Source organism: Lithobates pipiens, unplaced genomic scaffold, assembly GCF_037356315.1.
Source record: "Lithobates pipiens isolate NorthernLeopardFrog02 unplaced genomic scaffold, aLitPip1_a1.2 Scaffold_19, whole genome shotgun sequence".
Taxonomy (NCBI): Eukaryota; Metazoa; Chordata; class Amphibia; order Anura; family Ranidae; genus Lithobates; species Lithobates pipiens.
This window is the reverse complement of record NW_027507764.1, coordinates 421,984,804-422,424,362: the sequence shown is the minus strand read 5'-3', so window position 1 is coordinate 422,424,362 and position 439,559 is coordinate 421,984,804. Positions and strand designations below refer to the sequence as shown.

The 439,559-nt window shown below is 42.2% G+C and overlaps 2 protein-coding genes and 1 long non-coding RNA gene across 4 annotated transcripts; 2 read left to right on the top strand and 1 right to left on the bottom strand.

Moving 5' to 3' along the window:
- Positions 1-46,577: 46,577 nt before the first annotated feature.
- Positions 46,578-294,274, bottom strand: LAMA3 (laminin subunit alpha 3). Of its 2 annotated transcripts, none has more exons than XM_077492578.1 (77): positions 293,780-294,274; positions 275,963-276,115; positions 261,970-262,087; positions 258,450-258,568; positions 245,321-245,491; positions 243,966-244,063; positions 241,182-241,297; positions 239,085-239,203; positions 237,175-237,265; positions 236,334-236,465; positions 229,964-230,029; positions 227,178-227,315; positions 223,110-223,244; positions 219,273-219,407; positions 218,956-219,093; positions 208,721-208,767; positions 207,559-207,658; positions 202,134-202,186; positions 196,861-196,966; positions 196,555-196,654; positions 193,635-193,791; positions 189,557-189,695; positions 187,336-187,478; positions 181,449-181,546; positions 179,193-179,346; positions 169,780-169,937; positions 167,079-167,187; positions 164,889-164,986; positions 164,058-164,229; positions 162,529-162,655; positions 162,307-162,446; positions 160,965-161,080; positions 156,486-156,697; positions 152,475-152,679; positions 148,374-148,518; positions 146,665-146,805; positions 144,961-145,122; positions 142,867-142,968; positions 139,914-139,997; positions 119,240-119,470; positions 107,305-107,418; positions 102,327-102,445; positions 101,567-101,647; positions 101,276-101,382; positions 100,569-100,610; positions 99,953-100,104; positions 99,122-99,232; positions 98,547-98,658; positions 97,083-97,244; positions 96,777-96,973; positions 95,527-95,643; positions 94,982-95,136; positions 93,490-93,631; positions 92,306-92,405; positions 90,928-91,044; positions 88,801-88,980; positions 84,507-84,646; positions 83,651-83,833; positions 82,413-82,564; positions 76,082-76,241; positions 74,208-74,341; positions 72,368-72,521; positions 71,866-71,988; positions 69,760-69,896; positions 69,506-69,623; positions 67,926-68,066; positions 67,641-67,771; positions 64,411-64,545; positions 60,882-61,035; positions 59,160-59,299; positions 58,008-58,197; positions 55,697-55,837; positions 52,921-53,080; positions 52,705-52,835; positions 51,556-51,649; positions 48,886-49,005; positions 46,578-47,325 (listed from the first exon to the last, which is right to left on the bottom strand). In XM_077492578.1, exons 1-77 carry the CDS (start codon positions 294,071-294,073, stop codon positions 47,189-47,191), a joined length of 10,305 nt encoding a protein of 3,434 aa, XP_077348704.1. In that variant the 5' UTR covers positions 294,074-294,274; the 3' UTR covers positions 46,578-47,188. The 2 variants fall into 2 exon arrangements, with proteins under 2 accessions (XP_077348704.1, XP_077348705.1); XM_077492579.1 differs by having other exon boundaries at positions 189,563-189,695.
- LOC143997132 (uncharacterized) lies at positions 186,338-190,278 on the top strand. Its single transcript, XR_013277650.1, has 3 exons — positions 186,338-186,433; positions 187,827-187,935; positions 190,016-190,278. It is a non-coding gene; the product is annotated as an uncharacterized LOC143997132 (long non-coding RNA).
- A 28,513-nt stretch (positions 294,275-322,787) lies between the features above and the next one.
- On the top strand, positions 322,788-399,367 carry ANKRD29 (ankyrin repeat domain 29). Its single transcript, XM_077493953.1, has 10 exons — positions 322,788-322,920; positions 331,733-331,843; positions 340,358-340,456; positions 343,023-343,121; positions 371,345-371,443; positions 381,096-381,194; positions 394,471-394,569; positions 395,184-395,279; positions 396,793-396,891; positions 398,692-399,367. Exons 1-10 carry the CDS (start codon positions 322,900-322,902, stop codon positions 398,770-398,772), a joined length of 903 nt encoding a protein of 300 aa, XP_077350079.1. The 5' UTR covers positions 322,788-322,899; the 3' UTR covers positions 398,773-399,367.
- Positions 399,368-439,559: the final 40,192 nt, after the last annotated feature.

Genomic DNA, 439,559 nt, shown 5'->3' with positions numbered 1-439,559 from the left:
AATGACACTTATGTACACATGATCGGAATTTCAGCCAGCAAAAGACCAATGAGAGCTTTTCATCGGAAAAGCACGACTGTGTGTAGGCTCTATCGGAATTTAGCTGGCCGAATTCCCGCCAGCAAAAATTTTAGAGCATGTTCTCAATTTTCCCGACGGAAAAACTTTCTATCGGAAATTACGATCCTGTGTAGGCATGCTCAGATTCAACTACGAGATAGAAGCTATTGGCTACTGGCTATTGAAATTCCTTTTTCTAGTCCTGTCGTATGTGTTGGACTTCACCGCGTTCTAGACGGTTGGAATGTGGTGTGACCCTGTGTAGGCAAGACAGCTTGAGCGGAATTCCGTCCGGAAAACCATCAGACCTTTTTCCGACCATAATTCCGATACACATAATTCGTGTACACGGCATTACAGATAGTCTGCAAGTGTCACTAAAAAATACAGTGGGGGAGATTTACTAAAACTAGAGCGTTTACTAAACCTAGAGCGTGCAAAATCTGGTGCAGCTGTGCATGGTCAGCTTCTAAGTTCAGCTTGTTCAATTAAGCTTTGACAATAAAACCTGGAAGCTGATTTAGCACTCTCCAGTTTTAGCAAATCAATCCCAGTTTAACAATGTATTGTTACATTGTATTTACTATTTTATGTATATGTTTATAAAAGCTATTGGCTATTATTTTTTCTGATGATTTTTTAACTTCTATTTTACCATTCATTTTCATTTTATTTATTTATTTTTCATTTATTTTGTTGTTTTTAATGTATAAAAATAAAATAATATTTGTGAGACAATATTGCAAAAAAGCCTAACTTGTCCCCAGAAAAAAAACCAATGTATGTATTACTTTGTTTTTGTCAGTAAAGATAAAGTTATTGCCAAATAAACAGGCCCACCGTAGAAATGTAAATATTGCCCTGGTCCATTAGGGGAAGAGGATTATGAATAGCTGGAGTGGTCAAGTAAGCAACAAACAGATGAAGGCCTAACGCCATCTATTTTTAAGCAGTTACTGCAATTTTCTGTTGGAAAAAAAAATTAGGCCATTCGAATAAATGCTGATTATTGCAAGGATTCATGCCTGTGTTAAATGGGTTATCCCAACCCCTTTAAGTGCCACTTTTGGTGGACAACTTGGCATGTCAAAGGAAGGGTAAAAATAATAGATTTACTGGCAGGATCAACAGGGAATAAAAGGGTGGAACATAATGCACTGTCTTAATGCTCTTAATAGATGGCAGCAAATACATAATTTTTCATTTTGCCCTTAGTTCCACTTTAAAGCAAACCTTTACTGAGTAAAACATGGGGACGGCCATTGCCAATTTTCATTTGACTATGCTAGTTTTATGACTAATACACTCAGTGGCGGCCTGTCCATATTGGACACAGGGGCCCCCCTAATCCATGAGCCTGGCCCCTAATCTACATGCAAGGCGCTGGATGCATGGATTTCAATGGGTTTTTTTTTTAAGCACACGATTGAGCCGGAGGCTCTAATTGGCGACAAAAAAGGGTGAGCTTGGGGTGCAGAGCACTGCACCCTGAGCCCACCCAGTTGTGTGACAATAGCAAATTATTATTCCCTATGGTCTTCCTGATTCTCCTCCTGGCCAATTAGAAAGCAGGTCCTGAGACCCAATTAGCCAGGGAGTCAGGACTCCCGGCCAATCGGGTCTCAGGACCCACTTTCTACCCCGGATCCTTGTCATCTGTCTCCTAAGGTATGGAGGCCTCTGATCGATACCTTCCCGTCAATTTCCTCCGGGGTGGGGGGGGGGGGGGGGGGGCATTGGTTTGCGCTCTCCAAAACATTGAGCACCAGCCACCACTGGATCTACTGATCCACTGGGTTCAATAACATTTATACCAATGATCTAAAACAAATACACATAATTGAAGCCAGAGAGAAAAACAAATATCAACATTTGCATACTTGTTAACAGCTGCAAATCAAATAAAGATGAACCGCAAATTCTCTTCTTCCTGCATTTGTAGTCTTATCCTTGAAGCCATGTTTTCAACCATCCACACCTAGCTACCTTCTCACCAAATTCCTAAATAGTACAGGCCTAAGATGACTGGGTTCTCCACTCCTAAACAGCCAGCCAAATAGCATTTTTCAGCTTAATCCAGAGACAAGGAACAGTCTTTGAGATCAGTTTTTATGTTTTATTAGGGGTAGTAACCTGGCTTGGGAATAGGAATTATGGGATGCCCAACATGATAGCAACAAAACCAAAGGCAACTTCCTCCCTATGTACAACTCCAAACGATTCTTCTCCTAATCTCTGCACAACTCTGATTTGTTTCTTTACATCCAGACACTGACAGTCTCTAAGTGAAAAGATGCAAAAAACCCCCTTAAGGACTAGGAACTCTCGGTCCTTTTTGAAAGTAGCACAAAAGCTACATCCTGGAGTACCTTCAACTCCCTTGTAGACACTGGTCCCAGCTCTACCCACTGCAGCAAAATGCCAACCAACCTGGCTGCTTCTTCACCAGTCTACCTAACTGCTTCGGAGATCTCCCGGGGCAAAGTTTGCGAAGATTTAAGCACACCGTTATTTTTCCAGAGAGATCTGCTATGTGTGGCAGTCTCTCCCCTTATAAGTCCCTGTCTGTGCTACAGTACTCACAGTGTCCTCCTTGCTTCTACTACCTCTTAGGGAAGGCCACCACCAAACTGCTCCTGTTGTCAGGATCCTCCCAAGTCAGCACCTGAGCTCCAGCCAGAGGCACAGCACCCCCCCCCCCCCCCCAGACTAGGGGGTTTGCCTCAAGGAGGGCCACCGACAGTCCCCTCATCACTCCATCTCTATCTTTCACCTGATTTTCCTTGCCAGCATGACTCATCCATAGTTTTGAGCTGGCCCAACCATGCTGCCAGGCCCACCGCCTGGGGATTGATCAACTCCCCCAAGTATGCAGATAAATCAACCTGGCCTCCGCCCACTAGCCTCTAGAAGTTGTTCCAAACTTCCAGACCCGGGGGAAGTTCCAGAGACTTGTCTGCACAAGTTATCCAGCCTTGACCTAAAGTAAACCTATGACCCAATTAGGACTCACAGGGCAGGGCCGCTGATAGGCCAGTACAACTGGGGGCCCGGGCAACCTAAACAGAGACCTAATTAATGTTATGTTAAAAAAAAAATCAAATTAATGTTAAAAAAAAAATCCCCCAGCCACCTTGACTGACTCTCCCCCCCCCCCCCCCCCCCACCCCTTGCCGTTCTTTTTACATTTTTTTTTAGGCCGATAGCTCGATAGGCAGTGGGAGGGACTATTTTCTCTATTTCGGAAACGGAAGAATGTCCTCTCTGCGCCCGCTCCTCATGCTGGCTCAAGTTCCGGCCAGCGCGTCCTCTATATTGCCTTCCCTGGCGCGGAGTGATTCCTCCCCTTCTGCTATGTTCTTTGCTCGGCTAGAGAAAAAGCAGAGACGAGCGCCGGTACCGGAAGAAAAAAAAGTAGCAGATCGATCTGGCATCTGACTGGAAACTTTTGTGGACACTCGTACTCCAGTCCAGACAGCCACCAGCAACAGGATCAAGGAAGAAGTGACTCCTGGGGCCCGGCTAACACAGAACACAGACAGGTGTGTGCTTGCTTGGGGGGGGGGGGGGTGGATTCAAGATCTACTACTACTGCAGCAGCATCTTTACATTATGCCATTGGCAGCATGGGTGGCACTGTCTGCAGGTAGCACATGCGTTATGGGCAATAACGCATGCGGCATGGGTGGCACTGTTACAGCAGAATATGGCATTGGCATCATGGGTGGCACGGTCTCTGCAGGCAGCACATGCATTATGGGCCATAATGCATGTGCTGCCTGCAGAGACCGTGCCCCCCATGCCGCCAATGCCGTAATGTGCTGCAGACAGTGTCACCCATGCCGCCAATGCCATATTGTGCTGCAGACAGTGACACCCATGACGCTAATGTCATAACGCATGTGATGCCTGCAGAGACAGTGCCATCCATGCTGCCAATGGCATTATGTCAGCAAGTAGCACATGCGTTATGCCATTAGTGTCACGGCTGGCACTGTTTACAGCACGTTACAGCATTGGCGGCACTGTCTGCTGGTAGCACATGCTTTATGGCCCATAACGCATGTGCTGCCTGCAGAGACAGTGCCACCTGTGCCGCCAATGCCGTAATGTGCTACAGACAGTGCCAGCCATGCCTATCGCTTGTAGACAAACCTGCACTTTGTTTCAAGGCGGGGTCTGGGGAGGGGCTGGGACGGGGCGGGGCTGAAGGAGGGACCATGGGCGGGGCCAGGGGTGGAGCTGAAGGGGGCCCCGTCAGGTAGGCTGTACGGGGCCCCATGATTTCTATCAGCGGCCCTGTCACAGGGTAAACATGGGTCAACATCAATTTTCCTACTATACCACTAGTAGCACACTAGAGGGTGCTACAATTAGAGCTGTCTTCAGCTCAAGCACATTATTTCAATCGCGGCCTGGAACTTTACTGCATTTTTGTCAGGGACACTAACTCTGGAAAAGCCGAGTCTGGGACATATTCTCTGGTATGAAGAGCCACAATAGAGTACACACAAGCTTTGCTCTTCATGAAGGCCCTAAGCCTATAGACTCTGCAAGACCTGTGGATAGTATGTGACTGGTTTAATATGATATGCTGACATGTGAAATCCCCAGAGGCTTACATTGAGCTGGAAATCTTTACTTTTGTATATCTTTTGTATTGCTTTGTATATTGTACAAACCAGCTTAGGGAAATAATTATTTGGACTAGGAAAAGTGTGCACATTTCAAAACAGGCTAAGCTGAGAATGTTATAAGCAATGCTAGTAAAATGTTTTATATACAGAAGCCTTGGTAAAAAGTAAAAACAAGGTTTTCTGTTATAACTTTTAGCACTCCTATACATATTGCTGTTGTCATTCTTTCTGTCACTACTCTTCTGACAGCACACAGTATGTGCAAGAGAGCTGGGCAGAGGGTATACCAAGTGGGAGTATGGGTCGGAGAGGATTGTGGTAGTTAATACATTGGGATGTATATGCAGGAAGAGGGGGAAAAGTATAAAAGAAGGGGTATGTGTAGGAAAAAAGTGCAGAGTATAAAAGTGGGCAATATGTGTAGGAGGGAATGAAAGAAGGTATTAAAGTAGACAGTATGTATGAGAGGGTATGACAGCAGGCAATATGTGCAGTAAAGGGTTACCAGAGGGTTTAACAGCAGGCACCATATGCAGAAGAAGATTGCTAGAAGGGGTAACAGTACACAATATATGCAAAAGAGGAATACCAAAGGGTATAGCAGCACACACTATATGCAAAAGAGGAATACCAAAGGGTATAGCAGCACACACTATATGCAGAAGAGGAATGGCAGAGGGTATAACAGTACACACTATATGCAGAAGAGGAATGGCAGAGGGTATAACAGTACACACTATATGCAGAAGAGGAATGCCAGAGGGTATAACAGTACACACTATATGCAGAAGAGGACTACCAAAGGGTATAGCAGCACACACTATATGCAGAAGAGGAATGCCATAGGGTATAGCAGCACACACTATATGCAGAAGAGGACTACCAAAGGGTATAGCAGTACATACTATATGCAGAAGAGGACTACCAAAGGGTATAAAAGTACACACTATATGCAGAAGAGGACTACCATAGGGTATAACAGTACACACTATATGAAGAAGAGTACTACCATAGGGTATAACAATACACACTATAAGTGGCAGAGGAATGCCAGAGGGTATAACAGCATTCACTGTATACAGAAGAGGACTACCATAGGGTATAGCAGCACACACTATATGCAGAAGAGGACTACCAAAGGGTATAGCAGTACACACTATATGCAGAAGAGGACTACCAAAGGGTATAAAAGTACACACTATATGCAGAAGAGGACTACCATAGGGTATAACAGTACACACTATATGAAGAAGAGTACTACCATAGGGTATAACAATACACACTATAAGTGGCAGAGGAATGCCAGAGGGTATAACAGCATTCACTGTATACAGAAAAGAAATGCCAGGCTATAACAGCATGCACTGTATGCAGAAGAGGACTGTCAGAGGGTAAAACTACAAGCACTATATGCATAAGAGGGCTGCCAGGGGGTATAACAGCCGACACTATATGCTTAAGAGAGCTGTCATAGGGTATAACAGCCGGCACTATATGCATAAGATGGCTGCCAGAGGGTATAACAGCAGGCACTATATGCAGAAGAGGGCTGCCAGAGGGTATAACAGCAGGCACTATTTGCAGAAGTGGGCTGCCAGAGGGTATAACAGCAGGCACTATATGCAGAAGGGGGCTGCCAGAGGGTATAACAGCAGGCACTATTTGCAGAAGTGGGCTGCCAGAGGGTACAACAGCAGGCAGATAGTCATGGAGGGTAAAACAGTGACTAGTATGTGCAGAAGGGGAGTGGTAAAGTGGGCAAAAAGTGCAAAGGGCAGACCTCTGAAGGTAGACTCAAGTTTTCACAGGTGCTTTCCAGAGCTGGGCAATGAGAGAGAGTGCATAAAAACTAACAACAAGCTCTATGTACAGGTTCTATTATATGGGATAGCAGGAGCCATTGTAAAGTAATTCTGCTCATGGAAGACAAAGCAATAAGTTCACTTTGGGGCAGCCCTTCAGGAGCTTATATTTACCGTTTCTTCACTCTCTTGTCGCTCTTTTCAGCCATCCCATTATATTTTTTTTTAAAGAAGAGGAGGTCCACAATTGCATTAGATGATGATTGTCTTTCACTGTTCTCCTTCAGCTGGTCCCCAAATCGCTGACCCTCTCTTCCTGTTTTGAGGCGTCTCCCTAACTAGTCAACCACTAAGGAGACACATACAAAAACGTGGAGCGCCACTCAAAGCATAGCAAAACTTCCCCCTGCAGTCCAAAGAAAAGATCAGGTGCTGACGTTCTAACATGCTCATCCAGGCTGAAACACATCAGAAAACAGAAGGTGGAAACACCACACAACAGAACCCAGCCACTATATTGAGAGGTAAAGATATGGCTTTGGTCCCGAAGGAAGCTGAGGAGGATATGCCCATTGGCGAAACGCGTTGAAATCCAGTTAGTGAGGTTGCACATGTCCACCCACTAGCCTCAGGAGGCCAGTCAGTTGAATTAGTGCCGGGAATACACATGGCAGAGAACCACCATACACTACCAGGTGGATCTAGTCTGGAGCAACAATTGAACACAACATGTGCAATATGCACACAGAGATCAGATCAACCAACTGTGCAAACCAGACATGTTTGGATGTGAGATCAGGACAGGTCTGCAGCAGTGGTTGATGAGAAGATGCCGAGAGGTGAGACTGCATAATAAACACACAACCACACAAGTGGCTCCATATACCCACACGCACTGAGCCCAGCTGGGATGGATGGATGCTTCACATGCAACTAACAGCACTGACATCCCCTCACAATGGCATGCAATAAATCTATGAGTGTTCTGCTATGGAACATTAGCTGCTTGTATGAATTTCACAGAAAAAATCTTAGTATAGGCAACATTGTTTCCACATACACCACACACAAGTATAGCCTGGATGGATAAATGTTTCAAACAAATGTTGTGAGTTGTGATTATATGTGTCTCTTTATTGTGAACTATTACTATTAGATACCCAATTGAATATTCCGCCAATTACATTTAGGGTGGGATATCCACAATTATACCTCCAAGTGCAGACACTCACCTTTAATATAGCAGCCAGATATACACTATATTACCAAAAGTATTGGGATGCCTGCCTTTACACACACATGAACTTTAATGGCATCCCAGTCCCACCTTTTGCAGATATAACAACTTCAACTCTTATAGGAAGGCTGTCCACAAGGTTTAGGAGTGTGTCTATAGGAATGTTTGACCATTCTTCCAGAAGCATATTTGTGAGGTCAGGCACTGATGTTGGACAAGAAGGTCTGTCTCACAGTCCCAAAAGTGTTCTATCGGGCTGAGGTCAAGACTCTGTGCAGGCCAGTCAAGTTCCTCCACCTCAAACTTGCTCATCCATGTCTTTATGGACCTTGTTCGTGCACAGAGTCTAGCAAGCCATGCCTCTGCTCTCTGCTCTTATCAATTTCACTGACAGACGCCTATCTCTCTGTTGTCCTCGGACCCCTTCATTAGAAACCGGGCACGGGGGTGGGGGGGGGGGCATCGTTTTTTTACCTTAAGGCCGGGTTCACACCGCTGCGATGCGGGAACGCCGCGAATCCGCGGCGTTTTCCCGCATCGCATTACTCCCGCCGGCAGTTCACACTGCCCTATGCGGACGGCTGGGAGTGTCAATGATATGTTAATGACACCCCCAGATCCGTCCGCATATCGAAGTGCGATCTGCCGACTCGCACAGGAATCGGATCGCATGGTGTGAACCCCCATGCGATCCGATTCTGACCAAAAAAAGGGTCCCGTGCGAGTTTGCTGCAGGAGCGATGCGAATTCAGCCATACTATCTGTATGACTGAACTCGCATCGCTACGGAGATCGGATGTGATTTGCGGTGCGAATCACATCCGGATCTCCCCCCGCAGCAGTGTGAACCCAGCCTAAAGCAGATACATTTATTATAGTACAGTTTGCCAATTCTTAGATGTAATGGCAGCATTCGTTTTTTTTTAGGCTTTCTTTTTTTTTTAGCTGGCGATCTGGCCAGTATGTCTTTTGTTTTTCAACAGAACAAGCTGTCCTGCGAACATAACAATTGAGACAAGAATGTCGAGACAAACCATCTGACAATGATAGGGGTGCTTACAATGATCAGCTATTATTTATTCATGTAAAACATTTATCCCAAAAGAAAAAAAACTGTTGCTGTAACTGCATGTGTAACCGCAGTGTTAGCTGGAGTTTGGCTTCAGTTTTTTAGTATAGCTAAACCTGCTAGTACATTTAACATACCCCTTCCCCCAGATTAACAATGTTACTGCCTGCTGTATCCCCTATTCTTCTTCATCCAGAGTGGGGGCACTACAATACAGAAATCCCTAATCTGTGCAAAGTACACATTCCCTTCAAATTCCTCCTTTGTAAAAGTGGTTTGTCTGTTGGAATCTGCACACTCACATACTGTACGTTACCCTCTATTCCCAGCCTGTGGTGTAGCAATAGTGGTAGCAGTACCACAAAATGTTTCCTATTGTAAAACAGCATTGTGTCAGTGTGATTGGATGGTTCTTAAGAGTTATAACAACTCCTCTCTACACAAAAAAATTGCTGAATCAGGATGTGAAATAGGAAGTCAGTCCATACTCGCTAAACATCATTTCATTCCTCCTGACCACTTCCTGAATTCTTATCACATGATATATAACTGTATACACTACAGTTCAAAAATCTGTGATCAAAGTATTAATATATTGTAGTGCACTCCCCCTAAGGGCCGCAGATGAACTAGGATCCCCGACTCTGCACAGCCAGGCACATTGAATTTTCACAGGCACTACGCAGACAGAGAACAGTCTGTGACTTTGTTTTTGTTATTTATTGAGGGTAATAACTTGGATAGGGATGGGATGTCATGGGATGCCCATCTAACTTTAGCAGAACCTCTTCTTCCTATATACAGTCTCTATATACAGCTCCACTTCTTTGTCCAGCACACACTTGCTTGTAGAACCCAGCTGGATCACTGTGTGAAGATCTTACAGTCATTCAGTCAGATTAAAGGCAATGGCCCATTACAGGGAGGAACCTGAGGACCCTTGTTGTGTAGCAAAGATAACAGTGTCCAGCTTGTACTCTTCCTCCTGTGGTTACTGATCCCAGTACCACCTCTCCAGGCTCTGCCAATCCACCTGGCTGAAGCCACTCCTTTACTAGCTCTCCAGGCTAACTTCTCCACCTCAGTCCTCCAGACTGACACTCACAAGCCCACCCGACTGACTCTCAATAGATCTCCCAGCAGTGCTGACCTGCTTCTGCTGTCCTCTCTCCTTGCTCTGGTGCCTCTTGGAAGGACTTCCTCCATGTGTGTTGGCATAATCCTTCCAGCACCCAAGCCCTGGCCCTGGCCCAAGCTCACTACCCCCCAGTCAGCCTCCTCAGCACCCCATCTCAAATTTCTGCCCAAATCTCCTGCTGGCATGGCATAAATGTGTATTTATAAAGTGGCCTGCCCCCTGCCAGCCCTTTACTTTGGATTGGCTTAGGCCCTCATAAATATTCCAAGCAGTTCCTTCTAGCTTCCACCCACTATGTGTAGAACATTCTCCAATGTCCCAGAAAACAGGGGGAGGCACCAGAGGCTGCTAAGATGAGTCACCCGCCCTGAGTCACTGAACCCTGACCCAGATTCAACAGCTCAGGCTTAGCCCTGAGCTGAATAATTTTATCTACACTAACGCCTACTGTACAAAAAAACCTACCTTTCACCTAGCACACACTAGAGGGTGCTACAATATATTTTTTGATTTAATCAGGTCATACCAGTTTACATGGGGTACATTATAACAAAAAAGCAGGGTCATAAGAGATTGTAATGTACAAAGATTGGAAATGCTTTTATCACTTGATTTACATAAGGTACGGTAAGGTGAGTCACAGGACTGCTTATGTAGCTCTACTCTCGTGAAGGCCGCTGGTAGAATCTGTACCCCACTGGTTGCCCCGACTCTGTAAGTCCTCTGACACCTCTGACACCCTGGGTTCAGCCAGTTTTACCAACTATCACCAAAATAATGAACTTACACACTGTCAGTGAAACAATTTATATTTGTTTACTGAGGCAATAGTGGCACATAGAAAAGCATAACATAAAACTGTACATCATAAAGGTAACTTGTTAGAAATAATACGGCACTAGTGTGCAATGTGATTGTGTAATCTAAAGACCTCTACTCAGTGACATAAAAGAAATGCAAAGAAACACAGTACATATGAAATTCCTTTAAATCCTTGAAGCCTAGATGAACAGGCAGCAGAGAAGCAGTGGACTGACACTTAAAAGGACTATGTCAGACCACTCCCCCCTATCTCCTCAACCCACAGGCACGTAACATCAACTAGTGATAAACATGCAGCAAATGGTTTTATTTAGGTTGGCTGGCGCCTTTAAATAAGGTTCCAGAGAAATGTGAGCAGACCCTTTATGCTAAATAATATAAGTCTCTTAGTAAAATGAGGAAAGAACAAAAAGAGGTTAATGATAACTCCATGGAATCTGGCAAATCTTCAGCTAGCACTCAAGGATGATGAAGAAAATTATTCTTTGGTGGTGAAACAGAGCAAATTTAGCTGTGCTGTAATCAACTCCCTGTGATTGCAAACTTTTCCTGTATAACTAACTTACAAGCACATGGTCACCATTGTCTGTGGGTAATAAAGAACTTGCTTCCTGTGGGGCTACAAGTGTCAGAAATGTGGGCAAAAACAATGATGTCTATAGGCAGTGTCTATGGGTTCTAATGGGCAGGTGCCCGCTCACCGATCACCACAGAAGTTGCTGGCAACAATGCAGGTGATGATGATGATTTCAGGCTCACCCTCTGGGTCCTGATGTCTGATCCACTGATCAGACACGGACTACCCGGATCTGAAGTGTAACATTGAAGGATCTGGATCAACCTCCAGACCACTTCAGCTAAGAAGCGATGCTGTCAACAGATGTCCCTCTGGATGCAGCTGTATAGCTCCCGTCTGTGTAGGTCGAGATTCATCTGCAGCCCACACTGGCACAGAACTTCTGCTGGCAGATCCAGGCCGACGTTCCAAGAGAGCGATCTAGGCCTAAACCAGCCTTTTTATATCCTTTCCCAGCAGCCTGTGCTTTCCTCCTCATCACTTTGGTAGTTGTAGTTCAGGCCAGTCCTGCTGGAATTGAAACAGCATTCTGCACTACACATCCCATGATGCTTTGCTCTGCTCTAGTTTCTGTCTGTCAGGAAATGACACATGGAGTCCAAGCTAACACTAGGGAGAGACAGCTCCACATTAACAGCGCTTCATAATGTCTCTGAATTGCAGGCATAATAGCCAGCTCTGGGCTACACTTATATGATTTCATGGGTGTCTATTGAGTCTGAACTCTTACTATGCATACTTCTCCCAGGTCAAAGACACACCTGAAGCTTGAAGCATTGTTGCAGTGAAAGCGTTTATATTTTTATCCAAACAGGTTCTCTTTAAATATGGGAAGACATTTATTGATGTGCTTGAACCCTGTTAGTACACAGTCCTGCCACTTCCCAGAAATCTCTATCTTTATACTTCTGTGTGCTGTGTCTGGTGTCCACTTCCTAAATCAGAAGGGACATAAGCTATCATGCCTCCCTACAGAAGGCATGCAGAGTAGCCTGCAATATCGAAGGTATGTGCCATACCTATTGATAAGGCTGGAATTACACTGTAGTAATTATACAGTAAATGTGTTTTACTGCATTTTACTGCTGTAGTAAACTTGAAAAAAAAAACTTTTCCCCTGCAAGGCAATGTTATAATATGCTAGTATGCATCACATATTAGCACATTATATGAAACTTACCTTAAAACAAAGCCCTCCAGCAGCGTGCTGTCACTGCTGACAGGGCTTCCATTTTTACCTGGTCTTCCTTCCAGATTCACATGCCTTTGAATAGCTGAGCCGCAATGATGTCACTGGTTTACGGCATAGGGCATGCACATCTGTGTTGTACATGCTATACTGCATCTCTTTCCACTGTACACATTGTGCTGTTCATTAGATACTCCACACCTCTCTATATTGCATACTGATTTACATTCTATACTGCATTCTTTTCCACTCTCCACATTGTGCTGTTTATTATATACTGCACACCTCTCTATTTTCTACACTGTGCTATACATTCTATATTGCATTCCTGTCCACTCTTCACACTATGTTGTTCATTACATACTCCACCCTCTTCACTCTCCACACTGTGCTGTACATTCTATACTGCACCCTTTCTGCTCTTCATTTTACACTGCACATCTCTCCACTCTCCACACTGTGCTGTACATTCCATACTGAACTCCCTTCCACTCTCCAAACTGTGCTGTTCATTATACATTGTACTCCTCTCTACACTCTTCACTGTGCTTTGCATTCTATACAACACTCCTTTCCACTTTTTGCACTGTGCTGTTCGTTTTACATTGCACACATCCCTATTGTCCACACTGTGCTGTGCATTCCATATGGCATTACTTTCCACTATCCACATTTTTATGTTCATGATGACATACTCCAGAGCTTTCTACTTTCCACACAGTGCGGGACATTCTATACTGCACTCCTTTCCACCCTTTGCACTGTGCTGCACATGTAAAAAAATAAGAGCAGGTGTCAAGTTATATGAAGGGGTTTTATATGCAAATGCTGTTTCTTCTTTTTTATCCTTTTAAATGATTCTTGAAATGAAGAAAACAGACTCCACTGCCTTCCTTATATTACCATTGATCATTTCCTGATGTATATAGATGGCTAGGATTGAGACAAAGGAATTGTGATTCTTCCCCTTGGAAAGGTTCTACAAATGCCAAATGACACTTCCACCAGTTCTCCTGCAAAGTCTACTGACCAGGAAACTATTTGGCTGGCATAGCACCTATTTCTTCTATCCATCTATTTTTCTTTAGTATTTTAGGGATCTGCGGCCCCCTACTGTCCGTATTTGTAAATAACAGGGCTGCCTAATATCACAGAATTAAAGGGGTTGTAAAGGTAAATTTTTTATTTTCTACATAGCTTCCTTTAAGCTAGTGCATTGTTGGTTCACTTATCTTTTCCTTCGATTTCCCTTCTAAATGTTTTTTTTTCTTTGTTTTCTTTGTCTGAATTTCTCACTTCCTGTTCCTCCTCAGTAAGCTGTTCAGTAAGCTGTTCTGGCTGACTAACCACCAGCTCGAATGATGGTGAGAAGTTTACTGAGGAGAAACAGGAAGTGAGATATTCAGACAAAGCAAAAAAAACATTTAGAAGGGAAATCAAAGGAAAAGGTAAGTGAACCAACAATGCACTAGCTCAAAGGAACCTATGTAGAAAATAAAAAAATTACCTTTACAACCCCTTTAATTATGTATCAGCAATTTCTGTCTCTGGATCATTGGGCTGGAAACCCCAGAGGAATTGGAGATGGAGAGTCTGAGACCATGTGTCCTGCTATGGAGTGGCTGTTTGCTAATCCAGACCAGAAGCAAGGATTATTTGGCAAATGTTCCTATATTTAATATAATAGTTTAATAGTTTACTATATTGTTGCCCATAGCTTCTGTGTATATATATATGTATATATATATATATATATATATATATATATGTATGTGTGTGTGTGTCTATATATATATATATATATATATATATATATATATATATATATATATATATATATATATGACTACTGAGAAGTATATATGTCTCTTTGTTATCTTACATGCTCATGCATTATACCTGATAGTTAGGTCTGTGAGGCAATGTACATGTGTTGTGGTCATCTTGCTGTATGTTAGTAGGTGAACCTTTTTATTGCAAAAGTGTTTAAGTGTTTATATGCAGCTCCTGTTATTCTTGTTAACCTTGTCCCTTCTGGTCTGGGATTTTATAGCTAGTGTTAGCTCAGGGCTCAGCAAAGTAGGCTGATTCTGAGCCCCCTTGTCTCACCAGAATTTCTGCTTCTAGGCTGGTTAGACAATATTTGGAGGACCTCCTCATCACCTCACCATTGCTGTTTCTGTCTTCAGGTCTTCAGCATCAAGATGGACAACGCATAACGATCATCCCCAGGGGCCCCTGCAACTGGACTTTGCCGCAACATTCCTCTGGAGGTATCTCTTATTATAACTATATGTACCCAGGTATATGTGCACAATTTCACCAGAACTCCTGTGAGTCCCTTTGCTGATATTACCTGTTTGTACATTGGATGTACTATTAAAAATGTTGTATTTTAGAAAGCATGTATTATTCCCTTACTGGTCTGTATCCATATACAGTACTTATTGGTTAATGTTTTATGCTGAGTGCAGGATTTACTCTACTCCCAAAGACTTTGATTAGATTAATGGATAATTTCCTAGAAAGGGAATCCCCTCTGTTTACAGAGGTCTGTCCTGGATGGAGGCACTACCAACTTTATGATTAATGCTACAAATGTTCATTTTCTGGTTTATTGAATCTTGTTTGGGTGGGGCCATTTCTCACCCCCCCCCCCCCTCCCCTCCAAAGAAGGCTACAGTATCTACAAAGGTGGACTGGTCTGTGTGTAGCACCCTTGTCCTAGAATAAGGCTACAGGTAAATTTAATTATGCTAGGTGGTAGTCAGCTTAGCTAATTTGTAGTGTTTAGTGGTCAAATGGCTTCTGTCCTAATCCTGTTTAGCTGTGGCTTCTCCCTTTTGTCAGTAGGTGGCACTGTTGCCTTTGACATTAGTATGATGAGCTACAGTACATTCAAGTTATGGATAAACATGCTTTTCTCAGCCCATCAGATTTGCTGCTAAAAATGCTGGGAGAAGCTATTTATTGAGGAATATGTCAGGTGATCTGAGTCTTCCCGCCCAGGGCTGCGGCTTGGATGGATGAGTGTGAAACAGCTCCTGGCTGCTAGGCATGAAGCCTGAGGCCTATCCAGGTGGTCTCCTGGCTGCTAAGCCTATCCGGGGCCTATCCGGGTGTTCAAGTTTCTGTTGAGAAAAACTTGCTAAAGATCCGGAGACAATTCTGAGAGGGATGGAGTTCTAGGCAAGGACCAGATGTGACTCTTAATGAGCTGGAGGCTATGAAGTGGCTGGGAGGACTTCAAGAGAGAATTCATCCAAGGGAATCTGTGTATGATGTTGTGAGTAAAGTTCAGTTACTAGAGGAGACAGCCTATCCTACAAAGTACAGATGTGCTGGTTCAGCTTAAAGCCTTCTTTCCTGTACTGTCTACATTATCTCACCTATTTTTGTAGTCTGCCAATCTGCCTGTTGCTGATCGTTATTAAGGGTGTCCTGTGCCCTTTCCCCTCTCTCCCACATTTTTCCTGTTTGAAAAAATAACTTCTCTCTTGATCAAGTATAAAAGTGACTGGCGCCCAACTTTCTTTTCTTCGTCATCTATGCCCAATAACCTGCACTCTGAGGAGTTATGTCAGCCATCCCTACCTCTGGCATTCTGGTACCATCAGGCTCCTGGAAAATTGGAATAGGCGCTACGTGTGTTAAAGTTTTTAGAATACAAGAAAAACTGGGATATCTCATTTTACTTTTGATGTAAAAAAAAGGCTACAGAACAGCGACATAATGTTCACTTTGCTTCTGCTGTAGCCAGGCTCTGATCAGATAAAAGTAATGTTTGCAGTTGTGCCTCTGGCTGTCAGCCGGCCCATTTTTTTTACTGGGTTGGCTTGGAAAGTTACTAAACTACAACAGAGAACTAGATAACGATACTATAGCATGCATTGACTTGCTTGTCTATATTGTTTAAAATTGCACAATAGAAACAGATAACAGGGTATTATTGTCACTTGTAAAAGGTAACACAAAAGATAGGGTTTAATCTACTTATATTTTGCCTTTCCTGGTTCCTCCCTACTGTCTCATAAAAATGCTAATAACTTTAAATAAAAACATTTCATAACATACCTAATTTTAGACCCAGTCACTGGTTATCTGTCCTCTATGCAATGAAAGCAGATCATGGCTGGTGGGAGGGGTCAGCAGGATGCTGTACATGGCTTCCTGAAAACAACATAGCACACTTCCTCAGTACTCCTTTCACAGCCATGATGCAAATGGTAAGCTGGCTCTTGGGAAGAGATATGCAAAACCAAGTGGTTGTAAAGGCAGAAGGTTTTTTTATCTTAATACATTCTATGCATTAAGATAAAAAGCCTTCTGTGTGCAGAAGCTCCCTCTAGCCCCCTAATATTTACCTGAGCCCCCTCTCGATCCAGAGATGTGCATGAGTGCCTCGGCCATCCCAAACTCTCCCTCCTGAATGGTTGAGACACAGCAGCGACGCCATTGGCTCCCACTGCTGTCAATCAAAGCCAGTTAGCCAATCAGGAGAGAGAGGGGGTGGGGTCGAACCGAAGCTCTGTGTCTGAATGGACACAGGGAGCTGCTTGTTGTGGGGGGGCTCGACAGGAGGGAGGGGCCAGGAGCACCGGTGACAGACCCGAGACAAGGAGGATCGGGGCTGCTCTGTGCAAAATCACTGCACAGAGCAGATAAGTATAACATGTTTGTTATTTATAAAAAAAAAAGAAAAAAAATAGACTTTAGTATTACTTTAAGGCTCCATGCACACTGAAGCTCAAAAAAGCTATTTCTGGACGCCAGATTGCTGGCAGAAAACGCTGGTTGAAAAACCTGCTTTTAACAGCGTTTTATACTAGCGTTAATGGGCGTTAATGAGCGTTTTACAGCGTTAGCGTTAATGGGCGTTTTTTATAAAAATACACAGAGGACACTCCAAAAATCCCACAATGCATTGAAAAATAGAATGCCGAACACTAATGAACGAGCGTTAATGAGCGTTAATGAGCGTTTGTCGTTTTTTGCCGCTGAAAAACGGCACTTTGAACGCGAATTTCTGGCGTTCAGAAAAAAGCCCATAAACTCCACTGCTCATTAAAGCTGAAAAACGTCCATGTGTGCATGGACACATAGGCTAACATAGAGTGGAGTTTATGGGCTTTTACAAAAAACGCCCAAACTCCAATAAACTGCAGTTTATCAGCTTCAGTGTGCATGGAGCCATATGCAGACTCAATGTTTCTACAGCTGCTGCTCTGGGCACCCTGCCTCTAAACTCTGATGCATGTTAGCCTATGTGTCCATGTACAGCATAGGCTTTTAGCAGCGTTTAGTGGCAGGAGCTTTTAGAGTCAGGAAAAAAACTCAAAAGCTACTAAAAGTGCCTAAAAGTGAGGTGCGTTTAGTGCTTGAGCATTAATTCATTTCAAAGGTCAGAAAAAAATAATTTATTATGGTCAATGAAATTAATTAACACCCTTTTTTCTTTGGTAGGCTACCAAAGCCTGAGTGGAAAAGCCTGTCCTCTGTATGCATGCAGTACTCTGTAAAAAATATTGTGCTGGGTCTACTCCAAAAAATTGAGGCAACTATTTGCATCAGCTTTTTAAGTATTGTCAACTAAACTTATTTTTGTCTGACTCATTAGACTTTTCATGTTCTCAAATTTGTTGTTTTAAGTAAAGCCAACTAAATTTGTTTCAGTTTATAGACCATCATGTTTTAAGTTAGGAATACATACCCTAACTTGTCTGAAACTATAGTTTTAAGTAAATCCAATGACATTTTTCCCGTTTATAGACCATAGGTTTAAGTAAAGCCAACTAAATGTTTCCAGTTTATAGACCATAGACCATAGGTTCAAGAAAAGCGAACTACATTTTTCCAGTTTATAGACCATAGGTTTAAGTAAAACCAACTCAATTTTTCCAGTTTACAGACCATAGGTTCAAATAAGGCCAACTCAATTTTTCCAGTTTCTAGAAAAGATTAAGTTAGGAACACATACATTCATTCAGGGCTCGAGTGCTGCGGGAACGCATGGGAACGGCGTTCCCGTACTATTTCCACAGAGGGAACGCCGTTCCCATTAGCTATCTGAGCCGGGCCGGCTGAGGCTATGCAGCGCGTAGTCCGCGCCGCTCCTCAGCCGCCGAGTGACTGTGCGTGCCCACGCCGAAGTCATGTGACCGGTTGCTAGATGCGGAGCGGCCCCTGCCTAGCAACCGGTCACATGACTTCGGCGTGGGCACGCACTGGCACGAGACCGTCAGTGTGACGCGCCGGACTGTCCTCCCGCTCCCCTCTACCCAGTGCCTCCTGTGGAAACAGCCGCTGCACTGTGAGTTTACTTAGTTCTTCTCCCCCCAGAACAGAAGGGAAGAGAATACCAGGAGGTCAGTCACTAGTAGTGTGTAAGTAAGTTGCATTCTGCAATACCCTGCCAAATTGCCAATACTCATCCATACTGCCAATACTCATCAATACTCTGCAATACCCTGCCAATACTCATCAATACTCTGCAATACCCCGCCAATACTCATCAATACTCTGCAATACCCCGCCAATACTCTGCAATACCCCGCCAATACTTTGCAATACCCCGCCAATACTCTGCAATACCCGCCAATACTCATCAATACTCTGCAATACCCCGCCAATACTCTGCAATACCCGCCAATACTCTGCAATACATACCCTGCCAATACTCTGCAGTACCCTATCAATACTCTGCAATACCCTATCAATACTCTGCAATACCCTGCCAATACTCTGCAATACCCTATCAATACTCTGCAATACCCTATCAGTATCAATAATCTGCAATACCCTGCCAATACTCTGCAATACCCTATCAATACTCTGCACTACCCTATCAATACTCTGCACTACCCCGCCAATACTCTGCAATACCCCACCAATACTCTGCAATACCCCGCCAATAATCTGCAATACATACCCTGCCAATACTCTGCAATACCCTGTCAATACTCTGCCAATACTCTGCAATACATACCCTGCCAATACTCTGCAATACCCTGCCAATACTCTGCCAATACACACCCTGCAATACCCTATCAATACTCTTCAATATTCTGCCAATACTCTTCAATATCCTGTCAATACTCTGCAATACTCTGCAATACATACCCTGACAATACTCTGCAATACCCTGCCAATACTCTGCCAATAAATACCCTGCCAATACTCTGCAATACCCTGTCAATACTCCACAATACTCTGCCAATACTCTGCAATACATACCCTGCCAATACTCTGCAATACCCTGCCAATACTCTGCAGTACCCTATCAATACTCTGCAATACTCTGTCAATACTCTGCAATACCCTGCCAATACTCTGCAATACCCTGCCAATACATACCCTGCCAATACTCTGCAATACCCTGCCAATACATACCCTGCCAATACTCTGCAATACCCTGCCAATACTCTTCAATACTCTGCCAATACTCTTCAATATCCTGCCAATACTCTGCAATACATACCCTGCCAATACTCTGCAATACCCTGTCAATACTCTGCCAATACTCTGCAATACATACCCTGCCAATACTCTGCAATACCCTGCCAATACTCTGCCAATACACACCCTGCAATACCCTATCAATACTCTTCAATATTCTGCCAATACTCTTCAATATCCTGTCAATACTCTGCAATACTCTGCAATACATACCCTGACAATACTCTGCAATACCCTGCCAATACTCTGCCAATAAATACCCTGCCAATACTCTGCAATACCCTGTCAATACTCCACAATACTCTGCCAATACTCTGCAATACATACCCTGCCAATACTCTGCAATACCCTGCCAATACTCTGCAGTACCCTATCAATACTCTGCAATACTCTGTCAATACTCTGCAATACCCTGCCAATACTCTGCAATACCCTGCCAATACATACCCTGCCAATACTCTGCAATACCCTGCCAATACATACCCTGCCAATACTCTGCAATACCCTGCCAATACTCTTCAATACTCTGCCAATACTCTTCAATATCCTGCCAATACTCTGCAATACATACCCTGCCAATACTCTGCAACACCCTGCCAATACTCTGCAATACCCTATCAATACTCTGCAATACTGTGCCAATACTCTGCAATACCCTGCCAATACTCTGCCAATAAATACCCTGCCAATACTCTGCAATACCCTGTCAATACTCTTCAATACTCTGCCAATACTCTGCCAATACTCTTCAATACCCTGCCAATACTCTGCAATACCCTGCCAATACTCTGCCAATAAATACCCTGCCAATACTCTGCAATACCCTGTCAATACTCTTCAATACTCTGCCAATACCCTGCCAATACTCTGCCATACCCTGCCAATACTCTGCAATACCCCATCAATACTCTGCAATACTGTGCCAATACTCTGCAATATCCTGCCAATACTCTGCCAATACACACCCTGCAATACCCTATCAATACTCTGCAATACCCTACCAATACTCTGCCAATAAATACCCTGCCAATACTCTGCAATACCCTGTCAATACTCTGCCAATACTCTGCCAATACTCTGCAATACATACCCTGCCAATACTCTGCAATACCCTGCCAATACTCTGCCAATACACACCCTGCAATACCCTATCAATACTCTTCAATATTCTGCCAATACTCTTCAATATCCTGTCAATACTCTGCAATACTCTGCAATACATACCCTGACAATACTCTGCAATACCCTGCCAATACTCTGCCAATAAATACCCTGCCAATACTCTGCAATACCCTGTCAATACTCCACAATACTCTGCCAATACATACCCTGCCAATACTCTGCAATACCCTGCCAATACTCTTCAATACTCTGCCAATACTCTGCCAATACTCTGCCAATACTCTTCAATACTCTGCCAATACTCTTCAATACTCTGCCAATACTCTGCCAATACTCTTCAATACTCTTCAATACTCTGCCAATACTCTTCAATACTCTGCCAATACTCTGCCAATACTCTTCAATACCCTGCCAATACTCTTCAATACCCTGCCAATACTCTGCAATACCCTGCCAATACTCTGCCAATACTCTTCAATACCCTGCCAATACTCTGCAATACCCTGCCAATACTCTGCAATACCCCATCAATACTCTGCAATACTGTGCCAATACTCTGCAATACTGTGCCAATACTCTGCAATACCCTGCCAATACTCTGCCAATACACACCCTGCAATACCCTATCAATACTCTTCAATATCCTGCCAATACTCTTCAATATCCTGCCAATACTCTGCAATACATACCCTGTCAATACTCTGCAACACCCTGCCAATACTCTGCAATACCCTATCAATACTCTGCAATACTCTGCCAATACTCTGCAATACTCTGCCAATACTCTGCAATACCCTGCCAATACTCTGCCAATAAATACCCTGCCAATACTCTGCAATACCCTATCAATACTCTGCAATACTGTGCCAATACTCTGCAATACTCTTCCAATACTCTGCAATACCCTGCCAATACTCTGCAACACCCTGCCAATACTCTGCAATACCCTATCAATACTCTGCAATACTCTGCCAATACTCTGCAATACTCTGCCAATACTCTGCAATACCCTGCCAATACTCTGCCAATAAATACCCTGCCAATACTCTGCAATACCCTATCAATACTCTGCAATACTGTGCCAATACTCTGCAATACTCTTCCAATACTCTGCAATACCCTGCCAATACTCTGCAATACTCTGCCAATACCCTGCAATACTCTGCCAATACTCTGCCAATACTCTGCAATACATACCCTGCCAATACTCTGCAATACATACCCTGCCAATACTCTGCAATACTCTGCCAATACCCTGCAATACTCTGCAATACATACCCTGCCAATACTCTGCAATACCCTGCCAATATTCTTCAATACTCTGCCAATACTCTGCAATACCCCACCGCTACTCTGCAATACATACCCTGCCAATACTCTGCAATACATACCCTGCCAATACTCTGCAATACCTACCCTGCCAATATTCTGCAATACCCTGCCAATGCTTACCCTGCCAATACTTACTCTGCCAATACCCAGACATACCCATCCATGCTCAGCCAATATTACAGTGGGGGAGATGTATATTGCAGTGGGTACTATATGGTGGTGGCATTTTCACAGGTTTTTGCAAATTCAATAATTATTTGCTGATTCGAAAAATGATCCAATCCATGACTCTGATCCGAGGAATGATCCGATCCGTGAGTTTTTTGATCCGTTGCACCCCTACCAGTTTTCCTCCGTGTCCCCCTCCGTTCTGCTGTCCCCTCCGTTCTGCTAATGTCCCCTCTGTTCTGCTACTGTCCCCCTCCAGTTTTCCTCTCTGCCCCCCTCCAGTTTTCCTCTGTGTCCCCCTCCATTCTGCTACTTCCCCCCTCCGTGAAAACACCTGCTTCTCTGATGAGGGCACTGTTATGGGGACACTCTGATGGGGGGGCTGTCTGAAGGGAACCCCTGCTCTCTGATGGGGGCACTGACAAAGCTCCATTTGATGGGCACTGATCAGGCTGCATTGATGGGAACAGATGAGTAAGTGGCCTGGGGCCTGAGCCCCACTTTGCAGAAACAATACAGGCAGCCTGAGAAGAGGAGCTCCGGGCCGGCACACTCAGCATGCCCGACCTCCCTCCCCTGCACAGACCAACACATGTGTGGACATCTTGCGGCAGAAGGGGCCCCACATATCGTAGCTTGCATAGAGACATAGTGCAGAAGGGGCCCCCAGTCATTGCAATCCCCTGCGAGGGAACCGTTTTCACACATTTGTGGTGGTTTTTTATTAGTATAGCATACAGCTTAAATTATTTTGTTACATCTGTTCTAGATTTATTTAAGGCATGTGAATTTTGGAGGTGTCCTTGTAAACTGGTACTATAAATGTTGCAGTTTATTTGTTAAAGGAGTATGATTATATATATGAATTTGGTGATGTCACCCATTAGGAGTGGGCTTGGCATTGAACGCCTATCTTCTCTATTGTTTATTAGTCTCATTGGCCCCCCTGTGCATTTATGGGATCCTTTGCCATATGTCACAAAATGGCTGACCACACATCGCAGCGCAGATGATAATAAATCTCGGAAAGTTGATAATCTTAAACGCCAAGTACAACGTTATTCCTGTTTGTGGGATATTTTCTAATGGGCTGTGTAACAGAATTTGGAACAGGGTGTATTTGTGGTAGAAATTCCCTGCGAGGGAAAGATCATCACCCATTGTGTTGATTGTTTTGTTTGACACGTTATTTTGTTTTTGTAAACTTGCACTTTACAATAAATGTTGTACTGTATTTTCTTTGAAGTATATATGCATATGAGCGTACTTTTTTTTTTTTTTTGGTGGGGGAATGGATCTTGGGTGGGAGTTCCCACACTTTTTTTCCCAGGACTTGACCCCTGCATTCATTTATTTATTTCAAGTACTTACATAGCATTGTCAATTTAGAGAGCCCTTTACATATACATTGTACATTCAGTCCCTGCCCTCAAGGAACTTTTAATTAAGATCCCTAAGTCACATTCAGAACACATGCAGTTAGTGTCGTGGTCGGCATTCAAACCAGCGACCCTTTTGCTGCTAGGTAAAAGTGCTAACCACTACACCACTGTGCTGCCCTATTAATTAGTTACTTAGTTACTTAGTTTTAAGTGATATTAATTAATGAATATTTTTTAAGTTGGTAAAACTTATTTTTCAAACATATTTTATATATGTTTGAAGGTTTATATATAAAAAATAATACAATAAAATGGTTTTAAAAAAAAAGGAATAGTCTAGTGAAACAGGCTTTTAAATAAAATCAACATTTATTATTTAAAAAGTGTCACAAATGTAATATTACTAAGCAGCATCATATATAAATGTAAACATTAAAAAAAAAGAAAATAAAATAAAAAAATGCCTCTTTCTCAGCTAACAAATCAAACTGAAACAAACACATGTATATACAGCATATCTGTAAAGTACTTTTTTTTTAAAGCCTTTTAGGAAAGTAATTTGCACTTTAACCACTTCAGACCCAGAAGGATTTGCCCCCCTAATGATCAGGCCATTTTTTGTGATATGGCACTGCATTGCTTTAACTGATAATGTGCAGTCATGCGGCGCTGTACCCCCAAAAAAATGTCCTTTTTTTTCCCACAAATAGAGCTTTCTTTTGGTGGTATTTCATCACCTCTGCCGTTTTTATTTTTTGTGCTATAAACAAAAAAAGACTGACAATTTTGTAAAGAAAAAAACTATTTTTTTTTACTTTCTGCTATAATACATATCCCAAAAATTTTTTAAAAACAAATTTATTCATCAGTTTAGGCCGATATATATTTTTCTACAAACTTTTGGTTAAAAAAAAACACAATAGGTGTATTTTGATTGGTTTGTGCAAAAGTTATCGCGTCTACAAACTATGGAATAGATTGAGGGACTTTTTTAAATTGTTTTTCCTAGTAATGTTGGCGATCTGTGATTTTTAGAGGGACTGCGACATTGCGGCGGACAAATCTGACCCCAAATGACACTTTTTGGCTACCAGTGACATTATTACATTGATCAGTGCTATACAAATGCACTGATCAATGTATAAACGACACTGGCAGGGAAGGATATAATATTAGGGGGCGATCAAGGGCTTAAGTGTGTTCCCTGGGTGTGTTCTAACTGTAGGAGGATGGGCTACTAGGGACATGACAGTACACAACTCCTCCAGCAGATCCTGCGCTTCTCTGCAGCACCCCTTTGTCTCAACTTTCAGTAGGCTCCAGAAGCTGACTCCAGCCCTCCTCTAGTGGTCCTCTAGACTTTGCACTTTCTTCTTCCCAGCTCTGCCCCCAGCTTCTTCTTCCCAACAGCAGCATAAGGTATGGGGGGTGCACTGTGATTTAAGGGATGGGGGAGAATCTTGACTTTTGATGGTTGGGGGCCCCTTGCATCCGATGCAAGGAGCAGTGAGGTTCTCTGGACATCTAGTCTTACAGATACAACCAGCTCTTTGAGGGCAACCATAATGCTGATGCAGCTCGTGATGAAATGGAGTTTTTCACCCCTGGCTTAAAGGGTCTACACAATATTGATTTTTGGTAGATGATAGCTAAACAATGTAAAGCTGGCCATACATGGTTCAGTTTTTCTTGTTCAGCCTGCTGACTGAACTGATTCCCCCATCCACACAATCGAGGTGGATGGGGGAATCTTCCCTGCTGCGCTACTATATTCTGAGAGACTTCAGAGATGTCTTCAGACTAAGAGGTCAGCCACTTCCACCTGGTGGTTTTTATAACCTCTCCTCTAAGCATAGCTCCACCCCAGGCCCTATCAGGGAGCCCTATATTAACCTGTGCGCTGCAGGCCATCAGTGCTGATCAACCATTGTGTATTCCTTTGTGTGTTAGCTTCCTGTTTCCTGCCGTGTGCTCTGCTTCTGTTTTCCGTTACCGACTTTGGCGTGTCTTGACTATCCCTGTTTGCCTGTGATCCTGACCTTTTGGCGTGTACCCGACTATTCTTGTCTGCTTGTGGCCCCGACCTTGGCTTGGCTTTGTCCCTCACCATCCCTATCCTCCTGTTGCCTACTGTGGGTGTGAGCTGGGGGACCCTGGGGGTTGCGACCTGGAGCCAGTTGCAGCCAAGTCCAACCTCACCACTAGAGGCGCTGGTGAACACCTGCTGGCTCTTAGACTCTGTGCCCCAGGGAATCTTACGCTCTAACCCCAGTGGGATCTGTCCCCCGTCTGCAGCAGTCAGCCGTAGGGTCCACAACCTTGCGGTGCACTCCTGATCCCTACGGTGTGCACCTGTCACCTCGCCTCAGAATACACACATCAGGACTGCAGCGGCTGGTCAAGCTGATTTTATCTGTCAGGGTGGTTAAAAGCGGGTCAGTAGATAAACTTCTGTTTAACTGTAGTGACCACAAGCCGATCAAACTTCAGCTGGCCCCTGCTGACCCGGCCAAATTTCGATCTATCCACAGACACCTTAAACGCTAAGTTTATACTATTGCAGATGTAAATCGCATGTGTGGGGATAGTTCTTAATGGCACCCCAATGCATCTGAAAATGCTGCGTGTTTTCAGGGGAGTAAAACTGCATCATGCTGTAGCACCATGCAGTTCTGTGCAGTTGACCTGTGGATCTGTTTTGAAAAAAAGGTCCAGGAAGTTTTCCTTGTGTTTCCTGCACGTAGAGAACCCATGAAAATGAATGGACCGCTGTGCCCACGCAAATATTCATCCATTTTTCTGAGATTTCTGTAGCAAGATCTCAAGTTTGAGACCTGTGTTAGATTTTGTAATTATTTCATGTAATAAAGACTATAGCAGTGGCAGTGCAAACATCCAAACCTTCAGGGTGGATGAGCACAAAGCCAAATACTATGGTGGGTACATCTCACAGGTACAGAGGAGCTACTCATGGATTGGGGGAGGTGAGAACTCAGATCATGATAAGTCTCTTCTATACCCTGTCCCAACATCCAGTGTGGATAGAACGTGGAGAGATAATCATTACAGAAATATTGTGGTGAGGTTGATGGGTCCTGCCAGAAAACATAAGGTGGACAGCAGGAGGTGGGCTGCCAAAGAACGTACTGTGGACTGGAAGGAGGAGCTGCTAATACAGAATCATCAAGATTTGGGAGACCGATAGATAGAAAGGACCGATCACTCAGATTTGGGTGTGTGTGCCAACACATGGAGAAGAGGCACATCAAAGACCTGAAGATGTGATATTTTGTATATCCAACAAAAAATATCACTCCTAGCAAACCAAAAATACAGTTAATCTAGCAAGTTCTAAATCCTTTCTCCTGGTAACTAAAGTAATTGCAGTACCAAAAAAGAGCAACTCTACACATCTGTAAGAAGGGTTTTAAAAGTCCAGGCCAGGACAAGTTGGTCTATGCTCTGGTCTGGCTACTTAAGTGTTCCAGTGAATGAAAATGCTGAGCTAGCATATGTCACAGCTAATAAAATCAACATAATACCTGCTCAGATAATTATAATGCGAGCTGCAGAGTCCCATTGGTGTCACATCAGGTAATGTTTATGTCTGCTAGTGAAAAGATTATATGAGATAATACAGGGACTCAAACTGACTGCTAGGTGAAGACAATTTTTTCTATTAAGAATAAACAGTAGTAGGTGCTAAAAACAGTGTCTGACAGTCATTTACCATCCTAGATTCCTCAGAAGTCCATCCCCAGTGATTGGGAATAGTATAAATACAGCTGTTCTGTGAAGCCCTCAAAGGTTTGTTAGAGAACCTTAATGAACAAACAGAATCATGAAGGCCAAGGAACACACCAGACAGGTCAGGGATAAAGTTGTGGGGAAGTTTAAAGCAGGGTTAGGCTATAACAAATATCCCAAACTTTGAATATCTCATGGAGCACAGTTCAATCCATTATCTGAAAATGGAAAGAGTATGGCACAACTCCAAACCTACCAAGATATGACCGTCCACCTAAACTTACAGGCCGGGCAAGGAGAGCATTAATCAGAGAAGCAGTCAAGAGGCCCATGGTAACTCTGGAGGAGCTGCAGAGATCCACAGCTCAGGTGGGAGAATCTGTCCACAGGAAAATTATTAGTCGTACACTCCACAAATCTGGCCTTTATGGAAGAGTGGCAAGAAGAAAGCCATTGTTGAAAGAAAGCTATAGGAGGTCCCGTTTGCAGTTTGAAAGAAGCCATGTGGGGGACACAGCAAACATGTAGAAGAAGGTGCACTTTCAGATGAGACCAAAATTTAACTTTTTGGCCTAAATAGCAAAACGTTATGTGTGGCAGAAAACTAACATTACACACCACCCTGAACACAACCTCCCCACCATAAAGCATTGTGGTGGCAGCATCATGTTGTGGGGATGCTTTTCTTCAGCAGGGACAGGAAAGCTGGTCAAAGTTGATGGGAAGATGGATGGAGCCAAATTACATGGCAATTTTAGAAGAAAACCTGTTAGAGTCTGCAAAAGACTTGAGACTGGGGCGGAGGTTCACCTTCCAGCAGGACAACGACCCTAAACATATAGCCAGAGCAATAGAATGGTTTAGATCAAAGCATATTCATGTGTTTTAGAATGGCCCAGTCATAGTCCAGACCTAAATCCAATTGAGAATCTGTGGCAAGACATGCCAATTGCTGTTCACAGATGCTCTCCATCCAATCTGACAGAGCTTGAGCTATTTTGTAAAGAAGAACGGGCAAAAATATCATTCTCTAGATATGCAAAGCTGGTAGAAACATGCTTAAAAAAGACTTGCAGCTGTAATTGCAGTGAAAGGTGATTCTACAAAGTATTGACTCAGGGGGGCTAAATACAAATGTACGACACACTTTTGACATATTTATTTGTAAAAAAAAATTTGAAAACCATTTTTAATTTTCCTTCCACTTCACAATTATGTGTCACTTTGTGTTGGTCTATCACATAAAATCCCAATAAAATACATTTACGTTAACATGACAAAATGTGGAAAATTTCAAGGAGTGTGAATACTTTTTCAAGGCACTGTATATTGGGAGTCGGAATATGGTGACAGTCAAATCTTTTAAATGCAATAAAGGGTTGAAATTTGGGCCAAAGGCTACCTTTTTAAGGTTGTCCCTCACACACACAATCTTTCAATAAAAGCAATCTGTGTGTACAGATACTCCTCGTTTATCGACTTATGCCGCGTACATATGGTCGGATTGTTGGATGTGAGCTTGTTGTTGGAAAGTCCGACTGTGTGTATGCTCCATCGAACATTTACTGTCGGAATTTCCACCAATAAATGTTTTCTAGCAGGTTCTCAAATTTTCTGCCAACAAAACTTTGATGTTGGAAAGTCCAAACGTGTGTGCACAAGTCCGACGTACAAAAGTTCACACGTGCCCGGAATCAAGCAGAAGGAGCCGCACTGGCTATTGAACTTCCTTTTTCTCGACTCGTCGTATGTCTTGTATGTCACCATGTTCCCACGTTCGTAATTGTTGGCGAAAATTTGTGTGACCGTGTGCAAGACGTTTAAGCCAACATCCTTCGAACAAAAATCCACGGTTTTGTTGGCGGAAAGTCCGATCTTTAGTATGGGGCATTACCTGTTTAACGACCACTCAGACTTATGACCAGCTCTTCCCACCCTAATATACATCATTATATTGTACAGTACAGTACATTTGTATTCTGTACTTATGCAAATTAAAACAATGTTATTGAACTGGAGTTTTGTGTTTAGATGTTTTTTTCACAATACAGTACAGTACAGTAATTAAGAATGCTTAAAATATTGATTACCTGTGGCTCCACGTTTAATGACCAATTTGTTTAACGACCTTGTCGTTGGAATGGAATTGGTCATTTAGTGAGGAGAGGTGAGGAGAGTTTATGTATTATTGAATTTTTCAATCAAATTTTAGCCAATGAATTTAAAAGGTTCCATTGGAAAAAAATCCCATGAGAAAAGTTCTTTGTGTTATTGTTTGTGCTTATGATCACACATGCCTTTTTCCATTGGGCTGATCTATAGCTATGATCATATATGGAAAAAAAAATGAATAAGCAATTGTACTGTGTATAACCCCCGTTACATTATCAGGTTATTGGTCTACCCTGCACACACAATTTTTTAAACATATTGTGGGAACCGTATTTTTCACTTTTTCTGAGCTTAAATGTGTGGACAGAAGTTGCACGGGGAAAGGTGCTTATCTTATATATCAAAAATAAATAATAATAATGAAAAAAAATTGGTTTTGTGAATAATGAGATTGGAAAGGAGCAACAGCTGAGTCTGAATCATTTTGATTTACATTTAAAAGAAAGAATAATCAGCAACCGTTATGCAGAACTACAGGACTTAATTGTCTAATAAAGGACATTTAATTAGACCGCAAGCCAGGCAGCTAAATATACAGTTGATAAATATTTTTTGCACAGAGGCCAATAGCGGGACACTTTTAACCCCTGCTAGCAGCCACAGAAAGGGTTTAAAGCACCCGTGTTGTGGCACTGCCGAATTGCTTTGCAGGGGCTTCAGCAGCGTTGCCCATTCATTTCAATGGGCAGGGCGTTTTGGGAGCTGTGTATACTATGCACCGCTCCCGCTTCGCCCCAAAGATGCTGCTTGAAGGACTTTTTTACCTGCAAGGGCACCCCCCCCAGTGTGAAAGCACCCGTTGGCTCCCGTTGCTGTCAAAGTCAGTTAGCCAATCAGGAGAGAGAGGGGGCAGGGGCGAACTGCAGCTCCATTTCTGAATGGACACAGGGCAGTGTGGCTTGCCTCAGGTGCCGTCATAGCAAGCTGCTTGCAGTGGGGGCACTCAAGGGGAGGAAGGGACCAGGAGCAGCAAAGAGGGACCAAGAAGAGGAAGATCCGAGCTACTCTGTGCAAAACTATTACACAGAGCAGGTAAGTATAACATGTTTGTTATTTTAAAGGAAAAAATATTGACTTTAGTATCACTTTAATGCATTCTCTGCAATAAGGTAAAAAGCCATTTGCATGCAGCTTTCCCCGCCAGCCCCCCTAAATATTTACCTGAGCCTGATCTCGATCCAGCATTGTGCACAAGAACAGCAGCTCAAACCATTGGCTCCTCCTGCTATCATTCCCAGCCAGTGAGGAAAGACTGGGGGAGGGGCTTAGCCACGCTTTGTGTGTCAATGGGCACATAGAGCCAGCTCAGGAGTGAGCACACACAAGTGCCCCCAGAGCAAGCAGCTTGCTATAAGGGCACTTGGCAGAAGGGATAAGCCAGGAGTGCCAGCGGGGGGACCCCAGAACAGGAGTCAAAATCATTGTACAGAGCAGGTAAATATTAAATGTTTGTTATTTAGAAGAAAAATGTCTTTAGAATCACTTTAAGGAGGATGTTATTACCACTTACCACCAATGTAAAGGGATATTATTTGCCTAGGTAAGATGGTATTTTCTCCCACTAAGTACCAAGGTAAGGGAGCATTCACTGTCTACCAACATAAGGGAGATTTTTTCCTTCCACTGAGCACCAATGTAAGAGGGCATTCTTTCCTCCATTGACCATCAATGTAAGGGAGCATTCTTCTTCCCACTGAACACTGATCTAAGTGGACATTCTTCCTTCCACTGAGCACCATTGTAAGGGGGAATTCTTCCTTCCACTGAGCACCAATGTAAGGGAACATTCTTCTTCCCACTGAACACTGATCTAAGTGGACATTCTTCCTTCCACTGAGCACCAATATAAGGGGGAATTCTTCCTTCCACTGAGCACCAATGTAAGGGAGCATTCTTCTTACTTCAACTAAGCACCAATCTAATGCCGTGTACACACGGTCGGACTTTCCAATGGCAAATGTGCAATCGGAGCTTGTTGTCTGAAATTCTAACCGTGTGTAGGCTCCATCAGACAGTTTCCATCGGAATTTCTGCCACACAGAATTTGAGATCTGGTTCTCAAATTTTCCAACAACAAAATCAGTTTGCGTAAATTTCGATCGCGTGTACACAATTCCAACGCACAAAGTTCCACGCATGCTCGGAATCAAGCAGAAGAGCTGTACTGGCTATTGAACTTAATTTTTCTTGGCTCATCATACGTGTTGTACGTCACCGCGTTCTTGACGTTCGGAAATTCCGGCAACTTTGTGTGACCGTGTGTATACAAGACAAGTTTGAGCCAACATCTGTCGGAAAAAATCCCATGGATTTTGTTGTCGGAATGTACGATCTTGTGTATGCGGCATAAGTGGGCATTCTTACGTCCACTGAGCACTAATGTAAAGGAGCATCTTCCTTCCACTGAGCACCAATGTAGGGTGGCATTCTTCTTTCCACTGAACACCAATGTAAAGAAGCATTCTTGCCCAATAAATGACCATCAATGTACGGGAGGTTTCATCCCCTTCACTGACCATCAATGTAAGGGAGCATTCTTCCTTCCACTGAAGAACAATATAAAGGGGCATTCTTCCTCCCACTGACCATCAATGTAAGGAGGCATTCTTCCTCCCACAGAGCACCAAGGTAAAGGGTGTCCTTCCTTCCAATGACCACCAATATAAGGAGCATTCTTCCTTCCACTAAGCTCCATGTAAGGGACATTCTTCCTCCCACTGAGCACCAATGTAAAGGAACATTCTTCCTTCCACTGACCACCAATGTAAGGGACATTCTTCCCCCCTTAAAGTCAATGTAAGGGGGCATTCTTTCTCCCACTGAGCACCAATCTAAAAGGATTACTTCCTCCCACTGAGTACCAATGTAATGGAGAATTCTTCCTCCCAAGTGAGGACAAATAAAAGGGTCATTCTTCTTTCTATTGACTACAATTATATGAGAGACCTATCAACAACCATAAATAAGGGAATGTTCAATGTTCCACTGACCACCAATTTAAGAGGACACTTTTCACTGGCCAACAATATGAGACATTTAAATGAAGATATGTTGATGGAGCACTTGTTTAGGATGATAGGAGATAAGTGTGCCTGGTGCTATTTCTTTTTTTATCCAATCAGCAGTGTTTAGTCTGTTCTGTGCTGCAGAGGAGGTTCCATATCTGGCTATGCTATCTAGTAGGGGTGGCTGAATCACAAGGCTGGTTGTACAGAACTTCGTTCTGAAAAGCCTTTACATGGCTTTGATTAAATCCAGTGAAAGACCAATGGTGATTGCACTATTACACTATTTTACAAGTGCTTTTTGCTTTATCAAAGAAGTCTTACTTTCTGTTCTTCTATTAGTAGGCTTTCATGTGCTAAACTTTCCTGTCATACAACGTTACAGTACAGTATATTAAACGAGATATCTCTTCCTCCAGGCAATAGACACATACGCTTTAACACCCTATGTATTAATTAGAATTTCATGAACTCCAATAAAACAGTCTGCAAGAAAATAAAAAGATATTATTTTATCTCTAATCTGGAATGGCAAACTGGGAACTGAACAAACGTAATAACAAACTAGTCATTTCAGGAGTTCTCACTGAGAATGCATACAGATGGAACAATGGCCTGGATACAAAATCCTAATGTTTGAAAATGCAATAACCATGCCAGAGCAAACTACAATGTTTCTGAATATATTGTATACATAAAGCCATTGTAGTTCAAGGAGAATAAGACAGTGTTTCATTACTATGATTTAACTCAATAGCGTTGATTTACTAAAACTGGAAACTGCAAAATCAGCTTCTAACCTCAGCTTGTTCAATTAAGCTTTGACAAAAAAAAAAACCTGGAAGCTGACTGGTTTCTATACAGAGCTGCACCAGATATTGTATGCTCCCGTTTTAGTAAATCAACCCCAGTTTGTTTTCTGTGCCAGAGAAATAAAGGAGAAGTATGGCCAAAGCTTTTTTTTATCACTGTTCCTTTGGATCACAGTAGTGCAGTTTTTTCTAAAGCCTGCTGTTGGCTGACGTCACTCAGTCCAGGCTCTGGAAAGATCCCGGCTTTAAAGTTGGGATCCACCCAGATGCCTGGATCAGCAGCTGGTTTAGCCTCTCAACAAGTTGCTAGGAGGCTGAGCCAGTCGCTCTTGCCCCCTCCACAGCCCGGAGCTCCAGTGAGCGCTGAAGGGGCAGAGCAGAGAGACGGTGACTGATAGTCACTGGATCTCTGCTCACTGAAGACTGAGAACTCAGCGATCAGTGGTCTTTGATTGCTCAATTTTCAGATTTAGAAACAGTGAGGGAGAGATACAGCATCAGATTAATGCTGTATCAACCCAGGTGTGTGTGTGTATATATATATATATATATATATATACATATATATACAGTTTTGCTCTTAAATTTACCTATCCTGGCAGAATTTATGATTTCTTGGCCATTTTTCAGAGACTATGAATAATAACACAACAACTTTTCTTTCACTCATGGTTAGTGTTTGGCTGAAGCCATTTATTATCAATCAGCTGTTTTTACTCTTTTTAAATCATAATGATGACAAAATAAATGCAGTATGTTATAAAAAAATACTGGAGGAACATTTGCATTCATCAGCCAGAAAGCTGCGCATGGGACGTACTTGAACATTCCAACATGACAATGATCCAAAACACAAGGCCAATTCGACCTGTCATTGGCTACAGCAGAATAAAGTGAAGGTTCTGGAGTGGCCATCTCAGTCTCTTATCACTGAGCCACTCAGGAACTGGAGGCTTTTTGCCAAGAGGAATGGGCAGCTTTACCATCTGAGAAGATAAAAATCCTCATCCACAAATACCACAAAAGACTTCAAGCTGTCATTGATGAAGGGGGCAATACACGGTATTTAGAACTGGGGTATGTAAACTTTTTATCAGGTCATTTGGGTAGTTTCTGTTATCATTATGATTTAAAAAGAGTAAACAGTTGATTGATAATAAATGGTTTCAGCCAAACAATAACCATGAGTGAAAGAAAAGAAAACACATCAGAATCGCATCCATGTTCATTTTTTATGCATTTTTGTTTGTAATATGTGCTGGTTGTTAGGCGCTGACACCCACCCTTGTCCTAACCAGTGATTCATCTCTGCTGCTAGCAGCAGGGATCAGTCTTCAGTTGTTAAGGAGCTGGCACCTGTTGGCTTCCTAACAATGATGAGTTAACCCTTTTGTCAGGGATGTAAAGAAATGGCATGCGGGTTCACCCCCTCAGGTCTGGTTTTGGTTTTGAAGGGGACTCCAGTTGAGCACCCCTCCATGTACCATACTAGGCCAAATGCACCTCATGTTGATTAGGACAAGGGCCTCTTTCCAACAACCCAGGGCCTCTGGTTGTGGGGGTGCTGGGGTGACATATCTGAATTTGGAACCCTCCTATAACAAGAGTGCCCCCAGATCCTGCCCCCCATGTGAATGAGTATGGGGTACAAAGTACTCCTACTCAATCACCAAAAAAATGTCAAGTAAATAAAAACACAAGACCGTTTTTGACAAGTCATTTATTTAAAATAAATTTCCCCTGATATATATCCATCATCAATCAGAATAAACACTGGCCACCGACCCGCACAATTAAAAAAAATGCCACCCAGTGAACACGACCACTCTCGTCCGTGACTCCACCTCCTAAGACATCTTAGTTTGGGGCCTCCAAGGGCCGTCATGTCACATCATAGGGGGCTGGGCACCCAAGAAAGTCGTGTTCACCAGGCTTTTTCAATGCTGTGGCATAGTCTGACTAAATCTGGTCAAATGACTTTGTAGTCAATAACAGAATTGCACTAAGCTCCAGCGTGTTGATTTGGAGGCAGACTTCTTTCAGTGAACAAGTCCCTGGCACCAAAAGAGTCTCCAGAACTCCTCCCCAGCCTGTCAGGTTGTCATCCATCTTGAAAATATTCCAGACCAATGGAAGGAAGAATTTCCCTGTCCCCAGGGGTAGATTCTTGAGTCACTAGGCCTGAGACAACCTTGTTCTGGGTGACAGGTGAATGGGTTAATCTAGAAACTGTGTTTTCTTTTCACACACTGACAGATTTTTAAATTACAATGCCCAGGAGCCGAAACAGGCCATACAGGATTGCTTTAAAGGAGGCCACCCTCAAGCCCAAAATCCTCATTCAAAAGCAGCAGAGATAGATAGCTTCTGGACTGCAGAGTTCAAAATTGGAAATGCAAGACAAGGAGATTGTCTTGACAAAGGAAAAGCCTTGAATTGAGCAGTATCTAGGAGAAGATGATGAGTCGGATCCATTATTGACTTCTAGACACTGCACCGCTGATGACATTAGGACCTTAGACTGCTGGAGTGTAGGGGAGAAGATGCTATGGTGAACCGTTCTAGCAGCACAGAGGATTAGGTAAGTAAATCTTCTTTAACCAGTCCAATAGACTTAAATATGTAATTTAATCTTTAGGGGCAGCCCCACTGCAAGAGATCATATTTAAGTTTCTCAGGGTCAGGCTTTAAGGAGTCCTCGGGACAGGATTCCAGAAGTTGGTGTATCACAGTCCTGGACCTGCTCTGTGACTAGCTGCCTCAGTATACCAGATGGAGAGTGTCAAAAGCAGAGCCCAGCGCTCAAAGGTCACATTACATGCCAGTTCTGAATCTTCATTATAGTGAGGTCTGGGTACGGCCTCCAAGACGAAGTACTGAGTACTAGAAAAACAGCATTTTGGCTCTGCAGTAAGAAAATGAGCTTGACTGAAGGATAAAAACTGAAGGATAAAAACTGAAAAAACACCTAGTTAAAAAATGTGTTTCTCTCTGCTAGGACACTAGCAAAAAAACTGAAGCGTGATGAGAGTGCAAGAGGTTATCTTGGCTAACAGCTTATGTCTGTCAGTCTCCCAACCCATACGCTTCAGAATTACTTCTACCCCTTGTCAATTAATAAATAATTAAGAAAACAATGTTTACACCTAACTTGGAGCTTTAACCACTTCCCGACCGGCGCACGCCGATGTACGTCAGCAGAATGGCATGGACAGGCATATTGGCGTACAGGAACGTGCAGTTTTAAATGCCGCCCTGCCATCACGTGCCGGTCGGGACCTCCATGAGTCTGTCGCGGGTCCCGCGGACTCGATCACCACGGGTAAACCCGCGATCATCTCACGGGGCGGCTGAACGAGGAGATGCCGTTGTAAACAGCATCTCCCCGTTCTGCCTAGCAACAAGTGACGCTGATCTCTGCTCCATGTGATTGGAGCAGAGATCAGTGTTCACTAAAACAAAGCCCAGCCCCCCACAGTTAGTAACACGCCCCTAGGAACACTTATACCCTACACTGCCACCCACTGGTTAACCCCTTCACTGCCAGTGTCATTTACACAGGAATCAGTTCATTTGTATAGTAGTGATTGCTGTATAAATGACAATGGTCCCAAAAATGTGTCAAAAATGTCCGATGTGTCCGCCATAATGTCGCAGTCACAATAAAAATCGCTGATCGCCGCCATTACTAGTAAAAAAAAAATATTAATAAAAATGCCATAAAACTATCCCCTATTTTGTAAACGCTATAACTTTTGCGCAAACCAATCAATAATCGCTTATTGTGATTTTTTTTAACCAAAAATATGTAGAAGAATATGTATCGGCCTAAACTGAGGGGAAAATTTTTTTTTATATATATTTTTGGGGGATATTTATTATAACAAAAAGTAAAAAATAATGTGTTTTTTTCAAAATTGTCGCTCTATTTTTGTTTATAGCGCAAAAAATAAAAAACGCAGGGGTGATCAAATACCACCAAAAGAAAGCTCTATTTGTAGGAAAAAAAGGACGTCAATTTTGTTTGGGAGCCAAGTCGCACGACCGCGCAATTGTCAGTTAAAGCGACGCAGTGCCGAATAGCAAAAAGTAGTCTGGTCTTAAGCCAGCAAAATGGTCCGGTCTGAAAGTGGTTAAATGGTAACTACACTTTTGTAGGGAAAAAAATTGCAAATGAAAAATATAGCATAAACAATTACTACACAACTTATGTTATAATTGAATGTAAATAAAATGACCTTTTCTTTTCAATCTGTAAAATGCAATATGGTAACCTAGAGGCGTTCTGTACATAGTTGGTATACAGAAAGCCTCCAAAAATCGAAATTTCCTGCTTCTGTGATTGGCTCACTGATTTTGATTGGCTCACTGATTTTCCTAGAAGTTTGCAATGAGACACTGCCCAATTGTTATTTACTTCTAAGGGGATGCAGACCCTGCAGATTTCCTCATTAGAACACAGAAAGTGCATTGGTTGATTTTTATGAAACAGTTACTCTCTCATTTGGAATGAGTATGCAATCAGTCTGGTGAAACAAATAGCTCTTTCTTCACAGCAACAAAAAGTAGAAATCTGTTTGTTGATCACCCAGAGAAAATGCTGCCTCATTGTTCTGGTGACTTCCCATGATGTCCTGCACTGACAAGAAAAGGAATGAATGGTGCTAGATGTCACTTTGAGGAGGACTTCTGCTGGACCTCAGAGCACGTGAGCCTGTGGGGAACAGCATTGTATAGGTCAGGAGGTGACTATTATAGTTAGAACTGCAAAAAATAAAAATAAAATGCTGGTGGGCCATATTGTAAAGAAAATGGTAACCCAGGGTTGGGCATTCAACTGTGGTATATGCGACTAATACCTTCCTCTGTGTTACATACACTTCCATTAACTACTGCACCAGCTGAAAGGTCAAGTCAGGCTTGTATTTGGAGTAATATCCTTTTCTGTTATGATCTGCTAAAATGGTTAAATGTATAGTCTTGCCTATATTTCCTGTAAAGGGACAGCAGTTATCAGAAATGAATAAATTGCCACTGCCTGACAGTCTAATTTTCGCACTATATGATGTTGACAACACAGTTCATACAACAGGAAAGGGAAAGGTCCCCCCTGCATTTCTTAATGGATTAGACCTACTTCTAGAAAAAATATATAATTACTGAAATTCAAATTGGGTTATGTTACGTGCCTCATTGCTTTATTTCATGATTGGTGGATTGTTTTTAATGTTGGCTTGACACCCATTCATTTTAGACATTTGTAGTTAAGAAGTGTTTTCTGACAATGGCTATGATTAAGTGCCGCGTTAGGGGTGAAACGCGTTAGCCATCTATCCTGTTTGCCATGATTTGATGATGTGACTGTATTTTGGATTATATTCTACTAAATAAAGATGCCTTTTTGAAGTGCGGCCATTCAGGAACTTCTTTTTCTCTCTTACTACGAGCAGAGCCAGCACCTGTGAAGTCTAATTAGGGTGGATACCTTTACTGTGGGATTGGAGACTAGAGCGGTAGCTTTGTACTTAGTGTTTTCTGACAATAATTGCAAAGATTAAAAACTAGGATGTCAGAATGAGAAAAACTGTAGCCAAGGCACAAAAGTGATTAGGTTACTGAAAAAATATACAGGGATTGATTTACTAGTACTGGAGAGTGCAAAATCAGGTGTAGCTCTGCGTGGAAACCAATCAGCTTCCAGTTTTTTTTGTCAAAGCTTAATTGAACAAGCTAAAGTTAGAAACTGATTGGCTACCATGCAGAGCTGCACCAGATTGTACACTCTCCAGTTTTAGTAAATCAATGCCTTTATACAAAGAATAACTTCCAAGATGTAAAATTAGTTTGCAATAAAAACTCAGCAATTAAAAATTGTCTGAAAACAATAAAAATCTGTTTTGTCTAAGGCTGAACTCCATCCCCAACAACATATACTTACTTTTCCTTCCGCTCCCCACTGCTCCATTCAGCACTGTTAGCCAAAGGGAATACCAGGTACTTCCAGGTATGGAGAAACGTGATTGACTCCATGAAACACACATGAATCCACAGCTAATAGTAAACTACAAGTCCTGCAACTCAGAGTTTAAAGAGGGATCTTTTTTTGGGTACCAATGGCTGATCAGATTGGTGTAAAAGCAAACGTAAGGTATATGCCAGTGATGGCGAACCTATGACACGCGTGTCAGTGCTGACACGCGTAGCCATTTGGGGTGACACGCAAAGCGCTTCATCCTCGGCTCCTGCACGGCCGCCGAGGATGAAAGAATCTCTGCTGGAGGAACGGGGGGCGTGACGTGCGATTTTCCCCGCCCACACTCACTCACTCACTCACTGTATCACCACCCCTTTCTGAGCGCAGGGGCTGCTGGTAAGGCGTGCGTGCCGTGCGCACACACGTCATCAGCACGGCGAGGGAGGACCCGCAGGAGAGGAGCGCGGGAACAGTGCGCGCCTCTCTCCAGTCAGGCCGGCACAGACTCCTGGGACTGCCGGTTACGACCGCACCACAGCAGGGAACAGCGGAGTGCCAAGGGGAACTGTGAGCGCCATCAGAAACTATTGGGGTGCCATGGACTGATTGCCCACAATAACTGAGATAAGTGAGGGGGAGTTTGTGTTAGCCAATTAGGGGTTAACTAGCCTAACAAGCTATCTATAAATCTGCTGTCACTGGCCCACTGATGGAGCACCCAAAAAATAAAAAACAAAGGTTAAGTAAAGGGAGTGGTAGTAGCAGTGGCCGACCCTTTCAAGAGACATGGAGCGAGATGTATGGCATTATAGAAAAAAATGGCAGATCATTTTGCGTTCTATGTACTGAAACGGTAGTAAGCAGAACGTGGAATATAAATAGACATTTTGAAACGAATCATTCCCAGCTCTTGGAAAAACGTGAGGATGAAAGGAGGGAATACATTTCCAGGAAGCTACACCTTTATAAGAGCCAATCTAACTCCATCCTTAAATTTATAAAAGGCTCTACAAATTTAAACTCAGCAAGTTTGAGCATTGCTCACTCCATAGCTCAGCATGCAAAAGCGCTTAATGAGGGAGAATTTATTAAAGAAACTCTCCTAAGATGTGCGCCAGTTCTATTTCATGATATGCAGAATAAAGATGCAATTATTAAGAGAATATCTGAGTTACCACTCAGTAGAAATATCATAAAAGACCGAATAATGAGACTGAACACAAACGTACAACAGCAATTAAAGAGAGACATAAGGAATTGTAAATATTTTTCCATCTCTCTTGATGAAAGTACTGATGTCACATCGCATGCTCAGTTGGCCATTATTGGTCGATATTCTGATGGTCACACAATGAGAGAAGAGTTGATAAAGTTAGTATCAGTGCCAACAAGTACATCAGGAAGCGAAATATGTAAGGTTGTTATGCAAACATTCTGCGACCTAAGCATTGATATATCTAAAGTTGTGTCAGTGACGACAGATGGTGCCCCAAACATGGTGGGGAAAAACGTTGGATTTGTGAAATTGTTTACAGAAGCTATTGGACATGCGATTGTGCCTTTTCATTGTATTATCCATCAGGAGGCTTTATGTGCCAAGGCAGGATTCACTGACTTAAATGACTTAATGTCAGTTCTAACAAAAATAGTTAATTTAATAGCTGCTCGCCCCCTTCACAAGCGAGAATTTTCAGCACTTTTACAGGAGGTTGATTCCACCTACAGTGGACTGCTGATGTACAATAATGTAAGATGGCTGAGCCGAGGCAAGGTTCTTGAGCGCTTTGTGGAGTGCTTTGAATAAATTAAGGTATTTCTTGAAGAGAAGGATCTGGGAAACTTTCCTCAGCTCAATGATGATAAGTGGGTCAACACCCTGATGTTTTTTACAGATCTCTCTGTTCATGTTAATGAACTGAACTTAAAGTTACAAGGTTTTGGCAAAAGTATTGATGTTATGTTTGGATACATAAAAGCTTTTGAAAGTAAAGTAAAAATTTTCAAGCGAGATGTAGAAACTAAAACGTATAAGTATTTTCCTCGAGTACAAAAGCATTTTGAGAAGGCCAGTGCAGCTGTACGAAATGAAGTGGAACTCTTGCATATGAAGTACCAGCATGTTTTAGACTCGTTACTTGACCAGTTTACTGATAGATTTAGTCAATTTAGAAGCCTAGAACAGACCATGAAAATAATTAAGTATCCTGATGTAGTAGTCTACAATAGTTTGGAATTAAATGGTTTCCAATGGATGCAAATAGATGATTTGGAGATGCAGCTTGCAGAATTTCAAGACAGCATCTGGGCTCAGGTGTTTGTCGACTTGAGGTCAAAGCTGGAGAATCTGGAAAGGGGCCGCTTGGAGAATAAAGATGAGTGCCACTACGAACAGGAAATTTGGAGTGCCTGGAACAGACTACCAGACACTTTTAGCACCCTGACAAATATAGCAACAGCTTTACTCACAATTTTTCCTTCTACGTACTTTTGTGAGACCTTATTCTCAGCATTAAATAATATCAAAACCAACAAAAGAAACAGATTGACAGATGAGGTTAGTAGCGCTTTCTTGGGCCTGAAGTGTACAAAATACCAACCTTCAATTGAAGATTTAGCCAATGAAATTCAGCAACAAAAAAGTCACTAATAGGCCGGTTAGTTAAAGAATTCGCCCTCCCCCTCACTTATCTCAGTTCACGGCAGGGCTGTGGAGTCTGCTGCTTCCAGCTCCACGTCCTCATCAACATGCCGCTCCGGCCCGCCCCCGCTATGAATATTCATAATCTTCGCCCTCGCGTCACTAGGAATATTCATAGCAGAGGTGGGCTGGAGCGGCATGTTGATGAGGACGTGGAGCTGGAAGCAGCCGACTCCACAGCCCTGGTTCACGGCACCCCAAACAAGTTCAATAATATCAAGGGCAACATACGAAATCGACTGATGAACAAAGAAGTTACTAAGCAGGTATGTTAAATAATTTGTTTTTGGTTTATTAAATACAATTATATATTGCAATTATGCATTTTTGTAGTTTAAACTATAAATTGCGCAAAATTATGTTTTTTTGTCGAAGTGACACACCACGCGAGTTATGCTCGATTTTTTGCCGATTTTTGACACACCACGCCAAAAAGGTTGCCCATCACTGGTATATGCTGTAGGGCAGTAGGGGATTATTTAAAGTTAATCTGTTGCTTTGCCCTGCATTATGACTCAAACATGATGAAGCAAAACTTAATTTAAATAGGAAATATTAAAACCATGTTTTTAGAAATATATCTGAAAGTGATAACCGCAATGTAAATAATATTATCATCTTTTAAAAAACAGGTTTCCATATATCCTTTGTAATTAGTCCATATTTGCTCATTACATATAAAGGACTTGCTTCCTGGTGGTAGAAGGCTGCTTCTCTTATCCCACTGAGAGTCTACCAGACAGGATCTGTCTAAATAAAAACCGTGGACTTTTCTACAGTCCCTATGTAAAACACAATGTTCATTGAAGCAGGACACAATGAGATCAGACTGCTTAGGCTTTAGGTCAGGGGTCTCCAAACATTCTGGGAGTAAACAATGCCAGATCTTTGGTATTACAGGGATAAATTGTTGGTATCATTGTGAGGAATAGTGCCCTATCGTTGATGTCAGTGGAAGGAATAATGCTCCATCGGTGGTGTCAGTGGCAGGAATTATGCCTCATTGTTGGTGTCAGTGAAAGGAATAATGCTCCATTGTTGGTGTCAGTGGCGGGAATTATGCCTCATTGTTGGTGTCAGTGGAAGGAATAATGCTCCATCAGTGGTGTCAGTGGCAGGAATTATGCCTCATTGTTGGTGTCAGTGAAAGGAATAATGCTCCATTGTTGGTGTCAGTGGCAGGAATTATGGCCCATTGTTGGTGTCAGTGGATGGAATAATGCTCCATTGTTTGTGTCAGTGGCAGGAATTATGCCCCATTGTTGGTTTCAGTGGAAGAAATTATGCTCCATTGTTGGTGTCAGTGGCAGGAATTATGCTCCATTGTTGGTGTCAGTGTTTGGAATTATGCCATATTGTTGGTGTCAGTGGCAGCAGTTTGGAGAGCACTGATTTAGATCATAAAAGAGTGCATTCAAAAAAAAATGTTATCATTATTATTCATGACAGTAAAATTTAACATTTATACTCCAAAAAATATTGTAGATTGGTATTGCTCGTTCATGTAAAGTGTAGATTTTAATGACAAGTCCACGTTAATCCTTGTCTTAGGTGATGATATCAATACATTACAAGCTCTCTGCTGACATTCTGACTTGCTTAGCTGTTGTTATTTTCTGAAACAGAGAGTTCAGTGCATTGATCATGCCTCGCTACAAGACAAATCTTTGATATATAAAGTACAAAGCTGCCTTGTTAACTTCACTCATTAATAAGAGGAGGATGCTTTACGGAAAGGATATTACTCAGTGTACATCTCTCATTAGAATCAAGCATTTTTACGAAAAACATTTTTTTTTGTCCTAAAGCATTGGACACATGGGGGTTATTTACAAAAGGCAAATCCACTGTGCACTGCAAGTGCACTTGGAACTGCAGTCGCTCTAAATCTGAGGGGTAGATCTGAAATGAGTGGAAGCTCTGCTGATTTTATCATCCAATCATGTGCAAGCTAAAATGCTGCTTTTTATTTACCTTGCATGTCCCCCTTGGATCTACAGCGACTGCACTTCCAAGTGCACTTGCAGTGCAAAGTGGATTTTCCTTTAGTAAATAAACCCCATAATGCTGTCTTCTCTGCTCCATTATTGCAGAGGTTTTTAAAGCCAAGCTTTGGTATTATTTACTGTCAGGTAAGATATAAATGTCCCAAGAATGTGGACATGATCTTCTGCACCCAGCAGCCGTGTGAACATAGACTAAAACCATATTGATGGAGGACATGTCAAGAACATAAAAGATACAAGTATTTGTGTTGCTGACAAATTGATGCTTTAAATCTATCTTTCATGTATATCAGTTTTCCAAAAGTTTAGTCGCATCAGTATTGCAGTTCTGGGAAAGCATTGCCCAAAATAGTGACATTTTACTGAAGGTCTACGGCGCAAAGAATGGGAAGAGTGTATGTAACATCTTTTAACCTGGTATAACAACTAGTCACTAGCACTTATATGCGGGACTAAAGTGGAACTTGGCACAAACTGCTTAAAGCCCAGCTCCAGAAAAAAACCTTATGTGGTCATTTTGGCATTCTTCCCAAACACTTTTTATCCCCAAAAATGTCTAATTTTTAGCACTTAAAATTTTTGCTCACACCTCTGTCCAGCCATGACAGGCAATGCTGTGAGCTGAACTCACTGGTTCCACTTACTTATTATATAAATGAAGATATTCCTATAAAGAATTCAACTTTGTCTTATGTATGTGAGTTTACTTTTTCTTTCATATTATGTACACAGTATATCAGTACAGTATATATATATATATATATATATATATATATATATATATATATATATATATATATATAAAATATATATATATATATATATATATATAGATCTATATATATATATATATATATATATATATATATATATATCTAGATCTATATATATATATATATATATATAGATATCTAGATCTATCTATCTATCTATCTATATATGTATATATATATATATATATATATATATATATATATCTGGATCTATATATAGATATGTTTTATATATATATATATTTTAACTTTGAAGGGTTTTTCCTAATTGTAACATTTTTTCTGACATTTGGTTAAAGCTGATCTCCAGGAAAAGCGAAAATCCTCCCTTGCAGTGGGGCTGCCCCTAAAATGCAAGGGCTAAATACTGTATGTGTTTTGGTCTAGAGCAGTATTTCTGAACCTATTTCCCAGTGAAGACACTCTTTAAAATTGTGGACACTCTAGAGCAGTGATGGCGAACCTTGGCACCCCAGATGTTTTGGAACTACATTTCCTATGATGCTCATCTACACTGCAGAGCGCCTGAGCATCATGAGAAATGTAGTTCCAAAACATCTGGGGTGCCAAGGTTCGCACTCACTGCTCTAGAGGCACCCCCTTCTAAAATGTAAAAACAAAACTAATATTGCAGCAGCATCCACACACGTAGGACACCAAATATTAGAAGTGATTTATTCTTTAAAAGCAAATACATTTTTGCACACTGGTACTGCCTCATATTATATCATTTCTTCTTCCTAATTTTCTCACCCCCACGTAACTAACGTGACACCAGTGCTGACAGAGAGGGGTTGGGGTGGCAAATAAGGATGCTGTGCAGATCCTCCTCATCAGCCAATGACAACAATGGTTGTTGGGACACTGGCGGGTGGCATGCACAGTGCCCAGGGTTGTAATGTTGCACAATGAAAACCTGTGGCTTTGTGTAACAAAAAGCAGACTTGATCCACACTGCCTTGTACACAAATGTTGGGCAATTTAGGCAAATTTTTAGGCGTTTTGCCAAGGCCCCCCTGGAGAACCCAGAAGGCACCCTGGTTACAAAATACTGTTCTAGAGTACTAGAAAAATAACTTTTGTTTACCTGATAGAGGAGAGTGCCAGCTGACAGGAGAATCAAGGAATAAGGTAAGTAAAACTGTTTTTTTTCCCAGTACCCTAGACCTAAACGAGCATTTGACCCTTGTAGTCCAGAGGTAACCCAACCGCAAAGAGCAATTTTTGTTTTTCTAGGGGATAGGATTTAAATCTCAGTTTATAAGTACTGCTTTGACCTAAAAGAAAGCGGTATCTTCAAGGTTTGTCCAAAATACATAATTATCATGTACAGTGCTTAACCTCACTGAAGCTGTCAGATACTACCCACAGAGCAGCAATATTCCGTGTACATACACCAAGAAAGTTGATAGACCTTTTAATTATAAACTCTGTTATAACAAAACATTTACAATTAGCACATATCATGTTAAAAACTTTATTAATTGGAAATCTTATTAAATCAGTGTTTTCGTTATGGTCTTTAACATGTAAAACCATATCCATAGTAGATGTAGAAAATGGTTTTATCTATATTGACGTTTAAGAGTAGTGGTATAGGATTGGACAGCCTCAGTAAAAAGCTGTAACCACAAAGTTTGTGTCTTGTCTTAATAAATCCCAGTTTTTGGTAATACAGTAGATAAAAGCAAAAGAGTCTGTGTTGTCTCTGTTTTCACTGATAACTGTTCCAAGACCATGTAATCTATCACAGCTAAACAGAATGTTTTCCCACAAGGCACCATTTTATCTGCAAATAACAGCTTTTCAAATTGAGGTAGTTGCAATTTAGATTGGCTTTACATTTTAACAAACTGCAAATAAGAATATCAGAAGTGTTTAGAGTTCCCAATGTCCATTTTCCATTCTTAGAATAAATCCTTAATATGTGAAAAAGTCTGTGCAGCAGATCTCAATAGACCCATATTGATGAACGTTCCATGGAGAGTGATACGTGAAATAGACTTATCAGTTACACTGCAGGACATCTGCTTAGACTGATGGCACCATGGAGTTTTAAGGTTTTAATATCTTTCTTATTGACTTTCAGGTTCTTCATACAGCCCTCAAAGGATCTCTTGACCGGAAGCCATGGCATTTCCAAGGCATCTGTAAACAGACAAAATGTCTTATAAGCATAATATGAAATAAGACCAGACAAGTACAAAGGTGTTCATGAAGTATGTAGACTCTTAGCAATACGTTACAGCATTAGGCAGCTGGACTTATTAGGCGTAAAGCACATTTTTAAAGCCCGCTTGCCCATTTGCAGAGTTGGAGCAGACAAAGAACCTGTTGTTTCTGGCTTACAGAATACACATTTGTTTGATTTGAGAGGCTTTAGGCCTATATTTAAAATGTCTTTATCCTAGGTATATGTACAAAATGATGCTCTTCCATATAGGCACTATTCTGATTTCACAGAAAACCGGAGGATGATAGCGGACGCATTTGTTGACATCCTATAGAGAACAATGGGTGGTCTGATCGGGTCTGCCTGAAAAACAGACAGGTGGACACGATCGGTCCACTGATGTGAAAGGGTCCTAAGTCATGATAACATGTTTACAGTTTTATAAGCACATTATATTTCACTTTACAGACCATTATTTACAGTCTTTGTATGAGATACTGCTATGTTCAGATCTGTATTAATTACAGGTCTGAATGCAGCACATTATATTCCCATGTAAAGAAAGAGATTAGGGTCAGTTCGAAAAATGCATTTTAATTCCAATTGCTAGCTCTTTGGCAGTCAACCCTTTTAATGCCTTTTTTATTCTTATTATCAAGGTTTTTTTTGTCCGTTTATTTTGAGGTCGTCACTTGTAGTGGGCTGACCCATTCATTGTAAACTTTTTTCTTTTGCTACAAGGCTTTCTTTTAAGAAAAAACATGGGCCTTTGCTTTAGGGTGGTGGTAATTTGGGGTTTTCTATGTATACTGTTTTTTTTAATGTTGATGTGGCCTTTTTTAAGTTTGTTCTGCTCAAAGTGGGGCATTCATTAGTTACATTCTGTTTTTGGACCTGGCACAGCATGGAAAAGAAAATGCCCAGAGTCCAGTTTAAGGAAGAAACTAAGTGCAAGATCAGTGGGCACCGAAACCACCTCACATTATAGCATTCATTTTCACTGAATCCCCCTTATCCTCATAGATTTAATAAAAGTCTGACATACAGCAGTTAGGCCTATCATCTCTAAATAAAACTGTCCTTCTGTTTGTTAATTTTACATTGCTGTATGCTCCGCAATATCTTAATTCTTGTAGTAAAGCTTCAGCCAGTGTTGTGTTGTTTCTAGTAAATTTAGGCCTAGACTTTCTATTTAAAATTGTCCTACTGCTGGCCAAATTTATACTGCACAGTTAACTGTGGCCCCTTACTTCTTGTATCAAAACACTCAGTGAATCAAACCAGGAAGATTTGCCATCACTACTTTTAACATACATAAGCTGTATCATTGCATTGATTAGGACAGTGATGGCGAACCTTGGCACCCCAGATGTTTTGGAACTACATTTCCCATGATGCTCAGCTACAATGCAGAGTGCATGAGCATCATGGGAAATGTAGTTCTAAAACATCTGGGGTGCCAAGGTTCGCCATCACTGGATTAGGAGGAACAGGGTACCCACACCTTCTATTTAAAGAAGATTGCATTGCATTACCTGGGACTCCTCCAATGTACAATGGAGCCTTAGTACTTGATCGCAGTGCAGAGTTGGAACCAGCTGTCTGCTTGGATTCATTGTCTAGATAGAGATGAACAGCATTTCTCTTCTGACTCACTAAAAAATAAAGACACCATTAATAGTTATGTTACTTCAACTCATAATGGCTCAACGTGCCACTCAGTATAAAACAAGTGTGTAAAATGAATGATAATTCCTTAGCATTTGAAAATACAACAGTGTATGCAATAAAATCTTAATGTCTGAGGATTTCTCAAGCTTTTGAATGCACTTCTGTCTTGGCTGAGGTTCATTCTGCAAAACGAATTAGGCAGATAAATCCAGCACAATAATAACTGCTACTTTCAGGCTTGTATGGCTGTGGGAGGCTGTTTTAAATATTTTATCATTTGAGCATACAGTTGTAATGCCGACGAACAAATAAAATATTATTAGTCAATATTTTATTAAAACCAGAATAACGGGCTTGTCTACTTAGTGATTAAAGTTAGTTTAACCTGCTTATATTTTACTGTTTCTGTTTCCTTTCTCCCATGCATCAACATTCTAATTCATTTTATTAAACTGTCCTACCTACATACCTAATTTTAGACCCAGTGACATCTTCACTGGTTCTCAGTGCTTCTCTATGCAATGCATGCAGATCATGCCTGGTGGGAGTAACCACCAGGATGCTGTAACATAGCTTCATGAAAACATCACAGCACCATGCCTTAGTACACTTCTCAAGAGTGCTCAGCACTGATGAAGGCAGTGAGATGGCCCCTGGCAGGAATTACGCAAATATCAAAATACCTAGGTGGTTGTCAATTTGGAGGTTTGGGAGTTACTAACCAGGCTGCTTTGCATGAGAAGCACTTTAGGTAATTCACCATGTAATTCTGAACCTCCATGATTAAAAGTACTGAAATGCAATGAATGAAGGAATGAGCCAGTAAGGTCAAGGAGGAATGAGCTAGTTGATGCTGAGAAGATGATGCTAAGAAGCTCATTGTGTCTAGTGAAATCAGAGTAAGCGATTTCAGTACAGGAGAGGAGCCTGTACAACTGTGCAAGACTAATGCCCTGTACACAAGATAGGATTTTCCGATGGAAAATGTGTGATAGGATCTTGTTGTCAGAAATTTCCATCCGTGTTTGGGCTCCATCACACATTTTCCATAGAAATTTCCATCACACAAAATTTGAGGTCTGGTTCTCAAATTTTCCAACAACAAAATCCGTTTTCTGAAATTCCAATCATGTGTACACAATTCCGACGCACAAAATGCCACGCATGCTCGGAATCAAGCAGAAGAGCCGCACTGGCTATTGAACTTCATTTTTCTCAGCTCGTCGTATGTGTTGTACATCACCACGTTCTTGGTGTTCGGAATTTCCGACCAACTGTGACCGTGTGTATGCAAGACAAGTTTGAGCCAACATCCGTCGGAAAAAATCCATGGATTTTGTTGTCGGAATGTCCGATCGTCTGTACAGGGCATAAGGCTCAGTTAACACTGCCGAGACCTGAAAGTCGCTCGACTTGCGTTGTGACTTTGCCAGGCGACTTGAGCACTACTAAATAGAAGTATAGAATGGAAGAGAATAGAAGCCGCCTTGAAGTAGTATAGGAATCTTTTCTAAAGTCAAAGCAACTTCAGTAGTGCTAATTAAGACAGCTCTCATTGACTTTTGAATTTTAGGATGAATGCAATTTCCCAAACGAAATACATAGACTGTTATACCGTGTACACATGGTCGGATTTTCTGACTGGAAATGTTGGATGTGAGCTTCTTGGCTGAAAGTCTGACCGTGTGTATGCTCCATCGAATGACTTTCCACCAACAAATGTTGGATAACAGGTTCTCAAATTTTCCACCAACAAAATGTTTTTGTCTGACTTTCTGATCGTGTGTACACAAGTCCGTTGCACAAAAGTTCACGTATGTTTGGAATCAAGTACGACCCGGAAGCGCTCAGTCTTTAAAACTAGCGTTCGTAATGGAGATATCACGTCTTGTATGTCACTGCGTTCATAATTGTTGGCCAACATTTGTGTGACCCTGTGTATGCAAGACAAGTTGGACCCAACAACCTTCAAACAAAAATCTGCGGTTTTGTTGTCGGAAAGTCCGATCGTGTGTACCGTGCATTTAAAAATTTCTATGAATAATTTTCCATCTGGTTCCTTAAAATTTTCTTGTTGGTACGGTTGAAAACAAACGTCAATTTGCCCCATTGTCAACTAGAAAGTCAAACTAATGTTAATAAGCATGCAAACTATTTTTTTGATTTGTTTAAAAAAATTGTGTTTAGCTAATCTTGTGATTTACACAATCTCGCCATGCTGCATAGCCAGGATGGGCATACCAGTATTCATTACTGCAGTATCATCTGCCTTCTAATTGGATACTAAACTGGTATTATCATACTTCTGATGTATATTCTAGTGTCAAAGCAAGCTAAAATTTTAAATTTAAAACAGTGTGAACATAATTATACCTGTGCATCATGATAGTTTACCCCTTTTTTTATGCTGTATATACAGTATGTAGTTCAACTTTGTATTTAGCAATAATCACATACAGCTGTCTTTTTGATTTGTAGTGTCTGTGTGTTTATTAATAAATACAAGGACACTGGTAGTTGGCCGTTGTTCTCACCTGTTATGGTATGCCATTTGCCATCACACAACACCCCTGGAGAAGTAACTGAGGCTTTAAAAGCACCAGCACCATTATTAACAGACATGGTTACCTGAAAAGAAAAAAAACATGAAGTAAAGAGTTGGACATATCAATCGTGTTTCTTTAGTAGTAATTGGTTTATATCAGATTTACTGTGTCAAAATTCACCAGCCCTTATTAGCTGCAAGATACTGCAGGCCTGCAATGTGTGAGTTTGACCTGGATATAGAATATTTGTTGTCCTGATGCAAAAGTCATGCAAAAGGGCTATCCTGGAAGGCAATAAAGAATAATTTTGGCATCAAAGGTGCTCTTTATTTTATAACATCCTCTTGATGCAAAGCGGGAAGGAATGATAGTGCACATGCAATTTCCTTTCATCTAGTAAAGCTTGCCATACATTATGCAATTTTCTTTCCTTTCCAGTCCCTGCTAAACCGGTTGAGATTCAATCCATCTATGGCCGACTTAAAGCAATATTAAAGCCTTGTTTTGTTTTTTTAATAACAAACATGTTATACTTACATTCTCTGTGCAATGGTTTTGCACAGAACAGCCCAAATCCTCCTCTTCTTGGATCCCATGCCAGCGCTCCTGACCCCTCTCATCTACCTAGTGCTCCCACAGCCACAGCAAGCAGCTTGCTTGGGGACACCCAAGCCTGCACGCTCCCAAGTTGCGGCTCTGTGGGTCCATTCACACATGGAGCCGTGGCTCGGCTTCTCCCCCTCCTTCTCCTGATTAGCTCACTTACTGTGCTTGATAGCAGTGGGAGTCAATGGATTCTGTTGCTGCCAAAAGCCAATCAGAAGTGCAAGTCCCCAGAGAGGCAAGGCTCTCTTGGACATCGCTGGATCGAGAGGGGGGGCTCAGGTAAGTATTAGGGGAGGGGATGGGGGGGCTTCTGCACACAGAAGGTTTTTTACATTCATGCAAAGAGTGCATGAAGGTAAAAAACCTTGTGCCTTTTCAACAACTTTAAGTCCTATGACATATTTCAAGATCTACTGTACTGTTCAAGGACCTGTAGTTGTCTTCACTCCATTGTTCTCAAGGAGACAACTGTTCATTTATGGCCTGTCCGAGGCAGCATTAGTAATTAGATAAGCACAATAAACGTCTTACCTTCCCACTCTCCATGTAAAGGCTCAGTCTGTTGTCTGTTTTGTCCCCTAGATGTAATAATACATTGGATAGGTCTTGTGGTCGGATTTCAAAACTAATTTCAAAATCAAGTCCTGTGTCAAAAGTACTATCTATAAAAAGAAAAAAAGATGAGGTTAACCTGGACATCTTATCTAGTGCAAATGGCTGATATTGTTTATTGGCAATTTTACCTACCTGCAACGATGTATCCCGCCTCTTGAGCAAAATACATTCCTGGTTCAAAAGAGCCTTCATAACATGGGATGACACCGACTGTGTGGGATGGTTTGTCTAAGGGCACTTCATTTATCTTTGCATTTTTCAGACAACCAGTAAAGCTTTTCTTTGGCATACCCTGAAATATATAAGCTTGATTAGTACAACAATTTTAATAGCGGTCCCTCCCTTCAGTGCCCAAGCCTCGAGCTGTGGGCAATGCATAATACTTCCAGGAACTATTAACTGTTCCCTCTTGTCAAGCACATACAGTAAGGCTCCTTTCACATGGGTTGTCTGATCAGGTCCACCTGTCAGTTTTTCAGGTAGACCTGATCGGACCCTCCATTGCTGCCTATGGAGTGTCAGATGTCAGCAGTGACATGTCCGCTGGCATCTGCCGCTATGTGATCTGATCCTGTCCACAAAATCTAGACAGATGTTGGTCCTATTTTCCCTTCATCTGACTGATCGATTCGGATGAAAATGGACAGGTTGTCCATTTTCACCTGTTTTTCCCATAGGGGAGAGCAAGACTGAGTCTGTCTCTGCTCTGCACAGTGATCGGAGACGGACCTGTCATCCACCTGTTCAGTAGGGATCGACGGAGCAAAGCGGATTCCGCAAAATGGAGGTGCCCGTGTAAAGGAGCCTTACAGGCACAGTCTTGGGAGCTTCTTACATAATTTGAATAATTCAATGATAAGACTACCTCTGGCTATTTCTGTCCATTTTGGAGTCTCACTACAAAATTGGTATTTAACATACAATTAATTCAAATTTCATACCCCTAGTAACTTCTGTATCAGCAATGCAAGCTCAGAAATCTATGGTCCGGAATGACATAACAAAACAGAGAGCAGATTAAAATTTTCAGCATCTACCAGAGAAAATTGAGTACTGTTCGAGATTTTATTTGCACTAACATACAATTTTTTCAGGACAAGCTTTTGGGGTATGTCCCCTTCTTCAAGGTCCAAGCAGGACTAATTCACAAAAGTTTTAGCGGAATGTTAAAATAAAAAAAAAACAAGCAAAAAAAAAACACAATCTGAGGGAAAGGAGAAAAAAAAAAAACACATACAAATCAATGTATGTGGCAATGGTAATAAAGCTAGCAGCAGAGCTAGAGAGATAAGACAGAGGGAAAGCTATAGACTGGAGGGGGGATGATAGTCAAAGAGGGGGTCTGTAGTATGATGGGTAAGGAAACCAATATCTAAATTTAGGCTATTATTTTTTGTGTCAAAAAGAAGTATCATTCTTAGTTCAAACGTTTTCCTTTCCTGGATAGTTCTGAAATTTCCTTTAACACTCTCAGACGGCTACAGCGCGGATTTACTTTGCCGGGAGGCTGTCAATAGACGTCCTCCCCTTTGCACGCTCGCCATGCCCCCCTGAAGGGCACGCGCAGCGTGCGCTGTGATCACTGAGACTCGGGTCAATGAGACTCGGGTGTTCACACATCGGAGTAAGCAGTTGATCCCAGCTGATCACATGATGTAAACAGAAGATCGGTAATCGTTGACAGCGCGAGGGGATAAAAGAGCTGATCACTGTCTTCTGTTGAAGGGACATCGGTCCCGAAGAAGAAGAGGCAAAGCCGCCTCATATGTGCCCACTAGTACCACCTCCCAGTGCCACCAATCAGTGACCACTAGTACATAAGTTCCAGCAATCAGTGCCACCTATCAATGCCCACGAGTGCCACCTACCAACGCCTACCAGTGGTGCCAATCAGAGCCTCATCAGTGCCACCTAGCAGTGCTGTCTATCAGTGTCACCTACCAGTGTTGATCAGTGCCCATCACTGCCACCCATCAGTGCCCACTATCAATGCCACCTATTAGTGCCCTTCAGTGCCACCTATCAATGCCCTTCAGTGCCACCCATCAGTGTCACCCATCAGTGCCACCCATCAATGCCACCTATCAGTGCCCACCAGTGCCACCTCATCACTGCCCATCAGTGCCACCTATTAGCGTCCATTAGTGCCGCCTTATCAGTGCCCATCAGTGTCGCCTTATCAGTGCCCACAAATGCAGCCTATCAGTGCCCATCAGTGTAGCCTCATCAGCAGACATCAATGAAGGTGAAAAATTACCTGTTTGCAAAATTTATTAACAAAATATAAAACGTTTTTTTTTATTCGGTCTTTTTAAATTTGAACAAAAAATAAAAAACCCAGAGGTGATCAAATACCACCAGAAAGAAAGCTCTATCTGTGATAAAAATTTTAATACAGTGTTGTATGACCGTGCAATTGTCATTCAAAGAGTGACAGCTCTAAAAGCTGAAAACTGGTCTGGGCAGGAGGGGGGTTTAGGTGCCCAGTAAGCAAGTGGTTAAGAACTAAAACATTGAGGTCTTCTATAGTGTGGTCCGGTTGTGAGAAGTGATGTCCCACAGGTGTACAGAAACTGTCTTCTTTCTGCACACCTGAATGAGTACTGCTTGGACCTTGAAGAACGGGACATACTCCGAAAGCTTGTCCTGAAAATTTTTATGTTAGTGCAAATAAAAAAAGCATCACGGACAGTACTCAGTTTTCTCTGTCACAATTGCACTAATATGGCTACAATCACCTCAGCATCTACCAGAAAGTTGAGATATCAGTTCTTATTGCACTGACGCTTTCATGCCATGAACATATAGAAATGTATGTAGTGAGGGTTCATGCTGACTGAGCTATAACTCTTACTTTAAAATAATATTATCTTCCTATGTAGGGCTAATGTATATGTTTAATTATTACCTGTACTTTAAGAGATGGAACGCCACCAAGATAAAGTAGTGTTATAGCTTCCAGGCTGAACTGTTTTTTCATACTTCCTTTACGAGCCTTTAACCCATCAATGACAAGTCGACCATTGAGCCCATCCCAGCTAAACACAACCTTTAAACAATAATGTGAAGTTAGATGAGATTTAATAATATATTGCAATATAATAATCAGCTTTAGGAAATACATATATTGAAAAAAAGATTCACATGCAATTAGATGAGAAAAAACATTTTTTGAGTTTTCTTGAGTTGAGTTAAAGTGTTACTAAACCCAGGACTCTGCATTCACTATATCTGGTCTCCCACAGTACACAGAGCATGGAAATTAAATTATTTTAGTAAATATAAACTGCTAAATACCTTTTCTCATCAGCAGTATATAGCAGTCTTGTGACTTCTATCAGTGTCTGGTTAAAGCTTGTAGGAGGAGTTTTCACTCTGTCCTATGAGGCTGCAGGACCCCTGACCCTCGGTCTGGACAGTGCCGATTGGCCCTGTGCTGATCACATGCCCCCTCTCAAGAGAAAAAAACTCTAGCAATACACACTAAAGTGAGCATGTGCAGAGTAACTCCAAAGGCTCTGTCTTATCAGGAGATTGATTGCGGGCAGTAAGAGAGGGGAGGATGAGAAAAGACAGGATCAAACAGCCTTTTTACACAATGCAGAGGATTAACCCCTTAGGTTTCACAGTGACTATAACAAGCATTCTTTACTGCATATACAGACTGATTTTACTGTTGTGGGTTTAGTAACACACTGATTATTATTTAATAATCAGTATGGAGGAAAATTAATATTAAAAAACAACATTAATGACCACAGAATTAACATGAAGAATGATGTCATATATACTTTATAAGGGGATACTTGTGAAATCATAAGTATTATTGCTCCAAGCGCTTAATGAGATATCACATGATTGTACAAAAGGATGGTGGTATTCTCATATAAAAGCATTTCTTCTATAGTGATTGTATTTCAACAGAGATATTGTGATTATTCTTTCATTGTCTTTAGATATTGTATACCAATATTCTCAACAAGAAAGAAAAAGTAAAAAAAAAAAAAAAAGGTTTTGAGTCAGCAAAAGCTGCAAAGTGGCAGATTTCCTAATCAGCTCTTAATACAGCATCTAAAAGGAGATAACAAACAGATAAGCCCTTCATGTTGTAGGAAGACAGAGGATTTCACAGCATCTTAAGTCCTCCTGTAAAGAACCTAAGTTCACACTGAAAGCAACTCTGAAACTGCTACTTTACTTGAAGTAGCATGATTTTAAAGACGCAGGTTAGTGCGGTTTGAGGTGCGACTTGCCTGACATCTGTGCGACTTCATGCACAGATGTCTATGCAAGTCGCACTTGAAATCACAGAAAATAGTGCAGGACCCTTTTTCTTTAAATCAGTGCGGCACTGCAAAGTTGGAGCTGCACTGATTTTACCAGTGGGTACAGACGGGTAACAGACATGTAAGAAAAATGGTGAAAGATTTGGAGATAAAACATATTGAGAGCGACTTCAGGAACTTAATATGTACAGTCTGGAGGAGAGAAGGGAGAGGGGAGATATGATTAAAAAACCTTTAAATACATCAAGGGGGTGACTAAGGTTCAAGAGGGCCATTTTTTCAATATGAAACCAAAATCAAAAACACGGGGACATGACCTCAAACTAACTGGAGGGGAGTTCAAAACTAATCTTAGAAAATATTATTTTACTGAAAGGGTAGTTGATACTTGGAATAAACTTCCAGCAGAGGTGAGGCAGTGGCTTCAAACATGCTTGGGACAAACATAGATCTATAGGCAGACAATAAAGTTAACAAAAAGAAAAGAAAAAAGGGCAGACTCCGTAGCCTACTCAGTTGTTTTGGGCCATCACTTTTGTTAGTTCCATTGCTGACAATAGGGTGCCACTTGTCATGCAATTTGGAACTGTCAAATCGCATGACAAGTTGCATGTGTGAACAGGGGGCTGAGACCTATTTCCCAGTATCCACAGGCATTACAGGACCAAAATCTGATTATTTTTTTTAAGTCATTTGTACCTGTCTGGCCAGATTTTACAAGCTAATGGTGCTTAAGGGGATGCCTGTAAAAGGTCTCATACTGGTGAACACCAAGAGCTGTAGAGGGATTGTAGAGGGATTACGCCGATCATACAGTCACAAGCAATCAGGGTGTTTCTATTGCAACCGGAACTTTTCTTCCAGCATTTTCTATCACAGTTGCCTGTCATAATGCATGCTTTATTAATAAAAAAGATATCGGTAAATACATACTGTATGCCACTTTCCATCGTTGTATTTGTCTTGGCTTCTTATTTTTATCTTGTTGTCTTTAGTTCCCAAGGAAAACACAAAGTGCCCCTTGGATATATGAAGAGCCAAGTGACTGGATGCCTGTTTGTCAGTCATTAAGAGTATCAAGCCGGACGATTTGACAGTGCGTACCTCCAATGAGAAATGTGCCCTGCAGAGCAAGAGAGAAAGAAGATTTGTCATTTTAATAAAACATCCTAGATCTAATCTCCAACCACTATTCTCATCTGCTGATGTGCATAGCGATCCGTGACATGTGATGGCGACAGAAAGGACAGATGTGGGTTTGATGTGCGGGTTGTGATTGACAGCCTGACTTCACCTTCTCTATGCTGTGCAAGAAGCAAGATGGGGGCACCCAATGGAGGAATAACTGGGTCACACAAGACAGAATGATACATAGTGCTTGTTCACAGATTTATAAAGATTGAATGGTTCACATTTTACAGTGTCTTCTGTAAACTGAGAAAAATAAGTAATTCTTATTTTAGAGTGCATATCATAACCCTAATCTTAACAAAAGTCTTGTAATACATGTTAATATTATGTTATGGGAAATCGGGGCATTTTTAGATGCTTTAAAAGAAGCCACCCATAAAGTAATACTCTATAACTTCTGTAATCCAGCATTCTATCACTTATGGGATAATAGTGTAGATTTGTGTTAGCCTCATTGAGTTTATTTTGTGTTGGTTTATTGAGCTTTTGGCTGCGGCCTTTCCCTTCATTAAACACTTTGGGGTTGATTTACTAAAACTGGAGAGTGCAAGATCTTGTGCAGCCCTGCATAGAAACCAATCAGCTTCTGGGTTTTATTGGAAAATCTTAATTGAACAAGTTAGAAGCCGATTGGCTACCATGCAGAGCTACACCAGATTTTTCACTCTCCAGCTTTAGTAAATCAACTCCACTGAGTTCCCTGAGCCTTCAGTCTGTCTGTGAACCTCTGTAATATATGGATTCTGCTTTAATTGACAAGGTATTTATTATCTTTTTCTAAGAGTAATAAAAAATATCTGCCAAAGACACTTTTGTGCTCTCAAGATAGTCATTTTGCAGGTTATATTCACAAGACAACAGCTAGATCGATTTCTCGTCCTGTAATAGTCTTACCTCTCTTTGAAAATCTGCTTGTTTAGATCATAGACCAAGTGGCCTTCTGGAGAATCACCAAACATAAAGGATTCCAGGGAAGATGTCAAGTTTGCGTGAATAGGACAGCTCTTCTGAATGCTCTTCAGGTTCGGGTCATACTGTTTCAAGAGACAAACAGGTCAATTAACTAACATTTTTTCTTAGAGACGTATTTATAAAGCAGTGCATCTGACATTCACCAAATGTTTGAATCAAGCCGATCTATTTAGTGCACATGTTTTAAACATTTAATCAATCAGTGATTGATTTACTACCAGTGAATATTTGGTGAATTGCACACTCACTGCTTTATATTTATAAATGTGCCCTTTGGCATACCTGTCATGAACAGTAGTGTAATACATGGAAGGTGAAAACCTTGCATTTGCTGATTGATTAGAATTTTTCCAAGGTGTTTTTTAATGCAAATTGTATAAACAAAAACCATGTTTTTTTAAAAAATCTTTGAACATAACTGGTTATTTAAAGTAAACATATTCATATATATATATATATATATATATATATATATATATCATATTCAATAAGCTGAACAATCTCTACTCATTTTCTACTTCAACGTGTTCTTTTTTATTATTTTGTTAGGTAACTCATTATTAAAACATCATCCTTTAAAGTACTACATAGGTTTCTCTCTACTCAATATCTAAATGGGTCCTAATGGATTTCAAGTGGTTCTAAGGGCAGGTTTTAATACCTTTATGCATTCTATGAGTTAAGGCAAACAATCAGCTCCCCCCCCATACTTACCTGGGCCCGATCTAGATCTAGTGATGTGCATTAGAGCTGAGAATCTCTCGTGTTTCTCTCTGTTCATTGGCAGAGACACAGCAGCAGGAGCCATTGGCTCCTGTTGCTGTCAATCACAGCCAGTGAGGAGGGAGCAGGGGTCAGGGTTGAGCCACACAATAGACACACAGAGCCAGCTCAGGAGCGAGCAAACATGAGTACCCCCATAGCAAGTGGCTTGCTGTGGGGGCACTCGGCATAGGGGAGGAGACCAGAACAGCGGCGGGGGACCTGGTAAGAGAAGGATCGGGGCTGCTCTGTGCAAAACCATTGCACAGAGCAGGTAAATATAACCTGTTATTTTAATAAAAAATATGGCGCCCTTACCAACACTTTAACCATTTTAGGCCTAAAGCGGTAGTTGAAAATGAGAAAAAAATAACGTTTCCCCTGCAGTGCAATGTTATAATGTGCTAGTATGCACCGTATACTAACACATTATGTGAAACTTACCTTAAAATGAAGCCATGCAGGGGGATGCTGTCACCGCTGACAGAGCTTCCATCTTCCCCTGGTCTTCATTCCGGGCTGGCAGGCTCCGGTCCTTTAAATAGTCAAACCGCGATGACTTCACTCCCACGCATGCGAGCGGGAATCACTGCGTTCTGAAGGAATGGCACGGGTATGCTGTTCTTTCAGAGCACATGCGTCGGTAATATCACAGACTGCTACATGAGTAAATATTCCCTAAACGGTGCACGTTTAAGGGATATTTGCAGTACCTACAGGTAAGCATACCTTACCTGTACAGGCTTACCTGTAGGTAAAACATAAGCAATAGACTTTACTACCACTTTAAATGGGTTTCACTAGGGGATGCAACATTTTCAATGCACAAAATACCTATATTATTAAAAATAAAAAAAGTATATGTAGAAGATTTTGCATTACCATGCCAAGGTCATTAAGGCTGAGCCTTAAAGGCTGCTTCATTGCTTTCAGTATGAGAGGCAGTGGGGCCTCGTCTTGCATGCATGTTCCTAGTGACACTTTACTTTTCTCTGTGTTCATAGCAAGGTCCTGAATAGCAGGCTTTTGTTGTGCTCTAGAAATGAATAAAAGAACAAATAACTATTAATATAGAACTTAAATACTGAAAATTTAAAAAATACTAGTACAGTTAGAGGGGTTGTAAAGGTTCATGTTTTTTCACCTTAATGCATGCTATGCATTAAGGTGAAAAAACATCTGTCAGTGACAGTCCTCGCAGCCCCCCCATTTTACTTGCCTGAACCTTCTAAATTAACCCACGGGGACGTGCTCTCTCTCTGCCTGGGGTTCTCGGCTCTTAATTGGATAGATTGATAGCAGCACGGCCATTGGCTCCCGCTGCTGTTAATCAAATCCAATGACGCAGGCGCCGGGGGGCAGGGCTGAGTCCTGCATTCAGCATCTATGGTCGCCGAAAGCTGGACTCGGGAATGCGCCCGCAAGGTAACCCCCGGGAGAGTGCTTCTCCCAGGGGGTTATCTGATGTGGGGAGGAGCTGCGAGAGAAGCAGAGGGACCCCAGAAGAGCAGGTTCGGGGCAACTCTGTGCAAAAGAAGCTGCGCAGTGAAGGTAAGTATGATATGTTTGTTATTTAAAAAAGAAAAACAAACCTTTAGTGTCACTTTAAAATGGAACTGTCAGTGGATCTTAAAGGAACTGAACTCTGGAAGATGCTCCCCAAAAAATGGCAGGTAGAGGACAAAGAGCTAGTTATCAATTTTGTCTGTGCTCTCCCTGAAGCTGATTTTTCTGTATTATCGATTTAACGCATTTTGTTCTGCACTATGACTATGTCTCTAGCAAAAAGAACAGTGATCAACAGCAGGGAAACCACAAATCCCAGGCTAATCTGCTAAAACCAGCAGTCAAAGTCAGAAATCCCTGAGACCTTACACCACAGACATACAGCAATGGAGCTTTAACCAAAGAAATGCCTAAGAACCCTACCATAGCAAGTGCACTGCTATTCTTTGAAGATGAATCCCAGAGTGAGGCACTGATTAGGGAGAACTGACATTTCTAGATGCTCCCTAAAACATAGCAAATATTCATTTTTTGAGATCAGTTCCATTTTAAGTTTTAAGCAATGGGAAACATTCAGGTTTCTGCTCCAGGCTGAAATTAACTTACCTCCAGAAGTGCACAGAAATGTAGGGATGTGATTCTTATGAAATATTTTAGGGGTATTAAAGGTCATATGGTATCAGTATGGGTGCTGAAGTATTAATGCCACATCATATCTGGACTAGATAACTAGATCTGCTTGTACAGTTGTCATCAACCCTGTCCTCAGGGCCCACTAACAGGCCAGGTTTTATGTATTACCTTGGGGAGATGCAATCACTGAGCAGCAAATGATATCACCTGTGATCTATTTCAGTTATCTTGCAAACCTGGCCTGTTAGTGGGCTCTGAGGACAAGGTTGATGACCACTGTGCTTGTGTATGGGAAACTTATCATGGATTTCCATTTCACACTTCTCCTATGATTGTTTACAGGCCATTGAAACTTATGTCTGACTGTAGTGGTACAGCACCAGAATTTATCGGCAGGTGCAACTGTTGTTGAAAAGAAAAACTCCTGCTATTAATTTCAGGAAACCATTAAACCACCTGCCCGAGAACTTTTGTTTCTCTAGAGGATGAAAAGGTGCAATACACAAGCAATATGCAACAATCCGGGTGTGTAAGCGTATTTTTAACTTCACACTGCAATTGATTTTCAGCCAAGCCAGGAAGATGAAGTGTTTCTGGTTGGCATACGAGTGACTGTGGACAGGTGAATATCTCAGTGCCTGTTTCTCTCAGTAAGCAAAATAGTCATCTCTAGACAACCATATGCAGGAAATTTACATAAGAGGACAATCTCTCAACCATACTGTTTTTCCAAGTTGACTGACATCCTCATATCTACTATAGCAGGCAGACACCTGCCGGCTGACAATGGCCGAGGTATTATTTAATCATCGGGTTAGGAAAATCTCTCAATTGCTATTGTTCTCCTTCCATATGCACTGACATCAATGGCAGAGCTGGCCTTTTTTTTTGTAGCGCAGCCCCAAGGGCATTTGGATCATACCTGCCATCTAGAGTGTATAAGCAGTCTTAGAACATTATTTAGAATTGTTTGTTTTGCAAAGGGTGAGGAAGGTTTAGACTATCTGTCAAGTTTCTTTTTATTACTTTGATTGTCACTATGGGAAGATTTCCCTCCACTTCCCGTCCTGGTAGCATGACAGCAAGCAAGTTAAAATCAACCCAAAGTGATAGAAAATTCCTCCTTTGGCAATAGTCACTGGCACGGGTGTCCACATTGGTAGATATGTCCCACCTGCTTCAGTGACAATTTTTGATTTCACCTCAATTTTTCTCGGTGACAATTTTCAACATGACACATAATAAGAGTGGATCTGCACAACAGGACTGCAAAATCTGACGAAGGTTCTACATCTTCCATGGTCTTTCCAAAACTACAAAATGCCTTTCTGGCTGATGGGTTCATGTCAGTTTTCACCTGACAGTTTAGTATACTACTAAAACTAAGGACAGTGATGGCAAACCTTGGCACCCCAGATGTTTTGAAACTGCATTTCCCATGATGCTCATCTACACTGCAGAGTGCCAGAGCATCATGGGAATTGTAGTTCCAAAACATCTGGGATGCCAAGGTTCGCCATCACTGACTTAGGACAATAGATGCCACTGAATTGCCAAGAGGTGCAGTGGTCCAGCTGTAGTTTAAACCATAAAAAACTTTTAAATAACATCTGTACTGCAATTGGGTTGCTCTACTAAATGCAAAGAGGCTGTTTACATAGCAAAGTGAATTTTAACTTTGCAAGGGAAATTTCCCCTAGTTTAGTGACTTCTACATCCAATTACGTGCAAGCAGAAAAAAACGTTTTTTTTTTATTGTGCTTGCACATGATTAGGTATCTGAATCAGAATACTTTATTAATCCCAAAGGGAAATGATTGTGACACAGCCACATTCAACAAAGACAACACAAGATCACAACAATAATTACCAGAACAAGACACAGTGACACAACAAAATAGCTATTCTATACAAAGTACATTTTTACCACATTTACTAAGCTCTGCTAAGTGAAAATCCCCTTTTACAGTAAAAATTCAGTTTGCAGAGTGAATATTCTCTACTCTTTAGTAAATCAACTCCAATGAATTAGCAAAATTCATGTTTAGTTATTCTTGTATTAGTATAATTTTGGTGAAAGAGTAGTCATTTTTACAGTTTGTTTTCAAAAGACATGTGCTGTCTGTTAAATAAGTGATCAGAATTACAGACTACAGGTATTTGGCTTAAAGTGCCCCTTGCAACCCCAAGTCTGACATGGTTATTGGGATGCAGTGCCCTGTCCAAAGTGTTATACAATTAATAGCATATTGTTTAACATGTTATGCATTACCTGGAAATGAAAACATTAGTCACACAGCCTTTAAATCCACTTCCTCCTAGGTAGACATCAGTGGGTGATAAATTTGGGGATGCGGTGGAATCCGATTTTTCTGTCACATCCTTGTCATCAACTAAAAGTCTCATCCTAATAAAAGAACAGAGATTATAATTTATTTTAGCTTGTTTAAAAAATAATTGGTATATTTATTTTCAGGATTCACCCAATAATCACATTTTGAAGCATTTTGTCTGCTTGTTAATTATACAGTTGTATTGTGGGGATTGTATCTGTTTGTGTTCATTTACTTGCAAGATCTTTTTCACCACAAATCTTGCTGTATTCATCACTCATGCAAAGACAACAGCCACTACACTATGCTTACGTAGGCCATAAATAACTCGATTTATATTCCTTCCACCAAAATCACTTGAATAACTCATCAGCACAGTCAGTGTTGATGGGGGAATGTCTCCTGCAGCGCAATTGTGTTCTCCTCCGCACGGAGCTTTCCTAGCCAGCAGAACACAACGAATACTGCTATAGCCACAGGCAGTAATGAAATGTGAAAAATCCAACAGGCTGGTTGTACTCAAGTCGATGGATGGATCAACTTGGGTACAATCAGCCTGCCCGTACATGGCTCATAATTAAGCCGTTCCTGCTGAACTGGCTGAATTTTAATCAATGTGTGGCTGGCTTTATATCCCTGGCAAAATCTGAATCAAATTTTCTGTTTAGACTATCATCCCATTGACCTCAAATTTCAAAGTCAGCTATTTAGATACAACAGCCCTCTTACAAAGTTAGTATGGTGGCAGATCAGCACCAATATTTAAAGTGGACCTTGAGGGTTTTTTCCCAACTTTCCATCTATTAAATCTTCTGTCCTTGTTGTTTTAATTTATATATATAGTAGTAGTATAGATAGTAAAACCTTTTTTTTCTGCCAGTAAATACCTTATACAGCCCACTTCCTGTTTCCTATCCGGTAAAAAGCCTAGCCTTATGCCATCATGCATAGCTCTCTCTCACTCTCATGAGAGTTTGCCAGGAAGGGAGGGGGGATGAGTCATTAGAAGGCCAATGAGAGCTGGAGGTGTGCCTCTGTGTAAATTCAGGAAGTCGAACAGGCAGCAGCTTAAGCTGCCCACAGTTAAAATGGCTGCAGTCAGACTTAGTAGTGGGCGATTTCTGCAGCATATTTGGCAGGTACAGAATCACAGTATATATAAAGTAAGATGCAGAATGGCAAATATGTTTTTATTACAAATTATGTGAGCAGACTGTAGTTCCTATTTAAGGTGGTGCTGAGGGTAAAATCTAGAAAAATATCTCTCTCTTCTTGTATCATATCATATGGGTACATGTGGAGGGAGGAACTCTATGTAACAGTGGGAAGCGCTTTGTAAGACCTTTGAATGAACAACAAACATACTGTATATTCTATACGTTTTAAACAAGAAATCCAATACTTCAGCTGTAAATTTGATGTTGAGGATTGCTTTCACAATTTTATGACAACTTTTCAGAAAGTCACAAAGTTAGTATTTTAATGCAGATGCTATAACAAAAGAAAATCTTCAAAAGTATTTTCTATGAAGACAAAGTTAAGGAAATTGTTTTCTTTATATGTGCTACTTAAATCTGGGGATTTAGTACTATTTCAAGACAAAAATACAAGATCGAATTAAATGAGTAAAAATATATTAATCCTTTACTAATTGTAATTTGAAAAAGATAGCTTTAAAATGTAAGACCATGTGCAGTGCCATACACATAGTATTTTCAGTGTTTTTTTTTTTAGAAACTACAAAGGTGTTAATTAATCTCCAGGGACAGAGAAGAAATATTTCGGATAGTATTTAACAACGTGTATTTAATCTCCTGCTGTTTCTGCTAAAATCCAACTGATTTATCATGGCACTTGCTATAAATAGTACAATCTGTTTTTGTGCTAGCAGCATTCAAAAGTTAACTTATATTGAGATTAATATATGGGCTACATCTGCGTCATGACCCCTTTCAAAAGTAGTACCGTATATACTCGAGTATAGGCCGACCCGAATATAAGCCGAGGCCCCCAATTTACCCCCAAAAAACTGGGAAACTTATTGACTCGTGTATAAGCCGAGGGTGAGACATGCCTGTCCATCCCTGTGTGTCCGTCCATCCCTGTGTGTGTGTCCATCCATCCCTGTGTGTGTGTCCATCCATCCCTGTGTGTGTGTCCATCCATGCCTGTGTGTGTGTGTCCATCCATGCCTGTGTGTGTGTCCATCCATGCCTGTGTGTGTGTCCATCCATGCCTGTGTGTGTGTCCATCCATGCCTGTGTGTGTGTCCATCCATCCCTGTGTGTGTGTCCGTGCAGCCGTGTGTGTCCGTGCAGCCTTGTGTGTCCGTGCAGCCTTGTGTGTCCAGCCTACCTGTGTCCCGAGCCCGCATCCCGTCCCGAGCCTCCGTCCCGTCCCGAGCCGAGCCGAGCCTCCGTTCCGTCCCGTCCCGAGCCTCCGTCCTTCTGCCATGCCAGGATCGCCGCTCTTCGTCGGCGCCTCGGCGGCCATTCCACTGTTCAAAAGCCGCGCCTCCGTCTGTGATAGGCGGAACACTCAATTTCCCAGCAGTCTGTGTTCCGCCTATCACGGACATCCTCTCATCCTCGTCCGTAGTATGAGGATGAGCGGATGTCCGTGATAGGCGGACCACTGACTGCTGGGAAATTGAGTGTTCCGCCTATCACAGACGGAGGCGCGGCTTTTGAATAGTAGAATGGCCGCCGTCTGTCTGCTCGACACGCTGATCGAGCAGGCAGACGGCAATGACTCGAGTATAAGCCGAGGGGGGCACTTTCAGCCTCAAAAAAGAGGCTGAAAATCTCGGCTTATACTCGAGTATATACGGTAGTTGCCTGACCCAAAACAAATATGAAGATCAGGCGTGCTGTCTTCACTTGAGGCATCATTGCAGTTGCTGGATCAGTATAATAGTCAGACACTTGGCATTTTGTTAAGGAGTGCTCATCAATATCTCCATGTTTCTTTAGTACAGGTTCCCTTTAGCCCACTTTGCATGAAGGTGAAATTAAATTATTACATTTAATTTGCTTCGACAAGTTTTGTATGACAGCCTTATGTTATGATCCCTATTGCAGTTTATATTTTACATTATTTTGTAGGTTACCACACTAGAGTATACCATTAATACAGCAAAAACTAACTTGATTACTGTAATTGTACTTACTCATCATCCTTCTTTATCACAGATACATAATGCATTGATCCATCTGCATATTTGCCCTTTGATTGTAGCTGATAATTTTTGGTATCTACAGTTATGATTCCATTCTTTAGAGAGACCTGTAGGTCATCAGACTATGGAAAGAAATGAACCACACACATTAATGCAGCCAGAGATGAGAATGACAACATTAGCAAACATTTCTGTAGTCCAGTGGAAAAGTTCCCTGTACAATGACTGTGAACCTCTACAATCAAAAAAAGGAAACATTATTGTAAAAGTACATACCTGTGTCTGGTGAGTAAGCAGAAAGGCATTGTTCTGAGGTGTTTGAAAACCAAATGATGCTTGAAAGACACCTGGGAAGGTGAAGCCATCTGGTTTCAGTCCCAGAGTTCCACCATTTGAGAACTCTGCTGATCGGACAATCTACACAAAATGACAACACTGTTAGTACAAACCTATGGAAACAATGCATACAAATGAAGCGACATCAATGTGTATTTTGCAAACACACAGAACATAGAACAAAAAGACACTAACACTTCTGAACCCAAAATTGATGATTCAACATCTAAACCAGTGGTCTTCAAACTGTGGGCCAGGGGGTCGGATGCGGCTCTTTGCTTGCCTTTATCCAGCCCTGGAAGTCCTATTCCTGACACTGATACCAGGCACTATTACCCCCACTTACACGAATGCCGCATACACACGACCGGACTTTTCAACGGACTTGATCCGGCGGACTGAATCCGACGGACAATTCGATCGTGTGTGGGCTCCAGCTGACTTTTTCTTCCCCAAAGTCAGGCGGACCCAGAAATAAGACTTGGTTCAAATCTGTCCGCCGGACTCGGCTTTCTAGCGGACAATCCGGTCGTCTGTGTGCTAGTCCAACGGACTAAAACCAACGCTAGGGCAACTATTGGCTACTGGCTATGACCTTCCTTATTCTACGTCATCACGTTCGAATCCGTCTGACTTTTGGAGTGATCGTGTGTGGCCAAGTCCATTCGTTTGAAAGTCCGGCGGACCTCAGCTGCAAAGTCAGTCGGATTGTCCGCCGGACCAAGTCCGTCAAAGTCCGGTAGCGTGTACGCAGCCTAACAGTAGAGTACATTCCTCCCACTGACACCAACAATAGGGGCACCACACCTCCCACTGACACCAGCAATCGGGCAGTAATGTTCCCACTGATGCTTATGATGGAGCACTTTTCCTTATCCTGATACAAACAATGGGGTACACTTTCTCCCACTGATACCAATGATGGGGCATTGTTTACTCCCCGGGCATTTTGTACTCACACTGGCCACCCCTCTCCCCTCCCACCCCCCAAACTCTGACATACAGAAAACTGGCCTTTTGTTTGGAAAGTTTGAAGACCCCTGATCTAAACAAAAATTAACAATAAGAAGAACAAGAATTTGTTCAAAAAGATTATGGTGGTTGGGGTTAACACAACTAAAGGGCTGTCAGGAGCTCTCATTGAGAGAGCTTGACTATGCCTATTTTTTCCTGCCAGATCCACCATTCATAGAAGTCATATTACAGCTTCTTTGAATTATGCAGGATCACATCCAACATTTGTTGTCGGAAAATCCGACTGTGTGTAAGGGGCATTAGGCTTTAAACAAAAAAGCAACAAAAAAATCTATAAAATAACTAAAAAACAGCAAATGTATCTATTGCTCATGTAACCAAGTAAGATGTTTAAGCCGCTAGAAGAATGAAGCACCTTTTCTCTGTGAGAGAAGTCCATCTATTAATATGCATAAAACCGTACTGGGATGGGGTGATTTATAGTGTATTAAATCAGGAAAACCCGAATCCCACAGCATGTGGCACCTGTAACAACATCCACTTACATTCCACCCATCAAAGCATCTTCGGTTGACTCCGTATGTTTCTGAAAATATGGTTCCACTCTGTGGGGACTTAACATTTTTAACACATCCACGGAAAGAAGGAGTAGTTATATCAAACCTATTTAAAGGGAAAATAAAAGATCAATATATGTAGAAATACTAATAATATATGTGTGTATTTTTTTTTGTTTTCAAATGCATGCACCACAACTCTTAGAACAAAAGAATAGAACGACTGTTCGTTATTTACTCACTTTTCTATAAATGACTTAGGGGCTCCACCCAAATAGTAAGTAGAAAAGGTAAACACATCAACACCTGTATCGTTTATGCTTTGCAGACCTTGACGTACACGTAACAATTTAGTCTTTGGTATAATATACACCTCAGTCTGTGGAAGGTAAGAAATAAAAGGGATAATTTAGAAAAGATGCTATTTTTTAGCCTAGCAAGTGCACCAGTGTTTATATCAAGCAACCAATCATATGGCGTAACAATTTAAAGCAAATTAATACTTTATTTATTACAGGTACTTATATAGCGTTGTAAATTTTTGTAGCACCTTACATATTTAGTATACATTCACATCAGTCCCTACCCTCAAGGAGCTTACAATCTAAGGTCCCTAACTCACAGTGATACATACACATACTAGGGTCCATTTAGACAGGAGCCAATTAACCTGCCAGCATATCTTTGGATCATGCTAGACAAAATAAGAGGCTTGCCTTATAGGAAGCAGTGTTAGAAGATTTTATTTACTTTGTGAACACGTTTCCCTCGCTATGACCCTCTGCAGAGAGCACCCCAAATTCCTATGTAAGTTCTGATTTTCTGAGAAAGGCCAATCTCATGCAGCCAATTGAGTTTCCTCCAAGCCACCATGTGACAGTACTGAACACTGCATTCTGGCTAGGTAGTATGGAAAAAAGCTCAATTCACAAAGCTTTATTACAAGGGTAAGGTCCTCAATTTTAGCAATGTACAGTAACTGTAAATGTAATTGGACTGAAAACAACTGTCACTTTTTTTTTAAAATAAGTATACAAATATACATTTTCACCAAGTCTGCTGACTCCGTTTTTATGATGGCAATTTGCATGTATGATATATATTTGTATATACTCCAGAATGTTATGAAGAGTGATCAGATGAATTGAAATAAATTGCAAAGTCCTTCTTTGCCATGAAAATGAACTTAATCCTATAAAAAAAAAAAAAACATTTCCACCTCATTTGTGAAGAAGGCTTTAGGGTGCCCAGGAAAGTCCAGCAAGTGCCAGGACCATCTCCTACAGTAGATTCAGCTGCGGGATCAGGGCACCACCAGTGCAGAGCTTGCTCAGGATTGGCAGCAGACAGGTGTGAGTACATCTGTACGCATAGTGAGAAGAAGACTTTTGGAGGATGGTCTGGTGTCAAGAAGGGTAGCAAAGAAGCTACTTCTCTCCATGAAAAACATCAGGGACAGACTAATATTCTGCAAAAGGTACAGGGATTGGACTTCTGAGGAATGTGGTAAAGTAATTTCTCTGATGAATCCCCTTTCTGATTGTTTGGGGCATCTGGAAAAAAGCTTATTGGAAGAAGAAAAGGTGAGCGCTACCATCAGTCCCGTGTCATACCAACAGTAAAGCATCCCAAGACCATTCATGTGTGGGGTTGCTTCTCAGCCAAGGGAGTGAGCTCACTCACAGTTTTGCCTAAGAACACAGCCATGAATAAAGAAGGATACAAAAACATCCTCCGAGAACAACTTCTCCTAACAATCCAAGAACAGTTTGGTGACGAACAATGCTATTTCCAGCGTGATGGAGCACCTTGCCATAAGGCAAAAGTGATAACTAAATAATTTGGAGAACAAAACATCGAAATTTTGGGTCCATAGCCAGGAAACTCGCCAGACCTTAATCCCATTGAGAAATTGTGGTTAATCCTCAAGAAGCAGGTGAACAAAAAAACTCCACAAATGTTGACAAGCTCTAAACATTGATTATGCATGAATGGGCTGCCATCAGTCAGGATGTGGCCCAGAAGTTGATTGACAGCATACCAGGGCGATTTGCAGAGGTCTTGAAAAAGAAGGGTCAGCACTGCAATTATTGACTCTTTGCATAAAATGTAATATAATTGTCAATAAAGGCCTTTGACACTTATGAAATACTTGTAAATATACTTCAGTATACCATAGTAACATCTGAAAAAAAGATCTACAAACACTGAAGCAGCAAACTTTGTGAAAATGTATATTTGTGCCATTTTCAAATCTTTTGGCCACAGCTGTACAATCTGCAATACAAATGCTTTAACATTATTTGCTATTATGTCATACAAATTAAAAAGCACTGTTCAATACATACCAAATGCTCCTTTCCATCATTTACACGTCCAAAGGTACTCTTGATTTGTTTCACTGGGCCTGAATTCAGTTTATATTTGAGGACAAGAACACCATCTTGAATTTCAACACTGATGTAATTGTCCTGCAAAAGAAAAAAATGACAGCATTATCTTTTGAGCAAGGGGCATACACGATTTTCTATTGTAACCAAAAGAAACTCTAACATTAAAAATATCCAAGCCATAATGCATAATAACCAATTAGACAGCAGCACTTACAACAGAAACATGGGCAATTCCAGACTGCTGCAGAATGACAAATCTGATGAGAAGTACAAATCAGCTGTACTTAACAGTTATTCTCTCCCCCTGGCCAGAATTGCTGAAGGTTACTAGTAGCAAGTGATATCTTACCAGTATCAATAAACTGTAAGCAGAATAACTGCTGTTTTTATTGTCTTTTGCAGTGCTATTCGCACTGAATGCATAACCATTTACTGTATATATATATGAAAATAATACCTCTTTTTCTGCAAAGAATAATAAGCCATTATCTGCTGTGGTCTGTATGGTTTGCTCATAGCGTAACCGCAGGTTATCCCCAGATGGCAAGGTGTATTTTATGGTTGCATATCCAATACCTTCAAAGAAACTTCTTTCTGATTCTTCCTTGTATCTAAGGCAATAAAAAGGCACTGTGTTAATGAGCAGCAGCAAACAAATAAGCAAGAGATGTTTCCTACTGATTTATAATGAACAATAACCAAAGATCTGGTACACTGGGCATCCACTGACATGGATAACTAAGGGCCACACAGGCACAAAGGACTTTGTAAAATAATTGATGTACAATTAGCATGTGCCTTAATAAAGACCATTTCTGTGCAATACAGGGATTTTAATGGTTTCACGGATTAAAACATATTCTATCATAAATATAATGCTGCTATTAATTTGACCAGAGGAAGGCATGCACTTGAAGGCCACATCATATCAGTTATAATAGCTTAAAAACAGTTTTATATGAATTTTGGGGAGGCATTTTAAAACACCTGTATTGACAGCCTTTGGGCTTGTGTCGACTGGCTTGTTTGCAGGTGAATTCCTTTTGCATGCTTCTGCGATCATTTAAAGTTCATTGCCAGAATTCACACTGTGCATCTGATCTGCAGCTGACCTGTGACATACCTTTAACCTCCTCTAAGCTTCCTCAATCTGCTTCTAGCCTCTGTTCCATTCTCGTTAACGCGTATGGGGGGGGGAGAAGCAGTTCTCACACATCGTTAAAGTTGAGGACATTATGGAAATAGAAGGTCTCCCTCACAGATACAACTCAAAAGTTTACTAAAACGTGGTTCTATTGGCTTGAATTTTCCTGTATGAATGAATTTAAAAATATTCTGGCAGGATGATCTTCTGAACTGTTGAACTGTTACATTTTCTTTACTTTGTCGATTCTCAACATCCTTGTACCCAACTCATCTTCTGGGTGTAAATTATTTCACACAGTTTGTGTACTCCCACTACCCCTCCCCATATTTGGTGCTGCACCACCTGTCCCCCCCCCTTTTTTTTCTCCCTTCTTTGTTTTCCCCTTTCTTCTCTATGCCTATTCTTCTTTTGTCATGTGGTCCATCCCATATGCCCCTCCACCCTGCGTTAGGTTTTCTGGTGGGAATTGCCTGACAAACTGTCTAGTTTTTTTAAGTCTGTTGGGCTGTAATTTTTGAAAAAAATGGGTTAAAACATTCTTATGTTGTGTTCTCTAGACCTAGACTTATGGTGGTATCTTAATGGTACCCTTTTTGAATGTGTACATGGATGGTTTTCTCTATGCACCTTTTGTTTCGCTATGTTCTTTCTGCTCATTGTAAATGTGAAATTTTTTTATAAATAAAGAATGCATAAAAAAATAAAATACAGATCCTAAATATATCCTAAATTCCTACTAAGAACATAATACATTTTTCCCATCAACATGCTTTATACAGGCACATGCGTGGTTATGAAGTGGGACTGCTGGCAGTCTGAATCACCCACTGCTTTACTATATCCCTTAGGATCCCTGGTGTTAAGCTCTGTGTTGCTGGTTCCACCCACCTACAGCATCCTTTCTGTAGGGTCATACTCTACCTCTTGGATTTTTCGTTCATGTTATATTATGGAGGATACATCTAAGAAATCTTTCTGAGAGATCTCTTATCAGACTCCCAGAGATATATTAGGATTGTTAAGTAATTTAAAACTCCAGCAACTACTAAAACTGATTACTGGAAGATATCACCTCTTATGACTGACTGTTACAAAATGTAATACAGGTATCTACTGGACATATACAGCGTCAGTTACATTATAGCAGTACCTTTTGCAAGGTTCCACTTTTTTAGTGTCGATGTTAAATGTCTTGCGGAAATTGTACAAGCTGATTCCATTTTGGTTTAGGTCATCTAGTTCAATGCATCCTCTGTATCTTTGATAATCCAATCCTCGTGGCGGCTTTAAAAAAAATGCACACTTATTGTTTCATATATAAAAACATAAAAAAATTATACTGTATGTTATAATATATTTCTTTGATGCATTTGATCTTGTACATTAATAAAGGAAGTGCTGGGCTAGTGGGCTCTAAAGGGCTGTTTGGAGTCAGAACATTAGCTCATGAATAACCATAATCTCCAATGTCAATGTCAGTGATTGCCAGCCAACATATATATATATATATATATATATATATATATATATACATATATATATACATATATATATATATATATATATACATATATATATATATATATATATATATACATATACATATATATATATATATATATATATATATATATATATATATATATATATATATATATATATATATATCACTTTACACCACAGTTTGACTTTTTGCAGGTAAATGAGGAATCACTTCAAATATAAAAATGATATAAGATTTAAACAGATTGTCCAAGCCTTTGTCAAGATTTTATATATCAGACTATATATAAGAAGTGATGCCAAGGACATAAACTTGATAAATCATTGAATCAATAATCAGATAAAATTCTCATCTGCTCGGTGATGCAATAAATAACCTTCAAGGTCATCAACTGTGCTCCTACATGCCATTTGTAGTTGACAGTCTAAGGTTGGAGACATGCTTTTATATTTTTCAGCACAGAGCAAAACATAACTTATCCCATTATCACCCTAGTGTTAACAATCACATGAGTGAATGTAGCATAAAGATATCATGGAGGATGATGCTTATCAGTGGAGCCAGGGCACATTTGGTTACATTTCCTGGAAATTATAGCAGAGGGCCTTTGGTCCGCTAGGATCATTGAACTTATTATTAAAGGTGTTTCAATAGATTGGCTTTTATGGGGAAAAAGGGGGTGCAGAGGTGGTCCACCAGGCTCACTGAATTATGGAATAAAAGTTCTTATGCCTGAAGCTGCAGAGCCTGGGTATTTTACTGCAAAAGACCACAATAATGGATTGTAGAACGAGATTTTAATGTGGTAACACCTACGGTAACTAATTGTGGATGGTACAGGTCATTTCTATGCAACATGTCTTTTCCTAACATGCATGGACATGGGAGGAGTGCAGAAATATTCCCTACCACAAATACATGGGACAATGATAGGAATACATTTTATATTATTAGAAGGTACATACACTAAATCTCATATTAGATAAACTAGAATAATATAGAAATTGGACTTTTAAGGTACCAGACACATTACACAACACACGTGATTGTACAGGGCACAGTGGGGGGGGGGGGAGGGGGCAGATGGTTGGGAAGATGGTTGGGAATGGTATGATAGGCTGTTGATATATGACCGGACATGCCTCTTCCTTTTGTTCCATCTAGCCCCGGGAGGTGGCCTTAATCCTTACTATCATGTACTGAGCCCCCTATAGGTGGTGCTGTTTTTGAGATGCCACTGGTGGTTGGGGATTTGAGAATCAAGATTGTGGGTTTTTCCAGCTGGATCCTGTTACTATTGGGTGCAGTTTGAACTTCCATCTACTGGGAGGCTACGTGGTGGCGGCTGCATCCCGTTTCTCTATTTTTTTAGATAATCTCATGAATCATGAGCTGTGGTACCACTGGTACTCTCACTATCCATCTCTATAAAAGAATCTTATATTATATTCAGTCTTATTCACCAGCCCCTGGACTATCTTCTGGAGAGGAAAACAACCATACTGCCCATGCACACTTACCGTGAAGTCATCTGGGTATCCTCCAACGTAAAAGACAACGTCATTTTCAGAGAGGTTGAGCAGAGTGCCTTGCTGCACATCGATAGTGGAACTTAAAACAGGGTCTGGCTTATTTGATGTGAATGCCTTTGTATAATTTAATGTAACATACTGGTAGATCCTGAAATAAGAAGTACAAAGCCTACATTATATTTCAGTAAGGATGTTAGAAAAAATATTGTATGGTATACTGTACATATACTGTACAGATACAAAAAATAGGCAAAAAACACACATTTTAAAATTGGAGTAACTTGAAGATTAGAGGTTTGAGGATTAGAAGTATTTTTATGAGTACATTATTCACATATTATTCATTTCTGTATCTGATCATTTAAAGTAGTCATCCATATTTCTCTGACAATCAGTGGTGGCCGCTGATAAGGGGCGCAGGGGCGCCGCCCCCTGATCCATGCACCCGGCCCCTAAACTCCATGCAGGGAGCTGGACACATGGATTTCAATGGGTTGTTTTTTTTGAAGCACATGATTAGAGTCTGAGGCTCTAATTGGCTTCAAAAAGGGTGGGTCCACTCACTTGTGCGACCTATGGGGAATAATATTCGCTAATGTCTTCCTGTTTCTCCTTCCAACCAATCAGGAAGCGGGTCCTGAGACCCGATTGGCCAGGAGTCCTAAGACTTGATTGGTAGGGAGTCCTAAGACCCGATTGGTCGTGAGGAGAAGCGACCGCTGGGACTCGGGAGGAGATGCAGGGGGGAAGCCGCCAAAGGCACATCCCGGATGGGGTAAGTGTGGGGCTGGTGGACAACCTGGTGGGTGATTGAAGCAGTGGTTGAGCGACTGGAGGGGGAGGGGGGAAAGTGAGGGGGCCAGGTTTGCTTGCGGCCCTCCCCAAAAAAATTGAACGTCAGCCGCCACTGCTGATAATGTCAGTCATTAGGACTCTGGAGTCATGTTTTAGTAAAATAACCCATTTTGTGTTTTCTGATAGAGCCCTCTCCCGCTTTGCTACAGTAAATATAGGAAGACCGACATCTAACAATGTTCTCTTTTAGTATATGCTATTTTAAATATTTTTTCTGGCTGTACATAATTGGCTCTTAACCACTTGCCGACCAGCTATTGCATTTTTACTGTGGCAGGCCGGCTCTCCTGCACAAAATGATGTACCCATACGTTGGTCCATGCATGTGAGATTGCGGGCATTCGATGTCCACCGGCCGCCCACGATCACTGTACATAGAGGCTCTGCCAATGTAAACAAAGCGGATTTCCATTCTGACAGGGGACATCTCAGAGATCAGCCCATCCCCCTATAGTTAGAACACGCTGAGGGAACACATTTAACCCCTTGATCGCCACTGGTCCCCAAAAAGTGTAATTTAGGGTCAGATTTTTCTGCCACAATGTCGCAGTCCCACTAAAAATTGCAGACCGCCACCATTACCAGTAAAAACAATTAAAAAAAAGTCCCTAAATCTATCCCATAATTTGTAGATGCGATAACTTTTGTGTAAACCAATCAATATACGCCTATTGTGATTTTTTTTTAACCAAAAGTAGAAGAATACATATTGGCCCAAACTGATGAATACATTTGTTTTTAGATTTTTTGTGGGATATGTAGTATAGCAAAAAGTAAAAAAAAATTTTTTTTTCAAAGTTGTCACTCTTTTTTTTAATTATAGCGCAAAAAAAATAAAACCGCAGAGGTGATCAAATACCACCAAAAGAAAGCTCTATTTGTGGGAAAAAAGGACATTCATTTTGTTTGGGTACAACGTCCGCACAATTGTCAATGCAGTGTCGTATTGCAAAAAATGTCCTGGCCATTAAGGGGGCAAATTCTTCCATGGCTGAAGTAGAGGATTTTGACTGTATAACAGCCTCCTCTTAGATTTAGGAATCCTAAGGCTCCATGCACATTGGAGCTCAAAAAAGCTTTTTCTGGATGCCAGATTGCTGGCAGAAAACGCTGGTTGAAAAATTTGCTTTTAACAGCGTTTTCTACTAGTGTTTATGAGGTAGTAGAATTAGCGTTTATGGGCATTTTTATTAAACATACACAGAGGACACTCCAAAAATCTCACAATGCATTCCCAAACTCCCACAATGCATTGAAAAAAATAGAACGGCGAAAGCTAATTAATGCACTTTTATCAGCTTTTTTGTGGTCAGAAAAACAGGACTTTGAACGCATTTTATGGCGTTCAGAGAACAGCCACTGCTGATAAAAGTTAAAAAAAATCCATGTGTACAAGAGTGGAGTTTATGGGCTGTTAAAAAAAAAACATCCAGACTCTAAAAAACGGTTGTTTATGAGCTCCAGTGTGCATGGAGCCTGAATGTGTACAGGATGTGGAAACATGGGCACAGAGGTAGGTGGAAATGCTACCGTTGAGCTTGATAGAGTTGCTAAACCCATCAAGTTGTCAACCCATCAACCATTAGCGAAAAAGTAAAATGCTAATGTAAGAAATTCTTTGTGCAGCCATACTAGTGATGGATGTTTAAAGAATGGCTTCTACATATTGCTGATGTTTTTTCTGTACTGCTCTCTTACTAATAAGCTGCAGTACCTAGTAGCACTAGGGTTGTCGGTTCAAATCCCAACCACGGCACTACCTGCACAGATTGCCTGTGTGGGTTTCCTTCCGCACTGTATATATGAATGTGAGTTGGGTAACTTAGATTGTAAGCTCTTTGAGGGCAGGGACTGATTTTAATGTACGATACATATACAGTTAGGTCCATATATATTTTGGGCTACTTCTTCGTTATTTCTTCATCAATTAAGCAGGTAAAGGGTCTGGAGTTGATGCTAAGTATGGTATTTGCATTTGTAATCTATTGCTGTGAACCTACATCATGTGTTCAAAGGAGCTGTCTATGCAAGTGAAACAGGCCATTGTAAGACTTCAAAAATAAAACATATCTATCAGAGAGATAGCAGCAACATTAAGAGTGGCCAACTCAACAGTTTGGTACATTCTGAGGAAAGAAGGTGAGCTCAGCAACATAAAAAGCCCTGGACATCCACGGAAGACAACAGTGGTGGATGATTGCAGAATCCTCTCTATGGTAAAGAAAAACTCATTCACAACATCCAGACAAGTGAAGGACACTCTCCAGGAGGTTGGCGTATCATTGTCAAAGTCTACAATCAAGAGAGGACTTCACAAGAGCAAATACAGAGGGTTCACCACAAGGTGCAAATCATTCATAAGCTTGAAGAGTAGAAAAGTCAGATTAAACTTTTCCAAAAAGAAACATTTAAAAAAGCCTGACCGGTTCTGGAAAAGCATTCTTTGGATGGATGAAACTAAGATTAATCTGTAACAGAATGACGGGAAGAAAAAAGTGTGGAGAAGGCTTGGAACACCTCATGATTCAAAGCATGCATCATCTGTAAAACATGATGGTGGCAGTGTAATGGCATGAGCATGCATGGCTTCCAGTTGCACTGGGTCATTGGTGTTTATTGATGATGTGACAGAAGACAGAAGCAGCCGGATGAATTTTGCAGATTTTAGTTTAGAGATATACTGTCAGCCCAGATTCAGCCAAATACAGCAAAGTTGATTGGATGGCGCTTCACAGTACAGATGGACAATGATCCAAAACACACTGCAAAAGCAACCCAGGAGCTTTTGAAGGAAAAGAAGTGGAATATTCTGCAATGGCTGAGTCAATCACCTGATCTCAACCCAAATGAGCATGCATTTCACTTGCTGAAGGCAAAACTAAAGGCAGAAACGCCCACAAACAAAGAACTGAAGACAACTGCAGTTAGAGTCCGACAAAGCATCATAAAGAAGGAAACCCAGTCTTTGGTAATGTCCATGGGTTCCAGAGTTCAGCCAATCATTGCCAGTAAAGGATTCCCAACAAAATATTAAAAATGAATATTTTATTTATGATTATATGTATTTATCCAATTACATTTGAGCCCCTGAAATGGGGGGGGGGGGGGGGGGCTGTGTATAAAAATAGTTGCAATTCCTAAAATTTGCACTTGATATTTATGGTCAACCCCTTGAATTTAAGCTGTAAGTCTGCCTTTCAAATTAATTTTGTTCTGATTTGTTTTAATTTTATTCTGGTGGCATACAGTGCCAAAAGTAGCCAAAAGTATGAGAAAGCACTGCATAAATTGACAACGCTATATAACTACCTGTAATAAATAAATAAATGTATGCAGAGAGAGAGTTTTGTACTACAGGCAGTATGCTGACAGCCATCATATATCACAAGGTGCTGAACATATACTACTTCTATGACTTTTTACTGAGACAAAACTTTCAACATGGCAATATAGCTGTATTTAAGCCAGTTGGCAACACTGTGTTTTGAACATTGTTAGCTCAAAATTAGGCTGCATTATGCTGGCCATACCAGGCTAATCTTTACTAGTGTTGCAACTATTCTGAGCATTGCTAGTTGTTACTGTCCTATACCGTGGCTGCATAGTGACGATTCTAAGTATGTGGTCAGTTGTGGGCCTTTACACTACAGTGGGACCAAAACGTTTTTGTTTTTTTGTGATAACGAATGTTACTTTTTAGAATTTACTGAAGACAAAAAAGAGCAATTTCTAGGAGGGGACATCAGTGAAGACTGTCTCCATCTTAAATCGGTAATAAAACCAAAACCAAAAATGATATATATTGCAATTAACCAATCATCAGATGTGGTGGCTGCATTCGTTTCCTTTTTTTAGGCTTTTTACCTCTGTTGTACCTGGTGATCTGGCCAGTAACACACCTCCTGTATTAGAGTGCCTACACTCTGGATGAAGGAGCACAAAGACACATTTGAAACGCAGTATTTTCAGTCCAGTAGGAGAGGGTAGTGTTTAATGTACTAGCAGATTTACATACACTAACACATTTAAGCTGAACTCTAGCTAATACTCTTTAAGCAGTTACAGCAAGAACATTTGTTTTTTCTTTTGGGATAACTTATTTAAGTTTTACATAAATAAATAAAAGCTGACCATTGTAAGCAACCCAGTCAGTGGTAAATGGTTTGTGTCAGCACTTTAACTGCTCTATCTGTATTACAATACGTTCTGTTAAAAAACAACAGACTTACTGCATAGATCATCAGGTGAAAATAAAGGAAACAAATTCTAAAAAAGAAAATGAATGCAGCCATCACACCTAAGAATTGGTGAGCTGCAATATAATAAATGTTTGCTTTTGGGTTTTAAAACCCATTTAACATTTCCTGAAAACAAACTGCACATTAAGGCTACCCTTAAAAGCAGTGGTTCTCAACCTGGAGTCTGGACCCCTTTGGGGTCGAATGATGATTTTCCAGGGGTCACCAAATCTTGGGCTATTCCTGAAACCTGCACAGCTCTCCAAGCCTTTTCGTGCCCACTTAACTGGGCTGTTCGTGGAGCCGGGGGGGCGCCCACTCAGCCTCTTCGAAGCCGCCCATTCAGTTCACAGCATAGCTGGGGGGCAGAGACTAGAGGTCAACTGACTAGTGAGGAATGTGAAGGGGGAGGGGCTGGAGGAGACCCCATCTCCTGATTATGGCATAGGTGTCACTGCTGCAAGACACAACAAAGTCGGAGACACAGTGAGTCACATTACCTGTGATTATAGATGCCATTAGAAGTCCCCACTACAGTTCTCAGATCAGCAGATGACCTTGATCAAGAGCACCTAAGTTGGCTGATCAGAACTCCCCCCAGCACTGCCACTCATCTCACCCCCCACCAGTACTGCCACTTATCCCATCTCCCCCCCACCAAGGATTAAGGAAAGGAATGAAAATAGAGAATACATGGAAGGAAGAGGAAAAGAGGGGGAGGAACAAAGAAAAAGAATAAGAAAAAGAGCAAGAAAGATGGCTAGAGAGAAGGATGGGAGGAGGAACAAGAAATTAGGATAGAGAGAGAAAAAAGGGAAAGAAAGGAGAACAAATAGAGTGGTACATCCTAAAATGTACCATAAGGGGTTTTAATACTGTACGAGTGGAAGGGACTCGGGGAGTGCTAAATGTCCGTGGGTTAGGCGTGCAAATTACTTGTCTTGCCTTGGGTGCTGACAATCCACGCTAGGAAAATAATTTTACTGTTAGGGGTCCCCACAACCTGGGAAATTTTATTAAGGGGTCATGCCACTAGTAAGGTTGAGAACCACTGCTTAAAAGGGAAGCAGAAGGGCTACATGAAAAGTTTGCTATAGGTGTCATGAATTTCACATTTTTTAATTGAACACATCACATCCCAAAAATGGAAACAGGTATGAAACAAAAGAAGAATAAAACACAAGGATGTAATAGTAATATTTACGCAAACCTGAGAGTTTTATTACCTTTCTAAAACAACTCTGTCCATTATGGCTTCCTCTGGTCTATTGACTGATACAAATGTGTCCACATTGACTTCTGCCTCATCGTTTCCCAGTCTGTACATACACTTCAGTTTATCATCTTCTACAGCAAGTCCTATGTAATCCTTTGTAGTCTGGACAGAAAATAAACAAACTTATTATCTATACTATGCACAATGATCCAAAAACAAAGTATGCTTTGGGGATCGGAAGAAAAAATTGTGGTTGATTTACTAAAGGAGTGGAGCATTTTCATTTTGGAATGTGAATTTACACCTTTGCTTAGTGAATTAGATAAAATTATATGAAAATTCACTTTGCAAAGAATACCCAAACATTTGCAAGGAAAGTTAAAAAAAAATATTTTTGCTCTGTAATTGGATGATTGAATGACTGAATTGGATTGGATGATTGAGGTCAGCACCATATTTAGGGTGTAACATGTATCATGCTTCTATGCACCCACCTCCTGCTGGCATCGCTCTCCCCTCTGTGTGACATCAGGTGGGAGATCGTCTTCCCACACCCACTGTCACTTTTTTTTCTTTAAAGATTTTCATTTTTAATGATTATTTCCAAATTTACAGATAAGTAGCCAGTTAATGTAGCTCAACCCATTAGATTAACACAGGTAGGGGTAAAGCATGAATGAATATAGACACACAGATTAGTAAAACAAAATGTATTCAGAGAAGCTCAAAGATGGCAACTCCTAGATATATCCTGTGAAGTCCTTAGAAGCAAATATCCATATTTGGGAACATATAAAAACCATGAAAGAAGAAGGGTAAAAGAATAGTCCTGAGAGGGTGGTCAACTCAAAACAGAAGCAGCCCAATGGTATATATCCAACCACTGTCACTTTTTAAAAACAGCGGGGCTGTGTGGGGCTCCGCCTACACAGTCGAATCATTCATTCACAGATTTCCATTGATGAAAAAAGTGCCGTCTGCCACCGCGGCTATGTACTTGTATTTTGAATGGGTTGCGAGAGTGCTGCTCAGCACACTCATATTTCATTCAGTCTTCCTCTAGCTTGCACTTGTTTTTTTTGAAAGGTGAACTTAGCCTTTAAGTGAAAATCCTCTTTGCTAAGCGAATAGCCTATATTTCTTTAGTAGATTAACCTCAAGTGTATTCATTTGCTTTATGATATATTTTATCAATAACATAAATTATATATAAGTTACACTTTCTACCTTTTTTAAATTGCTACTTACATCTTTGTTGCCCAGATACATGACAAACATGTTTGGAGGCAACTGCCGTTTACGACGGTCTCCTCGATTTTGTGGCCTTTGAAGAAATAATGACAGCGATGTGTAGGCTTTCAAATCCTCCAGGTTACTGGGAGGTCGCACCTCTACTCCAGAACTGCCATCAAACCTCATTGGAACTACCACCTAAAAAGAAACATATAATTAACTGGGCATGAACATCACCTATGAATACAGCAGGATCTACAAAAATCTGCAGTTTAGACACAGCATCAATACAATTTTCATTTGTATACACTCAGACTGGCTTCACACCATTCTGCTGAGGTAACATATGTGCTACTGCAGAGCATGGTACCCCAGCATGCTGGCAATAGTGTGTCATTCAAGTTAAATAGCACCCCATTGCACTAAGGCAACGAGCCTGAATTACAGCGCACCACAACATATAGCACTGCACTACCACGCATTGTGGTTTGCAGTGTCAGAAGAAAATGGTCAGGTCAGGCTTTTGATGAGGTGGGATGCGTTGGTAGCCCATTCCATATAAATGAGTTGCCTTATTGCAAAGCTTGCTAATGCATGGCATAACGTGTTAATGCGCATGCAGTAACGCACCACAGCACACCACAAAGTATTAAAGGTCCTATGGCAATTTTTCCAAAGCCTTTTTGTAAATGGTAATAATTACTAAGTTGTTACATATAATGATAACAGCAACAACAGTTATAGTAAATGATAGCTGTGACCATTACATGTAGAAATAATCACAGGTGTATTGTATGCTGATATTATACACTGATGCCTCCATGTGATTTAACAGTGTATGAAATGTTGCATATTAGAATATGGAACTCACCTTATTTGCAGCATCTCGGGCTTGCTGAATCAGCTCCCTGATACGACTGACGCTCTCAGATATATTTCCCAAAGGCATCAGATCATTGATGCGATTCATGGACTCAAAGACACCAGGCAGGCTGCCACTTAGTTTATTCACTATTATGTAAAAGGAAAAAACGAATATTTAGCAATTCAGCAGTAATCTGAAATACGCAGAAATAACTGTATTGGCAGATGATTTATCCTTTAAATGGAAATCCTACATTTCTTTTGAATCTCTCCTGCACTGGCTCAAAATGAACAGTACTCCAGGCAGCCCCCTTGAGCATTGTCATGAAACATCTAGCCCACTCTTGTTAACTAGTCAGTACACCCAAAACGTATATTACACAGTGTTAAGCCACTCATAGACCATTCGAATCTCAGACGGTTCCAGATTTGGACCCTGTATGGGCAGGCTGAATGTACTCAAGTAAAAAAAAGTCAGATTTTACATGTGATTATCCTTTGCGGCTGTTATAGCCGCTAGCAATAATCACTGTGTTCTCCCAGCGGGGACGGCTTTAGCTGCCACCCTGCTGGGAGAACACAGTGGCTCTTTGGGAGGGATTTGCCCATCAACTGATGGGGAATTGTGTGATTTTCTTTCCTGCAACCCAGCTAATAGTTAGATTAGCTGGGAATTATACAACAGAAATTTATTCAATGCATCTCTAAATTATTGAAGCCACCAGGTGACTTATGCCACTACACTTCAACTATGAGTGAAATATAATTTTTGTGTGGGCTGCACCTTTATAGGTAAACTGGATTATTGCAATAATATCATCCTTGTAATCTGTAACTGAAGCTTGCAATCCTCATAAAATGTGGAAGATGCTGTTACTAGGGTCTACAAGATTCGGATTACCCCTTTATTAAGATAGATCAATACAATGAAATGCTGTAATCCATAGCCATCAAGCTGTATAATAACAATATTCTGTACTATGGCCGCATTCACACTGGGTGAGTTCGGGGAACCACACCCACATGCACCTGCAGGTCATATTAGGACACAGTGGCTATGTCTGTGCAGCTACGTGCCCCAAAAGAGAACAATGGGACACTAGCCTTTGTGTGCATTACATTTGTTCTTGGGTTTAGATATATATGAAAAAAGACAGTCACTTCCTTCGCTAACAGGTCTTCTATAGTGAAGGGCAACAGCGACATCAGTATCCCAAGACTGGGTGGATGCTTCGTTCCTCAGATGGGGTAACCCCCCTAGCTCTGAGGAAGGGGGGGGGGCACCCCTGAAACACGTCAGTTTTTTACCCTGCAATGTGATTTAGCACGTTTCCCTATTGTGTGATTTCATAGCTCATTGAGAGTTGCTTTTTGTGAGTACCCACTTTTTATTGATTTTATCATTTATTAAGTGTCATTGGTAATGCACTAGGTGTGCGCACCTTCCATTTTGTCTTTTTTGGGTTTTAGATACACTATATATTACTAATATTCAGATTCTTAAGGTGGGGATAACAACTCTCATTGAATGGAGGTAGTCTTGTCAAACCAACAAGATAAAAAGTTCTATAATTTATTTACTTAACCATGTACCTGAATTGTATACAATTTCACAGACTCTTACCATTATCTACTTCAAAAGTAATGATAACATTGACTGTAGTCACCACATTTTTTGGTTTAATTTTCCTGTTATAAAGATCTGTTCGGAAAAAGTCCAGCCTTTGTTAATATAATGTGAAAGGTTTTCGCGATATCGATGTAGCCTGGAAGGACTGGAATGTGCACGTATGAACAATGATGACTTACAGGGCCGCTGTTAGAAATCATGGGGCCCCATACAGCCTACCTGACGGGGCCCCATTGACCCCGCCCACAACCCATCCTGGCTCCGCCCATAACCCCACCCCTGCCTCCACGCTGTCAGGGCAGGAGGCAGGAGCTGGAACATTTAACATTTACAGCGCCCCACCAATCATAACTGCATCTGAATGGGAGAGATGTCAGTGTTTTGACATCTGTGCCCATTCAGTTTGTGTCTTCATACGGAGCTTTCAATCAGGTCTGCATGAAAAAGGACCTAATTGCAAAGCTTGGGTGAAAGGTTATGAAAGGAGAGTGGTTTGGGGGTGGTAAAAATGCAGCTTGGCTATGTATTTTTACTGTCCCTTCCCCCATCACATGTGTAAAAGTAGCATCTCACTATGTGCTCATGGTCATTATCATTATGATGATCAGAGCACAGCAGGTGCTGTATGGCTCTGTCAGTGTAACATGACTGTGTGATGCTGACTTTGTTATGGCTGTGCTGAGTTATAGTCTGTAACACACAGTACAGTCATATATCAGGAAAGTCAGCACCACACAGTCATGTTACACTGACAGAGTCATACAGCACCTACTGTGCCCTGATCATCATAATGATAATAACCATGAGCACACAGAGTCTAGGGACTGCACATGCTACAATAGTGTGACCTGTCAGTGTGTGTGTGTGTGTGCAGGGGACTGCTTGCCTGTGCACCACTGCCATTGTCCAGATTACTCCTGCTGCTCTGTCTGTCTCAGCCGTCCCAGTGATAAGTCCCTCAAGCTGCAGCACTTACTGGATGAAGGGAGCCGTATAACAGTAATATCCATCCGCCGGAGAGGCATACAGTGAGCAGGAAGAACTTTAGTTTGTGCAGGTATACTGAGAACAGCATGCGGCACAGCATTGTATCCCTGCACCCGAAAATAGAAAAAAAGTCCCTCTTCTGCTTTCACCTCCTGGGCCCCTCTGGTAACCTGATGGGGCCCAGGAAATGAATATATATTCCTTATATATGTTAGTAATCAAGTGGGTGCAGGTTAATATAGTTATTTCGTTTTTTTTTTTTTTTTTTTAAGCTAGAAGTTAAAAGCTGCTCGGGCCCCCCCTGCTGGCCGGGCCCGGTACAACAGGGCTGGTTGTACTGCCCTATCAGCGGCCCTGATGACTTAATTGTAATAGTCAGCGTGGGCAGCTAGACACCGTTGAGTGGGCATGTGTACTGTGTGTTCACCACATTTAAAATGAGTGAGCGATTAGTAACAAATCTGCATCAAATTAGGCTTAAACATTCCACTACGTAATCTATTCAGGGATGAAGCAATGAGTTCAACGCAAATAAAAGTATGTCACAAACACTTCAAAGATGGTCGAGAATTTGTTTGAAAGTTATCCACGTTCTGGAAGGCCTGCAATAAGCAGAACATCTGAGAATATTGAACTTGTATAAACTGCAATCAAAAACGATTGACAGTGCGAGAACTAGAAGATGATCTGGGCATTCCAAAAACGACTGTGTCCAAGATTCTGATGCAGGATCTTGTGGAAGAGATGCTGGGAGAACTGTGTGACCTCCCAAGGTGCATACCTTGAAAGAGACTGAGGCCTCGGTGTCCTATGTAAAATGTTTCTTGTATCTTGTATCTTCTTCAATAAATGTCTCTATTTTTCATATTACATGGCTGGATACTTTCCGGACAGACCTCACATGTATATACATACTCTGTATATACATATACAGGAGACAAAGCTCTTTGTGCACTGGACCAAAAAGATCTCATTTGATATAGCAAAATATTTTGTGTTCAGGAGAGGTGAATGGAAGCAGACACGCAGTACAGAACACAGTTGTAAATAGCAGAAAAATGGTTAGGTGTTCAGTTCTTTATTTACAGAAGCAAAGGTTTAAAATACAGAGCCTTCACATAGGTGGACTGAACAAAAAAAAATATATCAGCCATTTTTGCTCAGATTGACTTGAAGGTTGTCTGAATTTACCCTCAAAGGAGGAATTTTGGTAAACCGATCTACTGCATACATGGTTTTGGATTTTTTGCCATACTTTAAGGGCAAGTTATGTAGAAACAAAAGTAATATCACTCTACTATTTGGGGCAATTTTCTTTCCCTTTTCAATTTCAATAAGCTTTTTTATTGAAGTTATTTGGATAAAAGCAACTAGTAACTACCAGAATAACAGTAATCAAAAATGTAAGTCTACGTTTGACTAAAACAGAAGTCTGTAAATATTCCAGATTATAAACTGCGAGAGTGGTCTGTAATTTTATGCAAAGCGCAGACCATTTTTCTTTAACTTTTTATCAAGTTTCCCAACCATGACCCAGTAAATGTTATGTCTGATAAATTAGCAATATGTACTTAAATTCATTATAATAAATACAGTAGTTTAAAGGAGCGAAAAACTATGTGGCTGAGGAAATGGCAAATACCAACTCTAACAAACTAACTTTTCTTCCTCAGTGTTTGCTTACCAGATTCGCTTGCCTCTTTCAGTGCTTCATTGAACATCTCATTTTGTCCGGCTGCAATTGTGCCCTTAAGATTATTTAAATCTTCTTCAATGGGTTTTAATTCCTTGTTAACACCATCAGTAATTGTATTTGCATTGGTAACTACGTTTTTGGCATTGTTGAGCATTGTTACAATATCATCTGAAATGTAGTAACAGGTTATTATTATTATTATTATTATACAGGATTTATATAGCACTGACAGTTTATGCAGCACTTTACAATGTGAGGGCAGACAGTAAAATTACAATACAATTTAATACAGTAGGAATCAGAGTGCCCTGCTTGTTAGAGCTTACAATCTAAGAAGGATGGTCAAGAGATACACAAGGTAATAACTATGAGGGATGGGCTGATGGAGAAAATAAATGTACAGTTGTTAGTTTAGGGGTCATCTCTGAAGAGATGATTATTTAGACTTCAGTAATACTTAGCAATTCTAAACCACATTTTAAGAAATTCACTAGATCTGGTTATTATTTTTTAATTAAAATTTCAATATGCTATAGTAATAGATTAAAGTAATAATAAGGATAGTAGAAGGTAATCCATATTTTGTGATTATTAATATTGAATGTGTAGTGATGTATAAAATATATGTAAAAAAAATGTTTTGATGAATAAAGATATAAAAAAAACCTAAAGTGTGAACAGTACATCATTCGAAGGCCTCACACAGGGCATTCGATTTTCTCCTCTAAATGTCTTTTGGCAGGAAAATTTTGCTTAAAAAACATTCCTAAAGCTGCGTATTGTATACATATTTAGAAGCCACAAGTGTTTGAGTGTTAATATAATCCACTTCCACAATATTAATTTATTTTGGCCATTGGAGTGAATGAATGCTCAAGAGCTAAATGCATTTAGCTTTAAACACGTTTTGTGTTTAGACACATTTACGAGCGTCAAGCTTTTTTTCAGCTCTAAAAGTTCTTCTCCTGAACACGTTAGTAATGGGGTTTTTTTTTTCAGCCTGTAAACGCTCATACTTCTGATACACCTGTGCATGGACACAAAGAGATGCTTTTACAACACCAAACGCCTGTAAAAGAAGCAGTTCTTAAGCCCTGTGTACATTAAGGCCTTTTACTTATCAGCCACTGCTGCCTCCCATCAGCTTTCAGTACCAAACAAAGCTACAGCACCAGTCTTGTAGGCAGTGACAAAAAGTAGCATTCAGGCACAGCCAACCTGTAGGCAGGTGCAGTTTATTTTCTCCACTGCAGGAGGTGGTCAACTCCAACAGCTCTGCAGCTGGAGAGGAAGCCAGGAGGAACCTGGTTCCTCTATGGTTTCCTGGGTCACTGGGGAAACATATGGTTGGATGGTGTTGCCCCATGTGCCTATAAAAGCCATCTTGGATCTGGCAGAGCATTTTTAGGGTTTTAATGCCTGGTTTTGGTGCACTTTATGCAGGGAAAGATACCCTGCACTAGCAGCAAGGAAAGGTCCCTGACAAGGTGGGAACGTGTAGGGTTGCATCTCTTCTGGACGTCTTCCCAACTGGGCACAAAACAGCCAGGCTGCATTCTGCCCCTCTCTACAAATGCTGTCATTCTGGCTAGAGCCTGCTCTGTAACTGGTTGGTTGGGTGTACCCAGTTGGGCGGTCTTCCCATCGGGATTGTTGTGAACTGTTGCTGCATTGCTTCAATACAAGTTTATTTTTTGCACCTGACTGTGTGAATTATTGTCTCTGCATCATGCTGCACCCCACCTACAAAACAATAAGGCAGTTGTGACTACTCACATATCCAAGGAAACACTCTAATGTCCTGTGCTTCTCTCCCACCAACCACAGAAACTGTGTTGCGACCACATGGTTTTGTCATTACACTGTTTGCAGTCCAAAGTTGTAAAACTGCACACCACTCACCCTTTCCATAGAAAACTTTATTCATCTATCACTAACACCGAGAAACTCCACCCAATTTGTCGCTCTGATGCATGTTTGCCCCCTATTGGCACTTAATCATAGAGCCACAAGCTCTACTATTACTATAGAAAAAACTAGCAGTTTATTGAATCTGCCTACAGTATATGTGGGGTACAAGTAGAATTCCTATATAGATACTTAAAAGTTGCTTACCTCTTTTGATGGCATTGATGCTATTTTGGACACCTGTGAGGTCACCTGACAATGTCTTCTTCTTATCTGTGGCCTCTGCCAGTTTGTCCTTTAGGTCTTCAAGCTTTGGGTTTACATCTAGGTATTAATTATAAAAAAGGTGAATTGACCAAGCTCCAAACGTGACATGAACTGACACGAAATAAATCTTAACATTTTGTATGTGCTTCTGTATTGTAAACTGTGTTAATAAAATATTAGAAATAAAACCATATATTTTATTTAGAAGCCAAGTGTGTAAGTGGTGCTCTAGAAAAACAAGGATTGAAGGGGCCACAGGTGAAAAACAGCTGAGAAACACTGGTCCAAAGTGCTTTTCTGTATGTGATGTCTGTTTTGCTAAACATGGTGCGCTGGTGATATCTTGGATTAGACGCATACTTTGGTGCCATCATCTGCCATTTCACCACATCACTCTACTTTGACTGGGTCTCACTGTTGTATGGAGTGTGTTGGACTCTTTAGGGTTGAATTACTAGAACTGGAGAATGCAAAATCTGGTCCAGTTTTATTTTGTCAAAGCTAAACTGAACAAGCTGAAATTAGAAGTTTATTGGCTACCATGCACAGATGCACCAGATTTTGGACTCTCCAGTTTTAGTAAATAAGTATTTATGGGTTCTACCAGTTCTCTTTTATAAAATGTAAATGTTACTTCTCTAACTTAAAAGCTGTCTAATGGCCATACTTGGAAGGATGAGGAGGTGTGAAGTCTGACACAGCCTAATGAGCAATTAAAACAAATTGGCAACTACCAAGGGGTTCATTCATCCAGGAGAACACCGTTGTCCCTTGTGCATTGCTGTCTATGTGGTAAGGTGAACTGCTTAGCTGGCCTGACTATGAGAAGCCTCTGAAGTGCCATAAGACATCTCGAATGGAAATCCTTGTAAATGCTGATACCCTCATCTCTACAATGACCCTGAATTTGATCTTTTGAAAATGTTCAGTAGTTCCAGTGACCACTATTTGTAACCCCCTGCAGCCACAACAATACACTGGATCATGAAAAAATAAATTGCATAGCACATAGTTCTAAGTTGCCACTCAGAAGCCATGTGAAAAGCCTTCTACATCCGGTGGCATTAAATAATATAAACTCAGATTATAGAAACGTGAGTGCACTTTCTGCATTTTTTACTGGACGATATCATCCATTGACCTTTTGATTTTACTGTTTTTATAAAGTTTCTGTTTAACATCTTGAGTTTTAAATAGTGTTTGATAGGTTTATAGCAGCTAGTCATAAGCAAATCACTGAAAACCTGTAAAACCAAATAACCCTCTGTTGCATGTAAAATCAAAACACACATTGGAAGCCGACCAATTCCAGCCATACCTCTGAGAGATTTTTGTGTTTCCTTTGCCTGTTTCAATAGTGACTCTGAGTTTGTAAGAGATGTCTTGGCTTTCCCAGGTAGATCCTCATTTTGTACTTTCTTAAATAAAAAAAAAAAAAAAAAATGTAAATTGTATTTATTACAACCAATATTAAATCATACATTAGCACCATGTAATTAATAAATATATGTTTAAAAAAATGTTAAATAAATGTGCTCTTTAGTCAAGTGTTTACTGTCACCGCCTGGTGGCCATATTCAGGAACTGCTGCTCCTAATATTCTTGAAGTCTCTTTTTGGTACTTAAAATTAAAATATATACACCTTGCTAAATTTGCTAAATGCTGTTTGTAGGGGAGTAGTGAAGTGAGGATGAAAACCCTGCTCACAATTTATGAAACTGCAGCACCATTGGTACTCCTGCTTGATTTTTTAGCCCGGTAATGGCATGTCAGACTGCTGCTCCCAAAAGGAACATAGTAGTCTTTAGCTTTTTTTGTTTGTAGTTTTGGATAGAGTGTGAAAGACTCAGATCTGCTGTCAAATGGTCTACAGTCAGTTGTCCCACTGGGAAGATAAGCACCCACAGGATGTCAGTATAGAACCAGATTACTAGAGTTGGAGTTTCCTGAATGCCACTAAAATGTTTTTTTTTGTGTGTCAGATTTTAACTCATTTGGTATCTTTGTGGCAACATTGTTACATGGAAATCTCTGTAGTGGGGCCACAGCCAGCAATTCCAACAGAGGTTCCAACCCTTTCCCGTTGCATATGATACTTATGGGACTTTTACTTTAACCTAAGCCTTAACCTAATATTTATCATGGTAAAAAAAAATTTCACAACAAAAATCACTGGAATAATGTCACAGTGTTTTAATTCAATAATGCAAAAAAATTCCGGGGCTAAATTACAGTGTCCAAAAGTCAACAAGGTACACAGTGCAAATGCTGCAGCTACTCCAGGGCCAGGGGCAGAGGGCCAATTGTGACTGTTGCTTAACTTTATTAACTAGATGTTTGCTCTTATTATATTTAGTACAGAATAAACAGCATTTACTTTTCCTTTATATTTCTTGTCCTTGCTATATACTATTATAACTATAGGTGGATTATAAAAATTTATAAAATTTACTTGTTTGGGAAAGAAAGATTATCCATAATTTAATATGCAAACCACTTACTGTCAAAGCAGAATCAGCTGCTGACTTTGCCTTCTTTGCAGCGTCTTCAGCAGCTTTCACTGCATTTATAATGTCGTCATAAGCTTTGGAAGCATCAACAGCACAGCGCACCAACTCTTCCTCACTTGTATTCCGTCTGATTCTGTATATTACAAAGCAACGGTTTCATGTTAAATTCAATGGTAAATATATATATATATATTTAGTACTATAACTTTCCAGGTTTATACCCTAGTAGCTGTTTGTATTAGGATGTGGAACAATGAATGACAAAGTACCTCTTAAGAGTGGATGCATCTGACTATTCCTAATCCTAAACTAAAAATCAGCTTCAATCAAAAAAAAAAAAATAACATTCAGGGAAACATTTCAACCATGTTACAGCCAAAAAGTGCACTCCAAGAGCCTTTAGACAGAAAATTTTACATACATTTGCATATAGTAGACAATGAAGGTCTTACCTATTAAATGCATTCCAAAAAAAGTAAATTTATGTTAACTTAGGGTACACCTTTAAAAGAGAAATATAGGATTTTTTTTAAATCAAACTTACCTAGCTGAATGCTGCATTGCCCCCCCTGCTGGCTCTAACATTTAGAACCGAACAATCAAACACTGCTGATTGCTTGGTTCTCAGAGCTCTGTGAGCAGAGAGCTGGTGACTGTCAGTCACCGGAATTCTGCTCTGCCCCCCACACTTATTGGAGGGATGAGCTGTGGAGGAGGCAGGAGCGGCCAGCTCAGGCTCTCAGTGGCTTGCTGAGAGGCTGAGGCAGGAGTCAGTGCAGGCATGTGGGTGGATCCCGACCATATGGTTTTGATGTTCCCCGAACCTGGACTGGCTCTGTGACATCAGCAGACAATGGGCTTCAGCCCACTGTCTGCTAAAAACAAGTCACAGAAATGCAGAACAACTGCACTCCTGTGAACAGCAGGAGAAGTACAGCCAAACAAGCTTTGGCTGTCCTTCTCCTTTAAATTATATTCACAACTCGGGCATCTAATGCTTTCTATTTTTACACAGATATGTAAATGTATATATCCATATGTATGCAAGATATTTTCTCTAAACGCCACTGTTGAAAGATAGGTCCACTAGAAAACTTGGCCCATTCTTAACTGTTCTATAGCATCAATGTAGACAGGGCTACTCATAACCTAGGAAATACTAGGATTGATTTCCTGAAGAGATCCAGCACAGTTACTTTGCAAAGGAATTTTCAGTTAGCTTAGTAAATGTGGGGAAGCTGTGCTGATTTCAATCATCCAGTCAGGCATGAGTAAAAGTAAATTAGTTTTAAATTGTCCTTGCACTTGACTGGGTAATTTTTCACTGCTTTTACTAAGCTAGTTGAACATTCTTATACATAGTGAAAATATACATGGCAAAAAGAATATTCTCATTTCTTTTAGTAAATCAGGGTCACTGTTTTCAATGAAGGATCATCATCTCATTTCTAAAGGTATGATATATATTTAGATGATTACTCACTCTAACAGCTGATTGGCCAAGTTCTGCAGAGACTTTGCATGGTCTTCCGCCATAATCACTAGAGGTTCCTTACTGGCTGCCTTGGAGAGGATGTTCACCTTTTCATTAAGCTCCTGCTTAGCTCCATCCAGCTGTGCTGCAAGTCTTTCATATTCCTATTCAATGTAAAAAAAGGAGTAAGAAAAGAATGAGAGGAGGAAAAAAAAAAAATACATAACTGAATGAAAAAAACTAATAAAAAAATATGATGCTGGTGGAAAACCTATAGTGAGCCACCTTTAAGGCATTATCATGATATTGCTGAGGAGGTGACTTTAGCATGCTTTAGGAGATGTTGCAGCTTGATGAATCAGGGATAATAGGCTCAAACCGCAAAGCTAACATGCCAGAGTAAGGATACTTATATTCAAATGAGGTGACAGATATTTTCAGATAAGTTCAAAAAGATTTAATAATTCCATTTTCATGGCTTAAAATTAAGCTCCTCATCACTATATAACTGAGCTTTATGTCTATAATTACACATACATAAACATATAACTTACCTCTTTACTCTTCTGCAGTAAACTTAACATACTACTGGTCTTCCCCAGGCTGGTCTCTGCTCCTTTAAGATGACTGGCTGCCTCTTTTTGTTGTTTGGTTAATTCAGCAACTCTTTTCTTAAATCAAGAAAGAATAATATAAGATGACATTGTATCAGCTGTTGGTTTTACTTGCTTTCTATTCATTTCATCTTTTTACATACCATAAAAGTTTTGGTCACAATTGAAAAAAGTATCTAAGCCCCTGTACACACGGTCAGAGATTTCGACAACCAAATCCGTCGGATTTTGTCCGTCGGATCTTGTCCGAAACTGTTGCATACACACGGTCGGACTAAGTTGTCGAAAAATCCGATCATTCAGAACATGATGACGTAATTTCATTACGATGGGACTACGTTCAGGCTAGTAGCCAATAGCTTTGATGTAGGAATTTGATCTGAGCATGCGTGGCACTTGGTCCGATCAAAATTCTCTACACATGATCGGAGTATGTCCGATCGAACCAGTTGGTCGGAAAATATTTCCAACAAGTTGGAAAATTGGGTCCGACGGATATTCCGACGGAATCAGTCCGATGCATACCACACACAGTCAGATTATCCGACAACACGGTCCGATAGGACACATTCCGACTGATTCTCAGACCGTGTGTACAAGGGCTTAGACACCAAGAAACAGTATCTGACCAGAAATCACAAAATTCAGTTTGGAAGTTAAATGAAAAATAAGTGTAGCATCATATAATAACAGACTCAGGACATGCTAAAATTAGTGAGCTTAAACTATAATTGACCATCATTAGTCATTTTTTTTTATAAATTGCAGCATTTGTGTATTTTTTCATCTAATGGACACCAAGGAAATACATTTAACACAAGGAACTGTTGAAATCATTAAACCTTCTGAATTGTGACATGCTAATGGGAAGGCATAGTATTGGGCTAATGTTTTTTATTCTTCCAAACGTGTCTTTATATGCAATATTTTTACTTTTTTTTTATTACAATGGATTTATGTGACCATTTTACATGCACATAATGTTTAGCTGAGATCTTTTTTAAAGAGTCCATACACTACAAAATGTGGTTACTCAATCTGTCTTACAGCTTGATCTATTGCTGCTTTCCTCAGATCTGAAATCATTTGCTTCTTCAACAATCACCCAAAAAATACACATAAAATTAAAGCAAAAAAAAGAACATTTGTAAGCCAACTGCAATAGCCAAGTCTTATTAACCACTAGTTACCTTAAGATCATCCAAGATAACTGTATTGTCTTTGTTGAGGTTATTTGCTTGTTTGGTTTGTGCTGAAGCCTCATCTAGAGCGTCCCGGAGATCATTTATTTTGGCTTCAAAATCTTTTATTGACTTATTGATTTCCTTTATGAGCTCCTTGTGCTGGTCAATATGCTTCTGGAACTGGTTTCTCACGCGGTTCAGTACTAATAATAAAAGGTATAGAGATAATTAAACTTCTGATTATAACCAATAAGTGTTGAACTCACTACCATCAAAAACACTCCAGTCATTCTTGCACCTTCCATTACTTACAAGATTTAGCTTCTTCTTTCTCACGTTCTGCTTCCACTTTCTGTGTGTTGAAGTTGCGCTTTCGCATCTCATTTAACATGCGTTGAACCTCAGCCATTTTAGAAGACACTTCTCCAGGACTTGATGGGTCAGATGGTCCACTTGCAATCTCTTTAATGAGGACTGGAAAATCACAGGAATACATGTCACCACATTTACTCAATATAAACATAACAGTGGAGTACTAAGTTCTTATAAATCGCATAGGAGGGCATGTACATAGCTGCATGTTGCCAAAGTAGCCATTACCTCTTATTCTGAGGAAGATTGAGATCATATATTTTGAAATGCATTATGATCTTCTGTTCACTAATGCTGTAATGGTTTTGGAGCTTTTTATTTTACATATCTATCTTTACATATGTATAACAAACATTTTATATTCCTAGAATTGTTTTATATTATTTTTATAGATTTATATTTTAAGTATACAATTAATTCAGCATGCATAACACTACCTTTGCAAACCATGTTGTGCTTTCTATCTAGAAAGTTTAGCACTGAATTTCTGCATGATTTTTGACAGTCTGCTCAACATGACTAATGAACAGTCTTATCTATGCCATGAGATTGGGAGGGCCTGTGTCCCTTCTCTTATTTATTCTTATAGTCTACATTCTGATATTCCCTGTTGTTAAGCTCTGTTTGTCAACACTGCAGGTTCTGAATGTTTTACATAGACCTTGCGTAAAGACGAATAAGTGTATACAGGAGTAAAATTATTCTTCATGGACAGTTTTGCAATATACATGTATATATATATGTGTAAACATTAATATAGGCATGTACACATGCGTATGAGCAGTAAATAAACTATTTTGTTTTATGGCTCTGTACCCATTGCTCTATTACTAATTTTTAGGCAGCTGTGTGTATGGTTTCATAGACTACAGTGCTTCTATATATGTATCATTGTGCAATGCGCAGCAACTGGTTGGGCAAAAATACAGTTGCTGTAAAAATTAGTTAAAAAAATGCAAACAAAAAATAGCTCTTTAATCACTTTAAGGCCTCTTACACATGGGGCGGGCTCCGTTGGAGTCCATCTGATCAGTGGGGAATCTGTCTGCTGATCCCCGTTGAGCAGGCGGATGGCTGGTCCATGTCTGCTCCTCTTATGTAGAGTGGGCACAGACACAACCCGCTCTCCTCTATGGACGGTCGGATGTAAACGGACTGCCTGCCGGTTTGCACCCAACTGCCATCTGATCTGCCAGTCTGTTTTTAGTGGAAAGGATCGGATCTCAGCGGGTCTGTTGCTATCCGAACCTCCAGAGAGGAGGCTGGTGGGTTTGATCAGGTGCGCCTGAAAAATGGTCTGCCCACTTGAAAGGACCCTAACAAAAAAAAAACAAGCTCTAAACATTGCATTTTATTCTGGGTTGCCAAAGCGGCTGTAATTCAGAAATGATGATCATAACATACTGTTAATGTTCTTCACGAGTACATCAATATTCAGCAGCATTTTGCTAGCGCTACGGAAAGTATCATCAGCATTTTTCATGATGTCTTCATACTTCTTAAAATTCATTTGAGCCTGAAATGAGAAAGAATGACCAATTATAATTCCCTAATTACACTGTTAAAGTGCAATTCTGGTAAAATTCTAAGGCTAAATCCACTCCCACCCCTATTCTAAGATTATTCTATCTACCCTGCAAAAGAAAAGATGTCTATGCTTACCTATTCTGAAGCTACTCCAGTCCTGTCACATGATCGGGTTCCAGTGCCGGCTTAGAAGCGAGGCAGCGACAACAGCTGCAGAGCCTGGGCGATTATATCACCCATAGGCTTACTATGGGGCATCTGTTTTCGCCAACCATTTGATGGGACCAGAGCGGCTCCAGAATAGGTGATTATAGATATCTTTTCATTTACAGGGTAGGTAGAATAGTCTTAGAATATTGGTGGGAGTAGGTTTAGGCTTAGTAAGAATTTGACTGGAATTCAACTTTAAATCTTTCCACAACTAACTTTGTTCCAGGCGTTTCATTGCTCACCTTTTCGAGCAGAGCTGCTATGTCCTGTTTGAGCTTGTTGGTGTCTTTCTCCACACTGTCCACTTTCTGTCGTTGACTTGTGAGTTTACTGTTATAAATGTCATACTGTAGCTGCAAAGGAAGTCCAACAAAATATGTAAATGTTTTTTTTCTGTATTTTTGGAAGTTTGTGTTTTCCACACCATTATATATATTTTTTTTAAGTTTTCCATATGTGTCCCAAGATAGTGATGCATAAACAGTTACTGTATAAAACAATGAAAATAAGAGAAAAGTAATTAATTCCTGTACTTCACTTCTTGTCCACAAACAGGAAATGAGAGGAAATTTCCTTTAGCTAAGGGGGAAATCCCCTCTTACACAGTTGTCAGCGGAACCGATGTTCCTTTACTGTAAAAGTTTGAATTTTCCATCACTTTCTATTCCACTGACAATAGTCATCAACACAAACAGATAGGATGAATTAACCCTATGTAGGCACAGATATAGCTTTTCTGAAGACTGTATTTAGTTTTTTAATTGTAAAATACAGATAAAAAAACAGCATATGCAAAATCCATTAGCAAACTTGTAAACTTTCAAAAAATTAAAACTATTAAAAAATGGTAAAAAATTAACCTACTGTATCATAGTTTTTATTTTAATTCAAACTTTTTTGAATTATCAAGTTAGGGCCGTTTGACAGACAAGCAGTTACAGTAGTAGCTCTTTTATCTTGTCTTTTTTTTTGCTAACAACAGATTCCCATAATTCAGCTGAAACACAAATCATTATAAAGTCTGTCTACCATGACACTCAGAGGTATAACCTGCACCACGCCATTGCACTTACTTTTACTTCTTGGATGCGAGCTTCCAGATCTCTGATCTGCTTCAGCGAACGGCTGGAGGTATTAAAGCTTTGCAGCCTGGCCTTTATCAGGTTGAGTTCATCTTGTACAGTCATGAGATCCATCATTAGAGCATCAACGCAGCTGTCACATGCTGTAAGAATATCAAATGTCAACATACAAATGGAATTTATAATGCTTATTGACACCATTAAACACCTACCTGCAGCAGCTATAATTCCCATCTGCTACAGCTGAATATACCCACCCTTTCTGTTTCACATACATTACCAATGGACAGTAAGGTAGTCAGTCTTAGTAAAAAGCCAATAGGAAGGTGGGAGAGGGAAGGAGTCAACATACAAATGGAATTTATAATGCTTATTGACACCATTAAACACATACCTGCAGCAGCTATAATTCCCATCTGCTACAGCTGAATATGCCCACCCTTTCTGTTTCACATACATTACCAATGGACAGTAAGGTAGTCAGTCTTAGTAAAAAGCCAATAGGAAGGTGGGAGAGGGAAGGAGTGGACAAGCTCCAAAACCATCCAGCATTTGGCCGTATTAGAGGGGAATAAGAATGGTTGTAGACAGAAGGCTTAACACTTACATTCATCATCTCCAGTGTCCTTGGGATCTTCATCAAAACATTCTGGAAAAAATAAAAACTTGGTTAAGCCTAATATGGTAAAATCACTGGAGTCCAGAAACAAAATGCTGGCAAAACACAGCAGGGACAACTCAATTTACTAACTGATTTATTTTCACTAGTTTAAGGGCCTTGTGTCAACAGGCTTTTGTTTGCTTCAGAACTGTTTCTCTTCCCATACAAATCAGTGGAAGTTCAATAACCACCTAAAGCAGCTTAACTACAGGTAACTGCACTTGCAATGAGTTCTGAATCAATTCAGAAGCATCTCAAACTGATGACAAAAGCACACTGCAATAGCAATTGCCCATCAAAGGTTATCAATATGATTGTCAGAGAGGAGTAACACTTCAAAGTTTTTCAGTTATGTGTGTAACTATCAGCTTTAGCTACTGAGTTCTGTAAACAACTTGCTTTTTTCATCAAAGCAGCCAAATCTAACTAAGAAAACATGTGAAAAGGAACCGAGAGTGCAATCTGCAGGCTTGGATGCATATATAACATATTTGACCTAAAGAAATCAACAATTTTTTTGCTAGTTCTAAATAAAAAATAAAAAAACATAAAAAAAAATGACTGTAACACAGGTCACATTATAAGTCCTCCATCTACTTTTACATGACATTCTCTATAACACACATTACAGAGTATATATGACTAGTTCTTACCTCCAGTTAAAGGATCACAGCTGCCCAACTGCCCATTATTACCACAATTACATGGCAGACACTTGCCACCCAACCGTAATGGATTGCCATAGTATCCTAGTGCACATCTGCACAAAAAATGAGAAGAAACCTTAGCATAAAATCTAAATGGTACACAGTATACAATTAGCTATGCATAAACATAGCAAAGCTGCCATGAAATATTTCACATATAAAGCCTAGATTACACTGCAAATTTCACACCTCTGTGTAAAGTACTGTGTCATGTAGCGGATTAGGGAGAATACTTACTCTCCACAGTTATATCCAGTATATCCTGGCTTGCAAAAGCACTTTAGATTTCTCCCACTACCTGTACATCCTGTGGCAAAGCTGAAAAAAAACAGATGCATGGTATAATTATTTTTATATTGCAAGCTATATAGTAGCATACATCTACAGCTATAAAGCAATTATGTCGCTGCCTGTCTTTCACTTAGATAAATACATTCGTGCAGCAATCTGTGTGTTGCACTAACATCAAATAATTTCAAGCTTATCTGTAAAAAAAAAAATCAAGTCAGTGAATTAAATACATTAATTTTCTTTCATTAAAGCAGAGTTTAGTGTCACTTTAATTAAAAAAAAAAGTCACTTTCATTTTTTAGCATTCAGCAGCAATGTCCCAGTACCAGGATGGGTGCTATGGAGCAAAATCTGGAAGTGATAGCATTTGCCAAAAGGGGTGGTCTTACCTAAAGTATGTGTGGGCTGATGTCTTGTGACTTACACTTTTTTATTAAACCAGCAAAATTTACTGAAAACAATACCAATTACAGTATGCATAGGAGTCCTATACCAATAGCCATACATAATAATTGCAGTTCTAGGCTTTGCAAGGTACGATCATGCATACAGATATGGACCAACATGTTTTTTTATTCAACAGTTCTCTACTCCAGATTTGGCCCTAAGCAACATGTGCAGTTTCCAGAAGTATTTATCATTTGTGTGTAAACTGTGAATATGTGTACTGTTTTCAAATTGCACTATTGTTAAAACAATATCTTACCTGTTTGAAAGCACGGGAAGAGGACAAGCACATAAGCTACATGACCCCTCTGCAGCATTCCCGGTGTAACCTTCTTTGCACAATTCACAGTGGTCACCTGCGGTATTATGCTGGCAGTTCTAAAAGTGTAATACAGAAGTGAGTTAAAAAAAATGTTAGGTCTGAACATACTATTGGATACTGTAGCCAAAGAGGCAGACATTTTTTTTCCTATCATCAGCAGGAATTTAGTCATCTCATAGAAGAATATTTAAAAATTGTCACCATGGTCTAAACAAGCTTAGTTATTATCTGGGGGAGGGGGGGTAGGTGATCCTAGCAGAGGGGTGTTCCTTTGGGTAGGTTTTACTAAAAGCTGCTGGAGCAGCTGTGCATAATAAACCAATCAACATCTATCTTGGGTTTGTTCAGTTAAAGTGATTGTAAGCGATCACCTTGTAAAACAACCCCTTTAGTTTAAAATAGAAAAGAAAGGCAAGAAATGAACTGAGAAAGCCATTTGAAATGGTGGTTAAAAATCTTCAACATTACTAAACAAGTCAATTGGATGTGATTAAGTACTACTAGTTATGGCAAGTCCAGGTGAATATGATTGACTAGTGCTAAATAAGCTATGAGAAGGATGAATTAAAACATTCACAGAAAAACTGTAAATTAGCTCCAAATTAGGCTCTACATTCGTATTATGCTGCAATGATTGACACACAGCGACACCATTACCTGGTTAAAGACTCAACTTATTGAAAAGCACTGTGCAGAAGGCACTGATGCCCCCTGTTTCTCATAGTGAATGGAAAAAAAGTATTTTTTACCCATGTTTAAAAGCTGAATATTGTGAATCCTTGCAGTTTCAATGGGAATACTGTATATCCCACTGCCTTTGCCCTCAGTGAAATATCTGCCTGTCTTTTAAATAGTGTATGCAATTAATAAATATGGCATACAAAAAGCTGGACAGAAAGATAGACCATCAGTGCTAATGCAGGAAATGTAGTATTCATTGACCAGCTACCTAGCTTTTATTACCATTATCTCATTATTAATATTTATTATCTGATTACACCAAAATATGTGCTTAACTTGATGAAAATGAAGAAGGATCAATGAAGATAAATGGGTCATATATATATATATATATATATATATATAAGGGTATTGTCTTGGGATGTATCTAAGAGGTAAGTTTCTATGAATACCAACCAAAAAGAGGCTTGTCTATATAGGCCGACTGTCTAATAGATAATGAATGTACATGTTTATGCAAATCACATGGAAGAAGGTAGGCAATGCAGTGAGACACCTCTAATTCAGGCATATCAGGGGAAACAAATGGTCTCACAAAATACCTTTTAGTCTGTCCAACCAATCTTTCTTACCATCAGCATAGGTGTGCACAGCCTATTGCATTAGGGTTTGCACCCCAAAGCTCGAATACATACGTGTGTGTCCATGTTTATATATACTGACAGTGTCAGTAGGGCAAAGATTGGTGTCGGTAGGGCAGTGGGTGGTGTCAGTAGTTTCTATTTTGAGTATTTTATTTTTTTATTATTTTTTACAATTTTTTATTTATTTTTTTACAAATGTTTTAGGAGCCCCGTTAGGGGGCTTTGGTGAAATATTAGGGGTTTAAACAGGGGGAATCTGAGCCACACAGGGTGATTAAGGTGTGCATGCCTATGACCATCAACGATTGTCTGTTGGTGCCCACATGTACGAGACTGTTTGGTGTTCCGGCAACAATTATTACACCTTTATTGCCAGTTTTAGACTCCTTGGTTAGCTAAGGTTTGTCTGGTCTTATAAAGCATTTTCACTGCCCATTACCTCTGCAGCTGCCTGAATAAGGGTATTCAACATTTAATACTCAATGGTGTGCTTGGTCTTTAGCAAAGGGTCTTTCTTTCATGCCAATAAGGTATTGGCCCAAATGAAGACTAATGTTAGGTTCAGTATGATGATAGAAGAATACATTTACTACAGGGTGGAGATCTATGATGTCATCACAAACCCCCATGATATTATCTATGTATATGTGATACCTATAGGTAATTGTGTCAGTATACATTAGAATTATCTTTGTCATTTAAGCCATTTAAGTAAAAGTTAGCATACTTTGGCAGTTTATGTAATAGCAGCCATGACAATTTAATGGAGACTTCAGCTGTTATTATAGTCTCATTTAATAGGTATATATTAATGTAATGGTTGTGTTCCAAACCACATTTAAATGATATGACCCATACTTTTCCTTTTATAGACATGATGAAATCCTCAGTTACAGACTGTTCTAGTCTGATATTAAACGTTCACATTTCCCTGTAGCACACAAGTCCTGTAATGGCTTGTCCTACCTGAGAAGTGAACTGTAATCTGGGCACTCCCTAAACTGATGAACTGCTTACATGACAGAACTGCTTCCACACTAAATGCACAACATAATCTGTTCTGGTAACCTAGATGAAGACATGCCAGGCTTATAAATTAGTAGCAAAGCAAGGTTTAAACATATCACTTTTTAAAGACCTTGTTCTTTCAACGTACCGTGATCCCTTGTTGCTAATTAATTAGTTCAATAATACAGTAAGTACTTACTGTATCAGTGAGTTTTTTTGTAGTGACATATAATCCTATGCTTTCCTCTGGCAACGTATATTTCCACAAGCAGTAAAATAATACAGAAAAATGTCTGTTTTTGTGCATTTCATCCATTTGTTAACATTTATACAGTGCACTTTAATTTAACAACTTTGCAGGTTTAATGCTTATAAACAGGTGTAGAGACCGATCAGATTTTGCACTGTAGTTTATCAAAGTGTGGTGCAATTGAATAGCGGGGTTGATTTACTAAAACTTAAGAGTGCAAAATCTGGTGCAGCTGTGGATGGTAGCCAATCAGCTTCTAACTTCAGCTTTTCAGCTAAAAACCTGCAAACTGATTGGTTGCTATACAGAGCTGCATCAGATTTTGCACTCTTCAGTTTTAGCAAATCAACTCCACAGTTTTGATTTCCCACATGAAAAGGCCCCATATGTATACTAATATGTTGGACAATCTGTGATTGCTTAGTGAACCTTTTCTTTATTCCGCAGAAAGTTCTACAGAAATACATAGTTACATAGTTAGTAAGGTTGAATAAAGACACCAGTCCATCCAGTTCAACTTGAGTGACTGTCTACAATTTTCCCTATCCCTGTACATTGCACACTCACATTGGTCCCTACCCTCAAGGAGCCCACAATCCAAGGTCCCCATATACTTGGGCCAATTTTGGACAGAAGCCAATTAACAAATGTCTTTGGAGTGCGGGAGGAAAACAGGGTACCTGGAGGAAATGCACGCAGGCACAGGGAGAACATGCAAACTCCAGGCAGGTAGTGTCGTGGTTGGGATTCGAACCAGTGACCCTTTTTACTGCTAGGTGAGAGTGCTAGCCGCTACACCACTGTGCCGCCCCAATAGAAATGTAAGTGTACTGCAATAGTCTCATGGGCCGTACAAATGATAGGATTTTCCGACAACAAATGTTGGATGTGAGCTTGTTGCCGGAAAGTCCGACCATGTGTATGTTCCATAGGACATTTGTTGTCGGAATTTCCACCAACAAAGGTTTGAGAGCAGGTTCTAAAATTTTCCGACAACAAGACTTTCCGAGCGTGTGTACACAATTCCGACGCACAAAAGTCCACGCATGCTCGGAATCAAGCAGAGGAGCCGCACTGGCTATTGGACTTCAATTTTCTCGGCTCGTCGTACGTGTTGTACATTACAGTGTTCTTGACATTTGGAATTTCCGACATTTGTGTGACCGTGTGTATGAAAGACAAGTTGAGCCAACGTCCTTCGGAAAAAAATCCACGGATTTGTTGTTGGAAAATCCTATCGTGTGTACAAATCACAGTGGCTCCCCATAGTGAAAAGATGCAATTATGTCCAGGTCGATCATTACCCATCAGGCTCCATATAACAGACTATCAATACTTATTTTATGGGAACATATTATATTTTAAACTGCTCTAATGCCAGAGACCTGCCATTTAACTTTCTGCAGCACAAATTATCTGGAATGACGCTGTATCGGCTGGTGTTAAATACATATGAAATAGTTACTGGGAAAGAATTGAGGAGCTAAAGATTCAATACATTTAAAGTTAAGTTGTATAACCACATTCCATGGCTGCAGCTAGATCTCTGTAGTCTCACACCTGTGCAAAGTCCACGTCTGTATTGCAGCCCTTCTTACAGCTCATTCATACAATATACCAATCTGTTTATTGTATTCTTACTTTACTTTCTCTGATTTTTGTGTACGTACAGTGCTTTGTAAGTTGTTTCTGTTTTATTTCTATATAATATCTTAGAGAGTTTATATGTGATACAGTCTTTTATAAAGCATATGGATTAAAGAAGGAAATTTGGACAGTAAAAAAGTATGTTTTAGGAAGAACGTGAACACTTTGGTAGGAATAACGATAAAACAAAATTCTTATTTCAAAGCTATTTTAAGCTGACCACATACAGGATTGATCTGTACTGAAAAAAAAAAAAAAAACGAAACTATGCTTTTTACATATGTATGAATCTGTGTATGTCTGAACTTGTTTATGTCTGTACAATAACTTACAATAAAATTTGATTGAATATATATATATATAAAAAAAAAAAAAGTTACATATAAAATATTTTTCCAGGCATTGTACTACAAGATCACCTTTCTCAGAAATGAAAAGGAATTTTTGATGAAAAAAAGCAATGTTTGTGCTCAAGTGTCCTAATAATAAGCAATGTGAACTGCTAGAAAACCCCATGGAGTTTGAGAACATTGAAGGAGAGATCATATCAACAGTGCCACCAAGAAATAAAATAGTCATGAGATTTATAACTGAAATATCACTTTTGAGTTGACTGACCTAATGGTAAGAAATAATTTTAAGTAGTTCCTACAAAACTTCAGTCACTTATGAAACCAGTACTTACAATACATATTCCTGACCCATCGTGGCATCGTGTTGAATGTCCATTACACCTACATGGGACACACCTTCCCAAGTACAATCCTTGATTCTCACGGTAGTGTCCAGGTGCACATTCCTGAAAAAAGAATATTTTGAAAAGTCTTTAGATATTCTTAAATGTCATATTCACAGACTTGATGAAAATGTATCCAACTAAATTTAATACATGATAAAATATAAAACAAAAAGTGGAACTCGAGACAAAATTGTAAATGTATGCATATTATAGGCATTGCTTGAATCATTTACATACATTCATGTTTTCCCTTTTCCCATGAAATGAAGATAAACCTGCCTATGGATTAAGTGATTTTTAATCTGCCTTAATCTCCGCAACATCCCCAGAATATGCCCCTTTTTAACCAATGACACCACAAAGCTTCAAATTCACTCCCTGGCCATCTCTTTCCTCGAGCACTGCAACTCCCTCCTCATTGAATTACCTTAACATAGGCTATCCCCCTTCAGTCCTTCATGAATGCTGCTGCCAGACTCATCCATCTTGCCAACCACTCTCTGCCAATGCCTCCACTGGGCTCCACTCATCCAACAAATAAAATTCAAACTACTAGCAACAACTTAAAAAGCCATCCACAACTGAGCCTCCAGCTACATCACTAACCTGGTGTCAAAATATTAACCAAACCGCTCTCTTCAGTCCTCCCCCGATCTCCTGCTCTTTAGCTCCCTTGTTACCTCCTCCCATGCTTGCCTCCAAGACTTCTCCCATGCTTCTCCCATCCTTTGGAACCTTCTTACCTCAATCTGTCCAACTATCTTCTAATCTATCTATCATTAGACAATCCCCGAAAACCCTTCTTTTTAAAGAAACCTAGCCTGCTTCTAACTAATACACTGTGTTTTTACTTTCTCCATCAGCTCATCTCCCACAGTTATTACCTTTTTTATCACTTGACCCACCCTCTTAGATTGTAAGCTCTAACGAGCAGGGCCCTCTGATTCTTCTTGTACCAAATTGTTTGCTAACTAATGTCTGCCTTCATTTTGTAAAGAGCTGTGCAAACTGTTTTGCCAACGCTCCTAAACTCAACTCCATATAAGCCTATTTGTCCATAGGCTTTTAGAAGAGTTCAAGAGCTGCTGCAGTTAGGTGAGGTTCAATCTCCCTCTCCTGAATGCAGAAGAATTGCTTTCAGGATACGAACGTTTTGACAACCGGCTGGTGTAAAACGCAAAGCATGGTAAAACTGTTTTGCTTTTTCCCACAGCTGCGGTAAAGGACGGGCAAGTGTACAGTGTTCAGCTTTGTGAAACCTGTCCCAATTTTAAATCATAGAAAACGAAGTCCTGATGCATCAGGGCACATGTTGCTGAGAAAAGTCGTTTGAGTTGGTACAGTACACTACTTCAATTTTAACAGTTCATATGGGCTTTTGGCCTTTGGATTTGATTTTGGATCTGTGATCTCCACTGTTCTATCCCATCCCACCACTTTTATCTTAACAAGCAGTTTAGTTTTGAAATGTACACTGCTTACAGTTTACCACTTTACAAGTTTTACCCTTATGTTATATAAGGCAAGTATTTACACGTTTTTATTTCACTGGGTTCCAGAATTTGACATTTTATTAATGCATTTCTTATGGTGACTAGGGGCACCCTGTCAAGGCTGTATATCTTAAACAAAAAAACAAAAACAAAGTAGCCATGTGCTTATGGTAAGCAGTCATTTATGAACCTAAAAAGTCAAAGAGGATACATATCCATAAACAAGCAGCATTTAGAAGCATCCTGCTAATGCAGCCACCACATATAAATAAAGCTTTCACAAATACGTATATATAATTTAAACTGAGCATATAATTTAACAATTCATAAGCAGAGATTACTAACAGTAAAAAGTCAAAATTACCAGGGAGTTAAAATTATAATACACACTTTACATGCTCCTTATTAGTCAGTAGGGCTGCCCATCACTAAGGAGACCAATAGGAGGCTTTGCGAGACAGGAAATGAGCTAATCTTGACTTTTTACGTTAAAGGTTGGGATTTACCTATACCATCAGTTGTCTTTATCTCTGGGTCTACTGAATATTTTCAAATGTGCTTTTTTCTGAATGTAACTTCTACATATGTATCCTGTCATATAATTCATTAGAGTCTCCATTGTTTGTGACAGGTTTTCCTTAAAGTCAGCCACCATCCAAAAAAAAAATGTTTTTGAATAGAGTGTAGAAAATAACAAATCAATTTGTTTTTATGTCTGTCTGTGGTCCCGATAGGGATATCTTCCCTCATTTCCTGTCCTTATGACCATTTATAAATATTATAGGGGTGCAGTTGTCACCTAGACAGGAAGGGAAGGACCACAATAAAAATCACTGGAGATGAGCTTTTATGTTTTTCAAATCCAAAAACAACATATTAATATAGTACAGCTTACTAGTCCTTAGATGTGGTGGCTGCATGCATTTGCCTTTTTTTCAGGCTTTTTCCCTTTATTTTCAAGTGGTGATCCTGCCAGTAACACACTTTCTTTCCTAGGATAACAACACTGACTCTCTGTACTGTATATATGAAAAAGCAGCTTTGTTACCCTAGGACAAGTCTACAGAATACCTCTCCTCATAGTGGGATGCATTTTTAGTTTAAAAAACATATCTAGGAAGGTTAATAACAGAGATTTCAGTTCTGTGCTCAGGAAATTATAAGAACAATGAATCTCTTGCAGGAGCAACAGGATTTTCTCTGTACTTGCAGAAAACATATTTAGCCTACAAAATAAAATAATATATCAAAGGACTGGTAGGGTGCAAAATATTACATTTCAGTTCTTGGGGTTTGACGTGTTGGGAATTTAAACTGGTGAAGCAGTTGGGAGTCATGCAGCTATAGAGCCCTACACAACGGTAAATTCTGCCTTTTCTCCTGTTTCAAAAATATTTCCAGTAAATGTACACAGATTTCTCTTCAATAAATTGATTTTATTACCATTTACTTTCCCATTCCTATAATACTTTTTCTTCTGTCACAAAACATCGAAAGCAACCTACACTTCTCTCCTGACTTAGAAAATTTTGACATATTACAATATGCTAGAAAAGTCACACGGTTATCTCTTTCTATTCTCAGTAATTTGCCATGACCATTAGAATTTTCTAGCAGTGAGTATTACATTTATTTATTAGTATTATGTTTATTTATTGCCCCTCTGACCTGCATCACTCTTGCTAAATATACATTAATGTGCTGCTTTAAATTTTTTGTTCTTTCCTTACAAACCAGGGTTTTTCAAACTAAGGCCCTCAGGCCAAATGCGCCCCTCTACAAGATTTTTTCAAGCCAGCAGCTAATGTCAGTGGCGTATCCTCTATGTGGGCCCATTGTGCTCATACACATATCGTATTGTAGGCCAGCAGAGTTCCACTAGCAAGTGCTTGTCCCAGCATTTGCAGGAGAATAGAACTTCCTCTGTCCAGACCTGCACCACCTCCTGCTGGTGCTGCTACAGCTGCACTGAACATATATAAGGTAAGGTAAGGCCGGATTCTGATGTGGACCCTAATGTAAGGGGGGCTCTTTTGTAAGGAAGTATGCTTATTTAAGGGTGGATTATGATGCAGACTCTGGTGTAAGGGGGGATCCCGATTACAAAAGTGCAGACTGACTCTAATTCATTGATCTTTAGCCCTGGTTCATATTGATGCAGTGCGATTTCTATGCATTTTCAAGGGGCAGTTGCGGTGCAATTCTGTTGCAATTTAGATGCGATTGGACACACCTGTGATTTCTGTTCTTTCTCCCTCTCTCTTTCTCTCTCTCTAGAGAGAGGAAGGACTTCACAAAGAACACTGTCCTAGAAAACACGCTGAAATTGCCGTCCATTTGATCACCTATGAGTTTTGACTTTGGTTTCCATTCAAATCTCTGGGGCTATAAAACGTATCACGTCTCATCGCAACAAACATGCACAGGACCCTTCTGGAAATTGCATCATGTTTCGAATGTATAAGTGTGAATGTTGTTAATGGAAAGCAATGTTATCTCACTTAACATGCAATTCAATGCGTTCTGAAAACCGCATCGGGGCTTATTATTGGCTCAAGCGTATTTGGAATTTCTTTGCTTTGCTTTACTGATGCTCTTTCTCTGTTGCTTCTCTGTTGTTTCAATCATATCATTCTGATTACAAAAAGGCTCCAAGTAAAACATATTCATTCATTTAAACTGCCGCCAATCAATAATAGCGCTCAAATCCATCCAATCAGAAATATATATGGAAGTGGATCAACAACTTTTAAATTATACTAGCTTAAGTTGTTGCAATACTATTTATCTTTAAAGCAAATAAATCACAATCAAAATAAAATTAGCAGACCGCATTTTTCGTTTGAGGTATAGCAACTCTACAATTCGATTGTAATTTATTTTGAAGTCAGCAAACAGTATAGAGGCAGGAACATGATCTCATCTGGAGCAGGTTAAGGCATCTTGAGGCTTTGTACAGTAAGACCCCAGGTGCATTGTTTTAATGAAAGAACATAGAAAAAAAATGACTGAAGCCATCCAGAGAACAAGCACTCACATGCAGAGCACATACAGATCTTTGGCTGCTGATGAGATCTACAGGCCCTGACAAACATATCGTTGCATTATTACTAATAAAATAGAGGATTATTAAGTAGCTGATTTATTATGTATCGTAATTACAAGTTCCTGTGGGAACACAACCTTATAAACGTTTCACTGTACTCATCAGGAAATATTTGTAATCCACTTAAATTCTCACAAATAAAGACATGCTGATTTGTTTACCAAGAACAAACAGTAATTATATGCCAACTGCAGTACTCCACCTCCACCAATCAGATTTCACCATTTTGCAGTTTACAACAATCAGAATGATGAAAGATAATTGCTGCATTGTTAGCAATGATATAGTCCTTGAGACAATGTTCTACTCTGTTAAATAACTTTGATGTTTATTAGTAAGGTATAGCATGCTATACATAGAGTAGAAACCACAGAAGCCAACTTTCACTGGCCACCCTAAATTAATAAAATCTGATTGGTTGTCATGGGTAGCACCAGTTTATTCCCCTTTTCCATATAGTATTAAACAGGCCCCACAACTACTGCTTTGCAGTGTGTGTGGTACACAAGTATTTTATGAGATATGGCATAAAAATCTAATCAGTGCAACATGAATGAATGTGTTTGCTTTTCAATTCAAACCTAATCATGTTAGTAGATGAGTCACAACTCATTGTAATCTTCACTGTAGAGGAAATTATACTTAAAAAAAACACTACTGTAAAACATTTACTAGTAAAACCAAACAGGCCATAGTCAGGTAAGCTCAAGGCAACCAAAAAGAGAAGGTCTATTAACTAAAGCAATACTAGCAAAATCGAGGATTAAGGAGAATGTTGCAAACTATTTTTATGTATACCTAACTGATAATATTGGAAATATTTATGCACAATAACAATGCTTCCACCATACCAATGCCCAGTTATGATAGATACATTAGATACATATTGGTGTATGAGTGATACTTTTACATCATTAACTTGTATTTATAAGCCCTGTGCTTCTTCTATGCGATCTGTTCTTGTATTGTCTATTTATTTATTTATTTCAGTTACTTATATATTCAAAATACTAAAAAAGATATTACACTAAAGAAACCTGAGGTCCTACATTAATCCACTGTGAAGCACAGTAAAGCCTTCTTTCAAAAGATAGTATTTACATGTCATCATTTGCATCACAAATTCCAAATATACTTTTTAATGGCTCCTCCAAGTGATTCTTTATAGAAGCCACGGTTTTCATGCACTGCACTGATGATGGCCAACTAGCCTCAAACAACTGTGGGGGGGACTGAATAAAGCTGGTGCGCCACTTTTCTGGTGTTAATCCCTCTTATAAATGTGTTCATGAAGTATTTGCAACACTTTTGGTTCTGACAGCAACTCGTGCACCACATTCAGGGCGTTCTAAAATGTGTAAGAATGTTACATTGTGTCGTAATCAACGTGCTAAATGTAAAAGTGGAGCTAATTAAGACCAACTCTCTTTTGGAAGAAAAACTGTCTCGGATAGATTTTTCGAAAGTGTCTCACGTGCATTCTAAATGTGGAGCAACATGAGCCAAATTCAAGTACAAGTTCTAGACGAGTATATGAATTTGGCACATTCTTCATCACTTTTGGAAAGCATGAGAGACACTTTCACAAAATCTGCCTGCACCAGTCTTTATGAATACTAGGAAGTAAATTTTTATGTATGGACTGTATGTATACTAAAAATATATTTTTGTATTCGAATTTTTATATATATATATATATATATATATATATATACACAGTATATAATCAATAACAACTGTATGCAATGCAATTTGGAATGAATGGCTAATATGACACTGTATTCAGATTGAAATTCAGAATACTTTAATATTCCCAAAGGGAAATTATTATTTAATCCCAAAGGGAAATTATTATTTATGCTATAATATGCTATATACTATTCATTAATGAAAAATACAACTTTTTTTTATGAAGCCTGTGCTAGGTTTCACAATAACAAATTTGAAAATAAAATAGAATAAAATGTTAATACAACGATACAGGTTGTCAGCTATATTTGGCTGCAGTAATAAAAAATCAGGATCAGTCTCAGTACTGTACATGTAATACATGCTGCTTTGTCATATATAACTATTCCAGCACAATATTTGTTGATACGCAAAACATCATAATTTCAAAGTACATAAAAGGCAATAATAAAAACAAGGGATTCAAACGTCATAAAACAAACATTCTTTTGAGCGGCTCTCGTCAAATGATTAATGTGTCAAACATAGGAATTATAGGAATTATTTGACCACATGCTAAATATACATACATGTCTCACCTTGTTCGCATGTCCATCCAAGATATTCTGCTGTTGATTAAAACTATGAGGGACTTGCAGGAACCCTGATCTCTGCTGTATGCCAGCTACACCACAAAGCACCAGGCTGGTCAAAAAGCATGCCAGGCAAAACATCTTCCTTTTAGGAAAAATGGAAAGCTCCTTCTACTTGATTCTGATTCTACAAACAGTTACTTATAGGATTTAAATAGTAATATATATTAATATATAAATATAGAAAGTTCTTCTGTACTGCTCCTGCAGCCTGTCAGTGGGCACCCATTCTCCAAAGTGCAGTCTGTGCTTATAAATCTGTCATCCACCTTGTGACATCCCTCTTATACTGCAGAATTCTGACTCAGGTATCCAGGTTAACTGCTAGGAATACATGGTGCTGTGTTATGCTCCACCTCTTAGATCACAGCGTGAGTCATATTGTGTAATAAATATATGTGGCCCCAAGGCCTAACAGGCAGTTTAGTATACAGTAGTGTATCTAAGGTGTGTCTGATAACACATCGCCTCCACCCTGGGAGAGTCAGACATTTCTAGACCACTCGTACGGTAAATCACTGCCTGCGTAATACCGCAGACAAGTAGGATGTATGTGTGATGGATCAGTCAGAGGTGGCACGGCTTCCTTTGGGCTACATATTTTCAGCATAGCACAGTTAGACCAGAGGCTGCTCAGAGTCTCTTTACAAACAAGCCATTACATGCTGCACGTTCTGCTATTCCTCACTGATAGCATTAGGGTTTTCAAGTGCATCATTAGCCTATTGGATCATACAGGTGATTGTATATCCTTGTGAGCAATTACGTCTGTAAAAGGCGTAAGAAAACAAATTAACAACGTTCTAGGGACTTCCTGTGTTTATCCAATGTTTTGATTTGGTAAAAAAGGAAACAAGAAGTAGTATGGGCAAGATACAGAGTTTAACAATGATCTACATCTTAATAAGTTGACAGGAGTAAATAAATAATAAAAATAGAAACTTTAACAAACCGTAGAGCATTATCTTAAAACATGGAGTTACTTGGATGCATGTCCCTTTTACCTTATGCATATGCAGTAATGTGCATTTTTCGTGAGTTTAACTGCATAACTTTACGAGCATATAAAGCGCGTTTAAAACATTTGTTATTTATGTATGCATTATATAATAATGAAATATGTTTAACCACCTTGGGACAGGAAGTCAGTTTGACAGCTGGGTCTTGCAGGAACACAAACAGTAGATGACACCAACAAGCAGTGTTTGACAGCTTTACTGATAAATATGAGGCAACAATATTTAATATACAACATATTTAGTTCTTTTATAACAGAGGCTCCAAACTTTGTAAACAAAGGGCCAGTTTACTGTTCTTCAGACTTTAGGAGGGCTGGACTGTGGCCAGTGGGAGTAGAAAATGCCCCAGCATCTGTAGGAATATACAGGGGAGTTAATTTACTAAAGGCAAATCCACTGTGGATTACAAGTGCACTGCAAATGCACTTGGAAGTGCAATTGCTGTAGATCTGAGGTGGACATGCAAGAAAAATAAAAAACAACATTTTTGCTTGTACATGTTTGGATGATAGAAATCAGCAGAGCTTCCCCTCATTTCAGATCTTCCCTGCAGATCTACAGTGACCACACTTCCAAGTGCACTTGGAGTGCACAGTGGATTCGCCTTTAGTAAATCAACCCCAATGTCTTATGCCGCGTACACAAGACCAGATTTTCCGGCAGACTAGGTCCAAAGGGATTAGTCCGTCGGAACAATCTGATTGTATGTGGGCTAGTCCGATCGTTTTTCAAAATAAAAATCCAACGGACCTAGAAATAGAACATGTTTCAAATCTATCCGACGGACTCAATTCCGACGGACTAAAATCGGGAAAACCGTTCGTCTGTGTGCTGGTCCGACGGGCCAAATACAACACAAGGGAAGCTATTGGCTACTGGCTATTGAACTTCCTTGTTTAGTCCCGTCTTAAGTCATCACGTTCAAAACGAATGGACTTTCAAGTGGACTTAGTCTGTTTGTGTGTGGCCAAGTCCGTTCATTCAGAAAGTCCGTTGGGAAGACAGTCAGACCTAGTCTGCCAGAAAGTCCAGTCGTGTGTACGTGGCATTAGGTTTGGTGATCAGTGGGATTAAGAAAATTACATAGGACCTGTGTCCATTAGGTGGAGGAATAGTACCCCACCACTGGTATTAGTAGAAGTAATAGGGCCCCATTGTTGGTGTCAGTCAGAGGAATAGTGCAGTGCCCTATAGTTGATATCAGTATAAGAAATAGTGCCTCATCATTGGTGTCAATGGGGGGAATGCCTGACAAAGGGGTCCTGCATGGCTCCAAAACATTGCACTACACTGTGTTGTGATCTTTCTTCAATAAAAAACCATTTGGACTTGACTGAAGATTAGTGGTGTGCAGGTAAATATATACATTGTGTTGTGTATGCTCCATTAGGCATTTGGTGGTCGCTGCAGCGTCTGGTACTTTAGCCCATTCCAGGAACATGTGTGATAGGAATATGGACTGTTAAGTGGGAGGACTGGTGCCCCACTGTTGATGTCAGTGAACAGAATGGTGCCTCATCAACGGTGTCAGTGGGAGAACTAATGCTCCATCAGTTTTGTTAGTGCAGGGAATTGTGCCCCACTATTGGTGTCAGAGTAAGGAATGGTGGCCCAAGGATTGGATAAAGGCAAGAAAAAGGGCTACATTTGGCCCGGTGTTTGGAGATAACTGTTTTATAACATCAGTTAAACCATCCTCACCATAGAAAGGTTTTATGTTTTTAATACAATTTTTAATTTTTAACCCTTTGTTAACTATTAGTTTAACCCAATGAGTCATAATTTATTTCACCCTACTCTTCTCCCTTTAGCTATTATTTTTTGCAGTTATATTTTTTTTATATATACTATTTATTTGTAGACTTTTTTTCTTACATTCTTCATGTAGTTTTTAATCTCCCAACAGGTTCAATAACATAGCAGTATACAGTCGTTACAGCCAGTAATATGATAAACATAGTATAACATACTATTTTATCGTCATTTATTTTTGTTGTGTCTCATTAAATAAAACGTATTTTACACATATATTTAATTTGTAATAACATGCTCTGTACTGTATTACATAACAATCAGGCAATAACATTTGCACTTTTTTCTACAGTAACACTAGTGGTTTAAAAACTTATACATGGTTCTTGAAATGGTTACATAAACCCTAGGCTGCAGCTATAGAAAACTACTCCAAAGACTTCACAATTGAGATAACTATCGACCATTTACTAGACCCTCCCAAGGCTCAATCTAGTTGTGGTAATGCGACCACTTACCCAACTCAAAAGACTGTCCGATCGACATAATTACTTGGACCTCTATACCCTCTATAGGTTACGAAGCTGAAACACATCCTCAAATGGGATATTCCTTTCACTTTATTTACAATATACACCTGCTATGGCACCTGGCAGTTACCCACTCCCCCTCCAATTTTTCCCCTTTCTTTATCCCCCCCACCCCTCCCCCCCCCCCTTTTAAAAATCTTGGTGGTGTGCTGGACACACATACCAGTTATAGCCTCAGACAACGACCTATGCAAATCATATTAGATACGGTCATCAAAGCTTATCATAAATTATTATCCCATACCGGTTTCCTTAGGTAACTGCTTCAACAATGGCAACAACTCATATATATTTCTTCATCAGTTACTCGTGGGTTGTCCAACTGACCCGCTACCCTATTAGATATCCAGTTACTTCACAACGTGACCCACTTACCCTCCCTTTGCTTTATAATAGTCATCAGGATGATTAGTATCAAGGGTTTGTTTGTTATCCTTCCCTAGGTTGTTCTAAATGTTGTACTTGCTATTATGACTAGTCATATGTACCATATACACCTGTTTTCATGGTATATATAACGTTGTGTTATGTACTGTTCCTTTTTCTCCAATAAAAAACATATAAAAAAAAAAAAAAAAGAAAAAAAAAAAAAAGAAAACTACTCACAGTAGTGCATTTCTAACTAGTGTATGCATTTTACTGTTGGAAAACTGACAAGTTTGAAAGGACCGTGAAGGAGCATCAGCATTGCTTGCTAGATTTTTCTGTCATCTTTTATTAGAGATTTATATGCTTACTGTGTTACAGTAAGTAAATTAAAAATACTAACCACAACTTACAAAGCCATTTACAACTCTGCCCCGAGCTACATCACCAATCTTGTCTCCAAATATCACCCAAATTGTCCCCTCCGCTCTACTCAAGACCTCCTACTCTCAAGTTCTCTTGTCTCCTCCTCCCATGCTCATCTCCAGGATTTCTCCAGAGCCTCTCCCATCCTCTGGAACTCGCTACCTCCACTGGTCCGGCTATCCCCTACTCTGGCTACCTTCAGGCGATCCCTGAAAACTCATCTCTTCAGGGAAGCCTATCATGTCTCCAACTAATCTCCTACCACTTCCATCAGCTCATTCCCCACAGTTATAACCTTTTGCACCATGTGCCCCACCCTATTAGATTGTAAGCTTTTCTGAGCAGGGCCCTCTTAATCCTCTTGTATTTTATTGTATTGTAACTGTATTGTCTCCGTTTATATTGTAAAGTGCTGCGTAAATTGTTGGCGCTATATAAATCCAATGCCTCCAATTCATTAAAAACTAATACTTATCAAAATGTACACCTTGGAACAGTTATTTTTTGTAACTATCAACCCAAGACTTATGGTGGCAAAGCAGGTGCTACTTTTCTTGGGGACATGGCTCACTTGGGATTATCGTCCTTCCCTATTAGGTTTTCACACTAATAATGAAGTGAAATTAGGGTATAGAGTAAAAAGCATGGCGCCTGTACAGAATAAACCTGTTGCATAAAGATTGTACCATACACCATCCATAAATCTATTGTTTGAAAAACAAAACTTGGCATTGACAAATCTTTGTTGTGTCTGATTAAAAGTTGGCTCATAATGTTAGATAAGGAAGGAGACTGAAAGCAAACCTACCTGGCATGAGTCACCTGTATATTCGGGAGGGCATGCACATATCTCTACACTGTGTGCTACACGCCCACTTCCTGAGATGGTGATGTCCTCAAGGCCAACCTCTCCAAGGGTGAGGCGCTGAGTCTCAGTGAAATACAAGGCTCGGATATGTAAACTTTCCAGTCTGGACAAGATCATCATAAGCTCCTCTCGAGACACTAAGCTGTTGCTGCTTGCATGCCGGAAGTTCCCCTGAATTATAACAGCATGGTACAATAATGTCAGCTCAATAATGATGTAATGACATCCCATGTTTTTAATATGACATAAATTAGACTGAAACAGAACTATTTTAATAAAGCATGACCCCTTTTATATACACAACAAATTAATTGTAGCGTTGTCCCCACTTTTCACATTCCAACAGTGTTCAATGTCAGATGTATAAAGATCAAATCAGGGTGTTGCAGCTCTCCCACAAGTCCACTGGGTGGCGGACATGAATCTAAAAGTACATGAAAAACACAAGAGAGAGCGCACGCCAACCCTAGTGTGTTATTGTTTAATTAAAAGTTCAAATATATACCATACAAAGGTTGCACTCACTACCATCCAATGGTATCACACGTGTATAGCTCCACAGTGACCTCTTCTACTGCTCTTTTCGATTTGACTGGCTCACTGGAACTCCTACATGGGATGGATATTGTTATGTGTACATAAGCCACCTGTTGGCTCAACCACTCTCCACTCAGAACGCTCGCACGGACCAGCCGGCGCTTGTATGACGTCACTCAAAACCGAGGGAGGGGGAGCGCAGTGGTGCAGCTGGCTCCTCTCGTATAGTTCAAACGAATGCCTTAGACAACATGTTACCTAAAGAAGGAGGCCACACCTCCGAAACATGTTGTCTAAGGCATTCATTTGAGCTATACGAGTAAACAGAGACTAAAGTCGCGTACACACGGGCCGACGTTTGTTGGACGTGCATGCTGAAAAACCAGCAGCAAACCGGCTCTTGATAAGTGCTCTTTGCCAATGGTTAGGATCGCTGTTCAGAGTGTTCTGGTGGTGGAGCTGTCCCCCTGTCAAAAAACAACAGCTCAATGGGAGAGATCTCTGTACTAACATCAACTCATTAGTACAGCAGCTCTGACAGGGTTGAGCTAAAAAAAAACTCATAGTGTGTACCAAGCTTAAAATCCCGTACACACGGGCTGAATGTCAGGAGACATCGGCAGGTTAAAAAAAAACAGACAACATTCGACCCATGTGTATGCCAGCCGGTCTCATTAGTACAGTGGCTCCAACTGGGTTGAATAAAAAAAACTCATAGTATGTACCAGGCTTAATTTTTTTTATTGAAAAAAGTCCTCAGTCTCCCTGAGAAGTGTTAAACATAAGAGCTCATGGATTATGGTCCAAGAAAAGATAACCAGTGCAATGATAAGGTGAAGCAATTTGAAAAGACTTGGGACCTTTGGGCCAAATATATGCAAATCCGACTAACTCGTTCTGCAATTGAAAGCTAATAACAACCTTCCAAATTTGCCACAGCATTGGCAGGTGTACAGCCAGCAACAGGATGGCTATAGACGGTGATGCATATGCTTGTCATGAAATCCACTGCTGAGCTACCAGGATGTGCTCTCCAAGTTTACCATGAAATATGGCATTGCCCTTTACTACACAGGAAAGAGAACAATTGTAGCCTTGGGGCTTACAGATTTCATCTAAGTATGAAAAACTCTGTGCGCTTCCTATGGTCAGATACTGATATGATCTCCCACTAGGGAACCCCAGTAAAATTGGGTCCTTACCTAGTGATTGCAGGTGGTACTAAAATTGGACTGGGATTGTGCTGTTTACCTAATTTCCATGAGGTTGTCTGTAATTTATGTGGTGTGCACAGATCTTGAAAGCTTTTCTGTGAACAGTCCTAGTGTGCAGATCCCCAGTCAGCAAAAGATGGCATTCCTGAAGTCTTTATGACCACATCATCATGATACCTTGTCTAACCCAAGACCCAACTAATGTGTACTCCTCAACAGTTCTAAGCTGTGTTCGCATATTCGTAAGGGCTTACCTGGAAGCACATTAAATATCTGAAAAAGCTTAGAATGCAAGCTCCGTGAGTGCTGGGCATATGATGAAACCAGGAATGAAATCTGTCAATGCAGTGCAGTGCCTCTTGTTATTGTTAGCTATCAGGCCAGATTCTCAGTAATGATCTGATGTTTGTAATTAGGGATGAGCCGAACACCCCCCGGTTCGGTTCGCACCAGAACTTGCGAACGACCCCCGCGTTCGGTACGAACGTTAGAACCCCATTGAAGTCTATGGGACTCGAACGTTCGAATTGGAAAGTGCTAATTTTAACGGCTAATATGCAAGATAGTATGCTAAAAAGGGTTTGGCGATCTGCCTCCTGCCTCAGGGGACATGGGTCACTGCAAAAAAAGTTTTAAAAACTACCGTTTTGGCGGGAGCACTGATTTTAATGACGATTAAAGTGAAAAAAAAAAGTGAAATATTCCTTTAAATATGGTGCCTGGGGGGTGTCTATAGTATGCCTGTGAAGTGCCACGTGTTTCCCGTGTTTAGAACAGTCCCTGCACAAAATGACATTAAACGGAAATAACACCATTTAAAACTGCTTGCGGTTTTAATGTTATATCTGGTTCCTGCAATATGGTTGAAAATCATTCAGAAAAATGGCATGGGTAGCCCTCCCTGCCCATTACCAGCCTATTTGGGTCTTGTACGCACATTAAGGGGAACCCTGTACCCATATTAAAAAAAAGGAAATGCGTGTGGCCCCCAGGCCCTATATACTCAGAACAGCAGTATACAGGCGGTGCAAACAAGACAGGGACTGTGTAGGTTTGTTGTGTTAAGTTGAATCTGTTTGTCATTTTCAACCGGTACATTTTTAAAGTGTAGCTCCAGTCAAAAAAAATATCTTTAAGCTTTTTGGAAAACATAGGGAAGGGTTATCACCCCTGTATAATTTGTTTTGTCGTCCATCTTTTTTCATCTCACTTGCTGTTGTCTCCTTCCGTTTGCAAGTAGGAGATGTTTGTAAATTGGATGTTTGAAAGTAGGGGCCTGTCCTATATGCTCTGCAGAAATGGCGGAACAAGGTGTTGGTTTTGCAACAACATTGTAAGCCCTCAAAGTGACTCTTGGTGGCCGCTGGAGCGCCCTGCTGTGAACGATTATATCAAGAATTGTAATTACATGCCATTGTTGAACAGTGGTAGAAAAATTGACCTTTGGTGGTTGTGGTGCTGGTGCCACAACACTATAAGTCCTCACAGTTACTCTGGGTGGGCACAGGAAGGGGCCCTCCTGTGAAATATTATATCAAGAATTGTAATTACATGTCCCTGTTAAACAGGGGCAGAAAAATTGGGCCTTAGGCACTGGTGCCATCACACTGCAACCTCTGCCATACACTAGTTTTTTTGCAGGAATTAGCCCTGCTGCAAAGCATTGCATCAAAAATTTTACTTAAACGCCCCTGTTAAACAGGGGCAGAAAAATGGGGCCTTAGGCACTGGTGCCATCACACTGCAACCTCTGCCATACACTCTAGTTTTTTTGCAGGAATTAGCCCTGCTGCAAAGCATTGCATCAAAAATTTTACTTAAACGCCCCTGTTAAACAGGGGCAGAAAAATTGGGCCTTAGGCACTGGTGCCATCACACTGCAACCTCTGCCATACACTCTAGTTTTTTTGCAGGAATTAGCCCTGCTGCAAAGCATTGCATCAAAAATTTTACTTAAACGCCCCTGTTAAACAGGGGCAGAAAAATTGGGCCTTAGGCACTGGTGCCATCACACTGCAACCTCTGCCATACACTCTAGTTTTATTGCAGGAATTAGCCCTGCTGCAAAGCATTGCATCAAAAATTGTACTTAAACGCCCCTGTTAAACAGGGGCAGAAAAATTGGGCCTTAGGCACTGGTGCCATCACACTGCAACCTCTGCCATATACTCTAGTTTTTTTGCAGGAATTAGCCCTGCTGCAAAGCATTGCATCAAAAATTTTACTTAAACGCCCCTGTTAAACAGGGGCAGAAAAATTGGGCCTTAGGCACTGGTGCCATCACACTGCAACCTCTGCCATATACTCTAGTTTTATTGCAGGAATTAGCCCTGCTGCAAAGCATTGCATCAAAAATTGTACTTAAACGCCCCTGTTAAACAGGGGCAGAAAAATTGGGCCTTAGGCACTGGTGCCATCACACTGCAACCTCTGCCATACACTCTAGTTTTTTTGCAGGAATTAGCCCTGCTGCAAAGCATTGCATCAAAAATTTTACTTAAACGCCCCTGTTAAACAGGGGCAGAAAAATTGGGCCTTAGGCACTGGTGCCATCACACTGCAACCTCTGCCATACACTCTAGTTTTATTGCAGGAATTAGCCCTGCTGCAAAGCATTGCATCAAAAATTGTACTTAAACGCCCCTGTTAAACAGGGGCAGAAAAATTGGGCCTTAGGCACTGGTGCCATCACACTGCAACCTCTGCCATATACTCTAGTTTTTTTGCAGGAATTAGCCCTGCTGCAAAGCATTGCATCAAAAATTTTACTTAAACACCCCTGTTAAACAGGGGCAGAAAAATTGGGCCTTAGGCACTGGTGCCATCACACTGCAACCTCTGCCATATACTCTAGTTTTATTGCAGGAATTAGCCCTGCTGCAAAGCATTGCATCAAAAATTGTACTTAAACGCCCCTGTTAAACAGGGGCAGAAAAATTGGGCCTTAGGCACTGGTGCCATCACACTGCAACCTCTGCCATACACTCTAGTTTTTTTGCAGGAATTAGCCCTGCTGCAAAGCATTGCATCAAAAATTTTACTTAAACGCCCCTGTTAAACAGGGGCAGAAAAATTGGGCCTTAGGCACTGGTGCCATCACACTGCAACCTCTGCCATATACTCTAGTTTTTTTGCAGGAATTAGCCCTGCTGCAAAGCATTGCATCAAAAATTTTACTTAAACGCCCCTGTTAAACAGGGGCAGAAAAATTGGGCTGCTGGCATCACCCAGAACCAAAAATGTTCTTCCAACATATCAGCGGAGGAGGAAGAGGATAGACAATCAACATAACAGGACAGTCACCCAGCATCAGCATAGGCAGTCTTGAAGGGATGTGGTATTTCAAAAAAAATTATTCGGTTACATCAGCTTCAGGTGCTTGGTAGCTGTGGGTGATCCAAGACTGATTCATCTTGATGAAGGTCAGTCGATCAACTGATTCGGTGGACAGGCGCACCCTGTGATCGGTAACGAAGCCACCAGCAGCACTGAAGGTGCGTTCCGAAAGAACGCTGGATGCAGGACAGGCCAGTAGCTCAATTGCATACTGTGCAAGCTCTGGCCAGTGATCCATCCTCAAGACCCAGTAAGCCAGAGGATTTTCAGTGGGAAAGGTGTCCAAGTCTGACCTTGCCCCTAGGTATTCCTGCACCATGTAAATTAGACGCTGGCGATGGGTGCTGGAACCAATCATACCTTGGGGCTGCGGACTAAAAAATTGTCTGAAAGCATCAGTCAGACGGCCACCTTCTCCACCGCTCCTTCTGACTGATGCCTCAGCAACACGTTGTCCAGGACCAGGAGTTTGTGACCTCCCAGTCTCTGGGAACGCGTTGCACAGAGCTTTCTGCAAGGCCTCCCGGAGATGTCTCATCCTCTGCTCCCTCTGCGATGGCAAGATAAGGTCGGCAACCTTACCCTTGTACCGTGGATCAAGGAGAGTGGCCAGCCAGTAATGGTCCCTCTCCTTGATCCGAAGAATACGAGGATCCTTCCGCAGGCTTTGCAGGATCAGGGAGGCCATGCAGCGTAGGTTAGCTGAGGCATTCGGTCCGGAGTCCTCTGGGTCACTAAGGACAACATGATCCGCAGCTACCTCCTCCCAGCCACGTACAAGTCCACGTGTTTCTTGGGACTGTAAATCATCCCTATAAGACTGCTGCTGCTGATGCTGAGTGCCAGCCTCCACCTCCATGCTGACACAATCATCCTCCTCCTCCTCTTCCTCCTCCTCACCCTCTTCCTGTGTGATGGGTGGCACAGCAGGAACACTGTCTGGATAAAGGGGGCCTTGAGAGGCAAGGAAGTCCTCCTCTTCCTGCCTCTGTTCTGCCTCAAGTGCCCTGTCCATTATTCCACGCAGCGTATGCTCCAAGAGGTGGACAAGAGGTATAGTGTCACTGATGCATGCACTGTCACTGCTCACCATCCTTGTGGCCTCCTCAAACGGTGACAGGACAGTGCATGCATCCCTGATCATGCCCCACTGGCGTGGTGAGAAAAAACCAAGCTCTCCTGACCCTGTCCTGGTGCCGTAGTCGCACAGGTACTCATTGATGGCCGTCTGCTGCGTGTGCAGCCGCTGCAGCATGGCCAATGTTGAGTTCCATCTGGTGGGCATGTCACATATAAGGCGGTTCTTGGGCAGGTTCAACTCCTTTTGGAGCTCAGCCAGCCGAGCACAGGCATTAAATGATCGGCGGAAATGCACACAGACTCTCCTGGCCTGTTTCAGGACATCCTGTAAGCCGGGGTACCTGCCCAAGAACCGCTGCACCACCAGGTTAAGGACGTGAGCTACACAGGGCACATGGGTCAGTTGTCCCTGTCGGAGGGCGGAGAGGAGGTTGGTGCCATTGTCGCAAACCACCATTCCTGGCTTAAGCTGGCGTGGCGTCAACCACCTCTCGGCCTGCCCCTGCAGAGCTGACAAAACATCCGCCCCAGTGTGGCTCCTGTCCCCCAAACAAACCAGCGCAAGCACGGCATGGCATCGTTTTGCCTGCGTACTTGCGTAGCCCCTGCAACGCCTACGGAGCACCGCTGGTTCTGAGGACAGAGCACTGGAAGAGGCCATGGAGGAAGAAGAAGAGGAGGGGGTGGAGGAGAGAGGTGTGTCACAACCAATAGTAGCATTTTGGAGGCGTGGTGGCGGAACAACCTCCAATACTACTGCACCTTGTCCTGCATCCTTCCCAGCAGCCAGAAGAGTGACCCAATGGGCCGTGAAAGACAGGTAACGTCCCTGTCCATGCCTGCTGGACCATGAGTCAGCGGTAATATGCACCTTACCGCTGACCGCCCTGTCCAGCGAGGCAAGGACATTGCCTTCCACATGCCGGTAGAGAGCCGGAATTGCCTTCCGTGAGAAAAAGTGGCGTTTGGGGACCTGCCACTGAGGAACCGCACATTGTACAAACTCACGGAAGGGGGCCGAGTCTACCAACTGAAAAGGCAGCAGTTGAAGTGCTAGCAATTTAGCCAAGCTAGCATTCAACCGCTGGGCATGTGGATGGCTGGGAGTAAATTTCTTCCGCCGGTCCAGCAGCTGGGGCAGGGACATTTGTCTGCTATAATCGGACGTGGATGTACCACTAGCAGAGTTCCCGGAAGCACTTGGCTGTGACACACCTAATTCTACACCTTCATTCCTCTCAGAGCAGGTTTCAGAGAGGACTGAAGGTCTAGTGGGGTTGGAGATGCCAGCTGATGAGGAGCAAGGAGAGGTCCGCTTTGTTCTTTGGTGTGGGTCTTTGAGGTATGCTTGCCAACGAGCTGCATGGCAGGTCAACATATGTCTGGTCAAGCATGTGGTGCCCAAGCGGCTGATGTTTTGGCCACGTGAGATACGCTTGAGACATATGTTGCAAATAGCAGCGGTGCGATCTGATGCACTCGTCTCAAAAAAGGCCCACACCAAAGAACTTTTAGAATAACACGCAGAGGAAGCGCTCTGCGCAGAGGAAGCGCTCTGCGCAGGCGGAGCTCTGCGGTGTGATTCAGTCGGTGTGCTGCCCCTAAGCTGGCCCCCGGAGGGCATCCTGCCTCGTTGGACATGTGCCTCCTCCTCCTCCTCCTCCTCCTCCCTCCTTCCAGGCACCCACGTGGAGTCAGTGCCCTCATCATCCCCTCCCTCTTCATCGCTGTAGCAAACCTGGCAGTATGCTGCAGCTTGTGGAACATGACTGCCAGATTGCTGTCCTTCTTGAGCATCCCCTCTCTCTGTGCTCACGCTACTGCCTTCCTCTAGCTGAGTGTCATCATCAGAGCCCACCAAACACTGGGCATCCTCCTGGAGCATGTACCCAACACTGTGCTCAAAGAGTTCAGGAGACTCCTCAGGAGGACGTGGTGGGTCTAGGGAAGGAGTCACTGATGATGACATTGAGAGGAGGGACGACGATGTGTTGGCAGCTGCTTTTCTACTACCCTGAGACTGGGTGAGAGAGGATGAGGAGGATGAAGAGGGCTTGGTCATCCACTCTACCAAGTCGTTGGCATGTTGCGGTTCAACATGTCCAGCTGCAGAAAAGAAGGACAAGCATGTCCCATGGCCACGTGCTGATGACAATGCACCGCGTCCCCGACCAGCACTGTTGTCTCTAGACACAGAGCCTGCTTGCCCTCTTTTATCGGCTCGCGCCTGTCTGCCTCTCCTTGCTGGCCTTCCAGACATGGTAATGGCCTGAAGGGAGTTGGGTAAAACAGTAGTTGGGTAGTTTATATTGTGCTGGAGGCACACAACACCCACTAACTCCTGCAGATGCCTTTTTTATAGAACAGCAGAGTTAAAGGGGTATATACAGATGTATACTGTGCTGTGCTGGAAGCACACACAACTTCCAATAACTCCAGCAGATGTCAATCGGGCCCAAATAGAGAACAGCTATGTAGGTGGATAATAGCGGTATGTACTGGGTACAGAGCAGGCACACAGCACGCACTATCTCCTGAGTGACACTGCTGACTGCAAGCTCTATTGTTAAAGATGGACCACTAGCTATATAGGTGAGGTGAATATCACGGTGTATACTGCGGTCAGGGCACGCAGACAATAACCAGAAAACAGCAGAGTTAAAGGGGTATATACAGATGTATACTGTGCTGTGCTGGAAGCACACACAACTTCCAATAACTCCAGCAGATGTCAATCGGGCCCAAATAGAGAACAGCTATGTAGGTGGATAATAGCGGTATGTACTGGGTACAGAGCAGGCACACAGCACGCACTATCTCCTGAGTGACACTGCTGACTGCAAGCTCTATTGTTAAAGATGGACCACTAGCTATATAGGTGAGGTGAATATCACGGTGTATACTGCGGTCAGGGCACGCAGACAATAACAAGAAAACAGCAGAGTTAAAGGGGTATATACAGATGTATACTGTGCTGTGCTGGAAGCACACACAACTTCCAATAACTCCAGCAGATGTCAATCGGGCCCAAATAGAGAACAGCTATGTAGGTGGATAATAGCGGTATGTACTGGGTACAGAGCAGGCACACAGCACGCACTATCTCCTGAGTGACACTGCTGACTGCAAGCTCTATTGTTAAAGATGGACCACTAGCTATATAGGTGAGGTGAATATCACGGTGTATACTGCGGTCAGGGCACGCAGACAATAACCAGAAAACAGCAGAGTTAAAGGGGTATATACAGATGTATACTGTGCTGTGCTGGAAGCACACACAACTTCCAATAACTCCAGCAGATGCCAATCGGGCCCAAATAGAGAACAGCTATGTAGGTGGATAATAGCGGTATGTACTGGGTACAGAGCAGGCACACAGCACGCACTATCTCCTGAGTGACACTGCTGACTGCAAGCTCTATTGTTAAAGATGGACCACTAGCTATATAGGTGAGGTGAATATCACGGTGTATACTGCGGTCAGGGCACGCAGACAATAACAAGAAAACAGCAGAGTTAAAGGGGTATATACAGATGTATACTGTGCTGTGCTGGAGGCACACACAACTTCCAATAACTCCAGCAAATGACAATCGGGCTCAAATAGAGAACAGCTATGTAGGTGTATATAGTGGTATGTACTGGGTACAGAGCACGCAGACAGCACGCACTAACACTACTGACTGCAAGCTCTATTATTAAAGCTAGATCACTAGCTATATAGGTGAGGTGAATATAGTGGTGTATACTGCGGTCAGGGCACAGACAGTAACCACTACACAAGAGCAAAATAGTAAATCAGCCAAAAACGATTGGTGTGTAACTGTGTTGAAGGTACACAGAACACCCACTGCTTCAGATGCTAACAAACACTACACGAGGCCACCTGAAAGGCAGCTTTATATAGTGTGGGGCGTGCACTACACAGTCTGAGCTATGATTGGCCACAGGCAGGATGCATGTGGCCAACCATTGCTCTTCCCGCTACTGGCGCTGCGATTGGCCAAGCATGCGGGGTCACAGTGCATGCTTGGCCAATCGTGAGACAGCAATGCATTGCGCCATCGCAGTGCATTGTGGGCCACGCGAATTTTGCCGCGAACGGCCCAAACGTTCGGAATTCGGCGAACGCACGAACGACCGATGTTCGAGTCGAACATGCGTTCGACTCGAACACGAAGCTCATCCCTATTTGTAATACATATAAAAGCTGTCAAGTTCTCTACTCTTTAAAACAGACATGTTGATTTTAACTAAAACAGAGGGCCTAAGGGAGCAGAATACTGTAACTGCAAAGGAATGGAAATCATAAAGCCTATCTAGTTCTAAAAAAGATTAATGTACGTTGACGATATACATTATAAAAGCAATAATAACTGCTACTACAATAATTTACTCATAGTTATAATTATGTCAAAAAATGTGATCCAGAGAATTAATTCCACTGTGCTACCAAGTATAGAAATACATTTTTACCCAGCCATGAGATAAAATTGGCAACATTTTCCCATGGAGATTTGTTCTGCTTTTGTTCTGCTCAGGCTCGAATCTGCAAAAGTTGCCAAAGGCTGAACTTTATTAATACAAATCTTTTTTCAACCTGGTTAACCACATAATTACTGAAATTGTGTGAGGGAGCATTTGCATAACCACTGAGCTACAAAATGGCAGAATACTAAGAAAGTGTATGAATTATAATCTACAAAATGCTAATGAGAAGGCTTGTACAGTACTGCACATGTACCCAACTTTGGAATAGCTGGCATCATACTGGTCCTGGGCCTGTGAAGGTGAAGTCATCTCAGCCAATGATGTCATCAAAGTGCAGCTATGACTTTAAAACCATACTCTAGGCAGATTAGATTTTGTCTAAGCAATACTGAAAAAATGGCTGGCTCTCTTTCAATTATTTTTTTTTTAATCTTTTCATAAGGAAACAGTCAAACATGACCAGATGTTTATATTGAAGGGATGAGGCAGATTCTCACTATATTTATTAATGTATAAAGTACCTCTGCGCCAACCACCTTGACAAGGGGAATAGAGGGATGCTGCAAACACTGAGGGGAGCTTCACCTACTCCCTGAGCAATATCGATTAAGTGGTTTTAGTGTTGCGCAAATGGGGGAATACAAAAAAGGAGGGGGGAGGGGGGAGAAAGAGAGGGAAGGAGAAAAGAAAAAGGGGAAGGGGAAGAAAGGGCAGGGAGGGGGAAGGGGAACAGATGAGTATGCAGGTAAAGGATAAAAGGGTAAAGGTCAAAAAGTGCTAGTGTAAAATTATGTGTCTGGGTGTGCACAAATCCTTGTTCGGTTCGTGCTAAACTAAAATAAATGTTAGAGAGTGGCAATCAAATATAGATTCTGATAGAGTGCCATACAAATAAAAACTCACAGTAATGAATGAATGCCTGAAACAATAGACATGCAAATCGTGGGTGCTGTGCCAAACTGCAATAAAATATGCTGACAATAAATAAATATATAACTTAAGGTGATAGTCCAAAATATATGACTAAAAGTGTACAGTGAGAATAATCACATAAGCACAATCCCATGTGACATGCCAAGTGGAAAAAAACACAGATATCAATCAATCCAATATAACAAAATGCATGTTCCATGCGGTGTTTATAAAGTGCCAAGTGAAAAAAAAAAAAAAAAAAAATATACAGATAACAATCAATCCAATATAACAAAATGCATGTTCCATGCGGTGTTTATAAAGTGCAAATAGTGCTAGCAGCAAAAAAAACTTTACAACACAGGTGAAATGATAAACACATAAAAATAAGGTGCTGGTAATCAGTCTGGGATATTCAGTCCTGTGGACGTGCTGTGTTCTAAGGGGAAGCAATAGCTTTGGACTTCAGTGATCCATGCAGGCATACATGTGCAGTGACTTAATCCTCCTATTTATCCAATACGTGGATAGATGTACTCTTACCTCACTGTGAGGTTACAGCCTTAATAGTATAGGTGGATAACTGGCTCCTGTTCCTGGGATAGGTATGCCTCACAAGATAAAGAGATAATGTCCCATAGTGTAGTAGTTTCAACCAATTGAATTTTATTTAAGTATAGTGACAGGGTACTCACATTCTGAGTGAATAAAAACTGCAGTAATAGAGCAACAAGCAGAGTAACGAACGGTGCGTTCCAATGTCCTTCCTATTGTCTCTCTCACTTCCTTCCTTGCGCATTCGTCACCGTCACGTGACTTCTTCAGGGAAAATGAAGAAGTCACGTGACGGTGACGAATGCGCAAGGAAGGAAGTGAGAGAGACAATAGGAAGGACATTGGAACGCACCGTTCGTTACTGCTTATGGGGAATTTGCTTGTTTTCCTTTATTTAGAGGGTTTGTGTTTTTTCAGTTTTTATTGTGCATTTTATTATTGTGTCCCATCACTTAGTTTTTATGAGATAGGAACAGGTTCATGATAGCTGAAATGTGTAGCTATTTAAAAGTCCACTGCGCTCAATTTCACTCTTTCCTGGGTGACAGACTATGCCTGCATGTCTGTTTTCCTCTTATGCAGTGTGGGTTAACTTCTTATATAAAAGGCTCTAAGTGCAGCCCCTGACATCATCAAAGAGCTGCACATAAGCTGGACAGAAAGCTGTCAGAGACTATGAACATGCTACAGGAGACAAGTGACGACTTTTGATATGCAATGATAAGTCTGTGAACATCCTACAGAATGGTCAGAGACTGCATACATGCTACAGGAGATGATCAGATACTCCAGGCATGCAAAAGGAGATAATCAGACTGTGAACATCCCATAGGAGATGATCAGAGCCTACAAACATACTACAGGAGATGATCAGAGACTGCATACATGCTATGGGAGATGATCAGATTCTCTAGGCATGCAACATGATAAATCTGTGAACATCCTACAGAATATGGTCAGAGACTGCAAAAATGCTACAGGAGATGATCAGAGGCTCCAGACATGCAACCAAAGATGTTCAGACTGCAAACATCCTACAGAAGATGGTCAAAGACTGCAGACATGTTACAAGAGACGATCAGATACTCCAGGCATGCAAAAGGAGATGATCAAACTGAACATCCCACAGGAGATGATCAAAGACTGCAGACACGCAATAGTAGACGATTAAACTGCAAACATCCTACAGGAGACAGAGACAGCAGACATTCTACAGGAGGTGATCAGAGACTGCAGACATCAAAAACTAGATGACCAGAGACTGCAGACATGCAACGGCAGATGATCAACATTCAACATGAGATGATCAGAGAGTGCAGGGATGCAACAGGAGATAAGTCTATGATCAATCTACAGGTAATCAGACACTGTGAACTTCCTATGGGAAATGGTCAAAGATGCATAGATACTATAGGAGGTGTTGGAAGTTGAGGTCATGGTTCAGAACAGTCAAAGACTAGGGAATAAGATTGCTGAAAATTACTTGTGGACATTTGATATTTCTTTTAACAAGATCAATTACAGAAGATGAAAAAAAGCATTGAAAGAGGAAAGGAATGTACAGCACAAATACCAAAACCCAGCCTAAAGAATATATTTCCTTTATTGACCTAAGAACCTAGCTAATGAAAATAAAGACTACCAGGGGTCCCACAGGCTACATAATAAGTACCAAAGGGCATGCAGCCCCTGGACTACAGGTTAAGCATCAAGACTCTAGTGTCTATGAGACTTTGCAACTTTACAAGACTGATCTTGCAATGAATATCTGCTAGCTATGTATCACTCACTATTTGGAGATATTTTAGCATGGCTGAACATGAGCAGTCTTGATCATGTCCGTTTTCTCTGATCTGATTCACTCATCCCTATACATGCCAGTACTTTATGACAAAAACTCAAAGCAGTAGCTTTATTTAGAGTGCCAACTATGTTGAAAAAACAAAATAACCTTTTTCCGTTTTATCTCTTTGGCTCAGGGTGGATGAAAGTTCAAGAGAAGTCTGTCCTACCGCCATCCCTGGAGGGGAATTTTTGTCTGATTTCCAAAAAGAAAAACATTTGCATTGTCACCATTTGTACAGTATATAGTTTTGCATTGCGCTTGGTATTCCCTGTTGGATTTTGTAATACCCCATTATTGCCACAAATAAATACAAAACTTTTACTCTTGCTAACACTATAAAACAAACTACAGCTACACAATAGTTGCATACAGCTCTACCAGATGGCCAGGTTATCTATCAATCTTTTTCATTTAAATTCTTAATAAAAAATGAAGGAGCGGCTGATTTGATTGGGCTTACCATTACCTTCCTGAGCTTGTGTATGTCTAGGGGTTTCCCAAGGTAGATGGCCCAAGAACTGCAGAGACTGACACCAGATCCACTTGAGGGATTTTTATTTGCAAAAAAGGAGTAGACAAAACACAGTCTCTCAAAGAGGGATAGAGGGTTTAGGTAGAAAGTCCAGGTACTCTTGGAACTTAGTCAAATAGAAAAGTCTCTCACATTAGAAAATCCAGAAAATAGCCATTCACAACTGGATCCTCACCCTTCTCTTACTAGGCCTAGCAGCAGATAGAGTGCTCAAACAAAGAAAAGTCTCTGCCACAGACTTGTTGTAAAACAGTGGTTGCTCTTTCAGTTGCTGGGCCTCTCCACAACTGAGACGGCACCGGATCACCTCTGAATCCTCCTTCCAGTTACTTTGCCTCGGGCTAGCCAGCCCCGAGACTCAGAATTAGATGGATCCTGCACCCCAGGCCATGAGAGCCCTGGGGGCTGGTCAGGAGGACCAGGACCAAACAGACAGAAAGCACTTCTGGACCGGAAGCACGCGACGTCAGCACCTTAAGTACCCTCTCCCAGAATGCACAGCAAGAGGACACTCCCACTGGGCTGGTACCGAGAAAGAAATGGCACTCAATGCACCTAACTGGACTGCGTTCTCGCACCTGCCAGAGATGACAGCGCCACCTATGGTCAAGCAGAACACAATGCAATACAGCTAGACTGGTACTGAGACCAAAATTTGGTGTAAATGAACCCAAAATCAAACTGCGGTTCCAGGAATATTAAATGACAAAAACACATAGCGCATGCTCTTCAGGAGCCGGCGCTACATTTAATAATAATACTTTTAGGGCCAATGGTAAAGTGTCAGTTTTCTTCAAATTAAAAAAAAAAACTATTAAGATGTTAATTAAGATGTCATTACTGTCGATATTAAGAAATCATTTTCATTTTTAAAGGGATCAATTTATCAAAGTCCAACTCCAGCTATTTTTTTTTTTTCGTTTTGGAAAGAATCAGGAAGGCGTTGCATTTTTGTACAGTTTTAAATGCAGTCTTTGTCCCTATAAAGGAGATTTGCCCTCACATTCTTTCCTGTCAGACACCCATACCTGTACTGGAAGTAGGCATGTAGATAGAACTATAATCCTGACAAAGGTTCTAATACTTCCCTGCGATACTAAAATATGTCACGTTTATTTACTTTGAGGAGCTTTTGCCTCATTTCCTATTCTGTCTGACACCCATAAAAAAGACAGTAAACAGAAACCCCCTAAATGGAACACACTGGCATCAATAAGAATTGGACAGAGGTTCCAATGCTTACTCACTCTCTCTTAAAATGAAAAATGTTTGGCTAGATATTAAACATTTGGGTTGAAGGGTGCTGGGTTCAGATGAGCGTACTTAAAGTAGAACTAAAGACAAAACTTTTTTTCCCCTCATTTTGAATAGAGAAGGGGGGTACAACAGAACTTTTTTTGCTATCTGTGTCCCACTATCTCATTTCTATAGGCCCATTTACATGCACAGGGAATGGGGTAGAATCAAGATCTTGGATGGAGCAGTTTTTTTTTTTCTCCAGGGTATCCAAGAAATTGGAAAGTTACTAAGCACAGCAGCATTATTCTACAGTTTTGGGTGTATTTTTTTCCTAAAGTTTATTTGACAATCCTACTCCCCAGCCCCCTTGCCATTATTATATTCCCCTGTCAACAATCCAGAAAGATATTGGCTGTAAGGCCAAATCTACACCATAAGTTTGTCAAAGTTTTCTCTTCCAGAATTGTACCACATTTTCTATTCAATCCTTTGGGGATATTCCACTGGAAAACAATATTTCTCTGGTTCAGGGTCAAGTTAGGATAAGTCTGGCAGGGGTTTGAAAACAAAGAGGGGGCTAGTGAAAAAAAAAAGTGAAACTGAACTAAAGGTTCAGATACCTTTAGGTGTAAAAAATGATGATAAAATATAAGGTCCCTTTCACAAGAAGGGTCCAAACAGGTCCGCCTGTCAATTTTTCAGGTGGACCTGATCAGATGGTCCATTTTCCCCTTTGGACTGGCAGGTGTAAATTAACTTGCGTCCATTAATGCCTGCCTACCTCCAATCCAATGTGCTAAAAAAACAAAAACAGATCCCCTTCTGTCTAGGCAGATTGGCTCAGATCAGAGAGCAGTCGAGTGCAAAACAAACAGTGGAGTCTGTTTACTCCCAGCCACCCATAGAGCAGAGCGGGCTCTGTCCAAGTCTGCTCTTCATAAATTGTGCCTCACCTGGCTCATCCACCAGCTCTGCTCTGATCAGCAGGGCATCAGCGAACAGATCGCCTGCAGATCTCATTGGAGTCCATCCTGTGTGAAAGGGGCCTAAAGCCAGTGTAGAAATCAAATCATAATTCTCCACTGTGCTGCATGCCAGCTGCAGGGCAAAGGATAAGGCCGCGTACACACGGGCGGACTGTTCGCCCAACTTTGTCCGCTGAACAGTGTTTGGGCGGACAGTCCGCTCGTGTGTGGGCTTTCAGCGGACAGTTTCAGCGGACAGTTTGACGAACAAGGTTTTTCGGAAATTCCGTAAAACTGTCCGCTGAAACCTTGTTTGAGCGAACAGTCCGCCCGTGTGTAGGCTTGTTCGACAAACTAAGTTCCGCGCATGCTCAGAAAGGATTTACACGCCGAAAGTTATAATGCAGTGTATAGGACGTCGTATTTTTCGTCCCGTCGTACGTGCCGTTCACGTCATCGCGCACGGTTTCAGCAAACTGTTCGTTCGTCGTGTGTGGGCATGTCCGTCCATGCTAATTTTGAGCGGACTGTTTGCTGAAACTGTTTGACGGACAAAGTTGGGCGAACAGTCCCCGCGTGTGTACGCGGCCTAAGAAGTGCTTGTCTCATGTGGTGAAAACAGCACAGTTTTCAGCACAGTTATCAGCACAGGTTGAACTTTTCAACCTTTTGCCACATTTCAGGCTTCAAACATAAAGATATAAAATTTAAATTTTTCGTGAAGAATCACCAACAAGTGGGACACAATTGTGAAGTGGAACGAAATCTATTGGATATTTTAAACTTTTTTAGCACGTATTAACGCAAGGGGGCCGAATAATTTTGCACGCCCCACTTTTCATTTTTTTATTAGTTAAAAAAGTTTCAAAAATCCAATAGATTTCGTTCCACTTCACAATTGTGTCCCACTTGTTGGTGATTCTTCACAAAAAATAAAAATGTTATATCTTTATGTTTGAAGCCTGAAATGTGGCAAAAGGTTGAAATGTTCAAGGGGGCCGAATACTTTCGCAAGGCACTGTATATATATATATATATATATATATATATATATATATATATATATATATATATATATATATATATATATATATATATATATATATATATATATATATATATATACACATACATAAATATTGAATTTCAACTAATACGAAAGAAATTATAGTGGATATAACAAATGAATTTGGCATGATTTGAGATTCAGAATAACGAATATCGGCACTCTACGAATAATAACAAATTATCTGAAAACAAATTAACGTAATTATATATTTTACGAATAATAATGAACCAAAACTAAACAAATTTTCCTGTTGTGCACAAGTCTAATATAGGACTTGTAAAATGCACACTAATCGCTAGAAGTATAGCTTTTTCCTTAGGGCTGTATTGTATATCCACTTGAGACCCGCAATACGTCTATTGACGTCATGGTTTTTCGCTGGTTATATCTAAATGATGCCTGAGTCCACAGACATCATTCAGATATTGCAGTTTTCAGCCGGCGATTCTCTACACCATAAGAACGATCATAGCGGCTGTTCCGCCGCTTGATCGTTCTTACGGGCGGCGGGAGGGGACGCCCCCCCCCTCCCGCCGCCCTCCGGTGCTTCTATTGACTCACCGTTTCCATCGGTGAGTCGGTCACAGGATCCGCCGGCCCCAGCATGTGATCATAGAGATTTCCGGCGGACTAGATTGTCCCCGGAGTCTCTATGATAGTTCGGAGGCCGGGCGCGATGTTATGACGTCACGTCCGGCCTCGGTATTCAAATTAACGGCGCCAATCTGGCTAGGAAGCCATGATCGCTTTTTTTTTTTTTTTTATTCTTCCCAGCCTAGAGGTGAGATATGGGGTCTTATTGACCCCATATTTCACTGTAAATAGGTCCGATCGTGCCATATTCCTATTACAAGGGATGTTTACGTTCCTTGTAATAGGAATAAAAGTCATACATTTTATTTTATTTTTTTAAGTGTAAAACTAAAAAAAATTAAAATAAAATTAACAATAAAAAAAAAAAAAAATTTTTAAGCGCCCCTGTCCCCGTGAGCTCGCACACAGAAGCGAACGCATACGTAAGTCCCGCCCACATATGAAAACGGTGTTCAAACCACACATGTGAGGTATCGCCGCGAACGTTAGAGCGAGAGCAATAATTCTAGCCCTAGACCTCCTCTGTAACCCAAAACATGTAACCAGTAAAAAAATTTAAAGCGTCGCCTATGGGGATTTTTAAATACCAAAGTTTGGCGCCATTCCACGAGCGCGTGCAATTTTGAAGCGTGACATGTTGGGTATCTATTTACTCGGCGTATCCTCCTCTTTTACATTATGCAAAAAAATTGGGCTAACTGTTTTTTTTTTTTTAAGCATGAAACTGTTTTTTTTCTGAAAAAAAACGCGTTCGAAAAATTGCTGCGCAAATATCGTGCGAGATAAAAAGTTGCAATGACCGCCATTGTATTCTCTAGGGTCTTTGCTAAAAAAACATATATAATGTTTGGGGGTTCTATGTAATTTTCTAGCAAAAAAATTAGGAATTTTACATGTAGGAGAGAAATGTCAGAATTGGCCTGGGTCTGAAGTGGCTATAATCTATATTATATATAAATAACATTATATATTCTTAAAAAATATTTTATATTTTTGCTACATTCAACCAGTTCCCGACCAGCGCACGCCGATGTACGTCAGCAGAATGGCACGGGCAGGCATAATGGCGTACAGGTACGTCCAATCTTTAATGCCGCCCTGGTGGCGCGCTCGCCTGTTGGTCGGGACCCCTGTGAGTCCGGTCCATCTCACGGGGCGGCTGAACGAAGAGATGCCGTTGTAAACAGCATCTCCCCGTTCTGCCTAGCAACAAGTGACGCTGATCTCTGCTCCATGTGATTGGAGCAGAGATCAGTGTTCACTAAATGAAAGCCCAACCCCCCACAGTTAGTAACACGCCCCTAGGAAAACTTAACCCCTACACTGCCACCCACTGGTTAACCCCTTCACTGCCAGTGTCATTTACACAGGAATCACTGCATTTGTATAGCAGTGATTGCTGTATAAATGACAATGGTCCCAAAAATGTGTCAAAAATGTCCGATGTGTCCGCCATAATGTCGCAGTCACAATACAAATCGCTGATCACTGCCATTACTAGTAAAAAAAAATTATTAATAAAAATGCCATAAAACTATCCCCTATTTTGTAAACGCTATAACTTTTGCGCAAACCAATCAATAATCGCTTATTGCGATTTTTTTTACCAAAAATATGTAGAAGAATACATATCGGCCTAAACTGAGGGAAAAAATGTTTTTTTATATATTTTTGGGGGATATTTATTATAACAAAAAGTAAAAAATAATGCGTTTTTTTCAAAATATAAACTTAATAAAAATCACAGAGGTGATCAAATACCACCAAAAGAAAGCTCTATTTGTGGGAAAAAAAGGACGTCAATTTTGTTTGGGAGCCACGTCGCACAACCGCGCAATTGTCAGTTAAAGTGACGCAGTGCCTAATCGCAAAAAGTGGTCTGGTCTTTGGCCAGAAAAATGGTCCGGGGCTTAAGTGGTTAAGGACAGATATGTGGGCATGCCTTAGAAAGTATGTATATTTGGCCGGGGTGGCAAATGTTTTTGAATATTGCGGTTGTAATGTTGTAAAGAGTACCTTTATAAATTTTGTTGTATGTATATAATGACAATAAAGTACTATCTTATCATAAATGACTAAGAAAAAGTAAGCCATATTTATATTTTAAGCTACAGTAAATGAAGAATGAGTATCTGGATCTTTAATGTTCTATATACACCTAGATGAAGGAATTTCTACAGGTATCCATAAACCACAAGTATTATTAGTTTTTAACAGAGCATAATGTAATTCTTGCAACCTCACCTCCACAAGCTGAACACGACCATAGTTTTGCACGTCTGGTAAAGGATTGTTGGGATCCACATAAACAATAGTCATTTGTCTACCCTACATGAAAAAAGAAAATAAAAAGTAGTTGATTGTGTGAAACACTAACATTATCTCCTATTGCACAACAGAAATCAATGGACTAGAAGATGTCCATACACCTACATACCTTACACAGCTAAAACATATATACACTATATTACCAAAGGAATTGGGACACCTGCATTTACACGCACATCAATTTTAATGGCATCCCAGTCTTAGTGCATAGGGTTCAATACCGAGTTGGCCCACCCTTTGCAGCTATAACAGCTTAAATTCTTCTGGGAAACAGGTCCACAAGGTTTAGGAGCATGCCTATGGGAATGTTTGACCATTCTTCCAGAAGCCCATTTGTGAGGTCAGGCCATGATGTTGGACGAGAAGGCCTGGCTCACAGTCTCTGCTCCAATTCATCCTAAAGGTGTTCTATCGGGTTGAGGTCAGGACCCTGTGCAGGCCAGTCAAGTTCCTCCACATCAAATTTGCCCATCCATGTCTTTATGGACCTTGCTTTGTGCACTAGTCCAAATCATTTGGTGGAGGGGGGATTATGGTGCGGGGTTGTTATTCAGGGGTTGGGCTTGGCCCCTTAGTTCCAGTGAAAGGAACTCTTAAGGTGTCAGCATACCAAGACATTTTGGACAATTTGATGCTCCCAACTTTGTAGTAACAGTTCGGGGATGGCCCCTTCCTGTCCCGACATGACTACGCACCAGTGCACAAACAAGGTCCATAAAGACATCGATGCGCAAGTTTGGGGTAGAAGAACTTGACTGGCCTGCACAGCATCCTGATCTCAACCTGATAGAACACCTTTGGGATTCATTAGACTGGATATTATGAGCCAGGCCTTCTCGTCCACATAATTGTTTGACCTCGCAAATGCGCTTCTAGAAAAATGGTCAAACATTCCCATAGACACACTCCTGAACCTTGTGGACAGCCTTCCCAGAAGAGTTGAAGCTGTTATAGCTGCAAAGGGTGGGTCAACGGGACTTCACTCTGCACACTATCCTTTCTGATGGTGGTTATTGGGACCCATACTCAACACTCACAATAAATCACCGATATTACAGGTGGTTTTTCTCTCCTATCATATATTTTTAAAATTTCTTTCACTTTTGCTTGTCCTTTTATTCACTATGCTATTTTGGCACTCGGTTATATAGTTTGAGTCTTTTTTTCTTTTTACTTTCCACTTTATCTTTATTTATTGGCTACACAGGTGTTCACTCCATATTTTCATCTTTTTATTTTGATGATTCTCTTAGATTCACGGAACACAATATATGAGACCTACTTTATCAATACTCTGTCACGTTTACACTTAATGCACATTTTTCTTTTAGAATTGTTTGGTCCATGTGTGTTCATACACTTTATGAATTGCACCTGATGTCCTGGTTCCTCCCCTGGCTGTCTTCCCCCTTCGGCTTCGGTGGAGAATCATACATTACAGCATTCCCCTTTTTTATAAACTTACATGAGATTATTATTTTTACTTATATTTATGGACCTCTTGTTGCATCAAACTCCTGATTAATGAACCGTAATAGGATTCACAAAACGCATAGAGCTCCATAGATGCAACAATATATCTGCTCATTCACAGATCAATTGTGTACTTTACTACCATACTTTACGAACATTACCATAAGTGTGGTGTTTTATCATATGGATTTTCTGATGACTACTTTACTGTATATGTTTGTACAATTTTTGCATATCTTTTTAATGTATTTTTGTATATCATGGAATTTGTATTAAACAATTAATTGTATTTAAGTTGTATTTACTTAGTGACCTACCTCATTCTAAGTCCCATGACCACTTTCTGATTTTATATGCAACTCAATATTAAACCCTACAGACTAAGCCCTTGTGCACACAGGCGGACATTCCGACAACAAAATCAGTTGGATTTTTTCCGACCAGTTTTGTCCGAAAATGGTGTTGCATACACACGGTCGGACAAAGTTGTCGGAAAATCCAATCGTTTGGAATGTGATGACGTGCGTTGGTTGCGACAGGACTACGTTCAGGCTAGTAGCCAATAGCTTTGGTCTCGTAATTTGATCTGAGCATGCGTGGCACTTTGTCCGATCGGAATTCTCTAGAAACGATCGGACAAAGTCCGATCAGAACATGTTGTTGGAAAATTTTATATCCAGCTCTCAAACTTTGTTGGTCGGACATTCCAACGGAAAAGCCCACACGCAGTCGGATTATCCGACAACATGATCCGATCGGACCTTTTCCGTCGGAATTTCCAACCGTGTGTACAGGGGTTAAGAATGGGATGCTATTACACTTCATGTACATGTAAAGGCTGGTGTCCCAATACTTTTGGCAATTGAGTGTATGTGAACTGTTTTGCTTGCCAAGGGATTTGAATTCTTTTCAACCAGTCTTGTGAGTTGCATACCTCTGTCATACTATCTCCCTACCTGGTCATTGGACTTTCAGTCAGTTTGCTATAAAACACTAATTTTGTTATTGCCAAGTATTACTGACCTATATGGGCACTGGGCAGTGGAACCTATTAAATGTTTGTTGCATCTGAAAGGAATTAATCAGCCATGAAACAATGATAGAATATTGCTTACTGGGAATGTAGGGAATGTTGGCAATCATAACAATTTCTGGCAGTACTTGTCAAGTAACAACAGAGCTCTGTGATCCAAAGACCTGGCATCTAGCAACACAAGAACCTGAACCGTACTCCACATCTCATTTTTTTGTCTCATAATCCACAAGCCATTTTCACAAGGCATTCATATAAAGATCATATTACATGTTATAATTACATGTACAGGATACAATGAATGTCATGCTTGCAATTTTTTGTCATACTTTCCATAGAAATTAGAATCAAATATCAACTTACTGTTAACAGAACATCCGGCCGCTTGTCTAGAAGTACCATGCCTTCACTTGGTAAGCCAAAGGACTTCAGCTGATATGTCAGAGAGCCGCCATAGGAAGAAATCTGTTTATAATGAAAGAGATATGCAAGTTTTCTTTAAGAACTACAACAGAGGCAATACTATACTATGCAACTATATGTTAATCTGTGAAAAACCGCTTAATCTCATATTGCATTAGCTATGATGATATATAAAAAGGCAATATGGAACAGGCTGTATGAACTTTGAAGCGGATCTGTCCCCTTCCTGACAAGGCCATTTTTTGCAATATGGCACTGCGTCACTTTAAGTGACAATTGCTCGGCCGTGCGATGCTGTACACAATCAAAATTGATGTCCTTTTTCACCACAAATAGAGCTTTCTTTTAGTGGTATTTGATCACCTCTGCGGTTTTTATTTTTTTGCGCTATAAATAAGAAAAAAGCCACAATTTTGAAAAAAAACACAATATTTGTCACTTTTTTCTATAATAAATATCACAATAAGCATATATTGATTGGTTTGCGCAAAAGTTATAGCGTCTACAATATGGGGATAGAGTTATGGCATTTTTATTATTTTTACTAGTAATGGCAGTGATCAGCGATTTTTATCATGACTGTGATATTAGATCAGACACTTTTGAATTTTTTTTTATACCACTGACATTTATACAGAGATCAGAGCTAAAAATAGTCACTGATTACTGTATAAATGTCACTGAAAGGGAAGGGGTTAACAATAGGGGATGTGACTGACTAGGGTAGGAGACCAATCGGTGTCCCTACTTACTAGGAGCACACGATTTTTCTCCTCTCCCTTGAGAGAACCGGGATTTGAGTGTTTACACACAGAGATCCCGGTTCTCGCACTGTCACGGCGATCACCGTGCCCGCCGGGCATGGGCATTGGCTCCGGGAACACGTTTCGGGCGCACATGCACGTGCCTGCTAAAGCGTCTTAAAGAGCCCACATACAGCTATGACGGCTCGTGCAGGGGAGCCAACCTGAAGCTCTATTGAGACTGTCATGAGGGAAAGGGGGACAAGGGAAAGGTTGGGACTTTACACACAACAGACCAGTTTGTGAGTATTATCATGGGACTAGCCTCTCCCCTTAAAGTTGTTTATCATCCTTTTCACTACATGTCAATATTTGTAATAATATGTATCTCATTCCAGATGTCATCACATGCTTGCTCCTGATGAGTGGTTCCACCAAACCACGAAACGCGTCGAGCTAATTGAAGCTGTGTTTGTACTTATATGAGTTTTTCAAAGCTATGCCTGGACTTATATATTGTATATATTATTTTTTTTTATATTTAATTTTGATATAAGATGGAGACACTATATCTAGAGCCCCTTTCTTGGAGCTATATGGCGGCTCAGCGGGTTAATAGAATTTCCATTTTTGTAAATACTGTTTGACATGTAAATGATTGATGTGTACGTGTATATGTATGAATTTAGGGGCTATGTTACTACTATTAAAAATTGTTTTGTACTGTACCAATCATGTTTACTGTATACCAATAATTAGAATTGCACCATTATGATTGATAGTAGGTCCTCCCTGGGATGATGTACCATATATATATGCTTCGGCATTCTCAGACTCTTCCCAGAGGTTACAGTACCACTACCACTTATCTATGTAATTTTATGGAACATGGTCTCAATGTATACTCTCTCTAAAAATTCTACTATTGATAGTTGGTTGCCCCTGGAGACTACGTGCTTCATACAAAGTCCCAACCTTTCCCTTGTCCCCCTTTCCCTCATGACAGTCTCAATAGACAGGGATGGAGCTATATGACCTAAATGGTCTCTACCTCATATAAAGTCCCAAATAGATACTATATTTTCCAACCTGAAGCTCTATAACAGCTGGTCCGGAAGCACTTAAAGTGACACTAACATTTGGTTTTAAAAAATTAAAAAATATTCCAGTGTGTATTGTTTGGGGGGAAAGCAAAAATACTAACCTAAAGCTGAGCTTTAAAATGTTTCCTTTTTAAAACTATGAAGAGAAAAAGTACAAAAAAGCTAAAATTGATCATAAAGACTCTTACCCTCTCACCCAAGTATGACTCTGGTGCCACCCAGTGCAGACTGTGAACAGACGGTGGTAATTCTTGCACATCTGCTACAACACTGTTGCTGCCTGGATTGTAAGTGATAGCCACTCTGGTCTGATCTGGTGCCTCGAGACTCCATGACCTCATATCTATAAACTTTTTTTATCAGAGATACATTGATTAAAATAATACCACCATAAAACAATATAATATATATTTATGTGTACAAATTACCAATCAAACCAAATATGTAAACATGTATAATATTCTATAAAAAAAATAAAATGTACAAATTCAATCATATGGGAAAGTGGTAAGAAAAATAGATAATCAAAGGCAACCAGTACAGATCCACTAATGTATCAGTTACTCAGCACTAAAAGTACCCATAGGCATTAGCTTTTCTCAACCTTTTCAACACAAATGAACCCATGAAATAACTTTATGGTCTCAGGAAACTACAACTCATGCTCCATTAGTGTGAAGGTCAGTGGGAAGAATGCTCCTTACACTCATGGTAATTGAGAAGCATTACCCTCTTACAGATAGTTAAAGAGATCAATGGTGTCAGTGGGAAGTTATCTGAGGGGCAGACATTGCAACTTTTGGAGGAACCCTAGATTTCCACAGAACCCTGGTTGAGAAACTCTGTTCTATACATAGATTATTTGAAAAGTTAGACAACAATTGAATTATCTAAGGGGCACAGCAGAAAAGATCTGTAGGCAATGTTTTGCAAATCTTCTGCTTCCCCATCAGTGTTATCAGGCTTTATGTCTTTTACATACACCTGCCATGACAAAAATCTTAAGGCTGCTATCGTTGATCTCCTTCTGAAAATGATAGATCCTGTCTGTCATGCTGATTCTTTGCTCAGAATTACTAATGGCCACAAACATTTTTGGAAAAGGGTATGCAATGGCAGGTTTAGTATGAGTTTTTTGCTTAATCAAGCTGGATTCTTAAAACAATTGTGAAGCTCCCTGATAAGGCTAATTCTTGTTCCAGGTCATAATGTTGCCAGTATAATGGAAAGGCACCTTTCTCAACATATTTCTATATCTATTTGAGGACAGGTGACCACATTCTGCATTGCCAACAGTTCACTGAAGTGGTCAGAGGCAGGCTTAGAATTCTATAACATAAAAACTTACTTGATCGATCTATGCAGAAGATATGATTTTTCCTATTACCATCAAAGTCAGGAATCATAGCAAAAATGAAATCTTCTTTCAGCTTTTTTTCTCTGTATTGACTGTTACATAGCAAACAATGTCTTTCCTAAACATCAGATTTCACCTTTCATTGATTCAAATAAAAACTATCCTACTAAAAAATTCTAACTCTAATGCTAAAAAGTATTGAAATGTTAAGTTATGGGAAGCCGTAAAGAACGCTCAATATAATGATCTTAAAGTTTAAAGTTGAGCTCAAGGCTAACAGCTTGTGGTCCATTTATCTTGCCCAGAGACCACAGTCAGATCAATGGCTTCTATTTTCTCCACTGCATTTAAATATTTCAGTTTGGTCAACAGCTCCCAGCCCTGACTGGACAGTGAAGAAGCAGCAGCACCATAATTGGTTCCCAGCCTGCTGATTAGACAACGATTAATCATTGATTGATTGGGTCACAATTTCCCTGGTTCTGTTGGTGGTATTCCATAACTTCTAGTTGGGTTTTCAATTGATAGGTTTTACCTTTTTTCTGTGCTTATTGGAAGAATGGCAAACATCTGTTGCCCCAAAACAAAAACACTTGGTACATCCTTTGGCATTTGAAGGATCAAAATAAAATGTTCCAGTCTGGCAAGCATCACATCTTGTACCTCCAATATTTTCCTGCATGTAGAAAAAGATGCAGAATATTATGATTATGCATTTGGTCAGCTGAGATTAAACCTCCGTGGCAGGCAAAAACATTCATTTTATCTCTAAATAGTAGGCAGATTTGATGTTAATGACTGGGTGTACATCACGTAAAGCAACAAAAGCAGAACATATAAAGTCTAGATCTATTTTTTTCACAATCTTATATCATAAAAAGTCAATACATTTCAGGGGTTTAAAGGGGCCCCCTTCATCAGGACTTGGTACTGTTGAACAAAGTGTGATAAAATTGAAGGAATCCTGAGGGGTTATTAGTATAATTGCTACAGACGCCTTTGTGGCACAGACATCCAGGTTATAAAGCAAATGTCCCCAAACAGCAAAGGAAGTCCTTCCCGGAAATGTGTTATTGATGCCAAACCCTGCTTTTACCCCTATTCGTGTTTACAGTTCTGATGGCTGAAGGCTGGGTTCACACTGCTGCGGGGGGAGATCCGGATGTGATTCGCACCGCAAATCACATCCGATCTCCGTAGCGATGCGAGTTCAGACATACAGATAGTATGGCTGAATTCGCAGCGCTCCCGCAGCAAACTCGCACGGGACCCTTTTTTTGGTCCGCAACAGAATCGGATCGCATGGGGGTTCACACCATGCGATCCGATTCCTGTGCGAGTTGGCAGATCGCACTGCGATATGCGGACGGATCTGGGGGTGTCATTAACATATCATTGACACTCCCAGCCGTCCGCATAGGGCAGTGTGAACTGCCGGCGGGAGGTGTGCGATGCGGGAAAACGCCGCGGATTCGCAGCAGTGTGAACCCGGCCTAAAACTGTTTCCTTGTATACTGGTGATCTTGGAAAGGTGCAACTTTTTCATTGTTTCAGCAAGGTGGTTTTTGTTTTTTTTTATTATGGAAAAAATAAAATATGGCTAAGAAAGAGCAACAGTCTTGCTAAATGTTACTAAATTCATCACATTTTTCTTTATCTTTCTCTATGTATGTCCGTTCTGCTTATCTTGTAATTGATTAGTATACAGATAGGAACACTTACACAGAGCAAGTGTTTAATAAAGCTAAATTGTAATCTGCCAGCTACTGTATGTCACACAGCACACAAGTTTATTTCTTTGGCTGGTCTGTATGGAAGTGTATGTGACTAAAATTCTAGATCTTGAGACTTGCGAGGCACAATCATTTGATTTTTGTATAGTGTGTGCATGACTTTCAACATCTGATTCAGACTTTCCACATGAAAATTTGCAAATTTACAAATTCCAAAAAGTGTTCTCGTATGTGAACAGAACTAACAATTTTTGTGTAATGTGTACTGTTTTTGTACAAGAAAAAACTGATACGAAAGACTGTGCATGATCAGAAACAATAAACAAAAACAAATGAAAAAAAGCCTTTGTCTCACGAGAATTTTCATACATTAGTTCCATCCTTGGTTTGGACTCGCTGTGAAACATCGAGGATAATCAGATGATCGTTTATCGGATTTTCTTATAATGTGTACCCATCTTAACTCTGAAGATGAATATAAAGAATCAGATTGTGTGGTCCGATACAGTACCTTGCACAAGCAGACACCAGTGTGGTGGTCACAGATCTGAGGAAGTGTCCCATCTGGATTGCAGATACATGGAATGCAGTCAGGAAAGCGGAAATAACCTGGAGCACAGCGGTCACACTGCCTGCCTGTTATTCTTGGTTTACATCTGTCCAGAAAATACAGAGAACTAATTAATGGCATTGTCAATTAATTACCTTTGCATTTTTTATTATGTGCTGCATTCATGTAGAAATGAGCTCTACCACATTTTTTGTTATTCCTATACACTGTTAGTGCCCAACCCCCAGCTATGGACAGCACACGCTCCTATAATACTAATGGTCAGGCACAAAGCCTGCAGAGAGAGAGATCTGCCAGTCAGGCCTTCTGAACGGCTTGATGCTGGTAGTACATCATCATGTATGCCTATTTTTGAACTTCCTCCAGAAGAGACAATGAGGACAGAAAGGAGTATGTTGGGGACAGGTGGCCAACAAAGTTACACTTGTCACCCCCTTCTTTCCTGTATTCTCTAAAATGTATGGTTAAATGCCTTAACCTTTATTGAGGTATTGTTGTCAACGTTTGTGGTATCTAGTGGTTGGTATGGTCACGTGGTGCTCAAGTCCTGAAAGACTACTGGTGGTTGGTACAGTTACTTGGTGCTCAAGTCCTGAATAAAGTTTTAACACTGGTATTGGTCTGTGTGTTTAAAGGTCTGGTATAATATATTCAAAGATTTTAATAATATGTATTTGACCCAAATAAAGGGGCTATGGCCATAACTTTTCATGGTTCGTCTCACGGTTTTCTATATTATCATGAATGATCAGATGACTACCATGAGTGGTTTTGGGGTGGTTGCTTGTGGAATTATAAATCTAGTCCAAGCAGGTCTTTTCATGGAGTATAATTACAGAGGGGCAGAGCATTACCCAAACAAGTGAGATCAGGTGTGGTGCTTCTACTTCATCTCTAAAAGATTATGCTTTGCTCTTCTTTTTTCTTTTTCATTGTTGTCCGTAATGTTACTGCTACGGAGGGAGTTTCAAAGTTTCAATAATGCAGTAGGGGTTAGAGCCCCCATTCACACTTGAGTGTGAGCATAGTCAAGCGATTTCTGGACTTTTTTGGCTCATTTGTACACACAGTTTTACGCCAGACTTGTACAAGAGCAGAATTGCCTGTTTTTGGCCCCATAGACTTTCATAAAGGAGCACATGAAAACCCATATAAACATGCCTTTTTCTGTTTCAATAGTTTTTAGTAGCGAACAATCCTCTGTACATGTAACAAAATTGGTACATAAATATGAGAATAAATCAGAATATGAAAACATAAAATATAATGATCCTAAGGTCGAGACCTCACTAAAGCATAGTCACTGAAAATAGGCCTATAAAACGAAAGAGCCTTTATCCAGTGATAAATATGCAGTTTTTGTTAAGTGTTTTTCAGAAGCTCCTGTTAACATCTATAGGGCCAAAAATGTTTGATTGTGCCAGAAAGAAGCTTATGTAATTTTTCAATCCTTGTGTGACAAGAGACAGGCAAAACACTCAACTGTGAATGGGCCCATTGAGAATAATGGGATTGCCCATCTTGACCATTGTCACGCTTTGGGATTAGCACTACAAATGCTCCGGTGTGAATGAGGTTCTATGACTGATAAGGGAAGGTTCTGTAATTGATGAGCGGAAAGTCTGTGACTGATGAAGGGAGGTTCTGTGACCCATATGTGAAGATTTTGTGACTGATAAGGGAATATTCTGTGACTGATGAGGGGAGATTCTGTGACTGATAAAGGGGAGATTCTGTGACTGATAAAGGGGAGATTCTGTGACTGATGAGGAGAGGTTCTGTGACTGATGAGGAGAGGTTCTGTGACTGATGAGGAGAGGTTCTGTTACTGATAAGGGGAGATTCTGTGACTGATGAAGGGAGTTCTGTGACTGATGAAGGGAGATTCTGTGACTAATGAGGGGAGGTTCTGTGACTGATGTCAGGAGGTTCTGTGACTGATGAGGGAAGATTCTGTGACTGATAAGGGAAGATTCTGTGACTGATGAGGGGAGGTTCTTTGATGTCAGGAGGTTCTGTGACCGATGAGGGAAGATTCTTTGACTGAGGAAGGGAGGTTTTGTGACTAATGAGGGGAGGTTCTGTGACTGAGGGGAGGGTCTAAGACTACTGAGGGGAGGTTATGTAACTGTAAAAATGTGTACAAACAGAGGTTGACCACACTCCAATTGCCAGAAGAACGTGAGCTTTATTGAATAAACATACATTGATAGACAATTGGTTAATCAACTTAACAACCATTGCAAAATCCAGGTATAAAAACATCACAGATCCAAGATACAAAAATATCACAGATCTGCGAAACAGGATGATAGCAATGATGGTTAACACGTTTCACACAGGATGTGCTTGGCCATAGGTTGTATCTCAGATCTGTGATGTTTTTGTACTTGGATTTTATTCAATAAAGCTCACATTCTTCTGGCAATTGGAGTGCAGTCAACCTCTGTTCACAGACTGGGTCACAGACTGGACCGGCACCTGGTTGCACAGAGAAGGGCTTAAATGGGAATATCTCACCTTGAGTGACATTTGCCTCTCTACTGTGGATCATTTAGGGTCTGTGACTGATGGGAGAAGGTTCTATGACTGATAAAGGGAGGTTCTGCAACTGTTGTTACATTGATTAACCACGCCTATCAAGGTACGTTTAAAAACGGTACAGTAGACAAGTGGTTACCGGCAAGTGATATCGGCTTGAAGAGCCAGTGAAGGGCATTCTGATAAAAGTGATCAGTTGGCTCTAGAGTTGCCTGATCACATTTATGGGACTATGAAATGAAATGGTACTCATGGTGGTTCCTGGGCTCTCTCATTCCATTAGGGAGCCTGGGACCATGGTAAACTGCTTCCCCACTGAAAGAAGAGGGAACTCAGAGGGAACATCCATCATCAATGGATGTTCCCAGATCCCTCTTGCGACTTATGACTCTAGAAATGATGTGTATTACATCACTTTCAGGGTCACAGCTGTCTTTCCTTTGCTAGTGTATCCAGGGTGCAGCTATTCCAGCACAATCTAACAGACCCCAATGTGTCTATAAAGTTAACCCCTTGATCGCCCCCTGGTGTTAAGCCCTTCCAGTAATATTAATACAGTAATCAGTGCATTTTTATAGCAGTGATCGCTGTATAAATGTCACTGGACCCAAAAATGTGTCAAAAGTTTCCCATTTGTCTGCCGCAATATCACAGTCCCGATAAAAATCGCTGATTGCTGCCATTACTAGTAAATAAATATAATAATAATAAAAATGCCATATATCTATCCCCTGATTTTTAGACTTAATAACTTTTGCGCAAACTAATCAATATACGCTTATTGATATTTTTTTTACCAAAAATATGTACAAGAATACAAATTGGCCTAAACTGAGGAAAAAATCATTTTTTTTTGTTTTGGTTTTTTAAATTGGGATATTTATTATAGCAAAAAGTAAAAGTTATTGTTTTTTTCAAAATTGTCGCTCTTCTTTTGTTTATAGCACAAAAAGTAAAAACCACAGAAGTGATCAAATACCACCAAAAGAAAGCTCTGTTTGTGGCAAAAAAGGGCTTTAATTTTGTTTGGGTACAGCATCGCACGACTGCGCAATTGTCAGTTAAACAAAGCAGTGCCGTATCGCATAAAATGGCCTGGTCAGGAAGGGAGTAAATTCTTTCGGGATTGAAGTGGTTAAACACAAAAATAAAATACCATTTCTCCATTAATTCCCAGACCTCAACAAATACATTACATTTACTGGACAACATTTGTATTTATTGAATAAACATCAAACACTTGTGAAAGTGAGCATGGTGCGATTGGTAAATTTAAAGATCACAGACCTGTGAATATGTTGCCAGTATGTGCTAATTTGTGTCTTAAATCTGACCCAATCTCAACTTAATGTTACATTAACATTTTACACAAACACATTTTCTTCCTAGCTGCATTATGATGTAATGTACTAACAGTAAATAAAACCCCTATATTTAGTTGACCATCATAGCCATACTTAGCAAAGCAGTACATTGAAGTCGATAAAATATGTGACTTACTTGCACTGTCCACTTATCCCATTGCACTCTGGGTCGGATGGCTGTATTATGCCTATGGGTAAACAGTTGCACCCTTCACAACCCAAAAGAGGGTGGTAATTGAATGATTGTTGTTCACATACTTCACACGAAGGTTTGATCGTATGGGGAGGACAGATGCATCTGCCAGTTACTTCATCACAAAGACGACGACCACAGTTACATGCTGAATAAACAAAGAAATCTGCTTTACTCTCCACACAAAGTACAATGTATTAAAGTCTAGTTAAATGTTGAAAAATGAATGTGGTACAGTAGTTACAATGAACCTATGAAACTGTTGCTGGGCATGTGTGCATGATAAAAAAAAATTTAAACATTACTAACAGCAAAACTTATTTTTTTCATTTGGATAGAGTGGTGAGGGGGTAGAACAACTGTCAGATTTTTATTGGTGTTTGTTTTTCTGTTAGGAGATTAATTCCCCCCAATAGTCCTAATCATCAATGTCACTGGAAATGAAAGTGTAGGTAAATCAACATGTTTAAATTGCCTTGAGAACAGATGGAGGGGAAACCTTCTGATGGGAACACTTGTTACTCAGACAACTCTTTAAGGCCTCACAGAGACGCAAAGGGGCAATAAAAACAGTTACAAAAATCTGATTTTCTGTGACTTCTGCTAATCCTTTCCTACAATGCTGTTCACATTATTTGCATCAGTACTTTACTTGGCAGTGCCAAAAATAACCAAAAATCTCTGCTAAATAAGAATTAATTCAACCCAGGTCATATCCTAAACTTATATTTATTCACTCATTTTTAGCCAGGACCAATGCAAGCCATCTCAAGTTATGCCAGCATGAAGTTCCAAACCAAAACCAAACTGAATGACATAAAAAAGAGGCTGCTAAAAACACACACTCATTTATACAATGTACTGTTACATAATAGCAGCCTTGGACTTGGAAACCAAAGATGGTCAAATAGGAATACATGATGATTTACACTAGTGTTTTTCGATTATCCAATCTTGTTTACACTGCAGATTTTAGTGGTTTTCTAGACCGTTCTGTCCAACCCCTGGCAACCACCCGGCAAAGAATGATTTTTAACAGCATGTACCTGGCCAAATGCAGAGGGGAATGGGGCAGGGGGCGGTTGACCCCCAAGCCACTCTGATGGCTGATTCCCTGTATAAAGGCCACACAGCTTCAGCCACAGACATGCTTAAGGCTTCCGCAGGCCTCCCCGCCCCCCTCCGGAATGGATGATGTATGCCATGTTTGAGCAGAGGACCCTCCAGGCTAATACTGGAGGCTAATGCTGGGTACACACGGGCCAAAAACATTTAGTCAGTGGGTACTGGGTACAGCTCTCTGTCCGATAGGAGCCGATTGAATGAACGATTTTTGTCAAAAGGACATGTTGGAAAACCAAAAAGGCCACACAGCTTCAGCCACAGACATGCTTAAGGCTTCTGCAGGCCTCCCCGCCCCCTCCGGAATGGATGGTGTATGCCATGTTTGAGCAGAGGACCCTCCTGGCTAATGCTGGAGGCTAATGCTGGAGGCTAATGCTGGGTACACACGGGCCAAAAACATTTAGTCAGTGGGTACTGGGTACCGCTCTCTTGTCAATAGGAGCCGATTTAATGAACGCCAAAAGGACATGTTGGAAAACCAACATCCTTATAGCCAATTGCTGTAAATGTTGTTCAGTGTATTCTAGAGGGGGGGGGGGAGATCAGGGTATAAAGGTACATTGCTTGTGTTGGTATGTCGATCTGTGAGTTTTTTTTTGTCCAGCCCTCTAGGTTGAATGAAAAAAAAAACCTAGCAGTGAGTATTTGGCTTAAGAATGTTTTCAGTAGTCTGGAAAAAAAAAAGAATGTTTTCAGTAGATACAGAAAATACCTGTTGACCTTGCCAGAAATGAAATGTCCTCATCATATCCTGTGAGCTGACCTTAAGCAAATTTCTTCTATAAACTAACAATTTCTCATTCTCCTTGCAATGTGATGGACAAAGGCAGATATGTTTGTATGGGTGACAGCCTTGACTTAGTCCATAGATAAACTGGAGGAGTAGGCATAGCCATCCAGGGACAGGAAGTGTTATTTGCAGGATTATCAAAAAAAAAGCCTAAAAAAAACACACCAGCCACCACATCCCAGGACCTATATATACCCTCCTCAGTATCAACTAATGCCAACACACGATCTGAGAATTCCACTCAAGCTTGGCTTGCATACACACGGTCACACAAAAGTTCTCTGAACTTTTGACCGTCAAGAACGCAGGGACATACAACACTATGGCGAGCCGAGAAAATTCAATGCTTCGGAGCATGCGTTGAATTGTTTCCGAGCATGCGTAGAAATTTTGCACATCAGAATTGGTACAGGCGATCGGAATTTCCGATCGTAACTTTTTCAGTCGGAAAAATAGAGAACCTGCTCTCAATCTTTTGCTGGCAGGAATTCCGCCAGCAAAAGTCTGATGGAGCATACACACGGTCGCAATTTCCGACCAAAACCTCACATCGGCCTGTTGCTGGCAGAATTTCTGATCGTGTGTACGGGGCATTATAGTGGATTATTTTTTTTATTATTATTATCTCATCTTCTACCTGGAGTGTGCACATTAATGCACAGACAGCAATACTCAAAAAAACTGTCACCCCTTAGGATGTAGCAGTGATCCCAACACTTTCCAAGCTTTTCACTTATAGCTTTATCCAATAGAATGTTTGGCAGGCTCTAGTAGTTTACAGAAGAACAGGCAATAAGTCAATGCATGAATAGGTAATTCATCACTTTAAAACTGAACACACGAAGTATACACTTTAAATCTAACTACCACCTTAATTAGCCACTGAACCTATGTAACCCATATGTGTTTGGTTTTAAAATAGTAAGGTAGAAAACCTACATACCTCTCATCCCATCTAAATGAAACAATTGGATACATTTGAGCTCTTCTCAACCCACCATAACGCAAGTACACATTTGTCCATATTGATAAAAATAATCAGTGTTTAAATAAGCAATACAATAAAAGGAGAATCAAACCAGTGGTAGCTGCATTGAAAATAACAAGTGTTCATCTTGTTCTCCTCACACTATGTTCACCACTGGGGGAAGTGAACTGAAGTTACACGTTTCTGTGGATCTCTTCCTTAGTTCAGAATATAGTGTTTCAGGAACAGTGCCCCTAATATGCCCATAATCCATGAATATACAGGTCTCAGAAAATGGTTGCTGGAATCTGCAATAATGTTTCTGTCCGCTTCTTTCATGTATAGATAAGACGAATATTTTCTTTCAAGCAAATACACATTGACATGATGGTGAAAATGATTTCTGCTAATACATTTGCAAACATTTGCACACATTACAAAGCCTATAAAGTTAAACATTGCGTATGCCTAAATAAATCTCTACAAGCTAAATATGTATTTAAAGAAGAATTCCAGGGATAGATATTTTATGAATATACATTATCTCAGCTTGGGATAATATAATTATGCATACACCAAACCTGTGGGATCCCTCTAGAAACTGAAAATCACTGCAGCAGACATTGCTACTCCAGCATTCTCTGATTGGATGTAGTTGACAACGTGACATCCCTCTCCCACCTTTCCACCTCGCCCAATCAGAGAACACTTTGTATTTATTGAGAAGATGCAAAGCAGTCTTTGAATGGGGCCTGTGCCGAGCAGCCGACCATCTCTGTTCAGAAAGCAGCAGGGCAGCCAATTGGCATTGGTCCTGTAAGCTAGGGGCGATCACTGTAGTAGCAGTGCTTACTACAGTGATTTCCACCTTTCGAGAGAGATCTACAGGTATGGTGAATACATTGTTACATTGGTTCAACCTAAGCCAATGTAATAATGTACCTGGAATTCTTCTTTATAGCCTTGGAACTTTGACCCAAAGCTGCACAACATGCATATTTATTAACTCTGAATGATTATATATAAAAAAGTAACTTGAAGTTCATAAGCATATTACTGCGCTTAAACTTACGTCTACAGTGGGGAAATCCATAGTAGCCAGTAGCACACTGACTACATGTTCTCCCAATAACATTAGGTCTGCAGCTGCACTGTCCTCCCATAGGATTGCAGTTGGGGCTTGTGGATCCCTCTTGGTTGCATTGGCATGGTAATGCTCCATCATTATAATTAGCAACAAGCGATCTTGCTGAATCTCTGCAGAACTCAGGTGAGGTAACTGGACTAAAAGAAAAAGAAAACGCTTAAAAGTTTGAATCTTTTATACAGCAATTAATATTAACAAATGAATGCATAAATTATAATAATACAGCAAATAAGAAAATCAGGATTATGAAATGTGATGAATTACCAAGAATGAGTGAGATGTGTGATAACAGCTTGGATGCCTATGCTTGGTTCATATTGTAATGATTAAAGAGATGTTATTTCGTTACGACGGTACTACGTTCAGGCTAGTAGCCAATAGCTTTGGTCTAGGAATTTGATCTGAGCATGCGTGGCACTTTGTCTGTCGGAGTAGGCTACACATGATCGGAGTATGTCCGATCGGAGCATTTTGTCGGAAAATTTTACCGGCAAGTTGGAAAAGTTGGTCCGTCTGATATTCCGACGGAAACAGTCCGATGGAGACCACACACAGTCGGAATATCTGACAAAACGGTCCGATAGGACACATTCCGTCGGAATCTCCGACCGTGTGTACAAGGGCTAAGAGTTTATCATATGCCACAAAAACTCCACACACAGGGTCATATTGATTACTGAATCACCTTACTATACGTGACGCTCTAGAGATACAGGCACTCTAATCCGTATGCTATGGACATGCCCCAAATTAATCTGATATTAGTTATCTATATTTTAAATGTTAAATGCTCCGTATTCCCTTCAATTGTCTCTTAGACCCTTAAAATTGTAATACTAGGCATTATTCCCAAAGACTTAGTCCCTGAAACTCTACACTTAATACTTATAAGATTATTGTTATTGGCCAGAAATGAAAAGCAAAAAATAGATTTCTCGTACAACCCAATTGTTCATGCAATGGCAGGATACAGTAAACAAATTGCTGGAAAGAGAACAACTTCCTTATCAGCAGCTGGGATATCGCCAAATAATTTTTAAATTATAGTCAGCTTGATTGACTTCTCCCATTTTAGCCCCATCCCCAATTGTTTTAAGCACACTAATGTGGTAATAGCTGCCTACACTTAATTAAACCCAATGAAAAAGATAAGGTGCATTATATGGCAGTAACCTGGTTTTATATCATCATAATTCACATTATTCATGTTTCTGGTTTATTTTTCCCTTACTTAGTGACTTAAAGTGTCATTAAACCCAGACTATCATTATATACTACCCAAACTCTCATTACATGCTATATAACAGTGTGTTCATATTCACAAAGCCACTAAAGCATTTGTTTTGTGTAAAGTGAAATACTGTATATCTGGTTGATCCTGCCTTCAGCTGTCCCTCCCATCTTCTTTGTGTATCCATTGTGGGCTGAGATTGTTCTATGGAGCATGCTCAATGGGGGTTAACCACTAGGTGGCGCTGTAGGGGTTAAGTGCATCCTAGGGAGTTATTCTAACTGTGGGGGAGAGGGGCTGTGTGTGACACATCACTGATCAGCGCTCCCGATTACAGGGAGCGGTGATCAGTGACAGTGTCACTAGGCAGAACGCGGAGATGCTTGTTTACATTATCATCTCCCCATTCTTCCTCACCGTGAGACGATCTCGGGTATCCCCATGGACATCGAGTCCGCGGGACCCGCGATCACGGTCATGGAGCTCCCGGCGGCGCGTGCCTGCAAGCCGCCTCTTAAAGGGCCATGTACAAGTAAGTTAATCTGCTTGTATGTGCCCTTCTGGCGCAATATATGTGCGTGAGGCAGTCGGGAAGCGGTTAAATATATCAAATGTAATTGTTAATACATGTCAAGTACAAAAAAAGAGACAGCTGCTGTCTGAACAAAGTGAAAGCTAGTGTCAGTCATCTCTGGCTCTGCTTACACCATATTAATGCAAAAAAAAATACACATTTAATGTTCAATAAAGATGTATAGAGAGCTGTAAAACAGTTATTTGATATTAATAATCTAATTTAAATTGCTCTTCTAAAACTTTTTTTTTAGTCATGTGACTGGCACAGCATCAATCAGGGCTGGCCAGACACAGACTCTGTAGGGATCATACATCAGCAGAGTAATAGATGCCCCTCCCAAGGATCTTTTCCTGCAGATGCAGAAGAACAGGTAAAGATCATGTCACCACATAACAATGCTGCAGGAATAAGGTACTTAAAGGGTTTAAAAAAATGACAGTGGCATGATATATATGAGTTATGAGTTTTGTGAATGACATACGGCAATTACCATAACACTTCTCTGTTTAATATTACTTTAAAATCTATTGTGATTGCATGCACTATCACTCTACTCTTTTACCAAACTTTGACATACCTTGTGATTGGAAAAGACTATATTTACTCTTGCTTGTCTGTAACTTTCTATGTAATTATGTAACAGAAAAAAATAAATAAAACGTAAACATTTTGTTCTAAATTAAAAATTATTGGATTTAAAAAAAAAAAAAAAGTAGCAAAGTTTACAGTCGTCCCATATTGAAGAACTTTTTCTATGTATTTGCTAAAGGTAGCCCCTTTAAGGAAAACCTAAAGATATCTTATAAACCACTGAGCCCTGTGCAAAATCTGTAACATACACCATGTTATGTCTTCTTAAGCCGCGTACACGCGTAGCCGTCTGTCCGACGTACTTAGTCCGTCGGACTTTCCGAACGGGCTACTTGCCCACACACAGCATTTTTTCAGTGGACTAATACGGCGACTAAGTCCGCCGTACTATCCGCCCTACTTTTCAAATGAACGGACTTGCCCACACACGCGGAGGAAAGTCCGCTCATTTCGAGCGCGTCTCCAGGTAGGCGGGGCCCGCAAAGGATACGTCGCTGGACCCGCTGCCTGGAATGGACTTAAAGGGGAACCCCAACGCCGAAAAAAATCGGCCTGGGGGTCCCCCCAGGTCCACATCAGACCCTTGTCCGAGCACGCTACCCGGCCGCCCAGGAAAGGGGGGCGAGCGAGCGCCCCCCCCCTCCTGAGCCGTACCAGGCCGCGTGCCCTCAACATGGGGGGTGCCTTGGGGAAGGGGGGCCGCGCGGTCCCCCCACCCCAAAGCACATTGTCCCCATGTTGATGAGGACAAGGGCCTCTTCCCGACAACCCTGGCCGTTGGTTGTCGGGGTCTGCGGGCCCCATGCGGGACCCATGTGATATCAACCGAAGACCCCGCCCCTTGTCCCTATATAAGTCGCCGCGTGCCCGTTCCCCGTCATTGTGAGCGGAGGACTCTGCGAGGCAACATCTGAAGAAGAAGAAGAAGAGAAGGACAGAAGAACGGAAGGCGGTAGCGGCAGAAGACCGGGCCACCGCCTGTAAAAGAGCTAGAAGAAGGCGCGGTGGCCCGGCAGAAGAACCGAAGAGGGGGACAAGACCCCCGAAGTCAGAAGAAAGGCGGCGGCGAGAAAGAAAGCCGGGCTCCTCCGCTAGTAAAAGAGCTACAAGAAGATAGTGGAGGAGTCCGGCGAGAAGACCCCCGAAGACGGAAGACCCCCCGGAGCTGTGCAATAAACTATTTTAACCCTTGTGTGTTGTGTTTTTTTTTGTACTTTATTTTACAGGTGAATGGGTAGGGGTACATTGTACCCCATACTCATTCACATAGGGTGGGGGGCCGGTATCCGGGGGCCCCCTTATTAAAGGGGGCTCCCAGATTCCGATAAGCCCCCCGCCCACAGACCCCGACAACCAACGGCCAGGGTTGTCGGGAAGAGGCCCTTGTCCTCATCAACATGGGGACAAGGTGCTTTGGGGTGGGGGGGGCCGCGCGGCCCCCCCTTCCCCAAGGCACCCCCCATGTTGAGGGCACTGGTACGGCTCAGGAGGGGGGGCGCTCGCTCGCCCCCTCTTTCCTGGCCGGCCGGGTAGCGTGCTCGGACAAGGGTCTGATGTGGACCTGGGGGGACCCCCACGCCGATTTTTTTCGGCGTTGGGGTTCCCCTTTAAGTCCATACCAGGCGGCGGGGCCAGCGACGTATCCTTCGCGGGCCCCGCCTACCTGGAGACCCGCTCGAAATGAGCGGACTTTTCTCCGGGCGGGAAAAGTCCACTCATTTCAAAAGTACGGCGGACTGGCATACACACGGCCGAATTGTCCGCCGAAATGCGAGTCCGGCGGGAAGATTGGAGTGTAAAACTACTTTCTAAGTCCGCCGTACTTTCGGGTCAAAAAAGTATGCCGGAGGCTACACACGGGGGGATTGTCCGGCGGACTTGAGTTTGCCGGACTTTTCCACCCGCTTGTTTGATCGTGTGTACGCGGCATTATAGGTCTATTCATAAGAAATCATCCACACATACATTATCAACAACAGTGAGAATTACAATTAAAGTTCCTTACTCAATGTAAAAGCTGTTTTCCCCACATATATTAATGAAGTCAAAAGATTTATCCAAGGGTTTCTCTTGCAGAAGGTCATAGGAGTAACTGTCTGCTGGGACCAGAAGGATAGACTCCTAAAACATAATGATACATTGTTTAGCATCCAACTATTATATTTGACAAGGCAAATGCAAGGACTGAAATCATAGTTGAGTGGTCTGAAGGCACTGAGTTAGAATTTGATTAGATGTGACATATTACAGCGCTTTGTTCTTTTCTATCTTTCAGGAAATGCATTAGAATCTCAATAGCTCCAATTCTGAAAAAATAAGTATAGCTCCAGTTCTGAAAAAAAGCTCAAAGATAGATCATTTTTTAACACAGCTTGATTGTCTCTAAAAATAAGTGCCATGTATTTTTACAGTGCAGTTTTAAAAAGTCCTCTACTTTGTCTATAGAGACTAGAACAAAAAAGCCTAGCTGCTGCACCTTGCCACCAATGGGGTCCCAATGGTTACTTTTAAAGGACAAATTAGGAAATATAACATATTAGTGGTTTATTGAGTAACAGCTCTATTTTTTCTTTGCTCCATAAATAAGTAGCTATTTTAAATGTCTGTCAGATATCCCCAAGACAGCAGAAATTGTCAATATCAAGCCACTAAAATATGCCCATTTAATACAAAATCAATCAATCAATAGAGCTGCATATATATCAGCAGAATTATTGGGAAAAGAAATAAGCGACTAATTCAGACAATAACTGTCCTAGATCTCTATCCAATAAATACACAGATAAAACCAAAACTGTGCACAAACTGGCAGAGGTCATGATTCATTATGCTGCAATAACATTTAAGGTGTGCCAAACAGTTCTTGAAGTAGAGATAAACTCAAAAACAAAAATATGAATATAGTGCAGCTTTCCAGTGCTTAGATGTAGTGGTTGCATTTGTTTCCTTTTTTTAGGCTTTTTTTCCCTTTATTTTTGTCTAATAAACATGCAAATCACACACTTTCTGTCCTTTTGTGGCTATGCTCATTTCTCCACTGTACCTTTGGAAGGAGCCATGGTTGTCAATCAGGCTGTACTGCAAAAATGAACAAGAAAGTTCATCCTATAAGAAATTACAAGGACACTGCATTTCCGGCAAGATTAACAAATATTTTCTGTGCTTGAAATAGGAAAACAAATTCAGCCACTACATCGAAACACTGGTAAACTACAATATACTTTTACGTTTACATTCTGGTGAGGCTAATGCTAATGGAATTTGATAATACTAAACGAGAGGGCACTTTAGGGTGGTTTAGGTGCAAGTGCAGCTTGATAATCCATAGCAAGCTCTAATAAACTCACCAAAATCAGTAACTTATCTGGAGGAGCTGTCACTGTCACTGACAGGTCTGGGTTACTGACATCGAGACCAATACGATTACCGGCAACTACCATTTCTCGGCAGCCAAACACATGAGGGCAATACGAAGCGTTGAAAGTACCTGTGGAAAATAAAAACTTGCTCTTGACTCTTATAGGAGAGATAAGTTACAGTACTTACAAATACTTGTATAACAGCTATACCTGAATATTGTGCTCCCCCATTCACTAGGACTGATACTGGAAATGTGGGGTTTTCAGCCTGGTAGTAATGGACAATGAAGACATATCTCCCTGTATGGGGTATTCTTTTTGCCAAAGTGATGTCATTCTGTGAGGTTGGCAGAAAATAACATATGAGAAAATAAAATTTAGCATAGCATTTCAGTTTACATTTCTCCACTGGACAGATTTTCCCATGACACCAGGAGGGAAGTGGTTGTTAGCAGGATAGGAAGACCCAGACAGCAGTAAAAACATTGTCAGTTTAAAATATTGTTCAGTATACTGTCATGCATGCACTCACCTTTTTTGACAATTGCTGTTTGAACAAGGCCCCCTGCGGGGGTCACTCTTGCATTGTATTTCTTTTTGATTTTCAATAATATTTATTGTACCAGAAATCATTGTCAGGTTATTGCGCACTACACTAAAAGGAATTTTTTAGTTTTTAGTCTGTATTACCATTCTCAATCCCCTTCTAGTACAGGAATGATAATGCTTACACCTATTTTGGTTGACGTTGAGTATTAAAAGTCTTGCTTCCCCTGTCTCTGGTACCTTATACCTTTTCCCCTTTTTCCTAGCCTTACCTTCTAGTCTCTTTTCCTTGTCTGGCAGTACATATTTCGAAAACTACTTATACATTGGATGTTATATTTTTGTATTTATTCCCCATTCACAAATATATTAACCTTGGGGTGGTGGATACCACCGCCACACTTTGTGTCCTTTCAAATTGCTGGGGTTATGCAATGCATTTCATAGATGTTACATTGTATCTGGGACTTACAATAGACTCTCCTAACTCAGCTTTGTTCTATGTCTGCTGTTGGTAGAACCTGTCACCAAGGGCGCATGCCGCAGGTCTTCCACTGAGTGCCCCAGGTCTCTTTTGAGATATGTAAAATATAAAACCTAGGTGTTATACGGGTTTGGAAGATTTTACATTTTATCTAGTTTTCAATCCACATACTTTTTATTTTGTCATCGTAATCTGGGATCACAGCTTTTGAATGAATTTTTATTCAGTTAAAAAATTATATTAGTCTTAATTTTGATACCAAGTGGTCATCATGGTTTCCCCTTAACATTTTAATCTGCATGCCCAGAGGTGACCCTGATCTATTAGGATCCTGGAAACACCCTTGTGTCTCTGTATACGTTGCATTATCTCAGATGTACTGTACGAGTCTTTGGTTTAAATAAAGGCTTAAAAAAAGGCTTGTGTGATCTAATAATATGTTGGTATCCTAAATTGTTGGGTTTACTGTTCAAAAACTGCATAAAATAAGGATGGCTAAACTCTTCAATAATTTTAATGGATGCCTTTCAACTCACTAGAAATTAATAATTTATTTTAGAAATTAATTATTACACAAAGATGTTTCCTGAGTATGACTTAATCAGTACCACATAAATAAGGAAACTGGTATTTTCTAAAATCCGTAACAAGGCATTAACTGTATTGCAGTATTCTAAAACATATCTAATTCTACATTATAGCTAATTACCCGTGGTGATTTTAGTTGTACTCTGTTGCCTAAGTGACCTGGAAGCCCTGGTCCTGGGACATGCTCTTGTACTATGGGTTTCTGTCCATCGGAATATACAGCATCTTTGACGGAGTCCAAGAACAATGCCAGAGGTGGAGTTTCATAGACTGAAGACTGAATGCACGATGGGCTACAAAACAAACAGAAAAAATTGCCACCATTGCATTGTGAATAATTGTCAACTCAATCTATCTTTTCAGGTAAATGCTAAAATGATATAAAGATTAGAAATATATAACAATACATGAGCTTATGGATTAAAAATAGACCAAAGAGTAGCAGACAGTTAGCATTTTTTTATCCCCATTGCAAGATTTGCTCTTTATTGTTGTCGGTAAATATTAGGAATTTTCCCTTAATTCCTATCCCAGTGGTCACCAAGACAAATTAAGTTAGTGAATTATCCTGGTGGGGACAGAGGTGACAATACATATTTGATAGGGGGTCGGGTCCTAACCTGTCACCACTCTATCCAAAGATAAAAAATGTTTATGGCTTTAGATACACTATACTGCTATTTGATAAAATAGTTTGAAAGCAAACCTTCAATGAACTAAACACTATATAGGTGCATTTTATTTCCTTTATTCTGCATTATTAAACTAGTAACCAGTGCAATATCAGCAAACATATATGTCACAACAAAGTTCCATGGTTATGGATAAACCAACAAGGGCGAATGGGTCATATGAACACAGATTTAGGAACAGTTGTTTTCACTTTCAGATTTTGACTACGGTATAAAATAAAATGATTCAATACTAAAAAAGAGCTGACTTATATGTTTACCTTTGACCCGGAATACGCCCATAAGCAGCAATACATTGCACCTTCGGCACTGCATATTCAATAGAGAACTCTTCTATGGGAACCACACATACAGAGTGCTGAAATACAAATGTAGAAAACACGGTGAAAAACAGAGGGAAAGTAAAAAAGAAATAAAAATGCTCAAAACAACTGTAAGTTGTTGGTTGGACGCTGTGACTACCTATTTCAGTCAGCAAAAAGTGCCCTGAACTAACCCTGACCAGTCAAAGGTCACCTATTTGGGCAGAGCTAAACACCATCTACTGTGCACTGAAGTCCAGATTAAAGCAGTACTAGAGATTTAAAGTGATTCTAAAGCCTTGTAAACACGGGCCAAAAATTGGCTGAAATCTATTGGTTCAGAAGGAATCGGGCCAACCTTGTGTAAAGCTGTCTGTTCTACAGAAGTTGGTCTCACAACCAGCTTCTGTCAAACTGGCATGCATGAAGACCAGCATCCGACCTGCATCCGATCAGCCAGTGCTAATCAATGTATTCTTGTGGATGGGAGTCTCCCTGTCAGAGTATAAAAGCACAGCGGGGACACAGAATATTTTTATCTTATACCTTTAGAACCACTTTAAATTGTTTACCTTAATGCATTCACAGTAAACACCCAAGGACATGGGCTACCCCCCTGTGTCCAAACACTTACTCGCTGTCCTTGTCATCGTTGAAACCTCAGATCAGCTCCATTCCCAAACTTCCTCCTTCTAGTGGAGACACTGGGGGCACTGAGGGCAGCAGAGTGATAGGCTCCTGCTGCCATCAGTCAAATTACTGGGAGAAAAGAGCAGAGGTGTGGTTTGCTGGGCATCATGTGTGTCTATGGATGCACATGGCTTGGCTCAGGAACCTGATGGAAGCACACACACATGCACGGGTATGTCTATAGCACCCAGCTAGCTAAAGGAGGCACCCATTAGCAGGGAAGAAGAGACAGCACTCAGGGGACCCCCAAAAGAGGAGTAAAAGCCATATTTTGGATAAATGTAATATACACAATAAATAAGTCTGGATCCCCTGTGCTAAAAAATAAAAAAAGAAAATAAAAAAAAAGAAAATAAGATTTAATATCACTTTAACCTCCCTGGCGGTACGATTATTTCAGATTTTAGGTGCTGAAAGCGGTACAATTATTTTGCATGAAAATTTGGCGTTTTATATTGTAGTCCTGTAATTCTTAGGAATAACTCACTTAAATCTGTCCAAACCAGAGTCTAGCAGACATCCCGGTTATGATAAAGTTTGAAAAATGAAATCATAAATTATAATATAATAAATAACTATAAATAATTATACCAAATAATAATATAACAATAATAAAAATTATTCAATAATGTAATCAAATCAAAAACACTGAAATTTGCTCAGTTGCAGAATTGTCACTGTCATTACTTTTCAATATTTGATGACAGATCTCCCCACAAATCACTATCGCTCAATTCTGCGAGTGATTCTAATTTATTGTCGCTGTTTTCTAGCTGGTCTAAAATAATTTTTGATGTAAAGGGACAGTTTTGGTTGCTATGGACAATCTCCAGTTTCCAGGCAGAAAGGACAGTTTTTATAATATAAAACTACATGCAGGGCACTGGGCAGACCACTAGGGACAAAGGGGATGTGAAATCATTACATACAACAATGTAATCTGTAAGATTACATTATACTGTATGTAATCTGTGTGTTTCACTTTTTGAATTTGGCGCCGTTCTCCATCCCCGTGCGGCGCAACGCTCGCAGGGAACGGAGATCGTCTCCGTGATAGATCGAGCGGAGCACGGATCGCTCGTACAGAGAGGGGACATCGCTGGATCCGAGGGAGAAGGTAAGTAAACTCTCCCTGCATTCAGCGATGCAGTCCCGAGTCTGGCTCGGGGTTACCGCTTTTGGTATAAAATCTCCACCCCGAGCCAGACTCGGGAATACCGCCAGGGGGGTTAAGCTTGTATGATCCCCGTTTAGCTTTATTTCGGAATGGCAACAGATAATTAATCTACCCAAAGAGCTGACAGTTGTCTGTTTCTCCCTGCAAGCCTGCTTACACACAAATACTTTTTTTCAAAGCACTACACATGGAAATGGCCAACCAATGGATATTATAAATCCCATTAAGAGTAGAGATGACTACCTTATTTGTACAAATAAAGATGAACAAAATCAACTTACCAACATGAAGCTGACTGAAGCTGCTTTCACTTGAATTTCTACCTCGGACAACAACTCAAATGTGGCAATGCGATTCATGCTGTCCACCACAATACTGCGGCAAAGGGAGCTAATGCAGAGAATATCATATACTGTTTGTTAATTGATTGCTCATTGTAATATATTCTCAACACTACAAATATTATTTTAGGTAATTATTAAAACATACAGTGCCTTGAAAAAGTATTCATACCACTTGACATTTTCCACATTTTGTCATGTTACAACAAAAAATGTAAATGTATTTTATTGGGATTTTATGTGATAGACCAACACAAAGTGGCACACAATTGTGAAGTGGAAGGAAAATGAGTCAATACTTTGTAGAACCACATTTCGCTGCAATTACAGCTGCAAGTCTTTTTTTGAGTATGTCTCTACAAGCTTTGCACATCTAGAGAGTGACATTTTTTCATATTCTTCTTTGCAAAATAGCTCAAGCTCTATCAGATTGGATGGAGAGTGTCTGTAAACAGCAATTTCTAAATCTTGCCACAGATTCTCACTTGGATTTAGGTCTGGACTTTGACTGGGCCATTCTAACACATGAATATGATTTGATCTAAACCATTCCATTGTAGCTCTGGCTGTATGTTTAGGTATTGTTGTCCTGCTGGAAGGTGAATCTCCACCCCTATCTTAAGTCTTGCGGGTTTTCTTCTAAGATTGCTCTGTATTTGGCTCCATCAATCTTCCCATCAACTCAAAACAGCTTCCCTGTCCCTGCTAAAGAAAAGCATCACCACAACATGATGCTGCCACCACCATGTTTCACGGTGGGGATGGTGTGTTCAGGGTGATGTGCAGTGTTAATTTTCCGCCACGCATATCGTTTTGCTTTTGGGTCAAAAAGTAAAAATTTGGTCTCATCTGACCAGAGCACCTTCTTCCACGTGTTTGCTGTGTCCCTTACATGGTTTCTCACAAACTGCAAACGGGACTGGTTATGGCTTTCTTTCAGTAATGGCTTTCTTCTTGCAACTCTTCCATAAAGGCCAGATTTGTGGAGTGCATGACTAATAGTTGTCCTGTGGACAGATTCTCCCACCAGAGCTGTGGATCTCTGCAGCTCCTCCAGACTTAACTTGGGCCCCTTGGCTGCTTCTTTGATTAATGCTCTACTTGCCCAGCCTGTCAGTTTAGGTGGACAGCCATGTCTTGGTAGGTTTTCAGTTGTGCCACACTCTTTCCATTTTTGGATGATGGATTAAACGGTGCTCTGTGAGATGATCAAAGCTTAGGATATTTTTTTATAACCTAACCCTGCTTTAAACTTCTCCACAACCTTATCCCTGACCTGTCTAGTGTGTTCCTTGGCCTTCATGATGCTGTTTGTTCACTAAGGTTCTCTAACAAACTTCTGAGGGCTTCACAGAACAGCTGTATTAATACTGAGATTAAATTACACACAGGTGGACTCTATTTACTAATTAGTTGACTTTTGAAGGCAAGTGGTTTCACTAGATTTTAGTTAGGGGTGTCAGTGTAAAGGAGGCTAAATACAAATGCACGCCACACTGTTCAAAAATTTATTTGTAAAACATTTATAAAAAAATGATCATTTTCCTTTCTGTTAAAAAAGTACAGCATGGAGAAAATCATAATCAAATTAGAGTAACACATGGCAGCCAATCAGAATTCACTTTACTTTGCTAAGTCACAGTCACAAGTTGGATATTGATTGTTACAGCTACAGTACCTTTCAACTGGAATATATGCTATAAAAATACTGAGTAAAAAGAAATGGGTCATGTTTACTTAAAATGTTTTTCTTTTACCATGTGTATCCCCTCAGCTGTTATCAGAACAAATATCCCCATTAGAAGATATTTTCCTACCTGGGACAACTCAAAATTTTTGGATATTTCATAATTTTTTATACAGGAAACAATAGTTCCCAGGGCAAAAAATAAGGGTGCATCTCCCACAACGGAGACAGTGACAGCAAGAAAAACCTATAATGCATTTTTATATTTTCTCACTGTACCCAAAACTACAAAAAAATCTCTATTCGCATACACTTTGGGGTCTATATATAAAAAAGTTTATCGTGTAGATGTGACTGACAAACATTGACACAATTAGCATGAAAATGTCAGTACTGCCTCTATTTTATGTGGTTTCTATATTGTCAGTGCCATCTAGTGGCCACAATAGGTTTTTGTTTCTTTATTATTAAAGTATTTCTGAAAAAAAATCGCATTATGGCCACTAAGTGGCACTTATATTATAGGAACTATGCATATTGCAGAAAACACGGTAATTTTCACCCTGATTGTGTGGATTTGTCATATCAGCACTGCAAACATTTTATATATAGACCCCTTTATGTTCAGATATGTAATTTGGTAAGAACAGTTCTTCTTTTGATCAGATTCATACAAATAGCCTCCAGCACTTTCCACCTAATGCAGGCTATGGTGGTAGCTGTGCCACGGTCAAGATTCCATTGACAACTTGTCACTAGAACCCTGAGAGCCACATTGTGTTATAGTAAGTACATTTTAGGAATGACAAAAGTAACAGTAAAAATATTAGTTTCACTAATGCCCAACCTGGCAAGCTCTCTCACACTAGTGGTAGTCAAAGGATTACCTTAAATAAACCAATTAATTGACTGGTACATAAACATATGAGTTTGTGAACAAAGACACTTCTGTACCTGTATTTGCAGTTATAGAGCCTGACTCTGGCTGCAGTAGAAGGGTTACTGGCTGTAAACACATTAAGAATATATTGCTGAGGGTCTTCGTTGGCATATTCAAACACAAGCACATAAAATCCAGCCTTGGGGACATTTACCCTGAATCGGAGCTCCACCTGTAAAGAGAATTCATAGGTTATCAGTCAAGAACATACAGAAATATGACAGTAAGGTGTCTTCTATAAAATCTAACAAAAGCAAGCACCTAAATACATCTACGCATCTGACATTTCAGAACTTAGTATGATTTAAATATTCTACCTACAGGACACATTATTCATGTATCTTAGCCCTTGTACACATGGTCGGAAAATCCGTCGGAATGTGTCCTATCGGACCGTGTTGTCGGATAATCCGACTGTGTGTGGTATGCATCGGACTGTTTCCGTCGGAATATCTGTCGGACCCAATTTTCCAACTTGTTGGAAATATTTTCTGACAAACTGGTCCGATCGGACATACTCGATCATGTGTAGAGAATTTTGATCGGACAAAGTGCGACGCATGCTCAGATCAAATTCCTACACCAAAGCTATTGGCTACTAGCGTGAACGTAGTCCCGTCGTAACGAAATAACGTCATCACGTTCTGAATGATCGGATTTTCCGACAACTTGGTCCGACCGTGTGTATGCAACAGTTTCAGACACAATCCGTCGGACAAAATCCAACGGATTTGGTTGGCAGAATGTCCGACCGTGTGTACAGGGGCTTAAAGTGAATGTAAACCCTTACAATAAGCTTCTCCTTTTTTCTGCCTTTTGTCTGCTAAATATACTGTTGAATGTGTTTTGTTACATCTGTTTGACAACTGCAAGACAATACCTGTTGATTAGGTCAAATTAATTTATTCAGAACTGAGTTTGAGTAGTTCTGCTAAAAAAAAAAAAAAATGGGCAGGGCTGACACTATTCAGTTCACAAAAAAAAGTGTGTTGTCAAACCATAAAAGGTATTAGTAGATAAGTGCAAAGATGTACTACATATGTTTTTTTTGCTATAACACTTTAAGCAGATGCCAAAGCTTGGCGCATGCTGGTACATCAGTGCAGTATTGGTTTCCTATCATGGTGATTTTCAATTTTGTTGTGCATTGGTATTTTTAATCTCTGCCCACCCCACTTACAGTAAAATGACAGCCAGGTGGGAGCTCTCCCATTCTGGGCGTACATCATATGACGTCCTCCCAGGATCGTGCCTTGGGTGTGACCCATGGACCACACTGCAGCATGTTTTGTCACCCGTTGCGTCCACCAGACACAGCGGATGACAGATCAGTGTACCAGCCTGCTGCCGGTACCATGTGATCATTGTGACCAATCACAATAGATCACATGATACTTGTACACAATGGATGTGTTCCATTCATTGTGTACTATTGTGTTGATCTCTGTGATTTGTCACAGTGATCACATGGTACAGACAGGGACAATTACAGTCTGTGATGGACCCCTGTACTCAAGATGAGTCCGTCCGCTACAAATGCTTTCTTTGTTCAGAACCAGCACGATTCAAGGTCCCTTATACCAACCAGTCACTTGTTGAGACAGCAGTGTAGGGTAGAAAAACAGACTCTTTATTCAAACACATGTAACAACAGATATACACTCAGGGGACAATCATCCCCCCCCCCCCCTTTGCATTCAGGACGGGGTAAACTGTCCAATCAGCAAGGAGAGCTGTTGGAGGAATTCCCCCCTACCAATGCATAATGAAACAGGGCGGGTAGACTTTACCTCCACCAGTAGCATGACACAGGTGGATTCAACTTCTTATCAGTAGATTGTCTTTGGGAGGGGCGGCTGGAGAAATCCCTCCTCCTCTCTCCCAGCTAATCCATATAGACATGCATCCGAAAATACTTCACTCCCAAGGCAGACACAAACAATACAACAAAGGGATACAGGCACTTAACACATAACAACCCCCACCCCACCTCAAACTATCTAGCAATGGTCTGTGAAATACTCCTACAAGATTCTAGCAGTCTTAAAGTTGAAGGATATTGTTTACAAACATTACTGTCCCAAGTGAAAAGAGCCCCTTCACTTCTCCAGCACAAACCACACACACAGAATCCAGGACAACAGTGTCAAAAGGAAATGCTGAGTACGGTGTGGTTGTACGGTGAGTTGGGTTAAGCAGACCCAACTGGGGTTCTCGTCACCCTGTGCCCCTAATAGACACAGGGTAACTTACACATAGGAGGGGCCAGGGGAGCTGGACAAGGGGCTTCCAGTTTTCTAAAAGGTACGCTGGGTTTCACAAGCCCCCGCCCAAAGTGATTCCCGTCGCACAGTCCAACTGTAGAAACAAAGAAGAAATTAATGGGACAGTCTGTACTGTACCATGTAATTAGCTGTGGCCAATCACAGCTAATCACAACAGTACACACTGAAATAATGTTTTTTATTTAGAAAAAATGGTTGTTCATAACAGTGATATTCACTGTTACAAGCAATCACAGTGTGTAAAAAAAAGAAAAACCTGCCCCCCCCCCGATAACACTGTATTGCTCTGGTCACACTATGTAAAAAAAGAAATATATAATTGAAAAAATATAAATAAAACTTTTTTGTTTTTTTTGTCACCAGTCAGTGTCCCTGATCACTATATGGTAAAACTGTATTGTTCTGGTCACAGTATGTAAAAAAAGAAAAACAGTCCGTGTCCCTGATCACCGTCACACCATTATATGATGATGCTGTAATGCACTGGGGACAGTATGTAAAAATAAAAGTTAAAAAAATATATATTTTTAATTTCTTTATTCTAATATTTAATAATATTACAAAATATGTTCAAATATGTTTTATTTACAGAGGAGACTGGACACACTGGTGTGACTTACAAGTGTATCTGCAAATGTATACAACTGAGAATTCTGTTTTAAAAAGTTGCATATTGGAAATACTTGTGACTAAGGCCGCGTACACACGCGCGGACTGTTTGCCCAACCTTGTTCGCCAAACAGTTTCGGCAAACAGTCCGCTCAAAATTTGCATGAGCGGACTTGCCCACACACGAGCGGACTGTTTCAGCAAACTGTTTGCCAAACAGTTCGCTCAACTTTTGAAATGAACGGACTCGTCCACGTAAGGAGGAGGCAAATCCGCCCATTTCGAGCGCGTGTACAGGTAGGCGGGGCCCGCGAAGGAGACGTCGCGGGCTCCGCCGCCTGGAATGGGCTTAAAGGGGAACCCCAACGCCGAAAAAAATCGGCGTGGGGGTTCCCCCAAAGTCCACACCAGACCCTTGTCCGAGCACGCTACCCGGCCGGCCAGGAAAGGGGGGCGAGCGAGCGCGCCCCCCCTCCTGAGCCGTACCAGGCCGCGTGCCCTCAACATGGGGGGGTGCCTTGGGGAAGGGGGGGCCGCGCGGCCCCCCCACCCCAAAGCACCTTGTCCCCATGTTGATGAGGACAAGGGCCTCTTCCCGACAACCCTGGCCGTTGGTTGTCGGGGTCTGCGGGCGGGGGGCTTATCGGAATCCGGGAGCCCCCTTTAAGAAGGGGGCCCCCGGATACCGGCCCCCCACCCTATGTGAATGAGTATGGGGTACAATGTACCCCTACCCATTCACCTGTGAAATAAAGTACAAAAAAAAACACAACACAGGGAAAAAATATTTTATTGCACAGCTCCGGGGGGTCTTCCGTCTTCGGGGGTCTTCTCGCCGGACTCCTCCGCTATCTGTGTGTAGCTCTTTTACTAGCGGAGGAGTCCGGCTTTCTTCCTCCCCGCCGCCGGCCTCTTCTCCCGACTTCGGGGGTCTTGTCCCCCTCTTCGGTTCTTCTGCCGGGCCACCGCGCCTTCTTGTAGCTCTTTTACAGGCGGTGGCCCGGTCTTCTGTCGCCGCTGTCGTCGCCGCCGCCGCCGCCGCCGCCTTCCGTTCTTGTTCTTCTTCTTGTTCTTCTTCTTCTTCTCCTGGAGATGTTGACTCGACGAGCTCTCCGGCCGGAATGCCAGAGCCGCGCTGTGCGGTCACTTATATAGTGACAATGGGGCGGTGTCACATGGTATATGTCACATGGGTTGGTCACATGGGTTGATGTCACATGGGGACTATGACATCGTAAGGGGGCGGGGTCACCATGTGACCAACCCATGTGACATATACCATGTGACACCGCCCCATTGTCACTATATAAGTGACCGCACAGCGCGGCTCTGGCATTCCGGCCGGAGAGCTCGTCGAGTCAACATCTCCAGGAGAAGAAGAAGAAGAACAAGAAGAAGAACAAGAACGGAAGGCGGCGGCGGCGGCGGCGGCGACGACAGCGGCGACAGAAGACCGCCTGTAAAAGAGCTACAAGAAGGCGCGGTGGCCCGGCAGAAGAACCGAAGGCGGCGACAGAAGAACGGAAGGCAGCGGCGACAGAAGACCGGGCCACCGCCTGTAAAAGAGCTACAAGAAGGCGCGGTGGCCCGGCAGAAGAACCGAAGAGGGGGACAAGACCCCCGAAGTCGGGAGAAGAGGCCGGCGGCGGGGAGGAAGAAAGCCGGACTCCTCCGCTAGTAAAAGAGCTACACACAGATAGCGGAGGAGTCCGGCGAGAAGACCCCCGAAGACGGAAGACCCCCGGAGCTGTGCAATAAAATATTTTTTCCCTGTGTTGTGTTTTTTTTTGTACTTTATTTCACAGGTGAATGGGTAGGGGTACATTGTACCCCATACTCATTCACATAGGGTGGGGGGCCGGTATCCGGGGGCCCCCTTCTTAAAGGGGGCTCCCGGATTCCGATAAGCCCCCCGCCCGCAGACCCCGACAACCAACGGCCAGGGTTGTCGGGAAGAGGCCCTTGTCCTCATCAACATGGGGACAAGGTGCTTTGGGGTGGGGGGGCCGCGCGGCCCCCCTTCCCCAAGGCACCCCCCCATGTTGAGGGCACGCGGCCTGGTACGGCTCAGGAGGGGGGGCGCGCTCGCTCGCCCCCCTTTCCTGGCCGGCCGGGTAGCGTGCTCGGACAAGGGTCTGGTGTGGACTTTGGGGGAACCCCCACGCCGATTTTTTTCGGCGTTGGGGTTCCCCTTTAAGCCCATTCCAGGCGGCGGAGCCCGCGACGTCTCCTTCGCGGGCCCCGCCTACCTGTACACGCGCTCGAAATGGGCGGACTTTCCGAGCGGGAACAGTTCGCTCATTTCGAAAGTACAGCGGACAGGCCCACACACGGGCGGACTGTTCGCTCAAACACAGTTTCAGCGGACAGTTTTTCGGAATTCCCGAAAGACTTTGTCCGTCCAACTGTCCGCTGAAACTGTCCGCTGAAAGCCCACACACGAGCGGACTGTCCGCCCAAACACTGTTCAGCGGACAAGGTTGGGCGAACAGTCCGCCCGTGTGTACGCGGCCTTAGAATTTGCTGGTTAGCTGACTTGGGTGCTGGGTAATTTTTGCAGCACTCATTTGTGGTACAAAATAAAATATACTAAAGTACTGAAATTAATACTCAAAAACAGATAATGACTAAAAGATAACGGAATAATTAAGCTGCAACCATGCTAATAGTGATCAGACACCGTGAAAAAATATAAAGTAATAAATAATGATGCGCTCTAATTAACCTCTCAATCAGGGCACAGGTGTTGATTAAATAAGTGCTAAATACAAAATACTCAATATGTGCTAAAAAATACCACTGGTGGGTAACTATTGATTTGTGGTGTATATTTTGCACTTGTGGTACATCACTAGTAACTCTATCGAATTGAACAAGGATTTGTTTTGGAGTATCACGTGTGTATTTTTTTAGCACATAGTAAGTATTTTGTGTTTAGCACTTATTCAATCAACACCTGTGCCCTGATTGAGAGGTTAATTAGAGCACATCAGTATTTATTAATTTATACTCATTTGTGGTACACTTGTAAACTGACCACGTGGATGTAGTTTTCCCTAGGTTCTGTTACTGTATATACAAAGTCCATACAGTGACACAAAATCTGAGGGGCCCAATTACATAGGTAAATAGGTCACATGTCAAACAGAAAACCATATTGAAATTTTGTATAAACTCAATTTACTTTTTACATGTGACCCTGTTCAATAGCTTAGAGTGCCGTTCCAATCGCCCACCAAACTACACCAGTAGTCCTCTACATTCGGGTGCCAGCGTCTGCAGTGTGCAGAGGTCCTCTATGACAAAGCCCTGTTGGTGGGGTAAAATGCATCAGGAGTGTGGTCTGGGAGGAACCTAGGCTGAGGCCCCTTTACATTAGTGCATGCGCTCTCAGGCATGCGGTGTCTTCGGACTACAAACTACTTTTTCCACACTACTGTTAGTTAATCAGAAGTTTTCATATCTTTGATTTAAGTATTTGACTTTATAGCAGACAGCTTTATAAAGTCAAGAGCTTGGCAACTATGTCCAAAAGCATTGATTAAAGTGACCATACAGTGTGTTAAATTGTACACTTTAACCTATAGCGGTAATGGCGAACATTGGTACCCAGATGTTTTGGAACTACATTTCCCATGATGCTCCTGCACTCTGCAGTGTAGTTGAGCATCATGAGAAATGTAGTTCCAAAACATCTGGGGTGCCAACAGGGCTGGTGCAAGGATCGTTGACACCCTAGGCGAAACCTAATTTTGCCGCCCCCCCGGCTGCGCCCATGACTCCACCTTACCCTGCCCTTGCTACACATGACCTATCTGACCCCTACACTGACCCCTTGACACATAAACTAATCCACCTGACTCCTACTTCCTGCACTACTCACATCAAACTGACCCCTACACTGACCTACCTGATAATTACACCGACCTAACTGGCACCTACACGACCCACCTGGCACCTACACTAACCCACCTGGCACCTACACTAACCCACCTGACACCTACACTGGCAATTACACTGACACTGACCATCACACTGACACCTACACTGACCATCACGCTGACACATACACTGGCCATCACACTGACACATACCCTGACACATACCCTGACACATACACTGAAAACACATACACTGAAAACACATACACTGACACATCACACTGACATCACCCAGACACATCACCCAGACACATCACCCAGACACATCACCCTGACACATCACCCTGACACATCACCCTGACACATACACTGAAAACACATACACTGAAAACACATACACTGAAAACACATACACTGACACATCACACTGACACATACCCTGACTCTGACACATGCCCTGACACATACCCTGAAAACACATACACTGACACATACCCTGAAAACACATACCCTGAAAACACATACACTGACACATACCCTGACTCATCACACTGACACTGACACATACCCTGACTCATCACACTGACACTGACACATACACGTACACTGGCATGACACATACACTAACACATACAATGGCACTGACACTGACACCTGCACTGACACATGCACTGACACTGACATATACACTGACACCTACACTGACCATCACACTGACGCATACACTGACCATCACACTGACCATCACACTGACCATCACACTGAACATCACACATACACTGACCATCACACTGAAGCATACACTGACACATACACATACCCTGACACTGACACATCACACTGACACATCACACTGACACCTACACTGGCATGACACCTACACTGGCATGACACTGACACCTACACTGGCACTGACACAGACACATACACTGACACATACACTGGCATGACACATACACTGGCATGACACATACACTGGCATGACACATACACTGGCATGACACTGACACCTACACTGACACAGACACATACACTGGCACAGACACATACACTGGCACAGACACATACACTGGCACTGACACATACACTGACACATACACTGACACATACACTGACACACATCACACTGACACACATCACACTGACCTACCTGACTCCTACTTCCTGCATTACTCACACACAAACCCCCTCCATACAGCTCAACGTAGATCGGGGAGGATCCATCCTCCTCCTTACCTCTGCTCTTTGATGCTGCCTTCATCCAGGCCTCTCCGACTCCTCCACACCGGGTGTGCAGAATTGTTCAGGAGTCCACGCCAGCGCCGTCCACCCGCTCCGCCGGGGCCATGCCAGCGCCGTGCACCCGCTCCACCTCCATCATATCGCTGCCGGAACCAGGCCAGCGCCGTCCACCCCGCTCCACGATGTCCCCGCCGGGCAGGAGGTCAGCTGACCGACCTCTCAATGCTCCCATCTCTGCCGAGCCCCGCCCCTCCGCTGCACTCACACAGACACACAGCGCCGCTCCAGAGGGACAGGCTGGAGCAAAGGAGTCCCAGAGTGGTGCTGTGAGATAAACACGTTTGAGCACGGTGGGACGCTCAGCGGAAAACATGGGGGATCGGTGGCGCCGGTGGCACACCACAGGGGGGGGCGAGAGATCAGAAGAGGAGCTCACACTGGACAGAGGGCGTGGTTGCTCCCTAAGTGGTAGTGCGCCCTAGGCGGCTGCCTACCTCGCCTAGTAGTAGCGCCGGCCCTGGGTGCCAAAGTTCACCCTTACTGATCTATAGTGTTCAGAAGCACCATTATTTATTTGACTGATACATGTCTAAGCAATATATTCTAAATGACAAAGAGCCATTAAAGTGGAAGTAAACCCTCCTATCGTTCTCAGCCAAGGAAGCTGCCATCTTGGCCTCTGTTTAATCTACAACTGTCATGATGCTGCACATGTGATCAGTTCTGACACCAGCCATTGGATGGTTTGACAGTCTGGTTGAGAGCGCAACCAATGGGAGGGTTACCTTCCCGTCACATGCCGGAAATGTAACTTATTTGAAACGGTTAAATGGAGGGGTTTACTTCTGCTTTAAATGAAAAAACAGAATCAATGATGTGTGACTAGTGCCGGCCATACACGGTTAGAATTTCGAAAGAATTTTCTTTCTAAAATCGTATCTAAGAATTTTCGTATGAATTTGGCACCATTAGTGGGCTGCAGCAACAGCCGATTTTCGTGCGGAAATAAAATTTGAGGAATCGGACATGTTGGAAATTTTTAGAAAAACAAACGATTTTCTAATCAATGATGGGAGAATCGTGCGAGAAATGTAATAAGAAAAGAAAATTTATGGAGATAAAAGAAAATTTACGGAGAGAAAAGAAGATTCCCGGCCAAGAAAATTATTTTCTGTAGCAACATGAGGTGAAATTGAAGGCTTGGTCGGCCAAATTTCGAACATCAATGGTGGCATCATTGGATCACAAAAAAACAAATTTTCTGATTTTGAAAAGAAAATTTGTTCGAAATTCGACCGTGTATGGCATGCATTATGTGACTGTACAATATGTAAAATGCTATATAAACTGTCAGTGCTACTGTATATTAAAATCTTTGATAAATAAATATTTATTAATAGATCCTCCTACCTGTCCTCCTGAAATATAAGCTACCGGTGGGCTCCCGCTGCTTAGTTTCCGAACAATTATTGGCCGGTTTATTCCATCTTGTTTGAAGTATTCCATGTCAGGGCCATGAACACACTTAAACCTCTCCAATGGCAAATGCTGATACACAAGACAGCTTACAAACACAAAAAAATGTTTTGAAGTCATATTACAAAATTACCTTTTAACATTTTAATACCAAAGTAAAAAGTAAAAAAAGTAATCTTTTTACAGGTTACGAAGACCCTAACAACAAACCCTTGAACCCCTTTGAAAGCATTTTGTTATATCTGTGGGAGAGAATCTGTGCTTCTTTGGTGCAATGCAGTGCAATTCTGTGGTCCATACACTTCAATAGAAACACTTTCCAAACGCTTATGTGTCCTATTGTCATAAGATTCCAGCAGGTTTTTTTCCCTAGCACAGGAATCGTAGCTGTATACAGATTGTGTAGAATTGCATCAATTCACACTGCAAATGCACTTGAAAATTGCACTGCATCAGTGTGAACCTAGCCTTAGATAAGTACAGAAGTATACCTGTTAATCTTGACAAGAATCCTGTCAGGTCAGGTGATACCAGCCTCTACTGCATTATTATGATTTACATTGTTCTAAGTTGTCTCTGAGGCCTATAGAGCCCCTCCAATCTTTGTTAAGGAGAATAGGTGAGGTGGAGGTATGGTGTATTCCTGTCCTAGGGTGACCACATTGTGCTTCCATAGATACAGTACAATGAGTCAATGTTGTTACCCTATGACAGGAAGAATGTTACTGGCAGAATCATCCAGTGAAAATAAAGGAAACAAAAGGAAGAAAAAGAGAAAATCTAGGCAGTCACCAGTCCAGGGACCAATGAACTGCAATATTCCATTTTTGTTCTTGGGTTTAGATACACTTAAATGTCTTCCATGTTGAAGTCACATTTGCTGGCCAAAAGCCATTCTTCAATCAACGTACGTATTGATAAGCAAAACAAGACATTGTATTTTTATACACGTGTAGGGATTTGCTGCCCTTTCCTGTTAGCTGTTAATATCACAGAGCTATGTATAATTACTGTATGTATTAGCACTTCCTGTCTCTGGGTGGCTGGCTTTGAAAAAAAAACAGAAGGAAGAAGTGGAGTAAGAGAAAAAGTCTCAGTCACATATTCTGTCAATTCAGACCAGAAGAGACTATTATGTAACTACATTCCAGTAGTTTAACTGCAGCTGCCCAATGCTTCTTGAGTGTGTTTCTGAATTCCTGTGACAGACCTATCTCTGTCCTATTGTTTTGTCAAATGCACAGTGCCAGATAGTCTGTACTACTATAAGTATGTAGTGGTCACCTTCCAGTATATTAGTAACAACTCCTGTTATTATCGTTAACACTGTCTTTTCTGGTCTGGGATTCCATAGCTGGTTGTAGCTTAGGGCTCAATAACCAGCATGGGCTAGAGTCAGGTTAGGCATCCAATGGCTGCTTCTGGTTAAAGGTCTGGTTACAGGTCAGATTAGAAACTACTTAGGGGGAATAAAGCATAAAGTAGATGTTTGTAGTGTGACGATTGTATATTTTGTAGTGATAGCTGCTTTCTGATTTTATTTATTTATATTTTTTAACAGTGCCTGGGGTTTTATTATATATCTGAGTTCCAGTGTCACACCACATTTTCTGCATTCCAGGCTGGTTGGACAATAGTTAAAGGATCTCCCCATCACCACTGATCAGGTCTTTGACACAGACAGATGCTGCATCATGATCACCCCCAGGTGCTCCCGCAATAAAATTTTGCTGCAACATTCATCTGGAGGTAACGTTATTAACAACTACATATACACATATGTTGACAATCCCTCCAAGACTTCTTTTGGACCCTTTATTAATAATACCTGTTTGCACATGTATGTATGTATTATTGATTATTGATCTTTTCTTGCATAAATATTGAATTGTTTCCATACTGTTGTGTATCTATATATTTATGGTTAGTGTTGTATGCTGGTTGCAGTAGTGCTTCTGCTCCCAATGACTTTGATTAGATTAATGGATAATTTCCCAGGAAGGGAACCCCCTCTGTTCACAGAGGCCCCGTCCTGGGTGGAGGCACTGCCAACTTTATTGTCAAAACTTCTGCATTCTATCTTCACCAAGTTTGGTAAACAGTTAAATTAAATCAATAAATATTTAATTATCATTCAGCTTGCTTAAGTTATGGTATAATATTGAAACTGATTCACAGAGCTATACTCACTTTTCACTAGCAAACCCATTATAGCTGCATGGCTCTGTAACTCTTAGCTGTAAAATGGACGCTTCATAGAAATCACTTGGCAGCAACACAAGGTAATCCTAAAACAAGAAAACACACACAGGATGAGATTTATATTTCATATGCTAAGAGATCTATTAATATTTTCACAAACGATTCAAACAGCTTTCACAATTATTTTCCAATTAGGTCCAGTTAGAATAATGTGTGAATCCTGGGAGAAAAGGTATGTGAATCTTGTGTGAAACAATTATAAATGTGTGTGAATTTAAATGTGGCTAAATAGGGTATTTATAGTGGTTCTGAACATATTTTCTTTCTTTATTAATTGTGATCAGGACCATAAAAACATAATTTTCAAAAATATCAAATACTTTTTTTTATTAGTTTTAGATAAAGCAGGGAACATGTAAAACCCCTTTCAGGCTTGATTGCTGTCTGTGTCCCCTCTGGAGAGTTTAATGTCTATTTGTAAGGATGACCATTGTCACTGAGACTGAAAGTAAAAGAAAAACACACATTTTGAGCTCCCAGCAGAAAAAGAACATAGGAAATCTTCCAATGGGGACACCTGATTTAGTGACAACTGTCTTAAGGGCTCCTTCACATGGATGGCTAGGAGGTGCTAAAAACAGGTGGTTGATTTGCGTTTTTACTGCCCACCCACAGGCAAACATGGCAGCCAGAGGAGACTGTACATATGCCATGGCTTTAATTTGCGGCCATGGCAAACTTAACTCAGAATGCAGAGTTTGACAGGCAGCACCCTCTGTCAAACTCACTCATTAAAGACAATTAGACTGCATCTTGACTTGTGGTTATTGTATGATGTTTCAATACAAAGACCCTGGTCAGATGGAAAAAAAAGACCCTGCCAACCCCACCAAAAAAAAAAAGGATTTAGGGGGTGGCCTTATCTCAGCGCTGCACTGCAGCACCCTAAAAACTGATCCAATGCGGTTTGCTTTTCAGAGGATGGTAGAAACTGCTGCCCGTGTGAGAGGCCTAAGGCCGCGTACACACGGGCGGACTGTTCGCCCAACTTTGTCCGCTGAACAGTGTTTGGGCGGACAGTCCGCTCGTGTGTGGGCTTTCAGCGGACAGTTTCAGCGGACAGTTTGACGGACAAGGTTTTTCGGAATTTCCGAAAAACTGTCCGCTGAAACCTTGTTTCAGCGAACAGTCCGCTCGTGTGTAGGCTTGTTCGTCAAACAAAGTTGCGCGCATGCTCAGAAAGGATTTTCACACCGAAAGCTATAATGCAGTGTATAGGACGTCGTATTTTTCGTCCCGTCGTACGTGCCGTTCACATCATCGCGCACGGTTTCAGCAAACTGTTCGTCCGTCGTGTGTGGCCATGTCCGTCCATGCTAAGTTTGAGCGGACTGTTTGCCGAAACTGTTTGACGGACAAAGTTGGGCGAACAGTCCCCGCGTGTGTACGCGGCCTAAGAATGGATTTACCTTCACTTTGGAAAGGTTTCTTTTAATGTCTGCATGACAAAAAAAAAAAAACTGATTATTTCTAACTATGCCCAACTTAAAGTAAAAAAATAAAGAAACAACACAGAACACTAGATATAAAACATAATTTTAAAAGAGTATAAAATTATAAAGCTAAATTAAAACTTGCCAAGGGCCATTATAGATTTCTTTAACACCAGCTGAATGAGGAAAGTGAGGTAGCAGAACAGTCACTAGGCAGTATACAACAGTAGAAGAAAAGTGGAAAGCTCTCACCACAGGGCACAACTTTGTCATTCGGTACCTGTTTACTTAACTTTTTTTGTTTTGTAAGCACAGCAGGGGCATAGATAAGGGGGGGTAGGGGGATATAACCCCAGCATCCTTGGTTTTGCAGCTACACAGCAGAAGGACTGCAGATGTTGTACCTATCAGAACGCAGAGGCAGCAGTTCAAAGTCCATCCTAAGCTCTGGTTACAAGACACAGCTGAGAGGACTTTATCTCACTTTGGAATGCCTGGTCTGGTGAGTGGATTTCCTGGAGGGGGAAGAACTGAACTGAAGGCAAGGGGGTTTCTGCACTAGAAGAGCTGTATGAGGGGGACTGGATGGAGATCTGTATTGTGGGGAGTTGTGCTGGTGAGAATTGGGTGGGGGGGATATGTACTGAGGGGAGCTTTACTGGGGGATGGGATCTGTACGGGGGTTGAGAAGATCTAAGCTATAGTGGAGAGTAGTATTGGGTGGGGGATCTCTATGGCAAGGGCGATTGTATTGGAGGGGGAGTACTGGGGTGTGATCTGTACTGGGGGAAGAAATCTGAACTGGAGAGGAGATCTATACTGGAGGAGGTCTGCACTGGGAAGGAGACTAACGGGTGGAATCTGTACTGGGTGGTGATCTGTACTGAGGGGGAAGATCTGTACTGGGGGGGAAATCTATATGGGGGGTCTGTACTGCTGGTAATGGGAGATATATACTGGGGGGAAATATGTACTGCCCCCCCCCCCTGCTGGAAAGAAAATTATCTACGTCTCTGAAGCATAGCAAAATTAAAAAACTGAATTTTCTGAAGTACTCCTGAATGTTAACGGTGAGCAACAAAATGTACGGTAATTCAGTGCTGAAAGAGGTAACATGGTGACATGGATACATGTATCTGAGTAGAGTGTACTTAAAAATCAATTACGAATCATTAACTAAATGATTCATAACCAGTTACAAAGAGCCCAGGGAGTAGTTATTTGTTACGCAATGCTGAATAAGGAGAAATAAAGAAGTCTCTTCTGCACTTCAAACATTCTTGGCTTATTACAATGCACAATGCTGACCAGTGTAATTCCCCAAAAAATCTGGCAGTAACTGCCAATGTTTTATACAGACTCCTATAATGGACAGCCTATGAAACACTGGATTTTTCTTAGCAGAAAACAGCCATACCCAAGTTACCACTGGAAAAAGCAGGTGGAGAAAAAAAAAAATCTTGAACCTTATTATATAGTAAAGGGTATTACAATGAGTTGTTAGGAACAACACCTTCCTAAATAGGGTTACATTCACACATCTGAGTTTTTGTGCATTGTTTACAAATGTAAGTAAGGGCCCTTTCAAATCAGGTGCACTGGGATTGCAATAGGCACCCTTGCCCAAGTGCAGAACCATTGCAAGCAAAGTAAATAAAAGTTGTGTTTCCTATGGGGCCCAGGCACTGTATCCTTCAGTACAACTGCTGGCGTGAAAGGGCCCTAAAATGAAAATGCAGACAAATTTAAACAAATCCAGAAGCTATGGAAGCCAAAGTAAAGAGTGATGGTTAACAGATATGCCCCCCAAACATCCATCTCAAACATACCTTCTCTCTGAAAAAGCCATTGACCTGTAACCGCATCCCCCTGGCGGCAGCCTAGGGCACCAAGAGTAGCTCACCAAAGTAGTGCCTAAACTGATGCACAGTTCCATTATGATTCGTGCTTACCTGCCTTACGTCTCTATCAGGACTGACATCCTAACACACCCAAACACATTATGGCTGATATGCTAAAAGGCCTAATTAATTGTGTGGATTTTCACCTCATCTATTCAATCATGTGAAAAGCAAATTTTTGTTTCCCTATTTCATGTGCGCATGGTTGGGTATTAGGGGCCCCATTCACACTGAGCAGCGTCCACTCCGATCAGCATGGGATCTGTGTGTAGGGGCCTTAAATTGAACAGGAATTTGCTTTTACATAGTAACATAGCTAGTCAAGTTGAAAAAAGATACAGGTTAATTAAAGCGGGGTTCCACCCTAAAGTGGAACTTCCGCTGATCGGAACCCTCCCCCCCTCCGGTGTCACAATTGGCACCTTTAAGGGGGAGGGGGGTGGAGATATCTGTCAAAGACAGGTATTTACACCCACTTCCGGGCATAGACTCCCGTAGGAGTCTATGCCTCTTCCTGTCCTGCCGCGCTGTCTGCTGGGAAACACACGGGTCCCAGAGACAGCGCAGACAATTCCTATTGCGCTGCGTGACTCGCGCATGCGCAGTAGGGAACCGGGAAGTGAAGCCGATTCGCTTCACTTCCTGATTCCCTCACCTAGAATGGTGGTGGCAGCAGCCGAGAGCCGAGCGATCGATCGGCCTCGGCTGCCGGCATCGCTGGACCCCGGGACAGGTGAGTGTCCATTTATTAAAAGTCAACAGCTGTAGTATTTATAGCTGCTGGCTTTTAATATTTTTTTCCCCAGTACAGTCTCGCTTTAAGTTCAATGAATAAAAGAAAAATTTAATAAATAAATAGTGAACCTCCATGAACAGAACCCTATAACTAAAGTACATCCAGAGAAAGACAAAGAAAAAGGTAAAAAGCTCCTTTCTGACCTCTAAGTCAACCTGTTATTACTTATAATTGTTAATATCCATTATAAGCTGGGCTTTTAAAAATGTATCTAGCTTTTTTAAACTTAAATAATTAAACTAAATATTCACGCAATTTATTTCATGAAGATTCTCAGCTTCTTAAGTAAAATAGCCTCAGTACCTCTATAAAGAAATCAAATGCTACACTATAAATCACCAACTGTGTACTGGTTGTTTCTGGAAAAAATGTATATGATACCAACAACTGTTTATTAAAATGGAATAAAAATATGTTAATAGTATTGCCAGTTATATGCTACCAATTTTGACAGCTCAAGCTTCAGCACAACTGACACACAATTATCTCCTACTAAACAAAATTTGAAAAGGCTCTATTACCATAAAAAGTAACACAAAAATGAATGTAGTTTTTCCATAGCGTCTAATGTAAATATTAAGCTGTTGTAAAACTATACATTACATTATCTCTTGTGCTTTTAATAAGACATTCTGGGTCTTTTGTAAAATAATACAAAAGATGTTTGACTAGTCCATTTTTTCTCAATCAGGGTTCTTTGGAACATTAGGCATTCTCCAAAGGCTGCTACGGTGTCATAAGCAACAAGCAACTTCTGCCATTAGATAACCTTTTTAGCTTTCTGTACGTGAGTAAAGGGGGGGGGGGGGGTATTCTCATTGATTACAAATGTATGGAGCATTCTTCCCAACAGTGACATCACATTAATGTACTGTACATTAAGCTGAAGAAATTGTAACTATTAGCATTGTGTCCCTGAGACCGGAAAGTTATTTCTAGGACTCCTCCATGTTAGGCTGAACTAGACTATCTGTTGAAATTAAATCAAAAGTAAGGCCCCTTTCACACTGGGACACTTTGCAGAAGCTACAGTGCTAAAAACAGCGCCTGCAAAGCGCCCTGAAACAGCCGCTGCTGTCTCTCCAGTGTGAAAGGGCTTTCACACTGGAGCGGTGCGCTTGCAGGACAGTCAAAAAAGTCCTGAAAGTCGCATCTTTGGAGCGCTGTAGGAGCGGTGTATTTACCGCTCCTAGAGCGCCCCTTCCCATAGAAATCAATGGGGCAGCGCTGCAAACCTGCCTGCAAAGCGCCGCTTTTTTTTTAACCCTTTTTTCGGCCACTAGCGCGGGTTAAAACTGTCCCACCAGGGCCGCATAGCGCCACTAAAATGACGGTAAAGCGCTGCTAAATATTGCACCGAGCACCCACAACGCCCCAGTGTGAAAGTAGCCTAAAGATAAAAATTTTCCATAATCCACAAAGAGGTAACTAAAGTTGATTTTTTTTATTACAAAAGTATGTATGTGTTCCCAGATCATTTTTATCAATTATCAAAATCTGTTTTTGACTAATTCATTGTCTAGGAAAATTGCAGAGATCCAAGCGGCCTGCCCCTTGCTTGTGTACTATTACAAACCTTTCTAAATAAAGATCACTAATGTTTTTATTTGTTTTTTCTTAAAGATACTCTTTATTAAAAAAGATCACTAATGTTTGAGTATGTGGCTGGGTGGCAATGAACTTACCAAGAGCACCCCTTCCACTACAATTTTAATGATCCAGTTTCCAGGGGCCAAAGAAAATGGTTCAGCAAAGCTTTTTCCTGGCACAGTAAGAAATGCTGGCTCTTTACTTGAATGGAACACGACCTCTTTGATGTCCAATGACCCTATAGATAAGAAATATTTTAAATCCTTTTTCCAAAATGTATCACAATGAGAATATATAAATAATTTTTAACAATATTGCAAACAGAAGTATAAACAAATCTATATTACATAAAAATGATATGCTCATACAATATGGACATACTTTGCTATGTATCTAAAACTTTTCTACTATGTGTTATGAAGTTAAACACTTTAGCAAACATTGTCAGGTTTGGGTTTATATTCACATGTATGGCTATTCTAGATGTATTCTGTAATGTATGTGGTTAACAAAAATGCACAAACAAGTTGGATTAAACTGTATTTGACCTGTTTTGCCCAATATAAAAACATGATATCTTTTATAGGTTTGTCCAATCTATATGGATTTAATCGAGAACAAACAATAACAACATGAAGGATCTCAGGAATCAGGCTAGTTTATGTACAGTCACTATGCATGCTTGTGACTCAGGTGTAAGTTTGTAGGGTGACCCCTATTTTTTAAACTTTTCTATGAAAAGGAATCACACCCTGTTCTCTTTGTATTGCTTCCTTTGTGCAAAATACCTGGTGATTCTGCCAGTCCCCTTGCTTTCCAATTTCACACTCACCAGACTAGGCATGGAAGCACATCCATCCCAATGTAATCATTTTTTTTCTTTGCATTCTACTTGGGAGCACAACCTGCCTGTAATCCAATGATCAGGCTTGTGCTGACACCCCCCTCCTGCACAACCCATCACTGGGAATTTCTGTGTACTACTATTGCTCTGTCTACTGCTGACACACCCCTTTTATACAAAAGATAAAAAAGGTATTTAGAATGTTGTATACTGTGTATTGTGACAGTATGAGGCCCTGCCACTGTGTAAGAAAATCGGCAAAAGCGACACGTGGTTCACACAAATGCAGGGCCTCCAGAAGAGCTATTATAAGCAGAGAAATATATTTTTTTTTCAGGTTTCTCTGGGTTTCTTAATCCCAAATTGGATCTTGGAGTTTGGAGACTTCAAAGAGCCTTGGGAGGGAAGAAGCCCCCAACCAAGTGTCCAGGTCTTTGTGGGGACCAGCAGGCTGTGTGTACACAGGCTTTATAATTATAGGCTTGGGCATAGCTCAAGCAGGGCCGCTGATAAGGGGGAACCACCAGTCCTGCAAGGGGCCCAGGCACACAGGGGGGCCCAAACAGCAGGAGGAATTGGTGCGGTTGGGCAGAGGGGCAATTGCAGAAGGATGCCCTGTGTGGTTCTTTTCCCCCTCCTGCTGGCTTTCAGCTGCTGCAGAGAGAGACACATGGCATTGTTCCTGGTATATTCTCCCCCAAGAAATGTAATGTAATAAGCAACTTTTTAAAAATAAAAAATAATTGTAAAAAGTTATTTCTTTTTTTTTTTTTTATGTAAAAAATAAATTAAACAAGGGCTAATTTACACAGGATTTCTGTTAGGTTTCTGCCCGCTAATAATTATTTTAGTGTATTCTTAGTGAAACTATGATCTTTATATATTCAGGGGGGGGGGGGGGGCTGCCAGGTAGGGCCCCCTGATTGCTAAGGAGGCAGATGTGCTCTTTTGCAGGGACAGTTGTGCTCTATCCAAAAGCCAGATGGTCTCAGGCTAGAAGACAGGAGGATTCTATATCTAGAGGCCAGGGTGAGGGACTATGCAGCAGGGAGTTGCAAGGGATATGCAGAGAATGCATAAGAGAGGTGTCTGGATTGTATATAAGCACACTAGGTACTGCGAACCGATCCGAGGGATCAACCTAAAGATCTGAGGTTGAGGCCTGAGTAGGGATGCTGCAAAAGAGAGCAAAGAGGGTTGCTATCATTTATTTCATGTTTGAACTGATAGTGAAAACCCCTGTGAGGGCAACTGTTCCTGCTGTTGGACTTTGCTTTGTCGGGCCGCTGTTGTGGACTCACTGGAATGCATTACACACTTGAACTATACCCCCTGCAATATCACAATACACAAATGTTTTGCTTTGTATTTCTATTTTAAACTGAATATGTTGTTTTACAAAGTAAGGGTTCACATATACTTTAAATGTACTTTTTTTATGCAAGCAGTGTAAATACCTACATTTGACTCACCCTCACCTTTGCTCAGCCGAGATCTAAAAGCAGTGATGTGCCCAGTTATAGGATTCAATTGAGGATTAATGTATCTCAAAATAATACGAAATAAGTTGAGATTTGATTTACCCACGCTAACTGGGATCCTAACTTCATTCTGTGAAAAATATAGAAAATTAATTATGCATACTTAGAAAAGCAGGGTACAGTATGTACATTCATTATGCATTCTGAATTGCTGGGTTTATCTTACTGTGTCCTTGCTTACCTCTAAGGACAAGTTGTATAATTAGAGTTTTCCCTATAAAATATACAGACTTTTTGCATGCTTCTATGTTTTTAATGTAAATTGTTGACTTTCTAACCCTAGGTCTGATGATTAGCAAAGATATAAAGATAGTTTTAAAGAAAGGACACTTACAAATAATGTCTCAGGTATGAAGAAATCCTTTACCAACTGAGATATTTATTTTGCAGACATGCAGGAAAAGGAGCTGAGCATAGAAAGGAGATGAAAGAAGGGAATGCAGGCTGCAGACAAGTATAACCAGGTCTGGCTGCAGAGACAAAGCAAAACAAGACATGGATATGAATATCTCCTAATCTACTAATACTGGAGTTGGCACTACACATATGAGTTGATTTTACTGCAGCAACAAATCTGAACTCTAAGCACGTATAAACATTTTTTTAATTAAGCTATGCGTTAGTTTTAAAGCATTAAATGTGTTTTAATTTTATTACATTCAATGTATTTGAAATACATCTAATATATGTGCAGCATAAGTATAGCATAAGTTTTACAAAGTGCAGTTAGTCCCATAACATACCCACAGGAAGGAAAAGCACATGAATAACCTCATTGGAGTGCGTCTGCTGTTTATACATCCAGTCAGATGTACATCTTGGACCTACCAAGCTGTATTACCTAACTGCAATGTTGTCCAAAGCCTGCCTGTGCTGTCTGATAGGTGTGTCCCAACCACAAGACTGACAAATAAGTCCACTGGCAACTGATACACTTATATAAGGTTTATTTATGTGTAATTTAAAGGATAAGTTCACCTTTGTAAAAAAAAGTAATATATGCACCTCTTTTTGCAGGTAATAAAAAATGCATTTTATATTTGTTTTCTAGGAGTCTGTAAACCATTGAACCCACGGTCAGCAGACTGTAGGTGCCATGCAGAATTGTCAGTGTAAACTGTCTGCCCATACCTCGTACAGGCAGGCAGTTACGCTCTGACAGGAAAAGACAGTGAACTATCTGGAGCGCTTAACAGTGCCCTGCTAGTTCATTGAAAACTATATATAAACTTATAAAAATAAGTGCAGCCCTAGAATGTACATAAAATTAACCCCATAGGGGTATCCAGTTTAAAAATATATATAAACAATTATAAAGTAAAGTGCACTGTGCAAAATTCAAAAAAATTTCCTTATAGATAATCCAATATGATTTGCAATAAAGTGCAAGTGTAAATTCCCCCACACAGTCTCCTTATATAAATCAAACACAAGTGGAGACGGCATGCCAGTCCATTTTTTGAATTATTAACCACTTATAGATAAAATCGATCTCTCCACAATCATTTACTTCTGTGTATGTTCTAAAAATCCTTGTGCTCCCTCCACCAATTGTGCCCTTGCCTTAAAAAGAGATAGAAGGAAGGAGGCTGTGCTGGGTGGGAACTTTTCTCTCTTTTTCTGTTTCTCGGTCTCTCCTTCTCATACACTGCAGGCTTAGAAGAACCTGTTTTGCATCCATTCACATCAGCCCTGCCTAATTACCTTCTTCCTTCCTGCTGGAGAGAAGACAGAGCGGGGCGAGAGAGAGAGAAGAGAGAGGAAGAGACACTGTCCCCACAAAGAGACTTGGAGCCCACCACTCCACCTGAAGGACAAAACAGTTGTGAAAACGTGACAGCAGTTGGTCTCAGAAGTCCAAACTCCATGTTAATCAATTTGATTGCTTTACATGTGATCAATGAGATTAAAGTCCACGGGCAGCATCAGGGAGGCATAATATTGGAAGTTGACTTATGTGACCTGAGTTCATGGGCAATTTATAAGGAGGAGGAATATTAGAAGGAGCAACCCAGATGGTTGTTTATTCTCAAAGGCACAGTTACAAAGCCTATAAGGTGAGGGCACAACCGGTGGAGGGAGCACAAGGATTTTTAGAACATACACAGAGGTGAATGATTGTGGAGATATCGATTTCACCTATAAGAAGTTTATTATCCACAAAATGGACTGGCATGCCGTCTCCACTCATGTTTGATTTATATAAGGACACTGTGTGGAGGAATTTACACTTGCAGTTTATTGCAAATCACATTGGATGATCTATACAAGGACACTTTTTGAGTTTTGCACAATGCACTTTCATTTATAATTGTTAATATATATTTTTGCACTGGATATCCCTAGGGGTTAATTTTATGCAAAGTCTAGCACTGCACTCATACTGATATATATTTAGTTCAGTCACATATTTAGGAAGTGTGGGTAGTGCTGGCAGCTTCCATGGATTAACATAGCAGCTTACAAGGTTTTACATATTTATGTCAATAGTTGTAGCTCTCTTATTTACAGGCCTCTGTAAATGAATGACGCGGCTGCGTGGGTGGAACATTTTTAAGAAAATTGTGACAGCGAGTTCAGGGTGAAGATCCCTAGCTCGCTGTCACTGGAGGCAGCAGATTGGGGAGCAGCTGCAAGAAGATGTGGGAAGATGTTACATGTTCAAGTCTTAAAAGGTGAACTCATAGTGTTACTAAACCCAGGACCCTGCATTCACTATATCTGGTCTCCCACAGTACACAGAACATAACATTTCAATTATTTTTGTATATATAAACTGCTAAATACCTTTTCTCTTCAGCAGTATATAGTAGTCTTGTGACTTCTATCAGTGTCCAGCCGAGCACTAGTTAAAGCTTGTAGGAGGAGTTTTTATTCTCCTCTGACTGTCCTATGAGGCTGCATGGCCCCTGACTTTCTGTCTGGAAAGTTTTCTATTTGGCCCCTTTTCTTCTCTCAAGAAAAAAAACCTCTCCAGCTGTACGCACCAAACTGAGGATGTGCAGAGTGCCACCTAGGGCTCTTTTCTATCAGCAGATACATTGGGAACAGTATAAGAAGGGGAGGATCAGCGAAGACAGGATCAAATGCCTTTTTATACAATGTGGAGGATTAACCCCTTAGGTTCCACAGGGAGTATAACAAGCATTCTTTACTGCATACACAGACTGATTTTACTGTTGTGGCTTTAGTAGCACTTTATCCTTTAATGTAGGGGTAGGTTCTGCCTCTAGGAGTCATGCCTTTGATTGCTAGGGTCTTACAATGTCTCATGGGACTTGTATTTTCAAAACAGCCGGAGAGCTGAGGTTCCCTACCCCTGCTTTAATGGTTTATTTAGCTTGTTTAAAAAAAGAACACCCACAGATCTGGAACACATATTACAAGAATGTTAGCAAATGTTATTGCAAATTCCTGACTGTTTTTTTTGGCGATAATATAAACATAATTTCATAATACCTGCTAAAATTTTACAAACGCACAGCCAAATAGGAGATTCAAAGGAAGGACCTGCAGTAATCTTCTATTGAAAAACACAGCTACAAACATTCTCATATCATGATAATAGAATAGGATGCGGCCTAAAAGATAATGCTCTATAATATTATATCTTATAACTGCATCCAAAATACATTTTTGTACTATACCTAAGAAGTAATCTCTCCCTAAGCTGCTCTTGCAGCTTGCAATGCAGAGTTTGTTATTCAGGCCCAAAGACCACCCACATGTTCATTTCAAGCTCAGTTACCCTAACCACTTGTCTACTAGCACCATTTACAAATGGTAGCTGGTAGACAATTCCAGGCTGCTATAGCAGCCAAAAGTGTGTTTAGCTTTGTAGATGTAGAGTGGGCAATGGGCTTTCTGGTGTGATTCGGCGTCACAGCTGTCTGATTACTTCTACAGCCAGCCTGGACAGAATATAAAAGCTTTATTATCTATGATAAAAATTGGAGTTGGACTTAAAGGGGATGCTGCAGCTCTGTCCAATTTTCAATAATTGTCATACTTGTATGGATGACATGGGAACATATCCCCGCCAACTAAACCCAGGAAACTCCTCTGCGTTGTATCCAAAACGAATGGCCCTTCCATCAGAACTTGTGCCATCCTCTATTTCATATTTCATTTGATAGAGGTCAGGGAAGTAGAAACTTTGCTTTGGTCTGTAAAAATAACATTCAGAAGTTACTTTTAGGTGTGTATCTATTGCCAGAGATTTACAATGTAAAGTATTGGTGCTATATAAATCCTATGTAACAATAATAATAAAAAATAATAATAATAGTGTTTACATTCCAAAACTCGAATATACAACTGCAAACAGCAAACATAAGCTGGGTTTAGAGGAAGCACATTATTTTGAATGCTGGATGTATGTTTTCTAGAGAGATTATTATTTTAAGATACAGTTGGGCAATGTTCAACCATATAATAAGCAGGTTCACCTTGGTAAATCTAAAGTGCATGCATGTAATAAAAAAAAAATTGAAACAATATGATTAGACTTTTACAACTACTACCATCTAAGATTCTTAAAACATCAGAAGATCCACATTCAGAAACAGATGTGAAGTGTTTTGGACCTTTGACTATGAATTTTAAATTATTTCGGTAAATTAAATTCATAGTGTAGTGTAAAGGATAATATATTGTACATGTTTTACTTTGTTAGTCAAGATGAAAGAAAAAATACATATTTTTATTTAGTTGAGTAGCTATGAAATATTACATATAAATATTATTTATAATATTATAAACATTATTCAATTTTTCATCAAGCCAGCAGATGGAGCTATAGGCTTCTTTTCACATGCTGTACAATGTCTGGTAACCATGGTTGTAATAAGCATATTTCTTATAATGGATTCAAATTAATCAACAGAGTCATCAGAGTTGTGATTTATCACTTAGCAGACAGCTGTGTCTTAAGTTCCAGTCAGATGCCCCAACTGGAAAGAAAATAACTATTGCCATGCTTTCTGATCAGCTAAGCCATAGAGCTCTGGTAATCCATGTATTAAATGTTTATTTGTAAAACAAAGATTTTTCTTTTATATCAGGAAGATGGAATAGGGCGTAATCAGAAGCATACACTGTTAACATTTAAAAGAGAAGTTTGGTTTACTTTTTTTTTCTTTAGAAATCATACTTACCTAGGTGGATGCAGCATTTGTCTTATACTGCATCTGTCTCCCTAAGCTTCTAAGACTGAGAACTGAACAATCAAAGACCGCTGATTTCTCAGTTCTCTCAATTCTCTGTGAGCAGACAGCTGGTGACTGTCAGTTACCAACTCTCTGCTCTGTCCAAACCCCCCCCCCCCCATGCTCACTGGAGTGCTGGATCGTGGAGGGGGCAGAAGAGTAGCTGGCTAAGGAATTGAAGAATAATTCTAGGCATGAGTGTTTTATACATTGGTACAATGGTCCAGCTTGGACATATGTAACTATGTATATACCATATCTGGCCAATGCTCCTGGAAGCTGGAAATCACTTACTTCCGGGTCCCCATGTTGAGTGCTGCACTTCTGCACAGGAAGAAAGGAGGTCTGTTGTCCAGCACATGTGCATTTCAGAGAACTCAATGCATTCTCAGATTAGATATGGTGGAGAGGCAGGGCGATGATATCACACTCTCCACCCTGTTTAATCAGAGAGTGCTATGTTTTTATTGAGAAAATTCAAAGCATCCAGGGTTCTGAGCAGTCAATCTCCTGTATTCAGTAAGTAGAAGTGCGGGGGCTCAGCATGGGACCCAGAAGCAAGTGGAGATCATGGGAGTAGTACTATCTACTTCTGTGATTTCCAGCTTCCAGGGACATCAATCAGGTATGGCATATGTATAAAATACTCATGCCTAGAATTATTCTTTAAGTGACAAATTATACATTGGACATGCGCAATTAGTTTCGGTCCGAATGTAAATTCCGATGACTTTTTTGTTATTATTTGTTACTTCAAAGCACTTGTCCCCATTTTGATGTCCGCTGACAGCTGATGAGTCGTTGGTTGTTAAGGACATGATGGCCTACGTCCCGGCCCGCTCCTTAACAGCCAGCTATTCTTCATACAGAAATTGAATTGGTCAATAATTTTTTGACCAATCTGAATTCAAAAAATGTGGAATTAGTTAGAAATCTAATAAACAAAACAAAATTAAACAAAACAAAACTAAACAAATTCTGAAACGAATCAACGAAAGGAAATTAGTTACATAACAAATCTATCAAACAAAACACATTTTTCCATTCTGCAAATGTCTATTATATATCATCTTCTCTGTCTCTAAAAGAAAATTGTTTAGTGGAGCCAAAGTGTTACTAACCCCAGGACCCTGCATTCACTATCCATAGTACACAGAACATGGAAATGCAATTGTTTTAGTAAATATAAACTGCTAAATACCTCTTCTCACCAGCAGTATATGACAGTCTCATGACTTCTATCAGTGTCTGGCCAAGCACTGTTTAAAGCTTGTAGGAGATGTTTTCATTCTCCTCTGACTGTCCTATGAGGCTTTATGGCCCCTAAAATTCTGTCTGGACAGTGCTGGTTGGCCCTGTGCTGATCACATGCACCCTCCCAAAAAAAAGCAATACACACCAAACTGAGCATGTGCAGAGTGCCTCCTAGGGCTCTGTGCTATCAGCAAATGGATTGGGGACAGTAAAGGAAGGGGAGGATCAGAGAAGACAGAATCAAACAGCCTTTTTTACACAATTCGAAGAGTTAACCCCTTAGGTTCCACAGTGAGTATAACAAGCATGCTTTACTGCATATACAGACTGATTTTACTGTTGTGGGCTAAGTAGCACTTTACCCAAGAAAAATTCTAAAAGTATGAGGGTTGACACAAACTTATAATTTGATTTCAGAACAACTACACTAGCTTAACAATTCTAATGCTTTAAAGTACATTAACCTACATTTTACAGTTGTTGCCTTCAATGTTTTTTCTGCAAGAGCATTTTCCTGACGATTCATCACACAGATGACTGACTGCTCCTCCCACATCACACTGACAGCCTATCAAAGTAACAAGATGCAAATTATACCAAAGCAAACCAAAATCCACATCTGACATACATTGCAAGTATACACCACTATACTAAATCGATAGCAATGTCCATTATTATTCTGTGTTGAAGTTAGTAGATATGTATTTCCCATACCCAGCATAGTTAGGAAAATATACTGCAACTTTTCTATATAACAAACATATGATGTTTTACCTTTGCATCCAAAATAATTCCTGCCTTCTAGGAAAAAATAGCCATCGTCACAGGTTCCACAGGATGTGCTGCAAGTGTTTGGCTTACAATGGCAGTCACCATCAGTCTGGGCAAGAAAATGTTGAAGATAAACAAAAATCTGGCTTAATTCATAAAAAGGGCATTGTTAACATGTTGTAACATTAAAGCATATCTAAACTCAAAAACAAAAATATAATATATTGCAGCTTACAAGTCCTTTGAGCTGGTGGCTTCATTCGTTTTCTTTTTTAAGGTTTTTCTTGTATTTTCACCTGGTAATCGTCCCAGTGACAAACTTGCTGTCTTTGGGTAACAACGCTAACTCACTGTACTATATCTACAGAGATACAGATCTACTACATGTACAAACTACAAAACAACCCCTGCTCTGCTCCATAACATAGGAGGGAAACAGGGGTGAGGTCAGTGGCTGGTGAGGCACTGGCTAGTATCAGAGCCAGATACACACAGGTTACATACACCGCAATAGTTAGAGTGAGAGCAATAATTCTAGCACTAGACCTCCTCTGTAACGCTAAACCTGTAAACATTTACAGCGTGGCCTATGGAAATTTTTAAGTACTGAAGTTTGGCGCCATTCCACAATGAAACCATAGGTCGTAGGAGCCCCATTTTGACCAGTGGTGCGGTAGGACTTCAGCTACCTACCCCCCAAATTTGGTGTCTCTGTGACCCCAGGTCACCACACTACGACCCTCAAAGCTCTATCTTTTTTTTTTGTTTTTTTTGTTTATGTTCATGGCAGGTGAGGGTTTGCCTCACCTGCCTCCACTTACTGTACGTCCGTGGTGGGAAATATTTTCTAGTTCGCACAGATTAGCTGTGATTAGCTGTGAACAATTTAGCTGATATGAATGCAGCACAGGCAGAGAGCACAGAACGTTATTAGCTTGCAAGATTTCTGGTAGGGTCAACAGGTATTTTATTTGCACTTTAATTTGCATTTTATTTTCACTTATTGAAGATATAAAAAATGTGCTTGAGTAAATGTGCTCAGAAATCTGTTGTTTTTGGTCTGGTGTCAGTAAGTTGGCACCATTACTTCAAGGTTTGCCATTGACTATATTGCAAGTTTCCTTTGGGAATTTTCCAAATATTTTATTAAAGTAGGTTTGAGAGTTAATATAGTTTATTTTGGAGCAAAATTCTGGTAGTAGACCACAAGCAGCAGAAGGAGTTTCCTAAAAACTTCATTCCTCTTTATTAAAGATGGTTTACTTTAAAGTAGAACTAAACCCTCCACAAACACTACTTTGTTAGTAGTAAGCTTTAATACATTCAGCTTCTCCATATGTACTTCATTTTTCATGGAATGTTTACCTGTTTTTGACAAACTTTCTGCTTGTGTTGTGCAAAGTTCAGAACTTTCTCTGCTAGCTTCCAAGGATTGCACTTTTGCCTCAAAAGCCGCAAGTAAGTGCCCATTTGTGCCGCTAACCCTAATTCCCTAAGCCACTGCTACTTAAAGTAAGAGAGGGCTTTCAGGAACACTTTATTTGCAGCAATTGGCTCATCCCAATGGATTCAGTCCAATAAAGTAGGTACTCTGGAAGCTGATTAGTTTCTATGTAGAGTTGCACCAGATTTTGCACATTCCAGTTTTAGTAAATAACCCCTACTGCATCAACACAGTTTCCACACACAGGCGGTATGGGAAGGCCACAAGGTTGTAATTGAAGGGAATTGATTGCACATGGCACCGGAATTAGGAAAGAGAAGCAAGGGGAAATTATGGAGCTGTTGGACAAAATTCATACTCTCGAACAAGTGTAGGTTCACACTGACTGCAGGAATGAAATTGTGCTGGTTCAGCTGAACTCATATGATTTGATTCCCGCATGTCAGTCCTGGATTCGGGGGCGATTTCAGAGACATCTGTGTGGGTTTCTCAACAGATGTCAATGGAAATCGCACCCTGAAATCACCAAAAGTAGTACAGAAACTACTTTTGGGAATCAGTGCGGCACCGCAAGTGCAATGTCGTACCGATTTGGATGCTGCCATTGCCGCCAATTTGGCATGCGATTTTACATGTCAAATCGCATGGCAAATCGCATCAATGTGAACCAGGGCTAAACATAAAACACATTTTGTCCTAATGGATGCTGAGAAACTACATGCCTTACATACTTCCCTGGCTCAGTGTTTAGATCGGAGAGCCAGGGACAAACCTAGATTTTATGCGCAAGGTTTCTACAAGCACCGGAACAAATGTGGTTGCCTTTTGGCGAGACAATTGCAGAAACTTCAGGCTCTGTGCCATGTGCATGTCTTGATGGTTCAAAATGAGCATATAATGGATACCCTCTCTATTGCCAAATCATTTTAACGGTTCTATTCTGCATATTCTTTATAATCAACCTCCCTCTGACCCCTCTAATACTGATGGGTCTTTTAGGGATAAGGTTGGGGCCTATCTGCAGGAGTTGGCCCTTCCGGTTCTCTCTGATCAGGTTATCGAGGAATTGGAATGCCCGATTACTGTGGAGGAACTCTGCACCGCAGAGGCTAATCTTTCTAATTTTCCACTGGGCAAGAGCCCGAGGCCCGATGGCCCGATGGTTTAGCAAACCAATATTATGAGAAATTATTTTCCAAGCTAGCTGATCCCCTTAATAAGTATTTCAATTATATCACCTCCAAAAAATTAATGAGGCTCTTTTAGCACACATAACATTTTTACCAAAACCGGGCAGGGACCCGCAGAGTTGCACTAATCTCCCTGTTAAATGCTGATACCAAGCGGTTAGCAAAAAATTTGGCAGTACACTTACAGGATCACATTGCAGCCTTAGTACACCCGGACCAAACTGGTTTCATAGTTGGACTCGAGGCCAGGGAAAATACTATTCGAGTCTTACATATTTTGCACTGGGCTCAGCAGAGTCCTGCTCGAGAACCCTGCTTGGTCTTGTCAATGGATGCCCAAAAAGGCCTTTGACTGGGTTAATTGGGTCTATATGGTAGAACTGCTCCATGGACTCAGTCTTGGTGAGTGGATGATGGGGTGGATTTTGGCACTTTACCGGAGCCCCAAGCTCATGTAAGAGTGAATAGAATCCTCTCTGATCGCCTCAACATTAATAATGGGACAAGGCAGGGCTGCCCATTGTCTCCCTTACCATTCGCCCTAGTGCTAGAACCCTTGCTGAGCATCAGCATTGGCTCCATGGAAAATAGAGTTTTGGCCTATGCTGATGACCTCCTTTTTTACCTCTCCAAACCACGTTTGCCTACCAGTACTTATGCAAGGGTTGGACAGATTTGGCTCCTTATCAAACTTTAAGATTAATTATAGTAAATCCAAGTTACTTCCGGACAAAGTTCCTTCCCCTATTGCAGAATCCCTACAACGATCGTTTCCCTTTGTGTGGAGGAGAGACTCTTAATCGTACCTTGGCAAACATATTTCTGCTGACCCCCAGATTCTTTATGACCATAACTATGGCTCTCTACTTAATAATATACTAAAGGACCTACAACAGTGTAGGATTCACAAACAGGATTCACCTCCTGATTTGTTTGGAAGGGTGAACGCTCCTAAGATGACGATTCTTCCAAGAATCATATATATTTTATATGTTGTACCATTTTCCTTCTGCAGCTTTTTTAAATGCTTACGTAGGACCTTTTTGGCCTTTAACTGGCATGACAAGCACCCTAGGCTATCATATGACATGCTTCATTGGACAAAACTAGATGGAAGACTTGGCCTTTCTGATGTCGCTCTTTATTATAAGGCTATGGCCTTAGTTTGTATATTGAACTGTCACCACGACACATTGGCCAAATTATGGGTTCCTCTAGAGAAATCGATGGTGGGTATAAACCTGGCAGGGGCCCTGTGGATTCCATCCACATCTAGAGGTCTCTCAGACTGAACTTCTGCCTTGACTAGATCAACCTTGAATGTTTGGGATAGGTTGAATAGGACTAATCATTATGCCCCTCCGACATCTCTGTTAGCCCCATTGGGGGAATTCCCATGGCATTTGCCAGGTGCGGAGCATGTATTCTTTTGTTCATGGGGAGCGGATGGCAATACAACATGCACGAAACTAGCTCCTCAAGGAACTCTATTGCCTTTTCAGGCTCTGCAATCTTCCTATGGTACCTTTCTTTTAACGACTTGGAGGCATCGCCAAATTACTGTCTTTATTTCTAAACTAGGCCACAAACTGCACCCTATGACGGGTCTTACCACATTTGAATCAAAGTGTAGACACCGTCCCAACTGTAAATATTTATTGTTCTAAATGTATAAACCGGTACTATTCAACTGCTCATCAACAGTTCCTTATTAAATTAGGAAATGTAGAAGGGGCTTGGACTGGAATTTACCCTACCCCAGATCCAACAGATCATTAAATTGACTCATACCTCTTCTATTAGTTCCCACAACCCATAAATTCTGGTTTAAATTCCTTAACAGATGGTACAAGACCCCTTCCCGTTTAGCCCAGATATTTCCTACTGCTAGCGACCGTTGTTGGAGGGGATGTGATCAACGAGGCACGTTCCTCCACATTTGGTGATCCTGCCCTGAGATTAGAGTATTCTGAGAAGCCAATACCTCATTTACTAAATGCCGCAAAGATTTGAATTCCCTTATTCTGGAAACAATCTACTTGCCCTACACTGTCTGATTGGAAAAGGGAAGTGGATGTCATTGTGGAGGCTGAACATTGGATCCATATTGTTAGGGACAAACTATAAAAATTTGGAGATGTATGGACAGGGTGTATGTACTATGTGCAAGAGATACCAAATGATTGAGTATATCTTCGCTCTTGTCTTATGGTAACCAATGTGTATGTCATGAAACAGATTACCTTCATGCATTATCCCTTTAAGTTTGAATTTATTGTGCCCGGGTAACCTCTCTCTCTCTCTTTTATTCTCACCCTCTTCTCTTTGCAATCTTCATCTTCCCACCTACTTTAGTCCTGCTTGTACACGAGGTGTTTTCTTAAATGTTGTGTTTTGTTTTCCTATGGGTTTCTGCATACTGCAGAAGAGATGACAGTCGCAGAGACTGTTGGTTTATTACATAGTTCATTAACGCGTAGAGCCTGTTTTTGTACATGTCATGCAGCATATTGTATGTTTTCAGAAAACATTTATTCAGTTTCCTTTTATTTTGCCGAAATCAATAAAACTTGATAATACAAAAAAAACACAGTTTTTATACAAAAATGTGTATAAAATATACATATATTTGCATTTCTTACCTGGTGGCATTCCCCTATTCCACTTATTGTTCCATCTATCTCACAGGAGCAATCTGAAAGTACAATTAAGCTTGATGTTATCTGTAGAGCTGACATGTTACATGAGATGCACTAAGCTACCACAGTGCTGTAGTGGCTGCCACTAAAGTGGCCATCCTGTCTGCATGATTGTGGTGGGAAAACGTCAGCAATATAAAATAAAAAATAAAAATAATTACTTTTGGATTAAAGCACAATGACTATCTAATAATTTGAAGAAAAGACCCAGCAATATTAATTGGTTAAACTGAAAGTCTACACTAGATCTAACTGAGCTTGAAACTACTCCCACCCCCAAATCCTATACTAATGTAACTACACTATAAAAGGACTGGTTACGTAATTTCCCCAGTGGCCAGCTTCAGGGGAAAGGAGAGAGAGCTGGCAATAGATGGAATGTCCGGGCAGTGAAGTCACCCAAAGGCTTACTATGAGGCATCCATTGTCGACTGCTCCTCTTCTCTCCTGAAGCCATCATTGGGAGCTGATCACATGACCAGACCAGAGCACCCTGAGGTTAGTATAGAAGGTTAGTATAGGAGTTAGAAGGGGAGTGGGAGCAGTTTTAAGCTTAGTTAGGTTTATCTTGGACTTCCACTTTAAGTACCCCAAGTGTATATATTATAGCCTAAAGTCCCTTTTTGTTTTCTTTTTGCCAGGGCATGTAGCTGCCAGGACAAGTCCTGATCTGTATATCAGAGTTACGCAGCAAGGTTGCCCATTGTCATAAATTTTATTTATCCATTTTTTTAGAACCTTTTCTTTCGACTATACAGACAAACCCGAACATACATGGTGTAAAGGTGAAGGGAAAGAAACAAATTATCTGCATATGCAGACGATGTGTTATTTATGTTCAACAACCTGGGATTACTTTGCCAAATTTGCTTAGATTAATATGAGAATTTCAATCCATATCTAACTTTAAGGTTAATAAGACTAAATCTAAAATATTACATAGATCGAAACCCATTCATGAAGCAGAAACTTTAAAACCGTTATTTCCTTTTACCTAGCAATCTTCTAAAATATCTAGGCAATTACCGTACATCTAATCTTACTAATTTATTTTGATATAATTATCTTCCTTTGTTTAATAAAATTAAACTAGATTTACGTAGATGATCTTCCCTCTGTCACTCATGATTAGGCAAGATCAACGTTATAAAGATGAATGTTCTTCCCCCAGTTTTATACACTTTCTCAAATGTTACCCTTGGGAGTACCTGCAGGAATTTTTTGGACACTTCAGATTATTATTGCACACTTTATCTGAAAGGGACACTGTACTAGAAAATCACATAATATTTTATATCATTCAAAAAGAGTAGGGGGGGGGGGGGGTGTCCTTACCAAACCATAAATTATACCATCAAGCAATGATTATGAGACACATGCAGACTGGAAATATGCCAGAAAGACTAAATTATGGGTAGAACTAGAAATGGCACTGGAAGATACCAACATTTCAGTTGTATCTTGGAAACCTTGATTAATGAGGGGGCTGGCATCCACAATATCTCCACAGACTAGATCTACATCGGCATTATGGGATTCTTTGCATGCACGATATTGCTGGGAATGTAACTCCCCAGCAATTCCCTTGTTGGGACATAAGTATTTTATGAATAGTATAAATTGTAGCGCTAAGGAATAAACACGTATGCATATGTTTGTGAAAAATAAAAAATTAAATCACACAAAAATGATGGAAACGTGAAAAAGTCCAATGCCTGTGGAGGTCCTAAAAAGGACCAATGTGAGTCCTCCACCGAATAGTGGATAATCAAAGATGTATTACACTGGCACTTTCCGGCATTGAGAGCATCAAAGGTGGTGGTGCATCTACAACCATATGTTTAGCACTTACCCTCGAAGGAGCGGCTGGTTTTCTTGGGCTTACCGTTTACCTCCCCTGCCTTGTAGCTTGTCGTTCTTATCTAGGGGTTCCCGAGGTTGATGGCCCAATAACTGTAGAGACCGACGCCTGAATTCCTTTTGGAATTTTTATTTGCTTAAAACGTTGAACAGAAACACAGTCTCTCAGTTGGGAATAGAGGGTATAGGTATGGAAGCTCAGGCACTTTGAAACTGCTGACACTTAATAAATGTCTCACTCTAAGTGATCCAGGCAGTAGCCACTCGCAACTGGATATTTCCATGTCGACTGATAAGTCATGGTGTATGAACTTAGCAGCCAACACTTAAACTGACTTAAACTTAGCAAAGTCTCTGCCACAGACGTTACAAAATTTAGGTGAACACAGAAAGTCTCTCACAGGAACTTAGTTGTGTCAGAAGGATAGAAATAAAAACCCTCATGTGGTACCAGTATCTTGCAGCCGGTCTGGCGATACCGTAAGAAATGTGGATTAAATTAGTGTCCATACAGCTCAACATCCAGGCTCTTAGCGAGCAGCCAGCCTTGTGCGTGGCCCTCTTCTGAAGAGTCTTCCCCTTGTTGCATGATAAGTTGCTGGGCCTCTCCAAAACCTGAGACGGCACCGGACCACTTCAGAATCCTCCTTCCAGTTACTGTGCCTCGGACTAGCCAGTTCTGAGACTCGGAAACGGATGGATCCGCACCCCAGGCCATGAGGGCCTCTGGGGGCTGGTCAGGAGGACCAGGACCATGGAGTCAGAACATACTTCTGGACGGGAACCCAGAACCACGTGTCTTCAGCACATTAAGTACCCTCTCCTGGAATACACAGTGAGACAACGCACCCACTGATTGACTCAGAGAGAGAGATTGGTACCCAATGCGTCCAACCAGACTGCATTCCAATGCCTGTCAAAGGTGCTAACTACACCTATGACCAGGCAGAACATTAGTACAGCCCAGCCAAACTGATGCCAAAACCACAATTTAGAACAATTAACCCCAACTATACTCAACTATAGTCTTGGGAAAAAACGAAATTTACAGACATAGCACGTACTCTTCAGGAGTACCGACGCTACATATGCATATGCATTTATTCCTTAGCACTAAAATTTATACCATTCACTTTCTAGCATTCTTGTCTCATTGTTTATATAGCAGCTTTTTTACTTTGTTTTAGTGTTAGCGCAGTAATATCCTTATTCACATAAGTATTTTAAGCCAGGGGCTTTAGATAAGGGTTTTGAATTATGGTTCCCAGAGTCTATACCGCTATTACATCATGCGATGGAGGATTCAAAGATTAAACCATTAAGGTCTCTGGGTTTGGAATCCCAACCAATATTTTTGGATCAATGGGATATATACAGTTGAAGCTATTATGCAAAATAAGGACTCGCCAAGGGGTAAATTTTATAAATCTTTGTCCATTTTGCAAAACCCAGGACACCTAGATTATATTAGTAGCCTGAAATCTGATTTGCAAATTCGATTTACAGATGAACAAAAAGCTAAGGCTATACAACTTATCAATATGTTGGCCACTTCATGCCGAATGGAGGAGGTCAATTTTACACTCTTTACTCAATGGCATTTTACACCAGTAAAATGACACGCTATATATACGTCAAATTAAACCTTGTGTTGGAAAGAATGTGGAGGTCCAGCAACACATGGGCATATATGGTGCTCTTGAAGATTTAACCATTTTGGGAGGAAGTGGTGAAAACAATCTTTTTGATACAAGGAGCAATAATTAGACCTGAACCAATGGCATTTCTATTTCACTGTACTAAGGAATCAATAGGTCAATATAGGGTGTCTATAACGCCACATTTACTAAACGCCGGCAAATCTTTAATTCACTCATATAGGGGAAAGCACCCTACCCACTATTTCCCAATGGTTGCGGAAGGTTATAGGAGTTATAGAAAGATGTGAATTAACACTGTTTTGATATTATCTGTGTGTTTTGGTGTATAATACATTGTATTGTTTTTCTACTCTGAAATAGCAATAAAAAATTATGAAATCATTAAAAAAAAATCTGAGTTACTATTTGAACCTATTTCAGCTTATTGGTGCTTTCTAAAATGTAAAAAAAAATAATAAAAAATGAGGCTACATTAACATCTTTCAAAAAAGGGATCCAATCGTGAGTTATTTAATCTATTGGTGGGCTGCTAACATTAGTAAATAGATAGGAATTTATTTTATATTTACTTGTTTTAAACTTTTTATTTTTTATTTAAATTTTTTTACACAATTTTTAGTTACTTCCTGGCTTCTAAGCCTAGGCAAATGATATGACAATGAGTCATACATCCCAGGAGTCTTTAGGAGGGGAGGAGGGTTTTTTTCAGCGAATTCATGCCTTCCTGCCTGCATGCCTTATCTAAAGGCAGATGGATTCCAGGAAGTAAATGCTATATGAATCACCTGCCCTTACTCAAGCTTCCCACGGCCATTATTGCTAGGGGTGTTTTTAAAGTGATTTCTCACAAAATAAAGCACAAAGACACGGATGGATTGCCAAATTTGCTATGAATATATAAAATGAATTCAGTAGCTTTTTGGGTTTATTGTGCTCAAATTTAGTGTAGTTGCACTTTAAGTGATTTCCACAGAACTCTAATTTTCAATAATCGTATCCACTTGCTTGTTGGATTATTAAAAATTTGCAGTGTGTTATATGTAGTAAAATATATCATCACAGTATACTTCCATTCTGGAACAGGATGCTCCCTGTATCATAAAGGGATATATTATTATTAATAGGCCTGGTGTATTTACTATATGGGTTGATGTATATGAATGCCCCTGTTTTTTTGCAGGAGCTCCTGGGGGCTTCTTAGCCAAAATAAATCATTTCTTGCCAAATTAGGAACACTGAGGCTGGGTTCACATCTGCGGCTCACATCAGGGGTCCGGTGCGTCCCTGTTCTCCATTTTAGGGACGATTCAGGCCAAAATGTTTGCCTGAATTTGGACCTGAAAAGGAGCCAAAGATGTACAGGACCCCTGGGCAATGTGCTCTGTGGCTGCCCAGAGTTGTGTGAACCAGTTCCATTGAGAGCCGATCACAGTCTCCTGTCATGCGAATTGGATGCGGAAAAGCCTGCATACAATTTGCATAAGTGTGAACCTAGCCTTGGGCTTGTATCACTCTTTTCCATCAGGTTGTTTTGGGTTATCACTTATTATTATATTGCGAGTTACCATGCATTGCATTAAAGCAGCCTGTTCATCATTGGGCTGTAAACACATTTCAGTGGACATAATAACTCACATAAGTCACATGATTCTTTTTTTTACAATTCAGCACACCCCAGTATGTGTTTTAAGGTGCAGTGTATCCCAAACTGTAGTGCATTTTTGTCTATACACATTAACTGTACATCCGGTTTACTTTTTTTTGTACATATCAAAGTTTAATCACCTAAACCAGAGTGATATTAATCTCCCACTTTAGTCCTTTTTAAATATATACCATAAGCTTACCAATGCAGCCTTGTGGATTTTCTTTATCCAAATTCCAATATAGTGGCTTGCAATGATCACAGGTTATACCCTGAACTCTAGGCAGGCATTGGCAGCGGCCCTGTGAAAAGCACAAAATTAGGTAGGTTATTTAGACCCATCAGCAACCTATTGGGTATACTTCACGTCACAGAAAGTAAAATAAATCTCTACAAAGTAAGTGGAATTTCCCTTTTAGACAGTTGTCACTGGACCAGGTATCTCAATTTGAAGATCTCACCTGTTGTTCTGGTTGTCAACAATATTTCCAGCTATTGCTCAATATTGCTCAAAAACTTCCATGCTAAAAGTGAAAAAGATCTCAACAGACATTCTGAATTTACATTTGATCATTTCCCTATACCTCTTGTTCTGATGACAATTATTAAAGTTTGATTTTCCCATCACTGTCTGTCTGGCAACAGTGGTCACAAGGACAAATCGAGAGGGTGAATCTATCTAACAGAAAGACGGAGGAATAAAACGTGACAAGGGTTCTAATCCTTTCTCACGCTGAACAATTTGGTTATACATACACTTTAAGTATTTTACTATATCCCAATGTTATTAAATATCCGCTCTCACTACATTCTAAGCTGCTTGTTTTCTGTGAAGTGAGCACCAGAGCTGATTTTACTGATAATATTGAATTATTTCAATACTTCAGTCAACAGTATTAGAATGTTGGAACCACAATTTCAAAGGAAGAGCTAACATTGTTTATGAAATAATACTGTATCAGTAAATCCTTGTTCTTAGCAAAAGGTGTTCCTTATATGTTCTACTTTATACACAACACATAACAACTATTACACAATTAACAAGAACTCTAGGAGAAAAGAAATGTGAACTGACACATGGGTTGATTTACTATAAGCAAATAGGCTGCTCACTTGGTAAGGGAAGTTGCACTTTGCAAGGGAATTCCCCCCACAGTGTAGTGAACATGGTAAAATTTCACTTAGCAAAACAATACCCAATCATGGATAATAAAGAAAATACAGCATGGTGAAAGTCACATCATTCACCAAGCTCTGGGGAAAATTCCCACGTAGAGTTTATAATGGATAATGGACAGCCTACTTGCCTTTAGTAAATGAACCCCACTAACTCTTAAGATATGGGGAAAAGTAAAACAACTTACGGCTTGAGAATTGACGGTCCCAATTGGGTTACATTCCCCATTAAAGCCTGTAATGAAAGGTAATAAAAATCACTTCTGAGAACACTATCCAAAAGTAAGAATAAAACTATAGCGTGTTATAGATACCATGCTGTTAACACTTTCAGATGTGAATAAGTACAGTATTGAGGTTTATATGAGAAAAACTCAGTATTACTGGTTACCAAAGATGCATTTGTCCTAGTCCATGCTTGTTGTCTGTGTCACCATCCATTTCAGAAGAAACACTGTTTCTTTTCCTATTCTCTTGTATATCTTTTGGGGTTACTTAAAGTCTTACTATGATTGAAAATACGAGGAAATATTGAGTATGTTAGCACACTTTTATATGTGAAGAATGGAAGACAAGATACTCTTAAGTATTTCCACCTCTTTATTGCTCTGTATGTGATATGTAATTGTCAATCTATTGTCAATCTATTTTGTTCACACTAACCTGCTATAATTTCATATTTTTTTCTTTGAATAAAATAAAAACAAAACAAAAAAATAAATAAACAAATAATACCTTTATCTATAAAGGGGATAGCAGGCCTTAGCCAACATGCTGGTTGTGCAGTTAAAAAGATGGGTTGTAGCATGCAATAATGACAAGCTTCTGTTTTAACAAGTTGACTATAAAAACTAAAATGTATTTAAAAAATATGAATTATTATTATTAATAATATTTTTTTACATATTCTAGAGTTTTTAACAAACAAGTTACTATTTCTTTGCCATATGGTGACATTAAAGAGCAATACTTTTCTACTGATTTTACTGATTTGTGGGACATGACAGTTTATATTCTAATATAGCTCAGATCTTATCTCCTTGGTGACCTAAAATGACAATTTGATTTTATGAGTATTTCCAAGACAACCTAAGTTACACACACAGAGTTGGCTCTATTGGATATTTAAAAAAATAGTGTAGCCTAGTCATTATAGTAGGACCAGGGTACATTTCTTTGGCTGTAGTCCTCACCTGACCATGGCAGATATTCCCTGTCCAAACATTCTTGGGGTGAAAATAGATCAGTCACCATAGACCTTTATTACCAGAGTCATTACCTTTCAGCAGCCTTCACTGACAAGGATTATGATATAGCACAGGGTGTTCCAGGTCTTAGCAAAAAATACAGTCCCTGCCACCCATATGCCCAGCGTTTGAATGCAAGCTTGTCAAAGCTGTTGGCTGTCCAACTTCTGCCTTTCAGCCTGGTGGATTCTGCCCCCTTCCATGAATTCGCGCAATGTGCTGTACCACAATGGCAGGTTCTCAGTTGCTACTATTTTTCACGTAAGGCCATTCCATCTCTCTACCATCACGTGGAAGGGAATGTTCTGGCATCATTGGGAAAGGCAGTTGGCTGTAAAATACAACTTACTGCTGACACGTGTCCAGCAAGCATGGGCAGGTATGATATATTTCGTTCACAGCACACTGGGTAATGATGCTTGCAACTCGAAAGGATGCAGGACAGGGCTCGGCGCTGCAGCTTGTTGTGCCCCCATGTCTCCATACAGCTAGTGGTGATGATACCAGACCTGTGAGCTCTACCCTCTCCTCCTCTGCCACCTCCATGCCCTCCTCTGTAGAATTGTCCTATGAATATTGGGTACCCCTAAGCATTCAAAGGGCTATTCCCAGAGTTAGGCTAAACGGTGACATGCAGTGCTTCAGCTGGTGTGTTTAGAGGACAGGAACCACACCAGGGCAGAGATTCTTGCAGCTCTGCAGGGACAGGCCCAGGGCAGAAGAGTCTGTAGCCATTTCAGGAGGTCATACACAGCCAGTGTATTACTAAATAGAACTCCTGCTAGATGAAATAGTCAATAACAAATAATACATGATAAACTGCTGCAGCTATTACAAAGGTGCTAGAACCTTAAAAATGAATACATAAATTAAGAGCGCTAGCCGAATATAAAACATCAATTTGATAATGTGCTTGTAAATTATAAGTTCAGAGTGCTAAGTGCTCCAAATAAAAATTCTAGTGCTTCATGGTTCAGGATAGGATTTTTCAAGTGCCACACAGCCAGTGCTCAGTTGGCTGAAATTCAGCGGGAATTCCACCTGCCCATAAACCGCCTGATTTGTAACATGCTCACCAGGTGAAACTCAACTTTGGGAATTCTGCTGCGGCTATACATGCAGCAGAGGGCCGTCAACGAGTACCTGTGCCACTACGGCAAGACAACAGGCTCAGGCCACCTCGGCTTTTTTTCCCCATGCCAATGGCTGATCATTAAAGATGCATGTACTGTATTGTCACCATTTGAGGAGGCCACAAGGATAGTGAGCAGTGACAGTGGATGCATCAGTGACACAATCTCTGTTGTGTTCCTGCTGGAGCCGACTTTGTGTGGCATTATGGACAGGGTACTGGAGTCATAGCAGCAGGAGGAAAAGGAGGACTTCTTTTCCTCTCAAGGCCCACTTTATCCAGACACCATCATTCCAATGTCACAGAACATACAGGAGGAGACAGGGGAGGAGGATGAGTATTCTGGCACTTTCATAGGCTTTGAAGAAGAGGAAGACATGTGTCAAGCTGTAAGCGATGGCTTTCCAACCCCAGGACCCTTGGGAGTAGTACTTGGCTGGGAGGAGGAAGTTCCAGATGCTGTCATCCTGAGTGACCCAGAGGAGTCTGCTTCTCAAGCCTCAGCAAATTTGAGGCGCATGGGCAACCTCATGCTTCAAAGCCTGCAAAAGGACCCAAGAATATGTGGCATAAAGGAGAAGGATAATTACTGGTTGGCAACCCTCCTTGACCACCGTTATAAGGGGAGGGTCTCAGAACTCATCCCATGCCCACAGAAAGTGCAAAGGAAAAAAATTTCTTGCGGACACGTTAAAGAGGATTTCATTGAACGTTTTTCCTGACTCCAGTAGGTTACAGTGTGGTGGAAAACGTTGTTTTGAGTCTTCTGTTGGTCAAGAGAGGAGTGTTGGAAAAGGCATCTGCCTAAGTGAGGTATTTCAGAATTTTTTTAGTCATTGCCGCCCAGGGTTGTCAGCTTCCACATCCCATCAGCAACATCTGTATCACATTTCTTGATGATTGCCTTCGGGGCCAAAACAGAGATGGAGAGCTTTCCAGCTGACGATCCGCTGACTTACTGGGTCATAAGAATAGACCACTGGCCAGAGCTTGCCCAGTATGCTATTGATTTGTTGGGCTGCCCTGCATCCAGCGTGCCTCCAGAACGGGCATTCAGTGCTGCAGGAGGTTTCATTACTAATCATAGAACGCACCTGTCCATAGACTCCGTGGACCGTTTGACTTTTATAAAAATTAATCAGTCCTGGATTACCAGCTATGAAGCACCTGATGTTGATGTCACTGATTAAGTCTTTTTGGATGTGCAATCTCTGCAGGACTTCGAGGCTGTGTTCAATCATTTCATCTGGAAGAATGTTTTTGGTATAGGTTTCATGGGCACAATTAAGACCCAAAGACCAATTTTTCTGCACCTGTTTGACATATTGTGGCATATCATTTCAATTTTTTACAGCAAGGCCAATTCTTGCTTTCATCAAGAGTACCTCTATAGGGTTATGGTGGGAAGGCACCCCCGACACCCAAAGAGTAATTTCTCTGCACCTGTTTGACAGGTGCATATCATTGCAATTTTTTTACAGCAAGGCCAATTCTTGCTTTCATCAAGAGTACCTCTATAGGGTTATGGTGTGAAGGCGCCACCGACACCCAAAGAAAAATTTTTACGCACCCGTTACTTCTATCCAAAGTCAAAGTGACACCAGAATTTATCCAAAAAATCTCTAATATTGTTCCCAGTGCAGTACATTGTAGCCTCATCACACACACACTGGCTTCCTAGGTCTCGTCAAGCAAAATAAAGGCAGCTTGCAGGGAAAATGCATTTTCTTTCACTTTAAAAATAAAAAAATCACTGCTCATTTAAAAATAATTTTTTCCCAAACTTTATTTTTATTGATACTTGTCCCCTGGGGCAGGACCCTGACCCCTATAACCGTTGTATGCCCAATTACTTGCATATAAGCCTTTCAAAATGGGCATATTTGATTTTTGACATTTGGGTCCCATTGACTTCAATGGGGTTCGTTATTCGGGTTCGAACTTTCGCGGTGTTCGAACATTCTGGTGCAAACCGAACAGGGGTCCATTCGGCCCATCCCTACAAGCCAATACCAGTGTGAAATCACCCTAATTATAATTTGTGCACAGTTTATAAATACTAGATTTGACCTACTCCTTTAAAAGAAAAAACAGCAGTGTTTGAAAAGCAAAAATCTTTCAGGGCATTTGGAGTAACATCTGAATGCCAAGGTTGTGCGTGCGTAGGACTATCTATCTACATTATGTGTCATTTAGGTATTAATTAAACACTCATGTGCACTAAAAGCAAGCCAATAAACTTGATGACCCATATAGGAAATAACAATGGATGTCTGCTCTAGCTGTGCTAATACAGAGAGTATATTTCATATCTAAGGCAACCTGTGGATCTTCCACTATTGTGGGAATTACAACCCCATAGCCACAAGTTAATACCCCTGGTAAATAAGGTAATTTGTGCTGAATAGCAACCAGATTGTAGGTCACAAACCACTCAAATGATCTTTCCATGGACCAATGCCACCATACATGTAATCCTTATAAGATAAGATTGTCTCTGAACAGTAGTGTATTTAGGTTTTGTGCTGCCCTAGGCCTGACTAAACTCATGCACCCCCTAATTTAAATATGGCCCACCCCTTACTGTCAAGGCCACACCTCTTCCTGTTTAATATCCACCCTGACATTTTCCAGTGGGGACACTAGTTCTAAGGACCTGGGGGGGGGGGGGGGGGGCAATAGATTCCCTTAATTTGCAGAGGTTTCCTCTCACTTCCTGTTTGACAATGGGGCAGAAAATTAAGGGAAAACTCTGCAATGGGACAGAGAAGGCAAAAAATAATCTGACAGAGGTTATATCCCTCCCTTACTCTATGCAAAATGAAAAAAAATAAAGTGTTGCTTATAGTTCTACTTTAAAGCGGGATTCCACCCTAAAGTGGAACCTCCGCTGATCGGATCCCCCCCCCCCCTCCGGTGTCACAATTGACACCTTTCAGGGGGGAGGGGGGTGGAGATACCTGTCAAAGACAGGTATTTTCACCCACTTCCGGGCATAGACTCCCACGGGAGTCTACACCACTTCCTGCCCTGCCGCGCTGTCTGCTGAGACACACACGGGTCCCAGTGACAGCGCAGAGATTTCCTATTGCGCGGCGCGGCTCGCGCATGCGCAGTAGGGAACCGGGAAGTGAAGCCGATTCGTTTCACTTCCTGATTCCCTCACTTGGAATGGTGGCGGCAGCAGCCGAGGGCCGAGCGATCGATCGGCCTCGGCTGCCGGCATCGCTGGAACCCGGGACAGGTGAGTGTCCATTTATTAAAAGTCAGCAGCTGTAGTATTTATAGCTGCTGGCTTTTAATATTTTTTTTTTGGTGGAATCCCTCTTTAACCACTTAAGGACCGGAAGTATTTACCCCCCTTAATGACCATGCCATTTTTTGCGATACGACATTGCATCGCTTTAACTGACAATTGTGCGGTTGTGCAACGTTGTACCCAAACAAAATTGGTATCGTTTATTCCCCACAAATAGAGCTTTCTTTTGGCGGTATTTGATCACCTCTGCAGTTTTTATTTATTGTGCTATAAACAAAAAAAGGCCGCCAATTTTGTAAAAAAACAATATTTTTAACTTTTTCCTATAATAAATATCCCCCCTCCCCAAAAAAAATGTAAAATCGAATTTCTTCATCAGTTTAGGCCAATATGTATTCTTCTACATATTTTTGGATAAAAAAAAATGCAATAAGCGTATATTGATTGGTTTGCACAAAAATGATAGCGTCTACAAAATAGGGGATAGATTTATGACATTTTTATTATTATTATTTTTTTTTACTAGTAATGGCAGTGATCAGCATTTTTTAGCAGGATTGCAACATTGTGGGGGACAGACCTGACACTTTTTTGGGACCAGTGACATTTATACAGCGATCAGTGCTATAAAAACGCACTAATTACTGTATAACTGACACTGGCAGGGAAAGGGTTCACATTAGGGGTGATCAAAGGGTTAAATGTGTTTCCTGGGAGATGTTTCTAACTGTGAGGGGAGTTGAATAACAGGGAGTAGAGAGAGAGATCGCTGTTCCTGATCACTAGGAACAGCTGATCTCTCTCTACTCCCCTGACAGAACGGGGATCCACCTTGTTTAGATGGGTAGATCCCTGTTCTGGCTCTCTATGGGGTGATCATGGGTGACCGGTGGACATCGAGACCACCTGCCACATGAATCGGCTTCGGCGCGGCGCCCACGGTATCTATTGCACAAAGCGCTGTAACAGTACGGTGATACGTGCAATAGAGCCTCCCTGCCGCAGTATAAGCAAGTGGTTAAGCATACATTTCCGCTAAATATATAGAGAGGACTAAGAGGATATAACCATGCCAGTGGTGCATCAGAAAACCTATAGCACAGTGATGAAGGTATGTGGTTCAGGCACTGAGCAAAGGAAGGATTGGGGGCAGGAACAAAAAAATCCATCTGTGAATTTTTCTCATCAGCAATCTATAGAAATAAAATTAAGATTCCTTTGTATGTACAACTGACACAAGCAAAGGATTGCAGAAGAGTCCTACTACCTTCCTGCCAGGTATAGGTGAGCATGTCAGTGTCCCTTGTGTCTCCTACGTGGGCATCATGGCAGCTTCGGTCTCCGGTGGCCAATCAGGATTCTTCTTCATCTGTGAATTGGAAAATGGGTCTCAGACCCGCTTCCTGATTGGCCGGGAGGAGAATCAGTGTGAAAATAGTGAATATTCATTCGCTATCGTCACACAACTGGGTGGGCTTGGTTTGCAGTGCTCTGCTTCCCAAACCCACCCTTTTTTGAAGTGTATTAGAACCTCTGGCTCTAATCACATGCTTGAAACCCCCCCATAGGAATTCATGCATCCGGTGGGGGGACGGATGCATGGATAGGAGGGGCAGCGCCCTTAGTGGATGGGCCGCCCCGGTCTGCACCATCCCTAGATTAAAGGCCCTTTGGCAGCTAGGTACTGTAAGTGCAATGCAAGTTTCACCAAAATAGTGTAGCCTTCCTTCCACCCTGGGTACTCCATGCTATACAATCTAGTCAGCTACCGTATAAACAATAAAACCTACCTCCTATATAGATTATCAGTAGCTGATATCTATGGTAAGTCACTATAATATATAGCAACTCCTCTGCCAAAGGCACATAAGAAGAAGATTTCCTAATATTTAACTGCCATGTGCATCGTTGCAAGCTCAAAAGCCCTCAGAGGTTTCTGGTATATAAAGTATATATATTAGATTGTGATCACCCAAAGGTTTGCAGGAAAGTCTTAGTACTTGCACTATCCCTACTACTTAGATTAGAAGCCCTGTGGCAGCTAGGTAGCTGTACTGCAATTTCCACTCAACTGGTGTGGTTTTCCTTTCAGCCTGGGTACTTATATCCTGCCAGGCTCCCTTCATGTGTTTCCACTGCGCCTCTCCCAACATGGGGTCTTCTCACACAGAGCTCCTCCTCCTTCACTCTACTGGCCTGTGCCCATGACCCGACTTTCTCCTCCAGACAGAATAAGCATCAAAACATGGCATCTGTCTCTTTGTAGCTGAACTCAGGTGAGAGGGCCGCTGTGATGATTGGACAGTCAAAACTAGAGGCAGCAGCCCCCCCCCCCCCACAGAGTTGCGGAACGCCAGCCACCCATACAAATCATTGGTTGGGGTTTGCCATGGGGCCCCTTGGGACGCTCGGGCCCCCTACATATGTATGGGCTGTGCCCCCCTGATGGTGGCACTGCTGGTATTATCATACCGGCAGCAGTGTGGCCACTTTATGGGGGTGCCAGACCGTTTTGCCTTCCGTCCCAGTCCGCCCCATAAGACTGGCACTACACTAAAACTATTCCGCAAGCCAGTGCAGACACTTTTCGCGCCACCCCCCTGCAAAGTGTCACCCTAGATACAGTGTTGTCTCTGCATTGAAATATTGGAAAAGATAGTCAGTAACTTTAACATTTCCAAGCTGGCTAATAGTCAGAGGGTATCCACCTTGGGCTATACATCTTCACAGGAAGCCAGACTTTACTTCACTTCTAACAACATTTCAGGTATCAGAGTACAAAGCTATAGCATGTTAAATTGTGTGACTGGATAGGAAAGAGTTTTCTTTCAATAGTAAATCTGGAATAGACGTAGGCAAATTATACATGCCTGAGTTATATAATTGTACGTATAAGATTGTATAACACAGCCAAATAGTTTAGTGTTTAGAAAACAGGTCTATTCTAATGATTTATTTTACACATGTAATAAAAAGAACTTGATTAACAATCTCATGAGATGTTTATGTGTTATAAAATGTCCTGCCAGTGCTTAGCCCCACAATGGTTCTTTTGTCTTTTGGCTGGTTCCCATAGGACACAACCTCAAAGCTTGGTAAAATGTTGCATGTTTTTCCTTCTTGATAATGCTTGGGAAACAAGAATATATCGTTGTTGTAGTACTGGATAGGAGCCTAGACTTTTAAAATGCTTGAGGAAATATGCCAAGGAACCAGGGAATTTAATGATCTAAAAGTATTTGTTTTCAAGTCTGTTCCAACATTAGGCAAATCTTTTAGAAATACACCTTTAAACTGTTAAAAAAGAAAAAACACCTTTAAATACTGGGAAAAAAATATTTTCAAGATTATCAAAAACTCTGCCGACCATAGAGAACACAAAGTATTGGTGTATCTAAAGCCAAAATGTATTTGTTAGGTTTGGATAGAGTTGAAAAGTGTGGTTTTATTACTATCTGCTTTCATTTTATCCTAGTGACCACTATCACCGGTACAGAAAGTGATGGCAAGTTCAACATTATTACAGCTGTCAGTGGAGTGGAAATCTATTGGGGACACTTTTCTTGGAGACAATGTAAAGGGAAATCCCCCCCGAGTAGGACAAAACACCAAAAAGTTGTGAACCATTCCTTACTGTATCCACTAAAAAAATGTTTGGCTTTACATATACCGCACATTAAAGTTTTAGAGACATGAATATTAAAGCTAGAGATGCACAATTCTTCTCAAGGCCAAAACTTGAAAAAAGTGCAGGTATTTTGCTTACCTAGTTTAACCCAAGTTTAATGCCATTTTCTAAGGAAATGTTACACATTGAGACTTTTAAAGAGGGCCTGCACTCAATAGTTTGATGTTCACAGTCTTAGCCTGCATTCCAGCAGTTTATCTATGGTCATTTTTAAGCATTTTTTCAGGCACATTACAGGTGCACTTAAGGCATTTTTTGCATATGTACAGTAAGCCTCAGGAGATTATTTCCTGAGATGGCGGGGGAGTGCAGTTCTATAGTAGAATAGGAGTTCTTTGGGTGTAAAAACTCACAAAAAATGCACAGAAAAATGTATGCGTTGCTCATTTACAGGCAATCCCATTAAAGCCTATAGGACCAAAAACGCTTAAATACCATGAACTATTTTGAGTGTAGGATGTAGCACATAGGGTGACTGAGTGTACAAATGTGAACACGGACTATTAGAAAGAATGAGATTCTGTCTAGTCAGGCGTGGACAGGTGTAGTTAGGTCTAGGTAAATGAGGAGAAAAAACATTCAAGTTTGAATGGGGGCTTACTGTAATAGAAAAACAAAGAGTAACATAAATTCTTACCTTTCCTGGAGAAAATGCTGCTCCGGGCTGCTTTCAGTGCTGGTCACATGTTTGAAGGCCTAGGATCAGCCATTGTGAACACTAATGATCAAATGACTAGCCCTTCAGACTTGTGTCAAACCTGAAAGAACACTTGTAGCAACATTTTTCTCAGGGAAGGTAAGCTTTCAGTCCCTCCATTAACCAACTAACTATTCTAATAAATAAATAAATAAATTCTAATAAATTCTATTAATTTATCCATCCCTGCAAAGCAACATTTCATGTTGACAGAGTATTGTTAACATTTAAATACCTCATATCTATAATCTCGGGAAATTAGCACATTGTTTTAACTAGTACAGCTAACACAAGATTGTGTACATGTTACATTGTTTACTGACTCAATATAGGATGTACAAAAAGCTTGCTGCCCTTTCTGTTCCTTGAGTCTTTACCGTTAACTGGACTTTTAACATACCGTGACAAGATGGATAATCATCCAGTTCAGATGAGCACCTATCACATTTCGGTCCAGTTACCCCTGGTCGACATTCACATTGCCCAGTCACAGGGTTGCATGTACTCTGAAACGAGCCTTGGGCTGAACATTGGCAAGCTAAACAAAACACCAGTCAGCATTAGTAAGTCTACTCTCAAAACATAATTCAAAACATAATTCTACAAAAATCCTCTACCATTTTGGTTACAAATGTATTTTTTACAAACACCGCCTTAGGACTCAACTAGGCAAAGTGTTTACAATATTGAAAAATAATAGTTGTGTTTTATACTTACGCAGGCATGAGGGATAACTGTAGAAATTAGGTGCACATTCATTGCACGTTACCCCGGCATAGTTAGGGCGACATAGACATTCACCACGAGGACCACAAGATGGGTTAGAAGCACCAAACATATCACAGTCGCACTCTAGAGTAAGAATAATGTATTAAAATTTCCAGTTAATTTATTAACAAAGCTTTCACTTTCCAGTGAGAGAGATAATTCAGATGCAGTATCTCACAAAAGTGAGTACACCCCTCACATTTTTGTAAATATTTTATTATAACTTTTCGTGATATATCTTTTTCAGTGTATAGTTAGAGAAATTACCACGGATTTCACACAAAGGAAACATTACAAACAGAACAGGATACTTTTTCATACAAGTACATGGTATAGCAGGCACATACTGTATGTTATATCTCTCAGAAGGTGAAAAAAGGAAAACTAACAATCACAATACAAAAAACACCTTGTGGCGCTACAAAGAAAAAACACTGCTGAATAACAGTGTACTACAATATCCAAAACTGAGCTGCGTGAAAATTACAAACGCATGTGTATAAATACAGTACAATAAACATTAAAGTAAATTGTGATTAAATAGCAATCAAAAAATCGCATAAAAGTGATAAAGTGAATATGTGACAAAACATAAATAAAACAAATAAACAAAATATTTTCTGCTACAAATAGTGCTCTAATAGCAATGTGCAGTTCCAAAAAATATTTGTTCTTAAAAGTTCGATATTCAATCAGACACAATTATTGTCTAATAGAGAACAATAACTGTGATGGTAGCATTAGTTCAAAAACTCCTTTTCCAGTGAAAGTTCTATACCAAAGTGTCCATAAAACGCAAAGCCTCCACCCTTGGTGTTCGTGCCCCCCTTGTTTAGAACACTCACCCGCAGTATTGCCCAGCACTCTCGTGTCGGGCAAAAATCGCTTATAGTGTATACAGATGATGACTTTCACTGGAAAAGGAGTTTTTGAACTAATGCTACCATCACAGTTATTGTTCTCTATTAGACAATAATTGTGTCTGATTGAATATCGAACTTTTAAGAACACATATTTTTTGGAACTGCACATTGCTATTAGAGCACTATTTGTAGCAGAAAATATTTTGTTTATTTGTTTTATTTATGTTTTGTCACATATTCACTTTATCACTTTTATGCGATTTTTTGATTGCTATTTAATCACAATTTACTTTAATGTTTATTGTACTGTATTTATACACATGCGTTTGTAATTTTCACGCAGCTCAGTTTTGGATATTGTAGTACACTGTTATTCAGCAGTGTTTTTTCTTTGTAGCGCCACAAGGTGTTTTTTGTATTGTGATTGTTAGTTTTCCTTTTTTCACCTTCTGAGAGATATATCCAATTATTTAAGTGGCAGCTGGGGAGAGGGGGGTGTTTGAGCGCTGTGATGATATACTAGACGGGAGGCCATTAATAGTGTATCTTGAGTTTTTTTTACATACTGTATGTTGACCTTAATTTGCTAAAGGAATAGAGAATGTTTGAGTAGTTGAATGAATAGGTGAAACTAGGTGAAGACGATCGGAATTTTGGTCAGAAGAAGCTCTGATGGTTTTCCTGAAGGAATTCCGACGGGATTTCACTCAAGCTGTCTTGCATACACACGGTCACACCAAATTCCGACCGTCAAGAACGCGGTGACGTACAACACGTACAACGGGATGAGAAAAAGGAAGTTCAATACCCACTAGCCAATAGCTTCCATCTCGTAGTTGAATCTGAGCATGCGTGAATTTTTGCGCATCAGAATTGCATACACACAATCAGAATTTCTGAAAGTTTTTCCGTCTGAAAAATTGAGAACATGCTCACTAATTTTTGCTGGCGGGAATGCGGCCAGTTAAATTACGATGGAGCATACACATGGTCGCATTTTCTGATGAAAAGCTCTCATCGGTCTTTTGCTGGCCGAAATTCCGATCGTGTGTACGCAACATTAGAGATGGGAATGAGGGACACCTATCAGCAAAAGTACGCAGGCATAGGACACACCCCTTGCCCTTAAAGGAGAATTGTACAAAAAATAAAAGATTGGTTCAACCCAAAAGTTCTTTTTTACCACTACTCTTCCCTTTTATTGGCTTTTGGAGTTTACAAATGCAGCAATTTAGAAATCAGATGAAAGGTTTAGCACTGTAAAAAACTTTTTCATAGCTAAAAAGTACATTTTTTATACCTCTATATAGATTAGACCAAAATGAGGGACAAATGAGGAGGAATGAGGGGCAGAGGGACATTGCTCCAAATCAGGGACAGTTGGGAGCTATGGAACCATCCATTTATTTGTCATCGTTGTAATATTGCAAAATGTGGAAATGAAAATTGTCTGGAAAGTAAAACATTTGTCCCTGAATGCACCAATGCTGTGTATTATATGAATAAATACAAAGCTTCCTCTGATTGGCTAAGGCAGAGATTCTGATGTTATCCACCCTCCTCTCTGACCTCAGTCAGTCGTTGGAAGCTTTGTATTCATTCATAGGATACAATACTTCTTATGAATGGCTGTATAGCACTAAGTCTGACTCAATTTTATTCCGAGATGGAGACGGGGAAGTGCCAAAACACAGAAATGTATGTATGTAGAGTTTCTAAAGTGCACCCAGAGGGCACATCTGTTAGGAAAGGGAATAGTTTGCTTAAGCAAGTTTGGCCCAAACAAACTATTTAAAGGCACAGGAAACATGGAGGTAGGCTTTAAAGTGTATATCCAGTGTAATGGAAATTTGTTGGTATATAATTTTATTCTATTTTATATGTATTGCATAATTCCCTCACTGTGCACACGGCAATATTAATGTTTTCAGTACATATTTTGCATTCTTTTGAGTCCTGATTAGAATTAGCCTGCCTATGAAACGCCCTTTGTTACCATAAACATACAATTGTAATATTAATGTGATACCTACGTAATCATGTGTGTAAAAACCTTCAAATGCTTCATAATAAAGGAGAACGGTTATTTGGAAAGCTGCTGAGCGTATCTTTTGTGTCTGTTCCCTACTGCAGTAGCTATTATTAATTTGGAACCACTAATTAATATGAGGATAGGAGTTGCCTATCTATAAAATATCTATGTCACCAGGTATAACCCAGATTATTCCCCAAACCTCCCTATCCTTCTCCAGAGCATGTCCCGGAATTATTTTGTTTCTGTAACAAGATTACACTTTTATTACTCCCTGTAATATCATAACCAGGCCTGTAAAATTCTTGCATGGGCAGATCCTGGCTGGTTAGATCCTACTGATGTAGGCAAGACCCCAGAAATACATTCCCAAGAGCTTTTTTTCTCATCCAGTGTGTGGGTAGGCTTTTGGGAGTGAAAGCTGCAGCATTGTTTTCCTGGGAAAGAAATACATGTTTGTATATGCAGAAGGATAGCGAAGGGTTGGAACAGTGTTCTGTAGTCCAGCAGGCAGGGCTGACAATGCTGCTTGGGATTTTAGTTAAGAAAAGGCACTGTGACGTCAGTTTAAACTGTAATTAAGGAACGCACTGGATATATGGCCAGACAACAGACTTTTTTTTGTACTTGCAGCATTTTTAGAGATAAAACATAGGGGAATGGGCAATTATTACAGAAATGTCATGACTGCTTTTTTTTACATTTTGCCATGACATACACTTTAAGTGGAATTAGCTAGTTCTGTGTCCACAGCACTGATCATATACACCACCGCTGTATTAATTTGTTAGATGATTTGGTCACTTAGTGAATAGCCAATAAGTTGACTTGTACAGTTCAACTAAAGTAAATTAATTGATGCATCTACTAGAAAACTACATAAAAACTTACCAAAACAGCTAGGAAAGGAATGGTAGCCTTGGTGACACTTGTCACAACGTTCCCCCGTCACCCTGAACTTGCACAGGCACTTCCCAGCATGGTTGCATACTTCAGGGAGCACTCCATTGGGATTGCAATCACATTCTACACAATTCAAGGAAATGACTTTTATACACAGTACAGAGCAGTGAGAAAAAATTAATTACCGCACATGACATGGGCAGGAAATTTAGCACAATATAAGTCTAATATCAACAATAAGTGCATTCCATATAATACTACAATCATTTGAATGAATGTAATATTTTGCCATACCTAACATTAATCGGAGAAAGTTTTTTTTTTTTATTTGAAAGGAACTGTAAAACTGCCTTGGAATGTGAATAATATTAATGCAATTGTAACCCCAAACTCAAATGTGTAAAACCATAAAAGAAGATTTTAGGGTGAATTTAATGAGGAGTGCCCATTTATTACAACAAGCAGAGGAGTTTGTCAAAGTTTGGTAGAAATATCCTTCACATTCCCTAAGATTTAAATATAGACTTTGAAATTTAAAAAGGTCAAAATATTTAAAACATTAAAAAAAAAGATGCTTCCAAATGCATTGTATGGAAATCTCTTTCTGTTCAAAGACACTTCTATTAAATAAAGGAGCTGCCTTTAGTGGCCCCTTTCTTAAAAAGTTAATGTCTGACTTTTGGGATCAATATGACAGCCAGAGAACCAGCATTAAAAAAATGGCCGCCAACCACAGTCTTACTGTACTGTACAAACTGATTGGTTGCCATGTACAGCTGCTCCAGATTTTGTCTGCTCCAGTCTTGATAAATTCCCCTCACTGAATTCAAGTTCCAGGACTGCAAAGTTGCTCATCCTGTAGGGTGAAAAAATGTGGGGTGCAAAAATCTGCATCTGGGAATGCGAGAACAACATTGCAAATGGAAATGATAGTGACCTTGGTCTCATTTAAGGTGATACTCCCTGTATGTAAAAAGTGCTCCTATTCAGTGTTTTAGTCTAAAGATATAACATTTGAATTGCCTTGCAGATGATGCCATTTCTTCAAAGAAAACATCAATAAAATATGAACACATGAAGCAAGCATTAATGTTAATGTTTACTCTGTGAGATCAATGCTTCCTTAAATGGCCCTGACTAAGTCAATTTGCCAACATTTCAAAGAATCCAAGTAGTTATATATTAACCAGCAATTAATATACACACTATGAATCATGGTTTTATGTTCTCTATAAACATAGCCTTACAGTGACCTTATTACTGGTCGTTCCACCTGTATTTCTGTATGTTCACACAAGGTGGGTTAAGACTGCTCTGGGCAACAAGGAACAAAGTATTTTTGCTTATGTCAGTTCTCACCACCATATTGGGGGTGGGGGTGCAGTAAAAAAAAATCATGGCGTGCAGTACTTTTTTTCAGTGCAGAGTGGTCCAGTGCAATCAACTATACCATGTTGCGGCCAGCAGAACTTCCTGAAAACCTGCCATATATTAATCTTTCATTATGGATTTAGATACATTTTAACAAGTAGAAAAGTCTAATGAGAAAATTACACATCTGACATACATGCGCACCAGCAAAGATAAATGTCAGAAACACAATCGTAATATCACAAATTTTAATAAATCCTCCAAAGAACTGTGCGTGCCTGTTCAGACTGGCAGCTGCATTAAAGCACAGCATGTACAGCTACATGACAGGGAGGACAGCATGCAGGCAGATAGGTATACTTTATTATAAAAGAGACATTGCATGTCTCTTTTGCAATAAAAGAGCTTGCCTAATTTAACTCTTTAGTCATCAGTCAAGTGAAATCTAATTGGCAACTCTGAGGCCGCGTACACACGGGCGGACTGTTCGCCCAATTTAGTCCGCTGAACAGTGTTTCAGCGGACAGTCCGCTCGTGTGTGGGCTTCAGCGGACTGTTTCAGCGGACAGTCTGACGAACAAAGTCTTACGGAATTTCCGTAAGACAGTCCGTTCAAACTTGGTTTTGTCCGTCCAAACTTGGTTTCAGCGGACAGTCCGCTCGTGTGTAGGCAAGTTGGACGGACTAAGTATCGCGCATGCTCAGAAAGGGTTTACACGGCCGAAGGTTGCATTGCAGTGTATAGGACGTCGTTTTTCTAGTCCCGTCGTACGTGCTGTAGACGTCATCGCGCACGCTTTCAGCGGACTGTTTGTTCATCGTGTGTGGTCAAGTCCGTTCATGCAAATTTTGAGCGGACTGTTTGTCGGATTGTTTGACGAACTTAGTTGGGCGAACAGTCCGCCCGTGTGTATGCGGCCTTAGTTATTGAATTATCATCGGAGTTCTATCGTCCCAGCATACACTTTAATTTTATAACATCAGTATTATAATAGCAATATGAAACTTCCTGGATTCCCTGAATGCTTTGCAGCTTCTAATCTGCTGTTTACTTTCAATTTCTAAGGACTACCTATCCCATGGTACCTTGCTGCCTGCAAGCAATGTTTCCTGTACTGACTCCGCCCCCCTGAAACTCCTCCACTCTCCACTAGTTCAGAAGGCAGGCTCTGACATTGAGTGACATAGCAGTGTAAAATACATGTCACAGAATTCAAAGGCGTAAAAGTGTTGGATCTTCACAAGGTAGGTTTATAAATGTCACTATCGTTCAGATTAATAGGAGTAGGCTAGAAATATATGAAATACAATGTGGAAATCAATATATGATTTTAAATGTTGACCATAGATATGCATTAACATAGCACACCTGTCTACCTGCAAACGTAAACTCTGGAGCTTGTGTGTTTTACTATGGCCAACACAGAATAAAAGCCCTCTGGGGACTAGGGTCTTTTTTGCACATTTACCGACATGAAAACAGATTGAAACACCCTACTTGTGTATACTTTGTGACTAGGCTGTGCTTCTCATATTATTGATTACTCTTCTGTAAAAGGTTGGACTTTGGTGAGTTAAGAGGATGTGCCCATCCTAACTGGCACATCAGACTAGCAAAGAATACATTCAAGACTGTAAATTAATTAATAAAATATTCACAATGATGGGTGGTATGTACAAAGGGCATCCTTACACTGTTAGCAAACCATTTAAGCCAGTTTCATGCTTTTATTATCATGAGCTCACAAATACTGACTAACTTGGCTTTAGATTCAACTTTGACTGTCTTGCACTCACTGCATTATAGGGACAGTGGTGGTCTAGAGTGGAGTAAGGTGGGTTGAGTCAGCCTCTGGCTTCTTGTCTTGAATACTCTCAGAGTGAGATTCTTCTTCTATTATTCATGACTCTTTTCCTGTGCACCTTGGAGCTTTGGACATTTTCCCTCATCATTGAATGTACTAGCATCTACGGTTACGTTATCCATACTATACAAGTGTAGGGACTCTGCCAAAAATGGGGAGTCCCTAGACTAAATGTATTGCTTGCAGCTAGGCTGTTTAAGTTATTTGGGCTTGGTATGTTTTTCCTAAGCCCAGGACATTGCTTCTGTCAGCTTCTGGGGGGTGTTCTCCAATAGACATAGTGAAAAGACATAATGTACAGTATTATGTTAATAATATTTATTCTGCCCTGGTCAATCACTAAAGGGTTTATGCCAGTGATAGAGGATAACCTATTTGGAGAGAGATTCTAGAAAGGTCCTTGCATCCAAGGTTTTCCTGGTGAGGATTTATGTGTAGCATCGTCTAGTCCTCACCTCCCATGCTGCTACCTGGAGAAGGTGTAGCTCCAGAGATAAACAGAGTACTGGTCAAAAGGTTGTCAAGCTGAGTTTAAAGGTCCACAGCTGGTCTGTGAAAAAGGTCTGAATAGTCCTAACTTGGTCTTTTTGCAGAGACCAGAGATTTCTGGACTGCAGCGTTTACATTAAAGCTCACAAAAAATTCTACAACCAACCTGTGTCAGAGGTCAAAAGACACTAGAAGTCACTATCAATTGGAGGGGGGAGTTTTTCTGCTGCTTTGGTTATCCTGTAACCGTAACCCTCCCTTGGCTTTCAGTGCCCCCCCCCCCTTTTAAATGTTGTTATTAGGCAGCCTTATGATTACAACAGAAGCTTACTTTGGCAGACTGGATAATTGAAGAAGCCAGCAGCACATCGATCACAAGCTGTACCCCGAAAACCACCCCGGCAAGGACACTGTCCAGTCAGTCTGTCACAGTTATGGCTTAATGCTCCAACACCTGTACATTTGCAACCTGAACAAGAAATAATGCATATTAGAATATTAAAATCCATTTGCCAATATGTGTTAAGAGTTTCTTTCCTGAAAGATTATTGGTAGAGTTTCATAATGCATTCCATGTGTTGCTAGTCCCTTGCTACAAACTGTAGAAGTGCACTGAGTGACCTGGGGCCTGGGCCAAAGCTGCTGGTGTACTTGTGAGTATATATGTACTGTAGTTAGTGCAGTAAAAAGGCAAAAAGCATGGATAGGCCAAAGCTGTCATACTACAGCAAGGAATATGGGAAATCAGCAGATGCAGTGTTCTCAGGAATATGAGGATGGGTGGGCAATGCCTGCCACCCTATAGAACCACTGAAAGGCTATAGACAGCATGCAACATTATTATAATATTGTACAGGATCTATATAGTTCCAACAGTTTGCACAAATATAAAGCTGGCTACACATTATACAATTTTCTTATACAACTTTTCTTTAGATTTACCAAAACCATGTAATATGAGGTCAAACCTAAACTCATTAAAATTGTATGCAATCGGGCTGGCCCTTGTACTACATAGTTGAAAGTAAATCTAAATTAAATTGAACAAAAAAAAATGTATAATGTGTAGCCACTTTAAGGCTTAGGGTTACACTGAAATAAAACTTATTTTCTATTGAGAGTTTAACTGCTTGTTGGAAATTTTCTTATTAGAATTGCAGCTATTTCAGAGTACTGCAAATAAGGTGATTACAAACAAGCAGTTAAATCTCCCTGTAGCCAAATGATTTCCTCGACCGTGTAGCCCTAGGCTGGTTGTATATGAATTGAAAATTTGGGCATTTCAGCAGGGACTGGACGAATAGTGATTCATCTATGGCCATTCCTGCTCATCAGAAATTGATTGCTTTCTCTTAAACAGGACCGTTGGAAAAATTTTCATTTGATCAGCAGCTGCAGCACTGATCTATGTATTCTGACAGTGGAGGAGGTCAAAATACAATAGCACAGTGAGGAGGATTGTGTGGATGGGGGAATCTGTTTGATTTTGACCAACTTTAGAGTTGAAGAATCACATATATTTGTATAGAGGCTCCAGATAAGCATACACTCAATCTGTACAGTGTAATCACTTTCCATGTATGTATGTATGTATTTTACTACATTAAAATCATTTCATGTAAATTATGCTAAACTTGATTGCATCATTACATTTTGTTCACAATATCATATGAGTAAACCCTATTTTATTCATTCGTTTTCAGATGTAAGATTGATGTCATGTGTTTACAATAAATCTAAACCAGAATTCAAGCGCATGGTTGTGAACATAGCCGTGAGCCAAAAAATTACAGCCATATTTGATTGACTAGGCCTGTTGGGTAGGTTTTATTGACATGTAATTTCAAAATGAAGTACATTTCTAACAAGCCTAAGCTTCTTTGTTTAATGTTTAATGCTTTCAAGCAAGTCAGGTAAGTTTTTTAAATGACTCTCTATTTTATTCTTTCCCTTGCTGCCCTTTGAGAACTGGGCTAGTATCATCAAGGGTCCTGACAGTTCCTGAGCGTTCTTCTGTGTTCTTCTTAAAGCTGATCTCCAGCTGAGAGCCGCTGCATCCCTAAAGCTGACCATACATCATGGATCGGAATTTGACTGGTTCAGTAGGACCTGGCCGAATTTCGGTCCATTTATGGGTATTGGTGTTGTATAGAAGTCAATCTACCCATCAAATTCTGTATAACCACCCTCCTCAAATGTGTGGATGGGGGAATTGGGTCAGTTTTTTTCACTTAACTTGCTGGGTGAACAAAATACTGACTAATGTATGGGCTGCCTTATTGAAGTGAATTGTTTATTTGGACAAGCTTTTGGAAATCAGCTTTAAATCAGAATGTGGCACTTTGCATAGCAAATTAAATCATATATGGTATTGCTGCTTTTCCTTTTTAATTGGCTAGAAAAGATCAGCAGGAAGCATGCAATTCTATAAGGATGGTGAAAGGTCTATATTTCCCTCTGCTCACATTTTCTCTCACCCATGTTTCTAAAGACTTTATTCGAGAAATGTGCTGGCACTAAATCAGCGAGGCATAGAGAAAAACAAAACAATCAATTTCTTTTTAATACAGTAAGTCCCCTACATATGAATGTTCAACTTGCAAACTTTCAAAGATGTGAACATGTGTTTGCATTCCCAATCCTGTATTGGTACACACACCCAGAATGCTTTCGTTCAACCCAGCCGGCTGAACAAAATAAAACTGACAGATTGGCGTACTAACACATGCAATGGTGGTGCAGCGATCTCCCCTACACACCCCCCCCCCCCCCCCAGAACACACTGATCAGCGCTCGCAGTCATTGTCTGCAAATGCTGATCTTTGTTGGACTTATGAACAAGCTCCCAGAATGGAACTCGTTCTTAAGTAAGGGACCTACTGTACATCTCCCATAGACTAAACAGGCTGCCTACACTTGCAGACTTACAGCACCATGCAACTCAAGCCACATAGTCATGTGGCCCATTCAAGGACTACAGGTGTCAGCGTCCGTGTAAATTAGGTCTTAATCAACCTTGATGTGTTCTTCATTTCTTTCTTCCACTTTAGCACATTTTCAGCATTAATTATAAGAAAAGTTTACCTGAAATTACAACTACATTTTATTATAGCTTGCCTTTTATGCTGCCAGCAGTCTGCGTTAGAGGAAACGATGTAGTAGGTACAGGGTAGAATGGAATTCCTACAAAATAAATAAGAGATTATTATTTGAGAGTGTAATGATTTAGTCAGTGACAATAGTATAAGAAAAGAAACAAAAGTGAATTTTGTGTAAATGACATGTATGAAAGTGTACCTGTCACACAGAGGACAGAATGGAGATGCATTTTGTGGACTGGCAGTACTGTGGTCAGCATACTGTGGTTCAAGTCCTACAAAGGGACTCTTTTCGTGACTTTGGAATATAAGTACCACTGATAAAGGAGCTTATTGAGCTCTTCAGTAATGCTACTAAGCTTTATTTTTGAAGGAAACAGACTGTTTTGATTCTTGAGTTTTAAGTGCATTGTGGTGCGCTTACGTGCATTTACATGCATAGTGCTACAATAAAAAGTGAAGTGAACAGCCTCAGATGATGCGCAGAGATAAAACAAAACTCCCTACATACGTTTTACATGTATATCTGCCGTCTACAGCTTGCTATATTCTTTAGAATTATTATATCATGTTTGAAATTTCACCTTCTCATTCAGCAGTAAAGTCTTGGCTTACACTGGGAGACATCTGATTGGAGGAAAGGCACACACCCCCACTCCACATAAGCAGAGGAACAAAAAAACTTTCAGAGCTGTGCTGTGACAAGACAAGCTCTCTGCTAATTTATAGCAATCTGACTCAATTTCAGCTGCTTTTATCTCCTGTCTAGGTGAACTTTTCAGAAGTTATAATGTGGAGCAGCATAAAGACACAGAACTTAGGCATTTGGGGAGAGATAAGAAAACACTACAGATATATGTGCCCAGGTCAGATTTCATGATTTAGGTTTACATCCACTTTAAGCACATAGCAGTATGCATTTTAATGTAACATGACTGAATGGCTTTGAGCCCTGTCCCTCCCCTTTCGCAATCTAGGTGCTGATAGGTAAGGGGGTTACACCAAGTCAAATTCAGGTATTCATCTTCCGTGCCCATTTGTTTACTTTATTGAATGTTGTGTCTCTTGTAGGAGAAGGAATGCATAGTATTGAACTGTGGTCCAAAGGACATGTTTGCACAAAATCCTAGTACTACTAGTAGGGGTGCATGACTAAAGGAAAGCTGTTCTGACAAAATCTAAAGGATGACCTCCTGTAAAAATGATATTTGCCTGACTGTGAAATAAAGTCCCCAATACTCACCTCTACTTCAATGGTCCTAGGCTTCTCACCAGTGTCAACATCTCTCTACTGTCTTCATCCAGGTGCCGGGCTGTGGCCATTTTTAATGGTTGCCATGGGATGACATCACTCCTGAGCATGTGTAGGAGTTCAGTCCTACCAGCACACAGGATCTGTGCGGCAATGTAAACTGATGCATGCACTGCTCAGTGTACATTCTAAAGAAGATTGAGAGAAGGTAGATAGATTCATTTTAATGCAGAGATGGCATTGCATGTTTGCATGTATCAATGCATGTGTTGGGCCTGGCAGCTACCATTATAAGAAATAGGTTAGGAAGCCAGTATTACTCAAAGAATGCCTTTTACATGTGTTTACTTTGTTTTCTATGATTTCTCAGCTTTCCTAAAGTGTTTTCATCTTTTGTGCAGTTCCCACAACAAAGCATTTTATTTCCTGTTTTAATCTCAATAAACAGCTTTTCAGTCAAATGCATGAACCATGATAGTCTGAAAAATTGACAATACAAAATCTAAATATGCCTGTGACAACCCACTCACTATGTTTCCTTATCTTCATGGTTATGCTTTGCTACTGAAAAAGGCTCTTCAACATAATAAACATACTTTTAAGCTTAAAAGGGTATTTTGTACCACCTTCTTACAAAATGATGACTCACTTAATCTAATTTCAACACTGAAGAAATGGCTGCACTCCAAGATCCATCAAAATTCTTATTTAATAACGAACATCCCAAGTGTTACAGACAGTTCAAATGGTAGACGCGTTTCACACACTAACAGTGCGCTTATTCATTAATGATAGTAGTGTGAAAGTGTTAGTGTGCGAAACGTGTCTACCATTTGAACTGTCTGTAACACTTGGGATGTTCGTTATTAAATAAGAATTTTGATGGATCTTGGAGTCCAGCCATTTCTTCAGTGTTGATCGTATGTGGAGGCGAGCCGAGGCGGGCATCTGTGATATCATTAGGCTTCCTGTCTCACCTGGAGCAGTGAGTTCTTTTGTTTGGATAATCTAATTTCAATGTAGAGTTTACTGAAACCCCGCATCCCAAGATTATCAACACCATATTAATACAATTATTGTAAATGTTTGCAAGAAATATGTAAGGGTGAAAGCAGTGTGCAAAGGGTTAATTCAGAGCTTTCAGTTCTGGCCTCACCCCTTTTAACACTTAATGCGTTATAGATATAACAAGGGGGGAGACAGTGGCTAAAGCTGTTTCCCACAATGAAGGAAAAAATGGACTATCGTGGTACCGATAAACACAAGTAATGCGTTTATCAGTACCGAGATAGTCCATCTTTTCCTTCATTGTGGGAAACAGCTTTAGCCATTGTCCACCCCCCCCCCCATATATAATTTTCGGATGATGGTACCTATTTTCTGTCTATTTTCCACTATGGAAGTTTAACCTTGAGGCTAACTCGACATGTTTTGTTATACATATAAGTTATGTGGATGTGAGCATAGACAATTCCTCTCTGTTTCTATTACATAGTGCAGATCATTGACCAGATCTGATCTGAGTGTGTAGATCTCTCCAACTGTGTATGTTTGCCCTATATTGGTACTATAGGCCCACTAAAGTAAGCAAGCATTTGTCATTTTTCAGAGTTAAGTAGGGACTGGCCAGAGAGAGATCACTTTGATGCAGTTGGCCAGCTTGAACACGTAATGCAATATATGTGAGCCAAAAATCCTTGTTTGCATAGCATTGTATAGCAGTGTAATAAGGGTTAATTTAGAATGTTCAACATTATATTATTAGGCACAAAAGCAAATACAGCACTGCTTTTATAAGAGTCATTCTCATAGCAGAAATAGGAAGGAGGGAGCACCCACAATGCCACATCTGTAATGTATCAAGTGAAAACAAAGAAAATACCAAATAGATATCAACAGGTCGGACGTCGCGATGCACAAGGGCTCAATGTACAAATTATATCATTTCATATGATTTTTATATTGTTTTGAACACTGTTATTGTATTTTTCAATAAAATAAATATTTTTTATACTTTCCTATTTGCTTCCATGCTTTAAAAGTCCGACCTGTTGATATCTATTTGGTATCTTCTTTGTTTTCCCTTCATTCTCATAGAAGAAGGGGCAAATGTGAAATAGGCAGTTGTGCTGCTGGCGATGCATCATAAGCAGCAATATTAGGGCTTGTTAACATATGCTGCAGCCCTTGCCACCGCTCTGAGAAACACATTGAATTGCTTTTCAGAGTGCATTTGAAGTCAACTTCTAACCGCCTGTTTAGCCCTCAAAAGTGCACTGCAATCAGGTGTCTTGCATGATGTTGCAGGGCAGTGTGGCGATGGTCATTGGGTAAAATTGTTGTTGCGTCTGAAAAGCAAAGCATCCTAGTATATGCAAAACACCATCTGGCTGCCTTTGAAGTTTAAGGGGGTGGTAAAACTGCCTCCCAGTCTTCTATTTTTAGTGCTCTCAGCCACAAGTATAAACTAGGCCTTACAGAGCAAAAACTTCAATTCACCATGTGCAGACCCTCTCTCTCTGCCCCTAAATTCTGCAAACTCTTACAATGACAATCAATTCTTCTGTAGCTTGCATATGTAAGTGATCTGAGTTACAACTGACCAAGCTGATATGGAGTTGATGCAATAAAAGTTGTGAAGTTTAGGCCAGAAAGAAAGGACTGCTGAGAATGACCTAGGTCCAATTTGCCTGTTCAGAGGCTAGACCCAGACGCTTGTTCCAGGCACACCACCATAAACACAGGCTTAGTCTGGGGCAGTGGTTCTCAACCCTGTCCTAAAGTACTCCCAACAGGTCATGTTTTGGGAATTTCTCTTAGATAAAATAGCTGTTTAAAATACCAAGCCAATGACTCTGATTTAAAGCACCTGTACAAGATAAAGGAAAACCTGCAAACATGGCCTATTGGGGGTACTTGAGGACAGGGTTGAGGATCACTGGTCTAGGGGATGTCTTTTTTGTAGATTTATTGCAGTGCTTAAACAGGAGAGAGGGATAAGGGTGCAGGAAGCTTCGAAATGCAAAACAAGTGCAGAAGGACAGCTCCCCAAGCTCAAATCCTTTAGCAGCAGCCTCTGCTGGAGCTACAGGGGATAGCCAGCTAATCTTTGATCCTATATGACCAGTCCAAGTTCTTACAGCAACCTATGGCATTAACCCCCAAAAAACACACACATTTGGAGTCTTAGGTACACCTGGAGTCTCTTCAGTGAGAGAAGCCTTCCCCAGCCCAGCTTCCTCCGATGATGCGCTCCAGCAAATATCTTTCAATCCAAGTTCCTTCGGGGGCCTCAACCAAGCACATGCTGAGACCTAACAACAGGTCTCCAGTACACTGACTACCTCCCAGGGGGCAGCAGCCCCAGGAGAATAACACTTCTGAAAAAGCTTTCCAAACATTTATCTTTTTCGCAGCCACCTTCTGGATGCCCCCTCCTATGTCAGATAAATATTCATAACTCAGTGACTGACCCTCCTACTCTTTTTTCTGGAAACTTCTTCCAGCAGCAGACAGGAGCAATCAATCACCTGGATAATCACCAGGAAACCTAGATAAATGTAGAAATTAGATTGCCACTCTAGTGAGTACAGTAAGGGACAAAACATACATTTAGCCTGACTAGGGCAGGGCACTACACATTCAAATAACAGGGCCAGACAAATTTTTAAAGGGTTTGTGAATGAAATTAGTCCACTCAATGATGGCAAGAAAGAATATTCTGACAAATGATTATTCTACAAATGTTTCGAACAAAGCCCTAACTGTGGGGTTGACATATTAAAACTGGAGAGTGCAAAATCTGGTGCAGCTGTGCATGGTAGCCAATCAGCTTTTAACTTCAGCATGTTACATTAAGTTTTGACACAAAAAAAAAAACTGGAAGCTGGTTTCTATGCAGAGCTGCACCAGATTTTGCACTTTCCAGTTTAAGTAAATCAACTCATGTTTATGGCCAGCTAGATCTACCTGTCTTTGGTTAGCCCACAATAACAGTCTCTAATGCTACCAACATTCAGTGCTTTCTGATGGTTTGAATGGAAATTTACGGGATTCTTGGTTGTTTACTATTCAGTGCATAGTAAGTTGCACTTTAGTGGTGAACAAAACAGGTAAACTACAGTATACCATTGTACTGTAGATGAATAAATGGTCCATTATTATGCTCACAATTGTCATTTCACTATTAGAAACCATTGATATATTCTGGCTAGTCATCCTATAGATATCCCAGCATTTTTAACTTACCTGTGCATACTTACAAAAGAGATATAATACATAAGGGACTATTAAGTGCATCGTAGAAAAAATAAATCAACACAATAATTTTAGCCCAATGGAAAAGTCATATCTCCTAAGGGTACAGATTTTCAGATGAGAAAGATTTGTATAATGTATTTGCAACTTTGAGTATGAAATCTATAATTGCCAATAACAATGACATTTTTTGGTGCTGGAAATTATACCTAGAGAATGAGGAAAGACAAGATAGAACAATCTTCTGTTTAAACAGGTGAGGTGCATATTGTATAAAGATTCCTGAAAGCTTAACCCCTGGAACCTAATTCATTGAATGCATCCATCTACCCAAATCCTTATCTAACAGGTAAAAATTGGTACAGTTTTTCAGATATTTCAGGACTGACATATAAAGCCCATCCAGGGAGCCATTTGTGATAACTATGTTTGAAATGTATATGCTTTTCACAAAATGATTTTGGTAGATAGCAGAGACTCTTGGGAACAAATAGAGTTCATGAGGCATGATCTGAGAAAGCTCTCTGGCAAGTGGATTCCAAACAATAGTGTTATAGCTTTGAAGGAGATTTTGAGCACTTGAGACACACATTTTTTGCTTTTGTGATAAAGATTTTAACTAAATGAATACAAGCTGACTACTGTAAGAACCCCTGTCAGTGTGCAGAAATGATGGACTCCTGTTCTCATTTGTGGGGTGACATTATTCTCCGACCAGCTAATCATTAGGCTTAAAACCCGGCACCCAGAAGTAGTCGGGGAGGGATTAATCACACATCCCTGAAACGAGGGAGTGAGTATTTTTGCGAGTTTAATTCCATTTTAATGCTAGTGGCCTACTGCATCATATATGTCATTTATGATTTCTTTAAATACTTACGTAGACAGACCGGATATGCATAGTACCCTTCCGAGCACCTCTCACAGTTAATTCCAGTAAAGTTGGGCTTACAATAACATCTTCCCGATCCTTCTTCACATCCATCTGACTGTTGAGGGTTGCAGCTGCAAGCTAACAATAGCAACATTACACCTTTTGGGGTCTACAATATGTAAATGATGCCAAAAAGAGTGACGGAACCTATACAATATAATCAAATAACCTGAACTACTCCTCTGAATTGTATAGAAAACTCAGCATGCATGGTATCACATGGGATCCAACTCAAAGAGAATAACTAGAATGCTTAGTATATAGTTTGAAGTAGACTGTAATGTATATGTACTCTGAATTCCAGTGACATTGTACAATCAACAATATGCGTAGAGTTTTCTTAAGCCCCATACACACCATCAGATTTTCTGCTGATTTTTGTCATCAGATTTACCAAAACCATATAATATGAGGTCCAACCTTAGGAGTTTCCATTTGTATGCAGTCAGGCAGGCCCTTGCACTACATGGTTTTGGTAAATCTGAAGACAAAAATCAGCAGAAAATCTGATAGTGTGTATGGGGCTTAACAATCTAGTACCTACAACTACTATGGGAAGCTTGTAAAGTTTTCATGTTTGACTAGCTTTCGGCATACCCTTCTTGTATGGTCAAAAAGAAAATGTTACTGTAATGTATGGTGCTTCTAATGGTAACATATGACATTACTGATGGCAAGTACCTTTTTAATGCATAAACATATCTGGTATATTTTAGTGTTGTAATCTATCATATTAAACAAGTTGCAGATTTCAGAAAGAATAGATCTTTAAATATTACAGACTTACGAAAACAGCCATTAGGTGCTTCTTTAGAAACGCCATATGGTCGATAGTATCCCACAGCACATCTCTCACAATTCACACCTGCTGTGTTATGCTGCAAAGTATAAGTAAAAAAATAATATATTCATTATAGGAAATACAGATAGATACTCTTATATACATTGTAGTTTATATATAAGATGCACTTCGTGCAGTACTCAACCAGTGGAAATAGTGGGGGAGACTTACTAAAACTGTAGAGTGCAAAATATGGTGCAGCTCTGCATAGAAACCAATCAGCTTCCAGGTTTTATTGTCAAAGCCTAATTGAACAAGTTGAAGTTAGAACCTGATTGGCTACCATGCACAGCTGCACCAGATTCTGAGTTCTCCAGTCTTATTAAATCTCCCGCAATGTGTGTTTGTTATGAGAACAGGTTTGAATATGTTAGAATGATAAAGTCACCAATTGCATAGAAAATTAACTGACATTTCAGGGCCGTGCAGGGTACTTTACTCATTCAAACATAGTGGCGACTATGTTGACTTGAGAAAAGGAACCTGCCAGCTCCCGATACATTGACTCATTTTGCATGCGACAACTTTTTTCACAATAAATCTACAAAAATAATATTATTGGCCCACTGGTGAGTTTCTACATTTTTCTCAAAAATACCAAATACTGTACATATTACAAGATAACCCTATGTCATCTCTAGATAATTTTTTCGCTTTTAAGCAAATCATAATCTTGATATTGATAATTGTAAGTGTACAGCAGGAGTAAGATATTTCCAGTGCCTAAAAAGCTTTACCTAACCACTCCTTTACAAATGATCCTATCCATCATCACAAGTGATACAGTAAATATAGTCCTGGTATAGCGTTGCTGCCAGTAGAACATCATATGCACAGATGGAACGTGATGTGGAAAGGTAAGCTTTCTTAACCTCTGACTCATTCCCTGGGCAAGAAATGACATGAAGCACTTCATTTTATTATTTGATTATCATATGATATATCAAATTGTGATTTACTTCTAAATACACAACATGATATTGAACATGTTCAACTAAGTTGGCCTTATAAAAGTGATGTTGAAATCTTAAGAATACATTTAGGGCTCATGTCGATGGGTGTTGTTTTGCAGCATTTGATGTGTGCTTGGAACAAGCGTCAATTGCAGGTGAGAAAAATCTAAATGACTTTCAAGGAGCTAGTTTGGCATCTATGTCTGACCTGCATTATGTTGAACTACATTTTTGTTGGGTGTAGCATGTACTATTGATGTGCCTTTCGGATTGGAGGAAAAGCAATTCAAACACAGGCTTTTCTTGTGAAATACTGTATTCTCCATTCTAATGCAGCTGCATGCGTTTCATTGGAAAATGCAGCATTTGACATGAATTCTCATTGACATGAGCCCTTATAGACAGACCATAAAGTGAGAAATACATTTTGTGAATAATATTTACATTAATGGACCCCTAATTTGCCAATATAAATATATATCTCCAGCCACAAATTTGAATACATTTTAAATAGAGGAGGGGAGGGTTAGAATTTTTCTCAAGTTTCAACATACCAGAGAAGGAAGTGTGGCGGAATCTTTTTTTTTTTTGTAGATTAGTGGAAGGCTAAAACCCATAAGCTTTTTAGAGCTTTCTATGCTCCTGTTGCAGAGTTTTGATAAGGCTAACACCAGAAATATCCCCAAAAAGGTTATAACCCTAGCCTCCAACCACTCTGCTCATCAAAAGAGGTCCCCAGAAGAACCAAACGTGAAGTCAAGAAGAGCAAAGGAAACATCATTGTTGCAAGTGTGGATTTCATGCACATGAGGTTCTCCAAAAGCACTAAACCAAATGTAAAGACATATGTATATTCCAAAAACCAAATACAAATAAGGACAATAACAATACAGAAATAAGTACCTGGCAGTTAATGCAAACTCCTCCCCCATTGTACTCGCCATGTATATCTAGACTCGCTTGCTGATAATCTACTTCAGCATCATAATAACAGTCAGAGGCATGTCCATGACAATTGCAGACTACGGAGAGAACACAGTATACAGTTTTAACACTGGAACTTGTTATATTATCCCTGACCATACTTCTTTTATTCTGTAAACCCAACACAACAGTGATAAATTATTAGATGTCTACATACAGCCACATCATGTTCATGCCATGATAAATATTATTTTATGAAATCAGTAATCAGAGAGAACATTACTTGTATGCATGGAAATATCTGCAAAGTGATGATTATACTGGGACTTAGGTGTAGCCTACATGGAATGGAATTTAGATGTAACGTTTGATAACTGTGCTCGAGCATGCCCATTGTTAGAAAAAAAGCAGAAATTCCCTACAAATCTTAAACTTGTGCAGTCACAGAACAGCAGATACTTTGTCTAAATTATATACACAGCCGTCATCATATTTTTATTCTAGTGTGAATTGCCACTCACAGAAATATTTAAAGTTAACCAAGCAAAAAGGATTGGGAGGGTTGGAGAAAGTTCAATATCATTTGACACATTATGGTCCTATAACGAGCATTCCTCTTTACAGCAAGGAATATAATGTAGCTTTACAATGTACTTTACAATGTGCAATAGTAGCCATATAATAACTTTTTCTACAACAGCTTTTTTAGTAATATAAAACATATTGTCTATGCTCTTTTAACATGAAAACCCAAAGCTAATTACATAGTATCCCTGTTCCTCTCACATTCTACAGGAGATGTAAAGCTATATTAAATGGTTAATTTACTAAAATTGCATAGTGAAAAATCTGGTGCAGCTCTGCCTAGAAACCAGTCAGCCTTTTTTGCCAAAGCTTAATCAAGCAAGCTGAATTAGAAGCCAATTTGATACCATGCTCAGCTGCACCAGATTATGCGCTCTTGAGTTTTAGCATATCAACTCCTATGTTTTCTTCTCAACTTTTGAGTAGCTACGCTTTATAAAAATAATGCAGATTTATGAAACAAATAAAACAATAATAATCAGACTCAATAGACACAGTTTAACTTTCCCAGAAATAAATAGAGAAATAAAAATGGTTGTTTGCAGTAGTTCCCTGTCAGTTTTCATAAATTATTTCCTAGTGTTTAATGTTGAACCCTTCATAATATAATATAGTTGATATGCAACTTTGTATTTCTATTGATCTGCACGTCGGCCTGTTACAAAAGTTAGCTTCCTGCCTTGATCACTGGCTTGTGCCTCATTTTAATTCAGCATGATCTAGTCTGAACACTAGAAGGCCTTGTCTACTTCTTTGGCAGTTCTAACACATGGCAGGAATTTGGCATAGATTCCTACATTTCATAATAATCTCTCTGGACAGTATTCTGTCCAGGAAGATTAACCAATTATAAAACATTATCTGCCACTATCAACCCACTATATGAAGTGGTGTGGAACATCTTTTTTTTCGCATATACAACCCTGTTCTTCAGTAGATGTTTCCTTAGAAAAGACACAAGCGTGGTACTAAGCGGGGATACCCCTGTTTCTGGTTATACAGATCTTGACAAATCTAATACCTCAAAGTTTAGGTATTGGGATCCCCAATTGCTGCCATGAAGGGGATATTATTATATTCTGACAATGCTCAGGTTTATTTTTGTGGAGTGCCTTTAAAATGGCCTTTCCTGAACCCATAATCTTTACCAGCTATCTGTACTAGTTCAGAGTCCATGAAAATAACTGTCAAATAAAGGTTTTATAGCCTTCTACAAAATACGAGGGTTCTTCAAAATGTGTCCGCACTTTGTTTTATACGTTTTGCAGCCATCTTCACCACAACTCTTATACTAAACTGCAATGTCAGCCGGCTTGCCAGGCAGACTGGTCACATGACACTCTCAGATATGAACAATTACTACTCCTCCCACCCTCATAGTTTCCAACTAAAATATAAAAGTACGGAAACTTTTTGAAGACCCCTCGTAAATTTTAACTTAACTCTCTGGTAAATGTATTCTACAAATATAGGACATTTTTTAACACTTACGTTCACATTGATTGGCTGTGTCAACACCAGCAGGCCTCCATGGCTTCTGATTATAACCAGGACAGCAGCGGTCACAGATCTCCCCACATGTGTTATGCTGGCACTGACACTGATACCTTCACAAAGGCACATAATGGAAAAAAATAATTATCTCGTACAACACAATTAATTTGGTGAAATATTTTTCTTATGTAAAAGCCAGCTTGTCATTAGAGAAATCAAGGGATTCAATGGCTAAGCTCCTTTTCGGAAATGACTGAAGCCAGAGAAAGCTGGTTAACTTTAAAGCCCCATACACACTATCAGTTTTTCTGCTGAGTTTTTCCTTCAGATTTACCAAAACCATATAATATGAGGTCAAACCTTAGGAGTTTCAATTTGTATGCAATCAGGCAGGCCCTTGTACTACATGGTTTTGGTAAATCTGAAGGAAAAACTCAGCAGAAAAACTGATAGTGTCTATGGGGCTTAAGAGTGAGTCAACAACTGTTGACTCACAAATGTTTGACATTCCCATGATTATCACAATTATTGATATTTATGCACATTACATTTTCAAGAGGAAATTTTTTAACAATATTGTTCAGTCACAACTTCTCTTATATTCCTTTCTGTTGGTTACAAAAATAAATGATTTAGACTCTGGTCATCAAGTGCTTTTCTGCATTTTAGAAACACCTGAAAAAAACTCTCTGACATTATTATCTTTGCACACACCTTAGGACAGGTATAGCACATTGCACTGAGTGTGATGCCAACATGTCTCTCATTACATCTAATGAGGGTTTCCTGGGAGGACAAACCACCAGTACAAATCCATAAGTCTTAGTGTAGATATACAGAATATATACAATATATGAACAGTAATATCTTTCTAAAACATGATGTTGTATCCCCCGTTCTCAACACTAGAGGTCGACCGATATATCGGCCGATATTTGCCGTTTTTTAATTAATCGGCATCGGCCGATTGTGCTGATAAAAAGCCGATTTAGAACTACAGCGGAACTTTGAAATGACTTCTGTATAGAAGTCAGGCCGCGTACACACGCGGGGACTGTTCGCCCAACTTTGTCCGTCAAACAGTTTCGGCAAACAGTCCGCTCAAAATTAGCATGGACGGACATGGCCACACACGACGTACGAACAGTTTGCTGAAACCGTGCGCGATGACGTGAACGGCACGTACGACGGGACGAAAAATACGACGTCCTATACACTGCATTATAACTTTCGGCGTGAAAATCCTTTCTGAGCATGCGCGCAACTTTGTTTGACGAACAAGCCTACACACGCGGGGACTGTCCGCTGAAACAAGGTTTCAGCGGACAGTTTTTCGGAATTTCCGAAGAACCTTGTTCAGCGGACTGTTCGCTGAAACTGTCCGCTGAAAGCCCACACACGAGCGGACTGTCCGCTGAAACTTGGTTTCAGCGGACAGTTTCAGCGAACAGTCCCCGCGTGTGTACGCGGCCTCAGTGTAAGTTGCCATAGAAACGTCTTCCTCCTCTCTGGGCAGGCTGCCAAGAAAAGAACAAAATTATACAATGTTTACACTTGAATGAATGAAGTCATCTCTGTGTGTAGAAGTTCTCAGTTTAACCATTTAAAGACTAAATCTTTTCTTCACTTGTTGCTTACAAGTAAAAATCCTGTATTTTCTGCCAGAAAATCACTTAGACCCCCCAAAAATTATATATATTTTTTTTAGCAGAGATCCTAGGGAATAAAATAGCGGTTGTTGCAATATTTTATGTCACACTGCATTTGCACAGAGGTCTTTCAAATAAATTTTTTGGGGAAAAAAATACACTATTTAAAAAATAAAAGTAACATAAAAACAGTAAAGTTACCCATTTTTTTTTTTTTGTCCAAAAGTTTTGACTACCTGTTTTTATTTAATACATAGGTTTTTTTTTTTATCTAAATCATACATGTAAACTGATTGGAGGTTTGTTTTGTTTAATAAATGTTTAAATGTAAGAAATTTTCTGTTTCACTTATGAAGGCTGCTTTCACACTGGAGCAGGCAGGCGTTGATGGTAAAACGCAAGTTTTAGCGGCTCTTTACCATCATTTTAGCGGTGCTATTTGGCTGCTAGTGGGGCACATATAACCCAGCTAGTGGCCAAGGAAGAGGTTAAATGCGCCCATGAAGCACTGCTGCCAAATCGCATTGCATGTGCTTCGGCAGTGGTGCCCATTCATATCAATGGGCAGGAGTGGTGGAGGAGCGGTGTACACCACTCCAAACGTGCTGCTTGTGGCACTTTTTTTTAAGATCCTGCCAGCGCATCGCCTCAGTGTGAAAGCGCTCTGTCTTTCACACAGACTGTAGGGGAGCCATTTTGCAGGCACTTTACAGGCGCTATTTTTAGCCCAAAAGCGCCTGAAAAACGCCCCAGTGGGAAAGGTGTGTTAGATCAAGGGGGATTAAAAAAAAAATAATATATAAAAAAAGGAAAAAAATAAAGAAATAAAATAAAATCGGCCTAACATATCAGCCCAAAAAAAATCGGCATCATATATCGGCTATCGGCCGCCATGATTTCTAAATATCGGCATCGGCCAGAGAAAAACCCATATCGGTCGACCTCTACTCAACACTGATAAGTTATATGCTCAGAATATAAGGAGTGTCCAATAATTTGTTCATTGTCTTGTCTTGAGTTGAGAACCGTATAGATTCTTAGCTACACTTAGGAATGTGCATAACAAACAAAATTAACAGATTTGATAAAATATATAGTGCGAGATATGTTTTGATTAATAACCATCACTTACAGGTTCTGGTTGCCATCATTTCTCACAGTGCAGACATCAGCATGGCCATGACATACACAGCGACCTCCAATACTGATGTCTTTAATACTGTAGTAGTACTAGAGAAACAAAAACAAAAAAAAACAACATAAGCACATATTTTGCAATGTACACATAATACAACAGACTGGAACACCAAGCATATATTTGGAAACTTTCGAGGATAGGATCACTTTATTTAAAGCTCAACTTCAGAAAAAAATCAATACTTTTCCCAAAGGGGCAGACTAGGCCAAGCTTGTAGTATCATACTCAAAAAGACTTGAGTACTTGAGACGTTTTTTATTTTTAATAAATTTGCAAAGATTTCAAACAAACTTCTTTCACGTTGTCATACTGGTGTATTGTTTGTAGAATTTCAAGGAAAATATTGAGATTAATCTATTTTGGAATAAGGCTGTAACATAACAAAATGTGGAAAAAGTGAAGCGCTGTGAATACTTTCCGGATTCACTGTATGTTGGAGTGCAATAGTGTCTGTTTAGTCTTGGGTAACATTGAGTCACAAACATCCATTATTGCAGGTAACAGTGTTCAAATAGGTTTAACTGGATAAACTTCGGATTCACCATGTTACTATGTACTGCATAAAGCTACATAAGTGCATGGAAAAAAGATCACACAAAAAGAGGCTTAGTTGCTATACACAGGATTCTAAAAATTATTTATGCCAACATAAAATATATGCAGCCATCATTTCCCTCAACCAGAAAGCTCTTGCATATATACTGTGGGTTTGATTTAATAAAACTGGAGAGTGCAAAATCTGGTGCAGCTCTGCATAGAAATCAGCTCAGATTTTTTTTGTCAAAGCATAACTGAACAAGCTGAAGTTAGAAGCTGATTGGCTACCATGCAAAGCTGCAACAGATTTTGCACTTTCCAGTTTTAGTAAATCAACCCCTGTATAGCAGACCCTTCTTCTTACATTTTTGGGGCTCCAGCCAAAAAGACACTCCCTGTCCAAGGGTAACTAACAATGCTTAATTTTTCTAATGTGTGGATAGAGGAGCAACATTGTAACCCTAGCATTACAAGTGTATTAGGACTACAAAACACATCCCCTCTTCTCCAAAACATAGGGAAAAGGTGCTAACAAATAATTGGTGATAAAGGAGAGAGTGCAGAAAGTTATCAGCTCCCAGGATTTCTGTCAGGATTCACAGGTATTTTTTGCACTTATTTAACAGACATAACAACATTTTTAATGGTAAATACGACAAAAGGGAGCAAACAGAAGTAGTTAGATTTAAAGGGTTAGATACCCTTTAATGTTCACAAGATATAGGAATGGATGTGGCAATTGGCAAACTTACCCTGCGTGTTACTGTTGGATCTTTTTCTGCTTTGGATATTAAATGTCCAAGCAGCGTGTTTGTCCTGAGGAAACGCAGCCTTATATTCGTAGCCTTTGTAAATTCTCTTAGTACAGGAGAATCCGTAAAATGTTTAGCACCTGGTCGTCCACTAACTAATCTGACTACCACCTGAAATAGAAACAATCGCATGCTCTCAGCTGTATTCTCTGCATTCCGCCATCTTTTATATTTTATATCATAGAATACATTGCAAAAAATGTACAATAATTTGTAAAAAAAATAAAAAAAATAATAATCTTGAAAATTCACAACAGAGGCAGTAAAATCTTAGCTATTTTCCTATTACATTCTGCTGCATTAAAATCTTGAAAGCCTGCAAGCCTTCTAATGAAAACACACAGAAGGTGTTCCTAAAGCTGTTATTAAACCCAAAAGCAAACATTAATTATATTGCAGCTTATCAATTCTTAGATGCAGGGCTTTTTTTCAGCTGGAACTTGGTGGAATTCTGGCTCAGGCCCTCTGCTCCCTGCCCACCACCATCAGTTGTAAACACAGGCATACAGCTTTTGTGTTTACAAGTGACAGCATGTCTCCCAATGGCTCTCACAGATCTGATTTCCTGAGTGGCCCCCACTGAGTGCAGGATGGGAAAAGGGAGATGCAGGTGTTCAGGGTGCAGTGCAAATTCCGACACCCCATCTGGATGATCTCCCTGCAAGTGAGAAAGACGGAGCAACCTATAGTGTGCGGGGAGGTACTAGAGTGGCTTGGTGCTTCAGCTTAACACAGCAACAAAAGTTGGACATGTGGAATTTGGTGTTTTTAAGGAGGTGGAACAAAAAGGGAGCAGTGAAAGGGGGATGTTGCATACAGAAGTCAGAGCTGAAGAGGGGTGAAATTGAGATGTGGATGGGGGATGCAGAGGTAAGTAGCTGTGGAAGAAGGCTAAACTCAGCACTTTGTATGCAGCACACCCCTGAACTCTGCACTGTGTATGTAGCGTTACAACCAAACTCTGCATGTAGTGCAACCCTGAACTCTGCACTTTATACGTAATGCACTCCTGGTATTTAATGCCCTTTTAAGACCCCCCCATTGTGAAAACTGACCACACCCACTATGTGATGGAGGGTGTGTGTGTGTGTGTGTGGGGGTGAGGGGGGTTTTGGGGGGCAGTGGTTGAGTTCCTGCACCTATTTTCTGAGAAAAAAAAGCCCTGCTTAGATGTGAAAGCTGCATTCATTTTATTTTTATCTGGTCTAGCCAGTAAGTCTGTTTTTTTTTTCAAAAGAATAAGGTCTCCAGCAGAAGGCATCAGTTACAGAGATGAGGCAGTCAATTTAACACTAGCAGTGCCTACAATGATCCGTTTTAATTTATTTTTGTAAAACCATTATCCCAAAAGGAAAAAATAACGGTTTGCTGTAATTGCTTATAAAGCGTGAGTTTTGCTTCAATTTGTTAGTGTCGGAAGAAGACCCCCGGGCGGCGACGAAGAAGAAAGCCGGGCTCCTCCGCTAGTAAAAGAGCTAGCAGAAGATAGCGGAGGAGTCTGGCGAGAAGACACCCCAAGATGGAAGCCCCCCGGAGCAGTGCCATAAACATCTTTAACACTTGTGTGTTGTGTTTTTTTTACATTTTTTTCACAGGTGAATGGGTAGGGGTACATTGTACCCCATACTCATTCACATAGGGTGGGGGGCCGGGATCCGGGGGCCCCCTTATTAAAGGGGGCTCGCGGATTCCGATAAGCCCCCCGCCCGCAGACCCCGACAACCAACGGCCAGGGTTGCCGGGAAGAGGCCCTTGTCCTCATCAACATGGGGACAAGGTGCTTTGGGGTGTGGGGGGCCATGCTGTCCCCCCTTCCCCAAAGCACCCCCCATGTTGAGGGCACGCGGCCTGGTACGGCTCAGGAGGGGGGGGGCGCTCGCTCGTCCCCACCCCCTTTCCTGACCGGCTGGGTAGCGTGCTCGGATAAGGGTCTGATATGGACCTAGAGGGGGACCCCCACGCTGTTTTTTCAGCGTAGGTCTTCCCCTTTAACTCCATACCAGGTGACGGCGGCCAGTGACGCCTCCTTTACTGGTCCCGGCTACCTGGAGATGTGTTCAAAATGAACAGACTTTCCTCCGTGTGTGTGGGCGAGTCCGTTCATTTCAAAAGTACGGCGGATAATCTGGTGGACTAGTCCGTCGCAAAAGTACCGTTTGTGGGCAGGTAGCCTGTTCGGAAAGTCCGGCGGACAGTCCGGCGGTATGTCCGCCAGACTAAGTCCGCCGGATAGTCTGATATGTGTGTACGTGGCATTAGCCTAAATTGATGAAGAAAAATTCATTTTTTATTGGATGTGTTTAGGAGCAGAAAATAAAAAATATTTTTTTTTTCCCAAAATTGTCGGTCGTTCTTTTTTTTATAGTGCAAAAAAAAAAAACGCAGAAGTGATCAAATACCACCAAAAAAAAGCTTGTGGGGAAAAAAGGACATAAATATTATTTGGGTTCAGTGTCGCACAACCACGCAATTGTCAGTTAAAATAACGCAGTGCTGTATTGCAAAAAATGGCCTGGTCAGGAAGGGTGGTAAACCTTCCGGAGTTAAAGTGTTTAAAAATGCAGCATGACGGATATTTTCAAAAAGCACTGTGACGCATCAAGTAACAGCAGGCCCAACTGACACTAATAGATTTTTAGGTACTATTCACATCGGTTGGATAAGTCTTTGACTTCTCAAAGAATGCACCATGCTCTTAATCAAAAGCAGGAAGAGCAATAAAGAAGATTGTGCCTTCCAGGATCTCTGTATATATGGAAAAAAGTTTTAATTCTTTTTACTAGACATTCAAGACACATATTAATCCCAGGAAAGTAAGTGCACTGATGTCAGGACTTGTATTTTCATTAAATGTTTGATCTTCTTGTACCTGATGCTTATCTTGTAACATGCCATCACATCAAAATGACTTTTTTAACCGAAGCAAAAGCAAGCATAAAAATGTTTAATTTATAATTACGAATAGGAAGGGCTGCCAAGTTTTGGCAAGCCTGCCTTACTACCATAAAAATCCATTTATACACTTGGATAGGAAAGAAGTGAGGAGCCTATTATTCCATATATAGCATACTTCACCTCTACCATCTGTTTCTTCACTCCTTATGTGTCTGAGTAACACAAAGCCATATTAAAAGAAAGTCTGCTATTATTCTTTGCATAATGGAGAGGTATTTTTACTCAAAAAAAATGTCCTTTTTTCTGTAATATGGGAATTTAAAAAATACAGGTGCATAGAACGATTCACTTACTGTACACTACTTAAAGAATATTTTCCCTTTTCTATTCAAGACATTCTGCTTGTACAGGTTTCTGAGCTGATTATTACCGTAATAAGGCTTCACATCTTTTCCATAAATGTCCAGGAAGCTCACTTGCCCTTTGGCAGATTGGTTATTATTGAAAAGTTGCAGTTGGTGACAGTTAGCAATTATAAGAGAATGATATTGTTGGGGTTGATTTACTAAAATAGAGGCTGTTAACCTAGCAAAGTGTATGTTCCCAAGGAAAATGTAGTAAATAGGGTAAAATTGGGTTCACTTTGAGTAACAACCATGTGCAAGGGAAATAAAAAAAAGGGAAATAAAAAAAAAAACAGGAATTTACTAGGACATGTGTTGGTAATTAAAGAGAACATAGCTACATCTTATTCACTAACATTCTGCAAATTAACAAATTTGCCTTTCTGGATGCATTACATCCAGAGTCTGAAGGGTTTAAAGTATTATTAAACCCTTGTTTTTTTGTTTTTTTATTAAAATAACAAACATGTCTATCCTTACCTGCTCTGTGCAATGGTTTTGCACAGAGCAGCCCCAATCCTCTTCTTCTGGGTTTCCCCACTGGCAGTCCAGGCCCCTCCTCTTGGGTGAGTGCCCCCCACAGAAAGCCGCTTACCATGGGGACATTTGTACGTGCTCACTCCTGAGTCCCGCTGCTGCGTCCATAGACGCAGACAGTGGGACTCAGCCCCGCCCCCTGCTCCTGTGTTACAGCTTTTGATTGACAGCAGTGGGGGCTTCATAATTGTTGGCCAACATTTGTGTGACCATGTGTATGTAAAACAGATGGAGCAAACAACCTTCTAACAAAAACCCACGGTTTTGTTGTTGGAAAGTCCTATCGTGTGTACGGGGCATTAGGCTGGGTTCACAATAGTGTTAATTGGATGGTTCCTTACATCCAATTGGCAATAGCAGGAGATTTTGACTGGCTCCCTATGGAGCCGGTTTACATATCTCCACTGCGGCTCCGGTGCAAATTTGCACAGGAAACCTGTGCAGCTTTTGGTCTGTTTCAGGACAAAATTCAGCCAAAAATTCAGTCTGAAATCGTACCTGAAAAGGTGAAGGAGGACACACCGGACCCCTGCTGTGAGCCACATGCAAAGATAGTGTGAACCCAGCCTAAGGTATAACTAAAGGAAAAACCTCTTTTTAGTTTGGGATAGAATGGAGAGAGATTAGAAGGTTTGTCAGTTTTTACTGCTGTTTGTGCCCCCGTTTGGGGATTCACCCTCGGGACCCTCTGATCAACTCCTGCTGTGTAAAATCACAGCGAGAGCAAAACAGCAAGACCCGGAAGTGCAGAATTACATATATATATATGTGTGATTCACATATATATATATATATATATATATATATATATATATATATATATATATATATGTGTGATTCTGCACAGCTTGTCTGCCCTGTAGCAGTAAATCTGCTATGGGGCGGTCGGCAAGTAGTTAAAGTACAACTAAAGGCAAAACTTTTTTTAGTTTTGGATGGAGGGGAGAGGGGTTAGAACATCTGTCAGTTTGTGTTGATAAGTGTTTATTAGGGGAACAAATGTTATTATTCTCTACCTGCGCAGTTGGATGAAAAGTGTAAATGTAAAAGAAATGTATATATACATTTTAAATAGAGCTGCCCGTTCCAAAGTTGTAAAAACCATTACAATGAAAAATATGTGTGTGGTAAACCACGCTCCCTATGGGCTGATACCTTAATATATAAGTGGAAACAGTGGAAAAATAAAACTGTAATAACCACCAGATTCACTCCAATGGAACGTTGATCAAACAATTAATAATAAGTTTACATGAAACTGTCATCAAACACATAATATCATCAACTTAGTAAAAGTCACAAAACAATAGTGTCCAAATAACCAAAATGATGTAGTGTAGTGATGGACGAACTTCCGACGGGACGTTTCGCGAACGCGAAACGCGAACGGCCACAAACGTTCGCGAAAACGACCGTTCGCCGCGGGCTCCATTGACTTCAATGGGAGGCGAATTTCGCAAACCTTTAGGTCGAATTTGCGGCCACGGGGTAATTATTAGGGGGTAGCACGTAGTCCCACCACCTGGACAATAGCATAATACATGTATGAGGTGAATTTGGGATCGATAACTACAAGCATTTTTTTTTTATTTGGGAAATTGTTCTGACAATTCAGGACTATGGAGCTAATGAAGGCAATGGAGGAGAGGGAAGGTCAGGGACCAGGGTAGGCAAACAAGAGGGTGCAGGAGATACAGAGCACTGACAGCAGCACCGTAATACAGAGCACTGACATCAGCACCGTGACATACAGCGCTGACAGCAGCTCCGTGACATACAGCGCTGACAGCAGCTCCGTGACATACAGCGCTGACAGCAGCTCCGTGACATACAGCGCTGACAGCAGCTCCGTGACATACAGCGCTGACAGCAGCTCCGTGACATACAGCGCTGACAGCAGCACCGTGACATACAGCGCTGACAGCAGCTCCGTGACATACAGCGCTGACAGCAGCTCCGTGACATACAGCGCTGACAGCAGCTCCGTGACATACAGCACTGACAGCAGCTCCGTGACATACAGCGCTGACAGCAGCTCCGTGACATACAGCGCTGACAGCAGCACCGTGACATACAGCGCTGACAGCAGCTCCGTGACATACAGCGCTGACAGCAGCTCCGTGACATACAGCGCTGACAGCAGCTCCGTGACATACAGCACTGACAGCAGCTCCGTGACATACAGCGCTGACAGCAGCTCCGTGACATACAGCGCTGACAGCAGCACCGTGACATACAGCGCTGACAGCAGCTCCGTGACATACAGCGCTGACAGCAGCTCCGTGACATACAGCGCTGACAGCAGCTCCGTGACATACAGCGCTGACAGCAGCTCCGTGACATACAGCGCTGACAGCAGCACCGTAAGCAGCCCCAGGAGGAAGTCAGCACAGCACAGGGATGGTGTGATCCCCTCATAATAAGAACCCCCAGGAGGAAGTCAGCACAGCACAGGGATGGTGGGAGCCCCTCATAATAAGAACACCCAGGAGGAAGTCAGCACAGCACAGGGATGGTGGGAACCCCTCATAATAAGCAGCCCCAGTAGAAATATGACACCGCTCAACCTCTTCAAAGAGGAGGGTAGGGGCATATAGTACGGTGTGCTTTTTTGGGTCAGGGAAGTGAGCCAAATGAATTAAGAAGGTCTGTGTGCTTGATTCCAAAAATTGTTTATAGACATATACATGGTCTACTGATCACATGTGTTGAATTCCTCCGAGATCCATGCCTCATTCATTTTTAGAAATGTGAGGTAGTTAACACTGTCGTGAGCTAGGCGAGTACGCTTATCGGTCACAATCCCCCCTGCTGCGCTGAACGTCCTTTCGGACAGGACACTGGATGAGGGGCAAGCCAACAGTTCGATTGCAAATTGGGCAAGCTCTGGCCAGAGGTCAAGCCTGCCCACCCAGTAGTCTAGGGGTTCATCACTCCTCAGAGCGTCCACATCGGCCGTTAACCCAATGTAGTCGGACACCTGACGGTCTAGGCGTTCCCTGATGCTGGATCCGGATGACACCTGTCGATGGGTCGGCTGAAAGAATGACCTCATATCCGAAGTCACCAACACATCTTCAAACCGGCCTCTTCTTGCAGGCGCTGTTGGATTGGTACCCGCAAATCCTTCTCTGGGAGTGGGAATTGCTCCTCTGCCAGCGCACGCAAAAGCAGAATGCAGCATTTCTCGAAGCAAGGCCTGGAAGTGCTGCATTCTGACAGCCCTCTGCGACGGCGGTAACATTTCCGCCATTTTGTGTTTGTACCGGGGATCTAAGTACGTTGCCACCCAGTACTGGTCCTTGACCCTCATGCTTTTTATACGGGGGTCCCTATTAAAACACTGGAGCATGAAGGCCCCCATTTGCACTCAAGCGGAAGGTATGTGGTGGTGGTGGTGTTGTTGGTGGTAGTGTCTTTGGGGGTGCACATAGCAGAGAGTGAAGAAGAGGGTGCAGATCGAGAGGATGAGGAGGGTGCAGAAGAATAAGGCTGAGTGAGCCACTCAACCAAGTCTGGTGCGTCCTTTAAAGTAATTGAACGCACCTTCTGCAACTTCCCACTTTGGCTCAAGGCTGTTGCTCCTGCCCTACCCCTACCACCCCTGCGGAAGGGCCTGCCTCTTCCTCTGCCTGTCATTTTTTAAATCACCCTGTGACAAAACTCTTAGTCCCTATACCGCTGAAGGACTGCTGCAGTATAGGGCAGCGGTCAGCAGTAGTGCACGTCAACCCTATGTATTGTGGACCGATAGCGGTCCTTACAGAACAGCAGACTGTACTGCACTCAGGCCTATGTACCGTAGCACCCTATACCAAGTTACCAGTCCTTATAAAAACTTTTGTGGACCAAGCAGGTTGTGTGTTAGTGTTTAGCAGACTGTGCGTCAGTCCCTATACCGCTGAAGGACTGCTGCAGTATAGGGCAGCGGTCAGCAGTAGTGCACGGCAACCCTATGTATTGTGGACCGATAGCGGTCCTTACAGAACAGCAGACTGTAACGCACTCAGGCCTATGTACCGTAGCACCCTATACCAAGTTACCAGTCCTTATAAGAACTTTTGTGGACCAAGCAGGTTGTGTGTTAGTGATTAGCAGACTGTACGTCAGTCCCTATACCAATGAAGGACTGCTGCAGTATAGGGCAGCGGTCAGCAGTAGTGCACGGCAACCCTATGTATTGTGGACCGATAGCGGTCCTTACAGAACAGCAGACTGTACTGCACTCAGGCCTATGTACCGTAGCACCCTATACCAAGTTACCAGTCCTTATAAGAACTTTTGTGGACCAAGCAGGTTGTGTATTAGTGTTTAGCAGACTGTGCGTCAGTCCCTATACCGCTGAAGGACTGCTGCAGTATAGGGCAGCGGTCAGCAGTAGTGCACGGCAACCCTATGTATTGTGGACCGATAGCAGTCCTTACAGAACAGCAGACTGTACTGCACTCAGGCCTATGTACCGTAGCACCCTATACCAAGTTACCAGTCCTTATAAGAACTTTTGTGGACCAAGCAGGTTGTGTGTTAGTGTTTAGCAGACTGTGCGTCAGTCCCTATACCGCTGAAGGACTGCTGCAGTATAGGGCAGCGGTCAGCAGTAGTGCACGTCAACCCTATGTATTGTGGACCGATAGCGGTCCTTACAGAACAGCAGACTGTAACGCACTCAGGCCTATGTACCGTAGCACCCTATACCAAGTTACCAGTCCTTATAAGAACTTTTGTGGACCAAGCAGGTTGTGTGTTAGTGTTTAGCAGACTGTGCGTCAGTCCCTATACCGCTGAAGGACTGCTGCAGTATAGGGCAGCGGTCAGCAGTAGTGCACGTCAACCCTATGTATTGTGGACCGATAGCGGTCCTTACAGAACAGCAGACTGTAACGCACTCAGGCCTATGTACCGTAGCACCCTATACCAAGTTACCAGTCCTTATAAGAACTTTTGTGGACCAAGCAGGTTGTGTGTTAGTGATTAGCAGACTGTGCGTCAGTCCCTATACCGCTGAAGGACTGCTGCAGTATAGGGCAGCGGTCAGCAGTAGTGCACGTCAACCCTATGTATTGTGGACCGATAGCGGTCCTTACAGAACAGCAGACTGTAACGCACTCAGGCCTATGTACCGTAGCACCCTATACCAAGTTACCAGTCCTTATAAGAACTTTTGTGGACCAAGCAGGTTGTGTGTTAGTGATTAGCAGACTGTACGTCAGTCCCTATACCAATGAAGGACTGCTGCAGTATAGGGCAGCGGTCAGCAGTAGTGCACGGCAACCCTATGTATTGTGGACCGATAGCGGTCCTTACAGAACAGCAGACTGTACTGCACTCAGGCCTATGTACCGTAGCACCCTATACCAAGTTACCAGTCCTTATAAGAACTTTTGTGGACCAAGCAGGTTGTGTATTAGTGTTTAGCAGACTGTGCGTCAGTCCCTATACCGCTGAAGGACTGCTGCAGTATAGGGCAGCGGTCAGCAGTAGTGCACGGCAACCCTATGTATTGTGGACCGATAGCAGTCCTTACAGAACAGCAGACTGTACTGCACTCAGGCCTATGTACCGTAGCACCCTATACCAAGTTACCAGTCCTTATAAGAACTTTTGTGGACCAAGCAGGTTGTGTGTTAGTGTTTAGCAGACTGTGCGTCAGTCCCTATACCGCTGAAGGACTGCTGCAGTATAGGGCAGCGGTCAGCAGTAGTGCACGTCAACCCTATGTATTGTGGACCGATAGCGGTCCTTACAGAACAGCAGACTGTAACGCACTCAGGCCTATGTACCGTAGCACCCTATACCAAGTTACCAGTCCTTATAAGAACTTTTGTGGACCAAGCAGGTTGTGTATTAGTGTTTAGCAGACTGTGCGTCAGTCCCTATACCGCTGAAGGACTGCTGCAGTATAGGGCAGCGGTCAGCAGTAGTGCACGGCAACCCTATGTATTGTGGACCGATAGCGGTCCTTACAGAACAGCAGACTGTACCGCACCCAAGCCTATGTACCGTAGCACCCTAGACAGACCAAGTTACCAGTCCTGATAAAGAGCTTTGTGGAACAAGTGAGTTGTGAATGATTAGCAGACTGCAGCAGAAGGGCAGCAGTCAAGTATAATATTCTTTCTATATTTGGAAGAAAGAATATTATACGTGTACAAGCCTATTACCGTACCACTGATACCAGTCCTGAAAAGAACCTTTGTGGAACTAATAGTAACAGCAAGTCTTTAAAATTATCCTCACTGCCTGACACACTGCTTCCTGCCTGTCCCTATACAAATTGGCAAAAAAGAGTAGGCTGGAACGATTAGCTGGAACAGCTCTTTTGTGGACCTGATAGTAACAGCTAATGATGATGATGATGATGATGATGAAGAAAGACTAATCTGGCTGAGCTGTCCCTAAAATAGCAGCATACAGCGCTCTGTCCCTTTATCTAAACTGACAAAAGAAACTCAGGCTGCTGACCTAACACCTATACCAGTCCTGAAAAGAACTTTTGTGTACCAAATAGCTAGCGTTTTCTCTGTCCCTACTCCACACAGGATCCTTTCCCTACAGTGACAGAAGAAAGAATGTAAAATGGCCACCGGATCGGGTGTATTTATAGGTTAGGGGGAATGTCCAAGTGTCCATGAGCTGTCATGTCTCAATTGGTTGTCCTGTAACACATGATAAACGTGTCACGAAAGGTTAAAGTTCTTGTATACATTAAACACGTAAGTCCGCCGGGGCGAACGACGGAAAAAGGCGTTCGAACCCGCGGACGGCGAAAGTCGGAAATTCGCCGCGAAACGACCGCCGGGCGAAACGTTCGTCCATCACTAATGTAGTGTAAGTCCAAAGATGCTAATCAAATATTCTCCAGTGAAAAGGTGATTTCATTAGTCCAATGAATGGGGGACTGTAGAAATCCTCCGCCAACACCAAGCATTCAGCCTACTCAGCAGATGTAGATGATCATTATTACGAAGATCCGTCTTGGCAAGCCCAGTGTTACCTCCGGTCAAAATATTCCAAAAGGAATAGCCACACGCATCCAGGTCAGACATAAAACAAGGAACAATCTCTCATGGTGAAGTATATCATAAAAAAGGGTTTATTTAATAAAAAAGTGTCTCTTAAAGGCCATCCAGCAAGAAACAAAAGTTAAAAACATACAGATGACGCGGGGATGCCGTTTTGCGCTCCACCTGCGTTCCACTGTGGGCGGAAGTGACGTATCATGCTTGACCACACCCAAAGCATTTCGTCAGTATGTCTGACGCCATCAGGGGTCATGTACACTTATGATTAATTGTTTGATCAACTTTCCATTGAAGTGAATTCGGTGGTTATTACAGTTTTATTTTTGCACTGTTTGCACTTTATATTTAGGTATCAACCCATCGGGAGCGCCATTCACTACACACATTTTTCAGTTTGTGTTGATGTCTGTGCCCCTATTAAGGAGATTCACTCTCTCTATTTGTCCTGTTTACCATTATCATTGAAAGTGAAAGTAAAAGAAAACCCCACATTTTGGGTTCTCCCCAGAAACGTGATAGAGGTGAAAATCTTCCAATGAGGACACTAGTTCTGGTGATCGGGGGTCCCCAAATAATTCCCTTAAGTTGCAGAGATTTCCTCTCACTTCCTCTTTGGCTGTGGGACAGGAAATGAAGGGAAATCTCTACAATGGCACACAGATCAGTGATCAGTGCTACAAATATGCACTGACATTGTACTAATGGCACTAACAGGGAAGGGGTTAACATCAGGGGCATTCAAGGGGTTAAATGTGTTCCCTCACTGTGCATTCTAATTGTATGGGGGATGGGCTGCCTGTAACAATACACAGATCCGTCTTCCTGCATAGCAGAAAGACAAGATCTGTGTGTCATCCCCTGTAAAAATGGAGATCTGTCTTGTTTACTATGGCAGATCCCCGTTCTGTCACTGCAGGGAATGATTGTGGGCGGTCAGCGGACATCGAACCCGCCGGACCCGTCGACTGGCTCCCCCGCTGGCCTCTGACGGCGTGTGCCCACAGATCGCCGTGTACGAGCCTGACGTACACCTACGGCGATTTGCGCAGCCAAGCCAACCTGCCTCAGTATAACTGGGGTGACTGGTCGGCAATTGGTTAAAGAGAAACTCCACTTTCGTGGGAAAAATAGCAAATAAAATAATAATATAGCATATACAAGTGCTATACAAGTCATATTGTAATTGAATTGAATTCAAATTATCTTTCCTTTTCAATCTTCAGCGCTGTCATTTTCTGTAAAATGCAATGCAACATGCAAAGCTGGAGACGTTCTGTACACAGATGGTGTAATGAACACCCCCCAGAAATGTAATTTCTTGCTTATGTGATTGGCTTATGGATTTTCCCAGGAGTCTGTGCTAAGATAAAAGTCAGATTTTGAGCATCCCCAGCAACAAAAATTGCATTTTTGGTGAGATACTCCCAAAGGGAAATCACATCTAAAGGTGTGCAGAGCCTGTCACTTTCCTCATTAGAAACTTGCAAATGCAGCAGCATTCTCATCAAAAGTGCAGTTACTCTTTAAGTCAAACCAGTGCAAAACAAAGTCTGGTTGGCTGTTATGGGTTATTTCACTTTTTTTTTATTTACTGAAAAACAGTAGATTTCTACTGATAACTAACTCAAACTTCAAAGAAACGTTTTAGTGGATTTATAATTTTCATCTAATGCTAAACATATATTTGTTTGTCTATTTGTGGGAGAAACTTTGTGGTAAGAGATAGCGCAGTACAGATTTCAAACAGGAAATTAAGAGCTTATTTGAGTGCAACTAAGTAAAGCAGAACCTCTTCCACTAAATGTATTGTCTAAGTCATTATTAACCTCTAATTACAATTCTGCCTGACAAATACAACAGTAAACATAGCTGATTACTTTTATAAATCCTTAAGGTATGGTAGTAATAAGAAATGATAATGTACAGTGCTCTACATTAAAGTACTGATTGGCCCCCTACCATTTAAAGGGCCCCTCATCAGTATATTTTAATAACTATAAATTAATGGGCCAGTTTTAAATGGTATTTCAGCTTTATGAAATAAACTCGATTATTCTTACATTCTCTTTGGCAGAGAGTCATTGTTTTGCATGCAATAGATAACCTGTATTAGCTATCACAATGGGTTGTGAAAAGGAAAATACACCATTAACAGGAGCCATTATGTTACAGATATGAATGGTATTTCATGTCATTGAACTCTTTACTTACCTCTCCATTTTCTAGAGGGACAATGCGGGAATATTCCGTTGTGCAAATGACATCATCGTCTTTAATAATAGGTTGTTTGGTCTCCTTTCCAAACTGATGCAAGCAGTCATGTTTAGAATCTAAAATAGGGGCAATTTTTTTAATGAAATTAACAGATTGAGCCAGCCATGGTTATTATTTAATTACATTCATCCCACCCCCCCCCCCCCCCAAAAAATAAAAATCAATGTACTTATTTATATGCTGAAAAAACATAACCATAAAAAACAAAATATGTTTATTGCTTTACAATGACATATAATAATTAAACTAAATACTAAACAGTATAAACTACTATTGGGAAAAACAAGAAGGGGTCTTCATATATGTAACTTTAAATTTACATTTCCACGAGTATGAGGGCATTTAAATATACAAATGTTGTGTTCAGGTTACAAAGTTTAGCTCCAGCGCACCCTTCTCTGATCACTAACCATCAAACATTTTAGCACATAATTTAGCACATCATTCCGGCTCCAAATCCTATCCCCTACCATAACCCTTAAAGTGCATGTCCATCTATTTTGGTTACTTTTTAAATAGAACTCTATTGCTATCTTTTATAGCATTTGGATTGTGGTTGCATGTCCTAATTTTTGGCAGTGGTACTGCCTGCCCTAAGGCCCCATTCACACCTGAGCGTTTTGTAGCTTGAAGCCTGAAGCTACAAAATGCTGGAGGGGAAAATATCTATTATTCTCAATGGAGATGGTTCACATCTCCGCTCCATGCCACCTGAAGCCGAACGCCTGAAGCTCAAACAAGTTCTGGACCCTTTTTTGAAGCTCGAATTGGGCAGATTTTGGCATTTTTCTTCTTTTTACATTGGTGATCTTTTGCCCTGCACAAAAACACGGCAAATCGCGGTAGAAAAACGCTAGAAAAACTCTGCAAAAACGCTGATAAAAGCTGCAAAATCGCGGTAAAATCGTGCTATGTTCAGGAGTGAATGGGGCCTAAGTGACAGGGGGTATCATTTAGGCTCAGGCATTTGTACAATCCTGAGTGGGTGCATGCTATCTTTTAGGTGGGTGGTAAAACCGCAACTCATCCACCTGGGTTTTAGGAGTAAGTAATAGGTATCCTAAGTAAAAGATATGCAACACAACATATAATTACATAGTTAGCTTGAAAAAAGACACAAGTCCATCTAGCTCAACCATAACAACACTTTGGGGGTTATTTACAAAAGGCAAATCCACTTTGCACTGCAAGTGCACTTGGAAATAAAGTCACTGTAGATCCAAGGGGGACATGCAAGGAAAATAAAAAACAGCACTTTAGCTTGCACATGATTGGATGATAAAATCAGCAGAGCTCCCAATCATTTCAGATCTACCCCTTAAATTTAGAGTGACTGTACTTCCAAGTGAACTTTCAGTGCAAAGTGGAGTTACCTTTCGTAAATAACCTCCTTTGTTTCTAGATAAGAATGATTCCCTGATCGCAGGGAACTTGGTTTACGGGATCAATAGGAATGAAAAGCTAAAACCCAAAAAAGCTCATTACATTTTATTCACATAAAAATAAAAGTTTAAAAATGACATAACTCAAGAATACTAGATTATATCATCACTTAGATTCATGGTGTAATATTTGATTGTGTGCAGTCTAATGTTGTTGGCTTGTTGAGTTCTTTCTCCATGGATCTCGGACTGCAGGTATACACTGGTGCTCACAGGTAAAATAAAAGCAGAGGGACTGTAATATGGCTAATGTATTAGCTTGCTCAAATTGAGGGTGCATATGTAAAAATAGGATTATGAAAGCTAATTCTTTTCAGATTATACATAATACACTATGTACACTAAATTCCCCTGTTTGTTTTCACTGTTTAAGGTACCTCTGTGTTCATTGTTCCCCCATCACAGTTAGTATATTAGAAATGGCCCTGAAAGGATAAATATATATATTTTTTTTTTTTGCTGGAATTTCACAAACTAGGCCACTTAAGAACATACTGAATGGGAGTAATAAACCATAGTCAGACATTGTGCCAGCAAATCCCTCTTATAGATGACTCAACACCTGTGCCTGGGTTCAGCCAATGACAAAATCAACACTCTTGATTCAGCTTATATAGTATATTTGTTTAGCTGGAGCACTTAAAGGAAATCTGTCACACGTAAAAGATGGAGGTTGCCACTGTGACCTCACTTTCTTAAAATGCTGAATGCAGTTGTGTCATATGAGCCTTCCAGCTCTACTACTTTGACACACTAACCCTGAATAGGTGTGCAAAAAAGGATCCCTTACGTTTCTTTCACTTGCCAAATTCTTATACTTGTTTTGGGTCAGTGGCCCAGAAATATTAAATCCAGTGAATCAGATGACAGCCAACTGGCATTTACAGAAGGAGGTCATCAAAAGCAACTCCTGTTTTTCTCACTCTTGGAATGCCTCTTAAAACTCTGACAACTCTGACTGGTCAAAACACCTTTACTTTTGATTGGTCAGCTAGCTTACCATAAATTGATATAAATTGAACCCCTTCTTATTGGTTCTTATAACAATTTTTTTTTTTTTTTGCTTCTTTGCAAAATAAGCAACCTCCTGTAGATGTGAAACTATGTTAAAATCTTAAGGAATTGCCATCAAGATGACAAATATTTATTATTTCAGAAAAATCCCTGTGGTAGTCCCAGATATAGCCAAAGGATAGTACAGAACAAAATACTTTCATATGGGGCTGCTTGGGACCTACAGTAAATAAAACCTCACTCTTATGAAAAGATGTATCTGGATAATTTGGAGTATGCATTCTACCTAACTACAATAGAATGACAAACACAGCCCCTTCTTGTCCACACTCAGTTGAGTTAGATAACCCTTTGTGCAGTAGCAGCTGCAAGCTTGCTATTGATTTTTACAGCCACTAATGGGCTTTCAAATAAAAGTGATCTGGGCAACTATAGAGCCCCCCTATCACTTTTATGGGGCTGTTAGGGCCCCTTTCTCCCAACCTTTCTCTTCTTTTATTCTTAAGTCCCATACACACTATCAGTTTTTCTGCTGAGTTTTTCCTTCAGATTTACCAAAACCATATAATAGGAGGTCAAACCTTAGGAGTTTCAATTTGTATGCAATCAGGCAGGCCCTTGCACTACATGGTTTTGGTAAACCTGAAGGAAAAACTCAGCAGAAAAACTGATGTGTATGGGGCTTAAAATTTTGTTCTTGTATAACTAAAAACCCAATGGCCATATACCTTACTCAGAGAGATCAATAGACATTTGAATGCTATAAAATAATATACTATAATATTGTATAAATAAAGACTCATCTCATTTAAAGTCTATTTGTAATTCTATGGCTATATTGTACAGTCAACTTTATACATATATTCACTGGCTGATGTTACCCTAAGCTAACTTTGTCCGATTTATTATGCATTATAAACTGCATTGACACTCATTAAAATAATACTGATATTTATAATATTAATGTATATACTATACAATGAAAAATAAATAGTACTTACTAGCAAAGTATTGCCAAGGCATGTAAGTGTTTCCAAAGTCAGTGGATCTCTCTAGAACCCAAAGATCAGGACGCGGGGAATTGGCAAACTTGATGAGAACATAAGCCACATGGAAGACCTGAAAGTATAAATACAAAGATAACGTTTTACTGTTCTTGGTCAAGACCAATGTTAATGTTAGTGTTTGTTAAAACCTAAATGTACACAGATTTAAAGTGGTGGATTAACTTTACTTTGTGCCCCAAACTGTTCACTTCATGAGCCCCTTCCATTATAATGACCTCAAGCATAAAGGTCCTAAGGGTCATAACTTTTAAACTTTAAAAATGATTACAGCTCTGTAATGAGTAAAACATCATCAAATGTATTTTTTAAATACAAGCAATGTATGTAGGTATCTAAATCTAACCTGGTATCAGTTTTTCAAGGTCCCTGTACAGCAAGGCTGGAGTGTGAGAGGAAGAAGGAGTAAAATGAGCCAATCAGTTCATGTTCTGACAAGAAGTATGCTGATAGGAACAAGAAGCAGAGTGATAAAGACATGAGCTGCTTATTTATTCACTGTCCAGTCACAGGCTGAGTTGGATCCAGGGTGACCAGGGTTAAATGGTGCTGACCTTAAAACTGAGGACATTTAGCAGCAGAAAGAAGTACCGTGGGGAAATCTGTGGATTGCAGCAGAGTAAAAGCTGGTTTTGAAATTTTATTTTGTATTTTATGTTTGGCTGGAGATGTGGAGGGGTGAAGAAAAAAATACTCCAACAGTGAAAAGCAGCTCAAGCCATGAACTGGATAAGCACCATGCTTGATATCTTTTGCTACAATTTGGGTTGGTTTAGCCTGTTACGTAGCAGAATACAGGAGTCCACAAAATATTTGACTGCAAGATGTTGCGTTGTGACTTTTAAAAGGTTTGGAACCACTGAGCTAAACAGTAAGCATGTAGCAGTACAATACACCTGGTAGTAGGCTCCTGATTCATTTACAAGGCTGTAACACCCAGCCAAGAGGAATGCGTTTGGAATAGCATGGCACTGAGCCAGCTGTACAATTTAGCTCTGCTGATTCATGTTCTTACTTGAGTTTGCTGTTATAAGTAGTCATGCAACAATCACACTACTGCCAAACATCAAACAGACTCCTATTGCCAAGGCATAAAACATTTATAAATGATTAGAAGTGCCCTCAAGTAGGACGAGCCACACTGTAGGCACACTGGCATAATAGTCATCTCTGTTTTGAAATTAAACATTTAGAGAAAGTCTACAAGCTAAAGCCAGAAAAATATCAAATAAGAAAAACCACCATGTATGTCTCCTATTTTGGTGAAACACATCTTGGCAAATCCATGCACATTTGCAATGCCACATTTGCAGCAAACTTAATATCTCTGGTTGGCAAATGCACTGATGGTATATGTCACATCAAGCAAAAGTTAGGGAATAGTCAATAGACTAATGTGAATTTACAGTATGAAAAGTGCTGCGTAAACGGTCAATGTAAAAATCTGTAATAAATAAATACAATAAGCTCATTTAATTGTTTCAATGTTCATATTATTCTGTCCAAGTACTCAATCCAAACTCAATTTCAGCACCCTGGACAGCGCGTCTGCGTTAGCGCTATAAGTACAATGAATGTTAATGGCGAATGTCCTGTGAAGGTGACATTCAATGGATTGAAAACTGGGTGAAAAGTATAGTTAACAACATTTTTTTTTTTTTAAATCAAATTTTATTGCATTTCAAATGAAGAGAAATAAGGGGTACGGAATGTAAAAAAGGTAGGGCCCAGGAGCATGGAAAGCAGAATGGTTTGGCAGGTAGTGAGTACAGTTGCTTCAATGGTCTTGCCATAGATCACAAGGATTGTGACCCCAAATTTCATAGTAAGAGAAGGAAAAAAGACCATCACATATGGGACATGGTCCCTGAGTGGGTGTGACATCTCTAAGCCCTTGTACACACGGTCGGACATTCCGACAACAAAATCCATTGGATTTAGTCCGACGGATTTTGTCCGAAACTTGTGATGCATACACACGGTCGGACAAAGTTGTCGGAAAATCCGATCGTACGTAACATGATGACGTGTTTTCGTTAAGACGGGACTATGGTCAGGCTAGTAGCCAATAGCTTTGGTCTAGGAATTTGATCTGAGCATGCGTGGCACTTTGTCCGATCGGAATTCTCTACACACAATCGGACAAAGTCCGATCGGATCATGTTGTCAGAAAGTTTTATAGCCCAGCTCTAAAACTTTGTCTGTCGGATATTCCGACGGAAACAGTCCGATGGAGCCCAAACACAGTCAAATTATCCGACAACACGGTCCAATCGGACATTATCCGTCGGAATGTTCGACCGTGTGTACAAGGGCTAAGACTGAACTGGAAGCAAGGGATATATTTGGCGGAGTGTACTAGGGCAACTGTACTAGCAGGTACTACAGATTTTGAAGATAGGATCCAGGGTTTTGCTCACCAAAGACAGTTGATGTGTTTGAATAAATGCTTTGTCCCAGTCCTCATGAGATAGAGCAATGTCAAGTTCTGTGTATTTTGGAAGAGAGGGATGGGTGTAATGCCCTGTACACACAGCCGGACATTCCGACCACAAAATCCATCTGATTTTTTCTGACTGATTTTGTCCGAAACTTGTGTTGCATACACACGGTCGCACAAAGTTGTCGGAAAATCCGATCGTTCTGGACGAGGTGACGTACAATGTGTACGACGGGACTACGTAGAGGCCAGTAGCCAATAGCTTTCGTCCCCAAGTTTTTTCTGAGCATGCGTGGCACTTTGTGTGTCGGAATTCTATACACACGATCGGAAAAAGTCTGATCGGATTTTGTTGTCGGAAAATTTTAGGTCCTGCTCTCAAATTTTTTCCATCTGAAATTCCAACGGAAAAAGCCCACTAGAGCTCACACACAATTGGATTTACCGATAACATAATCAGCTCAGACTTTTCCCGTCGGAATTTCCGACCGTGTGTACAAGGTAAAAGAAAAAAGGATAGCATAGATCAGTGAACATGCATCAGAAAGGACTTTTGGAGAAGTAGACTCTGGAACAGAGTCACTGGGGTGGTCAGTTCCTGTTTGTCTTCAAAAGTGGACAATATCTTGAAAGGCATATTTTGGAAGTAGTCAGTGAATGTTACTTGCTCCTTTGTTTATACTGGGGGATCTGAGTGGTAAATGTTCTTTATGAAGAGGTTGAACACCATCCTGGAGAACATACAGTGCTTTATAAACATGCCTAACACACTCTGTACTTCTTCAAGTGCGATTATAAGCAATGCTAACCCAACAGATATTGTTATGTGATGTCAGTTGTTGAGTAAATATCTTTTATAACCAATAAAAATCTATTGAAATGAAAGTGCAATTATAGATATATGCCAACACTGATTTCTACCAGACATTAATGGCTAAAACCAATGTGTCCCACAGGTGGCCAGCTTATTGATGCTAAATGAGGCTACACAGGCATCAGCCATCAATGACATTTGAGACATAAAAATAGCCATTCAGAGGTCAAACAGCAGCAATTGAAAGTCCACATGAGAGTGTGTATGCAGTTCTTATACAGCTTTCTATTGCCCCTTACACAATATTGGCATTATGCAGGGTCAGCTTTAAAGTGCCCATACATAGCTAGTACTGGGCAGCTAGATCAAGATAAGAGGGATTAAACTGTATTAAGGGTATGTACAGGTATGTACATGCATCCACACAGCAACCATACATCATTTTTACAGTTTTAAGTTTTACAGTTTTAAGAAATAATCAAATAATTGATTGCACACTCACCAGCCACTTTATTAGGTACCCCTGTTCAATTGCTTGGTAACACAAATTGCTAATCAACCAATAACATGGCAGCAAATCAATGCAATTAAGCATCTAGACGTAGTGAAGAAGACTTGCTGAAGTTCAAACTGAGCATCAGAATGGGGAAGAGAGGGGATTTAAGTGACTTTGAACGTGCCATGGTTGTTGGTGCCAAATGGGCTGGTCTGAGTATTTCAAAAACTGCTGATCGACTGGGATTTTCACACACAACCATCTCTAGGGTTTACCAAGAATGGTCCAAAAAAGAAAAAATATCCAGCGAGTGGAAGTTGTGTGGATGAAAATACCTTGTTGATGTCAGAGGTCAGAGGAGAATGGACAGACTGGTTTGAGATGATAGAAAGGCAACAGTAACTCAAAAAACACTTATTTACAACCAAGGTATGCAGAATACCATCTCTGAACACACAACGCATCGAACCTTGAAGCAGATGGGTTACAGCAGCAGAAAACCACACTGAGTGCCATTCCTGTCAACTAAGAAAAGGAAACTGGTCTGATAAGTCTTGATTTCAGCTGCGACATTCAGATGGTAGGGTCAAAATCTGCGTAAATAACATGAAAGCATGGACCTATCCTGCCTTGTATCAAAGGTTTATGCTGGTGGTGGTGGTGTAATGGTATGGGGGATATTTTCTTGGCACACTTTGGGCCCCTTAGTACCATTAGAGCATCATTTAAATGCCACGGTCTACCTGAGTATTGTTGCTGACCATGTCCATCCCTTTATGACTACAGTATACCCATCTTCTGATGGCTACTGCCAGCAGAGTAATGCACCAAGTCACAAAGCTCAAATCATCTCACCACTGGTTTCTTGAACATGACAATGAGTTTCCTGAACTCCAGTGGCCTCCACAGTCACCAGATATCAATGCAATAGAGCACCTTTGGGATGTGGTGGAATTCACATCATGGATGTGCAGCTGACAAATCTGCAGCAACTGCGTGATATTACCATGTCAACATGGACCAAAATCTCTGAGGATTGTTTCCAACACCTTGTTGAATCTTTGCCATGAAGAATTAAGGCAGTTCTGAATGCAAAAAGGGGGTCCAACCCGGTGAGTGTATGACCTTATCACAGGAAAGCCAACAAATTGTTTCTATGTTTGGATACTGCATGTATTTTAAGGCAAATCATTTGTGTTAAAGCAGAACTAAAGGTAAAAAGATTATCACACTGTAGGTATAAGTTTATTACCTGGGTTTACTTGTGAAAGGATATATAACTTAGTTTAGCCAGAGTTGTGATTTACAAACCTCTGCCACACTGCACAGAAATTCGGCCAGCTGAGACCCATGAGAGCTTTTTATTGGAAAATGCGATCGTGTGTATGCTCCATTGGAATTTTGCTGGCTGAATTCCCGCCAACAAAAATTTGAGAGCATGTTCTCAATTTTTCCGATGTAAAAACGTCCTATCGGAAATTCTGATCGTCTGTGGCAATTCCAAAGCGCAAAATTCCGACGCATACTCGGAAACAATTTGACGCATGCTTGGAAGCATTGAACTTAATTTTCGCAGCTCGTCGTAGTGTTGTACGTCACCACGTTCTTGGCGGTCGGAATTTGGTGTGACCGTGTGTAGGCAACACAAGCTTGAGTGGACTTCGGAATTCCATCAGGAAAACCTTCAGAGCTTTTTCTGACCATAATTCCGATCGTGTGTATGCGGCATTAGGTTTTTGGCTAATCATTTCTATCACAAGGGGGTATATAGCTCTGTTTAAGCTATGCTTTTAGCTGCAGTGGTGGTCTAAAATAAAAGATGGCTTACAAAAAAAAAGGGAAATTTCCCCCTTGCAGGGAATCCCTAAGGGAGGCGCCCACTGAGCTTTTCTATCTAAGGCCCACGTGGGAGCAGACCTAATTAGGGGCTTGATCTGGATTTGGCCGAAGAGCACCAATTCCCATACCCCCCAGCCGGCCATACAACATTCGTATACCTCCCTAGACCCCAGCTGTTATTCAGCCCTTTATATTCTACCTCCTCCCTTCCCCCCATCCCTGGGGGGGCGGGGCACCCCTGGGTCCGGCCCTCAAAGACCGTCTGACCCGGGGGGTGCCCCCCGGGGCAGGGGGGAGAGAGCTCCAGCTTTCCACACCCCCAACCACTTTATTTTGTATTTAATTTAATATTTATATGTAATTTCCAATTTAGAGACCCCAGCATTGTGTCATATAACAAACCAAAATCTATAATCATGCATATAGTCAACAAAATTCAACACCTAAAGCAGCAGTCGCTAAAACAGCAGTCGCTGTAAGTCACCTACTTTCTCCGGAGCTTTTTTAAACAATTGGCAATTAGATACACAAATAGAACGCATCCACAGAAACCTTTGTGTCTTCTTCTCTCCCCCCTCTTCCTTTTTTTTTTTCCTCTCCCCCCTTACTTCCCCTGCTCTTTGAGATGGAGGGGGTAAAGGTAACCTCCATAAATACAAAGGAACTTAATGTCCCAGAGAAAAGGAGGATGTTGCTAAATGATTTAAAGCGCCAACATACAGATATAGCATTTGTACAGGAGACACATTTCAGGATGGATGGATTCCCTTTCCTACAGAATAGATTTTGTCCCCTGCACATACCACGTACATAATCAAGAAGCAAAATCTAAGGGGGTGTCCATTCTCATTTCCAACTGGATACCTTGGTCCCCTAGTAGATAGACGAGTGGATGTGAATGGATGCTTCCTATTCCTTAAAGGCCAGATTGGAGGAGTAAAGGTGACAATTTATGCACCAAATGAATACATTTTATGAATAAAACGTTGAGAAAATTAGCAGATTTTGCAGAAGGGAAGATGATCTTGGGATGAGACTTTAATATATCTTTAAACCCCAGAATAGACACCTCCTCTGGGTCATCTTCCATCCCAGGTAGCGTCAGGAAGGGTGTCGTACAGAAGATACAGGAGATGCAGCTGGTAGATGTGTGGCGGATTTCCCATGAAGGAGAGAGAGATTATACCTTCTTCTCCAACCCTTACCAACAGTATTCGCGGATAGATCTATTTTTTGTGCCACATTACTTACTCGCGTCAGTAATAGACGTGACTATAGGTAACATAACATGGTCAGACCATGCCCCGATCACATTGCATATATCCCTGTCGTCCTTGGCTCGCCCCTCGGGCGCCACTGGCGTTTACTTACTACAGAGACCCAAAATACGAGAGGATATAATGAAGGAAATTATAGCATACTTTCGAGTGAATGACACCCTGGGGAGCGACCCGGGCATGATTGGGGGGCGCATAAGGCAGTAATGCGGGGAATTTTGATTAAGCATGGCTCCAAACTGAAGAAGGTACGAGAAGCACAGATAATAAAACTATCAGAGGAAATTCAGACTCTTGAACTGCAACACAAAAAAGTTCAGATCCCACTCAAAGGGAAGGACCGAACACATTTGAGGAAACAGATGACAGACCTGCTCCGCTATAAGGCCAAACCGGCAATACAGGCAGGGAGTAAAGTAATGTATGAAATGGGAGACAAATGTAGCAAATTACTGGCGGAAAAGCTTAAGGAAAAGGGGAGGACAGTCTACATACCCATATAAAAGGAAGGAATGGACAGATAATTTCAATGCCAAAAGACATAGCCCAGAGGTTTAAAGAATATTATTCCTCTTTATACAATCTGATAACATCACCGTCATCTGCGGCTAAAATAGAGGAATACCTTTCCTCAGCAGGCCTTTATAGACTGCCCTCCCCGATCCGTAATAGCCTGGAAGTGCCAGTCTCCATGGAGGAATTATGAATAATGATAAAATCAGTTAAACAGGGGAAAGCACCTGGTCCTGACGGATTTACAATGCAATATTATAAAAAAAATTCTGCTAGTTTTGGGTACATACATGATAAAGGCTTTCAACGCGCTCGGCCGGGCTGCCGCACCTCCGCCGGATACACGATTACGGTGCATATCTCGGTCATACCAAAGGAGGGGAAAGACCCGGCGGAGTGCGGCAGCTACCGGCCGATCTCATTATTGAATATCGACCTAAAACTCTTCACCAAGGTATTGGCTTCCCGTCTCCAAATGCACCTTCACCAACTGGTACATTTGGATCAAGTTGGGTTTATCCCCTCACGTGAAGCACGGGATAACTCAATCAAAGTATTGAATTTGGTATATCATGCCAACCAAACAAAAACTCCCAGCGTCTTTCTGAGTACGGACGCAGAAAAGGGTTCGACCGAGTTAACTGGCAATTCATGGTTGAAGTCTTGAGACATATGGGGATAGGAGAGGGTATGCTGCGGTGGATTACTGGGGTATACTCCCTCCCACAAGCCCTGGTTAAAGTAAATGGGATATTTTCAGAACCATTCAAAATCTTGAATGGAATGCACCAGGGATGCTCCCTCTCTCCCCTGCTATTTGTCCTCTCACTGGAACCACTATTGAATAAAATACGACAAAACCCAGATATTCAGGGACTTCAAATAGGAGACCATAATTATAAAATATTGGCTTACATCCCTGGTGTTTTGTTTTTTTTTTGTTTTGTTTTCATTGGTTTGGGGTCTAGAATATGGGGGGGGGGGGGGAATATAAAGAAAAAGTAGAAGGAAGAATTAGAATATACTCAGCTTTAGGGGAAGGGAAAATAGAGATGTAAACAGAGAGAGGTGAAAAGAGAAAGACCAATGGGGCGCATAAGAAGCAAATATAAGGGAGGCAAAAGCTAAATTAGGAGGGAAAATAAACCAATGTAATCTGCAACAATCTAAGAGAATAATGATGTGTATTACTTTAGACATAAGTTGTAATGTTTGCCTCTTTGTGTCATTGGGTATTTACTCTTTCTGTGAATATTGGTTCTCTCCCTTTGCTGTTTGATTGGTATGAATAAAGAAAATTTATTAAAGATGCCTTACAAATTAAACATTACAAAATCTAGTCGCTAACACCTACATTGATCATAATCATTATTTCAGCTAGAAGAATATACAAAATTAAAACAAACTGGCTTAAAACTATGATAAACCTAAAACCAAAAATATAATATATTGCAGTTTACCAATTCTTAGATGTGGTGGCTGCATTCGTTTTCTTTTTTAAGGCCTTTTTGCTTTATTTCACCTGGTTATCCTGCCACTAACAGACTTTCTATCTTAGGGTGTCTGCATTCTGGATGAAGTAGTAAGGCAGACACCTTTGGACAGCAACATTGTTTGTCTGGGTAGAGGGACATGCAATATTTCCCATTTTAAAAAAGCGGAATTTGTAAGTCTTCATTGCATAAACAACTTGAAATAATCAAATTTAAAATGAACTTGTACTTTGCACTTGGCAGGGGCCAGGAGCCCCGGCAGGGGACCCGAGAAGAGGAGGATCGGGGCTGCTCTGTGCAAATCCATTACACAGAGCAGATAAGTACAACATGTTTATTATTTTTTGTATAAGCATGATCCTTTATTATCACTTTAAACAGAGCTATAGACTCAAGTTACAGCACTGATCAGTCCAGTGCTGTCATATGGAGTGAGTCATTTCCTCTGTCGTATCCAGAAGTGGCAGGTATTTCCTTTGCCATCAATTCGACAAAGACCCAGTTTGCTTAACAACTTCAATGCTGGGCACTTTCACCCTCTTCCTGCCCAGACCAAGTTTTTCTTAGTTTCTGTTAGAAAATGTTGTAAATCAGTAATTCTTCTCTTTCACTGATATGCACTGATGAGGCTGCACTGATGGACACTGAAAGGCTGCACTGATGGGCACTGATGAGACGGCACTAAAGGGCACTAACGAGGTGGCACTGATGAGGAGGCACTAATATGCAGTACTGATGGGCACTGATATGCAGCACTGATGAGCACTGATTGGCGGCACTGATGGGCACTGATGGATGGTGCTGATGAGCAGGTACTGATGGGCACTGAAAGGCAGCACTGACTGGCATCACTGATGCGCACTGGTTGGCATCCCTGCTGGGCACTGTTGGGGCTTCACTGATAATCAGTTCCCTGATTATCTGTGCAGGTCTCTACAGTGAGAAAATTCTGCTGGTCTATTCTTTCCACTGAAATCCACAATGGGGCACTATTATTTCCACTGACAAGAACAATGAGAAACAATTCTTCTTACTGATATAAACAATCGGGCACTATTCCTCCCTGTAATACCAATGTAGGGGCACTATTCCTCCTCCTACTTACCATAAGTGCTGTGACTTTTTACTCCCACTGCTGGGCCAGTTTCTACTCACACTGGCCACAGTCTGGCCCTTCTAAAATCTAAAGGGCCATAATCTGTTTTTTTGTTTAGAAAGTTTGTAGATCCCTGTCATACAGTGACAATGTTGCTTCTCTATAGATACAGTATGGCAAGTGAGTGTTCTTACTCTAGGAAGGAAGTGTGCTACTGGCAGGATCACCAGGTGAAAATAAAGGAAAAAAAAGCCTGAAAAAAGAAAACCAATGCAGCCACAACATCTAATCTGCAATTACATTGTATCAGTATTTTGTTCCCAATGGTTAAAACATTGAGCCAAAAAAACAACTAATTAAATATGAGCATAACATTTCACAATGTAATATTAGTAGTACAGAGAGAGAACATCTGGATCACAGTAAGTGGAATTTAAAATTGGCTATAACAAAAACTAAAATGAAGTTATTTTAAAGAGCCTTGCTTATAGTGTTTATATGGAGGCCTCTTAGTCAGTATGGGTATTACACTAAATCTGTAAGCAATGTAAGTAGAGGAATTTGATGCCAGCCATTACACATAACAGATGTTTGGGATTTTGTGCAGTTATGCTGAAATTGTCAGTAAATTGTCAAGCTGCATTTACAGTAATAATAAGAGACTTTAATCATGTAGTATAACACAATGTTTCTCAACTCCAGTCTTCAAGGCACCCCAACAGGTCATGTTTTCAGGCTCTCCATTATTTTGCACAGGTGATTTGATCAGTTTCACTGCCTTAGTAATTACCACAGCTGTTTCATCTAAGGGAAATCCTGAAAACATGACCTGTTGGTGCGCCTTGAGGACTGGCATTGAGAAACACTGGTATAACAAATGGAATTATAAGTATCCTTAAATGATATCTTAGCTAACATTATTTTGACTTTATTAAGCATTTTTAGAAGAATCAACAAAATGAAAGTGGAATTCCAGCTACTTTTGGATAGGGTAAGGATAGTGAGGAAAGGGTGAGAATACCATCACATAGAACAGGGGTTCTCAAAAAATTTTGAGACCAGGGCCCAGTAAATCCTTCCAAGACATTCCATGCCTCAACAGTAAAGAATAAAATGAATATTCACACCATAAAAGTATGGGAACACAAAACTGCAGCCAACTTGGTCACCCTATAGGAGATGAGGCTTCTAGAGGGGGTTGATGAACCCCATGGCTGGTTGGGGGTGGCACTGTTAGAGGCTGGTGGTGCTACAAAGGGCTGGAGGCTCTGCAGCTGGCTGGGGGTCACTGTGGGAGGCTGAGCAGCACTGTGGGAGGTTGGGGGGTATTGTGGAGGGCTCTCAGGGGGCCTGAGGGTACAGTGGGCCACTATGGAAGCTGGGGGCACTGTGGGGGGTTTGAGTATCTGCAGCTAGCTGGAGGCCCGGGAAGGGGGCTACAACCTGACAGTGGTCTTGGCCTGGTGGTTGAGAACCACTAATATGGAAGATGTTTTTGTATTGTAGGGTTCATATTTTCCTGGATATGCTCTGTTCTTATATACATGTTTCCCTCAATATCTCTCTTTTATGACTATGTTTCTTTATTGCTGCAGTATTGAAAATCAGCTTGACATTTGTTGGGTTTTCTGCATTCCTTTCCATCTGGCCTTCCCATATTTTATGTAATAAAATGCTGCAAGTCTCTCCTTGCCAGAGTTCATACTAAAGGAATGATTCCCGTCACCTGAACTCATAAAGCTTATCTAGTATAAAGGTTTAAGGTCATTTAGACTTCAGATTGTTCTGTTCCTGTATGAGCCACAGAAAGAGGCAAAGCTTAGCAACCAATACACAAAAATATACAATGACAGAGGATAATATCAGGAGCCCTCTGAAAGACCGTACAGTGATAATGTATAAAAAACTTTGCAGAATGTTTTTAATTATTATAACAGTTTGAACTAGATAGATAGAGAGAGAGCGAGAGAGAGAGAGAGAGATAAAGAGAGAGAGATAGATAGATAGATATAGATATAGAGAGAGAGAGAGAGAGAGAGAAGGAGAGATAGATAGATAGATAGATAGATAGATAGATAGATAGATAGATAGATAGATAGATAGATAGATAGATAGATAGAGAGAGAGAGAGAGAGAGAGATAGATAGATAGATAGAGAGAGAGAGAGAGAGAGATAGATAGATAGATAGATAGATAGATAGATAGATAGATAGATAGATAGACAGATAGAGAGAGAGAGAGAGAGAGAGAGAGAGATAGATAGATAGATAGATAGATAGATAGATAGATAGATAGATAAATAGAGCTAGATAGATAGATAGATGAATAGAGATAGATAGATAGATAGATAGATAGATAGATAGATAGATAGATAGACAGACAGACAGACAGACAGACAGACAGATAGATAGATAGATAGATCTAAGCCCTTGCACACACGGTCGGAAATTCCGACCACAAAATCCGTTGGATTTTTTCCGACGGATTTGGAGCGAAACTGGTGTTGCATACACACGGTCGGACAAAGTTGTCGGAAAATCAGAACATTCGGAACACGATGGCGTTCGTTCTTTCCGACGGGACTACGTTCGGCCTAGTAGCCAATAGCTTTGCTCTCGTACTTTGATCTAAGCATGCGTGGCACTTTGTCCGATCGGAATCTTCTACAAACGATCGGAAAAAGTCCGATTGGTTTTTGTTGTCGGAAAATTTGAGACCCTGCTCTCAAATTTTTTCCGTCAGAGACTCCGTCTGATAGAGCTCGGATTTTACGACAATATAATCTGATCGGACCGTTTCTGTTGAAATTTCCAACCGAGTGTACAAGGGCTTAAAAGTTTTGAACAGGTTTGCTGATGGAAAAAACAAAATAGCATACTAAAGACCCCGACTATTTTAAAGTAAATTGCCAGACAAACTGTTCTTATAGACTTGGAGAAAGCAGGGGAGGGTCGGGTTTTATTGATCTCTATGGCCTCACTGGGTAGATGCATTTCCGTTTTCTATCATGGTGCCTGTTGTCACTGGGACAAAAAGTGCAGGTAAATAAAAACATTATAGCCAACACTGGAACAGGACTAGAGAGGACATTTCCCCAAGGGGGTACCTGTTCTGATGACAGCTGTCCTCATACATTGGCCAGATTTTCCTCTTACTTTTTGTTGTATCTCTTTGAAATAAACTGATGAGAATTCTCTCCAGTGGGGACAAACATTTAAAATGTGACATTTCTAACTTTCTTCCACTTAAAAAATTAACAAAGAAAAACATTTTCCCTAGTTAAATCCAAACTCAATTGGACATTCTCCAATGAAAGAAAAAATATTGTTAAAATTCAAGATCCAATGGGGTAGTTCACTTTGCCAGGGAAGTTTCACTTTTTCCCCAAAGCTTAGTGAATGATTCGAAGCTCTGCTGACTTCCATTATCCAATCAGGTACAAGCAAAAAAAAAATATTTTTTTTATTCTACTTGAATGTTATTGGGTAACCTTTCCAATAATGTGAAACTTCACCACATTCATTTAGCTCTGGGGCAAATTCCCCTGCAAAGTGCCTACCCAATTTGCTTTTATAAATCAACACCTGTCAAACTCTGCACCCATCTGGTTGTATTTTTACAGTTCGGATGGGCGACCGGGTAAAACCGCACCTCAGCTGCCCTTTTTTACACCCCCCAACCGCCCGTCTGAAAGGGATCGTACAGAGCGCAAAGTAAACAGTGCATTTGACTTTACTAAATTAACCCCATGAAGTCAACCATTGCAACTCCTTAATTTGATATCTGTAACTTTTGAAATTTTCCCTCAATAAAAATATTGATCAACAAAAAAAAAAAAATATTGCTGGAGTTCCACACCAATTCAACTATGACCAACCTAAAGAAAGTATATCATCATATTTCATGTAATCAGCACTGCAAATTATTTGTCTACTTTAAAATAAAACTTTAATTTCTCTTACCTGACCAAGATCTATAGTGACATTGACCTCATTGTAATGCAGCCCCAATGATAATGGGGGGCTTTGCCACCATCGCTCCGTTCCATCAATAGCATTGGACGCAGGATATGCTTTATTAGGATCTGAGCTGTCACAAAAATCACAAAACTGCCCCTGTGAAAAACAAAAACAAGCAAATAAATATACATTCCATATACTCCAATTTAAAAAAAAGTGATGAGTCTTGATTGACCTTGAATAAATTTAAAGAGTTAATATGACAGCTATAGCTTACAGGGGTTGATTTACTAAGGCCCCTTTCACACTGGGGCTGTTTTCAGGCGATTTAGCACTGGAAATAGCCTCTGCTAAATGCCTGAAAACCGCCTCTCATTCATATTTTCATATGCTATGTGTATTTAGCGCTCCCAAAATGCCCTGCCCGTTGTAATGAATGGCCAGTGCTCTCAAAGCGCCTGAAAAGTGATTTGAAATTGCAGCAAAACAGCAGTTTTTAACCCCTTCCTTGGGGTTAAAAGCACCCGCTAGCAGCTGAAAAGCTTAAACAGCGCTAAAGCGCCACTAAAATGAACAACGCTTTAGTGCTAACGGACGGCTGAGTGTGAAATGGGTCTAAAACTGGAGTGTGTAAAATTGTGTGCAGCTGTGCATGGTAGCCAGCTTCTAACCTCGGCTAGTTCAAATAAGCTTTGACAAAAAAAAAAACCTAGAAGCTGATACCGCCAAATATCGACGCTGTTATAGTGGCGATATTCGGCTGCTAGTGGGGCGATTTTAACTCCCTGCTAGCGGCCAAAGAAAGGGTTAATAGCGTCTGTGTTGCGGTGCTGCTGAAGCACTTTGCAGGCACCTCAGCAGTATACTGCACACGTTTGGCCACTGAGGCCTCATACACATGGGGGTAAAGGGCCACGGAGTACTAGAAGTTCCATGCAGTCACGGCTGGCTGCCTGTTAAAAATCAAGCGGCTGCATGGATCTTCTGGCACATACCAGCATTTACATCTGTAATAAGTATAAGATATTCTTAAAGCTTAAAACTCCAAACAAATAACTAAATACACAGATAAAATTAGCTCTTTTACTTGCCAAGGGATTTTTATTTCTGTCAATCTAGTTCATAGATTTACAAAGCTCTCCTACACAACACAGCCCTGTCTGGCCTGGCAGAAGACCTGGTTTTTCTATGCTGTAGTTAGGTAATACGTACAGGTCTTCTCTCTCCCCTACCCTGTGATTGGTCAGTGAAATAAGGAGAAGTAGACTAATAAGCTCATCTCTCTGTCACTCTACCCTCTCATCCTATCAGCATGCTGCTCGCACTACAGCACACCTGATTGGCTCCTTATGCTGCTTTTCTCTCTTCCATTCTTAGCTCTGCTGTACATTTGATTTCAAGAGGTCATTACAGGCCAAATTCAGGTACTTAAAATGGAGGTTGTCATTGCTGGCCTCCTGAAAATGTTAGTTGCCTAGCTGTATTGTTGATCCACTAGCTTCAAAACTTTCACTGACTTTCAATTAGTGCACTAATAATAATAAAGTGCAAACTGCTTATCTGGAAATGTATTGTTGGTTAAAACACTAATGCCCTGTACACATGGTCAGACATTTTTTTTCAGACGGATGTTGGCTCAAACTTGTCTTTCATACACACGGTCGCACAAAGTTGTCAGAAAATCTGATCGTTTTGAATGCGGTGATGATCAAGCTCTCAAACTTTGTGTGTGTCAGAAATTTCCAACGGAAAAAGTCCGATGGAGCCCACACACGATTGGATTTTCAAACAAAACGATCCGATCTCACATTTTCCTTCGGAAAGTCCGACCGTGTGTACAGGGCATAAGGCTGGTCTTACATGGATTGAAATTTCAATCCATGTAAGGGCTAGTTGCTTGTACACAAGTCGATCTATTGGCACACACCTGCTGTATAACTATGATGCTGTGCAGCCCAGCCACTTACATCCTAGCAACCAATGGCACACATCATCACTGGTTACTAGGATGCTGGGAGCCAGGTCACAAAATCATTGGTTGAACTGAGCTGCAGTGAGGACAGAGTGTCTGGTATTAACACACCAGCCTCAGTGCCACCCCCCACCAAGTCACCTCACTTTGCCTCCTGGTCTTCTGATTTGGACTACAGACACCCCACTCCTTAGATATATAAAATCGGTGGGGTTGTTCTGTAGTTCACAGAGAAAACTATGAACCCTGATAAGACTGTTTGAGATGTCTGATCAGTGTACTGAAAGCTACAACGACACTAGAGTCCCGTCAGGATTAATATATAGGCAGGCTGATTTTACTGAAGGCGATCCATCGATCAACTTCAGTGCAACCAGCCTGTCAGACTTTTGACATGCGATTACTGCCAGCAGCTAAAGCTGCGGGAGGCATTCCCTGATTAACACTAATGCCCTGTACACACAGTCGGACACTCCGACGACAAAATCCTTCAGATTTTTTCCGACGGATTTTGGCCCAAACTTGTCTTGCATACACACGGTCGCACAAAGTTGTTGGAAAATCCGATCGTTCAGAACGCGGTGACGTAGAACACGTACAATGGGACGATAAAGAGGTAAGTATCCAATAGCTTTTGTCTTGTAATTTATTCTGAGCATGCGTGCCACTTTGTCCGTCGGAATTTAAACGATCGGATTTCGTTATTGGAAAATTTTAGATCCTGCTCTCAAACTTTGTGTGTCGAAAACTCCAACGGAAAAAGTTAGATGGAGCCCACACACGATCGGATTTTCTGACAACACGATCCAATCGCACATTTTCAATCAGAAAGTCTGACCGTGTGTACAGGGCATTACTGTGTTAATGGTGGAATTGAGTGGGTTGCAGGACAGAAAATCGAATCATCTATTGCTTGCCTTACGCCACCTTTTAGAGCGGAGGCCAGCAGGGCTGAACGAAAAAAAACCTGACCACTCAGGATGAGCCGTTGTACTAACTATCCAACGTTGATACAGCAATCTCCCCCTGCTGTGGTATTGTGTTCTGACATGGCGACGGTCTCCCGCCAGAACACTCTGGTCAGCTCTCTCAGCCATCAGTATACGATTGGCAGACCTTTTTGGTCATGCCTCTTCAACAGAAGCCGGCCGTCTCCAGTACACACAGGCCTATGCCACCTGACATTTGGACTGCGTGTATTAGGCTTTACAAGGCCTGTCCTGTTCATTCATCTACCTGTCCAATCACAGAGCACTTTGCATCATGGGAACCTATAGTACAGATGCTATGAATGGAGCATGGGGGTGGAAAGGGTGGGCATATTTAGCATGATAGGCTGTCACAGGTACAACCGCTGACATTCATTTTCACAGCGCTAAAAGATCTCCACTATGGAGGGTATCAGGGGGCAGAGGACTGGAGATTTCTACTGCACAAAGGACACACTAAATTGTTGGTAAGTAGCGCCCCTGGTGCTGTTTAACCACTTAGCTCTGGAGGTTTTACCACCTTCATGACCAGGCCATTGTTTGTTAATTGGCAGTGTGCCACTTTAACTGCTAATTGAGTGGCCATGCAATGCTGTACCCAAACTAAATTTGTATTTTTTTTCCACACAAATAGAGCTTTCTTTTGATAGTATTTGATCACCACTGGGTTTTTTATTTTTTGCAATATAAACAACAACAAAAAATGAAATTTTGAAAACAAAAAACATATTTTTTTACTTTCTGCTATAAAACATACCCAATAAAAAAGGAAAAAAATCTAGTTTCTCAATAAATTTTGTCAAAAACATATTTTGTTACATGTCTTTGGTAAAAAAACAAAACAAAAAAACCCCAATAAGTGTATTGATTGCTTTTCGTGAAAGTTATAGCGTCTACAAACTATGGTATACTGTGTATATATATATATATATATGTATAAAATAATTTATACTACTAATGGTGGTGATCGGTGACCTATAATGGGACTGCGAGTGCAGTGGGCAATATGATACTGACATTCTAGGGGGGTACTGAATAACTGCCACTGACATCACCAGTGACACAAATACAGTGATCAGTGCAAATACTATACACTTTTACTGTACTGACACTGGCTGGGAAGAAGTTAACATCTAGGGTGATCAAGGGGGTAAATGTGTGCCTGACAATGTGTAATGTGTGCTGCTTTTACTAAAGATCTCTTTGTTTTTTATCCCTGCTTTGCAGGGAAACTGAGAGATTGTTCCCTCTGCACAGAGCCCTGTGTTGATTGTCAAAACAGGGCTCTGGACTGTGATTGCACACAGCCAGGATCATTGGCCGGGCCTTGCTGACAGACTGTACACAGAGGGTGTCGGTGGGGGAGTGCCCATGCATGTTCCCTAAATGCAAAAACAGGCAGCGACGTACCACTACATCGCTTTGGCTGCATGTGGCAGTCCGCAAGTGGTTAAAAAAATCACTAATCGGCAGCAAGGAGAAGAATTTATTTTCCTTAGGCTCCTTTCACACTGTCGCAGTGTATCTGCGGTTTTGATGCAAGTTTACTGCGCTTTCACATAAACTTCCATTATGTCCTGCGATTTTGGTGCGCACCAAAACCGCAGGACATAAAAGAACTTTATGGGAAAACGCAGATAACCCGCATCAAAACCGCAGATACACTGCAACAGTGTTAAAAGTGCAACTAAGGGCAAAAGTCTCTGTTTTTTTTTTACTTTTGGATAGAGTGGAGAGGAAATATAACCCCTGTCGGGTTTCTATTGCTTTCTGTGTCCCTGTTAGGAAGATTCACCCTATTTGTCCTGTTTACCATTATCGCTGATAACTAAAGTGAAAGAAAATCAAACATTTTGGGTTGTCACCAGAACAGGAGTAGAGTGGAAATTATTCTGGAAATTATTCTGGTGACAGTTAGACCCCTTTCACACCAGGGCGTTTTGCAGGCATTATAGCGTTAGAAATAGCGCCTGCAAAACGCCCTAAAGAAGCTGCACCATTGTTTGTAGTGTGAAAGCCAAGAGGGCTTTCACACTATAGTGGTGCGCTGGCAGGACGTCAGAAAAAAGTCCTGCCAGCAGCTTCTTTGGAGCGGTGAAGGAGCGGTGTGTTTACCACTCCTCCACCGCTGCTCCCCATTGAAATCAATGGGGCAGCGCTGTAATCCCGCCGGCAAAACGCCGCTATTGCAGCGTATTGCCGGCGGTTTTAACCCTTTCGCGGCCGCTAGCGGGGGGTAAAAGCGCCCCGCTAGCAGCCGAAATGCGCCGCAAATCCGCCGCAAATCCGGCAGTAAAACGCCGCTAAAAATAGCGGTGTTTTACCGCCCACGCTATCAGCGGTGTGATGTGAAAGGGGTCTTACGGATTCTCTAATTTTTTTTCCTCTCACTTCCTGGTTTGGCTATGGGATAGGAAGTGAAGGGAAATTTCCCCTATAGCACAGATGGCAAAAGGAAAAAGTAACTCAAAGAGGGTATAACCCTTCCTTACTCTACCTGAAACTAAAAAAAAAAAATGAAACACAGAAACATATTGGGTTCTCCTCTATCTATTCTTTCAGAATTCATTATTTTATTTTTTTACAGATGAGGTTCACACTCTATGGTATGCACCTCGCCATCACACACCTGGTGAGACGCTGCGTGACACAAGAGCTGCAGGTAGGTAACACCTGTTTGAATTGTGATGCCATTTGTTTGCACTTGGTGAACTTACTTCTAACCCCAAACATTCTTCCTATAACACACCTAGATGTCAAGTGCTCCATGGAAAAGTACACTGGATCAAGAGAAAGTATATGACCAGGCAAGGTACAGCTCTTCATATTACAGTCATGTTTTAAAAGATTAAAGCTGAACTCCAGGATAAGAAAATATAAATATATCTAAATACAAGAGGCAGTATATTGATTCTAAAGCCTCATACACACGATAGGACTTTGTACAAACTTTCCCTTGGATTTTTGTACAAAGGGCGTCGGCCCTGAACTTGTATTGCATACACACAGCAGGACTTTTTCAGCCAACTTTAACCAAATCATGTGGTTTTTCTGCTCTTTACCGCCACCTTTGGTCAACTTCTGTATTGTTGTCTGATCTTTTGCATTGGTTCTGAGCATGCCTGTTTGTACTTTGTACAAAAGTCCTATGGTTTTCTGTACACACGATCAGACTTTGCTCCATCGGACTTTTGTTGCCAGAAAGTTTGTCCGTTTGCACAGCCAACAAAAGTCCGATGAAAACCAAAAAAGTTTGTCCGATGGAGCGTACACACAGTTGGATGTTGCTCCAAAACAGCTAATTTGCATGTTTGTTGTCAAAAAGTCTGATCGTGTGTATGGGCCTTTAGTGTGCTTTGTGTATCTCTTCCAGATCTGTGTATTAGTCCAATGTGAGACTTTTCCTTTCTGCAGGCGTTCCTGTAATAAAGACCCGTCACTGCTGCTCTCTCTCGTTGTGAAGGATGGCTGGTCTTGTCTCCACCCTCCTGTCGTTTTTTACATGCAGCCTGTAGTGGGTGGGGCCTGCTGGGATTGGTGATTGGTTTCTGTGCAGCGCTGCATCAGATTTTTCATCAGGGTCCTTTCTCATGGGTGTGCTCCTCTCCACTCAGCATTGGACCTGAGAGCAGAACAAGGTGGATTTCATTTTGTGACATCCATGCTTGTTCAGTTTTTTGACAGCATACTCTGGCAGATCCATGTTGGATCTAGGAGCTACCGAGTATAAATGGACTTCCAATCTGTCATGCTTAGGTCCAGAAAAACGGAAAGGGACCTCAAAAAACTTAGAGGTAAGCGGATGTAAATGGACAGTCAGTTTAAAACTTCCTGCCCACCCACAGTACATTTACTGCAGGCGGGCAGCAGGGGCAGGCTGGATCATGTACATGTACACCATCCTGTCTGTTCCGGAGTTAGAGGTAGAGGCAGAGCGTGGGCATGCGCACACCCTCTGCTAATCCTCCCTGTCATTGGCTACAGTGGGATTTTGTCAACTGTTCCTAGCCAATGATTTATGGCTGCAACCTGCTGATCAGCTGTAGCCAATCACAGCATTTACATAAACACAGAGCTCTGTAAACAGATCACTGATCTGGCTGTTTCTTCTCCCTGCAAAGCAAGGAGAACAAAACAGCCAGATCTGTTAGTAAAAGCAGCACACATTACACTTGTTGGGCACACAGTTAACCCCTTGATTGGCTCCTGATGTTAACTCCTTTCCAGACAGTTTCATTAGTACAGTGTCAGCGCACAGTATTATTGGTGTCACTAGCAATGTCAGTGACCCTAGTGCCAGATTGCCCACTGCCCTATTATAGTCCCAATATAGGTCGCTGATCACCGCCATTAGTAGTATAGTGTAATAGCTTGCTAAATTCCATAAATATCATTGTTTGTAGACATATAACTTTTTACATAAACCAATTAATACACACCTTTATGTTTTATAACAGAAAGTAGAAAATATCAGGTTTTTTTTCAAAATGTTCTGTCTTTTTTCCATTCCATAAAAAACCCAGTGTTGATCAAATACCACCAAAAGCAAGCTCTATGTCATGGTTATGCAGTGATCTTCCTGTGTTTGCTTACCTCCCCTCATGTCTTCAGACTAAGAGGCCAGCCACTTCCACTTGGTGGTTTTTATATCCTCTCCTCTAAGCATGGCTCCACCCCAGGCCCTATCAGGGAGCCCTATATTAACCTGTGCACTGCAGGCCATCAGTGCTGATCAACCATTGTGTATTCCTTTGTGTGTTAGCTTCCTGTTTCCTGCCGTGTGCTCTTCTACTGTTTTCTGTTACCGACTTTGGCGTGTTTTGACTATCCCTGTTTGCCTGTGATCCTGACCTTTTGGCGTGTCCCTGACTATTCTTGTCTGGTTGTGGCCCCTACCTTGGCTTAGTCCCTCACCATCCCTATCCTCCTGTTGCCTACTGTGGGTGTGAGCTGGGGGACCCTGGGGGTCATGACCTGGAGCCAGTTGCAACCAAGTCCATCCTCACCACCAGAGGCGCTGGTGAACACCTGCTGGCTCTTAGACTCCATGCCCCAGGGAATCTTACGCTCTAACCCAAGTGGGATCTGTCCCCCATCTGCAGCAGTCAGCCGTAGGGTCCACAACCTTGCGGTGCACTCCTGATCCTACGGTATGCACCTGTCACCTCGCCTCAAGGTGACCTGACACTCTATTTGTGTGAAAAAAAATTATATAAATTTCATTTGGGCACAGTGTTTCATGACCGCACAATTGCCAGCTAGAGTAGCACAGTGCTGAATAGCAAAAACTGGTCTGGCATTTGTTAACTGACCACAGTTTATCATGGCTGTTGAGCCCTGACACCGTGGTCAGTTTATGTGCCTCCGTCAGCCACAGCCCTGCTCTCCTGTGTCTGTGTCCTCCTCCTCCCTCCCCCTCTCCTCCCTGCCTATCAGCTCGTACCAAGGCCACCCCCCCACTGTTGTTATATCTAAATAAAAATCACACAATCCCCTGCCTTTCATAATATTAAATGTCCTGCATATATGCTTTATTTTAAAAAATCTGTTCTATATCGGCTCTCTCCTCCTCTGCTTTCCTCCCAACTAACATCCATGGGGGAATCTCGGCCCGTCCCGCTCTAGCTGTCAGGTCAGGAGAGAAGAGATCTGGCCGGTCACGAGAGCGACAATCAGTGCTAAAAAATAAGGTATAAAACTATTTTTTTTTAATAAAACAAATATACAGGACATTTAGTAGTATGAAAGCCAGGGGATTGTGTGATTTTTACTAAGTGGGTTTACAACCACTTTAAAGTCATTTTACATCTACCTGCCCACAGACTTGCTTGGAGCAAGTGCTTCTGATCAGGTCGACCTGAAGAACCGACAGGCAGACCTGATGGGAAAATCTGTGTGAGGCTCCATTCACACCAATGCATTTTTTCATGCAATTGTGAAATCGGACAAGAATCGGATCGCATGGGTTTGAACACCCATGCGATCTGATTCCAGTGCAGACTAAAAAAAAGGGTTCTGCACCATTTTGATCTGAATTCAATGCAAATTCAGCCATACAAACTGTATGGCTGACTTTGATTCGCACAGACATCGCATGTGATGTGCACAGCAATGCGGTATGAATTACATGCGATGTCTGTCATCGCAATAATGTGAACCCAGCCTAAAAGTGATTTATGTCATACATTTCTGAAGATGTTATGACAGCCTGTTGTCAGTGGCAACTGTGTGTGGTGTGATGTGATGGTCAGCCATAATTGGACATTAAATAATTTCCTGTGCCTCTGGATTCTTGGGGTGACCATACACATTACGATATGATATTCCACCAAAATCTCAAAAAACACTCTGGTGTTTAGGAAAAGGTATTCTTAAAGTGGTTGTAAACCCTTACAAACCACTTTGACCTACAGGTAAGCCTAGATTAAGGCTTACCTGCAGGTCCAAGAAATATCTCCTAAACCTATACGGTTTAGGAGATATTTACAAAAAGACAAGCACCGTTTCTATGGCGCATGCGTGGGAGTGACGTCATCACTGCTGCGGCCCTGTGAGTGGCTGGAGCAGCGAAAAAGATGGACGCTCCGTGCTACAGGGGACAGCGGTGACATCGCTGGCTCCTGTGTCAGGTAAGTGACACATAATGGGCTACTATGCGATGCGATGCATAGTAGTCCATTATGCTTTACCTTTGCAGGGAGACAAAGTGGAAGTAAACCCATCAGGGTTTACTTCCTCTTTAATGGTGTCCAAAAATAATGCTCCATTCAGTGCAGCCCTCCTCAGATCAGGACATTTTCAAGTAACTGCAAAAACACACACAGGAGGGTGAAAACTCCTAGTGCATTACCATCAACTTTATTAAATACCAAAACACAATTGCATACTCATAAACAAAAATAATAACAGATGCATCAAATGTATTCTCCAGCCATAAGCAATGTCATCTAACCATGTGGCGCATGGTTGGAAGGCTGACATGTTTCAGGGGACATGCTCCCTTCCTCAGAGCTAAAAAAAACTATGATATGATTGGACAATTCTTTACAGAATTGGACAATATGATTGAATCTAACAGTTATCAAAAAGATTTGCAGGAAAAAATAATCAATTTGATAGAAATTTGGTCTAGTAATATGATTGTAAGAATTTATACAGATAGATTTGATCTTTCAAGTAGAACTAAAGTTAAAAAAAAAATCCAACAGGCAGCTTTTTATTGCAGAACAGATATACTATGTCTCTTCTACAAAAAACTTACCTGCCTGTTCACAATCTTCTATTGAACATACATGGAACTTGCACATGGACTCTGCCCTATCAGTTGTCTCTAGGTTAGAGGGATAAAATAGTATATTATCATGGCCATACTAGTATCATTAACCTCCCTGGCGGTATGATTATTATTGTTATTATTGTTTCGCATGGAAAATTTGGTGTTTTAAATTGTAAGCCTGTAATTCTTAGGCCTCATGCACACTGCTGCTGCTAAACGGGAGTTTAGGAGCAGCTGGGCATTTTTAACCTCTCCTCTATGTTATCTTATCTGTCCATTTACACAGGGTAATTTATAGTTGTTTCTAGGCAGTTGAGTTTAGAGGCATTTTTTGTGACGCAAAAAAAGTGTTAAGAAGCTGAGTTTACAGGCATTTCAAGCGCCAAGTGCGTCTAAACGTGGCTAATGTGTCCAAATGCAGTAACTCACATTGAGCCATGTTTTGTTTACAGGTGTTTTTCATTTTTGGCAATTAAAAAAAAATAATGCGGCATGTAAATGCAGCAAAATGGACGTTTTAAACGTGGGTTACTAGCTGTCGTGTTAAATTGTTCAGGAGAGGTTGTAAAAACGTCCCATGTACATGAAGCCTTAGCCCCTGTACACACGGTCGGAGATTTCGACAACCAAATCCATCGGATTTTGTCCGTCGGATTCTGTCCGTCGGATCTTGTCCGAAACTGTTGCATACATACGGTCGGACTAAGTTGTCGAAAAATCCGATCATTCAGAACGTGATGACATAATTTTCGTTACGATGGGACTACGTTCAGGCTAGTAGCCAATAGCTTTGATCTAGGAATTTTATCTGAGCATGCGTGGCACTTGCTCCGATCAAAATTCGCTACACATGATCGGAGTATGTCCGATCGAACCAGTTGGTCGGGAAATATTTCCAACATGTTGGAAAATTGGGTCCGACGGATTTTCCGACGGAATCAGTCCGATGCATACCACACACAGTCGGATTATCCGACAACACGGTCCGATAAGACACATTCCGACGGATTCTCTGACTGTGTGTACAAGGGCTTAGGAATAACTCACTTAAATCTGTCCATGTCTAGTAGATATCCCAGGTATGATAAAGGTTGAAATACAAAATCATAAATTATAACATAATAAATAACTATAAATAATTATAACAAATAATAATATAATAAACAATAATGTAATCAAATCAAAAACACTGAAATTTGCTCAGTTGCAGAATTGTCGCTGTCATTATTTTCAGTGTTTGATGACAAATTTCCCCACGAATCACTATCGCTCAATTCTGCAAGAGATTCTAATTTACTATCGCTGTTTTATAGCTGGTCTAAAACCACTTTTGACGTAGAGGGACACTTTTTGGTTGCTATGGACAGTCTCAAGTTTTCAGGCAGAAAGAACAGTATATATACTATAAAACTGCATGCAGAGCACTGGACAAAGCATTAGGGACAAAAGGTATGTGAAAGGATTTGATACATTAACGTAAGATTACAGTGTACTGTATGTGTTATGTTTTTTGCACTTTTGGAATTTGCCGTCAGGCTCCGTCCTCATGCGTTGCGACTCTCGCAGGGAACAGACTCCAGCACAGTGATGAATTAGGTGGAGTGCACAGCCCGCGGACACAGCAGGGGGACATCGCAGGATCCTGGGGACAAGGTAAGTAACTTTCCCAGGATACTGCGATGCAATCCCGAGTGTGGCTCGGAGTTACCGCTTTTGGTAATGAAAAGTCAACCAGAGCCACACTCGGGATTACCACCAGGGAGGTTAACTAGTAACCAGCATGGATTTATAAAAAATTGTTCTTATCAGACCAACCTATTAACATTCCACAAATTGAGGTATTTTGGCTCTGATAATAGTGTATGTATCTGGATAAAAAAAAATGGTTACAGGAGCGTGTCCATAGGGTGGCGATAAATAGTGTCTCTAGAGCAGTGGTCTCAGCTATGGCCCAGAGACCAGGTGTGGCCATATGCTTGCCTTTGTCTGGCCCTTGAGGCACTATTCCTGCCACTGACACCAACAATGGAACACTATTCCTGCCACTGATACCAACAATGGGGCACTATTCCTGCCGCTGGCACCAACAGTGGGGCACTATTCCTGCCACTGACACCAATGATGGGGTGCTATTCCTGCCACTGACACTAATGATTGGGCACTATTCCTGCCACTGACACCAAAAATGGGCCACTATTCCTTCCACTGATACCAGCAATGGTGCACTATTCCTTCCACTGACACCAACAATGGAGCACTATTTCTTTCCCTAATACCAAAGATGGGGAATTGTTTACACCTACTGGGCAAAATGTCGCTCCCTTAAAGTCTGAAGGACAGTAAACTGGCCCATTGTTTAGAAAGTTTGGAGACCCCTGACCTAGAGATATAAGCACCAGAGCTCGTTTATAAATAAAATAGTGGTTGGGATAAATAGTTCAATCTCAGTGTCTGCTGATAATACAAAGCTAAGAAGGGATATAACTTCAACAACTTTACACGAAGACCTCGATAAAATAGAGGGGCATGCAAACGCATTGCAAATGGGGGGGCGCGAAAAATATGAATGCAAGTTACACGCTGGGGGGGGGGCCTTGGGGGGAATCGGATATGAAAAAAGATACAGAAAGGATCTAGACGGGTCCTAGTTGATGGAAGACTTAGTAATAGCATGCAATGCCAAGCTGCAGCAAGCAAGGCCAATAGAATATTAGTGTGCATTAAAAAGGGAATTTACTCAAGAGATAAAACTATAATCCTGCCACTTTACAAAATTCTGGATTGGCCACATCTCGAGTATGCAGTCCAGTTCTGGTCATCGGTCCTCACGAAGGATTTGCTGAGGAGGTCAACAAAATGAATAGGGGACTGGAGGACCTCAGTTATGAGGAACAATTACAAACACAAACATTGAGGTTTCTGTAGTGTCATTTGTCCCTTTCTATGTTGTATTATACCTGGTTGATCCTGCCTGTTCCTGTCTTCCCCTATTTAAACTGACCACGTTTATCATGGCTGCTAATCCATGATACTGTGATCAGTTTACGCGCCTCCTTCATCTTGCTCTCTACTCAGTGTCTCTGCATCTTCCTCCCTTTCCCTGTCAGTTCCATAGTCTGTGTGAGAGCCAATCTCCTCACCGCCCCTCCCCTATCATGCCTGTGTAATTCTATTCCCTGCAGCTGCTTGTATAATGTATTAATTACTTTGACCCTCTTTGTTTCAGGTCCCTGCTCAGTACATTGTGTTTTCGTAAATTACTATGCCAAAAACGTTTTTTTGCAGAGCCCTGCTCTGCAGACACGTGACCTCCCTCTGCCAGCCTGCATTCATCATAGGGAAATCTCAGCCCCTCCCATTGTACTCAGCTACATCAAGAAGGAAAGCAGAGGGAGGTCACATGACAGCACAGCAGAGCTCTGCAAAGAAGGTATTTAGCATTATAATTTTAGGAAAACACACACTGTACTGAACATGGGCCTAACAGAGAGAAATAAAGTAATTAATGTGTTACTAAACCCAGGACCCTGTATATAGAGTCTATGGAGTCAGGCTGCACATGCTCAGTTTGGTTTGTATTGCTAGAGAGGTTTTTTTTCTTGGAGGATGCATGTGATCAGCACATGGACAATCAGCACTGTCCAAACAGAGAGCCAGGGGTCCTGCAGTCTCATAGGACAGTCAGAAAACTCCTCCTACAAGCTTTAACTTGTACGTGCCCAGACACTGATAGAAGTCACAAAACTGCTCTAATTGCTGATGAGAAAAGGTATTTAGCAGTTTATATTTACTAAAATAATTGCAGTTCCATGTTCTATGTTCTGTGTACTGCGGGCTGCGGGAGACCGAGCAGGGCCCTCTAGTCCCTCCTGTATTGATTTGTATTGTAAGTGTACTGTCTGCCCTCATGTTGTAAAGCGCTGTGCAAACTGTTGGCGCTATATAAATCCTGAATAATAACAATAATAATATATATATATATATATATATATATATGGTCCCCCGCAGTACACAGAACATGGAAATGCAATTATTTTAGTAAATATAAACTGCTAAATACCTTTTCTCATCAGCAATTAGAGCAGTTCTGTTTTTAATCAGTGTCTGGGCGCGCACCAGTTAAAGCTTGTAGAAGGAGTTTTCTGACTGTCCTATGAGACTGCAGGACCCCTGGCCCTCTGTCTGGACAGTGCTGATTGTCCATGTGCTGATCACATGCATCCTCCAAGAAAAAAAAACCTCTCTAGCAATACAAACCAAACTGAGCATGTGCAGCCTGACTCCATAGACTCTGTGTTATCAGTAAATTATCAGGGGACAGTGAAAGAAGGGGAAGGTCAGAGAAGCCAAGATCAAACAGCCTTTTTACACAATGCAGATGACTAACTCCTTATGTTCCACCGTGGGTATAACAAGCATTCTTTACTGCAAATACAGACTGATTTTACTGTTGTGGGGTTAGTAACACTTTAATACATGTGACTCTACAGACAAAGATTTTAATGGTGATTCCAACATTGGAGGAAACTATTCAGGCTCAGGTCACTCAAGAAGACATGTGGCCACTCAGTGAAGTTGGATAAGAAGCGGATTAACCTTAAACTGTGTAGAGGGTTCTTCACTGTGAAAGCAGTAAGGATGTGGAACTCCCTTTCACAATTGGTGGTTTCAGCAGGACATGTCAACAATTAAAAAAAAAAAAAATTATGGGGGGGGGGACTCATTGAACGCAATATACAGGGATATGGGAAGTGGTAGAGACATAAATACTCCCACACAGGTTGGACTGGTGTCTTTATCCGACATTACCAACTATTAAACAGGGCACAGGTGTCCTTTCCAGGAACACTGCTGGCAGCCTGTTAAACTCTAGTGGTACCAATATTTAGGGCAACAGGTTCCCAGGGGTGAAAGCCTGAAAAGCCAAAACGTCTGTGTTTCTGAGCATTTGTCCCCAAATGTCTGTACTGCTGGGTGCACCACCCAGCCCAGTCCAGCTGCAGCAGTTTTTAGCCTCTCAAACAGTCTGCCGGCAGTGGGGCTGGATGGTGCATGTGTGCCCTCTACTCACAGCAAAAGACCAGAGCCCCATGTAGCTGGGATAAATGCCCAAAGTGCATTGGGCCTTAAAGTGGTTGTAAAACTAGTTACACCACTTTTACCTACAGGTAAGCCTATAATAAGGCTTACCGGTAGGTACTGGAAGTATCTTCTAAACCTGCATGGTTTAGGAGATCTTTACCATATATGCTTACCCTGACATCATTGGTGCATGCGCACTGAAGGGCATGATCGTGTCATTTCTAAGGAGCTCGACCCATGACTGGTGGCTCCCGTGACTCCCGCTACTCCGGCCAGTCATAGAGTGCCGGAGGAAGAGGGGTAAAGATGGATGCAGCTACCAGCAGGGACATCGCTGAGATCGCCAGCTTCGTTTGCAGGTAAGTGCCACATAATGGGCTAGTATGCCATGCATACTAGCCCATTATGCGTTTACTTTGCAGGGGAAAAAAGAGGAAGTAAAACCCATCAGGGTTTACTTCCTCTTTAAAGCAGAACTAAACTGTGAGCAAGTAGACTCTTTATTGCAGTTGAGTTATGCAATAAAATACACCTACCTGCCTGCTCCAGCTGCGGCTGATGCTCAATATTTTAGGGGGGAGTCAAACCAATCAAGGGTAGACTCCCTGGCCAATCAGGGGGAGAATCAGGAGGACAATAGTGAATATTAATTCGCTATTGTCACACACCTGGTGGGCTCAGGGCGCAGTGCTCTGCTCCCCAAGCCCACCCTTTTTTTAAGCTAATTAGAGCCTCAGACTCTAATCACATGCTCAATTAAAAAAAAACTGTTGAAATCTATGTGTCCGGCACCCTGCATGTAGATTAGGGGCCGGGCACATGGATTAGGGGGGCAGCACCCCTGCGCCCCGTATGGATTGGCCTGCTCACTCTGTTCCCTGGATTGCAAACAGAGCACGCATGCACAGCCCAGCTTACATTGCTGGCACGGTCCCTGCGTGCCAGGATGACTGACTCCTGCGCATGCATAGGAATGATATCACCCTGTGCCAGCCAATGAAGACAGCTGAAGACAGTCAACATGCAGAAGATGCTAGTGCCAGATAGGGCTGGGAACTGTTAAAGGAAAGATAAGTTTATCTCCACTTTAAGTGTATGCCACATCAAACTCTATTTTTGATCTCCTGATCAGTTTTTTTTTTCACAGATGGCAAATCGATCGATAATACAATCTTATATAGAATGGTTCTGTGTATGGCCTCCAATAGTCTGGATCTGGAAGATACAAAGGGCAAAGCAGACTAGGCAGTTGTGGCCAGGTAGGTAGATTAGTAGTAGTGTAGTACCTGGATAGTACTAGGCAGGTAGAGTAGTAGTAGTGTAGTACCTGGATAGTATTAGGCAGGTAGAGTAGTAGTAACGTAGTACCTGGATAGTACTAGGCAGGTTGAGAGTAGAAGTGTAGTACCTGGATAGTACTAGGCAGGTAGAGTAGTAGTAGTGTAGTACCTGGATAGTACTAGGCAGGTAGAGAGTAGTAGTGTAGTACCTGGATAGTACTAGGCAGGTAGAGTAGAAGTAGTGTAGTACCTGGATAATACTAGACAGGTAGAGAGTAGTAGTGTAGTACCTGGATAGTACTAGGCAGGTTGAGAGTAGTAGTGTAGTACCTGGATAGTATTAGGCAGGTAGAGTAGTAGTAACATAGTATCTGGATATTACTAGGCAGGTAGAGTAGTAGTGGTGTAGTACCTGGATAGTACTAGGCAGGTAGAGAGTAGTAGTGTAGTACCTGGATAGTACTAGGCAGGTAGAGAGTAGTAGTGTAGTACCTGGATAGTACTAGGCAGGTAGAGTAGTAGTAGTGTAGTACCTGGATAGTATTAGGCAGGTAGAGTAGTAGTAACGTAGTACCTGGATAGTACTAGGCAGGTTGAGAGTAGTAGTGTAGTACCTGGATAGTACTAGGCAGGTAGAGTAGTAGTAGTGTAGTACCTGGATAGTACTAGGCAGGTAGAGAGTAGTAGTGTATTACCTGGATAGTACTAGGCAGGTAGAGTAGAAGTAGTGTAGTACCTGGATAATACTAGACAGGTAGAGAGTAGTAGTGTAGTACCTGGATAGTACTAGGCAGGTTGAGAGTAGTAGTGTAGTACCTGGATAGTATTAGGCAGGTAGAGTAGTAGTAACATAGTATCTGGATATTACTAGGCAGGTAGAGTAGTAGTAGTGTAGTACCTGGATAGTACTAGGCAGGTAGAGAGTAGTAGTGTAGTACCTGGATAGTACTAGGCAGGTAGAGAGTAGTAGTGTAGTACCTGGATAGTACTAGACAGGTAGAGAGTAGTAGTGTAGTACCTGGATAGTACTAGGCAGGTTGAGAGTAGTAGTGTAGTACCTGGATAGTATTAGGCAGGTAGAGTATTAGTAACATAGTATCTGGATATTACTAGGCAGGTAGAGTAGTAGTAATGTAGTACCTGGATAGTACTAGGCAGGTAGAGAGTAGTAGTGTAGTACCTGGATAGTACTAGGCAGGTAGAGTAGTAATAGTGTAGTACCTGGATAGTATGTGATGACAGCACTGGTCCTCCCACCAGCTTACAGTACAGATCCATCCTAGGCTGGGGCTCCTCTCCTTCTCTCCCGGAGCTCCTCTCCTCCCCACAGGTAGCACTTGCCCTGATCCTGGCCCCTTCTGCCAGGTTGAAGTATGGAGGGTGAAGACTGAATCCACCTGCAGACTTCTGGCATCCTCCCATGTGCAGCACGGACAAGCAAAGCACTAATGCCAGCAGATCTCCTCTGCCCAGGATACTCCATGGGCACGGTGAGACCCCGGTCCTCAGCACCATGTTCAGGGACACACAGTCCTCCTATATCCCCTAAGATTTCCTCCTAGATGTCCTCCTAGATCCCCGCAGACGTCCTCCTAGATGTCCTCCTAGATCCCCGCAGATGTCCTCCTAGATGCCCGCAGTAGATGGTGCGATCCATTCACACCGCCTCCCCCGGACCCCGCGCTGTTGCTGTCAGAGGCGGAAAACAAAGCAGAGCGGAGTGTGGCCGCCCGCCTGTGTGAGTGACACATGACACACCCCCCGATCACACAACTCACCCGGTCACCCTCTCCGGGGAGGATCCCATCACCATCCTTCTGGCTGATCCTTATTCCATTGTGACCGAGGGAAATCAACAACAATGATTTATGGAAAAAGCATTCTAGAAAATCTCATCTCAGACTGCGATCTTTGTTTTATTTATCCTCTGAGAACTACAAAGTGCACTGACAGCTGTCACCCAGACTGGAAACATTGTATCAGACAGGCATGTTGTGTACACTGACTGGGGGTTACATTGTCTCTGATTGTTTCCATGAATGGTAAAGGGAACCTGTCACTACAGAAAAGCTGGTACAGATGAAGATTTGACTCTGCAAACCATCAACATCATAACAAAGTGACAACAAGCAAAACAATGTACAAACATGGAATGCAAAGTGAAAAATAAAAATATTCCTTAAAATCGAAGAATTGTTTACTGAAGTAGAATTATAGGGAAAACTTTTTTCTTTTTCATTTTGCATGTAGAAAGGGAGAGTTATAACCCCTCAGGGCTGGTTCACACCACAAAAACACACTCTGGATCCTTTCCACGGTGCATTTCTGCATGCACGTTATTAACGTGTTTTTGGCACGTTCCGATGCATTTTTAGTTTTATTTTCACTGTACTCTGGTGTCCTGTGCATTTTTTGTATGCGTTTTTGATGTGTTCAGCCCTGTACACATGGTCAGACATTCCAACGACAAAATCCATTGGATTTTGGCCCAAACTTGTCTTGCATACACACGGTCGCACAAAGTTGTTGGAAAATCCGATCGTTCAGAACAAGGTGACATACAACACGTACGACAGGACTAAAAGAGGCCAGTAGCCAATAGCTTTCGTCTCGTAATTTATTCTGAGCATGCGTGGCACTTTGACTTGTCTACACACGATCGGAATTTAAACAATCGGATTTTGTTGTCGGAAAATAGGTAATATGGTTCCCAATAGGGATGAGCTTCGTGTTCGAGTTGAACATACGTTCGACTCAAACATCGGCTGTTCGCCCGTTCGGCGAATTCCAAACGTTATGGGCCGTTCGCGCCAAATTCGTGTGGTACTCACGGCTCACAATGCACTGCGCCATTGCAGTGCATTGCTGGCTCATGATTGACCAAGCATGCACTGTGATCCCGCATGCTTGGCCAATCACAGCGCCGGCAGAGAGGAGAGCCATGATTGGCCATAGGCAATCATAGCTCAGGCTGTGTAGTACAGGTCCCACACTATATAAGTCCGCCAGCGCGGCGGCCTTGTGTAGTGTGTTGGCGTCTGTAGGAGTTAGTGGGTATTCTGCGTACCTCCAACACAATATACACCGATCGTTATCGGCCGATTTTTCGTTCTTGCTCTTCTGTAGTGGTTGTTGTCTGCGTGCCCTGACCGCAGTATACATCGCTATATTCACCTATATAGCTAGCTATATTTCTCTTTTTTAATAGAGCTTGCAGTCAGTGGTAGGAGATTGTGCGTGCTGTCTGCGTGCTCTGAACCCAGTATACACCGCTATATCCACCTATATAGCTAACTATCTTGCTCGTTTTAAATAGAGCTTGCAGTCAGTGGTAGGAGATTGTGCGTGCTGTCTGCATGCTCTGAACCCAGTATACACCGCTATATCCACCTATGTAGCTAACTATCTTGCTCATTTTAAATAGAGCTTGCAGTCAGTGGTAGGAGATTGTGCGTGCTGTCTGCGTGCCCTGAACCCAGTATACACCGCTATATCCACCTATATAGCTAACTATCTTGCTCATTTTAAATAGAGTTTGCAGTCAGTGGTAGGAGATTGTGCGTGCAGTCTGCGTGCTCTGAACCCAGTATACACCACTATATCCACCTATATAGCTAACTATCTTGCTCATTTTAAATAGAGCTTGCAGTCAGTGGTAGGAGATTGTGCGTGCTGTCTGCGTGCTCTGAACCCAGTATACACCGCTATATCCACCTATATAGCTAACTATCTTGCTCGTTTTAAATAGAGCTTACAGTCAGTGGTAGGAGATTGTGCGTGCTGTCTGCGCGCCCTGACCGCAGTATACACCACTATATTCACCTATATAGCTAGCTATATTTCTCTTTTTTAATAGAGCTTGCAGTCAGTGGTAGGAGATTGTTCGTGCTGTCTGCGTGCTCTGAACCCAGTATACACCGCTATATCCACCTATATAGCTAACTATCTTGCTCATTTTAAATAGAGCTTGCAGTCAGTGGTAGGAGATTGTGCGTGCTGTCTGCGTGCTCTGAACCCAATATACACCGCTATATCCACCTATATAGATAGCTATCTTGCTCATTTTAAATAGCGCTTGCAGTCAGTGGTAGGAGATTGTGCGTGCTGTCTGCGTGCTCTGAACCCAGTATACACCGCTATATCCACCTATATAGATAACTATCTTGCTCATTTTAAATAGAGCTTGCAGTCAGTGGTAGGAGATTGTGCGTGCTGCCTGCGTGCTCTGAACCCAGTATACACCGCTATATCCACCTATATAGCTAACTATCTTGCTCATTTTAAATAGAGCTTGCAGTCAGTGGTAGGAGATTGTGCGTGCTGTCTGCGTGCTCTGAACCCAGTATACACCGCTATATCCACCTACATAGCTCTTCTCTATTTGAGCCATCTGCCATCTGCAGGAGTTAGCGGAAGTTGTGTGTGCCTCCAGCACAATATACACTACCCAATTGCTGGTTTTCCCAACTCCCTTCAGGCCATTACCATGTCTGGAAGGCCAGCAAGGAGAGGCAGACAGGCGTGAGCCGATAAAAGAGGGCAAGCAGGCTCTGTGTCTAGAGACAACAGTGCTGGTCATGGACGCGGTGCATCGTCATCATCAGCACGTGGCCATGGGACACACTTGTCCTTCTTTTCGGCAGCTGGACATGTTGAGCCGCAACATGCCAACGACTTGGTAGAGTGGATGACCAAGCCCTCTTCATCCTCCTCATCCTCTCTCACCCAGGCCCAGGGTACTAGCAAAGCAGCTGCCAACGCATCGTCTTCCCTCCTCTCAATGTCATCATCAGTGACTCCTTCCCTAAACCCACCACGTCCTCCTGAGGAGTCTCCTGAACTCTTTGAGCACAGTGTTGGGTACATGCTCCAGGAGGATGCCCAGTGTTTTGTGGGCTCTGATGATGATACTCAGCTAGAGGAAGGCAGTAGCGTGAATGCAGAGAGAGGGGATGCTCAAGAAGGACAGCAATCTGGCAGTCATGTTCCACAAGCTGCAGCATACTGCCAGGTTTGCTCCAGCGATGAAGAGGGAGGGGATGATGAGGGCACTGACTCCACGTGGGTGCCTGGTAGGAGAGAGGAGGAGGAGGAGGAGGAGGCACATGTCCAACGAGGGAGGATGCCTTCCGGGGGCCAGCTTAGGGGCAGCACACCGACTGAATCACACCTCAGAGCTCCGCCTTTGCAGGGCGCTGCCTCTGCGCGTTATTCTAAAAGTTCTTTGGTGTGGGCCTTTTTTGAGATGAGTGCATCAGATCGCACTGCTGCTATTTGCAACATATGTCTCAAGCGTATCTCGCGTGGCCAAAACATCAGCCGCTTGGGCACCACATGCTTGACCAGACATATGTTGACCTGCCATTCAGCTCATTGGCAAAGGGTACCTCAAAGACCCACACCAAAGAACAAAGCGGACCTCCCCTTGCTCCTCATCAGCTGGGATCTCCAACCCCACTAGACCTTCAGTCCTCTCTGAAACCTGCTCTGAGAGGAATGAAGGTGTACAATTAGGTGTGTCACAGCCAAGTGCTTCCGGGCACTCTGCTAGCAGTACACCCACGTCCGATTATAGCAGGCAAATGTCCCTGCCCCAGCTGCTGGACCGGCGAAAGAAGTTCACTCCCAGCCATCCACATGCCCAGCGGTTGAATGCTAGCTTGGCTAAATTGCTAGCACTTCAACTGCTGCCTTTTCAGTTGGTAGACTCGGCCCCCTTCTGTGAGTTTGTACAATGTGCGGTTCCTCAGTGGCAGGTCCCCAAACGGCACTTTTTCTCACGGAAGGTGATTCTGGCTCTCTACCGGCATGTGGAAGGCAATTTCCTTGCCTCGCTGGACAGGACGGTCAGCGGTAAGGTGCATATTACGGCTGACTCATGGTCCAGCAGGCATGGACAGGGACGTTACCTGTTTTTCACGGCCCATTGGGTCACTCTTCTGGCAGCTGGGAAGGATGCAGGACAAGGTACAGTAGTGCTACCTTGCTACTATTGGTTGTGACACACCTCTCTCCTCCACCCCCTCCTCTTCTTCTTCCTCCATGGCCTTTTCCAGTGCTCTGTCCTCAGAACCAGCGGTGCTCCGTAGGCGTTCCAGGGGCTACACAAGTACGCAGGCAAAATTATGCCATGCCGTGCTTGCGCTGGTTTGTTTGGGGGACAGGAGCCACACTGGGGCGGATGTTTTGTCAGCTCTGCAGGGGCAGGCCGAGAGGTGGTTGACGCCACGCCAGCTTAAGCCAGGAATGGTGGTTTGCGACAATGGCACCAACCTCCTCTCCGCCCTCCGACAGGGACAACTGACTCACGTCCTTAATCTGGTGGTGCAGCGGTTCTTGGGCAGGTACCCAGGCTTACAGGATGTCCTGAAGCAGGCCAGGAAAGTCTGTGTGCATTTCCGCCGATCATTTAATGTCTGTGCTCGGCTGGCTGAGCTCCAAAAGGAGTTGAACCTGCCCAAGAACCGCCTTATATGTGACATGCCCACCAGGTGGAACTCAACGTTGGCCATGCTGCAGCGGCTGCACATGCAGCAGAGGGCCATCAATGAGTACCTGTGCGACTACGGCACCAGGACAGGGTCAGGGGAGCTCTTTTTTTTTCCTCACCACGCCAGTGGGGCATGATCAGGGATGCATGCACTGTCCTGTCACCGTTTGAGGAGGCCACAAGGATGGTGAGCAGTGACAGTGCATGCATCAGTGACACTGTACCTCTTGTCCACCTCTTGGAGCATACCCTGCGTGGAATAATGGACAGGGCACTTGAGGCAGAACAGAGGCAGGAAGAGGAGGACTTCCTTGCCTCTCAAGGCCCCCTTTATCCAGACAGTGTTCCTGCTGTGCCACCCATCACACAGGAAGAGGATGAGGAGGAGGAGGAGGAGGAGGAGGAGGAGGAGGAGGATGATTGTGTCAGCATGGAGGTGGAGGCTGGTACTCAGCAGCAGCAGTCTTGTAGGGATGATTTACAGTCCCAAGAAACCCGTGGACTTGTACGTGGCTGGGAGGAGATAGCTGTGGATCATGTTGTCCTTAGTGACCCAGAGGACTCCGGACCGAATGCCTGCGGAAGGATCCTCGTATTCTTCAGATCACGGAGAGGGACCATTACTGGCTGGCCACTCTCCTTGATCCACGGTACAAGGGTAAGGTTGCTGACGTTATCTTGCCGTCGCAGAGGGAACAGAGGATGAGACATCTCCGGGAGGCCTTGCAGAAAGGTCTGTGCAACGCGTTTCCAGAGACTGGGAGGTTACAAACTCCTGGTCCTGGACAACGTGTTGCTGAGGCATCGGTCAGAAGGAGCGGTGGAGAAGGTAGCCGTCTGACCAATGCTTTCAGGCAATTTTTTTTTTTTAACAGAAAAATTTTTTATTAGACAAATCAGCATTACATTGCAAACTACAGTAAATCCAATATTACACAGTTATAGAAAGAGAGAAGAAAACAAAAAACAAAAAAAAAAAACACCTTCATCCAGTAATCATTCTTAAATTAATAATCCAGCAGTACAGATAAGAGGAGTAGCCATTACTCTATCATAAATGCAGGCCATCCCCAGCGGAACTTCACAGTCATCATGCAGGTACCTGACATTTGCGCGAGCACGCGGAAGGGGGGGAGGGGGGCCAGGGAGGAAATGGTCGGGAGAGAGAACAGGCCGGTCAACCAGGGGGGGGATCCACCACCGTCTCAGTTCAACTCAAAGTTAGAGGGAGGGGGAACCAAGATCAGCAGACGCGTCTATCCAGGAGGACCAAATTTTATCAAATTTCCCTGGGTATTGTCTACTTGCATAGGTCAACTTATACAGAGGGAGCACCAGGTTCACTGATCTCCTCCACGAGGCAGGGGTAGGGGGGTCTTCGAGTTTCCATCTCAATAGAATCTCACGTCTGGCATAATACAATGCTAAGGTAAGGCACAATTTGCAGTACCTGTCCCCCTCAACGTCTGCCAAATGGCTCAATAGTAGGGTTTGAGGGTCGACCTGTAGGTTCGACCCGGTCACAGCATTTAGCGTAGAAACCACTTCCTCCCAGTAGGGCTGGATTTTGGGACATGACCAGACCATGTGCCAGAAAGTGCCCACCTCCTGTTTACACCTTTGACAATTAGGGTCCCTTTGGGGATAAATACGCGCCAGCCTCTGCGAGGTGAAATAGGCCCTATGGAGGAATTTAAATTGTATAAACCTGTCTTTCGCAGCTATCATTGATGGAATGTAAGAAGTCAGGCACTCCTCCCATTTTCAGGCAATTTTTTAGTCCGCAGCCCCAAGGTATGATCGGTTCCAGCGTCTGATTTACATGGTGCAGGAATACCTAGGGGCAAGGTCAGACTTGGACACCTTTCCCACCGAAAATCCTCTGGCTTACTGGGTCTTGAGTAGCCAGAGCTTGCACAGTATGCAATTGAGCTACTGGCCTGTCCTGCATCCAGCGTTCTTTCGGGACGCACCTTCAGTGCTGCTGGTGGCTTTGTTACCGATCACAGGGTGCGCCTGTCCACCGAATCAGTTGATCGACTGACCTTCATCAAGATGAATCAGTCTTGGATCACCCACAGCTACCAAGCACCTGAAGCTGATGTAACCAAATAATTTTTTTTGAAATATCACATCCCTTCAAGACTGCCTATGCTGATGCTGAGTGACTGTCCTGTTATGTTGATTGTCTATCCTCTTCCTCCTCCGCTGATATGTTGGAAGAACATTTTTGGTTCTGGGTGATGCCATCAGCCCAATTTTTCTGCCCCTGTTTAACAGGGGCGTTTAATTACAATTTTTGATGCAATGCTTTGCAGCAGAGCTAATTCCTGCACTAAAACTAGAGTATATGGGAGAGGTTGCAGTGTCGTGGCACCAGCACCAGTGCCTAAGGCCCAATTTTTCTGCCCCTGTTTAACAGGGGCGTTTAATTACAATTTTTGATGCAATGCTTTGCAGCAGGGCTAATTCCTGCACTAAAACTAGAGTATATGGGAGAGGTTGCAGTGTCGTGGCACCAGCACCAGTGCCTAAGGCCCAATTTTTCTGCCCCTGTTTAACAGGGGCGTTTAAGTACAATTTTTGATGCAATGCTTTGCGGCAGGGCTAATTCCTGCAATAAAACTAGAGTATATGGGAGAGGTTGCAGTGTCGTGGCACCAGCACCAGTGCCTAAGGCCCAATTTTTCTGCCCCTGTTTAACAGGGAGTTTAATTACAATTTTTGATGCAATGCTTTGCGGCAGGGCTAATTCCTGCACTAAAACTAGAGTATATGGGAGAGGTTGCAGAGAATTTTTCAGCCCCTGTTTAACACGGACATGTAATTACAATTCTTGATATAATATTTCACAGGAGGGCCCGGACTTATAGTGTTGTGGCACCAGCACCACAACCACCATAGGTCAATTTTTCTACCACTGTTCAACAATGGCATGTAATTACAGTTCTTGATATAATCATTCACAGCAGGGTGCTCCAGCGCCCACCAAGAGTAACTTTGAGGGCTTACAATGTTGTGGCAAAACCAACACCTTGTTCCGCCATTTCTGCAGAGCATATAGGGCAGGCCCCTACTTTCAAACATCCAACTTACAAACATCTCCTACTGCAAACGAAAGGAGACAACATCAAGTGAGATGAAAAAAGCTTAAAAATAGTTTTTTTGACTGGAGCTACACTTTAAAAATGTACCAGTTGAAAATTACAAACAGATTCAACTTAACACAACAAATCTACACAGTCCCTGTCTTGTTTGCACCGCCTGTATACTGCTGTTCTGAGTATATAGGGCCTGGGGGCCACACGTATTTCCTGTTTTTAATATGGGTACGGGGTTCCCCTTAATATCCGTACAAGACCCAAAGGGGCTGGTAATGGGCAGGGAAGGCTACCCATGCCATTTTACTCAATGATTTTCAACCATATTGCAGGAACCAGATATAACATTAAAACCGCAAGCAGTTTGAAATGACGTTATTTCCGTTAAATGTCATTTTGTGCAGGGACTGTTCTAAACACAGGAAACACGTGGCACTTCACAGGCATACTATAGACACCCCCCAGGCACGATATTTAAAGAAATATTTCACTTTTTTTTTCACTTTAATCATCATTAAAATCAGTGCTCCCGCCAAAACGGCCATTTTTAAAAACATTTTAGGCATTGACCCATGTCCCCTGGGGCAGGAGTCAGGTCCCCAAACCCTTTTTAGGACAGCATCTTGCATATTAGTTGTTAAAATTAGCACTTTTAATTTCGAACGTTCGAGTCCCATAGACTTCAATGGGGTTCTAACGTTCATACGAATTTGGGGTCCATTCGAAAGTTCTGGTGCGAACCGAACGGGGGGGGTTCGGCTCATCCCTAGTTCCCAATGACATAGTTCACACTAGTGCTGTCAGTTCCAGTGCATTCCAGTTCCAGAAAAAAAAGTAGAACATGCCGCACCTTTCCTGCACCGGTTTGTACTAAAACACAGTTAAACGCATCACAAACACACCAGAATGCACTGAAACACATAAAAAACACATAAAAAATGCACCGGATCCCAGTATAGTTAAAAAAAAATTAAAAAAGAAGAAAAAAACACCTGGAGCACATCTGGGAATGCTTTAAAAAAACGCCAGAACACGACAAAGACATGTTAAAAACACGCATGCAAAACACATCTGGAATGGACCTGAAGTTAATTTTTGTGCTGTGAACCATCCCTTACAGTATAGTCCAGTGCAGGAAAAATGCAGCACATTCTACTTTTTTTTCTGGAACTGGAAAGCCCTGGAATATACTTTGCATACATTTTTGATGCAGAAAAAAAGGCACTGGACTGCACATGGTGTGAACTGGACCTAAAGGCTAGTTTTTACCATAGAAACACAGTCTGGATGCGTTTCAGATGCTTTTATGCATGCCTGTTTTTGACGTGTTTTTAATGCGTTCCAGTGAGTTTCTGATGCAGTCCAGTGCATTCTTTTCACCCTCTTTTATCTTAACCTTAAGGCTTGGTTCACACCTATGCATTTTTTCCTGCATTTTCAGTTTTGCAGAAGCACAGTACAGTTCATTTAACATGGTTTCCTATGGGTCATTTTATGGAAAGGGCCAGGGACTTTTTATAGATTTTTGGTTCCATAGACTTCAATGGATCAAAAACGTGTATTGATAATGCAAAATTCACCTGGAATATGCAAACTGCAACCTGCATAGATGTAAAGCAGGCCTAAATAAGGACATGTGTGTTTCTGTGCATTTTTGGTGCGTTCCAGTGCATGTTTGATGTGTTTTACATCAATGTGTTTTACATGTTAAAAACACGCATGCAAAACACATCTGGAACAGATCTGGAGAGCATTTCAGTGGTGTGAACCATCCCTTAGGCTGGATTCACACCTATGCATTTTTAGTGGTTTTGCATTTTGCAGATTTGCACTACAGAACATTTACCATGGTTTTCTATGGAACATGTTCTGTAGTGCAAATCTGCAAAATGAAAAACAGCACTAAAAATGCATATGTGTGAATCCAGCCTTACTGCGTTCCAGCACAGTCCAGTGCTGGAAAAAGTGCAGCACATTCTACTTTTTTTTTTTCTAGAACTGCAAGCACTGGTGGGAACTATGCCATTAAAAACCATATAACCTACTTTCCATGCATTTTTGATGCAGAAAGAAAACACCCTGGACTGGACTTTTTTTGTCATCTGTGCCCCATTGTGGGAGATTTCCCTTAATTTTCTGTCTCCTAGCTAAAACAGAAAGTGAGAGGAAATCCCTCCAAATTAAGGGAATCCCTTGGGGACCCCAGGTCACCAGAACTAGTGACCCCATTGAAATATTTCCCCTTTATTAATTTTCTGGGAACAACGAAAACTGTAATATCTGAAAATATGATAATGATAAATAGGACTAATAAGAAGGTGAATCTCCATAATAGGGGCACAGACAGTGATACAAACCGAGGGGGGGGGGGGGGGGGTCTAATACATCTCCACTCTATCCAAAACATAAAAAAATAAATAAAAAGCCCTTAGTTATATTTTAAAGCAGTAGTAAAGCACCACTAAAATAAAAATAAAGTGTGCCCCCTACAGGGTTAAGTCATAATGTACTAGTATGCACCGCATAACAGCACAATATGACAGACTTACCTGTAAAGGGGATCTCTCCTGTGCAGCACTGTCATGGATCCCTGGCGCTGCTGTCTTCACCTGGTCTTCCTTCCCGGTCTGTGGTGACACATTACGTCACCCCTGCACATGCGCATTGGGAGCCCTTGGCTCTGGCACGGAGCTCTGAAGGTATGGCATGGGGATGTTGAACCTTCAGAGCACATGGCTGGTGATGGCATGGGCAGTGTCCCTTGGAGTGTCTGAATAACTGCAATTTAGTTATTCAGACTTTAGTAAAGTACAGTAAGGATTGTTAAACTTATATGCTGATAGCAGGACTTCTGTACACATACAAGCTGATTGCACACTCTATTTCCCAGAAGAGCTGACAAAGGGGTGGAAGCCTATATATTCTAAAGCCCAGAAATGTTTGGGGGGGGGGGCAAAGGAGACTGTGTGTGTGAGACGGCAATGCAGGACTCGGAGGACCCAGGCCGGATTGGGTCACACCAGAGAGCCAGAAAGAGGGACTGCAGATCTCTGGCATAGCTGAGAGGCAGGAGAATCAACTCTGCAGGCAGTCGGATCATGGTATCGTCATCGGTAGTGCTGGGACAAGGTCATCTAGAGCCCAGGGAATGCCAAATTGCACCTCTACCCCCTCCCAAAGATGTATGATTGTGTCAGCAAAAATTTCCCCCGCCAAGAAAATCAAGCACTAATCTGCATGCTTACCCCCTAAGCATAAATCCCACTTTCTCCCAGTACAATTCTGCCACCCCCTTGCTAAAGTCCCCCCCTAGCACAAATTTCCCCTCCTAGCAGAAATACCCCCCAATCATCTCTACTGGCACAAATCCCCCCCCCTAATCTCCTTGTGGTGAAGCCCCTCCCCACCTCACATGATACCACAGTGCCCAGGGCAGCTGCCCCTCCTGCCCACCCCTTGTCCCAGCCCTGGCCATCAGCATCGCTTCTACCACATAGGGACTATGAGAACCAATGGGCCCCACAACTAAAAGGTGTTCTCCTGATCAAGGTTTTACGATGGTGTCAGCAGGGCCTGTGCCCCCAGATCAGGCTCGAACAGACAGGGAACCCAAAATACTCAGCAGCTCCTGAGGGGGTAGCGCTACATAAGGATTGGTAATTAGGAAATATCACATTTTTCTGACTGGTTTGATAACCTCTTTAAGGCACTCAGAGGTTAACAAAGCTCAGTCCTAGGGGAAAAAAAGTCTGTATTATTAAAATATCAGACTCTGTCTGCTGGATTTTATGACATACTTTCCTAAATCCTAGACATTTTCTATAGAGAGGGACATTTCCTGTTTCCTTCTGCATTGTGTGCTGTCATGTTCAATGTTTCACTCTCCCACTGTACATTTACATGTTCATAAAGTGCACTGCCACCTTAACAGCATCATGGGCCCCTGGGCAAAGTAATGCACTGGGCTCCTACTAGGGAGATGGTGAGCTGTGCTGTGGCAAACAGTGGGTGTGGGTAAATGATGCTACCCACACACGTGGAGGAAAGTCCGCTCATTTTGAGCGCGTCTCCAGGTAGGCAGGGCCTGTGAAGGAGACGTCGCTGGCCCCGCCACCTGGTATGGACTAAAAGGGGAACCCCAACGCCGAAAAAATTCGGCGTGGGGGTCCCCCCCAGGTCCACATCAGACCCTTGTCCGAGCACGCTACCCAGCCGGCCAGGAAAGGGGGGGACGAGCGAGCGCCCCCCCCCTCCTGAGCCGTACCAGGCCACGTGCCCTCAACATGGGGGGATGCCTTGGGGAACGGGGGGCCGTGCGCCCCCCCAACCCAAAGCACCTTGTCCCCATGTTGATGAGGACAAGGGCCTCTTCCCGACAACCCTGGCCGTTGGTTGTCGGGGTCTGCGGGTGGGGGGCTTATCGGAAACCGGGAGCCCCCTTTAATAAGGGGGCCCCCGGATCCCGGCCCCCCACCCTATGTGAATGAGTATGGGGTACAATGTACCCCTACCCATTCACCTGTAAAAAAAAGTAAAAAAAAAAACACAAAACACAAGGGTTAAAATAGTTTATTGCACAGCTCCGGGGGTCTTCCGTCTTCGGGGGTCTTCTCGCCGGACTCCTCCGCTATCTTCTTCTAGCTCATTTACTAGCGGAGGAGCCCGGCTTTCTTCCTCGCCGCTGCCCTCTTCTTCCGACTTCGGGGGTCTTGTCCCCCTCTTCGGTTCTTCTTGCCGGGCCACCGTGCCTTCTTCTAGCTCTTTTACAGGCGGTGGCCCGGTCTTCTGTCGCCGCCTTCTGTTCTTCTCTTCAGATGTTGCCTCGTCGCCTCCTCCGCTCACAATGGCACCGACGCGACGCGCGGCGACTTATATAGGGACATCACCGGATGATGTCCTCGCCCATTATGGTGTCACAGTCCCAGAGGATGGTGGGACTGTGACATCATAATAGGCGGGGACATCATCCGGTGATGTCCCTATATAAGTCGCCGCACGTCGTGTCCGTGCCATTGTGAGCGGAGGATGTGACGAGGCAACATCTGAAGAGAAGAAGAGAAGAACAGAAGGCGGCGACAGCGGCGAAAGAAGACCGCATGTAAAAGAGCTAGAAGAAGGCACGGTGGCCCGGCAAGAAGAACCGAAGAGGGGGACAAGACCCCCGAAGAGGGGTACAAGACCCCCGAAGTCGGAAGAAGAGGGCGGCGGCGAGGAAGAAAGCCGGGCTCCTCCGCTAGTAAAAGAGCTAGAAGAAGATAGCGGAGGAGTCCGGCGAGAAGACCCCCGAAGACGGAAGACCCCCGGAGCTGTGCAATAAACTATTTTAACCCTTGTGTGTGTTTTTTTTTTACTTTTTTTTACAGGTGAATGGGTAGGGGTACATTGTACCCCATACTCATTCACATAGGGTGGGGGGCCGGGATCCGGGGGCCCCCTTATTAAGGGCTCCCAATGTTGAGGGCACGCGGCCTGGTACGGCTCAGGAGGGAGGGGGCGTTCGCTCGCCCCCCCTTTCCTGACCGGCCGGGTAGCGTGCTCGGACAAGGGTCTGATGTGGACCTGGATTTTTTTCGGCGTTGGGGTTCCCCTTTAAGTCCATACCAGGTGGCGGGGCCTGCGACATCTCCTTCGCGGGCCCCGCCTACCTGGAGACGCGCTCAAAATTAGTGGACTTTTCTCCGGGTGGGAAAAGTCCGTTCATTTCAAAAGTACGGCGGACTGGAACACACACGGCCGGATTGTCCGCCGAAATGCAATTTCGGTGGGAAAATTGGAGTGCAAAAATACTTTCTAAGTCCGCCGTACTTTCGGGTAAAAAAAGTCCACCGGAGGCTACACATGGGGGGATTGTCCGGCGGACTTGAGTTTGCCGGACTTTTCCACCCGATTGTTTGATCGTGTGTACGCGGCATAAGGGACACTTATTTTTGTTTTTCCTTTTTCATATATATGTTCACATTGAAATTGTCTAATTATTATTTGTGTTATTTGTTAATAACTGTGATAATTTATGTCATGTAAATTATATGGGACATACATGTGATAGACACATTTGACCTGTACACATATGTTTTTCATTTTAGCGCAACACTTTTCCTTTATAAGGAACTTATATAACGTCATCAATTTTACTCAGCAATTTACGTATACATTGTACATTCCCACCAGTCCCTGTCCTCAAGGAGCTTATAGTCTAAGGCAGTGTTTCTCAAATCCAGTCCTCAAGGCACACCAACAGGTCATGTTTTCAGGATTTCCCTCAGATGAAACGGCTATGGTAATTACTTATGCAATGAAACCTGTGCAAAATAATGGCGAGCTTGAAAACATGACCTGTTGGGAGCGCCTTGAGGACTGGCATTGAGAAACACTGGTCTAAGGTCCCTAAACTCACATTCATGCATACACATACTAGGGCCAGTTTAGACAGGAGCCAATCAACCTACCAGCATGTCTTTGGAAGGTGGGAGGAAACCCACGCAGGCATAAGGAGAACATGCAAACTCCAGGCAGGTAGTGTTGTGGTTGGGATTTGAACCAGTAAACTGTTTGCTGCAAGGTTAAAATGCTAACCGCTACACCACTGTGCTGCCCAATGAAGCCTTCTTTTTTTATTTTATTTTTTTAAACCAGTTGATGAATGTATAGGCTACCTTATCCTTTTGCTGATCTACTTCAGCCTTTTTGGTACACCAAATGCAATGTGATTTTGCCACAATTGTCGCATGGCAAAACATGAGTGTAAAACCACGCCTTGCTTAGGGCCAAACTTGGTCCTTGTGCTTCTTTACTCTGACAAATGTGCATACGGCAGCCCATTTAAGTGAATGGGCTGCCCTATGAGTGACATGCGGAATCATATGAAAATCCCCCACACAAAATTGCTAGTGGGAAAGCAAAGTGTAAACGGGGCCTGTGACAGGAGGGCCCATGGAACCCAGAATCACTTGGAGAGGTTGGGAAACCCTTGTTTCAGTTCCCCATGCACCTCCTATATCTAAGCCACCTTGTGTCCATGAGAGGCACAGGGTGAATGAGAAAAATGATGGACAGCTGTTTAACCACTTCAGCCCCGGACCAATTAACAGCCTAAGGACCAGAGGTCTTTTTACAATTTCGCACTGCACTGCTTTAACTAATAATTGCGCGGTCATGCAATGTTGTACCCAAACGAAATTTGCGTCCTTTTCTTCCCACAAATAGAGCTTTCTTTTGGTGGTATTTGATTGCCTCTGCGATTTTTATTTTTTGCGATATAAATGGAAAAAGACCGAAAATTTTCAGAAAAAATGATATTTTCTACTTTTTGTTATAAGAAAAATCGAATAAACTAAATTTCAGTCATACATTTAGGGCCAAATGTATTCAGCCACATGTCTTTAGTAAAAAAAATGTCAATAAGCGTATATTTTTTGGTTTGCGCAAAAGTTATAGCGTCTACAAACTAGAGTACATTTTCTGGAATTTACACAGATTTTAATTTATGACTGCCTATCTCATTTCTTGAGGTGCTAAAATGGCAGGGCAGTACAACCCCCCCCCCCCCCCAAATGACCCAATTTTGGAAAGTAGACACCCCAAGGAAATTTCTGAGAGGCATGTTGAGCCCATTGAATATTTTTTTTTTTGTCCCAAGTGATTGAATAATGACACAAAAAAAAAAAAGTTTACAAAAAGTTGTCACTAAATGATAAATTGCTCACACATGCCATAGTTATATGTGGAATTGCACCCCAACATATATTCTGCTGCTTCTCCTGAGTACGGGGATACCACATATGTGGGACTTTTTGGGAGTCTAGCCGCGTACGGCTCCCCGAAAACCAATCACTGCCTTCAGGATTTCTAAGGGTGCAAATTTTTGATTTCACTCTTCACTACCTATCACAGTTTCGAAGGCCATAAAATGCCAAAATAACACAAAACCCCCCCAAATGACCCCATTTTGGAAAGTAGACACCCCAAGGAAATTTCTGAGAGGCATGTTGAGCCCATTGAATATTTTTTTTTTGTCCTAAGTGATTGAATAATGACATAAAAAAAAAAAAGTTTACAAAAAGTTGTCACTAAATGATATATTGCTCACACATGCCATAGTCATATGTGGAATCGCACCCCAAAATATATTCTGCTGCTTCTCCTGAGTACGGGGATACCACATATGTGGGACTTTTTTGGGAGTCTAGCCGCGTACGGCACCCCGAAAACCAATCACTGCCTTCAGGGTTTCTAAGGGTGCAAATTTTTGATTTCACTCCTCAATACCTATCACAATTTCGAAGGCCATAAAATGCCAAAATAAGACAAAACCCCCCCAAATGACCCAATTTTGGAAAGTAGACACCCAAAGCTATTTACTGAGAGGCATGTTGAGTACATTAAATATTTTATATTTTGCCACAAGTTGCAGGAATATTACAATTTTTTTTTTTTTGCACAAAGTTGTCACTAAATGATATATTGCTCACACATGCTATGGGCATAAGTCAAATTACACCCCAAAATAAATTCTGCTGCGAGTACGGGGATACCACATGTGGGGGACTTTTTGGGAGCCTAGCCACGTACTGGACCCCGAAAACCAAGCACTGCCTTCCGGATTTAAATATAAAACGCTCCCAAAAAAAACTGTTAGCGATCGCAGGGATCAGGCCTGACTCTGCGATCGCTGTACTTATGTGTTTAGTGTTTTGTAAGTAACAGTGATCGATCGATACTGCACTTGGGTGGGCTGGGCGGAGGGGCAAAACGCAGGTGCTAGCAGGTATCTGGGCTGATCCTGCTAACAATGCGTTTTTTTGTAACTCTAAACTGCTGAGGACGCTAGTATAGATCTGATCAGATCAGATATTGATCTGTTCAGATACTATACCACTACGGGAGGTTTATGCTTTGCACGTGGGTGTTAGCGGTACTGGCACTAACCTAGCGCTGCCTGGGGCGACACAGACCCTGACCCTAAAACCTAATTGATATCACCCGCCGGGTGATCAGGGGGTTAAACCTTTATTGGGTAATAAATGGTGGGTTCCCTGATGCTATAAAAAGCAAACTAACCAGAGTCACCCGTAACACTTATACGGTGATCACTGGTGAAAGGGTTAACTAGGGGCAATCAGGGGGTTCAAATTTTTATTAGGTAGTATATGGGGGTCCCTGGCGCTATATAAAAACCTGACAGGAAACCTAAATAACTAACTGGCTAACCAGCGTCACCAGTGACACTTATACTGTGATTGCTGGTGAAAGGGTTAACTAGGGGCAATCAGGGGGTTAAAACCATTATTGGGTAGTATATGAGGGTACCTAGCGCTATAAAAACCTGGCGGTGAACCTAAAAAAATAACTAGCTATCTAGCGACACTAGTGACACTAATGCAGCGATCAGAAAAATTATCGCTTAGTGACACTGGAAAAAGGGGGTGAAAGGGTTAACTAGGGGCAATCAGGGGGTTAAAACCATTATTGGGTAGTATATCGGGGTACCTAGCGCTATAAAAACCTGGCGGTGAACCTAAAAAAAGAACTAGCTACCTAGCGACACTAGCGACACTAGCGACACTAATGCAGCGATCAGAAAAATGATCGCTTAGTGACACTGGCAAAAGGGGGTGAAAGGGTTAACTAGGGGCAATTAGGGGGTTAAAACCATTATTGGGTAGTATATCAGGGTATCTAGCGCTATAAAAACCTGGCGGTGAACCTAAAAAAATAACTAGCTACCTAGCGACACTAGCGACACTAATGCAGCGATCAGAAAAATGATTGCTTAGTGACACTGGCAAAAGGGGGTGAAAGGGTTACCTAGGGGCAATCAGGGGGTTAAAACCGTTATTGGGTAGTATATAAGGGTACCTAGCGCTATAAAAACCTGGCAGTGAAGCTAAAAAAATAACTAGCTACCTAGCGACACTAGCGACACTAATGCAGCAATCAAAAAAATGATCGCTTAGTGACACTGGCAAAAGGGGGTGAAAGGGTTAATTAGGGGCAATCAGGGGGTTAAAACCATTATTGGGTAGTATATCGGGGTACCTAGTGCTATAAAAACCTGGCGGTGAACCTAAAAAAATAACTAGCTACCTAGCGACACTAGCGACACTAATGCAGCGATCAGAAAAATGATTGCTTAGTGACACTGGCAAAAGGGGGTGAAAGGGTTAACTCTAAGGGCAATCAGGGGGTTAAATCTTTATTGGGGGGTGGTAGGGGGCTACCCTGTACCTAACACTAACTGCCCTGACAGTTTTTACTTTTACAACTGACACTGAATGCAGTGATCAGTAAATAAATGATCACTGCAATCAGTGACACTGTGACTGGGGGGGGGCGGGGGGACATTGGGGGGCGATCGGGGGGGGTTTGTGTGCCTATGTGTTATTTAGTGTCAGTGTAGTGTTTGGTGCAGACTTACTGTGTCTTCTCCTTGTAGTTCGGTCAATAAGACCGCCCCGAGGAGAATGACATCACTTCCTCCCTGCCTGTGTATACAATACACAGTAGGAGGAAGCTTCTCATTCGCCAGGAGCGATCATCCCGGATCACTCCTGAAGCGAACCGGACCACCGCATCCAGCGGGAGGGAGTCCGATCGGACCCCCCACCCGCTGGAAGGCAAGCACGTACATGTACGTGCTTGTGCCTGTACATGCCATTGTAATGACGTACATTGGCATGCGGCGGTCCTTAAGTGGTTAATGGACAATGAGAAGGTAACAGTAATATTTATCCACAATATCTTCTAGGATATATATAAAGAGATGATCACAGGTCTCCAGAGCTGGGTAGAAGCCGGACAGTCTACTGTTTGTATTGTTAATTGTAATTAGCTTCTGCTATTGTGAGAAGGTTTTCTGTGTTTCTATTTATGATCATGTTGATTGTGTCTTCTGAGCTAAAAGACAGCAAGTCTGTCCTGAGGGGTCATGCCTCTGAGTCACCTAGGCTGTCTAAAGTATTTGTAATTAGTTCATGTTAATTAGGCTTCTGGTTACAGTTTGTATTGTCATCCTTGTGTAAATATTTGTGTGAAATCTCAAATAAAGAAGGCTATTCCTGATGTACTCCAAGACTGGTTTTGTCTGGTTCTTGGGGGTTACTATAGCCAGATACATTGGACTCATGTTCTAGGACTTAGAAAGCGATATACTGATGGAAGCACTCAAGCAGAGTATGGGACGTTCCATCACAGGGCCTTAGGGCATATTTGCTATCAATGACAACAGTGGGCCATGCCTGTCCACTGCCCAACACTGGCATCATTCTGCCCATTTTCTGTGATCCCAAACTGTTGCTTTTCACAGGGTGGGCTCCCAGTACTCTGGGACTTAAGTCCTGCTCCATTCCCTGCTGTCACCGGATGAAGAAGAGTAGGTTGATGAGGTCACCAAACGGGCAAGAAAAAAAAAAAGTATAGTTTTTTGGTTTTTTTTATATATTTTTTTTTTATAAAGTAGCTTCAGGGGGGTGGGGGTAAGGGGGAGTTAGATCCCTGGTGGGAGAAAAGTTAAAAGGTGGAGATTTGCTTTAAAAGGTGTGATATGACATGCATTGCCTATTCATACAGGGAAATGCAGCAAAACGCATTTTGTGGCATGTGTTAAATGTGCAGGTCAACTCATGTCTACCATACGATTTAAAACTCCAATAAACTGAATTAATTTTCAATTTTCAAAAAGGAAAGTGACAAATTAAATTATGTATTTTTTGATAACAAGATTCCTGTGTTGTAGGGCATACAATACAATTTGATTACAATTTCAGTTTAATCAATCACAATGAGATGAGGTCTCCTTTAAATGAAAAATCCCTTTTCTAGCCAGGCGAGGAGGATGCAGATGAGGAAGGCAATAAAAGATTTCCATCAGTGCAGTGGCTGATTCATGTAACAAGGCCGGTTTATTTTAGCCAAAGAAAAATAGCAGATAACGCGCCTCAGCCCACATTCTCAGAGCTGGCTTGGCCGCAGTGCAGATCCGGAGACAGGATGAACCCACCTTTTGCCAGGCAGCTTTCATTTATCTCAGTCAGCTCTTTCCTGTTATGGGATCTGAAATGCCTTTTAAATAGAACCATTTTGCTATCAATCTGTAAGAATATCCAAATTCTAAAAAGCAGCTTCCTGTACCCGATGGTAAGATGTAAGTAAGGTTGGATGATTAATAAGACTGCAGAAGAAGCAAAATAAGAAAGGCTTTTATTAGTGATTGTGCGACTGTGTATAATCTGTACAGATAACGCAGAAGAAATGCATAGTGGGAGATTTTTGGGTGTATATACGGTGTTTTTGTTGACTTGCATTATCGACATCGATGCGGCCAGTGGCCCAAAAAACTCTAAAGCAAAGTTTTTCATTAACACAAAGTGAAGCTGGTGCTCTTGTAGGTACACATTGACACTAATGCCGCGTACACACGATCGGAATTCCGGCCAGAAAAAGACCGATGAGAGCTTTTCATCGGAAAATGCGACCGCGTGTATGCTCCAACGGAATTTAGCTGTCCGCCAGCCAAAAATTGATAGCATGTTCTCAATTTTCCAGACGGAAAAACATTCTATTGGAAATTCCGATCGTGTGTATGCAATTCCGACATGCCATAAATCACGCATGGTGAGATTCAACTGCGAGACGGAAGCTATTGGCTACTGGCTATTGAACTTCCTTTTTCTAGTCCCGTCGTAAATGTTGTACGTCACTGTGTTCTAAACGATCGGAATTTGGTGTGACCGCGTGTAGGCAAGACAGCTTGAGCGGAATTCCGTAGGTATTCTGTCGGGAAAACCATCAGAGCTTTTTCCGATGAGTATTCCGATCGTGTGTACACAGCATTACACAATACATACTGACACAATCATGTTTGAGCTTTGGCAAGGCTCAAACACATTGTGAAATGACTTCTGTATGTAAGTAAGCAATTCTATACTGTGATGTATTCCTCAAACACAGCACTAAACAAGTTCACTCAGGTTCCCTTTTTCTGGTTTTGGACATGTTAGATGCTCTGCCATTTTTTTTGCTGTCTGTGTCTCTATTGGAAATATTCTACTTTCTTTCCTTGTGATGATGGAACTGGAAGAGAAAAGCAGGCTATACACACTGAGTTTTTATTTTTTTGTTCAAACAAGAAACAAAAAAAAAAAAACCTGACAGATCCCTTCATCAACACAAGTGATGTTGATGCATGAACTTCTCCCCATGTGTCTTTGTATTCTGACAAAGGGGACTCCCCCCATCAGAACACATTGATCGTCACATAGTCATTAAGTCCCCAGAGTCACCCCCTTACATTAGGGTCCCCAAGGTTCCTCCCCATTACATCAGGGTCCCCAGAGTCACCCCCTTTACATCAGGGACTCCAGAGTCACCCCTTTTACATCAGGGTCCCCAGAGTCACCCCCTTTACATCAGGGTCTCCAGAGTTACCCCCTTTACGTCAGGGTCTCCAGAGTCACCCCTTTACATCAGGGTCCCCAGAGTCACCCCCATTATATCAGGGTCCCCAGAGTCACCTCCCTTTACTGCAGGGACCCCAGAGTCACCCCTCCTCCTTATATTAAGGCAAGAAGAGTCACCATCCCTTACAAGAGCCCCCTGCTTACATTAGGGTCCCCAGAGCCACCCCTAACATCAGGGTCTCTAGAGTCCACCCTTATAACAGGGTCCACAGGGTTCTACCCCATTATATCAGGGTCCCCAGAGTCAGCCCCCCCCATGCATCAGGGCCCCAGAGTCGCCCTCTGTTGCATCAGGGTCTGCAGTCACCCCCTTTTACATCAGGGTCCTCAGAGTCATCCCCTTTATATCAGAGCCCCCCAGAGTCACCTCTCCTCCTTATATCAAGACCAGCAGGGTCACCATGCCTTATATTAGGATCCCAAGAGCCCCCCTGTTACATTAGGGTCCCCAGAGCCACCTCTAACATCAGGGTCTCTAGAGTGCACCCTTATATCAGGGTCCTCAGAGTTCATTACAATTATAACAGGGTCCCCAGAGTCACCCTCCCTTACATCAGGGTCCCCAGAGTCACGCTCCCTTGCATCAGGGTCCCCATATTAACCCTCCCTTGCATCAGGGTCCCCAGAGCCACCCTCCCTTGCATCAGGGTCCCCAGAGTCACCCTCCCCTTATATCAGGGTCCCCAAAGCCAACCCTTTATGTTGGAGTCTCCAGAACCACCCCTCTCCTAATATCAGGGTCCCCAGAGTCACCCCCTTATGTAAGGGTCCCCAGAGCCACCCCCAGCCCTCCTTTATATCAGGGTCCCCAGAGTCACCCTCCCCTTATATCAGGGTCCCCAGAGTCAACCCTTTATGTCGGAGTCTGCAGAGCCACCCCCTCTCCTAATATCAGGGTCCCCAGAGTCACCCCCCTTATGTAAGGGTCCCCAGAGCCACCCCTTATATCAGGGTCTCCAGAGCCACCCCCTCTCCTAATATCAGGGTCCCCAGAGTCCCCCCCCCCTTGTGTAAGGGTCCCCAGAGCCACCCCCAGCTCTCCTTTATATCAGGGTCCCCAGAGTCACCAACCCTTGCATTAGAATCAACAAAGTCCCATTGCTTAAATCAGGGTGCCCAGAGCTGCCCCTCCAACATTAAATCGGGGTCTCCAGAGTATCACTTATTTTTTCAAACTGTTCATGAATATACGGACAGTTGGCAACCCACACTGATATATATATATATATATATTAATCTCCAAGACAAGAACTGGCTAATCCAGATTAAGCTTCACAACTGGCAGGTTCCATAAACCACGAATTATTACAGTATCAGATAGAAAGTCTGTATGGAGAGATATACCTTTTCACATCTGTATTTCCAAACAATCGAACTATGGACTAAGTCATCTTATTGGGAGAGCAGTTTCTAAACTTATTATAAGGCACAAAAACATTTTAGTTATTTAAACTCAACTTCCAACAAATAAAGCAATCTATGTACCTATTTATATTGAATTTTTTTTTCTGTCGGCAGTCCATGAATGAAAGTAGTACCCCACTTGCTTTATTTGTTTGTTTTAGCTAGAGTGGATAGAGAGTTATTCACTTTACTTCCTATGCTGAACAGGTGACTGAGAAGAAATCAACCTAAAATGTGCACAACATTTTTTTTTCCACTTTTTGTTTGTGAGAATTAAGCTGGCTACACGTTATACAATTTTTTTCTTTTACAATTTCCCTTTAGATTGTTTAAAAGCCATATAATATGAGGTCAAACCTAAACACTTTCAAATTGTATGTAATCAGGCAGGCCCTTGCACTAAATAGTTGGAAGTAAATCGAAAGGAAATTGAACAAATTAAATTGTATAATGTGTATCCAGTTTAAGAGTTTGTGGGGAAATGTTCCCTAATTTCTGTGATGGTAATGCTCTAGATGGCACAGGAATAACTGAGCCACGTGACGTCACTTCCACGCATGGGCACGGGAGCAGTCAGTCACGGCACTTGCGAGTGAAGAGACTGCACTTTTCCGTTTCTGCACAGCGCATGCGCCGATGACATCATCGGCGCACTTCACGGTAAATATCTCCTAAACGGCACATGTTTAGGAGATATTTCCACTACCTATAGATAAGCCTTATTCAAGGCCTACCTATAGGTAAAAAGTGATAATCGGGGGGTTTACAACCACTTTAAGAAAATAATATTTATTTTAAAATAAATGAAGATTTGTATGTAACAGTAACCTTCAATCTGTCTAAAGTCAGAGCAGTTTCACCTTGATTCACCTGTAATAAATGTTCTCACACCCATTTCAGTACATAAAAACTTCCATACAGCTATAAAGATCACAAGGTGTGAAAAAGCTTCCTCTATCATATGCCAGCATACCTGGGCTAGAATATTTTCTCTTCCATACATACAGTATATGCCAGACTCAAAAAACAAACCTGAACCTATTGATTAAAAAGTGTAGATGTGGCGCTATTCCTCTATTTTTATAATTAGTAGTAATAAATAGAAAACAAGTAGTAGAGACCTGCACTTACAGCAGAATCTCGTGAAAAAATACTTTTTAAAATGAAAGAAAGATGGTTATTTAAATTTAAATGAATGAAAAGTGCTATTATGTTGCACCCTCTGCCTATTGTAATGAATAAGGGATGTGCTGAAAGTGCTATGTGTTCCACCTAATTATAAAATTAAAATAACAGAATTAAATTAATTACGTGCTGAAGTGTGTTACACCCTCTGCATTGTTCAGGGTGTCAGAAAATGTAAGAAATGTTTTAAAAATTTTAAAAATCAAAAAATATATATTATATAGTGTATAGTATATTGTTAGTGATATATTGATTTGTATGAGGGTACGATTCTTCTAAAATATTTAACCCTATTGTGTGGCAAACGACGTGTATATTTAACCCTCTGTTGCAATAACGTGCGATCATTAGCAGGGATATGGCAAACCAGTAATAAAATATATAATTAGTAAACCAGAATACCAAATAATATAATAAAATATATAATTAGTAAACCAAAATACCAAATAATATAATAAAATATAATAAAATATATAATTAATATCCCACTGTGTAAAACAGAGTAAAAATGCAATTCAAACAGTATATAGTTAAATTAGTACATTAGTCCAATGATGAATAAATAAAGTGACTAGTGCTCAAAATCAGTGTTTAGTGCCTGATCAGAATAATGTTGTTTATCCTTTTAAGTGACAGTGGTGCCGGTAATATTATCCGTGCTGGTAGTAGAATTGCACTCACCAGATGGCCTTACCCACCCAGGGGTACTGCGTGTTCACAGTATAAGCCACAGTATAAGCACAGTATAAGCCACTGTGTAGCTCTCTGGAACCAGCTGGGCAATCTGTCTGGCGTTCCACTTACTAAAGTTCCACCGAGTTTTCACATAAAAAAGAGAGGGGTGCCCATAAACTATTAAAATAAACATGCATAAATGGAGCAGGCGCCAGGTGAAATAAACAATTGCGGCCCTGACCGGAAGTGATTCAAAGACATACTTTAACTCCCCCTACGCATTTCGGCATTCAATACGTCATCTGGAGCGTGAACCTACCTACCTACCAACCTATTATGATTTACTCTTAAAATTACAAATATGTCTTTCTTACAACACATATACAATATTGTAATTTTCCTTCTTCTATATTTTAAAACGAATAAAAATTTATTTAAAAAATAGACTAGATACGATGCTAATTGCAAGCTGAATTTTTCTCTGATGGGGAATATAAACCAACAAACAGCAAAAACAGAATCTTTCACTTCTGAGCCAACTATGTAAACATCAAATTTCTCATATTTGAAAGTTGCATGTCCATCCATAGGCATGTCCCATGGTCCCTCATGGGACAATGCCAGAGACTGCTGGAAGCATATACAGGCATTAATGCTGCATAATGTGACGGAGAGGGGTTTCTAATCTCTAGTATGTATAAGTAATCCAACTGCAATTTCCAGCTAGGCTGGGGCTAAAGAGCCAAATTCTGCAACAGGGTAAATGTACTTATGGTACTAGCTTTTGCAGCTAAGTAGATTTATTTTTCCCCACGGGTTTGCTCTAAAGTGACACTAAATGATATCTTTACTCTCCAAAAAACATCCATACACATCCACTACTTCAAATGTGTCAAACACAAGGCCCGTGGGCCGAATCCGGCCTTCCAGGCCATTTCATGTGACCCTTGCACCCAGGGCTTTTTTTTCATGTATGTCAGGAATGTGGTGGAAACTCTCACAGATCCCCACCTGCCATTCACTCACGGCGGGGACAAGGAAGATTCAGTTGGCAGCTGCAGTGTGAGATTGGGCATCACATGGTAAGCTGCGCTGTGATCCCCATCTGTGCCCGGTTGCACAGATTCCAACCAATGGTCTCCCTGCAAGTGATAGAGAGGGGCGGAGGCGCCTACACTGCCGGGAGGTACTAGAGCCGGACCAGGTAGGTGAGATGCGAGGAAAATCTTAAACCCTGCACTCTATATGTAGCACACTCTTCAACCCTGCGTTCTATGCATAGCGTGCCCTGAAACTGCACTCTGTACATAGGGTACCCCTGAACTCCGCACATGATGCACTCCTAGTATTTATTGCCCCTTTAAGATCCACCCACTGTTGTAGTGCAATTTGAAAACATCCACTGCTCGATGCGGTTTGTCAGGGAAGGGTGTAGTTGAGTTACTGCACCTATTCTCTGAGACAAAAAGCCCTGGGAAAATGTACATAGTCTTACAGAGACAACCGGCCCTTTGAGGGCAACCATAATGCTGATGCGGCCCATGATGAAATAGAACTTGACACCCCTGCACCACTTTTTTTTTTTTTTTTTTATTCTTTTTTTATCAAAATGTATCATACACAAAGAAGTAAAAACATTTTCCCTACTCAATAGGGATATACATTAACCACTTGCAGACCGGACCATTTTGCTGGTCAAAGACCAGACCACTTTTTGCGATTCGGCACTGCGTCGCTTTAACTGACAATTGCGCGGTTGTGCGACGTGGCTCCCAAACAAAATTGACGTCCTTTTTTTCCCACAAATAGGGCTTTCTTTTGGTGGTATTTGATCACCCCTGTGGTTTTTATTTTTTGCGCTATAAACAAAAATAGAGCGACAATTTTGAAAAAAACGCATTATTTTTTACTTTTTGTTATAATAAATATCCCCCAAAAATATATAAAAAAACATTTTTTTCCCTCAGTTTAGGCCGATACGTATTCTTCTACATATTTTTGGTAAAAAAAAAATTGCAATAAGCGATTATTGATTGGTTTGCGCAAAAGTTATAGCGTTTACAAAATAGGGATAGTTTTATAGCATTTTTATTAATAATTTTTTATTATTTTTTTTTTACTAGTAATGGCGGCGATCTGCGATTTTTATTGTGACTGCGACATTGTGGGGGACCCATCGGACATTTTTGACACATTTTTGGGACCATTGTCATTTATACAGTAATCACTGCTATATAAATGCAGTGATTCCTGTGTAAATGACACTGGCAGTGAAAGGGTTAACCAGTGGGTGGCAGTGTAGGGGTTAAGTGAGCCTAGGGGTGTGTTACTAACTGTGGGGGGGTTGGGCTTTCATTTAGTGTACACTGATCTCTGCTCCAATCACATGGAGCAGAGATCAGCGTCACTAGTTGCTAGGCAGAATGGAGAAATGTTGTTTATACAGCATTTCCTCCATTCGGCCGCTCCGTGAGACGATCGCGGGGATGCCCGTGGCGATCGAGTCCGCGGGTCCCGCGACCGGACTCACGGGGGTCCCGACCAGCGCGGGAGCGCACCGCCGGCGGCGCGCTCCCGATGGCAGGGCGGCATCGAATATTGGACGTACCTGTACGCCAATATGCCTGCCCGTGCCATTCTGTCGACGTGCATCGTCGTGCGCTGGTCGGGAAGTGGTTAACATATTTTATTTCCAAACCCTTATCTACCGTTACCCCCCTCCCCCACCCCATTCTTAGACCCTTCTTTCACCTCTTCTCTAAGTAATCTTAATCTCACTATATTTCTTTGATAATTTAAACTTTTTTTTTTACTTTTCCCATATCTTAATGAATGCCTCTCTAGTATCCTCTTGGCTATGTCTTAGGTATTCCATGTTATATATCTCTTCTATTTTATCAAACCACTCTCTAATTTTTGGGCTGTCTACTTCCCTCCATTTCTTCGGTATCAAGATTTCTGCAGCGTTCATCATATGTACAATCATTGAGTTTCTATATTCTTTTGTCGGAATATCTACCCCATGAAATAGACATGTCCATGGTTCCTCAGGTATATCTATATTAGTAATTTCCTTGATATAACTCAATATTTCCTTCCAGTACATTCTATGGATAGCGCAACCCGAAACTGCACTCTGTGCATAGGGCACCCCTGAATTTTGCACATAATGCCCTCCTGGTATTTATTGCCCCTTTAAGAGCCACCCACTGTTAGTGCAATTTGGCCACATCCACTGCTCGATGCGGTTTGTCAGGGAAGGGCGTGGTTGAGTTACTGCACCTATTCTCTGAGAAAAAAAGCCCTGGGAAAATGTACATAGTCTTACAGAGACAACCAGCCCTTTGAGGGCAACCATAATGCTGATGCGGCCCATGATGAAATAAAGTTTGACACCCATACACCACTTAATAATAATCAATTTCTCATTAAACTATTTCTTACTGTGTCTCTCTGCCTCCTTTTAACATCATCATTGGTCTCCTGAACCCCCCCCCCCCGCCCCCCAACTTTTGGTGGTCTATCTCAGTAGCAAGCAAGCAAGAGAGGGTGACTATGTTCCTATGTACAGTGGGACCATAGACAACAAACAAAGGCACCCACTTACAGAAAGTCGGGTCATGGCAGCAAACAACGAGCAATAGAAGGTACTCTATTGAATGAAGAATACATACTTGAATAGAAGTTATTTTATTAAACCAGAATTTAGTGTTTCTTTAAGTGTTTCATTTTGTTCCCTTACATGAGTTTATATGGAATATTTTATATGATGTCAGATAGCTTGTATTGCTTGCACGCTTCTAATTCTGCTTTTTTTGTTCGCTCCTTAGAGCTTTGGCAGTGAACGAGTCAATACTGCCAGTTACAACTCTGCGGCTTCCAGCTCTGGAGCTTTTCTTGTTCACTATCTGCTGATGGAAGAGCAAGCTGATGCTTGGGATATCTGTAGCAGCCAAGAAGCAGCTTCTCTGTAGTCCTGATACACTTCAGAATTACCTTCTTAGCTAGCAGGGAGCCTGAGCTGCTGCTGAGATGTGCATGATGTCCTTTAAGGTATGTCATCCTTATTTTACATTGAAGACTTGTTAGCAGATAGCTGCAGCACATGCAGGGTGATGCCTCATGATCCAGACTTACAGGCCTTGTTGTGGGATGGTAGCACCATGCAGACAATGCTGGGAGGCCCGAGTCACTTTATATGCTGCACAAATGAGCCAGCACTTATCCTTCAGAAGGAAAGATTTGGAAAATGGCTGTGGTCCACACATTTATAGAAATAAATACCAAATAATTAAAACAGTCTGTTTATCATACTGTTCAGAAGTATAGTATAAGCGTTGTTGCATTAGTTCTTGTTTTATTAAAAAAGTAATTTAATATTTTATGAAAACTGCTTTGGCTTTATTTTTTCCTGTTCTCTCTTGGACAATCACAGTGAAAAAAGTAAAATTACAAACCAATATTTTTAGTTTTATACAAAAATTTCCAAATTAATGAAAATGGCCTTAGCTTTTTCTATTACTAATTTCTGTCAGGCTGTTGATTATATTGCTTGGAGGACTGAAGTCTGACCATTCAGGTATAACTACAGTATGTTCTACTGTATGTACACACTGCTATACCTGAATGGTCCTGCTGTGATACCAGATTTCACCAGCTGGGGGAAAAGAGGTAACAATTGTGATAGAGGGAAACTATGTTACTGTGCAATAGTCTCTTTTTAATAATGCTATACATCCCTACCCTAAAAAAATAGATAGTGAGTGTGTACTTATTTAAAATCTGTTTATGAACCCTTGAATTAGTAGTTGGTGTTTTATGCATAATATTTGTTTATCATTTATAATATTCAAAGCTGAAATGCGGGTATGGCAGTTTTTACATACTGTAGGTGCATTAGTCCAGCTTGGATGTAAGCATGTATGTGCCATAACTGTGGGATACCCCTGATGTAGGCACTGCAATTACAGTGATTGCCATTAGCTTCCAGGTCCCGCGCGCATGAATGAATGAATGAACGAGTGAATGCAGTGTTCTCTGATTGGACGAGGTGGAAGTGAGGATGTGCCATGCTTCTTCACCTTGTCCAATCAGAAAACACATTGCATTCCTTGAGAGAATGGCACCAAGCAGGCAACCTCCTATGTTCACATCTGCTTGACACAAGGCCCAAAAGCTAGTGGAGATCACTGTAGTAGTGGTGCCTATTATAGTGATTTCTAACTTCCAGGAGAATCCCTGTTCTGCTACCTCCCTCTGTCTTCTAGAGACTCCTGGAAGTATGGTGGGAGGGGCAGAACAGGCAGTCTGGATATTTATGGGGCTCTGGCCAGTCCCTGGTGTGGTGTGCCAAGAAGGTTGGGAAAGTCCACAAATATTCTGAGGCCTGGCATCAAGGTGCAGAGCAGGGGTGGACTGACCATTCGGGCACTCAGGCACTGCCCAAGGGCCCCATGCCACTAAGGGGCACCATCAGGGTTGCCAGCCTCGATAAAACCAGGGACAGTATGTAAACATCTGTGTTTTTAAAAAACCCCAAGATTATACCTGCCCTGCTTCTCCAGTACCTTTTCAGTGTGTGTATGTGTATTCAGTGTGTGAATACTGTGTGTGTATATTGTGTGTCTGTGTGTGTATACTGTATGTGTGTGTATACTGTGTGGCCCCATAATCTATTGCCTGGGGGATCCATAATCTCCTATTGACCTGGGGCCCCATAATCTTCTCCTATTGCCCTAGGGCCCCATGAGTTGTCAGTCCGCCCCTGGTGCAGAGTTCCAGGGTGCAGCCTTCTGGAGGAGACCCCTGCTCAGGGCCTCTGCCCCTGGGGAAAAACAGTTTTACAGTTTTGGGGTATCCCTTGCACCCCATCTCTATCCAAGTTCCTGTTCCCAATAAAATCCCAAAAGTACCCCCCTAGACTGATTCTTGAGCCAAAGGAAGAATACTAAAATTCTGTGTGCCTGGCCGTGCTTGCTGTGAGTGAGGGAAATAGGCCCACATAACCAGCAGCTCCTGTAGGGATCCACATACTTAGATTTGTCCAACCTAGACCAATGTAAATATTGCCATACCTGGAAATCATTTTAATAGTGGGGGTATAAAAATATATATTTTTTTATTATGTAATACAATAAAAACAACAGCTAACCACTTCAGCCCCAGAAGGATTTGCCCCCTTAATGACCAGGCCATTTTTTGCAATACGGTACTGCGTCGCTTTAACTTACAATTTTTGCTATAATAAATATCGCCAAAAAAAACAAAAACAAATTTCTTCCTCAGTTTAGGCCAATATATATTCTTCTCCATATTTTTGGTAAAAAAAATCGCAATAAGCATATATTGATTGGTTTGGGCAAAAGTTATAGCGTCTACAAAATAAATTTATGCCATTTTTATTATTATAATTTTTTTACTAGTAATGGTGGCGATCTGCGGTGTTAGCGGGACTGCAACTTTGCGGCGGACAGATCATATACTTTTGACACATTTTTGGGACCATTGACATTTATACAGCAACCAGTGCTATAAAAATGCATTGATTACTGTGTAAATGTCCCTGGTAGGGGAAACTAGGGTGTGATCAAGGGGTTAAATGTGTTCCCTCATATGTGTTTCTAACTGTGGGGGTATGTGCCTGACTAGAGCAGGAGCCAGATCGTTGCTCCTAACTAGTATGATCTGTTTCTCCTCTCCTGCCAGAAAAGGGATGTGCGTATTTACACACACACGGCTGGTCAGCTAGTGGTTAAAATCTCATAATGGGGGTATAGACAGAAAACCTCCAGAATGCAGAGCTTATAAGCTTATATGTTATAAAGTATAGTTCCATATACAGTTAGTCTGTAGGTAAAACATTGTTGTTCTATGCGATTCGCAGGAACCCCCGCTTCATCAGGACCATATGTATATTGTAAGAAAAAAGGGGGGTAGGTGCGCTATGGACCCTAAATGTGAAATAAAGTTAAATTACTATACCAAATGTGAACAACCTAAAAAAAACAAATTGGAACCCTAGTGGTAAGAAAAGGGGCTGCCACTACCATATAAATTCACCCAGAAGGTGAAAAGACGTGAATATGTGCCAGAGGTGGTAGTAACGGCGCTCACCTACTATTAATTACACCTACTGCAGGCTCACCTGCTATTAATTACATTTTGTTTTTTCAAAGATCTGTGTGAATATGTGAAAAAAATATAAAAGGTGTAACTGAAAAGTGCCTACATGACAATGTCTCTCATAAAATGTCTCTCATAAAATAATATACAAAAATGAAAAGAAACCAATATTGTATGAGAAAAATCAAATGAATATTCTACATATATAAATCCCTAGCCATATGCGTAGAGAAAAATTGTGAAAAGACCTACTTCACATATAAACGTTAAATTCACTTATTGCGATTTTTTAAAGGTGCAAATATGCTTTGGTGCTAAACATGTATCGCATGCGCAGTACACAGGACAAGCAGATTCCGAAAATAGCCGAAGATGAACGGTGCCTGCGCCGTGAGTCCAGGTTTTAGCCCCACCATCCAAGTGGACATAGAGTTAGAATAAAAAGAGCCGAGCGAAACGAGGCCGTGCCTGAAGCGTGGCGAGCGAAGCGAGCCTGCTAGGGGCCCTCTAATATGTGCAGCCCTATGTCCACTTGGATGGTGGGGCTTGCACCTTGACTCAAGTGCCTGTGCAGTACAGGGCGGACACTTTTCGATGGCCGGACTGAATATGTCACAACACTGGCACTGCAAGGATGAATTGCTCATTTTGAGCTGGGGCATAAAAAGTAGATTCACTTACCCAAGCGGATTGGACAGTATGACACCGAAAGTCCACCACCAGATTATAGGGGAGCACCGTTCGCTGGGGGAGCAAAGCATTCCTTTGTCCTTCGCGCTGCCTCAGTTGTCACGCTTTTTGGTCTGATGTGTACTCATCTCTATACAAAATGTACTATTTTACTGCCAAAAGTGTTATGCTGCCTTAAACAGTTTTTTTTTTTTTTTCATCCAACCTCTATATTACTGCATTTGTTTTTTTGAAAAGCCAATTTAATCACTTGCTGACTGTCTTACATACTTGTACTGTGGCAGGTCTGCTCTATTGCGCAAAATCACGTACCTGTACATTATTTCAAGCAATAGCCACTGAGGGGGGCATGTGTGCCACTAGAGGTGCAATCGCACGCTGATTGGACAAAGGGGGAGCCAATCAGCGGGTCCCGCAGACCCGATGTCTGCCGGCCACCCTCAATCATTCCCGAGAGAGGCAGAATGGCGGTCTGCCTATGTAAACAAGGCAGATCGCCATTTTGACAGGGGAGATGATAGAGATCTTGTGTACCTCCTAAGCAGGAACACGGATCTCTGTCTTCACCCAGTCAGAGCAACCCCCACACAGTTAGCAACCCCTTCCCTGCCAGTGTCATTAGTATAGTAACAGTGCATATTTTTAGCACTGATCACTGTATTAGTGTCACTGGTTCCCACAAAAGTGTCAAAGTCTCAGTTAGTTGTCCGATTTTACTAGTAAAAAAATTAATTAATTAATTAATTTAAAATGCCATAAAAATATACCATAGTTTGTAGACGCAAACCAATCGATATACGCTTATTGGGATTTTTCTTACCAAAAATATATAGTAGAATACATATTGGCCTAAATTGATGAAGAAATTCGATTTTCTAAATTTTTTTATTGGATATGTGTTATAGCAGAACGTAAAGAAATACAGTTTTTTCTCCTAAATTGTCGCTTTTGTTTATAGCGCAAAAAAAATTAAACCACAGAGGTGATCAAATACCACCAAAAGAAAGCTCTATTTGTGGGGAAAAAGGGGACATCAATTTTATTTGGGTACAGCGTTGCACAACTGTGCAATTGTCAGTTAAAACATTGCAGTGCCGTATTGAAAAAATGGCCTGTTCATTAAGGTGGTAAAACCTTCCAGGGCTGAAGTGGTTAAAGAAAAAATGTAGGTTAAATATAGGTTAAAAAAGCACTTGGGTGGAGGCACCGCCATCTTCGATAAGGGAATCAGGAAGTGCGGCTTCCCTGCTGCACATGCATGACTCGCGCTGCGCGATCCTACTGGTATCTGCTGTCTTCTGGGATCTGTGTGTCTCCCAGAAGACAGCGGGGGAGGGGGGGGTGTGGAGAAGGCGCCGGAAGTGGTGTAGATACCCGCGGGTGGTTCGGCTATCTATGCCCGGAAGTGGTAGCAAAATACCTGTATTAAACAGGTATCTTCTTCCCCCTCCCCCCTGAAAGGTGTCAAATGTGTCACCGGGGGGGGGGGGGGGGGGGGGGGGGTTTGAAAAGCAGAAGTTCAATTTTTGGGTGTAACTCCACTTTAACTAGAGCAATTAAGCAATTAGCTGAATTTAACTTATAAGCCTCTCACAATCCTCTATACAGAGGTACGCTTGCTGGGAAAGGAAGAGGCAGGACTGGAGCCAAGTCTAGTATGCAAATGTTTTGACAAGGAACATCCTAATAGGAAGAGAAAGGAAAGTGAGGGGAAATTTGACCTCATCAATTTGCTGCTGCTCTTTTACTGTACTATCAGCAGGCTGGAGATAGAGAGAGAACACTACTGTATTCTTGGTCATGCTGTGTGATAAAGCTGGATTCACACCTATGCATTTTTAGTGCTATTTGCATTTTGCAGATTTGCATTACAGCCCATGCACCATGGTTTCCTATGGAACACGTTCTATAGTGCAAATCTGAAAAATGCAAAAAGCACTAAAAATGCATAGGTGTGAATCCAGCCTAAAATGCAAAACAGTGCTTTTTTGTGTTTTTTTTTGGTTCAATAGATTTCAATGGTGAAGCTGCAGAGAAGCATATAGTGCATTTTTACTGCCACAATTTTGCCATGATTTGCATTTTACGTTTTTAAACCTGCCCAACAACACATTTTCCAGAAAAAAATAAATCATAAAAAACACAAAGCGCAAATAGCGGCAAAATCACAGTAAAAACACGAATCAGTGTAAAAAAAACGCAAACACAACAAAAGCACTGCTGAAATGCTCAAAAAAAACATGCATAGATGTGAATCGAGGAGCATGTTTAAAGCGGGAGTCCGCCGGGAGTGCGCGTTTTTTTTTTTTTTAAAAGCCAGCAGCTACAAATACTGCAGCTGCTGACTTTTAAAATAGTGACACTTACCTGTCCAGCGCGCCCGCGATGTCGGCACCCAAAGCCGATCTCTCGATCGTCTCTCGGGTGCTGCCGCCGCCATCTTGGGTATGGGAATCAGGAAATGGAGCCTTTCGGCTTCATTTCCCGGTTCCCTACTGCGCATGCGCGAGTCACGCTGCGCAGTGAGGATGGACCCGCTGCCTCTGGGATCTGTGTGTTTCCCAGCAGGCAGCGGGGGACTTTCAGAAAGGGGCGTAATCTACACCCCTTTCCGCAGAGAGCTATCCAGGAAGTGGGTGCAGATACCTGTACTGTACAGGTACCTGCACCCCCTCCCCCCTGAAAGGTGCCAATTGTGGCGCCGGAGGGGGGTAGGATTCCAATGAGCGGAAGGTCCACTTTAGGGTGGACCTCCGCTTTAAATATATTTTCAAATTTGAGATCAAGCTATAGTTAAAGCTGAACTCCAAGAATTATTTGCATTGCAAATTTGTTCAGCTTGGCAGATCTTGATGTCACTGCTCCTTCTCTCCACCTTGGCGGTGGCTGCCCCACTACACTCTGACCATCTGTGGTCAGTGTGTAGTAGGGCAGCCACTCACATTGAACCTAAGCAGAACCTAGAAGATTGCAGCTAGCACCAACTACTACAGTGATTTCCAGCTTCCCGATCTGTCCTTCAAGTAACAGTAATGCATACTGACATGGTGCCAAACAGGAACAATGTATGTATGCAATACAAATGTTTAGATTTACTCATTTAGCAAATTCAGTAAATTTAATATGGACATTTCAGATTGTATAATTAGAAGTATGAGCTCATCCGCTGTGGTTCCTTGTTGGGAAGAACAGTTCTTGAAATATTGCGAGAAGCTTTTATAAAGCAAATATATGGCCCTAGCCTTTAAATAAAAATAAGGGGGGAGGGGGGGGTCAGTAGATTGTCCTTTTTATTCTGCAACATATTCTCTCTCAAGCTTATATAGTTAGAGTTCACTTGACAAATTACCAGTCCACTTGGCCAAAGGACTTTTACACACCTGTTGGAAAAAACAGTACAATGATGGCCCCCAGCCAGGTGAAATTGACAGACTGAGAAGTTTTAGCTTTGGTTTACCTTGGGGACATGAAACTTACTTGGGCCAGGCACTTATCAGAAGGTGGAAAGAGGAACAAATCTATTGGTTAGGATTTTTTAGAAGATTTTTTTTTAATCTACATTCAGTGAAGATATGACCTAGTAATTTGTACAATGTAAAGGCTATTTTACTAGTTTGGGATTATGGCTACTTGGGTTTTATGTAATTTAGAGAAAAGGGTGACCCTCAAGGTGTGACCTTTGGGCCTGAGTGAATTTGTTAGCCAGTATCTTTTGTAATGACTTGTAATATGCCACAGTAAATCCATCTGGCCTGGGTTCCTTTCCAGATTGCACTAAGGGTACTAGTGCACTAGGGTACACTTAAAATCATGTCTCAAGGATTAACCCTTTGTTTTCCTGTCAAACTTAAATTGACCCTGTCAAGTTAAAAAAAAATCCAAATTGATGGTTTTTGTGATAAACGAGCCTTTATACTCAACTCTCCAGTTGTGTGTGTCTCCTACCAGTGCTACAGCCTTTAGTTTTTAGTACTCAACACTTCACAGAATACTGGATGCCCATGTCTCTCAACATGTGCATGAGTCCTGTAGGGGTTAGGGGAAGAAACCACAGCATCAGGTGAAGGACAGTAGCATCTGACACTCCTGGAAGTGTCAATAGTGCTTAAAAGTCTCAGGTAAGCTACAGGGCTGGAAAGGAGGGAAGGTAAAAGACATGGGTCAATGGAGAGCAGAGAACAAAAACAGGATCCTTGATATGGATTGTGTTCTAACAAGACAGAGTTACTTTAAAAATCAAGTCTTGAAATGCATATTGGGAAAACAGATAGCTGTACCTAACTCCAATCCACAGCTTTTTGTCAGTAACCTGCCAATAGGAATTTTTAAACTTATCTATCTGTAATGCATGAAAGATACTCTCAGTCTGGATAATTGTAGGTTTCATGTTTTCTCTCACATACAGACAGTCTGATATATTAAAGTGTCAATGTTATAAAGCTCCCCCCAACAACCAATGAGATTCAAACTGCCTTGAAAGTCTGAATCTGCTTGATAACAAATCAGGCAGAAAAGATATGGACAGCACAGATATGGGGAGTTGACCTACACAACTCACACTTTGGAATCTGGCTGTGGTGCATAACATAGAAATCAGATCAAGCAAACTGCTTGAACTTTCCAACTTTCCAAGACTCCTGGAAAGTGTCAGCAGTCAGATCACTGGTTTAATATGTAGTCTGAAACACCTTTGGAATCTTGCAGCAAACAAAAAACAGGTACAGTGTAGTTATAACTAATTATGTTATTCCCAAAAAACGTTGAATGTTTGCCTAGCTGGTTTTTAATTTCCCAACGTAAAAACTTTAGCGGTTTTGTTTAGTAGCATAATTATGCTCAGGACTTTTAATATTGAGGTAAACCTGCGATCTGTTATCCATAAAACCTTAAAGAACAATTTAACTTCCAGTAACTTTATTTTATTCTTGAAGGAAACCCAAAAAACGACTCTTTGTATGTCAAAATATATCCCATATATGATTGAAAAAAGTTTTACTTTTACCTTTGAAGTGAAGATGCCATGAAACTAATATGTTACTATTATTTTACACAGAAGGAAACTCCTCTTGCCAATGCTGCTTTCTGGGCTGCTCGAAAAGGAAACCTGGCCCTTCTCCAGCTGTTGTTAAACAGCGGCCGAGTCGATGTGGACTGCAGAGACAGTGTATGCCCTTCATTTGTGTATGCCAAGAATTCCAGATCCCTATCTGCTTCATCAATGTGGCATAGTGGCCAGACAACAAGTCGGTTCTTATTCTTCCAGTGTCAGTACTTTAGAATGGTTAACATGGCACTAGAATGCAGTAATGGGTTTGTGGTTTATGTGTTAAGAAGCAAGGAACAATCTCCAAACCAAATATCAAACAAGCGCACTACGTAGTTGTTCAGAAAGTGCCTGATAGTTTTCCAACGCAGTAAATATTAGAAAGTTAAAAACTGCATTTCATTTGACCTGTAATAAATGCTTATCCAGACAATGTTATACAAAAAAGTCACAGCTACAGTATATGTGGTGAAATCGGTATATTATAATAAAGGAATTATCTTGAAGGTCCCATACATCTCTGCCAAATACTGCAGGTGGAAAAGGCGTCTACTTTGTCCTTAAAAAACAGTCAGTTTTTTTTTATACTCTAACCTGTACTACAGCATTGTAGTTGTGACATAGAATGCCAGGACACCTTTAAAAAAAAAGGCGTGTGCTGATTTTACACAGCAAATAAATTTCTATGCATTTTATCCTTTTATTATCCATGTGCCATGGCATAGACATAGTATGTTATTTGACAATTAAAGGATAACAGCTTAATCTGATTGGTTTCTTTGGACAAAACTTTTCCTACATGGGCCCCAGAGCAAAAATGTTATGCAATCTGGGTAAAGTGGGTGTCTGGCATACGGGTATCTGCCTTGAAACCACGTGAGGAGGGATTGCTTTGCAAAAACTGAGAGAGAAAGAGAGATTGCCCTAGAAAGATGGAGAGAGTGAGAGAAGGAGACTGACTTGAATACACCAAGAGACTATTCCGGTAAGAAAAACGCTGCTCTGGAGAAACTGGCCTAAAGAGGGAGGAAAATACTTCTGGATAGGAGAGTGAAAGACACTGCTCTAGAGAGAGAGAGACACTGGATTGATTTACTAATGGCAGATGGGTTGTTAATTGGGGAATTTCCCCCAGAGCTCAGTGAATGTGTTGGAAATTCACTTTGCATAGAATATCCAATCACATCCAAGCAAAATAAAAAAAAGAAACATACAGTACATATATTTTTCCATGCCCATGATTGGATGATGGAAGGCAGCAGAGCTTTACCTCATTTACTACGCTAAGGGAAAATTCTATTTGAAAGTAAACAGCCTATAGTAAATCAATGCCATTGCCCTATAAAATGAGATTGGCTTCCCAACTGATCTACAGAGCTGCAAAAAGAGGGTATTGCTCCATTACTTTTCCCAGCCAGGAACCGAGTTATGTGACCTGTGATGTTACTTTCAGGAGACTGGAGCTCTGCAAGGAGTCCAGGCTGAGAAGGGAGCAGTATGCCTCTCTGCAAATCCATGGTGCTCAGTACCATCAGCTAGGACAATGATAATCTTTAAAGTTGTGTCCAGTGGCGAAGCTAGACATTTTGTCTCCCGGGCCAAAGACTCAGTTCGGCACCCCCGCCCGAGAAAGAAAGCCTACACAATTACCACATAGGTGAGGTTTGAACAATTTCAAGCTTCATTTCTAAAGCACATTAAGAGGGACACCACTGGAAGAAGAAGTGAGCCAAGGCTTGCTTCTGTGTGCTCTTCTTCCTTCCTAGCGACTCCCTTCCTAATCTGCTGTAGAGCAAAGGCTTGAGATTGTAAAATACCTGGGATGCCTTTGTGTGCGTAGCGTGCCATGGTGAACAGTGGGTGTGGTTCAATAGCCTTAACAGTGGGAGGGGCTTAAAGGGGCATAGTTAAATAAAACAAAATATTTCTTGTACCCATAAAATATGCTAAACTTAATAAAACAAATGTCACTGTAAAAATATGAATTTTACCTAACTTAAAAGTGGAATGCAGGCCCTGCACTGGTCAGCAGGGACGGTGCAAGGATTTTTCCCTACACAGGTGAAAGTGAAATTTTCTGACTGTCCCTTCCATCACCGCCTGGCTACAGTCCATACCCCTCCGCTCCTGGTCCCGGATGTCCCCCTCTCTATCAGGAGCCCCCCTGTGCATAGGTACATGCATCCAATTGCATTAGGGTGTGCACCCCAAAGCAGAAACATGTGTGTGTAAACCAGGAGTGTGCTACGTAAAGAGTGCAGAGTTCAGGAATGTGATTTGTACAGCGTGTAGGGTTCAGGGGTGTGCTACGTACAGAGTGCAGAGTTCAGGGGTGTGCTACGCACAGAGTGCAGAGTTCAGGGGTACGCTATGTATAGAGTGGTGGGTTCAGAGGTGCGCTATGTACAGAGTGGTGGGTTCAGGGGTACGCTATGTACAGAGTGCAGGGTTCAGGGGTGCACTATGTGAAGACTGAGTACAGAGTTCATGGGTGCGCTGTGTACAGAGTGCAGGGTTCAGGAGTGTGCTATGTACAGAGTGAATGGTTCAGGGGTACGCTGTGTACGGTGTGCAGAGTTCAGGGGTACACTATGTACAGAGTTGTGAGTTCAGGGGTGTGCTAGGTACAGAGTGGTGGGTTCAGGGGTGTGCTATGCACAGAGTGGTAGGTTCAGGGGTGCGCTATGTACAGAGTGGGGGGTTCAGGGGTGCGCTATGCACAGAGTGCAGAGTACAGGGGTACACTATGTATAGAGTGGTGGGTTCAGGGGTGTGCTAGGTACAGAGTGGTGGGTTCAAGGGTGCGCTATGTACAGATTGGTGGGTTCAGGGGTGCGCTATGTATAGAAAGGTGGGTTCAGGGGTACGCTATGTACAGAATGGTGGGTTCAGGGGTGCGCCATGTACAGATTGGTGGGTTCAGGGGTGCGCTATGTACAGATTGGTGGGTTCATGGGTGTGCTATGTACAGAGTGGTGAGTTTAGGGGTGCGCTAGGTACAGAGTGGTGGGTTCAGGGGTGCATTATGTACAGAATGGTGGGTTCACGGGTACGCTATGTACAGAGTGCAGGGTTTAGGGGTGCACTGCATACAGGCTGAGTACAGAGTTCAGGGGTGCGCTGTGTACAGAGTGGTGGGTTCAGGGGTGCGCTATGTACAGAGTGGTGGGTTCAAGGGTATGCTATGTAGAAAGTGGTGGGTTCAGGGGTACGATATGTACAGAGTGGTGGGTTTAGGGGTGCACTATGTACAGAGTGGTGGGTTCAGGGGTACGTTATGTACAGAGTGGTGGGTTTAGGGGTGCGCTATGTACAGTGTGGTGGGTTCAGGGGTGCGTTTGTGTCTACTTATACCCCCCACACACACATGGCCTTGTTAGGTGTTCCCCCACTCTGGGGCCCCTGTAGTTACACTCTGGATATTCAGCAACTACAATAAAGCTGGCCAAACAATAGTAGATTTTCAAATCAACGTTTATATGAAAATTTGTACCAAAATTCTCAGTATATTTGACAGCTTTGAATGTTGTTCACAAATACTTTAAAAAGTTGTATGATTTTAACAATCAGTTTTGGAATGAATGAACTGAACAAAATCCACGTACACTGTTAGAAATTCATGCAATCAAGAAACCTTTCTATCCAGTTGCTTCAAATTTAGTCATCACTATGGTCAAAATGAATGTCAATTTGCCCCCCACTAATGATTAGAAAATAGTATGAACATTCCACTGGTGTAGGGCCAGCTTTACTCAGTTCCATGCATTCTTTTATTACTAATGTTGTGTGACTTCAAATAAAGTCAGTGTGGCGCAACACCTAAATCAATAACAAATAAATAGTCCAGAGTCCCATAATGTATTACACACATCAATGACTTTCCAAAAATGTATTTTTGTGTTAAATAAGTGATGAAAGATCATTATTATTAATAAGCAAACACCCTGTGTCTTCATGCAAAGTGCACATCCATCACCAGGTGAAGGACCTGGTCACCTCAATATAATTATCAATACGCTCATCAATCTGTACCTCGGGCACATCTCTCATATCCTTCTTAGTCAACACAGGGCATCCATCCCCTCTGCTTACTGGAGCTCCCCATGGATTCAGCAAAGCTACCCATGGACCCAGATCATATATCAAACAATATAAAAAGGAACAAACTTAGGGGGTTATTTACTAAAGGCAACTCCCCTTTACACTATAAGTGCACTTGGAAGTGCAGTCACTGTAGATCTGAGGGGGACATGCAAGGAAAATGAAAAACAGCATTTTAGCTTGCACATGATTGGATGATAAAATCAGCAGAGCTTCCCCTCATTTCAGAGCTTCCCCTCAAACCGACAGTGATCTACAGTGACTGCACTTACAAGTGCACTTGTAGCACAGAGTGGATTTTCCTTTAGTAAATCAACCCATAGTGTACTTTGTATAATTCTTTATTAACCACTTCAGCCCCAGAAGAATTTACCCCCATCCTAACCAGAGCACTTTTTACGATTCTGCACTGCGTCGCTTTAACTGACAACTGCGCGGTCATGCGATGTTGCACCCAAACAAAATTTACATACTTTTTTTCCCACAAATAGAGCTTTATTTTTGTGGTATTTGATCACCTCTGCGGTTTTTATTTTTTGCGCTATAAACAAAAAAAGAGTAATAATTTTGAAAACAAAAACAAAACAATGGGGGTTATTTACTAAAGGAAAATCCACTTTGCGCTGAAAGTGCACTTGGAAGTAAAGTCGCTGTAGATCCGAGGGGGACATTCAAGGAAAATAAAAAACAGCATTTTAGCTTGCACATGATTGGATGATAAAATCAGCAGCGCTTCCCCTTATTCCAGATCTACCCCTTAGATTTAGAGCGACTGCAGTTCCAAGTGCACTTGCAGTGTAAAGTGGATTTGCCTTTCGTAAATAATCCCCTATATTGTTTACTTTTTGCTATAATAAATATCCCCCAAAAATATATTTAAAAAAACAAATTTTTTCCTCAGTTTAGGCCGAAATTCCACCAGCAAAAGTCCGATGGAGCATACACACAGTCGGAATTTTAGACAAAAAGCTCACATCGGACTTTAGCTGGCAAAATTTCCGATCGTGTGTCATTAGTGTTTGGTAGAAAGAAAATATTTTCATCGTGAATTCTAGCCATGCTTCTGTTCCAGCTTTACTATTTTTCCAGGCTCTCAGCAGCAGAGTAATTCTTTCTGGATAGTTGGCATGCTTTTACAAACACCTTTTTGGAAGGGAAAAAGAGAAGGAAATTTCTGGCTCAGAAAATGTTTTGTGTGAGTCACAAAAATTTCTACCATGGAAACTTTCTCCACCCATCCAATATCATGATTTCTTGTTATCATCTCATATGTGAACAGGTTTTGTTAGCTGCCTTGTCCCCTTGGAGCTTTTAGAACAATAATAACAATCCTACAATGAGATATCTTCAGAATGATCTTAGCAAGCGCTACAGTTGTAGATAATCAGCTTTTTGGCCTATTTGGGTAGTGCGCAGGAAAAGAGTGGGCATAAGGCTGAGTTTGTTTTTAATTGTAGTCATGAGGCCATCTGGGAGGCCCTGTCACTGATAAATCATGTCTTTGTTTTTGCTGGTTGAAGGTTATCCTGTTCTACATGTGTTTTCAGTCATTCTTTCACAGAATTAATCACTGTATTTTACAGTAGTCTCTTTTATCTGAAAATCTCCAAATCTCTTGCTGCCTATACTTTCTGTGCATTCTTTGTTACAGTTAAAGTGCCAGTCAACCCAAAACATATAATTTAGTTATAGATTCTGGAGAATTAATGTGGAACTTTACTCTTTTAATCAAAATGAACTATTTTTAACCCTAATGCTAAGAAGGTATTATATTTTCTCAGGGCTTTTTTTCTCAGAGAATAGGTGCAGGAACTCCCTCCCTCCGAGTCCCCTCTTGTGTCCACATCCGAGCACCATTCCCTGGTTCCAACCCCTACCCACCTCCGAGCACCATTCCTTGGTTCCACCCCCCTCCCACCTCCGCGCACCATTCCTTAATTCCATTCCGTACTCACCTCCGACCACCGTTCCTTGGTTCCACCCCCTACCCACCTCTGAGCACCATTCCTTGGTGCCACCCCTATCCACCTCTGAGCACCATTCCTTAATTCTACCCCCTACCCACCTCTGACCACCGTTCCTTGGTTCCACTGCCCTCCCACCTCCGCGCACCATTCCTTGGTTCCACTCCCTACCCACCTCCGAGCACCATTCCTTAATTCCACCCCCTACCCACTTCCGACCACCGTTCCTTGGTTCCACCCCCTACCCACATCTGAGCACCGTTCCTTGGTTTCACCCGCTACCCACCTCCGAGCACTGTTCCTTGGTTCCACCCCCTACCCACCTCTGAGCACCATTCATTGGTTCCACCCCCTCCCACCTCTGAGCACCATTCTTTGGTTCCACCCCCTACCCACCTCCGAGCACCATTCCCTGGTTCCACTCCCTACTTACCTCCGAGCACCATTCCTTGGTTCCACCCCCCTCCCACCTCCGTGCACCATTCCTTGGTTCCACTCCCTACCCACCTCCAAGCACCATTCCTTAATTCCACCCCCTACCCACCTCCGAGCACCGTTCCTTGGTTCCACCCCCTACCCACCTCCGAGCACCGTTCTTTGGTTCCACCCTCTACCCAGCTCCGAGCACCGTTCCTTGGTTCCACCCCTACCCACCTCTGAGCACCGTTGCTTGGTTCCACCCCCTACCCACCTCCGAGCACCATTCCTTGGTTCCACCCCCTACCCACCTCCGAGCACCATTCCTTGGTTCCACTTCCTACCCACCTCTGAGCAACGTTCCTTGGTTCCACCCCCTACCCACCTCCGAGCACCATTCCTTGGTTCCACCCACCCCCGAACACCATTCCTTGGTTCCACCCCTACCCACCTCCGAGCACCATTCCCTGGTTCCACCCCCTACTTACCTCCAAGCACCATTCCTTGGTTCCACCCCCCTCCCACCTCCGCACACAGTTCCTTGGTTCCACACCCTACCCACCTCTGAGCAGCATTCCTTTATTTCTCCCCCTACCCACCTCCGAGCACCGTTCCTTGGTTCCACCCCCTACCCACCTCCGAGCACAGTTCCTTGGTTCTACCCCCTACCCACCTCTGAGCACCGTTCCTTGGTTCCATCCCCTACCCACCTCCGAGCATCGTTTCTTGGTTCCACCCCCTACCCACCTCCGAGCACCGTCCCTTGGTTCCACTTCCTACCCACCACCGAGCACCATTCCTTAGTTTCAATCTCTACCCACCCCCGAGAACCATTCCTTGGTTCCACTCTCTACCCACCTCTGAGAACTGTTCCTTGGTTCCACCCCCTACCCACCTCTCAGTAATGGACACAGAACCAAGTATCAATTTGTGGTGCTAAGTAATTTGTACGTAATTTGTTAACAATAGAAAGTAAAATAGATCCCCTGTAGCCAGCAACAATAGACTCTGAACAGCTAGCAACAATAGACTTCTCCCTCAACAGTAGATTTCAGAAACGATTGTCTCCCAGTAGCATAACAGCCCCTCCCCAGCAACAAAAGATTCCCCACCAGTGAAAACTGACCTCCCCAGCAACAATAGACTCTACCCCTGTAAAAATAGATCCCCTCCAGCAACAATAGATCCCCTAGCAGCCTGCATAAATAAACCCTCCTACATACATTCAGAGCTGGAGGTGCAGGAACTGTGTTCCCCCGCGTTACGCTGCCATTGTGCCTATGAAACGCTGCCACTGTGCCCTCAAATGCTGCCACTGTGTCATCAATTGCAGCCACTGTGCCATCAAACGCTGCCACTGTGCCCTCAAATGCAGCCACTGTGCCCATTAAACGCTGCCACTGTTCCCATTAAACGCTTCCACTCGCTCGCCGTCTGCCCGGTACTTACCCTGTCTTGGTGGGGCAGGGGGTGACAGCGACGAGCGGGGTCCTTCGTGCGTCTCCTGCTGTCCTCATCTCCCAACCTCTCCTCCTGATAGGCGTCCAATAGCGGCGCCTGACGTTTCAGCCAATCAGGTGACTGGTAACAGACCTGAGCACCTGATTGGCGGAGAGGTGATTTAGTGTTAGGAAAGTGAATATTGATTGATTGGCGCCTGAATAGGGGGTGGCAGCGGTGACCATATATAGATCCATGCAATGCATGAATCTATCTATTGGTGATAGAGGTGGTGGCAGGAGAGAGGGGGTGGCGCCCATGCGCCCTTATGGACGCACCGCCACTGTTCCACAGAAATATTGCAGTAAAGACAATTTCTTTGTTTTATCATAATGTGTGTTTTTCATTGGCCCTTGCACTTACACTATTGCCAAGTATGCCAGAGGGGTTGGAGCTGTTACTGGGGTTCTAAGGCAAAGTAGGGTACTGAATCTGATCATATTCAATCGGCTCCTTGGGGGGTGGCGCTACAGTAGTAAAATGAAGATTTTTGGATACTAGAAGGACTCATTATTATTTTGCTACAGGCTCATTTATGTATACTCCTGTAGAATGTGAATATGTTTATTTTTTAGAAAAGACCAAATGCATTCAGTTCTTTATTGCAGTCACCATGCTTTATTCTCATCATCAGAAATCTTTATTTTGGCAGGCCGGAACTACAGCATTGATGGTGGCATCCTATGGGGGACATACCCAGTGTGTGCGGGAACTGGTATTACACGGAGCTGACATAAATCTCCAGAGAGAGGTATTGCATCTATGCTCTATGCTAGATTTTGCTCTCAAAGCTGAATTCCTGGCATATATAAAACAATTAATTAATTATTTCAGTTATTATAAATCATTAAATGTATTTTTAGTTATTTTCGCACTTTCCTTTCCATCTTCACTCTCTTTTCTGGCCGCATCTCTAAACATGCTTCCGATGATCTCGTGCCGAAGTGTTTATTCAGACTTCGGCATAATTGTTTCCTAGGCAGTAGCGGGGACATATTGGCGGACCCTGGCCGGGGGGGTTTAGTCTCCGAGGCCAGCAGATACATCATGGTTTCCTGATAGTCTATAGGTTCCCTTGCCATTACTTGTACCGCATGTTGATGAGGCTGCGACCTCTTTTGTCTCTTCAGCTATGTTTGCTGTTGTTTGTTTTGGGGTTCTCCCATTGTATGTCTTTACTGTTTAAAATTCTAATAAACATTATATTTGCAAAAAAAAAAAATGTATTTTTAAATTAAATGACTGTATGCACCTACATTTGACTTGGCATCAGCCTCTTCTAAGCACATGTGATAACAAGGACCATGCTGAGAGGAGGAAAGAGAAACATGAGCAGAGGAGGACCTTATCAGTGTGCCCCCTTTTTTATCACATTCCCTCTGTCCACAGCTGCATAAGAGCTGGGGGAGAGTAGCAGCACACTGAGCTTACAGTGAATTGCTGTGCAGCAGGGGCGTGTCAGGACAAGTCTGATCATTGGAGGAGAACTACACTGAGTTCCCAGCATAGCTAGAGGACTGACCACAAGCTTTCCTGTTTAGTGTGGTCAGTTTCTAATAGGAAAACAAGGGAACTGGCAGGAACACCAGGGATTTCTCATAAAAGAAGCAACACAAAGAGAACAGGATACATTCTTATACAAGTACATGGTACAGCAGGCACATATCAGGAATATTAAGTGTTGGGGTAACAAATGCTTTAACTCCAGTAGAAAATATTAGGTCACCTGCCTGGGCTTGTGCTTTAATATGATTATGTAAACTATAAAAATGGGTGAATAGAATTATTATCTTTGGCAGGTAAAACTGCTCCTATTTATGTGTCTTAACTGAGTATTTAGTGGCCTGCCTGGAGTTCAGCTTTAAGGGCCATGCATGATGTCATTTGTAATTGTAAATGCAGAGGTCACACTCCCTGCTGATTGCAGAGCTGTAGCTCTTACCAAGTTGAGGGAGTGCCGGACCATCAGAGAGACCCCTGCCTCTACACAGAATGGAGAGGCCCTTCCCCGCAGTCTAATGTTTAGGTAGTGACATATCTACTGAGCTGAACTCAAACATATTTCACCCATTAAACATTTAAAATGTTCAATTTTTCTATATCCTGAATGCATGTTCTTTTTTTAACCAAATCTCAAAGGGGCTTTAAGTTATTTTAACAGGATTTTACCCATTGATTTATCTTAATATGCAGCTAAAAATAAATCTGTATCAATTAAATTTGTAACAGTGCTGCACTGCACATTTTATTGCCAATTAACACTTTGCTGTGTTGTTTGGTGGTTGAGAGGTGCCAGTGCTTTAAATGTTTTGTTTTTAGACAGTATCAACTCAATAGTAAGTTTTGGTCAATGGGAAGAATTTTATTTTTTTAACTCTTGTTAAAAGTCAAAAGACCAGAATCTGCTCCAAAAGATAAGCCTAGGAGGAACGATCAAAGTAGGGCCTCAAATTAATAACATGTCTTGTAGTCACATGCCACCAGGAGGTGTCATGATTTTACTATGGCACAGAAACAGAAATGACACATTAATGACACATTTTACTATGGCACAGAAAGGTGTCATTCTGCCTCTAGAAGTGCTGATCTCGGGCACGTATCCTCCTCCAGGGCACACAAGACATGGTGACAACAGAAGTGTCATTATCATAGCAATTTTATAATTGTCCCACCACTACAGTCCAAAGAATCTGTAATGCCGCGTACACACGACCGAACTTTCTGGCAGACTAGATCCGACGGGATCAGTCCGTCGGACAATCCGATCTTGTGTGGGCTAGTCCGATTGTTTTCCGGGAATAAAATGAGACAGACCTAGAACGAAAACATGAAAACATGTTTCAAATCTTTCCGACGGACTCGAGTCCGGTTGAAAAATCCATTTGTCTGTATGCTAGTCTGACGGACTAAGTACAACACAAGGACAACTATTGGCTACTGGCTATTGAACTTCCTTGTTTAGTCCCATCTTATGTCATCATGTTCAAACCGAACGGACTGTAGAATGGACTTAGTCCGTTTGTGTGAGGCCTAGTCTTTTCTTTCGGAAAGTCCGTCGGACCTCCGCTGAAAGTCCATCGTTAAGACTGTCGGACCTAGTCCGTCGAAAAGTCAGGTCGTGTGTACGCGGCATTACCCAGATCAGATCCAAGACTTAATGCTTGATTTAGAAATGAGACATAAAAGGTAAAGGATGAAGGCTTGCTACGGGTTAGAAAAAATGATTTTCAGGTTTAAGAAGGCTAAATCCTATTTATTATACTTCCTTTACAGTTGTCACCAACCTTCAAATCTGTTATCTTGGTTTTATCTTTCAGAGTGGTGCTACTGCCTTGTTTTTTGCTGCTCAGCAAGGTCACGATGATATAGTGAAGTTCCTTTTCGAATTTGGAGCCTCTACAGAATTTATTACAAGAGTAAGTGAAAGGTATTCAGATAGGAACATGTAAAACATCACTGCTTTGTTATTTCTAAATAATAACTTGCACACTAACCTGAAGCAACATAATCTATACCAGTGATTCTCAACCAGGGTTCCGTGGAACCCTAGGGTTCCTCCAGAGGTTGCTAGGGGTTCCTTCAGTATTGGGCCATTTCTGCCTCTCGGATAAGTTCCCATCGACACAATCAGGGCAGGACTTAGGGTGGTGGGGGCCCCTGGGCTTGAGTCACTTTCGGGCCCTACCTTCTATACATTATCGTATTTATCGGCTTATAACACGCGCTGGAGTATAACACGCACCCCAAGTTTAGGAGGGAAGTTTAAGGAAAAAAACTTACATTTAAATTCCCATCAATACAGCTTTATCAGTGTCCATCTGCAGCCTTGTCCAGTGTCATTGCAGCCTTGTCATTTGCAGCCTTGTCATTGCAGTCTTGAAGTTTAAAAATGGCGCTGCTGAGATACAGAGTCCTGCGGCTCTCGGGTCCTCTCGGCGGCTCTGGGGTCCTCTCGGCGGCTCTGGGGTCCTCTCGGTGGCTAAGGGTCCTCTCGCAGTCCCAAGCGGAGTCGAGAGTAGCCGAGTGTACTCGGCTCGGCTCATAGTCATGCCCAGTGTTATGTCAATCATTGGGCAGGACTGGGCATGACTGTGAGCGGAGCCCGAGCCCAGTACACTCGGCTATGTATCTCGGCGGGGCCTGCGGGGCCCCCTATTGAGTGGGGCCCATGGGCTTGAGCCCAGTCAAGCCCAATGGTAAGTCCAGCCCTGGACACAATTGATCTTTTTAGCTATCTGTAAGGAGCATTCTACCCACTGACCATTGCACCAATGTATTAGGAGTTGTAGATTTCTAATTTTTAGCAGGGCTTTCCTGAGACTGGAGAACTATTTCAAAGGTTCCTCTGTGTTGAAAAGGTTGAGAAAGGCTGATCTATACAATGTATAAATAACAGGTTTACGAAAAAAAGAATCTGTTCAATTCTGTAAAATTAAAAATGTATGGCTCAGTTTCTATTTTGTAAACAGATTTGTGCAATCTGTGGAGAATCATGCAATTTTTAAAAATCCGCGATTCACCAAAAAAGTGAGAATGCATTGGACATTGCGATCTCAGCTAGCTTGATATTCAGGAGAGAATAAACGTGGGTTCGTGACATGAAGCTATAGAAAATAATTTGCCACAAAATGCCATTAGAACGGTAATTTCAACAAAGTTCCCAAAAGATCAACAGTAATTCCACAAACTGTCGTCTGATTGTGGTTTTCTCAGTCACAGTGAAATCCCTTCTTTCTGAGATTGGTAGTGACAATCAAGCAAGTCATCTTCCTCCAGATGATGGGCAGGGCTAGCAGGACTGTGGTTTGCTTTAGCAGTGGCCAATCACAGCCCTCCTTCACCTGGAAACAGGAGAACAAAACAATGTTTCCCATCTTTTACAATGTATGGGGGCACAGTGCCTCCCCCTCAGTGCAGGTGCGGTGTGGGGAATTCCGACATTTGAATGCATTAGTGTCTTAATGACACTTCCCTGCGTTGCTCTGCTGATAGGGAGGGAATAGAGTGCTGGCAAAAGAGGCTTTGCGTACCAGGGGTAGCCTACTCCTGCTACACTTGTAGCACACATGTGGGCATATACACATTGGTAAATTATACTCCCCTCCCTCTTCCTTCTCCATGTCCTCCTATTACTAAACACTATGGGGGCAAGATATAGTATGTTGATTGGTTACATTTATTACGAAACTCATAAAAACAAAACGCTTAGTTTTAACAAAAATCAGTTCTAAATATATATAAGATAATTGCTAATACCTGTAAAGTTAAAAAAAAAGCCTTTGCTGTCTGAACAAAAGAAAAGGAAAGTCATCTTCGACTCCGCCTGTACCATGAAAATGAAAAGACAGGAAGGGGCTTATGGACTTTTTAGGCACCATAGACAACACAAAAACAGTAATATAAAATGATATACTTTATTGTTTAAAACATTATTGTATTATATTTAATACAACATGGCTTAAAATCATATTGCACAATAGTACTCATGATCATCTAAATAGCATAAAGTCATTACCGTTACTATATTCTTTTAATTTTCCAAAAGGCTCTAGAAAACGTAATAAACAAAGTATATTCATTTCGATATTCTCATATACAGAAATAGTACTTTTTTTTTTTTTCTGATGTTTGAAATTACATTGCATGTGATTTAGTATTAAGTATAGCTAATTTTGAGTAATTTTTCATGGGTGCGGTGCTCTCGGATTTGGGATGTTTAGGGGACTAGTCTTGTTTGCCGAACTGTGGGGGGTGATGGTGCTGGCACCATGCGGGAGGGATTGGTCTGCCAGTGGCCATTGCATACTTCCCCCTAGGTTGCCGCACAATATTCCATGGGTCTGGCCTTCTGGCGTGACGTATATTCACACGTCATTGCTTGTTGTTGCCGGTGTTCTACCGTATAGTGTCCGGCCATGAAATAGTGTCCGCTCCGTACTACGCATGCACAGTACGGAGCAGATGAAGCTTCGGAAAATCTCAGAAGCTGAACGGCGCCTGCGCCGTGAGTGGAGGTGGTAGCCCCAACATCCAAGCGGACATAGGGTTGTGAATATTAGAGGGCCGCTCGCCACGCTTTGGGCTCGGCCTCGCTGCGCTCGGCTCTTTTTTATTCCTACTCTATGTCTACTTGGATAGTGGAGCTAGAACCTGGACTCACGGCGCAGGCGCCATTCATCCTCTGCAATTTTCGGAATCTGTGTTGCTGTGTACTGCGCATGCGCAGTACGCAGCGGACACTATCCGATGGAGGACGTTATTGGACAAGACACCGGGACTCATGTGTGCGACTGCCTGGGTGGAGCTGTGCGGCTTCAGTGACCAATCCCCTGTCGTTGCTTTGGTCTGGCCGACTGTCCTGCTGAGCGCATTGCGCAAGTGCGGGGAATCGATCGGGTGCATGCGCAAGGACACTGCGGCCGGCTCGGATGACATCACGTCGGCTCTTCAAGCCGATTGGTTGACTACGAGTGGGACGTGTATACTTAACAGCACCCTCTGCGCGAGCTCTGCACAGCTGATTGTACTGATCTGGACACACTACTTTGCTGACACGATTTCTATAGTTCTCACGGGTAAGTGCTGGGGCAAGTTACTTATTTAGCTATATACTACTGTTGGTATTATGGCATTTCCTGGGATTTATGATGCCTTATAATATTATTGCAGATATTCTGCCAGCTGCACATCAATTACCCAGCGCCGACCTTTGGTGGAATTTCTCCTTCTTTCCCCCTATGTTGTACCGTTCCATCACACTCTTTAATCCTGAGATCTTTTGAACCTTGTTTATTGAGATAACAGCATCCAGGCCATATCACAACTTTGGTCTGTGGTGAGTCCCTATTGTTAATAACCTCTAAATAAATTATTATACTCTCAATCATTTTGTGACACGTATTCTGAAATCGCAATGACTATGCTGCAACAGAGACATATTTTCTACCAAAAATTTAACAAATTTATTTTATTTGCTTAATTTTTTTTTTTCTTCTATAAGCCAATTTAGGATCCAATCTCTTTGGGCCTAGGCTTGATCCATGTATCTATAAAACCTCGTCCCGCATACGATTTCATCATTGATGGATATGTAGTGTCTCCCATATGGGGTGCAGTCCAGATCTTTGAATATCCTCTATAAAAAGCAGTTCTCTGAGTGAGTTCTTGTTAGTATACGTTTCTAAATATTCGAGCACCTTTCGTATTGCGTTATACACGCCCCCATGGTGACCTTTTGCTCCTTACCTCCCCTCTTGGCTGATGGGCCCCTGACACAATTAGGAGTCTTAGACACCATACACCCATGTGTCTGGTTTATTTTTCTTGATACTATGCTAAATATGCTATTATCAAAGTTTATACTAAAACACCCTTGCCCACCTAGTTGTATAAATACAAGCGCTCACACACTAAGCGTGTGTGTATACTGGAAGCCGCGGAATTCCTAATGCAATATAGCAGCTACTTTATATTCATTCCTCATAGAAATAAATTACAGTTATTATAAACAACGATCCACAAATAAATAAATATCTAAAAATAAATATCTAAAAATAATTAATCACATATAGATATAGCAGCGTTTTTTTCATCAATTAAAATCCAGATGTTGATGATAATATGTACTCATTAAATATAAATAAATGTATGTATAAATGAGTAAACATAAAAACGAGAAGGAACCACATTAAAAGTCCATCATTGTCCAATCAGTATATAGCATGTCTAAATGTATGTCCTACCACTCTCCCATCCAGGGGCTCTGTCTCTTTCCTATCCCGTGGCTCAGACCGACCTCTCCTGATCTCTCAATTGCAGCTGTTTCACTCGTAAGGTTCCACACTGACGCGTTTCGTCATAGTGACATCATCTCGATGAGACTGAAAGGACTGATTCGGTTCTCTCTATATATACATTTAGACATGCTATATACTGGTTGGACAATGATGGACTTCTAATGTGGTTCCTTCTCGTTTTTATGTTTACTCATTTATACATACATTTATTTATTTATATTTAATGAGTACATATTATCATCAACATCTGGATTTTAATTGATGAAAAAAGCGCTGCTAGATCTATATGTGATTAATTATTTTTAGATATTTATTTATTTTTAGATATTTATTTATTTATGGATCGTTGTTTATAATAACTGTAATTTATTTCTATGAGGAATAAATATAAAGCAGCTGCTAGATTGCATTAGGAATTCCGCGGCTTCCAGTATACACACACGCTTAGTGTGTGAGCACTTGTATTTATACAACTAGGTGGGCAAGGGTGTTTTAGTATAAACTTTGATAGCATATTTAGCATAATATCAAGAAAAATAAACCAGACACATGGGTGTACGGTGTTTAAGACTCCTAAGGGTGTCAGGGGCCCATCAGCCAAGAGGGAAGGTAGGGAGCAAAAGGTCACCATGGGGGCGTGTATAACGCAATACGAAAGGTGCTCGAATATTTAGAAAAGTATACTAACAAGAACTCACTCAGAGAATTGCTTTTTATAGAGGATATTCAAAGATCTGGACTGCACCCCATATGGGAGACACTACATATCCATCAATGATGAAATCGTATGCGGGACGAGGTTTTATAGATACATGGATCAAGCCTAGGCCCAAAGAGATTGAATCCTAAAATGGCTTATAGAAAAATAAATAAAAAATAAGCAAATAATAAAATAAATTTGTTAAATTTTTTGTTGTGGAGAAAATATATCTCTGCTGCAGCATAGTCAATGCGATTTCAGAATACGTGTCACAAAATGATTGAGAGTATAATAATTTATTTAGAGGTTATTAACAATAGGGACACACCACAGACCAAAGTTGTGATATGGCCTGGATGCCGTTATCTCAATAAACAAGGTTCAAAAGATCTCAGGATTAAAGAATGTGATATTTATTTATTTATGGATCGTTGTTTATAATATGCTAAATATGATTGATATTTATGTTTATATTCATATATATTTTCTGTTTCTTTATTGTTTTGCTAGTCACAATATTACAAGCTCCAGAAGAAGCGTGTAATCCACGCGAAACATGTTGAGCCTCTTCTTCAAACAATGCTTATCATACTGCGAGTACTATTTCTGTATATGAGAATATCGAAATTAATATACTTTGTTTATTACGTTTTCTAGAGCCTTTTGGAAAATTAATAGAATATAGTAGCGGTAATTACTTTATGCTATATAGATGATCATGAGTACTATTGTGAAATATGATTTTAAGCCATGTTGTATTAAATATAATACAATCATGTTTTAAACAATAAAGTATATCATTTTGTATTACTGTTTTTGTGTTGTCTATGGTGCCTAAAAAGTCCATAAGCCCCTTGCTGTCTTTTCATGTTCATGATATTTTGGGACGTGGCACAGATTTATACCTTTATGTATCACCAGCACCACTCTGTGTATTTTGATACATTTATCAAATTTCCGCCTGTACCATATCAATGCACAAAAAAATACACACTTCATGTTCAGTAAAGATTTATTGGGAGCTGTAAAACAATTATTTGATTATTATACTCTAATTTGAATTGCTCTTCTGAAACACTTTTTTTTTAGTCATGTGACTGGCACAGCAATCAGGTCTGGCAGGGGCATATCATGTAATCAGTGGGCCCGTGTGCAAGATAAAAAGTGGGCCCTCGCCCTTAATAAAAAAAACAAAAAAAATGCGCGCCACGGCCTTTATGTGGGCGTGGCTTAAATTGCACGAAATATTGGATGTGGCTTAAATAGGATGTGGTTTGACTCTGAGATGAGTTACAGTGCAGAATACAGTAATGTTAAATAGGAAATGTACAGTGCAGAGTGTAAGGAGGTGGGTAGTATGTGCAGGAGAGGGGTGCGCAGTGTATGAAGGTGGGTAGTATGTGCAGGTAAGGCCTCATGTACACTACTGCTAATAAACGGACAATTAGGGGCAGTTGGGTGTTTTTTACAACTGCCCCTGAACTCTCCTCTATGCAGGCATGTACTGGCCATCGGGACTACAGGGAGTTTCCCGGTGGGCCGATGGCTCAGTGGGCCAGTCAGGCGTAGTTCTGGAGCCGCTCCTCACTGATAGCAGTGGTCGTGATTTCACTTCTGTCACCAAGGAGCAGCTGCTGATACTTGCTGGAGAGAGGATTAGGCTTTCTGCTCCCTCCAGCCTGCAGGGGGAGATAGACAGCCGGCAGACTTTCCTTCCTCTCTCCCCTTATCACTTATCACATGACTGGGGAGAGGAACGAGAAGCTGCCTTCAGAACTGTGAGTACACGTGGGAGGGGGAGGAGAGGGGGCACACTCTGATGTAAGGGGGTGCTAATGGGGACACTCTAAAGTGAAGGGGGTGCTGATGGGGACACTCTGATGTAAGGGGGTGCTGATGGGGAAACTGATGTAAGGGAGTGCTGATGGGGGACACTGATGTAAGGGGGACACTCTGATGTGAAGGGGGGTGCTGATGGGGACACTCTAATGTAAGGGGGTGCTTTTGGGGACACTGATGTAAAGGGGATGCTGTTGGGGACACTCAAAATTAAAGTGGGCCGGTCTGGATGAAATCCAGGGCCAAATTTTTGTCCCAGTCCAGCCCTGCCTCTATGTTATCTTATCAGTACATTTACACAGGGTCATATATAGTTGTTTCTAGGCAGTTGGGTTTAGAAGCATTTTTTGGAACACAAAAAAACTGCATTCAGGATGGATGTTCAGAGGCATTTGAAATGCCAAATGCCTGTAACAGCCTCTAAATGCTGCTAAACGCGGCAGCTCCCATTTAGCAGCGTTTGATTCACAGACATTTTTTATTTTAAAGGACATTTCTAGACGCAAAAACGCGGCTAAACGCAACATGTAAATGTTGCATGTAAACGCGGCTAAACAGACGTTTTTAGACATGGGTTTCTAGCTGTCAAGTTAACTCATTCAGGAGAGGTTAAACAATGTCTGGTGTACATGAAGCCTAAGAAGTACACAGTGTAAGGAGGTGGGTAGTATGTGCAGGAGAGGAGTGTGGAGTGTATGGAGGTGAGTAGAATGTGCAGGTGGCAGTGGATTTTTTTGCAATTTAATTTTTTTCACAATACTTTTTTGTTTTGTTCTTGTTTTGGGGAGGGGGGGGGGGGGGGGTTGAGGCAGTGGAAAGTGTCGGTAGGGCGGGGGGTTGGTGTCGTAATTTTTTTTATCTTATATTATTTTTTTCAATTTTCTTTTTTATTATTTTTTTTTATCATTTTCATTTTTAATATCTATTGCATTTATTTTTTTTATTCCCTTCCTCTGCTCTCCATCCTGACACATCCCCCACAGCCAGCAGGAGAGGAGGGAAGCCAGCTGTGGGAGGGGTGAGACGGGGCGGAGGAGGAGCAAGACACGGGGCTGGAGGAGGACACAGAGGGGGGCGGCAGGAGGGACAGCTGCAAGCACCAGTCTCCCTGAATGGCATTTCAGCTGACAGCCGCTGGAGGGAGAGCAGGAGAAGCGGCTGTCAGCTCCTTCAATGAAGGCTATAGAAGGAGAATATGGAAAGGCCCTATAAACCGAGGTGCGAACTTCAGAGAGGGAACACGAAGTCGGAGGTTATGAGAGGAAGACCAGACCCTGTCCCCAACCTGGTAGGAAGGCGCAGGCAAGCATCTGCGGTCAGCACGGAGTCTGTACCTATCATTAGCATGTCGCAAAGCCTCCTGGACTTGTGCCCAAGTAGAATGAAGACCACGGAGATGCTCCTCTAACGCAGGAATACTCTGTGGAGCAAACCAGTCAGACAACATGGAAGGTACATAGTTCGCCATAAACGGGGACAATCAGGAAAAAGAATTCAAGGCACTATTGTGAGCAAACTCCGCCCAGGGTAAGAGGTCTAACCAGTTATTATGATGGTCAGAAATATAGCAACGTAGGAATTGCACCAAGGACTGATTGGCTCGTTCTGCGAACCTTGGGTAGCTCATGTAAACAAAAGATCTCCCGAGCAAAAATGGAAGCCAGTTCCTTAGAAGTGGGCAACTTCTTAAGTGGAATACAATGGGACATTTTCGAGAACCAGTCAACCACCATAAGAATAACTGTGTTGCCCTGAGATTTGGGTAACTCCACAATGAAATCCATAGACAGGGCCTCTCTCCATTGGGTATGGGTTGTAGGAGGCCCACTGGAAGGTGTCATGGAGTCTTAGGCCGCGTACACACGGGCGGACTGTTCGCCCAACTTTGTTCGTCAAACAGTTTGAGCGGACAGTCCGCTCAAAATTAGCATGGACGGACTTGACCACACACGACGAACGAACAGTCTGCTGAAACTTGCGCGATGACGTGAACGGCACGTACGGCGGGACGAAAAATACGACGTCCAATACACTGCAATGCAACCTTCGCCGTGTAAATCCTTTCTGAGCATGCGCGGAACTTAGTTTGATGAACAAGCCTACACACGGGCGGACTGTCCGCTCAAACCAAGTTTCAGCGGACAGTTTTACGGAAATTCCGAAAAACTTTGTTCGTCAGACTGTCCGCTGAAACTGTCCGCTGAAGCCCACACGCGAGCGGACTGTCCGCTGAAACACTGTTCAGCGGACAAAGTTGGGCGAACAGTCCGCCCGTGTGTACGCGGCCTTACTCTGAGCACACACGGAACAGGCAGCTATGAAGGCGGTTACATCAGCACGTAGACTAGGCCACTGGAATTGTTGGGAAATGGCCCAAAAGAGTTGATTCTTCCCAGGGTGGCCAGCAGCCTTGGGAGAATGGTAAGTCTGGAGCACGACAGTATGGAGACTCTCTGGGACAAAGCAGCGATCACAAGGTTTCTCAGCATGGACCTGAGTGGCAAGAATTTTGTAACCCAAAGGAGAAGTGAAACTGGTGCAAACCATAGCCAGAATACGATCAGGAGGAATCACAGGAACCGGAACCGACTCCATCTTGGAAGTGGAAGAAAATTTTTGTGACAAAGCATCAAGAAACTAGACAAGAAAACAGCCCATCGCACCCTTCTGGGAGAGAGGCGTTTAGCCTCAGACAAGAATGCGAGATTCTTATGGTCAGTAAGAATGAGAACCGCCCCAGTGGTACCTTCAAGGAGATGTCTCCATTCTTTCAGATAAAATGATCGCTAACAGCTCTTTGTCACCAATCCCATAATTGCACTCCGCAGGTGACAATATCTTGGAAAAGTAACCACAAGGATGCATAGCACTCTCAGAGGTAGGACGCGTTGAGACAGAAGGGCACCAACTCCAGTCTCAGAAGCATCAACCTCAAGGATAAAATATAAATTAGGATCAGGATGTGTCAACACAGGAGCAGAAACAAAGGCAGCCTTGAGACTCTTAAAGACCTTAATGGACTCCGGAGACCAACTCTGTGGGTTACCGTCCTTTCTGGTCATATCAGTTAGGGGCTTGACCAGAGACGAGAAGTTATGAATAAACTTCCGATAATAGCTGACAAAGCCAAGAAAACACTGCAGAGGACGAAAACCCACGGGTCGGGGCCACTGTAGGACTGCTGAAAGTTTTTCTCTGGGTCCATCGCAAAACCAGCAGTGGAAATTACATAGCCTGGGAATTTAACCTGTTCACGATGGAGTTCGCACTTCTCCAATTTACAATAGGGATTGTTCTCTCTTAGTACATGACAGACATCTGTGTGGTGACTCTCCAGGGACTTGAAAAATTTGAGGATATTGTCGAAATAAACCACCACACATAACTGCAACAAATCTCAGAGGACATTGTTAATAAATTCCTGGAAAACTGCCAGGGAGTTACAAAGGCCAAAAGGCATAACAAGGTACTCATAATGGCCTGTTCTGGTATCAACCGCAGTTTTCCACTCGTCGTCCTCCTTAATCCTCACGAGATTGTATGCCCCTCTCAAATCAAGCTTTGAGAGAAACCGTTGCTCCCTAATGTGTGCTGTAACCTCTAGCAGCCAGTCAGTGAGCGGTAATGATACACTGTAACCTCTGGCAACCAATCGCAAATGCTTCCTGATTTGATTTAGTAAACTGATTTTAAATCTTGCTGCTATGTCTCAGCAGGTGGAGAGTGAAATTGCATGAAAGGGGTGGGGGGTGAGGCTCAAGAAAATGTTTGCCCAGGGTCCAATCAGGATTAAAGAAGGCTCTGCAGCAAGGGATTAATTCCACAGAGGTAAGTGGAAGGCTCTCCAGCTTTGCTCTGCCACTGGTGTTTTACATTAGTAAACGATCTGCGAGGTTCAGGCATCATGATTACATGGCTGTAGATTAACAATGGAAAACGTTCCATATATTCGTGCTGTTGTACATTCGCTTTAGGCTCCTACTGCTGAACTGCTGTGTTAACTATTCGACAGATATTTGAAACTGCAATTAAAGCAAGTATTTTAACAGAAGTGCTGTATAAGTTTTGCTATAGAGCTCTTCTAGCCAAGATTTCTGACAGTTTATCTTGCGACTGTGGCCCTATTTTTAACAAGTTAATAGAGTACGCAGGGTGCTTCAGAAAGTCTGTAAAAAGGAAATAACACACGGCCTTGTTCTAGAAGCTGGTAACACGTCAATATGTTAAGTGTTATGAAAGGAGGTGGAATCCATTCGGTGCTGAATCTGAGCTCAGTGAGTGCCTGGCACCCTTTCAGAAAAGTGCTGACTTGGCTCATTGGCATGTTACGGTTTACTGCGCGCATTTGTTTCCGGACAGTGAAAGGGCATCTGAGGCTGGATTACAGGTACCAGCTTGAATTTATTTACATGTTTTGTATCCCAGACTGACCGAATCATGCTGTGTTTATTTCTGCAGGAAAGGACACATTTTAATTCAAGAAGTGGAATTTAGTAAGCGTTTTAATCAGGGCGTTAAACTCACTGCATCCAAGTGTCTCCTGCTCTTCAGTTAGTTTATATCACCTCTCTGAATTAGTTTATTCTTTTTTTTTACTCTTTTTAATTCTTTATTTAAAGCGACAAATTATATTAAAATAATACAAAATAATCGCATTCTTTAATACACAAAAATGCCCATTTATCCAAATATACTATAGGATACAAATGTTTACAATATGATTGCCCATTAATGCATTATTATTACTTAATACCAAAATAAGACAAAATAAAAGATAAAGCAAACTAAGTTATATATTCAATGAGTCTGCTCAGTTCAATAACTTAGAATCCATTACAGATTAAAACTGCCATATTCAATTCATATTCTGTAGTAGATGTACTGTATGTCACAGGCGGTGATACAATTGCAGAGCCCCTTCAAAAAAAATTTTTTTTTTTTTGAAGAAGTGACCCAAGAGGGAAAAGAGATGGGGGGAGGGGAGGAAAGAATAAAAAAGAAAGAGGGGGGAAAAAAACCTGAAATGATGAGAGAGAAAAAAAAGAAAAAACTACAAAGTAAATATACTGTATTTACTTCCATTACATCTACAAATTTGTAAGAAAAGTCTGATATCTCACAGTCAACATAAAGTGGGGCCACTGTGTCCAATTTATTCTAACTTCCTAGATGAAAATGGCAAACTCTACCTGAATGATTATAGTTTGCTAAAGCACTGGGTATCATAAGCAAAAGGCATGCTTTTTTCTTTCTTTCTTTTTTAATTTTTTTTAATAAAATGGTTATTTTGACCTTTTTTTTTAAATTCTTTGTCATAGTCCAGTGCTGCTGTTCTCAAGCAAGTAAACACAGTAGATTGCGCAGACAGGCCATGCACTTTTTGAAACTTGACCAGTTCTGCAGGAACCGGCCTGAGATTTGAACCATGTATGGGCAAGCTGAATGTATCAACTTGGGTACAACCAGCATGCTAGGTTTTACCTGCGATTAGCCGCTGCTATAGCCGCTAGAGATAATCACTGTTTTTTCCCGGCGGGGATGGCTTCCCCTGCCCATCCCTCCCCCCAGCTGGGAGAAGACAATGGCCCCCCAGGAGGGATTCCTGCATCAACACTGTTAGTGTTGATAGAGGAATCAAGCAAATTTATTTCCTGCAACCCATGGTTGCGGGAAAAAGAAATTTGCTCTGTATATGGCCAGCCTAAGTATAGTAGATGTTACAAAATTTTTAGTTAGTTATACTTATGCCGCATACACACGGTCAAACTGTATGACGTACTTAGTCTGGCGGAAAAGTACGCCAGACTGTCCGTCGGAATTTCCGAACGCGCTACTTGCCCACACACGGCACTTTTTGAGCGGACTAATGCGGCGTACTAAGTCCGCCGTACTATCTGCCCTACTTTTGAAGTGAACGGACTCGCCCACACACGCGGAGGAAAGTCCGCTCATTTCGAGCGCGTCTCCAGGTAGGCGGGGCCCGCGAAGGAGACGTCGCTGGCCCCGCCGCCTGTTATGGACTTAAAGGGGAACCCCAACGCCGAAAAAAATCGGCGTGGGGGTCCCCCCCAAGTCCACAACAGACCCTTGTCCGAGCACGCTACCCGGCCGGCCAGGAAAGGGGGGCGAGCGAGCGCCCCCCCTCCTGAGCCGTACCAGGCCGCGTACCCTCAACATGGGGGGTGCCTTGGGGAAGGGGGGGCCGCGCGGCCCCTCCACCCCAAAGCACCTTGTCCCCATGTTGATGAGGACAAGGGCCTCTTCCCGACAACCCTGGCCGTTGGTTGTCGGGGTCTGCGGGCGGGGGGGGCTTATCGGAATCCGGGAGCCCCCTTTAATAAGGGGGCCCCCGGATACCGGCCCCCCACCCTATGTTAATGAGTATGGGGTACAATGTACCCCTATCCATTCACCTGTAAAATAAAAGTACAAAAAAAACACAACACGCGAGATAAAATACTTTATTGCACAGCTCCGGGGGTCTTCCGTCTTCGGGGGTCTTCTCGCCGGACTCCTCCGCTATCTTCTTGTAGCTCTTTTGCTAGCGGAGGAGTCCGGCTTTCTTCCTCGCCGCCGGCCTCTTCTCCCGACTTCGGGGTCTTGTCCCCCTCTTCGGTTCTTCTGCCGCGCCGCCGCGCCTTCTTATAGCTCTTCTGTCGCCGCCGCCTTCCGTTCTTCTTCTTCTTCTTCTTCTTCTCCTTCTTCTCCAGGAGATGTTGATTCGACGCTCTCTCCGGCCACAATGCCAGGGCCGCGCTGCGCGGCCACTTATATAGGGACAAGGGGGGGTGTCACATGGCTTTATGTCACATGGGTTGGTGTCACATGGTGACCCCGCCCCCTTACGATGTCATAGTCCCCATGTGACATCAACCCATGTGACCAACCCATGTGACATAAAGCCATGTGACACCGCCCCTTGTCCCTATATAAGTGGCCGCGCAGCGCGGCCCTGGCATTGTGGCCGGAGAGAGCGTCGAGTCAACATCTCCTGGAGAAGAAGGAGAAGAAGAAGAAGAAGAAGAAGAACGGAAGGCGGCGGCGACAGAAGACCAGGCCACTGCCTGTAAAAGAGCTATAAGAAGGCGCTGTGGCCCGGCAGAAGAACCAAAGAGGGGGACAAGACCCCGAAGTTGGGAGAAGAGGCCGGCGGCGAGGAAGAAAGCCGGACTCCTCCGCTAGCAAAAGAGCTACAAGAAGATAGCGGAGGAGTCCGGCGAGAAGACCCCCGAAGACGGAAGACCCCCGGAGCTGTTCAATAAAGTATTTTATCTCGTGTGTTGTGTTTTTTTTGTACTTTTATTTTACAGGTGAATGGGTAGGGGTACATTGTACCCCATACTCATTCACATAGGGTGGGGGGCCGGTATCCGGGGGCCCCCTTATTAAAGGGGGCTCCCGGATTCCGATAAGCCCCCCGCCCGCAGACCCCGACAACCAATGGCCAGGGTTGTCGGGAAGAGGCCCTTGCCCTCATCAACATGGGGACAAGGTGCTTTGGGGTGGGGGGCCGGTATGGCTCAGGAGGGGGGGGGCGCTCGCTCGCCCCCCTTTCCTGGCCGGCCGGGTAGCGTGCTCGGACAAGGGTCTGTTGTGGACTTGGGGGGGACCCCACGCCGATTTTTTTTCGGCATTGGGGTTCCCCTTTAAGTCCATACCAGGCGGCGGGGCCAGCGACGTCTCCTTCGCGGGCCCCGCCTACCTGGATACCCGCTCGAAGCGAGCGGACTTTTCTCCGGGCGGGAAAAGTCCGCTCATTTCAAAAGTACGGCGGACTGGCATACACACGGCCGGATTGTCCGCTAAAATGCGAGTACGACGGACAGAATTTCGAAAAAACCGAAATTCTTAGTACGCCGGACTGCACGCTGAAAAAGTCAGCTGAAGCCCACACACGAGCGGACTGTCCGCTGAAATGTGTTTCGGCGGACTAAGTAGGCCATACAGTCCGCTCGTGTGTACGCGGCATTAGTTATACTTAGTTAGATGTTAGTAGATGTTACAAAATGTATTGTTTTATTTAATACATTTTGTAACATCTACTAGATTTAGTCTGCATACACTATATTTGCTTACTATTTTAGAGAATCCTTCATTCTCCTAGAGGTACTGCATTAAGTGTACTGGATTTAGAACACTATGGACTTTACATTCTAAGAACTTGGTCCCACAAGACTAATTTTTCATTAACTGTCTGCTGGCAGAGCAGTATAGAGTTTTCCCTTCCCACTACACTTCTGCTCCATATTACTCACAATTTATTGCTGCTGTCTTGCAACCTCTGTGCAACCACTTCCTGTCTACATTTACATACATTAAAAAGAGGGCTGCATAGGAAATTCTCAGAAGGGGTTTCTGGCATGGTCTATGATGCCTGAATATTGTGTGTTCAAACAACCACTCGAAGGCCTGGTTCACACCTATGCAGTTTTTAGCGCTTTTTCAGTTTTGCAGAAACACTTTGCAGATCATTTAACATAGAAAAAAAAAATACAAAGAAAATATATGGACCCAAGCACTGATATGACAATATATATGTAGTGAGAACTAAAATAGAAAAAACCCTAATGATTGAGCTGCAACCATGTGCATAGTGTTCTGACACCCCAAATAAATATAATAACCTAATAATGGTGCGCGATAATCAATTTCCCATTTTGTAATACACCAATGTACTAGAGTGAATACAATGCATAAAAAAGAGGTAACAGCACTGTACAGCACTTTACATTTTAGCACTTGCCTGTGGGCATTTATTGCACTCAGCACTTTTTCACATACAGTACGGATTAATATATACCTCCTTTTTTTATGCATTGTACTCACTCTAGTACATTGTACTACAAAATGGGAAATTGATTATAGTGCACCATTATTAGGTTATTATAGTCCATTTAACATGGTTTCCTATGGATGTAGTTCACATCTGTGCATTTTATGGAAAGGGCCAGGGACATTTTTCTGGATTTTAGTTCCATAGATTTCAATGAATGAAAAGCATGTATTGAAAAATGCAAAATGCACCTGCAATATGCAAGCTTTTGTCTTCATCAGTAGGTGACAATGCAGGAACACATTTGGGAGACATTGACCAAGTATGGTCTCCCTATAAAAGCAAGTGCCTAAATAGAACAGGGTCATCTGGTATTATTTTAATAAAAATATAAAATATTACCATTTTAAAAATATTGAAAATTGTAAATTTACATTAATGTGTTGTCAAGAATTAAGTGATTGGGTTTGTATATACTTGCAATTTGATTGAATTGTTCTACCATTTTGCCATGTATAGAATTTGGGGTATAAAACAGCTACTGTATGTTAAAATGGCTAAGTCTGGTAATTGAGTAACTGAAAATATCAATGTATATGTGAGGCTCAAAAAAATATTACACCGTAAATGATTCACTAAAATTGGATATACTGTATATGTTAGAACAGAAGGAAATTACAATGTAGAATAATCAAATTTACCATAAGAAAAAGTATGGTTGGCTGCTGGGTCACGTCAGCTAGTGCTTTATTGCATTGTCAATTATAGCAAAATCTAGCTAATCCCATACTTGATCATTTTAATATTTTGTCCCACATATCTATAGTATATTTATATTTTTTAAACTCAGTTTATTGCATATATTGCTCATATACAAAACTTACATAGGTAAACTGTAATGCACACTTAGGCCTCATTCACACAGGTGTGCATAAGCATACATAATGTGAGGGCCGTGTTTTGCCCGCCATGCATCCCTGTGTAGGCAGTCCCATTCATGTTAATTGGACTGCATGGACACAGCTGCTCCAAATGGGACATCTGTTTGGGTGTGTGAACCTGTGCGTCCTGTGCGGGCAAAACATGGCCTTCATGCAGGTGTGTGCTTAAGTACGATTGTGTGAATAAGGCCTTATATCACAATGTAACAAAAACAGTTACAGTCATAAAAAGAAAATTACAAAGAAACAAGCTAGCATTGATATTTTTAAGAAACTATTAGATAAGCACCTGAATGACCGCAACATACATACAATGTAATACTGACATATAATCACACACATAGGTTGGACTTGACGGACTTGTGTCTTTTTTCAACCTCACCTACTATGTAACTATGTAAGCCTCTGTCTCTTGCGCCTCCTTAAAGTGGTTGTTAAGGCAGAAGTTTTTTTTTATCTTAATGCATTCTGTGCATTAAGTTAAAAAAAAAACTTCTGTATGCAGTAGCCCCCCTCAGCCCCTAATGCTTACCTGAGGTCCATCTAGGTCCAGCGATGGTGCAAAAGAGCCTCAGCGGTCTGGGACTCCCCTCCTCATTGGCTGGGACAGCAGCATGGCAGCAGTGAGCCAATGAGGAGAGAAAGGGAGCGGGACTGGGCCGCAGCTCTATGTCTGAATGGGCACAGGGAGCTGCGGCATGGCTCAGGTGCCCCCATAGCAAGCTGCTTACCGTGGGCACACTCAACAGGAGGTAGGAGCCAGGAGCACCAAAGTGGTACCCGAGCAGAGAAGGATCCAGGCTGCTCTGTGCAAAAGCACTGCACAGAGCAAGTAAGTATAACATGTTTGTTATTTTTAATGGAAAAAAAAAATAAAAAATTTAGTATAACTTTAAGGGCCAGTTCATACCATGTTCCTGTGCAATTGCTGTGTGATTTTCAACGCCTTTCATTTGAATAGACAGAAAACGCACTACTGGATCGCACTGAAAGTAGTACATGCACTACTTTTAAAAATGCACTGCAACCGGATTGCATTGTACCGCACTTTGGATTGTCATTAGGAATACATTAACACCCGCTGCAGATCGCACACCCAGTGCATTTTGAATGTGTTGCTGAAAACAAATGCACAGAATGCAGGTTTCCAGCACCATGTTCTGTTGTGAATGGGCTCTACAACAGACACATTTTTACAATGCAGATATCGTAGAGTAATAAGCCCATTGGGCTGGTACCAAATGTGCCTAGGTGGTTCTTCTACATTCTGTTACGTTGATTTAAAGTATTGAATTACACCAGAAATCCCAATTTTTATTTCTGTTTTCATACACCATCTTTTCATATGGGATTATTTGATTAACTGCTGCTGTTCACTGGGTTTGAGAAGGAGTGCATCTATTAAAGGGCTATTATTTAGTGTGCCTTGGCCAAGAAGGTAAATTACTGGGGTGCAAGGTATAGGGACAGACACTAGTTCAACAACCTGTTTCTAATTATTTGATGCAACCAGGCAAGTCCAGATGTACATCTATATTTCTGTCTATTTTGGATGACTTGTGAAACAAGCAATGGAATAGTAACTCAAGCAGTTAGATTTGTCAGAATAATTTATGAGTAACTTCTAGGTAGAATCGAAAGTTTACTTTATTCCTTCCTCCTGGCACTCTATGTTTAAACTGTCTTGGGTGCAGGAAATGGCATTTCCAGAGTACCGTAGCTGTTTTACTAGTCTGTGTATATTAAGCAGAAGTATAAGATTCAAGTTGATCTATTAGCATACCGTATGTTATTACTGTATTGTTTGCTACGTAGTTATTTGCAGAGGCATGGCTTGAAGCTTGTGGGCCCCAATGCAAAAGTTGACCTGCCCCCCCACCCCCCCCCCCCACTACTTCCAACATGCATGCAGATACTTCCACCGCACACCAAGATAATCAAAGTGGCTTAAGAGTTTTGAGTTCCTCTTTACATCAGAGGACAGGGATTACCGCTAAAGAATCAGAGGACAGGGATTACCGCTAAAGAATCAGAGAATAGGGTTTACCGCTAAAGAATCAGAGCACAGGGATTACCGCTAAAGAATCAGAGGACAGGGATTACCGCTGAAAAATCAGAGGACAGGGATTACCGCTGAAGAATCAGAGGACAGGGATTACCGCTGAAGAATCAGAGAACAGGGATTACTGCTGAAGAATCAGAGGACAGGGATTACCGCTGAAGAATCAGAGGACAGGGATTACCGCTGAAGAATCAGAGGACAGGGATTACCGCCGAAGAATCAGAGGACAGGGATTACCGCTGAAGAATCAGAGGACAGGTATTACCACTGAAGAATCAGAGAACAGGGACCCCTGGCAGGTCACTAGGCAGAGCTTCTTTCCCATCCCAGCACTGTATACAGCTCCCCCCCCCCCCCACACTACACAGGGCTGAACTCACATTCCTTTAGACACAGTCTGTCAGTCTTCACAGGGTGTATCTGACTTTCATGTTTCCCTTCTGACCTGTGAAATTCTCTGGTCGGAACGGCAGTGTAGTTGCAGTAGGCAGACACACCCTGTACAGATCATGGCTAACTGGTTGTGTTGTAAAGGAATGTGATTTCAGCCCTGCAGAGGAGGAACAGTATAGAGTGCTGTAATGGGAAAGGAGCTCAGCAGCCGGGCATAGCATGCAGGGTGGAGTGGGTGGTCAGGGGGCAACTTAGATCTTGGAGGGCAAAGCCATGTGACACAAAAAGGAGGTGTTAAGGGATTTGTATTAGAAATTTCTGAAGGTTTCTCTGTCAGTGTTGGCAGGTGTTGGGGCAAGGTCCCCTTCTGGAGGTGTGTGTCTTTTCCCCAGTTGTCAGTGAAGTGGGGTAAGTAGGGGGATACAGAGAATCCCAGCTGGTGACTAGGAGATACTGAGCAGTGTCATACCTCACCAGCGACATCATTCCCATCAAGGCTACAGGTTAGCAGTCTCCTCCTCTTGCCTCACTGAGCTCAGTTACCATTCCATGTTGCCAGCACACACAGACACTTCCCCATCCTGGGCTGTTCTCACCTCGTGCTCCTCATGTGACACTCTGTAAACCTTCTGGCTTTGTTGAGATAATTGCGTCTGCCCAATGTTCTTATCCAGTGCTTATGTAGTATTCTGACGTTGTCAAGCTTAAGCTGGCCATACAGCTAAAGTAAAGTCAGAGCGTGGCCCTACCTGCTTTATAGAACTTGAATGTTGCATGTAGTTGTAGGGCAGAGCTTAAGGTGCCCTAGTTGGGACAGTGTGGAGCTGCACTCACTAACAAATCACAGGCACGAGCAGCAACTTGCACAGGTAACTCTTTGTAATCCGTGGCAAACTTCTTACATGGTTGACACCAGGCACTACATAGCTTCTGTAAGAGAACATCTCTCCCTCCCGGTGTGCAGCATTTCCTAGCTGGTACTGCTAGCACGTACCGGTACCGAGCATGTATCGGTCTTCACCAACTCAGCAGTTCCATCACCTCACTCCCAGTGACAATATTCCATATGTTAATATTGATTTCAAGAAACACACTCCCCCATAATGCCATGATTGTTCTCCTTCCTGGAGCTCCTCTACATCTCTTTTTGTGACTCCAGGCTGAACCTAGGTAAAATGTACTGCAAGGTAGATCCCAGTATGTGGGGAAGTGGCCGCTAGTGAGATAGCAAGCAATCCCTAAAAGTCCATGATTTGGTAAATATCCTCAAAAGACAATAAGCCCATGACTGACAGCTATAAGTCCATTAATATTCACAGGTTCCAGTGCCTATCGGGAACCCTGACTGAGCTCCAACCACCCCCAAAGGGTGTGATTCAGTCCGACAGAGTAACAGCACTTTTTAAGGTCTATTTATATAGTATGTCCTGCAGGGGGTGGCAACCTTCTGAAAAAGAGCAGGAAACCCTGGTGGTCTCAGACACTACCAGCTCAGCAGGTAAACTTGAGGACACAGTGCAACATTTAGACATTGTAACAATTTGCAACATGGTTGACCTAGTTGGTCCAAAGGTCACGCTGCAAATTCTTTTTTTAATCAGCGGCTGCAGCCAATCAGTGGTAGGTGGCGCTGTCAGAACGTCCTGGCAGGGAGGATTCCTCCAGCCACCTTAATTGTGTGCATAGAGGAACCTCTTTACTTTTGTTCAGCCCTTTGGCTGCACAAATGAAAACTAACAGTGTATGCCCATGTTTACTACTGTACCTCACCTGCCTTGGCCACCAATTATAATGAATACCCTTCAAAGTATACTAATTACCAATTGATTTGCTTACCTGGCAGGCATTGTGTATAGCTGTGTTCAAGCATCATTTATAATAATTGCTGGTGCACGCCTTGATTTCATAGGACATGTTTGCTTCAGACCTTCACTTTTATGCTGCGTACACACGACAGGACTTAAGTCCGGCAGACTTTCGACGGAGTTCTGACGGAGTTCTGACAGAGTTCTGACGGACTTTCTGAATGAACGAACTTGGCCACACACAATCACACCAAAGTCCGACGGATTCGAACGTGATGACGTATGACTGGACTAGAATAAGGAAGTTCATAGCCAATAGCCAATAGCTGCCCTAGCGTCGGTTTTAGTCCGTCAGACTAGCACACACACGAGCGGATTTCTGGGTTCGGCAGAGTTCTGTCGGAAAAATTTGAAACATGTTCCATTTCTAAAGTCTGTCAGACTTTTGCAAATCAAAAGTCCGCTGCAGCCCACACACGTTCGAATAGTCTGCCGGAATCATTCCGTCAGACTTTTGATGTTGAAAAGTCTGGTCGTGTGTACGGGGCATAACTGATTATTTAGCATATGCTATGTTACATTCTAATAAATATCAAGAAAAAAAGGGACCTTTGAGGTGCTACTTTAACCACTTCAATACAGGGCGCTGTTGCATTTTGAATGACAATTGCGCGGTCATACAACACTGTACCCAAACTAAATTTTTATAATTTTGTTCCCACAAACAGAGCTTTTTTTTGGTGGTATTTGATCACCTGTGGTTTTTTTTTTTCCGCTAAACAAATAAAAAAAAAGACCGAAAAATTTGAAAATAAAATGTTTTTTTTGTTTGTTACAAAACTTTGTAAATAAGTACGTTTTCTCCTTCACTGATGGGGCTGCACTGATGGACACTGATAACGCGGCACTGATGGGCACCAATGAGGTGCCACTGATGAGATGACACGGATGGGCACTGATGATGGGCACTAATATGCAGCACTGATGGGGCACTGCTAAGTGGCACTGATGGGCACTGATAGGTGCCACTGATATGCAGCACTGATGGTTACACATAAGTGGCACTGATGGGCAATGAAAGGCGGCATGGGTGGGCACTGATAGGCAGCATGGATGGGCACTGATAAGCGGCATGGATGGGCACTGATAGGTGGCACAGATGGGCATGGATGGGCACTGATAGAGACACTGATGTACACTTATTGATGGTACGGATGGATGCCAATCAGTGCCAAGAAATAATGCCTGCCAATCAGTGATACCCATTGTGGGCACTGATTGGCAACTATTGTGGGCACTGATTGGCATCCCTGGTGGTCTAGGGGGGCATAGCTGGTGGTGACATCCCTGGTGGTCCTAGTGGCATCCCTGGTGGTCCAGTGTGAGCATCCTTGGGGAGGGGGGGGCGCTGTGCTGATAATTAGGACAGACCCCCCCTGTCATATGGGCAGCCGATCGGCTCTCCTCTACTCGTGTCTGACAGACGCAAGTGAGGAAAAGCCAATCAATGGCTCTTCCTGTTTACACTGTGATCAGCCATGATTGGACACAGCTGATCACGTGGTAAAGAGTTAGACTCTTTACCAAGATCGGTTTTGCAGTGTGTCAGACTGACACACTGCTACAACGATCACCGCAATGTGTGCCCCCGGGAGCACGCAGCGGCTTTATATTGTGCTGGACGTCATATGACGCCCAGTCAGGATATTGAAACCACTTTGCCACCGTCGTTTTGATATATGGCGGGCGGCAAGTGGTTAAAAAGTAACTCCACTTTTGTTGAGGAAAAAACAATCCCCCCTGGGTGATCTATGTACATTGCAAAGATTTTACCAAATTTTGTTGTAGATTCTACCTGCTTCTACGTTGAAGAAAAGCTGTTTGTTTGATTATGTCAATGTGCACAGTATATCTGAATGCATAGGTGTGTGCAGCCTTTTGCATTAGGGTGTGCACCCCAAAGCTCAACACACAGAGCAACAAAGGCAGTGGTTAGGTGTGTAAAGGCAATGGCCGCGATGCTATGCTTCGCAGCCATAGCCGAAAATACAGAGCGCAAAGTACATGTGAACAAGTCCTTGGATGGAGGAGCAGATGCTAGAACTGACCCCCCTGGAGAGGGGCAGAGGAGGAGAAGCCGGCAGCGCTGCAGGGAAAGGAACAAGAGGATCAGTATCTACAATAAGGGAATACAGCCGGTATTCTTGGTCTGCAGGTGCCCGAGCCCCCCCTTTTAAACTAAAAGGACATGGGCCTGGTAGAGGAAGGCAGGCTATACTGCTTTATCATTGGCCCTGGCACAGGCAGTGATTAGGGTGTGCCCAGGCACAACCAGCACACCCAATGCACATGCTGATATCTAAATGGGAATGGCTTTTTCATTATTAACTGGCTTATGCACTTTCAGAGTGCAGTGATTAATTCTTTGTGATTATTTTACTTTGTAACTTTTATCTTGCAGAAAATGCCTATAATCTGACTTGTATCTTAGTGCAGACATCTGGGAAAATAAGTGAGGCCAATCACATAATTAGGAAATTACATATCTGTGGGTTTTACAGAAAATGACAGCGTTGCAGTTTGAAAAGGAAGGTCGTTTTTAATAATATTCAGTTACAATAAGGCTTGTGCAGCAATTGTTTATGTGATTTTATTATTTTTGCTATATTTTTCCTCAAGAAGGTAGAGTTACCCTTTAAGCTAACAACAGCTAGACATCAATTAGATAATGGAATCTATATTATTTGAGTAACCAATACATATAAATGATTCATTAGAAAGATTTTTACAAATCACCACTTATACAATAGAATGCATATATAAATAAAATAAAAAAACTGATAGCTAGCCCTTGCTGCAATACTATCTTGATCAGAATGTAGTTTACAATCTCACTATGAATATGCAGTTATTGCAATCCATATATTTCTAAACAACACTGCTTCACACGACAGGCTAGGCGCTGAGATATTTCTTGACATGTTTTCGCACAGAGCTTCATCAGGAGATCAGAGGTATTGTTGAATATTAATTTAAACAAAATCATTCAGGGTATGAACTCATATTTACATATAATGCTTATAGAGTATCTAACACAGTTAAATCAATATACAGTATCTCACAAAAGTTAGTATACCCCTCCCATTTTTGTAAATATTTTACTATATCTTTTAATGTGACAACACTGAAGAAATGACACTTTGCTAAATTGTAAAGTAGTGAGTGTACAGCTTGTATAACAGTGTAAATTTGCTGTCCCCTCAAAATAACTCATCACACAGCCATTAATGTCTAAATCACTGGCAACAAAAGTGAGTACACCTCTAAGTTAAAATGTCCAAATGGGGCACAATTAGCCATTTTCCCTCTCCGGTGTCATATGACTTGTTAGTGTTACAAGTTCTCAGGTGTGACTGGGGAGCAGGTGTGTTAAATTTGGTGTTATCGCTCTCACTCTCTCATACTGGTTACTGAAAGTTCAACATGTCACTTCATGGCAAAGACCTCTCCGAGGATCTGAAAAAAAAATGTTGCTCTACATAAAGATGGCCTAGGCTATAAGAAGATTTCCAGACCCTGAAACTGAGCTGCAGCACGGTGGCCAAGATAATACAGCGGTTTAACAGGACAGGTTCCACTCAGAACAGGACTCGCCATGGTCGACCAAAGAAGTTGAGTGCACATGCTCAGCGAAATATCCAAAGGTTGTCTTTGGGAAATAAACATATGAGTCCTGCCAGCATTGCAGAAGAGGTTTAAGGGGTGGGGGTCAGCCTGTCAGTGCTAAGACCATATGCCGCACACTGAATCAAATTGGTCTGCATGGCTGTCGTCCCAGAAGGAAGCCTCTTCTAAAGGTGATGCACAAGAAAGCCTGCAAACTGTTTGCTGAAGACAAGTAGACTAAGGACATGGATCACTGGAACCATGTCCTGTGGTCTGAAAAGACCAAGATAAAGTTATTTGGTTTAGATGGTGTCAAGTGTGTGGGCGGCAACCAGGTGATGAGTACAAAGACAAGTGTGTCTTGCCTATAGTCAAGCATGATGGTGGGAGTGTCATGGCCTGGGGCTGCATGAGTGCTGCCAGCACTGGGGAGCTACAGTTCAATGAGGGAACCATGAATGCCAACATGTACTGTGACATACTCAAGCAGAGTATGATCCCCTCCCTTCAGAGACTGGGCCACAGGGCAGTATTCCAACATGATAATGATCCCCAAACACACCTCCAAGGCGACCATGGAGGGTAAAGGTGATGTACTGGCTAAGCATGTCTCAAGACCTAAACCCTATTGAGCATCTGTAGTGCATCCTCAAACAGAAGGTGGAGGAGCACAAAGTCTCTAACATCTACCAGCTCCATGATATTGTCATGGGGGAGTGGAAGAGGACTCCAGTGGCAACCTGTGAAGCTCTGGTGAGCACCATGCCCAAGAGGGTTAAGGCAGTGCTGGAAAATAATGGTGGCCACACAAAATATTGACACTTTGGACCCAATTTGGACATTTTCACTTAGGGGTGTACTCACTTTTGTTGCCAGCGGTTTAGACATTAATGGCTGTGTGTTGAGTTATTTTGAGGGGACAGCAAATTTACATTTGCAGTTGGGACTGCCTTGTTCATCCAAGAGGTTACATGTGAAAAGAGCCTCTAACTGAGCGTGGAGTTCTGACCACACACAAATTGCCCTCATCTAATTGGCCAGTTTGTATGCATTCATAACACACTGAGGTCAGAGGTGGCCTTTAACTGCCTCAGAATGCAGCAAGCTATCTGCAGATATGCGTCTGCGTGAATGTAGTCTCAAGTATGTAGTACTACATACTTGTCTGCTTGCCTGTATGGCTGTAAGAAAAGGCCTCAGTCTGTACCTGGAAAAATAAACCTCCAACAATTTGGCACGTCACTATGCATACCATTGAACTTGTTCAAAACTGCAGTTCTTTTGTATACTGAAATAGGAAACCCAGGCAAACAGATATTTAAATACTATTGTCAAATAAAATAACCCCAGTTTCTTTGTAGCTTGTGTAAATACAACAGTGGCCGTCTTTACACAGGTACGCAATGTGTTAAAGTGGAATTTGGTGAACAGTGGTGGGGGTTGTCCTCCTCAAATGCTGCTAGAAGCCTGCTCTAGTGACTTCAAACACTAGGCATTTCATGTCTTTGTTTTATTTTTTGGACAACTTTAGATGATTCCTTTCATTTGATAGACATTTTCACTTTCAGCAAAAGAGAGGTTTGCCCAGACAAAACAGCTTTCTTTTTATTTGTATTGCCCTTGATGCCAATGGCCCTATAGCAGATGTCAGAATATGTGATATATACAGACCAGTAGGAGAGGTCTTCTCCTGAACACTGTTAAAAAACATGTCTAAGGCCAGCCATATAACATGGGTTGCAGGAAAGGAATTTGCTTGATTTCCCCATCAACACAGATAGTGTTGATGGGGGAATCCCTCCTGCTGGGCCATTGTCTTCTCCTGGCGGTGGGGGGGGCTTGGGGGGGGCAGGGACAGGCACGGGAAGCCATCCCCAGCAGGAGAGGACAGTGATTATTGCTAGCGGCTATAACAGCCGCTAGCAATAATTGCAAGAGAATCTGGCAGGCTGGTTGTACCCAGGTTGATTAATTAACTTGGTACATTCAGCCTGCCCATTAATGGTTCAAATGAGATTTGAACTGCATATGGCCGGCCTAAAGCTGCATTTTGCAAACACATTTAGGTGTGTTTAGACGTGTTTAGGTGCATCAAGGGTTTGGGCATTCATTCATTCCATTGGCCAAAATATTTGTTTATTCTGGTCATTGGAATGTATGGACGCTCAAGAGCTAAACACGCTTAGCGTTTAGGCATGTTTAATTTCATCTAGAGTTTTTCCTCCAAAACTGCAATGGATTTTTTTCTTTCTCTAAAAGCTCCTGCCTTTTACTTGTTAAAAAGCCCCTGCATTTAAATGACTGTAAACACCTACAGGTATGTGTGCATGGACACATAGGCTAATATAAAGCGGCAGGAAAAAAAAAGCCAAATGCCTCTAACAGCTATGTTTTTAACACCCTGTGTGCATCAGGCCTAAGATGTTTGTTGATCATGTAGTTTCAGTTTGTGTTGGGACATGAGGCATGCTGCATGGCACTGCACAGGTTAAAGTGATACTAAAGTTTCCTTTTTTTCTTTAATAATAACAAACATGATATACTTACCTGCTCTGTGCAGTGGTTTTGCACAGAGAAGCCTGTATCTTCCTCTTCATGGGTCCTTCTTTGGTGCTCCTGGCCCCTCCCTCCTGTCAAGAGCCCCTACAGCAAGCAGCTTGCTATGGGGGTACCTCAGCCAAGCCACAGCTCTATGTGTCCATTCAGATAAGGAGCCATGGTTCGGCCAGCCCCCTCTCTCTCCTGGCTAACTGACTTTTTTGACAGCAGCGGAAGCCAATGGCACCACTGCTGTGTCTCAGCCTATCAGTAGGGAGAATCCAGGACGTCCGAGGTAGTCGTGCACATTGCTGGATAGAGATGGGGCTCAGATAAGTATTAGTGAGGCTGAGGGGGGTTGCTGCACACATAGAATGCATTAGGATAAAAAACATTCTGCCTTTACATCCACTTTAACGCATGACCTACGTCTGTAGGACACTTCTGGTGAAGAAACTATATATCCCACAATCACTAAGTCTCTCAGTCTACAGCTGGTGCAGGTGAGAGCTACACAGTAATTTGATCTGACACATACACAAGAAAGCAGAGCATTCACAGACACAGAAATACATCATTAATGCAGCTAGGAGATGATGTGTTTAATCACATTAGTACTCCCACATTTGTGATGCAACACAGAGGGAATGGCACGGCATACAATAGATTCTGTATGAGCTGGAACTAGTTGCCTTGCATCCTTGGCGCATAGGGGCCAGCTAACTGAAGCAATTCATGACCATGGGGGAATCCAATAGCCACAACACTACAAACCACAGCCATAACATGAGTCCATCATTACAAGGTAAAGTAAACAAACAGCACATGGAATATAACTATACTACCTAATTAAAACAACAAAAACATTTAAAAGTGTACAATGCCTTTAAATGGAATATGTCACAAAGTTATATTCATCTCCTAGCCATCATTCTCAGACTCAGATGTTACCTGCTAGTTATACAATAGTGAAAATAAGCCTATTTAGCTTCTAACTGATATCACTGCCTCAAAAATTCAAAAAATGGCAGCTTCTATCCATGGTTTCTAAAACAGGTGTTTAGCTTCATAAAGAATTCTATTGAATTTCAGATTCTTTCAGAAGTCTATGTTTCTTACATTACAGGATGGAGGGACGGCATTACTGGCTGCCTGCCAGCATGGACACACCAAAGTGGTTGAGACGCTGCTGAAGAATGGAGCAAATATTCATGACCAGCTTTTTGTATGTACACATTAATCACAGACTGATCTCATGTGTGGACAGAGTGATTACAGGAAACTGATAATGAAGTCAGACATGTTTACTGTGTAATTCCATGTGCATTCATCTATATTTATATATATATTATGACCAATACACTTACACAAAAAAATACATATTCAGGTACATGGAACCATTACCTAGAAAGGAAATGATCAAAGTGGCAGCTGTACTTATCACCAGGGATGCTTAGGGAGTAACAGTAGTCCTCCTGCATGGTGCCCAGGCTCCCTAAGTTCAACAGGGGGGCCCAGACAGCTGAAAAGCTGAAAGAAGGGGAACCTGCACAGGATGAGGTAATTGGTGCGGTGGGGTGGCATTTACAGGAACCGATCCCATGTAGTTCCCCCTGCAGCAGTTGAAATCTGGTCTCTTCTCCTCTCACTCTCTCTGGCTTTTAGCAGCTTCAGGAGGGAACTAAAGGGGACCAGTTCCAATAAATGTGCAGGCAGCTTCACTGATCACCCCTTCTGTACAGGTTCCCCTTCCTTCTACTGAATGAGTGATTGGTACTGAACACCGTATTCATTCATAGCAGGAAGCATAGTAAACTGTGTTTACTATGCTTTTGTTTGTAAATGAACGGGGAGCTCCATGCAGAGCTTTTTCAGTTCGTTAATGCTGTGCAGCTGAGGCTGCAAAGAAAGAGGTTGAGGACTGTGTCCATAATCACTTACTTTGTCTCAAAAGGGAGACATCAGGTGTCTGTTTAGACCCTGTGATATTTCACCGAAGCCCCCCCCCCCCGCCCCCAACAAGGCTTTTCAAAAATTTTAAAAAAATATATACATATATTGTAAAAAATAATAAACATTTAATTTTAAAAATGTATAAAAATTAAAAACATATAATTAAAGCCTCATTCACATAGGTTTTCTGGCCCATGCAAAAAAAATTATAGAATAGAGGTAACACATTCTTGTATAAAAGAATCAGTTTTTATTCTACAAATATTAAAAGTGTATATAGCAACTGCAGAAGACAACAATATTACATGTAAACATTGCAAGACACTCTTATATATCATCACTCATCATCCCCATTAGACTTGGGTGATGGAATGCTTGCTGTGACTTTGACGCGTTTCACTGGTCCATGCCCGCTTCATCAGGAAGATAGCAACAGTCAAGCTCTATAATAATAAATAATATATTCATCAAGACCACAGTATAATGCGAAATAGTCAATACAGGTTTATTCATCCTGTTAGAAAACAAATATTATTACATACTTGTACTTTGTATGTAAGACAATCATAGACAAAATGATACACACAACCACCAATTATAAGCTTTCTGAAATAAATAGAACAGTTACTCCAAAATTAATCCATTCTCAATCCCGATAGAGGAATAAGCCTCCATGAGACTAGTGTTGTGTCATGTATAATACAGCTGAAAATAAAGAGGTGAAATAACAGTAATAGTATAGCATAATGCAAATAAAACGGTATATCTACTTGTCAAAATAAATGTTCCCAAATGATCATAATATCATCTATAAAAATATCATTGGGGGCTTAACTTTACCCAAAAACAACACCCCTACACCCCAATTTGAGAAAATTACCTTTATAGTCCCTTAAGGGCCTGAATGGTCACAGCCCCCCAGTAGAGTTAAATCCATTGTAATGCCAATTATATCAGAGGTCAGTATTATAAAGGCCAAAACTGGCTAGCAAAATTGTAAATGCCTGTACTCCACCTATCTAAAAGCAGACAACGTCCCAACTAAAGTGAATGCATAATAATCCATCCCTGATACACCTGCTGGCTCAAAAAACATCAAGAAAATGCCCCTGTAAATACCTTGAGTGCCGTCCTATTGAGGTCTTCCTAAATTCCAGCGAGAAGATGGTGACAGAGTGGCAGAGTCTACTCCATGATGGTTATGGCAGCAGAATCTCATGCTGCCTCTTTCCTATAAATAGGGGCTGCTATTGCAACCGCAGGGTGGCACCACCTTATTGGAGTGATTTGGCACCATTTCGCAGCCATTGACATGCTGCACATGTGCCATGGCCTTCGCGCATGTCACAACGTATTTTTGTGTGGCGCAATGCTAGGAGGATAAGGCTCATAAGGAGGAGCCAGTGGCAACTAGGGTATCCCAGAAGCCACACAGCTATAATCTAAAAACAACATTCAATATCAAGCATTCAGTATTAAAGAGGTTCCAAACCCCCCCAAAAAAAGAAAAAAAAACCCTGCATCACATACTAGCCCATTATGAAATACCTTAGAATGAAGCCCTGCAGCAGATGAGACGGCTGACAACTTCCCTGGTGTTGCAGATGAGATGGTCCTCCCCGGTGTTTCTTCCGGGTGTGCGGTCTCCACGCTGTGATTGGCAGAAGCCATGATGCCATTACTGTCATGCATGTCACGGCATAGGGCCCTAAAGAAACGACAGCCAAAACCTAATAAACATTTTTCAAAAAAAAAAAGAAACGACTTGGGCGAAACAACATGCGCTCCTTCAGAGCACATGTGCCAATGACATCGGTGGCGGCATATATAATAAATATCTCCTAAACAGTGCAAGTTTAGGAGATATTTACAGTACCTACAAGTAAGCCTTATAGGTTTACTTGTAGGTACAATTAAACAAGAAGACTTTACTTCCTCTTTAAGGGAATCTAGTTCTCAATGTAATAATGTGAACTTCTGTTTCACTCATTGCTGACCCCTACTGAACAAAAGATATATAACAACCTCTTAGTATCATTACAAAGCTGGTAAAAAGCTTTGTATTGATACTAAGAGGTTTCTATTCTTGGGAATTATTTGTGACTAAAGGAAAAAAAGTTTTTACCTCCTTAAATGTAAAGAGTTCTTTACTGTAATAGGTGTAAACATGTTGAATTGTCTCACTTAGTTCTAGTTAAAAAATAGGCTGGATATGTTTCCAATTGTACAAAATATTAACAGCTTCTAATTTAAGAAAAACAGCATTGTAGGGTGTTTATTTAGGGACACCGGACTGCCAAGTAACTTATTTGATTGCTTTAGGATGGATGTTTTCCCCTTTTAGAATAAACTAGAAAATGTTTTTTTGGCCTTCCTCTTTATCAACTAATCGTTTTGGATTCTAAGGATGCCATTTTATTTTGATGGGGGGGGGGGGGGGGTGATATCACTTGACATACAGTATATAACAAACTGCTGCCTCCTAAATGCCCACTTTTTGATAGCAAAATAGGGATTTTGTATGTAAATGCCATGCCCCAACTGCAAGCCAAGTATTTATTTTGGATAGAGCTGACAACAGTGTTCATAGACCCTTGTAGCCCCGATAATACTATGTACAGTATATACAATCCTTAGACAACAGCATTGAAAAACTTTGCCACCAAAACTCCCTCCTTGGGACAAACTATTCAGTATTAGAATGTTAGAATCACTGTAAAAGTTATCGTCAAGCACAATAACAAATTAACTTAAAGTTGAAGCTCAAGGGATTAAGATAAGAGGCTGCAATTCTGCTATGGGTTTCTTTGATACCTTTAGTGGTTTCCTCCTGGAAATTGAGTTGTCTTCATTTTCCTGTCAATAGATTGACACATATAACATATGTGACTGAGTACAGTATATGGGGTAGACAAGGTGTCTATGTATTTGTTGGTATCCACATCCCCGCTTCAATGGTGATTCAAAACACAGTTGAATGTGATTTTAATGGATACCCAAAGGTATACCACACCAACAGACATTGAAAAAATTGATTATATAGTATGGTTTATTTCACACAAATATTAAAAACAATCCACAAAACACAATCATCATATATTTGCCATAAATTGTATCTTCATTCTTTTAGGGTTATGTTATACAAACACAAAAATGAGTTCTGTAAATGGTATTGTCAATGTATTCGTAGCTGGAGCATGAACAACTCCCTATTGTCCTCTATGCGTTTCACAGATAAGTCAGCTTGTTCAGGAGAAACACAGTCAGATTACTTTTCTATACATATTAAGAAAAAGAGAAATTAATACATAAATACATATACTGTATACGGATATACAGTATATATGTTACAGGTATGGTATATAGCGCCATCAATTTACACAGTGCTTTACATTTATAGTGTACTTTCACATCTATGAGTGTGAGAAATAAGGATAGAAATAATATATGTATCTCAGTATGTACAGAAAGGTAATTTGATTGTGTTTATCTTGAAGAGACGTTCTGATCTGTGAAACATCTAGAGAACAAGAAACAGTCCTCCATGCTCCAGATATATACCTTATAAACAACCTATGTTGCTGTGAACATATCCAAACCACCACCTGGATCCAAGATTCGGATAGCAGGAGAGCACAGGTATAGATACCAACCGTCATGGAAGAGGAATTCCAAAGGCAGTTGCGAGAGATGCGGATACAGCACAAGGGACCAGTATCGGTGCAGGTCCTGCTGGGATGGTATGATTCTGTCCGCCTACAATGAAAGGCTTTGACTGCGGTGGCCTGGGACTATTGTACTGGAGGCTGTCCAAGGACCCTGACTTTGGGAGTGATCTGGAGTGGCGTTTGGAGGAAATAATGGAGCACAGAGAGCGAAGACTCTGAAGTGCTCTGGGCACAGGAAGATTTGGCGTTTCTGGCCTTTCAGGAATGGGAGCTGGAGATTGTCTACAGGAAACTGCTAGACTGCTCAGCAGCAGGGTGGGGCTCCCTTTGCCTGGGACTATCCAAAAATACCAGTCGACAGCTCGGAAATCACAGCTGAAGAGTTAGCAATGTGGCATACAAACAGTGTGTTTTGCCCACCTGCCCCTGCAGCTATGGATGCAGAGGTCCTATTTCAGATGCAGCAAGTGCTGAATGACCTTGACAATCCTGTTTCTGCACAAGACGAAGTTGGATGGAGGAATGTGCCTGTTCAGCAGCATGCCAGAGAATCGGCAGTGGAAAATCCAGAGATTGCCGTGCCCAAAGCAAAAGTGGTGACAATAGGGCAGAGCTCTGCTAACCTCTTGCCAGCACTGATATGATCTTTTTAGTTCCACAGACAGGAGATCGTGAACCTCTATCCCCAGACACCAGTTGCAGAGACTGGGGATTTTATAGACTTTTCTGCTGAGGAAGAACAACATAGTGAGCTTCCAGCAGAAGAGCTGGTATCAGGGCCAATATTCACTGAGTTCTGCCCAGCAACAAAAACAGCATCTGTGGAGTTACGAGAGACTTCTCCAGCTGAAATGCTGGCCACCGGACAGAGGATCCAAGACCTCTGTTCCACACCTGCGGCAGTTCCAGAGGCCCATGGCGAGAAGGTCACAATCATTCCCCAACAGTTTGCCAGAGTGGATGATGTGGGGTCCTCAGCTGAAGTGCTAACAGGGCAGAATGCTACTTGCCTCTGCACACAACTGCAGTTTGAGCTGATATCGGTGGATGGGACTGCGGTCTCCACTGACACCAACCCAGCAGAAGCGCTGGCAATAGGCCAAAGTGCTGCTAGCCTCTGCCCTTAACTAACAGAAGAAGGAGTTAACAGAAGAGGGAGTTCCTGTGAAATGGATGGGACTTCGGTCTCAACTGACAAAACCCCAGAAAATGGTGCGGCACTGAGACAGGAAGATGTCAGCCATGCTTTGTAAGCACTGCAGGATTTTCATCTACTGAAAGTGGATGGGAATTCAGTCTCCACTTGTATACCACAGGGATGCTGGGAAGTCAGCCCAGATCCCCAACAGCATGAAGGAGTAGGCCCAGCCAACCTGTCTTCTTTACATCGGTGGAGAAGGGCCAGTCCACGCTTCTCCCCAGCGGTGGGTATGTTCTCTGAGAGAGGCAGAAGTTGGCTGGGTGAGTAATGCTATGTTTGGGACAATTTATTTGGGGTACTGTGTGGATATTGGCATTGGGAGATTGGAACTACTGACTAACTTCAGAGTCAACCCGTCTGGGGTCTCCTCCCGTGTTAGTCTGCTGCCGAAAGGGGAGAGATGTGACGGGAGGCCCGTGGAACCCAGAATCCCCTGGGGAGGTTGGGAAACCCTTGTTCCAGCTCCCCATGCACCTCCTATGTTTGAGTCACCCGGTGTCTCTAAGAGGGGCACAGGAGGAGCGAGAAATCCAGTATGATCTGTTCTAATCGGACTCACTGTACAACCACACTGGAATGTTGTGTGTGTGTATGTATATATATATATATATATATATATATATATATATAGTATATTGTCTGATTTTGTTGTGTACTCTTTGCTGGGTCGTTTGGGGTGTGGTTGTATTCCATTGTTCTATTTTGTCTGTTTGCCTTGGGAGAAAAGTATATTATGGGATGTATGTATGTGGAGGGGTGGAATACCTCCAGCAGCCCCTCCCTGTTGATAAGACTGTTTACTGATGAGGAGTTTGAATACACCTGACCTGTGTGTCTATTGTTATTGGACAGTTTATCTCACCCTGAATGCATAGGTGGGGGGTGGGGAGCTTGTCCCTGAGCGTATACCTGTGTACCTGTGTTTGTATAAACAGTTTGATGTTTTTCACCCTACATTGAGTTACGGTTAATGACTGGGGTACTGTGGGATCTTGGACTGTGTGGTACCGGACAGATTTTACAGCAGGCATACTCATCCTGAGTATGGGGGTGCGTCACACAACTATGATAGAAAATAAAATGAAAAATATAAGTGCAGCGCTATTAATCTATCATGTGAAATATCCAGTGATATCAAATTATTTTAATTTTATTTTATATGTTGTGTAGCGCCCTGCTCCTAATGAGCAGACGCTATTGTTATTTTCTCAAATTTAAGTTGTCTGAGCTGCAGTTTGGCTCAGGCTAATTATTCCAAAGTTCTGGTTTCTGTACCAGTTCAGCTGGTTTGCGCTAATTTCCACTTGCCCGTAGGTGTTGCTGTCACCAACGGTAAGTGTAGAAATGCAACAGGCTGGATGCATTGAATACCAACTTTATTCGGAAATAGCCAAGTGGGAGTGGTTCACCGGCTGTGCATTCTGGGTGGGGGTATTTAAGGTACTGACAACATTTTGAGGGGTCTCTTTTCGCTATCCCGACTTCATGGCCCTCCTGGCCTGGGGTGTGTACTGCATGTTCCTGTGCCTCGGGGCTGGCTGGCCCGAGGCTTTGCAACTGAGAGAGTACTCCCAAAAGTTTTGGGGCCTACTGATCCAGGGGTGGTCCTGTGCTGTCTTGCCTGCGGGGAGAAGCCAAGCAACTGGGGGATCCATGGGCGGACTTTTCCAGGAGTGGACCTGGCATCAAGGCTGGTATCTCTGGAGGAGCCTGGAAACCCAGTTAGAGGACGCAACCCGGGTCACCAACCATACAGTATCGCCGGGTCGGCTGAAGGAAACTGGAACTGTGACAGTTCTTTAATTTCTCAAGAAGTTTCATTTAAATTGACAAGTCTGTGGCAGAGACTTTGTCTGAGCATCCCACCGGCTGCTAGGTCAGTGAGAGAGTCCTATCTGGTGATTGCTGGATCCAGTCTGTGGAAGCTGTTTGTCCTCTGGATCAGGAAAATACCTCTAACCCGCAATTACCAGGTACCTGAACTCCCCTTAACCCTCTAACCCTCTATTGAAAGACTTTGTGTTTTTCCCAAATAAATCTTGAAAAGAGGACTAAGTGTTGGAACTAACATTCTTTGGGTTTACTTTCCAACGGGATCCCTGAGACGGAGAAGCGAGCAGGTGAGGTAACGGTAAGTCCAATAAAAACCAGCAGCTCCTTCGGGGGTCAGTGCTACAGTTGTATGGTGAGGTGAATTTACTGGAAGTGTACAGCAGCTGTGGGGAACTAATTAGTAAACTTTATAGTTTATTTATAGCATATAACTTTAAGTAGGTGGCACTAATTGTCTTTTATACACAATAAATAATTATAGAAAACGGCAAGCTCTTAGTAAATTTGTCTACATCGAACCCACTGAATATAGAAACATAAGAACTTTCATCTTAGTTGGTTCATTAACTGACATTGTCATCAGCACTGTGTTGTGTATGTGCGGGATATATTTCTTATGGCACACATAATGAGCAGTGCAAAACCTGCACAGTGTATTATTTTAGTTCCTACCCATAAACCAAACTTTTGCTTCAGGATGAAATCAGTGACCTTATTTAACCAGCACACTGACTGCTTTGAACATGAATTACCATATGAACATGTGCCCATAAGGGAGACGGCTTAGGTGAGGTAGGGTAAGCTTGGCAAAAAGTCCACGTACTTTTGCAGGTATCCTTATTTTTAACTTGTGGACGCGTACATTACATATATAAAATCTTGTACCAACAAGTTAGTATCTTTTATTGCTTGTTGCAGCTTAGAAAACATCTGATTTACAAGTCTGCATCAACTGGAAAATTGTAAAGTAAAACACGGCATACACCCATCATTAAGATTCCTGGGCCAGTGATGGCATTTGGAGCAGGGCAATTACTCAGGACCCCAACTGCCTCGTGATCTTTGTACCTGATAGGAGGCAGCCACCTACATGTTTAATATACAGTATGTAAGGATGTAAAGTTTGAGTACAGTTTTTCAGAACATTTTAGAAAAATGTACAATTCATTTTCATATTAAATCTGCTGTAACTGATTAAAAAACAAAAATATAGTGTACCTTCGGTAAACAAATATTTTGTATTATTATTGAACAGTTACCAATAAAATATTTTTTAATATAACTTTCTGATTTTTGTATGCTTGCTGTACCTGTACTTTTTTTTCATATTCATGTGTGGATATTATTCTGCTAGGAAGTGGAAAAGTAAACTTCTGTTGTAGGAAAAAAATATTAATCTTGTTTGAATTTGGCCTAAAAAGTACATAAAAAGATAACAAAGTTGCTATATAAAAGTGTTGTCAACTTGTAATGTATAGGGGGCCTCAAATACGGCCCTTAAAATCTCTAAAAAGGGCTGCATATAATAATTATTATATGTCAAACGACAGAAAACAAAAAAGCACAGAGATACTAATTAAAGGAACAGAAAAGGAGGGAAAGTAATGGGACTTAATCGGCACCCCAAAGGCAAACGTTTTTGGGGCTCTGATAAAGTTCCATCACTTTCCTCTTTTTCTGCCCCTCAAATTAGGGTCTGTATGTTTTTTTTTTTGATGATTAGGAACTCCCCTTTCCCTTTTTTCAATTTAAATTGAAATCTTTTTTTTTGAACTAAGAGTTACCCACCAGTTTAACTATTTTCAGTAATGCAACATAAGATGACCATAAACTAAAGACTTACTAGAAGAAATGGTCAGGGACTCTTCTACAGGACTACTTGGAGACCGAAGTCATGTTGTAGGAGACTGTCAGAGTCTGGGAAAACGCTACATGAAATTTCTAGCGATGACTCTTATTAAAGGTTCCTTTAAATGCTCCCACTACTGACTCCTGGGGCACAGGGACCGCACTTCAAGTTGTCTACAGGCCTCAGGTTGGGCATCGGGACTATATATCATACTAAATTTCAACAAACCCATAGTAACCATGGAAAGAAAATTTTTATTTACTGTTTAGCTATAGAAATCTAGAAGAAGACTACACACCTCTATATTTATTCTAATGAGCTTTATTGTGTAAAACATATACTTTGATGTGCTTATTTCTGTTTCTTGTTCTAGGATGGGGCAACTTCGCTATTTCTGGCTGCACAGGGAGGGTATGTGGATGTCATTCGATTATTACTTACATACGGTGCGAAGGCCAATCAGCCACGCCAGGTAATTGTATAACTGAGCTGCTGAGTTTACTGTTATTATTTATCCAGTATAACCTGTCTGTGCCTTGTACTTGTCCAAATCCATTTCTGCTGAGTTTTTATTATAAGTTTAATGTTTTACAAAGACAAGATTGTCAGCTCAAAGGTTCTAAATTAAAGAGCATGGGCTGAGTCAATAGACCAAGGAAAAATTGTGCAAAAATATCATTCGCATTAACTGAGCAGTTTATTTTTATTTTTTATTATTCCCCTTCCCATAACAGGCCAAGGCATCCAGCAAAGCTGTCAATTACAGGGTTTGTAAAAAATTATATTACATTGACGGGGATGTTTTCTACACCTTTTATTAATATGGCTTAGGCCTATTTTCCAAAATTAAAATAAAATAAAGTTAAACCGATTGCATTACCTGCTTAAAAAATGTTAGCTGGGGCTGGGCATTAATGTGTACCTTAGACTACCTTGTCCACACATACACTGCTGTGTGAGTTTACTGTAGAAAGAATAGTGTTGTCACACTTTTACAGAAAGTGTAAAAATGCCCCAAAGGAAGTGCCCCAACATTGGTACCAGCTACCAGTGGGTTAGCTAAAGAAATATATGGACTTTAAAAAGAAAAGACAGGAAGTTCAGCTCACAGCAGCGGTACACATGATGTCTACCAGACCAGGAAGTGAGGGGAAAGCTCCCCAATAGGGACACATCTATAAAAATAAGTTCTAACTCTATTTCTCTTCCAAAATATAAAACTGTTTTAGCTGCAGCTCCATTTAAAATGGGAGTCTCACTATACTGCAGCCTTGCCTTTCAATTTTTGCTCTTTTTTTATTATTATCTACTTGTATTTTCTCCCTGTCAGACCAAAAGTGTCAGGCTATATGTCATCTTATCTCCTGCACAAACTCAGTGTTAATAATATCACAACAACCACTAATAGCACATATGCCAATAGCACCATCAAGATTACATGAAATAGACCAAAAGGCTTTATTAAACGGACTATCCTCCCCTAGCGTCTGAACTTTAGTAGGAGACAGATCAGCCTCCATGGGGGCCTTACAGCCGGACACTACAATGAAAATTCTTCTCTGACAAAGCGTAAGTAAATAACAGAACACACACAGTGGAGATACAGATTCTTACAAATGTCTGATGTCTGTTCCCGACTAGCTTTCTCTAAAATTGGTCTAACCAATATTGCAGCTTCCCAGTGACTCTTGAGGAGGCAGAATCTGCCTTTGAAGGAAATCCACTGACTGAGAAAAAGTCATAATTTTTTTTTCAGCTCAAGGTCAAAACAATCTTCACTTATTACCCCTGCTGTAACAATGAGGAAGGGACATTTTAGGGATGGGTGAACTTGTAGCAAAGTAGGATGAAGCAGCTGTACCGTATTCTCACAGCAACACTTGCTAGTAGAGTTGGGCGAACAGTTCGAGGTGAGCAAAAGTTCGGGCCGAACATCTCCTGTTCACCAATTCAGCGGACATCCAAATTTGTGGGGCGCTTAGTGCCCCACAATGCACTGTGCACTGCACAGTGCATTCTAAGCCCCGTTTTGACACTTTTTTGGTGAATGGATACAATGTACCCCATACTCATTCACATAGGGAGGGCCAGGATCTAGGAGCCCCCTTGTTACATGGGACTTCCAGATTCCTTCAAGCCCCCTGCACCCAGACCCCCACAACCACCGCCCAGGGTTGTCAGCCCCATCAACATGGGGACAAGCTGCTTTGGGGTGGAGGGCACAGCATGCTCGGATAAGGGCCTGGTATGGATCTGGATTTAATTGCTGCCAATGATATTGCATTGCTGGCAATTTGAGGCTGGGTTCACAATATTGCGGGGCATCCAATTTGCATAGCAGGAGATTGTGACCAGCTCTTTATGGAGCCAGTTCTCACATCTCCACAGCAGCTCTGGTGCATATTGCACAGGAGCCCTGTGCATCTTTTGGTCCATTTCAGGTCCGAATTCAGTCTAAAATTGGGGCTAAAATCAGACCTGAAAAGGTAAATGGAGATGCACCAGACTCCTGCTGTGAGCTGCTGCATTCTCCAGTGTGAACCCAGCCTAAATGGCATTTTTTTTTCTTTATATATGTCAGTTTTGCTGAAGCATGTTCTATACATGGTATAGATGTGCCACTTTAAAGGCAGACTCAGCCCAGATTCACACTGAGCTGCGGGAATGAAGCCATGCAAGTTCAGTGATATCACTCCTGCATGTCAGTCCAGATTTTGGCCACAATTTCAGAGACATCTGTGCAGGTTTCTTCACAGATGTTAATGTAAAATCTCAGCCCAAAATCACAAAAAGTAGTACAGAAACTTAATTTTGAAATCGGTGAAACGCCGCAAATGTGGCGTCGCACCGATTGGGACGATGCCATTGATGGCAATCGCCATCGATTTGACATGCGATTTGACATGTCAAATTGGCAGCAATTGCCGGCAATGGCATTGCCCTAATCAGTGCAACGCCACATCTACAGCGCTGCACAGATTTCAAAAAGTAGTTTCTGCACTACTTTTTGCGATTTCGGGACGTGATTTACATTGACATCTGTGCAGAAACTTCTGCACAGATGTCTCTGAAATCACATCCGAAATCGGGACTGACATGCAGGAGTGAAATCGTGAAAGTTCAGTTGAACTCGCACAGCTTCATTCCCGCAGCTCAGTGTGAACCTGGGCTAATGACTCTCCAGGCATTAAAGGAATTTCTTATTTTTATTGTTTCACTTTAACCACTTTCAGACCGGACCATTTTGCTGGTAAATGACCAGAGGTCTTTTTACAATTTGGCACTGCGCTGCTTTAACTGGTAATTGCGCGGTCATGCAATGTTGTACCCAAACAAAATTTGCGTCCTTTTCTTCCCACAAATAGAGCTTTCTTTTGATGGTATTTGATTGCCTCTGCGATTTTTATTTTTTGCGATATAAACGTAAAAAGACCGCAAATTTTGAAAAAAAATGATATTTTCTACTTTTTGTTATTAGAAAAATCCAATAAACTCAATTTTAGTCATACATTTAGGCCAAAATGTATTCAGCCACATGTCTTTGGTAAAAAAAAAGTCAATAATTGTATATTTATTGGTTTGCGCAAAAGTTGTCACATCTACAAACTAAGGTACGTTTTCTGGAATTTACGCAGCTTTTAGTTTACGACTGCCTATCTCATTTCTTGAGGTGCTAAAATGACAGGGCAGTACAAAACCCCCCCAAATGACCCCATTTTGGAAAGTAGACCCCCTAAGGAAATTGATAAGAGGCATGTTGAGCCCATTGAATATTTTATTTTTTTGCCTCAAGCGATTGAATAATGACAAAAAAAAAATTTTTTTTTTTTTTTTACACAAAGTTGTCACTAAATGATATATTGCTCACACATGCTATGGGCGTATGTGAAATGACACCCCAAAATAAATTCTGCTGCTTCTCCTGAGTACGGGGATACCACATATGTGGGACTTTTTGGGAGCCTAGCCGCGTACAGGGCCCCGAAAACCAAGCACCGCCTTCAGGCTTTCTAAGGGCGTAAATTTTTGATTTCACGCCTCACTACCTATTACAGTTTTGAAGGCCATAAAATGCCAAGATGGCACAAAACCCCCACAAATGACCCCATTTTAGAAAGTAGACACCCCAAGCTATTTGCTGAGAGGCATGTTGAGTCCATGGAATATTTTATATTTTGCCACAAGTTGCGGGAAAATTACAAACTTTTTTTTTTTTTTTTTCACAAAGTTGTCACTAAATGATATATTGCTCATGCATGCCATGGGCATATGTGAAATGACACCCCAAAATAAATTCTGCTGCTTCTCCTGAGTACGGGGATACCACATATGTGGGACTTTTTGGGAGCCTAGCCGCGTACGGGGCCCCGAAAACCAAGCACCGCCTTCAGGCTTTCTAAGGGCGTAATTTTTTGAGTTCACTTCTCACTACCTATTACAGTTTTGAAGGCCATAAAATGCCAAGATGGCACAAAACCCCCACAAATGACCCCATTTTAGAAAGTAGACACCCCAAGCTATTTGCTGAGAGGCATGTTGAGTCCATGGAATATTTTATATTTTGCCACAAGTTGCGGGAAAATTACAAACTTTTTTTTTTTTTTTTTTTTTTTCACAAAGTTGTCACTAAATGATATATTGCTCATGCATGCCATGGGCATATGTGAAATGACACCCCAAAATAAATTCTGCTGCTTCTCCTGAGTACGGGGATACCACATATGTGGGACTTTTTGGGAGCCTAGCCGCGTACGGGGCCCCGAAAACCAAGCACCGCCTTCAGGCTTTCTAAGGGCGTAATTTTTTGAGTTCACTTCTCACTACCTATTACAGTTTTGAAGGCCATAAAATGCCAAGATGGCACAAAACCCCCACAAATGACCCCATTTTAGAAAGTAGACACCCCAAGCTATTTGCTGAGAGGCATGTTGAGTCCATGGAATATTTTATATTTTGCCACAAGTTGCGGGAAAATTACAAACTTTTTTTTTTTTTCACAAAGTTGTCACTAAATGATATATTGCTCACGCATGCCATGGGCATATGTGAAATGACACCCCAAAATAAATTCTGCTGCTTCTCCTGAGTACGGGGATACCACATATGTGGGACTTTTTGGGAGCCTAGCCGCGTACGGGGCCCCAAAAACCAAGCACCGCCTTCAGGCTTTCTAAGGGCGTTACAGTTTTGAAGGCCATAAAATGCCAAGATGGCACAAACCCCCCCCCCCAAATGACCCCATTTTAGAAAGTAGACACCCCTAAATTTAGGGGTACACTAGTGAGACTAGGTAATAAATGGCGGGTGCCCTGAAACTATAAAAAAATAACTAACCAACCAGCGTCACCTGTAACAGTTATATGGTGATCACTGGTGAAAGGGTTAACTAGGGGGCAATCAGGGGGCTTTATGCGGTAGTATATGGGGGTCCCTGGCGCTATAAAAAGCTGCGGCGAACCTAAATACCTACCTGCCTAACTAGCGTCACCTGTGACACTAATACAGCGATCAGAAAAACGATCGCTTATTAGGCTGGGTTCACACTGGAGCGATGCGGGAACGCCACGAATGCGCGGCGGGTTCCCGCATCGCATGCCTCCCGGCGGCAGTTCACACTGCCCTATGCGAACTGCTGGGAGTGTCAGTGAAATGTTAATGACACCCCCAGATCAGTTCGCATATCGCAGTGCGATCTGCAAACTTGGATCGCATGGTGTGAACACCCATGCGATCCGATTCTGCTGCGGACCAAAAAAAGGGTCCCGTGCGAGTTTGCGGCGGGTGCGGCGGGTGCGACACGAATTCAGCCATACTATCTGTATAGCTGAACTCGAATCGCACAGAGATCGGATGTGATTTGCACTGCAGTGCGGTGCGAATCACATCCGTTCTCATAAACCGCTGCAATGTGAACCCAGCCTTAGTGACACTGGCGACGGGGGGTGATCACGGGGTTAAACCTTTATTGGGGGGGTTAGGGGGGTACCTTAGAACTAAAGGGGGCTAACCCTAACTGCCCTAACAGTTATTAGTCACAAATGACACCTGCCGGGTGATCAGGGGGTTAAACCTTTATTAGGTAATAAATGGCGGGTGCCCTGAAACTATAAAAAAATAACTAACCAACCAGCGTCACCTGTAACAGTTATATGGTGATCACTGGTGAAAGGGTTAACTAGGGGGCAATCAGGGGGCTTTATGCGGTAGTATATGGGGGTCCCTAGCGCTATAAAAAGCTGCGGCGAACCTAAATACCTACCTGCCTAACTAGCGTCACCTGTGACACTAATACGGCGATCAGAAAAATGATCGCTTATTAGGCTGGGTTCACACTGGAGCGATGCGGAAACGCCGCGAATCCGCGGCGGGTTCCCGCATCGCATGCCTCCCGGCGGCAGTTCACACTGCCCTATGCGAACTGCTGGGAGTGTCAGTGAAATGTTACTGACACCCCCAGATCAGTTCGCATATCGCAGTGCGATCTGCAAACTCGGATCGCATGGTGTGAACACCCATGCGATCCGATTCTGCTGCGGGCCAAAAAAAGGGTCCCGTGCGAATTTGCGGCGGGTGCGGCGGGTGTGGCGGGTGCGGCGGGTGCGGCGAATGGCTGAACTCGAATCGCACAGAGATCGGATGTGATTTGCACTGCAGTGCGGTGCGAATCACATTCGTTCTCATAAACCGCTGCAATGTGAACCCAGCCTTAGTGACACTGGCGACGGGGGGTGATCACGGGGTTAAACCTTTATTGGGGGGGTTAGGGGGGTACATTAGAACTAAAGGGGGCTAACCCTAACTGCCCTAACAGTTATTACAGTCACAAATGACACCAATGCAAAAAAAAAAAAAAAAAAAAAAAAAATGACATTGGTGTCACTGTGACTGGGGGGCAGGGGTAATTGGGGGGGTGATCGGGGGGTAAAGGGGGGGTGTGAGTGTGCCTGGCATGTTCTACTGTGTGTGGGATGTGTTGGTGCAACTCACTGATCCGCTCTCCTCCGTGTCGGAACGAAAAATACCGACACGGAGGAGAGAATACATCACTTCCTCTCCTGTGTTTACATTACAGGAGAGGAAGTGATGTCACCGGGGATTTCCATTCGTCGGGAGCGATCGCGAGGGGGTGGCCATGAATGAATGGCCGTCCCCTCGTCCGGGATCGCTCCCGAACGAAAACCGACCGCCGCAGGCACCGGGCGGGGGCCCGATCGGGCCCCCGACCCGCGGGAGGCAAATCACGTACATGTATGTGATTATGCCTGCCTGTGCCATTCTGCCGACGTACATCGGCGTGAGGCGGTCGGCAAGTGGTTAAGCATCATTAAAATCACTGCTCCTGTAAAAATGATCTTTTTTGAAAAACATTTTTGCATTGATACATGTCTTCCGAGGCAGTACCCAGGCCCCCATACCCTTTTTATGGGCAATAACTTGCATATAAGCCTTCAAAATGGGGACTTTTGATTTTTTAAGTTTGGGTCACATAGACTTAAATAGGGCATGAGTCCTAACTCTTGCGATGTTCGAGAGCTCTGGCATGAACTGAACCCAGGGGTGTGTTTTCTGCCCAATTCTACTCATTAGATTGAATAACACTACTTATGGTGACCATAGTGAATTATTATGACTGTGCAATGCTTCCAGTATTGTATTGTGTGAGACAGAAGGTGAAATTGGTAGTTACAGCATACAATTGGTCATGTGAACTTTTCTTGCAGGGAAAAATCATACAGTTTTTGTATTTCATACCACCAGTGCTTGTTATGGGGGTTTCGGAGTATGACAATGGTTTAGATCTTAGAGAAGTCAGCATTAAACTTGCATAGTAAAAAGTGAATATTTAGCCTGCTGCTATATAACAATACAAATGCCAATTTTTTTTCCCTTTTTTTACATATTTAAAGTTTATTGAGATAAAATAATTAGATGAGATAATAATAAAGACTGAGGTAATAAAGGGATGCAGCATACACACATTCAGACCCCCATCTGACTCATAGGGGGAGAATTTACCCCCTTCCTGACCGCGCCATTTTTTTGTGATACGACGCTGTGTCACTTTAACTGACAATTGCGTGGTCGTGCGATGCTGTACCCAAACAAAATTGACGTCCTTTTTTTCCCACAAATGGAGCATTCTTTTTGTGGTATTTATTATTATTATTAATATTATACAGGAATTATATAACGCCAACAGTTTATGTAGCGCTTTGGTCCTTAGAGCTTACAATCTAAGAGGGAAGGTCAAGAGATACAAGAAGTTATAACTGTGGGCAATTTGCTGATTGAGAAGATAAATGTACAGTTGTTAGGTGAGGGCCAGATAGGCTTCCCTGAAGAGATGAGTTTTCAGGGATAATCTGAAAGTGGATAGAGTAAAAGAAAATCGGACAGATTGGGGTAGAGCATTCCAGAGGATGGAGCTCTTGAGAAGTCCTGAAGGCGAGCATGAGACGAAGTGACATGGGAATGTAAGAGCAGGGGTCTTGGGAGGAGTTTTGCATTGCTGGCAATTTGAGGCTGGGTTCACAATATTGCGGGGCATCCAATTTGCATAGCAGGAGATTGTGACCAGCTCTTTATGGAGCCGGTTCTCACATCTCCACAGCAGCTCTGGTGCATATTGCACAGGAGCCCTGTGCATCTTTTGGTCCATTTCAGGTCCGAATTCAGTCTAAAATTGGGGCTAAAATCAGACCTGAAAAGGTAAATGGAGATGCACCAGACTCCTGCTGTGAGCTGCTGCATTCTCCAGTGTGAACCCAGCCTAAATGGCATTTTTTTTTCTTTATATATGTCAGTTTTGCTGAAGCATGTTCTATACATGGTATAGATGTGCCACTTTAAAGGCAGACTCAGCCCAGATTCACACTGAGCTGCGGGAATGAAGCCATGCAAGTTCAGTGATATCACTCCTGCATGTCAGTCCAGATTTTGGCCACAATTTCAGAGACATCTGTGCAGGTTTCTTCACAGATGTTAATGTAAAATCTCAGCCCAAAATCACAAAAAGTAGTACAGAAACTTAATTTTGAAATCGGTGAAACGCCGCAAATGTGGCGTCGCACCGATTGGGACGATGCCATTGATGGCAATCGCCATCGATTTGACATGCGATTTGACATGTCAAATTGGCAGCAATTGCCGGCAATGGCATTGCCCTAATCAGTGCAACGCCACATCTACAGCGCTGCACAGATTTCAAAAAGTAGTTTCTGCACTACTTTTTGCGATTTCGGGACGTGATTTACATTGACATCTGTGCAGAAACTTCTGCACAGATGTCTCTGAAATCACATCCGAAATCGGGACTGACATGCGGGAGTGAAATCGTGAAAGTTCAGTTGAACTCGCACAGCTTCATTCCCGCAGCTCAGTGTGAACCTGGGCTAATGACTCTCCAGGCATTAAAGGAATTTCTTATTTTTATTGTTTCACTTTAAGCATCATTAAAATCACTGCTCCTGTAAAAATGATCTTTTTTGAAAAACATTTTTGCATTGATACATGTCTTCCGAGGCAGTACCCAGGCCCCCATACCCTTTTTATGGGCAATAACTTGCATATAAGCCTTCAAAATGGGGACTTTTGATTTTTTAAGTTTGGGTCACATAGACTTAAATAGGGCATGAGTCCTAACTCTTGCGATGTTCGAGAGCTCTGGCATGAACTGAACCCAGGGGTGTGTTTTCTGCCCAATTCTACTCATTAGATTGAATAACACTACTTATGGTGACCATAGTGAATTATTATGACTGTGCAATGCTTCCAGTATTGTATTGTGTGAGACAGAAGGTGAAATTGGTAGTTACAGCATACAATTGGTCATGTGAACTTTTCTTGCAGGGAAAAATCATACAGTTTTTGTATTTCATACCACCAGTGCTTGTTATGGGGGTTTCGGAGTATGACAATGGTTTAGATCTTAGAGAAGTCAGCATTAAACTTGCATAGTAAAAAGTGAATATTTAGCCTGCTGCTATATAACAATACAAATGCCATTTTTTTTTTCCCTTTTTTTACATATTTAAAGTTTATTGAGATAAAATAATTAGATGAGATAATAATAAAGACTGAGGTAATAAAGGGATGCAGCATACACACATTCAGACCCCCATCTGACTCATAGGGGGAGAATTTACCCCCTTCCTGACCGCGCCATTTTTTTGTGATACGACGCTGTGTCACTTTAACTGACAATTGCGTGGTCGTGCGATGCTGTACCCAAACAAAATTGACGTCCTTTTTTTCCCACAAATGGAGCATTCTTTTTGTGGTATTTATTATTATTATTATTAATATTATACAGGAATTATATAACGCCAACAGTTTATGTAGCGCTTTGGTCCTTAGAGCTTACAATCTAAGAGGGAAGGTCAAGAGATACAAGAAGTTATAACTGTGGGCAATTTGCTGATTGAGAAGATAAATGTACAGTTGTTAGGTGAGGGCCAGATAGGCTTCCCTGAAGAGATGAGTTTTCAGGGATAATCTGAAAGTGGATAGAGTAAAAGAAAATCGGACAGATTGGGGTAGAGCATTCCAGAGGATGGAGCTCTTGAGAAGTCCTGAAGGCGAGCATGAGACGAAGTGACATGGGAATGTAAGAGCAGGGGTCTTGGGAGGAGTGAAGAGAATGATTAGGTTGGTATTTTGAGACTAGATTAGTAATGTAGCTGGGGACCAGGTTGTGGATGGCGTTGTAAGTTATAGTTAGTATCTTGAATTTAATTTGGTGGCTGAGTGGCAGCCAATGGAGTTATTGGCAGAGAGGTATAGCAGACGCTGAGCGGTTTGTGAGGTGGATGAGCCTGGCAGCAGCATTCAGGATGAACTGAAGTGGGGATAGCCTATTTAGTGTCAATGAGGAGGGAGTTGCAGTAGTCGAGGCGGGAGATGACCAGGGAGTGGATTAGAAGCTTTGTGGTGACATTGGTTAGGAAGTGGTGTATCTTGGAGATGTTGCGGAGGTTGAGGCGGCAAATTTTGGATAGCGATAGGATGTGGGGCCGAAAGATTATTTCAGAGTCCAGGATTACACCTAGGACCTTGGCGTGGGGAGACAAATTGAAAGTGGAGCCATTGATATTGACAGAGAAATCAGGGGAAGCAGCACCTGAGGGAGGAAATATGAGCTCGGTTTTGGATAGGTTGAGTTTGAGGAAGTGATGTGACATCCAGGCTGATATGTCTGCTCGCAAGTTGGTAATGTATGAGGAGACAGATGGAGAGAGCTGGGGGGTGGAGAGATAGATTTGGGTGTCATCAGCTTAGAGACAATCAACTGACCCAGGGAGGTGGTGTGGATTGAGAAAAGGAGAGGTCCAAGAACAGAACCTTGGGGGACCCCAATGGAGAAAGGAAGAGGAGGGGATAAAGTAGAGTTGTAAGTGACACTGAAGGAGCAGCGGGATAGGTAGGATGAGAACCAGCGAAGAGTATAATCACGGAGACCAAAGGAGTGGAGTTTATTGAGGAGGAGGGGGTGGTCCACTATGCCAAAGGCAGCAGAGAGATCCAGGAGAAGTAGTACAGAATAGTGGCCACTGGTTTTATCCCTTGGTAAGTAATTTGATCACCTCTGCAGTTTTTATTTTTTACGCTATAAACAAAAAAGAACGACAATTTTGAAAAAAACTGAATATTTTTTACTTTTTGCTATAATAAATATCCCCCAAAAATATATAAAAAAACAATTTTTTTCCTCAGTTTATGCCGATATGTATTCTTCTACATATTGTTGGTAAAAAAAAATCACAATAAGCGTATATTGATTGGTTTGCGCAAAAGGTTTGCGCAAAAGTTATAGCGTCTACAAAATAGGGGATAGATTTGTGGCATTTTTATTATTATTATTTGTTTAACTAGTAATGGCGGCGAGCTGCAATTTTTATCGGGACTGCGACATTGCGGGGGACAGATCAGGCACTTTTAGCACTATTTTGGAACCATTGACATCTGTACAGCGATTCAGAGCTATATAGCCACTGATTACTGTATAAATCTCAGTGGCAGGGAAGGGGTTAACACTAGGGGCGATCAAGGGGTTAAATGTGTTACCTAGGGAGTGATCCTAACTGTGGGGGTATGGGACTGCCTGGGTGAGGAGAGTGATCATTGATCCTAAGCATTAGTAACTACAGATCGCTCTACTTGCCCCTGACAGAACTGAGATGTTTATATGGACAGATCTCCATTCTCTCCTTCTCGGAAGCAATCGCGAGTAGCCGGCGGCCATCGTGCGCACAAGCTCCTACATCATGCCATGCGCGCCCTATACGCTGTACAGAGTGCCTTTCTGCCACCATCAATTGACAGCAGATGGTCGGCAAGTAGTTAAACTGGAGCACTAAAAATCAACTGCAGTTGTGCATGATAGCCAATCAGCTTCTAAGTTCAGCTTGTTCAGTTAGGCTTTAATAATAAAACCTGTAAGCTGAAGGGTTTCTAAGCAGAGCTGTACCAGATATTGCACCATGCAATGGGGGATGTTTTTTTTTATGAAGCCAGAGGCTCTAATAGGCTTCAAAAAAGGGTGGCTCACGGAGCAGAGCACTGCGCTCTGAGCCCACCCAGTTGTGTGACAATGAATGAAAGAATATCTGCTATTCTCACTCTGATCCTCCTCCCGGCCAATCAGGAAATGGGTCCCGAGACCCGTCACCTGATTGGCTGAAAGGACAGGCGATCCTTTTGGAATCCTAGGAGGAGAAGGGGCGGAAGCCGTCATGATGCAGAGAAGACGGAGACGCCCGTCTCCTTGTAGGAGCGCTGCCCACTCTGAACCTAGATGGGGTAAGTGCAGGGCTGGATGACCGACCAACCGCAAGGTGTCCCAATCGAGCGGGAGCAGGGTGGGGGGGGGGTGCTGCCAACCAGGGGGGGCTGGTTGTTGTTTGCCACTCCCCCCCCTCCCAAACAAAAAAAAAATACCAGCGCCACTGGGTCCAAGATCTTTATCCTTCCCATACATGTGATCGATAAAGGATAGGCCAATCTGCTGGCTGAATGCTGCAATTAAGAAGGCTATAGCAAAAGAAATAAAAAACTTGCCAGAGGGAGAAAATAAGAGAAAATCAAACACCAGTTTCATGATAATGTTTGCTGTCATTGATTTAAGGCCCATAGACACGTTACAAAAATCAGATGGAAAAATTCATACGACGAGCTGTCTGCCGATTTTCAGATCGTTAGTACGGTGCTTTTGACAGCCGATTTTGCTTTTTCGTCAGACAAAAGCTGGATGTGCAGACTATACAATTTTTATCCGAAGTGAACTCAACATCCGATTTTCGTTTAATTAGTACAGTTTTCGTATGAAATAAACCATAAGAGCAAGACTACACGTGCTCAGAAACAAAAGAATACATACAAAACTATTCAACACTGACGTCACTTCTGAAGTTGTATTCTGTTGTATAAAAATGTTTGTATTGTGAGTAACCTCTTCACGTTCGACATGAGACTAGCATGCCACAAAAAAACGGATGTTTGGTTGTCGGAAAATCTAAGCGTATGTACGAGGCTTAAGGAAAGTGGTGAAGATAGGCAAGCATAGGCTAAGAAAACTTTGATGAAAACATTTCAAAGTGCATTATGCCATCTAGTGGAATCAAAAGTCTACACTTCACGGAAATTGCAGCTAAATTACACTGTAAAATAAGGTGTATAGTTATAAAGTAAAAAAAAATTTTTACATGTCAATGTCTTTCATTGTGTGTCTAAAGTAATACTTTGTGTACCAGGATGGAACCACTGCCCTTTGGATAGCAGCACAATTGGGGTACAGTGAGGCGGTCAGGGTGCTGCTGCTAAGAGGAGCTGACCGAGATGCTTCAAGGATTGTAAGTAATATTATACTTTGGTAGTTAGTACATCACCATTGTCACTGTGCTCAGAAATATGAAAATGTGCTATAATGACTTAAGTAGATATCTAGTCAAAACCTTTAAAAAAATTGGAAAACTTTAGAATCTCCATTAGGTTGGTCTGTGCCTCTGCTGGAGGCCACCGGGATGTGAAATGAAACACGTCTATCCAATGGTGACAGTGATAATAATAAAAGCACTTTATTAGTAGAGTCGGACAAGTTTGATTTTTTTTTTGTTCATGTTTGTGTACCCATTTAGGAAATGTCTTTAATTCCTATTGTGTCACTATTGGTTCACTGTTCTATTGTGCTGGTGTTCTTTAAGCCAAACTGCATTAAAAACCATTACTGTAAAAATTACCATAATAAAATGGCATAATTGAAATAAAACGGATCTACTGTAATTAGGGGCTTCTTAAAAAGCTAAGGGTTGCTTCAAAAACATTTTTTTAAGTCATAGCTGAATTTTTTTAGACTATCAGAGCATTTTACAATTGTAATAAATAGTTCATTTATTGAATCCCAGCACAGAATTTCTCATGATTTTGAACATAAAAATAAAATAATTCTAATGTTTTACTCCTTTAGGATGGCACCTCTGCTTTGTTTAAAGCGGCTGCTAAAGGTTTCAGTGAAGTTATAGAAGAATTGTTGAAGTTTTCTCCCACACTTGGTGTTCTGAAGGTAAGACACGTGGTTGTCTATCAGCACCAAACCTCTGCAGTCTGTGTTATTTATGGGATGCACTGCATTTATTTCTGCTATATACTTGTTATAAAATTTGCCGATGCATTCTTTGGGCTAAATTTGTCAAATCCAGATGTTCGGTGTTGTAACTCTAGTTCTTAGTTGTGTTAGGGCAACAGATAATTATTTTAGTTGGTCATTTTAACTATTCTGCCAACAAACTTACTCTAAGGAACTCAAGTTATTGCTATTTAAAGCAGAGTTCCACCCAGAAATGGAACTTCTGCTGATCCGGTTCCTCCCCCCCCCCTCCGATGTCACATTTGGCACCTTTTAGGGGGGAGGGGGGAACAGATACCTGTCTAATCCAGGTATTTACTCCCACTCCTGACAAAAGGGCGCCACAGAATCAGCAGTGAACTATGCCATGTCTGGCCCTTCTTTCCCCCCCCCCCCCACTGTCTTCTGGGAGACACACTGGTCCCAGAACATAGCAGGGACCATTCAGAACGCACAGCGCAACTTACGCATGCGCAGTAGGAAAACTTCCTGATTCCCTTACTGAAGATGCTGGCGCCTTCACCCGGAGCCAAGGGATGGGTCAGCTTTGGGCGAGGACAGACATTGCGGGAGACCTGGACAGGTAAGTGTCCTTATTTTAAAAGTCAGCAGCTGCAGTATTTGTAGCTGCTGATTTTTTATTATTTTTTTTTTGGCAGAACCCCGTTTTAAAGTGATGAGGTTTCTTCTTTAATTAAAAAAAAATGGTTACTTTATTGTAGGCAAAAGGCTTTCCAGGTCCGTTTGGTCGCGGTAAAAATATGCGTAACTACTTGTCGTTCCAGTCTATACTGACAAGTTTTGAGTGACAGTGAGTGACCAAATTGAGTAGAGTGAAGATATTTAGCACCAAGCCAAAATAACTTTCACAGCGGTACTTAGGCTCGGTTCACACAGGAGGCGGCACGACGCGGCACGACTTGCCGCGCCGCGACCTGACAAGTCGCCCCCGTTCTGTACTACGGAACCGTTCTAAGAGGAGCGACTCAAGTCGCTCCGACTTAGAAAAAAGGTTCCTGTACTACTTTTGGCATGACTTTGGGCGACTTGCATTGACTTCTATACAGAAGTCATTTTGCAAGTCGCTGCTGAGGTCTCGGCAGGTCGCGGCGCTGCAAGTCGTGCCGCGTCGTGCCGCCTCCTGTGTGAACCGAGCCTGACTGTAAAATGATCATAAACATAGGAAGATGTGGATAGTGCTAGGCTGCAAGGGTTGGCTCCATCAAATACTTAGACTATTTATCACCAAACTGGGTTCTAACTTAACCTAACCTTGCCAACAATCAGCCTGGTTTTAGGCACTACTGCCATCTGTATGATAAAGTTCCTATCTAGTAAATTAATCATCTCAATCAGTTTCTCTTTTTACATGTTCAAAGTAAATTTCTTTATTTGCATTTTGGCATACACACATGGCTTTGGTAATACAGTTTACTTTCTCTTTATTTAGAATGGATCCACAGCTCTTCATGCTGCAGTGCTCGGTGGAAGCATCAAGTCTGTAGCCCTTCTCCTGGAAGCAGGAGCCAATCCTTCAATGCGAAATAAGGTGAGCTAACACTTTATACATAAAATTAGGGAGCCTCTCACATTATGATAAAATAAATATGGCATAGTCTACTTAATGAAGATTCAACACAGTGCACAGGAAACACACACATATTTAGAGAAATTAACTTTAAATATAATATAGTATAACAGAAGGCAAATCAGCAAATCTTATTTAATTTTTTTAGATTTGGATAGAGTGGGAGGTTAGAACCACTGTCATGTATTTATTGCTGTCTGTGTTCTCATTAGTAATATTAACTCACTAACTGTACTGATCACCAATGTCACTGAAAATGAAAGTGAGTGTATATCCAACATTTTGAGTTACTACCACAACAGGAATAAAGGCAACAACTTCCAAAGAAGGGGTTTCCGTCACATTGGAAAGATATCTTCTCACTTCCTGATGAGTTTACAGAACAGGAAGCAAAGAGAAATCTCCCTTATGAGACACAGATGGCAGAAAGAAAAAGACAGTGGTTTTAACTCTCTTCTGCTCTATCAAAACATTGAAAAAAAGTTTGCCCTTAGATCTATATTGGGAGGAATAAGAACCCTGCATTTTATCATAATGCAGGGTATAGTGCAGGTATATAATATTACTCCTCTGCAATGGCGTTGGGGGGGGGGGGTGGGGCTAAGGGGGCTGGAGCCCTGAGTGGGCCCCCAAAAAGCCCTAGGTCTTGGGCATTCAGAAATCTATTATTAGCCCCGACCCCGAGTGGGGACCGATCTGACTCAGAGCGTGGCCGAGTGACATAGCAGGTCCACCTTCTGGAGCCTGCAACAACTATGATAAACATCCCACTGGTCCAGTGCCAGGACCGTGGGACGTGTGATGTCCATCATAGGCCCCCTTGGCGCTCGGGTGGATGGCTCTCCTCTCCTGTCCTCTCCTGTCTCTGCCTGCTGTCTACTGGGATGGGTGCGCCACACACTACGGCTGAGCTGGAGGAGGAGGTCACGGTCACCTGAAGTCTGACGTGTAATGGTCAGGTAGGTCAGTGCATGTCAGTGTGCGTCAGCTAGGTCAGTGCAGGTTAGTGTAATGGTCAGTATGTGTGAGGTAGGTCAGTGTAATAGAGAGGTAGGTCAGTGTGGGTTAATGTAATGGTCAGTGTGTGTCAGTTAGGTCAGTGCGGGTCAGGTAGATCAGTGTAATGGTCATTGTGTGTCAGGTAGGTCAGTTTTTAGTGGTTAGCATTGATGAGCACTGGTAAGCCCTTGGTCTTTTTCCCACTTAGCAACAACCCCGCTCCTCTGTAAGATTTGTAATTAAAAAATTCAGTCAAATACATTTTTCACTTGCTATTATCAGTGATTCAGAGCTAGGGCAAGGGAGAAGCTACTTGAGGTTGCCATTGTCATCACTAAACAGGAAGGCTTAGTCTTAGCTACTTAATGGATAGGGAAGCTGTCAATCAACCAGGCAAGGCTGCCTGTACAAGGTGACAAAGCTCCTGTAGCAATGGTAGCTGGTGGGCTAGGACTATCACCCTTTTAAAGGAAGGTTTTAGGCTGGATTCACACCTATGCATTTAGTGCTTTTTGCATTTTGCAGATTTGCACTACAGTTCATTTAACATGGTTTCCTATGGAACACGTTCTGTAGTGCAAATCTGCAAAATGCACTAGAAATGCATAGGTGTGAATCCAGCCTCAGAGAGAGCTACAGAATCAACAGGTATTTAAACAATTTACTCACACCAATATAAAAAACTATAACGAAAAGGGAGCAACATTATACAACTTTATTACTTGGGATTACATAAATTGTAACCTCTATTTTTTATTTCAGGCCAATGAATTACCAGCAGACCTCACACAAAATGAACGTATACTACGTCTCTTGAAGACATCAGAAACAAAGTGCATTTGACCTTAATTTGTTGGTTATTTATATTTATTTTACCATAGAAGTATGTTTTGCCCTGTTATATTGCTGCAAGTATGATACCCAGCTGGCTCTGTAAAGTGTGCTAATGTGTATTATGTGATCAAAAAGATTGTACTTTACTGGATTTAAGATTAGGAAGTCACATGCTTTACCCCAAATACCTTTACCAGCTGAGTCTTCTGACAGCCAGTATTGAGCCATACCAGCATTATTGTGTCTCTAGAGTTGGCCATATATGGTGAAGTTTTTTGGTTGTTAGTAAAATTGACTGAGCTGACCAGTTATATGTAACTATGTAACTATATTAAAATTGTATTGTGTTAGACCAGCTAAAAAGTAAACCTGTACTAGCATTGGGGACTTTACACTAACATTTAGAGCTTTATAACACCTTAAGATGCCTACAACATGGCAGAGTAATGCCGCGTACACACGATCGGATTAATCCGCCCGTGTGTGGGCTCCGGCTGACTTTCTTCCCAAAGGTCCAGTGGACTTAGAAAGTCTTGACTCAAAATTGTCCGCCCATCTGTGTGCTAGTCTGCCAGACTTTTGAAATGAACAGACTTGCCCACACACGGAGAAAAGTCAGTTAATTTTGAACGTGGCTCCAGGTAGAAGGAACTAGCAAAGAAGGTCAATTTTCGCCACCTCCATGGGCGAGATTGACACCTCACTAGCACCGTCACCTGGTATGGACTTAAAGGGGAACCCCTACGCCGAAAAAAACGGCGTGGGGGTCCCCCCAAAGTCCATAGCAGACCCTTATCCGAGCACGCAGCCCGGCTGGTCAGGAAAGGGGGTGGGGACGAGCAAGTGCCCCCACTGAGCCGTACCAGGCCACGTGCCCTCAACATGGGGGGTGCTTAGGGGAAGGGGGGGCCTGCGGTGTTGTTTTTTTTATGTATACTTTTTTTCCACAGGTGAATGGGTAGGGGTACATCGTACCCCATACTCATTCACATAGGGTAGGGGGCCAGAATCTGGGGGCCCCCTTACTAAAGGGGATCCCTGATTCTGATAAGCCCCTTGCCCGCAGACCCCAACAACCAACGGCCAGGGTTGTTGGGAAGAGGCCCTTGTCCTCATCAACATGGTGACAACGTGCCTTCCCCAAAGTATCCCCCCATATTGAGGGCACGCGGCCTGGTACGCCTCAGGAGGGGGAGCCGCTCGCTCATCCCCACCCCCTTTCCTGACTGGCCGGGCTGCATGCTCGGATAAGGGTCTGCTATGGACTTTGGGGGGACCCCCACGCTGTTTTTTTGGCATAGGGGTTCCCCTTTAAGTCTATACCAGGTGATGGGGCTAGAGAGGTGTCAATCTCGCCGATGGAGGCGGCGACATTGACCTTCTTCGCTATTTCCGTCTACCTGGAGCTACATTCAAAATGAACGGACTTTACTCTGTGTGTGGGCAAGTCCATTCTTTTCAAAAGTCCAGTGGAATCCCGCCATAGTCCGGTGGATTGTCCGCCGGACCTAGTCCGCTGGAAAAGTCCAGTTGTGTGTGGGCAGGTCCGCTTGTTCGGAAAGTCCAGCGGACCTCTTCTGCAAAGTCCAGTGGGATAGTCTGATCGTGTGCACGCGGCATAACATGGCAGATCTTAATCCTGTATTAGGCATGACATTAGGTCTAGTTAATTGGTTGCAAGGCAGGGATTCACTAATGCCCCATACACACGGTCAGAAATTCAGACGGAAAAAGTTTGATCGGATTATGTTGTCAGAAAATCCAATCGTGTGTGGGCTCTATCGGACTTTTTCCATCTGAATTTCTGACGGAAAAAGTTTGAGAGCTGAATCTAAAATTTTCTGACAACAAAATGCGATCAGACTTTTTCCGATGCACAAAGTGCCACGCATGCTCAGAAAAAATTTGGAGGCTATTGGCTACTTGCCTCTACGTAGTCCCGTTGTACGTTTTGTACATCACCTCTTTCTGAACGTTCAGATTTTCCCACAACTTTGTGCGACCGTGTGTATGCAACACAAATTTCGGCCAAAATCCGTCGGAAAAAATCTGACGGATTTTGTGGTCGGAATGACCGACTGTGTGTATGGGGCATAATCGTTTTCAATTCAGCAGAGGTAAGGAACGTGTCTCACGGGTATTATTAGACTTGATGCTGGAAAGCCTCAGATGCCCATCATCTACACCCGCCCCTATGCAAATCTTAACTTCCTATAAAGGATATTGGTACTTTGGACTACCCAACCTCCCTTAACTTTCTATTGGTCACTAAATGGGATAGAGAACCTTGCCAATGGAAAAACTGGAAAAGGGAGCTAGCAGGATAAATTGCTAACTTACGAGGAGAAGCATTTTCTTTTAGAAAAAAAATCACTATGCATATTTGAATGTGTAGGTGGATAGTAAAAGGTATACATTCAAAAGAATGTATTAAATACAATTTTATATAATTAATTAGAATTGAATGAAAAATAAATGCTACAGTATGTTTATGTGTCGGAATAGGAGTAATTACAAGATTAATTTAAATTGGAAGCTACTGCAATCAGGGACACATTATTTATAAATACTGTATGCTAATAGCAAATATAAATCAGGGAAACTTCTTCAACTCTTTAGGAGTAGTGATGGACGAACTTCCGACGGGACGTTTCGCGAACGCGAAACGCGAACGGACACAAACGTTCGCGAAAACGACCGTTCGCCGCGGGCTCCATTGACTTCAATGGGAGGCGAATTTCGCAAACCTTTAGGTCGAATTTGCGGCCACGGGGTAATTATTAGGGGGTAGCACGTAGTCCCACCACCTGGACAATAGCATAATACATGTATGAGGTGAATTTGGGATCGATAACTACAAGCATTTTTTTTTTATTTGGGAAATTGTTCTGACAATTCAGGACTATGGAGCTAATGAAGGCAATGGAGGAGAGGGAAGGTCAGGGACCAGGGTAGGCAAACAAGAGGGTGCAGGAGATACAGAGCACTGACAGCAGCACCGTAATACAGAGCACTGACATCAGCACCGTGACATACAGCGCTGACAGCAGCTCCGTGACATACAGCGCTGACAGCAGCTCCGTGACATACAGCGCTGACAGCAGCTCCGTGACATACAGCGCTGACAGCAGCTCCGTGACATACAGCGCTGACAGCAGCTCCGTGACATACAGCGCTGACAGCAGCACCGTGACATACAGCGCTGACAGCAGCTCCGTGACATACAGCGCTGACAGCAGCTCCGTGACATACAGCGCTGACAGCAGCTCCGTGACATACAGCACTGACAGCAGCTCCGTGACATACAGCGCTGACAGCAGCTCCGTGACATACAGCGCTGACAGCAGCACCGTGACATACAGCGCTGACAGCAGCTCCGTGACATACAGCGCTGACAGCAGCTCCGTGACATACAGCGCTGACAGCAGCTCCGTGACATACAGCGCTGACAGCAGCTCCGTGACATACAGCGCTGACAGCAGCTCCGTGACATACAGCGCTGACAGCAGCACCGTGACATACAGCGCTGACAGCAGCTCCGTGACATACAGCGCTGACAGCAGCTCCGTGACATACAGCGCTGACAGCAGCTCCGTGACATACAGCACTGACAGCAGCTCCGTGACATACAGCGCTGACAGCAGCTCCGTGACATACAGCGCTGACAGCAGCACCGTGACATACAGCGCTGACAGCAGCTCCGTGACATACAGCGCTGACAGCAGCTCCGTGACATACAGCGCTGACAGCAGCTCCGTGACATACAGCGCTGACAGCAGCTCCGTGACATACAGCGCTGACAGCAGCTCCGTGACATACAGCGCTGACAGCAGCTCCGTGACATACAGCGCTGACAGCAGCTCCGTGACATACAGCGCTGACAGCAGCACCGTGACATACAGCGCTGACAGCAGCTCCGTGACATACAGCGCTGACAGCAGCTCCGTGACATACAGCGCTGACAGCAGCACCGTGACATACAGCGCTGACAGCAGCTCCGTGACATACAGCGCTGACAGCAGCTCCGTGACATACAGCGCTGACAGCAGCTCCGTGACATACAGCGCTGACAGCAGCTCCGTGACATACAGCGCTGACAGCAGCTCCGTGACATACAGCGCTGACAGCAGCTCCGTGACATACAGCGCTGACAGCAGCTCCGTGACATACAGCGCTGACAGCAGCTCCGTGACATACAGCGCTGACAGCAGCTCCGTGACATACAGCGCTGACAGCAGCTCCGTGACATACAGCGCTGACAGCAGCTCCGTGACATACAGCGCTGACAGCAGCTCCGTGACATACAGCGCTGACAGCAGCTCCGTGACATACAGCGCTGACAGCAGCACCGTAAGCAGCCCCAGGAGGAAGTCAGCACAGCACAGGGATGGTGTGATCCCCTCATAATAAGAACCCCCAGGAGGAAGTCAGCACAGCACAGGGATGGTGGGAGCCCCTCATAATAAGAACACCCAGGAGGAAGTCAGCACAGCACAGGGATGGTGGGAACCCCTCATAATAAGCAGCCCCAGTAGAAATATGACACCGCTCAACCTCTTCAAAGAGGAGGGTAGGGGCATATAGTACGGTGTGCTTTTTTGGGTCAGGGAAGTGAGCCAAATGAATTAAGAAGGTCTGTGTGCTTGATTCCAAAAATTGTTTATAGACATATACATGGTCTACTGATCACATGTGTTGAATTCCTCCGAGATCCATGCCTCATTCATTTTTAGAAATGTGAGGTAGTTAACACTGTGGTGAGCTAGGCGAGTACGCTTATCGGTCACAATCCCCCCTGCTGCGCTGAACGTCCTTTCGGACAGGACACTGGATGAGGGGCAAGCCAACAGTTCGATTGCAAATTGGGCAAGCTCTGGCCAGAGGTCAAGCCTGCCCACCCAGTAGTCTAGGGGTTCATCACTCCTCAGAGCGTCCACATCGGCCGTTAACCCAATGTAGTCGGACACCTGACGGTCTAGGCGTTCCCTGATGCTGGATCCGGATGACACCTGTCGATGGGTCGGCTGAAAGAATGACCTCATATCCGAAGTCACCAACACATCTTCAAACCGGCCTCTTCTTGCAGGCGCTGTTGGATTGGTACCCGCAAATCCTTCTCTGGGAGTGGGAATTGCTCCTCTGCCAGCGCACGCAAAAGCAGAATGCAGCATTTCTCGAAGCAAGGCCTGGAAGTGCTGCATTCTGACAGCCCTCTGCGACGGCGGTAACATTTCCGCCATTTTGTGTTTGTACCGGGGGTCTAAGTACGTTGCCACCCAGTACTGGTCCTTGACCCTCATGCTTTTTATACGGGGGTCCCTATTAAAACACTGGAGCATGAAGGCCCCCATTTGCACTAAAGTGGAAGCGGTGTGGTGGCCTGGCTCCTGCTCATCATCCAGGATAATGTCGTCCTCTTCATTCTCCTCTCCCCATCCTCGCACAACAGGGATCCCAGAAAGGTTTAAAGCATGCTCTTCTTGCTCCTGCTCATCCGCCCCGGCACCATCCTCCTCTGACTCCTCATCAGACTCCTGTTGTTGACTTGTCTCAGATAGAGTAGCCCCCCCTGGGAATTCATCCAGCATTGCGACTTCCTCATCTTCCCGCTCCTGCTCCTCCACAGCCTGATCAATGACACGACGCAATGCACGCTCCAGAAAGAAGGCATAAGGTACCATGTCACTGATGGCGCCATGGCTGCGACTGACCAGTTTGGTGATCTCCTCAAATGGCCGCAGAAGTCTGCATGTGTCGCGCATGAGCAGCCACTGGCGCGGTGAAAAAAAACCCAGCTCCCCAGAACCGTTTCTTTCGCAGAGTTCATACAGGTAGACGTTAACTGCACGTTTCTGCTGGAGCAGCCTATCAAGCATATAGAAGGTTGAGTTCCATCGCGTCGGGCAATCGCAAATAAGACGTCTGACCGGCAGATGGTGTCGCCGCTGAATGTCAGCAAGGCGAGCCATGGCCGTGTAAGATCTTCTGAAATGGGCCGAGATTTTCCTTGCCTGCCGCAAGATGTCCTGGACCCCAGGGTATTTGACAAGGAATCGCTGCACGACCAAGTTTAAGACGTGTGCCATGCACGGCACGTGCGTGATTTTGCCCTGTTTCAATGCGCTAAGCAGATTGGCACCGTTGTCACACACCACTTTACCAACTGTCAAATTGAGCGGTGTTAGCCACTCATCTGCCTGTGAACGCAAAGCTGAAAGGAGTGCCGGGCCAGTGTGGCTCTTTGCTTCCAGGCACAACAGACGCAGCACGGCATGGCAACGTCTCACCTGGCATGTGGAATAGGTTCTGGGGAGCTTGGGCGGTGCAGTGGAAGAGACGCTAGCAGCGGAAAAGGAGGAGGCAGCTGAGGAGGAGAGGGAGGAGGATGGAGTAGGAGGAGGAGAAGAAGAGTCAGGCCTGCATGCAATCCGTGGCGGTAAAACCAAATCTACACGGGTGCCACGGGTTACATGCTTGACGGCCGTCAGAAGGTTCACCCAGTGGGCAGTAAAACTGATATACCTTCCCTGCCCGTGTTTGCTAGACCACGTGTCTGTGGTCAGATGTATCTTGGCACCGACACTGTGTGCCAGAGATACATTCACTTGCCGCTGAACATGGCCATATAGCTCTGGGATGCCCTTCTCTGAGAAATACTTCCTTCCTGGGACCTTCCATTGTGGTGTTCCAATGGCCACAAATTTGCGAAAGGCCTCCGAGTCCACCAGTTTATATGGCAGTAGTTGGCGGGCTATGAGTTCTGACAAGCCAGCCGCCAACCGTTGGGCAAGAGGGTTATCCGGCGTCATCATTTTTTTACGCTCAAACATTAGGCCCACGGAAGCCTGCCTTTTTGCAGAAAAATGTGAGCTTGGCGTGATGGAAGGTGGAGTGGAGGACAATTGTGAGGAGAGAGGAGAAGGAGAAGTAGAAGACGAGGCTGGACGGTGAGAGCCTGCAGTGTGGCTTTGTGTGTTCCGTTGCTCCCACTGGGCTCGGTGATGGCTGCTCATGTGCCTTCTTAAGGCGGTCGTCCCTAGGTGAGTATTGGGCTTACCGCGACTAACGCGTTGACTGCAAAGATTGCAGATGGCAACGCTATTGTCAGCAGCGGACACGTTAAAAAAAGCCCACACTGCGGAGCCATGTGCCGGTGTCCTGGGAGCGCCAGATGTGACCGTACATGGTCGATGACTCGCTCCTGATACATTTGCAGTCTGCTTTGTCCCTGCTGTGCAATGTAAGTCATTGCTGCTTCTCCTCCCTATCTGCTGGTCCATATCTCCCTCTGAACTCCCCTCCTCTTCCTCTCTTGTGGGCACCCACGTGACATCACTAGACACGTCATCATCAACGTCACCTTCCCCACCGCTATAAGTAGAGTAGGCAGCAACACCGGGGACCAACCTCCTCCTTGGGCTGATCTGGGTACTGGCGTCAGACTGCTGAGTAGCGCTTGTTGCTACCTCCTCTTCCTGATCCAATACCAAGAGTGGCTGCGCATCAGAAATGTCCTCTTGATATGGATCGGAAAATAATTCCAGTGACTCAAGCGGAAGGTATGTGGTGGTGGTGGTGGTGGTCGTGTTGTTGGTGGTAGTGTCTTTGGGGGTGCACATAGCAGAGAGTGAAGAAGAGGGTGCAGATCGAGAGGATGAGGAGGGTGCAGAAGAGTAAGGCTGAGCGAGCCACTCAACCAAGTCTGGTGCATCCTTTAAAGTAATTGAACGCACCTTCTGCAACTTCCCACTTTGGCTCAAGCCTGTTGCTCCTGCCCTACCCCTACCACCCCTGCGGAAGGGCCTGCCTCTTCCTCTGCATGTCATTTTTTAAATGACCCTGTGACAAAACTCTTAGTCCCTATACCGCTGAAGGACTGCTGCAGTATAGGTGAGCGGTCAGCAGTGGTGCACGTCAACCCTATCTATTGTGGACCTATAGCGGTCCTTACAGAACAGCAGACTGTACCGCACTCAAGCCTATGTACCGTAGCACCCTATACCAAGTTACCAGTCCTTATAAGAACTTTTGTGGACCAAGCAGGTTGTGTATTAGTGTTTAGCAGACTGTACGTCAGTCCCTATACCGCTGAAGGACTGCTGCAGTATAGGGCAGCGGTCAGCAGTGGTGCACGTCAACCCTATCTATTGTGGACCGATAGCGGTCCTTACAGAACAGCAGACTGTACCGCACTCAAGCCTATGTACCGTAGCACCCTATACCAAGTTACCAGTCCTTATAAGAACTTTTGTGGACCAAGCAGGTTGTGTATTAGTGTTTAGCAGACTGTACGTCAGTCCCTATACCGCTGAAGGACTGCTGCAGTATAGGGCAGCGGTCAGCAGTGGTGCACGTCAACCCTATCTATTGTGGACCGATAGCGGTCCTTACAGAACAGCAGACTGTACCGCACTCAAGCCTATGTACCGTAGCACCCTATACCAAGTTACCAGTCCTTATAAGAACTTTTGTGGAACAAGCAGGTTGTGTGTTAGTGATTAGCAGACTGTACGTCAGTCCCTATACCAATGAAGGACTGCTGCAGTATAGGGCAGCGGTCAGCAGTAGTGCACGGCAACCCTATGTATTGTGGACCGATAGCGGTCCTTACAGAACAGCAGACTGTACCGCACTCAAGCCTATGTACCGTAGCACCCTATACCAAGTTACCAGTCCTTATAAGAACTTTTGTGGACCAAGCAGGTTGTGTATTAGTGTTTAGCAGACTGTACGTCAGTCCCTATACCGCTGAAGGACTGCTGCAGTATAGGGCAGCGGTCAGCAGTGGTGCACGTCAACCCTATGTATTGTGGACCGATAGCGGTCCTTACAGAACAGCAGACTGTAACGCACTCAGGCCTATGTACCGTAGCACCCTATACCAAGTTACCAGTCCTTATAAGAACTTTTGTGGACCAAGCAGGTTGTGTGTTAGTGATTAGCAGACTGTACGTCAGTCCCTATACCAATGAAGGACTGCTGCAGTATAGGGCAGCGGTCAGCAGTAGTGCACGGCAACCCTATGTATTGTGGACCGATAGCGGTCCTTACAGAACAGCAGACTGTAACGCACTCAGGCCTATGTACCGTAGCACCCTATACCAAGTTACCAGTCCTTATAAAAACTTTTGTGGACCAAGCAGGTTGTGTGTTAGTGTTTAGCAGACTGTGCGTCAGTCCCTATACCGCTGAAGGACTGCTGCAGTATAGGGCAGCGGTCAGCAGTGGTGCACGTCAACCCTATCTATTGTGGACCGATAGCGGTCCTTACAGAACAGCAGACTGTACCGCACTCAAGCCTATGTACCGTAGCACCCTATACCAAGTTACCAGTCCTTATAAGAACTTTTGTGGACCAAGCAGGTTGTGTATTAGTGTTTAGCAGACTGTACGTCAGTCCCTATACCGCTGAAGGACTGCTGCAGTATAGGGCAGCGGTCAGCAGTGGTGCACGTCAACCCTATGTATTGTGGACCGATAGCGGTCCTTACAGAACAGCAGACTGTAACGCACTCAGGCCTATGTACCGTAGCACCCTATACCAAGTTACCAGTCCTTATAAGAACTTTTGTGGACCAAGCAGGTTGTGTGTTAGTGATTAGCAGACTGTACGTCAGTCCCTATACCAATGAAGGACTGCTGCAGTATAGGGCAGCGGTCAGCAGTAGTGCACGGCAACCCTATGTATTGTGGACCGATAGCGGTCCTTACAGAACAGCAGACTGTAACGCACTCAGGCCTATGTACCGTAGCACCCTATACCAAGTTACCAGTCCTTATAAAAACTTTTGTGGACCAAGCAGGTTGTGTGTTAGTGTTTAGCAGACTGTGCGTCAGTCCCTATACCGCTGAAGGACTGCTGCAGTATAGGGCAGCGGTCAGCAGTGGTGCACGTCAACCCTATCTATTGTGGACCGATAGCGGTCCTTACAGAACAGCAGACTGTACCGCACTCAAGCCTATGTACCGTAGCACCCTATACCAAGTTACCAGTCCTTATAAGAACTTTTGTGGACCAAGCAGGTTGTGTATTAGTGTTTAGCAGACTGTACGTCAGTCCCTATACCGCTGAAGGACTGCTGCAGTATAGGGCAGCGGTCAGCAGTGGTGCACGTCAACCCTATGTATTGTGGACCGATAGCGGTCCTTACAGAACAGCAGACTGTAACGCACTCAGGCCTATGTACCGTAGCACCCTATACCAAGTTACCAGTCCTTATAAGAACTTTTGTGGACCAAGCAGGTTGTGTGTTAGTGATTAGCAGACTGTACGTCAGTCCCTATACCAATGAAGGACTGCTGCAGTATAGGGCAGCGGTCAGCAGTAGTGCACGGCAACCCTATGTATTGTGGACCGATAGCGGTCCTTACAGAACAGCAGACTGTACTGCACTCAGGCCTATGTACCGTAGCACCCTATACCAAGTTACCAGTCCTTATAAAAACTTTTGTGGACCAAGCAGGTTGTGTGTTAGTGTTTAGCAGACTGTGCGTCAGTCCCTATACCGCTGAAGGACTGCTGCAGTATAGGGCAGCGGTCAGCAGTAGTGCACGGCAACCCTATGTATTGTGGACCGATAGCGGTCCTTACAGAACAGCAGACTGTAACGCACTCAGGCCTATGTACCGTAGCACCCTATACCAAGTTACCAGTCCTTATAAGAACTTTTGTGGACCAAGCAGGTTGTGTGTTAGTGATTAGCAGACTGTACGTCAGTCCCTATACCAATGAAGGACTGCTGCAGTATAGGGCAGCGGTCAGCAGTAGTGCACGGCAACCCTATGTATTGTGGACCGATAGCGGTCCTTACAGAACAGCAGACTGTACCGCACCCAAGCCTATGTACCGTAGCACCCTAGACAGACCAAGTTACCAGTCCTGATAAAGAGCTTTGTGGAACAAGTGAGTTGTGAATGATTAGCAGACTGCAGCAGAAGGGCAGCAGTCAAGTATAATATTCTTTCTATATTTGGAAGAAAGAATATTATACGTGTACAAGCCTATTACCGTACCACTGATACCAGTCCTGAAAAGAACCTTTGTGGAACTAATAGTAACAGCAAGTCTTTAAAATTATCCTCACTGCCTGACACACTGCTTCCTGCCTGTCCCTATACAAATTGGCAAAAAAGAGTAGGCTGGAACGATTAGCTGGAACAGCTCTTTTGTGGACCTGATAGTAACAGCTAATGATGATGATGATGATGATGATGAAGAAAGACTAATCTGGCTGAGCTGTCCCTAAAATAGCAGCATACAGCGCTCTGTCCCTTTATCTAAACTGACAAAAGAAACTCAGGCTGCTGACCTAACACCTATACCAGTCCTGAAAAGAACTTTTGTGTACCAAATAGCTAGCGTTTTCTCTGTCCCTACTCCACACAGGATCCTTTCCCTACAGTGACAGAAGAAAGAATGTAAAATGGCCACCGGATCGGGTGTATTTATAGGTTAGGGGGAATGTCCAAGTGTCCATGAGCTGTCATGTCTCAATTGGTTGTCCTGTAACACATGATAAACGTGTCACGAAAGGTTAAAGTTCTTGTATACATTAAACACGTAAGTCCGCCGGGGCGAACGACGGAAAAAGGCGTTCGAACCCGCGGACGGCGAAAGTCGGAAATTCGCCGCGAAACGACCGCCGGGCGAACCGTTCGGCCATCACTATTTAGGAGAAGGTAGATTACTTTTTCTTTGGTATCTTACATTTAAGAAAAAAACATGTACTATCTATTTGAGAAAAGCAGGGTAATTAACTTTACATCTTTGCTCATTTTAGTTTACATTACAATATCAGAGCACTAGCATTATATGTACTGGTATGTAACATTAAGGGCCTGTTTACACTTGCCTGTTTATCTGCAGTCAATTGCATGTCTTTTACTACATATACATTCTACCACATGTGGTCAGTGCTGATCTAATTTTTTTTATAGGACATGTATTACATTTCTGTTTGAACTTGTGTCAGGCAGCCACTGAATAGTAAATGCACAAAATTACAAATAATTTTTTTTTTAAATGCACAGCTGCTAATTGATATGTAATCAACTTTCAGTGCATTAGTATGTTAACAAACAGCGCTTTTGCATCTTAGGGGATCAGGAAGGAATTTTTTCCCCTGCTGGGGCAATTTGGATCATTCTTTACTGTATTTTTTTGCCTTCCTCTGGATCAACTGTGGGTATAGGAATGAATATTTGGGATTGTGTGTATATGTACGTGTATATGTATGTGTATATACAGTTGTGCTAATAAGTTTACATACCCTGGCAGACAGTGGCGTAACTAGAACCTTCAGGGCCCCGATGCAAGAAACCACGAAGGGCCCCCCTGAAACCCAGCCAGGGCCCTTCCCTTCGAGTCCGGTGGTGGAACTCCAGGGCATGGTCACAGGTATGCCCTTTGTGAGCCCTGTAGTTCCACCACTGGTATCAGTAGTTTTTTTTATTATTTACTTTTTATTTTTAGGTGCCCCATTGGGGGACTGTCCCTAGGCAGGATGGGGTCCCCCATCCCCAGAAGAGATGAGGTCCTTTTCTCCAGGGCAGATGAAGTTACTGCCCCCAGGTGAGAAGGGGTCCCTGTCCCCAGGGGAGGTGGGGTCCATGTCCTCACGTGAGAAGGGGTCCCTGTCCCCAGGGGGAGATGGAGGGGGTATGTAATGGTGTGTGGGGGATGGGGTCCTCTCACTCACCATGACCAAGCTGTAGGCCGCGCACTCATCCATGTTGGCCTGGGCTCCATCCAGTGTGCTGGACGGGCAATCAGCATATCTCCCAGAAAGACCTTTCATCATCTGTGTACGATGGGGGAGGAGGGGGGCTGGCAGACAAGCCTGCAGTGTCCTCCGGGGAGCCGGCTTTCATAGGGCTGCACTGCATCTGTGTGCTTAAAGTTTGTTTACCAGGGAGAAGTATGCAGTGCAGTGTGGGCCGGACTCAGGGTGGGCGGGACTCTGGCTGGGGAGAACAGACATCGGACTGAGCGGCAATGCATGGAGCAGGAGAGGGGTACTCTGAGGAGCCGGCTGAGGACACAGGTCATGCGGGTAATGAACAACTAAAGAGCAGCCATATGTAGAGGGGGCTGCATGGGCCCCCTGCATCACAGGGCCCGGTTGGGGTCGCAACTGCTGCACCCCCTATAGTTACGCCCCTGCTGGCAGACTTAGGGCTCCTTCACACGGACGTGTCCGTGTACAGAGCCCACTCTACTCAGTGGGGGATCGCTCCGCTCTCCCCTATGGGGGATCGGATGAGGACGGATCGTAGAGTCCGTCGTCACCCGATCCGATTCTCAAACGGATGGAAAAGTAGGTTTTTCCTCCATCACACTTTTTCTGAATGGATCGGGTCGGATGTCAGCGGACATTTCACCGCTGACATCTGACGCTCCATAGAGGTCTATGGAGTGTTTGTTCAGGTCTGCCTAAAAAACTGACAGGTGGATCTGAACGGACAGTCCATGTGAAAGAGGCCTTTATGTTTTCTTGCCCAATTTTTAGAGAACATGAATTAAAAAACAAAAAAATTCTTTCACTCATGGTTAGTTTTTGGCTGACGCCATTTATTATCAGTCAACTGTGTTTACTCTTTTTAAATCATAATGACAACAGAAACTACCCAAATGACCCTGATCAAAAGTTTACATTCCCTGGTGATTTTGGCCTGATAACATGCACACAAGTTCACACAAAGGGGTTTGAATGGCTACTAAAGGTAACCATCCTCACCTGTGATATGTTTGCTTGTAATTAGTGTGTGTGTATAAAAGGTCAATGAGTTTCTGGACTCCTGACAGACCCTAGCATCTTTCTTTAGGTGCTGTCCTGACGTTTCTGGATTCTGAGTCATGAGGAAGGCCCTGAACTGTATAAAACAGGAAAGGGATATAAAAAGATATTCAAGGAATTGAGAATGCCAATCAGCAGTGTTCAAACTCTAATCAAGAAGTGGAAAATGAGTGGTTCTGTTGAAACCAAACCACGGTCAGGTAGACCAACTAAAATTTCAGCCACAACCAGAAAATTGTTTGGGATGCAAAGAAAAACCCGCAAATAACTTCAGGTGAAATATAAAACTCTATGAAAACATGTGGTGTGTCTGTTTCAAGATGCACAATAAGGAGGCACTTGAAGAAAGATGGGCTGCATGGTCGAGTCGCCAGAAGAAAGCCCTTACTATGCAAATGCCACTAAATATCCTGTTTACAATACACCAAACAGCACAGAGACAAGCCTCAAACCTTCTGGCACAAAGTCATTTGGAGTGATGAGATCAAAATTGAGCTTTTTGGCCTCAACCATAAACGTTACATTTGGAGAGGAGTCAACAAGGCCTATGATAAAAGGTACACCATTCCTACTGTGAAACACGGAGGTGGATCGCTGATGTTTTGGGGATGTGTGAGCTACAAAGGCACAGGAAATTTGGTCAAAATTGATGGCACGATGAATGCAGTATTTTATCAAAAAATACTGGAGGAATATTTGTAGACATGTGCAAAAGGAAAAAATTTGTTTAGTTTCGTTCCGTTTTAATTCGTTAATTCATTAATTTCGTTTAGTTATATTCGTTAACTTCCTTAAATTCGTTTTTGGATTTCGTTTAGTTTTCTACCGAATTCGAAAAATCGGCCACATTCGAAATATTTCAACGAAATTCGAAAATATTTCTACCGGATTCGAAATGATTTCAACATGATTCGACATTATTTCAACCACATTCGAAAATATTTTGTGACCCGACTTTAGGGCTTTAGGGTTTCTAGCTATAAGTGACCCCGAGATATGTGGCCCCAAAATCGGGTCGCAAAATGTTATTAGTTAATAGAGCAACCCGATTTTGGGCCACATATCTCGGGGTCACTTATAGCTAAAAACCCCAAATTTAGTATGCAAACACAATAATACTAGCTCTACAACATATCCAAATTTGAAGTGTCTAGCACCAAGTGACCCCGAGATACATGGCCCTAAATTTGGGTCACAAAATATTTTCGAATGCGGTTGAAATAATGTTGAATCATGTTGAAATAATTTCGAATGCAGTTGAAATAATGTTGAATCATGTTGAAATAATTTCGAATGCATTTGAAATTATTTCAACATGATTCAACATTATTTCAACCGCATTCGAAAATATTTTGTGACCCGACTTTAGGGCCATGTATCTCGGGGTCACTTGGTGATAGACACTTCAAATTTGGATATGTTGTAGTGCTAGTACCATTGTGTTTGCATACCAAATTTGGGGTTTCTAGCTATAAGTGACCCCTAGATATGTGGCCCCAAAATCGGGTCGCAAAATGTCATTCTCTGCTCTAATAACTAATAACATTTTGCGACCCGATTTTGGGGCCACATATCTCGGGGTCACTTATAGCTAGAAACCCCAATGTCCGAAATCCGAATGTCCGAAAGATGCAAAATTCGGCCAAATTGCCTAAATATTTGCATTCATCAGCCAGGAAGCTGCGCATGGGATGTACTTGGACATTCCAACATGACAATGATCCAAAACACAAGGCCAAGTCAACCTGTCATTGGCTACAGTAGAATAAAGTAAAGGTTCTGGAGTGGCTTTCTCAATATCCTGACCTCAATATTGAGCCACTCTGGGGAGATCTCAAATGTGCAGTTCATGCAAGACAGCCCAAGAATGTATAGGAACTGGAGGCTTTTTGCCAAAAGGAATGGACAGCTTTACCATCTGAGAAGATAAAGAGCCTCATCCACAAATAACACAAAAGACTTCAAGCTGTCATTGATGTTAAAGGGGGCAATACACGATATTAAGAACTTGGGTATTTAAACTTTTGATCAGGGTCATTTGGGTAGTTTCTGTTGTGATTATGATTTAAAAAGAGTAAACACAGTTGATTGATATTAAATGGCTTCAGCCAAACACTAACCATGAGTGAAAGAAAAGTTTTTGTGTTATCATTCATATTCTCTGAAAAATGGCCAATAAATCATAAATTCTGCCAGTGTATGTAAACTCATGAGCATAACTGCATGTTTCTGCAAGTGCATATGTGTTTAAAGGACAATACAGTAATATTCAGACTGGGTGGAGTGTATGGCTTGTAATATCGCTGTGGGCATTCGATTCTGCAAAGGTGCTTAACCTTGAACAAAGTGCACTGTGTTGAGTTAGTTGCAGGGTGCTATAGATGTCCAGAGCTGTAGTGACTAGGTGGAGTCTTGTCTCTGTAGACCCCTTGGGGGTATGTTTATCCAGGAGGGTGAGGCCAGGTTTGGGTTTGTCCCTTTAATCTTGCATTGTTGAAGACTTCTGCTGCAGTAAACTGGACCTAGTGCCCTTTAATCTGGCCCCAGTGTGCTGTCTCTGATCCTCACTGCGGTTTAGCAAAGTGGGCTGGGACACTTTAAATAGTTTGTCACAGCCATAGAACAGGAGCGCCAGCTGACTTATGAATTTGGCACCATTTTTGGGACAGATTTTCACAGCTCTGCTACACAGATGCCACAACTGAGCTAACTACACTATCAAACTTTGTACCCTCCTGTTCTGCTGAGGTCTGTGAATAGACCTTGTTGGTATTGTCCCACTTACATACGATTTGTACAGAGGCCTATGATGACCAAGTCTTGCATGGCATTTAACACCTACTGTTCTGCAGTGGTCTGTGAGCAATCTTTGTTGGCAATGTCTCACTTGTGTACTGTTTCTACAGCAGCCTATTTTGACCCAGTCACATGTGGCAATTAACCTCTACTGCATTGCAGTGGTTTGTGTGTAACCCTGTTTGGTAATGTCTCACTTATATATAGCTTGTACAATATATGGCGCCTAGTCCTACACAGCCTTTAATCCCTGCTGTTTTGCAGGGGTCTGTGAGTAGCCATTGTTGCTAATGTCTCACTTATGTACTGTTTCTACAGTGGCTTTGTGGAATCTTCCAGCTCCTGATGCTATTTCTGTGGCATCCTGCAACAATGGTTAACTCCAGTCAGTCAATCAGTCTGCCTCTCCTCTTCTCCAACGCTCATCTCTGTTTTTTCTTCAGCTTTTGTTCAGCTAAGGATACTGAAAAGTATACTTTTTCCTGTCTACCCATGCATTAGCACAGGGGGAGGTTTAGCCTCTGGGCATAATGCCTACATCTGAAGTTCTTGCCTTGACTAGTTTAGGCCACCCAGAAACCTAAGGGTTAATTTACTCAATGTGGGAACTAATGGGTTTATTTATAAACTCCTTCCTACGAGTCCGCATGCTTCACCTGGACTCTACCAGCTCGATCATTCTACTGGGAGACCTTTTGATCTCTGTGGACATCACGTATATGTTTACTTCTGCATCTTCATTTTCACACTTCATCAAAGCTATCTACATTATGGGTGATGCATGAAATATTATCAGTTTTGTTGCTTTTCCTCTTGTCTTGTCTATAGCACCCTGGGTCTTCACCAAGGTGCATGCCCCAGTCCTCACTCTGGTTCATGCTCAGAGCATCCACACTGTGGGCTATCTGGAAAATCTGTTGTAATAGGACCAGTCCACTCTGGTTCTGTTTACCAAAGCCTAGTGAAAAGTGCAGAATCTGCAGAGCTTCAAGTGGATCCTCCATTTGCAGAAGTCTTTGCTGGACCCAGCTTCTCAATCGGAGCACTTGGGCCTGATATTGGATATGGTCCTGATATTGGATATGGCCCTGTCCATGATTCTCCTGTCTCAAGACTACCTCTTGTCCCTCTGTTGTTGTGCTTGGATAGTCCAGTCCCAGAACTCTCCTTCTGTTCATTTCAGCATGAGCCAATGTTGTATGCTCATTTTCATTCTAAATGGTTGCAACTCTACATTTTGGCTGCATTAAACAAACATACCTAGCCTCTGGGCCTCCTTATACATCTGACCTGCAAGGCCAGACTCTTTCTGATGTGGTGGATTTCCATTTGTACTGGATGCTCTGGTGACTCCATGGGATCAGTTCAGCCTGATCTATACCTTTTTTTAACTCTGATTTTGTCTGCTCTGCAGGCTGGAGATTAACAAGGAGGACATAGCTCTCTGACACACTCAGGCTCCTGGGGTCCCAGGTCATTCAGACTTTCTGTCCCAGGGGCTAGTTTATCAGCTTGCTTCTTAGTAGCTGGCTTAATGACTTGAGGACCTCACTCGCAAGGTGGCCTTTTTCATTACTATGATCTCTGCGAGGCAGGTTTCTGAGTTAGTGGCCTCTTCCCATAGGGAGCCTTTCTTGGTGTTACAAAAGGATATGGTTGTGTAGAGGCCTAGGGCCTAATTTTTTCTCATTTCTTCCCAAGATGGTTTCCTCCTTCCACCTCAAACCAGGACATTGTTTTTCCCTCCTTATGTCCTGCTATAAAATATCCCAAGGCAATTTCTCTCCATTGTCTGGATGTACTATGAGGGTCTTCTCCTTGGCTACAGCCTCCTTTTAGGCAACGTGATTCCTTCTTTGTCCTTCTTGAAGGTCCCTGCTTCTCATTCCACCACTGCCAGGTAGATTAGATAAATCATAATTTGAGCCTATAGTCTGAAGGGTATGGTTCTTTCCTTTCCCTGTTAAGGTGTGCTCTACTAGATCTGCTTTGTGGGCTTTCCTGCATCAGGCATCTGTCTCTCATATTGTGAGACTGCCTCCTAGTCTTCTGTTCACACATTTGCTTGGTTTTTACAATCATAGTTGGAAGCTCTGGTGTCCTCTGATGCCAGTTTTGGTGTAAGATGCTTCAAACAGTTCTCTGGGTTCTGGTGAGTTTTTTGTTCCCCTGTTACGTAGGTCTGTTAGCATTTTTTGTTGTGTTGCCCACCCTTCAAATAGACTACTTTGGGACATTCCAAAGTTACCTGAGCACAGTACATAGAACATAACCCTCCCCTCTGTCTCTTGTGGCATCCCTATTGCTTGCTACAATACTGAGGCTATCTTGACGTGGGGTTGTAGTGGGAATGTCCCTACATCGGCAGGCATTAAACTTTTAGTAAGACAGTAGGCAAAACAGATTCCAAGAACTGGCACCTAGCCTAGTACATATGTATAATAGCTGCTTGGACCTTCCATAGAGCCTGCAATATCTGCTGCTGTTGGGATTAAAATCTTATAGGTAATTTTACTGATTACTGAATGACATATATGAGTCTATGAAGATAACTCGACATGTGTGAGTCCATGAAGACCTGGAGGATCACAATTTAGCATGATTGATATAGGCATTAGATGATTGTGATCATTAGTGGAGGTAAATAATGGTGACAGGAGTGAGTATCTACAGTTTATCTTAGACTTTTTTTTTAGACTCAGTAGACAAAACTTGTTAGATTAGACTAACTACCAGGTTATCCTTTTCCACCAATAAAATATTGTTATGGCACTTCTCAACGTTTCATACAAGCATGTACTGTATACCTGCAAAACCTGTATAATCTGCTAATGACCATTATGCTGGATTGTGTAGGCATGTCCAAACTCCCCCACCCAGTGTCTATGGCCAGTTTATCAGTCCAGTAACTGGTTTACATTATAGGACACTTTAGAGATTAATTGTTTACAGTAAATGCACTAAACCTTCATATAACTAGAATAATCTTACACAGCCAGCAAACCTGTTGCATTAGGATCATGTAATAATGATGCCTTTACGTCACGTGCATGAGCAATGTAGCTTAATTCTATGCACAGTACAGTAATAGCTTTAACCATATGGCAATATTGTATACATGTAGGGGAAATATATATGAATTACCAGTTAACATGATCTAGCTATATGTATTTGCCAAACATAATAAAGATTTGGGTGCTGTTCTCATTTCTGTTTACAGATATACCTTTACCTTAATACTCAGAATTACTTGAATATATGGCATGCTTGCCTTTCTCGTTTCACTATATAGAAAAATAGGAGCCTTAAAGTAGCATTATGTAAGGATATTGCGGAAAGATGCAGGGAAAGGGATGGTTGTCAATTAGGATTACATCAAAATAGTATTTCTGTATTAAAGCAGAGTTCCAACGACATCTAGAAATTTTTTTTTAATCCATCTATTATAAGCATACTATTATAATGTGACACACATTACTCTTCTATATTACGCTGCTATAGTTTGTATCTTATATAAAAACAAACTTTCGATTTCTTCTTCATGTTCTTTCCCATCTTGCTTGTGGGCAGGGGAAGCCTACAAGGATGATCTTCCGGGATATGGTGCTTCTGAATTAACCAGCATGCACCACCTGATCTTGCACATGCGCATTATGCACACATAACGGTGGAAACGTCACAACGGGCGGCAGCGGCGGAAGTGCCTGCCCCATTGTTATGGCAACCTAGCCCTCGGCGCTGCCCACAGACTCCTGGGAAAGGATGACACACATCTCCCAGGAGCACTAGCGAGCACAGGCGCCGAGGGAAATGACGGCAAGTGTCACAGAGAGGAAGGGGCAGAATACAAGGGAACCCATAACAACAGCGCTAAAGGAGGGGGTAACAGTTTTTTATTTTTTTTTTCAAATGTTGATGCTGATGGATAATGCTGTTGATTTTTTTAAAGTATATTATTTGGGTGGAACTCCACTTTAAGTAAACATGTACAATGCTGTAAAACAGCCTACACATTTCGGACGTTCGTCCTTGGTCATGGCATTTACAGCATTGTACATGTTTACATAATAAAGAAATACTATTTTGGCTGTCATTCTGAGTGCCGACCATCCCTTTCCTTACTCTATTTTGTTATGTTGGAGGTGTCAGCAGCCTCAAGGTCTATGCACCAGGCGGAGCTTTTATGTTTTTTTTTAAATGTAAATGTATTCACATAAATACATATTATTTCCAAAATAATGTGTTGAAAGTGCAAGCTTTTCAAATATGTGACTTCTCACTGTATTATGCTATATTTGGATGAATATAGTACATGCAAAAGCACCTTATTGGCAAAAAATTATTGTTAAAGACTATACAAATGTATTGTATATATGTTGTATTTTACTGTATATTAAAAAAGTTCTCATTGACTAATGTGTGCATTTACATGGGTTAGCAGGACTAGGTACACCTTCACGAGTTGAAGCAAAAGCTTAGAGATTCATCTCTGGAAGTCAGTAGAAGTTGGGCACCGATGAAGTCCATATCGGAATATCTTCCTATTAAGCAGCTGCTGGTCTACCCGTACAAATGAAGCTCTATACAGCACTACATATCATAATGGCAGCATTTAAATCTATAATTATAATGTATGTTTCCTTAAGAGATTTCCCAACATGTACACTTTAAAATCAGTGAAGTTTTTTCCTTTTTCTTTTTGTAAAAGGGAAAGAGCTTGTTCTTGTATGTGCACTAGTGACCAAACCATTTTTTTAGTTGGTTTGAAGTGACAATGATTATGAAAATGGCAGACAGATTTTCAATAGCTTTTTTTTAAATGTAATGAACGGTCATCAGTTTTGGATCCATGTTCAAAAGAGGTCTGCTTGATGTAAATAATCTTGTAGATATAACAAAATGGTACTCCTGCGCTATCACTTTAAATATAGTAGTGACTTTAATCGCCGCAAACAACGATAAGCAAATCAGTGGCTGAAAAATGTATAAATAATAGTGATGATGTTGCGTTGTCAAGTGTCAAAAAATATATAATAAACTGATATGAATATAGACTGAGTGATATAAGATGAATAAATAGTTCAATACTATACAATAAATGACATAATTGTGCACAAAAAAATGGATGCTCATAATATACAACAAGCAGACAAATAAATATTAATTACTTCTAAAATGTCCACATAATGCCAATATTAGTAACTGGTAATAAATAGTGAAAAAAGTCCCAGTACATACAATGCTAAGCCAAATGTCCAGCTACAACTAGGGCAACTAGGTGCTCTGATTCTTCTGCATTCCAAAACAGTGAATACATGTGATTGGTGTCTCTTCTTATAGTATTTATGACACCACAGTGCTCACAAGCCTCTCACCTTACTGCTGTAAGACAACAGCATTAGACATAGGTAACTCTCATAAGGGATCCTTGTGCCTCCACCTGTCTCTAGGATCTCTCTATAAATGAGCGCAGCCCTTGGGACTGGATGGATGACCGTGCTTCCTTCAAAATGATCCTGGGGTTCTACCTAGTTTCCCCTGTAATGGTGGTATATAAACAACAGATATACTGGAAGTGACGTAGGAGTACGAGCTCACCACTCGTGGATTGCATGCCTTGTTTACAGTTTTTAACGTGAGTAAAACCATACTGTTTTTATAAATAACATTTTGGGAAAGGATATCACACTATCGGAGCCCCTTTTATTTATACACCACTATTACAGGAGATATTAGATGGAACCCCGGTATTATTTTGGAGGAGGCACAGTTGTCCATCCAGTCCCAAGGGCTGCTCTCATTTGTAGAGAGATCCCCAGAGACAGGTGGAGGCACAAGGATCCCTTACGAGAGTTACCTATATCTAATGTTGTTGTCTTACAGCAGTAAGGTGAGAGGCTTGTGAGCACTGAGGTGTCATAAATACTATAAGAAGAGACACCAATCGCATTTATTCACTGTTTTGGAATGTAGAAGAATCAGAGCACCTAGTTGTAGCTGCACATTTGGCTTAGCATTATATGCACTGGGACTTTTTTCACTATTTATTACCAGTTACTAATATTGGCATCTTATTTGTGGGCATTTTAGAAGTAATGAATATTTATTTGTCTGTTTGTTTTATCTTATGAGCATCTATTTTTTATGCACAATCATGTCATTTATTGTATAGTATTGCACTATTTATTCATCTTATATCACTCAGTCGATATTCATATCAATTTATTATTTCTTTTTGGACACTTTACAGCGCAACATCATCACTATTATTAATCTCATAGATATCTGATCTGTTAATGTTTTAATAAATATATATTTACAGGGGGCAGCCATATTTTCTCTTTTAGGTATGTAAAGGATTCCCAAATGGGATGTTATTAATCTGTTATTGGGACTGCAACTGCTAAACTCTCCTTTCAAAAATGCTAGGTCCCTGGCTATCATTCTGAAGTATAGAGATACAGTATCTCACAAAAGTGAGTACACCGCTCACATTTTTGTAAATATTTTATTATGTCACAACACTGAAGAAATTACACTTTGCTACAATGTAAAATAGTGAGTGTACAGCTTGCATAACAATTAAAATTTGCTGTCCACTCAAAAAAACTCAACACACAGCCATTAATGTCTAAACCGCTGGCAACAAAAGTGAGTACACTCTTAAGTAAAAATGTCAGAATTGAGCCCAAAGTGTCAATATTTTGTGTTGTTACCATTATTTCCCAGCACTGCCTTAACCCTATTGAGCATGGAGTTTACCAGAGCTTCACAGGTTGCCACTGGAGTCCTCTTCCACTCCTCCATGATGACATCACGGAGCTTGTGGATGTTAGCGCTTATGCTCCTCCACCTTCCGTTTGAGGATGCCCCACAGATGCTCAATAGGGTTTAGGTTTGGAGACAGGCTTGGCCAGTCCATCACCTTTACCCTCAGCTTCTTTATAAAGGCAGTGGTCATCTTGGTGGTGTGTTTGGGGCTGTTATCATGTTGGAATATTGCCCTGGGCCCAGTCACCGAAGGGAGGGGATCATGCTCAGCTTCATTATGTCATAATACATGTTGGCATAATTGGTTCCCTCAATAAACTGTAGCCCCCCAGTGCCAGCAGCACTCATGCAGCCTCAGACCATGACACTCCCACCACCATTCTTGACTGTAGAGAAGATACACTTGTCTTTGTACTCCTCACCTGGTTGTCGCTACACACGCTTGAATCCATCTGAACCAAATAAATTAATCCTGGTCTCATCAGACCACAGGACATGGTTCTAGTAATCCATGTCCTTAGTCTGCTTGTCTTCAGCAAACTGCGGGTTTTCTTGTGCATCATCTTTAGAAGAGACTTCCTTCTGGGATGACAGCCATGAAGACCAATTTGGTGCAGTGTGCAGTGTATGGTCTGTGCACTGACAGGCTGATCCCCCACCCCTTCAACCTCTCCAGCAATGCTGGCATCACTCATGCGTCTATTTCCCAAAGACAACCTCTGGATATGACGCTGAGCATGTGCACTCAACTTCTTTGGTCGACCATGGTGGGCCTGTTTTGAGTGGAACCTGTCCTGTTAAACTGCTGTATGGTCTTGGCAACCGTGCTGCAACTCAGTTTCAGTTTCTTGGCAATCTTCTTATAGCCTATGCCATCTTTATGTAGAGCAACAATTCTTTTTTTCAGAATCTCAGAGAGTTCTTCACCATGAGGTGCCATGTTGATCTTCCAGTGACCAGTATGAGAGAGTGAGAGCGATAACACCAAATTTAACACACCTACTCCCCAGACCTTGAATTGTGTATTCACTTTTTGTATGATACTGTAAGTTGTTCTGACACTTACCTGACACTCATTGATTGCAAGCTTGTGGGAGTTATTAGTGCACCCATACGGCAACGCAGAGAGAATGCTCGCTAGTGCCCCCAGAGGCAGACTGAGGCTGCCATTTAACTTAAGGCTGGCGTTCAGGCAACCTTAAAGCGATTGTCTCTCCATAAAGACACGATTAGCTCCTTGTAATCTGTGGCACAGTTATTTAACTCATCACATGCTGTACACTGTGGATAACAGATCCTCAACACACTTCATAACTCATCTCTCTGGATTGTGCAACATTTTGGAGTCATTACTGTGGAGCTTGTAGCGGACTTCACTAGCCCATTAACCTGTCACCTCATTCCAGTGACACTGACTCGTATGTTACACTTGAATAGTAGGAAGTTCAACTTTGTACATAAACCATCTTATTCTTCTCCTGAGGCCTCACTTCATCTTCTATGAATTCCAGGCTGGGTCCCTAGAATGCCCTGTGCTGTGAGTTGGATCCAATGTTGTGGTTCTGAGTACTAGGAAAGCAGCCTAAGCACACAAGCTCCATCAGGGCCTGTCACCTTTGAAGTGTCACACCGCTTCTTGACTGTCTGGCTGTGTATGCCCCAACACTAGTACTGTACTGTACTGTACTGGCAATAGCAAGATAGCCTTCTCTGAATAGCTTGGACATTAGAGATCTGTGCTGCATCTTCTCTATCTCGTCTTGTCCCCGGGTGTGAACCCTGTTCTGTGTTATGCCAAGCATGCATGCATCCCTTTAAGATTGTCCTGAAGTGACTACAGACCGCGCCAAGGTATAGATAAACAGAATTCTTTACTTTAAGTACAACAAGAAAACAGTTCAACGTAGTGTCAGGGCTGGGCTCAGCCTTTCCTTCCCTGAGCTGGCCGCTAAGCTGTCGGCTAATTGCCAGCTCCCATCTCTCTCCACAGTTACTCAGCTGTTGATGATATCCTGCTCGTCAGTCCTGCCTACTTAAGCCGTCCAGTCCAGAGGATCTATGCCTTCACCCGGGTCAACATCACAGAGATGATCTCCTGCGTTCCTGTTTATAGACTTGCTTTACTGACATCCCTTCTGGCTCCAGATCATGCTTGCTGTTTCACTACGTTGATCCCTGACTCCTGGCTTGGCTGACAATCCGTCCCGGTTACTGAACTTTGGCTATGTTTTGACTACATTTGTTCTTTTTACTTTTATTATTAAACAAGTGTGATTTAACTGTACTTCTGTCTTGGTCTGATTTCATGGTTTATGACACATAGATGTTTTCAAAACACAATTCCTATACAAGCTCTTCTAAGTCCCCCTTAGTGCCCATTCTGTATTTTCCTGGTGCCCCTGCCCCAAGATGCAGTCACACCTTAAAGTAAGCTTGAAAAGTCCTTTGGAGTCTAAAGCATATGTCCATACCTCTGGAACCCCATCCGGGTTCCCACAAGGGATGGTTAAGTGCAAGTAGTGGATCACAACCTCTGGCTGACTTACTAACAGCAGCACCCTCAAGAGGTGGTTCCCTCAATTTTTATGTGTTTGCCTCAAAAGGCAGTACTTTCTCAAAAAGTCTGGGAAAACTGCCAGCAGTGTTAACCCTTACATTTTAGGGAGTACCACCTCAGCAGGGTAATACAATAACACAGTAAAATACACTTAAATAATACTACACAGGTTTAACCCACATATATTAACTTGAAAATCATTCATCAGTTTAATAAACCATAAAATGTTATTTACACCTACTTACATGCTTGTTCTGGAATTCCGACTGACATGTATTAAAGAAAAATACAGGCAGTCAATTTGCATTTTTAGGAGGTCTGCTAAGGCAGTTCCCATATTTTTCCTTATATGGTCTGCTCTCCTAGTGATGAATGGCTTTTAATGATCTTTTCCTCAAACGTCTTCACTGAGAATGAACCCAAAAGTGCTCAGCTCTTCTCTCACCACTCTAAGACCTTCAGACCTATTCTATACTAGAAAACCTTAGCTTACTTTCCTTGGAAGGATGGCAATGCTCTGCTCTGAGCTTTTGTCAGAAACCATGAATCAGACTGAGACAGAAGTACAGTTAAATCACACTTGTGATCAAGGCAAAGGCAGAGATCATCTGGATTGGATGGCATAAGTAGGCAGGACTGACAAGCAGGATATCATCAACAGGTGAGTCACTGTGGAGAGATAGGAGCTGGCAATTAGCCGACAGCTGAGTGGCCAGCTTTGAGAAGAGAGGGCTGAGCCCAGCCCTAACAGCTTAATTTTCATCCTATGTGGCCAAAACCCGGTTCACTGGTGGCAGGGAGCTATCACAAGTCGTGCAAAAACACATTGTACAAGAACTTCGCTGCCGCTAGTCCAGGCAGCCTGATGACATTAGCACAGCCTCTGCCCAGACACATTTCAATGTACATGTAGTTTTCAAGAAGCTACTCCCAGTCCAGACTGGCCCCCTGAAAAAGTCTTGTTTGACAAAATGTGTTGGGCAGAGCCTATATTGGCATTATCATGCTTCCCTGACTAGTGGCAGTACCATTCTTGTACTATGCGATTTTGCACAACTTATTTGTGAATAGCATTTTAATTTATATCTCAATAAACTCAGCAGTATTGTTATGTTTTGAGGCAAGGAGAGTTCCGTTGATGTACCCTGAAGTTCTCTGCTACCCGCCAGATCGCCGTACAGTGAAAAGGGGAGGTAGTGATCCTGTGTTTCTTTTAAGCAGGAACACGGATCTCTGTCATCTCACAGTAAAAGCACATCCCCCACAGTTAGTAATCCTGTCCTAGGGACACATTTAACCCTTTGATCACCCCTGATGTTAACCCCTTCCCTGCCAGTGTCATTAGTACAGTGATGGTGCATATTTTTATATTTTTAGCACTGATCACTTTATTAGTGTCATGGGTCCCCAAAAAAGTGTCACTTAGTGTCCAATTTGCCTGCTGCAATGTCACAGTCCCACTATAAGTCACTGATCACCACCATTACTGGTAAAAAAAAAGAATAAATCAGTAAATCTATCTCATAACTTTTGCGCAGACCAATCAATATACGCTTATTGTGATTTTTTTTTTACGTAAATATGTAGCAAAATACATATCGGCCTAAACTGATGAAGAAATTTGTTTGTTTTTTTCCATTTTTTATTGAATTTGTTTTATTGTCTGTCTGTCTGTCTGTCTTTTTTTGTTTATAGCGCAAAAAATAAAAAACACAGAGGTGATCAAATACCACCAAAAGAAAGCTCTATTTGTGGGAAAAAAAGCCATCAATTTTATTTGGTACAGCGTCGCAGAAACGCGCAATTGTTAGTTAAAATAACATAATGCCATATCGCAAAAAATGCCCTGGAAGGGGGGTAAACCCTCCAAAGCTCAAGTGGTTAATTGTGGTGGTTGAACGAAGATATAATTGTTTTCTATGCACAATTTAGTTAATGGGCTTGATCCCGGATTTTTGTATATGTTTATATTAAGTTTTGTTTGTTTGATCAAAGACTATTAAGTTATGTTTAAATCAAGTTTTTGCTTTGTATTGTTTTAAATGGACAGCACAACAAATGAGTTATATATGCATTTAATGCACTGGTATTGGGTGATTTTGAATGCTTCTGTTCACAAGATACATTTTTACACTAAGTTGTTTTTTAATTTAAAGATGGATTACTCCTATTGAGAGGGATCGATCAAAAAATAAATTGATCATTTATTGAAACTTTTTTGACCGCCATTAGGCTGGCTTTTAATATTTAATGACAAACAACAGGAATTAATAATATTATTATACAGGATATATACACTGCTTTGAAAAATATTTATACCCCTTGACCTTTTCCACATTTTGTCATGTTACATCCAAAAATGTAAATATGTAATTTATTGGGATTTTATTGCCTTCAGAAGTCACCTAATTAGTAAATAGAGTCCACCCGTGTGCAATTTAATCTCAGTATAAATACAGCTGTTCTGTAAAGCCCTCAGAGGTTTGTTAGAGAACCTTAGTGAACAAACCGCATCATTAAGGCCAAGGAACACACCAGACATGTCAGGGATAAAGTTGTGGAGAAGTTTAAATCAGGGTTAGGTTATATAAAATTATCCCAAGTTTTGAACCTCTCATGGAGCACAGTTCAATCCATCATCCAAAAATGGAAAGAGTATGGCACAACTGCAAACCTACCAAGACATGGCCTAAATTGACAGGCTGGGCAAGGAGAGCATTAATCAGAGAAGCGGCCAAGAGGCCCTTGGTAACTCTGGAGGAGCTGCAGAGATCCACAGCTCAGGTGGGAGAATCTGTCCACAGGACAACTATTAGCCGTGCACTCCATAAATCTGTCTTTTATGGAAGAGTGGCAAGCGAAAGCCATTGTTGAAAGAAAGCCATACAAAGTCCCATTTGCAGCTTGAAGCCATATGGGGGACATAGCAAATATATGAAAGAAGGTGCTATCGTCAGATGAGACCAAGAAACCACTATGTATGGCGGAAAACTAAAACTGCACACCACCCTGAACACACCATCCCCACTGTGAAACATGGTGGTGGCAGCATCATGTTGTGGGGATGCTTTTCTTCAGCAGGGACAAGGAAGCTGGTCAGATTTGATGGGAAGATGGATAGAGCCAAATACAGGACAATCTTAGAAGAAAACCTGTTAGAGTCTGCAAAGACTGGGGCGGAGATTCACCTTCCAGCCGGACAACAACCCTAAACATACAGCCAGAGCTACAATGGAATGAAAGCATATTCATGTGTTAGAATGGCCCAGTCAAAACCCAGATCAAAATCCAACTGGGAAGCTTTTGCAAGACTTGAAAATTGCTGTTCACAGACACTCTCCATCCAGTTTGACAGCTTGAGCTATTTTGCAAAGAAGAATGGGCAAAAAGGTCACTCTCTAGATGTGCAAAGAGACATGCTCAAAAAGACTTGAAGCTGTAATTGCAGCGAAAAGTGGTTCTACAAAGTATTGACTCGGGGGGCTGAATACAAATGCATGTGTAGCACTTTGAAACTGCTGACACTTAATAAATGTCTCTCTCTAGGTAATCCAGGGAATAGCCACTCGCAACTGGATATTTCCACTGTTGGATAAATCCTGGTTTAGCAAAGTCTCTGCTACAGAATTGGTTGCAAACTTTTAGATGAACACAGAAAGTCTCTCACAGGAACTTAGTTGTAACAGAAGGATAAGAATAGGAACCTCCTTACGGTAACAGTATCTTGCAGCCAGTCCGGCGATACCGTAAGAAATTAGTGTCTCTTAGGTACCTTGGTGGTGAGCCTGACTTGGTGGAAGGAGACCTCTCTTACAGCTCTGGTTCAAGTCCCCCTGAAATGGGAACAGAGGGGCAAGAGCACAGCGGGGTAGGAGCGTCTGGCCAGATGCAGCAGCGGATGCTGATGAGATGGAGATCTTCCAGATGCAGGAACTTCAGCAGCAGATGGCAGCCAATGATGGTTGGCAAGCTGACTGTGGCGACTGAATGGACAGCCCACGGACCTCGAGAGGCAGTAGCAGGTTCAGGAAGGTCTCTGAGCAGGAGAATAAACAGGACCGACAACAAGCAGGAACCAGCAGTGGAGAGGCAGAAGAAACGTCAACAGGCAGAGGTTCAGCAATGGTAATCAGTCCGAGATAGGTCAAACAAGCCGAGGTCGGGGCAGGAGAGAGCAGCAGAGTCAGACAGGAGCCGGGTCGGGTAATCAGGTAAACTTCAGGCAGGAAAACAGGTTGCTTCAGGTACTAGCTTCAGACGAACAGCACAGAACATCTGCAGCTGTACCTTTAAAAAGGGCCACTGACGCCAATCGCGCTAGCGCGCACACGCAAACGGCGCGCACCCGCGCGTGCCTGAGGCACCCGGGGGCACGCGTGCACGCGCCGACCCGCGGCACGAGTGCGCATGCGCGAACGGCGATCCGCTCGCACGGAATGGACAGATCCCTGACATTGCCCCCCACAAGGGGCAACCTCCGGGTGCCCCTAGCGACTCTCTTTTCCGGGTGTGCAGAAAAGAAGGCCCGAATTAATCTGTCAGCATGCAGGTTAACAGCAGGTTCCCAAGAATTATTTTCCGGGCCATAGCCCTTCCACTTAATCAAGAACTGACCTTGTCCCTGCCGTCTTCTGAAGTCCAAAATGGCCTCCACCTCATACTCTTCATTTCCATTAACCAGCACAGGCTCAGGCGGTCTTGTTCCTCTATCAGGAAAGGGATCAGGTACAGCAGGTTTGAGCAGAGATACATGGAAAACTGGGTGTATTTTCATGGAGTCAGGTAAGGATACTTCATACGACACTTCATTAATCCTCCTCTTAACTGGAAACGGCCCCAAAAATTTGGGTGCCAATTTCTTGGAAGGACAGGCTAATTTCAAGTTAGAAGTGGAAAGCCATACCTGATCCCCGATTTGAAGAATCAGTTTTTCTCTTCTTCTTTGATCGAAGACCTTCTTACTGTCCGCCTGAGCCTTAGCTATGGCTTCTTGTAGGATCCGGTTGTTGCGATGGAGAAAGGACACCATGTCCTGGACTGCTGGAACATGGGATTCTGAAAGGAGATCAGGAAGAAAAGACAGGTGAAAACCATAATTTGCAAAAAACGGGGACTGCCCTGTGGTAGAATGACGTGCGTTGTTATAGGCGAATTCCGCCAAGGGCAAAAGGGAAACCCAATTGTCCTGTACAAAAGACGTAAAACATCTAATATACTGTTCGAGAGTCTGGTTGGTACGCTCAGTCTGCCCATTGGTCTGGGGGTGATAGACGGAGGACAAGGCCAGTTCTATCTTCAAGGTCTCACATAGGGCTCTCCAAAAACGAGAAGTGAACTGGACCCCCCTGTCTGATACGATATTAGCGGGTACCCCGTGAAGTCTGATTATCTCCCTAATGAAGATGTGAGCCGTCTCGGATGCAGAGGGGGTTCCCTTCAAGGGTAGCAAATGGGCCACCTTGGACAAGCGGTCACAAACCACAAAGATGGCTGTACAGTTCTCAGAGGGAGGAAGTTCAACAATAAAATCCATTGTGATCATCCGCCAGGGTCGGTCAGGTGCAGGAAGTGGTTTAAGCAGCCCCCAGGCCCGGTTTCTGGAAACCTTACTTCGACTACTACACGGGGCAGGAGTCAACGTATTGTTTGCAGAATTCCCTCATGCCAGGCCACCAGAAGGTACGCTGTACAAGCTTCAGTGTTTTGCGGAAACCAAAGTGCCCTGCGAGGGGGTGATCATGAAGAAAACCCAGGATCCTCATTCGGACGTCTTCAGGGACAAAGATTAAATTGTCTTTCCATAGCAGCCCCTCTCTGGATACCAATGTAATCCCTGGGGGACAAGAGGATATGAGGGAAGCTCCTCTTAACTGGGACAACAGGTCTGGCTGGACGAGCAAAAAGGTGCTAGCAGGAATGGTGTCTGGGGGTGCGGTGTCCTTGGAACTATCAAACATGCGAGAAAGCGCATCCGGCTTCACATTTTTTGAACCAGGACGATAAGTAATATGAAAGCAGAACCGAGAGAAGAAGAGAGCCCAGCGGGCCTGCCGAGGCTTCAGTCGTTTAGCGGTACGGAGGTACTCAAGGTTCTTATGATCAGTGTAAATGAGTACGGGGTGGACCGCCCCCTCCAGTAAATATCTCCACTCCTCTAAAGCAGACTTGATGGCTAGCAACTCCCGGTCCCCCACGTCGTAGTTCCTTTCCGCAGGAGAAAGTTTTCGGGAAAAGAACCCTACGGGGTGCATCAGATCATTGTCGCCCTGACGCTGGGAAACCACTGCCCCCACTGCTACCTCGGAAGCATCGACCTCCAAGATATAGGGTCGAGACGGGTCAGGATGGCTTAGAATGGGAGCAGAAGTGAACAAGTTCTTGAGTCTCTCAAAGGCTACCTGTGCTTCAGGGCCCCAATAGAAACGTACGTTTTGCTTAGTGAGCTGGGTGATGGGAGAGATGATGGCCGAGAACCCCTTAATGAATTTTATGTAAAAATTGGCAAAGCCCACAAAGTGCTGGATCCCCTTTTTATCAGTGGGAGCTGGCCAATCAAGAACAGCGGATACCTTCTGCGGGTCCATTTTAATGCCTGCTGGGGAAATTTCAAGGCCAAGGAATTGAATGTTCTGCTGCTCGAACTTGCATTTTTCGGCTTTGGCGTATAACCCGTGTTGCCGGAGCCGAAGCAACACACTGCTGACGTGCCCACGATGTTGTTCTAGAGACCCGGAGAAGATCAGAATGTCATCCAAGTACACAATGACAAAAATGTCCAGAAAGTCCCGGAAAACATCATTTATCAGATGCTGGAAAGTGGCAGGGGTGTTACAGAGCCCGAAGGGCATAACCAGGTACTCGTAGTGCCCAAAACGAGTTCGGAAGGCAGTTTTCCACTCGTCGCCAGCCCGTATACGGACCAGGTTATAAGCTCCCCTCAAGTCCAACTTGGTAAAGATAGTAGCCGACCTCAGCTTTTGAAAAAGTTCAGGTATCAAAGGTAGAGGATAACGTTTTTTAACCCTAATTCTGTTCAGCTCCCGGTAATCCACACAGGGCCGAAGTGACTGATCCTTCTTGGTGACGAAGAATATTCCGGCACCAGCAGGAGATGTGGAGTGGCGGATGAACCCCTTCTTAAGGTTTTCGGAAATGTAGACCTTCAGGGCTTCTTGTTCTTTCTCAGACAGGGGGAAGACACGTCCGAACGGGATCTCTGCTCCTGGAAGAAGCTCGATGGGACAATCGTAAGGACGGTGCGGAGGAAGGGAATCAGCCCCCCGCTTACTGAAAACGTCCAGGAATTCGTGATAGGGTTCAGGAACTGATTGACACAAGTCCAGGTCTGAGTCCAGACAGAGGAGAATTCCGGGCTGGGCAGGAACCCCAGGAAAGCAGTGATCTAGGCAATAGGGGGATAGAAACTTCACCTCCCCGGATGACCAGTCAATGGTGGGGTTATGTGCCTGAAGCCACGGTATGCCTAGGATCACTGGAAATAGTGGTGAAGAAATAACATCAAAAGTTAGTAGTTCCGAGTGCTGGCAAGAGGTGGTAGCTAGTAGTGGGAAGGTCTCCTGGGTGACTTGACCGGATTTAATTTGAGAACCATCGGCCAGGAAGATGGAAAGTCCATGAGGCTTCTTCCGAAGAGGTATGGAATGCAAGTCGGTGAAGGCAGAGTCGATGAAGCAACTGCAGGCCCCGGAATCAAGGATAGCGTTGACGCGGACTGTCCTTTCCTGAAGCTGTAATGAAAGTAGAAGAGCAATGTGGGAGTTGTTGGCTGGCAAGATTACGGAACTGTTGGACACAGAAGAAAGGCACTTACGTGTCTTAACAGGGCAGTTGGTCACGTAATGTCCAGATCCGCCACAATACAGGCATAAGTTCAGCTGCCGGCGCCAGGCTCGCTCTTCAGGTGACAGGGTGGGCCGCAGTAGTCCGAGCTGCATGGGCTCATCAGAGGTTTGAGCAACACTGGCAGGTCCCCCTTGAGGGGAAGAGGTGAAGAAAGGTGCCGGAGTAGGAGTTCTTGCGGTCATCCAGGCTGGTCTATGAGGTTGAGAGGAGCGTTCGGCCCTTCGCTCACGAAGCCTCCGGTCAATCTGGATGGCCAGAGCAATTAGGCCCTCCAGGGAGTCTGGGGTACCAACACGGGCCAGTTCGTCTTTAAGGCCTTCAGACAGACCCATACGATATTGGTGTCTCAGGGCCGACTCGTTCCACTGGGTGTCTGCGCTCCAGTGTCTTGCTGAAGCGCAGATAAGGCAGATTCCACAGTGGCAGTCCGTTGGGGGTCGTCATAGAGCTGGGCCATTCCTTCGAAGAAAGAAGAGAGGGTCTGGGTAAGGGAGTTGTCGTTTTCCAGAAGATGATGGGCCCAGGACTGAGGTTCTCCTTGCAGAAGGGAAATGACGAATCCCACTTTAGTTGCTTCCAGGGAGAAGGTTCTGGGCTGAAGGGCGAAATACAACTGGCAGGCGTTGCGGAATGCCCGAAATTTGGAACGGTCCCCTGCAAACCTCTCCGGGATGGGAACCCTTGGTTCAGGTGGAAGCATCATAACGGCAGAGTGAGTAGCTGGCTGAGCAGGAGGAGGCTGAGGTGCCGTGACTGCTGGACCGGAACTAGATAGGTGCTGAACACGCTCTTCCAGCCTGGTGTATCCGTCCTGAAGGGATTTCACGGCCTGGGTGAGGGCCGCAAGATGCGAGCAGATCTCCTTCATGGCGGAGGCCCCTTCCGCAGGCTCAGTCATGGCTGTTCGTACTGTTAGGTACCTGGGTGGTGAGCCTGACTTGGTGGAAGGAGACCTCTCTTACGGCTCTGGTTCAAGTCCCCCTGAAATGGGAACAGAGGGACAAGAGCACAGCGGGGTAGGAGCGTCTGGCCAGATGCAGCAGCGGATGCTGATGAGATGGAGATCTTCCAGATGCAGGAACTTCAGCAGCAGATGGCAGCCAATGATGGTTGGCAAGATGACTGTGGCGACTGAATGGACAGCCCACGGACCTCGAGAGGCAGTAGCAGGTTCAGGAAGGTCTCTGAGCAGGAGAATAAACAGGACCGACAACAAGCAGGAACCAGCAGGGGAGAGGCAGAAGAAACGTCAACAGGCAGAGGTTCAGCAATGGTAATCAGTCCGAGATAGGTCAAACAAGCCAAGGTCGGGGCAGGAGAGAGCAGCAGAGTCAGACAGGAGCCGGGTCGGGTAATCAGGTAAACTTCAGGCAGGAAAACAGGTTGCTTCAGGTACTAGCTACAGACCAACAGCAGAACATCTGCAGCTGTACCTTTAAAAAGGGCCACTGGCGCCAATTGCCAACCGCGTGCGCACGCGAACGGCGTGCACCCGCGCGTGCCTGAGGCACCCGGCGGCGCGCGTGCACGCGCCGACCCGCAGCACGAGTGCACATGCGCGAGCGGCGATCCGCTCGCACGGAACGGACGGATCCCTGACAGTGTCCATACAGCTCAGCATTCAGGCTCTTACCGAGCAGCCAGCCTCATGCGTGGCCCTTTTCTTAAGAGTCCTCCCCTGGTTGCATGACGAGTTGCTGGGCCTCTCCAAAACCCAAGATGGCACTGGACCACTTTAGAATCCTCCTTCCAGTTATTGTGCCTTGGACTAGCCGGTTCCGAGACTGGGAATGGTTGGATCCGCACCCCAGGCCATGAGGGCCCCCGGGGGCTGGTCAGGAGGACCAGGACCATGGAGTCAGAACATACTTCTGGACCGGAACCAGAACCACGTGACTTCAGCACCTTAAGTACCCTCTCCCGGAATACACAGCGAGACAACGCGCCCACTGGCTCCTGAAGAAAGATTGGTACCCAATGCGTCCAACCAGACTGGGTTCCAATGCCTGTCAAAGGTGCTACCTACACCTATGACCAGGCAGAACATTAGTACAGTCCAGCCAAATTGATGCCAAACCCACAATTAACCCCAAGACTCAACTATAGTCTTTGGAAAAAACAAAATTTACAGACATAGCGCGTACTTTTCAGGAGTACCGGCGCTACACACGCTACAGTATTTACATTTTTATTTGTGAAAAATGTTGCAAACCATTTTTCATTTTCCTTTCACTTCACAATTATGTGCCACTTTGTGTTGGTCTATCACATGAAATCCCAATAAAATAAATTTTTGGTTGTAACATGACAAAATTTGGAAAATGTCAAAGGGTGTGAATACTTTTGCACTTTTTCAGGGCGCTGTATAGCAATAACAGATTGTGCAGCACTTTACAATATAAAAAGGAGCCAGTACAGTACAATAAAATTAATTACAAGAAGGTTCAGAAAGCCCTACTTAAGCACAGCTTAAAATCTAAAAGAGGGGTCAAGTGATACAAAAGATAATACATAGCTCTCAACTGTCCCTGATTTTGAGGGACTGTCCCTGATTTGAAGCAACGTCCCTCTTTCCCCCTCATTTGTCCCTCATTTTGGTCTGATCCATATAGTTGTATATGTAGCGCCGGGCTCCTGAAGAGCATGCGCTATGCGTTTTTCAAAATTAAACTTTGCCTAAACTGCAGTTTGGTTTGGGTTTATTTGTCTAAATTGTACTTCTGTATCAGTCTGACTGGACTGTGAGATGTTCAGCCTGGCCACAGGGAGCACTGTCTCTTGTGGCAGGCGTGGAACTATGGTCTGGTCAGGCGCTTAAAGTGGTTGTAAACCCTTACAACACACTTTGACCTACAGGTAAGCCTAGATTAAGGCTTACCCGTAGGTCCAAGAAATATCTCCTAAACCTACACAGTTTAGGAGATATTTTCCGAAAGACAGGCACGGCTGTCACTGAGCGTGCGCATGCACTGGAGTGACGTCATTGCAGCTTCGCCGAATGACAGCGGCGGAGCGTCGAGACCCACCGAGAAGATGGATGCGCCGGACTACAGGGGACAGCGGTGACTTTGCTGGCTCCTGTGTCAGGTAAGTGACACATAATGGACTACTATGCGATGCATAATAGTCCATTATGCTTTACCTTTGCAGGGAATGAAAGAGGAAGTAAACCCATCAGGGTTTACTTCCTCTTTAAGTTACTCTCTTTTGGAGCCAGGTCAGTGGGAGTGGCCCTCTCGCTGTGCCCTCTGGAAGAGGGTATTTAAGATGCGGACATCACGTGGTTCGGGGTTCCGATCCAGTATGATGCGCTGATTACATGGTTCTGGTCCTCCTGACCTGCCCCCAGGAAGGCTATGGCCTGGGCTGCAGATCCACCCGACTTTAACGCCTCGTGGCTGGCCAGACCAAAGCGGGGAAACTAGAGGAGGATTCTGAGGTGGATGGGTGCCGTCTTCGGTTCAGGAGAGACCCAGTGTACTTGAAGCATTCCACAGGAGGACTCTTTAGAAGAACACCACACACGGGTTGGTTTTCTTAACAAGAGCCTGGAAGGGCTGAGAGAATCCGGTCTTGTGGATATCGTCAAGCAGGCTGAAAGATCCAGGTATCCTACAAGTGTTCTACAGCTTAGTTTCCCTACGTGTTCTGCAACAACATCTGTGACAAAGACTTTGTTCCTGAGTAAGCATCTTGTTGGCTGCTAGGCCTTGTGAGAGAGAGACTGTCCAACCTGAGTGTTCATCCAGCTGCGAATGGCTACTCTCGGGATGCAGTCAAAGTAAACAAGTTCTTTAACGTTTTTAGACTTTGAAATTGACAGACAGGAATGTGAAGATAACCAATTATTGATTACATTTTTTTTCCTCCTGTCTGTCTGCTTGTTATATTTTTTAAAAACATGGAGTTTTTTCTATTTTTTTATTTTTTTCTCCAACCCATATAATATTTTAGAATTAGGACAGTTTATATAATGGTGGCCGCCCTGTGATATTAAATATTCTCCCCTATAATAAACCGATGGGGGGATTTGATTACATGGCGGACAGTCTGCCATTATGGGGGGGGGGGTCCAGTTTTAATGTTTTGTTTTATTTTCACCACTTCTCCTGTGATGAGGTTTAGTAGTTAATAATATATGGGCACTATATTTATAACCCATATTGGTGGTGAATAGTGTCTATTTTAAGTAAATATTATTGTGGGTGCGCTAGGTGCACGTTGGAACGCACGTGTGTTCCATCGGTAATATTTTTCTACAATGAATTTTTGGCCCCTGCGTGCTGGATGCACGGACTATTCCGGTTTTACCCCTATGTTTGAGTTACTTCCGGGGTGAGTATGCGTTCCATCTACAGTATTGTATGTGGGGGGTTCAGATCACTGAGCGCACGGCGAATTGATTGTTCCGTCCTTTGTTTTTTCACCTACGTCACTTCCAGGTGGGAGTGGCGTGGGCATTGTTTACTAATAGTGGAACACACTTGGGGCCTATCCATTACTCCTTATATGGGTAGTTGGAACGCATGGTGGACCGGAAGTTCCGGCCGTTGGAACGCACGGCAGACCGGAAGTTCCGCATTAGTCCTATACTTATGTCACTTCCAGGCGGACGTAGCGTGGGGATTGTTTACTATTAGTGGGACATACTTGGGGCCTATCATCTATTTTCTCTACATGTTAGTTCCAGCCGTTGGAACGCACGGCGTACCGGAAGTTCTGGCCGTTGGAACGCACGGCGGACCGGAAGTTCCGCATTAAGCTTTAGTTAATTTCATTGACCCCTGCGCAATGGAACGCACGCTAATCATGGCGCAAATACACATTATGAAATGGTGTTTTCTTTCACACGTGGAAGACAGCACCTGTCTCTGTTTCTATATTGTATCCAGGCAGCAATATTTGTGTTAGCTGCTGTATTTTCTTTGTTTATTTTCTTTTGCTTTTAGCGCAACAAAATTTCTTTCTATTTCTTGAAATTGAGAGTACCTGAACTTTCCTTTCCAACCCTCTGATCCCAAGTTGAAAGACTGTTCAATGGTTTAAGTTTTGCAAATAAAATCCATTCAAGTGGATCTATTGTCTGTCTCAAGTTACTGGGCCATCTACCATGGGACATCCCCTAGCCGTGCAACAAGGAGAGCGGAAGGTAACGGTAAGACAAAAAATAACCAGCAGCTCCTTCGGGGGTTAGTGCTACATATACAAAATGCACTTTTTATCTTTCAAAAAATGTTTCCCAGGGCTAAACCTTGCATCCAGTTTCTAAATTGCTGCATTTGTACATTTTAAAAGCCAATATAAAGGAATAGTAGTGTTAAAAAGAAAAAAAAGTTCTTGTGTATTTATTTAACTTTTTTTGGGTTATTTTTTCTTTAAGGGGGTGTGGCAGGGGGCGTGTCCTAAAACTACATATGTTTGTTAGTAGGTGTTCCTCATTCCCATCTCAAAATGTTGGGAGGTATGGATAATAACTTGTGAGGGCTTCTTTACACACTCAACAGTCAATTGAAAAAATAAAATAAAATCATCTATGGGCAGCTCAAAAGATGAGTTGATCGGAAAGTAATTGTACAGTCTATTAGCTGGAGCAGGATAAGCATCTCTGAAGAAGTGACTTTTCAGGAACAGTATTGCAATGCAAAACCTTTCTGCTTTTACCCGTCTTTTTTCTTTATTGACGAGCTTCCTGTTTAACAAAACTGATAGCCCAGCCCGAATCAATAAACAAGTATGCTATCTCGGTGACTTTGGAGGCTATCTATTATCTATCAATAAACAAGTATGCTGAAATCTAAGGAGCTGCTAGGGACACCAGTATGTCATGTGTTACCACTATATGGTATGATGTGGTTGATAACGGATAAAACACCCCCACAGAATGAGCAAGTCATATATACAGTATTTATATAGCACAGCAGGTAACAGAAATATTAATTTCCTGGAATACTATGAACCGCTGTGTCATACAGAACTTTCCAGATAAGAGAAGGTTACAAGCTCACATGTTGCTGAGTACCAGCAATAGCTGAACAGAACAAAGAAAAGACTGGAGGGTGACAGTGGGACAATGTAATCTTACCAAGTTTTGTACAAAAGAGCAGCAAAAGGGAGTGACTACCATGTGTTCCTGATGTGTACTAAGCACTCCCAGTCAGAGGAATGATATGAATGGTCTGAATGTTTAAACAGAAAACATGTTGCAGTGCAGTTAATGCCGCATACACGCGACCGGACTTTCCGGCAGAAAGGATCTGACGGTCTTCCCGACGGACTTTCGACAGAGTTACAATGCACTTCCGAACGGACTTGCCCACACACGAACAAACTAAAGTCTGTTCGTTTTGAAAATGATGACGTACAACGGGACTAGAAAAGGAAGTTCAATAGCCAGTAGCCAATAACTGCCCTTGCGTCGTATTTGGTCCGTCGGACCAGCATACAGACAAACAGTTTTCCCAATAGGAAATGAGTCTGTCGGACAGATTTGAAACATGTTCTATTTCTAGGTCCGTTGGAATTTTTTAATGAAAAACAATCGGATTATCCCACACATGATCGTAATATCCGACAGGTTCTGTCGGACCTATTCTGCCAGAAAGTCCGGTCGTGTGTACCCGGCATTAGACATTGGGTGTGGAAGTGGCAGTTGCTGTAAGTTTCACAGGACCACCAGGGTACACACAAGATATACAGGTGCATCTCAAAAAATTAGAATATCATCAAAAAGTTAATTTCTTTCAGTAATTAAATTCAAAAAGTTAAACTCATATATTCTACTGTATATATTCATTACACACAGAGTGATATATTTAAAGCATTTCTTTATTTTAATGTTGTTGATTATGGCTTACATCTAGTGAAAATCCAAAATTCAGTAGCTCAGAAAATTAGAATATTACATAAGTCCAATAAAAAAAGGATTTTTAATACAGTAATGTTGGCTTAACGAAAAGTGTGTCCATGTAGAGTATAGTATACACTCAATTCTTGGTCGGGGCTCCTTTTGCATG

Bases quoted from the DNA above. Each gene is read 5' to 3' on its own strand.
- LAMA3 (XM_077492578.1), bottom strand. From the start codon at position 294,073: ATGGTGCTGAGGACCGGGGTCTCACCGTGCCCATGGAGTATCCTGGGC. The intron at 181,547-187,335 runs GTAAGTTCATTG...TTCTTGTTTTAG, and splicing joins TAGTGGAAGGGGTGCTCTTG to GATTACCTTGTGTTGCTGCC. The intron at 71,989-72,367 runs GTATTATTTTCA...TTTCTTTTGCAG, and splicing joins TATTCTTTGCAGAAAAAGAG to GACAATTACATCAGTGTTGA.
- ANKRD29 (XM_077493953.1), top strand. From the start codon at position 322,900: ATGTGCATGATGTCCTTTAAG. The intron at 343,122-371,344 runs GTAAGTGAAAGG...CTTACATTACAG, and splicing joins CTACAGAATTTATTACAAGA to GATGGAGGGACGGCATTACT. The intron at 394,570-395,183 runs GTAAGTAATATT...TTACTCCTTTAG, and splicing joins ACCGAGATGCTTCAAGGATT to GATGGCACCTCTGCTTTGTT.